At 42.4% G+C, this 526,751-nt stretch overlaps 8 protein-coding genes and 1 long non-coding RNA gene across 23 annotated transcripts; 5 read left to right on the top strand and 4 right to left on the bottom strand.

Annotated features, from left to right (window-relative positions):
* Positions 1 to 10,158: 10,158 nt before the first annotated feature.
* Positions 10,159 to 18,289, bottom strand: LOC110505203 (MAPK/MAK/MRK overlapping kinase). 3 transcript variants are annotated; one of them, XM_021584270.3, is made up of 12 exons: positions 17,880 to 18,289; positions 16,971 to 17,085; positions 16,570 to 16,659; positions 16,400 to 16,470; positions 16,198 to 16,276; positions 16,010 to 16,058; positions 15,722 to 15,900; positions 15,391 to 15,492; positions 15,096 to 15,269; positions 14,841 to 14,964; positions 14,420 to 14,620; positions 10,159 to 10,494 (listed from the first exon to the last, which is right to left on the bottom strand). In XM_021584270.3, exons 1-12 carry the CDS (start codon positions 18,046 to 18,048, stop codon positions 10,417 to 10,419), a joined length of 1,431 nt encoding a protein of 476 aa, XP_021439945.1. In that variant the 5' UTR covers positions 18,049 to 18,289; the 3' UTR covers positions 10,159 to 10,416. The 3 variants fall into 3 exon arrangements, with proteins under 3 accessions (XP_021439945.1, XP_021439946.1, XP_090076531.1); XM_021584271.3 differs by having other exon boundaries at positions 18,133 to 18,259; XM_090220405.1 differs by lacking the exon at positions 17,880 to 18,289 and adding an exon at positions 17,220 to 17,525.
* On the top strand, positions 18,222 to 52,889 carry nemf (nuclear export mediator factor). Of its 3 annotated transcripts, none has more exons than XR_016491841.1 (32): positions 18,222 to 18,464; positions 18,855 to 18,923; positions 19,079 to 19,181; positions 19,274 to 19,399; positions 19,577 to 19,728; positions 29,716 to 29,783; positions 29,919 to 30,008; positions 30,138 to 30,211; positions 30,309 to 30,376; positions 30,540 to 30,615; positions 30,784 to 30,924; positions 34,521 to 34,729; positions 36,376 to 36,555; positions 36,709 to 36,772; positions 36,869 to 36,957; positions 37,213 to 37,316; positions 37,593 to 37,655; positions 39,392 to 39,504; positions 39,603 to 39,660; positions 39,760 to 39,818; positions 39,940 to 40,060; positions 40,153 to 40,420; positions 40,848 to 43,815; positions 45,240 to 45,295; positions 45,387 to 45,537; positions 45,711 to 45,788; positions 46,006 to 46,197; positions 47,629 to 47,667; positions 47,825 to 47,931; positions 48,133 to 48,176; positions 51,739 to 51,818; positions 52,503 to 52,889. XR_016491841.1 is itself a non-coding variant. In XM_021584269.3 (32 exons), the coding sequence occupies exons 1-32, from the start codon at positions 18,406 to 18,408 to the stop codon at positions 52,578 to 52,580; spliced, it is 3,219 nt and encodes a 1,072-aa protein (XP_021439944.1). In that variant the 5' UTR covers positions 18,222 to 18,405; the 3' UTR covers positions 52,581 to 52,889. The 3 variants fall into 3 exon arrangements, 1 of the variants encoding a protein (XP_021439944.1); XR_002470712.3 differs by having other exon boundaries at positions 43,776 to 43,815; positions 47,573 to 47,667; XM_021584269.3 differs by having other exon boundaries at positions 43,776 to 43,815.
* LOC110505204 (kelch domain-containing protein 2) lies at positions 52,489 to 73,905 on the bottom strand. Of its 5 annotated transcripts, none has more exons than XM_021584275.3 (15): positions 73,820 to 73,905; positions 62,119 to 62,182; positions 61,939 to 62,016; positions 61,691 to 61,784; positions 61,418 to 61,493; positions 61,199 to 61,282; positions 55,021 to 55,102; positions 54,718 to 54,795; positions 54,525 to 54,605; positions 54,286 to 54,344; positions 54,012 to 54,121; positions 53,849 to 53,921; positions 53,655 to 53,742; positions 53,489 to 53,541; positions 52,489 to 53,323 (listed from the first exon to the last, which is right to left on the bottom strand). In XM_021584275.3, exons 7-15 carry the CDS (start codon positions 55,072 to 55,074, stop codon positions 53,200 to 53,202), a joined length of 720 nt encoding a protein of 239 aa, XP_021439950.1. In that variant the 5' UTR covers positions 55,075 to 55,102; positions 61,199 to 61,282; positions 61,418 to 61,493; positions 61,691 to 61,784; positions 61,939 to 62,016; positions 62,119 to 62,182; positions 73,820 to 73,905; the 3' UTR covers positions 52,489 to 53,199. The 5 variants fall into 5 exon arrangements, with proteins under 5 accessions (XP_021439950.1, XP_036818821.1, XP_090076533.1 ...); XM_036962926.2 differs by lacking the exon at positions 73,820 to 73,905 and adding an exon at positions 66,600 to 68,004; XM_090220407.1 differs by lacking the exon at positions 55,021 to 55,102.
* A 727-nt stretch (positions 73,906 to 74,632) lies between these two features.
* LOC110505205 (kelch domain-containing protein 1) lies at positions 74,633 to 78,426 on the top strand. The gene is given in 13 exon segments (XM_090219290.1): positions 74,633 to 74,898; positions 75,094 to 75,164; positions 75,760 to 75,877; positions 75,982 to 76,094; positions 76,259 to 76,343; positions 76,452 to 76,535; positions 76,690 to 76,770; positions 76,959 to 77,017; positions 77,142 to 77,251; positions 77,357 to 77,429; positions 77,647 to 77,731; positions 77,969 to 78,021; positions 78,291 to 78,426. Coding segments are annotated over 13 exon segments (1,218 nt in total). The 5' UTR covers positions 74,633 to 74,748.
* A 79,794-nt stretch (positions 78,427 to 158,220) lies between these two features.
* LOC110505206 (MAM domain-containing glycosylphosphatidylinositol anchor protein 2) lies at positions 158,221 to 399,169 on the top strand. 2 transcript variants are annotated; one of them, XM_021584281.3, is made up of 17 exons: positions 158,221 to 159,129; positions 242,076 to 242,215; positions 265,833 to 266,007; positions 270,682 to 270,878; positions 272,084 to 272,216; positions 273,744 to 274,013; positions 287,054 to 287,383; positions 289,510 to 289,803; positions 313,774 to 314,043; positions 325,078 to 325,226; positions 367,764 to 367,941; positions 378,157 to 378,177; positions 378,521 to 378,676; positions 386,400 to 386,564; positions 392,013 to 392,143; positions 392,385 to 392,484; positions 395,445 to 399,169. In XM_021584281.3, exons 1-17 carry the CDS (start codon positions 159,057 to 159,059, stop codon positions 395,531 to 395,533), a joined length of 2,871 nt encoding a protein of 956 aa, XP_021439956.3. In that variant the 5' UTR covers positions 158,221 to 159,056; the 3' UTR covers positions 395,534 to 399,169. The 2 variants fall into 2 exon arrangements, with proteins under 2 accessions (XP_021439956.3, XP_036818355.2); XM_036962460.2 differs by lacking the exons at positions 378,157 to 378,177; positions 378,521 to 378,676; positions 386,400 to 386,564; ... (1 more) ...; positions 392,385 to 392,484; positions 395,445 to 399,169 and adding an exon at positions 369,069 to 374,680.
* LOC118944195 (uncharacterized) lies at positions 218,341 to 291,460 on the bottom strand. The gene is made up of 4 exons (XM_036962461.2): positions 290,948 to 291,460; positions 290,518 to 290,579; positions 225,146 to 231,073; positions 218,341 to 224,727 (listed from the first exon to the last, which is right to left on the bottom strand). The coding sequence occupies exon 4, from the start codon at positions 223,177 to 223,179 to the stop codon at positions 221,455 to 221,457; it is 1,725 nt and encodes a 574-aa protein (XP_036818356.2). The 5' UTR covers positions 223,180 to 224,727; positions 225,146 to 231,073; positions 290,518 to 290,579; positions 290,948 to 291,460; the 3' UTR covers positions 218,341 to 221,454.
* Positions 399,170 to 471,034: 71,865 nt separating the features above from the next.
* On the top strand, positions 471,035 to 480,811 carry tpp1 (tripeptidyl peptidase I). Its single transcript, XM_021584284.3, has 13 exons — positions 471,035 to 471,312; positions 471,724 to 471,795; positions 471,897 to 472,036; positions 472,174 to 472,324; positions 473,865 to 473,986; positions 474,131 to 474,309; positions 474,640 to 474,838; positions 476,685 to 476,873; positions 477,359 to 477,431; positions 477,799 to 477,919; positions 478,218 to 478,376; positions 478,847 to 478,972; positions 479,829 to 480,811. The coding sequence occupies exons 1-13, from the start codon at positions 471,302 to 471,304 to the stop codon at positions 479,970 to 479,972; spliced, it is 1,686 nt and encodes a 561-aa protein (XP_021439959.1). The 5' UTR covers positions 471,035 to 471,301; the 3' UTR covers positions 479,973 to 480,811.
* Positions 480,812 to 486,403: 5,592 nt separating this feature from the next.
* On the top strand, positions 486,404 to 491,424 carry LOC110505208 (uncharacterized). The gene is made up of 3 exons (XR_002470713.3): positions 486,404 to 487,302; positions 489,365 to 489,537; positions 489,686 to 491,424. It is a non-coding gene; the product is annotated as an uncharacterized LOC110505208 (long non-coding RNA).
* Positions 490,491 to 514,428, bottom strand: LOC110505209 (transcriptional repressor protein YY1). Of its 6 annotated transcripts, none has more exons than XM_021584285.3 (6): positions 513,790 to 514,427; positions 512,616 to 512,778; positions 512,126 to 512,186; positions 508,046 to 508,204; positions 491,448 to 491,619; positions 490,491 to 491,206 (listed from the first exon to the last, which is right to left on the bottom strand). In XM_021584285.3, the coding sequence occupies exons 1-6, from the start codon at positions 514,289 to 514,291 to the stop codon at positions 491,166 to 491,168; spliced, it is 1,098 nt and encodes a 365-aa protein (XP_021439960.3). In that variant the 5' UTR covers positions 514,292 to 514,427; the 3' UTR covers positions 490,491 to 491,165. The 6 variants fall into 6 exon arrangements, with proteins under 6 accessions (XP_021439960.3, XP_090076535.1, XP_090076534.1 ...); XM_090220409.1 differs by lacking the exon at positions 513,790 to 514,427 and adding an exon at positions 513,235 to 513,479; XM_090220408.1 differs by lacking the exon at positions 513,790 to 514,427 and adding an exon at positions 512,879 to 513,441.
* Positions 514,429 to 526,751: the final 12,323 nt, after the last annotated feature.

Genomic DNA, 526,751 nt, shown 5'->3' on the forward strand with positions numbered 1-526,751 from the left:
CAAAATATTTGAATGTTAATTTTTCTACCATAAGCTGCCTCCGACGACATTTTAGAGAATTTGGCAGTGCATCCAACCGGCCTCAGAACCGCAGACCATGTGTAACCACACCACACCAGCACAGCACCACATCCAGCATCTTCACCTGCAGGATCGTCTGATCGTCCCGGATTGATGAAACTGTGGTTTGCACAACCAAATAATTTCTGCAGAAACGGACTCAGGGAAGCTCATTTGCGTGCTGCTTGTCCTCACCGGGGTCTTGATTGCAGTTCGGTGTCGTAACCGACTTCAGTGGGAAAATGCTCACTTTTGATGGCCACTGGAGAAGTATTTATTATGGATCCCCATTAGCTGCCAAAGCAGCAGCTACTCTTCCTGGGTCCAGCAAAATTAAGGCAGTTTATACAATTTTAAAAACATTACAATACATTCACATATTTCACAACACACTATGTTATCGTGTGTATGCATTTGTCTGTGCCAATGTTTGTGTTGCTTCACAGTCCCCGCTGTTCCATAAGGTCATTTAAAAAAAAAAAAAAAACATTTAAATGAAATTGTACTGCTTGCGTCAGTTGATGTGGAATAGAGTTCCATGTAGTTATGGCTCTATGTAGTACTGTGTGCCTCCCATAGTCTGTTCTGGACTTGGGGACTGTGAAGAGACCTCTTGTGGTATATACATGGGTGTCCGAGCTGTGTGCCAGTAGTTTAGACAGACAGCTCGGTGCTCTTCACTGATCAATCCTGGTTTCAACTGTACCGGGCAGATGGCAAACGTATGGTGTTGTGTGGGCAAGCGGTTTGCTGATGTCAATGTTGTGAACAGCTTGCCCCGTGGTGGGGGTATGGGCAGGCATAAGCTACAGTCAACGAACACAATTGCATTTCATCGATGGCAATTTGAATCCACAGAGATACCGTGATGATGCCATTTTTCGGCCGCCATCACCTCATTTTTCAGCATGATATTGCACGGCTCCATGCCGCAAGGATCTGCAAACAATTCCTGGAAGCTGAAAATGTCCAAGTTCTTCCATACCAGACATGTCACTCATTGACTATTTTCGTATGCTCTTGATCTTTGTGAACGACAGCGTGTTCAGGCCAATATCGAGCAACTTCTCACAGCCATTGATGAGGAGTGGGACAACATTCAACAGCTTGATCAACTCTGTGAAGGAGAAGCAAATGGTCACACCAGTACTGACTGGTTTTCGGATCCACGCCCCTAAACTAAAAAAATAAATAAAATATATCTGTGACCATCAGATGCACATCTGTATTGCCAGTTATGAAATCCATAGATTAGGGCATAAAATGTATTTCAATTGACTGATTTCCTTTATGAACTGTAATTCAGTCAAGTCTTATTTAAAATATTTGTTATATCTATATTTTTGTTCAGTGTAGACTCCCCTTTGAGAACTTTGCACTGATTTTAATTAGTTTTGTAACTACTAGAACGGAACAAAATACAGAGAGGTTTGAGGGTGGCCTTTATTATCATTACACTAGTGGAAGTTTGATAATTTAAGGAATAAGGGATATTTCTAAAGTAGAAAAAATTTGTTCGGTCAACTGTAAGTGCTGCTGTTGTGAAGTGGTAGGCCACACAAGCTCACAGAACGGGACCTCTGAAGCGCGTAGAGTGTAAAAATCGTCTGTCCAAGTTACAAACTGCCTCTGGAAGCAACGTCAGCACTAGGACTGTTTTGGGAGCTTCATGAAATGGTTTTCCATGGCCCAGCAGCCACACACAAGCCTAAGATCACCATGTTGCAATGCCAAGCATCGGCTGGAGTGGTGTAAAGCTCGCCGCCATTGGACTCTGGAGCAGAGGAAATACATTCTCTGGAGTGATGAATCAAGCTTCACCATCTGGCAGTCTGATGGACAGATCTGGCTTTAGCGGATGCCAGCAGAATCCTGAATGCATAGTGCCAACTGTAAAGTTTTGTGGTTGAGGAATAATGGTCTGGGGCTATTTTTCATAGTTTGGGCTCGACCCCTTAGTCCAGTGAAGGGAAATCTTAACACACCAAGCATACAATGACATTCTAGACGATTCTGTGCTTCCAACTTTGTGGCAACAGTTTGGGGAAGGCCCTTTCCTGTTTCAGCAAGACAATGCCCCGTGCGCAAAGCAAGGTCCATTCAGATGATTTGTCAAGATTGGTGTGGAAGAACTTGACTGGTCTGCACAGAGCCCTGACCTCAACCCCATCCAACAACTTTGGGATGAATTGGAACACCGACTGCGAGCCAGGCCTAATCGCTCCCCACAGCAATATTTCAACAACTAGTGGAAATCCTACCCAGAAAAGTGGAGGCTGTTATAGCAGCAAAGGGTGGACCAACTCCATATTAATGCCTATGATATTGGAATGAGATGTTTGAGTAGGTGTCCACATACTTTTGGTCATGTAGTGTGTTTTGATGTAGGAAATGTAACATATTAAATGCACTCATCTCCAGGAAGGAAACACCAAAAGGAATCACAAAATGTGCAGAAGTCAGAAAAGGAGCTGTCAACTACAAATATAATGAGGCTCTTATCAACAGCAACGCTATTCTATGTGCCACAAGTAGGTTTGAAGATAAAACAATGGGACCTTTTTCTGTGTGACACCTATTTAAAAGTTTTCATGTTATTTGTTTTGACTACCAATCATTGTTAATGCCATGCTAACCAGAAAAGGAACGGATGGTCGGTGAAAGTATTTTTTTATTAATGTGGTTAGCATTTTACATTTAACACTTTTCTTTGTTCAAAAAAAAGTATATGATTCTATTACTTCTATTGTTACTGATATTTGTGCAGATATATTTTATAAGTGCTTGGTGAAAGATTTAACATTTGTGTCAAAGGTAAGATAAACATGAAACACACTTTCACTATGCTTGTTCTTGTTCCCATACATTATTGTGCATAAGTGCTGGGACACATGTATATACAATATGCATTGCATCTACAGTGCCTTCAGAAAGTATTGGTTCCCCTTGACTTATTCCACATTTTGTTACAGCTTGAACTCAAAATGGGTTAAACTGATTTTTGTTTCTCACTCATCAACACACAATACCCTATAATGACAAAGTGAAAGTGTTTTAGAAGTGTTTGCAAATTAAATACAAAAATAATTTACATAAGTCCTCACACCTGTGAGTCAGTACTTTGTAGAAGCACGTTTGGCAGCGATTAAAGCTGTGAGCTTTCCACACCTGCAACTGTGCAACATTTGCCCTTTTATTATTTTCAAAATTCATCAAGCTATCAAATTGGTTGTTGATCATTGCTAAACAACCATTTTAAGGTCTTGCCGTAGATTTAAGTCAAAACTGTGACTCGGACACTCATTGGTAAGCAACTCTGTCTTCTTGGTAATAAGCAGCTCCAGTGTATATTTGGCCTTGTATTTTAGGTTATTGTCCTGCTGAAATGTAAATTAATTTCCCAGTGTCTGGTGAAAAGCAGACTGAACCAGGTGTTCGCCTGTGCTTAGCTTCATTCTGTTTTGTTTTATCCTGAAAAATGTCCCAGTCCTTAGAGATTACAAGCATATCCATAACATGATGCAGCCACCACTATGCTTGAAAATATGGAGTGGTACTCAGTTACAGTTGAAGTCAGAAGTTACACTGAAGCCAAATACATTTAAACTCAGTTTTTCACAATTCCTGACATTTAATCCTAGTAAAAAGTCCCTGTCTTAGGTCAGCTAGGATCACCACTTTATTTTAAGAATGTGAAATGTCAGAATAATAGTAGAGAGAGTGATTTATTTCAGCTTTTATTTATTTCATCACATACCCAGTGGGTCAGAAGTTTACATACACTCAATTAGTATTCAGTAGCATTGCCTTTAAATTGTTTAACTTTGGTCAAACATTTTGGGTAGCCTTCCACAAGCTTCCCACAATAAGTTGGGTGAATTTTGGCCCATTCCTCCTGACATAGTTGGTGTAACTGAGTCAGGTCTGTAGGCCTCCTTGCTCGCACACGCTTTTTCAGTGCTGCCCACAAATTGTGGTCAGGGCTTTTGGATGGCCACTCCAATACCTTGACTTTGTTGTCCTTAAGCCATTTTGCTACAACTTTGGAAGTATGCTTGGGGTCATTGTTAATTTGGAAGAGCCATTTGTGACCAATCTTTAACTTCCCGACTTATGTCTTGAGATGTTGCTTCAATATATCCACAATTTTCCTTCCTCGTGATGCCATCTGTTTAGTAAAGTGCACCAGTCCCTCCTGCAGCAAAGCACCCCCACAATATGATGCTGCTACCCCTGTGCTTCATGGTTGGGATGGTGTTCTTCGGCTTGCAAGCGTCCCCCTTTTTCCTCCAAACATAATGATGGTCATTATGGCCAAACAGTTCTATTTTTGTTTCATCAGACCAGAGGACATTTCTAATTTTCTCTTTGTCCCCATGTGCAGTTGCAAAACCGTAGTCTGGCTTTTTTATGGCTGTTTTGGAGCAGTGGCTTCTTCCTTGCTGACCGGTCTTTCAGGTTATGTCGATATAGGACTCGTTTTTAATGTGGATATAGATACTTTTGTACCTGTTTCCTCCAGCATCGTCACAAGGTCATTTGCTGCTGTTCCGGAATTGATTTGTACTTTTCGCACCAAAGTACGTTCATCTCTAGGAGACAGAACACGTCTCCTTCCTGAGCGGTAGGGCGGCTGTGTGTTCCCATGGTGTTTATAATTGCGTACTATTGTTTGTACAGATGAACGTGGTACCTTCAGGCTTTTGGACATTGCTCCCAAGAATGAACCAGACTTGTGGTCTACAACTTTTTTCTGAGGTCTTGGCTGATTTCTTTTGATGTCAAGCAAAGAGGCCCTGAGTTTGAAGGTAGGCCTTGAAATACATCCACATGTACACCTCCAATTGACTCAAATTATGTCAATTAACCTATCAGAAGCTTCTAAAGCCATGAGATTTTCTGGAATTTTCTAAGCTGTTAAAAGGCACGGTCAACTTAGTGTATGTAAACTTCTGACCCACTATAATTGTGATACAGTGAAATAATATGTCTGTAAACAATTGTTGGAAAGCTTACTTGTGTCATGCACAAAGTAGATGTCCTAACCGACTTGCCAAAACTGTAGTTTGTTTACAAGAAATGTGTGGAGTAGTTGAAAAACAAGTTTTAATGACTCCAGCCTAAGTGTATGTAAACTTCCAACTTCAACTGTATGTGTTGTATTGGATTTTCCCCAAACATAACACTTTGTTTTCTTGACAAAAAGTGTGTTTTGCCACATTTAAAAACAAAAATCTTCCTTTCAGGCAACTGAGTTAGGAATAACGGCTGTATCTTTAGTGACTGGGTGTATTGATGCACCATTCAAAGTGGAATTAATAACTTCACCATGCTCAAAGGAATATTAAATGTCTGCTTTTTTTTTTTTTTACCCACCCGGTGCCCTTCTTTGCGAGGCATTGGAAAACCTCCCTGGTCTTTGTGGTTGAATCTGTGGATGAAATTCACTGATCAACTGAGGGAACTTACAGATAATTGTACATGTGGGGTACAGAGATGAGACATAACATGTTATTTTTAAACACTATTATTGCACACAGTGAGTCCATGCAACTTATATGACTAGTTAAGCAAATGTTTAGTCCTGGACTTCTTTAGGCTTGCCACAACAAAGGAGTTGACTACTTATTGACTCAAGACGTTTCAGCTTCATTTAAAAAATTAATTTGTTAAAATTTCAAAAAACATTATTCCACTTTGACATTATGGAGTACCAGTGACAAATCTACATTTCTTTTTTTTGTATTCGGGCTGTAACGCAATACAATGTGGTAAAAGTAAAGGGGTGTGAATACTTTCTGAAGGCAATGTATGTACACTTTATATACAAAAGTATGTGGATACCCCTTCTAACTTGTGGATTTCAGCTATTTCAGCCACACCTGTTGCTGACAGGTGTATAAAATCGAGCACAGTCATGCAATCTCCATAGACAAATATTGGCAGTAGATTGGCCTTACTGAAGAGTTCAGTGACTTTCAACGTCGTACCGTCATAGGATGCCACCTTTCCAGCAAGTCAGTTCGTCAAAGATCTGCGCTGCTAGACCTGCCCCAGTCAACTGTAAGTGCTGTTATTGTGAAGTGGAAACATCTAGGATCAACAACAGCTCAGCCACACAAGCTCACAGAATGGGACCACCGTTCTGTGTCCTCGGTTGCAACACTCACTACAGAGTTCCAAACTGCCCATGGAAGAAACGTCAGCACAAGAACTGTTCGTCGGGAGTTTCATGAAATTGGTTTCCATGGTCCAGCAGCCACACCCAAGTCTAAGATCACCATGTGTTGGCTGGAGTGTTGGAACGCCAACTATGTCCATACTCAAAAACAGTCTAATTACTCCTCCAGTGCTTGGACATACTAACCTGAATGCTCATTTCATTGTGTACACGGATGCAAGTCAAACAGGACTTGGAGCAGTCTTGGCTCAACAAACAGGACTTGGAACAGAAGAAGTTCTTGCCTATGCAAGTCGCACCCTTAATTCAGCCGAGAGGAATTATTCAACGACTGAAAGGGAGTGCCTCGCTGTGGTCTGGGCTTTGGAGAAATGGAGCTACTACTTGGAGGCAAAGATCTTCACCGTTGTCACAGACCATGCTGCTCTGCAGTGGGTTCTGGCATCAGGCAAGACCAACAGCCGTCTTAATCGCTGGTCTATCAGACTGCAGAAGTTTGACTTCATCATTGAGTATCGCAAAGGAAAACTGAACGTTGTACCAGATGCCCTTTCTCGGATTACAGAGACTGCCAATGTTTGTCCTCCCTTGTGCAGTACTTATACTACCGCTAAATGTCTGGATGATTCCTTTCCTCTGGATGATGAGAGTGTATGGAGAGCACAGCAGAAGGATGCTGCCATCATGGCGATCCACAAGAGTCTGTCTGAAGAAGACTCCAAGAGTCGCTTCAATGATAAGTATAGCATAATTCAGGATAAAGTGTATCGAAAAACTCCAAGAGGAGATGGAATACACAGCACCCATTATCGCGTCTTCATTCCCTCTACATTGTGTGACCAGATAATCCAAGTTTATCATGCCAATCCCATGAGTGGCCATCTTGGAGTTTTTAAAACTTATCGAAGACTACAAGAGGTGGTTTACTGGTCAGGCATGTGGGTTGATACCCGGAAGTTTGTACAGCAGTGTGAAGTCTGCCAGAAATATAAACCAGACATTGGCAGACCTGCCGGGAAAATGCAGCAGACCGTGGTGAACCATCCAAATGAAATGTTGGGAATTCACCTCATGGGACCTTTTCCTCCCAGCCGGGGGACATGGAATGAATTTTTATTGGTGGTAGTGGACTACTACACACATTGGGTGGAGTTGTTTCCCCTCCGCAAAGCCACTGCATCAGCCATTGCTCTAATTCTGCGAAGGGAGGTTTTTACCAGATTCGGAATTCCCGACCAAATCCTCTCTGACCGAGGTCCGCAGTTCATATCAGGAATATACAAAGAGCTCTGTACCTACTGGGGTGTAATTGCCAAGCTGACCACAGCCTACCATCCTCAGACCAACCTGACGGAGAGGGTAAACCGAACCCTGAAGGGGATGATTGCTTCATTCGTGGGGGATCAGCACACAAGGTGGGATCAGCATCTTCCAGAATTTCGCTTTGCACTGAACTCTGCCGTGCAGGAGACTTCTGGGGTCACTCCCGCCGAACTCCACCTGGGAAGACCACTAAAAGGTCCGATGGACAGGGTCTTGCAAAGTTCTAATGTTTCACCTGACTGCCTAGCGTTTGATGCCGTACAACACCACCTTGCTAGCCAGAGTGGAGGCCAGCAAAACCAAAGCCAAACAACGACAGCTGAGAAATTATGACAAACATAGACGAGACGTGTGTTTTCCACCCCAGTCTCGTGTCTGGGTACGTTCACATCATCTGTCAAAGGCATCTAAGAAGTTCACTGCCAAGCTAGCTTCGAGATGGAAAGGTCCATACCGTGTAGTGCAGCAGTTGGGACCAGTGAACTACTTGGTCTGTTTGGAGGACACTGGTGAAGATGTCAGGACAGTGCATGTTGTTGACCTAAAGCCCTGCTACCCTACGGCAGAAGAGCCGGATCGCAGGCAAAAGCAACACCTGCAGGACCTCTTCGTGGAGGACTCTGATGAGGACTTCCCTGGTTTTGTGTAGCAGGAACATGAACCTGTCAAAGCCTGCATCCTCTCTGTTTCTACAGGCATTGTTTTTTCATGGGGGGAGGAGTGTGGCGAAATCTGCACGGAGCCTTCACCGTGCACTGCCACTTTAAGAGCGCATGAGCAGTAAGGAAGGAGGAAATGAAGAGAGCTCATTCAGCTCTTTGGGGAGGAGCTCTTTGGTGGCGCGACAGTTTGATTGTGTGTGCTGTGCTGCAGAAGTTTTGTTTGTTTTCAGCGTGTGTAGTTTATAGAGTGTTTAACTCAATCATCGGTGTAATCGCTCTAGGTCGTGGTTGTTTTCGTTTGGGACCACGCCCGTTATGGATCGCATGGATTAATAGCAACATTGTTGCGAAGCTTTAACATACAAACCAACAAACCATCGGACAGTCAGACAGTACACCTGCACGCCTGAAGACCACAGCTAAGATCTCTCTTGTTCTCTTTCTCTTTTTCTCTTCCCTCTATCGTTCCAGTGCTTTACCCTGCAACAGACTCTCTATTTTTCCAATGCACTTCTCATTGAAGTTCATTAGAGCTGGACTATTATTGCCCTGCCAGAAGTATTTGGACATTTTAGTTAAAAGGGAGGTTGCTTGCAAGTTGTGTATTGTTATGTGAACTGTATTGAGGTGTACTAATGACATGTGGCCGAGAAGACTGGACATTTTTAAGGCCTTTGTTGTGTCGATGAACACCCCCCACATTCATACCCTCTGCACTCATCCACTAGAAAATAATACAGATTATTGCAAATCCTATGTTGATGACTGGGTTCGTTCTTGTATGAAGTTGCTGTTGAATTGTTCTGCCATTATTAGTATTACTATTATTGTATGAGGTATTCTTGTTTGGGTTACCTCTGTGCTGTGATGTGGGTTTTATATGGTGTGTATTCTTTTTTCTCTCCACTGGCTATCTGGTAAACAGGCTACCCTCTAGGCAGTCTCTTCTGCTGATGTGTGTGGGTCTGGTAGTGGTACTCTCTATTCTACTCTTTTCCTTTCGGCATGGTTAATACCTGCCTGGCGCCCGAACAAAATCTTTCTTTACCCCTCTCTAATAAATACCGCTACAAGATGGTTTGTCAAGATCAGTGGCGAAGAACTTAAACGGGCCTGCACAGAGCCCTGAACTCAACTCCATAGAACACATTTGCGATGAATTGCCCAACATCTTGTGGCTGTGGAAGCAAGTCCCTGCAGCAATGTTCCAACATCTAGTGGAAAGCCTTCCCAGAAGAGTGGAGGATGTTCATAGCAGCAAAGGGGGGACCAACTCCATATTAATGCCCTTGATTTTGGAATGAGATGTTCAACGAGCAGGTGTCCACAAAATGTTGGTCATGTAGTGTACCTCTGTCTCAAAAAGCTGTCACAGCTTTGGAAAATCTTATGTAATATGACATCATTAAAAAAGGGAAAAACATTCACAGAACGTGTTACAAAATACAGTTACATTTTATACTCCTTTGGCAATGCAGTAGTATATTCTACAGATCTTTTGTAAAAGGGGTGGTACTAATGCACATTCTGAGAGTTTAAGGAGTTTCTTTTGTAATTATTGTCATGCACATGACACTTGCTTTGGAAGTCACTAGGAAATCTGCAACTTTTGATTTTATTCTGTGAGCAAAAAAGTGTGAGCTGTGAGCAAAAAAGTGAATTTCCCAAAATCTAATTTTATCAAGCACTAGCATACACTACACTACACTGTGCTGAATCAATGAACTAATGCGGGCTCTTTCATCACTTGACTAACTATATCAGAGCTCATCCTTGAATTTCTGCGTTGCATGCGAGTAGTCATTAGCTACATTTTGAGCAAACTTATCAACAGCTGTTAACATGACACCTAATTTAGTTAGGAAATGTCTGGGTAATTAATGGTTAGTAGGCAATATCTCATTAGGCTAACACTGATGACAGAGTCAAATATACTTTGGGGATCATGTTATATTTCATCTGCAGGAATTATGACTTGTACAAATTAACCCTGGTAATTATTGCTATGTGATATTCCTTTGTCAAAAGCCCTGTTTGCATTTCTCACCAGAAAGTGGCATGCTTTACAGAAGCTGAATAGCTTTGTTCAAACAATATTGTCTTAACATTTCAAACAAAGCAGATTAGAGTATGTACAGTAGCTACAGGTATGTTCTGTTAAACAGCAACGGTTCTTATAAATTGGGGCTCTCAGTAGCCACTGCGTTTCCTGTCCAAAGGAGGCATGTAGTAGGTCTTGAAAGCAGAGCGGTAGGACTCATCCCTTGGCTGTTGGGAAAAGAGACAAAGGTTATTAACATAAATATGAACAACACATGGGTGAGTCCTGATACTGTATGCATCAAGGGTCTCAGAGTAGGAGTGTTGAGCTAGGATAAGTGTTGCCTTTTAGATCATAATGCATAAAATTACAAGGACCTGATCCTAGATCAGCACTTCTTCTGAGACGCTTGACACTTACAGCCTCAGATGTTCTGACATTAGGGTGGTCTTCCATTAGCTCTGCCTTAGCTCACTGGTCACCATAGCTACACCCACCCGTAGCACACGCTCCAGCAGGTATATTTCACTGGTCATCCCCAAAGCCAACACCTCGTTTGGCTGCCTTTCCTTCCAGTTCTCTGCTGCCAATGACTGGAACAAATTGCAAAAATCACTGAAGTTGGAGACGTATCTCCCTCACTAACTTTAAGCGTCAGCTATCAGAGCAGCTTACCAATCGCTGCAGCTGTACACAGCCCATCTGTAAATAGCCCATCCAACTATCTACCTACCTCATCCCCATTTTTGTTTTTCTGCTCTTTTGCACACCAGTATTTCTTCTTGAACATATCACTCCAGTGTAAATTGCTAAATTGTAATTACTTTGCCACTATTGGCCTATTTATTGCCTTACCTCCTTACTTCATTTGCAAACACTGTATACAGATTTTTCTATTGTGTTATTGACTGTACGTTTGTTTATCCCATGTGTAACTCTGTGTTGTTTTTGTTGCACTGCTTTGCTTTATCTTGGCCAGGTCACAGTTGTAAATGAGAACTTGTTCTCAACTGGACTACCTGGTTAAATAAAGACAAAATAAAAAATAAATAATCCGTGGTCACCAACCTTTTGAGTACACTTTGTGTCAAAGTGCAAGCTGAGATCTACTGTTCTGATTTTTTTTTTTAACTAAAAAAACATAAGCCAGTACTGTAGCAATGAGGTTTGTGCAGTAGGCTATAGGCCCAAAACATGATCACCTCATATTGGCTTTGCTTGACTTGCCAATGAATGCATTGTTCTTCTCAGACTATTGAAAAAAACCATTTAATTTGATGTAGTTTATATGATCACACCGGTAATCGATCAGTTGTTGTATTACTTGTGAGGCACAGCTCAGTGAGCATACATTTAAGTACTTAGCTTCTTTAACATTTTACTGGGCTGAAGGAGCCTGCATCTGATGGTCAGTCTCAGCAGAGGGAGAGGGCAGCAGACTGAGGGTCCGCCTCTCAACGTCCCTCTGCTCTCCCTTTCCTCCGCTGACACTGACTAAAAAGGGACACTGTCTTCCAGCTGATGGCGAAATTCAAATCGCACCGCATTATTTCTACCTCATGCACAAATTCGTGTTGTTACTCCTATGACCAGAGAAAGTGAAATATTCCTCAATATAAAAAAAAGACCCAAGCTTATCGATACACTTTCCTACTCATTCATTGCCACTGCAGTGCTGGTTGTAGCATGAGTGGAAGTAGGGAGAACGCACATGTTATGGCTTTATAGAAAGTATTGACAGTAGAGGTTGACAGATTAGGATTTTTCAATACCGATACTGACTATTGGAGGACCAAAAAAAGCCGATACCGATTAATCGGACGATTTAAAAAATAGATATTTTTATTTGTAATAATGACAATTACAACAATACTGAATGAACACTTATTTTAACTTAATATAATACATCCATAAAATCAATTTAGCCTCAAATAAATAATAAAACATGTTCAATTTGGTTTAAATAATGCAAAACCAAAGTGTTGGAGAAGAAAGTAAAAGTGCAATATGTGCCATGTAAGAAAGCTAACGTTTAAGTTCCTTGCTCAGAACATGAGAACATATGAACGCTGGTGGTTCCTTTTAACATGAGTCTTCAATATTCCCAGGTAAGAAGTTTTAGGTTGTAGTTAATATAGGAATTATAGGACTATTTCTCTCTATACCATTTGTATTCCATATACCTTTGACTATTGGATGTTCTTATAGGCACTTTATTATTGGCAGTGTAACAGTATAGCTTCTGTCCCTCTCCTCACGCCTACCTGGGCTCGAACCAGGAACACAACAACAGCCACCCTCGATGCAGCGTTACCCATGCAGAGCAAGGGGAACAACTACTCCAAGTCTCAGAGCGAGTGACGTTTGAAACGCTATTAGCGCGCACCCCGCTAACTAACTAGGCATTTCACATTGGTTACACCAGCCTAATCTCGGGAGTTGATAGGCTTGAAGTCATAAACTGCGCAATGCTTGAAGCACAGCGAAGAGCTGCTGTCAAAAAGCACAAAGGTTTATTCTTTCAGTGAAATACGGAACCGTTCTGTATTTTATCTAACGGATGGCATCCCTCAGTCTAAATATTGCTGTTACATTGTACAACCTTCAATGTTATGTCATAATTATGTACAATTCTGGAAAATGAATTACGGCCTTTGTTAGGAATAAATGGACATCACACAGTTCGCAATGAGCCAGGCGGCCCAAACAGCTGCATATACCCTAACTTCTTGCACGGAATGCAAGAGAAGGGACAATTTCCCTAGTTATAAGAAATTCATGTTAGCACGCAATATTAACTAAATATGCAGGTTTAAATATATATACGTGTGTATTGATTTTAAAGAAAGCCATTGATGTTTATGGTTAGGTACATTGGTGCAAATGCGCTTGTTAAATCATCACCCGTTTGTCGAAGTAGGCTGTGATTCAATGAGAAATTAACAGGCACCGTATCGATTATATGCAACACAGGACACACTAGATAACTACACATGGTTGATGATATTACTAGTTTAACTAGTGATTATGTTAAGATTGATTGTTTTTTATAAGATAAGTTTAATGCTAGCTAGCAACTTACCTTGGCTTCTTGCTGACCTCACGTAACAGGTAGTAAGCCTGCCACGCAGGCTCCTCGTGGAGTGCAATGTAGGGCAGGTGGTTAGAGCATTGGACTAGTAAACGTAAGGTTGCAAAAACGAATCCCCGAGCTGACAAGGTAAAAATCTGTCGTTCTGCCCCTGAACAAGGCAGTTAACCCACCGTTCCTAGGCCGTCATTGAAAATAAAAATGTGTTCTTAACTGACTTGCCTAGTTAAATAAAGGTGTAAAAAATAAAAAATATTTGGCAAATCGGTGTCCAAAAATACCGATTACGATTGTTATGAAAACTTGAAATCGGCCCTAATTAATCGGCCATTACGATTAATTGGTCGACCTCTAGTTGACAGTGCGGAGTAAAAACAAACATGAACTCACTCATAAAAACAGCAACTCTGCTGTAGTCGTTGAAGTCTCTCTCTAGTCATGGTTTTAAAAGTTTAGAAATCTCACAGTATCAATTTTGCTGTAGCTTTCATTTTTTTTAGTGATTTAGCAGACGATCTTATCCAGAGCGACTTACAGTAGTGAGTGCATACATTTGAATACTTTTTCCCCCCATACTGGTCCGCCATGGGAATTGAACCCACAACCCCGGCATTGCAAGCGTCATGCGCTACCAACTGAGCCACACAGGACTTTCTTTTATGCCTTCTACATTACTGCAGACATGGTAATCTGAGCCATCTGATTGGCCAGCGGTGGGCATATAGTGCTCCCCCCGGGAAGGCAGGATTTGTACCCTCTGACAAATAAAATGGGAACACGTTATCCACCCGGCGCACAGGACAGCTGAATCGGGTGCACATACCACCAAAAACGCAAAACGAATTAAAAAAATAGGAACGTAAGGTTTATCGACTTAGAAGGCCTTGGAGATCGACCAGTCAATAGCGATCGACCGTTTGGAGACCACTGCTTTATAAGATGTGCAATAAAGTAATGTCCATACAGGACTTTTGTCGTAGAGAGTAGCCTTAGGGATGTCTTAAAATAGGGAGTAGCCGTAGGGATGTTGTAAAATGTACATCGTAATGGAGTGTGTTTACCTTAGCCAACCGCAAGTGGCACTTTTTTGACGTGATGACTGGAAGGGGGGACCCACAGTGAGTGATGGTAAGAGCTGGCACTGTGGTAACAGGGTAGGTGATCTGGGGTGCAGGCACTACCACATTGAGCTTTGGTAATTCCACTGGATAATGTTGGATGTTGCGTCTGATCCGAGGCTCGGCAACATGCTTTATGTTGTGCTGCAAAACAAAATAATATTAGGCCATCATGAGAGACTAACCACATCATGGGAAAGGGCAGGGCAAAGTGCATCGCAATGGTACTTTTGGTACTATTTCCAGTATGTAGCCTACTATTACATGTCATCCTAATCTTTGTAATGGGGTTTTCATTACTCATAAAATCTGATGTAGGGTCAACCCTTTGGACCTATTTTTAAGCGATGTGGCCATCTCTTACATGCCTCCTGCCCTGTCTGGCCATGCGCCACATGTGATCCACAGAGTTGGGGGTCCCACTGCTCTGTCCTCCCTCTACAGTCCCAATGGCCCTGTGCAGACTATCAGCTCTCCTCTCTGCCAGCCTGAGACAAGGACCAAAGAGGACAGGAGGGAAGATAGCATTTACCAAATGAAATAATGTATCTTACACACTACAATTTTAAGGCACAGTACAGTATGTCTGGATTTTCTATCCAGTACAGTGTGTGCTTACCGTAGCTCTCTAAAATAGGCGTGCTGTAGCGCCGCTCGTGAGCCAATGCGCTCCTCTGGGTCGTAGGCCAGCATCTGGTAGAGCAATGACAGACTGGGCGCAGAACAGTTTGGGATGAGCCGAGAGATCCCACTGCCCTTCCGTGGAGGGAAGTCAAAACGAATCGCCCTAGACCTGTCAGCAATAATGTACAACAATGTCACTAAGGACAATTGTTTCCATTGAACATACTGTGAAGGTATTGGTCTCCATTACATGAGAAACGTATATAATGCAGCCAAAGTAAGAAACGTACTGCCTGAATTTTTGAAGAAGACTGCTGTCAGGTGTACCCAAAACATCATGGATCTTGGTCACCTGATCCAACTCGTTGGTACCCGGAAACAGAGGGCTGAGACTGAAATATAAAAACATGATAATCTGTGATGCCATCAAGGCTACTTACACAACAGTATGTGTTCATGAATGTCTGACTTTGACCATAGAGGAATACATATCACTAAGGCTATAACCTAATTATAATACTACATCCTATTTAGTCGGCTTTTTGGGTATGCAAGGATAGGAAAGTACATAAGCAGTATGTAGTTTGAGAATTTGGTCACAGCCAATGACAAGAGAGGTACCTGATAATCTCGTAGAAAACACATCCTACACTCCACATGTCCATCTTGTGTGAGTAATAGCCATCTGTGAGGAGGCACTCTGGGGCTCTGTACCAGCGGGTGGAGATGTACTCTGTGTAGGGGGGCTTGGAGTGCAAACTCCTGCACGAGCCAAAGTCTCCTAGTTTGAGCACATCATGCTATGGAAGCAACCAACCAAATCATGGGCAACATATGGTAAATAATGTAACAGTAACAGTTCTTATTTACAAATTAGCAGGCAAGGTTTTCAGCATCATTTTTACTTACTTTGATGAGAATGTTCTCTGGCTTAACATCACGGTGGAAGATCCCATTGCTGTACGAAGGTAACAAAAGAGTAAAACGGTTTACTTTTAGGGGAAGCAAAACAATTACCCTTAACCCCCCTGTAAGAAATGTAAACAAAAAAAAAGAATTATTTCATGGACAAGCTCCCATCCATATTTCATTCTTACCTATGCATGTGATCGAGTGACTTGCAAAGTTGATACATGTAGTGTCTGATTTTACTTTCTGGCAAAGGTTGTTGCCTCCCTGCAAGTGAGACAAGTTAGCAATACACAAGATAACAGAATTGGAAATAGTCTTTGATGTACTGTAGTTACAGTTATGGTAAAGGTTTAATGTCATTCACAGTAGCAGTTCCCTGTGTCTGACCTCGTATGTACTCATAGATGTTCATCTCCATCAGCTCACATACCAAGGACAGGGTCCCTGATTCTTTGTCACTGTAACACATTGAATGAATCAGACAAAATGATCATGTTATAATTCAGTTCAGGCTTCACGCATACAATGAAAACGACTGTGACAAACATTGTACTCACAATATCAATTCATGCAGCTGAATGATGTTGGGGTGAGGGTTCAGTTTCTTCATGGCCTGGACTTCTCGTAGGTTGTTGGCCTGTTCCAGGCTGAGCAACAAAAAACAAAACACGTTTATTATGTGTAACTTTATCTTTCTATTGTAGAGAACATGTCTCATGACTCATTTTCAAAGATGTAGGCTTAAAAATTATTGCCACAAAACTTCAAGCCACGTTGTATATTGAAACCAATATACACATCAATGGTTGACACCCAGTAGGATAGGTAGGGGTGTCATGCTGCTGCTGCTGGCTTTCGAGGCAAGGGTCAACGTACAAAGAGGATGCCATGCACCTGAAGGCAAGCAGCAGGCAGAAAGAACCATTATATACTTATGGGCAACACTCATGATAATTACCTGCTGAGTGACTGCTTCATCGTTTTACAAGCATAATATTTCCCGTCTTTCAGGCTTTGAGCCTTCACCACTTCTGAAAATGTCCCTTCTCCAATTTTCTTGATTATCTTGTAATCTGCATAAGAACAAAGGAGTTGAGAAAAAAACATGCAGCTATCTACAGTAGCTGTATCTAGCGTACTGTACTAGTTTGCTAACGTTAGTAGCTAGCTAGCTCGTTAGTACAGGCAAACAATTCGATCAACTTACTATCCATTCTTCAAAGTGTACACTGCATATGAATAAATTATCCATAACGTTACTATCTAGTCCTATATTTAAATAACACATATGCGATATTTTCATGACACATTGTTGTCAAAGATTTGTATAACTAATCTCATTGTTCTATTTGTGGTGTTGTGGCATGTATTTCAGCTAACTAACTCCAAGATTGAAAGGCTTGGGGGAAAATACGCCTTTCTGGTCTCTAACATAGGCAATGAATGAAGACATTTCTAATCTCTACTACGAGCTGGCCATGTTGGCTGGGCCGTCACCTTGGTAACCAGGCACGCCTCACCTCAACTCTGACCTAAAAGGTGGATGATTTGAAACAAGAAACTTGTCTCGTACAGTGGCTGGCTATCTATTTCTGACATTGGACTCACACTCAATGATGTATGCACACTTTTACTGTTATGGACATCCACATGCCTGTATTCTGCAAATAGTATAACAATTGTGTTTCTGCTCTATTACAAAAGGTCTGCACCCATCAGTCGCTCAAGCAGAGAGATGGAGCCAAATGCAACATAGCTTACCAAAAAAATGCACAAATGAACCAAACATATATTTCCCATAACGTGGAGCATGTTCATGTAAACATGTTGTTCGTTTGAATGCCATTTTGCGAAGTATTGATCTCACCTTTTTTCCAAAGAAGCTTGCTTAAAATGAGCTCAGATCTATTTCGATTGTACGACGTTGTATTGTTACATAGGTCCATGAAGCTTTTCCAGTCGATACTATGCGTTTTGTTTGCTTTGCGAATGCATGCTCTATTTTTCACACCAACAAGCCAATTTGTGTAATACATAATTATACGTTAGCTGACGAAGAGAACGCATTTAGTACAACAATGCCCAAAATCTACCGTTAATTTGTATCTTGAAACACTCACAAGTAGCAGCGGGTGACCATCACCTGGCAGCATCAACCAACAAAATTCATCATTGCGTAATGTAAATCATTTTCTGCGCATGCACGTGCACAAGTGTGTGTTTGTGTGCGAGAGTCCAAGCTTGCGTGGTATTTTTGATTCAAACAGGATTCCGTACAAATCTAGACCGCGCATGCGTGCTGTAAAAGCTAGCGTGTTTCGTTGCTGTGTGCTGCTCTCCTTGTCTGCAGTGTAAATGTTTCGGACAACGAATACAAACTACTAATTTTTACCATGAAAACAAGATTCAATACCGTGGATATCAGGGCGGTCATTGCTGAGATAAATGCTAAGTAAGTTAGTCTGGTTCATGCATCATGAAACGTGCTAATGTTGGCTAGCTAGTTAACGTTAGCTAGTTACTGTAGCAAATGTCGAAGTTAAAAGAGAGTTTTGGCTTGTTCGACATAGCAGGCGACTGACTGATCTTCAAATCACCTTGGGTCATAAATAACGACTCATTATTATTTGTAGCAAGATCAGTCACAATTTACCCACGAAACCTCACGGTTTTGACACTCGAACACGGCCATTGAATAACTAGCTAACTAAATAACTACTGTCAAAAATGGGTTTTTGACAGTACAGATATCTAGCTAAATGGATAGCTAGCTAACAAAATATGATTGGGACTTATGAATAACGTCAGCATGACACTAACTTAACTTGTTATGTTATCACAGTTACCTTGGTATGCGCGTAAACAACGTGTATGACATCGACACCAAGACCTATCTCATCCGTTTGCAAAAGTAAGTAATATCTGCTGCCTGTCAGTGGTACCAAGCTACAGCAACCATCCATGTTGTTTCCATGATGTTTGTTTCCAGAACTTGTCATGTACACGTAGTCCTAGGGATGACTGGTGTTCAAGGTTAGAATGGAAAACGTTTTTGTTTGTTTTCAGGCCTGACACCAAATCTATTCTACTGGTTGAATCTGGACTCCGCATTCATTCTACAGACTTTGAATGGCCCAAAAATATGATGCCCTCTGGCTTTGCCATGAAAGTGAGGATATGTTGTTTTTTCAGTTGTCCATTCACTTGTCAAGCAATGATGGATGTCTTGGTAACTGACTGTATGATGACAATTCCCCACAGTGTCGAAAGCATCTCAAGTCAAGACGACTAACACAGGTGAAGCAGCTTGGGGTTGACAGGATTGTTGACATCCAGTTTGGCTCAGATGAGGCTGCTTACCATCTGATAGTGGAACTCTATGACAGGGTGAGAAATTACCATTCCCTTTTTCCTCTCTCCGAGTCTGACGTTTTCATTGTACTCCTCAACTGTAGAATACAGTACTCGTTTCATATTTAGCAATGATATTAGATAATCCATGCTGTTCTCTTTATGATCGTCATGTTGAATGCAGTGTAATGTGCACCCCCTGTGTATGTGAAGGGTAACATTATCCTGGCGGACCACGAGTACACCATTCTGAACCTGCTGCGCTTCCGCACAGCAGAGGGAGAGGAAGATGTGAAGATAGCAGTGAGGGAGAGGTATCCTGTGGAGAACGCAAGGCCCCCAGAGCCTCTCATCAGCCTGGAGAGGTAAGACATCCCCTGGAGGCAGATAGTGGGGTAGGATGAATTAATCATGGGTGAAGAGTGGGTTAGGATGAATCATGGGGCCAATGCAGGCAAAAGATTGGGAAAATTTAAATATTTGCAGATTAATTTGGTGAAATGTTGAGGGATTTGTCACAAGATGTTTAGTGATCTAAGCATTGTATTCAATTATATATATATATATATATATATATACGGTACCAGTCAAAAGATTGGACACACCTACCCTTTCAAGGGATTTTTATTTTTACTGTTTTATACATTGAAGAATAATAGTGAAGACATCAAAACTATGAAATAACACATGGAATCATGTAGTAACCAAAAAAGTGTTAAACAAATCCTAATATATTTGAGGTTGTTCAAAGTATCCACCCTTTGCCTTGATGACAGTTTTGTACACTTTTGGCATTCTCTCAACCAGCTTCATGAGGTACCGTGGGGCAAAAAAGTATTTAGTCAGTGCACGTTCTCCCACTTAAAAAGATGAGAGGCCTGTAATTTTCATCATATGACAGGACTCAAATCCTGCAGTGCCAGACGTATCCCCCTGCTTAAGCCAGTACATGTCCAGGCCCGTCTGAAGTTTGCTAGAGAGCATTTAGATGAGCATTTGGATGATCCAGAAGAAGATTGGGAGAATGTCATATGGTCAGATGAAACCAAAGTATAACTTTTTGGTAAAAACTCAACTCGTCGTGTTTGGAGGACAAAGAATGCTGAGTTGCATCCAAAGAACACCATACCTACTATGAAGCATGGGGGTGGAAACATGCTTTGGGTCTGTTTTTCTGCAAAGGGACCAGGACGACTGATCCGTGTAAAGCAAAGAATGAATGGGGCCATGTATCGTGAGATTTTGAGTGAAAACCTCCTTCCATCAGCAAGGGCATTGAAGATGAAACGTGGCTGGGTCTTTCAGCATGACAATGATCCCAAACACACTGCCTGGGCAACGAAGAAGTGGCTTCGTAAGAAGCATTTCAAAGTCCTGGAGTGGCCTAGCCAGTCTCCAGATCTCAACCCTATAGAAAATCTTTGGAGGGAGTTGAAAGTCTGTGTTGCCCAGCAACAGCCCCAAAACATCACTGGTCTAGAGGAGATCTGCATGGAGGAATGGGCCAAAATACCAGCAACAGTGTGTGAAAACCTTGTGAAGACTTACAGAAAACATTTGACCTCTGTCATTGCCAACAAAGGGTATATAACACAAGTATTGAGAAACTTTTGTTATTGACCAAATACTTATTTTCCACCATAATTTGCAAATAAATTCATAAAAAATTCTACAATGTGATTTTCTTGATTTTTTTTCTTCTCATTTTGTCTGTCATAGTTGAAGTGTACCTATGATGACAATTGCAGGCCTCATCTTTTTAAGTGGGAGAACTTGTACAATTGTTGGCTGACTAAATACCTTTTTGCCCCACTGTAGTTACCTGGAATGCATTTCAATTAACAGGTGTGCCTTAAGTTAATTTGTGGAATTTCTTTCGTTAATGCGTTTGAGCCAATCAGTTGTTCTGACAAGGTAGGGGTGGTGTACAGAAGATAGCCCTATTTGGTAAAAGACCGAGTCCATATTATGGCAAGAACATCTCAAATAAACAAAGATAAATGACACTCCATCATTACTTTAAAACATGGTCAGTCAATCCAGAAAATTTAAGAACTTTGAAAGTGCAGTCCCAAAAACCATCAGGCGCTATGATGAAACTGGCTCTTACGAGGACCACCACAGAAAAGGAGACCCAGAGTTACCTCTGCTGCAGAGGATAAATTAATTTATTAACTGCACCTCAGATTGCAGCCCAAAAAATAAAAATACATGTATTTCAACCAGGCAAGTTGAGAACAAGTTCTCATTTACAATTGCGACCTGGCCAAGATAAAGCAAAGCAGTTCAACACATACAACGACACAGAGTTACACATGGAGTAAAACAAACATACAGTCAATAATACAGTATAAACAAGTCTATATACGATGTGAGCAAATGAGGTGAGATAAGGGAGGTAAAGGCAAAAAAAGGCCATGGTGGCAAAGTAAATACAATATAGCAAGTAAAACACTGGAATGGTAGATTTGCAATGGAAGAATGTGCAAATTAGAAATTAAAATAATGGGGTGCAAAGGAGCAAAATAAATAAATAAATACCGTAGGGAAAGAGGTAGTTGTTTGGGCTAAATTATAGGTGGGCTATGTACAGGTGCAGTAATCTGTGAGCTGCTCTGACAGTTGGTGCTTAAAGCTAGTGAGGGAGATAAGTGTTTCCAGTTTCAGAGATTTTTGTAGTTCATTCCAGTCATTGGCAGCAGAGAACTGGAAGGAGAGGCGGCCAAAGGAAGAATTGGTTTTGGGGGTGACTAGAGAGATATACCTGCTGGAGCGTGTGCTACAGGTGGGAGATGCTATGGTGACCAGCGAGCTGAGATAAGGGGGGACTTTACCTAGCAGGGTCTTGTAGATGACATGGAGCCAGTGGGTTTGGCGACAGTATGAAGCGAGAGCCAGCCAACGAGAGTGTACAGGTCGCAATGGTGGGTAGTATATGGGGCTTTGGTGACAAAACGGATTGCACTATGATAGACTGCATCCAATTTGTTGAGTAGGGTATTGGAGGCTATTTTGTAAATTACATCGCCAAAGTCGAGAATTGGTAAGATGGTCAGTTTTACAAGGGTATGTTTGGCAGCATGAGTGAAGGATGCTTTGTTGCGAAATAGGAAGCCAATTCTAGATTTAACTTTGGATTGGAGATGTTTGATATGGGTCTGGAAGGAGAGTTTACAGTCTAAACAGACACCTAAGTATTTTTAGTTGTCCACATATTCTAAGTCAGAGCCGTCCAGAGTAGTGATGTTGGGCAGGTGCAGTTAGCGATCGGTTGAAGAGCATGCATTTAGTTTTACTTGTATTTAAGAGCAATTGGAGGCCACGGAAGGAGAGTTGTATGGCATTGAAGCTTGCCTGGAGGGTTGTTAACACAGTGTCCAAAGAAGGCCAGAAGTATACAGAATGGTTTCGTCTGCGTAGAGGTGGATCAGAGACTCACCAACTCATATACAGAGAAGAGAGTCGGTCCAAGAATTGATCCCTGTGGCACCCCCATAGAGACTGCCAGAGGTCCGGACAGCAGACCCTCCGATTTGACACACTGAACTCTATCAGAGAAGTAGTTGGTGAACCAGGTGAGGCAATCATTTGAGAAACCAAGGCTGTCGAGTCTGCTGACGAGGATGTGGTGATTGACAGAGTCGAAAGCCTTGGCCAGATCAATGAATACGGCTGCACCGTAATGTTTCTTATCGATGGTGGTTAAGATATCGTTTAGGACCTTGAGCGTGGCTGAGGTGCACCCATGACCAGCTCTGAAACCAGATTGCATAGCAGAGAAGGTATGGTGAGATTCGAAATGGTCGGTAATTTGTTTGTTGACTTGGCTTTCGAAGACCTTAGAAAGGCATGGTAGGATAGATATAGGTCTGTAGCAGTTTGGGTCAAGAGTGTCCCCCCCTTTGAATAGGGGGATGACCGCAGCTGCTTTCCAATCTTTGGGAATCTCAGACGACACGAAAGAGAGGTTGAACAGGCTAGTAATAGGGGTGGCAACAATTTCGGCAGATAATTTTAGAAAGAAAGGGTCCAGATCGTCTAGCCTGGCTGATTTGTAGGGGTCCAGATTTTGCAGCTCTTTCAGAACATCAGCTGAACGGATTTGGGAGAAGGAGAAATGGGGAAGGCTTGGGCGAGTTGCTGTGGGGGGTGCAGTGCTGTTGACCGGGGTAGGAGTAGCCAGGTGGAAAGCATGGCCAGCCGTAGAAAAATGCTTATTGAAATTCTCAATTATGGTGGATTTATCAGTGGTGACAGTGTTTCCTATCTTCAGTGCAGTGGGCAGCTGGGAGGAGGTGTTCTTATTCTCCATGGACTTTACAGTGTGCCAGAACTTTTTTGAGTTAGTGTTGCAGGAAGCAAATTTCTGCTTGAAAAAGCTAGCCTTAGCTTTTCTAACTGCCTGTGTATAATGGTTTCTAGCTTCCCTGAACAGCTGCATATCACGGGGGCTGTTAGATGCTAATGCAGAACGCCATAGCATGTTTTTGTGTTGGTTAAGGGCAGTCAGGTCTGGGGAGAACCAATCGATATCTGTTCCTGGTTCTAAATTTCTTGAATGGGGCATGTTTATTTAAGATGGTTAGGAAGGCATTTAAAAAAAATATCCAGACATCCTCTACTGACGGGATGAGATCAATATCCTTCCAGGATACCCCGGCCAGGTCGATTAGAAAGTCCTGCTCGCTGAAGTGTTTCAGGGAGCGTTTGACAGTGATGAGTGGAGGTCGTTTGAGGCAGTGATCGCTGAGATCTTGGTTGAAGACAGCAGAGGTGTATTTAGAGGGCAAGTTGGTTAGGATGATATCTATGAGGGTGCCTGTGTTTAAGGCTTTGGGGAGGTACCTGGTAGGTTCATTGATAATTTGTGTGAGATTGAGGGCATCAAGTTTAGATTGTAGGATGGCTGGGGTGTTAAGCATGTTCCAGTTTAGGTCGCCTAGCAGCACGAGCTCTGAAGATAGATGGGGGGCAATCAGTTCACATATGGTGTCCAGAGCACAGCTGGGGTCCAGCGTCTAGAACGTCTGGAACAGAGAGTAAAAGGAGGTTTGTGGGGGCGATAAAATAGCATCAAGGTATAATGTACAGACAAAGGTATGGTAGGATGTGAATACAGTGGAGGTAAACCTAGGTATTGAGTGATGAAGAGAGAGATATTGTCTCTAGAAACAATATTGAAACCAGGAGATGTCATTGCATGTGTGGGTGGTGGAACTAATAGGTTGGATAAGGTATAGTGAGCAGGACTAGAGGCTCTACAGTGAAATAAGCCAATAAACACTAACCAGAACAGCAATGGACAAGGCATATTGACATTAAGGAGAGGCATGCTTAGTCGAGTGATCAAAAGGGTCCAGTGAGTAGAGAGGATTGGTTGGGGGTCACGGCGATTTAGACAGCTAGCCAGGCCATCGGTAGGAAGCTAGCATAGGATGGAGGTCTGTTATTAGCCACCTCTTGCGTTCCGTCAGTAGATTAGTGGGGTTCCGTGTGGTAGAGGGGATTAATCCAAATGACACAACAAAAAAAAAAACAATAGATATAGTTATAGAGGCCCAAGAAGAAAAAATAATAAAAATAAATTAATTAATTGTCAGATTGTCTATTCAGATAGCAGCCGATAAGACAGCTAACGGTTAGCGGGCCGCAGATGGGCGTTCAGGTAACGATGGAGGAGCCAGCCGGATAACTCCTTCGGGTAGATAACGATGGCAGTCCAGTTGTGAAGGCCCGGTTGGGCTCCGCGTAGGCAGTAAAACAGGTCCGGATAGGTGATTGTAGCCCAGGAGTGATTGATGGAACTCTTCAGCTGGCTAGCTCCGGAATAATTTATGTTTGCTCCGGAATCGACAAAAGCCAATAGTCACACGGATAGCAGCTAGCTAGCTGTGAGATCCAGGTATCCAGGTCCAGAGTTAGCGGTTGAAATCCAGGGACATGGAGAGAAAAATTGGTCCGGTATGTTCCGTCCCGCGCTGCGCCGTACAAAACTGGCGATAGATTTCCGAGCTAAAGGATAGCTGATGACCACAAACCGTGGTTAGCTGAATACTAACGATTAGCCAGTAAAGAAGCTACCTAGCTTCTGATTAGCTTCTGGATTAGCTTCTGGATTAGCTTCTGGCTAGCTTCTGGCTAGCTCCTGGCTAGCGCCTGGCTAGCTTCTGGCTAGTTTCTGGCTAGCTTCTTGGAGGATTACAGATTTGAGGTAAATAATATTTTTTTTATAAATATAAATTGGTGAGGCGGGTTGCAGGAGAATGTTTTGAAGATGAGTTTATGGAAAATTTAAAAAATATATATAAAAGGTATGTGAAAAAAGTTGTGTGTATATATATATATATATATATATATATATATATATACGGGACAAGACGAGGACAAAAGACGTCTGAACAGCTATGCCATCTTGGAATCAATGAATCAAATGCTTCACAGAGTTCAAGTAACAGACGCATCTCAGAGGAGAGTGCATGAATCAAGCCTTCATGGTTGAATTGCTTTACAGAAACCACTACTAAAGGACACACAAAAGAAGAAGAGACTTGCTTGGGCCAAGAAACACGTGCAATGCATATTAGATGGGTGGAAATCTGTCCTTTGGTCTAAGTCTAAATTGGAGATTTTTGGTGCCAACTGCCGTGTCTTTTGTGAGATGCAGAGTAGGTGAACGGAGGATCTCCACGTGTGGTTCTCACCATGAAGCATAGAGGAGGTGGTGTGATGGTGGGGGGTGCTTTGCTGGTGACACTGTCTGTGATTTAGAGTTCAAGTCACACTTAACCAACATGGCTACCACAGCATTCTGCACCGATACGCCATCCATCTGGTTAGGGCTTAGTGGCACTATAATTTGTTTTTCAACAGGACAGTGACCCAACATACCTCCAGGCTGTGTAAGGGCTATTTGACCAAAAAGGAGAGTGATGGAGTGCTGCATCAGATGACCTGGCCTCCACAATCACCCGACCTCAACTCAATTGAGATGGTTTGGGATGAGTTCAGTGAAGGAAAAGCAGCCTACAAGTGCTCAGCATATGTGGGAACTCTTTTGTGGTCACTACATGATTCCATATGTTATTTCATAATTTTGATGTCTTCACTATTATTTTACAATGTAGAAAATAGTACAAATAGAGAATAACCCTTGAATGAGTAGGTGTGTCTAAACTTTTGACTGTGTGTGTGTGTGTGTGTGTGTGTGTGTGTGTGTAATCTGACAAGGGGAACTGTTTTGAAAACACCACGCCTCCATCTTGACATTCCCCCACCATTGCAAAATGTTTTTGAAGCTATAGAAATGCATTTATTAATGTCTACATTTGTTTTTGTCACATGCATTCTGTTAGACACCTTAATACTTACTTTTTAAATTGTATTATGTCAGGTAAACATAAAAATAAACATGAGAAAATATATAACATTTTCCTTAAAGTTATGCTAATATCCCCACTACAACAACAAAAATACTTGAATATGTGTAATTATCTCCTTTAAATTGAATTGAAATACTGTAGAATTCTATTCATTACTATGGAGGACTGCTCCTTCTATAGGGAGTGACAATATCGCCGTCCGGTGGCTTCAAAGCTCTACAGAGGGTAGTGCGTACAACTCAGTATATCACTGGGGCCGAACTCCCTGCCATCCAGGACTTCATTACCAGGCGGTGTCAGAGGAAAGCCCAAAAATTGTCAGACTCCAGCCACCCAAGTCATAGACTGTTTTCTCTGCTACCGCATTGCAAGCGGTACCGGAGCGACAAGTCTCTGACCAGAAGGCACTTGAACAGCCTATACCCCCAAGCTATATTCACTAGATTCTACCCACACACTCACATACTACACTGACACTCCAACACATACATATATTGACGCCACAGACACACTTTACACACTCTGCTTCTACTCTGTTTATTATACACTGCTCAAAAAAATAAAGGGAACACTTAAACAACATAATGTAACTCCAAGTCAATCACACTTCTGTAAAATCAAACTGTCCACTTAGGAAGCAACACTGATTGACGATACATTTCACATGCTGTTTTGCAAATGGAATAGACAACAGGTAGAAATTATAGACAATTAGCAAGACACCCCCAATAAAGGAGTGGTTCTGCAGGTGGTGACCACAGACCACTTCTCAGTTCCAATGCTTCCTGGCTGATGTTTTGGTCACTTTGGAATGCTGGTGGTGTTTTCACTCTAGTGGTAGCATGAGACAGAGTCTACAACCCACACAAGTGGCTCAGGTAGTGCAGCTCATCCAGGATGGCACATCAATGCGAGCAGTGGCAAGAAGGTTTGCTGGGTCTGTCAGCGTAGTGTCCAGAGCATGGATGCGCTACCAGGAGACAGGCCAGTACATCAGGAGACGTGGAGGAGGTCGTAGGAGGGCAACAACCCAGCAGCAGGACCGCTACCTCCGCCTTTGTGCAAGGAGGAGCAGTAAGGAGCACTGCCAGAGCCCTGCAAAATGACCTCCAGCAGGCCACAAATGTGCATGTGTCTGCTCCAACGGTCAGAAACAGACTCCATGAGGGTGGTATGAGGGCCCGACGTCCACAGGTGGGGGTTGTGCTTATAGCCCAACACTGTGCAGGATGTTTGGCATTTGCCAGAGAACACCAAGATTGGCAAATTCGCCACTGGCGCCCTGTGCTCTTCACAGATGAAAGCAGGTTCACAATGAGCACATGTGACAGACGTGACAGTCTGGAGACGCCGTGGAGAACGTTCTGCTGCCTGCAACATCCTCCAGCATGACCGGTTGGGCGGTGGGTCAGTCATGGTGTGGGGTGGCATTTCTTTGGGGGGCCGCACAGCCCTCCATGTGCTCGCCAGAGGTAGCCCGACTGCCATTAGGTACCGAGATGAGATCCTCAGACCCCTTGTGAAACCATATGCTGGTGCGGTTGGCCCTGGGTTCCTCCTAATGCAAGACAATGCTAGACCTCATGTGGCTGGAGTGTGTCAGCAGTTCCTGCAAAAGGAAGGCATTGATGTTATGGACTGGCCCGTCCGTTCCCCAGACCTGAATCCAATTGAGCACATCTGGGACATCATGTCTCGCTCCATCCACCAACGCCACATTGCACCACAGACTGTCCAGGAGTTGGCGGATGCTTTAGTCCAGGTCTGGGAGGAGATCCCTCAGGAGAACATCCGCCACCTCATCAGGACTATGCCCAGGCGTTGTAGGGAGGTCATACAGGCACGTGGAGGCCACACACACTACTGAGCCTCATTTTAACTTGTTTTAAGGACATTACATCAAAGTTGGATCAGCCTGTAGTGTGGTTTTCCACTTTAATTTTGAGTGTGACTCCAAATCCAGGTTGATAAATTTGATTTCCATTGATCATTTTTGTGTGATTTTTGTTGTCAGCTCATTCAACTATGTAAAGAAAAAAGTATTTAATAAGAATATTTCATTCATTCAGATCTAGGATGTGTTATTTTATTTCCCTTTATTTTTTTGAGCAGTGTATATCCTGATTGGCTAGTAACTTTTACCCCTACCCATATGTAGTTGTGTAAAGTTCTTAAGTAAAAAATACTTTGGTGTATCTGTACTTTACTATTTATATTTTTGATAACTTTTACTTCACTACATTCCTAAAGAAAATAATGTACTTTTTACTCCATACATTTTCCCTGACACCAAAAAGTACTTGCTACATTTGGAATGCTTAGCAGGACACATGGTCTAATTCACACACTTATCAAAAGATCCTCTCTGTTCATCTACTGCCACTGATCTGGCAGACTCACTATCCATAAATTAAAAAACAATAAAATGTTGCTGTCTGGTTTGCTTAATATAAGGAATTTGAAAATATTTTTATTGTAAGTTTTGATACTTAAGTATATTTTATCAATTACACTTACTTTTGATTCTTCAGTATATTTTAAACCGAATACTTTTACTCCAGTAGTATTGTACTGCATGTTACTTGAGTATTATTCTATTAAGGTATCTTTTCCACAATTATGACAATTGGGTACTTTTTCCACCACTGCCTACATGTACGTACTGTATTGGCTACCTTGTACCCCTGCGCATTGACTACCCCTGCGCATTGACTTGTATTTCTTACTTTTTAACTCTGCACTGTTGGGAATGGGCTTGTAAGAAAGCATTTAATTGTAAAGTCTACACCTGTTGTATTTGGCGTTGTGACCAATACAATTAGATTTCAAAAAGCAGGACTTTTGCAATCATCCAGCCAGGATTTCTGGAAAACTTGGTTATTTTGGGAAAGTTTACCGGACTTTTGCAACCCTAGTTGGGCACAAGAGTTCATTGAAGAAATAATCCTTTGTTTTGGTTTGTTTTTCATGTAGACTCACTGAAGTCCTGTCGAAGGCCACGAATGGAGAACAGGTGAAAAGGATCCTCAATCCCCACCTTCGTAAGTAGTCTTCATCTCCTCAAAGTGGCTCCATCCATTGCTCATCCAGGTTTAGTTTAAAAATAAATGTTTTACACAATGTTATTATTGTAAACAGCAGACTTACCTTCTAATATGATCTATCTGCTCTTTCAGCATATGGGGCTACTCTCATAGAGCACTGTCTGATGGAAGTGGGACTCCCCGGCTTCATCAAAGTGGACAGCCAGTTTGATACTGCACGAGGTACGTTTCTTTTAGACCAGCTGTAGCCTTTGGCAGATTACAAAGATGTGCTGCTGGTATATACTATTCAATCAATGATCATCAGAATTGTGATATTCTGGATGAAATAGGCTTAATTGTTGTCTGTAGATGCACCCAAAATCCTCGATGCCCTGCAAATGGCAGAAGTTTATATGGAGAAAACGGCAAGCTTCGATGGAAAGGTAGGTCTCACGTCTTATTGAGAATATTCATTCATACATCAGATCCATTTGTCATAGCGAAATGATAGAAAACTGTTTCTCCCTTGTTTCGTTGCAGGGCTACATCATCCAAAAATGTGAGAAGAAACCAAGTTTAGCCCCAGAGAAACCTGAAGAATTGCTCACGTAAGTTATTTTATTTGACTCTCATTCTGTGCTTATGATATTATGTCTCCAAGTTCTGTTACTGGTAAGATCAGCATTATGTCTCACCAGAAGCGTTATGGAGGTTTTTGTTTGCTTGGTTGGTGAGATATGTTCAAGTCTCCAACATTGTCTTCTTTTACAGATATGAGGAATTCCACCCCTTCCTCTTTGCCCAACATGCAAATAGCCACTATGTTGAGTTTGATACATTTGACAAGGTGAATTTTTGAATATATGTCCTTTATATGTATTTATTTACCCTATGCATACGTTGGGAAAAATGTCATTGTTTCCCATACGTACCTAGTGTACTAAAACTATATTGGTATTTTCACAAGACGTAAGGTATGAGATCACTTCAGTAAGTCTTGCTCCTCTGCGCTTAGGCAGTGGACGAATTCTACTCCAAGATGGAGAGTCAGAAGATTGACGTGAAGGCCCTGCAGCAGGAGAAACAGGCTCTGAAAAAGCTGGACAATGTCAAGAGGGACCACGTGCAGAGGCTGGAGGCACTGCACCAACTTCAGGTCAATACTGAAGAACTCTCGCATTACCACCAGACCTGAGCTGTGTTCGAATACTCATACTAACCGCACTAACTGTACTATTTGTGACGTGAATTGAGTACAGTTGAAGTCAGAAGTTTACATACACTTAGGTTGGAGTCAATAAAACTTGTTTTTTCAACCACACAAATTTCTTGTAAACAAACTATAGTTTTGTCAAGTCGGTTAGGACATCTACTTTGTGCATGACACAGGTAAGCTTTCCAACAGTTGTTTACAGACAGATTATTTCACTGTATCACAATTCCAGTGGGTCAGAAGTTTACATACCCTAAGTTGTCTGTGCCTTTTAAACAGCTTGGAAAATTCCAGAAAATTATGTAATGGCTTTAGAAGCTTCTGATCGGCTAATTGGCATCATTTGAGTCAATTGGAGGTGTACCTGTGGATGAATTTCAAGGCCTACCCTGCTTGACATCATGGGAAAATCAAAAGAAATCAGCCAAGTCTGGTTCATCCTTGGGAGCAAACGCCTGAAGGTACCACGTTCATCTGTACAAACAATAGTACGCAATTATAAACACCATGGGATCACACAGCCGCCATACCGCTCAGGAAGGAGACGTGTTCTGTCTCCTAGAGATGAACGTACTTTGGTGCGAAAAGTGCAAATCGATCCCGGAACAGCAGCAAATAACCTTGTGAAGATGCTTGAGGAAACGGGTACAAAAGTATCTATATCCACATTAAAACGAGTCCTATACCAACATAACCTGAAAGACCGGTCAGCAAGGCAGAAGCCACTGCTCCAAAACCGCCATAAAAAAGCCAGACTACGTTTTGTAACTGCACATGGGGACAAAGATTGTACTTTTTGGAGAAATGTCCTCTGGTCTGATGAAACAAAAATAGAACTGTTTGGCCATAATGACCATCGTTATGTTCGGAGGAAAAAGGGAGAGGCTTGCAGCCGAAGACACCATCCCAACCGTGAAGCACGGTGGTGGCAGCATCATGTTGTGGTGGTGCTTTGCTGCAAGAGGGACTGGTGCACTTCACAAAATAGATGGCATCATTAGGTAGGAAAATTATGTGGATGTATTGAAGCAACATCTCGAAGTCATCAGTCACAAAGTTAAAGCTTGGTCGCAAATGGGCCTTCCAAATGGACAATGACCCCAATCATTCTTACAAAGTTGTTGCAAAATGGCTTAAGGTCATCAAAGTCAAGGTATTGGAGTGGCCATCACAAAGCCCTGACCTCTGTCATATAGAAAATGTGTGGGCAGAATTGAAAAGCGTGTGTGAGCAAAGAGGCCAGAAACCTGACTCAGTTACAACAGCTTTGTTAGGAGGAATGGGCCACAATTCACCCAACTTATTGTGGGAAGCTTGTGGAAGGCTACCCGAAATGTTTGACCCAAGTTAATCAATTTAAAGGCAATGCTACCAAATACTAATAGAGTGTATGTAAACTTCTGACCCACTGGGAATGTGATGAAAGAAATAAAAGCTGAAATAAATCATTCTCTCTTCTATTATTCTGACATTTCACATTCTTCAAATAAAGTGGTGATCGGACTTTTTACTAGGATTAAATGTCAGGAATTGTGAAACTGAGTTTAAATGTATTTGGCTAAGGTGTATGTAAACTTCCGACTTCAACTGTATATAGTATGCTTATTGGTCATAGTATGGATATCGTTAGTATGCCAAAAGTTTCCGGATGTCGTACTAAATTTGCCAAAATACGAAGTATACATGCAGAGGACACCATTTCCGTACTTTTTGGGCTCATTATGCACATCTTCAGAAAATGGGCGTGCCATCACAATGTTTTCAGATTTGGAGAAAATGTCGGACTTCAGCAGTATAGTTTCTGGCTAGAGCGAATTCAAATTCATTGAACTAACTAATGGCAAATATTAATGTTGAGCAATGTAATAAAGTAATGATATTTCAAATAAGTTACGTTACACGTTATGTTGGCTGACAATTTGTTAGCTACGCTATCCTTATGCAAAGCATTACAGCACTATGTACCACCGGTATGTTAGCTAGTTACCTAACGTTAGTTGGATACTAATACATCGAGCTTGCCAGGCAGTATATTAACTATCTGCTAACTAACCAATGTTTTATTGACTAGCTAGTCATTTGTTATGCTAGCAGAGGTTGCACAGCAACAGCATCGACTTCCGGTAGACAGGCGACGCTCTAGTACGCTCAACTGAAATGATACCGTTCGTTTACAGTATACTAAAATTAACTAATATATACTCATTAAGTATGTAGTATGTTAGAATGGGTATTCGAACACAGCCCTGGGTTCAACTAGTATTTGTTTTCTTTCAGATACTTAAACTGCTCTTGATTTAGCCTTCCTTGCTCAATGGAACCAATGGAGTAAACCCGGCACATCAACAGGCAGTCTCAATCAAGCACTCAAAGTATTTAAAAGATAACCGATGATATTTGAACTCGGGTCTGATCACCACAGTGAAAACAAATGGTCAGAGCTAAAGGAGTGCTAATGCTCAAAGAAGTGCTAATGGGTCCGGCCAGAGTCATGTATTTAGAGAGTTGGGCCAATGCGGTTTTACATTATGATGCGTTTACATGACACTTCACCGTTCTATGGCAGCCACCACGTTAGGTCCCAATTTACATTACATGGGGAATATTAAAACAATGTTATGTAACTGAATGTCTAGAATTAGAACAATATTCAAAATTCTAAAAGTTTGCCTCTCTAAATGCATGGCCCTTGGTCCCGCTAATCAACCCAAAAGTACCCACAACTCAAAACAAACACAAACGGGTACACAAAAGAACCCATAACAACCACAAACAGGTTCTCTCTCCCCCTCGCTCTCGCCATACTACCTGTCTAATAAAGAGTCAGGTTATGGCTGGAATGAAGGATGACTGATAGGCTGTGTGGGGGGTAATGATGGGAGGATTGTCCTCCATGATGACCCACTTTGTGTATATGTCCCAAATGGCACACTATTCCCTATAAAGTGTACTTCCCTCTTGGTCAAAAGTAGTGCACTTTATAAGGATGGGGTGGCATTTGGAAATCCGCCTATGTAGCGGAGGAATATGTAGCTCCCAGGCTGTGGTTTACATATTGATCTGATCCGTAATGGGGTGATTGGGTTGATCACCTGATCGATCGGCAGTCACAAACCTTGTTACTGTAGCAGGTGACATGCATGGATTTCCATAATTTCATAGAGGTGAGACTACTCTGCGTCGCAAATGGCAACCTTTTCCCTGTATAGTGCACTACTTTTGGAACATAGTCACCTGGTGTTGGCAGCACCTTATCCCAACATCTCTGTGTGTGTAGGCAACACTAATGTACATAACCTGATCACAGGTAATCTCATTGAAGGAGGAGAGGTGGCTCTGCCAAGACATGTAGTTGAACACCTTCTGTGTGTTATCTAGTTATGATGGTAAGCATGTGTGTCCGTGCCAGGGTTATTTCGAAATGAAGATGGTCAATTCAAGAAGTGATTTTAATTTAAAACGGAAAGACTTTTGATATAAATAGCTTGTACTCAGTTATGCGAATGCTAAAGGAGTGCTAATGCTAACATGTGTTGCAGGAGGTAGACAGGCTTAGGGGCGAGCTGGTGGAAATAAACTTGCCCATAGTGGAGAGGGCTCTGCAGGTGGTGCGGAGCGCCCTGGCCAACCAGGTGGACTGGGCCGAGATAGGGCTGATCGTCAAGGAGGCCCAGGCTGCCGGAGACCCAGTGGCCTGCGCCATCAAGGAGCTGAAGCTGCAGACCAACCACATCACAATGCTTTTAAAGTGAGTTGATGCCCAAAATGGGGATACATTTCTAATTGCCCCTCAGGGATTGATAAAGTCATATTGAATTGAACTGTCTTTGGTTCGGTTTAACTTGACTTACTGCCCTTTAACATTACAACTGAGCTGAGCTGTACTAAGCTAACCTGGTTACGCATCCATCCTATGCTGCTGCAATCTTGCTGGAAGGTTGTGGGAGCGTGGCGTTGCAGTTTCCCAGCATATATCGCCCACAGCGTCTAGGATTTGAATCCCACGTCCTTGATGCTCCCCTCTATCACTGTGTCCCATCCTCTTTCAAACTGTCTAAATAAGCTGAACAATATGTAAGGGGGGCCGAGCTCTTTACTGTAGGTGTCATATGTATGCATTTATAAAGCCTTGTATAAACAGTGTTGCCAAGAATCCCACTCGAAAGGAAAAATGTGATATTGTATCCAGCACAGAACAGTTCATAGTACTCCAAATACTATGAATCAACCACTAACCCACCTTTATCTGCCCTCTAGCCAATTAAATAGATGGATGCTGAACAGAAAGAACAGGGTCATGCTCATTAGGGCCTCCATTAGAGTTCCATGTAATACTGTGTGCCTCCCATAGTCTGTTCTGGACTTGAGGACTGTGAAGAGACCTCTTGTTGCATGTCTTGAGGGGTATGCATGGGTGTCCGAGCTGTGTGCCAGTAATTTAGACAGACCACTCGGTGCATTCAACATGTCAATTCCTCTCATAAATAAAAGTAGTGATGAAGTCAATCTCTCCTCCATTTTCAGCCAGGAGAGATTGACATGCATATTATTAATATTAGCTCTCTGTGTACATCCAAGGGCCGGCCATGCTACCCTGTTCTGAGCCAATTGCAATTTTCCTAAGTCCTTTTTTGTGGCACCTGACCACACGACTGAACAGTAGTTAATGTGTGACAAGACTAGGGCCTGTAGGACCTGCCTTGTTGATAGTGTTGTTAAGAAGGCAGAGCATTGCATTATTATAGACAGACTTCTCCCCATCTTAGTTACTACTGCATCAATATGTTTTGACCATGACAGTTTACAGTCTAGTGCTACTCCAAGCAGTTTAGTCATCTCAACTAGCTCAATTTCTGCATGATTTATTACAAGATTTAGTTGGGTTTAGTGAGTGTTTTGCTCCAAATACAATGCATTTAGTTTTAGAAATATTTAGGGCTAACTTATTCCTTGCCACCCACTCTGAAACTAACTGCAGCTCTTTGTTGAGTGTTGCAGTCATTTCAGTCGCTGTAGTAGCTGACGTGTATAGTGTTGAATCATCCGCATACATAGAAACTCTGGCTTTACTCAAAGTCAGTGGCGTGTCATTAGTAAAAAATGTAAAAAGCAAGGGGCCTAAACAGCTACCCTGGGGAATTCCTGATTCTAACTGTATTATATTTGATATGCTTCCATTAAAGAACACCCTCTGTGTTCTGTTAGACAAGTAGCTCTTTATCCACATTTATAGCAGGGGGTGTAACGCCATAACACATACGTTTTTCTAGCAGCAGACTATGATCAATATTGTCAAAAGCTGCACTGAAGTCTAACAAGACAGCCCCCCCCAATCATTTTATCATCAATTACTCTCATGCCGACTGAAAACTACGCTGTTGTTTCCCCGTTCAGGAACCCATACATTGTCCCAGAGGAAGTAGAGGAGGAGGATGTAGCCAAATTGGCTGAAGAGAAGAAGGGGGGGAAGAAGAACAAGAACAAAGAGAAGGGTCAGAAGGGCAAGCCCAAGAAAGACCAGCCCATGCTGGTGGATGTGGACCTCAGCTTGTCAGCTTACGCCAATGCCAAAAAGTAGGCTCTCCACTCTCCCTGGCTTAGTGTATTCTTTGAACTGAAAAATTAAATAGAACAGTTATGTTTTATCTCTATGCTTTGAACAGTATGGCCAGATGTGGTTTTAGGTATCAAGCTGACGAACCCAAACGTTTATCTCCTTTTTTCCAGATACTACGACCACAAGCGAACCGCTGCTAAGAAAGAGCAGAAAACCGTGGAGGCAGCCCAGAAGGTGATGGTGCCACATGCATATGAAATTCCCTGTCGATTGTGTTTGTGGTCAGTTTTTATATTTGTAACATTTTCCCCCTTTTTTATTTAATTCAAGGCTTTCAAATCTGCTGAGAAGAAGACCAAACAAACCCTTAAAGAGGTCCAAACGGTTACGACCATTCAGAAGGCCAGGAAAGTCTACTGGTAAGACACTTAACCTAACTGAATCTGCGTTCACCCTCTGAAAACTTGCCATGTGTAGAGAGATGAGCAGTCATTGACAAATCTGAACTAATGCAGCCATTTTCAGCTAATGTAACACTTGTAAGAAGTAATTAAATGAGCGCAAAGTTCTCTCCACCTTTGTGTCAGATTTGTGACAAATTCATATTCTTCTGGGCAATTACTTTCTCTTTCTTTTCAGTATGTGACAAATTATGTATCGTTGTGCTCTGTCAGGTTTGAGAAGTTCCTGTGGTTCATCAGCTCAGAAAATTACCTCACCATCGCCGGACGTGACCAGCAACAGAATGAAATTATCGTTAAGCGCTACTTGAGGGCTGGTAAGAGTGGAATACACTTATTATAGTCCTGCCTTACAACAGGCTATGGACAACTATCCAATGTCCATACCAGTATCAAATACATGCCCAATACATTGTTTCGGACTTGAACGTATGCTAGTTTGGTACACAACACGCTATGTTCCACTATCCATACTAGCATACCACATAGAATGCAGTCACAATACATTGCTTCATTGTAGTTAGTATGCTAGTATGGATATTGGAAGTCTATCTCTACCTGTGTGAAAATCTCATGTTGGTGTCTCTTATCAGGAGATATCTACGTTCACGCCGACCTCCATGGAGCAACTAGTTGTGTCATCAAGAACCCATCTGGTAAGAGCTGGCCTAGTTCTGTGATCAACACACTGTTGTTCAGTCAAATGATGCTCTCTTATCCTCTGGAATTTCTCTTTAATATACAGTACCAGTCAAAAGTTTGGGCACACCTACTCATTACAGGGTTTTTCATTAATTATACTATTTTCTACATTGTAGAATAATAGTTTCATATAGTAACCAAAAAAGTGTTAAACAAATCAAAATAATATTTGATATTCTTCAAAGTAGCCAACCGTTGCCTTGGTGACAGCTTTGCACACCCATGGCATTCTCTCAACCAGATTCATGAGATAGTCACCAGCTTCATTAGGTGTGCCTTCGTAAAAGTTAATTTGTGGAATTTATTTCCTTCTTAATGCGTTTGAGCCAATCAGTTGTGTTGTGACAAGGTAGGGGTGGTATACAGAAGATAGCCCTATTTGGTAAAAGACCAAGTCCATATTATGGCAAGAACAGCTAAAATGAGAAAAGAGAAACAACGGTCCGTCATTACTTTAAGACGTGAAGGTCAGTCAATCCGGAACATTTCAAGAACTTTGAAAATTTCTTCAAGTGCAGTCCTAAAAACCATCAAGCGCTATGATGAAACTGTCTCTCATATGAGGACCGCCACAGGAAAGGAAGACCCAGGGTTACCTTTGCTGCAGAGGATAAGTTCATTCGAGTTAGAAATTGCAGCCCAAATAAATTCTTCAGACGCATCTCAACATGAACTGTTCAGAGGTGACTGCGTGAATCAGGCCTTCATGGAAGAAGAGACTTGCTTGGGCCAAGAAACATGAGCAATGGACATTAGACCGGTGGAAATCTGTTCTTTGGTCTGATGAGTCCAAATTTGAGATTTTTGGTTCCAACCACAGTGTTCCAACCAGAGTAAGTGAATGGATGATTTCCGCATGTGTGAACCACATGTGAAGCATGGAGGAGGTGTGAGGGTGCTTTGCGGGTGACTCTGTTATTTATTTAGAATTCAAGGCACACTTAACCAACATGGCTACCATAGCATTCTGCTGCGATACGCCATCCTATCTAGTTTGCGCTTAGTGGGACTACCATTTGTTTTTCAACAGGACAATCACTCAACACACCTCCGGGCTGTTTGACAAAGAAGAGTGATGGAGTGCTGCATCAGATGACCTGGCCTCCACAATCACCCGACCTCAACCCAATTGAGATGGTTTGGGATGAGTTGGATCGCAGAGTAAAGGAAAAGCAGCCAACAAGTGCTCAGCATATGTGGGAACTCCTTCTAGACTGTTGGAAAAGCATTCCAGGTGAAGCTGGTTGAGAGAATGCCAAGAGTGTGCAAAGCTGTCATCAAGGCAAAGGGTGGCTACTTAAAAAAAAGTTTTATTTAACCTTTATTTAGCTAGGCAAGTCAGTCCTAGGAACCGTGCTTTGAAGAATATAAAATACATTTAGATTTGTTTAACACTTTTTTTGGTTACTACATGACTCCATATGTTCTTTCATAGTTGTGATGTCTTCACTATTATTCTACAATGTAGAAAATAGTAAAAATAAAGAAAAACAATTGAATGAGTAGGTGTGTCCAAACTTTTGACTTACTGTATGTTCATGCAACTTAAAGTGAATAACCCATCTTAGCCCAAATTCTAGTTATAACTAACTACCCGACTTGAATTCAAGCTTAAGTGTTGACAATCATCTGTGAACTCTCCATGTATTTTAATGGGGTGTATTGTGGCACTTATATCTCTTCCCTCTAGGTGTGCCCATTCCTCCACGCACCTTGACCGAGGCGGGCACCATGGCCGTGTGCTACAGTGCAGCCTGGGACGCCAAGGTTATCACCAGCGCATGGTGGGTGCACTACCACCAGGTGAGTTCTCCTGGGAGCCTACTTCAGGATTGGATGGTTGGATCAGGGTGTGGTCAGAGCTGCTCCAATTATAACTCTTCTCGTCTCTCTCTGTCTAGGTGACTAAGTCTGCCCCCACTGGAGAATACCTGACCACTGGAAGTTTCATGATCCGAGGTATGCCAAGATCTTCCCAGTAGCCTCCACATGGTGGTTATGTGTCAATTATGTAGTTTTGGGTTATCGACAGCTAAAACAGCATTCCTATTTTCACAGGAAAGAAGAACTACATGCCGCCCTCTTATTTAATGATGGGTTTCAGCTTTCTCTTCAAGGTGAAAGCTAATGTTTTAAACGTGTTTGCTCTGTCATAGTCTTAAAATATGTCTGACTGCCTTTTGAGGAGTCAGTTGGTAAACCCTATCTTGGCTCAACAGTCTAGTCTTGTGTCCACAGGTAGATGAGCAGTGTGTATTCAGACACCGGGGTGAGAGGAAGGTCAAGACCATTGACGAGGACATGGCGGATGTGACGTCCAGCACAGCAGAGCTACTAGAGGATGGGGAGGAGCTTATTGGTACAGGGCTTCAAGAGCCACAGACACATACACACCTCTGTACGTGAATCTATTGGTTGTTGCATTTATGTACCATACATATGTTTTCCCAGGGGATGACAGTAGCAACGAGGGAGAGGGGGAAGACGGAGGAGGAGATGGAAAGAAGAATGGAGTGGAGGTAAAAGTAGAGAAAGCCACTGAAGGGGCAGAGGCTGAACATAAGGAGGATGGAGATGCTAAAGAACTGGACGACATGAAGGAGGAAGGAGAGGAGGATGAGGTGGAGGGGCTCGAGGCAAAGGTGAAGAGTGATGGGGAGAGTGCAGAGTTCAGTTTTCCAGACACCACCATCTCCCTGTCCCACTTGCAGTCCACCAGGTAATATTATGCTGCTACTGTATGTCGCCGTTGTATGTGTGCCGGTCATGTTAATATGTTATTCCACTGTAGTTGAATACCAAATATTACCTTTTGAATTGAGTAAAGGCTGGTGTCTAGAACAGTAGACCTAGGTCAAATATGTAGGTGAAATAGTTTAGAGATACAGTACCAGTCAAAAGTTTGGGGACGCCTACTCATTCAAGGGTTTTTCTTTATTTTTTTTTACTATTTTCTACATTGTAGAATAATAGTGACGACATCAACAATATGAAATAACATATATGGAGTCATGTAGTAACCAAAACAGTGTTAAACAGATCTAAATATATTTGAGATTCTTCAAAGTATTCACCCTTTGCCTTGACAGCTTTGCACACTCTTGCATTCTCTCAACCAGCTTCACCTGGAATGCTCTTTCCAACAGTCTTGAAGGAGTTCCCACATGCTGAGCACTTGATGGCTGCTATTCCTTCACTCTGCGGTCCAACTCCTCCCAAACCATGTAAATTGGGTTGAGGTCAGGTGATTGTGGAGGCCAGGTCATCTGATGCAGCACTCCATCACTCTCCTTCTTGATCAAATAACCCTTACACAGCCTGGAGATGTCTTTTTGGTTATTGTTCTGTTGAAAAACAAATGATAGTCCCAAATGATAGTCCCAACCAGATGGGGATGGCATATTTCTGTGGTAAGTGTGCCTTGAATTCTAAATAAATCACAGTCACCAGCAAAGTACCATCACATCTCCTCCTTCATGCTTCACCGTGGGAACCACACATGCGGAGATCATCTGTTCACCTACTCAGCGTCTCACAAAGACACTGCAGTTGGAACCAAAAATATCAAATTTAGACTCCTCAGACCAAAGAGTCCACCGGTCTGATGTCCATTGCTCATGTTTCTTGACCCAAGCAAGTCTCTTCTTATTATTGTTGTCCTTTAGTAGTGGTTTCTTTGCAGCAATTCGACCATGAAGGCATGATTCACGCAATCTCCTCTGAACAGTTGATGTTGAGATTTGTTTCTTACTTGAACTCTGTGATGCATAAATTTGGGCTGCAAATTGGGGGTGCCGTTAACTCTATTGAGCTTATCTGTAGCAGAGAGAACTCTGGGCCTTCCTTTCCTGTGGTGATCCTCATGAGAGTCAGTTTCATCAGAGCGCTTGATGGCTTTTTAGGACTGCACTTTAAAAGTTCTTGACTTTTTCCGCATTGACTGACCTTCATGTCTTAGCCTAAACCTTGATGAATGTCATCAGAGTGCGACGTATGTTTGTTGTTGTCGACCACTGAAACCTGTCGAACACTGAAGCCTGAACTAAAGACCTTGGTTTACTGACAGTGTTTTTACTGACTGTTTACTGACAGTGTTTTTATATACTTTTATTTTATTTTGAATCCTACGGCTCTGTTGAGCTAAGTTGCTGTGAGCGCTGCTATCTGTCCTGCTGGGATCCTGACAGATTCTGTATAGGGGGAGAGACGCGAAAGCCCAGCTAGCCTAGCTGGCTCGGCGGTCTCAAATGGAGGCCGCCATTGAACGTTTCCAACGTTGCAGGAGCTGCGTTTACTTTGTTTTGCTCCGGGACAATGTGGACCGCGTTGACTTTCAATGTAGCAACTGCTTGCTTGCGAAGGACTACAGGAGCGAAGTAGCTACACTTAGCAAGCAAGTAGCAAACCTACATAAGCTACTGGGCCACGCCCACCTACTTTTTCCCACATGACACTGTCGTAATCCATGTGGGGTCAAACGACATCAGGAGAGCTAGCTTGGAACGTTTGAAAAATTGATTTTAAAGAACTGATTTTAGCATTAAGACTCAAAAACAGCCAATAATTTCAGGTCCAGTACCATCGTCGGGCCGCAGGTGTGAAAGATTCAGCAGACTGCTGGCATTACACATCTGGCTAAAAGACTACTGTAGTCACTTTTATTGATAACTTTGACACCTTCTGGAAACAGAAGATACTCTACAGGAATGACTGAGTCCATCCAAATCATCTTGGCTCCTGAACTCTGTCCAAGCATTTCAAGGCTATGTTGAAACAATGACTGGTAAATTATAAAAAAGGTATTTCTCACGACGGCTACGGAGAGCGTGATCACACAGTCGTCCGGAACAGCTGATTCTCTCATGCATGCCTCGGTGTTGCTTGCCTCGAAGCGACTGCATGGCCAGGCACGACTACAGCACCACCATTAAGTTTACAGATGACACAACAGTGGAAGGCCTGATCTCCGACAATGATTTAGCTTGTCTGGTAGGCTCATGTCACTGGGCAGCTCGTGGCTGTTCTTCCCTTTGTAGTCTGTAATAGTTTGCAGGCCCTGCCACATCTGACGAGCGTCGGAGCCAGTGTAGTACGATTCAATCTTAGTCCTGTATTGGCGCTTTGCCTGTTTGATGGTTCGTCGGAGGACATAGCAGGATTTCTTAGAAGCTTCCAGGTTAGAGTCCCTCACCTTGAATGCGGCAGCTCTACTACAGTTTACAGTCCTGTAGTTTAGACCGAGTCACTGGTGCTTCCTGCTTAAATTTTTACTTGTAAGCAGGAATCAGGAGGATAGAATTATGATCAGATTTGCTAAATAGAGAGCGAGGGAGAGCTTTGTACGCGTCTCTGTGTGTGGAGTAAAGGTTACCTAGAATTTTTTAAATGTGGTTGCACAATTAACATGCTGATAGAAATTAGGTAAGAAGTTTCCCTGCATTAAAGTCCCCGGCCACTAGGAGAGCCGCCTCTGGGTTAGATTTCGTGCACCAGCTGTTTTCTTTACAAATATACACAGAACCCCGCTCGTCTTTCCGGACGTAGTGTGTTGTTCTATCTAGCCGGTGCAGCGTATATATCCCGCCAGCTAAATTTGATCCATGTCGTCATTCAGCCACAATTCAGTGAAATGTAAGATATTACAGTTTTTGATGTCCTTTTGGTAGGATATTCGTGATCGTACCTCATCTAATTTATTGTCCAATGATTGTACGTTGGCAAGTAATATTGATGGTAAGGGCAGATTTCCCAAACGCTGTCAGCGGATCCTTACGAGGCAAACCCGCCCTGTGTCCTCTATACCTGCGTCTCTTTCTCTTGTCAATGACAGGGATTTTGGCCTTGTTGGGTGTCTGAAGTACATCCTGTGCATCCTGCTTGTTGAAGAAAAAATATTTGTCTAATACAAGGTGAGTGATTGCTGTCCTGATATCCAGAAGCTCTTTTTTTGCCGTAAGATACGATGGCAGAATAAAGTGCAGCTCAAGTATTTGAGATGTCTATTTGACCCAGGTCTGTTCAGTACCCGAAAGTGCAACAGTATCAGAAAGGTTTCTGTTTGTTTCTCTCTCCAGGGAAACCCAAAGTGCTGGTTTCAAAAAGGTGTCCATTCAGGTAAAGCCATTGTGATCGGTGAACTTCTGACCTTTTGCATTATGCAATAAAATAATTGATGTTTTATAGTATACGTTTTTATTTTGTAAACGTAATATCATACAGTTGAAGTCGGAAGTTTACATACACATAGGTTGGAGTCATTAAAACACCTTTTTCAACCACTCCACAAATGTCTTGTTAACAAACTATCGTTTTGGCAAGTCAGTTAAGACATCTATTTTGTGCATGACACAAGTAAGCTTATTTCACTGTATCACAATTCCAGTGGGTCAGAAGTTTACATACACTAAGTTGACTGTGGTTTTAAACAGCTAGAAAAATTCCAGAAAATTGTCATGGCTTTACAAGCTTCTGATAGGCCCATTGACGTAATTTGAGTCAATTGGAGGTGTACCTGTGGATGTATTTCAAGGCCTACCTTCAAACTCTGTGCCTCTTTGCTTGACATCATGGGAAAATCAAAAGAAGTCAGCCAAGACCTCAGACATTTTTTTGTAGACCTCCACAAGTCTGGTTCATCTTTGGGAGCAATTTCCAAACGCCTGAAGGTACCATGTTCATCTGTACAAACAATAAACACCATGGGACCACACAGCCGTCATACCGCTCAGGAAGGAGACTCGTTCTGTCTCGTAGAGATGAACGTACTTTGGTGCGAAAAGTGCAAATCATTCCCAAAACATCAGCAAAGGACCTTGTGAAGATGCTGGAGGAAACGGGTACTAAAGTATCTATATCGACATAACCTGAAAGGCCACTCAGCAAGGAAGAAGCCACTGCTCCAAACCCTCCATAAAAAAATCCAGACTACTGTTTGGAACTGCACATGGGGACAAAGACCGTACTTTTTGGAGAAATGTCCTTTGGTTTGATGAAACAAAAATATAACTCTTTGTCATAATGACCATCGTTATGTTGGGTCTTTCAAATGGACAATGACCCCAAGCATACTTCCAATGTTGTGGCAAAATCGCTTAAGGACAACAAAGTCAAGGTATTGGAATGGCCATCACAATGCCCTGACCTCAATCCTATAGAAAACGTGTGGGCTAAAATTCACCCAAAATGGGTGAAAATGGGCCAAAATTCACCCAACTTATTGTGGGAAGCTTGTGGAAGGCTACCCTTAATGTTTAACCCAAGTTAATATAAACAATTTACAGGCAATGAAACCAAATACTAATTGAGTGTATTGTAAACTTCTGACACACTGGGAATGTGATGAAAGAAATAAAAGCTGAAATCACTCTCTACTATTATTCTGACATTTTACATTCTTAAAATATAGTGGTGATCCTAAGACAGGGAATTTTTACCACGATTATATGTCAGGAATTGTGAGAGAAAAAAGTTTAAATGTATTTGGCTAAGGTGTATGTAAACTTCCGATTTAACTGTATGTACAATTTATTCTTCATTAGGTTGAGGTGGAGGCGCAAAAAGAGGGGGGAAAACACATTACAGCCAAGCAAAGAAGGTAAGCTAAATACATAGCAATGTAACCTTCCCTCGTGGCTAACATGCATGAATGCAATGGTTTTGTTTTGCTGCTTTCTTCTTGTCCAAAGGGAGGAGAAGAAGGGGAAACAGGATCATTCTGAATCTCAGGAAGAAGAGGGAAAGACTGAGGAGACGCATGGTGCCTCCGCAGCCAATCAGAAAACCAAGAGTGGAGGAGGGGGAGGAGCCTCTCAGCATCCTCTTAAGAGACATCAAAAGGTGAGACATTTTCAAAGTTTTAAATGAACTAAATTAGTTGTAGTCCAATTCGACCAGAGATTGGTTCTAGTGCTGGCTAAGGTGGTCAGCTTTGCTGTCTTTGTGGTGGCATTAGTTAGAATAAACTGCTCTTGAAAGTCAAGCTTTTCATCTATGCTGTTGTTGAAATCTAGAACAAGCTGAAGAAAATTAAAGAGAAGTACAAAGACCAAGATGAAGAGGATCGGGAGCTGATGATGAAATTGTTGGGGGTGAGGAGTATATTGTTGAACTTTCCCTCACACTGTTGAAATGTCTGGATTACGAACTGGAACACAAATTAATGATATGAACATATCTGTATACCAGAAAATGTATAAAAACACATTGAATGAAACTGATTTTTTTTATGGCTGGTTACTGGTTACCAATAAATGTTTCCAATAAAGCAGTACAGTACAGGAATTTATTGAAATTTTCCGTCTGCAGTCTGCTGGCTCCACTAAGGAAGAGAACCCTAAGAAGGGCAAGAAGGGGAAGGGCAAAGACGAGGTGTTGAGAAAAGCACCCCAGAAGCAAGCCCAGAGACCCCGTCCTCAGGAGGTCATCTTAAAGAAACCAGAAGGGGAAGAGGAGGGTCTAGCTGTGGAGGAGGGAGCAGCACCTGAACAGGATGACAAGGTAAAAAAAAAAAGTTTTTGTTTTCCTTTCTCCAGGGAACACGCAAATACTCTTAAAATGAATGATTCCTTCCTCAAAGTAATCACTAGGCAGGTTTCCATTGACCTGAGGTTTATTAGACAAAAATAGTGTCCCAAAATTGTGATGATAAAAACATTTTTTTAATTACATTTAACTAGCCAAGTCAGTTAAGAACACATTCTTATTTTCAGTGACGGCCTAGGAACAGTGGGTTAATTGCCTTGTTCAGGGGCAGAACGACAAGAGTTTTATCTTGTCAGCTCGGGCATTTGATCTTGCAACCTTTCGGTTACTAGTCCAGCACTCTAACCACTAGGCTACCTGCCGCCCCACTAGTATAATAGAAATAGGTCAAAAGTATAATAGAAATGTTCTAAAGATCAATACTGAACAAAAATATATAAACGCAAAACACGCAACGATTTTACTAGGTTACAGTTCATAGAAGGAAATCAGTTGATAAAAGGAGAAATGCTCACTAATGGGGATATAAAAAATTTGTTAACAAAATTTGAGAGAAATAATATTTTTGTGCGTATGGTATATTTCCACTCATGAAACATGGGACCAACACTTCATCTTTTTTAAATGTTTAACTATTCAACGGGTGGATTTTTCTTTCGTCAAACTCTTTTATTGCAACAAATGATGGAAACTGTTTTTTTGAATAATGCTGATTGCTTAATCATTTATGAAGGTACGTGTGGCACGTGATATCACGCAATTACAAAGCTTCACTCCACATTTAATTCTAAATGCCTACTGCTTTCTAAATATCATTTTTTCCACAAGGATTGTCTTGACTTTCAAGAATGCTTGAATTGCGTTGGCTAGATGCAAGTTTCACCATCCAATTATTTCAGATCTACAGGAGTGCAAGTTTCACCATGGCATGGTGTGTGGCACATGATACATTTTTGTAAATTCTTGCATTCTATCCATGGCTTTTGCGGGCTATCTGAGACATGAAACAGATAGGTGGGAGGGAATACAGGGTGCCTAAATGTATCATGGAAACACTTCATTTCTATTTGACACTAGGTTTTTGTGAAAAAGTGCTTTCTTTTTTGTTGTGACATCATTATGTCCAGCTGTTTTTGTCAACACAAGACTGTTAAGACTGGAAATGCACCGTAGAAGGCAATTGTCACATCTATTTTCTATGCAAACAGGCTAAATGTCGAGAAAAAAATAACTGGACAAGTTAATAAACGTAGCTACTGATCTACATGACATAATTGGTTAAAGCAATGCCATGGAAAACTTGCACCAATTATCAATCCATTTGTCAGATCAGTGATTATTTTAAGAATATTTGAACAGGGCCTCTGAATCCATGTTTTCTTGATCTAAGAATTGAAACAAAGGTGACTGAAGAAAAGGGAGGAAGACTATTTATTTCTGTTGCAGGAAGGAGATGATCAGGACCAAGACAACCCTGGAGCAGAGGTGGGTTCTTCGAGATTACTGTATTACTGTTCAAACCTGGCCTATAATATATTTTATTTTATTTTATATAATATATTTTTAAATATATTTTAATGAAATCCTTTGTTGCAGGGCCAACATCCTTGTCTTATTGTGTCTCTCCCATTGACTTCCTTAGGAAGCAGAGAAACTGCTGAATTCTCTGACGGGCCAACCCCACCCAGAGGATGTACTGCTGTTCGCTGTGCCAGTCTGTGCCCCCTACACTGCCCTCTCCAACTACAAGTAAGGACAACATATCTACCTAGTTTTATAATATCTATGTAACGCCAGTAATTCCTACCATTCCATCAAAGCCAACCTAACACGAATGTTGATTAATCCATTTACCCGTATAGGGATATACTTATTCCGCTTCCATTTGCCATAGGAAATGGGACATGGCTATGTTTTCAAAGTTAGCTAAACAACAGTGTTTCCCACTAGGCACAAGGTGAAGTTGACCCCAGGGACCCAGAAGAAAGGAAAAGGTAATATCAGAGCAGTTAACGTGTTATAAATGATAAGAGGGTGTGTGCCGAGTGATTAACCAACATTTCGGTTAATTTTCAGTTTTTAAACAACTAATTGATCCGACGTCGTTTCAATTGAAATTAATTCCATTTCGTTCTGTTTTTTTCTGAGCTCAATCCGCACATTGTTGTTTCTCTATAAATAAATCAGATCCAGCCTGAACTGTGTGAGGGAGTTGTAGTTTCCAACAAGTCAGAATTCTACATAGTTAAGTGCATAAAACGTAATTAACTCCAATGACCACAATCAATCAAATCAAATACACATGGTTAGCAGATGTTAATGCGAGTGTAGCGAAATGCTTGTGCTTCTAGTTCCGACAATGCAGTAATAACCAACAAGTTATCTAACTAACAATTCCAAAACTACTGTCTTATACACAGTGTAAGGGGATAAAGAATATGTACATAAAGATATATGGATGAGTGATGGTATTATTATTATAATACTATTATATAATACTATTAATACTATTATATTATTATATTAGGTAGCATTGTTTAAAGTGGCTAGTGATATATTTTACATTTCCCATCAATTCCCATTATTAAAGTGGCTGGAGTTGAGTCAGTGTATTGGCAGCAGCCACTCAATGTTAGTGGTGGCTGTTTAACAGTCTGATGGCCTTGAGATAGAAGCTGTTTTTCAGTCTCTCGGTCCCAGCTTTGATGCACCTGTACTGACCTTGCCTTCTGGATGATAGCGGGGTGAACAGGCAGTGGCTCGGGTGGTTGTTGTCCTTGATGATCTTTATGGCCTTCCTGTAACATCGGGTGGTGTAGGTGTCCTGGAGGGCAGGTAGTTTGCCCCCGGTGATGCGTTGTGCAGACCTCACTACCCTCTGGAGAGCCTTACGGTTGTGGGCGGAGCAGTTGCCGTACCAGGCGGTGATACAGCCCGCCAGGATGCTCTCGATTGTGCATCTGTAGAAGTTTGTGAGTGCTTTTGGTGACAAGCCGAATTTCTTCAGCCTCCTGAGGTTGAAGAGGCGCTACTGCACCTTCTTCACGATGCTGTCTGTGTGAGTGGACCAATTCAGTTTGTCTGTGATGTGTATGCCGAGGAACTTAAAACTTACTACCCTCTCCACTACTGTTCGATCGATGTGGATAGGGGGGTGTTCCCTCTGCTGTTTCCTGAAGTCCACAATCATCTCCTTAGTTTTGTTGACGTTGAGTGTGAGGTTATTTTCCTGACACCACACTCCGAGGGCCCTCACCTCCTCCCTGTAGGCCGTCTCGTCGTTGTTGGTAATCAAGCCTACCACTGTTGTGTCGTCCGCAAACTTGATGATTGAGTTGGAGGCGTGCGTGGCCACGCAGTCGTGGGTGAACAGGGAGTACAGGAGAGGGCTCAGAACGCACCCTTGTGGGGCCCCAGTGTTGAGGATCAGCGGGGTGGAGATGTTGTTGCCTACCCTCACCACCTGGGGGCGGCCCGTCAGGAAGTCCAGTACCCAGTTGCACAGGGTCTCGAGCTTGATGACGAGCTTGGAGGGTACTATGGTGTTGAATGCCGAGCTGTAGTCGATGAACAGCATTCTCACATAGGTATTCCTCTTGTCCAGATGGGTTAGGGCAGTGTGCAGTATGGTTGAGATTGCATCGTCTGTGGACCTATTTGGGCGGTAAGCAAATTGGAGTGGGTCTAGGGTGTCAGGTAGGTTGGAGGTGATATGGTCCTTGACTAGTCTCTCAAAGCACTTCATGATGACGGAAGTGAGTGCTACGGGGCGGTAGTCGTTTAGCTCAGTTACCTTAGCTTTCTTGGGAACAGGAACAATGGTGGCCCTCTTGAAGCATGTGGGAACAGCAGACTGGTATAGGGATTGATTGAATACGTCCGTAAACACACCGGCCAGCTGGTCTGCGCATGCTCTGAGGGCGCGGCTGGGGATGCCGTCTGGGCCTGCAGCCTTGCGAGGGTTAACACGTTTAAATGTTTTACTCACCTCGGCTGCAGTGAAGGAGAGTCCGCATGTTTTCGTTGCAGGCCGTGTCAGTGGCACTGTATTGTCCTCAAAGCGGGCAATAAAGTTATTTAGTCTGCCTGGGAGCAAGACATCCTGGTCCGTGACTGGGCTGGTTTTCTTCTTGTAGTCCGTGATTGACTGTAGACCCTGCCACATACCTCTTGTGTCTGAGCCGTTGAATTGAGATTCTACTTTGTCTCTATACTGACGCTTAGCTTGTTTGATAGCCTTGCGGAGGGAATAGCTGCACTGTTTGTATTCGGTCATGTTACCAGTCACCTTGCCCTGATTAAAAGCAGTGGTTCGCGCTTTCAGTTTCACGCGAATGCTGCCATCAATCCACGGTTTCTGGTTAGGGAATGTTTTAATCGTTGTTATGGGAACGACATCTTCAACGCACGGTCTAATGAACTCGTACACCGAATCAGCGTATTCGTCAATGTTGTTATCTGACGCAATACGAAACATATCCCAGTCCACGTGATGGAAGCAGTCTTGGAGTGTGGAATCAGCTTGGTCGGACCAGCGTTGGACAGACCTCAGCGTGGGAGGTTCTTGTTTTAGTTTCTGTCTGTTTCTGTCTGTAGGCAGGGATCAGCAAAATGGAGTCGTGGTCAGCTTTTCTGAAAGGAGGGCGGGGCAGGGCCTTATATGCGTCGCGGAAGTTAGAATAACAATGATCCAAGGTTTTTCCAGCCCTGGTTGCGCAATCGATATGTTGATACAATTTAGGGAGTCTTGTTTTCAGATTAGCCTTGTTAAAATCCCCAGCTACAATGAATGCAGCCTCAGGATGTATGGATTCCAGTTTGCAAAGAGTCAAATAAAGTTTGTTCAGAGCCATCGATGTGTCTGCTTGGGGGGGAATATATACGGCTGTGATTATAATCAAAGAGAATTCTCAATTGCGCATCTACTTGTCTGGTTGGTTTCTTTTATGCCTGCTATGAAGAGGCAGAAGAAATCACGATCTTGAGGGGATATAGAGAGCAGCTGTTGCTTCACGAGGTATCTCTACCTGAAAATACATGATAAGTGATTGGTTGTTGGTATTCAGCAGTCATAAAAGTATGCCTTTACTTTGAAAAACTACAAAATTGTGGTTTTATCAGATAGCATATGTAGCAGCTCTATAGAGATGATGACTTGGAATTAAATAAAAAGTCATAAAACAAATGTAATACACAACTGAAGTATTTTATTAAAGTGAATAAATTATGGTCAATAAGTGAAAAGCAGTCAATACCTTCATGGGACTTTTTATTAATTGTTTCAGCGTTCCATCCATATATATTTTTAAATGAACCAAAACAACCTCAAGCACTAATCGCTCAGCACTTGCGTCTTAAGGTCCTTACTACTGAATAGTGTCTGTTCCAGGTGCATAGGAGTCAAAATATGAATACTGGAAGAGGTGGAGACCCGCACAGTAACAAAAAAGGGAATAAATCCAAAACTTTTTTTGACAGTGTGCAGGTCTCTATCTTATCTAGTATTATAAATGGCTGGATCCTAGGAAATTCTGTATCTATATTTTGTCCTCCCAGCTGCCCGCACTGCAGTATTCAGCTTCATGAAGGCCAGGGAGGCTTCGACTAGAGAGAAGGACCTGTTTCGCAGTGTCAAGGTAAGGCGGAACGTGTTCATTAGGGTGCACTGTAACAAAACAAGTTATTTTTATTGGACAGAGTCCATTTTGAGACTACTGAATGGCAGGTAGCCAACGTGCTCGAGTTATTTTATGTAAATGGAATGTTATTTCTATAACATGCCGGTCCAGACAAATCTTTTGTGATTTCACATTTGAGAAACCCCAAACAGCAAATCACTTCCGAAAAATATGAACAAAGGCTCCAAATACATCCTTTTAGAATCAGCAAAGCTCTCAGTATAGTGATGCAGGTCTTTAGACGTTGTACACATGAAATTGTGTCATTCCAAACTTTATCCACAACATCTAAGTAAATGAAGAATACAAAGTATATTGAAAGCTACAGACAGTTGTAGAATCTATGCCAAGAGGCATAGTGGTGGCCAACAAGTTAGTGTTTCCTTTACTTTGGCATGCAGCAGGCTACACGGAGAATTGAACAGCAAAATTAAGAGTCGCGCAAAAGGGAATATAACATTGCGTACAACATCTAAAGACTTGCATCACTATACTGAGAGCTTTGCCATTTATAAACGGGTGATTTATGTATATAAAATCAATTTGACATTCTAGAATATGTAAGCACCTTAGCTATTACTTGATATGAATGACTGCGTAGCCACTTGGCACAAAACAACAACCATCCTTTTCTCATTTCAGGATACAGATTTATCAAGAAACATCCCAGGCAAAGTTAAAGTGTCAGCACCTAACCTAATGGCAGCCAAGAAGAAATAGACCTATACAATTTAGTCGACATGGACTTTCTTCACGAAACAATGAGTTAACCCCACCCTTAATAGTACTATGATGTCTGCAATTGGATGACAGGAAAAGCTTGTGCACCGAAGCATTACATTTTCCTGGATCTTTACTTCAAGATGACAGGGAGGGGGAAAGCAATATGCAAAATGTCCGAACAAAATCTGATTTTACATGTATTTTTTCTTCAAAATGAAACTTGTGCAAATAATACAAAATGAGAAACTTTTTGTGGTAACTTCAGTGCAACTGGTATTATTACCTGATTAAAAACAGAAAATACTACACAAGCCTCTTCTGACTAACATGGTCAAAGGTATAACACCTTTCCAGCAGGACTGAACATGGTACTTTCACTTTAAAAAAATATATACATTTTCAAACACTGGCATGACAAATTCACACGTAAGGATAATGAACATTGCCATGCTTGCTGACTGGCCAACACCACTCCCATCAAAAGCCTACAATTTTTTCACTAAATTAATAACACTCATGACAAGATGGGTTGAGCTGTCCTCTTTGTTCAGCTAGCACCAAGGTCATGGCTGTCCACACACACCCCGGCATCCCATAGAATGTGGTGGTATATGCCTCATGACCCCAGTGCATTGATGCCTCCCATCCTCTGTTTGAGACTGTGTAGCAGGTGTTTAGGCAAGCAGTCCCATGACGCAGCCAGCAACTCTCTGTGCTGCAATGCTGCTTCCATACAGAACCTAGAGAGGGGGACAAGCAAGTTTTACATTGACTAAAATATGTGTTCATTAGGCACCAAACAGACTGACTACTGAACCTTTGTTGTTGCATGCCCTCCCTAATAAACAAAACCCAGTAGTTAGGGCCATGTTTTTGTCTGGGTTCAGGGTTGTTTCTCTACTCACCAGACAAGTGACTTTGGTTGAACCGTGAACACCAGCAACTCTTTGCTGTGAGCCTGTTAAAGGCAATTGACATATCTTTATTCAAACCATACTTGGTAGTAAACCTTGTTATCAATCAGTTTGTAGTTCTAATTTTAAGTGACACTTGTGGTCTCACTGTACTCACTGCTCGCTGATGGGACAGCAGGTTATTGGCACAACCGCCAAACACAAAGACCTCCCCATCAGGACCGGAACAGGCCGTGTGCCAGAGCCTGACACAAAAAAATAGGAAAATGACTAAGGACACACACACACAAACAGTGAAACAAGCAGCTCCCATTCATTACCACTAATTTGGTTTCTCTCTTGTGATATTACCTGGGGCTCTGTGTATGATTGTGCTTGTACTGCTGCCACTTGTTCTTGCTGACGCAGTACAGCCAAGCGTCACCTGTATATATTACAAAAGGATGGAGGAATAAAAACATTTGGTCATGCCATGGACTCAAGGAAAATGGATAAGGAAGTATTCTTCACTCACTCAGTGTCTCTCTATATGTTGTGAAGCCTCCGAACAGGAAGATGTGATCAGGTGACACGGGGGTGAGGGAGTGCCATGAGCGTCCCACAGGACCCTGCTGAGGAACACTCCTGTAGAGGGGCAAGGGAAGGTCAAGGGGAAATAGGACCGGGGTAAAGGGTTAGTCCCATAAAGGTGAACAGAGGTACATCTATGGGTTAGAGCACAGCCCCTTCCCCTAAAAAAAGGTGTTTAATGTTATAACATGCATGAAGACATTTTGGATGAGGACTACATTTCATGCCACTCCCAGGAATCCATGTCGATGTAGTGCAAGTCGTTCAGGCGGTAATCCTGTTGTAAAAGAGACAAAGCATCAAACATTTAGAATACAAGATCCTTTATGTGATAAGTCATAGAAATGAACATGGTCAACATCCATCTACAGGCCCGTGATACAATTTCACATTAGACAGTGTGACCGTAAACTCAGCAGGAACTTGAGTAATCTCTTTTCAGAACATTCCTACTTACCCTGTAACGCCCCCCAAACACATAGCCTCGGTTGCCCACCTTGGCACAGGCATGTGCTGCCCGGGGAGATGGGGCATTACCCTTCAATAGAAAGGGGGAATGGAGAGGTGAGACTGGAGCTCCCATTGAAACAGATGTGCAAAATGGCTTCCAACACAGAAAGTTGTGACATGATTTAAGGGAATGCAGTTACTTTGGTGACTGGCTGGCTCCAGGTGGACAGGTCCAGGATGTGAATGTGGTTGTTCCAGCCCCGCCCCGGATTATCTCCCTGTTACAACACACAGAGAAGGGATTGTTTTCATTAGGGCATGCAAACATTTAACTACGGAACAAAAATGTGCGTTTCTTATTGGTAATCCAGGTTGTCCATCCCCGTTTCAGTAAAAAAAAAAAAACTCCCTTTGCTGCAGACAGATACACTTAACAGACCATTTTCATACTGGTGTTAAAAGCAGCTGAAGGTTTCAAGGGTTGTGCAATTAATTGACCATACCATGAATGAAGTTTCATCGTATTCAAATGTCCCTCTGTGAGCTCCTTGTGCCATATATCCGTAGCCACCGAAGAATACTAGCCTGTGAACAGTTAATGTAGAAATGGTTTGAAGTGACAAATGCATCAGAAAGGTATTGGGAAGATCATCAGTCAATTTTGTATGATCTGTGTAGAATTTCTCTTGCAACCCCATAGCTTGGTAAAGGCTGCTTTAGAGGTAATGAGATGGAGCAACTCGAAGACCTATTATACAGTGCCTTGCGAAAGTATTCGGCCCCCTTGAACTTTGCGACCTTTTGCCACATTTCAGGCTTCAAACAAAGATATACAACTGTATTTTTTTTGTGAAGAATCAACAACAAGTGGGACACAATCATGAAGTGGAATGACATTTATTGGATATTTCAAACTTTTTTAACAAATCAAAAACTGAAAAATTGGGCGTGCAAAATTATTCAGCCCCCTTAAGTTAATACTTTGTAGCGCCACCTTTTGCTGCGATTACAGCTGTAAGTCGCTTGGGGTATGTCTCTATCAGTTTTGCACATCGAGAGACTGAAATGTTTTCCCATTCCTCCTTGCAAAACAGCTCGAGCTCAGTGAGGTTGGATGGAGAGCATTTGTGAACAGCAGTTTTCAGTTCTTTCCACAGATTCTCGATTGGATTCAGGTCTGGACTTTGAGTTGGCAATTCTAACACCTGGATATGTTTATTTTTGAACCATTCCATTGTAGATTTTGCTTTATGTTTTGGATCATTGTCTTGTTGGAAGACAAATCTCCGTCCCAGTCTCAGGTCTTTTGCAGACTCCATCAGGTTTTCTTCCAGAATGGTCCTGTATTTGGTTCCATCCATCTTCCCATCAATTTTAACCATCTTCCCTGTCCCTGCTGAAGAAAAGCAGGCCCAAACCATGATGCTGCCACCACCATGTTTGACAGTGGGGATGGTGTGTTCAGCTGTGTTGCTTTTACGCCAAACATAACGTTTTGCATTGTTGCCAAAAAGTTCAATTTTGGTTTCATCTGACCAGAGCACCTTCTTCCACATGTTTGGTGTGTCTCCCAGGTGGCTTGTGGCAAACTTTAAACGACACTTTTTATGGATATCTTTAAGAAATGTCTTTCTTCTTGCCACTCTTCCATAAAGGCCAGATTTGTGCAATATACGACTGATTGTTGTCCTATGGACAGAGTCTCCCACCTCAGCTGTAGATCTCTGCAGTTCATCCAGAGTGATCATGGGCCTCTTGGCTGCATCTCTGATCAGTCTTCTCCTTGTATGAGCTGAAAGTTTAGAGGGACGGCCAGGTCTTGGTAGATTTGCAGTGGTCTGATACTCCTTCCATTTCAATATTATCGCTTGCACAGTGCTCCTTGGGATGTTTAAAGCTTGGGAAATCTTTTTGTATCCAAATCCGGCTTTAAACTTCTTCACAACAGTATCTCGGACCTGCCTGGTGTGTTCCTTGTTCTTCATGATGCTCTCTGCGCTTTTAACGGACCTCTGAGACTATCACAGTGCAGGTACATTTATACGGAGACTTGATTACACACAGGTGGATTGTATTTATCATCATTAGTCATTTAGGTCAACATTGGATCATTCAGAGATCCTCACTGAACTTCTGGAGAGAGTTTGCTGCACTGAAAGTAAAGGGGCTGAATAATTTTGCACGCCCAATTTTTCAGTTTTTGATTTGTTAAAAAAGTTTGAAATATCCAATAAATGTCGTTCCACTTCATGATTGTGTCCCACTTGTTGTTGATTCTTCACAAAAAATAGTTTTATATCTTTATGTTTGAAGCCTGAAATGTGGCAAAAGGTCGCAAAGTTCAAGGGGGCCGAATACTTTCGCAAGGCACTGTATGTGTGTATAGAAAACACTCTGAAGTCTCTAAAACTGGTTAAATCGGGTCTGTGGCTATAACAGAACGTGTTTAGGAGTAAAAATCCCTGGTAAAACTGTTTACCAAAAACACAAAAAAAATATTCGTCCGCCATTCAATGTATTATTTAACGCGACAGAAAATATATGCGAATCCCCTGTAAACGCCTACACACGCTTCCACACGATGTCGCCATTGCTTTCAATTTCTGACTCATTTGTCCTTGGTTACAGACCCCTCCTTTCTTGAGGCGCACCACAGTATGTTGTGAAACTGAAAAAATGGACGATGATTTCCAGACTTGCTGCTATCGAATACAGATCGCCCCGTGATCAATTTGATACATCATTGACGTTTATTAATACCTAAAGTTGGTTTAGAAAAGTTGTTTGAAGTGATTTGTAAAAGTTTATAGGCGACTTTTGTAATTTTAAAAAGTGTCGTTGCGTCTTGTAAATGGGCTTTTTGCAGCATCAGACTGGCCTTCAGCAAATGACATTTTGGGTATACAATGACGGATTTAATCGGGAAAAAGACCCAATTGTGATGTTTATGGGACATATAGGAGTGCCAACAAAGAAGCTCGTCCAAGGTAATGAATGTTTTATATTTTATTTCTGCGTTTTGGGTAGCGCCGGCTACCGCAAAATCTGTTGTTTACGTGTCGTGCTGGTATTTTGGGGGGGTGCATGCTATCAGATAATAGCTTCTCATGCTTTCGCCGAAAAGCATTTTACAAATCTGACTTGGTGGCTAGATTCACAACGAGTGTAGCTTTAATTCAGTACCTTGCATGTGTATTTTTATGAAAGTTTGAGATTTATTGAGTACTATACTCGAGTACTATAGGTGGCGCTCTGAAATTTCCGCTGAGCTGTCCCTGTTCAGGGACCACCTCCGTAAGTCGTTATCAGAGGTAGACTTACTCATGTTATTTACATTGGAGCTGATAGTGCAGGATGAGCAGCATAAAGTGGTCTTACTACTATTGCACACCGCCTCAGTGCTAACAGTGTAACTCTGGATTATAGGCTCATGATTACGGCTTACAATAGCTATAGGATAAACAGATGTATTCGGTGCAATTAGGGGTACAATTAAATTACTTACATTGTGTTTGCCAATGCCCCTAAGATCATGTACATTTGATGCAGCATTATGGCGACTCATTGTCACAATGGTAGGGATTAACTGAGCTGGTCTTGGATAATTTACCAGTCACTGTTTCAAAGCAGCCTTGAAATGAGTTTCACACCCACGGCCCAACGATGGTACTGGACCTGAAATTATTGGCTGTTTTTTTTGTTGTCTTTTAATGCTAAAATCAGTTCTTTAAAATCAATTTTCAAATGTTCCGAGCTAGCCCTCCTAATGTCGTTTGAGCAACACATGGACTACGACAGTGTCAGCTCCCGGCATCTGTGGTAGAACAGTCGGAAGCAGCCTTGTTATGTCCTGTACTCGTGCTCCTGGGTAGCACAGGGTTTTTGCCAAGGGGACCGAGATGTTTCTCACCGTAGAGCTGCCTATGATGACAGCTGGTGATGTTGAATGGGCCGGTCTCTCAGCAGCCTCACGGTCTGGTGAACCCGAGGTAGAAGACACCGGAGAGGGAGACAGAGCCGAGGACGAAGACGCAGGTACCTCCGGATCTGATCTTGATTGGGAAGCCACCATGGACGAAGGCAAAGCCGTTTCTGGTCTGTGTCAGTTCCGGGCTCAACATCTCCATGGAGACCCCCGTTGCCAGAGGACGCCTTCTTCGATTTCCACGGCGAGTGACATACCTCCATGGCTGGTTGGTTGGGTCGAGATCAGCTCCGTTCTCCAGGGAAGGGGGAGACCCCTTCAGGGATGGCCCACTCCTTAGCACCGGTCAGTCGGCTGTGGAGAGCCGACACGGCGGTGAAACTTCCACCAGACCAGAGCGGTGTCCAGCTACTGGTGTGGAAGAAAAAAGGTGGCCGTGGGTTCCCCAGTAGCTTATGTAGGTTTGTAACTTGCTTGCTAAGAGTAGCTACTTCACTCTTGTAGTCCTCTGCAAGCAAGCAGTTACTACATTGAAAGTCAACATTTTCCCGGAACAAAACAAAGTAAACGCAGCTCCTGCAACGTTGGAAACGTTCAATGGCGGCCTCCATTTGAGACCGCCGAGCCAGCTAGGCTAGCTGGGCTTTCACGTCTCTCCCCCGCTACAGAATCTGGGGCGGCAGGGTAGCCTAGTGGTTAGAGCGTTGGACTAGTAACCGGTTGCAAGTTCAAACCCCTGAGCTGACATGGTACAAATCTGTTGTTCTGCCCCTTAACCCACTGTTCCTAGGCCGTCATTGAAAATAAGAATTTGTTCTTAACTGACTTGCCTGGTTAAATAAAGGTTAAAAATAAATAAAAATCTGGCAGGATCCCGGGAGCGGTGTCCAGCTACTGGTGTAGCAGCACTCAGTGCTCACAATTTAGCCCAATTTAGCCCAAAAGTCACAGGATTCAAAATAAAACAAAGTATATAAAAATAAGTTCAGGTTTCAGCATTCGACAGGTTTCAACAACAAACATTGCAACAAACGCTCTGATTGTGTGTGTATAGTATTCAGACCTCTTGACTTTTTCCACACTTTGTTACATTACAGCCTTATTCTAAAATGGAGTAAATATATTTTTTTCTCTCAATCTACAGACAATACCCCATAATTGGCTCCCGAGTGGCACAGCGGTCAAAGGCACTGCATCTCAGTGAAAGTGGCGTCACTACAGTCCTTGGTTCGATTCCAGTCCCTGGTTCGATGGCACACCTATATTTGGGGAGTTTCTCCCATTCTTCTCTGCAGATCCTCAAGCTCTGTCAGGTTGGATGGGGAGTGTCGCTGCACAGCTATTTTCAGGTCTCTCCAGAGATGTTCAATCGGGTTCAAGTCCGAGCTCTGGCTGGGCCACTCAAGGACATTCAGAGACATGTCCCGAAGCCACTCCTGCGTTGTCTTGGCTATGTGCCTAGGGTCGTTGTCCTGTTGGAAGGTGAATCTTCGCCCCAGTCTGAGGTCCTGAGCGCTCTGGAGCATGTTTTCATCAAGGATCTGTTTGTATGTCTGCTCCATTAATCTTTCCCTCGATCCTGATTAGTCTCCCAGTCCCTGCCGCTGAAAAAGATCCCCACAGCCTCGAAGGCCAGCATGCAAGAGTCTCCTTTTCACTGTTGACGTTGAGACTGTTATTTTGCGGGTACTATTTAAATGAAGCTGCCAGTTGAGGACTTGAGGTGTCTGCTTCTCAATCTAGACACTAATGTACTTGTCCTTTTGCTCAGTTGTGCACTGGGGCCTCCTCTTTCTATTCTGGTTAGAGCCAGTTTGAGCTGTGAAGGGAGTAGTACACAGCGTTGTACGAGATCTTCAGTTTCTTGCCAATTTTTCGCATGGAATAACCTTCATTTCTCAGAACATGAATAGACTGACGAGTTTCAGAAGAAGATTCTTTGTTTCTGGCCATTTTGAGCCTGTAATCGAACCCTCAAATGCTAATGCTAAAGATACTCAACTAGTCTAAAGGCCCGTTTTATTGCTTCTTTAATCAGGACAACATTTTTCAGCTGTACTAACATAATTGCAAAAGGGTTTTCTAATGATCATTTATCCTTTTAAAATGATACACTTGGATTAGTTAACACAACGTGCCATTGGAACACAGGAGTGATGGATGCTGATAAATGGGCCTCTGTACAATGGGGAGAACAAGTATTTGATACACTGCTGCAGCGTGCGCAAACCTGGTCAAGAACTACAGGAAACGTATGATCTCTAATTGCAAACAAAGGTTTCTGTACCAAATATTAAGTTCTGCTTTTCTGATGTATCAAATACATGCATGCAAAAAAATGCAAATGAATTACTTAAAATCATACAATGTGATTTTCTGGATTTTTGTTTTAGATTCCGTCTCTCACAGTTGAAGTATACCTATGATCAAAATTACAGACCTCTACATGCTTTGTAAGTAGGAAAACCTGCAAAATCGGCAGTGTATCAAATACTTGTTCCCACTGTAGATATTCCATTCAAAGAAATCTGCTGTTTCCAGCTACAATAGTCATGTACTATTAACAATGTCTACACTGTATTTCTGATCAATTTGATGTTATTTTAATGGATACATTTTTTTGCTTTTCTTTCAAAAACAAGGACATTTCTAAGTGACCCCAAACTTTTTAACGGTAGTGTATATTCATTCATTTGTATTGCAGATATTACTATATTTTCCAATTCAAAGTCCTTAACATGATTTTAGCTGCTCACCTCTTTAGCGTGTGTGACCATCCCCAAGACAATGATCTCTCGTAGCTTAGCCGTACTACCTAAAAGTGCTTCAACAGTCTTAAGCTGAAAACAAGCACAGATCAAGATCAGGGCAATCCATTCACAACACTTGAGGAAAGTCTGGAAAATGTCCTCATAGCTTATGTAAAATCGATTAAACACGTAAAGTGTGTCTTTAAGTTATAACAGCGTTATTACCTGAAATGTGTTCCTGCTTTCTTCTGCAGCGGCCCTGCCTCTATTACAGGTGGGGTGAAGAGCTCATGCCGATGGCCTAAGTGTCAATGTGGATCATGGTACACATTTCACTATCATGTACTTACTTTACATTTATTTGGCAAGTGGATTTGGAACACATTCTCTTACAACAACCTCAGAGGTTGCAGAGCAGCGTGTCAGGGGACTTTTTTGTATATCAAAGACCAGCAATATAGGATTCATTCAAAGGCCAAAAAAATGGAGCGAACTGACCTGCTGTAGGAGTGTGTAGCGTTCCCTGAAGAACTCTGCCTTGTCCCTCGCTGAGCCACAGAGACATGGAGCAGAGTGGGTGGTCATGGTAAGGCTGGGGGAAGAACAAACAACAGCTTCACTGAGGGATGTCTTGATATGGTGGTTTCATTAGAAATAACATTTATTCTAGAGTGTATTTGGTATAATATTTGGACCATAGGACCATGACCCATGCAGACGAAGTCAACACACACATTTATACTTACGGTACAAACTTCTTCCTCTCCGTACTGTAGATATATCTTGGCACATCAAAAGGGCCAATGATGTTGAAGACGTTATCTCTGAAAGTAATTATATTTCACATTGACAAGGAAAATATGGGGGGTGACAAGTGAATGTATGTGAAATTGGTTCTTGTGAGACTGACACCTTGCTCAACTTACATGGTTTCATCACGACTGGCTGGAGTGCTGCACAGTAGTCTCCACCACAGCCAGCTCAATCATACTGGAGGTCACCGTCCAGGAGAAAAGAGGAGTACATCATTGACATAATTCACAACTGATTGTATTGAGAATTGTGTACATTATGTTAGTGGTTATGATCAAAGACTCATCGATGATGACATCCAGTTCCAGCCCATTGACAGACTAACACCTCCACCATGTACCTGCAGGCTTCATTGGAGGACAACAACACATATATATGCCCAGTCAGACCATTATTACTGTTCCAGCTGGCTGATAGGCGTTATTAGGTAGGTAATGTAAAAACTAGCACATTGAATTTTCCATCAACCTTTATTTGGTGATCCTTCCTCAATTCCAACTTGGAAGGAAACAAGTCTTCTAAACTGCCATGTCCAAATGCAGGGAGTTTGTTTGATGCTCTGTTAAAAAATATACTTTTTTGCTCCATGAAGTAATCCAACAATGTGTACGCCGCCATCTTGTCCATTTCAAATCTTCTCTCATTCATTGAGACAGGTGGATGTCCAGCCCAAAGTGCTACATGTCATGACACTCACCCATCTCGATCAATGAGAGAAGATTTAAAATAGACAAGATGACCGCGTACATACTGTTGGATTACTTCTACATTCCTAAATTCCAACAAACCCCCAACAACTAGACATGGAAGTTTAGAAGACAAAACGTCTTCCATGTCGGGAATTGAGGAAGTATCGCAAAGTAAAGGTTTATGTGTGCCACGCTTAACATTACCCATCTAGCCATTAACACCCATCAGACAGCTGTAATCGTAACTAAAACATCTGACTGCCATACATCATTACCCCCATAAACACTGAGTGTACAACACATTAAGGACACCTTCCTAATATTGAGTTGCAATATTTTCCCTCAAAACAGCCTCAATTTGTCAGGGCATGGGTTTTACAAGGTGTCCCACAGGGATGCGGGCCCATGTTGACTGGCTGGACATCCTTTGGGTGGTGGACCATTCTTGATACACACAGGAGGGAAACTATTGAGTGTGGAAAAACCCAGCAGCATTAATTCTTGACACAAACCAGTGCACCTGACACCTACTACCACACCCCATTCAAAGGCAGTTAAATATTTTGTCTTGCCCATTCCTCTAAATGGCACACATACACAATCCATGTCTCAATTGGCTCAAGGCTTAAAAATACTTATTTAACCTGTCTCCTCCCCTTCATCTACACTGATCTAATGGATTTAATCTTTCTGGGACGGGGATTCCGCTAGCGGAACACCTGGCCAACAACCAGTGAAATTGCAGGGCGCCAAATTCAAAACAACAGAAATCTCAGAATTAAAATTCCTCAAACATACAAGTATTATACACCATTTTAAAAGATACAATTCTTGTTAATCCAACCAGTGTCCAATTTCAAAAAGGCTTTACAGCAAAAGCACACCATATGATTGTTAGGACAGCGCCTAGCCACAAAAACCATACAGATATTTTCCAGCCAAGAAGAGGTGTCACAAAAGTCAGAAATGGCGTTAAAATTAATCACTAACCTTTGATGATCTTCATCTGATGGCACTCCCAGGTCTCCATGTTAGACAATAAATGTTTGTTTTGTTCGATAAAGTTAATCTTTATGTCCAAATACCTCATTTTTGTTCGCTCGTTTAGTCCAGTAATTCAAATGCACAAAACGCGAGCACAAAGTCCAGACTCAAAGTCAAAAAAGTTCCATTAAAGTTCGTAGAAACATGTCAAACGATGTTTCTAATCAATCCTTAAGGTGCTATCATAAATATTCAATAATGTTTCAACCAGACAATATTGTTTTCATTAGAAAGGGAACGAACGTTGTGCGCACGGCCACGCGAGATAAACAACTTATGGCTTTCAGCTGAGCCACTTGCTCCGAGTGGTCTTATTCTTTCCCCTTTCACAATAGAAGCCTGAAAAAACTTCTAAAGACTGTTGACATCTACTGGAAACCATAGGAAGTGCAATCTGACCCCACAGACACTGGATATTCGATAGGCATTCACTTAAACTACAAACCTCATAATTCCCACTTCCTGGATGGATTTATCTCAGGTTTTCGCTTGCCATATGAGTTCTGTTATACTCAAACATTATTTTAACCGTTTTTGCAACTTTAGAGTGTTTGCTATCCAAATCTACTAATTATATGCATATTCTAGCTTCTGGGCCTGAGTAACAGGTAGTTTACTCTGGGCACGCTTTTCATCCAAACTTCCCAATGCTGCCCCATATCCATAAGAGGTTTTAACAAGTGACATCAATAAGGGATCATAACTTTCACCTGGGTTCACCTAGTCAGTCTATTTCATGGGAAAAGCAGGTGTCCTTAATGTTTTGTACACTGTGTGTGTGTGTGTGTACACACCCATATACAGTACCAGTCAAAAGATTTGACACCTACTCATTCAAGGGTTTTTCTTTAGTTTACTATTTTCTACATTTTAGAATAATAGTGAAGACATCAAAACTATGAAATGACACATATGGAATCATGTAGTAACCAAAACAGTGTTAAACAAATCAAAATATATTTTACATTTGAGATTCATCAAAGTAGCCACCCTTTGCCTTGATGACAGCTTTGCACACACTTGGCATTCTCTCAACCAGCTTCATGAGGTTGTCCCCTGGAATGCATTTCAATTAACAGGTGTGCCTTGTTAAATGTCTTTCCTTCTTAATGCATTTGAGCCAATCAGTTGTGTTGTGACAAGGTAGGGGTTGGTATACAGAAGATATTTGGTAAAAGACCAAGTCCATATTATGGCAAGAAGAGCTCAAATAAGCAAAGAGAAACAACAGTCCATCATTACTTTTAGGTAATGGTCAGTAAATTTGGAAAATGTCAAGAACTTTGAAAGTTTCTTCAAGCACAGTCGCAAAAACCATTACGCACTATGATGAAACTGGCTGTCATGAGGACCGCCACAGGAACGTAAGACCCAGCGTTACCTCTGCTGCAGAGGATAAGTTCATTAGAGTTACCAGCCTCAGAAATTGCAGCCCAAATAAATACTTCAGAGTTCAAGTAACAGACACATCTCAACATCAACTGTTCAGAGGAGACTGTGTGAAATCAGGCCTTCGTGGTCAAATTGCTGCAAAGAAACCACTACTAAAAGGACACCAATAAGAAGAAGAGACTTGCTTGGGCCAGGAAACACAATCAATGGACATTAGACCAGTGGAAATCTGTCCTTTGGTGTGATGAGTCCAAATTTCAGATTTTTGGTTCCAACCGCCTTGTCTTTGTGAGACGCAGAGTAGGTGAACGGATGATCTCTGCAAATGTTTAACTTTTAACATGGCACACCTGTTAATTGAAATGCATTCCAAGTGACTACCTCATGAAGCTGGTTGAGAGAATGCCAAAAGTGTGCAAAGCTGTCAAGGCAAAGGGTGAATACTTTGAATCTCAAATTTATTTAGATCTGTTTAACACTGTTTTGGTTACTACATGATTCCATATGTGTTATTTCATAGTTTAGATTACTTCACTCTCATTCCACAATGTAGAAAAAAATTTAAAAAATAAAGAAAAACCTTCGAATGAGTAGGCATGTCCAAACTTTGGACTGGTACTGTATGTGTAATATAATGGAACTGAGAGTCATGATCAAAGACTAGCTCGGGCCCTGCGCCACTAGGGGGCTTAGCCCCCTTCAGTTTAAAAACTTTGGCCGCCTCAGTTTTATGTCCCTATATAAAAATAGCAAAAAAGTTAAAATGATTGAGTTAGAGGTTGGCGCCCGCAAAAGATCTGTATCTCCTCTCCTCTGTGTCAGCACAATAGACAGGGCATGATGTGGTGTGTGTAAGCAGCCTGGTATTTTTTATTTATTTAACCTTTATTCATAGACTAGACGTAACATAGTCAATATAGATTAGTATCATATGTTATGTTTGGTTACATAAGACAGAAGGTTACTTAAAAGGTGCTAAATATGCAGAAATCGCTACCGCTATTTTCTGGTTGCTAAAATAAGAATAGCTCGCATAATTTCAGTTTGTAAAAACAAACAGTTATAGTACAATGATTCTCTGCACAATCTAAACCGCTGTGAAAAATATTTTCCATAACCAAAAATATATATTTTCAGCTGTTTGAAGCTGGTGTACAAAACCGAAAGTAAAAGATGCAAAAACAAAACTTAAGAACGGAACTCATAGAAATAGTGCACATAGAACAGATCTACTGCTTCTTAGACATGCTTTCAATGAGAATGGCAGATCTATAACTCAACATTTATTTGTGAATTTGGTCAGGTCGTCCAAAAAGTTACATATTGCAGCGTTAAGGCAAACAAATATTGTACATTTTGCAAATTCGTAACAAATCACACAAATTGTAATTCGTAACATATACAAAAATAGATACATACCATACGAACGTAACATATTATACTAAATGGAGTATCTCGGATTTACTTACAGAATAATACAAAATGCTCTGAGACCAGGTTGCAGCTGGGGGGCTATGGAAAGCCACTGGGTGGTTAGGTGTGACTCCGTTGGGTTTACACTCCGTTGGCTAAGTGAATAATGTGATACACCTCCTCCTGTAATATTTGATTTCAACGTTTTCCGTTGAGGCTGCTTCACTCTTAGGTATAAAACGAGTTAGCGTTATTAGCTTTAGTCTATTTAGCTAGCTTGACCCAACTAATCTGCCACGATGGATATCTGAAATTGGCTTCGCCCAAGTACCCAAACAAAGGAGAACGAGAGCGATGAGCAGCTGCATCAAACCACCGAGGCCGCCGCCAAGCCCAACAGCGATGATGCTCCCGAGCTGCAGCTAGCTCCATGTACAGAGCATACCCACCCTTCCACAAGTGCTGCCATAATGGCTCCACAGCCGCCTCCACCCCCGACTGTTCCTGATGATCTTGGAACAGAGAAGCCAGCCCAGGTTAGCGTAGAATCCTTTAATAACAACTGGCTAATAGGAAGAGAGTGGCTAGAATACTCGGTTACTGCAGATGCTGCATTTTGTTTTCCCATGTCGAAAGTTCTGTTTTGGGTCCAATGCTAACGCAGACAAGGTCTTCCACCCAAGCTGGGTATTCTAACTGAAATAATGATATTGATAGTACCAAAGGATTTGCTAGACACGCATCAAGCAAAGAGCATTGCACTGTGGAAATAAAAAATTGTTTGAAGTGCTATTGGGACCATTGGTGTCACTTTCAACACTTGTTAATGATCGGCAGCTGGCAAGAAATCTCATGTATTTGTCGGCGATTGTGATTATCGAGTTCCTTGTTTCTAACCAGCAACCACTGAGGGGGACATTGGACACGATAAGAATCAAGATGGGAGGGGGGCAGCGGACTTTTTCTGTCTATGATGAAATATACTCTCCAAAAAGACGAGGAACCTGCCAAGGTGTTTAGCACCATATCCCATAATACCACATAAGTAACACGATATTCAAAATTAAATCGTTCCTACTGGATGTGAATATATATCCACTGGACAGTACAGCAGGACAGAGGAAAAGAGACTGAGTGTAAAAGACTGTTCCTCAACACGTTGGATGTGGTCATTGGTGAAATGTCAGAACAATTCAGCAAAGGCAACTGCCAACTGGTGGCGGCACTGTGTGCCCTTGACCCAGAGAGCCATTACTTTCTAGATGTAAAGCGAAACCTGGATCTAAGCAAAAAAAATATTTGGTGGAAGCTGAGTTTAGGGTCGAGCTGCAGTTTTTGCAGCCTCAAATGGACCCCACTTGTTATCCTGTAACAATTATCTGGGCCTCTCTCCACTATAACGATGTGATAACATGCGTCTTGGTGAGAGGTGTAGGAGTCAGGCGCAGGAGAGCAGGGATGTCTGAGGAGCGTGTTTAATAATAGTCCAGCAATGCAAATGGCACAGAACAAAAATCCCAAAACTACGCTCTCGAATAATCGTGCAAACACACGGAGGAACTAACACAGTTCCGACACTTTACATACACGTGCGTAAATGCGAAAAAAACAACAAACATCAAATACCATCGAACGCAATACACACAAATCTAATCCTGCACGAATTACGGCAGGTAACAGCTGCCCTATATACCCACAGAAATCAAAGCAATTGAAAACCAGGTGTGAAAAGGAACACAGACAAAACAACCAGAAAAAGAAAAAGGGATCGGTAGTGGCTAGTAGACCGGCGACGCCGAGCGCCGAGCGCCGCCCGAACAGGGAGAGAAGTTACCCTCGGTAGAAGTCGTGACAGTACCCCCCCTGACGCACGGCTCCCGCTGCGCGACGACGCCGGCCTCGAGGACGACCCGGAGGACGAGGCGCAGGGCGATCCGGATGGAGGCGGTGAAACTCCCTTAGCATAGGAGGATCCAGTACGTCCTCCACCGTCCTCCATCTCTCCTCCGGACCGTACCCCTCCCAGTCCACGAGGTACTGAAGACCCCCCACCCGACGCCTCGAGTCCAGTATGGACCGAACTGCATACGCCGGCGCCCCCCCGATGTCCAGGGGGGGCGGAGGGACCTCCCGCACCTCATCTTCTTGAAGCGGACCAGCCACCACCGGCCTGAGGAGAGACACATGAAACGAGGGGTTAATACGGTAATACGGGGGGAGCTGTAACCTATAACACACCTCGTTTATTCTCCTCAGGACTTTGAATGGCCCCACAAACCGCGGACCCAGCTTCCGGCAGGGCAGGTGGAGGGGCAGGTTTCGGGTCGAGAGCCAGACCCGCTGCGATGGCGGTCGGCACTGGCCTTCTGCCGTGCTTCGGCCCGTTTAAGGTACCCATGGGCGGCCTCCCAGGTTTCCCTTGAGCGTTTCACCCAATCGTCCACCGCAGGAGCCTCGGTCTGGCTCTGATGCCATGGTACCAGGACCGGCTGATAGCCCAACACACATTGGAAGGGCGACAGGTTCGTAGAGGAGTGGGGGAGTGAGTTCTGGGCCATCTCCGCCCAGGGGATGTACTTCGCCCACTCCCCTGGCCGGTCCTGGCAATACGACCGCAGAAACCTACCCACATCCTGGTTCACTCTTTCCACCTGCCCATTACTCTCGGGGTGAAACCCAGAGGTCAGGCTGACCGAGACCCCCAAACGTTCCATGAATGCCTTCCACACCCTGGACGTGAACTGGGAACCCCGATCAGAAACAATATCCTCAGGCACCCCGTAGTGCCGGAAGACGTGAGTAAACAGGGCCTCCGCCGTCTGTAGGGCCGTAGGGAGACCGGGCAAAGGGAGGAGACGACAGGACTTAGAAAACCGATCCACAACGACCAGGATTGTGGTGTTGCCCTGTGACGGTGGCAGATCGGTCAAGAAGTCAACCGACAGGTGTGACCAAGGCCGCTGTGGAACGGGAAGGGGTTGTAACTTCCCTCTGGGCAGGTGCCTAGGAGCCTTGCACTGAGCGCACACTGAGCAGGAGGACACATAAACCCTCACGTCCTTGGCTAAAGTGGTCCACCAGTACTTCCCACTAAGACATCGCACCGTCCTCCCAATCCCCGGATGACCAGAGGAGGGGGATGTGTGAGCCCACCAAATTAACCTGTCTCTAACCTCCAGCGGAACATACACCCGTCCCGCTGGACATTGTGGTGGAGTGGGCTCAACACGCGATGCTCGCTCAATGTCTGCGTCCACCTCCCACCTTACAGGTGCCACTAGACAAGAAGCCGGGAGGATGGGCGCAGGATCAATGGCCCGCTCCTCCGTATCATATAGTCGGGACAGTGCGTCTGCCTTAGTGTTCTGGGAGCCTGGTCTATAGGAGATGGTAAACCTAAATCGGGTGAAAAACATGGCCCACCTTGCCTGACGAGGGTTCAGTCTCCTCGCTGCCCGAATGTACTCTAGATTACGGTGGTCAGTCCAGATGAGGAAAGGGTGCTGGGCCCCCTCAAGCCAATGTCTCCACACCTTCAGGGCTCTGACAACAGCTAGCAGCTCCCGATCCCCCACGTCATAGTTTCGCTCCGCCGGGCTGAGCTTCTGAGAAAAGAAAGCACAGGGGCGGAGCGTCGGTGGCGCACCCGAGCGCTGGGAGAGCACGGCTCCAACCCCAGCCTCAGATGCGTCCACCTCCACTATAAATGCCAAAGAGGGGTCCGGATGCGCCAGCACGGGAGCCGAGGTAAAAAGAGCCTTCAGGCGACCAAAAGCCCTGTCCGCCTCAGCCGACCACCCCAGACGCGTCGGCCCCCCCTTCAGCAGTGACGTAATGGGCGCAGCCACCTGCCCAAAACCCCGGATAAACCTCCGGTAGTAGTTGGCAAACCCTAAGAACCGCTGCACCTCCTTTACCGTGGTTGGAGTCGGCCAATTACTCACGGCTGCAATGCGGTCATCCTCCATCACCAACCCCGATGTGGAAATGCGATATCCAAGGAAGGAGACGGCCTGTTGGAAGAACGAGCATTTCTCAGCCTTGACGTACAGGTCATGCTCCAACAGTCTCCCAAGTACCCTGCGCACCAGAGACACATGCACGGCCCGTGTAGCGGAATAGACCAGAATATCATCGATGTAAACCACCACACCCTGACCGTGCAGATCCCTGAGAATCTCATCCACAAAAGATTGGAAGACTGCTGGAGCATTCTTCAAACCGTACGGCATGACGAGGTACTCATAATGGCCGGATGTGGTACTAAACGCCGTCTTCCACTCATCTCCCTTCCGGATACGCACCAAGTTATATGCACTCCTGAGATCCAGTTTTGTGAAAAACCGTGCTCCGTGAAATGACTCAATCGCCGTGGCAATGAGAGGTAGCGGGTAACTATACCCCACCGTGATGGAATTTAGACCTCTATAGTCAATGCACGGACGCAGACCACCCTCCTTCACAAAAAAGAAACTCGAGGAGGCAGGTGAGATGGAGGGCTGAATGAACCCCTGCCCCAGAGATTCCGATATGTATGTCTCCATAGCCACCGTCTCCTCCTGTGACAGGGGATACACGTGACTCCTGGGAAGTGCAGCGCCTACCAGGAGATTTATCGCACAATCCCCTCGTCGATGAGGTGGTAATTGGGTCGCCTTCTTTTTACAGATATGCCAAATCGGCATATTCTGAGGGAATGTGCACGGTGGAGACTTGGTCTGGACTCTCCACCGTTGTAGCACCGATGGAAACTCCTACACACCTGCCTGAGCACTCCTCCGACCACCCCTGTAGAGCCCTCTGTTGCCACGAAATCCTGGGGTTGTGACGGGCCAACCAGGGGATCCCCAACACCACCGGAAACGCAGGAGAATCAATGAGGAAGAGACTAATTCTCTCCTCGTGACCCTCCTGCGTAACCATATCCAGTGGAGCCGTGGCCTCCCTGACTAGCCCTGACCCTAATGGTCGGCTATCTAAGGCGTGCACTGGGAAGGGTTTATCCAGCTGAACAAGGGGAATCCCTAACCTGTTCGCTAAACCACGGTCAATAAAATTCCCCGCCGCGCCTGAATCTACTAGCGCCTTATGCCGGGAAAGAGGGGAAAATTTAGGAAAAACAATCCATACATACACGTGACCAACAGGGGGCTCTGGGTGAGCCTGGTGCCGACTCACCTGAGGTATCCGGGCAGTGCTCGGCCTGGCGTCTCGACTCCCGGGGGCAGTGTGCCCTCTGCGACCACAGCTGGCACAGGAAAGGCCCCCTCCTCCGGTCGCCCTCGCTGAAGCACCTCCTAGCTCCATGGGTGTTGGAGTGGTGGTACTGGTTGGGGTGTAGCTGATAACGGTGTGGGAAGGCCACCTCTCTCCCATCGCTCCATCGTCGCCATCACCTGATCCATGGCCCGCTCCTGCTGACTCCATAATTATGTCGGTGCAGGATTCTGTGATAACATGCGTCTTGGTGAGAGGTGTAGGAGTCAGGCGCAGGAGAGCAGGGATGTCTGAGGAGCGTGTTTAATAATAGTCCAGCAATGCAAATGGCACAGAACAAAAATCCCAAAACTACGCTCTCGAATAATCGTGCAAACACACGGAGGAACTAACACAGTTCCGACACTTTACATACACGTGCGTAAATGCGAAAAAAACAAACATCAAATACCATCGAACGCAATACACACAAATCTAATCCTGCACGAATTACGGCAGGTAACAGCTGCCCTATATACCCACAGAAATCAAAGCAATTGAAAACCAGGTGTGAAAAGGAACACAGACAAAACAACCAGAAAAAGAAAAAGGGATCGGTAGTGGCTAGTAGACCGGCGACGCCGAGCGCCGAGCGCCGCCCGAACAGGGAGAGAAGTTACCCTCGGTAGAAGTCGTGACAAACGACTGTGCTTTCTGCACTGACACATGGACTGACTTTGGGGCGTCCACAGCTACATGCGAGAATTCAACTTTTTTTCCACTTTGAAAAATATGTTCAGTCAGCAGAGTAGAAGCACGCTACGCCAGAAGAAAGCTCAACTAATACAACTGTCATTTGAGGGGGATCTTACAAGATTTGGGGAGAATAGAATTATCAATTTCTCCGGAAATTCCACAGAGCATCAAGGAAGCTGGAACTCTTTAAAAGGTAAGATTGAAACAATCGAGCTGGTTGGTTTTATAAAAACCTTGCTTTATTGTGTAGAGCGCTGTCCATTGTGCTGATAGAGCGCCGCAAGATTGTGGACTTGTCACTTCTTGGTCAAATGCATTTAAAAAAAAAAACTTTTGTGTTTGTGGTATAGCGTGATATAAGCAGGATTCAATTTTATTCCAACGCAAGTACCCAAATGACTCCCCATTTATTTGGCAAAACAGCTGAGCATGGCTGCATCTCACTGTATTAGGCTGTAGGCTATGCTTTTGTTATTTGGATTTCCATTGGCCTTTCATTTACTGCGTTTGTTAACTGTTAATGTAAAATACATATAGTTGGTGTCATGCCTTATCCGAGGTGATATTTTGTTTACTAGGCTTACTACTATGTACCACTGTTTTGTTCTGTTCGAGGTTGTCGGTATTCTAAGCCAAACTGCTATACAGTTTTTGTTTGCATGCATAAATAACTAGCCTACTTGTGGTAAGGCAGCTGTGTGTACGGCTGCATTCACATAGGCTGCTTGTAATAGGGTAATTGCCTATCTAAACCGCACTGCTGTAGGGGGCTGTCCATTGTTCTGATACGTCGCAACAGACAGGCTACAGATTCCAAAATAACTCAATGATCTCGAAGTCTCAGCATTTTAACGTTGTTTATTATGGTTTATTACATGATTCCATAAGTGTTATTTCAAAGTTTAGATGTCTTCACTCTCATTCTACAATGTAGAAAATACTTTTTTTGTTTAAGAAAAGAAAAACCCTTGAATGAGTAGGCGTACTACTTTCGGCATTTAGTTAGCATTATTGTAAATGAAAGGCGAATGGAGATCCAATGATTATAAGCAGAATTCGATATAAGTCCAATGCAAGAACACAAAATGTAGCCCGCTTGGCGATTTCAACTGACCCTAGCCACTCTATCCTGTCTGGGCTAGCATAGCTTCTTGGTATGACACTGACACAACAGACCAATTTGGCTTCTAACTAGCAATGCTGCCGTTACATTTACTGTAAACAAATGTCAAGAACAACATGATTGACAAACAATAACATAAGGTCGAAGCATAAATCCCCGCATCTTGCAGACAGCAGATACTTTCGTCTTGACTTTGCTAACCTTCATTGTCAATCCAATCTTCCTTCAACAATCAAACATTTGGACCTAAATCTTAACTTCCGCCGATAGGCTACATGTTTCGTCACTTCCTCCAACGCAAAAATTCTACACAAGTTTATTTTTAGTCTGCAGTCTTTGCAATCCGGAATTTTTGGGACATCCGCATTGAAGTTGAAACGTAAATTGGTAGGGTAAAGGTTAAAGGGGCAGTCAGCAGTTGCTACATGAATTTACATCCATATTAATGATATGTATGCATTGATTATTGGAAAATATCATTTATAAATGTGTTTTTAAACAAATAAAATGAAAGCAAACACCTTATAGCCTAAAAACATGATTAAACTGTAATGTTTTATATCATGGAAGGTCAATCCTTGCACCCGTAGCTCTGTCTATTAATTTGAGAGTGATTACATTTCTCCAGCCCCATCCCTAGGCTTTTTACCGAACCATGAGTGGGAACGCCTTTATTGTTTTTAATGCTGATTGCCGCTATTAGGTTAGGGTTTAGGTAGGGACGTCCCGAGGATCCCAGATAGTACAAATCACGATTATGCCGAGATTTACTGTTTGAAGTCAGCTGATGTTGTTAAAACACCCCGTATTCACAGACATGTAAGTATATAAATTATTACTCGATAATATTCTCATGTTTACAACACATCAGTGTAGAACGAATACAGAATAAAACAACTATTAGGTTGAATTGGGACAACCTGCCTGAAAGGGAAAGAAAAACTTGTTTTCTCTGAAAGCTGTTGCACTTGATTAAAAACATCTTGAGATGACAGGACGCGACCAATTGTAATTCTTCAATTACCATCCTCTTCTCTTCGCTGTGTTGACAAAAAATGAGCAACTCGGATCTCTGAGCAGATTTCTTCAACGATACCATATAATGTCCTGACACAGTGATATTTGTTTCAATGTGGCAACGTATCGTATTTTATTTTTCCTTATTAGCATTCATGGATTCTGCAATTGAAAAGCACTGTTCAGAGCTTGTAGCCCGTGAGCGAAGCGATCATACGGCTCTAACTGAGAGAAATGTCCTGTACGTGTGGGGAGGCTACGTGGTAAGCAGAGACTGTCAAACAGAAAGCCTACCTGGCTGCAACTGTCTTGACAAGCATTGCCAATGACTAGTGTTATCTTTCATTTATGTTTTGCATTTCACCAACATTCTATTTGGATCATGAATAAATATTCAAGGATTATGCAATATGTTGATTGATGCCAAATTACTATTCTATGTTACTTGTTTTCTGCAGTCAATTGCTGATGATGAAGTTTTCCTACCTAATGATGAAATCTGGTTATATGACTTAGAAAGAGGTGTATGGTAAGAATATGAATGGAATTTTAACAAAGTAACACATTTCTAAGATCATGAATGGAGAAGTTGATATCTTATGAGAACTAAGCTTGATTTCGAATCTTCTACTACAGTCTACCCATCAAAAAACAACCACGCAACAATTTACTTAACCAGTTTTTTCCCAGTGGGTTGGTTCAGTGCAAAAGTTGAATAATTTAATTTCAACAACAACAACAAAAAATCTATGTGATGACATTGAATCAATGTGCAAAAACGCATCGAGGTCAGGGAATTTTGTCATTTTTTCACCCAACGTTTAACCTAAATCCAATGACAGGGTTATTTTTTTTATTTTATTTCATGTTGAATTCATATCAACCAAATGTAAATCAAAACTAGATGTTGAGCTGACATCTGTGCCAAGTGGGAAACATTTGAGAGATGTAAACACTACATTTCATAATTATGGAGCTCTGCATTATTTACAATGTTGTTACATAGTTGCTAGAAGTTTATTGGTCAGTGGTTTGTGTTTATATCTGTACTCTTTGCTTTTTGTGAATTTTGCACCCTGCAACTTACATTTCCCTGTTTTGTTTGTTTATTCTCCATTCTGAAGGGAAATGTGCAGGATGTCAGGTGAGGTCCCGCCCCCCATGTCAGGCACCTGTGGCTGCTGTCTGAATGGAGACATGTACATATTTGGGGGATGCGATGACAACGGCCAGACCAACCAGGTAAATGTACAGTACATTTGCAAGGATGTGTGAAAATCCTCAATAGCTTACTAAGCCTTACATTGTTTTGTTTACATTTACATGCTGAAATGGTCTGTTTTCAGCTTTACTGTGTCAATCTTCTGGATGGAATATACACTTGGAGGAAAGTTAACCATAAGAGTGGCTCCCCTCCCTCACCCAGAGATAAGCTCTCTTGCTGGGTTTTCAATGGCAGGCAAGCATTCTTTAAAAAAACAAAACAATGCCCATGGCAGTACTGCCCTAATTGGGAACATTTATAAATCGAACCTTGCCATTTTACTATTGGTGGTGATCTAAAAAAATCGTTGGGGGTGCACAGCTACCCCGTAAAACGGATATGTTTTGGTTATTCTGTAGGCTCATCTACTTTGGTGGATATGGTCATAAGCAACTTGATGACATCAATAACAACAGAAGCTTCCTTATGGATGAGGTGTCATGGGTAAGTTTATCTTATGGGTGCAATTATAGCCAAACATATAAATACATTTTCTAGTACTATTAACTATTTTAACTTTATTATATGGATTAGTAATACTGTGCTCTGTAGGTGGATGACATCTATTGGGGATGGAACAATGAAGTCCATATGTTTGACCCAACATCGGCCAGTTGGAGTGAACCACATACCAGTGTAAGACGATATATTGAACGTGTTTATTTATTTTTAAAAAGACATGATATCATATACAATAAATTTAAGAATGTGCTATGACATCACATGATTTGAGGAATGGAACATACAAGGCACGTATTATACTTTATTTGTGGATATCTACTGTCTACAGGGTTGTGACCCTGACCCGAGAGCTGCCCATGCCAGTGTAACACTTTGCCACAAAGGATATGTATGTGGGGGCAGAATAAGGGTGAGAAATTATTAATTTTGACTCCTCTTCATGGTTGCATTGAAACACAGACACAAAAATACTAAAGTGTATTGCTAATAAGATTTGTGGGATTAAATCTTTTATTGTACATACAAGTTTAAATATACATACTTAACTCAAGTTTTTTTGATTTGGTTTTAAATCTTCATTTTTCTTTTCACTTTCAGGAAACCAGGACAAGTGACATTTATTGTCTAGATCTAGAATCATGGACATGGTACGAAATGTACGCATTTACTGTTCACTCTTTCAAATGCTCAACTTAAAATGGTTACTTTCCTGTTCTATACTGTTGTCAGAACACGCTTGATTTTATTTTTTTAACTGTTCTTTCAAAATGGCTTTTCTAGAGTACCAGCATCCAATGTTCCAATGGGAAGGTCGTGGCATACCCTCACTGCAATATCTGACAGCGGTTTGTTTCTATTTGGAGGACTGAGTATAGACTGCAAACCAATGAGTAAGTCATTTACCTGTACAGATTCAAAATCCTACCTCTGTACCTTAATAAGGTCCACGGAAACATGGCATTCGCTTTTCTAAAAAATAAATTAAATCTCTCCAGGCGATGGCTGGGTATTTGATGTTGGGACGAAGAAATGGAGAGAGTTTGAGCATCCATACATGAACAAACCAAGGTAGTGCATGTTCAAGTTGTTTGTGTCATGTTTAAATCAAGCTAAATTACTAAACTGGTATTGGATAGCATTACATGTTCCAATCTAAAGTCTGAGGAATGTACCCAAAATGTGCAAATGATAAAACTGTAAGCACATTGTCTGACCCATAGAGATCCTTTGATTTACTTTACATGTAATTCTATGATCTGACCCTTTATTTATTTTCCACCCTCAGGTTGTGGCACACAGCATGCCAAGGGAAAGACTCTGATGTCATTGTGTTTGGGGGTAGTTGCAACTACATCCTTCGAGTAGACACAGTAAGTATAATGGAAACCACCTTAGAATCATTCTAATTCTATGGAAACCACTCAAGGATCTTCTCTAATCATTCACATTGGATGATTTTACCATTTGTGACAGGAAGGAAATTGCTTGGTATTATGTTAATGTACATTATTAAAATTCATAAGCAGATCATTGATGAATTATGGAACACATATCATGAATTATGGAAGACATGTTTACAATGAGCTGTTATGGTACTGTTTCTTCAGGGTCACTGCAATGATGCACATGTTTTCCAGACCCAGCCCTACCCACTCTTTCGGTAACTAATCAATTATGATAATTCAATGAGGGAGAATCTGTTCTCAGCTAGAAGACACTGATATTTTGGAAATCATGTTGACTGATAAAACAAAAAAATATTCTATATGCAGAATGGTCCCCATACAAATAGTTCATGGAATTTATTATTTTGCTATTACATAGATGCTATAACACAGTGACAGTTTAGTATAGTAAGCTACAACTACCAAATGCATGCAATGCCCTCTTAGCCTATACTTAAAATGTTTTTTTTTAAATGTCTCACAGGATATGTGAGGATTACATAGCCAAGAATGTGAAGAACTGCAAGATGCTTGAAAAACAGCTTCCATTTGTGCCCCCAAAACTACTGCCAGCTGTACAGAAGATAATATAATTTTTTCGGACAACAAAGAAAATATAGCATTGTCAGATATAAATATTTAGGGAAATGTTCAGTATTATAAACTAGGGGGTTTGAGTCCTGAATGCTCATTGGCTGACAGCCATGGTATATCAGACTGTATACCACATGTATGACAAAACATTTATTTTTACTAATTACGTTGGTAACCAGTTTATAATAGCAATAAAGCACCTCTGAGGTTGGTGGTGTATGGCCAATATACCACAGCTAAAGGCTTATTCAGGCACTCCGCGTTGCATCGTGCTAAGGACAGCCCTTAGCCATGGTATATTGGCCATATACCACCAACCGCCGAGGTGCCGTATTGCTTAAGTAGACTACAGTAAACTGATAATGCAGAGTTCAGACTATGTTCCTCATATTACTGTTGAGAAGGCCTTCATAGTATGTGGGGCGATTTGTCTTACAAAACATTATTGATTTATTGTCAAATGTCTTAGTGTATTTTACAAGGCATTCAGAAATGATTCAGACCCTTTAACTTTTTCCACATGTTATGTTACAGCCATCATTACTTTAACACATGGTCAGTCAATCCGGAAAATTTCAAGAACTTAAAAGTTCCTTCAAGTACAGTTTCAAAAACGATCAAGCGCTATGATGAAACTGGCTCTCATGAGGACCCCCACAGGAACGGAAGACCCAGAGTTACCTCTGCTGCAGAGGATGAGTTCATTAGTTACCGCCTCAGAAATAGGAGCCCAAATAAATGCTTCAGAGTTCAAGTAACAGACACATCTCAACATCACCTGTTCAGAGGAGACTGCGTGAAATCCGGGCCTTCATGGTCGATTTGCTGCAAAGAAACCTCTACTAAAGGACACCAATAAGAAGAAGAGACGTACTTGGGCCAAGAAACACGAGCGATGGAAATCTGTCCTTTGAGTCCAAATGTGAGATTTTTGGCTCCAACTGCTGTCTCTTTGTGAGAAACAGAGTAGGTGAACGGATGATCTCCGCATGTGTGGTTCCCACCATGAAGCATGGAGGAGGTGTGATGGCGCTTTGCTGGTGACACTGTCAGTGATTTATTTAGAATTCAAGGCAAACTTAACCAGCATGGCTACCACAGCATTCTGCAGCGATACGCCATCCCATCTGGTTTGCATTTAGTGGGGCTATAATTTGTTTTTCAACAGGACAATGACCCAAAACAGCTCCAGGCTGTGTAAGGGCAATTTTACCAAGGAGAGTGATGGAGTGCTACAGTACATCAGATGGCCTGTCCTCCACAATCCCCTGACCTCAAACCAATTGAGATGGTTTGGGATGAGTTGGACCGCAGAGTGAAGGAAAAGCAGCCAACAAATGCTCAGCATATGTGGGAACTCCTTCAAGAATGTTGGAGAAGCATTCCTCATGAAGCTAGGTGATAGAATGTCAAGAGTGTGCAAAGCTATCATCAAGGCAAAGGGTGGCTATGAAGAATCTAAAATCTAAAATATTTTGATTTGTTTATCACTTATTTGGTTATTTCACAGTTTATTCTACAATGTAGAAAATAGTAAAAATAAAGAAAACCCTTGAATGAGTAGGTGTGTCCAAACTTTTGACTGGTACTGTAAGTATTCCTACCCTTAGCTATGAGATTTGAAATGGAGCTCAGGTGCATCCTGTTTCCATTCATCATCCTTGAGATGTTTCTACAACTTGATTGGGGTTTACCTGTGGTAAATTCAATTGAATGGACATTTGGAAAGGCGCACACACATCCTGTTTCCATTGATTTGGAAAAGGCACACACCTGTCTATTTAAAGGTCCCACTGTTGACAGTGCATGTCAGAGCAATAACCAAACCATGATGTTGAAGGAATTGTTCATATAGCACCGAGACAGGATTTGTGTCGAAGCACAGATCTGGGGAAGGAACGGTACCAAAAAAAATTATAAAGCATTGAAGGTCCCCAAAAACACAGTGGCATCCATCATTCTTAACAATGGAAGAAGTTTGGAACCACCAAGACTCTTCCTAGTGCAGGCCACCCAGCCAAACTGTGCAATCGGGGGAGGAGGGTTGAGCTTGAGGCGTCACTACAGACACTGTTGCCCGGGTTTAGCCGGTATAGGCCGTCATTATAAATAAGAATGTTCTTAAATGACTTGCCAAGTTAAATAAAAGGGCCTTGGTCAGGGAGGTGACCAAGAACCCGATGGTCACTCCAGAGTTCCTCTGTGAAGATGGGAGAACCTTCCAGAAGGACAACCATCTCTGCAGCACCACCAATCAGGCCTTTATGGTAGAGTGGCTAGACGGAAGCCACTCAGTAAATACACATGACCGCCCGCTTAGAGTTTGCCAGAAGGCACCTAAAGGATGATGAAACCAAGATTGAACTCTTTGGCCTGAATGCCCAAGCATCATGTCTGGAGGAAACCTGTAATCTCTACGGTAAAGCATAGTGGTGGCAGCAACGTGCTGTGGGGATGTTTTTCAGCGGCAGGGACTGGGAGACTAGTCAGGATCGAGGGAAAGATGAACAGAACAAACACAGAGGTCCTTGATAAAAACCTGCTCCAGAGCGCTCAAGACCTCAGACTTGGGCAAATATTCACCTTCCAACAGGACAACAACCCTAAGCACACAGCCAAGAACATGCAGGAGTGGCTTCGGGACAATTCTCTGAATGTCCTTGAGTGGCCCAGCCAGAGCTCGGACTTGAACCCGATCGAACATCTCTGGAGAGACCTGAAAATAGCTGTGCAGCGACGCTCCCCATGCAACCTGACAGAGCTTGAGAGGATCTGCAGAGAAGAATGGGAGAAGTTCCCCAAATACAGGTGTGCCAAGCTTGTAGCGTCCTACCCAAGAAGCCTCAAGGCTGTAATCGCTACCAAAGGTGCTTTAACAATGTACTGAGTAAAGGGTCTGAATACTTATATAAATGTGATATTTTCCCATTTAAAAAAAAAATAGTAATACATTTGCAAACATTTCTAAACCTGTTTTTGCTTTGTAATTATGGGCAAGTGTGTGTGTAGATTGATTGGAAAAAAAATATTTAATACATTTTAGAATGTCGAAAAAGTCAAGGGGTCTGAATAATTTCCGAATGAACTGTATATGATGACTATGAATGGATGTGTATTCTGCCTGCAACAAAAGCAAAGGCATTTTAATAAAGAAGACTGTTGTAATGTTTAATATCATTCCTAATTTTTACAACTTCAACTTTGCTTTGGCCACCACCCCCAACATGGTTATAATAACATATAAACCTTTTGATGAGTCATACAATTTTTAATTCACTGATGTCAGAGAGGCTGAAGTTCTTATTATTACTTTTTTTGCTTTTTAGACAAACGTCACGCAATTGGATGAGCCCCTTTCCTGGGCCCAGCACCTGCCTTGTTGCCATGTTTTCGTCAGAGCGAATGCTCTCTTAGCGTGGTGTTTTGGGAAATGCATTTTACATCTTCCACCGTTGTAGGAAAATGCATCGCTAAAACCTAAATTCCTCAACCTAAATTCCATCGCTATCTGGAAACCGGGCCCTGTGAGGTGATTGGTTAAAAAAAACAATTAGTGGAAAAAAAGATGACAGGCTGTGTAAACGCAACCAGTAACACTCTCATGTCTTCAGTATCTATTTCAGAGTTCTTATAATTGTTATTCATTATATTATTTTTTACAAAAGGGGACATATTCTTCTTTCTAAAAAAGGGGAAAGGTTACATCTTGTGTGTTTAGCTTTACTTACCTTGTGCTGTTACACCATTTGAGCATAGCTTCTACAATTGCAAAGTGCTGTACTCTGACCTTGCCAAGAGGGTCAAGTCTGCTTGGAATATCAAAGAGCATTAGTCACACCAAAATAAATACTACAATTTGAAAGAATTGTATTACTGTTATCATAATTTTCTTGAACATTGTTTGTATTACTACAAGGTGTAACCAGATGATAATGGAATTCTAAATCTCCAAACATAATCTAATTGAGACAAGGATAGATAAGGATGGCAACTTTAATTTATTTAAATCTTGTAACAATATAGTAAAAATGTAATTACATTTTTGGAATCTGCAAACTAATGTTTTATATACACAAAATAACCTTTTTAAACCAGACAAACATACATTATATACTACTTCTTGTCATTTTTGGTCTCCCAATCTGTAAAACTGATATGTGCGAAACATACCTGAGCATATGTTCGATCAGTGATCACATGACAAGTTCTAAGGTACGTGTCGGGTACAATGTCCAAAGTCTCCATACTGTCCTTGACATTACACTACACTGGCTGGTCACCATTTCATTCAGAATTACATCAAAAGCACTGCCACGGAACAGTTAAGGGACCTTATCATCTTAGGCCTTGCTGAAGGCATTGGTCTAGGAACTCAGAGTAACACAATAGGGAGCAAAAGTGGTGATGCACTGGCACATCTGTGCCTCCCATGTCATCTACCAATACCACAGTGTGAGAGACGAGATGCAGATTCATGCTGACTGCTGTTTTGATGTAGTTCACACTTGACAAAGGTGGGCAGGGATGAGATGAGGCCCATATGGGATTCTGTGTGGTGTAAACACAAAACAAGAGAAAAAGTTTAGGCTAAAATATTATATAACACCTTGCATGATACTACAGGTGATCCTATACTTCAAAACGTGGTAAAAGCATTTTATGGGTGAAATGTTGAAATTAATAATTGAACACAGCCCTGGATGCCATCTCCTGCAGTGTGAGGGGAAAGGTGAGCTGGATGGTGTGGCCCAGGGGGTTGGGATGGGCTAACAGATTACCAAACAGGTCCAGGTTCAAGAGTTAACTTTCGGAAGTCCCCTGGCAGCACGGCCAGCTTTTGTGGGCTGCTGACAGAAAGCGCAGCTTGGAGATATGGCCGATGTGAAAGGGCAGCCACACCAGTTTGTTGTCGTCCAGCTTGAACTTGATCTGCTCTCGCAGCTGGCAGAACTGAAGCGGCAGGGCCTGTTCTGACTCAGGTCTAGGTGTTGAAGGGTTCGCTGCAGGCTGGACAGGCAGAGGGCATCACTAAAGGTCGTTAAAGTGGTCGATTTGGAGCAGTGGTTCCCAAACTTTTTATAGTCCTGTACCCCTCCCTTCAAACATTCAACCTCCAGCTGCATATCCCCTCTAGCATCAGGTTCAGCACACTCTCAAAGGTTGTTTTTTGCTATCATTGTAAGCCTGCCACACACACACACGCACATTTATTAAACATAAGAATGAGTGTGAGTTGTCACAACCCGGCTCGTGGGAAGTGACAACAAGCTCTAATAGGACCAGGGCACAAATAATAATCAATAATTTTGCTCTTTATTTAACCATCTTACATATTACATATTCATCAAAAATTCTGAATAACTCCCCACAGTTTAATGAGAAGGGTGTGCTTGAAAGGATGCACATAACTCTGCAATGTTGGGTTGTATTGGAGAGAGTCTCAGTCTTAAATCATTTTCCACACACATTCTGTGCCTGTATTTACATTGTCACATAGGTACGTGGCTGCAAAGGGCATCAGTTCATTAACAGCAGGATTTGCCAAGGCAGGATACTCTGCGCGCAGCCCAATCCAGAAATCTGACAGTGGCTTCTGATTTAAATTACATTTTCACAGAACCGCTTGTTGCAATTTCAATGAGGCTCTCCTGTTCTGATATCGGTAAGTGGATTGGGCAGGGCATGAAAGTGCTAACGAATCCAGTTTGTGTTATCCATTTCAGGAAAGTACCTGCGAAATTGCACACCTAACTCACTCAGGTGCTTCGCTATATCACATTTGGTACTAATTAGGATGAGAATGTTGAGTATCAACATGCAAGAGTACCTAGTTCTGCAAATAGGTGCTGGAGGTCTGATACTCATGGATGTGTGTCCATTCAGCAACATGTGGATGAGTTAGGGGGTGGAGCTGACATCCTGGAGTGATAGGTACCTTCCTTCATTTGAGATTACCAATGATCAGCGACCACCCTACCTAGTAATTACACATGCCCCTATTGTTATGTTTTAATAGGTCACTCTCTCAGAACTTGTCTCAAATGCACCAGGACGCGTTTGTCAAAGTAGGACAGAGGAAGCGTGATCAGACAACAGATCTATCTGCCTGTGACGGTACTAAGGTTGTGGAATGTCTAATGCCTGTTGAATTGACTCTTAATAATGGCACTATGACTATTTTTTATGCCAGTACCTTTGGTAATATCATCAATAATTGTATGATAGTCCTATCATACCATTGGGACTTACTTTATTTCCTAATGGGACTTACTTTATTTTATGCCTATTCCTGGTTACCAAAGTTGTGGCAAGGGTCGTGTTATTTGATATAAGTAGTACCACATGTAAGACATTCTGTGAACTCTCCCTTTTCACACCGTCACTGTCACGTTATGACCCTAGTTCCTTTGATTTGTCTTTGTTTTAGTATGGTCAGGGTGTGAGTTGGGTGGGTTATCTATGTTCCGTTTTCTATGTTGTGTTTGCGTTTGGTCTGGTATGGTTCTCAATCAGAGGCAGGTGTCGTTAGTTGTCTCTGATTGAGAATCATACCTAGGTAGCCTTTTCCCACTTGTGTTTTGTGGGTGTTTATTTTCTGTCTTTGTGTATGTCACCAGACAGGACTGTTTCGTTTCGTATCATTCTCGTTATTTTTGTCTGAGTTGAATAAACAAAGCGGATCCCTTTCCACGAAGGTCTGGGCCCAACAGAGATACCTGATGACGTCCTTCAACACGTAAATACATGCATTACTACTTACCCAAAAGGGTGGCAGTTCGGGGCAAGAGCTACTGTGAGCGTAGTTCCCAAACAGATCAAAGTGTTGCTTCTCTTTCTCTCTCTTTAACTCCCATCTTGTGTCATATTGTGTTAGTCCGCTAGGGACTTGTTGTCATCGAATTAAGTTTTGAATCAATAACCTATACCGTGTGTGTGTAGCCTATGTTATCATTTAGTTTGTTAGTAATAATAAATGTATTTGTGTGGTACGGCATGATTAGTAAGATTTGGGTTTGTGCAGATTCACGAAGTCTGCACAAAATCTGCACGAAGTCTCAAAATGAGACGGATATGAGGAAATTATTAGTTAGTGGCTGGTATCAAAATATATATTCTTGAGTTAATTCGGGAGACGATAACTCGGTAAACAACTTCTCCTGTGGTGCCCCAAATTCCTAATGAGTTAATTATTACGTGATTAAATTAATTGAGTAACAATTATACAGATTCGATAACTAACAGTCATTAGATTAATGATAGTCATGTCACAACATCTGGAATGCATTTAAATTAAGAGTTAAAAGTTAATTTGTGGAATTTATTTAGTTCTTAATGCGTTTGAGCTAATCAGTTGTGTTGTGACTAGGTAGGGTTAGTATACAGAAGATAGCCCTATTTGGTTAAAGTCCATATTATGACAAGAACCGCTCAAATAAGCAAAGAGAAACAACAGTACTTTAAGACATGAAGGTCAGTCAATGTTTATTCAATTGCAGTCGCAAAAACTGCTCTGATGAAACTGGCTCTCATAAGGACTGCCACAGGAATGGAAGACCTAGAGTTAACTCTGCTGCAAAGGATAACTTCATTAAAGTTACCAGCCTCAGAAATTGAAGCCCAAATAAATGCTTCACAGAGTTCAACTAACAGACACATCTCAACATCAACTGTTCAGAGGAGACTGTGCGAATCAGGCCTTCATGGTCGAATTGCTGCAAAGAAACCACTACTAAAGGACACCAATAAGAAGAGACTTGGGGGGGGAGGGGTTGCTTTGCTGGTGACACTGTCTGTGATTTATTTAGAATTCAAGGCACACTTAACCAGCATGGCTACCACAGCAGTCTGCATCGATACGCCATCCCATCTGATTTGGGCTGATGATGACCTAGCCTACACAATCCCACGACTTCAACCAAATTGAGATGGTTATGGATGAGTCGGACCACAGAGTGAAAGAAAAGCAGCCAACAAGTGCTCAGCATATGTGGGAACTCCTTCAAGACTGTTGGAAAAGCATTCCAGGTGAAGCTGGTTGAGAGAACGCCAAAAGTGTGCAAAGCTGTCATCAAGGCAAAGGGTGGCTATTTGAAGAATCTCAAATATAAACTGTATTTTGATTTGTTTATCACTTTTGTGGTTACTAGTTTCGATGTGATATTTCATAGATTTGATGTCTTCACTATTATTCTACAATTTAGAAAATAGTAAAAAATAAAGAAAAACCTTGAATGAGTAGGTGTTCTAAAACTTTTGACCGGTAGTGTACGTGTCACGTCCTGACCTTAGTTCCTTTTGTAGTATGTTTCTATTTTAGGTTGGTCAGGGCGTGAGTTGGGGTGGCATTCTGTGTTTTGTTCTTGTGTTTATATTTCTATGTGTTTGGACTGGTATGGTTCCCAATCAGAGGCAGCTGTCAATTGTTGTCTCTGATTGAGAATCATACTTAGGTAGCCTGTTTTCCCACTCTTGTTTGTGGGTGGTTATTTTCCATTTCAGTGTTTTTCACCATTCGGGACTGTTTCGGTTTCTCTTTATTCGCTTGTTCGTTTGTTTCCTGTGTTCAGTGTAATAAATATGACGAACACTTACCACGTTGCATATTGGTCCGATATTTCCTACTCCTCCTCAGAAGAGGAAGACGACAACCGTTACAGTACGTTCCCATAACTTCCATGGAACCCAATGTTTTATCTGGGCTGTATCAAGTGAATTGAAAGACTCACAGGTTAAGGCCAGGCACCAAACCCTAATAGGGTATTTTTCTTCCTTTAATCGTATCACAATCAACTTTTACCAGTTGAATGTGGACACAAAGATACAATTTTTCTGAAATATTGTATTACAATATGCAAATTAGGCAATCTCATTAAATAGACACATATTTGCATATAACGCAAATAAGGTTTCTGGACACTGGATGAAGCTAAGCAGGTTTGGTCCTGGTCAGTCCCTGGATGGGAGAACAGATGCTGCTGGAAGTGGTGTTGGAAGGTCAGTAGGAGGCACCCTTTCCTGTGGTCTGCAAAAAATATCCCAGGGCAGTGATTGGGGACATTTCCCAAATCATCATTTTTGGATGGGACGTTAAATGCATGGCCACTTAAAGAGCCCATGGCAAATATCGTAAGAATAGGGGTGTTAACCCCGGTGTCCTGGCTAAATTCTCAATCTGGCACTCATACCATAATGGTCACCTAATCATCCCCAGTTTACAATTGGCTCATTCCTCTCCCTTGTAACTATTCCCCAGGTCGTTGCTGTAAATGAGAATGTGTTCTCAGTCAACTTACCTGGTAAAATAAAATAAAAAATATGTAGTTGGTACCCCCTCTACTGCTATAACGGCCTCCTCTCTTCTTGAAAAGCCTTCCACTATCTGTTCGAACATTGATGCGAGGACTTGCTTCCATTCAGTCACAAGAGCATTAGCAAGGTCTGGCACTGTTGTTCGGCAATTAGGCCTAGCTCGCAGTCGGTGTTCCAATTCATCCCGATGGGGTTGAGGTCAGGGCTCTTTGCAGGCCTGTCAAGTTCTTCCACACCGATCTCGACAAACCATTGCTGGATGGACCTCGCTTTGTGCATTGGGGAATTGTCATGCTGAAACAGGAAAGGGCCTTTCCCAAACTGTAAATAGCTGTGCTGCGACGCTCCCCATTCAACCTGACAGAGCTTGAGAGGATCTGCAGAGAAGAATGGGAGAAACTCCCCAAGTACAATTGTGCCACGCTTGTAGTGTCATACCCAATACTTTGCTTCAACAAAGTACAATTTAATCAATTTTAGAATAAGGCTGTAATGTAGCAAAATGTGGAAAACATGAAGGGGCCTGACTAATTTCCGAATGCACTGTATGTTACAACTTGGCAGCTTTAACAGAAAGCATGAGGATTTTAGCTCAGGATTTTAGCTCACAGATACTATATTAGTGATGTAATAATGACTTGGATGACTCACAACTTCTTCCAGCTAAATCAAGAAAAGACCAAGGCACTTATTTTTGGAGTGAATCTGTCCGCACATTTTAATTCACAGGCAATAAAGATTAAACACCAGGTAAAACACCTAGGTGTGATTTTAGATTCTGAACTCAATTTCAAATCACACATTAGGAATGTGACCAAAATAGCTATTTACCACTTGAGGAACATTGCCAAGGTGGGGCCGTTTCTATCTCAGGCTAATACAGAGAGACACCACACTCATCAACCTATGTGTGTCAGGGAACCACAGCGAGATGATCCAATTCCTGCTCATTAAGTCTCCTCAGGTTGCCGTGGAATTGGGATTCTCTTTGCTCCAGCGACACAATCCCTGAATTGACTGGTCTGCTGGTGCCATCACGGACTGGAGCCCATTCTGCCACGCTCATTGCCTGAAGTCAGCACAGCCTGCCCCTGGACGTCTTCCTGGGGGCTCGGAAGTTGCCCCGGACCTCTCCTCCATTCCCGCAGAGTACCAGGACCTCTGGGAGGTGTTCAGGAAGGCCCGGGTGACTTCGCTTCCGCCGCTACTTGTGCCTCCTCCGCCGGCACAGGGTTCTTCTTTGTGGAGAGGACTAAACCCTGCGCCCGTACATTGAATACCGGGGCCTCAAAGACATCACGGTGAAGAACCGCTAACCGCTACCACTCATCTCCTCTGCCTTTGAGCCACTCCAGGTGGCCACCGTGTTCTCCAAGCTGGACCTACAACCTGGTGCGGATACGGGATGGGGACGAGTTGAAAACTGCCTTCAACATGGCCAGCGGTCACTACGAGTATGTGGTCATGCCATTTGGCCTTACCAACACCCCTGCTGTGTTCTAGGCTCTGGTTAATGATGTTCTCCGTGACATGTTGAACCAGTTCATCTTCACCTACCTCGACGACATCCTCGTCTTGTCCCGCTCCACCCAAGAATAAGTGCTCCACGTCCGACAAGTTCTCCAACGCTTCCCGGAGAACCAGCTTTTTGTGAAAGCAGAGAAGCGCGAATTCCATCGTTCCACCATCCCTTTCCTGGGTGACATCATCACCGCAGGGAGTGTACAGATGGATCCTACATCCAGTGTGCAGCTGCAACGTTCCCTGGGATTTGCCCAAATTTCATCGCCACAATTTTAATCGCCATCCAGGGTTACAGCACCCTGTTGTCCCTCCTGTCTGCACTTACCTCTCCCAAGGTTCCGTTCACGTGGTCTCCAGCTGCTGACCGGGATCTCAAACACTGTTTCACCACAGCTCCCATCTTGGTTCATCCTGAACCGTCCTACTAGTTCGTGGTGGAGACCAATGCTGCATCTGGGTCTTCCCTGAAACGTGATATGCTGTTGCAGAAACCAGAGATACATAAGCGATTCTCGCAATAGTTACATAACAGTGACCGTTGCTTTGAATTATTAAAAAGGTTCAATTTGATATGGTAAAATGATACTGTATTTTCTAGATTAAATTATTTAAAATGTATAAAAATCACTGATAAGCATAATATATAATATATACACTATATATACAAAGTATGTGGACAACCCTTCAAATTAGTGGATTCGGCTAATTCTGTCACACCCGTTGCTGATAGGTGTATAAGATCGAGCACACAGCCATGCAAGCTCAATGGACAAATATTGGCAGTAGAATGGCGTTACTGACGAGCTCAGTGACATTCAATGTGGCACCGTCATAGGATGCCACCTTTCCAACAAGTCAGTTCGTCAAATTTCTGCCCTTCTAGAGCTGCCCCGGTCAACTGTAAGTGCTGTTATTGTGAAGTGGAAACGTCTGGCTCAGCCACGAAGTGGTTGGCCACACAAGCTCACAGAACAGGTCCACCAAATGCTGAAGCGCGTAGCGGGTATAAATCGTCTGTCCTTGGATGCAATACTCACTACAGAGTTCCAAACTGCCTCTGGAAGTGGAGGGTTAAACCAAGGCCTCATACCTTTTAAAGGGTTAATAAATTGTGTTATGATAAACTGTAAGGTCTCCTCTTCAGGAGACCTGTCTCTGTGTGTGTGTGTGTGTGTGTGTGTTAAACCTGTTTTGAGTGTTGTGCCCTTCAGACACTATCAGAAGGCGAAAAACTACAGTACGTTCATACTCCACCTCTCTGGGCTCCACCATGGTTATCTGGTTTTCTGAGAACACAAGGCTATCGCAGGCCTGATGAAAACAGCCGTCTGTCAGAAGATGCTTTGACTCGTTCACCTTGTTATGACTATACTTGTGATGAAAGGTCAAGTTTCGGTCAAACCCACTTCTGAGCTATTAATTGCTGATAGGGGGAGGTTAGATTTATTAAAATGTTGTTGCCAGAGAAACTCACACAAGGAGGACTGGGAGAGGCTATATGAGTTACAGGATATCTTAGACATTTTGCAGAACCTGGGGAGAGCTATCATATACTGTACTCTGTACCAACTTCTGCCTACAGTTGTATTGCTAAAGGATAATTTGAATACTTAAACAAAGAGTCTGTTTCCTTTCCATTACTAATAATTATATAGACCTGATCATTTGTTGAAGAAATTGACCAACAGAAGAATTGTTTGTCGGCAGCTTCATGAAATTGGTTTCCATTGCCGACAAGCCTAAGATCACCATGCGCATGGCAAGTGTCGGGCGGTGTGGTGTACAGCTTGCCACCATTGGACTCTAGAGCAGTGGAAACGCGTTCTCTGGAGTGATGAATCACGCTTCCCCATCTGGCAGAACGCTACCTGCCCCAATACATAGTGCCAACTGTAAAGTTTGGTGGAGGACGAATAATGGCATGGGGCTGTTTTTAATGGCTTGGGATAGGCCCCTTAGCTCCAGAGAAGGGAAATCTTAAAGCTACAGCATACAATGTCATTCTAGATTATTATGTGCTTCTATCTCTGTGGCAACAGTTGGGGGAAGGCCCATTTCTGTTTCAGCATGACAATGCTCCCGTGCACAAAGCGAGGTCCATACAGAAAAGGTTTGCAAAATCAGTGTGGAAAAACTTGACTGGCCTGCACAGAGCCCTGACCTCAACACCATCAAACACCTTTGGGATGAATTGGAACGCCGACTGCAGGCCAGGCTAAATCGCCTAACATCAGTGCCCGACTTCATTAATTATCTTGTGGCTGAATGGAAGCAAGTCCCTGCAGCAATGTTCCAACCTCTAGTGGAAACCCTTCCCAGAAGAGATGATGGTGTTATAGCAGAAAAGGGGGGACCAACTCCATGTTAATGGCCTTGATTTTGGAATGAGATGTTCGATGAGTAGGTATCCACATACTTTTGTTATGTAGTGTATGAGTATATAGCTATTTGCATCCCACACACCTAAAAATCTATTTGTCTGGAATTCAGCTTTTAGCTACAAATGTGTACAAAATCAAATAAACCTCACTATAAAATAAATGCCACACTGAAGTACATTATTATACAACATGTCAGTGATAACATTTGCGTTGTATTTTTTTTTTTTTTTTTTTTTTTTTTACCTTTATTTAACCAGGCAAGTCAGTTAAGAACAAATTCTTATTTTCAATGACGGCCTGGGAACAGTGGGTTAACTGCCTGTTCAGGGGCAGAACGACAGATTTGTACCTTGTCAGCTCGGGGGTTTGAACTCACAACCTTCCGGTTACTATGATAGGTATAATTTGATTACATGAATTAAATTCCTATGAACAGGTTACACAATAATAGTGTGACAGGTTAGAATACAAAAGTGTTGTTCAGTGTTTCCCTGGGGACCCTTATAATGTGAAACATTTATAATGGGGAGACATCCCACAAGTAGACCAGACCCAGCTGCTACTGCATTGGTGTCTATGGGGGAGCCACCCCTTAAATAGACTGCAACTGACAAGTTTTTTAAATGGTAAACAAACTGAGTGAACTATCTTAATTTATCCACCATCTTTGCTTACACCTGTTCAGGTGAGGGCATTATCCTGACAGGGATAGTTCACCCAAACTACAAGCTGACATATTGGTCATCTTAATGAACAGTCTATGGACAAATGCTCAAATGTTAGCTTTTAGCATTTGTGGCACAAATCCAATGCAAGTCAATATCCCCTATATTAGTATTTTTCACACTTCATGTCCAAATCATGTTAAATAAACTTAATTGAGCTACACAATCAATTTTAAACACACTTTTCATAAGAAGCCTTTGTGATGATGCGTGCAGCATTCTGTTTGAAACAAGCAAAATATACCTTTATCCTCTTTCAGTAAACTTAGCTTGTCTTTAGGTCTGCTTCAGACTGTTTACCTTATATTGGCCTAGAACCTGTGATTTGATTAGATAATACGTATCTGTTATTTTGATTAGATAATATGTACAATAATACAGTTGAAGTCGGAAGTCTACATGCACTTAGGTTGGAGTCATTAAAACTAGTTTTTCAACCACTCCGCAAATTTATTGTTAACAAACTATAGTTTTGGCAAGTCAGTTAGGACATCTACTTTGTGCATTTTCCAACAATTGTTTACAGACAGATTATTTCACTTCTAATTCACTGTATCACAATTCCAGTGGGACAGAAGTTAACATACACAAGTTGACTGTGCCTTTAAACAAAATTATGTAATGGCTGTAGAAGCTTCTGATAGGCTAATTGACACCATTTGAGTCAATTGGAGGTGTACATGTGGATGTATTTGAAGGCCTACCTTCAAACTCAGGGCCTCTTTGCTTGACATCATGGGAAAATTAAAATAAATCAGCCAAGACCTCAGAAAAAAATTGTAGACCTCCACAGGTCTGGTTCATCCTTGGGAGCAATTTCCAAACGCCTGAAGGTAACACGTTCATCTGTACAAACAATAGTACGCAAGTATAAACACCATGGGATCACGCAGCCATCATACCGCTCAGGGAAGAGACGTGTTCTGTCTCCTAAAGATGAACGTACTTTGGTGCGAAAAGTGCAAATCAATCACAGAACAACAGCAAAGGACCTTGTGAAGATGCGGGAGGAAACAGGTACAAAAGTATCTATATCCACAGTAAAGCGAATCCTATATCGACATAACCTAAAAGGCCGCTCAGCAAGGAAGAAGCCACTGCTCCAAAACTGCCATAAAAAAGCCAGACTATGGTTTGCAACTGCACATGGGGACAAAGATTGTACTTTTTGGAGAAATGTCCTCTCATCTGATGAAACAAAAATAGACCTGTTTGGCCATAATGACCATGATTATGTTTGGAGGAAAAAGGGGGAGGCTTGCGAGCCGAAGAACACCATCCCAACCGTGAAGCACGGGGGTGGCAGCATCATGTTGTGGGGGTGTTTGCTGCAGTAGGGACTGGTCCACTTCACAAAATAGATTAACAGATATGACAGCTTGTTACACATAAGAAAAGGAAAAGAGCTGGGTTTGAGTGAAAGAGCGGGAAGACTGAGGAACAAAGGACGAAGCTGTGCTCTTGTAAATACAGTATCTTATGAATTCTAAATTACTGCCCATTTGGAAAAGGCAAATGCTATAAATATTTACTCTGAGCTACGCTTCAGTACGTTGGTGGTAGATGGAAGGCCGTGTTGCCCAACCGAGTCCTTTGAAGAATGTCTCTGCTGGTAAATTGGATACGTTGTAGTAACGTCGTTGTGTGACGGGATACTCTGTCTGTTCCTTCCTAACCTGCGTTTGCAGCTGCTGTTGCTAACTCAACGGCTAGGAAGTATCACTTCTGTAGTGAATAAGAGTTCAAAGTTCATACCATTTGCAACCAAAACTCACGCTGATGTTGGCTTCGTTCTGTAGTTATTATCTGAACATCGGACCGTCGTCCTCACATCCTCGGAAAGGAGGTTATTTTGTCGTCAAGGCTTTATATAGGAAGGGAGAGGAGGGCGTGATTGAAAAGTTTTATAGCCCATGTCCCTTCACAGGGGCGGGCCACTGATTGAGCAGAGCCCTACCTTATGAAAACCCAAATCTCACATTTTAGAAGCTAAAATCACATTTCATCACATCACGAATAATTTCATATTGAAACATTTGAATTGAACAACAATTCCATGTGAATCCGATAACTCTGATGTGTAGACTTTCCACTGTAGAGTTTGCCATCTTATCATTGATGAGAATGTCTCAGATGACAACCGAACTGACATCATATTCATTAAGTACCACCGTATGTGTTCAATTGGTCGGGTTACCAGAATATAGTTCATTTCCCCCACCTTCTGATGTTCCCAGAATCTCTATGTTAACCAAGGGGTTTACAAATGTTACATATGTAGGGTAGAGAGAGGAAAAAGGGGGAAAGAGGTATTTATGACTGTCATAAACCTACCCCCAGGCCAACGTCATTACACAACACAACACTAAACAATACATTAATTGCACTATAACAGTGACAAACTGTGGCCACAAATTGTTATGGCCTACATAAAGCTGTCCCAACAGCAGAGCTTTCTTTTCATGGAGTGCATTGCTACACCAGGCTATCAGTGGAGCCTTGTCTGGCAGCGAAACAGTTAATTCAGTCTTGTTTTACTACCTTTTAAAAAAACATAGCTGATATGCCTGACATGCTTTAACAAATGTGGTTTCTACTGACAATTGAGATTTACAAACTATGGCATAAGGGAACGACTACTGCAGAAGAGGCTATCAGTAATTTTGATTAAGACATTAATGAGCGAGCTAGGATGGACGTAGTCAATATAGCTATTTGTTCAGTACTTTTGAAATGTACAGTGACAGAATTCAGAACATAGGCCATTCTTACAGTATTCTCCCTGTACAACATGTCAGAACCGTAGGATATATAAAGGGAGCATATAAGAAGACAACGAAAGCTCTTACAATATTCGATGATTGCAGTATACATCTCCCTGGCATATTACATAATTTATGCAACAGCATACAATACATTTTTAGACTTACCTTGTTGTGCTGTGCACACTTGAACCGGAAGATGGCGGAAGACGCCTCTCCTTCCAGTTCTCTGCTGCCAATGACTGGAATTAACTACAAAAATCTCTGAAACTGGAAACACTTATCTCCCTGACTAGCTTTAAGCACCAACTGTCAGAGCAGCTCACAGATTACTGCACCTGTACATAGCCCACCTATAATTTAGCCCAAACAACTACCTCTTTCCCTACTGTATTTATTTCATTTATTTAGCTCCTTTGCACCCCATTATTTTTATTTCTACTTTGCACATTCTTCCACTGCAAATCTACCATTCCAGTGTTTTACTTGCTATATTGTATTTACTTTGCCACCATGGCCTTTTCTTGCCTTTACACCTCCCTTATCTCACTTCATTTGCTCACATCGTATATAGACTTGTTTATACTGTATTATTGACTGTATGTTTGTTTTACTCCATGTGCTTTATCTTGGCCAGGTCGCAATTGTAAATGAGAACTTGTTCTCAAATTGCCTACCTGGTGAAATAAAGGTGAAATAAAAAAATAAAATAAAAAAATGTCCCATAAACATCACAAATGGTCCTTTTGTTCGATTAATTCCGTCGACATATATCCAAAATATCAATTTATTTGGCACGTTTGATCCAGAAAAACACCGGTTCCAACTTGCTCAACGTGACTACAAAATATCTCAAAAGTTAACTGTAAACTTTGCCAAAACATTTCAAACTACTTTTGTAATACACCTTTAGGTATTTTTTTAATGTAAATAATCGATAAAATTGAAGACGGGATGATTTGTGTTCAATACAGGAAGAAAACAAACTGAAGCATGCTTTCTGGTCACTTGCCTCTATCTAACAGCACACTTCAAGTGACCCTCGTTCAAGATGGCCGTACTTCTTCCTTACACAAATGAATAACCTCAACCAATTTCTAAAGACTGTTGACATCCAGAGGAAGCGATAGGAACTGCAGGAAGGACCTTTAGAAATCTGGATTCCCAATGAAAACTCATTGAAAAGAGAATGACCTCAAAAAAATAAAAATCTGAATGGTTTGTCCTCCGGGTTTCGCCTGCTAAATAAGTTCTGTTATACTCACAGACATGATTCAAACAGTTTTAGAAACTTCTTTCCAAATCTCTACTAATAATATGCATATCTTATCTTCTGGAGTAGCAGGTAGTTGAATTTGGGCATGCATTTCATCCGGACGTGAAAATACTGCCCCCTGTCACCAAGAAGTTAGAAGCCTCTTGGACTTGGCTCTCCGCTACCACTTGCCGTGCGGTAGCAGAGAGAACAGTCTATGACTAGGGTGGCTGGAGTCTTTGACAATTTTTAGGGCCTTCCTCTGACATTGCCAGGTATAGAGGTCCTGGATGCGAGGAAGCTTGGCCCCAGTGATGTACTGGGCCGTATGCATTACCCTCTGTAGTGCCTTGCGGTCGGAGGCCGAGCAGTTGCCATACAATGCAGTGATGCAAACCGTCAGGATGCTCTCGATGGTGCAGCTGTAGAACCTTTTGAGGATCTGAGGACCCATGCCAAATCTGTTTAGTCTCCTGAGGGGGAATAGGTTTTGTTGTGCCCTCTTCACAACAGTTTTGGTGTGTTTGGACCATGTTAGTTTGTTGATGATGTGGACGCCAAGTAACTTCAAGCTCACAACCTGCTCTACTACAGCCCTGTCGATAAGAATGCGGGCGTGCTCGATCCTCCTTTCCTGTAGACCACAATCATCTCCTTTGTCTTGATCACATTGAGGGAGAGGTTGTTGTCCTTGCACCACACGGTCAGGTCTCTGACCTCCTCTCTATATGCTGTCTCGTCGTTGTCGGTGATCAGGCCTAACGCTGTTGTGTCATCGGCAAACTTAATGATGGTGTTGGAGTCGTGCCTGGACGTGCAGTCATGAGTGAACAGGGCGTCCCTGTAGATTTTGCTGTGACGTAATGTCCCCTGTGACAGCAAACTGAACCAATCACGGCGCAACTAGAGAACATTACCATCCCCTATGCTCTGTATTTTCCACTGGCTGCCCAACCACCACAGAAAACACTGAGCTAGGCTGAAACACCTGCATTTTGGAGCTGCCTTACTCAAGAAGCAAAAAAGAGAGCATGTTGGTATGCGGCTTTATTAACTCAATTATATATATTTTTTTACATTGTTTGCAAACAGATAGTGACACATTAATAATACTGATGACGAGTACATACCGTATCTGGCATATTGGTGTCTGTCTTGTGTTGTCTCACCAGCTCACACAGGCACTACTCCAAACTGGACCTAGACAATTGCGCTTTGCAAATCTCAAAATAAAAAGCACAAAAAAGGAAGCTTGCAAGTAGTAGAAGCGAAGTAGCGGAACGTCCATCTCTTCTGTGTTTATACCAGAAGGGATACCGGAAAAGATGTGTTGTAGAAACAGGGGCGGGACTTCTGTTGCAAAACTCACTCAATACTGCCCCTCAGTCTTTGCAAGGAATGATCGGGTCTCAATTTCCAGGTAGGAAAAAACTGCGTTGAACAACGGAGCGTATTACAAGGAGCAGCCTCTTTTGTGATGAAAAACGACATTGCAACACTGCGCTACTCTCCGACGACCCTGTTTACGTATTGTCTGTAGACCCCTTTAGTGTGAGTGGCCATATAAATTATATGGCAATGACCTTACTTGTCATCATTTCATTTCAGTGAATCACACGACTGCTAGTAGTGGCTCTGTGCTTGTGATGTGCTAGTGTAAGGGGTGGGTTAGGAGGGAAGGTGTTATGGGAGATGATTGGTTGGTCGATTTAGCCGGTTAAGCCAATGCCTATGCCCCAGGAATTTCTCCTGATATTTCTGTATTTGTTAACAGGCCAAGTTTGACGTGTTGGTTCACCAGACTCTTTGCGCATTTGGGTAGAAGTGTCTGGGAACGAGATTACTGTATTTACCCTTTTATTTGATAGACAAGAGACCTCTTAGGCAAGAAATGACTTTGTAATGATTACATTGAGTTCTCTACTTAAATCATACCTACACTCAATGACATCCTCCATATTTAATTTACATACTATCTGTCACCTGTCTTGAGACCCATTTTAGGTCACTTTCGAGCTCCTTCATAGCCTGAGTGTCATGAAAGTGGTGTCACCTTAGCACATTTTATCTAGACGTGTGCAAATGTCAAAAGTGACTTACAAAAACTGAATTGATCCTTAACTCCACATATCCCCAGGCTTTATTCAGAAAGGCATGAAAAAAACAAACACATCAACAAACACCGTATCGATCAGCAGGGCAATGATTGGCCCATGTTCTACTGAAAATCCACTTGTACTACTGCCAATCGATATTATTTACAACCCTCTATGGCTACATTTACACAGGCAGCCCAAGTGCTCTGGGAATAATTGCAGATAGAAAAGCTGAAGGAAAAGTGATGGGAAGCAGGCATGACCCAGAATTGCTTCAAGGAGAGAAAATATATTCAGTTTAATGATCAGGCCCCTCCATTGACATTTGGAAAATCCAATATTCCAACTTGGAGCAGGCAATCTCTGAGTCTCTTTCTCTTTCTCATGGCAATGCGTTTTTTAGCGCGATCCGCGGCGGAGTCCAATGAACATTTATAACTCCCCACATATTTTGCATCAAGTCCACCATCACCAGTGTACCAGAGACAGGTAATAACACTGTGATGTGTGAGAAACAGAAACATCCCGCTGAGCTGCAAGAATGATTTCACCAGGATACAAAACCACAGGATGATATAATTAAACTACTTAATCACGTAACTGTAATTAACTAGGAAGTCGGGGCACCAAGGAAAATATTCAGATTATAAAGTTATAATTTTCCTAATATAACATTTCAGATATTTTAATATCTGATCAATAGTCTCCTGAATTAATGAATTATTTATTTGACCTCACGTTAGTCTCATTCCAAACGTCGTAAATTGTTGGTTATCTGCAGGAAACCAGTCTTCACTATGAGTCATCCATACATCAATTGTCTTAAATCATTTATTTATTAACTAACTAAACAATCACAGAATTTCACACACAAACAAACAAAGTAAATATGGTTACAAGAAATGATAGGGGAATGTGCCACTAGGGTGGGCTAAACCGGCATGTACAAAAACTGGTGTACAAAAGGGAAGTGGGGGTCGACTGAGAAGACAGCACACAGTTGATAATTATAACAATTGAAATGCTAATCCTTTGCACATGAACGCTCACTCATTTGGCAACAATTGCAATCAATACATATATTTACGCTCAGTGTGTCGTCGGGATCTCTGCTGAAAAGTTTGTTTCTGTTGAAGACTTTTCATCCTCTCTCTCTCTCTCTCTCTGTGTCGTAGTTAGAATGGATGGTTCAGAGTGACATTCATTCATTTCGTTAAAGATGTTTCGGCGGTTGTCGTTCTTTGCGTTCAATGATACCGAATTCCTAGCTGCAGACTAGTAATTAATATCAAAGACTTGTTCTTATTCTGTCGGTATCGATAGTCTAAGAGTTTAACCACGTGGGATGGTTAAAGGATTCAGCAATCGTCTCAAACCTTGGCCCTCTTGTTATCGAGGTAAGCTGGTCTGCAACCTTCGTCCTGTCGTAATTGAGAGAAACATGGTCTGTTGAGAAATTCTCAAAGTGGGGGTTTCATTCGGGACAGCAGAAAAAGGCTGTCTCATGACGCCAGGTCCGAACTGGGCTCATGGGCAGTCCTCTGATTTAGTTAAACTCAAAAGGCAATTGGAGTTTCCTTCATTAAACAGTCCAAAATCACATTACACAATTTTACAAACAGTATCATCTTCACTCATTCATCTTATACAAAAATTCGATGTAAACCTCATATCTGAGGCTATTATATAAATTGCGTTATGGTAATGTGGCCGTATTGTCTCCCATGAGTGTCACAAAATGGTACCAAATGGACCAGTTCGGAGCTGGATTCTTCACTGATCTTTTATACCTTCTCCAGAACATAAATGTTGTTCGGACCTCAAAGTTCTGTGAAGTGGAAGAAATTCCTTTGTTCTCTATGAAAATTCACTCTGTCTCTATACTGTGGCCATGAGGAGATCATCTCCTCCAGGAATTTACGACCTCTCTCTGACCACAGCAGCCTCTGTGTAGGAGACAGGGAGAGGGGGATGGGGCTTGGTGTACCCAAAGAGGCCAACATCATGATATTCCCGACCCTCCAAATGGTGCTGAGGCACACCACTTTCTATTCCAATTCAATTTCTGCTGTAATTTTGTAAATGTACAATTTTTAAATCACATTACTACAAAAGTAAAAGTACATTGAGAACTTCACAGTTTCTATTTTCGATAGGAGAAGCATTAGCTACTTTGAATGTGTTTAAATAAATCAACCAACCACCGGTATAAAAAACCTGAACTGTAAATAAGAGAGCACAGAACAACCTGGCTCAACCTTCGCTCCAGCAGATTACAGTGCCTTGCGAAAGTATTCGGCCCCCTTGAACTTTGCGACCTTTTGCCACATTTCAGGCTTCAAACATAAAGATATAAAACTGTATTTTTTTGTGAAGAATCAACAACAAGTGGGACACAATCATGAAGTGGAACGACATTTATTGGATATTTCAAACTTTTTTAACAAATCAAAAACTGAAAAATTGGGCGTGCAAAATTATTCAGCCCCTTTACTTTTAGTGCAGCAAACTCTCTCCAGAAGTTCAGTGAGGATCTCTGAATGATCCAATGTTGACCTAAATGACTAATGATGATAAATACAATCCACCTGTGTGTAATCAAGTCTCCGTATAAATGCACCTGCACTGTGATAGTCTCAGAGGTCCGTTAAAAGCGCAGAGAGCATCATGAAGAACAAGGAACACACCAGGCAGGTCCGAGATACTGTTGTGAAGAAGTTTAAAGCCGGATTTGGATACAAAAAGATTTCCCAAGCTTTAAACATCCCAAGGAGCACTGTGCAAGCGATAATATTGAAATGGAAGGAGTATCAGACCACTGCAAATCTACCAAGACCTGGCCGTCCCTCTAAACTTTCAGCTCATACAAGGAGAAGACTGATCAGAGATGCAGCCAAGAGGCCCATGATCACTCTGGATGAACTGCAGAGATCTACAGCTGAGGTGGGAGACTCTGTCCATAGGACAACAATCAGTCGTATATTGCACAAATCTGGCCTTTATGGAAGAGTGGCAAGAAGAAAGACATTTCTTAAAGATATCCATAAAAAGTGTCGTTTAAAGTTTGCCACAAGCCACCTGGGAGACACACCAAACATGTGGAAGAAGGTGCTCTGGTCAGATGAAACCAAAATTGAACTTTTTGGCAACAATGCAAAACGTTATGTTTGGCGTAAAAGCAACACAGCTGAACACACCATCCCCACTGTCAAACATGGTGGTGGCAGCATCATGGTTTGGGCCTGCTTTTCTTCAGCAGGGACAGGGAAGATGGTTAAAATTGATGGGAAGATGGATGGAGCCAAATACAGGACCATTCTGGAAGAAAACCTGATGGAGTCTGCAAAAGACCTGAGACTGGGACGGAGATTTGTCTTCCAACAAGACAATGATCCAAAACATAAAGCAAAATCTACAATGGAATGGTTCAAAAATAAACATATCTAGGTGTTAGAATGGCCAAGTCAAAGTCCAGACCTGAATCCAATCGAGAATCTGTGGAAAGAACTGAAAACTGCTGTTCACAAATGCTCTCCATCCAACCTCACTGAGCTCGAGCTGTTTTTTGCAGGGAGGAATGGGAAAAAATGTCAGTCTCTCGATGTGCAAAACTGATAGAGACATACCCCAAGCGACTTACAGCTGTAATCGCAGCAAAAGGTGGCGCTACAAAATATTAACTTAAGGGGGCTGAATAATTTTGCACGCCCAATTTTTCAGTTTTTGATTTGTTAAAAAAGTTTGAAATATCCAATAAATGTCGTTCCACTTCATGATTGTGTCCCACTTGTTGTTGATTCTTTACAAAAAAATACAGTTTTATATCTTTATGTTTGAAGCCTGAAATGTGGCAAAAGGTCGCAAAGTTCAAGGGGGCCGAATACTTTCGCAAGGCACTGTACCTCGTTGACCTTAATGGAAATAAACATGGAGACTATTCACAATCACTGCAACAACAAAAAATTATGGGAAATCACCTCAAGTGAAAATGGGACATCTTTGTAGTTTGTTTCTCATTCAGCCCTCTCTTCTTTAATTAAACTTCAACAAATTCCAACTCAAGAAGCTGCTTGTATGACTGGCAGGGTAATTACCCATGGAAGAAATTCCCAATTTGTTTTGTTGCCAGTGTTTAAATGCTTTTTGGATTTATTTGTAAGCCTGAAATTTGGATTTATTTGTAAGCCTGAAAAGTAGCTTGGCATCTAAATCGTTAACAGCGGGTAACTCCATGTTTAATCATGAAGTTCGTTTTTGCCAGGGTACATGTAAACCCATTCACCACCACCTGCACAATTACTGTATGAGCTCCAACCTGAGGGAAAACACAACAAACAAATAATGCACGATGGAGAGATGCTTCTCTCAGTACATGACCTTGTAGGGTGCTTTCAGGAGGTCTATCAAAACGTTTTATTACTTTGGCCCCAAGGCCAACAACAACGTACTGTAGCTTTGTATAAAAATATATCAACATTAAAGCCAAACATAATTATGAAATATCCAGTGTTTGGGCTTTTTAAACACACCTTAGTAATTGTTGGGTTGAAGATTTTAGAGTATGTTCAGGTATTATTTTTTGACTATATCAAAACACTTTAAGCAAAATATGTCCCATCCAAAAAATATCTAATGACCTAATGCAGAGGTTAAAACCTACAAAACATGTAAAAAATGTATTAATGCCACTTTTTTATTGTCTGGCAATAGGAAGCCACCTAGTGCATTTGGAGAGTATTCAGACCCCTTGACATTTTCCCCTCATCAATCTACACACAATCCCCCATAATGAAAAAGCAAAAACTGTTTTCCATTTATCTCAAGTTCTGTCAGGTTGGATGGGGAGCATCGCTGCACAGCTGTTTTCAGGTCACTCCAGAGATATTCAATCGGGTTCATGTCCGGGCTCTGGACATTCAGAGGCTTGTCCCAAAGCCACCACTGCGTTGTCTTGGCTGTGTGCTTAGGGTTGTTGTCCCGTTGGAATGTGAACATTCGCCCCAGTCGGAGGTCCTGAGCACTCTGGAACAGGTTTTCATCAAGGATCTCTCAGGATTTTGCTCCGTTCATCTTTCCCTTGATCCTGACTAGTCTGCCAGTCCCTGCCGCTGAAAGACGTCCCCACAGCATGAGGCTGCCACCAACATGCTTCACCATAGGGATGGTTCCAGGTTTCCTCCAGACGTGATGCTTGGCATTCAGACCAAAGAGTTCAATCTTGGTTTCCTCAGACCAGAGAATCTTGTTTCTCATGGTCTGAGAGTCCATTAGGTCCCTTTTGGCTAACTCCAAAAAGGCTGTCATGTGCCTGATTGGTGGAGTTCTGCAGAGATGGTTGTCCTTCTGGAAGGTTCTCCCATCTCATCAGACAAACTCTGGAGCTCTGTCAGAGTGACCATCGGGTTTTCAGTCACCTCTCTGACCAAGGCCCTTCTCCCCCGATTGTTCAGTTTGGCCGGGCGGCCAGCTCTAGGAAGAGTCTAAGTGGTTCCAAACTTCTTCCATTTAAGAATGATGGAAGCCAATTTGTTCTTGGGGACCTTCAATGTTTTTGGTACCCTCCCCCAGATCTGTGCCTTGACACGATCCTGTGTCGGAGCTCTACGGACAATTTCTTCGACCTCATGGCTTGGTTTTTGCTTTGACATGCACTGTCAACTGTGGGGCCTTTACAAATCATGTACAATTAATTGAATTTAGCACAGGTGAACTCCAATCAAGTTGTAGAAACATCTCAAGGATGATCAATGGAATCAGGATGCACTGGAGCTCAATTTTGAGTCTCATAGCAAAGGATCTAAATACGTATGTAAATATGGTATTTCTGTTTTTTATGTGTAGTAACTTTGCTAAAATTTTGAAAAACCTTTTTTTCACTTTGTCAGGGCCAGGACTGAGTTTAGGAAAACCTGCTTCATAATTTGATCTAATTAATGCCACTTAGCAGGCACTTTTATCCAAAGCGACTTACAGTACTGTGAGTGCATACATTATTTAGGCTATATTTATCTAGCTAGCTATAGCACAATATTTGATGAGGGTTTGAGTATGGTCATACTGTCGTCGAAAATATCCAGTTAGTACCGTGGACAACCTGGGACCAGAAATCAGGCATTTCTAACACATGATTAATGAGATATGTGTCGCTCTGCATGAGGCAAATCGTGGTCACACCAGATACTGACTGGTTTTCTGAGCTACGCCCCTACCTTTTTTGAAAGGTATCTGTGACCAACTGTATTCCCAGTCATGTGAAATCCAAAGATTAGGGCATAATGAATTTCAATTGACTGATTTCCTTATATGAACTGTAACTCAATAAAATCTTTGAAATTGTTCCATGTATCATTTATATTTTTGTTCGGTGTAGTATTTGGAATCTGTAAAATATTTGGAGTGTTTGCTTGAACCTACCTGCACTGTCAGATGGGTGGGGTTGTGACGTATATGCAGTCAGGAAGGAGGTGCAGGAAGAGCGTTTAATAATAAGATGAGGCAGATGACTAAAACAGGAGTAGCGTACTGAATGTGAAAACAAACCAATACTGCCTGATGACTAAGGCTACTGAGGGCTAAATAAAGGGAAGGTAATCAAGGTTATGATGAAGTTCAGGTGTGCGTAATGAAGGGGAGCAGGTGTGCGTAACGATGGTTGTGAGCACAGGTGGTTAGTAGACCGGCGACGTTGAGCGCTGGCGAGGGGGTTTACACTTTTGGGATGATTCCATTGGTTTCATTGTGCCAGGCAGGCAAGATCAATCAAGCAAACCTAAAGTAGGCCTATGTGAAAGATGTTAAATATTATCTGAACCCAGATCTGACTACTGCAAAACAGTAAAAAATAACTAGCTATCTGTGTGGTTCCAACATGGCTTTTCTGTGTTGTAACGTTCCTTATCACCATCATAAGGCTAAATGTAAACATGGGCAGATAAGTGGCTCGGTCGGGTTAATGTTGTGTTAATTATGTGTTTTCATTCCATGAGTGAGTACAAAATACAAATGAGATGTATCAAATTGTTTCTGTCAGCAAGGCAAGCGAGTACAGAAGGGGAGACGTCCACAATTCAGCCAATTACGTTGAAAGACTTGGTTAAAAACTGTGTATAAAACTGTATATATACACAGTGTGTATAAGAACTACAGTAAATCACACGTGAGTTTGCATACAGTAATCATCTTGATTAGTACACACATCTTTTTCAATCAAAATAAAGATTTCAGCCACTGTAAACGTATATTTCTCGCAACGCAAACATATAGGCTAAAATAGGACCTCAAATATCAAAATGGAAAAGCCTGACGGAAACCATTCCCCACACCTCAGAGAATTCACGTCTGATAACTGTCACACAGGTTTTATTGCCCCCATGTAGGTTGATTATAACTTGCTTGACTTTGCCTTTACGGAGGTTGACGGTAATAGAGTTATGGAATCCAAACAATCCATTTGTTTGCTGCAATGTAATTCGTTTTTGCCCATATATTATTAACGTTGACATTGAGGGTAATAGCCAGTTGTATCCATTTCAGGGGGACTGACTCTGCTGTGAACTAAATGGGGAGCGGTGTCACAATTAATGAGAACTAATGGCGCTTGATTACAAATCTCCCACCCAAAACCAATCTCATTTCTCATAAACAATGTTATTTTTCTCCATCTCCTCTGGTGGAACCTGATTGCAGACTTCACAGGATGTTCCTCAAATTTAAGGCTTTTAAAGGGAATTTCACCCTGGCTCTTGTCGTGGAATAATCAGAATTTGTTGGTAACATTTGTAAGCTGTTTAATATTCATCAAATGTGTGTAAGTTACTTCTCATCAGAATGGTATTTTTGTGTAATTCTGTGGTGAGGTTGCAGTTATCTGTTCTATGTCAAAACTAAGTTGCATGGGCCGCTGAGAGGAGAGAGGTCAAAGTGTCATCATGTGTAAACATATCTTTCACTCCCTACCTTTCCCATGGTGGGGAAAGGAAGGTTGCAGTGTCTGGAATCATTATATGCTCCCTCTTATGTTGTTTCTATCTTAAACTATAGCCCCACCCTCCTCTCCGTGAGTTTGTCCAGGAGTTTGTATTTAGAGTGGGTTGTATATAAATGACAATTTGATATATGCCTGTTGATATGGATGATTTGGTTTATGGTTTCACGGGTTTGGGAAAGGAGACAAAGCTGAACGATGAGTTATGTCTATGCTGTCTGACTATGTGTGTCTTTGCTATTAAAGGAACTCAGTTGCATTGTAAGGGGACTCTCAGAGGATTCACTGGGAGACACTGAATGATCTGAGAGTCACAGGATTGTGATAAGAGCTCATATAATTAAAGATGGACTTTTATAACTAACTCTGACGTGTGTGTGTGGTTTGCTCCCATGATTTGGTAAATAGAGGAAATTTCCACGACACTCTGCCATGGCATATAGTCATTACTATATTAACAACATTACATTTTTATCATAAACATCGCAATTATCCAAACCACAAGCTAGAACAAACACATTTTAATGTCACTGTTAGAATCGAGAAGTTTCGACTCATCTGCTCATAGTGAACCACAAAGTCCGGCATTCATGGTGAATGCTGATACCGCCCCCTAGGCAGAGGGGGTCCACAAACTTGAATATTGGCGTTGTTTACTTTGAACGACCAACACACAGTAATCTCTAAACTTCTCTAGGCAAGATTTTTTTGAAAACTGTTTTTCACTGTTTGTCATGATGCCCATGTGGTGTTTTGTGCCTGGCTGTGCTAATTACAAACAAGCGCCAAAATCATGAATTTGGATTACTGGGCTGAACGCGCAAACAAAAAGGAGGTATTTGGACATAAAGATGAACTTTATCGAACAACTCAAACATTTATTGTGGAACTGGGATTCCTGGGAGTGCATTCTGATGAAGATTATCAAAGGTAAGTGAATATTTATAAAGTTATTTCTGACTTCTGTTGACTCCAACATGGCAAATATCTGTTTGGCTTGATTTGTTGTCTGAGCGCCGTACTCAGATTATTGCATGCTTTTTCCGTAAAGTTTTAAAAAAATCTGACACAGCGGTTGCATTAACTTCTTATACCTGCAGGGGCAGTATTGAGTAGCTTGGATGAAAAGGTGCCCATTGTAAATGGCCAGCTCCTCAGTCTCAGTTGCTAATATATGCATATTATTATTAGTATTGGATAGAAAACACTCTAAAGTTTCCAAAACTGTCAAAATATTGTCTGTGAGTATAACAGAACTGATATTGCAGGCAAAACCCTGAGGAATATCAAACCAGGAAGTGGCTTCTATTTTGAAAACTCCATGTTTCATAGCCTCCCTTTGCTCCATTTAAAGGGATATCAACCAGATTCCCTTTCCTATCGCTTCCTCAAGGTGTCAACAGTCTTCAGACATAGTTTCAGGCTTTTATTTTGAAAAATGAGCCAGAACGATAACATTGCGTCAAGTGTTCGCATGAGTTTTTCTCGCGCAACAGAGTTTGGGCAGACATTGCCGTTCCCTCTCCTACTGAACAAGACCGTTGCCGTTGATATATTATCGATTATATATTTTAAAAACAAGGATTGATTCTAAAAAAACATTTGACATGTTTCTGTGTACACTACGGAAACTATTTGGAATTTGTCTGCGTTGTCCTGAACGCTCTTTCCTGTGGATTTCTGAACATAACGCGTCAAACAAACGGAGGTATTTTGGATATAAAAATAATCTTTATGGAACAAAATGAACATTTATTGTGTAACTGGGAGTCTCCTGAGTGAAAACATCCAAAGATCATCAAAGGTAAACGATTAAGGAGAAGGATATCTTTAATTCTGTGAATAAAAGTTGTATCTTTTATCAATGTTTATTATGAGTATTTCTGTAAATTGATGTGGCTCTCTGCAAAATCACAAGATGTTTTGGAAGCAAAACATTACTGAACGTAACGCGCCAATGTAAACTGAGATTTTTGGATATAAATATGCACTTCATCGAACAAAACATACATGTATTGTGTACCATGATGTCCTATGAGTGTCATCTGATGGAGCCCCTCTGCTTTTTGTGACTCCTCTCTTTGGCTGGAAAAATGGCAGTGTGTTTTTGTGACTTGGCTCTGACCTAACATAATCTGTTGTGCTTTCGCTGTAAATCCTTTTGAAATTGGACACGATGGGTAGATTAACAAGAAGTTTATCTTTCATTTGATGTATTGCACTTGTTAATGTATGAAAGTGACATATTTCTAAAAAATATTTTTGAATTTCGCGCTCTGCCTTTTCAGCGGAATGTTGTCGAGAGGTGCCGCTAGCGGAACCCCTAGCCGTAAGAAGTGTTAACCTGTTAGAGCTCTAGGGGCGCTATTTCATTTTTGGATAAAAAACGTTCCCGTTTTAAGCGCGATATTTTGTCACGAAAAGATGCTCGACTATGCATATTCTTGACAGTTTTGGAAAGAAAACACTCTGAAGTTTCAGAATCTGCAAAGATTTTGTCTGTAAGTGCCCCAGAACTCATTCTACAGGCGAAACCAAGATGATGCATCACCCAGGAATTAGCAGAATTTCTGAAGCTCTGTTTTCCATTCTCTCCTTATATGGCTGTGATTGCGCAACGAATGAGCCTACACTTTCTGTCGTTCGCCCAAGGTCTTAGCAGCATTGTGACGTATTTGTAGGCATATCATTGGAAGATTGACCATAAGAGACTACATTTCCCAGGTGTCCGCCTGGTGTCCTGCGTCGAATTCGGTGCGCAATTGCCAGCTGCTTCCACTTTACCATTTGATTCAGGGGAGAAAGCATGTGTCCAAGAACGATGTATCAATGAAGAGATATGTGAAAAACACCTTGATGATTGATTCTAAACAACGTTTGCCATGTTTTCAGTCGATATTATGGAGTTAATTTGGAAAAAAGTTTGCGTTTTGAGGACTGAATTTATGGATTTTTTTTGGTGGCCAAATGTGATGTATAAAACGGAGCTATTTCTAATACACAAGGAATCTTTTTGGAAAAACTGAGCATCTGCTATCTAACTGAGAGTATCCTCATTGAAAACATCAGAAGTTCTTCAAAGGTAAATGATTTTATTTGAAGGCTTTTATGTTTTTGTTAATGTTGCGTGCTGGATGCTAACGCTAATGCTAACGCTAAATGCTAACGCGAAATGCTAACTCTAGCTAGCTACTTTTACACAAATTATTGTTTTCCTATGGTTGAGAAGCATATTTTGAAAATCTGAGATGACAGTGTTGTTTACAAAAGGCTAAGCTTGAGAGATGGCATATTTATTTCATTTCATTTGCGATTTTCATAAATAGTTAACGTTGTGTTATGCTAATGAGCTTGCTGATAGATTTACACAATCCTGGATACAGGGTTTTTTTCATAGCTAAACGTGACGCAGAAAACGGAGCGATTTGTCCTAAACAAATAATCTTTCAGGAAAAACTGAACATTTGCTATCTGAGAGTCTCCTCATTGAAAACATCTGAAGTTCTTCAAAGGTAAATGATTTTTTTGAATGCTTTTCTGTTTTTTTGTGTAAATGTTGCCAGCTGAATGTTAATGCTAAATGCTACGTTAGCCATCAATACTGTTACACAAATGCTTGTTTTGCAATGGTTGAGAAGCATATTTTGAAAATCTGAGATGACAGTGTTGTTAACAAAAGGCTAAGCTTGAGAGCTAGCATATTTATTTCATTTCATTTGCGATTTTCATGAATAGTTAACGTTGCGTTATGGTAATGAGCTTGAGTCTGTATTCACGAACCCGGATCCGGGATGGGGAGATCAGAAAGGTTAAGGGAGAAATATAAGTTTATTGCCCGTATCACCAGTGTCCTGCAGTAAAGAACAATGTTTGTACAGATGGGTAGGAGGAGACTCAGCCTAGGAGAAAGAGTTAAATATCAGTGCTTGTGTGAAATGTATTTTGTCTGAATACAGCTGTGTCAACCCTTTGGGAAGAATTAAACTTGGTTAAGCTTCTCTAGTGTCTGTGAGTTATTTAATCTGAAAAATTTGAACCTAACAGATAATATAAGTGGAGGGTAAGTTCCTTTAACTTCTTATGGTATAGGGGACGCTTGCGTCCCACTCTGCCAAAAGCCAGGGAAAATGCAGCGTGGCAAATTCAAATAAATGATATAAAAATCTAACTTTCATTAAATCACACATGTAAGATACTCAATTAAAGCTACACTCGTTGTGAATCCAGCCAACATGTCAGATTTTAAAAAGGCTTTTCGGCGAAAGAATAAGAAGCTATTATCTGATGATATCACAACAGTAAACAAAGAGGGTAGCATATTTCAACCCTGCAGGCGCTACACAAAACACAGAAATAAAATATAAAACATGCCTTACCCTTTGACAAGCTTCTTTTGTTGGCACTCCAATATGTCCCATAAACATCACAATTGGTCCTTTTGTTCGATTAATTCCGTCCACATATATCTAAGATGTCAATTTATTTGGCGTGTTTGATCCAGAAAAAAAACAGCTTCCAAAATGCGCAACGTCACTACAAAATATTTCAAAAGTTGCCTATAAACTTTGCCAAAATATTTCAAACTACTTTTGTAATACAACTTTGGGTAGTTTTAAACGTTAATAATTGATCAAATTGAAGACGGGTCTATCTGTGTTCAATACAGGAACACAACAAACCAAGCTACTTTTCAAGTCTTGCTCAACTCTCAACAGTGTTACGCAGTTCCTAGATGGCCGTACTTCTTCATTGCACAAATGAATAACCTCAACCAAATTCCAAAGACTGGTGACATCCAGTGGAAGTGGTAGGAACTGAAAACAAGTTCCTAAGAAATATAATTTGCCAATGTGAAAAAATCTGAACGGTTAGTTCTCTGGGTTTTGCCTGCTACATAAGTTCTGTTATACTCACAGACATGATTCAAACAGTTTTAGAAACTTCAGAGTGTTTTCCATCCAAATCTATTAATATCATGCATATCTTATATTCCTGGCATGAGTAGCAGGAAGTTTAAATTGGGCACGCTATTTATCCAAAAGTGAAAATGCTGCCCCCTATACCTTAGAAGTTAAGGATAGGTGGAGGTTTTTCTCTGCGAGAGCCAGTAGTGACAATACAGGGGAGGGTAGGTTCCGTATTAGGATAGGTCCCTAGTGGGGGTATTTCCCTGAGAGATCTGTAAAAGGGACAAAAGTCCCAGTTGCAGTGAGTTTTTGTAAGACGAGAGTTCTAGAAGCTAGTGAGTTAAAAAACAAAAAGGAAAAATAAGATATTCGAACACTACTTGAGTTACGTATAGTAGCAGTATCAATACAGAGAGATGTTGGTTTATGCCCTATGGGGAAGGGCAGCCATGAGAGATTATGTGGCTTATCAATAATAGCAATATTTGAGGAAATAATGGAATAAGACATTAAGTCATCCTTATTCTCCAGTAATACATTTGCAGACGCTATTGTAAAGGTTCGAATTCAAGGTATTAAGTGCCGTGACCAATTAATTATTAACCGGGGAAGTGGGTAGCGCTATCTTGAAAAATAGTTAATAGGTGTGTATTATAGACGGGAGTGAAGAAATCTAAAATACCCTGAACACCGTTAGGGAATAATAACTATTCATAAGGCAGCAAATGGCACTGTTTCTACATGTAATATGGAGATAGAGGATTTTAATAAAGTCCTGGAGGCGCTGAAAGAAGTGCACCAGCATTCTACCAATTCGGCTCGAATATGGGAACATTTTTGCAAACTGGATAAAATTGGACAACATTTTCATGCTGACGGACAATTCAAATCAAATAATGAATTCTGGGAGGCAATTATGACTTGGCACAAAGACATAAAACCAGAATCAAAAGCTCAATATACCAGTGTTTTGATGTCAGCATTCTATCAACAAAAAATGCACCACGATAAACCCGGAATGAGTATCAGTACGCTGTCACAGAAAAACCGTGAACGGGAGTGTATTGATAGAATTTGCACTTCTGCTTCGATGGCAGGTTTGAACCCTGTGATTAAAACAGTAATTGCGGGGGTAGTGGATTTAATTCAAGAGGATGTTTTGAGAGTGGAATATAACTCTGCTCACTTCGCACTACCTAGAGTTTCAATGGCCAAGGTAAACCAAAGAAATGTAGTGAAAAAACATCAAAGCATAGGGAGACAGAGTCCTGTTTTAGGTGTGGAGCTTTTAGTCATTGGAAAAGGGAGAGTAAAGTGGGTAAGGAGCCTGCTGTATTCGGAGGAAATGCTGCCAGGCAAGCGTTTGCATCGTTTTCAAAAGAGCAACAACAAATCCTCCGGAAAGTAGCAGGACAGGAACTTTCACCTAGCGGCATATAGCCTTGGTTAGATCAATAAGTGGTTCATAGAGATTACAGTTTTTATGTGAAGGAATACGTATGAGATCACGTCTTACCTACCTTTTTAGTGGAGGCCAGGGATAAAATATTGCTGATTCCTTACGATGAAAAATGGACTAAATTTGCCACAGGAAAACTTATTTTGGGTTGAAGAATTTAGCAAAATGTCAGGGGAATGGATTCTAAAGGTAACAAATGTAAATTATATAGCAAAACACTCCTTTCAAACTCAGAAAGCCTTGTTTTTGTTTTGATCTCACAAGACATTTAATGTCGTCTTATTTTGAAATAGATTTCTAGAATGGGCGAAAGGGTGGAGGGGTCACGAGGAATTAGTATAGAGGTTACCAAACCTAAAATTAACTTTACATTTTTTTATGTGGTGCGGTGGTTATGGAGAATCATATCAAAAAGAGACCAGTGAATCGTTAGACTTGGTGGCAAAATAATGTTGCCGTGTCTAAGGGTAGTACATGCTAAATAAAGGATGGGGTGGATTAAAATAAACATTTAATGATTGGAGTAAGGACAGTGGATTTACAATTATCAGGTTTGGTTATAATTAATACTTTTGGATTGCTGATTAAAATGCTAACAAAATGCACACTCTCTTTTCCAAAAGAGGGGGTTTCATTATTTCTTGTTGGAAGGTCCCCGGAGACTGTAGACCTGTTCATGTGTGTTCTTGACCTACGGTTCACCAGCACGCACACACAATTTACCGGTTACGAATAGGCGTGAGTGGTGTTGAAAACTGTGGGATTTGTTTTGGATGGGGTCTTTTTAATTCAGTTTTAAAGGATGGAAATGTTTTGAAAGGTATTTAAATGGTTTCTGAAGGAAAGGGAAAGAAAAGGGAGAGGAAACATTTTAATGGTGTCGAATGCCCTGTATCCTGACTTTCTGGTGATGCCTGATCAATCTCGTAGAAATGATCAGAACAGGGCGATTTAATTATAAAATTAATGAGAAGCACCAGTCTGTCACGACTCCCCTTCCCGTTCGGGTGGCGCTCGGCGGCCTACTAGCTGCCACTGATTATTTTCTCCCCCTCCTTATGTGTTTATTGAGTACACCTGTTTTGAGTTGGTTGTAATTAGTGAGGCTTTATTAGTCAGCCGGCCCGCCTGGTTCTTTGTGCGGGTGCATAGCCCGGGGCGGTACATACCAGCTCCTCGCATCGGCCGGGCTAGAGTGGGCATCGAGCCAGGTGCCATGAAGCTCTACGCATCTGGTCTCTATGCTCCTTGGGCCGGAGTACATTGCACCAGCCTTACACATGGTGTCCCCGGTTCGCCAGCACAGCCCAGTGCGGGCTATTCCACCTCGCCGCACTGGCAGGGCGACCGGGAGCATTCAACCAGGTAAGGTTGGGCAGGCTCGGTGCTCAAGAGCTCCAGTGCGCCTGCACGGTCCGGTCTATCCAGTACCACCTCCACGCACCAGCCCTCCGGTGGCAGCCCCCCGCACCAGGCTGTCTCTCCGTCTCATCCCTACAGAGATCCTCCATCCAGCGCTGCCAGAGCTTCCACCCCTCAATCCAGCGTCGCCAGAGCCCCTCAGTCCAGAGGCGCCAGAGCCCCTCAGTCCGGCGCTGCCGGATCCTCCCGCCTGTCCGGCGCTGCCGGAGTCATCCTTCACGCCGGCGCTGCCGGAAGCTCCCGTCCATTCGGGACCCATTTCTAGGGTCCCCAGTCCGAGGTCGGCGCCGAGGGTCGCCATGTTTAGGATGCCACGGAGGCGGACAATGAGGTGGAGGAAGACTGTGTGTGGGGTCCACGTCCTGCGCCAGAGCCGCCACCGCAGACAGACGCCCACCCAGACTCTCGCCTATAGGTTCAGGTTTTGCGGCCGGAGTCCGCACCCTTGGGGGGGGGGGGGGGGGAGTACTGTCACGTTCTGACCTTTATTTCCTTTGTTTTGTCATTATTTAGTATGGTCAGGGCGTGAGTTGGGGTGGGCAGTCTATGTTTGTTTTTCTATGATTTTGGGATTTCTATGTTTCGGCCTAGTATGGTTCTCAATCAGAGGCAGGTGTCATTAGTTGTCTCTGATTGAGAATCCAGTGCGCCTGCACGGTCCGGTCTATCCAGTACCACCTCCACGCACCAGCCCTCCGGTGGCAGCCCCCCGCACCAGGCTGTCTCTCCGTCTCATCCCTACAGAGCTCCTCCATCCAGCGCTGCCAGAGCTTCCACCCCTCAATCCAGAGGCGCCAGAGCCCCTCAGTCCAGAGGCGCCGGAGCCCCTCAGTCCAGAGGCGCCAGAGCCCCTCAGTCCATTGAGAATCATACTTAGGTAACCTGGGTTTCACTGTTTGTTTGTGGGTGTTTGTCTGTTAGTTGCTTGTGTCAGCACAGTTCTTATGATAGCTTCACGTTGTTATTTGCTTATTGTTTCTGTACAGTTTCCTTCGTGTTTTTTATCATCTATTAAATTATGCATTCACACCACGCTGCGCTTTGGTCCGCTTCTTACGACGATCGTGACACAGTCTCTATTCAAATTGTACCATTACTTTGATATGTTATTTTTACCGTAGGGATTAATAATCATTCTAAATTGATTAGTAATTCGAATTGGTTAATTTTTGATTTAATTAACATGTTTTTGTTTGAAAGGGGAAAATGACCAGTTCCCTGGGGTCCTGGTCTTTGGGTAAATATGCATATAGAAGGAAAAATATATGTTAATAAGGGATGACAGTTACTTCAAATTGATTGAGATATATGTATTGCTTATTTCATTTTGTATTTTTGTTTCGATACACATTTCACCAGATTGGGATACTGGAGTGTGGGATTCTGCGAGGGGTTAGGGTGTTAGCACCCTTCATGAACTGATAACTCTTCAGAGAGGTCGCCAGTAGAATAAGGGAGTATAGACAAATTTTTAAGAATATATTGAAGAATATTGTTTTAGCAGTAACTGTCATACCCTGATCTGTTTCACCTGTCCTCGTCATTGTCTCGTCATTGTCTCGTCATTGTCTCCAAGTGTCGCTTGTTTTTCCCAGTGTATTTACCCCTGTGTTTCCTGTCTCTCTGTGCCAGTTCGTCTTGTATGTCCAAGCCTACCAGAGTTTTTTTTCCTGTTTTCCTACTTTGCCTTTCTCCTTTTCTAGTCCTCCTGGTTTTGACCCTTGACTGTTCTGGACTCTGTACTCGCCTGTCTGACCATTCTGCCTGTCCTGAGCTTGAGCCTGCTTGCCACTGTGTCCTCCTGGACTCTGATCTGGTTATGACCTTTTGCCTGTCCACGACCATTCTCTTGCCTATTCCCTTTGGAATTATTACACATCTTAAACTCCAACCATCTGCCTCCTGTGTCTGCATTTGGGTCTCGCCTAGTGTCATAATAGTACGAACTGGCCGACCCAGTAAACTTGAACCAGCTCCGCCACGCTGTCTCCCCACAGGGAGCCACCATTGGGAAACATCAGGAGTTGCTACAGGGCCTTTTGGAAGGGCTCAGTTCCTTGACGGAATGCCAAGACCATGGGTTAAAGACTGTTATGGTGCAAATCAGGGAGTTAGCACAGACTGTCTGCTAACTCTGAAAAATCCCAATCACCCAGTATTTTTTCCCTATGAGGTGAGTTTGTACAGCCTATCCCGACTCCCTGTGAACCCCGCTTACCTCCTCCAGAGCGATATTTGGGGAATCCTGGTACCTGCCGGGGTTTTCTTTCTCAGTGCTCGCTTATTTTTGAGCTACAGCCATCTTTGTTGTCTTCAGACCGATTGAAGATAGCGTATATAATTACGCTTATGACGGGAAGGGCGCTCTCCTGGGCTACGGAAATTTGGGAACAACAATCTGCCATTTGCAGTCATTTGGAGGAATTCATGGCAGAGGTGAGACGTTTTTGAGTTTCCGGTATCCAGGAGAAAGGCGGCCAGCAAACTGCCGTAGTGTGGCAGACTACGCGGTGGACTTTTGCACGTTGGCCCCCGAGAGTGCCTAGAATCCGGAGTCTCTTTCCGATACTTTTCTGCACGGATTATCTGAGGAGGTTAAGGATGAGCTAGCTGCTCGGGAACTGCCGGTGGACCTCAACTCCCTTATCACTTTAATCATTAAAATTTATGGACGCCTAACGGAAAGCAAGAGTGAGAGGAGGTCTTGTCTCGGGCACACTTGTGCACGTTCACCTTCTATGGAATCCAGAGGTTTCCGAAGGCAGCTCTTCCGAGAGGAGTCGAAGCCACCCGAGCTCTCTTGTGAATCTATACTCCTGAGCCTATGCAGTTGGGAAGAACTAGGCTATCAGTTTGGGAGCGACTCATCCATGCCCCCGCTGTTTTCCAGGCTTTGGTCAATGATGTGCTTCGGGACATGCTAAACCGGTTTGTGTTCATGTACCTTGACAACATCCTGTTTTTTTCCCAGATCTGCACAAGAACATGTTGTTCATGTCAGACAGGTCCTTCAATGCCTCCTGGAGAACCAACTGTTCGTGAAAGCCGAGAAGTGTGTTCCACCCACTCTACTATTACATTTCTGGGATATGTTATTGCTGAGGGCAATGTTCAGATGGATCCTCGAAAGGTGAAAGCATTGGTGGATTGGCCTCAACCAACGTTCAGGGTGCAGTTGCAACGATTGCTTGGTTTTGCAAACTTCTACCACCGTTTCATTCGGGACTACAGCACCCTGGTGGCTCCCCTCTCGGCACTCACCTCTCCCAAGGTTCAAATGGTCTCCAGCTGTCGACAAAGCCTTTGTGAACCTGAAGCATTGGTTCACAACAGCACCCATCCTCATCCATCCGGACCCCTTGGGTCAATTTGTGGTGGAAGTGGATGCTTCGGATGTCGGAGTGGGGCCATCCTGTCCCGGTGATCTGCCCAGGACCAGAAGCTTCATCCCTGTGCCTTCCTGTCCCATCGTCTCAATCCGGCTGAAAGGAACTACGATGTTGGCAACTGAGAACTCCTGGTGGTGAAGATGGAGTTGGAAGAGTGGAGGCACTCGCTGGAAGGAGCAGAACAGCCACTCCTGGTCTGGACTGACCATAAAAACCTAGAATATCTCCATACAGCCAAGCGCCTCAACTCCAGGCAAGCCCGGTAGGCCCTCCTGTTCACCAGATTTAACTTCACCATCTCCTACCGTGTGAAGCCTTCCGCCCTCTCCAGCCTATACAGTTCCTCTGCCACACCCTCGACCCCTGAAACCATTCTCCCTACCTCATGCCTTGCTGCCACTGTGGATTTGGGTATTGAGAACCTGGTCCGCGAGGCACAACGCTCCCAGCCTGGACCTGAAGGGGGCACAGCTAACTGGCTGTTTGTCCCTAGTCCGGTCCCGGATCCTGGAATGCTTCATCCCCATTCCTCCAGGCTACCTGTCATCCAGGTTCCATTCGTACACTAGCCTTCCTTCAACAACGTTTCTGGTGGCCCACAATGGTCCCTGATGTCTCTTCCTTCATCACCGCATACACTGTGTGTGCTCAAAACAAGACTCTACGGCAAGCTCCTTCTGGCCTCCTGCAGCCACTACTGGTTCCTCATCGTCCCTGGTCTCATATCGCTGGACTTTGTCACTGGGCTCCCTCTGTCTGATGGCAACACTGTCATTCTGATGGTAGTCGACCGGTTCTCCAAGGCCGCCCATTTCATCCCTCTCCCCAAACTACCTTCTGCCAAGGAGACGGCCCAGCTCATAGTGCAGCATGTCTTTCGGATCCATTGAATCCCGGTAGACATGGGGATCGGGGTTCTCGTCTCAGTTCTAGAAGGCATTCTGCACCCTTATCGGGTCGTCGACCAGCCCGTCATCTGGATTCCATCCCCAAACTAACGGTCAATCGAAGCAAGCCAACCAAGACCTGGAGACCACCTTAAGGTGCCTGGTCTCAACCAACCCCACTACCTGGAACTGTCAACTGGTCTGGGTGGAGTATGCACAGAACACTCTTCCCAGTTCTGCCACAGGACTCTTCCCTTTCGAGTGCTCCATGAAGTGTCAGCCTCCACTCTTCCCTGAACAAGAGCAGGAGGTCAGCGTACCCTCGGCCCAGATGTTTGTCCCCCGCTATCGACGTACCTGGAGAAGAGCCAGGGCGGCTATTCTCAAGACCAACTCTAGGTATTGTCGACAATTGGACCATTGCCGGACCCCAGCTCCCCGCTACCGCATTGGGCAGAGGGTATGGCTGTCCTCACGGGACCTGCCCCTTCGGGTATAGCCACACAAACTGTCCCCCCATTTTATTGGTCCTTTTTCCATTTCCAGTCCTGAGTTCCACTGCTGTCCGTCTCTTGTTACCCCGTACCCTCTGTATTCACCCTAAGGCCCATGTCTAGAATTAAACCTGTGTCTCACAGTTCTTTGTCTTCTGTCCCCAGGCTCACCACCCCCTCCCCGTGCTCGCCTGAGGTAGAGTATCTCATGATAAGCTGTAGACCACATTACCAACATAGAGAGTTTTAATCTGTATTTTTCGTAGCTGTCTACAAACCAACACAGACTGAGGCTGGCACTAAAATCACACTCAATGAGCTGTATTCCGCCATAAGCAAACAGGAAAATGCTCATCCAGAGGCGGCGCTCCTAGTGGGACTTTAATAAATTTAAGCAGGAAGCACCAGTGACTCAGTCTATAAAACAGTTGTCAGATGAAGCAGATGCTAAGCTAAAGGACAGCTTTGCTAGCACAGATGGGAATATGTTCCTGGATTCTTCCGATGGCATGAGGAGTACACGACATCACTCAATGGCTTTATCAATAAGTGCATCGAGGACGTCGTCCCCACAGTGACTGCACGTACATACCCCAAACAGAAGCCATGGACTACAGGCAACATTCGCACTGAGCTAAAGGGTAGAGCTGCTGCTTTCAAGGAGCAGGACTCTAACCCGGAAGCTTATAAGAAATCCCGCTGTGCCCTTCGAGGAACCATCAAACAGGCAAAGCGTCAATACAGGACTAAGATCAAATCGTACCACATCGGCTCTGACGCTCGTCGGATGTGGCAGGGCTTGCAAACCATTACAGACTACAAAGGGAAGCACAGCCTAGAGCTGCCCAGTGACACGAGCCAAATAACGAGGCAAATAACATTGAAACATGCATGAGAGCATCAGCTGATCCGGACAACTGTGTGTTCACTCTCTCCGCAGCCTATGTGAGTAAAACCTTTAAACAGGTCAACATTCACAAGGCCACGGGGCCAGACGGATTACCAGGACGTGTACTCCGAGCATGCACTGACCAGCTGGCAAGTGTTTCCACTGACATTTTCAACTTCTCCCTTCCTGAGTCTGTAATACCAACATGTTTCAAGCAGAGCACCATAGTGCCTGTGCCCAAGAACACTAAGGTAACCTGCCTAAATGACTACCAACCCATAGCACTTATGTATGTAGCCATGAAATGCTTTGAAAGGCTGGTCATTGCTCACATCAACACCACTATTCCAGAAAGTCTAGACCCACTCAATTTGCATACAGATTCCCACAGATGATGCAATCTCTATTGCACTCCACACTGCCCTTTCCCACCTGAACAAAAATAACACCTATGTGAGAATGCTATTCATTGACTACATCTCAGCATTCAACACCATAGTGCCCTCAAAGCTCATCAAAGCTAAGGACCTTGGGGACTAAACACCTCCCTCTACAACTGAAATCTGGCGGTGGTAAGGGTAGGTAACAACACATCCGCCACACTGATCCTCAACACGGGGGCCCCTCAAGGGTGCGTGCTCAGTCCCCTCCTGTACTCCCTGTACACTCATGACTGCATGACCAGTCACGACTCCAAAACCATCATTAGGTTGCTGATGACACAACAGTGGTAGGCCTGATCATCGGCAACGATGAGACAGCCTATAGGAAGGAGGTCAGAGACCTAACCGTGTGGTGCAAGGACAACAACCTCTCCCTCAACGTGATTAAGACAAAGGAGATGATTGTGGACTACAGGAGAAGGAGGACAGAGCAATCACCCATTCTCATCGACAGGGCTGTAGTTTAGCAGGTTGAGAGTTTCAAGTTCCTTGGCGTCCACATCACCAACAAACTAACATGGTCCAAGCACACCAAGACAGTCGTGAAGAGGGCACGACAAAACCTATTCCCCCTCAGGAGACTGAAAAGATTTGGCATGGGTCCTCAGATCCACAAAAGGTTACAGCTGCACCATCGAGAGCATCCTGACGGGTTGCATCACTGCCTGGTATGGCAACTGCTCAACCTCTGACCGCAAGGCACTACAGAGGGTAGTGCGTACGGCCGAGTACATCACCAGGGCCAAGCTTCCTGCCATCCAGGACCTCTATACCAGGCAGTGTCAGAGGAAGGCCCTAAAAATTGTGAAAGACTCCAGCCATCCTAGTTATAGACTGTTCTCTCTGCTACCGCACGGCAAATGGTGCCGGAGAGCAAAGTCTAGGTCCAAGAGGCTTCTAAACAGCTTCTACCCCCAAGCCATAAGACTTCTGAACAGCTAATCAAATGGCTACCCAGACTATTTGCACCCCCCCCCCCCCCCCCACTGTTGGTCAAGGGCTTGTAAGTACGCATTTCACTGTAAGGCTCAGGTGACAAATAAAATTTGATTTGATATACTGTATTTTATACCATCTATTGCATCTTGCCTATGCTACTCGGTCATCGCTCATCCATATATATTTACATGTGCTACATATTCTTATTCCATCCCTTTAGATTTGTGTGTATTACAGTAGGTAGTTGTTTTGGAATTGTTAGATTACTTGTTCGATATTACTGCACTTTCGGAACTAGATGCACAAGCATTTCACTACACCCGCATTAACATCTGCAAACCATGTGTAGGTGACCAACAAAATTTGATTTGATTTGATGCAATGAAGAGTAAGTGAGGTAAAGTGTACCCTTCAGTGACAGTGAGCTACGAATTCAAATAAACGCTACCCCAGCCATTTGAGTGTCTCCATGATGTCTCTGGGAGCACTGCTTTAAATTGAATTCACACTGCTACCCAGGGCCTCTCCTGCCTTTCCTCCCTCTCTCCTGCCTCTCCTTTCAATGATTCAGGACCATTAGCGTTTTAGAGATAGCATTTGACTCCCCTAAGTAGCAGGCCGAAGTTTGGAAAAACACTATATTGAAAACTGTAGTATTTATTGTAGCGTTTTTGAGGATATGACTAGTATTTACTATAGTGGTTTTGCTTTATTATCTTTGACAGTGGTGATTAGTCATTCAGGTGTTTTGTGCACCACCTGTTTAGCAAAAAATGAATAAAATAAAAACCTGTTTTGACACGTTGTATAAATGATTGGAGACAGGCGCAGGAATACGTAATAGTTTTTTTTTAATACTCCACCCCAAAATACAATATGCTGTCACACCCTGACCATAGTTTGCTTTGTATGTTTATAGGTTTTGTTTGGTCAGGGTATGATCTGAGTGGGCATTCGATGTTGGATGTCTAGTTTGTCTGTTTCTGTGTTTGGCCTGATATGGTTCTCAATCAGAGGCAGGTGTTAGTCGTTGTCTCTGATTGGGAGCCATATTTAGGTAGCCTGTTTTGTCATTTTGGGTTGTGGGTGACTGTCTATGTTAGTTGCTTGTGTCAGCACAGTTCTTATGATAGCTTCACGGTCGTTATTTGTTTATTGTTTTTGTACAGTTTACTTCGTGTTTTTTGTCATCTATTAAATGATGCATTCGCACCACGCTGCGCTTTGGTCCGCTTCTTACGACAATCGTGACACATGCACAGGGACAAAGCCCAAAACAAACACGTATACAAAAACACAGGAATGTAAAGCCAAACAAAAGAGCGAGGTTAAACCTCTAATAAATACATGGGACGATACCCGAAATAACAAGTGCACAATGCACACAGCACGAAAGTCAAAACAACAAAGCACAAGACCAACGGACATGGGAACAATAAACGACCAATGAACAAAGGGCACAATTATACAATTACTAATCAGAGGAAATGGGAACCAGGTGTGCGTAATAAAACAGTTCAGTGACGCCAAGAGGCCGGTGACGTAGACCTGCGGAACTGGTGCACGGAATGAGCAACAGTACCTGGGGATCCGGCAGTGTATCAAATACAGTAGTGTATCTGTAACTGTTGAGAAGCCTTTTTGTCCTAGACTTGGCACACCGGTACCGCTTGCCAGGCCGTAGTAGAGAGAACAGTCTATGACTAGGGTGGCTGGGGTCTGACAATTTTTAGTGCCTTCCTCTGACACCGCCTGGTGTAGAGGTCCTGGATGGCAGGAAGCTTAGCCCCAGTGATGTACTGGGCCTTACGCCCTACCCTCTGTAGCCGCGTCTGAATCGACGAGCGCCTTATGCTGGGAATGCAGGGAAAACTCAGAAAAAGTAACATACAAAAACATATGTGCAACTGATGGCTCTGGGTGTGAATGGTGCCTGCTTACCTGGGGTGACGCCAGAGTGCCCTGCCTGTTGCCTCGATCCCCAGAGAAACCGGCAGTGTGGCCTCTGCGGCCACAGATGGTGCACGAGCTGGAACCTCCTCCCTCACCTCCCAGCTCCATGGGTATCGGAGAGGTGGTGTGGGGGGATGGAACCGACAAACCCCGATCTGGACGTCCGCGGGTAGCCAGCAGGTTATCCAGCCAGATGGACAGGTCCACCAGCTGGTCGAAGATGAGGGTGGTGTCTCTGCAGGCCAACTCCCGACAGACATCCTCGCGCAAACTGCAACGATAATGGTCGATCAGGGCCCTGTCATTCATCCTGCACTGGTTGCCAGGGTCCGAAACTCCAGGGCAAACTCCTGGGCGCTCCTCATCCCCTGCCTCAGATGGAAGAGGCTCTACCCTTGGGCGGTTGGTCAAAGACTGCCTGGAAGCGGCGGGTGAGCTCCTCGAAATGGTCCAATGCCGCATCTCCCTCTCCCCACACGGCGTTGGCCCACACCAGGGCTTTCCCAGAGAGGGGCGAGACGAGGGCGGACACCCTCTCACGGCCCGAAGGAGCCGGGTGGACGGTTGCCATGTATAGGTCGAGCTGCAACAGGAACCCCTGGCAGCCTGCAGCCGTCCCGTCGTATTCCCGGCGAAGGGCGAGACGAATCCAACTGGGACCAGGAGAAGGGGGGGCGAGTAGTGGAGACCCCGGTTGTGTTGGTGGAGGCGCTGGAAGAACTCCCTGTCTCTCCCAGTGGTCCATTGTTTGGACAACGCAGTCCATGGCAGTGCCAAGATGGTGGAGCATCGCCGCGTGCTCCTGGACGCACTCCTCCACCCCTATACCAGGGGCACCTGCTCCTGCTGACTCCATTAGTGGTGCGGAATTCTGTAAGGGAGTGCGTAACTGGCGGCGGGGAAGTCAGGCACAGGAGAGCAAAACTTGGTAATCAACGGAGCAGTTTTATTTATAAAACCACCGATAACCAGAACCGCGGACCAGAGAAACCGTGAACATAAACTTACAATAAACAATTCCGCATAAAGACATGGGGGGGAACAGAGGGTTTTAACAACATGTCATGAGGGAAATTGAGACCAGGTGTGTGAGAAGACAAGACAAAACAAATGGAAAATGAAAAGTGGATCGATGATGGCTAGAAAGACCGGCGACGCCGACAGCCGCCTGAACAAGGAGAGGAACCAACTTCGGCGGAAGTCGTGACTGGGTGTATTGATACATCTTCCAAAGTGTAATTAATAACTTCACCATCCTCAAAGGGATATTCAATGTCTGCTTTTTTATATTTTACCCGTCTAGCAATAAGTGCCCTTCTTTGCGAGGCATTGAAAAACCTCCCTGGTCTTTGTGGTTGAATCTGTGTTTGAAATTCACTGCTCGACTGAGGAACTTTACAGATAATTGTATGTGTGGGGTACAGAGATGAGGTAGTCATTAAAAAGTCATGTTAAACACTTATTGCACACAGAGTCCATTCAACTTATGTGATTTGTTAAGCAAATGTTTACTCCTGAACTTCTTTAGGCTTGCCATTATATACTTATTGACTCAAGACATTTCAGCTTTTTATTATTCATTAATTTGTACAACATTTCAAAAAAACTTAATTCAATTTTAAATTCAGGCTGTAACACAATAAAACGTGAAAAAAGTCAAGGTGTGAATACTTTCTGAAGGCACTGTAGGTAGACGATAGAAGACACCTTTTCCACAATCTAATTTGGCCATATATACACTTGTGTTCTGCAGTATCTTCTGATTGGCATTGGGCCACCACAAGCTGCAATAATAGCTTCAATGTGCCTTGGCATAGATTCTGCAAATATCTGGAACTCTATTCGAGGGATGAAACACCAATCTTCCATGAACAATTCCATAATTTGGTGTTTTGTTGATAGTGGAAAACACGGTCTCAGACGCCACTCCAGAATCTCCCATAAAATGTTCAATTGTTTAGAGAAAAAGGTTATACACACACACACACACACACACACACACACACACACACACACACACACACACACACACACACACACACACACACACACACACACACACACACACACTCTCTTAGAAATTCACTGAGATCTTTTCTTCTATCCATAGTAGCCAAAATAATGGGCAACTGGGCATTTTTATACATGACCCTAAGCATGATGGGATGTTAATTGCTTAATTAACTCAGGAGCCACACCTGTGTGTAAGCACCTGCTTTCAATATACTTTGTATTCTTCATTTACTCAAGTGTTTCCTTCATTTTGGCACTTACATGTTGCTCTGCCCTAGCCATATTTCTACCTCTAGTTTTCCACTGCTAGTTTCAATGTTTTGTGTCAGAGCGCACCTTACTGTAAGAGTGATTTTTAATTACCTTCATATAGCCCAATGACCCATACTGGGCACTGTATATGGGATTTATGTTGCTCCCATGTCATTTCATTGGGATTTGTAACTACCCTTAACCTGGAATGCTCAATGAAATAGAACAGCAATACACAAAAAGAAATCACCTGGTTGAATGACAACACTTACGTTAGTGTTAGGAATTTTATGAATAAATGACTAAACAATATCCCCATTTCAAATAGAACTGTAACTAAGTAAACATATTGTCATGCCCTGGCCTTAGTTATCTTTGTTTTCTGTATTATTTTGGTTAGGTCAGGGTGTGACATGGGGGATTTATGTGTTTTTTCTAGTCTAGGGGTTTTTGTATGTTTATGAGGTGTTTCTAGTCTAGGTGTTTATGGAAGTCTATGGTTGCCTAGGTTGGTTCTCAATTAGAGGCAGGTGTTTATCGTTGCCTCTGATTGGGAACCATATTTAGGCAGCCATGTTCTTTGGGTATTTTGTGGGTGATTGTCTTCTGTCTTTGTGTCATTGCACCAGCTAGGACTGTTTCGGGTTTTCACATTTGTTGTTTTGTATTGTGTAGTGTTCTCGTGTATGGTCTTTATTAAACATGTTGAACTCTAACCAAGCTGCATTTTGGTCCTCCTCTCCTTCAGCGAAAGAAAGCCGTTACAGAATCACCCACCACAACAGGACCAAGCAGCGTGGTAACGGGCAGGAGCAGGAGAGGCAACGATGTCAGGATTTCTGGACATGGGAGCAGAATCTGGACTATACAACTTGGGAAGAGAGACAGGTGGGCGGTCGACCCAGGGAGAGTGCCGGAGCCCGCCTGGGATTCGCTGGAGCAGTGCAAGGAGGGTTACAGGAGAATGGAGTTGGAGAAACGAGCACGGCGGCGTGGTAGGAAGCCCGAGAGTCAGCCCCAAAAATGTATTGGGGAGGCACACAGGGAGTATGGCGGAGGCACACAGGGAGTATGGCGGAGGCACACAGGGAGTATGGCGAAGCCAGGTAGGAGACCTTCGCCAACTTCCTGTGCTACCGGAGAGCGAGAGGGACTGGGCAGGCACCGTGTTATGCTGTGGAGCGCACGATGTCTCCAGTGCGGGTGCATAGCCCGGTATCGGCTGGGCTAGAGTGGGCATCAGGCCAGGTAAGGTTGGGCAGGCTCGGTGCTCAAGAGCTCCGGTGCACCTGCAAGGTCCGGTCTATCCAGTACCACCTACACGCACCAGCCCCCCGCACCAGGCTTCCTGTGCTTTTCCAGAGCCCAGTACTTACTCCCTGTTTCACCTCCCCGCACTCGTCACCAGTCTGTCCTGAGCCGCCAGAGTCGCCAGTCTGTCCTGAGCCGCCAGAGTCCCCAGTCTGTCCTGAGCCGCCAGAGTCCCCAGTCTGTCCTGAGCCGCCAGAGTCGCCAGTCTGTCCTGAGCCGCCAGAGTCGCCAGTCTGTCCTGAGCCGCCAGAGTCGCCAGTCTGTCCTGAGCCGCCAGAGTCGCCAGTCTGTCCTGAGCCGCCAGAGTCGCCAGTCTGTCCTGAGCCGCCAGAGTCGCCAGTCTGTCCTGAGCCGCCAGAGTCGCCAGTCTGTCCTGAGCCGCCAGAGTCGCCAGTCTGTCCTGAGCCGCCAGAGTCGCCAGTCTGTCCTGAGCCGCCAGAGTCGCCAGTCTGTCCTGAGCCGCCAGAGTCGCCAGTCTGTCCTGAGCCGCCAGAGTCGCCAGTCTGTCCTGAGCCGCCAGAGTCGCCAGTCTGTCCTGAGCCGCCAGAGTCGCCAGTCTGTCCTGAGCCGCCAGTCTGTCCTGAGCCGCCAGTCTGTCCTGAGCCGCCAGTCTGTCCTGAGCCGCCAGTCTGTCCTGAGCCGCCAGTCTGTCCTGAGCCGCCAGTCTGTCCTGAGCCGCCAGAGTCGCCAGTCTGTCCTGAGCCGCCAGAGTCGCCAGTCTGTCCTGAGCCGCCAGAGTCGCCAGTCTGTCCTGAGCCGCCAGAGCCGCCAGTCTTTCAGGAGCCGCCAGAACCGCCAGTCTTTCAGGAGCCGCCAGAACCACCAGTCAGCCAGGAGCCGCCAGTCGGCCAGGAGCAGCCAGAGCCGTCAGTCGGCCAGGAGCTGCCAGAGTCTCCCTAAAGTCCGGATCCGCCAGAGTCTCCCTCCAGTCCGGATCCGCCAGAGTCTCCCTCCTGTCCGGATCCGCCAGAGTCTCCCTCCTGTCCGGATCCGCCAGTCTCCCTCCTGTCCGGATCCGCCAGAGTCTCCCTCCAGTCCGGATCCGCCAGAGTCTCCCTCCAGTCCGGATCCGCCAGAGTCTCCCTCCAGTCCGGATCCGCCAGGGTCTCCCTCCAGTCCGGATCCGCCAGAGTCTCCCTCCAGTCCGGATCCGCCAGAGTCTCCCTCCAATCCAGGCGCCACTCACTCCAGACTCGACCATCAGTCCAGTGGCGTCCTCTAGTCCGCTGTCGGCGAAGACATTAAGTAAGAGACATTAAGTAAGGTTGAAGTGGAGCGGGGTCTACGTCCCGAGCCAGAACCGCCACCTCGGATTTATGCCCTCCCAGACCCTCCCGTATAGTGTTAGGTGTGCGGCCGCACCTTTGGGGGGGGGGGGGGGGGTACTACTGTCACACCCTGACCTTAGTATTCTTTGTTTTCTTTGTTATTTCGGTTAGGTCAGGGTGTGACATGGGTGATGTATGTGTTTCGTCGTGTCTAGGGGTTTTGTATGTTTATGGGGGTGTTTTCCTATCTAGGTGTTTTTGTACGTCTATGGTTACCTAGATTGGTTCTCAATTAGAGGCAGCTGTCTATCGTTGTCTCTGATTGGGAACCATATTTAGGCAGCCATATTCTGTGGGTATTTTGTGGGTGATTGTTCCTGTTTCCAGTGTTCCAGTGTTAGTGTTCACGTTAAGGGACTGTTTCGTCTTCATTCATTTTTGTTGGTTTGTTGTTTTTGTTCATTGTTTAAGTTTCCTATTAAATATGGATAATCATCACGCTGCATTTTGGTCCTCCTCGCTTTCACCCGAAGACAATCGTTACAGACAGTATCTGCTGTGTCAACAGTTTTCATTGTGTACAGACCAGTGTCTGGTCCTCTGACTCCAAACTGGAACCATCTCTCCCTGGTACGGTATAGAACAGAAAAATGAACTCTTGCTGGAATGCTCTTTAGGTTTTATTTCCCAGAGGCCCATCCTCAGTAGAACACACACACAATAGTTAAGAATACTCAATTCTGTTGCCTAAAACAACCATTTAATGCAATAAAAGTATTATAACATAATCTTGCAATTTTGCTCTCACACAGATGCACGGGTTTATGTCTAGAACTGCAAAGCTGTTGGGTTTTTCACGCTCAATAGTTTCCTGTGTGTATCAAGAGTGGTCCACCACCCAAAGGACATCCAGCCAACTTGACATAACTGTGGAAAGCATTGAAGTCAACATGGGCCAGCATTCCTGTGGAACTCTTTCGATACCTTGTAGAGTCCATGCCCAAAAAGGGGGGCAGGGTTGCAACTCAATATTAAGAAAGAGTTCTTAATGTTTTATACACACAGTGTACATCAGCCGGTCTGCAGTCAACTTCATGTCGCACATCATAATTTATCCATGATAGACTGCCCAGCCTCCAGTCCAGACATACAATTAAATGGCACTCGGGTAATAACAAAGTGGATTATTCCTCTATTTGGTCGAGAGCATGATTCTTCCAATAGCCAGGATAAGGAGTAAATGAATGCTTGCATCAACTTTATATTACCTTTAGCTTCCATCGTCATTAAATATATGCATAAAGTACATTCCCAGAGATCTTCATCCATCTACTCGGGTCATTCAGAATAAGGGCCTCTTCAGAATATAAATTGGGTGGCTCTGCATTATGCCTGTCTTTCAAATCTATGTGTAGGGTTGTACAAAAATATATAACCTATTTTATTCAATGATTGTTTTAGTAAATGTCTCTAGCCTGAAGGACTGTAAATGCAGCTCTCAGACAGAGCTCTACAAATATTTTTGTGGGACTATGCTGCCTTCGGTTACTGGCAGAGGGTTATGTAATTTAAACTGAACAAAGCACTGTTTCCTTTTCATTACATTCTTGAGAAAATTTTATGAAAAAAAACCACCACAATTGATTGCTCAAACTACGTAGAAATCCAATTAAAACAATTTCCACTCGCTTTGAGGAAACTCCGAACTGTAAAATGGCTCCGGAGAAGAAGGCAGATGTTTTTTGTTTGTCTATTTGCATTGTTTGTAACTTATTTTTTTACTTATTTTGTACATAATGTTGACGCTACAGTCTCTTCTGACCGAAAATAACTTCTGGACATCAGGACTGTGAAAACTCACCATGGACTGGCAGAATCATTTTTTTCCTTTGACAAGTCTGACGAGCCCGACGTGAACGATATACTGCTTTCTCGGTAACAAGCCCAGATCCCGGTAATTTGCGTGAAGAGGAGGCAAAGAAAAAGGGGCCGGAGGGCGAGCTGCCTTCTGAGAATTTGTAAGCGATCGAATAAACCCCCACTTCCTTCCATTCTGCTAGCAAACGTGCAATCTTTGGATAATAAAATAGATGACCTACGCAGAATATTAAACTACCAACGGGAAATTCAAAACTGTAATATCTTATGCTTCACGGAGGTTTGGCTGAACGACGACACTATCAACATACAGCTGGCTGGTTATACGCTGCACCAGCAGGATAGAACAGCGGCGTCTGGTAAGCCGAGGGGCGGCGGACTATGCATTTTTGTATATAACAGATGGTGCCCGATATCAAAGGAAGTCTCGCGCTATTGCTCGCCTGAGGTAGAATATCTCACGATAAGCTGTAGACCACACTATCTACCTAGAGAGTTTTCATCTGTATTTTTCGTAGCTGTTTACATACCACCACAGTCAGAGGCTGGCACTAAGACATAAACAAACAGGAAAATGCTCACCCAGAGGCGACGCTTCTAGCAGTTGGGGACTTTAGTGCATGGAAACTTAAATCTGTTTTTACCAAATTTCTAATCGGCATGTGCAACCAGATGTGCAACCAGAGAAAAAAAAATCTCTGGGCCACCTTTACTCCACACACAGAGACGCATAACAAAGCTCTCCCTCGCCCTCTATTTGGCAAATCTGATGATCATTTTATCCTCATGATTCCTGCTTACAAGCAAAAATTAAAGCAGGAAGCACCAGCGACTAGATCAATAAAACAAGGGGTCAGATGAAGAAGATGCTAAGCTACAGAACTGTTTTGCTAGCACAGACTGGAATATGTTCCGGGATTCCTCCGATGGCATTGAGGAGTACACCACATCAGCCATGGGCTTCATCAATAAGTGCATCGATGACGTCGTCCCCACAGTGAATGTACGTACATACCCCAACCAGAAGCCATGGATTACAGGCAACATCCGCACTTAGCTAAAGGCTAGAGCTGCCGCTTTCAGGGAGCAGGACTCTAACTCGGAAGCGTCGACAAAGCATCAATACAGGACTAAGATCAACTCGTACAACACCAACTCTGATGCTCGTCGGATGTGGCAGGGCTTGCAAACCATTACAGACTACAAAGGGAAGCACAGTTGAAAGCTGCCCAGTGACACGAGCCTACTAGACGAGCTAAACTACTTCTATGCTCGCTTTGAGGCAAATAACACTGAAACACGCATGAGAGCGCCAGCTGTTCCGGAAGACTGTGTGATCACACTCTCCGCAGCCGATGTGAAGGTTCTACAGTACTTCACTGTGGCCAAGCTTCCAGCCATCCAGGACCTCATACCAGGCGGTATCAGAGGAAGGCCCTAAAAATTGTCAAAGACTCCAGCCACCCTAGTCATAGACAGTTCTCTCTGCTACCACACGGCAAGCGGTACCGGAGTGCCAAGTCTGTCCAAGAGGCTTCTACAGCTTCTACCCCCAAGCCATAAAACTTCTGAACAGCTAACCAAATGGCTACCCAGACTATTTGCATTGCCCCCCGCGCCCCTGTAAATAGTCCAACTATTGTTATTTGACTGCTGCTCTTTAATTACTTGCTACGTGTATTTCTTATTCTTATCTGTATTTTTTTAACTGTATTGTTGGTTAGGGGCTCGTAAGTACGCATTTCACTGTATTCAGCGCATGTGACTAATATGATTTGATTCAAGTTTGTCATATCAAATATAAGCACAATTTCAGATATTTTTTTCCCTTCGATAGTATCAAACTTTTGATTTCGCAAACAAATAAAATACCTATCATGGTGCAAAGAAATATAAATTCTCCATTTGTAATGTATTCAACGCTACTTAATTAAAACTCTGTTGTGAATTCCAATTTCTGTCCTAGTATCTCCTCAGGGCATGGGGTGTCAGTTAGTATGTCACTGAAAATATAGATTAACCAGTGTGTTTAATAGAAATGATCAACATGCCATTTGATTATAAAATGTTGAAAGTCGCCCACAGACACTAATTGGTTTTAATCAAACTTGTCACATGCACCGAAAACAACAGCTGAAGACCTTACTGTGAATTCCTCACTTACAAGCCCCTAACTCTATTTCTGGAACTATATTGTTGGTTAAGAAAATATTTACTAAATAAACAAAAGTAAAATCTAAAAATAAAAAGTAACACTAAAAATAACAATAACGAGGCTACAGTAAATACAGGGGGTACCAGTACCGAGTCAATGTAAGGGGGTACAGGTTAGTAGAGGTAATTTGTACATGTAGGTAGAGGTAAAGTGACTATGCAAAGAGAATAAACAGCGAGTAGCAGCAGTGGGGGGGATAATGTAAATAGTCCAGGTGGCCATTTTATTTATTGTTCAGCAGTCTTATGTCTTGGGGGTAGAAGCTGTTAGGGAGCCTTTTGGACTTGGCACTGTCTTGGGTGAATGGAGTCTTTGACAATTTTTTGGGCCTTCCTCTGACACTACCTACTTAACTTATAATATACACTGTGTCACAATTCCAGTGGGTCAGAAGTATACATACACTAAGTTGACTGTGCCTTTATACAGCTTGGAGAATTCCAGAAAATGTCATGGCTTTAGAAGCTTCAGATAGGCTAATTGACATCATTTGAGTCAATTGGAGGTGTAACTGTGGATGTATTTCAAGGCCTACCTTCAAACTCAGTGCATCTGTGCTTGGCATCATGGGAATATCAAAAGAAATCAGCCAGGACCTAAGAAATACATTGTAGACCTCTTCAAGTCTGGTTCATCCTTGGGAGAAATTTCCAAACGCCTGACGGTACCGCGTTCATCTATACAAACAATAGCACGTAAGTATAAACACAATGGGACCACGCAGCCGTCATACCGCTCAGGAAGGAGATGCGTTCTGTCTCCTAGAGATGAACGTACTTTGGTGCGAAAAGTGCAAATCAATCCCAGAACTACAGCACTGCGGTTTGCAACTGCACATTGGGACAAAGATCGTACTTTTTGGAGAAATGTTCTCTGGTCTGATGAAACAAACATAGAACTGTTTGGCCATAATGACCGTTTGGAGGAAAAAGGGGGATGCTTGTAAGCCGAAGAACACCATCCCAACCGTGAAGCACAGGGGTGGCAGCGTCATGTTGTGTGGGTGCTTTGCTGCAGGAGGGACTGGTGCATTTTGCAAAATATATGGCATCATGAGGAAGGAAAATTATGTGGATATATTGAAGCAACATCTCAAGACTTTGACTGAAGTTAAATCTTGGTCGCAATGGGCCTTACAAACCTGACTCAGTTAACACCAGCTCTGTCAGGAGGAATGGGCCAAAATTTACACAACTTATTGTGGGAAGCTTGTGGAAGGCTACCCAAAATGTTTGACCCAAGTTAAACAATTTAAAAACGGAGTTTAAATGTATTTGGCTAAGGTGTATTTAAACTTCCGACTTTAACTGTAGATATAAATTTAGATATGATGCTTACACAAGATGTGTAAGATGCACAAGATGTTCAAATCAAATCAAATCAAATTTATTTATATAGCCCTTCGTACATCAGCTGATATCTCAAAGTGCTGTACAGAAACCCAGCCTAAAACCCCAAACAGCAGGCAATGCAGGTGTAGAAGCACGGTGGCTAGGAAAAACTCCCTAGAAAGGCCAAAACCTAGGAAGAAACCTAGAGAGGAACCAGGCTATGTGGGGTGGCCAGTCCTCTTCTGGCTGTGCCGGGTGGAGATTATAACAGAACATGGCCAAGATGTTCAAATGTTCATAAATGACCAGAATGGTCGAATAATAATAAGGCAGAACAGTTGAAACTGGAGCAGCAGCTCGGCCAGGTGGACTGGGGACAGCAAGGAGTCATCATGTCAGGTAGTCCTGGGGCATGGTCCTAGGGCTCAGGTCCTCCGAGAGAGAGAAAGAAAGAGAGAAGGAGAGAATTAGAGATTCACACAGGACACCAAATAGGACAGGAGAAGTACTCCAGATATAACAAACTGACCCTAGCCCCCCGACACATAAACTACTGCAGCATAAAGATAGGAGGGGTCAGGAGACACTGTGGCCCCATCCGAGGACACAGGGCCAAACAGGAAGGATATAACCCCACCCACTTTGCCAAAGCACAGCCCCCACACCACTAGAGGGATATCTTCAACCACCAACTTACCATCCTGAGACAAGGCTGAGTATAGCCCACAAAGACCTCCGCCATGGCACAACCCAAGGGGGGGCGCCAACCCAGACAGGATGACCACATCAGTGAATCAACCCACTCAGGTGACGCACCCCTTCCAGGGACGGCATGAGAGAGCCCCAGTAAGCCAGTGACTCAGCCCCTGTAATAGGGTTAGAGGCAGAGAATCCCAGTGGAAAGAGGGGAACCTGCCAGGCAGAGACAGCAAGGGCGGTTCGTTGCTCCAGAGCCTTTCCGTTCACCTTCCCACTCCTGGGCTACACTCAATCATATGACCCACTGAAGAGATGAGTCTTCAGTAAAGGTTGAGACCGAGTTTGCGTCTCTGACATGGGTAGGCAGAAATCAGCCCTTGCTTTGACAGGAAGCCAGTGTAGGGAGGCTAGCACTAGAGTAATATGATCAAATTTTTGGGTTCTAGTCAGGATTCTAGCAGCTGTATTTAGCACTAACTGAAGTTTATTTTGTGCTTTATCCGGGTAGCCGGAAAGTAGAGCATTGCAGTAGTCTAACCTAGAAGTGACAAAAGCATGGATTAATTTTTCTGCATCATTTTTGGACAGAAAGTTTCAGATTTTTGCAATGTTACGTAGATGGAAAAAAGCTGTCCTTGAAATGGTTTTGATATGTTCTTCAAAAGAGAGATCAGGGTCCAGAGTAACGACGAGGTCCTTCACAGTTTTATTTGAGACGACTGTACAACCATTAAGATTAATTGTCAGATTCAACAGAAGATCTCTTTGTTTCTTGGGACCTAGAACAAGCATCTCTGTTTTGTCCGAATTTAAAAGTAGAAAGTTTGCAGCCATCCACTTCCTTATGTCTGAAACACATGCTTCTAGTAAGGGCAATTTTGGGGCTTCACCATGTTTCATTGAAATGTACAGCTGTGTGTCATCCGCATAGCAGTGAAAGTTAACATTATGTTTTCGAATAACATCCCAAAATAAACGGAACCTTGAGGAACACCGAAATTTACAGTTGATTTGTCAGAGGACAAACCATTCACAGAGACAAACTGATATCTTTCCGACAGATAAGATCTAAACCAGGCCAGAACTTGTCCGTGTAGACCAATTTGGGTTTCCAATCTCTCCAAAAGAATGTGGTGATCGATGGTATCAAAAGCAGCACTAAGGTCTAGGAGCACGAGGACAGATGCAGAGCCTCGGTCCGATGCCATTAAAATGTAATTTACCACCTTCACAAGTGTAGTCTCAGTGCTATGATGGGGTCTAAAACCAGACTGAAGCATTTCGTATACATTGTTTGTCTTCAGGAAGGCAGTGAGTTGCTGCGCAACAGCCTTTTCTAAAATGTTTGAAGATTCGATATATGCCGATAGTTTTTTTATAATTTCTGGGTCAAGGTTTGGCTTTTTCAAGAGAGGCTTTATTACTGCAACTTTTAGTGAGTTTGGTACACATCCGGTGGATAGAGAGCCATTTATTATGTTCAACATAGGAGGGCCAAGCACAGGACGCAGCTCTTTCAGTAGTTTAGTTGGAATAGGGTCCAGTATGCAGCTTGAAGGTTTAGAGGCCATGATCATTTTCATCATAAAACACTTGAGCGTCTCTCTTTCGATCATAGGTCCTGGCAGAGTTGTGCAGACTTAGGACAACTGAGCTTTGAAGGAATACGCAGATTTAAAGAGGAGTCCGTAATTTGCTTTCTAATAATCATAATATTTTCCTCAAAGAAGTTCATGAATTTATCACTGCTAAAGTGAAAGTCATCCTCTCTTGGGGAATGATGCTTTTTAGTTAGCTTTGCGACAGTATCAAAAAGGAATTTTGGATTGTTCTTATTTTCCTCAATTAAGTTAGAAAAATAGGATGATCGAGCAGCAGTAAGGGCTCTTCGGTACTGCACGGTACTGTCTTTCCAAGCTAGTCGTAAGACTTCCAGTTTGGTGTGGCGCCATTTCCGTTCCAATTTTCTGGAAGCTTGCTTCAGAGCACGGGTATTTTCTGTCTACCAGGAAGCTAGTTTCTTATGAGAAATGTTTTTAGTTTTTAGGGATGCAACTGCATCTAGGGTATTGCGCAAGGTTAAATTGAGTTCCTCAGTTAGGTGGTTAACTGATTGTTGTCCTCTGGCATCCTTGGGTAGACAGAGGGAATCTGGAAGGACATCAAGGAATCTTTGTGTTGTCTGTGAATTTATAGCACGGCTTTTGATGTTCCTTGGTTGGGGTCTGAGCAGATTATTTGTTGCAATTGCAAACGTAATAAAAGGGTGGTCCGATAGTCCAGGATTATGAGGAAAAACATTAACTTCTTGCGTCGAGCAATCCCGTATCCGGGAGCGTAATCATAGCCTCAAGCTCATTACCATAACGCAACGTTAACTATTCATGAAAATCGCAAATGAAATGAAAGAAATATATTCACTCACAAGCTTAGCCTTTTGTTAACAACACTGTCATCTCAGATTTTCAAACCTTTCAACCATAGCTACACAAGCATTTGTGTAAGAGTATTGATAGCTAGCATAGCATTAAGCCTAGCATTCAGCAGGCAACATTTTCACAAAAACAAGAAAAGCATTCAAATAAAATAATTTACCTTTGAAGAACTTCGGATGTTTTGTTCATCACGTTTGGCTAAGAAAAACCCCCGAAAATTCTGTCATTACAACGCCAAACTTTTTTCCAAATTAACTCCATAATATCGACAGAAACATGGCAAACGTTGTTTAGAATCAATCCTCAAGGTGTTTTTCACATATCTATTCGATGATAAATCATTCGTGGCAGTTGGGTTTCTCCTCGGAAGCAAATGGAAAAATACACGCAGCTGGAGATTACGCAATAATAGCACGGAGGACACCAAGCACCTGTTAGATGTAGTGTAAAATGGTCAATCTTCCAATGATATGCCTACAAATACGTCACAATGCTGCAGACACCTTGGGGAAACGACGGAAAGTGTAAGCTCCTTCCTGGCGCATTCACAGCCATATAAAGAGACATTGGAACACAGCGCCTTCAGAATCTGGGGCACTTCCTGTTTGAAATGTCATCTTGGTTTCGCCTGTAGCATCAGTTCTGTGACACTCACAGATAATATCTTTGCAGTTTTGGAAACGTCAGAGTGTTTTCTTTCCAAAGCTGTCAATTATATGCATAGTCGAGCATCTTTTCGTGACAAAATATCTTGTTTAAAATGGGAATGTTTTTTTATCCAAAAATTAAAAGAGCGTATATCGAAGATCCACAACATTTATTCCATGGGACAAAACTAGGTCCAGAGTATGACTGGAAAAAAAACCACTGAGTCGATGAAGGCTCCGAAAGCCTTTTGGAGTGGGTCTGTGGACTTTTCCATGTGAATATTAAAGTCACCAAAGATTAAAATATTATCTGCTATGACTACAAGGTCCGATAGGAATTCAGGGAACTCAATGAGGAACGCTGTATATGGCCCAGGAGGCCTGTAAACAGTAGCTATAAAAAGTGATTGAGTAGGCTGCATAGACTTCATGACTAGAAGCTCAAAAGACGAAAACGTCATTTTTTTTTTTTTTTTATTGAAATTTGCTATCGTAAATGTTAGCAACACCTCCGCCTTTGCGGGATGCACGGGGGATATGGTCACTAGTGTAGCCAGGAGGTGAGGCCTCATTTAACACAGTAAGTTCATCAGGCTTAAGCCATGTTTCAGTCAGGCCAATCACACCAAGATTATGATCAGTGATTAGTTCATTGACTATAATTGCCTTTGAAGTAAGGGATCTAACATTAAGTAGCCCTATTTTGAGATGTTGGGTATCATGATCTCTTTCAATAATGACAGGAATGAAGGTGGTCTTTATCCTAGTGAGATTGCTAAGGCGAACACCGCCATGTTTAGTTTTGCCCAACCTAGGTCGAGGCACAGACACGGTCTCAATGGTGATAGCTGAGCTGACTACACTGACTGTGCTACTGGCAGACTCCACTATGCTGGCAGGCTGGCTAACAGCCTGCTGCCTGGCCTGCACCCTATTTCATTATGGAGCTAGAGGAGTTAGAGCCCTGTCTATGTTGGTAGATAAAATGAGAGCACCCCTCCAGCTAGGATGGAGTCCGTCACTCCTCAGCAGGTCAGGCTTGGTCCTGTTTGTGGGTGAGTCCCAGAAAGAGGGCCAATTATCTACAAATTCTATCTTTTGGGAGGGGCAGAAAACAGTTTTCAACCAGCGATTGAGTTGTGAGACTCTGCTGTAGAGCTCATCACTCCTCCTAACTGGGAGGGGGCCAGAGACAATTACTCGATGCCGACACATCTTTCTAGCTGATTTACACGCAGAAGCTATGTTGCTCTTGGTGATCTCTGACTGTTTCATCCTAACATCGTTGGTGCCGACGTGGATAACAATATCTCTATACTCTCTACACTCGCCAGTTTTAACTTTAGCCAGCACCATCTTCAGATTAGCCTTAACGTCGGTAACCCTGCCCCCTGGTAAACAGTGTATGATCGCTGGATGATTCGTTTTAAGTCTAATACTGCGGGTAATGGAGTCGCCAATGACTAGAGTTTTCAATTTGTCAGAGCTAATGGTGGGAAGCTTCGGCGTCTCAGACCCCGTAACGGGAGGAGTAGAGACCAGAGAAGACTCGGCCTCTGACTCCGACTCGCTGCTTAATGGGGAAAACCGGTTGAAGGCTGAATGAGCGACACCGGTTGAGCGTTCCTACAGCATTTCCTTCCAGAAACCGTGAGAAAGTTGTCCGGCTGCGGGGACTGTGCCAGGGGATTTATACTACTATCTGTACTTACTGGTGGCACAGACGCTGTTTCATCCTTTCCTACACTGAAATTACCCTTGCCTAACGATCATCCTAAAAACCTGATTATCGGCATTGATTGATTAGGGCCCTCCATCCAAAATGTAAACTGGCCAAAGTCTAGATACAGTACAGTCTTATTGGTTTCTGGACATCTATAATTGACCACAGCAAAGTCTCTAAAAAGTCTCTGCTGACATTGCTCGGCGGTAGTAGTGTATGCTGTGGTTGATGTGAGCGGCCAGGTAAGGATTGGATAGACTGCGTTTGGACAGGAAAGCGATGACATTTTCACTACAGAGCAGTCTGTGGATCCGAAGTGACCTTTGGAACACATAGTTGGCTCCATTTTCAATGTGTGTCAAACGCATTTGCTAATTTTGCTGTCCCTGCTTAACAAAGTCACAGCAACTGCTGTCAGCCAAGCGCAAGGACACAGAAAAGAGGCAATGAATAATTTGGCAGTCTCTAAGTCCTCTGGACATTTTGGGACATGTTAGCTTATGGACAGCGTTATATTCATATTTCACAACCATAAGAGTCTCAAACGTTCCTTTAAATTTACAATTCTCCCTTGTGTCTTTCATAAAGCATAACCAGAATCACACAAATGTGAGGCAAATTAGGCATGCAGTTGGTGTCTCCATGACAAGAAAGTTAGTTAAATCAAGTACAGGCTTAACTGAATGAACAGCAATGCAATATGACGTTTTATTAACTAGTATGGGGAATGGCCTTGTCTCAGAGGGAAGATCCTCCAAGCCAGATGATGTGCTGGCAGGATTCTCTACAGGGATGGTATTATGGGTAGGCCTGAGCCATACGTCCTTGATAATTTATTTGACCGAGTGTAACGTCGACACAGGGAGTCTGGAAGCAGGTGCAGTCCAGGTGTGACTGATGGTTAGTAGACAGGTGATGTCCAGCGCTGGAGAGGGGGAGTGAGAGTAGCTGGAGAGGGGGAGTGGGAGTAGACATGACACGAGACACACGTTGACAGAAAGACGCATCAAACTCAGATAAAGCATTGACATGAAGTGTATGTGTATCTATCAATTACACATACATGTCAGTACATACACACAACAAGTAGGTCACATGGGGGAAGAGGCGTTGTGCCATGAGGTTGCCCTTCCTTCTCCCGAAAGTAGGGCATACTCCTCTCCTTCTCCAGATAGTTGTGCTGTGCCCAGTTGATAACCACCCCGATAATTACCTCAAAATTGAACCCAAACTGTACCGAAACTAATTTCACACATAACATATTAAATACATTTAGAAAATAATGATGGGGGAAAAAGAGGAAGAATGGGTGAGTTGATGAGCTAGGGGAAGCAAACAATGGACGGTCACCAATTGTGAATGAAGAACAGGGCGGGCCATTCTATTATATTGATATATTCTAATTATAATCTCAACCAAATCCAATCAGTCTACTCTGGCCTACTTGGAGTACACAGCGGGAGTGTGCGTAATTTACAATAACAAGAAGAGCAAGACAAATGGATGCACATGATGCGTTAGCGTTGCTACAAAATCTAAATGAGTGGGGAAGAATTGAAACATGATGACATCTCTGATGATTATTCTTCTGAGCCTGAACCCACACCTCTGAGGCCTATGTGTAAAAAAGACAGAACGGTGCAGTGAGCAGGTGCCTGCACCACCACCAAATGAAACTGTGAGACAGGAGAGGCACCATTTGGATAAGGCGGAGACAATGCCACTGGCAGATTATTAGCACAAAATGTCATCACAGAGAGCAGGCCCTACATATTTTTTGACTGCTTCGATATTGACATTTATTATTCATTATTATTCATTGTTGCTTTTGTGCTGATTTTCACTATTATTCGCACAGTTGGCACTTATGATTTTTAGGCTAGGCTACTGATGTTTTCATAATTTGACTGTGCATCTTGCTGACCTTGCCTCTTGGTGGTTGGGGTATTTTTGTAGTTATAAAAAGCTGTTTCCGCATTCCAACACGTGCTTTTTGTTTTATAGTTGTAGCAAAAGCACTCCACAAATAAAATGTATTGATCACTTGAATTTGTGCTTTTTTGTTTTACATACTATATATCCTTCAGCAACAAACAAATGAATATATTTGTGTTATTTGAAAAAAAAAAGTAATATAATGATACCTTCATAAACACAACCAATTTATTATTTTTGCAATAGAATACAGTACCAGTCAAAAGTTTGAACACACCAACTCCAGGATGGAATCATGTAGTAACCCAAAAAAGTGTTCAACAAATCAAAATATGTTTTTTATTTGAGATCCTTCAAAGTAGCCACACTTTGCCTTGATGACAGCTTTGCACACTCTTGGCATTCTCTCAACCAGCTTCATGAGGTAGTCACCTGAAATGCATTTCAATTAACAGGTGTGCATTGTTAAAAGTTAATTGTGGAATTTCCCTCCTTAATGCATTTAGGCCAATCATTTGTGCTGTGACAAGGTAGGGGTGGTGTCAGAAGATAGCCCATATTATGGCAAGAACAGCTCAAATAAGCAAAGAGAAATGACAGTCCATCATTCCTTTAAGACATGAAGGTCAGACAAGGAACATTAAGAACTTTGAAAGTTTCTTCAAGTGCAGTCACAAAAACCATCAAGCGCTATGATGAAACAGGCTCTCATAAGGACCACCACAGGAAAGGAAGACCCAGAGTTACCTCTGCTGCAGAAGACATGTTTCTTTAGAGTTACCAGCCTCAGAAATTGCAGTCAAATAAATGCTTCACAGGGTTCAAGTACAGTGGGGCAAAAAAGTATTTAGTCAGCCACCAATTGTGCAAGTTCTCCCACTTAAAAAGATGAGAGAGGCCTGTAATTTTCATCATAGGTACACTTCAACTATGACAGACAAAATGAGAAAGAAAAATCCAGAAAATCACATTGTAGGATTTTTGTAGGATGATCTCTGCATGCGTGGTTCCCACCATGAAGCATGGAGGATGTGTGATGGTGCTTTGCTGGTGACACAGTCAGTGATTTATTTAGAATTCAAGGCACACTTAACCGGCATGGCTACCACAGCATTCTCCAGCGATACACCATGTCATCTGGTTTGCGCATTGACTACCATTTGTTTTTCAACAGGACAATGACCCAACACACCTCCAGGCTGCGTAAGGGCTATTTGACCAAGAAGGTATCACAGCTCAGGCTAAGACTGGGCTCCCAAGTGGCACAGCAGTCTAAGGCACTGCATCTCAGTGCAAGAGGCGTTACTACAGTCCCTGTTTCAAATCCAGGCTGTATCACATCCGGCCGTGATTGGGAGTCGCATAGAGCAGCGCACAATTGGCCCAGCGTTGTCCGGGTTTGGCCAGGGTAGGCCGTCATTGTAAATAAGAATGAGTTCATAACTGACTTTCCTAGTTTAATAAATAAAATAATTAAGACCAAGATGCAATCACAGGAGGCGAGTCTGAGTATGAGTCTGAGTTTATTCAAGTACAAGGGGCAGGCAAAAGGTAAGTCAAGCCAGGAAAATAGTCATAATCCAAATCAGAGTCAGGCAGGTACAGGTGGCAGAAAATTGGTAGGTGAAGGCAGGCAAGGGGTCGCAATCCCAATCAGAGTCAGACTGGTACAGGATGGCAGGACTAGGAATATCAAAAACTAGAGCACAGGGAACACGCCGGTAGGACTTGACAAGATGAACTGGCACAGACAAACAGAAAACGCAGATATAAATACACAGGAGATAATGGGAACAAATGGGAGACACCTGGTGGGGGGTTGAGACAAGCACAAGACAGGTGAAACAGACCAGGGTGTGACAGAAGGAGAGTGATGAGAGTGCTGCATCAGATGACCTGGCCTCCACAATCGTGATTCCATGTGTTATTTCATAGTTTAGATGTCTACACTATTATTCTACAAATAATAAAAAAGAACGCAATATCGGCTTTGATGTAGGCCTGTTTAAATACCAAATCTGTCTGTCTTCGTTATTCACATGGATGACATTTCTAAAAAAAGTGCAGTGAGCAATATGAATTGACAATTCTAAACAAACCTTGTGGACAATAAGATGAATTTTGAACAGTAACACTTGGAATTACAACACATTTTTATTCAAACACTTATCAATAAATCAAAACAGAACTAAGATAGACTAAATTTCCATGGACACTACTAAATCTATAAGTCATGTAATTAAAAACTCAGATGTGATGTGAAAGTTGATGAGTATTCATGTTAATTTTTTGAGTGTGTAAAATGGGATTTAAAAAAAAATCAAATGCCCGTCTAACTGATTCCTTCTGGCACTGGCCCTGTAGCTGTACGTGGGTCTGCTGGCATAAAAAAAAAAACGCTGTGGGAAAGGAGTTCCAATGACGCGTCTTAAGGTTAATACCTGGTAGTTGTTGGGAGGTTGATGGTTGTCAAACTGTTCCTGAAAAAGAGCAAGTGTCTAATAATAGAGCAGGTGAACCGTTTAATAAAACAAAACCAGTAAAGAGACAATTCCAAAAGGCTACACGTCGGTAAACAAGAACAATACCAACCGGTGACAAAACATAAGGGAGTGACATATAAAAGGGAGGAAATTATGAGGGTAATGAAGTCCAGGTGTGAGTCAATGATTAACATGTGCGCGTAATAATGAGTGCCAGGTGTGCGTAATGATTAATCCCAAGACCGATTGCTAGTATTCTGGTGACGTCGTACGCTGGAGGGGAGGAGCAAGAGAAGATGTGACAAAGTGAGAGAACAAGGGTAAGTTGACATATAAATACATCCTAAGATGCATGCCCATTGGTTGAGAGAGAGGAAGGTGATGATTGCAGGAGTGAGCCCATAGTTTAAACGGCAAGCATGAGGAATGTGCGCTATTATTCTTAGACAATAACGTAAATAGGTGAATGACATTTCCACATGGCTAATAGGAAAGATGAAAGGAAACAGGGACAATATACTGTTGATACGTTTGTTTTCAATACCACTATGCCTTTCGATTATGAAGCAAAGTGAATTATGTTCTGTTTATGTTAAACAAGCATTCAGACCAGCCTTCCTGATTGTAAACTACATTTCAATTGAGTACAGGCTTAACTGAATTAACAACTAAGACAGAATGCAATATGACATTTCATTAATTAACTTGGGAAATGGACTCGGAGCCATGCCATGATGTGATGGCAGGCCTGCTGACGTCGAAGCCCCCCCCCTCAAAATAATATAAGTTACTTTTACAAGGCAGAAGAGACGCAACGAAGCGACAATTGGATCTAAAGATGTAAAACAATGAAAAGCAGCCAACAAGTGCTCAGCATATGTGGGAACTCCTTCAAGACTGTTGGAAAAGCATTCCAGGTGAAGCTGGTTGAGAGAATGCCAAGAGTGTACAAAGCTGTCAAGGCAAAGCGTGGCTACTTTGAAGAATCCAAATATATTTTGATTTGTTTAACACTTTTTTTGGTTACTACATGATTCCTTTTGTGTTATTTCATAGTAATGTTTTAAAGCCTATTCATTGATGGAAATACCAGTTGATGTAAATACATTTGACTGGTCCTGCTCATCAGTCTATAGGTTAATTAGCATAATTTAGCGGAATTCAATTGGCACGTGTGTACAGTCGCTATGCATCTTATTTATCACACGGAAACAGCATACAGATACAGAACCTTTGAGTGGAAAATCTGTCACACAGCGCTAGAGCTGCTGCTGCAATATCTTGTGGTGCTTTCAAGACAACTGAAAGCACTGAAAAATACGAGATCAAATCATGACCTCAGTGATCTTCAGGTTGGAAAGTCAGAGCTCTAGAATTGGAAGTTGGAATTCCGAGTCGGATGACCATTCAAAATATTTTTTCCAATCGAAGCTAGTTTTTTCCGACTTCCCATTCATCTTGAATGCACTGAAATCTGAGATTTTAAAGTTCCCAGTTGTTTTGAACGCGGCATCAAACGGCAACAGAAGGCAGGCTTCAGCAAATCCCACACAACTTTCATATGAACTGGAGGCAGTATGGATTTTGAAAACATATACACTATATACAGTTGAAGTCGGAAGTTTACATACACTTAGTTTGGAGTCATTAAAACTTGTTTTTCAACCACTCCACAAATGTCTTGTTATCGAACTGTAGTTTTGGCAAGTCGGTTAGGACATCTACAAGTAATTTTTCATTTTTTTTTACAGATTATTTCACTTATAACTCGCTGTATCACAATTCCAGTGGGTCAGAAGTTTACATGCACTAAGTTGACTTAGCCTTCAAACAGCTTGGAAAATTCCAGAAAATATGTAATGGCTTAAGAAGCTTCTGACAGGCTAATTGACATCATTTGAGTCAATTGGAGGTGTACCTGTGGATGTATTTCAAGACCAACCTTCAAACTCAGTGCCTCTGTGCTTCGCATCATGGGAAAATCAAAAGTAAAATAAATTGTAGACCGCCACAGGTCTGGTTCCTCATTGGGAGCAATTTCCAAACGCCTGAAGCTACCACATTCATCTGTACAAACAATAGTAAGCAAGTAAAAACACCATGGGACCACGCAGCTGTCATAATGCTCAGGAAGGAGATGTGTTCTGTCTCCTAGAGATGAACGTACAAAGTGCAAATCAATCCCAGAACAACAGCAAAGGACCTTGTGAAGATGCTGAATGAAAAAGGTACAAAAGTATCTATATCTACAGTAAAATTAGTCGACATCGACATAACCTGAAAGGCCGCTCAGAAAGGCAGAAGCCACTACTCCAAAACCGCCATAAAAAAGCCAGACTACAGTTTGCCACTGCACATGGGGAAAAAGTTTGTACTTTTTGGAGAAATGTCCTCGGGTCTGATGAAACAAAAAAAGAATGACCATCATTATGTTTGGAAAGAAAGGGGGATGCTTGCAAGCCGAGGAACACCATCCCAACTGTGAAGCATGGGGGTGGCAGCATCATGTTTTGGGGGTGCTTTTCTGCAGGATGGACTGGTGCACTTCACAAAATAGATAGCACCATGAGAAAGGAAAATTATGTGGACATATTGAAGCAACATCTCCAGACACCAATCAGGAAGTTAAGGCTTGGTTGCAAATGATTCTTCCAAATGGACAATGACCTCAAGCATACTTCCAAAGATCCAAAGGCAAAATGGCTTAAGGACAACAACGTCAAGGTATTGGAGTGGCCATCTGAAAGACCTGACCTCAATCCTAAGACAATTTGTGGGCAGAACTGAAAAACCTTGTGCGAGGAGGCCTACAAACCTGACTCAGTTACACCAGCTCTGTCAGGAGGAATGGGCCAAAGGCTAAAGTGTATGTATACTTTTGACTGTATGTACAAAAGTTTTTGTACACCCCTTCAAATTAGTGGATTCGGCTACTTCAGCCACACGTGTTGCACAGGTGTATAAAATCGAGTACACAACCATGAAAATCTCCATATGCAAACATTGGCAGTAGAATGGCCTTAACGAAGAGCTCAGTGTCCTTGTCATAGGATGCCACCTTTCCAACAAGTCAGTTAGTCAAATATCTGCCCTGCTAGAGCTGCCCCATTCAATTATAAGTGCTGTTATTGGAAAGTGGAAACGTCTAGGAGCAACAGCGGCTCAACTGCGAAGTAATAGGCCACAGAAGCTCATAGAACTGGACTGGCAAGTGCTGAAGAGTGTTGCTTGTAAAATTGTGTCAGTCCTCGGTTGCAACACTCACTACCGAATTCCAAATTTCCTCGAAGCAACATCAACGCAAGAACTGTTCACCGGAAGCTTCATGAAATGGAAATGCAGTGGAAACATGTTCTTTGGAATAATGAATCACGCCCTACCATCTGGCAGTCCGATAGAAGAATCTGAGTTTGGCGGATGCAAGGAGAACGCTACCTGCCCCAATGCCCCATGCTTTAAAGTGTGATGGAGGAGGAATAATGGTCTGGGGCGGTTTTTAATGGTTTGGGATAGGCCCCTTAGTTCTAGTGAAGGTAAATCTTAACACAACATACAATGACATTCTAGATGATTCTGTTCTTCCAACTTGTGGCAACAGTTTGGGGAAGGCCCTTTTCTTTTCCATCATGACAAAGCCCCGGTGCACAAAGCGAGGTCCATACAGAAATAGTTTGTCGAGATCGGTGTGGAAGAACTTCACTGGCCTGCACAGAGCCCTGACCTCAACCCCATCGAACACCTTTGGGATGAACTCCAACGCTGACTGAGAGCCAGGCCTAATCACCCAACAACAGTGCCCAACCTCACTAATGCTCTTGTGGCTGAATGGAAGCAAGTCCCAGCAGCAATGTTCCAACATCTAGTGGAAAGCCTTCCCAAGAAGAGTGGAGGCTGTTATAGCAGCAAAGTGTTACCAACTCCAATGATTGTGGAACAAGCTGTTTAACGAACAGGATTCCATACTTTTGTGATTGTGTACTCAATTGTTTAAAACCTGAATGTTTTAATACATAGTATAAGGCATGTCTTACCTTGCTTCAAAGTAGCCCATTAGATCTCCTTTCTTTCTACATTTCTAACAGATATTTTCATCTCTCCCTCTGTTTTTTTCTTCTCCGGCTAATTGCATTATGAAACTAACATTCGCGTGTAGCCTAATGCCTTGTTAGCATTGCTGCGCTTATAATGTGAATAAATAATAGTTTTTCAACATTTTAAGCTAAATCTGTTGCATCAGACTCATAGTTTTTAAATGTTTATTATGTAGCCTAGGCTTACTGGTTGTATGAATTTGCGATCTATCGTCCCACAACTGTCTAAGAGTCTGTTTGGAATAGGCTATTTCTTTATCACAAATTAACCAATAGAATAGGTAGCCTAAACTTTTCTACTTATTGACATAGGCTTGACATAGGCTAGGGATTTTGCTGGTCGTTACTTGTCTATTTGACTGAGGGAAAAGTAAACGTGTACAGTTATTCTAACATGTTCAAAGTGCACATCAGAAATTGGTAAGGACCGCACATCATTGCATCATTGACATGCACATGGGTCTGGTAAATTTCTAAAATGTCCATAAATGTTTTGAAATGTCAAGTGCCACATTTTCTTAAACTGAAACGTTGCTGCTGTGGTTGTAGCTTCAGTTCTGAACGAGTGACCAGTGTAGCATTGAGGTGAAAGATAACACCTTCATATTACTTGAGAAATTTGAAAAATTAAACGAGGGTTGAGGAGAATTTGGACGAGGGTTGAAGAGGATGGATGAAAAGACTGAGGAGCAGCGAGCGTGAAAATATATTATATAATATGGCGAGGGTCGAGAGTGAATATGTATTAGCATAGCATAACACAGGATTGTGTGACTAAGGTCAGAAAAACCTAAATTGTGTGAAGGAATAAAAGTGAGGGAAGGAGTTGTGAACTCGACATTAGAAGGAAACCATAGAAAACCAGTAAGAACATATTAGTCCGAAAATTGATGTTTTCGCGAGTCTAAACAACTATTGATTTAAAACCACAGAGTTTACCGTAAAGAAAACAGAAGCTGCCTCCACTATTCCAGCACCATTTCAACACGATCTAATCACTTATGCTTAGTCTAATAGTGACAACTAAAATATACCAAAAAACGATTTAGTCCAAAGAACATAAGCTAAATATGATGTGGCTGTCCATTGTACTGATTTCTCTGTGTGTGTGTGTGTGTGTGTGTGTGTGTGTGTGTGTGTGTGTGTGTGTGTGTGTGTGTGTGTGTGTGTGTGTGTGTGTGTGTGTGTGTGTGTGTGTGTACAAGTAAAAACACCTGTTGACTCACCTTACTTGTAGAGAAATGCCAATGCCATCCTCTTCTTTCATGTTGCCTAAATGCTAAAAATACTTGTTCCCTATCCTAACTTCCTTTCCAGGCCAGCTAGTTAACATTAGCATTCTACATCTAGCTACACGTTGAACTTCCATTATTTTGTATGTTTTTTTGTTGGTCTATTTTGGGGGAAGCCTGGCTTCCCTTGGTAACCATGAATACACTCCACTGGTGCTAACCAAGGACCCGCAGGTTGCAGATGAGCCTTGCACGCGAGCAGTAAGGGAACCAGCGTGGTGAATCCCATTACTGGGTAGCTTTAATTTGGAAACAGAAGCTGGTGAATGAGACCAGCTGTTGTTAGTTGGGTAGGATGTTTTGACTCTTGCATAGAGAAACATTTCCCTGAATCAGTTCAGGAAAGATGTAACCCGGTTCTTAGAAACTAAAGCTCCATCTGCAATGAACCACATTATTAGAGTGATGACAAAAATACTGAAATTAGCATTAACAGGCTACAAGCAACATAACAGCTGAAAGCTGGAGAATATAACCATTATTTGAGATGGAACTGATTGGACTGAATAAAAGGGATACTTCTGAATTTTGGCAATGAGGCCCATAGTCAGATGAACTAGTGGATACCATTTTTATGTCCCTGTGTCCAGTATGGAAGTTACGAGGTAGTTTCGCGAGCCAATGATAACTAGGGTTAGCATGTAATTTTGTTTATGATGAGATTAAATGCAAATTAAATTAAAGAGCGATGAGAGTTATAGCAGTAGTAGGTCTACTACTACTAAAGCATGGATTAAATATTCAATTTTTGGAATCACTGACGAATCAATTGATAAATGACCGTGATATTGCAAAGCACCGCTTATGAAATAGTCTACGATTATGCATTTAAGCCAAATTCATAATGTCAAATATGACTGCGTTTACGACTTTAAGAACCATGATTATTATACAATACCAATCCATGATTGCTGCTAATGGAGTGTCAGCGAGGCTGTACGACAAACTGCCCTTGGGTTCACCTTAGTTCGAGTCCCCTCCTATGCAACCATATTGCTGTGAACAGCGCAGCAGCAGCAATCGGCAGTTTACGTGTCCGCTGTGCGGGGGAAATGATAAGACATGCTGAACTACGTAGCTAATGCTGTTGTGACGGGGATCCTTATTGTAGCAACACACTTTTGGAGGGAAGGCAATCCCGCGCTGTGTTAGCTAAGTTTTCATGTCATCGGGTGTAGTTCATAAAGGTTTAAGCGTGTATGTTAGGATGAAGTGTGAATTCATGCCAGGAATAATAAGTGTGAAGTTTGATTTCCTCCCTTCTGTAATAAGCAGCCAATGAGGTATTTTTCCTTTATTCATGTGTTTAATCTGATACTGTTATAGCACCGGTTAAACTGTTATGTATGTAAGCACTTCAGAGTTATACCAAGCTAATAAGTCACTCGTAAGATAAGGAGGTTGTAAGAGTGTGCTTAACTGTATTTTTCGTTTACTTTATAGTTCTCATGGAAGGTGATAATTCTGACTAAAACTACAGAATAAAGCCGCCAGTTAAAATCAAGCAACAGTTGTGCTCGTGGTTACTGAAGGGAACTACACCTCCTACACCTCCTCCTCCACCTCCTATCTCCACAGGCCTTGGAGCCCTCATGACCAAAAAGGGTAAAATAGGTATATATTTTTAGGACAAAGACATGGTCTTTCAAATTATAGAATTTCAATCCAAAAATTTAGAACAGCTTTCACTTATGTTAAATAGTACTAAAGGACTATTTGACATGAGCAGGATGATAGTTTAAGAGTGCGTAGACTTACTTACAATCTCCACAAAGACACACTATATCATGCTCATCAAACTGACTAATCAAGTTAGTGTCTAGGCATTAGGTCATGGAGCTACAGTATCACAGGTCTTCAGGTCTCAGGCAAGTAAAGTTACTTGTCTCCTCATCTGAACCACCTTCAGTTACCCTTCACCCCCTTTGACCTCCTCCTCGCAGACCCATCTGGAGCGTGGCATCAATGTGACCTAACAGGGTTTGGATTCGGAGCTCTTGCGTTAGCCCTCTAAGCTCACGCCTATCATTATTCCAGAAAGCTAATACCAGTGAGACTCATTGTGCGTCACCACACTACCTGTCTTGCTTCATGACAAGGTAAACTGAGGATGCTCTTGCTGATATTTTGTCTTATGTTTTTCACAAGAGCTCTCGCAAAAATATTTTTTGATTCTGACCGATGGCTAACATGCCCCATGCCAAATAGTCCTTGGGGAGCGGTAAACGTGAAAGCAAGAATGCAAATCTACTAGTGGAGGATTAAAGGACACACACACTCATGTGATCTTGTACTGTTTGCTTCCAAACAGATAAAGTCTAGCAAAGGCTTAAATAGGGAAGGTTTTTCAAGGTTATAGATTCCAAGGCAACTTTGTGAAGTACAAGTAGTCTCAAGATTATCGTAAACTTTAGATTTCCGACGATCCTCTCAGGTGTGCTCTCTCTTCAGAGGCTGAGGAGAGTCAGCAGAAGGGCCTGAAGTCTTCTTCAGCCTTATAAATCTCACTTCCTTTTCCCAGTCTTTGACACCTCAAAACTGTTATAAAATATTTCTTACTTCAGTATTTAAAAGGATTCATGACGAGTGAATAAGCAGTTTACAAAATACGAATGAATAATTTGGAATATTTTATAAATCAGTTAGAACCTATTGCTTGAAAATGTGTGCTTTTTATTTTGGTGCTTTCCAAATAGTTAGCTTATGAAATAAAACATTGAAAGCATAAACAACAGATCATACTAATGATGTGCAATAACAACAATGTACTTTCTTTTTTGTAATCTGTTTATTGAGAAGTTCACAAAAAACGTAATAACCTCCATTTCAGGCTGCTCCCCCATTCCCAAGACTGGATAATGATCAGAGGTTTGATGCCAATACCAACCAGACACTGGTCCAAAATAAGCACATTCTCGGCTCATATCATATTTGTTCAGATACCAATTTTTATTTGGTTTCTCAGCACTTCCATGACAAAAGGAATTATTTGATAAGCGAGTCAACTCTAGGATATGGTTCCCTAGAGAATGTAGCCTACACAGTTGCCATAAAGAAGGTCATTACGATTCTAAAAACAAGTTCAAATCCTCCTAAAAGGTAAGCCAACACTTATCTAAGAGTATTTCCACAACGAGTTTTGAATGGATGTTTTCCACTGAGGTAAGCTACTTAAATAGTTCAACCATACCAGGTAGAAAAAAGTGTTACGCTCATCATATTATCAATGCCAAGTAATGAAATTATCATTCAGCCTACATAATAGAAATAAATGAAAGTTAGAGTTAATTAAACAACGATTAGAATCAAATATAACACTAGCAGATTAAATCACAGGCCAATTCCCCCAATATTTTCACAACGAACACGGGATTGAAACTGGTGACCCTCCGGTGACCCTCCAGTGTGTGAATTATTTTAATGAACTCATCCACCTGGTCAAATTATGTCAGCATGACAAAACATTGAGGTGAGGGGAATGTGTTTTTCTAAAGTTTAAGTAAAAAATACAAGTATTGGTATTTTCTTTTGTAAATGTTTCAATTATGGGAGTATCGATTAACAACTATGTTTGTTGAAAAAAGGAAAGGGAGAGCTATATTTCAAACCTAGGTCATATTGTACAGAGACATTGCCACTGTCAGTATACGATAAATTCCAAGCTCTTTTGTGCTTATGCTATAAAGAGCTTAATTTCGTGTTACAAAAGGAATAAGCTACTAGCAAAAATTGTGACAACCAACCCCATACGATGGGGCTGGTTGTCACATGTGGACAGAGTGTGTTTGATGGCTTATAAATTGATGTTGGAATAAAGTATGAGGTTACAAATGGGCCCCATTTCAACCCAATACCTTGGTCTTTCTCCTAATACTTAAAAAAAGTATTGAAATACACACAAGAGTAATGACATCCAACCCCAGTCTCCCCTATCTGCTGTAATTTTGGTATAGTTGACTGACTTTAATACAAAAGTGCAAAAGTCTGGTACAGCAAACCTATCAAAGGAAATGTCAGCTTTCCCATTGGGTAGAAGAGTCCCTTCATGGAACAGAATGACAGCAGGTGTTCTCAGGTGTTCTCCAAAGGGCACCAATCCCTCTAGCAGTAGAGCCTCTGTTTGACACAGCTGCCAAGCCAGAACATGACCTCCAGCCTAGCAGTGAATACAGCTAAAACGACCTAACCATACAGTGCAAAGCTAGAAGTAGCTTATTGCACCATGGATCAATACTGACCAAATTGCTTTACGTTATCTCTAGATCAAATTTTATTTGTCACGTGCGCCGAATACAACAGGTGTAGACTTTATCGTGAAATGCTTACTTAATATGGATCCCTTCACGCGCCAATCCCTTTAGTGGGATCGATTTGACAACATCCAGTGAAATGGCAGCGCACCAAATTCATTCATTCACAAAAATATGTGTAATATGTGTAATGTTAATCCAGTCGCTGTGTCAGATTTCAAAAAGGCTTTATGGCGAAAGCAGACCATGCGATTATCTGAGGACAGCGCCCCGCATACAAACACATGAAAATCATTTTTCAACCGGGCAGGTGCGACACAAAAGTCAGAAATAGCCATATAATAAATGCCTTACCTTTGAAGATCTTCTTTTTGCAATCCCAAATGTCTCATTGACACAATGAATGGTCGTTTTGTTCGATAAATTCCTTCTTTATATCCCCAAAATGTCAATTTTTTTGGCGAGTTTGATTCAGAAATACACCGGTTCCAACTTGCCCAACATGACTACAAAGTATCTAATAAGTTACCCGTAAACTTGGCCCAAACATTTCAAACAACGTTCCTATTCCAACCTCAGGTATCCTAAAATGTAAATAATCGATCAAATTTAAGATGGAATAAACTGTTTCTAATACCAGATAAAAACAACATGAAGCGCGTTCCAGTTGACGCGCACCAAAACATTAGAGTCCACCTGGTGTGACACTTACAATGAATCGCACTACTAGTCCATTTCTTAAAATAAAAACATTGAACAATTTCTAAAGACTGTTGACTTCTAGTGGAAGCCATGGGAACTGCAACCAGCTTCCTCATAAATAGGGCTTCCCATAGAAAACAATTGGGAATCCTATGGTTTTGCCTACCAAATCAGTTCTGTTATACTCACAGACATTATTATAACAGTTTTAGAAAATTTAGAGTGTTTTCTATCCAAATATACCAATTACATGCATATCCTAGCTTCTGGGCCTGAGTAACAGGCAGTTTACTTTGGGCATGCTTTTCATCCGGACGTCAAAATACTGCCCCCTAGCCTTAAGAAGTTTTAAGAGCCCTTTGCCAACAATGCAGAGTTAAAAAGCAAGACAATTAGCTAATAATAATTACAAATACTAACACAATAAATACTGAGTCAATGTGCAGGGGTACAAGGTAGTTGAGGTAATATTTACATGTAGGTATGGGTAAAAGTGACTAGGCAATCAGAATAGATAATAAACAGAGTAGCAGCAACGTATGTGGAGAGTGTGAAAGTGTGTGTGTGTAGGTGTGTGTGTGTGTGTGTGTGTGTTTGTGTGTGTGTGTTGGAGTGAAAGTGTGGGTAGAGTCCAGTGAGTGTACATAGAGTCAGTGTAAGAGTCGCTGCAAAAAAGGGTCAATGCAATGGTCCAGGTAGCCATTTGATTAACTGTTCAGCAGTCTTATGGCTTGGGGGTAGATGCGGATCAGGTGCCTTTTCTTGTATTGTGATTCAGTTTTTGCCAGTAATTTCAGTGCAGTAACATGAAAGGCACAGAACATGAAATTATAGTTATCATGTAGATTAAAAAAAAAAAAAAAATCTACTATTTACTGAATTACACATTTAGTTTGTTATCTGTAGTTTATTGTTAAACATTACTATGTATCATTACTATGCCAGTCCGTGAATTTTCATTGTAAATTCATACAGTACAGCCACCCTTTTCCCCATCTCCAGAAGAGGGCACTGGAAGTACAACTCTACTGGGCTAGAGTGCCCGATGGTAAAAGGATGAGAATCAGTTTGACTTTGACAGTGGCACGAAAGCTTTGCCAGTCATTGCAAGATTATAAATGCCATACATACAGCCAATAAAGTAACAGTATTAAGGTTTTACTTCATGAGAGAACTTGAACACAGAATAGTAAAATGGGCCAGGGCAAAGCAATCGCTCCTCAATATTGTCCAAGACAAGAGGGTCTGTAATCTCAAAATTGCATGAGTAGGGGAACAGAAAAAAGTAGGCCTAACGGCTAGACTTTATACACTGAATTTAGCTGATCGTTTGGCAACCTCAGAGTGTACCCCAAAAACAGTAGTGTTAAGTAATACTTTAAAGTATTTTTTTGCAGAATCTGTACTTTTACAATATATATTTTGACTACTTTTACTTCACTACATTCCTAAAGAAAATTAGTTTTTAGAAAACTTGAATTTTTCTTTTAAGGTATCTTCCCAAAAGAGAAGCTACTGTCTTTAACTATATCTCTCATAGCCCACTGATGATGGAGACCATTCAAGTGAACAGTGATGTTTAATAGCTGGCCTATACATCTACAGTGAACAAAAATATAAACGCAACATGTTAAGTGTCGGTCCCATGTTCCATGAGCTAAAAGATCCCAGAAATGTTCCATACGCAGCACAAAAAGCTTACTTATCTCACATTTTGTGCACAAATTTGTTTACATCCCTGCTATTGAGCATTTATCCTTTGCCAAGATAATCCATCCACCTGACAGGTGTGGCATATCAAGAAGCTGATTAAACAGCATGATCATTACACAGATGCACCTTGTGCTGGGGACAATAAAATGCCACTCTAAAATGTGCATGTTTTGCCACACAACACAATGCCACAGATGTCTCAAGTTTTGAGGAAACATGCAATTGTCATGCTGACTGCAGGAATGTCCACCAGAGCTGTTGCCAGAGAATTGAATGTTAATTTCTCTACCATAAGCGAGGACATGCATGGAGTCATGTGAGTGAGTGGTTCACTGATGTCAACATTGTGAACAGAGAGCCCCATGGTGGCGGTAGGGTTATGATATGGGCAGGCATAAGCTATGGACAATGAATATAATAGCATTTTATCCATGGCAATTTGAACGCAAAGAGATACTATGATATAATCCTGAGGTCCATTGTTGTAACATTCATCCGCTGCAATCACCTCATGTTTCAGCTTGATAATGCACAGCCCCATGTCGCAAGGATCTGTATACAATTCCTGGAACCTGAAAATTTCCAAGTTCTTCCATGGCCTGCCTACTCACCAGACATGTCACAAATTGAGCCTGTTTGGATGCTCTGGAACTACAGTGCCTTGCGAAATTATTCGGCCCCCTTGAACTTTGCGACCTTTTGCCACATTTCAGGCTTCAAACATAAAGATATAAAACTGTATTTTTTTGTGAAGAGTCAACAACAAGTGGGACACAATCATGAAGTGGAACGACATTTATTGGATATTTCAAACTTTTTTAACAAATCAAAAACTGAAAAATTGGGCGTGCAAAATGATTCAGCCCCTTTACTTTCAGTGCAGCAAACTCTCTCCAGAAGTTCAGTGAGGATCTCTGAATGATCCAATGTTGACCTAAATGACTAATGATGATAAATACAATCCACCTGTGTGTAATCAAGTCTCCGTATAAATGCACCTGCACTGTGATAGTCTCAGAGGTCCGTTAAAAGCGCAGAGAGCATCATGAAGAACAAGGAACACACCAGGCAGGTCCGAGATACTGTTGTGAAGAAGTTTAAAGCCGGATTTGGATACAAAAAGATTTCCCAAGCTTTAAAAATCCCAAGGAGCACTGTGCAAGCGATAAAATTGAAATGGAAGGAGTATCAGACCACTGCAAATCTACCAAGACCTGGCCGTCCCTCTAAACTTTCAGCTCATACAAGGAGAAGACTGATCAGAGATGCAGCCAAGAGGCCCATGATCACTCTGGATGAACTGCAGAGATCTACAGCTGAGGTGGGAGACTCTGTCCATAGGACAACAATCAGTCGTATATTGCACAAATCTGGCCTTTATGGAAGAGTGGCAAGAAGAAAGCCATTTCTTAAAGATATCCATAAAAAGTGTCGTTTAAAGTTTGCCACAAGCCACCTGGGAGACACACCAAACATATGGAAGAAAGTGCTCTGGTCAGATGAAACCAAAATTGAACTTTTTGGCAACAATGCAAAACGTTATGTTTGGCGTAAAAGCAACACAGCTGAACACACCATCCCCACTGTCAAACATGGTGGTGGCAGCATCATGGTTTGGGCCTGCTTTTCTTCAGCAGGGACAGGGAAGATGGTTAAAATTGATGGGAAGATGGATGGAGCCAAATACAGGACCATTCTGGAAGAAAACCTGATGGAGTCTGCAAAAGACCTGAGACTGGGACGGAGATTTGTCTTCCAACAAGACAATGATCCAAAACATAAAGCAAAATCTAGAATGGAATGGTTCAAAAATAAACATATCCAGGTGTTAGAATGGCCAAGTCAAAGTCCAGACCTGAATCCAATCGAGAATCTGTGGAAAGAACTGAAAACTGCTGTTCACAAATGCTCTCCATCCAACCTCACTGAGCTCGAGCTGTTTTTCAAGGAGGAATGGGAAAAAATGTCAGTCTCTCGATGTGCAAAACTGAGACATACCCCAAGCGACTTACAGCTGTAATCGCAGCAAAAGGTGGCGCTACAAAGTATTAACTTAAGGGGGCTGAATCATTTTGCACGCCCAATTTTTTAGTTTTTGATTTGTTAAAAAAGTTTGAAATATCCAATAAATGTCGTTCCACTTCATGATTGTGTCCCACTTGTTGTTGATTCTTCACAAAAAAATACAGTTTTATATCTTAATGTTTGAAGCCTGAAATGTGCAAAAGGTCGCAAAGTTCAAGGGGCCGAATACTTTTGCAAGGCACTGTATGTGTAGCCTATGACAGTATGTTCCAGTTCCCGCAACTTCGCACAGCCTTTGAAGAGGAGTGGGCCAACATTCCACACACCACAATCAACAGCCTGATCAACTATGTGGAGATGTGTCACGCTGCATAAGGCAAATGGTGGTCACGCCAGATACTGACTGTTTTTCTGATCCATACTATTCCCAGTCATGTGTTAGCCATAGATAAGGGCCTAATGGTTTTATTTAAATTGACTGATTTCCTTGTATGAACTGTAACAGTCAAATCTTTGAAAGGCAAATCACATGCAAAACTTAACTAATCTGCCACACAAGCAAATGCTTTGAACTCTTACCAAAGCCTCAGGATTTTAGTCTATGCGTCATACTTTTAAAATATTGTTTTGCCCGGAACCTGCCTCCTAAATGCATGCTTTCATAAAACAGTTGCTCATAGTCATAGCACCATGGTTCATTTTTCAGTGTGCAAGTGCCTCCCATACAAATTAGATCTGAGGAGTCACGCACTTGACGTAGGCAGGAAGCGAAGGCTCGGCGTGTCACTACTGCACGTAGTGCGCAGCGTGACTGACCAAGTCCTCTTCAAATAATCATGTACAAGACATTTTGAAATAAAAACGCGCACGTAACGAGGACTCACTTTTATTTCGATCGACACAAACTGGAGTTTTTAGATAACCTACATGAGCAAAATGCGCTTCTAAAACAGGGAATTCTCATGTTCACCGTATTTGGCCACAGTGGTAGCATGAACGCATCACATCCAGAGGCTCAGCCTCATCTCGGAACACCTTTTGCCTCGCTGTACTCGGAAGGCTGTGGCAAACCTTTGAGAGGGGAGGGAAAGCCGCAAGTGTATATCAGAATGTGTTTCATCCCTGTTTAGCAATGGAAGTTGCTGGAATTGGTGAAGGGGCAGTGGATACGCGTGGATATCACTGGACACCGAATGAGCTTGTTCTCGAAAGAATTCTTGGCGTTGCATCCTCGGTTACTTTTACAATGTCAAAATCAAGGAGATCCTCTTGAGGCTTGAAGTATGCACGGACATTGGCACATCAGTCAAAATCGCCTATCAAGGCACAATATTTACCCGTTTGTATCCAGCATTGTGAATCATTTAACTTAATAGACCTGCTTTCCTCAATGAAATATGGGCAGAACCAAATGTATTTCATAGCGCATCAAATGAAAAGTCGTTATACGATGTCTCAACCAGATTTAAGCTGAATCCAGGTGCGGAACGGCGGGAACTGAGTTCTGACCATCTGCATCTCGCCTTGGGAAGAAGCTGTCACCATCGAAGTGGATATGTTGACATTAACGTGAAGATGGGTTTAGTTTTCGGTCTCTTGTGGCTGTTCAACATATTTTTGGAGGGCATTCATTGCCAAGGAGTGTATGGTAAGCCAATGCATTTTTAAATACCCAACAGCTATGATTAATACCAACTTGACCTTGTGAAAATTGAGTCGAATATATGTTGTACAGTGTATCTCTATTTCTGTAGGCTATAATAGCCTATGACTCGCCCACAATGTCGTAGATTACAACAGGTATGTCATCATTACATTTAAAGACGGTGGCTCGCTCAAACCACAGGTGCTCTCAAGCCATTAGGATATTTCAACCAATGTAGCATTGACACTGTTTCCGAGCGTCTAAAAATATACATCTCATCGTCAGTGGTGGTGTTTATATTCCGCCACCGCGTTTGTGCGTGCGTTAAAGCGACTGGTTTAGCACCAACCCACGACGGATTGTAGAGCCTCAATCTACCACCCACGGCAGCACAAGCCTGGCAAAGGCACCAACCTCTAATCTGATGTATAGAGCTGGTGGAATTTGATGGAATCCTGTCCTTAGACCTATATATCTAAATGTTGGATTCAATCACATCTGAACGGTTAGAGAAAATTATAGCTTATATTGTACGTTGAAGGTTGAAATATGAGAATGATGTTATATGACCAATAATGTCATTGTGGGCATTTTAAAACCAACACCTAGAAATGGTCTTGAAATAGGGTTTCATTGCCCCATTTCCTTATCGATTAATAATCATTAGCTCAATGTCATTCCCAGAGACTAATACTTTTACAAAATCAGATTACTGGCATTGAGAATTTGGCACACATAATCTCTTCATGCCATGACTGCAACTGGGGGGAGGGCTATTCCTCATTTGGTGTCATATTTGATCCACTGTTCAACTTAATGCATGATCAAATCAAAGTATTTGTCACATGCTTTGTAAATAACAGGTTTAGACTAACAGTGAAATGCTTACTGACAGGCCCTTCCCACCAACAATGCAGAGAGAAAGAAAATACAGAAATAATAGAAAAGTAATAATACATACACAATGAGTAACAATAACTTTGCTATACACACAGGTACCGAGTGGATGTGCAGGGGTATGAGGTAATTCTTGTAGATACTGTATGTACATGTAATTTGGAATAAAGTGACTAGGCAACAGGATACATAATAAACAGTAACACCAGGCAAAAAGGGGCAATAGACTGGGTAGCTATTTGGTTATTTAACTAACTATTTAACAGTCCTATGGCTTGGGGGTAGAAGCTGTTCATGGTCCTGTTGGTTCCAGACTTTGTGCATCGGTACCACTTGATTTAAATACTATGGTGGCCAATAGCCAGCTGCCGGTGTTGGGCATGAATCAGTGGCACTGCCTGTGGTTATGGGGTGAGCCGAGTGCATGATCACCTTTGCCATAAAGGTTCAGACCTCTTGTCATTGACTGTAGTCCACTCACATACAGAGAGTATACATTAGGACAATCCAACCGCTACCGCCAATGTAGCAATTGATGGAGAACAGCTCGACCACGGCTTGAATAAGCTATGAATAAGCTATTCTGTGGGCACTACCAACAAGTTCCAAACTTTTGGCAGAGGCTGTAGTATACATTGCTCACTCACAGGGAGGCCACAGTATTGTTTTGCTATATGTTACACGTGACCCAACCTTTATCAGTGGTTTCCTACTGGAATGTGGCTGACTTATTATTTTTATTCAGTTTTTTTTTCAGATACAAATAACTTTGGGGTACAAAAACCAAATATGCATTTATTCCTGTCTTCCTATTCCTCTCCTCTCAGCAGTCCCTACCCTTGTTGTAATGGGACTTTCTAGGCCTAGGGTAGGGTCTAAAAATGGGCAACAAACATTGTTTCTAACAATGTAGGAGTCCATTAATCAAGTATTTGAATGCACTGAATTGTTAAATGTACGCAGTAATGCATTGTGTTCATCTACAAAATAAAACCATTTAATTGAACTTAGTTTGCACAATTTCCAAACTTAGAGTATATATAAAAAATAAAAAAACATTAACAACCAAAACTATCTGACAGGGTAGTACAAATATAGTGAGAAAATACTAAACATGCAAAACAGATTCAATAAAAAAAATACTAAGATATTAATAAAAAATAAAAAACAGGAAATTGGTCCATGATTTACCTTCGACAGATTTTGTGAATATACAAGGTAACGCAAAATACTAATCCAAGGCATTCATTTTAAAAGTGATTAAAATTAGAAAGTTATGATGATTTCTGGTTAAAGTCACTCTACATTCCTCCACAATAGGGTGTTATACCAACGTATACGCATCCATTAAACAAACAGCTTGCACATTCCAAATAACTCACCTAAAAACTACACAGGTCATAGAGTCAGTTGGAAATGTAGAAATCTGACCGCAAATATTCTAAAATAAAGAATTAGGCCATTGAGAGGTAGTGATGCCAAACTCTAGCCTCCGTGGTGGTCTATGAGCAATTTGATGATCCTGTTGATGCAGGAATGCAAACTTGTAGTGTATTCTATGTTTAAAAAGGCTTCTAAAGTGTGTAATTTCCACTTAAAAATGTCAGACTTTATTTGCCATAATGAAAAATGAATTAACCCCTATAAAAAGGGTTAATTAATTATAATCCACAAAACAATTCACATTTCCTGCTTTGTGAAACTGGCTCAAATTAAGATTTAATTTGTTATACAGTGAATACACAAGGAGTCACTGTAGGTTGCAACATTGTTACTGTCTGCACATCTTTATCTGTAGGCAAATGTTTATATGTAGGCAAAAAATCGATACCAGCTAAAATCATGAATCACTCATTGGCCCCAATTTGCAATATTACTGCTTTTAGATATGCATAGTGACTGTAATGGATTCAGAGGCTTTGACGGATAATGGTACACCTTAGCACTTTCATTTGGTTGGTCTGAAAGCAGGTACATTTTTAATCAGTCTTTTTTAAATTCTCATTTTGTGTTTTTATTGAAGATCAAGTAGAAATGTAAAGTTAAATGAACAAAGACTTGAATTAATTGTCAACCTGGAAGGATATAGTAGTGCTAATGGTTACCATTGGAGTGCTGGCACGAGTGTAGTGTCAAATCTTGGCAGAATTTGTACGTGCCAAATTTACATAGGTTATATGTTCATACCTTGTTAGGAAATCATACATTCTTTAAATCTGTGTAGCATTGAGACTTTTTTTGTAGAAAACTAAGATTGTGATTTTTACAGTATCTTGTAGTGTTCAGTAATTTACTGCCGTCACAGTAGCCATACATAATTTACATTTGCTCCTGAGAATGATTTAATTGCACCTCACTTTAAATGCAGTATGTCAAATCTCTGCAGCATTAAAATATAGTTGTATAGCTTTCCTTTTCTTTCAATGCTTTTGAAGTCTACAAAACCTTGAACATGCCTGCTCAGTGGGTCTTCTTCGTGGCCTAGACCCGAATTTGACTTCTAAGATATTCAAATTATCGTTGATTGCAAAAGATTAGGATTTTTTTTTGCATTTAAGTTCTTATTTCTTCCCCCACAGACGCCTTCACCAGTTATCTTGCATCCAGGCCCCCTCATTCTCTAGCAGTGGGACTGGGAACCATATTCAAATGAGTCCTCTCTCACCCACCTGCTTGTATCTATCCTACAAATTCTCAGAGGGGTAGACTTGATCCATCGATCATATACTGTGTAGCCTCAGGTCCAGGCTCCCTTCACTTGGGAGTATGGTTACGTGAGACTATAGACACTATGTGACTGAATAAAAATTAATTAAAAAAACGAGTTGACTTCTCTACACACATCTTGAATCCTTTTCACGGTACGATGACGTCACCTCTGCCTCATAGAATCGACACAACATGCAATTCGTATCCACGGGCTGCCGAGATACCCGATTTCCCCAGTCACATTCACATAGTTAATTGCCCAGAGAACATGCTGCAACAAATAGAAGTATACACTCCTTCCTATATGGAGCGTTCGGCTCAGTTCAAGTAAAAATAAAGCATTTCTCGAAGACATCCGATCAGTCTGCAGTCTTTCAGTGGGTGGTGTGTACATTGACCCCTGAGACTGAGTGCTTCAAGTAATTATCCCGTGCTTATACACTACCGTATGCCTCCTTTGTGCTGTAGTATGGTACTGTAGGTTAAATGATCTGCAAACTGGGGAATCAAAATGGCCCGTTGATAATTTCCATTATTCTTTTAGCTGTGATGAGGCGGTAATGTACTTAAGCTACTGTATGTACAGCAGAAACTATAGTTCTCTCAGGACAAACATTCCATTCGCTAGCCTCTGCAAACAAAAATAGTGAAAAGCGTTTTTTAAAGTGGCTTCTCCCCAGCCATTAGGCATCTATTCTTTTTTAATTTATTTTATTTTACCTTTTAATTAACCAGGCAAGTCAGTTAAGAAAAAATTATTGTTTTCAATGACGGCCTAGTGGGTTAACTGCCTGTTCAGGGGCAGAACGACAGATTTGTACCTTATCAGCTCGGGGGTTTGAACTTGCAACCTTCCGGTTACTAGTCCACCACTCTAACCACTAGGCTACCCTGCCGTATTAAGACACTTGTCACATCTCCAATATGCATTGCTCAGCATTACAGGGACTGATGTGATTAAAATCACTGGTGATGCTGGGTCAGTGGAAAAAAAACAATGCATATGCTGTACTAGAGGGTAAATCCCATTGCTCTGGGATCAGGTCAGAGGAGATTACTATTTGACGTCAGAAGTAGGTGTGACGGTCATGGAATTTTATATGATGGTAAGGCTGCAGGCCCAGACGGCATACCCAGCAGCGCCCTCAGCATGCGCAGACCAGCTGGCTGGTGTGTTTACGGACATATTCAATCAATCCCTATCCCAGTCTGTTGTTCCCACATGCTTCAAGAGGGCCACCATTGTTCCTGTTCCCAAGAAACTGAGCTAAACGACTAACTTCCGTCATCATGAAGTGCTTTGAGAGACTAGTCAAGGACCATATCACCTCCACCCTACCTGACACCCTAGACCCACTCCAATTTGCTTACTGCCCAAATAGGTCCACAGACGATGCAATCTCAACCACACTGCACACTGCCCTAACCCATCTGGACAAGAGGAATACCTATGTGAGAATGCTGTTCATCGACTACAGCTCGGCATTTAACACCATAGTGCCCTCCAAGCTCGTCATCAAGCTCGAGACCCTGGGTCTCGACCCCGCCCTGTGCAACTGGGTACTGGACTTCCTGACGGGCCGCCCCCAGGTGGTGAGGGTAGGCAACAACATTTCCACCCTGCTGATCCTCAACACTGGGGCCCCACAAGGGTGCGTTCTGAGCCCTCTCCTGTACTCCCTGTTCACCCACGACTGCGTGGCGACGCACGCTTCCAGCTCAATCATCAAGTTTGCGGACGACACAACAGTGGTAGGCTTGATTACCAACAACGACAAGACGGCCTACAGGGAGGAGGTGAGGGCCCTCGGCGTGTGGTGTCAGGAAAATAACCTCACACTCAACGTCAACAAAACTAAGGAGATGATTGTGGACTTCAGTAAACAGCAGAGGGAACACCCCCTATCCACATCGATGGAACAGTAGTGGAGAGGGTAGTAAGTTTTAAGTTCCTCGGCGTACACATCACAGACAAACTGAATTGGTCCACCCACACAGACAGCATCGTGAAGAAGGCGCAGCAGCGCCTCTTCAACCTCAGGAGGCTGAAGAAATTTGGCTTGTCACCAAAAGCACTCACAAACTTCTACAGATGCACAATCGAGAGCATCCTGTCGGGCTGTATCACCGCCTGGTACGGCAACTGCTCCGCCCACAAGCGTAAGGCTCTCCAGAGGGTAGTGAGGTCTGCACAACGCATCACCGGGGGCAAACTACCTGCCCTCCAGGACACCTACACCACCCGATGTCACAGGAAGGCCATAAAGATCATCAAGGACAACAACCACCCGAGCCACTGCCTGTTCACCCCGCTATCATCCAGAAGGCGAGGTCAATACAGGTGCATCAAAGCTGGGACCGAGAGACTGAAAAACAGCTTCTATCTCAAGGCCATCAGACTGTTAAACAGCCACCACTAACATTGAGTGGCTGCTGCCAACACACTGACTCAACTCCAGCCACTTTAATAATGGGAATTGATGGGAAATGATGTAAAATATATCACTAGCCACTTTAAACAATGCTACCTAATATAATGTTTACATACCTTACATTATTCATCTCATATGTATATACTGTACTCTGGAAGGCTTTTGTACTGTACTCTGGAATGAGTAGGTGTGTCAACTTTTGACTGTTAATGTGTGTGTATTTATATATTTATTCTACACACATTTCTCCTTTCCTGTGCTCCTGACTGCACGTGCTGTCTTAGAAATAGAATGAATAGAACGGCGTCCCCATTCAAATCAATGATAGCATTGATAGCATCCATTTACTGTATTGTTACACAATTTATAAACTCTAAAATGCTGCAGAAACAAGCTGAATTGACTCCAGCCATTATCACCTTGTTGCTGTAGCTTCATTCACCTCAGTCAATAGGGGATTTAACATTTATACAAACACGTCTGACAATTATTAGTTGCCTGCTACGCACTAGCTGAAAATCGGAAATAAAACTAGTTTAGTTTCATCTCAAGTCAATCTCAAGTCATCATAGGTACACTTCAACTATGACAGACAAAATGAGGGAAAGAAAATCCAAAAAATCACATTGTAGGATTTTTAATGAATTTATTTGCAAATTATGGTAGAAAATAGGTATTTGGTCACCTACAAACAAGCAAGATTTCTGGCTCTCACAGACCTGTAACTCTTCTTTAAGAGGCTCCTCTGTCCTCCACTCGTTACCTGTATTAATGGCACCTGTTTGAACTTATCAGTATAAAAGACACCTGTCCACAACCTCAAACAGTCACACTCCAAACTCCACTATGGCCAAGACCAAAGAGCTGTCAAAGGACACCAGAAACAAAATTGTAGACCTGCACCAGGCTGGGAAGACTGAATCTGCAATAGGTAAGCAGCTTGGTTTGAAGAAATCAACTGTGGGAGCAATTATTAGGAAATGGAAGACATACAAGACCACTGATAATCTCCCTCGATCTGGGGCTCCACGCAAGATCTCACCCCGTGGGGTCAAAATGATCACAAGAACGGTGAGCAAAAATCCCAGAACCACACGGGGGGACCTAGTGAATGACCTGCAGAGAGATGGGACCAAAGAAACAAAGCCTACCATCAGTAACACACTATGCCGCCAGGGACTCAAATCCTGCAGTGCCAGACGTGTCCCCCTGCTTAAGCCAGTAGATGTCCAGGCCCGTCTGAAGTTTGCTAGAGAGCATTTGGATGATCCAGAAGAAGATTGGGAGAATGTCATATGGTCAGATGAAACCAAAATATAACTTTTTGGTAAAAACTCAACTCGCCGTGTTTGGAGGACAAAGAATGCTGAGTTGCATCCAAAGAACACCATACCTACTGTGAAGCATGGGGGTGGAAACATCATGCTTTGGGGCTGTTTTTCTGCAAAGGGACCAGGACGACTGAACCGTGTAAAGGAAAGAATGAATGGGGCCATGTATCGTGAGATTTTGAGTGAACCTCCTTCCATCAGCAAGGGCATTGAAGATGAAACGTGGCTGGGTCTTTCAGCATGACAATGATCCCAAACACACCGCCCGGGCAACGAAGGAGTGACTTCGTAAGAAGCATTTCAAGGTCCTGGAGTGGCCTAGCCAGTCTCCAGATCTCAACCCCATAGAAAGTCTTTGGAGGGAGTTGAAAGTCCATGTTGCCCAGCAACAGCCCCAAAACATCACTGCTCTAGAGGAGATCTGCATGGAGGAATGGGCCAAAATACCAGCAACAGTGTTTGGAAAGAGTTACAGAAAACGTTTGACCTCTGTCATTGCCAACAAAGGGTATATAACAAAGTATTGAGAAACTTTTGTTTTTGACCAAATACTTATTTTCCACCATAATTTGCAAATAAATTCATAAATCCTACAATGTGATTTTCTGGATTTTTTTTCTCATTTTGTCTGTTATAGTTGAAGTGTACCTATGATGAGAATTACAGGCCTCTCTCATATTTTTAAGTGGGAGAACTTGCACAATTGGTGGCTGACTAAATACTTGTTTGCCCCACTGTATATATCATTCTTGTTGAAAGCAAGTCTGAGAAACAGTAGATCTCTTCTATGTGTGCTATTTATGTGCTTCCCATTCTTAAGTTTCGTCTTTTACTTTCAATTTTGTACATACAATATTTTTGGTTATTGAAATTTCACAGCGGTTTATATTGTACAATGATTCTCTACACTTGTATTGTCACAAACTGAAATTAGGCGAACTATTCTAAGTTTAGCAACCAGGAAATGGCAGTGTGATTTCTTCATATTGCACCTTTTTTAAAATAGTAATTCTCAAGGCCAATTTCAGCCTTTGCCCAACCCCTTAAAATGTAAAAAAAGAAAAATTCATTCAGGTGAGAAGTTGTGTGTGGGGGGGATATTAATTTGGGGGGTGGGTTTCTTTTTTGTTTTTCATTAAAGTTACTAAAGAAAACAAGGCAACAGTGAACATGTCGACCCCACGAATGATGCAGCACCCCCCTTTGGCCAATCAGTGTTATTTTGTAAATGCTGGATCTTTAGGGCAAGACACATTATTCACCCAAGTTTCGTGAAAATTGGCCAGTGGTGTCTGCGATATTGTGTGTGACATACAGTTGAAGTCGGAAGTTTACATACACCTTAGCCAAATACATTTAAACTCAGTTTTTCACAATTGCTGACATTAAATCCTTGTAAAAATTCCCTGTCTTAGGTCAGTTATGATCACCACTTTATTTTAAGAATGTGAAATGTCAGAATAATAGTAGAGTGATTTATTTCAGCTTTTATTTCTTTCATCACATTCCCAGGGGGTCAGAAGTTTACAATACACTCAATTAGCATTTGGTAGCATTGTCTTTTTTAAATTGTTTAACTTGGGTCAAACGTTTCAGGTAGCCTTCCACAAGCTTCTCACAATAAATTGGGTGAATTTTGTCCCATTCCTCCTGACAGAGCTGGTGTAACTTTTATTCATTTATTTTATATTTCACCTTTATTTAACCAGGTAGGCAAGTTGAGAACAAGTTCTCATTTACAATTGCAACCTGGCCAAGATACCTGAGTCAGGCTTGCTCGCACAAGCTTTTTCAGTTCTGCCCACAAATTTTCTATAGGATTGAGGTCAGTGCGTTTTGATGGCCACTCCAATACCTTGACTTTGTTGTCCTTAAGCCATTTTGCCACAACTTTGGAAGTATTCTTTGGATCATTGTCCATTTGGAAGACCCATTTGCTACCAAGCTTGTCTTGAGATGTTGCTTCAATATATTCATAGAATTTTCATCCCTCATGAAGCCATCTATTTTGTGAAGTGCACCAGTCCCTCCTGCAGCAAAGCACACCCACAACATGATGCTGCCACCCCCGTGCTTCACGGTTGGGGTGGTGTTCTTCGGCTTGCAAGCCTCCTCCTTTTTCCTCCTAACATCATTTTAGCCAAACAGTTCTATTTTTGTTTCATCAGACCTTTCTACAAAAAGTATGATCTTTGTCCCAATGTGCAGTTCAAACTGTAGTCTGGCTTTTTTATGGGGGTTTTGGAGCAGTGGCTTCTTCCTTGCTGAGGCACCTTTCAGGTTATGTCAATACATAACTCGTTTTACTGTGGAAATAGATACTTTTGTACCTGTTTCCTCCAGCATCTTCACAATGTCCTTTGCTGTTGTTCTGGGATTGATTTGCACTTTTCGCACCAAAGTACGTTCATCTCTAGGAGACCGAACGTGTCTCCTTCCTGAGTGGATTGACGGCTGCGTGGTCCCATGGTGTTTATACTTGCGTACTATTGTTTGTATAGATGAACGTGGTACCTTCAGGTGTTTGGAAATTGGCTGATTTATTTTGCTTTTTCCCATGATATCAAGAAAAGAGGCACTGAGTTTGAAGGTAGGCCTTGAAATACTTCCACAGGTACACAAAATGGTACCTCATGCACAAAGTGGTTATCCTAACCGACTTACCAAAACGATAGTTTGTTAACAAGAAATTTGTGGCGTGGTTGAAAAATGAGTTTTACTGACTCCAACCTAAGTGTATGTAAACTTCCGACTTCAGCTGTATGTACTAATGTACGGCCGGAGAAACATCCATAGTAGGGTTGTGGGGCAATGTAGCGATATAATTTGGTACCCCCCCATATCACAATTGGTATTTAAACAATTGCATGTAATAAATAGCTGAATTATTGTATCCAGAGGGTGAACACTGTACACTATGGGTGAGGGTTTAGTTTTTCTTTTTCATTAGGATAAATCAAGGGAAGCTTTTTTGATATTGAGTGTTTATCGACTTTAGGGAAGGATTTACGGAATATTAAGGACATTGAAAGTCTGTCCGCATTTGCCGGTCAAGGATGGATTGATTCTTATTGTCGGAGTGTTTGCAGCCAGTAGCCTGTTATTGTTTTCCGTCGCTGGGTCTTGGCTCTCTCCTTTTCATGAGCTTCTTTAGGACAACAGGAACAGATATCACATGCTCCAAACTGTTGAACGGATCCATAACCAAAAGGTTCACAACAGCCAAGAGCTCAAAGCTATCACAGCGCTAGGTAGCCAGCATGCAAACAGCTGAAAATAACAGCGGTCTATCACCGCATCTGGCTGACTAAACTAGGGGTTAGGCTAAATGAATAAGGTTTTGATTACGTTCCTAATTGTGGAAAAAATATTTAGAGAAACTTAACTTACGACTGAACAGACAAATGTGATGGATATTATTCGCTAAATGACCCACTTTTGCACCAGCGGCAAAAACCATACAGTATGTAATCTATCTGGACAATGGATGTAGCCAGAGCCATACAGTGGGGAGAACAAGTATTTGATCCACTGCCGATTTTGCAGGTTTTCCTACTTACAAAGCATGTAGAGGTCTGTAATTTTTATCATAGGTACACTTCAACTGTGAGATCCAGAAAATCACATTGTATGATTTTTAAGTTATTTATTTGCATTATATTGCATGACATAAGTATTTGATCACCTACCAACCAGTAAGAATTCCGGCTCTCACAGACCTGTTAGTTTTTCTTTAAGAAGCCCTCCTGTTCTCCACGAATTACCTGTATTAACTGCACCTGTTTGAACTCTTTACCTGTATAAAAGACACCTGTCCACACACTCAATCAAACAGACTCCAACCTCTCCACAATGGCCAAGACCAGAGACATCAGGGATAGAATTGTAGACCTGCACAAGGCAGGGATGGGCTACAGGACAATAGGCAAGCAGCCTGGTGAGAAGGCAACAACTGTTGGCGCAATTATTAGAAAATGGAAGATCTTCAAGATTACGGTCAATCACCCTCGGTCATGCAAGATCTCACCTTGTGGGGCATCAATGATCATGAGGAAAGAGCCCATACCTACACGGCAGGACCTGGTCAATGACCTGAAGAGAGCTGGGACCACAGTCTCAAAGAAAACCATTAGTAACACACTACGCCGTCATGGATTAAAATCCTGCAGTGCACGCAAGGTCCCCCTGCTCAAGCCAGCCCATGTCCAGGCCCGTCTGAAGTTTTACCAATGACCATCTAGATGATCCAGAGGAGGAATGGGAGAAGGTCATGTGGTCTGATGAGACAAAAATAGAGCTTTTTGGTCTAAACTCCACTCGCTGTGTTTGGAGGTAGAAGGATAATGAGTACAACCCCAATAACACCATCCCAACTGTGAATCATGGTGGAAACATCATTCTTTGGGGATGCTTTTCTGCAAAGGGGACAGGACGACTGCACCGTATTGAGGGGAGGATGGATGGGGCCATGTATCGCGAGATCTTGGCCAACAACCTCCTTCCCTCAGTAAGAGCATTGAAGATGGGTCATGGCTGGGTCTTCCAGCATGACAACAACCCGAAACACACAGCCAGGGCAACTAAGGAGTGGCTCCGTAAGAAGCATCTCAAGGTCCTGGAGTGGCCTAGCCAGTCTCCAGACCTGAACCCAATAGAAAATCTTTGGAGGGAGCTGAAAGTCCGTATTGCCCAGCGACAGCCCCGAAACCTGAAGGATCTGGAGAAAGTCTGTATGGAGGAGTGGGCCAATATCCCTGCTGCAGTATGTGCAAACCTGGTCAAGAACTACAGGAAACGTATGATCTCTGTAATTGCAAACAAAGGTTTCTGTACCAAATATTAAGTTCTGCTTTTCTGATGTAGAAAATACTTATGTCATGCAATAAAATGCAAACAAATTACTTAAATCATACAATGTGATTTTCTGGATTTTTGTTTTAGATTCCGTCTCTCACAGTTGAAGTGTACCTATGATACACACCTCTACATGCTTTGTAAGTAGGAAAATCAGCAGTGTATCATACTTGTTCTCCCCACTGTATATTTAGAGTTGGGGCAACTTCAAGAATTTCTAATATTGTTCTAATTCTAGATATTCAGTTACATGGCTTTAAAAAAATATTCCCCATGTAATGTTAATGGGTGCTAATATTGCTGCCATAGAATGTTGTAGCGTCATGTACATGCATCATATGTAATGGAGATAGCTCAATGTCCCAACTCTCTAAACCACGTGTCAAACTCATTCCACGGAGGGGCGAGCGGGTTTTCACTCCACCCTACTTGATTGATGAATTAAGGTCACTATTTAGTAAGGAACTCCCCTCACCTGGTTGTCTAGGCCTTAATTGTAAGGAAAAGCCAAAAACCCGCAGACACTCGACCCTCCGTGGAATGAGTTTTATACCCCTGTTCTAAACACCTAGCTTTGGATATAGCGCGTTTTTGTATGAAACAAGTTTGTTGGATATCTCGTATGGCAAAAAAAATAAAACACATTCGAAAGCACATCTAAAGTTAATATTTTAAAAGTAGGAGAACAGCCATAATTCATACACAGGGACCCATGAGTATTTGTTTTAGATACAAAATTGGCGTTTATCGTGTTTTGCAATCAAACCCTTAATTTACAGTGTAGTCATTTTTAGCTGTCATGTTATAACAAACTAGCTAACGCTGGGTAGTTCTGGCTGTGTGAAAAACTGAACTTGCACAATTGGTGGCTGACTAAATACTTGTTTGCCCCACTGTATATATCATTCTTGTTGAAAGCAAGTCTGAGAAACAGTAGATCTCTTCTATGTGTGCTATTTATGTGCTTCCCATTCTTAAGTTTCGTCTTTTACTTTCAATTTTGTACATACAATATTTTTGGTTATTGAAATTTCACAGCGGTTTATATTGTACAATGATTCTCTACACTTGTATTGTCACAAACTGAAATTAGGCGAACTATTCTAAGTTTAGCAACCAGGAAATGGCAGTGTGATTTCTTCATATTGCACCTTTTTTAAAATAGTAATTCTCAAGGCCAATTTCAGCCTTTGCCCAACCCCTTAAAATGTAAAAAAAGAAAAATTCATTCAGGTGAGAAGTTGTGTGTGGGGGGGATATTAATTTGGGGGGTGGGTTTCTTTTTTGTTTTTCATTAAAGTTACTAAAGAAAACAAGGCAACAGTGAACATGTCGACCCCACGAATGATGCAGCACCCCCCTTTGGCCAATCAGTGTTATTTTGTAAATGCTGGATCTTTAGGGCAAGACACATTATTCACCCAAGTTTCGTGAAAATTGGCCAGTGGTGTCTGCGATATTGTGTGTGACATACAGTTGAAGTCGGAAGTTTACATACACCTTAGCCAAATACATTTAAACTCAGTTTTTCACAATTGCTGACATTAAATCCTTGTAAAAATTCCCTGTCTTAGGTCAGTTATGATCACCACTTTATTTTAAGAATGTGAAATGTCAGAATAATAGTAGAGTGATTTATTTCAGCTTTTATTTCTTTCATCACATTCCCAGGGGGTCAGAAGTTTACAATACACTCAATTAGCATTTGGTAGCATTGTCTTTTTTAAATTGTTTAACTTGGGTCAAACGTTTCAGGTAGCCTTCCACAAGCTTCTCACAATAAATTGGGTGAATTTTGTCCCATTCCTCCTGACAGAGCTGGTGTAACTTTTATTCATTTATTTTATATTTCACCTTTATTTAACCAGGTAGGCAAGTTGAGAACAAGTTCTCATTTACAATTGCAACCTGGCCAAGATACCTGAGTCAGGCTTGCTCGCACAAGCTTTTTCAGTTCTGCCCACAAATTTTCTATAGGATTGAGGTCAGTGCGTTTTGATGGCCACTCCAATACCTTGACTTTGTTGTCCTTAAGCCATTTTGCCACAACTTTGGAAGTATTCTTTGGATCATTGTCCATTTGGAAGACCCATTTGCTACCAAGCTTGTCTTGAGATGTTGCTTCAATATATTCATAGAATTTTCATCCCTCATGAAGCCATCTATTTTGTGAAGTGCACCAGTCCCTCCTGCAGCAAAGCACACCCACAACATGATGCTGCCACCCCCGTGCTTCACGGTTGGGGTGGTGTTCTTCGGCTTGCAAGCCTCCTCCTTTTTCCTCCTAACATCATTTTAGCCAAACAGTTCTATTTTTGTTTCATCAGACCTTTCTACAAAAAGTATGATCTTTGTCCCAATGTGCAGTTCAAACTGTAGTCTGGCTTTTTTATGGGGGTTTTGGAGCAGTGGCTTCTTCCTTGCTGAGGCACCTTTCAGGTTATGTCAATACATAACTCGTTTTACTGTGGAAATAGATACTTTTGTACCTGTTTCCTCCAGCATCTTCACAATGTCCTTTGCTGTTGTTCTGGGATTGATTTGCACTTTTCGCACCAAAGTACGTTCATCTCTAGGAGACCGAACGTGTCTCCTTCCTGAGTGGATTGACGGCTGCGTGGTCCCATGGTGTTTATACTTGCGTACTATTGTTTGTATAGATGAACGTGGTACCTTCAGGTGTTTGGAAATTGGCTGATTTATTTTGCTTTTTCCCATGATATCAAGAAAAGAGGCACTGAGTTTGAAGGTAGGCCTTGAAATACTTCCACAGGTACACAAAATGGTACCTCATGCACAAAGTGGTTATCCTAACCGACTTACCAAAACGATAGTTTGTTAACAAGAAATTTGTGGCGTGGTTGAAAAATGAGTTTTACTGACTCCAACCTAAGTGTATGTAAACTTCCGACTTCAGCTGTATGTACTAATGTACGGCCGGAGAAACATCCATAGTAGGGTTGTGGGGCAATGTAGCGATATAATTTGGTACCCCCCCATATCACAATTGGTATTTAAACAATTGCATGTAATAAATAGCTGAATTATTGTATCCAGAGGGTGAACACTGTACACTATGGGTGAGGGTTTAGTTTTTCTTTTTCATTAGGATAAATCAAGGGAAGCTTTTTTGATATTGAGTGTTTATCGACTTTAGGGAAGGATTTACGGAATATTAAGGACATTGAAAGTCTGTCCGCATTTGCCGGTCAAGGATGGATTGATTCTTATTGTCGGAGTGTTTGCAGCCAGTAGCCTGTTATTGTTTTCCGTCGCTGGGTCTTGGCTCTCTCCTTTTCATGAGCTTCTTTAGGACAACAGGAACAGATATCACATGCTCCAAACTGTTGAACGGATCCATAACCAAAAGGTTCACAACAGCCAAGAGCTCAAAGCTATCACAGCGCTAGGTAGCCAGCATGCAAACAGCTGAAAATAACAGCGGTCTATCACCGCATCTGGCTGACTAAACTAGGGGTTAGGCTAAATGAATAAGGTTTTGATTACGTTCCTAATTGTGGAAAAAATATTTAGAGAAACTTAACTTACGACTGAACAGACAAATGTGATGGATATTATTCGCTAAATGACCCACTTTTGCACCAGCGGCAAAAACCATACAGTATGTAATCTATCTGGACAATGGATGTAGCCAGAGCCATACAGTGGGGAGAACAAGTATTTGATCCACTGCCGATTTTGCAGGTTTTCCTACTTACAAAGCATGTAGAGGTCTGTAATTTTTATCATAAGTACACTTCAACTGTGAGATCCAGAAAATCACATTGTATGATTTTTAAGTTATTTATTTGCATTATATTGCATGACATAAGTATTTGATCACCTACCAACCAGTAAGAATTCCGGCTCTCACAGACCTGTTAGTTTTTCTTTAAGAAGCCCTCCTGTTCTCCACGAATTACCTGTATTAACTGCACCTGTTTGAACTCTTTACCTGTATAAAAGACACCTGTCCACACACTCAATCAAACAGACTCCAACCTCTCCACAATGGCCAAGACCAGAGACATCAGGGATAGAATTGTAGACCTGCACAAGGCAGGGATGGGCTACAGGACAATAGGCAAGCAGCCTGGTGAGAAGGCAACAACTGTTGGCGCAATTATTAGAAAATGGAAGATCTTCAAGATTACGGTCAATCACCCTCGGTCATGCAAGATCTCACCTTGTGGGGCATCAATGATCATGAGGAAAGAGCCCATACCTACACGGCAGGACCTGGTCAATGACCTGAAGAGAGCTGGGACCACAGTCTCAAAGAAAACCATTAGTAACACACTACGCCGTCATGGATTAAAATCCTGCAGTGCACGCAAGGTCCCCCTGCTCAAGCCAGCCCATGTCCAGGCCCGTCTGAAGTTTTACCAATGACCATCTAGATGATCCAGAGGAGGAATGGGAGAAGGTCATGTGGTCTGATGAGACAAAAATAGAGCTTTTTGGTCTAAACTCCACTCGCTGTGTTTGGAGGTAGAAGGATAATGAGTACAACCCCAATAACACCATCCCAACTGTGAATCATGGTGGAAACATCATTCTTTGGGGATGCTTTTCTGCAAAGGGGACAGGACGACTGCACCGTATTGAGGGGAGGATGGATGGGGCCATGTATCGCGAGATCTTGGCCAACAACCTCCTTTCCTCAGTAAGAGCATTGAAGATGGGTCATGGCTGGGTCTTCCAGCATGACAACAACCCGAAACACACAGCCAGGGCAACTAAGGAGTGGCTCCGTAAGAAGCATCTCAAGGTCCTGGAGTGGCCTAGCCAGTCTCCAGACCTGAACCCAATAGAAAATCTTTGGAGGGAGCTGAAAGTCCGTATTGCCCAGCGACAGCCCCGAAACCTGAAGGATCTGGAGAAAGTCTGTATGGAGGAGTGGGCCAATATCCCTGCTGCAGTATGTGCAAACCTGGTCAAGAACTACAGGAAACGTATGATCTCTGTAATTGCAAACAAAGGTTTCTGTACCAAATATTAAGTTCTGCTTTTCTGATGTAGCAAATACTTATGTCATGCAATAAAATGCAAACAAATTACTTAAATCATACAATGTGATTTTCTGGATTTTTGTTTTAGATTCCGTCTCTCACAGTTGAAGTGTACCTATGATACACACCTCTACATGCTTTGTAAGTAGGAAAATCAGCAGTGTATCATACTTGTTCTCCCCACTGTATATTTAGAGTTGGGGCAACTTCAAGAATTTCTAATATTGTTCTAATTCTAGATATTCAGTTACATGGCTTTAAAAAAATATTCCCCATGTAATGTTAATGGGTGCTAATATTGCTGCCATAGAATGTTGTAGCGTCATGTACATGCATCATATGTAATGGAGATAGCTCAATGTCCCAACTCTCTAAACCACGTGTCAAACTCATTCCACGGAGGGGCGAGCGGGTTTTCACTCCACCCTACTTGATTGATGAATTAAGGTCACTATTTAGTAAGGAACTCCCCTCACCTGGTTGTCTAGGCCTTAATTGTAAGGAAAAGCCAAAAACCCGCAGACACTCGACCCTCCGTGGAATGAGTTTTATACCCCTGTTCTAAACATCTAGCTTTGGATATAGCGCGTTTTTGTATGAAACAAGTTTGTTGGATATCTCGTATGGCAAAAAAAATAAAACACATTCGAAAGCACATCTAAAGTTAATATTTTAAAAGTAGGAGAACAGCCATAATTCATACACAGGGACCCATGAGTATTTGTTTTAGATACAAAATTGGCGTTTATCGTGTTTTGCAATCAAACCCTTAATTTACAGTGTAGTCATTTTTAGCTGTCATGTTATAACAAACTAGCTAACGCTGGGTAGTTCTGGCTGTGTGAAAAACTGATAGCTAATATTATGAAGTCAATAATACTTGCTGGCTAGTACAGAATTACTTAATTCTTCATAGGGTCAACAAGTTAGCAATGGATGTGCCGCCAGTCAAGAAGATAATTTTTTTTCCCTCTATCGTAATCGCTCCTCTTTCACCCCAGCTGCCAAACTAACCCTGATTCAGGTGGCCATCCTACCCATGCTAGATTACGGATACATACTTTATAGGTCAGCAGTTAAGGATGCTCTCGAGCGGCAAGATGTTATTTATCATTCGGCCATCAGATTTGCCACCAATGCTCCTTATAGGACACATCACTGCACTCTATACTCTTCTGTAAACTGGTCATCTCTGTATGCTTATTTATAAAACCCTCTTAGGCCTCAATCCCCCTATCTGGGATAACTACTGCAGCCCTCATCCTCCACATACAACACCCGTTCTGCCAGTCACATTCTGTTAAAGGTCCCCAAATCCCACACATCCCTGGGTTGCTCGTCTTTTCAGTTTGCTGCAGCTAGTGACTGGAAACAGTTGCAACAAACACTCAAACTGGACAGTTTTATCTCAATATCTTCATTCAAAGACACAATTATGGACACTCTTCCTGACAGTTGTGGCTGCTTAGGGCGGCGCACAATTGGCCCAGGGTCGTCCGGGTTTGGCCAGGGTAGGCCTTCATTGTAAATAAAGAATTTGTTCTTAACTGACTTGCCTAGTTAAATGTAATTTTTTCCAAGGACTGTAAGTAAGGTTCTTGGCAACTGCCCGCACACCTCCCCTGGCAAACTAGCTGGCTGAATTTGAGTGCTCTCAGCCTAGATGTCTTTAACTTTATCACAGTGATTATGGGTCATGAAGGTGTGTTCCATGTGCTAAGACTTTGTTTGTATCATGATCATGGCAGGAGAGTGAAAGCCATGAACAGACGGGCAGAGTGGGAGCGAGGCCTCAAACCAACAGGTAAGCTAGTGGGATGTGCCTCTCCAAGTAGAAGTGAACCGATTAATCGGCAGTGCCGATTAAATTAGGGCCGATTTTCAAGTTTTCATATCAATTGGTAATCTGCATTTTTGGATGCCGATTACATTGTGTTCCATGAGGAAACTGCGTGGCAGGCTGACCACCTGTTACGCGCGTGTAGCAAGGAGCCAAGGTAAGTTGCTTGCTAGCATTAAACTTATCTTATATCTTCACATAATCACTAGTTAACTACACATGGTTGATGATAGTACTAGGTTAACTAGCTTGTCCTGCGTTGCATGGCTGTTAATTTATAATCGAATCACAGCCTACTTTGCCAAAAGGGGGATGATTTAACAAAGAGCATTCGCGAAAAAAGCACAAACGTTGCACGAATGTACCTAACCATAAACATCAATTCCTTTCCTAAAATCAATATACAGAAGTACTTTTAAAAAAAAATGCATATTTAGTTAAAAGAGATTCATGTTAGCAGGAAATATTAACTAGGGAAATTGTCACTTCTCTTGCGTTCATTGCACGCAGAGTCAGGGTATATCCAACAGTTTGGGCCGCATGGCTCGTTGCGAACTAATTTGCCATAATTATGACATAACATTGAAGGTTGTGCAATGTAACAGCAATATTAAACTTAGGGTTTCCACACGTTCTGTAAAATACGGAACGGTTCAGTATTTCATGGAAAGAATAAACATTTTGTTTTTGAAATGATAGTTTACGGATTTCACCATATTAATGACCAATGGCTCGTATTTCTGTGTTTTATTATATTATAATTAAGTCTATGATTTGACAGAGCAGTCTGACTGAGCGTTGGTAGGCGACAGCAGACTAGTAAACATTCATTCAAACTTTACTGCGTTTGCCAGCAGCTCTTATCAATGCTTGCGCCACAGCGCTGTTCATGACTTTAAGCCTATCAACTCCTGAGATTAGGCTGGCAATACTAAAGTGCCTATTAGAACATCCAATAGTCAAAGGTATATGAAATACAAATGGTATAGAGGGAAACACTCGACGCGTCATAATTCCTATAATAACTACAACCTAAAACATCTTAACTGGGAATATTGAACCACCAGCTTTCATATGTTCTCATGTTCTGAACAAGGAACTTAAACGTTAGTTTTTTTTACATGGCACATATTGCACTTTTTTACTTTCTTCTCCAACACTGTTTTTGCATTACTTAACCAGTTGCATCTCTAGGGGCGCTATTTCATTTTTGGATAAAAAACGTTCCCGTTTTAAGCGCGATATTTTGTCACGAAAAGATGCTCGACTATGCATATTCTTGACAGTTTTGGAAAGAAAACACTCTGAAGTTTCAGAATCTGCAAAGATTTTGTCTGTAAGTGCCCCAGAACTCATTCTACAGGCGAAACCAAGATGATACATCAAACAGGAAATGAGCAGAATTTCTGAAGCTCTGTTTTCTAATGTCTCCTTATATGGCTGTGAATGCGACAGGAATAAGCTTAGGCCTTCTGCCGTTTCCCCAAGATTTCGGCAGCATTGTGACGTATTTGTAGGCATATCATTGGAAGATTGGCCATAAGAGACTACATTTTCCAGGGGTCCGCCCGGTGTCCTTTGTCTAAATTTGTGCGTAATCTTCAGGTGCGGGCATTTTCTCCTGGGATTCAGGAGAGAAAGCACACTTCCACGAACGATATATCATCGAAGAGATATGTGAAAAACACCTTGAGGATTGATTCTAAACAACGTTTGCCATGTTTTCAGTCGATATTATGGAGTTAATTTGGAAAAAAGTTCGCGTTTTGAGGACTGAATTTTCGTTTTTTTTTGGTAGCCAAATGTGATGTACAAAACGGAGCTATTTCTAATACACAAAGAATCTTTTTGGAAAAACTGAGCATCTGCTATCTGAGAGTCTCCTCATTGAAAACATCTGAAGTTCTTCAAAGGTAAATGATTTTATTTGAAGGCTTTTATGTTTTTGTTGAAATGTTGCGTGCTGGATGCTAATGCTAATGCTAACGCTAAATGCTAACGCTAAATGCTAACGCTAAATGCTAACGCTAAATGCTACGCTAGCTAGCTACTTTTACACAAATGATTGTTTTCCTATGGTTGAGAAGCATATTTTGAAAATCTGAGATGACAGTGTTGTTTACAAAAGGCTAAGCTTGAGAGATGGCATATTTATTTCATTTCATTTGCGATTTTCATGAATAGTTAACGTTGTGTTATGCTAATGAGCTTGCTGATAGATTTACACAATCCTGGATACAGGGGTTTTTTCATAGCTAAACGTGACGCAGAAAACGGAGCGATTTGTCCTAAACAAATAATCTTTCAGGAAAAACTGAACATTTGCTATCTGAGAGTCTCCTCATTGAAAACATCTGAAGTTCTTCAAAGGTAAATGATTTTATTTGAATGCTTTTCTGTTTTTTTGTGTAAATGTTGCCAGCTGAATGCTAATGCTAAATGCTACGCTAAATGCTACGTTAGCCATCAATACTGTTACACAAATGCTTGTTTTGCAATGGTTGAGAAGCATATTTTGAAAATCTGAGATGACAGTGTTGTTAACAAAAGGCTAAGCTTGAGAGCTAGCATATTTATTTCATTTCATTTGCGATTTTCATGAATAGTTAACGTTGCGTTATGGTAATGAGCTTGAGTCTGTCTGTATTCACGATCCCGGATCCGGGATGGGGAGATCAGAAAGGTTAAACAAAATTGAGCATGTTTCATTATTTATTTGAGACTAAATAGATTTGATGTATTCTATTAAGTTAAAATAAGTGTTCATTGTTCATTCAGTATTGTTGTAATTGTCATTATTACATACTGTATATATACAATTGAAGTCGGAAGTTTACATACAGTTAGGTTGGAGCCATTAAAACAAGTTTTTCAACCACACCAAAACTCTAGTTTGTTAACAAGAAATTTGTGGAAAGTCGGTTAGGACATCTAAACAATTTAAAGGCAATGCTACCAAATACTAATTGAGTCTATGTAAAATTCTGACCCACTGTGAGAATGATGAAAGAAATAAAAGCTGAAATTAATCATTCTCTCTACTATTATTCTAACATTTCACATTATTTTAAATAACGTGGTGATCCTAACTGACTTAAGGGAATACCCCCCAGAAATGGACAAAAATGAATGGGATCTTATTGGCACGGTACGAAACATATACACAATGTACAATACCACTCAAATGGACGTTGTTTCATTCAAAACTGATTGCAAATGCCATATGGCAAATGCCAAGTGTCTCACAGCAAAAATCCCAATAGATGGCGAGCACGCGCCACCGTAAATGTTCATATTGCAAATGCACATCAAGTGGAAAAATCAACCCAAGGGTCAGATTTTGAAAATTGGGGAAAGAATTCAGAAACTTATCACCCCCTTAAAACTTCTTAACCTCTCTGGGATATGTGGGACGGTAGCATCCCACCTCGCCAACAGCCAGTGAAGTTGCAGGGCGCCAAATTCAAAACAACAGAAATCCCATAATTCAAATTCCTCAAACATACAGGTATTTTACACCATTTTAAAGATAAACGTGTTGTAAATCCAGCCACAGTGTCCGATTTCATAAAGGCTTTACGACAAAAGCACACCAAACAATTATGTTAGGTCAGCACCTAGTCACAGAAAACACAGCCATTTTTCCAGCCAAAGAGAGGAGTCACAAAAAGCAGAAAAAGAGAAAATGAATTACTAACCTTTGATCTTCATCAGATGACACTAATAGGACTTCATGTTACACAATACATGTACGTTTTATTCGATAAAGTTCATATTTATATCCAAAAATCTCAGTTTACATTGGCGCGTTATGTTCAGTAGTTCCAAAACATCTGGTGATTTTGCAGAGAGCCACATATATTTACAGAAATAGTCATAATAAACATTGCTAAAAGATACAACTGTTATGCATGGAATTTTAGATCCACTTCTCCTTAATGCAACCGCTATGTCAGATTTCAAAAAAACTTTAAGGAAAAAGCAAACCATGCAATAATCTGAGTACAGCGCTCAGACACAAAAACCAACCATACAGATATCTGCCATGCTGTGGAGTCAACAGAAGTCAGAAATAGCATTATAAATATTCACTTACCTTTGATGTTTTTAAACATATTTTTTTTCATTTCGTTGTGTTTGCCAAATGTCAAACGGTACTATCTGCAGAAAAAACTACAGAAAGTTACCTGCGAGGCCAAGACATGAAATAATAAAATGTGAGAGAGCAAAAGGGCAAAGTACAAGAACATTTTGAGGATAAATGACTCGCCATGAAAAGGCTCCCTAATTAAATAAAACATTGTAATGTATTTGTTTATTTTCCGCTCTGTTTCCCAGATAATTATCATCTGCTAAGGAGTCAAGATTGTTTTGATACACAATTAGGCTAAATAACCACATTACATAAGAAATACTCTATTATATGTCTGGTTGGAACATGGAAAATAGGTCTCTTACACAACCTTGTTTCTACCACATTTTGGCATTACATTATTGCATTCACATCCCTCTCATTGACTTAAATAATGTTGTATATATTGCATGTAAGGAAAGGATATAGCCTATTTGCATGGAAAGACGTCAGTTTGTTGACAGACAGTGATATTGTGTGACTGAATGTATCTGCTCATTTGCCCCTCGTTAATCTGCATCACGCACATAATGGCATTCTTTCGCCTTAGGAACCCATCTGCCAGAGAGAGAACTGAATGTTTTATCAACACACACAGATTAGGAAAATGCTCAGTTCACAGACCACTGAAGAGGCCAGTTGTAGATTAGAAAAACTGGAGCACTCTCAATTAAGCGGGAAAGCCACTATCCTTCCTCGGGCTCAGTGCTAGACTGGTAACTTGCACTAAGAGAATCCGACACAGATTCTATTGATGGCAATGGATATTTTGTTGATTCATTGCACACAATGCCAAACACTTGAATTTGACACGTGGTCCAAATTGAGTAGTGTGAATATATTATAACTCCAGTTTAACATGATAAATCAGAATTATGAAGGAACCTATTGGGGTATAAGAGGTTGGAAATGGGTTCAAGGTGTCAGATGTGTGCAAAAGACAGACAGACCTTTGTGACTGCCAGTTTAACTGTAGTTAAGCACTGTAGTTAAGATATACAGTATAATATAATAATCAATATGATATTATAATATCATATAATAGGATATTCAATGTATCGTGTCACATGATATACAATATTCACTCACCGGACATTTTTTTTTCTTAGGTACACCAACTAACAGTGAGTCACGTGGCTGTGGCTTGCTATATAAAGCAGGCAGACAAGCAAAAAAGACATTCAGTTACTTTTCGATTGAACGTTAGAATGGGGAAAAACTAGTGACCTAAGAGACTGTGAGAGTGGTAGGATCGTCAGTGCGCCTTCCTGGGCTTTTCACGCACGACAGTGTCTAGGGTTTACAGAGACTGGTGCGGCAGTCCTGTGGGCAAAAATAGTTTGTTGATGAGAAAGGTCAAAGGAGAATGGCAAGAATTGTGTAAGCTAACAGGCGGACCACAAACAGATAAATAATGGCACAGAACAACAGTGGTGTACAGAACGGCATCTCGGAACGCACAACTTGTTGATACTCGCACTCCTATCAGCTAAAAACAAGAAGAAGCGGCTCCAGTGTGGGCACACAATCACCAACACTGGACAATTGAGGAGTGGAAAAACATTGCCTGGAACATGACATTGCCTGTAACATTTTGCTACACTCGCAATAACATCTGCTAGCATCTGCTAGCCATGTGTATGTGACCAATAAAATTTGATTTGACAGCGAGTGCCTGGTCAGACCTCAACCCAATAGAGCATCTTTGGGATATGATTGAACGGGCTGTTTGCAGCATGAATGTACCACCGTCCAATCTGCAGCAACTGTGTGATGCTATCGCGTCAGCATGTACCAACATCCATGTGGAACGTTTCTGACACCTTGTAGAATGCTCTGAAGAATTCAGGCTGTTATGGATTCAAAGAGGGGTCCGATTTAGTACTAGATGGTTGTAAGGCTGTTGCGGTGACCGTATTACCGCCACACCGGCAGTCATGACCACAGTAAAATTCCATGTGACCATTGAGTCACGGTAATCTCCTTTTATGCACTTGGACATGCTTTGGTAGTATCCAACTTGCTAACGACCATCTGGTCCTAATGGACTAGGACTCAGGGCTCTATTGGGGCGGCAGGAAGCCTAGTGGTTAGAGCATTGGACTAGTAACTGAAAGGTTGCAAGATCGAATCCCCGAGCTGACAAGGTAAAAATCTGTCGATCTGCCCCTGAACAAGGCAGTTAATCCACTGTTCCTAGGCCGTCATTGAAATAAGAATTTGTTCTTAACTGACTTGCCTAGTTAAATAAAGGTAAAGTAACATTTTTTTTTAAAGATCCCTTTAATCAGTCTCACGTCAATGCAATCAAAAATCACAAACACTTATCAAAAAGTATACTGTTTTCAAAACTCGTATCACTGTGATGATCAAGTTAACATGGTCGCTGTTAAACATGGTCGCTGTGGATGTTGTTTCAAAGCTTAACACAACAAAATGGACAGTGCTTTCTAAGGTGATGATTAATTCAAAACACCCATATGCATATTAGAACTTATGAGCCAAAGTCCGAAAAAAAAAACGGAATAAAAATATGATAGGCTATGTATTGTGTTATGGCACAATCGCATATTACCCATGGCAGAAAAACATGAAACAAAACTGATTTATGATGTCTTTGGTCTAGCCTATACTCCAAAATTGAACACATTTGAGTAACTGCCTTCGTGTGGACTGTGTATTATTATGCGTACTGGATGGACTCGTTACCTTATGCTATGCTCAAATTTATATCCATGATTCTGTGAGAGACCCCTAGGCGATACTTTTGGTTAATTGATTGTGCAGGGCAGTTTACGGTTAGCCTACAATTATAGTGAATTTGTATTTGGATTATGATTATTATTTTTTTTTATTTTTTTCATAACACTACCTCTAGTTATACAGAATATCTCACCACCATGCCTTCCCATTTCCTCTCCTCCATTATTCCTTTCTCGAGCATGCAGAGAAAGGCTGTTTTAGTGAAATAGGTTTCGTTGCAAAAACATTGATGTTCGGAAACTATTGATGTTCCAGAACAGATTTAACTTGGTTTCCCATGGTATGCATAGTTTGGGCAGAATACCACCACCCTCCATTTGCTATTTGAGTGCATACAGATGACATGTCTTTTTTTCCCCTGCCCCTGTTCCTGCCACTTTGATAATGGGCCATTCTAAATCAAAACAAATTTGACATATAAAGGAACGATTACATTGAGAATAGTCTGATGGGTGAAAATATGACCACTTCATGAGTGAACAGTTCTGCAGCCTCAGGCAAGGAAGAGAACGCTAGCTTTTTTTGTGACTTTCTCAATGCATCAATAGCCTATAGTCGCATCGTGCAGCCTATATATGTTTTGATTTCTAAGACATTGTAAGGTTTGTAACATTCACAAAGTTGCCAAAAAACTGTAAATCTAGTGTATAGGACAGACAAATTATCACTTTTACGCTCAACATAGACCCTTCCTATGCACACTCGCTCTGGATTGGGAAAATACCCTTTTTATTATATTCTTCTTACTATAAAATCATATAATATAAAATAATGGCATGTGACTTAAGCATATATTTTCAGCTAAATGAGCAAGCCTACAGTTTATGAAATGGAGATTAGCCAGATACAGTAGGCCAACTCATATTCTGTTCTCTGAAATAAAATAAATTCATAATGTTTCTTTAGACCTGACTAAAATAAATAATGGATTCAATGTGATGTATATACAATTAATTAATTAGACTTTAAAAAAAATGATGTTCCAAAGGCACGCATCAGCGGCTTGTATGCAGCTCTTATACGTGGAGGCCTGTAGATGCTAAATGTGTTTGTTAATTAACAGTCAATAACCGTGAGACCACCAGACCAGCATGACAATAACCAGCTGATAAAGTTGCATGACCGCCACAGCCCTAGATGGGTGTACCTAATAAACTGGCCATCATTGGTTATGATAAATAGCCATAACATTTACTAATGAACACACTTAACTGATGCTTTTGGATTGCTTAAGCACAAGGGAGGGATGGGCAACTGGCGGTGGCCCACAGCCCCTCTTTTGTAGGCCTGACAAAAAAGGACTCAGTACAGTACTCAACGTACTGTTGAGAGTTAGAATAGATAAGGTGCAATGTAGAAATTTGCATCAGTGGTTTTTCTCTTATGCCAGTCCCTGACAGTCACTCAAATGGCCCATGTCAGCTAAACATTTATTTATTGTAATTTGGTCATGTGGCCAGCTTTCTAACTTGTAGTTATTATAGTCTAATTACCAACTGGGGGCCGCCATTGATTTTGTTACTTACTCTGTCAGATATATAAAACATTTGTAGAATTGCAGGAAATTAACTTTCACTTTGGTTCCCCAAAAGGCTAGGGCTGGCTCCGACTGCATGTGCGGGTATGGATGTGGGTACGGATACATGATAAAACATATTTAGCTATAATAGCTTTCCCTCTGATTATGTTTGATCTAGCTTTCACATCTTTACTGTGTTACTTGTACCTCCCATATCAAAATGTAATCCCTGTGATATTTGTAATCCTGCTGCTTTTTTTAACTGCAGAGCCTCTAAACATGGCGTTGCAGATTTCCCACCACATAATAACATTTGATGCTCGTCTAGAAATTGCCCTTGTGTGTAGTGGTTTCCATGAGCTTATGAGGAGGAGTTGGAATAACGAAATAACGTTGTTGTAGTCCTCCAGCAGCTTCTTCGTCACCCATTATTCATTCTTCTGTTAGAAGTCTTTCGGAGGCATCCACCCGTGAGGGCGCGGTTCGTTTCCATTGGACCAGAGAAACAATATTTTCAGAGCATATACCATCATCTCAATCCAATCAATATCACTTAAAGGTGTTGTGTAAAGCTTCCCATCAACCAGCCAATACGGAAAATGTTCGTAATGCCACTAATATGATGGAAAGCTGCTTCAACGAAATGAATGTTCAATTATACACATGTTCATTATGGGTTTTCAAAGCTGTGTTTGGTCAATATTTTGTTGCAATTCTAATCCATTTTACTAGACCAGTTGGAAAATGGGAAGATTGAGTAACAACACAGGTGGTGGCTGTATATTGAAAAAATATTGCATTAGGATTACGGGACGTTGGAGCATCACTTAACCTCTCAATAGGATCAGGATAATCCCAAACTTTGGGATTAGAATGATATCAAAGTTTACATTTAAAACCCAGAAATAGCCACGGCAGCAATGAACTTGGATATGTAACATACTGTTTCTCAGAAGGGAATGGAATTATTGACTAGACTGATTCCTGAGGAAGAAATTACTTTATTAGGCACAGGAATCAGAACTACATCCCAAACATGTTTTACATGAACATGATAATACAAATAGCTGTAGCACTTTAAGTGCTTTATCAAGGTGATGTACAGTACTAGAGTACAACACCGTTGCATTCTACATTGCCTCACTCTGACAAAGGATGAAACGTAGTGTTTTTATTTTTTTAAATGTACCTTTTGAATGTATGCCAATTTAATAAAGAGGAGGGATTCATAAAGTATGGAGGAGCCTAAAAGGCACGTCGGAGGTTTCCGTTAGCGCTCTCTCTGTTTCTGCGTCTATCAAGCCATTAGCTGTAGATTTTAGAGGGAATGAGTGGTAATGAGGATATATCACTTCAGATTACTGGGAGCAATATGGGTGCGCTTCATTTTGTGCTTGGCTGCACACTGAATAATTGTCTATCCAGGTTTGGTTGCCCCACTGCCACCTCCCTGGAACATGGGATTTCACCTTAGCTAGCTAGTCTCATCAGAGGTGGAGGAATGGTCCATCGGGGCTCAAGGTTTAGGGGCAAAGTTGGCTTGGGAGTAAATCTGTTATCACACAACAATCTATGTTGAGTGTAATTATCCCTGAAGAGGAGAGTCTGGTGTCAGTTAACTAGCATGAGCATGACTTAGGCCAACACATGGCTCAGGGTAGGGCACTATGGGCAAAATATCATATCATATGGTATGAAATAAATACAAATTTGAATAATAAAAGTTCTACATAAAAAGTTCTACACATACACTTTATGTGTAGTGCATGACCCTAGGGTGACAACACATACATTCTAAGTGATTTCAATGGTTCTCTTTCCAATCTGATTTGTTTTATACTGTTCAATTAAACTTCAACCCCCACAAAAATTCTGTATTTTCATACAGTTCTGCATTTCCTGCACTCATTTGAGAATTTTCACACTCCCACATAGGGCTGCACGATATGGGCAAAAAAATCTAGGCTTTATTTTTAACCAAATGTTGCAATTTGCGATTTTAATGGCAATTTATATCAAAACACTTGGGTGAACTGTTGTAATCATGGAAAAATAATGATTATTCTAATTCTATAGTCAAAAAATAATAGTGGGTGTTTTTGAATACCGTGTTTGACATGACAATGAATGTAAATGCCAGGGAGGAGGAGTTGTGACAGGGTAGGAACCAAAGTGTTGGTCAGTGTTTTCTAAGGGACATTTTTTCTCTTGGCTACTTCATGCAGCTAACATTCATGCTTAGTCTATTCCTCTTTGATTTAGAAGACACTGTTACACAAACATGCTGGTATCAGGCTGTATAGCTAGCTACTTTTGCTCTGACTCAGTACATTTATATAACTAGAGATTAACATTAGCGGTTTACTTAGACACAACTTGCTAAGAAAAGACCAACTAGTTGTTTGTAGATGTAAGAAACACAAACGAATAGTGTAATTATAGAACGCTTGTGGATTTATATTAAGAAACTTGTGGAAAGTGGAAACAGCATCGTAGTCATCAACATTGTTGCATCTGCTACATTGACCAGGCAGACTGAACGCAAGTATCTCATAGTCGAGCAACAACAAATGCGCTCCTTTGAGATGACTCAAATAGCGGAGTAAACTTTTAAAAAATGGACGATCATATTTAACAAACCAAACATTCAGATACCGTTATAGAAGGTAAATTAAAAACGCAAACCGGTCTGTGCATCGATACCAGTGTATATAGTAAAATACGGTATACCGCCCAGCCCTAGCGCATGGTTCAGTTCGACACACAAGACAAACAGAAAAATTGGTTGTGGTGCGACGAGGCAGAGCCTACCATTTATTATTCTTAAACATTCCCCTCGTCATATCCACCCTTTGCAAGACATTAGCATGAAAAGAGGACAGGAAGATGCTCCGCCTCCTTTGCCATTTTGCCTGTTTTCTGCCTACCTGTTCAACTTCAGGTATTCACTGAATGAGAATACATCAAACGTTCAGGGCAAGTACCCACTGGGCACACACTGGTTGAATCAACATTGTTTCCACATAATTTCAATGAAATAATGTTGAATATATGTCTGTGCCTAGTGGGGTACTACTTAAATTAAATAGAGAGAGATGGATGAGATCTGAGTTTCAACACTCTTTTTAAAATAAATTTTTAACAAGGCTTTTATGCGCCTTCTAGAAGACGTATGTCTGATGAAACACATATGCATATTTCTATATACAGTATAGTGCTGATATGAACAAATACATACAAATAGCTTCCATGCCTATTTTTAGAAGCACTTTGTGTCGTTAAAGGAAAATAACTATTCCTTTATATTACCTTGAGGCTATCTGCTGCCTGCATCTTTAGAAGAGGATATGCTAAGTTAAATGTTGAATAATAAGAAAAAGCAGTCCTTCACAGATTGGCCCACGTCCTTTCAAGGAACAGTACAGTATGTGGCATTTACGCTTAAGTACATCCTGGAAATGGATTCTGAAAATCTAAAACAGTTATGAATCGGTAGGTTTCTGTGTTCAAAGTACAGAGACAAATGCAACAGAAAATGCACATCACTTGCCAATGGAGGTGTTCACCCAGAGATTGAAACAAGCAAAATGATACATTGTTATTACAGGATGAATTCTCAAGTGTTTTAACCAGACAGCCACTCGTGTCAATTCTGTAGTTCATTAGACACAAAACTTGAGTAAGAGAAATCTTTGTTTACATTCCAAATATGTACCCCACACTTAAAGACCACAGGATCAAGTAAGAGATTATAATATTAGGCAGAAATAATATTCCACATCAGAAAATATATCTTAAAGATGGGGAAAACATTACATCTGGTCAAAGATCACAATATTAGGATTACTTTTATGTTTATAGAATAGTACTGGTGTTACACTGTTCATATTCTCACTGTTCATATACAACATTCATATTCTCTTAAATTCAGATGTGAGGAAGCAGAAACGCCGCAGAAACTAAATCGGGCAGATACTTTAGGACTCCATGTTTTGGAGGAACTGGTGGGTGGGGGGTTGAAGCTCAGTGGGTGATTTCAGTTTTGTGCAAACATTAATTGAGCAAACATTGATCTCTGCAAAGAACTATCCAAGTTATAAGTAGAAACATGGTCTTGTTTTCATATGCATCCAAAAGGCACATAGAACCTCTGCTAATCTCGCCACATGCAATTGAAATGTTGACAAGAATTCATGTGATTACATATGTGTTGGACAAATGTCTTGATAAGTGTCATGATAGGATTCTCTTGGGGACATAATTCAGATAATTAAGTCATCAGTGAAAGATAAAGATACACAAACATTGCCACAAACAGTATGCTTTGCTACCTTGTGTAACTACAAATCATAGCACACGTGACTGATTATGTCAGTGTTTTGTCTCCATTTAGCCATGTAAAGAAATCCACATCTGTCACTTTATGGCCAGTTGTTCATATTAGGACTACTCTTAGTAAGTCTCTAAGGCTGCGTTTTAAACAGGCACTCAAATTCTGATATTTCTTTCACTAATTGGTGATAAGCTCTGAAAAATATCTGATGTGATTGGTTCAAAAGACCAATTAGTGGAAAAAAATATCAGACTTCGATACGTCGAACTTGAAGTCGTGTGGCCCTCCACGGTCCATTCCACATAGACTACTTTAGTGAAAGTGCTGAAGTGGACAGAATGCTTGTAAGTAGACAACAGGGCGATGAGATTCTAATTTCTGACCTAAACTTTCTTGAGGTTCCCTCAAACTGTTTGTTGTGTTGGAGGAACTAAAAGGAAGGATTACAATTAGGAAGGAATGGAGTTAATAGAGGGAGAGTAGTACAGTGCCCTTGGCAGAGCATCAACTTTACTTCTGTAAGTACACCACCATGTTGAGGCTCTAATTGTTTTGGTCCATTCAAACAGTCCCTTGACCTTCATCTTGATGGGCCTTAATTGCATTTAGTGCATGCCATTTAGAATGTATCAGCATCTTTCTCCAGGCAGCCTAAGTTTGATCAGACATAATGTACAGCAAGGAATACATTCACAATCCTTCCCAAGGACCATCATAGTTGGAAGTGAATGTCTTTAGTGAGGCGTACACATGCTAGAAACTAGGGAAAATGTCTTGAAGACTTGTGAGGGTATATGCACTTGTAGCTGAGGTTGGATGCTCATAGGCCCAGTTTTCATTGGTCATAAAATTGAAAATTACATCTGATTTGTTATGTCCAATCTGGATACTGGACTAGGAATGTGAGGATTTGCCAGAATATGATATGGACAACCTCAGGATGTAGTCTTGATAGGATTTCTATGGAATAGGATAAAAATTATCATTTCATTCATATCTGAAAGTAGTGTTTGTCCACCCTAAATCATGTTTTACCTTCCAGAGAGACATCAGAGATTGCAACATTCTCTGCTTCACGGAAACATGGCTCTCAGATAAGAAGAGGGGTGTATGTATGCCTTCTGATTAACGAGTCGTGCTGTGGTCCTAACAACATACAGGAACTCAAGTCCTTTTGTTCACCTGACCTAGAATTCCTTACAATCAAATGCCAACCGCATTATCTACCAAGAGAATTCTCTTTGATTATAATCACAGTCGTGTATATCCCCCCCCAAGCAGACACCTCGACAGCCCTGAAAGAACTTCATTGGACTCTATGTACACTGGAAACCACATATCCCGAGGCTGCATTTATTGTAGCTGGGGATTTTAACAAGGCTAATCTGAAAACAAGGCTCCCTAAATGTTATCTGCATATCGAATGCGCGACCCAGGCTGGCAAAATCCTGGATCATTGTTACTCTAACTTCCGCAACGCATACAAAGCCCTCCCTCGCCCTCCTTTCGGCAAATCTGACCACGGCTCCATTTTGTTGCTCCCAGCCTATAGACATAAACTAAAAAAGGAAACGCTTGTGCTCAGGTCTGTTCAACATTGGCCCGACCAATCTGATTCCACGCTTCAAGATTGCTTCGATCACGTGGACTGGGATATGTTCCGGATAGCGTCAAACAACAACATTGATGTATATGCCGATTCAGTGAGCTATTATTAGCAAGTGCATTGGTGATGTTGTACCCACAGCAACTATTAATACCTTCCACAACCAGAAACCGTGGATTGATGGCAGCATTCACGCAAAACTGAAAGAGCGAACCACTGCTTCTAATCATGGCAATCAGTGCTTTGAGAGACTAGTCAAGGATCATATCACCTCAACCCTACCTTGACACCCTTGACGCACTCCAATTTGCTTACCGCCCCAATAGGTCCACAGACGACGCAATCACACCGCACACTGCCCTAACCCATCTGGACAAGAGGAATACCTATGTAAGAATGCTGTTCATCGACTATAGCTCAGCATTTTAACACCATAGTACCCTCAACTCGTCATTAAGCTTGAGACCCTGGGTCTCGACCCCGCCCTGTGCAACTGGGTCCTGAACTTTCTGACGGGACGCCCCCAGGTGGTGAGGGTAGGTAACAACATCTCCACCCCGCTGATCCTCAACACTGGGGCCCCACAAGGGTGCGTTCTCAGCCCTCTCCTGTACTGCCTGTTCACCCATGACTGCGTGGCCATGCACACTTCCAACTCAATCATCAAGTTTGCAGACTACACTACAGTGGCAGGCTTGATTACCAACAACGACGAGACGACCTACAGGGAGGAGGTGAGGGCCCTCGGAGTGTGGTGTCAGGAAAATAACCTCTCACTCAACGTCAGCAAAGGAGATGATTGTGGACTTCAGGAAACAGCAGGGGGAGCACCTCCCTATCCACATCAACGGGACAGTAGTGGAGAAGGTGGAAAGTTTTTAAAGTTCCTCGGCGTACACATCACGGGCAAACTGAAATGGTCCACCCACACAGACAGCGTGGTGAAGGCGAAACAGCGCCTCTTCAACCTCAGGAGGCTGACGAAATTTGGCTTGTCACCAAAAATGCTCACAAACTTTTACAGATGCACAATCGAGAGCAAAAATTGTTCTTCCCCAAAAACAGCAAAACTATATAATCTGTTTCAATAGCTATAGTTAGCTAGCAAACTATATAGCTAGCAAACTATATAGCTAGGTGTCATCTAAAATAACCCTAATTTATAAGACAGTTCTTATTTGGTTAATGGTGGTCGGACCCATCTATGTGAAGCTAGCCACAATAAGGATTAGCCACATTAGTGGACTTTGCAGTTAGCCTTCAAAATAAAAGTATGTCATTGACAGTGATGCAAATGAATACAAATAGTATAATTATGCCATAATTGAATAGATCATGCTAAATGAGGTTGGAATGTTGTTTCATATAAAATCAACAAAAGACAATTTGAAATCACACTGGATGTATTATACTTTAGAATTGCATTGGGGCATACTTATTTCAGTTTGGCCGGGCTGCCAGCTCTCCGAAGAGTCTTGGTAGTTCCAAACTTATTCCATTTAAGAGTGATGGAGGCCACTGTGTTCTTGGACCTTCAGTGCTGCAGAAATGTTTTGGTACCCTTTCCCAGATCTGTGCCTCAACACAATCCTGTCTCGGAGCTCTACGGACAATTCCTTTGACCTCATGGCTTGGTTTTTGCTCTGACATGCACTGTCAACTGTGAGACCTTTTTATATAGACAGGTGTGTCCCTTTCCAAATCATGTCCAATCAATTGCAGTCACCACAGGTGGACCCCAATCTCGTGGATGATCAATGGAAACAGGATGCACCTGAGCTCAATTTCAAGTCTCATACCAAAGGGTCTGAATACTTATGTAAATAAGGTATTTCTGTTTTATTTATAATACATTTTGTAAAAAAAATCTATCAACCTGTTTTCGCTTTGTCATTATGTGGTATTGTGTGTATGAATACTGAATACTATCCTAAGGCACAGTATGTTCTACAAAGCAATTATAAAACGCTGCTATAACCACTGTTTGGCTATTGCGTGAAATTGCATGCTACAACTGGACGAATAATGCCTAAACACAATTTTGTCTAATCATTTTTGGAGCTTCAGCATGGAACAGGAATATGTGTAGGTCTGTATGGCATGCACATGATGGAGAGACGTGCCACTCGTGCTGCAGCGTGGGAGGGTGTGTGTGTGATAGATCGAAGCGGACTGGAGAGATGCAGTATAGCCAAGCCAACTTGTGCTAGCTAACTTGTAGCAGCCACAATGCTATTTATCATCCATTCTGAACCATTTATTTTCTTACTGTACCAAAGTTTCGGTATACGCTGCATCAGTGGAATTGTCCGCTCTGTCTGGCCTACATTCATCTCTTGCTTTCTTTAATGTATTGATTGAAATAGGCTATAGCAAATAGGAATAGGCAAATGACTCAATGTTGCTTGTGCGCTGCTTGACTCCATTACTGTGTGGCTCCAGTGTCGTGTGAAATTCTAATCAAGTGAGAGAGACTTTGTAATTTCTTCAAACAATCAATCTTTATTATCTTTTTAAGAATTGCAATAATGGAGCTGGTTAACAAACCACCGATAGGGGATTATATAGAAATCCCAGCAGATCGGGGCATCACAAGCTACCTTGTTTTCTTCTTGTGCTTATGTGATATTGGATCCCCCATAAGAAATGTAATGGATATCAGAATTATATAATTTTTTTAATATACATTTTTGGTGGATGGTAGCTAGTCAGGGTAGGATTCAGGGTGTACTGTACTTATTCAAATGTACGAGCCTGGGTTTGACAAATATATTATGTTTCATTGGAATTGTTGGCAGTTACATTTTTACTAAAGTGAATAAAGGAATGTGAGAAAGGTAAACACAAGAACAAATTGGTAATGTTTTTTTTTCTCTCACTGTAATCAATTATCAATAAGGCACCAGTGCACATGTGAAACCGGGAATTGATAACTGTGGGGATTTTTTAAAATGTATTTTGCATTACAAACTTTCTTGTATTCCTTAGCCCCAATGGACTTTTGTCATGGAAGATGAATGATGTAATCTTGTGCTGTGTCATCAACTGTTTCCACGTCTATGTATGAGGTCATCTGAAATACTCAATGTTTTGGTGGAGCAATATTTTGTGCTTGACCTGTCTTATTGCTTCCAATTATTATGGATTTCCCTGCTTTGTACTATATTATGTAATTACAATGATAGTTTGCAATGGTGGAGTTAAAATGATTAAATACTGCAGGCTACACATCTGTTTGTATAGAATATTGGGTACCATAAGTACAAGCAACCAATTCCCTGCTATTGTGTGATTGTCAATGTGAACTTTATACTGAACAAAACTTTCATCCCAAAATTACTTAATGTCAGCCTCAATAATTTAGGAACGATTATTAAAATGTTTGGGCCCTCAGAAGTGCCTCATTTCGTTGGAGCGTGGACTCTACAAGGTGTCGAAAGCGTTCCACAGGGATGCAGTTGACTCCAATGTTTCCCACAGTTGTGTCAAGTCGGCTACCATGTCAGAAATACAGTTGAAATGTATAAATAATGTTGTTTGCATCTCAATATTACACAGAAGGCTGAAATATAACACAACTGTTTGACATAGAAACAAGTGACCTCAATAATGGATCATAGCTTTCACCTGCATTTACCTGGTCAGTCAGTCTGTCATGGAAAGAGCAGGTGTTCTTAATGTTTTGTATAATCGGTGTACAATATATGGAAATACGTGGTCACTCAACCAGAATTTTTAGACTACACGTAAGCTTGGTACCTTTCAAATGTTATTTAGCTGCCTTAAAATAGGTTGTGTACATTATGTAACTTGAAGGCGTATCATTTGATTCGCCAGCACTGAGGAACTGCTCCAGGGGCACAAACACAAGAGGGTTCAGTTGCATTTCAGAGAGAGATATGAGGCTGGAGAGAGAGCCTTTTAAGGGCACACAGGACTGAATGGGAAAGAAATTACAGTGACGAATGAAAATGAAGAAACGTCTGTGCCGATAATGCAATAAAAGTCATTTCTGTCTGCTGTCTGGCTACCATCAGGCGTTCTGGGATCAAGCAGATCGAATCTGAAATCTCCATTCCAGCACAGGCCTCCCTCGCGGGCCTTCACAGATCAAATAGCCTGAAGCGTTACAATTGGAGTATTGGGCTGTGGAAATTTGTGTATGTTTTCCATCAATGTGCTATAGCCATGGTACATTGGACCTTTTCGGTGTTGCCGGTATTGCCACATGGCGTCTGAATATGATCAAGTATGATTTTCGACTACATTACATCTTAGCCCTTTAAAGCAATTTTCCAATTGGCAGTCACGGTTCATGTCGGTTGACATCTCTAAAACACTCACATATGGGGGATCAATTTAACAAGCCCCAGCTCTGGTCACAGCAGAGCCTCTAACCTTTGATAACAAACAGTGACATTCTGCATGTGTTGGCAGAATCAAAGGCAAGCAACTGTTAACATGCCCCTACTGAAATGCTAGCTAAAAAGGCTATAGCTGTGTGTAGCTAGAGACCACTAGGCCTGTTTTCACACATTATCATTACATCATGTAGAGACATAGCTGATGCTAGAATTGCTATTGCTATTTTTGTCAGAAATCATGTTCATTGTACAGATGAATGCCTAGAATCAAGAGATCTAAGATTTCTCATCAAAGCCTCAACACCTGAGAAGGCAACATTTGACTATATTCCTCTAACAAAACATTTCCCATTACCAGCCTATCTGATACAGCTGAATACACAGGAGAAACCTCGGTAAAATAAAAATCCAGATACATGACATGGCCAAAAAGTATGTGGACAGTAGTGGATTCAAATTAGTGGATTCTGCTATTTCAGCCACACGTGTTGCTGACAGGTGTATAAAATCGAGCACACAGCCACGCTACAGCATACAATGACATTCTAGACGATTCTGCACTTCCAACTTTGTGGCAAATGTTTGGAGAAGGCGAGGTCCATGCAGAAATTGTTTGTCGAGATTGGTGTGGAAGAACTTGACTGACCTGCAGAGAGCCCTGACCTCCACTCCATCAAAAACCTTTGGGATGACTTGGAACTCGGACTGCGAGCCAGGCCTACTCGCCCAACATCCGTGCCCAACCTCACTAATGCTCTTGTGGCTGAATGGAAGCAAGTCCCTGTAGCAATGTTCCAACATGTAGTGGAAAGTCTTCCCAGAAGAGTGGAGGATGTTCTAGCAGCAAAGGGGGGACCAACTCCATATTAATGCCCATGATTTTGGAATGAGATGTTTGGTGAGCAAGTGTCCACATACTTTTGACCATGTAGTGTACATCTGTATAGCCCCAGTTAAGTCAGTTGATGGCCCATATACCAATTGCTTGCCACCTGCCTTTACTGTACTCACCACACCACAGATTTAGTGGAGCTTGTTCCAATCCACATACATACACACTAGGGATGTGACAAATAGAAACATATATTTTCTTAATGTTTAAACAGACATTTTTTAAAACAGACAAAGCGATAATAAAAAATCATGAAATTCCATGTGAATTCGCAGAGAGAGAGAATTTTATTATTTATGCTGCTGCCGCTCTTGCTTTTCACGAGTGTTACGTGTAGCTTGTTGTTTTCTTACAATCACAAGTCATCAAACTGGCATTAGGCTACAGCCATAGAGCTAGATCCTCCACGAGGGAAATTTTTAGGAGATATCTAGACTAATCAATGGAAATTGGAATTAAAATGACAGAACTAAAACTTAAATGAGAAGGATAGAACACCAACAGCCAACATGTACGCTGCTATTTAATAATCTGAATGGAGTTGTTTACTGTAGGATTCGGAAGGGGAGAAAGCGCATAGTTAAGATTATGAAGTCTCATTAAGCCCAGCTAACGTTAGTACCTGTCTTAATTGCATCAAACCTATGTAATCAGATGTGATGATAAATAACTATCAATAAACTAGTCTACCAGCGCAGGTTGACTTGGTTGCTATCTCTTTCCCCCTCCCTGCTCCCCTTGTCACTCACATTTGAACTGTTGCTCTGCTTTGAGCCTCTCGCTTTCCCTCGTCCATTACAGCTCCGGTTAATCAAGTAGCAATTTTTTCCTCCCACAAACTTTGCAGCATTTTTGCATTATTTGCTTAATTGTTATTTTACCTTATGGATTTTGTGATTTAACTGCAGTGTGATTTTAATTTTGTGAAGGTAAAAAAATAATTGTTTCTCAGTTAGGGATTTTTTTTTTATTACCTTTATTTAACTAGGCAAGTCAGTTAAGAACAAATTCTTATTTTCAATGACGTCCTAGGAACAGTGGGTTAACTGCCTGTTCAGGAGCAGAACCTTGTCAGCTCGGGGATTTGAACATGAAACCTTTCGGTTACTAGTCCACTCGGGGCAATAGTGGACAGGGATCAGCATTCCAGTAACTTTATTTGGAAAGCTTGCTGGGCAGAGCCTGTTTGTTTGTATGCATCAGTGCATATCAGGGGTATGAATTGTGTTAAGAAATGGGGCGGCAGGGTAGCCTGGCTAACCTACCGCCCCATTTCTTAACATTAAAGATCCCAATTCATACCCCTGATATGCACTATGATGCATACAAACAAACAGGCTCTGCCCAGCAAGCCACTATTGCCCCGAGTGGCCCATCCACAACATCTGCTGCTGCTTTTTGTTCAGATTAAATTTGTGTTGTATTTTTTTTCCCGGGATAGAATGCCAGGTGTTCAGTAAGAATGAATTAGGGAAAACATCAAAGCGAAGCACAGACGCCTACCAAGGACATATACAGGTAACTGTAAAAATAAAGGAAACACCATCATAGTATCTTAATAGGGCGTTGGGCCACCAAAAGCCACCAGAACAGCTTCAATGCGCCTTGGCATAGATTCTACAAGTGTCTGGAACTCTATTGGAGGGATGCAACACTAGTCATCCATGAGTAAATCCATAATTTCGTGTTTTGTTGATGGTGGTGGAAACGCTGTCTCAGGCACCGCTCCAGAATCTCCCATAAGTGTTCAATTGGTTTGAGATCTGGTGAGTGTCGCACACACACATCCCCTTTAAACTCCCTATGCTCCTTTGAGACCCTCTTTAAAGGTCACTGAGATCTCTTCTTCTAGCCATGACAGCCAAAATAATGGGCAACTGGGCACTTTTATACATAACCCTAAGCATAATGGCATGGTAATTGCTTAATTAACTCAGGAACCAAACCGGTGTTGCTGCACCTGCTTTCAATACACACTGAACAAAAATATAAACGAAACATGCATCAATTTCAAAGATTTTACAGAGGTAAAGTTCATATAAGTATATCAGTCAATTGAAATAAGGCCCTGATTTATGGATTTCACATGACTTGGAATACAGTTATGCATTTGTTGGTCACAGATACCTTAAAAAAAGGAAAGGGCGTGGATCAGAAAACCAGTCAGTATCTGGTGTGACCACCATTTGCCTTATGCAGCGTGACATCTCCTTCGCATAGTTGATCAGGCTGTTGATTGTGGCCTGTGGAATGTTGTCCCCATTCCTCTTCAATGGCTATGCGAAGTTGCTGGATATTGGCGGGAACTGGAACACGCTGTCATACACGTCGATTCAGAGCATCCCCAACATGTTCAATGGGTGACATGTCTGGTGAGTATGCAGGTCATGGAAGAACTTCGGCATTTTCAGCTTCCAGGTATTGTATACAGATCCTTGACATGGGGCCGTGCATTATCATGCTGAAACATGAGGTGATGGCGGCGGATGAATGACATGACAATGTGCCTCAGGATCTTGTCACGGTATCTCTGTGCATTTAAATTGCCATCAATAAAATGCAATTGTTTTTGTTGTCTGTAGGTTCTTATGCTTGCTCATACCATAACCCCACTGCCACCATGGGGAACTCTGTTCACAACATTGACATCAGCAAATCGCTCACCCACATGATGCCATACACGCTGTCTGCCAACTGCCCGGTACAGTTTAAACCACGATTCATCTGTGAAGAGCACACTTCTCCAGCGTGCCAGTGGCCATTGAAGGTGAGCATTTGTATACTAAAGTTGGTTACGACACCAAACTGCAGTCACGTCAAGACCCTGTTGAGGAAGTCGAGCAAGCAGATGAGCTTCCCTGAGACGGTTTCTGCACAAACTCAGACGATCCTGCTGGTTAAGAAGCCAGATTTGGAGGTCCTGGGCTGGCGTGGTTACACGTGTTCTGGGGTTGCGAGGCAGGTTGGACGTACTGACCAATTTTGTAAAAGGATGTTGGTGGTGGCTCATGGTAGAGAAATTAACATTAAATTCTATGGCAACAGCTCTCGTGAACATTCCTGCAGTCAGCATGCCAATTCTGTTGTGTGACAAAACTGCACATTTTAGAGTGGCCTTTTAGTGTCCCCAGTGCAAGGTGCACCTGTGTAATGATTGTGCTGTTTAATCAACTTCTTGATATGCCATACATGTGGATGGATTATCTTGGCAAAGGAGAAATGCTCACTAACAGGGATGTAAACAAATTTGTGCACATTTTTTTCTTATGGATTTTTTTTTTCTGGGATCTTTTATTTCAGTTCATGAAACATGGGACCTACACTTTACATGTTGCGTTTATATATTTTTTTTGTGTACTTCATATCCCTCATTTACTCAAGTGTTTATTTTTGGGGGGCAGTTACCAGTATATTACCCATTCTCCAAATTTTAGATCTTTCTTGAAGCCCAATCTAGTTTTATGCTATTGAATCCTATCACTCAGTCATCCCATATAGGAAAAACAGAATCCACATGAATTTGATTTAAACTTCAGCCAAACGTGTGAATAATTAATGAGTTAGGTTAATAGAAACTATTACAATTTTCTCTTCTTAATCGTAGCCAGTAATGTCCTCATCGGCAGACCAAAAACGCAGCAGAATGTGTAAAGGAGAATTTGCATTCGAGGTAGGCTCTAGGCAATTACATTAACTTGTGATGTTGTGGTACGCCCAAGTTCCCAACTGGAGCTTTCCTCGTGTCTCCTATCCAATGGATGTAGCGGAGAGCATTTGTGAATCAAACCCCTAATCTAATCATCACCTTTCATGTGGACAGCATGCTGCAGTATTAAAGGATTAACCATCTCTAAACCATACTGTAAGCTGCTTTGCTAAATTTCATTACTGTCTTCCTCATGATCAGGTGTTGTATTAAAAACAATTCCTTGTGTCTCTGAGGGGGCTGGCAAATTGGTTGGTTGGTTGGTTAGTTGATTGGCTGTGTTTTGAGAGGGGGCTGATAGGTTGGCTTGTCGTTTGGTTGTTTCTCTCGGGTGCTGGTTGTGTGGGTGAATTTCAATTCACAGTCATATTTGTGCTAATTTCACCAAATACATGTATGTTATTTCCTCTCATTATATCCTAATTCAACCTTGTTCTCTGTAGAGTAGCAGAAATGGCCTCTCAGTTTGAAGGACTGTACAGAATTGCGTTTATGCCCCCTGTTGCGTCAAATATGAATACACATCTAAAATAGAATGTGTTCAGAGGTAACTACAGAACACTGATCAACAAACTTGGTAAACAATACCCGCTGATCAGATTATAAATGATTTATTATTTTATTTCTGTTGGAGTATTGGTAGCCTTTGATCTGATGGAAAGCAGAACACATGCACACACCCTCCTCCCACCCCCAAATAAACACACTGTGATGTATTCATACGCAGGGCCTGAACTGACGGGGGAAGGCCTAAGTGTGCTGAGAGGAGATGGCACTGTGACAGCGCCTTCTCTGTGAGCCTGTCAGATGAGTCACTCTCCGTTCTGTGTGTTAGCGTTAAACACTAAACACCTCCAACTGGGCCAACTATTCCACGTCCTGTTTTTCCCCAGAGGACTAGAATGTTGCGTTAGTGCCGTCAAAGATTAATCTGAGGCCAACTCAGACAGGGAGGCGTTCAGCAGGGCACAGTGTTGTGTACGCTCAGATATACACTGAGTGTACAAAATATTAGGAACAACTTCCTAATATCGAGTTGCACCCCACTTTGCCCTAAGAACAGCCTCAATTCGTCGTGGCATGGACTACAAGGTGTCAAAAGTGTTCCACAGGGATGTTCACTCAATTGTTTCCCACAGTTGTGTCAAGTTGGCTGTATGTCCTTTGGATGGTGGACCATTCTTGATACACACAGGAAACTGTTGAGCATGAAAAACCCAGCAGCGTTGCAGATCTTGACACACTCAAACCGGTGTGCCTGGTACCAACTACCATACCCCGTTCAAAGGCACTTAAATATTTTGTCTTGCCTATTCACCCTCTAAATGGCACACATACACAATCCATGTCTCAATTGACTACACTGATTTGAAGTGGATTTAACAGGTGACATCAAGAAGGGCTTTCACCCGGATTTACCTGGTTAGTCAATGTTATGGAAAGAGTATGTGTTCCTATTGTTTTGTACACTTGAGTAAATGAAGGACACAAAGTATATTGAAAGCAGTTGCTTCCACGCAGTTGTGGTTCCTGTGTTAATGAAGCAATTATCATCCCATCATGCTTAGGGTCATGTATAAAATGCCCAGTTGCACATTATTTTGGCTACTATGGCTAGAAGAAGTGATTTCAGTGAATTTCAATTAATCACCAGATCTCAACCCAATTAAACACTTATGGGATATTCTGAAGCAGTGCCTCAAAACACCAAATGATGGAATTTCTTGTGGAAGAATGGTGTTGCATCCCTCCAATAGAGTTCAAGACACTTGTAGAATCTATGCCAAGGCACATTGAAGCTGTTCAGGTGGCTCATGGTGGCCCAACGCTCTATTAAGACACTTTGTTGGTGTTTCCTTTATTTAGTCAATTAACTGTGTATATATAGTGTATTCAGACCCCTTGACTTTTTCCACATTTTGTTACGTTACAGCTTTTTTCTAAAATTGATTAAAAAAGTTTTTTTCCATCTACACACAATACCCCATAATGACAAAGCCAAAACTGTTTTTTAGACATTTTTGCAAATGTATAAGTAAAAAACATACATTTCACATTTGGGCTGGGCTATGACTGGGCCACTCAAGTACATTGAGACTTGTCCCGAAGCCACTCCTGTATTGTCTTGACTGATTGCTTAGGGTCATTGTCCTGTTGGAAGGTGAACCTTCGCCCCAGTCTTATTTATTTAAGGTACTGTTTGAAGAGGTAGGGTTTCAGTTGTTTTCGGAAGATGGGCAGGGACTCTGCTGTCCTAGCTTCAGGGGGAAGCTGGTTCCACCAATGGGGTGCCAGGATAGAGAAGAGCTTGGACTGGGCTGAGCGAGAACTGCCCTCCTGTAGGGGTGGGAGGGCCAAGAGACCTGAGGTGGCAGAACGGAGTGCTTGGGTTGGGGTGTAGGGTTTGAGCATAGTCTGAAGTTAGGGAGGGGCAGTTCCTCTTGCTGTTCCGTAGGTGAGCACCATGGTTTTGTAGTGGATGAGAGCTTTGACTGGAAGCCAGTGGAGTGTGCGGAGGAGCAGGGTGACATTTGAGAACTTGGGAAGGTTGAAAACCAGGCAGGCTGCAGCGTTCTGGACAGGTTTCAGTGGTTTGGTGGCACAAGCAGGGAGCCCAGCTAACAGTGAGTTGCAGTAGTCCAGACGGGAGAGGACAAGTGCCTGGATTAAGACCAGCGCCACTTCCTGTGTGAGTTAGGGTCGTATTCTACGGATGTTGTAGTGCATGAACCTGCAGGAGCAGGTCACTGCTTTGATGTTTGCAGAGAACAACCAGGTGTTGTCCAGGGTCACGCCAAGATTCGTTTCACTCTGGGAGGGCAACATTGGAGTTTTCAACCGCAGGCTTTCCCTGGGAGGAAGAGCAGTTCTGACTTGTTGAGCTTGAGGTGGTGGATAGACATCCAAGTTGAGATATCTGCCAGGCATGCAGAGATGCGTCGCCATCTGGGTGTAGTTGTATTTAATATGGATCCCTATTTAGCTGCTGCCAAAGCAGCTACTCTTCCTGGGGTCCAGCAAAATTAAGGCAGTTTATACAATTTTAAAACATTATAATACATTCACAGATTTCACAACACACTGTGTGCCCTCAGGCCCCTACTCTAGAAGGGGGAAGGAGAAAAGTAGTTGTGTGTCATCTCCATAGCAGGGATAGGAGAGACCATGTGAGGATATGATGGAGCCGAGTGATTTAGTGTATAGAGAGAAGAGGAGAGGGCCTAGAACCGAGCCCTGGGCGACACCAATAGTGAGAGTACGTGGTGCAGACACAGATCCTCTCAACGTCACCTGATAGCAGTGGCCTGCCATGCAATCGAGGAGTGTGCAGAGCCTGAGACGCCCAACCCTGAGCAGGTGGAGAGGGGAAAAACAGGACATGGAATAGTTGGAGGTGTTTAGTGATTAACACTATCACACAGAATGGAGAGTGACTCATCCGACAGGCTCACAAGGAAGTTCCGCTGTCAGGCGCTGTCACAGTGCCATCTCCTCTCAGCACACTTAGGCCTTCCCCCGGATTTGTTCTTCTCTGTGTCACGGTCTCAGTTGAGTGACCCGTCTTGAAGCCTGATTGGTTAGGGTGAAGAAGATCATTCTGAGCGCAATAACAAGAACGTTGATCAGAGACAGCACATCCAAGTCTTTTAGAAAGAAAAGGTACACAGGTCAATAGTTTTTAACGTCAAATGAGTCTAGTGTTGGTTTCTTGAGGAGGGGAGCAACTCTGGACATTCTGAATTCAAAGGGGATGCAGCCAGTGGTCAGGGATTAGTTGATGAGGGAAGTGAGGAATGGGAGAAGGTCTCCAGAGATGGTCTAGAGGGGATGGGGTTAATCGGGCAGGTTGTGGGGCAGCCAGACCTCACTAGGCACTGGATGTCATCTGTAGAGAGAGGGGAGAAAGAGGTCAAGGCGTAGGGTAGTTCTGTGTGAGTGAGACCAGTGAACTCAATAGGCTGAGTGAATGAGTAGCTGATGTCGTCAACCTTTTTTTTCCCAAAGTGGTTGACTAAGTCGTCCGCAGAGAGGGAGGAGTGAGGGAGTGCAGGATTAAGGAGGGAGGAGAAGGTGGAAAATAGTTTTTTAGGGTTAGAAAGTGGTAGAAAGTGGCTTTAGCAGCGGATACAGAGGAAGAGACGGTAGAGAGGAGGGAGTGAAAGGATGATAGGTCATTCGGAAGTTTAGTTTTCCTCCATTTTCGCTCAGCTGCCCGCAGACCGCTTCTGTAAACTCGCAATGACTCACTCCGCCACGGAGCAGGAGGCCAGGGCCATCCTGGCTGGGAGGAAAGGGGACAGTGCATGCCATAGGATGCGGAAAGGGCGGAGAGTAGGGTCGAAGAGGCAGAATCAGAAGGGAGATGGATTTAGTAGAAAGGAGAGATGATAGGATAGAAGAGAGAGAGCAAAGATTGCGACGGCACATGACCATCTGGATAGGGGCTGAGTTGTTAGGGCTGGAGGAAAGGGAGATAGAAAAGGAAGCAAAGTAGTGATCAGAGACCTGGATGTGGGTTGCAGTGAGATTAGTAGGCAAGCAGCCTCTAGTAAAGATGAGGTCAAGCGCATTCTCTGCTTTGTGAGTTGGAGGGGATTGGGAAATGGTGAGGTCAAAAGAGGCAAGGAGGGGAAAGAGAGAGTTGGAAAGAAATTAATCGAAGGCAGATGTCGGGAGGTTGAAGTCGCCAAGTACGAAGAGCAGTGAGCCATTATCAGGAAATTAGCTTATCAAGGTGTCAAGCTCATTGAGAATCTCTCCAAGGGCACCTGGTGGGCAATAGATGACAATAATGTTAAGCTTGAGTGGAAAAGTGACAGTGACAGCATGGAATTCAAATGAGGAGAGGGACAGTGTGAGAGAGGGTGTAACTGCTCTCGTTGGTGGTAGGAAGAGCGGACCAAGACGCAGCGTGGAAAGTGTTCATGATATTTATTTTCAAAAAACACTCAAACAAAATAACCAAAGTGAAAACGAAAGCGCACCCAAACGGAAAATGACTGTGAATAAATAATCCCCAATCAGAGACAACGATAGACAGCTGCCTCTGACTGGGAACCACACTCGGCCAAAACAAAGAAATAGAAAACATAGAATGCCCACCCAAATCACACCCTGACCTTACCAAATAGAGAAATAAAAAGGCTCTCTAAGGTCAGGGCGTGACAGAGGGAGAAAAGATAATCTCCACTTAGGAGAAATGAGTAGACCTGTGCCACCACTGTGACGACCAGATGCTCTCGGACTATGAGAGGAAACATAGTCCGATGAAGAAAGAGCAGCTAGAGTGATAGTGTTCTTTGGGGTGATCCATGTCTTCGCCACAGCCAAAAAGTCAAGGGACTGAAGTGCAGCATAGGCTGAGATGAACTCTGCGTTCTTGTCGGCAGATCGGCAGTTCCAAACGCTGCCAGAGACCTGGAATTCCACATGGGTTGTGCTTGCGGGGTACACTAAATTAGAAGGGTTGCAGCCAAGGAGTGATGAGTGTCTATAAAGCCTACAGGGAGAGGTGTGAACATAGTTGACAAAGCTACAAAATAGCGAAATTTGATATTCTGTAATTAACTAGGTAAGATCCTCAAGTGAGATAGTGGTGTGGAGCCTTCCCCTTTCCTTCTTGAACAACTACGCAGAATAACTAGGCAGAACTGTCTTTGTTTTGGCGACAGTCTTAGTTTTGCGACAAAATCGCCACTGACACGACCGACTGCAGGTGGCGCTAAGAAACCAGGGGAAACTGTAGAACTAACACTAATTGGTGAAGAGAGGTGAAACCTAGGAGAGGTGAAACCATTACCCCTCCAATACAGCCACTGATTACCAAAACAAGTCCCAAATTGCCCTGCTCTTGATCCTGGTTGATGAGTCAACAACTATCGGCAAATGATGAGCAGTCAGAAGTTCACACACCAAGTAGGCTACTGGGAAGACAGTCAGCACTTAAAGTAGATGGACCTAGCTTACAAAAAGACTATACTAGACCACAGATAAAGACAAAAAAAGTTATACTTATCACTCCTGAAGATATCAGGAGTCCTCTAGCTATAGAATGAAGTATGTAAACGTTTCATTAAGTCTTACAAGTTCCGTGGAAATTGCTGAGCTGTCAACGTTTGAACATTAGTCACCAAAGGTTTTCATTTTAAAAATATGAAACTACTTGTATTGAGCTCAGTTGATGGTCCACCTGCATTATCATAGAGAAACCCTTGCTTTGTAATATTCTTACTGCTATATTTGTAGTATTCTTATACACATCTACAGTATACTACTGGGATCATCTGGGGTCATTCAGGAGGGTTTCTATCTGCAACGTTCTGACCGTTTCACCTCACTGAATAGGTCGTTATCAATAAAACATCACAATACGGTGCAGAGCGTTCAATTTCACTGCTGGGGAGCAATGAGACCTCCCAGCTCCGCTAAAACCATTGACAACTATGTGCCGTTTTCAAGAGATTGTTAAATACATTTTATAACTAGGCTATTTGGTTTTAATATCATTGCCTCTTGAAGAGCGTAGTCAGAACTACACATTTCCAATTCTTCCACATTTAGCTCTATCATCAGAGTTAAAAAGCAAGTAACTGAAAGCTTTTCATGATCAGATAACATCTATCATGTATTTTCAGATACGTTAGGGTAGCCTATTCATTTGGTATGTAGCTAGCTAGCTAAACAAGGTGTCATTTAGCTTGGTTCATCAGAGATTAGGCTTTTGGAAAGAGATTAACATCGGCAAGTTCTCGTCCTGCTAAAGTTGTCAGTTGGACCACTGTCATCACTATAGATGGCAAGCAAATCAAACAATATTTGGATATAGCCATCTAGTTTATCCGCTGAAAGTTAGCTTGTTAACTAGCCATATTGACGTTATCTGTTATTCGCTAGCTAGGCAATTTGATGTGGTCCATCAATCAATGTGGTTTATCATGTCTGTCAGCAGCAATCCTGATTAATCTCTCTTAAAAACAATGTTGAAAAGGGGATAATGTTAGCTAACTTCGCAAGTTAGGCCTACGTTGTTTGGAGAAAAAAGTACATTAGCTCTACATACCAATATGTTTAGCCAACTGTACAAAGTTATACCGGTAAACATCATCAGCTAACAGTACATCGGCAAATGTACCCTTCTTCTGCTTGACAAGCAGAGCCCACAAAGGATGGGAAATTAACCTAAACATACTTGTCAGGTATAGTTCACTTTTATTTTATATCACACAAATGTCCAATTCATGGTGTCCAATATTGAGAGATAGTGAGGCTACCCTTAAGTATCTGAAATTACATGATCAATTGATGTTTACTGATCATGAAAAGCATGCAGTTACTTGCTAAATGTGCTCAATTGTTTTGCATGGAATAATTTAAAATGTATAGTTCTAACTATGCTCTTCAAGGTAATGATATTACAACCAAATAGTTAACGTTTATTTAACAATCCCAGTTGTCAATGGTTTTGGCGGAGCTGGGGGGGGGTCCTTTGGCCCAACAGCAGGCAAATAGAACGGTCTGCACCTTATTGTAATGTTTTATTGATAATGACCTATACACCCACTTCAACTTTCGCATCTGACCAGCCTCATCAGCTCATTGCTCTGGGTTACAATATATAGCTTACTTGCCAGTCGCTCGTATACGTTCCACATGCTAAGATGAGCACAAATGGATTTGAAAGCTATCTCTTGTGAGCAAATTGTACCAAGGCTATAGAACTTGGCTGCATCAGCCTTTCCCTGGTTCACTTAACCTAGTGGATGATGGGAAAATAACCACGCAGGTTCCCTGCTTAGTGATTGCATGGGCTATGATGACTTTATGTGCACTGCAACGATGTAGGAAGCACGAGCAGAGCGGCACGACAACGTCGACGGGGGGGGGGTAAGAACAGAAGCAAGCTTATTCACTAGTGAGTGGATATTGAAAATGCAATGATCATTTATTATGGTTGTTTGGTATTGCCTGCGGTACAAAGACTTACAGAGAGTGGGTGCTGCGGCAGCAAAAGAGCATGAAGGAACTCTCAAATTGCTCTGTCACAGGCCACCCATGCATTCATTTCACATCACTATCACAAAACCCCCACATTCAGTACTCTGTAATGTATGATCGAACAAGATGTAGTCTACACACTGTATGAAAATGCTATATTTCATGCACCCAATGACATTTTTATGCCAGCAATTAGATGGCTAATGTCTGTGTTCTGTTACTATCAAATCAAATTGTATTTGTCACACCGAATATGACAAGTGTAGCCTTAAACCTGAAATGCTTACTTACAAGCCTTTTCCCAACAATGCAGTTAAAGTAAGAAAATAATAAATAGATAAAAAGACAATAGTAACAGAATAAAATAACAATAATGAGGCTATACAGTGCATTCGGAAAGTATTCAGACCCCTTGACTTTTTCCACATTTTGTTACTTTACAGCCTTATTCTAAAATTGATACACAAAATACCCCATAATAACAAAGCAAAAACAGGTTTTTAGAAAGCTGAAATATAACATTTACATAAGTATTCAGACCCTTTACGCTGTACTTTGTTGAAGCACCTTTGGCAGTGATTACAGCCTAGAGCCTTCTTAGGTATGATAGTACAAGCTTGGCACATCTGTATTTGGTGTGTTTCTCCCATTTGTCTCTGCAGATCTTCTCAAGCTCTGTCTGGTTGGATTGGGAGCGTCGGTGCATAGCTATTTTCAGGTCTCTCCAGAGATGTTCGATCGACTTGTCCCAAAGTCACTCCCGCGTTGTCTTGGCTGTGTGCTCCCCAATCTGTGGTCCTGAGTGCTCTGGTGCAGGTTTTCATCAAGGATCTCTCTGTACTTTGCTCTGTTCATATCTCCCTCAATCCTGACTTGTCTCCCAGTCCCTCCCGCTGAAAAACATCCCCACAGCATGATGCTGCCACCATCATGCTTCACCATGCCAGGTTTCCTCAAGATGTGACGCTTGGCATTCAGGCCAAAGAGTTCAATCTTGGTTTCATCAGACCAGAAAATCTTGTTTCTCATAGTCTGAGAGTCTTTAGGTTGCTTTTGGCAAACTCCAAGTAGGCTGATGTGCCTTCTGTCTGGCCACTTGACCATAAAGACCTGATTGGTAGAGTGCTGTAGAGATGGTTGTCCTTCTGGAAGGTTCTCTCTGGAGCTCTTTCAGAGTGACCGTCGGGTTCTTGGTCAACTCCCTAACCAAGGCCCTTCTCCCCCGATTTCTCAGTTTGGTGGTTCCAAATTTCTTCCATTTAAGAATGATGGAGGACACTGTGTGGGGACCTTCAATGCTGCAGAAATGTTTTGTTACCCTTTCCCAGATCTGTGCCTCGACACAATCCTGTCTTGGAGCTCTACAGACAATTTCTTCAACCTCATGGCTTTGTTTTTTGTTCTAACATACACTGTCAACTGTTGGACCTTTTATAGACAGGTGTGTGCCTTTCCAAATAATTTCCAATCAATTTAATTTAATTTATTTAATTTATTTTACCTTTATTTAACCAGGTAGGCAAGTTGAGAACAAGTTCTCATTTACAATTGCGACCTGGCCAAGATAAAGCAAAGCAGTTCAGGTGGACTCCAAGTTGTAGAAACATCACTAGGATCATCAATGAAAACAGGATGCAGCTGAGCTCAATTCCCGAGTCTCATAGCAGTACTGGCAAAGTACTGTAAACTTATGTAAATAAGATATTTCTGTTTTTGTTTTTTTATTAATTTGCAAACATTTCGAAACTGTTTTCACTTTGTCATTATAGGGTGTTGTGTATATTGATGAGGAAAACAATCCTGGCTGTAACATAACAAAATGTGGGAAACATCAAGGGGTCTGAATACTTTCCGAATGCACTGTATACAATATATTTATTTTGACTATTTTCTACATTTTTATAATAATAATGAAGACTTCAACTCTATGATATAACACATATGGAATCATGTAGTAACCAAAAAAAAGTGTTAAACAAATCAAAATATATTTTATATTTTGAGATTCTTCAAAGTAGCCATCCTTTGCCTTGCACAGCTTTGCACAGTCTTGGCATTCTCTCAACCAGCATAATGAGGAATGCTTTTCTAACATTATTGAAGTTGGTCCCACATATGCTGAGCACTTGTTGGCTGCTTTTCATTCACTCTGCAGTCCAACTCATCCCAAACCATCACAATTGGGTTGAGATCAGGTGATTGTGGAGGCCAGGTCATCTGATGCAGCACTCCATCACTCTCCTGCTTGGTCAAATAGCTCTTACACAGCCTGGAGGTGTGTTTTGGATCATTGTCCTGTTGAAAAACAAATAATAGTTCCACTAAGTGCAAACCAGATGGCATGGCGTATCGCTGCAGAATGCTGTGGTAACCATGCTGGTTAAGTATTCCTTGAATTCTAAGTAAATCTCCGACAGTGTCACCAGCAAAGCACCATCACACCTCCTCCATGCTTCACGGTTGGAACCACACATGCGAAGATCATCCGTTCACTGCGTCTCACAATGACAAAGCGGTTGTGACCAAAGGACAGATTTCTACCGGTCTAATGTCCATTGCTTGTGTTTCTTGGCCCATGCAAGTCTCTTCTTCTTATTGGTGTCCTATAGTAGTGGTTTCTTTAAAGCAATTCGACCATGAAGACCTGATTCCTTCAGTGTCCTCTGAACAGTTGAATTTGCGATGTCGGACGATTTTTTAAAGTTATATTTATTTATTTATTTGTAATAATGACAATTACAACAATACTGAATGAACACTTATTTTACTTTAATATAATACATCAATAAAATCAAATTAGCCTCAAATAAATAATTAAACATGTTAAATTTGGTTTAAATAATGCAAAAACAAAGTGTTGGAGAAGAAAGTAAAAGTGCAATATGTGCCATTTCAAAAAGCTAACGTTTAAGTTCCTTGCTCAGAACATGAGAACTAACTATAGCTGGTGGTTCCTTTTAACATAAGTCTTCAATATTCCCAGGTAAGAAGTTTTAGGTTGTAGTTATTACAGGAATTATAGCACTATTTCTCTCTATACCATTTGTATTTCATATACCTTTGACTATTGGATGTTCTTATAGGCACTTTAGTATTGCCAGTGTAACAGTATAGCTTCCGTACCTCTCCTCGCCCCTACCTGGGCTCGAACCAGGAACTCATCGACAACAGCCACCCTTGAAGCATCGTTACCCATCACTCCACAAAAGCCGCTGCACTTGCAGAGCAAGGGTAACAACTACTCCAAGTCTCAGAGCGAGTAACGTTTGAAACGCTATTAGCGCCCACCCCGCCAACTAGCTAGCCATTTCACATCGGTTACGCCAGCCTAATCTTTGTAGTAGATAGGCTTGAAGTCAAAAACAGCTCAATGCTTGAATCATTGCGAAGAGCTGCTAGCAAAATGCACGAAAGTGCTGTTTGAATGAATGCTTACGAGCCTGCTACTGCATAACATTGCTCAGTCAAACTGCTCTATCAAATATCAAATCATAGACTTAATTATAACATAATAACACACAGAAATACGAGCCTTTGGTCATTAATATGGTAGAATCCGGAAACAAAATGTTTATTCTTTCAGTGAAATACGGAACCGTTCCATATTTTATCTAACGGGTGGCATCCATAAGTCTAAATATTACTGTTACATTGCACAACCTTCAATGTTATGCCATAATTATGTAAAATTCTGGCAAATTAGTTTGCAACGAGCCAGGCGGCCCAAACTGTTGCATATACCCTGACTCTGCGTGCAATGAACGCAAGAGAAGTGACACAATTTCACCTGGTTAATATTTCCTGCTAACCTGGATTTCTTTTAGCAAAATATGCAGTTTTAAATACATATACGTCTGTGTATTGATTTTAAGAAAGGCATTGATGTTTATGGTTAGGTACACGTTGGATCAAAGACAGTCCTTTTTCCGAGAATGCGCACCGCATCGATTATATGCAACGCAGGACACGCTAGATAAACTAGTAATATCATCAACCATGTGTAGTTAACTACTATGATTGATTGATTGTTTTTATAAGATACGTTTTTAATGCTAGTTAGCAACTTACCTTGACTTCTTACTGCATTCGCGTAACAGGCAGGCTCCTCGTGGAGTGCAATGTAAGGCAGGTGGGTAGAGCGTTGGACTAGTTAACGGTAAGGTTGCAAGATTGAATCCCTGAGCTGACAAGGTAAACATCTGTCGTTCTGCCCCTGAACAAGGCAGTTAACCCACCGTTTCTAGGCCACCATTGAAAATAAGAATGTGTTCTTAACTGACTTGCCTCGTTAAATAAAGGTGTCCAAAAATACCAAAAATACAGATTTCCGATTGTTATGAAAACTTGAAATCGGCCCTAATTAATCGGCCATTCCGATTAATCCGTCGACCTCTAGTCTGTTGCTTTAACTCTGTGAAGCATTTTTTTGGGCTGCAATCTGAGGTGCAGTTAACTCTGTTTTTTTATTTTTTTTATTTTACCTTTATTTAACCAGGTAGGCAAGTTGAGAACAAGTTCTCATTTACAATTGCGACCTGGCCAAGATAAAGCAAAGCAGTTCGACAGATACAACAACACAGAGTTACACATGGAGTAAAACAAACATACAGTCAATAATAAAGTATAAACAAGTCTATATACAATGTGAGCAAATGAGGTGAGAAGGGAGGTAAAGGCAAAAAAGGCCTTGGTGGCAAGGTAAATACAATATAGCAAGTAAAACACTGGAATGGTAGTTTTGCAATGGAAGAATGTGCAAAGTAGAAATACAAATAATGGGGTGCAAAGGAGCAAAATAAATAAATAAATTAAAAACAGTTGGGAAAGAGGTAGTTGATAGGGCTAAATTATAGGTGGGCTATGTACAGGTGCAGTAATCTGTGAGCTGCTCTGACAGTTGGTGCTTAAAGCTAGTGAGGGAGATAAGTGTTTCCAGTTTCAGAGATTTTTGTAGTTCGTTCCAGTCATTGGCAGCAGAGAACTGGAAAGAGAGGCGGCCAAAGAAAGAACTGGTTTTGGGGGTGACTAGAGAGATATACCTGCTGGAGCGTGTGCTACAGGTGGGAGATGCTATGGTGACCAGCGAGCTGAGATAAGGGGGGACTTTACCTAGCAGGGTCTTGTAGATGACATGGAGCCAGTGGGTTTGGCGACGAGTATGAAGCGAGGGCCAGCCAACGAGAGCGTACAGGTCGCAATGGTGGGTAGTATATGGGGCTTTGGTGACAAAACGGATTGCACTGTGATAGACTGCATCTGTTGCAGAGGATAAGTTCATTAGAGTTAACTCTGGGTCTTCCTTTCCTGTGGCAGTCGTCATGAGAGCCAGTTCATCATAGCGCTTGATGGTTTTTGGGACTGCCCTTTCAAAGTTCTTGAAATGTTCCTCGTTGGCTGACCTTCACATCTTAAAGTAATGATGAACTGTCGTTTCTCTTTGCTTATTTGAGCTGGTCTTACCATAATATGGACTTGGTATTTTACCAAACAGGGCTATGTTCTGTATACCACCCCTACCTTGTCACAACACAACCAATTGGCTCAAACGCATTAAGGAAAGAAATTCCACAAATGAACCTTTAACAAGGCACACCTGTTAATTGAAAAGCATTCCAGGTGACTACCTCGTTAAGCTGGTTGAGAGAATGCCCAGAGTGTGCAAAGCTGTCATCAAGTCAAAGGATGGCTACTTTGAAGAAACTCAATTATAAAATATATTTTGATTAACAGTTTTTTTGGTTACTACATGATCTGTATGTGTTATTTTATAGTTTTGATGTCTTGTAAAAATTAAGAAAAACGCTTGAGTAGGTGTGTCAACTTTTGACTGGTGCTGTATACAAGGAGTACAGGTAGTGTATCAGTATACTGGGGTGCGAGGTAGTTGGGGTGATTGAAGTAATATATACATGTTTGGTTATGTGATTGATTGACATACTATATAAATGTAGGTAGGGGTGAAAAGCAGAAAGTCCTGGTAGCCCCTTGATTATGTCTTCAGCAGTCTTATGGCTTTGGGGTAGAAGCTGTTTAGGAGCCTTTTCATCCTAGGCTTGGTGCTCCGGTACCACTTGCCATGCGGTAGCAGAGAGAACAGACTGGGACTTGGGTGGCTGGAGTCTGACAATTTTTAGGGCCTTCCACGGACATATACACGTCCTGGATGACCGGGAGCTCGGCCCCAGTGATGTACTGAGCCGTACACACTACCCTCTGTAGCACCTTGCGGTCGGATGCCTAGCAGTTGTCATACCAAGTGGTGATGCAGCTAGTCAAGATGCTCTCAATGGTGCAGATATAGAACTGATGCATATCATTTGAAGACCAGGTTCAGAGAAGGCTAATGTATTGTATTTATACCCCCCCCCCCCCCCAAAAAAAAATGGAAGTAACGGAAATCTGTTGGATACACCACGGAACCATCGGTGTGAAAAGTGAACACATTCTACTGCCACAGAATCTCTTTGCAGTGCTTACACTTTGAATGTATTATTTTTGGTGCATTCCAGGTAATACTTGCTTCGCACCACCAAGCAATATAATTCATTCCGTCACCATGTTCTGCCCCCGACTTGCAAAGTGGAGATGGATAGAAAGCACCTGCCACTTGGGAGAAAGTATCATGTAGCCTACACTACAGTGCTTATTCTGCCCTTGAGTTGCTTTCCCATGCAAAACTAGACAGATAGCTAACAACTAAATCTTCAATAAAACTCCCAAGGCGTGACTTTTCTTGAATGAATATATTGAAAACGTTTATGTTGTGAAACTGCAAAATACAGAAAAGAATATACTTTAGTATTCAATTCACACCGAAACACTGTGGCTGTACATTATACATTTGAAGTTGCATAAATACAAAGCACGCGCTAAGGTACCATGCATCTGGCATGATGCCAAACCATATAGCTAATTGTTACTCATATGGTAATTGGCTCCTTTCATTACTCTAATAGTGTACAACCATTTATGTAGAATAACAAAGCATATTACACTAGGAACAGTAACAAAACTACAGTATTGTATATTTTACAATTCGTTTGTATGACGCACGAGCAAGTAATACAGCTAACGACATACATGAAAGGCATTGCAATTTGTGAGTAAATGCAACCAACATTGATATGTAAGCAACTCTATCAATAACAAGATTATAATCATTAGCTAAACGCTTGAATTGAACTTACAAACAAATATTTTCCAAGGCTGAAGCGTGACAAGAAATAACTACACTGAAAGACCTGCAGCGTAGCGTTGTTTGTAGCTGCTTCTATGCGTGCAGAACAAATTCTCTACTTCCTGTTTGCGTTGTCTTTCTAAGTACCAGAAACATCCACTAGGGGGCAAATAACACCATTGCACACAATGAAAATCCAATTGAACCATTGTAATAAAATAATCTATTACCTTCTAACAGGATGGCAGCACACTCCCCGCCTGGTATAATGAAATTGTGCCACTATGAAATAAAACATATCAAGAAACAAATAATGTCCTTTCTATTTTTATATTTTGTCTCTAGGATGTTTCAGAAAGAAGAACAACAATCTCTGAGATTGGTCTCAGAAACACCTTAGCAGCTCCTTGCTTGACAATTTTTAGTTCTACTTTCCTAACCTTTTTGTCAGTACTGGGAAAGGTTTTTACCACAAGCCCGACTGGCCAGTCATTTCTGTGTGCCTGACTGTCTTTCAATAAGACAACATCTCCCACTTTTACATTTGGCTTTTCTGCTGTCCATTTTCTGCGTCTCTGCAGCGTTGTCAGGTACTCCTGTCTCCACCTTTTCCAAAAGGTGTCAGCAAGACACTGGAATTGCTTCCACTGTTTTCCATGAAGGTCGTTCATGCTGAAGTATCCAGAAGGGGCTGAGGTAGCGCTGGTCTTTTGTGTAAGTAACATTGAGGGTGTGAGAATGGTAGGCATGTCAGGGTCGGTTGATACTGACACTAAGGGTCTCGCATTGATTATTGCCATAACTTCAGACATAAGAGTGCTCAAGACCTCATGTGTGAGACGAGTGGACCCCGTCTGAAACAGCATAGCATCAAGAATACGTCTGGCAACCCCAATGAGTCTCTCCCAAGAACCACCCATATGAGACGAGTGTGGAGGATTAAATATCCAAGTACATCCCTTATCTGAGAGGTATTTAGTCAGTTCTGAGTCATTTGTGTCGATACCCAGTTCCCTGCAGGCACCTATAAAGTTTGTACCTCGATCAGAGCGTAGCACTTTTGCTGGACCACGGATAGAGAAAAAACGCCTCAGCGCGTTGATGAAGCTGGATGTGGACATGGATTCGATAAGCTCGATATGGACTGCTCTAGTAGACATACATGTAAAGAGCACCGCCCAGCACTTGGAGTCTGCACTACCACCTCTAGTGCGACGAGTTATGACATTCCATGGTCCAAACACATCAAGTCCAACGCTGGTGAATGGTGGTTCAGATGTGAGTCTGTCTGCAGGCAAGTCAGCCATTTTTTGGTCAACTAACCTCCCTCTAACCTTGCGGCAGGTGACACACTTGTGAATAATACCAGAGACCAGATGTTTGCTCCCAATAATCCAGAAGCCTGCTGCTCGAATAGCTCCATCTGAAAAATGACGGCCTTGGTGAGCCACTTGCTCGTGATAATGTCTTACCAGCAGAGTGGCAACATGATGTGTCCGTGGGATGATGAGAGGATGTTTTTCGTCTTGTAACATGTCGGCGGAGGATAAGCGGCCTCCCATCCTCAGCAACCCATCCTCATCAATCACTGGGTTCAGCTTTTTGATTGTACTTTGCTTTGGGAACTCTTTTCCTTTTTCAATGCATTTTAATTCCTCTCTGAAGGCTTCATGTTGCACACAGTGAATGATTGCTGTTTTGGCTTGTAACAACTCACTTGTACTGCATGGTTTATTACAGTCATGCCAGCCTCTGCAGCTGTTGGTGTCTGCACCTTCATGGAAGGATCTGGCAACATGAATGAGTCGTGCTGTGGCTCGATTGAGAGCTTTCCAGCTTGAGAACCTCTCAAAGCGATGAGAGCCGAGTTGAGCTCCAGAAACTTTAGAGGCAAAGACAGTGACGTCTGGTCGAATCTCTGCATCTTTGTGAGGCTCTACAAGGTCTAAATTGATGTTCTCAGGCTTACTCGAGTTTGTTTGGGTCAGGAACGGTGGACCTGAGAACCAACTAGTGTGTTTTAAGAGCGCAGCAAGTATGGGCCTGGTTGCATGGTCTGCTGGATTGCTGTCAGTGTTTACATAGCACCACTGATCTGGATGGGTAGACTTCCTGATGCGAGTTACCCTATTGGCAACATAAACGTAGAATCTTTTGGTGACATTGTGAATGTAACCGAGAACTATCTTACTGTCTGAACTTGGCTGCATGTACATCAATGTCCATTTCGTCTTTGATCAGTTCATACATCTCAACAGCTAGCAAAGCCGCACACAGTTCTAGGCGTGGGATAGTGTGGGCCGGACGAGGGGCCAATTTTGATTTCCCCATGACAAATCCAACATGGCATTGACCTTCCGAGTCAATAACTCTCAGGTAGGCTACTGCTCCTATGGCTACTGTAGAGGCATCCGAGAAGATGTGTAGCTCTCTTCTTTGAGTGGTAGACAAGGAGACTGGGATGTAGGTCCGCTGAATATTCATATGTTCCAACTCCATCAAAGATTCCTTCCACATTTTCCATTCCTCTTCTTTTTCTGTGGGAAGAGGGGCATCCCACTCACTCTGATCAGAAGAGAGTTCTCTGATTAAGGCTTTACCTTGCATTGTTATTGGAGCCACGAACCCAAGGGGGTCATAAAGACTATTCACTGTGGACAGGATGCCTCTCCGCGTAAAAGGCTTCTCATTGTGGGACACCTGGAATGAGAAGCTGTCTGTTTCCAGGTTCCAGGAAAGTCCCAGACTCCGTTGAAAGGGAAGAGGATCCACTCCTAGGTCCAGATCTTTTAAGTCTTTTGCACGGTCCTCCATAGGGAAGGCTTCCATAACTGTTTTGCTATTGGATGCAATCTTGTGTAGTTTCATGTTGGACTCCGCCAACATTGCTTGTGTTTTTCTTAGAATGTTGATAGCTTCTTCTGTAGTACAGTGCCTTGCGAAAGTATTCGGCCCCCTTGAACTTTGCGACCTTTTGCCACATTTCAGGCTTAAAACATAAAGATATAAAACTGTATTTTTTTGTGAAGAATCAACAACAAGTGGGACACAATCATGAAGTGGAACGACATTTATTGGATATTTCAAACTTTTTTAACAAATCAAAAACTGAAAAATTGGGCGTGCAAAATTATTCAGCCCCTTTACTTTCAGTGCAGCAAACTCTCTCCAGAAGTTCAGTGAGGATCGATGAATGATCCAATGTTGACCTAAATGACTAATGATGATAAATTACAATCCACCTGTGTGTAATCAAGTCTCCGTATAAATGCACCTGCACTGTGATAGTCTCAGAGGTCCGTTAAAAGCGCAGAGAGCATCATGAAGAACAAGGAACACACCAGGCAGGTCCGAGATACTGTTGTGAAGAAGTTTAAAGCCGGATTTGGATACAAAAGGATTTCCCAAGCTTTAAAAATCCCAAGGAGCACTGTGCAAGCGATAATATTGAAATGGAAGGAGTATCAGACCACTGCAAATCTACCAAGACCTGGGCGTCCCTCTAAACTTTCAGCTCATACAAGGAGAAGACTGATCAGAGATGCAGCCAAGAGGCCCATGATCACTCTGGATGAACTGCAGAGATCTACAGCTGAGGTGGGAGACTCTGTCCATAGGATAACAATCAGTCTTATATTGCACAAATCTGGCCTTTATGGAAGAGTGGCAAGAAGAAAGCCATTTCTTAAAGATATCCATAAAAAGTGTTGTTTAAAGTTTGCCACAAGCCACCTGGGAGACACACCAAACATGTGGAAGAAGGTGCTCTGGTCAGATGAAACCAAAATTGAACTTTTTGGCAACAATGCAAAACGTTATGTTTGGCGTAAAAGCAACACAGCTGAACACACCATCCCCACTGTCAAACATGGTGGTGGCAGCATCATGGTTTGGGCCTGCTTTTCTTCAGCAGGGACAGGGAAGATGGTTAAAATTGATGGGAAGATGGATGGAGCCAAATACAGGACCATTCTGGAAGAAAACCTGATGGAGTCTGCAAAAGACCTGAGACTGGGACGGAGATTTGTCTTCCAACAAGACAATGATCCAAAACATAAAGCAAAATCTACAATGGAATGGTTCAAAAATAAACATATCCAGGTGTTAGAATGGCCAAGTCAAAGTCCAGACCTGAATCCAATCGAGAATCTGTGGAAAGAACTGAAAACTGCTGTTCACAAATGCTCTCCATCGAACCTCACTGAGCTCGAGCTGTTTTGCAAGGAGGAATGGGAAAACATTTCAGTCTCTCGATGTGCAAAACTGATAGAGGCATACCCAAAGCGACTTACAGCTGTAATCATAGCAAAAGGTGGCGCTACAAAGTATTAACTTAAGGGGGCTGAATAATTTTGCACGCCCAATTTTTCAGTTTTTGATTTGTTAAAAAAGTTTGAAATATCCAATAAATGTCGTTCCACTTCATGATTGTGTCCCACTTGTTGTTGATTCTTCACAAAAAAAATACAGTTTTATATCTTTATGTTTGAAGCCTGAAATGTGGCAAAAGGTCGCAAAGTTCAAGGGGGCCGAATACTTTCGCAAGGCACTGTAGCTACTGATGTCAGACCATCATCGACGTAGAAGTTCCTCACTACATATTGCTTGGGTTCTGACCCGTGTTCCTTCTCACCCTGTAGCGCTGCTCGTCTCATGCAGTAGATGGATACGGCTGGTGAAGGGCTGTTCCCAAATACATGCACTTTCATCCTGTACTCGGTTATGTTTCTATCTGGGTTGTTGTCTTCATACCAGAGAAACCTTAATTAATCTCTGTGATCCTCACGTACACCAAAACAGTAAAACATTTGTTGCACATCTGCTGTTAGTGCAATGCAATCCTTGCGGAAACGCATTTGGACACCCAAGAGTGTGTTGTTTAAGTCTGGACCACTGAGCAGAACATCGTTAAGTGACACGCCTTGACACTTAGCACTGGAGTCAAATACTACTCTTATTTGTTCAGGCTTTTGTGGATGGTAAACACCAAATATGGGCAGATACCAACGTTCTTTGTCTCCCTCTAGTGGCTGTGAAGGTTCGGCTTGGTCGTTATCCAGCATCTTTTGCATGAAGTCAATAAAATGACTCTTCATGTCAGGCTTTTTGTCTAAAGTCCTGCGAAGTGATGTGAGACGGTTCATGGCCTGCTCCCTGTTATTAGGGAGGCGACGTCTAGTGGGGCGAAAGGGTAGTGGAGCCACCCAGTTGTTTCCATCATCCTGGAAAACCTGTTTGTCCATAATGTCCAAGAAGGCTTTGTCCTCCACTGATGGTGCTGGTTTATCATCGTCTTGTGTTTTGTCGAACACGGAACATCCCAGGCTGTCTGTGTTCACAGTTGTGATTGGATCTCTCGAGTGCACTGTAGAGGGAGAGATGTGTTTCTGAGCTACGCTGTTGTAGTTCTCTTTTACCTGGATGATGTCAGGGCAAGGGCTCAGATAGGATGTGCGACCATTTTGAAGTATGTTTGTCCTGAACACGTTAACATTGGCTGGTCGGTGAGCCGTTCCCAGACAGACCTCACCCACGATGACCCAGCCGAGGTCGAGTCGCTGTGCATAAGGAGTGTCGTGGGGCCCATTGATTTGCTCTCGTACCTTGTGTACCCTTAAGATGTCTCGTCCTAAGAGCAGGAGGATGGGAGCGTCTGGGTCCACTGCTGGAATTTTGTCCATAACTGGTTGCAGATGGGGATGATGATACGCAATGTCGGGGGAGGGAATCTCCATCCTATCGTCTGGCATCATATCACATTCTATCAGAGTAGGGAGAGTGAGCTGCATGTGTCCATCTATAGACTCCACCATGAAGTTGACGGCTCTCCTGCCTGAAGTCTCTGTTACCCCAGAACACGTCTTCATGGTGTATGGAGCGGAGTTGTCATTGATGTTGAAGAGACTGAAAAACTCTGTCTTGGCCAGAGATTTGTTACTCTGTTCATCAAGCACTACATACATTTTGACAGCTTTCTCTCTTTTCCCAGCCGGATAAGCTTTGACTAGGCATATTTTTGAACATGATCTTGGATTGACTGCCTCACCACAGATCTCTGTACACTTTGAGGTGACAGATAGAAGAGCATCGTCACCTTGCTCCCCACCATGCTCTTTCTCTGATGTAGCGGTGTCTGTATATGAAGGGGCTGGGCCTGGATGCAGAGCAGCAAGATGCCTGTCGCTGTCGCACTCAGAGCACTTGATTGAAACCTTACAGTCTTTAGCTCTGTGTTGAGTTGACCCACAACATCGGAAACAAATGCCATTGTCTTTGAGATATGATTTGCGCTCATCTAGAGTTTTGTATCTAAACCCACAACACTTTTTAAGAGGATGAGGCTTGTTATGTATTGGACAGTGATGGTCAGGGTTTTCAACCTTTGTCTTACTGGGTTTGGTTTGGTGGTCTGAGGCCTCAGATGACACATCTGTCTTATATACAGTCACAGGTGTCTTGCTGCTGTACCTGGCAGGTTTCTCACTTTTCATGGACACCTGGTTAGTTGAGGTGTAGAGGGTGAAGCTGGGGTCATTTCTAATTTTCGCCTGGTTCCTGATGAATCTCGAGAAGAACGAGAATGGTGGGAATGCTACCCGATAGTCCTCCTTATATTTGGATCCCTGTGCTATCCATTTTTTTGTAAACTGAATGGAAGTTTCTCTACAATAGGGTTTACCCCCCGAGATGTGTCCAGATAAGCGAGGCCTGGAAGGTACCCTTCTACTTTAGCACACTCCAGTTCAAGAAGAATGTCACCTAGTTCTCTTAGTTTGTGATTGTCTTTGTTAGCCAGTTTTGGAAAATCATAAATTTTCTTCAACAGTGCATTCTCGATCACTTCGGGTCTACCATAGCACTCTTCTAGTCGTTGCCAGACCATGTTAAGTCCTGCTGTTGCGTTGAAAATATGGACAGATCTAATTCTGTTTGCTTGCTCAGATGACTCTGCCCCTAGCCACTTGGTAATTAGATCTAACTCTTCCCCGGCTGATAAATTCAAGTCTCTGGTCGCATTGAGAAAGGATGCTTTCCATGCCCAATAATTTTCAGGACGATCATCAAACTTCAGGAGTCCGGAACTCACCATCTCACGGCGTAGGAGGTACTTGATGAGGTCTGGTGCCACTTGTGACTCAGGGAAGTTTTGTGTGTGTGACTGGAAGTGGGCTTGTTTTCCATTTCCACCATGCTGCTGTTCCTTTCTTTTGAACGGAGAGTCTCTGCTCATGTTCTGTTGTTTGCTACTTACTGGATTATGGCATGTAGCTGGGTCAACACTAAGCTCTTGTTTCTCCACTTCAAATGGAAGTTCAGCAAAGTAGGGCCTAGCATGTTGTTGCACATACTCACATGTACGTTGGACTGGACTTAAGGGCTGTGTCCCTGTGTCTAGTTCTTTGCAAAGCTCTCTGCGTTCTGATCCTACAACTACTTCAAAGGCTGCAGCTTCAGCCAACGCAGCAGCAGCTGCTCTCTAAACTTGGAGAACATATAAACTTGCCTCGAGGTCAGCTTTTTGCTTCAACAAGCTGGCCTCTATTTCTGCCTTTTGTTTCATCAAGCTGGCCTCTATTTCTGCCTTTTGTTTCATCACAGAAGCTTCCTTCTCAGCATAAGAGACTTGTGCGCGTGCTGCGTCCGCCTTGGCGCGTGCTTTGATGGCTGCAGAACTCGCCGTTGAGGATCTGCTTGACTGTTTTGATGACCTTGATCTTGTAGATTGAGACTTGGTCCCAATGTGCTGAAGAGGCTCTTCCATCTCTCTCTGTTGAACACCTGACTCTGGTTGTTGCATCGTAGACTGCTGGTCTTCCCTAGGATAAGAGGCTTTGTTGGCTGATGAACGTAGAAACATAACCACCGTGTGCAGTTATTCTTGAGCTTGAGCCCGCTGTGATGATGTTTTTTCACTATTCTGCCCTTGAGTTGCGTTCCCATGCAAAACTAGACAGATAGCTAACAACTAAGTCTTCAATAAAACTCCCAAGGCGTGACTTTTCTTGAATGAATATATTGAAAACGTTTATGTTGTGAAACTGCAAAATACAGAAAAGAATATACTTTAGTATTCAATTCACACCGAAACACTGTGGCTGTACATTATACATTTGAAGTTGCATAAATACAAAGCACGCGCTAAGGTACCATGCATCTGGCATGATGCCAAACCATATAGCTAATTGTTACTCATATGGTAATTGGCTCCTTTCATTACTCTAATAGTGTACAACCATTTATGTAGAATAACAAAGCATATTACACTAGGAACAGTAACAAAACTACAGTATTGTATATTTTACAATTCGTTTGTATGACGCACGAGCAAGTAATACAGCTAACGACATACATGAAAGGCATTGCAATTTGTGAGTAAATGCAACCAACATTGATATGTAAGCAACTCTATCAATAACAAGATTATAATCATTAGCTAAACGCTTGAATTGAACTTACAAACAAATATTTTCCAAGGCTGAAGCGTGACAAGAAATAACTACATTGAAAGACCTGCAGCGTAGCGTTGTTTGTAGCTGCTTCTATGCGTGCAGAACAAATTCTCTACTTCCTGTTTGCGTTGTCTTTCTAACTACCAGAAACATCCACTAGGGGGCAAATAACACCATTGCACACAATGAAAATCCAATTGAACCATTGTAATAAAATAATCTGTTACCTTCTAACAGGATGGCAGCACAGTGCTGTATGTTGATAAGTCTTGCTAAGCCTATGGGTTCCCCTACAGGAACTACACCCCCCTGTTCAGCTGAAACGGTGGCACAGGGAATGCAAAAATATTCTTACAAATATTTAACCTCCACACATTAACAAGTCCAATACCTCAAATGAAAGATAAACACCTTGTTCATCTACCCAGCGTGTCAGATTTTTTAATTGTTTTACGGCGAAAATACAGCATATATTTATGTTAGACCACCACCAAAACAAAGAAAAAACGTAGCCATTTTGTACAACAAAAGATAAAATGACAAAAGCAGGATAAAAAAAAAAAATCATTCACTAACCTCTTGAAAATCTTCATCAGATGACAGTCATATGACATGTTACACAGTACATTTATGTTTTGTTCAATAATATGCATTTTATATCCATAAATCTCGGTTTACATTGACGCCATGTACTTTGACGCCAAAATGTCCGGAGGAATTATAGAAAGCTACGCCAGATAACAGAAATACTCATCATAAACTTTGACTAAAGATACATGTTCTACATATAATTAAAAAGATACACTGGTTCTTAATGCAACCGCTGTGTCACATTTTTTTTTTACGTTACGGAAAAAGCCTAACATTGCAATAATCTGAGACGGCGCTCAGACGTATTTCTCCGCTATGTTGGAGTCAACAGAAATACAAAATTACAACATAAATATTCCCTTACCTTTGATGATCTTCCATCAGAATGTAGTGCAAGGAGTCCTAGTTCAACAATAAATCGTTTTGTTTCATAATGTTCAATTCTAGTGTCCATGTAGCAGCATTTGCTACAACTTTCAGCTCAAATGCCCAACAAAATTACTTCTGGTCCAGGATAATTTTGCATCAAAACTTCCAAATTACGTATTACAGGTCGACGAAACTGGTCAAACTAAGTGCAGAATCAATCTTCAGGATGTTATAATCATACAGATCGAATAGCATTCCAACCGGGCCATCCATGTTCATCTGTGGCTGATTGGAACAGATGAAGCACTCCAGCGCATACGCGCCTTCAAGCACCTGAATCTTTTGCGACACTTTAGTACTTTCCTTCCCATTAGGCCAAAGTTCACATCAAATGCTCCATTACACTTTCTACTGAATGAGGACATCTAGTGGAAGACATAGGAAGTGTTTCCAGATCCATAACTTGTTGGGAAGGGAGGCGGCGATGACGTCAAAGTTGCCCCAACTTTCAGGATTTCAAAACTAGTTTGCAAGATTGCCTGCCCTGTGAGTTCTGTTATACTCACAGACATAATTCAAACGGTTTTAGAAACTTCAGAGTGTTTTCTATCCAATATTAATTATAATATGCATGTATTAGCAATTTAGGACAGATTTTGATGCAGTTCACTATGGGCACGCAATTCATCCAAAGGGGAAATACTGCCCCCTATCTCTAACAGGGCAATATAATTCATTCCGTTACCATGTTCTGCCCCCGACTTGCCCTTGTAAATAGGGCTCAATTTGCTCTTCTTCTAAGGCAGCTGAACGTTAGGTTGCACAACTTATAAAAAAATGTGTTTCCCAACAAAGTGGAGATGGATAGAAAGCTCCTGCCACTTGGGAGAAAGTATCATGTAGCCTACACTACAGTACTGTATGTTGATAACATAGTTTGACCGGTACAAGTTTTATCATCACATCAAACCACAATGTGTTTCTACAGTAAGGTCTCCAAAAACTCCAGACTGTTACATAAAGAACATCTGGTGTCTTGTCACCCCTGGAGCTAGGTCATACAGCCACATGTAAATGGGTGCACACGCGCGGCACTACACCAGCTGAATCTGAACATTCTGTAGTTTAGGAGACATGAGTTGTGGTGTGGATTATGGAAGGAAGGGAACAGTTCTAAAATCAGGGTAAAAAGTGGACGAATTGGTTTAGAATGGGTGATTGCGGTTGAAGAGTGCACTGGAGCTTAGTGCCGGTTCCTTCACCTACTATTTGCATGTAGAAAAGAGAGAGAAAATGGTGTCATACAGTAAGCCCTGGAGGTTGTTCTTTGTCATCATTATGCTTGACGGGATGTTACATTCATTTGGCACAGTCTCTCCATTCCTCATTTCTCAAGCCACGAGACGAATGGAACCACATTGCCTGCCTCCTTACAGGGATCTCGGATGCATATAGAATTTCAAACAAAACTTCTCTGGGTTAGGAATTGCTTGGGAAATTAGGCCTATTTCACATTTAACAATAGATACAGGGAGTACGGGCCAGGTTAGCAGGCCATGCAAGCCAGAGTCGGCCCATGTGGCAGGAGACTGAGGAGCAGCCGGGAGCAACCTGTGGATGTGGCGTAGTCCCCTTGCAGTTATCCTGTCATGTGTATCTAAGTGATTATCAGGGAGGGCAGCGGGCCGCTTCGTCCAATCAGGACTATTATCCTCCCGGCCCCACGGATGATTAGAGTGATTGAGGAGGGAGATCGGAGAGAGAAGAGCTCACTGTAAAAATGTGATTACCGGTACAAATGGGACTGTGGCTCGTATGTGTGTGTCTAGTGTGTGCGTCTGTGTGTGTGTGTGGACCCATTGTGACCAAGTCCAGCTAAAACACTCGCTAGCTTTAACCTCCAGGTTAAGCAGCATGTAATCAAAGCTGGGATTTGTGTCGTTCACTGTACCTGGAGTGAAAATATGCAGGCCTATTTTCCCATCCCCTTTATGGTTGTTGCTTATACAAGTTTGTTATTAGTTAATGGTTTCTGTATTAGGTTTTTTTTCGAGAGAGCACTAGTAATGTCCCACTTCTGCCACCTTGGGTCTAGCACAAAGTGATAACCATTAGCAAACTCAGTTGCCACTGACTGTGTGGAGTTATCCAAAAGAGTGACTATGTTTGTCCCTGTTATTGTCCTTGTACTTTCATCTAGCTACTACCTCAGTTTTGTCTGTGGAGAAGTTTCAGTGATATATACTGATCTAGCTTCATGAATAACACATTGCATGGATCTCTTGGCCTCAAATTTCTAACTTCTCCTGTATCCAAGACAGGTTGTAGTCAGAGCTAGAGTGCCAGAGTCATACCATGATGACTGAAACAAAAGTTAACGGGCAGTCGTATTCTGTCTGCTTGTATGATAGCAGAGTCACGTGGGGGGTAAAAGAGACTCATTCTCTAAAAACAGATAATAGAAATGTAGGCCAGGGTACATCAGTCAGCTGGTACACAGGAAGAAGAATGCTTTCTTTTTCCCCTTTGTTGTGCGATCCGATGGAATAGCCTTAACCTTTAGCTCGTTAGCTATTTTGGGCCTGTGCATTTAAATTAGTATAACTGATTGCTGTGTGCTTTCTGTGCTTTCCCTCCCCCCACAGTGCAAAACATATTATGCAGTATGAGTAAAAATGTATCTATTCCCGGCTCGTAAAGTTTTCTTATGTTCCGTAATGGCCATTACGAGTGACAAAAATATATATTAATAAAACAAATATTATGCAGCACATGCATTAATGAAATGTCCCAGCAAAAGCTGTTCCTCCCTGGAGAGGAAAATCGACATTTTTATTTTATTTTTTACCTTTATTTAACCAGGCAAGTCAGTTAAGAACAAATTCTTATTTTCAATGACGGCCTGGGAACAGTGGGTTAACTGCCTGTTCAGGGGCAGAACGACAGATTTGTACCTTGTCAGCTCGGGGGTTTGAACTCGCAACCTTCCGGTTACTAGTCCAACGCTCTAACCACTAGGCTACCCTGCCGACATTGCCAAGTTACAAAGACCCAATTGTCTTTCAAAGTACAGTTGAAGTCGGAAGTTTACATACACCTTAGCCAACTACATTTAAACTCAGTTTTTCACAATTCCTGACATTTTAATCCTAGTAAAATTCCCAGTCTTAGGTCAGTTAAGGTCACCACTTTATTTTAAGAATGTGAAATGTCACAATAATCGTAGAGAGAAGGATTTATTTCAGCTTTTCTGTCATCACATTCTCAGTGGGTCAGAAGTTTACATACACTCAATTAGTATTTGGTAGCATTGCCTTTAAATTGTTTAACTTGCATCAAACATTTCGGGTAGCCTTCCACAAGCTTCCCACAATAAGTTGGGTGAATTGTGGCCCATTCCTCCTGACAGTGCTGTTGTCAGGTTTGTAGGCCTCCTTGCTCACACACGCTTTTTCAGATCTGCCCACAAATGTTCTATAGGATTGAGGTCAAGGCTTTGTGATGGCCACTCCAATACCTTGACTTTGTTGTCCTTAAGCCATTTTTCCACAACTTTGGAAGTATGCTTGGGGTCATTGTCCATTTGGAAGACCCATTTGCGACCAAGCTTTAACTTCCTGACTGATGTCTTGAGATGCTGCTTCAATATACCCACATAATTTTACGTCCTCATGATGCCTTCTATTTTGTGAAGTGCACCAGTCCCTCCTGCAGCAAAGCACCCCCACAACATGATGCTGCCACCCCCGTGCTTCACTGTTGGGATGGTGTTCTTCGGCTTGCAAGCCTCCCTCTTTTTCCTACAAACATAACAATGGCCAAACAGTTCTATTTTTGTTTCATCAGACCAGAGGACATTTCTCCAAAAAGTATGATCTTTGTACCCATGTGCAGTTGCAAACCGTAGTCTGGCTTTTTTATGGCGGTTTTGGAGCAGTGGCTTCTTCCTTGCTGAGCGGCCTTTCAGGTTATGTGGATATAGGTCTCATTTACTGTATTTCTAGATACTTTTGTACCTGTTTCCTCCAGCATCTTCACAAGGTCCTTTGCTGTTGTTCTGGGATTGATTTGCGCTTTTCGCACCTAAGTACGTTCACAGAACACGTCTCCTTCCTGAGCGGTATGACGGCTGCGTGGTTTCATGGTGTTTATACTTGCGTACTATTGTTTGTACAGATGAACGTGGTACCTTCAGGTGTTTGGAAATTGCTCCCAAGGAGGAACCAGACTTGTGGAGGTCTACAATTGTTTTTCTGAGGTCTTGGCTGATTTATTTTTGATTTTCCCATGTCAAGCAAAGAGGCATTGAGTTTGAAGGTAGGCCTTGAAATACATCCACAGGTACACCTCCAATTTACTCAAACGATGTCAATTAGCCTATCAGGAGCTTCTACAGCATTGACATTTTCAGGATTTTCCAATCTTTTTAAAGGCACAGTCAACATAGTTTATGTAAACTTCTGACCCACTGGAATTGTGATACAGTGAATTATAAGTGAAATAATCTTTCTGTAAACAATTGCTGGAAAAATACTTGTCATTCACAAAGCAGATGTCCTAACTGACTTGCCAAAACTATAGTTTGTTAACAAGACATTTGTGGAGTGGTTGAAAAACGAGTTTTAATGACTCCAACCTAAGTGTATCTAAACTTCCGACTTCAACTGTAGTTCTGACCCACCTTTCAAAAGGGTATATTTAGCAAGCACATGCAATGTACCAAGTCTTTTATAGTTGTTAAAGGAGCTGTGCTTTCAATCAGTCACCATCTTAATTCAGAAGCACTTTCTGTATGAAGTCAAACAAGTTCTTTATGCATTTTAGGTATTCCTTTTGGAGCGAGTACAGTAGTCCATATAAACACATAACATCAGGCCAGCATAAAATCCTCCACCACCTTCTCTTCAAGGACCATGTAGATTCTTCCTGGATGGAATGGAACAGCATGTACGTCCCCATCTTGAGGTGTTTCCTCCTGAGAAAGGAACAAAAAAACAGTCACCGATTTGAACAGTTGGTGATTATAAGGACTGTCACAACTGCCTAGACTTTTAAACCATGCTTGTTAACCCACTGTGCAAGTTTTGAACACTTCAATGTCGTCCTCTTGGAGTAAAGCTGGTAGACATTTGAGGATAAGCTGTTCAGAAATATGAGGCATATTGAGGAAATTGGTTGAGGAGATGATTAGAGAAGAACAGCACAAGATTTGAATCCTTAGTTTTGAGAAATACCGTTTTGTGGCCTCTACTTATTTTTTTTAAGTGATGCCATTCATTCTTTAATCAATGATTTAGCAATGTTTCATTGTAACTACCACATGTGAACACAGATTGAACAGCTGTCTTCAAGATATCTACCAGCTTTACTCCAAGAGGATGACTCTGAATTGCTCAAAACATGCATGTTTTTAAATGAAAACCCTGCAGCGATTTGAATGTACATTCCAAAAATGTATATATGAAGGCTAACCTTCTCTGTCTGTTGTAACGGATATTGCAATAGCACAAGCAAGACGGAGTCTACACATTGCATTGGGGCAAAAACAATTAGCGTTTTGTGTGATGATTTTAATCTTTAGATTTATGCTGCTACAGTGCCTTGCGAAAGTATTCGGCCCCCTTGAACTTTGCGACCTTTTGCCACATTTCAGGCTTCAAACATAAAGATATAAAACTGTATTTTTTTGTGAAGAATCAACAACAAGTGGGACACAATCATGAAGTGGAACGACATTTATTGGATATTTCAAACTTTTTTAACAAATCAAAAACTGAAAAATTGGGCGTGCAAAATTATTCAGCCCCCTTAAGTTAATACTTTGTAGCGCCACCTTTTGCTGCGATTACAGCTGTAAGTCGCTTGGGGTATGTCTCTATCAGTTTTGCACATCAAGAGACTGAAATTTTTTCCCATTCCTCCTTGCAAAACAGCTCGAGCTCAGTGAGGTTGGATGGAGAGCATTTGTGAACAGCAGTTTTCAGTTCTTTCCACAGATTCTCGATTGGATTCAGGTCTGGACTTTGACTTGGCCATTCTAACACCTGGATATGTTTATTTTTGAACCATTCCATTGTAGATTTTGCTTTATGTTTTGCATCATTGTCTTGTTGGAAGACAAATCTCCATCCCAGTCTCAGGTCTTTTGCAGACTCCATCAGGTTTTCTTCCAGAATGGTCCTGTATTTGGCTCCATCCATCTTCCCATCAATTTTAACCATCTTCCCTGTCCCTGCTGAAGAAAAGCAGGCCCAAACCATGATGCTGCCACCACCATGTTTGACAGTGGGGATGGTGTGTTCAGCTGTGTTGCTTTTACACCAAACATAACGTTTTGCATTGTTGCCAAAAAGTTCAATTTTGGTTTCATCTGACCAGAGCACCTTCTTCCACATGTTTGGTGTGTCTCCCAGGTGGCTTGTGGCAAACTTTAAACTACACTTTTTATGGATATCTTTAAGAAATGGCTTTCTTCTTGCCACTCTTCCATAAAGGCCAGATTTGTGCAATATACGACTCATTGTTGTCCTATGGACAGAGTCTCCCACCTCAGCTGTAGATCTCTGCAGTTCATCCAGAGTGATCATGGGCCTCTTGGCTGCATCTCTGATCAGTCTTCTCCTTGTATGAGCTGAAAGTTTAGAGGGACGGCCAGGTCTTGGTAGATTTGCAGTGGTCTGATACTCCTTCCATTTCAATATTATCGCTTGCACAGTGCTCCTTGGGATGTTTAAAGCTTGGGAAATCTTTTTGTATCCAAATCCGGCTTTAAACTTCTTCACAACAGTATCTCGGACCTGCCTGGTGTGTTCCTTGTTCTTCATGATGCTCTCTGCGCTTTTAACGGACCTCTGAGACTATCACAGTGCAGGTGCATTCATACGGAGACTTGATTACACACAGGTGGATTGTATTTATCATCATTAGTCATTTAGGTCAACATTGGATCATTCAGAGATCCTCACTGAACTTCTGGAGAGAGTTTGCTGCACTGAAACTAAAGGGGCTGAATAATTTTGCACGCCCAATTTTTCAGTTTTTGATTTGTTAAAAAAGTTTGAAATATCCAATAAATGTCGTTCCACTTCATGATTGTGTCCCACTTGTTGTTGATTCTTCACAAAAAAATACAGTTTTATATCTTTATGTTTGAAGCCTGAAATGTGGCAAAAGGTCCCAAAGTTCAAGGGGGCCGAATACTTTCGCAAGGCACTGTATATCATATACATGAATGATTGAAGGGTACAGTGTACTCGAAGTGTACCATCCGGGTACCATCCAGGTCAGATGCCAAGAAATATCACCGGAGAAATAGGACAGGAGTGACACTGACAGCACAGCAGAGGCGTAGGCAGACATTGACTGGGTCAACATTTTCCAGCAAAAATACATAAATATCCAGACATCAGTGGTGCATGGAGAAGTGGGTATATCCCAAATGGCCGGCCTGGTGAATAAAAGGCATCCTGTGTGAAAAAGTATATGAGAAACTGATTTAGGCTACTCTGAATGGCCCACAATCATGGCAATGTGAAATACATTCACCATGATATCAATAATGAAATAATAGGCCTAACCCTTATGGCTGATATGTTAGGCTAAGGAGCCAGATAAACACGGCGGTAAGAAAAGGAACATACTTATGTGGCGGTGCGTTACATTAAAACGGGATACTCAAGGAGGTTCTACACTTCACAGGAGCTGAAGGCTTGGATTCTAGTCACTGCTGATTCATCGCTGTATTGTGCGTTTTGCTAACAGAGATTTATGGGTTACAAAAAAAGGCCTAGGCTACATTCAATTCCTTACACCATGGTTTCCACATATTTATACCCTAATATTACTATTCTTGTATAACTTTTCTAGGCTGTAGTCTTTGCCACATGATTTCTGTGAGGCTATTTCATTTATAGCCTGTCCCTAAAGTTATTCTATCGAGAAGCAAAATAAAGAGACTAGGCTAAACTGTAGAATTCATGAGACATGGGAATAAATGCAGAATTTGTTGTGAATGCGAATATCAGAAGTCAGAGAACAGAGTGGAGTGCAGAGCTGGCCGGTGCTGAAATCTTTGTAATTACCTACCCATGTGGTGCTGTATAGGCCTACAGTATGCTATGGTTTCACACAAACACTTTTCAAGCCCATATTGCCAAATATTTCACGTGATTTGTTTTTGTGTAGGCTACTTGCATGATTTTGCTATTGTACTACCTAATTGATATGGCAATTACACTACATTACTTTGATATGCATCAGTGGGGATTAAGAAGTGAGAATACGAAATGCCCACTGAAAGAAAATGGGTGGCGTATACCTGTGTATAACCTCCATGACAACACTGCCCATCATATTTAAGTTGAAATGTGTGCAATCACATTGCAATATTTAACAAATCAAATCATCAAATCAAATTTTATTGGTCACATACACATATTTAGCAGTTGCCATTCCAGGCGGTGATGCAGCCCGACAGGATGCTCTCAATTGTGCATCTGTAAAACTGTTGCGCCTTCTTCACCACACTGTCTGTGTGGGTGGACCATTTCAGATCGTCAGTGATGTGTACGCCGTGGAACTTGAAGCTTTCCACCTTCTCTACTGCGGTCCCGTCAATGTGGTTAGGGGTGTGCTCCCCCTGCTTTTTCCTCATGTCCACGATCAGCTCCTTCGTTTTGTTGATGTTAAGGGAGATGTTATTTTCCTGGCGCCACTCACCTCCTCCCAGTAGGCTGTCTCGTCATTGTTGGTAATCAGGCCTACTATGTTTGAGTTGGAGGCGTGTGTGGCCACGCAGTCATGGGGGAACAGGGAATACAGGAGAGGGCTGAGCACACTCCCTTGTGGGGCCCCTATGTTGAGGATCAGTGAAGTGGAGTGGTTGTTTCCTACCCTCACCACCTGGGGGCGGCCCGTCAGGAAGTTGCACAGGGCGGGGTTCAGACCCAGGGCCCCGAGCATGGAGGGTACTATGGTGATGAAGGCTGAGCTATAGTCAATGAACAGTATTCTTACATAGGTATTCCTCTTGTCCAGGTGGGATTGTGCAGTGCAATGGCGATTGCATCGTCTGTCGATCTATTGGGGCGGTAATTTTTTTAAAGTGGGTCTAGGGTGTCAAGTAAGGTAGAGGTGATATGATCCTTAACTAGCCTCTCAAAGCACTTCCTGATGACAGAAGTGAGTGCTATAGGGCGATAAGTCATTTAGTTCAGTTATCTTTGCTTTCTTGGGTACAGGAACAATGGTATACATCTTGAAGTAAGTGGGGACAACAGACTGGGATAGGGAGAGAGGTGAATATGTCCGTAAACACTCCAGCCAGCTGGTCTGCTGAACGCTCACTCATTCGGGAACAATTGCAATCAATATCAGTGTGTCGTCGGGATCTCTGTTGAAAAGTTTTAAAAGTGTTGAAAAGTTTTGTTTCTGTTGGAGAGTCTGTCCGCCCCCTCTCTCTCTCTCTGTCGTGGTTAGAATGTATAGTTCAGAGTGACATTCATTCATGTCGTTATAGGATAGATGTTTTGGTGGTTGTCGGTCTTCGCGTTCAATGATACCGAATTCCTAGCTGCAGACTAGTAATTAATATCAAAGACTTGTTCTTATTCTGTCGGTATCGATAGTCTAAGAGTTTAACCACGTGGCATGGTTACTAGATTCAGCCATCTACTCAAACCTTAGCTTATACTCAGGTTCATGGTCTCTACTCAAACCTTTTGTCCAGTGCAAAGGAGTGTGGTTTGCTAGCCTGGTCGTTGAAGCATGTCTCGTGAAGAAGCTTCCAATCCTTTTATCTATCTCTAACAAATGAGCCTTCCATAGTGGCCTCAGGCCACATTTGTAAGTACACATTTTACAGAAAACAGCATCCCTTGTCAAACTGTATTCCAGCCAAAACTGTCCATACCACTTCCATGAGAAACACAGCAATTTTCCATTGATCACTGTAGTGGGGAACACTCACATTTTTGGTTGTACAGGTGGTTCATCAACTGCAGACAAATCCGCAGGTGGACTCGTGATGACATGCTCACTGTGATGAGGCGGGCTTGGTGATGGTGAGTTAGCTTGGCTGTGGAAGCTAAGCAGTATCCATGCTAACCTTTTCATAGGCTGACGACGACTCAGTGACAGATTGGGCTCGGCTGATGGTGGTAGTGGAGCAGGTGTTGTCTTCATCCTCCATCTGTGGCTTTTTGAAAAAGCACATGAGTGATCTTTGTTTTGCCTTAACTTGTGACTAGCTTGCGCTAGTTTGCATCAGCAATGATTTGCAGTGGGTCAAAACAATTTGATAAATGTTTTTTATTGTCACATGCAGTGTTTCACAAGGTCAACCATAGTAGTGTAGCACCCCTGGAGCAAATTAGGGTTACGTGCCTTGCTCAAGGGCACATTGATAGATTTAATTGATTGCATTTTTTATTTAAAAAATATATTTTAAGCCATCCTGATTGGGTGGGCCAGTGTTCAATCTGGCAGGACCTCTGCCCGGCCTGACCCTGCCCCGGCCTAGCATCTGTAGCACAGCCAGCTGAGACACACTGACTGAGAGGGGGAGGGCAGGAGAGGAGATTTGGGTGAGAGGCTGAGACTGAATTAGACTTATTAGACCCCTTTCCACAACATAGGGCTGATCAGGGCCATCCATCATCCTCATTATTCATGCAATTGCATTTCCCCTAAAAATAAATGAATGTGGCTGCCTTCTCATCTTGTTGCCTCCAGAGATGATTTGTCAGCTGGTGTGTGGTCCCATTAAAACAATAGTGCCATCAACCCCGTTTGACGTTAATTTTAAATTGGCCCTGGACCTGCAAGCCCTGCTGTTAAAAACTATGTAGTGTGTTCCTGTTTCTGCTGTCTCTCGCATGCAACCACCAGGCTGATACCACCCATCTGATGAGCCTCAACCAGCATTCACCAGAGCAATGCAGTTACTCACTATATTCCCAGAAGAGCAGAAGAGCACCTTTACTCCTGCATGGCCTCCCTCAATGCCCTCCAATCAGCAGCACAGCATTATACCACAGCAGCCCCACTAGATGTATAGCCTTACACATTCCTGCAGGGGAGAAATATACACTACATTACCATAAGTATTTCAACATCTGCTTGTCGAACATCTCATTCCAAAATCATGAGCAATAATATGGAGTTGGTCCCCCCTTTTGCTGCTGTAACAGCCTCCATTCTTCTGAGAAGGCTTTCCACTAGATGTTGGAACATTGCTGTGGGGACTTGCTTCCATTCAGCCACAAGAGCTGTGAGGTCGGGCACTGATGTTGGGCGATTAGGCCTCGCTCACAGTCGGTGTTCCAATTCATCCCAAAGGTGTTCAATGGGGTTTAGGTCAGGGCTCTGTGCAGGCCAGTGAAATGCTTCCACACCGATCTCGTCAAACAATTTCTCTATGGATCTCGCTTTGTGCACAGGGGCAATGTCAAGCTGAAACAAGAAGGGCCTTCCCCAAGCTGTTGCCACAATGTTGGAAGCACAGAATCATCTAGAATGTCATTGGATGCTGTAGCTTTAAGATTTCCCTTCACTGGAACTATAAGGGGCCTGTCCCAAACCATGAAAAACAGCCCCAGACCATTATTCCTCCTCCACCAAACTTTACAGTTGGCACTATGCATTGGGGCAGGTAGCATTCTCCTGGCATCCGCTAAACCCAGATCGTTGGACTGCCAGATGGTGACGGGTGATTCATCACTCCAGTGAACGCGTTTCCACTGCTCCAGAGTCCAATGGAGGTGAGCTTTTCACCTCTCCAGCCAACGCTTGGCATTGAGCATTGTGATCTTAGGCTTGATGTTGCTTCCAGAGGCAGTTTGGAACTAAGTAGTGAGTGTTGCAAACGAAGACAGACAATTTGTATGCACTACGCACTTCAGAACTCAGCCGTCCCGTTCTGTGAGCTTGTATGGCCTACCACTTCGCTGGTGAGCCGTTGATGCTCACAGGCGTTTCCATTTCACAATAACAGCACTTACAGTCGACCAGGGCAGCTCTAGCAGGGCAGACATTTTACGAACTGACTTGTTGGAAAGGTGACATCCTATGACGGCGCCACGTTGAAAGTCACAGCTCTTCAGTAAGGCCATTCTACTGCCCATGTTTTCCTTTGGAGATTGCATGGCTGTGTGCAACATTTTATACACCTGTCAGCAACAGGTGTTTCTAATTTGAAGGCCTCATACTTTTGTATACAGTACCAGTCAAAAGTTTGGACACACCTACTCATTCAAGGGTTGTTCTTTATTTGTACTATTTTCTGCTATGTAGAACAATAGTGAAGACATCAAAACTATGAAATAACACATATGGAATCATGTAGTAACCAAAAACGTGTTAAACAAATCAAAATATATATTTACATTTGAGATTTTTCAAAGTAGCCACCCTTTGCCTTGATGACAGCATTGTACACTCTTGACATTCTCTCAACCAGCTTCACGGGGAATGCTTGAAGGAGTTCCCACATATGCTGAGCACTTTTTGGCTTCTTCTTCTTTACTCTGCGGTCCAACTCATCCCAAACCATCTCAATTGAGTTGAGGTCAGGTGATTGCCTTGCAGACCATGCACAAGCTCCTCCTCCATGCTTCACCATGGGAACCGCTCACGCGGAGATCATCCGTTCACCTACTCTGCGTATCACAAAGACACGGCAGTTGGAACCAAAAATCTCAAATTTGTACTCATCAGACCAAAGGACAGATTTCTAATGTACATTGCTCATGTTTCTTGGCCCAGGCAAGTCTCCTCTTCTTATTGGTGTCCTTTTAGTAGTGGCTTCTCTGCAGCAATTTGACCATGAAGGCCTAATTCCTTTGTGTCCTCTGAACAGTGTATGTTGAGATGTGTCTGTCACTTGAACTCTGCGAAGCATCTATTATGGCTGCAATTTCTGAGGCTGGGAACTCTAATGAACTTATCCTCTGCAGCAGAGAGAACTCTTTCCTGTGGCGGTCCTCATGAGAGCCAATTTCATCATAGCGCTTGATTTATTTTTGCTACTGCACTTTGAACAAACGTTCAAAGTTCTCAATTTTCCACATTGACTGACCTTCATGTCTTAAAATAATGATGGACTGTCGTTTCACTTTGCTTATTTGTTACCTGATTCAGGAAACTAGGCATATGTCGCAAGTCACGACTTCATCGAAGAGCCGTTTGAACGTACAAAATATTTTTGGGGCAGAAATTCCTTCTTGAACATGTGAACTTTCATGTGCCTTAATAACAAACTTTTATTCCATCTGTAAATATGAATAAAGTTGTTAAATTACGAGCCTAGTTGGTTTAGCCAAAGAAAAAGACAGGAACTTTTTCGCTAGCCATGATTGGCTGAGAAAATGAGTGGTCTGGAAATGCAGAGAGATTAGTTTCAGATTAGTCTGCTCTGTAGCATCTTGTGTCGATAAAATGAGCTGCTCGTTATGCGTAGATAATCCTTTCTACTGCAGTTTTTTTGAAAGATAAAATGTTAGCTATGGAGAACTGCAAATATGTTGCTACTGCACTCAATAATATTGGTGCTCTGAATTTATCAGGCGCTATCGTCAAAGGTCAGTGGGAAAAAGTTCTGATGGACTACTTTCTGGAGGACGATCGTGCCATGTTTGTATTTGTATTTATTATGGATCCCCATTAGCTGCTGCCGAAGCAGCAGATACTCTTCCTGGGGTCCAGCAAAGTTAAGGCAGTTTATACAATTTTTAAAACATTTCAATACATTCACAGATTTCACAACACGCTGTGTGCCCTCAGGCCCCTACTCCACCACTACCACATATCTACAGTACTAAATCCATGTCTATGTATTGTGTGTGTGTGTGCCAGAGGTGTGGACTCAAGTCACATGACTTGGACTCGAGTCACGAATATGAGGACTTTGACTTTAACACAAACTCGAATTTGTGACTTAACTTGGACTTGAGCCTTTTGACTCGAACTGACTTGATACCCTCCCCAAGCCCAAATATAAAAAATGATGCTATAAAAAAAAGTGTGCAGCACATCAACTCTTCATTTAACGAATTACAGTTTGAATCGGACAGCAGCCAATCAAATTGTGCCAGCTGAGAAAAAGTTGCACGTGGCAATGCAGAGGAACGTCGGCAGGTGAATTCAGATGGAGCCCTTGGAAAGATGATACCCAATATTATTATTTTCGGATATAAAGACTATGCTGTATCAACAAAAAGCGGATTGCAACTTGCAAAACATGCGGGAAGAAAATGACAGACGGAGGTGCAACTTCGAAAAAATGTTTTTTTAATCTTCTGTCACCTCACAACTGATTGGCTCAAATACATTAAGACGGAAAGAAATGCCACAAATGAACTTTTAACAAGGCACATCTGTTATTTGAAATGCATTCCAGGTGACTTCCTCATGAAGCTGGTTGAGAGAAAGCCAAGAGTGTGTGCAAGGCTGTCATCAAGGCAAAGGGTGGATTTAAGATTCTTCTACTTTGAAGAATCTTAAATCTAAAATATATTTAGATTTGTTTTTAACACTTTTTGGTTACTACATGATTCCATATGTGTTATTTCATAGTTTTGATGTCTTCACTATTATTCTACTATGTAGGGGGGGAGGCTTTACTTGGCTCATCGCGCTCTAGTGACTCCTTGTGGCGGACCAGGCGCCTGCAAGCTGACTACGGTCGTCAGTTGAATGGTGTTTCCTCCAACACATTGGTGCGGCTGGTTTACGGTTAAGCAGGCGGCTGTTAAGAAGCGCGGTTTGGTGGGTTATGTTTTCTAGGACGCATGACTCAACCTTCGCCTCTCCCGAGCTCGTTGGGGAGTTGCAGCGATGTGACAATTGGGGAGAAGAAAAAAACAATCTATTTGTTAAATTATAAATATATTTTTTACATTAACTTAACGTGGAATTGTTCGGCATCACAGTGAACTGATTTATTGAAGTTATAGCAAATTATCAAATCATATTAAGTTAAATCTTCATGTTTTTTATGTAATACACACAGTATTAAATTAAGCTATAAATTACTTAATCTTAAATCAAATAAACTAGCCAATTTCAAATAAATGGAACACTTACTTAAAAAACACCATCAATATTTAATAATCAAAACATTTAAGTTAGTTGTACTTTTTTATTAATGTCAAGTTACTTGACTAACCTCTGATTAAGCAAGTTATAATTTATATGTAATATTACCTTCATCTTTCTCAAAGTATTTGAGGCAAAAATGACTTATAGTTTACAGTGTAGGCTATACTAGTTGAGTAGTGGCGACATACACTCCATCGCCGTTATAATCTACTGGGAATCCTAAATCTTCCCAAGCGAGATTTAAACGATGATGGAGAATCGTTCTGGTTTATCTACCCCACCACTCGTCATCGTACAGAACTCGTTTCTGGCTGAGTAGGCATAGCCTATAGGCCTAGTGTTTTTATTTTGAATCGATACCAAGAAGGATAGTGATGGAGTGCTGCATCAGATGACCTGGCCTCCACAATCACCCGACCACAAAGTGAAGGAAAAGCAGCCAACAAGTGCTCAGAATATATGGGAACTCATTCAAGACTGTTGGAAAAGCATTCCTCATGAAGCTGGTTGAGCGAATGCCAATAGTGTGTAAAGCTGTCATGAAGGCAAAGGGTGGCTATTTAGAATAATCTAAAATCTAAAATATATTTAGATTTGTTTAGTACTTTTTTGGTTACTACATGATATGTGTTATTTCATAGTTTTGATGTCTTCCCTATTGTTTTACAATGTAGAAAATAGTAGAAATAAAGAAAACCCCTTGAATGAGTAGGTGTGTCCAAACTTTTGACTGGTACTGTATATTTTGTATGTATTAATTTGGGTACACAGTGCAGACCGAACCGAGGTCCCGGTTCTGAACAGTTCAGTATGAATACGTGTACTGTTACACCCCTATTGAACATGCTCCTGAAGTTCTTTGATCTTTTCTTCCTCCACAGCACCTCCTACAGTCCGAATAATCCACTCTGGCCACGCATGCAACATCGAGGAGGAGCGCTACACCGAGCGCGTCTACACCATCCGGGAGGGAGAGACCCTGGAGCTAGCATGTCTAGTCTCAGGCCACCCTCGACCTCAGGTGAGATCATCACTGCACTATCCCCAGACCCAATTTACTTATGTACTGTGTTGTCTGTGCCATCAAATTAGAAAGACTATAACGGTCATTACCATTCAAGTCGACATTCTGTGATGGGTGGAGCAGTGGCCATATTGAGCGTATCAGTCAAATTGCTGTGGTCTGAACATAGAATTTGAATTACTAGAACATACACTAATTTAAGTGAACTTTCCGTAATGGGTGGACAGGCGGCCATATTGAGTGTATCCACAACTGTACCAGTCAAGTTGCCATGGTCTAGCATTTCTATTTTTACTGCTCCTGTAAAGCCTCCACTTTTTAGACTTCCCCTTAACTGCCTTTCTGTACCCACCTTTCCTTTTCCGGATCGGCGGGGCTCAGTCAAGCGCTCTCAGACTCTAGGCTTCTGTAGGCAGCGGTGCGCTGTTCTGTCGAAGTCTTTATATGTGCAAATGAGTTCAATCACACTGAGTGAAGAAGAGCTCCCCATTGGGGGAAATGGCCATAGGGGAAATCATCAGATGTGCTCTACTGCAGTACCAGCCCCTCAGGGAATCAAACATTTACACTAAAAACAAGAGAGAACTGGAAAAGACGTGGGGGGAGAGTCTTAATGAATCAATGTGATAATCTTTTATTACTCTACATATTTGAGTGAGTGAATGGGAAAGGCATACATTAATTTGAAACAATGGATGGTAGAGTTGGGGGATGTATTACTGGGGGATGCAATGTTTTATTGTGGGATTTTAATTAGAATTTTAATTAGGATACCCATTAGCTGATGCCATAACATCAGCTAATCTTCCTGGGGTCCAAAACAGAATTTAAAAGACAGACACCAATGGCGCTGGAGGGGATGGCTGCCGTTTTACGGGCTCCTAACTGTGCTATTTAATGTGTATTTTTGCATTGTTTGTAACTTATTGTTTTACTTTTTATATATTTTTTTACTTTAGCTTATTTAGTAAATACTTTAACACTTTTTGTTTAACTGCATTGTTGGTTAAGGGCTTGTAAGTAAGCATTTCACAGTAAGGTCTACTACACCTGTTGTATTCGGCGCATTTGACAAATACAATTTGATTTGATTACAAATAATTACATTTACATTAAGACATTTCAAACCTTTAGCAAGTAGATATTACAGACAATTAAAATACCTGACAGGTAATGCATTTAACATTCAGTGGGATTAGTATCTATCCAGTCATATTAGATGTTCTTTTATTGTTTTCCTGGTTTCTTTTTTGCCTGAGAAATGTGATTTGGTAAAAACAAATCACATAGATTTTTTTTTTTACCTTTATTTAACTAGGCAAGTCAGTTAAGAACAGATTCTTATTTTCAATGACGGCCTAGGAACAGTGGGTTAACTGCCTGTTCAGGGGCAGAACGACAGATTTGTACCTTGTCAGCTCGGGGGTTTGAACTTGAACTTGCCGCCCTGTTATAGCAGGTGCAGCCAAATACTTGTGTTTCTATCTCCAACAGTACAGTAATACCTAGCAATAATTCCATTCCGTGATGGCGCTGTAGATTTGAGAAGATGTGTCCTTGGTCTGGGGGTTATCAGATGTCCTAAACTAGCCTGTCTGTTTTGGTGATTATGTTCATTGCTAATATACACGAATTGGTCAGACAAATACAGTGGTTTCTAGAAAAATATGGATACTAATTTGTGTTCAACAGGAAGCCATGAGAGATGCTAGTGCATTATGTTGACATCCATACCGATGGAGCAATGAAGAGCTTATCTGGCATCCCTGTTTTGAGCAAGTTTTTGCTGCAGATGACCATAAGATTGGACACTAGACAGTACTCTAGGTGTGATTGAACCAAAGCTTGGATCAATTGATTCAGAGTGCTCGATGTTACATATTCAGAACATTTTCTTGTTATAGCAATGCCCACACCCATTTTAATTACAATGTTATCTATATGTTCAGACCAGGATAGCGTTGCGTTCAACGTGATGCCAAGTAGTTTGGTGTTTTTAACTTGTTCCACAGGAAACCCATCCATCGGCAAGTTTAGTTGAAGGTCACCAGCAAGCATATACAGTGGGGTCTGAAATTATTGACACCCTTGATAAAAAATAACTGTATAAATTAAATATTTCAAATACTAAGCTACATTGTATGCTCCAAAAATGTTTGGGAAATAATTTTATACCAATACAGAAGAGATTTTATTTATCAATAAATATTTCTCTCTCAAAAAGGTAGGGGTCAAAGTTATTGACCCCCCTATTTTCAATACCTATCAATACTATTCCTTACGAGGATAAGTGCACTGAGCCTTTTTTCTAAATTGTTTTATGTAACGAGGTAGCTAATGAAGAGTTTTCACCTTTGTCCCGCCCCCCTGGAAATGTATTTCTCAAATCTAAGCATCTGAATCACGTTCTGCGCATGTGTTCTCTCTTTCAAATATAATGTGTATTTGTCACATTCATTGTGAACAACAGGTTCCGTGAAATGCTTACTTACAGGTCCTTTTTCAACAATGCAGAGTTAAAATATAGATTAAAAAAAAAGGCAAAATAGAAAGTGACATGAGGAATAAATACACAGTGAATAACGAATAGCAATAATGAGTAAAAGTAACATTGCTACTGTATAAACAGGGAGTACCAGTACCAAGTCGATATGCATGGATACAAGGTCGTTGAGGTAGCTTCAGTTGAAGTCGGAAGTTTACATACACTTAGGTTGGAGTCATTAAAACTAGTTTTTCCAACCACTCCACAAATTTCTTGTTAACAAACTATAGTTTTGGCAAGTCGGTTAGGACATCTACTTTGTGCATGACACAAGTAATGTTTCCCACAATTGTTTACAGATAGATTATTTCACTTCTAATTCACTGCATCACAATTCCAGTGGGTCAGAAGTTTACATACACTGTTGACTATGCCTTTAAATGCTTGGAAATTCCAGACAATGATGTCATGGCTTTAGAAGCTTCTGTTAGGCTAATTGAAATCATTTGAGTCAATTGGAGGTGTACCTGTGGATGTATTTCAAGGCCTACCTTCAATCTCAGTGCCTCTTTGCTTGACATCATGGGAAAATCAAAATAAATCAGCCAAGACCTCAGAAAAACAATTGTAGACCTCCAAACGCCTGAAGGTACCACATTAATCTGTACAAACAATAGTACGCTAGTATGTCTCCTAGAGAGGAGACAAGTGCAAATCAATCCCAGAATAACAGCAAAGGACCTTGTGAAGACGCTAGACGAAACAGGTGCAAAATTATATATATCCACAGTAAAACGAGTCCTTTATCAACATAACCTGAATGGCCCCTTAGCAAGGAAGAAGCCACTGCTCCAAAACCTCCATAAATAAGCCAGACTACGGTTTGCAATTGCACATGGGGACAAATATCTTACTTTTTGGAGAAATGTCCACTGGTCTGATGAAACAAAAATAGAACTCTTTGGCCATAATGACTATCGTTATGTTTGGGGAGGCTTGCAAACCGTGAAGCACGGGGTGGCAGCATCATGTTGTGGGGGTGCTTTGCTGCAGGAGGGACTGGTGCACTTCACAAAATAGATGGCATCATGAGGACAGAACATTATGTGGATATATTGAAGCAACATCTCAAGACATCAGTCAGGAAGTTAAAGTTAGGTTGTAAATGGGTCCTCCAAATTGACAATGACCCCAAGGATACTTCCAAAGTTGTGGCAAAATAGCTATAAGGACAACAAAGTCAAGGTATTGGAGTGGCCATCACAAAGCCCTGACTTCAATCCTATAGAAAATTTGCGGGTAGAACTGAAAAAGCATGTGCGAGCAAGGAGGCCTACAAAACTGATTCAGTTATACCAGCTCTGTCAGGTGGAATGGGCCAAAATTCAACCAACTTATTGTGGGAAGCTTGTGGAAGGCTTCCCAAAATGTTTGACGCAAGTTAAACAATTTAAAGGCAATGCTACCAAATACTAATTGAGTGTTTGTAAACTTCTGACCCACTGGGAATGTGACGAAATAAATAAAAGCTGAAATAAATCATTCTGACAGTTCACATTCTTAAAATAAAGTGGTGATTCTAACTGACCTAAGACCGGGAATGTTTGCTATGATTGAATGTCAGGAATTGTGAAAAACTGAGTTTAAATGTATTTGGCTAAGGTGTATGTAAACATCCGACTTCAACTGTACATGCAGGACCTGAGTTCGAGGCTAGGGCTGACAGGTAAACAAAATGAGGTACCGTGTTATTGAAACATTCCAGGGGGCATCAGCTGTGTAGCCGAGTGATCATAGGGTCAAAAGAGCAAAAATGGGTGAGTCAAGGTGCTGTTCGGTTGTCAACACTACACTAGGCATGCAGGGGACACAGCATTCAGAAAGGCTAGCGGGCCGGGGCTAGTAGCTGGTTCTTCAGCGACATCGTAACAGAATAGCCTGTTGAGACCACATCGGGGGATCACGTCGGCAGTCCAGTCGTGATGGATCGGCGGGGCTCCATGTCAACAGTAAAGGGTCCAGGCTAATTGGCAATGGAGGTATTGTATAGAATTAGCTGGTATATGGGCCTAGCTCGAGTCTAGCTGGTGCTTGCTTCGGGGCAGAGGCGTTAGCTAACAGTAGCCACTCGTTTGCAGCTAGCTAGCTGTGATGAACCAGAGTAACGATCCGGTGTAATGATCCAGAGCGGCAAGAATCTGGTGATATGGTAGAGAAAACCAGTCCGATATGCTCTTGGTTGATATCGCGCTGTGCAGACTGGCAGGTGTTGTCCGAGCTAAAGCTGGCTGATGACGGGGAAAAAAGGTCTATCAAAGACTAGTAGCTAGTTTGCTTGCTAGCTCCTGATGGAAGTTCCAGTTATAAAGAATAAAATTAGCAGATCTGTTCCACATTGGGTGAGGCGGGTTACAGGAAAGTGTATTTAGTTCGTAGATAAATCAAATCAAATTTATTTGTCACATACACATGGTTAGCAGATGTTAATGCGAGGGTAGAGAAATGCTTGTGCTTCTAGTTCCGACGATGCAGTAATAACCAACGAGTAATCTAACCTAACAATTCCAAAACTACTACCTTATACACACAAGTGTAAAGGGATAAAGAATATGTACATAAAGATATGAATAAGTGATGGTACAGAACGGCATAGGCAAGATGCAGTAGATGGTATCGAGTACAGTATATACATATGAGATGAGTAATGTAGGGTATGTAAACAAAGTGGCATAGTTTAAAGTGGCTAGTGATACATGTATTACATAAAGATGCAGTAGATGATAGAGTACAGTATATACATATAGTGTACATATGAGATGAATAATGTAGGGTATGTAAACATTATATTAAGTAGCATTGTTTAAAGTGGCTAATGATATATTTTACATACATTTCCATCAATTCCCATTATTAAAGTGGCTGGATTTGAGTCAGTGTATTGGCAGCAGCCACTCAATGTTAGTATTGGCTGTTTAACAGTCTGATGGCCTTGAGATAGAAGCTGTTTTTCAGTCTCTCGGTCCCTGCTTTGATGCACCTGTACTGACCTCGCCTTCTGGATGATAGCGGGGTGAACAGGCAGTGGCTCGGGTGGTTGTTGTCCTTGATGATCTTTATGGCCTTCCTGTGACATCGGATGGTGTAGGTGTCCTGGAGGGCAGGTAGTTTGCCCCCGGTGTTGCGTTGTGCAGACCTCACTACCGTCTGGAGAGCCTTACGCTTGTGGGCGGAGCAGTTGCCATACCAGGCGGTGATACAGCCCAACAGGATGCTCTCGATTGTGCATCTGTAGAAGTTTGTGAGTGCTTTTGGTTTGTGAGTGCTCAGCCTCCTGAGGTTGAAGAGGCGCTGCTGCGCCTTCTTCACGATACTGTCTGTGTGGGTGGACCAATTCAGTTTCTGTGATGTGTACGCCGAGGAACTTACTACCCTCTCCACTACTGTCCCGTCGATGTGGATAGGGGGGTGCTCCCTCTGCTGTTTACTGAAGTCCACAATCATCTCCTTAGTTTTGTTGACGTTGAGTGTGAGGTTATTTTCCTGACACCACACTCCGAGGGCCCTCACCTCCTCCCTGTAGGCCGTCTCGTCGTTGTTGGTAATCAAGCCTACCCCTGTAGTGTCGTCCGCAAACTTGATGATTGAGTTGGAGGCGTGCGTGGCCACGCAGTCGTGGGTGAACAGGGAGTACAGGAGAGGGCTCAGAACACACCCTTGTGGGGCCCCAGTGTTGAGCATCAGCGGGGTGGAGATGTTGTTACCTACCCTCAACACCTGGGGGCGGCCCATCAGGAAGTCCAGTACCCAGTTGCACAGGGCGGGGTCGAGACCCAGGGTCTCGAGCTTGATGACGAGTTTGGAGGGTACTATGGTGTTAAATGCTGAGCTGTAGTCGATGAACAGCATTCTCACATAGGTGTTCCTCTTGTCCAGATGGGTTAGGGCAGTGTGCAGTGTGGTTGAGATTGCATCGTCTGTGAACCTATTTGGGCGGTAAGCAAATTGGAGTGGGTCTAGGGTGTCAGGTAAGATGGAGGTGATATGGTCCTTGACTAGTCTCTCAAAGCACTTCATGGTGACCGAAGTGAGTGCTACGGGGCGGTAGTCGTTTAGCTCAGTTACCTTAGCTTTCTTGGGAACAGGAACAATGGTGACCCTCTTGAAGCATGTGGGAACAGCAGATTGGGATAAGGATTGATTGAATATGTCCGTAAACACACCAGCCAGCTGGTCTGCGCATTTTCTGAGGGCGCGGCTGTGGATGCTGTCTGGGCCTGCAGCCTTGCGAGGGTTAACACGTTTAAATGTTTTACTCACATTGCCTGCAGTGAAGGAGAGTCCGCATATTTTGGTTGCGGTACTGTGTCAGTGGTGTCAGTGGTACTGTATTGTCCTCAAAGCGGGCAAAACAGTTATTTAGTCTGCCTGGGGGCAAGACATCCTGGTCCTTGACGGGGCTTGTTTTCTTTTTGTAATCCATGATTGCCTGTAGACCCTGCCACATACCTCTTGTGTCTGAGCCATTGAATTGCGACTCTACTTTGTCTCTATACTGACGCTCCTTGCGGAGAGAAGTGGTTCGCTTTTTCAGTTTCACGCGAATGCTGCCATCAATCCACGGTTTCTGGTTTGGGAATGTTTTAATCGTTGCTTTGGGAACGACATCTTCAATGCACGTTCTAATGAACTCGCTCACCGAATCAGCGTATTCGTCAATCTTGTTGTTGGACTCAGTGCGGAACATCCCAGTCCACGTGATGGAAGCAGTCTTGGAGCTTGGAATCAGATTGGTCGGACCAGCGTTGAACAGACCTCAGCGCGGGAGCTTCTTGTTTTAGCTTCTGTCTGTAGGCAGGGAGCAACAAAATGGAGTCGTGGTCAGCTTTTTGAAAGGAGGGTGGGGGAGGGCCTTATATGTGTCGCGGAAGTTAGAATATCAATGATCCAAGGTTTTACCAGCCCTGGTTGCGCAATCGAAATGCTGATACAATTTAGGGAGTCTTGTTTTCAGATTAGCCTTGTTTAAAATCCCCAGCTACAATGAAAGCAGCCTCAGGATATGTGGTTTCCAGTTTGCAAAGAGTCAAACAAAGTTTGTTCAGAGCCATCGAGTCTGCTTTGTGGGGAATATATACGGTTGTGATTATAATTGAAGAGAATTCCCTTGGTAGATAATGCGGTCGACATTTGATTGTGAGGAATTCTAAATCAGGTGAACAGAAGGACTTGAGTTCCTGTATGTTGTTGTGACCACACCACGTCTCGTTAACCATAAGGCCCCTCTTCTTACCAGAAAGATGTTTGTTTCTGTCAGTGCGATGCGTGAGGAAACCAGCTGGCTGCGCCGATTCCGTTAGCGTCTCTCGAGTGAGCCATGTTTCCATGAAGCAAAGAACGTTACAGTCTGATGTCCCACTGGAATGCTACCCTTGCTCGGATTTCATCAACCTTGTTGTCAAGAGACTGGACATTGGCGAAAAGTATGCTAGGGAGTGGTGCGCGATGTGCCAGTCTCCGGAGCCTGACCAGAAGACCGCTTCGTTTCCCTCTTTTACGACGTCTTTGTTTTGGGTCGCAGGCTGGGATCCATTCCGTTGTCCTGGATGAAAGGCAGAACACAGGATCCGCTTCGGGAAAGTCATATTCCTGGTCGTACTGATGGTGAGTTGACTTTGCTCTTATATTCAGTAGTTCTTCCCGACTGTATGTAATGAAACCTAAGATGACCTGGGGTACCAATGTAAGAAATTACACAAAAAAAAAAAAAAAAAAACTGCATAGTTTCCTAGGAACGCGAAGTGAGGCGGCCATCTCTGTCGGCGCCGGAAGTGTGATAGATAGAAAGTGAGATTAAGATGTATACGAAATAGACCGGCTATTTACACAGGAAAAGACAAAAGACAAAGACAGAGACGGATACACACGTCCTACTGCAGCGCCATATTGGAAATGGATGGAAGCCACCCCTCAGTAAAAGGCACATGACAGCCCACTTGAACTTTGCCAAAAGTCACCTAAGGACTCTCAGACCATGAGAAACAAGATTGTCTGGTCTGATGAAACCAAGATTCAACTCTTTGGCCTGAATGCCAAGCGGAGAAAACCTGGCACCATCTCTACGGTGAAGCATGGTGGTGGCAGCATCATGCTGTGGGAATGTTTTTCAGTGGCAAGGACTAGGAGACTAGTCAGGATCGAGGGATAGATGAATGGAGCGAAGTACAGAGAGATTTTTGATGAAAACCTGCTCCAGAAGGTTCACCTTCCAACAGGACAATGACACTAAGCACACAGCCAAGAATTTGCAGGATTGTCTTCGGGATAAGTTTGAATGTGCTTGAATGGCCCAGTCAGAGCTCGGACTTGAACCCAATCGAACATCTCTGGAGAGACCTGAAAATGAATGGGCAGCGGCCCTCCCCATCCAACCTGACAGAGCTTGAGCGGATCTGCAGAGAAGGGGAGAAACTCCCCAAATACAGGTGTGCCAGGCTTGTAGTGCCATACCCAATAAGACTCAAGGCTGTAATCGCTGACAAAGGTGCTTCAACAAAGTACTGAGTAAAGGGTCTGAATACTTATGAAAATGTGATATTTCAAAAAAAGTTTTTTTTGGGGGGGGTACTGTGTGTAGATTGATGGGGGGGAAAACCATTTAATACATTTTAGAATAAGGCTGAAACTTAAACTTAGTTTCAGGAAACTAGGCGTATGTCTCGTGCCACTACTTCAGAGGAGAGCCATTTGAACGTAAATCTTTTTTTTTTTAAATCAAATTATGTTTTTGGAAGAAATGCATTCTGGAACATGTGAACATTCATGTGCCTTAATAATAAACTTGTATGCCATTTGTAAATATGTTTAAAATGGTTAAATTACAAGGCTAGTTGGTTTAGCCATGGAAAAATACAGCAACGTTCCCGCTGGCAAAGATTGGCTGAGATAATGAGTGGGCTGGACATGCAGATTGGTCTGCCATGTAGCATGCTTCTGTCTAGACCATGAGCTGGTCAGTATGTGTAGGTAATGCTTTCTAATGCAGCTTTTTTGAAAGACATCACATAGTAGAACTGTGTAAGTGTTGCTCTCCAGTTTCTGGAGGACGGAGTTTTGAAATTAGTGGAATTATTATAGCTAAGGAGATGGAGAAAATTCTGCCGTTTCATTGCATATATGCAGACCGAGTCAAAAAGAGAACACACAGAAGGTTGTTTTATAAAACACCTGTCTCCGGATTACATCTTCAAACTAAGGGCAAACATGGCATCTGTGACAGAGAGGGAGAAGCATCCATCCTTGTATACGGGTAAGAGAGTCTAGCTATTTCCATTTTCAGATATTACACGTTTCTAATTTTGTCAGAAAGTTGTTATCATTTCAAGCTAAAGTGTACTGTTAGCTAGCTAACGTTATATGTATGATCTGAGTAAATTTATTAGTATCTCAGAGCCATTTGCATTGCTACTTATAGCCTAATGTTAGCTAGCTAACATTGAACCTGGCGTAGCTGCTACAGTGCCTTGCGAAAGTATTCGGCCCCCTTGAAATTTGCGACCTTTTGCCACATTTCAGGCTTCAAACATAAAGATATAAAACTGTATTTTTTTGTGAAGAATCAACAACAAGTGGGACACAGTCATGAAGTAGAACGACATTTATTGGATATTTCAAACTTTTTTAACATATCAAAAACTGAAAAATTGGGCGTGCAAAATTATTCAGCCCCTTTACTTTTAGTGCAGCAAACTCTCTCCAGAAGTTCATTGAGGATCTCTGAATGATCCAATGTTGACCTAAATGACTAATGATGATAAATACAATCCACCTGTGTGTAATCAAGTCTCCGTATAAATGCACCTGCACTGTGATAGTCTCAGAGGTCCGTTAAAAGCGCATAGAGCATCATGAAGAACAAGGAACACACCAGGCAGGTCCGAGATACTGTTGTGAAGAAGTTTAAAGCCAGATTTGGATACAAAAAGATTTCCCAAGCTTTAAACATCCCAAGGAGCACTGTGCAAGCGATAATATTGAAATGGAAGGAGTATCAGACCACTGCAAATCTACCAAGACCTGGCCGTCCCTCTAAACTTTCAGCTCATACAAGGAGAAGACTGATCAGAGATGCAGCCAAGAGGCCCATGATCACTCTGGATGAACTGCAGAGATCTACAGCTGAGGTGGGAGACTCTGTCCATAGGACAACAATCAGTCGTATATTACACAAATCTGGCCTTTATGGAAGAGTGGCAAGAAGAAAACCATTTCTTAAAGATATCCATAAAAAGTGTTGTTTAAAGTTTGCCACAAGCCACCTGGGAGACACACCAAACATGTGGAAGAAGGTGCTCTGGTCAGATGAAACCAAAATTGAACTTTTTGGCAACAATGCAAAACGTTATGTTTGGCGTAAAAGCAACACAGCTCATCACGCTGAACACACCATCCCCACTGTCAAACATGGTGGTGGCAGCATCATGGTTTGGGCCTGCTTTTCTTCAGCAGGGACAGGGAAGATGGTTAAAATTGATGGGAAGATGGATGGAGCCAAATACAGGACCATTCTGGAAGAAAACCTGATGGAGTCTGCAAAAGACCTGAGACTGGGACGGAGATTTGTCTTCCAACAAGACAATGATCCAAAACATAAAGCAAAATCTACAATGGAATGGTTCAAAAATAAACATATCCAGGTGTTAGAATGGCCAAGTCAAAGTCCAGACCTGAATCCAATCGAGAATCTGTGGAAAGAACTGAAAACTGCTGTTCACAAATGCTCTCCATCCAACCTCACTGAGCTCGAGCTGTTTTGCAAGGAGGAATGGGAAAAAATGTCAGTCTCTCGATGTACAAAATTGATAGAGACATACCCCAAGCGACTTACAGCTGTAATCGCAGCAAAAGGTGGCGCTACAAAGTATTAACTTAAGGGGGCTGAATAATTTTGCACGCCCAATTTTTCAGTTTTTGATTTGTTAAAAAAGTTTGAAATATCCAATAAATGTCGTTCCACTTCATGATTGTGTCCCACTTGTTGTTGATTCTTCACAAAAAAATACAGTTTTATATCTTTATGTTTGAAGCCTGAAATGTGGCAAAAGGTCGCAAAGTTCAAGGGGGCCGAATACTTTTGCAAGGCACTGTACCTGCAGATTCATGCATGGTAGTAACTTTATGAGTTGGGATTATGGTAATTGTTTAGCTAGCTAGCTACATGTTGAAACAAAAGACTCCACTATGCAAGTAACTATTTCAATAGAATGTCGATAGACATAGCCAGAGCGAATTTACCAGCTATCTACACCGATTTCTGAGCACTCTTGTCTGAGTGTGCCAGAGCGCAGAATAACTGACGAATTTACCAACGCTCAAAACCCGTTGAATATGACCGGTGTCAGTAAACATTGGCAAAAAAGCGTAATTAAGTTGTTGCCAGCAGCACAGTTGTAGTCACCAACTCTCTAGATAGCATAAAAACAGCCTAACCAGCTCTGCTAGGGCAAGTAAACTGGTCAGTGAGCTGTTCTCTCATTTTTGCCTGGAAGTGGTTAGCCAGTTGACTTGGGTGCTTGACTGCTGTTGTTAGGGTAGAACGCTCGGATCAACCCTACTCCTCTGCCAGATTGTCCTGTGTGCATTCTGGAGTAACTTACTGCGCCGACAGAGATGGCCGCCTCGCTTCGCGTATCTAGGAAATAATGCAGTATTTTTTTTTGTTTTTACATGTTATTTCTTACATTGCTACCCCAGGTAATCTTAGGTTTTATTACATACAGTCGGGAGAAACTACTGGGTAATAAGAACAACATTAAATCACCATCATTCCGACCAGGAATACGAAACAGATCCTCCGTTTTGCCCACCACCCAAGACAATGGATCTGATCCTAGCCGGCGAACCAAAACAACGACGCCGTAAAAGGGGAAGACGAAGTCTTCTGGTCAGGCTCCGGAGACGGGCTCACCGCGCACCGCTCCCAAGCATACTACTCGCCAATGTCCAGTCTCTTGTCAACAAGGTTGATGAAATCTGAGCAAGGGTAGCATTCCAGAGAGACCTAAGTGGTTGTAACGTTCTTTGCTTCACGGAAACATGGCTCACTCGAGACACGCTATCGGAGTCGGTACAGCCACCGGGTTTCTTCATGCTTCGCGCCGACAAAAACAAGCATATTTCTGGTAAGAAGAGGGGCAGGGGGGTATGATTAACGAGACGTGGTGTGATCATAACAACATACAGGAACTCAAATCCTTCTGTTCACCTGACTTAGAATTCCTCACAACAAAATGTCGACCGCATTATCTACCAAGAGAATTATCTTCGATTATAATCACAGCCGCATATAATCCCCCCCAAGCAGACACATACAGTGGGGCAAAAAGTATTTAGTCAGCCACCAATTGTGCATGTTCTCCCAATTAAAAAGATTAGAGAGGCCTGTAATTTGCATCATAGGTACACTTCAACTATGACAGACAAAATGAGAAAAAAAATCCAGAAAATCACATTGTAGGATTTTTAATGAATTTATTTGCATATTATGGTGGAAAATAAGCATTTGGTCACCTACAAACAAGCAAGATTTCTGGCTCTCACAGACCTGTAACTTCTTCTAATAGGCTCCTCTGTCCTCCACTCGTTACCTGTATTAATGGCACCTGTTTGAACTTGTTATCAGTATAAAAGACACCTGTCCACAACCTCAAACAGTCACACTCCAAACTCCACTATGGCCAAGACCAAAGAGCTGTCAAAGGACACCAGAAACAAAATTGTAGACCTGCACCAGGCTGGGAAGACTGAATCTGCAACAGGTAAGCAGCTTGGTTTGAAGAAATCAACTTTGGGAGCAATTATTAGGAAATGGAAGACATACAAGACCACTGATAATCTCCCTCGATCTGGGGCTCCACGCAAGATCTCACCCCGTGGGGTCAAAATGATCACAGAACCACACGAGGGGATCTAGTGAATGACATGCAGAGCGCTGGGACCAAAGTAACAAAGCCTACCATCAGTAACACACTACACCGCCAGGGACTCAAATCCTGCAGTGCCAGACATGTCCCCCAGCTTAAGGCAGTACATGTCCAGGCCCGTCTGAAGTTTGCTAGAGAGCATTTGGATGATCCAGAAGAAGATTGGGAGAATGTTATATGGTCAGATGAAACCAAAATATAACTTTTTGGTAAAAACTCAACTCGTCGTGTTTGGAGGACAAAGAATGCTGAGTTGCATCCAAAGAACGCCATACCTACTGTGAAGCATGGGGGTGGAAACATCATGCTTTGGGGCTGTTTTTCTGCAAAGGGACCAGGACAACTGATCCGTGTAAATGAAAGAATGAATGAGGCCATGTATCGTGAGATTTTGAGTGAAAACCTCCTTCCATCAGCAAGGGCATTGAAGATGAAACGTGGCTGGGTCTTTCAGCATGACAATGATCCCAAACACACCGCCCAGGCAACGAAGGAGTGGCTTCGTAAGAAGCATTTCAAGGTCCTGGAGTGGCCTAGCCAGTCTCCAGATCTCAACCCCATAGAAAATCTTTGGAGGGAGTTGAAAGTCCGTGTTGCCCAGCAACAGCCTCAAAGCATCACTGCTCTAGAGGAGATCTGCATGGAGGATTGGGCCAAAATACCAGCAACAGTGTGTGAAAACCTTGTGAAGACTTACAGAAAAATTTTGACCTCTGTCATTGCCAACAAAGGGTATATAACAAAGTATTGAGATACACTTTTGTTATTGACCAAATACTTAATTTTCCACCATAATTTATGTATGTAAATATTTTGTAGCCTTTTTATCCTGTTTCAACAGAAGTGAATTAGCTTGGCTGGTTTTCGCCAGTTGATGTACCATCAGATGTACCAAAAGTTGGCTAAGGTTAGCTCGCTACCTAATGATCAAACAACTGTTTTTGACAGCGCAATTTCAGTTTTTATTAGAGTCAGTATAGCAATGTAATGTTACTGATCTGTCAGTTTCCCTAGTTAATTCCTTACTGACACGGTATAAACAGCTCTACAGGCAACACTGCCATGGTGCAGTCAGTACACAACACTATGCTCATCATGTCTTAGCAGGATTAGATGGCGACAGGTGTCCCAGCAGGGTCAGACAGCCAGGTCATTGGCTGTAACGCTAAGTAATTTGCCATCAAGATTAGCTGTACCTGGTAACTTATCAGAAAGAGACCGCAGCATCCATTCAACCTCTTCTCTTTCTACTTGGGGAAATTAAAACTTGCAATGCCTCTAATTCATGATACAATCTTTTATAAATGTATATGGCAGTGAGCCATTTGTTGTACTCATTGCATTTCACAACTTGTCCACTTTGCCTGTGAAATAGAAATTAAATGAATTTGCAGTGCCACGTGGCTTCATAGTAAATATATCCTCTGATTCAACAAAAGAGGCAGACATGTTTGAATTCCTACCCATTATAACATTAAGTTCTCAATTTTTTTCCATCACTCTTGACTTCATTGATTTTGTGCTGATAGTATCTTTTTTTCTTGGATGTGATGTGCTAGATCACAGATGGTTTCATCCATCTCCACTATACAGGACAGTTAATGAATACAGTAATGAATTCCACAGTAATGAATTGTCTGAGATCCATCCCCCGTTGCTAAGTCCAACTGTCCAACCTGTGCGACTAAGGACAGATGGCGGCCTGGCGGCGACAATGATGCCGGGTACTATTTTACTGATTTCACCTCCATTTCATTGGTTGGATGGGCTTCAAACATGCTGTAGATTTCCAGAGCTTGGCTTTTGGGGATTGTCAGTGATGGAGTTACTGGCACCATCCAGCCCTAGCTACCTTCTCCCCCCCAATGACAAAAGTGTCATGTTCTTCTCTGCTATTGTAGACTCAGATGTGCTAGCTAGGCCAAATTATGTTTATTCAAATTTTCCACACATTTTCTGCTTAAGACAATACACGTTGTTGTCCATATTGGTTTTTGCTGGCTTGAGATTGAGAATGTTTTCTCCCTCAGTGATGAGCACCATATCTCCATCTTTCAGAAGAGTAGCTTGCCACAAATTAAGCCTAACAACCAATACATTTTACCTAGGCAAAGCGGTATACCGTATACTGTTTTTTTTAAATAATCGCGAGGGTGATTATAAGTTATGAGTTAACAATCTAAGATGTGCCAAATAAATGATCTACAGATCAAGGCTCCAGTTATGCATTTGGTTTTCTAACTTGCCAACTGAGTGGCTAGCTTGGCAGATTGTAAGCTTCTTGGTTATAGCAGAGACAAAAAATCCCTGAAACTCTGGATACTGCACAACCCTAATTGTACCTTTCCATCACCATTTTTTCCCATTCCTCCTTGCAAAACAGCTCGAGCTCAGTGAGGTTGGATAGAGAGCATTTGTGAACAGCAGTTTTCAGTTCTTTCCACAGATTCTCGATTGGATTCAGGTCTGGACTTTGACTTGGCCATTCTAACACCTGGATATGTTTATTTTTGAACCATTCCATTGTAGATTTTGCTTTATGTTTTGGATCATTGTCTTGTTGGAAGACAAATCTCCGTCCCAGTCTCAGGTCTTTTGCAGACTCCATCAGGTTTTCTTCCAGAATGGTCCTGTATTTGGCTCCATCCATCTTCCCATCAATTTGAACCATCTTCCCTGTCCCTGCTGAAGAAAAGCAGGCCCAAACCATGATGCGGCCACCACCATGTTTGACAGTGGGGATGGTGTGTTCAGGGTGATGAGCTGTGTTGCTTTTACGCCAAACATAACGTTTTGCATTGTTGCCAAAAAGTTCAATTTTGGTTTCATCTGACCAGAGCACCTTCTTCCACATGTTTGGTGTGTCTCCCAGGTGGCTTGTGGCAAACTTTAAACAACACTTTTTATGGATATCTTTAAGAAATGGCTTTCTTCTTGCCACTCTTCCATAAAGGCCAGATTTGTGCAATATACGACTGATTGTTGTCCTATGGACAGAGTCTCCCACCTCAGCTGTAGATCTCTGCAGTTCATCCAGAGTGATCATGGGCCTCTTGGCTGCATCAGTCTTCTCCTTGTATGAGCTGAAAGTTTAGAGGGACGGCCAGGTCTTGGTAGATTTGCAGTGGTCTGATACTCCTTCCATTTCAATATTATCGCTTGCACAGTGCTCCTTGGGATGTTTAAAGCTTGGGAAATCTTTTTGTATCCAAATCCGGCTTTAAACTTCTTCACAACAGTATCTCGGACCTGCCTGGTGTGTTCCTTGTTCTTCATGATGCTCTCTGCGCTTTTAACGGACCTCTGAGACTATCACAGTGCAGGTGCATTTATACGGAGACTTGATTACACACAGGTGGATTGTATTTATCATCATTAGTCATTTAGGTCAACATTGGATCATTCAGAGATCCTCACTGAACTTCTGGAGAGAGTTTGCTGCACTGAAAGTAAAGGGGCTGAATAATTTTGCACGCCCAATTTTTCAGTTTTTGATTTGTTAAAAAAGTTTGAAATATCCAATAAAAGTCGTTCCACTTCATCATTGTGTCCCACTTGTTGTTGATTCTTCACAAAAAATGTTTATGTTTGAAGCCTGAAATGTGGCAAAAGGTCGCAAAGTTCAAGGGGGCCGAATACTTTCGCAAGGCACTGTAGAGTCAACGGATAGGGTCAAGGAATATCTTTGGAGTGGCTTGGCTTCCATCCATGTGTAAAATGGAGCCCCAGATATTTTGACTTAATCCAAATCACAGTGTTCGACCACATGGGTTTGTGTGCTGAATATTCACCCATAGTTTCAAACATGACGCTGATTGCCTCCCAACTGGCGCAGTGGTCTAAGGCAATGCAGTGTTAGCTGTGCCACTAGAGATCCTGGTTCGAGTCCAGGCTCTGTCGCTGCGACCGGGAGACTCATGGGGCGGTGCACAATTGGCCCAGCGTCGTCCGTGTTAGGGGAGGGTTTGGCCGGCCGGGATCTCCTTGTCCCATCCCGCTCTAGCGACTGCTGTGGCAGGCCGAGCGCATGCATGCTGACACGGTGTACGGTGTTTCCTCCGACACATCTGTGCGGCTGGCTTCCTGGTTAAGCGGGCATTGTGTCAAGAAGCAGTGCGTCTTGGCTGTGTAGTGTTTCGGGTCACGCACGGCTCTCGACCATTACTTCTCCCGAGTCCATATGGGAGTTGCAGCGATAGGACAGGACTGTAACTACCAATTGGATAGCATGAAATTGGGGAGAAAAGGGTTACATTTAAAAAAAATAAACAACATGACGCTGATTGAACCAGTTATTTTTGGGGAGGATTCCACATACCCATTTATTAGCAGAATTCCATCTTGATAACCTGGTGAGCGCAGCGTTCAGCCTGGTTTAACCAGGCTATCTTTGGCATAGCCTAGAATATTTACAGTGTAAAGCCATCTTTCCATCTTGTTTTCAGTCAGTGACCTCAGTGGCCACATTTGAGCAATTGACTGTAATTCAGACAAAAGTAGACGATTGTAGTCCAGGACTCTGTGTTCAGCTCTGGACATGGCACGTGTCACTTTGATCATGACTGGTAGTGGTAACTATTGATGTGTTGATGGTATTTGTTCCAGCGCTCACACATTGCTAGACTAATGAGCTCTAATGGCCTGTTTTGTTTTAGCCCTTTAATTGGTGTGTAAGGCTACATGGGCTCTGGATGATTGTTATTGTTATGGCAGAGAGTTGTTGGATTCTTCCTCCAGGATTGTCTAACATACTACTGGGAATGCATGCTGCTCTGTTTCAATGTCCTCACTAGTATACTACATTAAATTATATAATGCATTGGGCAATTGACATACATTGTAAGTAAAAGCTAATTGCAGATGACATGATTGATTAACATGCTCTAAATGAAGTAATGTATTTGACGTGTATTCAAAGTAGCATACACTCTTAGAAAAAAGTACAACCATATGGTTTTTCGGCTTTCCCCTTAGTGGAACCCTTTTTGGTGCAACAATCACCCACAAAACCCAACACCAAACAGGCTACCTAAATATGGTTCCCAATCAGAGACAATGACTAACACCTGCCTCTGATTGAGAACCATATCAGGCCAAACATAGAAATAGACAAACTAGACATGTAACAGAATGCCCACTCAGATCACACCCTGACCAAACAAAACATAGAAACATACAAAGAAAACTATGGTCAGGGTGTGACAATTCCTCTGTTCTGTTGTATTGTCATCACATGTTAAGGTTGAACACTGACAGTTTTTTAGCTTCAACGAGTCTTAGAGTTGTATGAGTTCCTTGAGCCTATGCAAATCCCAAAGTTGGAATAGTTACCACTTTATTACTATATGTAATCAGCAATGTTAATATTATGAATATTGTATTAGAATATGTAATATGCGTAAATATTTAAGGAAACTATACATTTCCAGTGTACAAACTTAACATGATGAACAGGAATGACATTTACTGTAACGCATGACCAAAATTAACTATCTCAAAGCCACGCCTCCAATAAGCCATGCCCTCAATCTTCTGATAGGCTGCCACCGCTACAATATATTATTAAAAAGGTTGTGGTTTGAACCTTGACACAGGGGTTCCTCAAATATCCTTTTCAGAAGTGGAACCTTTTTGAACTGGAAAGGTTCCCCTTGCGTGGAAATTTTTAGAACCCCCAAAAGGTTCTTCCAGACTCCTTTACTTCTAAGAGTGTCGAGCTGGCTGGTTTAGTATTCTGAAGGCACTAATGGTTGAGTGAGTGTGTGAAATCTGCGGTGACGAAGCAGTAATTTATCTTAAGACAATCCCACACATTATTTTCTAGAACCTGTTTGAAACTCCATAGGAAGTTTTCGACAGTTCAAAAGACACCACTATTATGGGGAGGATTACCCTTTTTTGCACGAAGCTCAAGTGGAGTCTCCGACTTGAGCCCTTCCTCTGCCATATCCCCCCCAGTTAAAGCAGCACTGTACTGTATCTTCCTCTCTTCCTCCTCCACTCTGCCTCTCTCTCTCTTTGATATGGAGAGAGCATGAGGGAGGGAGGGAGGGAGGTAGGGCAACAGGGGGTAGCAGACAGAAAATATTGTTATGTCATCCCACGGTTTCGGTATATTCAGCTAGCTAGCACACTGATGCACCTTTCTTCCTCCCTGCTCAGCCACTGTCCACATGTACCCCCCCCCCCCCCCACCCCCACCCACCCCACACACACACATTCAAGAGTCCAAGATCATTTGTGCATCCGGGGCTCCCACAGACAACAAGTGTGGCTGACTGGCAGATCACCGGGACTGCTGCTTATAACAGACTGCGGAGGCAGTGGCACTATAAATAGGCTGGCGAATGGGCATGCTCGCCTGTCTTTTCCCAAACTAGAGCCTACGTCACTGCAGGGTGCTGATCGAGGGACTGAGGCGCTTCTCTCATATGCCAGTCATCTGCTGTTACTGCTGCTGCTGATGCTGACTAGCTACAGGCAGGCAAACCGGCAACCATATGATAGCCCTGCTGTGTTTGTGAATGACTATGTGAGTGACATACAATGCTTATTTTTATTATCTTACTGGAACATTCTGTAATGTGCTTCATGATCGTATCATAGGCTACAACCAGTGGCTTTGATAGACTGGATGGAATATGTGATAAGCACATGCTGACTTTGAAGCAGGCCACATCACAAAAGATGCATTACGATATGATATTGTTTATAATAAAGCATATATTACACATCTATAAGCACATTGTAAACATGACATTATAACTACATAGAGAATTTTCTAAGTAATACCTACGAGACCTGACTATACAGTGGTCCATCATGAAAATCTTTGTTTTTAATTCGCAGCAACTAGCACTCACCCAAATTAGATGGCATCACTGAGTTGACAGTGATAATATCTGTGCCATTGTCCAATGTCTTTCACCGTCCTGGTTAGTTCAGTAGTAATAAATCGAATTGAAATTCTGCATGCCTGGTTTCATTTCAGACACTGTGTGGAGACCTAGAAGTTTTATAGCCCAGGTTCATGTTGCCGAGGAAAGAGAGGACATCTTATCCTCCCAACTCCCCAAAAAGAAAGCCGGCGTGGCTAAGCTAAGCCCCATGAATTCCAACGCCATGTTATTCCTTAGCCAACACCAATATGCATGTAAACAAATCCATGCTACCTACCATTTTCAGCAAAACATGAAATTGATTTTATCCCTCCTCTACATGCAAAGCTAGGTTGTGACTCTGTTCGAAATTATTATTCTGCCTCCACACCCGTGGTGCCATGAGAAAAGTAGCTAACCGAGCCAAACAACAAGTACATTTTACTTGGAGAATGAGAAAGTGGAAGGGGATGATTTGCAGGGTGGAGGTGGTGAAGGGTGGGGCTGTTAGTGGCTCCTCAATGCCCCTCCACCTACCCTCTTGAATGGGTCTCTGCTGCAGCTCCCTTGACTGCCGACCCCCGGCCGTCCCCGCTCATAAGGAGCCGCTATGATGGAGGGTTTTGTTGCAATGTAGGTCAACCACACAGGAAAGCTCACACAGGCCCCAGCAAGGGCCATGCCAGGGCTGAATGGGCAAATTGCTCTGCTTGTCGGCATGACTGGCAGAGTGAGCGTAGTGAGTGTACACAGGGGGCCTCACATCCACTTTCTTGCAAGCGCCATTTGCGCATTCCCGAGAACACTGCTGCTGCCTACCGCTGCGGTCTTCTTTGCCTTCGGAGGCCAAATGCAGAATCCGTGCAAATGCATAGACAGGCAGCGAGCGACTGATGTTCTCATCCATCTCCCTTCTCAGATCACAAATTTATTTCATCTGTCCAAATGCCACGGATGCCTTGTCTCTTGTTTCCAGATGCATGATGGGAAGGATCATAAGATGCCATGTTCATTTGATTTCTGTGATATCAGAGGCAATTCTCTCCAAACATTCAAACATATTATGTATTAGAGACTGTTTATCAAACAGCTTCAGCACCATTGAGAATGCCTCAAAGAGTTGCACAAAATTGTCAGAGCTGTTTTTTGAGGTTTTGTCAGAGTTCTGTGTGAAACTTGACGTGCCATATGGAATCCAGACCCACTGGATGGCGTTGGAATGATGGACACATGTCGCAGTCTCACAAGAGTCACTCAAACACGAGCCACCTAAATATTTTATGCGCTTATCCATCAATGGCGCCATAGATATACATTTCAGTCAATTTTACCATTTATATAATTGTTATTCATGTACTGTATTACACAAACACTTTGTTCTGTTGCGATTCTCAATCGAGAGTATATGGACATAATATATTATAAAGAAAGTAAAACAAATGTGTGGTACTACACTGAACAAAAATATAAATGCAGCTTATAAAGTCTCATGAGCTGAAATAAGAGCCCAGAAATTTTCCAAATGCTCAAAAAGCTGATTTCTATCAAATTTTGTGCACGAATTTGGACACATCCCTGTTAGTGAGAATTTCTCCTTTTCCAATATATTCCATCCACCGGACAGGTGTGGCATATCAAGAAGCTGATTAAACAGCATTATCATTACACAGGTGCACCTTGTGCTAGGGACAATAAAATGCCACTCCAAAATGTGACGTTTTGTCACACAACACATTGCCACAGATGTCTCAAGTTTTGAGGGAGCATGCAATTGGCAAGCCGACTGCAGGCATGTCCACCAGAGCTGTTGCCAGGTAATTTAATGTTAATTTCTCTACCATAAGCCACCTCCAATGTTGTTTTAGAGAATTTGGCAGTACGTCCAACCGGTCTCACAACTGCACAACTGTCCACAGTGTTCATATCTGTGGACAATTTTCAGCAAGTTGCAACATTGAAATTCAGAAATAACCACTTTTCCATAAACAAGCTCTAAATCATGTTTGTTGCACTCTGGATGTAAAAAAAAAAAGATGTTCTGCTCCCGAGTGGCGCAGCGGTCTAAGGCACTGTATCTCAGTGCAAGAGGAGTCACTACAGTCCCTGGTTGAAATCCAGGCTGTTTCACATCCGGCCGTGATTGGGAGTCCCATAGATTGGCCACAATTGGTCCAGGTTGGGCCGGGGTAGACCATTATTGTAAATAAGAATTTGTTGTTAACTGAAGGTAAAAAATAAATAAATTGAAGGTAAAAAAAAACCTGGCCCGGAGAAAAACTCATAGCATGCATCATAAGTTCTGCCGATTGTCCTTGACCCTCTGCAGATTGCCCATGTCCAGTTACTCATGCCTTGTGCTTTAGCTACTGAACAAGAGTCCAGCCGCATGTGAAACTACTCACTAGTAGTCCTTACCGTCCCAGACAACATGACGTTGGGGTTGAAGAAAGTTGTTTCAAGCAGGTTAAGGCCATAGTAGAATTACAACATGACTTTTTGAATCACAAAAGGCCTCAAAAGAAAGCCAAGTATGAGTAAATTAAATGTACCATACCCTCACTATAAAGCCAAAGGTAACAAACACATTATTCATCCTTACTCAGAACACTCCGAAGTGTTAATTGCAGCCATTTCTTACAGTCCCTGGTTGAAACCCAGGCTGTTTCACATCCGGCCGTGATTGGGAGTCCCATAGGTTGGCGCACAATTGGTCCAGGTTGGGCCGGGGTAGACCATCATTGTAAATAAGAATTTGTTGTTAACTGAAGGTAATAAATAAATAAATTGAAGGTAAAAGAAAACCTGGCCTGCAGAAAAACTAATTCTGATTGGCTGGGCGTGACTATGCCCTCCCAGGCCCACCCATAGCTGCACCCTTGCCCAGTCATGTGAAATCCATAGATTAGGGCCTAATTAATTTATTTAAATTGACTGATTTCCATATATGAACTGTAACTCAGTAAAATATTTTTCATTTTTTCCATGTTGCGTTTAGATTTTTGTTCAGTATATTTGTTTCATTGATTGTTCCTCACATTGGGAGCATAACAAAGCCCATGTTTGAAAAGTTATTAAGCCCATATTTGAAAATACATTATTACTAGTTCGGTATTTCACTTCCTGTAAAACATGCTCATTGGCTCATTTTAATCCAGAGTGTGTGTTGCAATATATTTATCCCATGGCTGACCCCATTGCTCTCTGTCCAGCCTGTTGTCCATAGCATTAGACCTCCTCGGTCACCTCTGGCCTCTATCTCTCTCCAACCCCAGATCCGGTGGACTAAAACGGCCGGTAGTGCCTCCGACCGCTTCCAGGACTCCAGTGTGTTCAACGAGACCCTGCGCATCATCCGGATCCAGAGGCACCAGGGCGGACGCTACTACTGCAAGGCCGAGAATGGCCTGGGCTCACCGGCCATCAAGTCGATCCGAGTGGACGTCTACTGTGAGTGAGCAGGCCCTGCCTCGGTTGCTTGCCTGCCCTTTTCCCATGCACTCCTCCGATGTTCGCTGCTAGGGCTGGGAATTGGCAGGGACCTAACGATACAACATTATCACAATACTTAGGTGCCTATATGATGTGTATTGCGATTCTTCTTTTCATGATTCTATATTTATTGCGATTCGATACTGTAATCTTGATGTTTTAAACATATTGCTCACTATATGGCTGCTGCAGAGAGAAGTGAAAAAATTAGTTTTGATCAGTCATGGAAATAAGTGCTGAAAAATGTTGGCTCACTATTTAAAAAGAAGATGGAGCGCAAATCCGAAATGATCGATATAATATCATCCCAAAATAATATTGTGATATGTAACTGTATTGATTTTTCCCCATCATAGCATGCATCATAAGTTCTGCCGATTGTCCTTGACCCTCTGCAGATTGCCCTTGTCCAATTACTCATGCCTTGTGCTTTAGCTACTGAACAGAGGCATTGGCTCACTCACTAGTAGTCCTTACCCTCCCAGACAACATGACGTTGGGGTTGAAGAAAGTTGTTTCAAGCAGGTTAAGGCCATAGTAGAATTACAACATTACTTTTTGAAACACAAAAGGCCTCAAAAGAAAGCCAAGTATGAGTAAATTAAATGTACCATACCCTCACTATAAAGCCAAAGGTACCAAACACATTATTCATCCTTACTCAGGACACTCCGAAGTGTTAATTGCAGCCATTTCTTAATGCTGTGGACGCTGCCATCATATCAGTGTCATCTCTGCTTTTATTCACTCAGTAAGTGTGAAGGCCTATGTGAAGGCCTGACAGTGCACATTGCTGAAGAAATTAATAGTTGTGAAATAAAGGGGTTGCGAATTCCAGCAATACAGTCAGAGCCTGAATCCCAAATGGCACCCTGTTCCCTACATACTGTGTTACTTTTGACCAGGGACAATAGTTAAATAAAGATAATACAAATGTATAAAAATTGAGCCATATAGGGAACAGAATACAATTTGGAACGCAGACTTAGATGTCTGAAGTCATGGTGCATAATCCCAACATTGCAAATGAAAAAAAGCAGCAACACTACCTGAAGAGAGAGATCACCCAAATTGCAAATCTAATTTTATGGCTGTAGAAAGTACTTTGCAGACCCACAGAGATGGCCACCCATTGGTGTTCACTTCAAATTCTCAAAGAGTACTTTATAGTGTTTCCTTTGTGCGACTGTTATAGGCCTTAAGAGACAGATTGGATTAAGCCTTTTAGATGGTGAATTCATCAATTGTTCTAATTGCTCTGTTAATCAGGGCTGATAATTGCAAATTGACTCAAATTAAGCATTATGTGGATAATGCAAGTTTTAGTGCATCCCATTGTTGGTGTTTGCATACCTCTCTCCAAAGCAGCAATTCAACTTCAAATGTCTGAGGACATAATGTACTGTTTTGCATATACATTTTCCCATTTACTGTGGCGGGCTGGATGTTGAGTATACCAAGCATTAGGAACACCTTCCTAATATTGAGTTGCACCCTTTTTCCCTCAGACCAGCCTACATTTGTCAGGGCATGGACTCTTCAAGGTGTAGAAAGCGTTCTACAGGGATGCTGGCGCATATTAACTCCAATGTTTCCCACAGTTGTGTCAAGTTGGCTGGATGTCCTTTGGTGGTGGACCGTTCTTGATACACACGGGAAACTGTTGAGAGTGAAAAACCCAGCAGCGTTGCAATTCTTGACACAAACCGGTGCGTCTGGCACCTACTACCATACCCTGTTAAAAGGCACTTGAATATAATGTCTCAATTGTCTCAAGGCTCAAATCCTTCTTTATTTTTATTTATTTATTTCACCTTTATTTAACCAGGTAGGCTAGTTGAGAACAAGTTCTCATTTGCAACTGCGACCTGGCCAAGATAAAGCGTAGCAATTCGACACATACAACAACACAGAGTTACACATGGAATAAACAAAACATACAGTCAATAATACAGTAGAACAAAATAAAACAAAAAGTCCAAATACAGTGAGTGCAAATGAGGCAAGTTGAGGAAATAAATAGGCCATGGTGGCAAATTAATTAAAATATAGCATTTAAACAATGGAATGGTAGAGATACTGGGGTGCAAAGGAGAAAAATAAATAAATAAATACCAGTATGGGGATGAGGTAGGTAGATAGATGGGCTGTTTACAGATAGGCTAAGTACAGGTGCAGTGATCTGTAAAATGCTCTGACAGCTGGTGCTTAAAGCTAGTGAGGGAGATGTGAGTCTCCAGCTTCAGAGATTTTTGCAATTCGTTCCAGTCATGGGCAGCAGAGAACTGGAAGGAATGACAACCAAAGGAGGAATTGGCTTTGGGGGTGACCAGTGAGATATACCTTCTGGAGTGCGTGCTACGAGTGGGTGCTGCTATGGTGACCAGTGAGCTGAGATAAGGCAGGGCTTTACCTAGCAGAGACTTGTAGATAACCGGTAGCCAGTGGGTTTGGCGACGAGTATGAAGCGAGGGCCAACCAACGAGAGCGTACAGGTCGCAATGGTGGGTAGTGTATGGTGCTTTGGTGACAAAACGGATGGCACTGTGATAGACTGCATCCAGTTTGTTGAGTAGAGTGTTGGAGGCTATTTTATAGATGACATCACCGAAGTTGAGGATCAGTAGGATGGTCAGTTTTACAAGGGTATGTTTGGCAGCATGAGTGAAGGATGCTTTGTTGCGATATAGGAAGCCAATTCTAGATTTAATTTAGGATTGGAGATGCTTAATGTGAGTCTGGAAGGAGAGTTTACAGTCTAACCAGACACCCAGGTATTTGTGGTTGTCCACGTATTCTAAGTCAGAGCCGTCCAGAGTAGTGATGCTGGACGGGCGAGCAGGTGTGGGCAGCGATCGTTTGAAAAGCATGCATTTAGTTTTCTTGCGTTTTAAGAGCAGTTGGAGGCCACGGAAGGAGAGTTGTATGGCATTGACGCTCGTCTGGAGGTTAGTTAACACAGTGTCCAAGGAGGGGCCAGAAGTATACCGGTCTCCTCTTCATCTAGACTGATTGAAGTGGATTTACCAAGTGACATAAGGGGTCACCTGGATTCGCCTGGTCAGTATGTCATGGAAAGAGGTGTTCTTAATGTTTTGTCTACTCAGTCTATACTTTCTCTCTGTGGATGAGTTGTATCGGAAGCCCCCGAGAAGCCTTACTCTGCAATCTTCCCCTACCTCGGTACTCCCATGAAAAAGTGAGCTACAAATTCTTCAACCCCCCCAAAATGAGGTTGATCGAGTCAGCGTTTCCATGTTTGACATTCAGCGTTCCCCGGCTGCCTGGAGCTGGCAAATACAAAAACAAGACAAATCTGGTGTGTCTGCACTCTGAGGATGTGCTTCCGAGAGAGTGGAGAGGAGGAGACGATAGAGGGCCATGGGTTAGTTTACTGCAGAGATGCAAGATAAATAGGAGCAGAGATGGACAGTGGCAGAAAACATTGCCAGGGGGAGACAATGAGCATAGTGTCATTACCCCTGACTCAGAGATCAGAGCACTTGCTTATTGTCTAATCTCTGCTCCACTGTGGCGTACTGGCACACATGCACTTTTATCGATCCTGCCTGCTTCACTAAATGAGACAAGCTGATCAAAGCAATGACACGTGTTGCTGTTCGCTGCCACTTGGCGATGCTGTGTTGGAATCCTTGGTGGTTGGCAAGGCTAAAGCACAACGATGACCTTGATTGAGTCTGACTGACATTCCACGGCAGTAGGAGAAAGAAATAAGGAAAACGTATCGGAGAATTGACTCAAGACTAATCTGCAAAGCCATTATTTATTATAAAAAAATGCAAATACATTATAATGGTTTGTACAGGAAATTTGTCTGGCTCTGGACTGCCCGTGGCAGTAGGTAGTCACAGTAGTTAGTTGGCTGGTGGGAAACAGATTTTTGAAGGTGCTTGTCTGCATCTCAAAGTAGCCCATAAAAGCCAGTGGCTCTCCGGTGGAACATTATCGAGCTCTTGTCAAAATCACAGTTTTAAAAGCTCCCTCTCGATTGGAGCTGGAACTTTGGAGTCTAAGTGGCCCTTTTCATTGAACTTCAAGCACTACTCGGGCTGTCAAAAAACATTTGAAAGCACCTCAGTGGAATGCGTGTGCCTTTATTTGACAATTATGGATGGAGTTGTGGATTCCTGAAATGTTGGATGTATGATAAATAGAAAAAAAGTCTAATTGTGATGTGTTTGTCGACTGTAGAAGTCAGGGATTGACATTACTGATGCGCTCCAGAAAAATCTCTAGAAAAATAGAACATTTAAATATTTCTATGATCTTTCATATGATATTTATATGATGGATATTATATTTCACATGTAAAACAAATCATGATTTTCCCTCTTGTCATGCACATTTGGTATGAGTATTACATCTGTGGCATCACAGGCTCTTTAAAGAGCTTAAGGGGGAAGATGTGATTGCAAAAGAGGACAACAGCTGTTAACCAATTGAACCAGCACACTTCATTAAAAGTCAGCCACTGTATATAAATAGGTCCCTGGGATTAAGAAGGAAAGGTAATTGCCCTTCATGCGTTGACCTGCACAAGTGTGTGGCAAACAGAGGCTGCTTGGAGGCGCCTTGATGCCAATGACCACTGTTTCTATGTTCACTTTCTAGATTTGGATGATCCCATCGTAACCGTCCACCAGAGCATCGGGGAGGCTAAGGAGCAGTTCTACTATGAGCGGACAGTGTTCCTGCGCTGCATGGCCAACTCCAACCCCCCAGTGCGCTACAGCTGGAGGCGTGGCAAAGAGTTCCTGTCCCAAGGCTCGGATAAGGGCGTGGAGATCTACGAGCCCTTCTTTACACAAGTAAGCCGAAAGTCCACACCTGCTGTGACATCTAGATCAGGGTCTAAAACTCGTGGCCTGGGTGCCAAATCTGGCCAAGAGCTGTTTCTTGTGGTTCCCCAGACAAATTGGTATCAGGCCCTCGGGGGAATTTTTCAGGCATTTGGGTAATTTTTTTTGAGAACCCTTAGCTTGATCAAACAACCCGTTCCTCTGATCAGCATTTTAGATATTAAGGAACTCCTATTCTCATAAAGGAAGTAATTTCTTATTATGGAAATTGTGTGTTTTAATTGTGTGTATTTATCCCCTTCACAGCATATAGAAAGTTTCCCATTGAGCACTCAAATCCCAAATGGGAGGATGTTTTGTGAGCACAATATCAGTGACTTGAGTTGGGAAATTGCACCAGTTTTTTTAAAAACATCTCATCTAATCTCCTCTCTTCCTTGTAAAGTCAGCTTCGTTGACAGGAGAGATGAGAGCATTTTGACAGTCGTATGTCTGACAGGCTTCACAAAGGCTGGTTTCATAAGCAGACAAACTATGATAAAGACGGGAACAGCTTGGGCTCGCGGTGGCATGAAACTCACACAACTCAGATATGCTCGAAATGAGCAGAGGAAGACGGCACTTCAGGGGCTCGCTGTATTTTTCTCCCAGTGGAGTTTCTCTCTCACACACACACACACACACACACACACACACACACACACACACACACACACACACACACAGGACATCAGGACCTAGTTTTTCAGGTAGACTTCACATGTTGTGCCATCCTCAGCCTAGTAATGCCCTCCTGAGTTTTAATTAAGAACATAAGGAACAATACCATATTCTAAGTATGTTGCCAGTGCTACAAAGGTGGCGGTATACACAAGAGCAGACAAAACAGCTATTGTTGGTAAAATTATTTACAATGTCATGACGATACATGTGTGTTAATAGTGCTTGTATGCATCTTGACATTTGTCCCAAGCGCACCGCTTCATGCACATCCAAATAGACAGGCAATGAATTTCATGAAACTGAAAGCTCGGTGTAAAGATAATACTCCTAGTTCGGGGAATGAGCTCATTGTTGAAGCACTTCCAAAGAAGCGCTTTGATGAGGACGAGCCGACGAGACCAGTTCAATACCACTGCTATCTTACTTTGTAAGACACATTAAGAGCGACAGACGGCACATCACTTTACACTGTTTCTCTTTCTGAGTTGCAGGGGGAGACCAAGATTCTAAAGCTGAAGAACCTTCGACCTCAGGATTACGCCAACTACAGCTGTATCGCCTCTGTCCGGAATGTGTGCGGCATCCCCGAGAAGAATGTTCTCTTCAAACTCTCTAACAAAACAGGTAAACCTTTGGGGAACACGGTTATGTATTGTTTAGCACTCATAACATCAAGGATCTGGCAATTTCGCCTATGAAAAGCTGTGGAAATGCCCGATTCATTACGGATGGGAATCCTGTAGGCTCGCCATTTTTCTCTGTGATGCTTCACCCCTATATAGGGCCAATAATGATAGAGGAGAAAGCACTCGGTCCTAATACACCGCCCTGCGGGTTTCCTGCTCCGGCCCTTGATTAGACTTACAGTGTGTGTGAGCAGGCTTGCTTATGCCGTGCTAGTAAATGTATTTATCCCACTGGTTGGTATTGGGATGCCATATGCCTATTGATAAACCTATAAAGGTTATGAACCTACAAACGTAAAACCTATCATCAACTATACAGCTACACTATAGAACCGAATATCAACTAGTAACAGAATAGGATATGCTATTGGTGGACACCTGCTTGTCGAACATCTCATTCCAAAATCACGGGCAATAACATGGAGTTGGTCCCCCTTTGCTGCTATAACAGCCTCCACTCTTCTGGGAATGCTTTCCATTAGATGTTGGAACATTGCTGCGGGGACTTGTTCCGTTCAGCCTTGAGAATTAGTGAGGTCGGGCACTGATGTTCGGCGATTAGGCTTGGCTCGCAGTTGGCGTTCCAATTCATCCCAAAGGTGTTCGATGGGGTTGAGGTCAGGGCTCTGTGCAGGCTAGTCAAATTCTTCCACACCGATCTTGGGGCCAGTAGCTCTCTCCTGGCATCCGCCAAACACGTCCGTCAGACTGCCAGATGGTGAAGCATGATTCATCACTCCAGAGAACGTGTTTCCACTGCTCCAGAGTTCAATGGCGGCTGAGCCATTGTTACTCAGATGAAAGTGGGGCGTTGTTGCTCAGATGATGGTGCCATGTTGAAAGTCACTGAGCTCTTCAGTAATGCCATTCTACCGCCAATGTTTGTCTATGTAGATTGCATGGCTGTGTGCTCAATTGTATACACCTGTCAGCAATGGGTGTGGCTGAAATAGCAAATCCACTAATTTGAAGGGATGTCCACATACTTTTGTATATATAGTGTATATCCTACCTTTGGGAGAATACTACTCAGTTTACAGCAGCTGCAGTACCTATTGACTTGTTTGTTGACTTTTGACTAATCTCTCATGGACAGATGTACGTAACATAAATGGTATTGTAACATCTCTCAATAGACTGTGGGATGGAACAAATAATGAGTAACAATTGTTCCGGTGCCAAGATTTTTCGTCACTGATTATATGGACAAAATCAGAATTTTGCAGCTGTACACATCTTTTGAATTTTGGAAGGTGTGGGAACATTTGGCCCATGCTTTGGTTGAGAGTTTCCGTTGTCGTTTCAGGTTTCTAGTTTTATTTCTCATCTCTCATCTCAAGAACCTAATTGAGTAGCTGGCAAGAGTAAAAAATTATGGTTGCCGAGATTTAACTATCGACTTCTTACAGACATACATTATAATGCATACATTATAATGCATTCTACTTATTCCTGTGGTTTCAAGCATCCCCCACCATTAAACTGCTGGTGGAGGACCCTATCGTGGTGAACCCCGGGCAGTCCGTGACCCTGGTGTGTGTGACCTCCGGTGGGGAGCCAACACCCACACTCACCTGGGTGCGCAACACGGATGAGCTGTCCAAGAAAAGCCGACTCAACGGGGGAACCCTCACGCTGCCCGCCATCTCCATGGAGGAAGCAGGAGTCTACAGTTGCGTGGCCAGCAACAACGTTGGCAACCCGGCTAAGAAGTCCACTGCCATCGTGGTCCGAGGTAAGGCCCTGGAGGTAATACATTGATCCCGGACAAGCCTCCATTTGTTACCTTTATCCCGGACACACTCTCAAAATATGACCAAAACAGTTAGGTAGCATAAGGACAAGCCTGACTCTAGCTAGGAGAAAAGTAGTTAGGATCGTCTAGGGGCTAAACCTTCACGTAATTCTTGCATTGAGGTCAGTGGAAGATTTGCACAAACATTGGAATTACATGCATCTCAAGTTAGGATACAGGCCTTAGTGAATTACCTGAGATGGTGTCCATTCTACACTCAGAAAAACGGGTTCCAAAAGGTTTCTTTGGCTGACCCCATAGGAGAACCCTTTTGGGTTCCATGTAGAACCCTCTGTAGAAAGGTTCTACTTTGAATCCAAAGGGGTTGTACCTGGAACCAAAAGCGTTCTACGTGCAACCAAAAAGGGTTATTCAAAGAGTTCTCCAATGGGAACAGCCAAAGAACCCTTTATTAACATTCTAGATAGCATATTTTTATCTAAGCGTGTACAAGGTCATATCAGATGTGGATGCTCAATTAAACGTGTAAAGAATCTTTGGAAACTGGTCTATTCTGACCAAATGGCACCGATGTATGTTTGATTCCCCTCTAAAAGCCTTGCCACTGGGCTGTGTGTGTGTGTAGTCAGTGAATTACTATCAAGGCCGGAGATATGATATAACAACCCTCGGGGGACAAATGAGTAAGATCAAAGAAAACGAACACATGCTTACTGTTTAATGCTCCCAGTAGCACCCTCTTTTATTGATTCCTATGCAATTATGTTTTTTTTTACCCCGGCTTCTGTGATATACTCTTGGATTTTTGTGATGCTACTTTACCTCCTGAAAAGGACTAGAAAGCCATTGTTTTCCACAAGTACATAGAGTAGCCAGCCAAATAGAAAAAGTAGCCGAAGTAGCTCTATTTTGGTGTCCTCTGGCAGTGGTGTAAAATACTTTAAAGTACTACTTAAGTAGTTTTTGGGGTTATGTGTACTTTACTATTGATATTTTTTGACAACTTTTACTTCACTAGATTCCTAAAGAAAAGAATGTACTTTTACTCCATACATTTTCCCTTACACACAAAAGTACTTGTTACATTTTGAATGCTTAGCAGGACAGGAAAATGGTCAAATTCACACACTTATCAAAAGAACATCCCTGGTTATCGCTACTGCCTCTGATCTGGTGGACTCACTAAACACAAATACTTTGTTTGCAAATTTTGTCTGAGTGTTCGTGTGCCCATGACTATCCGTATATTTAAAAAAATATTACAAATTGTGCCGTCTGATTTGCTTAATATAAGGAATTTGAAATGATTTATACTTTTACTTTTGATGCGTAAGTATATTTTAGCAATTATATTTACTTTTGATAATTAGATATATACTCGCCAAAACCCTTAGGCCTACCAGTAGCATTTGCAAATTAGGCTACACTGACTGACGAGACGAGAGCCAATCACTTTAGCGTCACTGTCTGGGGAACCCCGACATCCTACACTCTTAGAAAAATGGTCCCAAAAGGGTTCTTCGGTTGTCCCCATAGGAGAACCATTTTTGGATCCAGGTAGAAGTACAGTAGAGGTAGGGTAGGGTAGGGTGGGCAATTCCAGTCCTCGAGGGCCTGATTGGTATCACAGTTTTGCCCCAGCTCCAGCTAACACTCCTGACTCCAATAATCACCTAATCATGATCTTCAGTTTAGAATGCAATTTGATTAATCAGCTGTGTTTGCTAGGGATGGAGAAAAAGTGTGACACCAATCAGGCCCTCGAGCACTGAAGTTGCACACCCCTGCAGTAGATAATGGAAAGTGGAAAAAGTAGCCGGCTGAAAATGAGTCTGTAACTGGCTGATTAGTCGACGGCCGGCGCTAATTGGAAAACACTGCTTAAGCATTGCAACAGAGGAGTGCAAACGTACTACTTTTTAACCCACCCACCCCTTTCTCTTGCCTCAGACAAGCACCCACTCAGACTCGATCTAGGAGAAACTGTGAGTCAAATTCTAATGGGGCTGGTCTATTATGGCTGCTACAGCAATGGTTTACACCCGTATGTTTATATGGTCATTAGTACGATCAAACGTTCATTCCGCCTCTTGCGCCTTAATAATTTTTCCGTCACAAATTTCTGTAATCAAACGTTTCTATCCAGCCAGCAAACAGAATTGCAGGTACCACCCCAAAACGTCATTTTCATTCCACTCATGAGGCTCAGAAACTGTAACTTGCCAGGGCAAATGCTGCTGCAGCTGTTGCATCTTATTTCACAGTCACCCCCTCTTCAAAGCGGATCGTCTGTGCACAGACATCTGCTGGCACCTCGGGACGGGTATAAGCTGCAGGTTTTGAGAGGAGATCCATTTATGTCTGTGGAGTCTTGGGCCCTGACAGCACTCTAAGTCCGATAACAGAAAGCTCCACATTTGCATGGGGAAGGATAATGTGTGTGTGTGTGTGTGTGTGTGTGTGTGTGTGTGTGTGTGTGTGTGTGTGTATGTGTGTGTATGTGTGAGTTTTGGGAGGTGGAGAGCGCTGGTTAGTTAGCGGGATTCAGATGTTTTGCCAAGGCAAGAGATCAGTCTGTTGAGAGAAGGACTGGAGGCAGCTCAGGCTAGGAGCTCAGCTAGAGAGACCCTGGGTGGTAGAAGACCCAAAGGGAAAGGCAATACTGACTATACACTCAGCATTTTTGGTCTACTATGAAGAAAAAGCACATCCAAACATTCCAATCTAGGATTTGTGACAGTCTTCTTCCAAAATATTGTTTGGTTCTTTGTGGAAAGATTGTGACTCGACCTCAAAGGACATTGAATACTGTAGTGTAAATGTGTAGTAAGTGTTAAAATACTATAGAATCTGGATGCTTGTGCTCAACGTACAATGTAATAATTACATCATACTGGTGAAGGTGTTCCAGTGTAACCCCATGATACGGTAACATAAAACAGAATTATTCAGTCTTATTGTTGTTATTCACCAACCAAGGAGATTACAGATTGGCAGCCACTGTATTATTCTACAGTTTTGTAGACGCTCGCAAAAAAATGTGTTAGAGTTGAACCGCTGTCTCTCTGGTCCTTCATCAAAGTTCTTCTACACAGGCTTCATGGATGATAAACATATAACAGACAACTCATCAGACAATAACCTTGATATGGTCTGTGCTGTGCAGCCGCTCTGAGGGGTCGTTCATTCGACTGCCTCTCTCAAATAAGATATTCAGCCTCCGGTGACTTGGAGAGACATTTACAAGCTCTGCCATGCTGCCCACAACACAAATTGTAGAATCTCATTTGTGGGGTAGCAGCAGAGGGGGATTGCACTTACATTTAAGCAATTTAGGGTTTAGTGCCTTGCTCAAGACTACATCTACAATTTCTTCACCTAGTCTGCTCAGGAGTTGAACCTGCAAACTTTTGGTTACTGGCCCAATGCTCTTAACCGCTAGATTACCTGCCGCCCATGTAATCTCATTGTGTTTCTTGCCACTTTACTCTGGGTCCACTTACTTTGGGCTTTAATGGTACTTTTTCACAGATGCATGCACTGTACAAAAGAGACTAACTATTTGTGGACCTTTTCTGAGAGTGGGGGCTGGACGGTGGAAATCCAGCCTCCCTTAGCATCCTTCTTGGAGTAAACTGGCAGGTATACCCTCAGCAATGATGAGAACATCATTAATAAAATAAATGGCAGGCGTACTTTAGCTATCGTAATACAACCGGACTGAGAAACGCATCAAATATCTTGAGAGGGGCCTTTCAGTATTTCAGTGCTTTTGAAGGCGTTCGGCAGGAGGAAAATTACCTGACTCTGTGGTTTATAACTTATTTAGCAGTCGAGGTGGCGGGCAGGTAGGTAGAGCTGGGCTGGGGGTGAGCTGGGCTTGCTGACCATGCAACTCACCCATTTTATTAATTTACACATATCTCTACTTGGTCTGTTTCTCCATGAGGCAAACAGAATAGGCAGTTGAGATACAGTATATTTCTTTTTTTGGGGGGGGGGGGGGGGCAGTCCAGTTATACTGCATAGATTCCATTATATAATGGGAGTCCTGGGCAGGTGGCAGCACTAGTGTTTGCCTCAGCAGAAAAAGGCCTTCTCTGGCTGTCAGTCTGGCCTAATTGATGAGTGGGCCTATATCGAAGAAACTGTCCTCATTAAAAGCAGGTGGAGGATCGTGCAAGTGCTCTCTGTGGTTATGGTATGTTTTTGGGGGATAATGTTACAAAGAAAAGTCAATGCTCTTTCTGAACTGTATTTCTCTCACTCTCTCTGGGATCTACTGGAAGGTTTTAGGGTTTAGGTGTTTGGGGCATTGTGGGAAGATATAGGTAGGCCAATTCTTAATTAAAGCATACACAATTCCAACTGAGGTTCCATCTGTGAAGCCTGGACTCTAGTAAGGTCATATCCAAGGAAACAAACAATTTTTTTGTCACTGAAAGATTGAGGTCAGCGTTAGCGCTTAAATGGCTTGATCTTAGACAACGTTTTTAGCAATTTGTTTTCTCCTTTTAGTAGCCCTTTTTAAATCGCTAGATAGAGTATGAAATCTATGACACTCAGATGAAAGCTACACCTGTACACTAAATGCATGTACCACCAAGGGAAATGGCATGTCCCTTACTGTGTAGCATCAAACATAGTGCAGCGTTAGACTTCTCTCTCAAAATAATTTTTTTAAGTTACTTTCTAGAGTTAGCTCAAGTGTCAGGATTAACAGCCCTGTTGAGATGAACAAATTGAAATGAAATTAAACCCAGGACTTGACGGAACTCGGCTCTCTGCCTTGCAAGTTACTTTCCTAGACTATCTGTGTGAAGATGGTCTAACCTCATCTAAAACACTGTCTCGTAAGTAGTAATGTAAAAGCTCTGTTGATAATGGCTGTATGCATGCGAAGGATTCCCAATCACCACACCTCAAAGACTTTATGCGCTCATCGAAGGAGATTCCAGCCATTCCGGCTCAATTACTCTAAGTTGCAAATTCGCCAACAAGAGGTGAACCAAGCTGACCCCTTGCATGCCGTGATCTGCCTGAGCTACCGCTGCATTTATTACCAGGGGCAGAGCGAGGGTATTATTTATACAGCCTTCCTCTAATGTTGCCACTTGGCTGCCCTCCAAACCCCCTTCGCAATAGGAACTTGTTACATTTGCTGCCCTGTATGTAAATCAGCATGTTAATCAGATTTTCATCAAATTTGTTCCAAAATAATTGATTGGCTCGCAACCTATCCTATCTCCATTAATGACTTGCAAGTGAGGGCTGTTGGTGAGAGTGGTGCTATAGTGGGGGACAGTTGGTCGATGGCTGGCCAAAGACCCTAGAGTGAAGATGGAGAACCAGTGGACACTGGCGGGAAGATGGGGCTATTCTGTAGAAGTTCTCAAGGGAGAGGAGAAAAGGATTGGAGAGGCAAGGGAATGACAGAGAGGAGGAAAGGGAAGGAGAGAAGATAAGGAGGAACATGAGGAGAGGGTGGAGTAGGAGGGAGAGGAGAGGGAAGGTGAGTAGAGGAGAGCAGAGCAGAATAGAGCATGGGGAAAGGAGAGGATGGCAGGGGAGAAAGGGAGAGGGGAGGAGAAGAAGAGTAGAGGAGGGGAGAGGACAGCAGAGCATCTGAAGCAGCGTGCCGATCTCTCTGAATGGTAATCACCAGTCCCACAGTGCTTTCTTTCCTGCCACAGAAACTCCTGCAGTCTACTCTGTGCTCAGCAGGTATGAGTAAAGGAGAGATGGATGGCAGGGTTACACAACTCATTCAGGGGGAGAGAGAATGCGTGTGACATAGGGACTGACGGCTTTTAAAAGGAGAATTCACAACATAGGTTGTGGATGTCTTTATCTGCAATGAAAACCACAATCATATGAGTGATGATTGATTTGATTTGAGACAATGCTCGCTAGGGTTGAATAGCGGAAACCGGTTACCGAGATTTATCGCCCAAAACCACTCCCTTTTCCAGGGATAAATAACTGCAAGAAACCGGTAAATTATAATAAATTATTTATATGAACAGCATGAAGTGAAATGGAACTGATAAATTATATGCAATGTCTAAATCTGGCTTCTCTACGGCCTTCTCTCTGCTCTCTGCATGATGAATCATCAACGCTCAGGGTGGGGACCAACAGCCAATCTCAGTATGGAGCACAGTTCACAATGCATGTAGACCAATCATCTCATCACGGTAACTTTTTCATGTGACAGGTAGGCCTACATTTGCTCAAGCATTATAAAGGTCGGAATGTGCGTCTAATTTACACATCTCCATTTGGCTTTCGGGGGTCACCTTATTTTTTAATTGTAAAGATAAAAAACATTTTATTGCAGCTGCAGAGTTTTAAAACAGCCTATCACTCGAATATCGTTGCTTTAAATCAGTGCACGTGCGAGCACTCACATTATTTCTCTCCCTCCATCAATTCCATTCAAATTCTATCCACAATAGATCATCCTAATCAAGATGGATATATAGGCCTATAGATAGATAGATGTCCTAGCCTACCTCTTTCAGGTAAAACATTCTATGCAGTATTAGCCTTATATTTAGTTAATGAATGATGCATTGTGCATAATAAGCTTCTAACTTGTAGCCTCTGTCTCTTGTGCAATACTTACGCACCTGTGCTCCGCTGGCCTTGCTCCTTAAAAAATGCTCCTTAGCTCTTGGAGTCCCATGCAGGAAAAGCTAGACTAGACTAGAATAGTGAATAACCATAACTATTCTATCCAATTCTAGTTCTATATTATTCATGCATGTCATTAGAATGATGAAGATAAGGATAAAAAATCGTACTTCATTTAACTGTTGAAAGCGAGGTAGGAATAAAGCAACACTAGAGAGAGAAAGCTAATAACATTAGGGGAATTATTATGAAAGGCCCTATTATATTTCAAAATTAAAATTTGCTAGCCTCTATACTTGTAACTTTGTAGGCCGCATGTGCTGCACCAGAATCGCATGTTCTCTCCCTGCTTTTTCATGGTTTGAATTCCAGTCCATATACAGTGCCTTGCGAAAGTATTCGGCCCCCTTGAACTTTGCGACCTTTTGCCACATTTCAGGCTTCAAACATAAAGATATAAAACTGTATTTTTTTGTGAAGAATCAACAACAAGTGGGACACAATCATGAAGTGGAACGACATTTATTGGATATTTCAAACTTTTTTAACAAATCAAAAACTGAAAAATTGGGCGTGCAAAATTATTCAGCCCCTTTACTTTCAGTGCAGCAAACTCTCTCCAGAAGTTAAGTGAGGATCTCTGAATGATCCAATGTTGACCTAAATGACTAATGATGATAAATACAATCCACCTGTGTGTAATCAAGTCTCCGTATAAATGCACCTGCACTGTGATAGTCTCAGAGGTCCGTTAAAAGCGCAGAGAGCATCATGAAGAACAAGGAACACACCAGGCAGGTCCGAGATACTGTTGTGAAGAAGTTTAAAGCCGGATTTGGATACAAAAAGATTTCCCAAGCTTTAAACATCCCAAGGAGCACTGTGCAAGCGATAATATTGAAATGGAAGGAGTATCAGACCACTGCAAATCTACCAAGACCTGGCCGTCCCTCTAAACTTTCAGCTCATACAAGGAGAAGACTGATCAGAGATGCAGCCAAGAGGCCCATGATCACTCTGGATGAACTGCAGAGATCTACAGCTGAGGTGGGAGACTCTGTCCATAGGACAACAATCAGTCGTATATTGCACAAATCTGGCCTTTATGGAAGAGTGGCAAGAAGAAAGCCATTTCTTAAAGATATCCATAAAAAGTGTCGCTTAAAGTTTGCCACACGCCACCTGGGAGACACACCAAACATGTGGAAGAAGGTGCTCTGGTCAGATGAAACCAACATTTAACTTTTTGGCAACAATGCAAAACGTTATGTTTGGCGTAAAAGCAACACAGCCCATCACCCTGAACACACCATCCCCACTGTCAAACATGGTGGTGGCAGCATCATGGTTTGGGCCTGCTTTTCTTCAGCAGGGACAGGGAAGATGGTTAAAATTGCTGGGAAGATGGATGGAGCCAAATACAGGACCATTCTGGAAGAAAACCTGATGGAGTCTGCAAAAGACCTGAGACTGGGACGGAGATTTGTCTTCCAACAAGACAATGATCCAAAACATAAAGCAAAATCTACAATGGAATGGTTCAAAAATAAACATATCCAGGTGTTAGAATGGCCAAGTCAAAGTCCAGACCTGAATCCAATCGAGAATCTGTGGAAAGAACTGAAAACTGCTGTTCACAAATGCTCTCCATCCAACCTCGCTGAGCTCGAGCTGTTTTGCAAGGAGGAATGGGGAAAAATTTCAGTCTCTCGATGTGCAAAACTGATAGAGACATACCCCAAGCGACTTACAGCTGTAATCGCAGCAAAAGGTGGCGCTACAAAGTATTAACTTAAGGGGGCTGAATAATTTTGCACGCCCAATTTTTCAGTTTTTGATTTGTTAAAAAAGTTTGAAATATCCAATAAATGTCGTTCCACTTCATGATTGTGTCCCACTTGTTGATTCTTCACAAAAAAATACAGTTTTATATCTTTATGTTTGAAGCCTGAAATGTGGCAAAAGGTCGCAAAGTTCAAGGGGGCCGAATACTCTCGCAAGGCACTGTAATACAGTAAGTAATACAGTCCACACACTCAAAAAGATTAGCCTACTGGAGCATTAATTTATTTACCCAAGATAGCATCTACTAGGGCCTCCTGAGTGGCACAGTGCTCTAAGGCACTGCATCACAGTGCTAGCTGGGCCACTAGAGATCCTTGGCCGAGTCCAGACTCTGTCGCAGCCGGCCACGACCGGGAGACCCATGGGGCGGCGCACAATTGGCCCAGCGTCGTCCGGATTAGGGGAGGGTTTGGCCGGCAGGGATGTTCTTGTCCCAATTCGCTGTGACGGGCCGGGCGCAATGCACGCTGACACGGTCGCCAGGTGTACGGTATTTCCTCTGACACATTGGTGCTACTGGCTTCCGGGTTAGCGGGCATTGAGTCAAGAAGCAGTGCGACTTGGCTGGGTTGTGTGTCGGAGGACGCACGGCTCTCGACCGTCGCCTCTCCCCAGAGTCCGTATGGGAGTTGCAGCGATGAGGCACGACTGTAACTACCAATTGGATACCATGAAATTGGGGAGAAAAAGAGGAAAAAGTTTAAAAAACAACAACAAAGAGAGCATATACTGTAGCTAGCTACATCTATGGACTTTTATGTTTTTCTGTCCTGCGTAATGTGTTGTAGCCTATACAGTGTATTCTGAAAGTATTCAGACCCCTTGACTTTTTCCACATTTTGTTCCGTTACAGCCTTATTCTAGAATGGATTTTTTTTTAAATCTCATCAATCAACACACAATACCCCATAATGACAAAGCGAAAACAGATTTTAAATTTTTTTTGCAAATCTATTAAAAATAAAAAACAGAAACCTTATTTTCATAAGTATTCGGCCCTTTGCTATGAGACTCAAAATTGAGCTCAGGTGCATCCTGTTTCCATTAATCATCCTTTAGATGTTTCTACAACTTGATTGGAGTTCACCTGTGGTAAATTCATTGATTGGACATGATTTGGAAAGGCACACACCTGTCTATATGAGATCCCACAGTTGACAGTGCATGTTAGAACATAAAACCAAGCCATGAGTTTGAAGGATTGTGTCGAGGCACAGATCTGGGGAAGGGTACCAAAACATTTCTGCAGCATTGAAAGTCCAAACGAACACAGTGGCCTCCATCGTTCTTAAATGGAAGACGTTTGGAACCACCAAGACTCTTCCTAGAGCTGGCCGCCCGGCCAAACTGAGCATCCGGGGGAGAAGGGCCTTGCTCAGGGAGGTGACCAAGAACCCGATGGTCACTCTGACAGATCTCCAGAGTTCCTCTGTGGAGATGGGAGAACCTTCTAGAAGGACAACCATCTCTGCAGCACTCCACCAATTAGTCCTTTATGGTAGAGTGGCCAGACGGAAGCCGCTCCTCAGTAAGAGGCATCTATGCCCGCTTGGAGTTTGCCAAAAGGCACCTAAAGACTCTCAGACCATGAGAAACAAGATTCTCTGGTTTGATGAAACCAATAATGAACGCTTTGGCCTGAATGCCAAGCATCACACCATGAGAAACAAGATTCTCTGGTTTGATGAAACCAAGAATGAACGCTTTGGCCTGAATGCCAAGCATCACACCTAGAGGAAACCTGGCACCATCCATACGAGGAAGCGTGGTGGTGGCAGCATCATGCTGTGGGGATGTTTTTCAGCAGCAGGGATTGGGAGACTAGTCAGGATTCAGGGAAAGGTGAACGGAGCAAAGTACAGAGAGATCCTGCTCCACAGCACTCAGGACCTCAGACTGGGGCGAAGGTTCACCTTCCAACAGGACAATGACCCTAAGCACACAGCCAAGACAACACAGGAGTGGCTTCAGGACAAGTCTCTGAATGTCCTTGAGTGGCCCAGCCAGTGCCCGGACTTGAACCTGATCAAACATATCTGGAGAGACCTGAAAATAGCTGTGCAGCGACGCTCCCCATCCAACCTGACAGAGCTTGAAAGGATCTGCAGAGAAGACTGGGAGAAACTCCCCAAATACAGGTGTGCCAAGCTTGTAGCATCCTACCCAAGCAGACTTGAGGCTGTAATCGCTGCCAAAGGTGCTTCAACAAAGCACTGAGTAAAGACTCTGAATAGTTATGTATGTGTATGTGATATTATTATTATTTTTAAACGTATACATTTGCAAACATTTCTACAAAACTGTTTTTGCTTTGTCATTATGGGGTATTGTGTGTAGATTGATTAGGGGGGAAAATACACGTTTCTGACAGTCAGAAAGTTGTAAAAACACTCCTGCACAAAATATTTGCAAGTACTGTATATCGGTCACCAGTGATTTCATCAGCTGATTTAGCATGTTGTATCCTGCCTGCAGCTAGCAAGCTTTACTGACATTTTTTTTTTTCGACCATGTTAGTAAAATGACTTTACGTGACATTCAAGCACAAGGTGGATGTCATTACTTACAAAATAAATATTGTTGAATGAAGCTGGCTGATTCACTTCATGACTCCATCTTTAGTCACTTACTACTAATGTAGCCCTACTGTGTGAGTGAGTGACTTCACATTCATCATTCTAGCTTGATCCCGTGGTGCAGTGGTTTTCTCAAAGTCAGTGTCTTGGAGGCATTTTATTTTCATCTTGATTAATAGCGACAATATGACGCTTCACACACACTCGCCTGGGCTATTTTCTTAGGTGCTGGCCACTATGCAACTCTGGAGAGATGGCATATGGACTTAGAACAAGCGTATAACTAAAATGTACAAGTACATTCACTGTTTGATTGTGAAAAGTCATGTTTAAAGTAATATATGTTGTTTTTGGGAGTGTGGGAACAGCTATTTTTGTAATGGAAGTTTTTCATCCCCCTTTGTATGGATCCTCTGAGTTTTACTTCAATTGTGGCTTTAACCTTTGAAGCTTCCTGCTCAAACATTTGAATTCAGCTGAAGGCACAAATATTTTCCTGTTGTTTCAAAGTATTATATACCAAATATATAGTCAATGGAAAAGGGCCTGAGAGACTACTGGTAGATCACTTATTTACGTCATTTTAAATTGGTACATTGGAAATATTTTTGCTAATATTTTGAATGTTTTTAGTGTCCTGCAAATATGCATATGAACTCTTAGCTAAATGGGAAAGTGATGTTTATCGAAAACACTGTGGTAAAAAAATGTATGAGCCTCTTCTCGTGAAACATGTACCGCTGTCTTTGAGGAAAAGTGTGTGACAGTTACAATGAAGTCGGAAAACAAACAACCTCAAGTAATTTGTTCATTCACTAAAATGCAACCTCTCTCAGAGAATCTGGGACTTTGGCAGCAAAGCAGCCCCAAACCATGATGCTCCCTCCACCATCGTTTACAGTTGGGATGAGGTTTTGATGTTGGTGTGCTGTGCCTTTTTTTCTCCACACATAATGTTGTGCGTTCCTTCCAAACAACACAACTTTAGTTTCATCTGTCCACAGAATAATTGCTAGTATCGCTGTGGAACATCAAGGTGCTCTTTTGCGAACTTCAGACATGCAGCAATGTTTTTTTGGGATAGCAGTGGCTTCTTCCATGGTGTCCTCCCATGAACACCATTCGTGTTTAGTGTTTTACATATTGTAGACTCGTCAACAGAGATTTTAGCGTCTTCCAGAGATTTCGGTAAGTCTTTAGCTGACACTCTAAGATTCTGCGCTGTGCTCTTGCAGTCATCTTTGCAGGACGGCCACTCCAAGGGAGTGAAATTTCTAAATTTTTATAGACAATTTGTCTTACCATGGACTGACTTTTAGAGATACTTTTGTAACCCTTTCCAGCTTTATGCAAGGCGACAATTCTTTAATCTTAGGTCTTCTGAGATCTCTTTTGTTCGAGGCATGGTTCACATCAGGTAATGCTTCCTGTGAATAGCAAACTCAAATTTTGTGAGTGTTTTTATGGGGCAGGGCAGCTCTAACCAAAATCTCCAATCTCGTCTCATTGAGTCAACTCCAAGTTAGTTGACTCCTGACACCAATTAGCTTTTGAAGAAGTCATTAGCCTAGGGGTTCACATATTTTTTCCAACCTACACTGTGAATGTTTAAATTATGTATTCAATATAGAAAATAAAATCATTTGTGTTATCCGTTTAAGCACACTGATGTGATAAAATGTGATCTGATCACATTATATGTAAAATGTATGCATAAATCCAGGAAATTCCAAAGGATTCACATACATTTTCTTGCCACTGTATAGTATACAATGACTTATACCCAGTGTTTTATACCCGTTCAGCTATCTTTATTCAAAACTGTAACCTTTTGTGCCCCCAGGTGGCTGCCATAATTATAAATACAATCAGTACAGTAAGGTTGGTTATTTATAGGAAAAACACGGAACCCAAATTTTTAGCATTAGTGCTGATGTAGCCTATTACTCTTTCTCTCCGTAGGGCTAAAGAAGGGGCGCTTCTGGATCACGCCTGACCCGTACCACAACGACGACAACATCCAAATCGGCCGTGAGGTCAAGATCTCCTGCCAGGTAGAGGCAACGCCCCCTGAGGAGCTTCTGTTCAGTTGGCTGAAGAATGGCCGGCCGCTGCGCAGCTCGGAGCGCATGGTCATCACCCACACCGACCCCGACGTCCAGCCCGGCACTACCAACCTGGACATCATTGACCTCAAGTTCACAGACTTTGGCACGTACACCTGCGTGGCGGTGCTGAAGAACGGCGGCATCCCCGAAGTCAGCATCGACGTCAATATCTCTTCGACTACAGGTGAGCAGTGGACTGTACTGTACTGTTGTGCTTCTAGTTGTTTAATAGGTTTGTGGCACAGTTGACTAAAGTAGCATATTGTAGGGCTCATCATTACAGGACGATATAGGTTACAGCAGGGCTCTCTAACCCTGTTCCTGGAGAGCAACACTTCTGTAGGTTTTCGCTCTAACCCCAGTTGTATTTAACCTGATTCAGCTTATCTACCCGCTAATTATTAGAATCATGTGTTCTAGATTAGAGTTGGAGCAAAAATTTACAGGACAGTAGCTCTCCAGGAACAAGTTTGGAGAGCCCTGGGTTACAGGGATATGGAGAGTCATCAAGCTCTTTCAGTGTTTATGAAGGATGAGATGATGGGACAGCCCCTCCACACCCCTACCTACCCCTCTTAGTAGGCAATACACAAAGTACATACTACAGTATGTGTGCTTTGATAGGAAGGACACGCCATGACTGAACGATGGCCAGACGTGGCAAAAACACAGACTTCCATTCATTAACAGTCCATAATCCTTATGTGTTGGGTTTTAAAGCATTTTCGGGACAGATTGTTGGGATCAGTCCATTCAATCAGGCATAAATCTGTCGCTAATATGCGCATTCCTACTTCCAAACCTAATGATTATTTACAGCCTGCTAGTGTAGGGTCACCTGTGTTATTTTCTCCTAATTAGCTACTCCCTCTGTAATTTTCCTTTAGTTTGTTGGCGTATGAACTGATGCAAAAGATCTTTAGATGTTTTTTCTTAAAAACAATTGATAATGAGTTAGTAATGCCGGAGCGGAAACATCAAATGTTTGATGATAAGCCCGGACATTATTATTCCTGTTGTGGGCGGGAGGATTGGTAAATTGGCAATGAAACGGAAGGAAAACTTAAAAACATCAAGGAGCTGACCATTAGGATCATTGAAGTCCATTAAAACTACTTTTGTGAGTAGCTACAACTCATAAACCCAGAAATAGATGAGCCTATTTGTGCGGGAGCCTTTGTAGGACATGCTAATGTGCATCAACCTGAAATACACACACACACACACACACACACACACACACACACACACACACACACACACACACACACACACACACACACACACACACACACACACACACACACACACACATGCTTCCCTCTCTGGCACAGGTCTCCTGCAACTACTTATGTAAGTCTCAGGTGGTGTGTGTTCTTTCCTTCCCTCTCATCTAGCTGTCTTGATCGGTTCGTCAGATTCACATTTTTAAGACCTGCATTTGCCTTTGTTGTCACCTCCAGTATATTAACCAATGGAGCAGAGAAGAAGCCTCCAACATGCATTACTAAAATCCATTTGGGCTAAGCAAAGTAAAGCCTATCCAGAATGATTGGCCTGGGTTGGGATGATAGTGTTTGCCTTTGGCAGAGAACCCCCGTAGGAGAGCAGAGCTGAAAGCTCAGGGGGAGATGGCTACCCCTCAAACGCGCCAAATAAATGAGACCTGTCTGTTCATTCGTTGCCTCTCTGTTCTGTGTTCCCTTCCCTTACTATATTACATATTTTGCGCTATTTTGTATTCATAGCTTTTTATTTCAGTGTAGCAGTGGCGGATTGGGATTGCAGTAGCAGGGGATGAAGGATGAATTGAAACAAGGATACCACAGTCATAGCACTGTTGGAGAGAGGGGGGGGGGGGGGGGGTGATGGGGTTGTCCAGAGGGTTGGATGGTCAGAATGCACAGGGCAAAAATCTAAGGACTTCCTGAGTCCCACTGAGTGATTTGTGATATACTGTCTACCAACCCCTAATCCTGGCTGAAGAACTATAGGGTGTTCTTGCCCACCTGATTCAGCTTTTCAAGGTCTAGGTGAATTGTTGATTAGTTGAATCAAGTATTAGTGCTGGGTTGGGATAAAACTTGTCTCTACCCCAGCAACTTTGTGTAAAGTAACATTGCGTAAACGTAACTTAAAATAGCATCACATAAAGGAACATTACGCAAAGTGACAATACTTAAAGTGACATCACATAAGTTAACATCATATAAGGTAACATCATGGAAAGCAATGTAATACAACGAAACATCACAAAGTAGCACCACGTAAAGTTAAGTGACGTTAAGTTTCTTTCTCCATCTCTCCCAGTTCCTCCGGAGCTGACGGTGCCGCGAGGCAAGTCCCCCATGGTGGTCCAGGAGGGTGACACAGTGGACCTGCAGTGCCTGGTGTCAGGGAAGCCCAAGCCCATCATCCTCTGGTCGAGGGCCGACAAGGAGGTGCCTATGCCCGATGGCAGCCTTCAGACAGAAAGCTACGATGGTGTGCTGCGCATTGTCAATGTCTCCCGCGAGATGACTGGAACCTACCGTTGCGCCACCAGCCAGTACAACGGCTTCAACGTGAAGCCCCGAGAAGCGCTGGTGGAGCTCACCGTGCAATGTGAGTATTCTGGATATACTGTGTTTTGCAATGGGTTTGAACCATGGTGAGTTACGTTGGTTCCATGAGTTGGAGAGGTCTCTGTAAGGAGGAGGTCAGGAGAGGTGGATGAACCGTGCAAAATTCTAAATTATATATTTGAATTGTGACTTGCAATCTGATTGGCACTTATCAGGAGTCGACTGTACACTGCAATGCACATAAGTTTTAAGGGGTTTAAGTTAGATGTGTGGGAATTTCTTATGTTGCTATCTGTATTATATTTTGTTTGATACATCATACCTCATCAATTCAATACATCATTCATTTCAATTAGTAACAGCACATAATCTTGGTGCGTTACGCATTTCGCAAATCATCTCGCCTCGGCTAATTATTAAAACGTCTGGATTCAATTTCCCCAGGTTGAAAGGTTAACCTTTCTGATCTCCCCATCCCGGATCCGGGTTCGTGAATACAGACTCAAGCTCATTACCATAACGCAACGTTAACTATTCATGAAAATCGCAAATGAAATGAAATAAATATGCTAGCTCTCAAGCTTAGCCTTTTGTTAACAACACTGTCATCTCAGATTTTCAAAATATGCTTCTCAACCATTGCAAAACAAGCATTTGTGTAACAGTATTGATGGCTAACGTAGCATTTAGCATTAGCATTCAGCTGGCAACATTTACACAAAAAAACAGAAAAGCATTCAAAAAAATCATTTACCTTTGAAGAACTTCAGATGTTTTCAATGAGGAGACTCTCAGATAGCAAATGTTCAGTTTTTCCTGAAAGATTATTTGTTTAGGACAAATCGCTCCGTTTTCTGCGTCACGTTTAGCTATGAAAAAACCCCTGTATCCAGGATTGTGTAAATCTATCAGCAAGCTCATTAGCATAACACAACGTTAACTATTTATGAAAATCGCAAATGAAATGAAATAAATATGCCATCTCTCAAGCTTAGCCTTTTGTAAACAACACTGTCATCTCAGATTTTCAAAATATGCTTCTCAACCATAGGAAAACAATAATTTGTGTAAAAGTAGCTAGCTAGAGTTAGCATTTCGCGTTAGCATTTAGCGTTAGCATTAGCGTTAGCATCCAGCACGCAACATTAACAAAAACATAAAAGCCTTCAAATAAAATCATTTACCTTTGAAGAACTTCTGATGTTTTCAATGAGGATACTCTCAGTTAGATAGCAGATGCTCAGTTTTTCCAAAAAGATTCCTTGTGTATTAGAAATAGCTCCGTTTTATACATCACATTTGGCTACCAAAAAAAATCCATAAATTCAGTCCTCAAAACGCAAACTTTTTTCCAAATTAACTCCATAATATCGACTGAAAACATGGCAAACGTTGTTTAGAATCAATCATCAAGGTGTTTTTCACATATCTCTTCATTGATACATCGTTCTTGGACACATGCTTTCTCCCCTGAATCAAATGGTAAAGTAGAAGCAGCTGGCAATTGCGCACCGAATTCGACGCAGGACACCAGGCGGACACTTGGAAAATGTAGTCTCTTATGGTCAATCTTCCAATGATATGCCTACAAATACGTCACAATGCTGCTAAGACCTTGGGCGAACGACAGAAAGTGTAGGCTCATTTGTTGCGCAATCACAGCCATATAAGGAGAGAATGGAAAACAGAGCTTCAGAAATTCTGCTAATTCCTGGGTGATGCATCATCTTGGCTTCGCCTGTAGAATGAGTTCTGGGGCACTTACAGACAAAATCTTTGCAGATTCTGAAACTTCAGAGTGTTTTCTTTCCAAAACTGTGCATAGTCGAGCATCTTTTCGTGACAAAATATCGCGCTTAAAACGGGAACGTTTTTTATCCAAAAATGAAATAGCGCCCCTAGAGCTCTAACAGGTTAATGTAACATAATAAATTCCTGATGTACGTTCCACATTCAAAGGAAACATTTCAACACGACTTTTAACTCAGTCACACCGAAAAAGTGACAGGAAAGTGTCATATCTCAGTGTTAATGACCATTAGCGGCCTTTACTTAAGAGAAACGAGAGGCATTTTATAATTGCATAATCCATAACGTTTATTGACCTTGTACATACATGCGTAGGAGGAAATTATCTGGTGACATTATGGAGGAAGACACTATTAGAGGTCATAGAGCTTTGGTGGATGCATACCAAATGGAACCCAATTCCCAATGTAGTGCACTAGTCTGGTCAAAAGTAGTGCACTACATAGGGTGTGAAACATCCAGTCTAATTTATAGTAATATCGGAACGGAGGGAAGATGGCTTCTAGAAATGCAGAGCTGCTCATCGCTCGATCACCGCTTCTAATTTACTAGTGTCAGGCCTCTGAAATCTGTGATCTGTGACCTTATATCCCTCCCACCACCACGCAAAATTACATGGACCGTGAGGTGGGTGAAGAACGATGAGCCGTAGGAAGTGTGTGTGCGTGCGTGTGCGTGTGCATGTGCGTGCTGTCGTGGATTCATGAAGGTCTGTGTGTGTTCTGAGCGTGTCTGTGTGCATTAATGGATTAATGCGGAAGTGTGTGTGTGTGTGTGTGTGTGTGTCACTAGGCCACACACACTATTCCACAGAAGCTCTCACTGATTCACTGGAGTGAGAGCTCCCCAGGCAGCCTGGCCTCAGAGTTGTCCTTAGTGTGGCCCCAGGAGAACCGTTTGTGGACTGTGCAGAAACAGGCGAGAAGGAGGCTAGAGGAAAGGGGGGCTGAAGAGGAAGGAGGGCTGGTCCCAAAGAGCCGGGCATAGTGGGACCTAGCCAGGTACAATCAGAACTACAACAATAGGGCTCTGGTCAAAAGTAGTGAATATAGGGAATAGCGTGCTATTTGGAACACAGCCTAGCTGCAGCATTGGGATGCAGATGCCACTCTCTCTCTCTTCCCGTTCCTGCTCTCTCTGGATGAGTGCACTAAACAGTGTATTGACACAGATAAGGAGGTGTAGGACATGACAGTTGTCTGTTACTTTTACGCAGTGCTATGCACACCTAGGAATTGCAGGAGCGCTGCAATAAAACAGGAGTGGCAAACAACAGTAACAACCGGGGCCATGGGATTGAAGGTGGGATTTTCTTTGACTCATGGTGTCGGTGTAAATATGACAGCGTAAATGCTGGTTATATGCTTGATTAAAATGGGCAATCTGCAATTGCTACACACATTTTGACTTTTAAATCCATGTTATATATGTATATTTAAGTGGGAAGTTTACATACACTTAGGTTGGAGTCATTAAAAATAGTTTTTCAACCACTCCACAAATTTTTTGTTAACAAACTATAGTTTTGGCAAGTCGGTTAGGACATCCACTTTGTGCATGACACAAGTAATTTTTCCAACAATTGTTTATAGTCAGATTATTTCACTTCTAATTCACTGTATCACAACTCCAGGGGGTCAGAAGTTTACATACACTAAGTTGACTGTGCCTTTAAACAGCTTGGAAAATTCCAGAAAATGATGTCATGGCTTTAGAAGCTTCTGATAGGCTAATTTTTTAATTGCTTTATTTTACTTTTATTTAACTAGGCCAGTCAGTTGAGAACAAATTTGCAATGACAGTCTAGGAACAGTGGGTTAACTGCCTTGATCAGGGGCAGAACGGCAGATGTTTACCTTGTCAGCTCGGGGATTCAATCTTGCAAACTTTCGGTTACTAGTCCAATGCTCTGACCACTAGGCTAAATGACATAATTTGAGTCAATTAGAGGTGTACATGTGGATGTATTTCAAGGCCTACCTTCAAACTCAGTGCCTCTTTGCTTGACATCATGGGAAAATCAAAAGAAATCAGCCAAGACATCAGAAAAAAAATTGTAGACCTCCACAAGTCTGGGTCATCCTTGGGAGCAATTTCCAAATGCCTGAAGGTACCACGTTCATCTGTACAAACAATAGTATGCAAGTTTAAACACCATGGGACCACGCAGCCGTCATTCCGCTCAGGAAAGAGACGAGTTCTGTGAACGTACTTTGGTGCGAAAAGTGAAAATCAATCCCAGAACAACAGCAAAGGACCTTGTGAAGATGCTTGAGGAAACAGGTACAAAAGTATCTGTATCCACAGTAAAAACGAGTCCTATGTCGACATAACCTGAAAGGCCGCTCAGAAAGGAAGAAGTCACTGCTCCAAAACCGCCATAAAAAAGCCAGACTACGGTTTGCAACTGCACATGGGGACAAAGATTGTTCTTTTTGGAGAAATGTCCTCTGGTCTGATGAAACAATAATGAAACTGTTTGGCCATAATGACCATCGTTATGTTTGGAGGAAAAAGGGGGAGGCTTGCAAGCCAAAGAACAGCATCCCAACCATGAAGCACAGGGGTGGCAGCATCATGTTGTGGGGCTGCTTTGCTGCAGGAGGGACTGGTGCACTTCACAAAATAGATGGCATCATGAGGACGGAAAATTACGTAGATATTGTGGCAGACCAGGGGGTTGGGTCAAAACGTTTACACAGATCAGACACGGACAGAGTAGGATTAGCTCAGCTTCAAAGGTGTTTATTAAAATAATAGTCCAAAAGAAAAGAATAGGTCTCGCCCTCTCTGGGATACCATCAAAAACTGAACTCCCTCCTGTTACCTCTGGTACCATCCCCAACTATACGGGAGTCCTTTCCTCCCCCAGTCTCTCCCTTGTGTGCTGCCCTTCTGGCAGCTTTATGGTACAGCTGGTGAGCAATCAGCCCTTGATTACTCACCAATCCCTAATCAGCCCCAATTAGTCCTGGCTGGAGAGCCCGTCTAGACCTGGCACGTCCAGCAGATGGAGCCATCGCCTCGTGATGTATACTCCGTCTGTCACCAGGCCTCGTCGAGTCTCCCCCTGGGGGCTGACCTATTGTACCCCCATTAGCTCTGTCGGGGAGGGGACTATCATCAGTGCGACGTATGTCTCCCTTCTCGATAGGGCATCCGTGTTTCCATGCTTCGCCCCTGACCTGTGCACAACAGAAAAAGAGAAGCGTTGAAGGGACAAGAACCACCTGGTGACCCGATCGTTTGTATCTCTTTCCCTGGCCATCCAGACCGTGACAATGGTGAAAGTGGGTACCTAATAGGTAATACTTGAGTATCTAGCGCCCATTCCCACTAGACACTCTTTCTCAACAATAGAGTATTTTTTTCTCTCTGGGTATCAGCTTTCGGTTGATGTACATGATGGGGTGCTCCTGCCCATCGTGTATCTGGGACCGAACGGCCCCTAGTCCCGTGTCACATGCATCCGTCTGAACCAACATCAGCACCTGGAAATCGGATGGGAACACAGCACTTCCTTCAGGCGGCTGAATGCCGCTTCTGTCTCGTCCGTCCATTTCACTGTTTTCGGGTGGCGGGCCCTGGTTAGATCGGTAAGGGGGTAAGCTATAGCCGCAAAGTTGTGGATACAATCCGTCTGGTGTCAAAAACACCGTCTTCTGCCGGGAGGAGGCTTCCAACAGTACTTGCCAATATCCTCTGGTCAGGTCAACGGTGCTGATGTACCGGGTCTATCCCAAACGGTCGATGAGCTCGTCCACCCTCGGCATGGGGTAGGTGTCAAACAAGCTAATGTCGTTCACACCCTGGAAATCATTACAGAAGTGCAGGCTACCGTCCGGTTCGGGCACCAACACGATGGGGCTGCACCATGCACTGTGAGACTCTTCAACGACCCCCATCCTCAGCATAGCCTCCACTTCCTGTTTCACGGCTTTCCTTCGGGCCTCCGGAATCTGATATGGCCTCTTTCGTACCGTTTCCCCGGGCAGGGTATGGGTGTGGTTTTCAATGAGGGTCGTGCGGCCCTGCTTCTCGGAGTACACCGCCGTGTTCCGATCGACAAGCTCCCTCTTGCTTCTGGGCCGGGTCGAGGTCCTCATTGCTCGGGACCACAACTTGTACCATTGGCGTCCTTGGTCCCGACCATAACACGCCAAGGCTGTCCTCTCGTGCCATTTCTTCAACAGGTTCACGTGGTAAATCTGTTGGGGTTTCCGTCCACCGGGCTGCGGTACGCGGTAATTGACAGGTCCCACCTTCTCAATCACCTCGTAGGGCCCGTTCCATGTTGCCAGGAACTTACTTTTGACCGTGGGGATCAAGAACAACACCCTATTTCCCACCTGGAATTCTCGGGGCTGGGCACCCCGATTGTAGACCTGGGCTTGGGTGCATTGGGCCTTCTCCATATGTTCCTCACGACTGGCAATATGGCTGTCATCCGCTCCCTCATCGTCTCCACATGCTCTACCACGCTGCGTAAGGGGGTCGGTTGGGCTTCCCACACCTCCTTGGCGAGGTCCAGTAGGCCGCGTGGCATCCTGCCGTAGAGGAGTTCGAAAGGGGAAAACCCAGTGGAGGATTAGGTGAGGTAGCTGGTCCCAGTTCTTCCCGTCCTACTCGATGACCTTCCACAGCATTTGTTTGAGCATTTTATTTATTTATTTTAGTCCTGACGGAGAGCCTGTCGAGACCTGGCACGTCCAGCAGATGGAGCTATCGCCTCGTGATGTATACGCCGTCTGTCACCAATCCTCGACAAGTCTCCCCCTGGTGGCTAACCTGCTACACGCCTCAATATATTGATGCAACATCTCAAGACATCAGTCAGGAAGTTAAAGCTTGGTTGCAAATGGGTCAGACTTTACATACACTCAATTAGTATTTGGTAGCATTGCCTTTAAATGGTTTAACTCAAACGTTTTGGGTAGCCTTCCACAAGCTTCCCACAATAAGTTGGGTGAATTTTGGCCCATTCCTCTTGACAGAGCTGGCGTAACTAAGTCAGGTTTGTAGGCCTCCTTGCTCGCACACGCTTTTTCAGTTCTGCCCACAAATGTTCTATAGGATTGAGGTCAGGGCTTTGTGATGGCCACTCCAATACCTTGAATTTGTTGTCCTTAGGCCATTTTGCCACAACTTTGGAAGTATGCTTGGGGTCATTGTCCATTTGGAAGAGCCATTTGCGACCAAGCTCTAAGTTCCTGCCTTGAGATGTTTTTTATATGTATATAATTATTTATTACAAAAAACACAAGGAAGGGGCAACATTAAAGTATTAGAACATGAAGGACAAACAATACAGCATCAAGACACTATCAAACATGTATCAGTCTTTCTGCAACAGAGCCATCCTTATGTGTGAGGGTGCGTGTGCATGATAGTGATATAAAATATGTCATAGTTTCCTTTTTCATGATAACAATCTTGTGAAGCCCGAACCCTGCAAGACCCCCCCCCACACACAGTTCCCCAATAGCTGTCCCTCAACCATTCGAGACCCCCCCCCCTACCCGGAAGAAAAAATAAATACATAATATTAATTCCATTCCCCACCCCTATGAACCCCCCCCATGCACCAACAACCTAGAGAATGAACTAAAGAGAAAAAAGGAAAAGACAGAAGACAGCAAACAAAAATGCAAAAAAAATACACAAAATAATATGTTTAAAACAAAGGACATCAAGGACAACTGAAATCATAATAGCAATGCATACATTATATGTTTGTGTGCATGTCTGGCACTATTATGTATGTGTGTGTTCTTGTATGTGTTTATTTGAATGAGAGTGTGTGTATATGCATGTGTACAAACACCTGCACGGCATCAGCCTCAGGCAGACTGGCATTAGTTGTAAAACACTGCCACTTAGAGTCATTCAAATGTACCTTTATTATGTTTTATTTTGACTTTTTTTCCCCTTTATCTTTTGACCATCATTCTCTCTCACACAGCAACTCCATTCCCACTTGTCTCCAATTCCACATACCAACCCTCAGCTTCCCTCATCCCATCTATCTCTGCTGGCCACCCACTTCGTGTTTCTACGCAACACATATCTTTCAACTCTGCTATGATGTTTAACGTGCAATTTCAATCTATCTAATCGAACAGATGTTCAAACATCTTTCCCATTAATACAGGTATTTTATCAACCAGCACATTTGAGTTCAGCCATAATATTTGTTGTAACATTTGTTCTATCTTTTCAGGGGGATGAAATTGAAATTGTAGCCAGCTCTGCAATGCTTGTTTGAAAAAGGCAGATACTTTGAAAAAAGGATCATTTTCAATTAATAAAAATGAGACATGGCAAAAAGGACATTTTTAAACAATGGATGAGCTTTTCTTATTAATCCACTTGAGAACCATTTAGGGTTCAAATTACACTTTTGATTGAGTGAAGCTTTTAGAGAGAGGTTTAGTGCTTTTATATTTAATAATCTCAACCCACCCAATTCATATTCATTATATACAGTGCCTTGCGAAAGTATTCGGCCCCCTTGAACTTTGCGACCTTTTGCCACATTTCAGGCTTCAAACATAAAGATATAAAACGGTATTTTTTTGTGAATTACACACAGGTGGATTGTATTTATCATCATTAGTCATTTAGGTCAACATTGGATCATTCAGAGATCCTCACTGAACTTCTGGAGAGAGTTTGCTGCACTGAAACTAAAGGGGCTGAATAATTTTGCACGCCCAATTTTTCAGTTTTTGATTTGTTAAAAAAGTTTTAAATATCCAATAAATGTCGTTCCACTTCATGATTGTGTCCCACTTGTTGTTGATTCTTCACAAAAAAATACAGTTTTATATCTTTATGTTTGAAGCCTGAAATGTGGCAAAAGGTCGCAAAGTTCAAGGGGGCCGAATACTTTCGCAAGGCACTGTACTTACATCTCTATGGGCAACACTCTAGTCTACCAGATCCACAGTGGTAGCTCATAGTTTGAGTTTCACACTCAAAGATGTATGTAAACAGCTTTACAGCTGCTCCTGCTGTTCTGTATGCATGCGTGCAATCGTGCAAGTGAGTGACTCACTGATGTTGTTTGTGGTTGCTTGCCATTTTAACGGCTCTCCACTCATTATGCGACTCCCATGCAGCCATGTCCTTGAGCATGATGGCTTAGGTTAATTCACTATGAATACAGCATGCCGTATTGTTAGCCTCTAATAATGAAAGTACATTGAATGTGATGTTCCACAGTAGTTCGCCTGCTAGCCGTGGGGTCTGTACATTCTGTACAGAAGGAAGATGTACATTACTTGCATGTGTATTTCTGCTTCTCAATAAAAACTTATTTGAAAAACAAAACCTTGGCAGAGAGGGAATCCTGTTTTTCTTGTGTCATGGACATGATAAATATATTCTAGGCTTGAGGAGTGTTTTGTAGGAAAATGACTATTTCTTATCAAACATATGCATGTACACCAGGCTAAATGTGCTGATGCCATGTTGATTTGGGGTGGTTCCCAAATAACACCCGAGTTAATGTATACGGTGCCTTCAGAAAGTATTCACACCCCTTGACTTTTTCCACATGTTGTTGTGTTACAGACGGAATTTAAAATTGAGATTTTGTGTCACTGGCCTACACACAATACCCCATAATGTCAAAGTCGAATTACTGTATGTTTTTTGAAATGTTTACTAATGAATTAAAATTAAAGCTGAAATGTCTTGAGTCAATAAGTATTTAAATCCTTTGTTAATGCAAGCCTAAATAAGTTTAGGAGTTAAAATGTGCTTAACATGTCACATAATAAGTTGAATGTACTCACTCTGTGTGCAATAAGTGTTTAACATGAATTTTGAATGACTACTTCATCTCTATACCTCACACATAACTTTATCTGTAAGGTCCCTCAGTCAAGCAGTGCATTTCAAACACAGATTCAACCACAAAGCCCAGGGAGGTTTTAAAATGTCTCGCAAAGAAGAGCACCCACCCAATCGGTTGATGTTTTAATTTTTTTATTTAACTAGGCAAGTCATTTATGAACAAGTTGTTATTTACAATTGACAACCCACAAAAAAGCTGACATTTATTATCCCTTTGAGTATGGTGAGGTTATTGATTACACTTTGGATGGTGTATCAATACACCCAGTCACTACAAAGATACAGGCGTTCTTCCTAACTCAGTTGCCGGAGAGGAAAGAAACCACTCAGGAATTACACCTTTAGGCCAATGGTGACTTTAAAATAGTTACAGAGTTTAATGGCTGTGATAGGAGATAACTGAGGATGGATCAACAACATTGTAGTTACTCCACAATACTAACCTAATTGACAGAACAGAGCTAAAACAAGGAAGCCTGTACAGAATAAAACATATTCAAAAACTTGCAACAAGGCAATAAAGTAATACTGCAAAAAACGTGGCAATTTCTTTTCCTGAATGCAAAGTGTTATGTTTGGGGCAAATCCAATACAACCAATTACTGAGTACCACTCTTAATATTTTCAAGCATAATGGTGGCTACATCATGTTATGGGTATGCTTGTAATCATTTAGCACAAGGGAATTTTTCAGGATAAAAAAGAAACAGAGTGGCGCTAAGCACAAGCAAAATCCGAGAGGAAAACCTGATTCAGTCTGGTTTCCACCAGACACTGGGAGATGAATTCACCTTTAAGCAGGACAATAACCTAAAATACAAATATACAGAGTTACAGATTTGACTTAAATCTACTTGAAAATCTACTGCACAACCTGAAATGGATTGTCTGGCAATGATCAACAACCAATTTGGCAGAGCTTGAAGAATTTTGAAAAGAGTAATAGGCAAATGATACACAATCCAAGTGTGAAAAGCTCTTAAAGACTTACCCAGAAGAACTCACAGCTGTAATCACTGCCAAAGGTACTTCTACAAAGTGTTAATTCAGGGGTTTGAAAACGTATGTAAATTACATATTTCTGTATTTCATTTTCAATAAATTTGCAAAAATGTTTAAAAACATGTTTTTACTTTGTCATTGTGGGGTATTTTGTGTAGATGGGTGAGAGACAAAATATATTTAATACATTTTAAAAACTGTAACACAACAAAATGTGGACTAAGTCTAGGGGTATGAATACTTTCTGAAGGCATTGTAGTGTACTACGTTTGACCAGAGCTCGTAGGGCTTTGGTCAACAGTGGATGGGTCCTGGTCAAAAGTAGTGCACTATAGGGAATAGGGTGCCATTTGGAAAACACACAAGTTTGCCAATCTGGGTTTCTTGCTTTTTTAAGTTGCTCTAATGTTTTGATATGATTAATGATGTTTTCAAATTCAGGGATGCAACTTTGGCTTTAGAAGTTGTTGGGACATATATGTAAATATATTACACACACAGTACCAGTCAAAAGTTTGGACACACCTACTCATTCAAAGGTTTTTATTTATTTTTACTATTTTATACATTGTAGAATTATAGTGAAGACATCACAACTATGAAATAACACATATGGAATCATGTAATAACCAAAAAAGTCAATGTACCCTTTGCTTTGATGACAGCTTTGCACACTCTTGGCATTCACTCAACCAGCTTCACCTGGAATGCTTTTCCAACAGTCTTGAAGGAGTCCCCACATATGATGAGAACTTGTTGGCTGTTTTTCCTTCACTCTGTGGTAACTTATCCCAAACCATTTCAATTGGGTTGAGGTCAGGTGATTGTGGGGGCCAGGTCATCTGATGCAGCTCTCCATCCCTTTCCTTCCTGGAGGTGTGTTGGGTCATTGTCCTGTTGAAAAACAAATGATATTAGGCGCAAATCAGATGGGATGGCATATCACTGCAGAATGCTGTGGTAGCCATGCTGGTTAAGTGTGCCTTGAATTCTAAATAAATCACTGACAGTGTCACCAGCAGAGCACCATCACACCTCCTCTTCTATGCTTCATGGTGGGAACCACACATGCGGAGATCATCCGTTCACCTACTCTGCGTCTCACAAAGACACGGCAGTTGGAACCAAAAATCTCAAATTTGGACTCATCAGACCAAAGGACAGATTTTCACCGGTCTAATTTCCATTGCTCATGTTTCTTGGCCCAAGCAAGTCTCTTCTTCTTATTGGTGTCCTTTAGTAGTGGTTTCTTTGCAGCAATTCGACCACACTGTCTCCTCTGAACAGATGATGTTGAGATGTGTCTGTTACTTGAACTATGTGAAGTATTTATTTGGCTGCAATTTCTGAGGCTGGTAACTCTAGCTTATCCTCTTCAGCAGAGGTAACTCTGTGTCTTCCTTTCCTGTGGAGGTCCCCATGAAATCCAGTTTCATCATAGCGTTTGATTGTTTTTGCGAGTGCACTTGAAGAAACTTGACAAAGTTCTTGACATTTTCAGATTGACTGACCTTCATGTCTTAATGTAATGATAGACTGTAATTTGTCTTTGCTTATTTGAGCTGTTCTTGCCATGATATGGACTTGGTATTTTACCAAATAGGGCTATCTTCTGTATACCACCCCTAACTTGTCACAACACAACTGATTTGCTCAAACACATTTAATTTTTAACAAGGCACACCTGTTAATTGAAAAGCATTCCTGCTGACTACCTCATTAAGCTGGTTGAGAGAATGACAAGAGTGTGCAAAGCTGTCATCAGTGGCTACTTTGAAGTATTCTAGATATAAAATATATTTGAATTTGTTTTTACACTTTTTTTTGGTTACTACATGATTCCATATGTGTTATTTCATAGTGATGTCCTCAGTATTATTCTATATTAAAATAGTATTACATAGTATTAAAATAGTAAAAATAAAGAAAAACCCTTGAATGGGTAGGTGTGTCCAAACTATTGATTGGTTCTGTGAGTTTTATTATATACAGTGGGGAGAACAAGTATTTGATACACTGCCAATTTTGCAGGTTTTCCTACTTACAAAGCAAGTAGAGGTATGTAATTTTTATCATAGGTACACTTCAACTGTGAGAGACGGAATCTAAAACAAAAATCCAGAAAATCACATTGTATGATTTTTAAGTAATTCATTTGCATTTTATTGCATGCAATAAGTATTTGATACATCAGAAAAGCAGAACTTAATATTCGGTATAGAAACCTTTGTTTGCAATTACAGAGATCATACGTTTCCTGTAGTTCTTGACCAGGTTTGCACACACTGCAGCAGTGATTTTGGCCCACTCCTCCATACATACCTTCTCCAGATCCTTCAGGTTTCGGGGCTGTCACTGGGCAATATGGACTTTCAGCTCCATCCAAAGATGTTCTATTGGGTTCAGGTCTGGAGACTGGCTAGGCCACTCCAGGACCTTGATATATTTCTTACGGAGCCACTCCTTAGTTGCCCTGGCTGTGTGTTTCTGGTAGTTGTCATGCTGGAAGACCCAGCCATGACCCATCTTCAATGCTCTTACTGAGGGAAGGAGGTTGTTGGTCAAGATCTCGCGATACATGTCCCCATCCATCCTCCCCTCAATACGGTGCAATCGTCCTGTCCCCTTTGCAGAAAAGCATCCTCAAAGAATGATGTTTCCACCTCCATGCTTCACGTTGGGATGGTTTTCTTGGGGTTGTATTCATCATTCTTCTTCCTCCAAACACAGCGACTTGAGATTTAGACCAAAAAGCTCTATTTTTGTCTCATCAGACCACATGGCCTTCTCCCATCCCTCCTCTGGATCATCCAGATGGCCATTGGCAAACTTAAGATGGGTCTGGACATGTGCTGGCTTGAGCAGGGGGACCTTGCGTGCGCTGCAGGATTTTAATCCATGACGGCGTACTGTGTTACTAATGGTTTTCTTTGAGACTGTGGTCCCAGCTCTCTTCAAGTCATTGACCAGGTCCTGCCGTGTAGTTCTGGGCTGATCCCTCACCTTCCTCATGATCATTGATGCCCCACGAGGTGAGATCTTACATGGAGCCCAAGACCGAGGGTGATTGACCGTCATCTTGAACTTCTTCCATTTTCTAATAATTGCGCCAACAGTTGTTGCCTTCTCACCAAGCTGCTTGCCTATTGTCCTGTAGCCCATCCCAGCCTTGTGCAGGTCTACAATTTTATCCCTGATGTCTTTGCACAGCTCTCTGGTCTTGGCCATTGTGGAGAGGTTGGAGTCTGTTTGATTGAGTGTGTGGACAGGTGTCTTTTATACAGGTAACGAGTTCAAACACGTGCAGTTAATACAGGTAATGAGTGGAGAACAGGAGGGCTTCAAACTTTTACGGCTGCTGTCCCTGTACAGGGATCAACATCAGCGGAAATTTCAGAGTGACAACTAATAGTACTCGATACAACTCAAACTTTCATTAAAACACACATGCAGGGTACTCAATTAAAGCTACACTCGTTGTGAATCTAGCCAACATGTCAGATTTTTAAAATGCTTTTCGGCGAAAGCATGAGAAGCTATTATCTGATAGCATGCAACCCCCGAAATACCCAAAGGGGACGTAAACAAAATAATTAGCGTAGCCGGCGCTACACAAAACGCAGAAATAAAATATAAAACATTCATTACCTTTGACGAGCTTCTTTGTTGGCACTCCTATATGTCCCATAAACATCACTATTGGGTCTTTTTTTTCGATTAAATCCGTCCATGAATACCCAAAATGTCCATTTATGAAGCCCGTCTGATCCATGAAAAAGCACCGTTCCAAAATGCAACGTAATTTTTTTCAATTAAAAAAGTTGCCTATAAACTTTGACAAAACACTTCAAACTACTTTTGTAATCCAACTTTAGGTATTAGTAAACGTTAATAATCGATCAAATTGATCACGGGGCGATCTGTATTCAATAGCATTACGTTTTGAAATCATGGTCCACATTCTCTCTTTCATAACTTCCTCCGGTGTACTCGACGACAGGAAGTGCCTATTCCTCATTTTACCAAGGATACATTTAAAATCAATTGACAGTACTGGCGACATCGTGTGGAAGCTGTAGGCATTGTAAACTGGGCCCTATCTATTTTCCCTTGCCATAGACAATACAGAGACTGGCGGAGGGATATTTTTTTGTTTTTTTTTGTGAACAGTTATCCTTGGGATTTTGCCTGCTAAACACGTTCTGTTATAGTCACAGACATGATTTAACCAGTTTTATAAACTTCAGAGTGTTTTCTATCCACACATACTAATCATATGCATATACTATATTCCTGGCATGAGTAGCAGGACGTTGAAATGTTGCACGATTTTTAACAAAAAGCTGCAAAAATTTGCAGCCTCTTTAACAGGTTTTAAAGAAAAACTAACAGGTCTGTGAGAGCCGGAATTCTTACTGGTTGGTAGGTGATCAAATACTTATTGCATGCAATAAAATGCAAATGAATTACTTAAAAATCGTACAATGTGATTTTCTGGATTTTTGTTTTAGATTCCGTCTCTCACAGTTGAAGTGCACCTATGATAAAAATTACAGACCTCCTCTACATGCTTTGTAAGTTGGAAAACCTGCAAAATCGGCAGTGTATCAAATACTTGTTCTCCCCACTGTATATTTTTTTTCCAGTTGGTTAAACAGTCTACCCGCCGCTAGGAGGCGTCCGCATGGTCTTAAAGCACCCCGTTGCCTCGTTTTTTTCATTCCATTCCGATGATAAAATTGGGGGGGGGGGACAAAAATGCAATTTCAGGATGTGGGGGGGGGGGGGGGCATGTTCCCACTGAATGTTGTGCCCCTGTCCAAATGTGTGCTGGCACTCAGAAAATAAGAGAGAACATGTTATCATAAATGGGATGTTTGAAATTGACCCAGTACCAAAATCCACAGCTGCTCAACGACTAAATTATTAAATGAATTACTGTTATTAAATTCATTATTTCATATCTGTGCAGCGCACCAATTACATTTAGCGGAAGTTATGAAGTATTAAATTGTAAAACATAATGTGGTGTTACAGTAGTGATGTAGTGCATACTGTGCGTGACAGATGTCTGTAAACCAACTGTTTGTGTCCCCCTAAGCCTCTGGTCTGGAGGCAAGGATCACATTGTTTATGTCACATGTCTGGTCTGTCAGTCTGACGGCACTATTAGTATGTCATATAGCTCTCTTCTCCTTAGTATGTGTAGTCGTTTAGGGTAAAGTCTTCAGTAGTCATTTCTAGGCTGTGTGTTGTGCGTGTTGTGTTACCTCCTCCATAGCAGAGGCCCGGTGGACTGTGTGTGTGGCTGACTGAAGGAGATGCCTGTTAGTGATGATTCATACATACAGACTTCACTGTATACGGTGCATTCGGAAAGTATTCAGACCCCTTGACTTTTTTCACTTTTTGTTACATTACAGCCTTATTCTAAAATGGATTAAATCGTTTTTTTCCCCCCAAGCTTGGCACACCTGTATTTGGGGAGTTCATCCCTTCTCTGCAGATCCGCTCAAGCTCTGTCAGGTTGTATGGTGAGCGTCGCTGCACAGCTATTTTCAGGTGTCTTCAGAGATTTTCGATCGGGTTCAAGTCCGGGCTCTGGCTGGGCCACTCAAGGACATTCTGAGATCTGTCCTGAAGCCACTCCTGCGTTGTCTTGGCTGTGTGCTTAGGGTCATTGTCCTGTTGGAAGGTGAACCTTCACCCCAGTCTGAGGTCCTAAGCGCTCTGGAGCAGGTTTTCATCAAGGATCTCTCAGGACTGCTCTGTTCCTCTTTCCCTCGATCCTGACCAGTCTCCGAGTCCTTGTCGCTGAAAAATATCCCAACAGTATGATGCTGCCACCACCATGCTTCTTCGTAGGGATGGTGCCAGGCTTCCTCCAGACGTTAAGCTTGGCATTCAGGCCAAATAAGTAAATCTTGGTTTCAACAGACCAGAGAATTTTGTTTGGCCAGTATTCCACAAAGGCCTGATTGGTGGAGTGCTGCAGAGATGATTGTCCTTCTGGAAGGCTCTCCCATCTCCACAGAGGAAGTCTGGAGCTCTGTCAGTGACCATCGGGTTCTTGGTCACCTCCCTGACCAGGGCCCTTCTCCCCCGATTGCTTAGTTAGGCCGGGCGGCCAGCTCTAGGAAGAGTCTTGGTGGTTCCAAACTTCTTCCAATTTAAGAATGATGGAGGCCACTTTGTTCTTCAATGCTGCATACAAACAAATTGTACCCTTCCCCAGACCTGTGCCTCGACACAATCCTGTCTCGGAGCTCTATGGACAATTCATTCGTCCCTCATGACTTAGCTTTTGCTCTGACATGTACTGTCAACCGTGGGACCTTATATAGACAGGCGTGTGCCTTTCAAAATCATAAAAATAATATATTGAGTGTACCACACTTGGACTCCAATCAAGTTGTAGAAACATCTCAAGGATGATCAATGGAAACAGGATGCACCTGTGCTCCATTTCGAGTCTCATAGCAAAGGGTCTGAATAATTATGTAAATAAGGTATTTCTGTTTTATTTGTTAAACATTTTCACAAATTTCTAAAAACCTATTTTCGCTTTGTCATGGGGTATTGTGTGTAGATTGAGGAGGAAATGTTTTAATTTAATTCATTTTAGAATAAGGCTGTACCATAACAAAATGTGGAAAAAGGAAGAGTTCTGAATATTTTCCTAAGGCAATGTATGTGTTTGTCATGCTTCCACCATTTCACAAATGGTTCCTACTATTTGATTTGATTTGATTACTCATCCACCTACTCCTCCTCCTCTTCCTGCAGAAATTGTGATTGCAGGAAAGGGAACTAGGGCAGGGAAGAGAGAAGGGTAGCTAGGAGTATAATCCCTAGCACAGGACTCATTACTTGTGGTAGGTCTGGGTACCAATGTATGCCACTGGATAATGTGTACTTATATCTGTGACAGCTGAGCAGGCTCTTGCAGCAGAGTTTGCGGAGGCGGTGGATGGAGAGGTGGGAGGAGATCGAGAGAGACACGAGAGGAAAGAGAGGGAGAGAATGAAATAGAGGGAGGAGGAGGATGAGAGAGGAAGGAAATAGAGAGAGAGGTTGGAGAATGCTGCTCACCAGTGACATATAGAGATTGCTCTTGATTTCCCCAGGCTTTAAGCCTAAAGATCAGCATTATTCTGTTTTATTGGTAATGAAATTAAAATATTTTTCCTCTCTCTTTCTGTCTCCCTCTCTCTTTTTCTCCTCTTTCATTCTCCCTCTCTTTCTCTCCTCTGCCTGGCATCACCCTTTACACAAAGTGACGCCATTAAGGCCTGGAGGCCATCTGTTAGTTGCAGCCCCTTGTATTTGGCCCCGCTCTGTTCTACGTGTCAGGGCCAGTATATGTATGATAGCCACTTTATTTTTAATTGCATTTTAACATGCATAGGAGCCATTGTGATGGCTGTTGTTGACGACATCATAAGATAAAGGCTTTGGTTAACCTCGGAAACTAGGAACAGGACCTCGGTTGACTCCACTAGAACTTCTCCGAAGCTCCAGAGGACCTGCAGCCCACTTCGAAAGCCTTCCGCACTGAAACTATTGGTGTCCTGTGCAGCTTTGGTCTGGAGACTTCACAGCTCAATTATTTTCAATGCTACAGTACAGTGTATGTCCATCTGCTCCGTAAAATATTTCAGGCTTTAATTAACCAGAAACATTGAAACACCGGAGAGGCAGAAACCTTCAAAAAGGCAGAAACATTAAAAAGTATATATTGATAAATAGCCGCAAGACTGATTCTTATGACTTCATACTACAACTAGGAATGGGTAGCAGCAGCCAATGTAGAGACCACAGCCCCACACCCAAGTAATTGAATGCTCTCAGGTAATATACTTGAACCCAATTAACTCCTGTCTCACCTTAACAGTGTGGGCGTTGCAGCAGCCAGCCTGTAAGTCAGTTCCCTGCAGTCTACAGACGTTATCATTCCAAGGGTTAATTGAGTTTATTGGCCAGGCGTGTTCCGGCAATGCGTCCAATATACAATTACGAAGCACAGTGATTCAGCTGGATCAACAGGTGGGCTCCCAAGCGAGCTGGGGTCACGGAGGGCCTGGTTGGCTTTGTCAAAGGATCTCAACCTAATCAGACATGCTGGCCGAAGGGGGACTCTCTGCAGACTGGAAAGGTCAATGCCCATACTTGTCACTGATTCACCCTCTTTGAGGTGGTGCAGGCAGGAGCGGTAACAGGGAAAAGGGAGATAGCGAGGCTTTTGGAAGCGTGTCCTTTGCACTGGAGCATTGTTCTTTGAAACAGTACAGTCATTCTGTGTCTGGTACCATTATCACAGCCGTGTCACAGACAGGACAAAAAAATTGCTGTTAGCACCGATTTTGCAATTGTGTCAGACTGGGGTTCAAACGCGAGTTTCCTAGTCTCAGTGACTGAGTTAGTCCGCCTAGCCAAAGCCCAGTACTTTGTAGTGTGGCCCATATTAAAGCATTGATATAGTATCACATTACTTGTAGGTAAAAAAAAGTTGGTTTGGAGTGCATGTTAAGATAAGGTTGTCAGTCATATTGTGGGAATTATATAATGACGGGTCTATCCTTAATAAAATCATAGGCTTTACAAATTGATTACGTTCTCTTAGGCAGGCACTGTGCTACAGTAGTTAACCCAAAATCCATAATGAATTGTCTCAAAATTCTGATAAGACACTGATGATTATTAATGTTGCTATTTAAAGCATAATGAAGGGATAATTGCAGTCATACTCTGACATTTCACAACCCTTTCTGCATATTTCTCCCCTCGACATGAGTGCAAAAGGATTAAACGTACAAAAAATAAAAACTCTCAACCAGCGAAGATCCATCTCCCTCTGAAAAGCCCCAATTATTGTTAGTTTAAGCATTTCATCTATGGCCTGCTATTTTTTTCTTGCTTTACCCTGGTTATAAGAAATTAAATATGTTCTGAAGTATATTGATGTAAGCTGCTCAACCATGAAATCATAGCCTCTTTAATAAATTCTTGAAATTAGCTATGGGCATCAGTTGGAAGCCAAGAAGGGGAGAGAAAGCAGCACATACTATAGGATGAATGGCAAATTCCTAGTCAAGCCCCCTGACTATGGTTTGATAAATTTGGGCATTGGGGAACTAGCTGCAGGGTGATCGACATGGAGGGTGAACATTACTCTCTAAAAGGTTTCTATGACCAACGCTCTGTCATAGAAACACTTGTTTAATCCTGGGCTGTTCGTTAAGTATGGCATTCAAAGCTGGCTCCCAGCTTAATTAGTGAAGCGCTAATTTATCCCCACCAGTATTAATTTACGAAAAAGAGAGAATACGTTTGGAGAGAGAAAAACTAAACGACAACACTGAAATTCTGAAAGTGCTATCATCACCCAGTCATGCAATGCGAGTAGACTGAGAAATCCCCAGTTGAGCCGACCATGAAATGTGGCACGGATGGAACTATTCACACTGCAACTTTTTTTGCTGCCATTTCCCCCATTTAAATATATTGTCATCATGAATATTTTCGAAAACCCCATTCACGAGTAGTAGTGCATAGAAAGAGTTAAAGACTTTAAAGTGTTATTAACAGTGCTTTTTGGGTTCGCAAAATGGTTCTATTAACAAGGGGATGAAGTCTTGCAGAGACATCACAGGAACATTTTAAGAACTTGCATAACACTTTACATGAAGTTGCTCTTATAGGCCTGTCTGTGTAGTAACAATGAAACTACCCTGGTAACAACACTGCATTAGCATAATAATGTTCAGTTGAACAATGGAACATGTTCTATGAATGTTTCATGGACTGCCAGGCACTAAAATCACTCCATACTGTCATCTATAGCTCGGTTGCATCCATAGCACAGCCCCGTCCCTCAGTTTACCAAACAGTGCCAGGATCAGGCTGTTGAAATGACATATTGTGCCTTTAAGGTTCTCTCTTCCCTTCTTTACTTTTGTTTAGGCCTACTTTTTGTTCTACCTCTTATGTTTTAATCCCTGTGGTAAATAACAGGTACAAACCTTACACCATTAATGAGTAATACGGATGGATTTTAGGAGGCAAACAAGTTTTTTGTTTTTCTAAAGTTAATTTCCTTGTATGACTTGAAAGGTCATGTTATCCTCTAGAGCCTGTTGTATTCTGAGTTTTTGAGGATATTTGAATTGAGAGTATTTCTCTACTTTACAATCAAAAGGGATTGCTGCTTCAAAATTCCAAGCATATTGTATGCGACAGAAACGTTTGAAGTTAGTTCATTTAGGCATAGTAATATTAGCTCTTCCGACGGTGGCCTGAGGAGGGCTTGCCTCCAGCCTCATTACAGATAGCTGTCCGTTAGATGCTTGCTTGCTGGGCTGTAGCATGCTAACAGGGTTCCTACCACTTTCGATGTTTTGCACTCAACTATGCTATTGATAGGGTGTAGTAAACAAACCACTTCCGACACTGACCTTCTGCCTCTATAAACTACATTCTAGGTATCATTAACTTCTTGAATCTACTTGAGACGCACATGTCCCAAGTAGGCACCTGGAAATGCAAATGCGCTACGCTAAATGCTAAATGTACTCGTTAAAACTCAAACCTTGATCAAAATTCACAAGCAGGGTATTAAATTAAAGCTACACTCGTTGTGAACCTAGCCAGCAAGTCAGATTTTTAAAATGCTTTTCGGCGAAAGCATCAGAAGCTATTATCTGATAGCATGCACCCCCCAAAATGCCAGCTCGACACGTAAACAACAGATTTTGCGATAGACGGCGCTACCCAAAACGCAGAAATAAAATATAAAACATTCATTACCTTAGACGAGCTTCTTTCTTGGCACTCCTATATGCCCCATAAACATCACTATTGGGTCTTTTTTTCGTTTAAATCGGTCCATATATACCCAAAATAGCTTTGTATTGAAGTAGTGTCATTCAGAAAAATTCATCGTTTTTAAACGCTGCGTAATTTTTTAAAATTAAAAAAGTCGACGATAAACTTTCACAAAACACTTCGAAATCCTTTTGTAATCCAACTTTAGGTATTAGTAAACGTTTATAATCTATCAAAACGATTACAGGGCGATGTCTCTTCAATAGGTCCTCACTTCAAAAACAATGCAATCTGATCTCTCCTTGAACTGCATCCGGGTGAAGACTGGAAAACTTGGGGTCAGACAGATGGATTTTCCAACAATTAATTCGATTGAAAATTAGTACAATGGCGCCATCGTGCGGAATTTGTATGAAGTGCAGGCAAATTTCCATTAAATTCTGTTCTCCTTTAACAACTGGTGGAAGTGACTTATGGAAATTATTTTTTGCTTTCAGAGAGCAGTTTTTCTTGCGTTTTTCAATGAAACACACGCTCTGTTATAGTCACAGCCGTGATTTAACCAGTTTTATAAACTTCAGAGTGTTTTCTATCCACACATACTAATCATATGCATATACTATATTCCTGGCATGAGTAGCAGGACGCTGAAAAGTTGCGCGATTTTTAACAGAATTTTCAAAAAAGGTGGGGGTAGATTTAACAGGTTTTAAGATCAAGTATATTTGCAACTCTGGAGAATCAAATCATATGTTATTCGTCACATACTTCATAAACAGCTGTAGACTAACAGTGAAATGCTTACTGACGGGGCCTTCTCAACAATGCAGAGAGAAAAGAAAATAATAGACAGTAAAACACGTAACAAAGTAATAATAGATACATAACGGGTAAAAATAACTTGGCTATATAAACGGGGTACAAGTCGATATGCATGGGTACGAAGTAATTGAGGTAGATATGTACATATAACTAGGATTAAAGTGACAGATAATAAACAGTAGGAGCAGCATATGTGAGTTAGTGCAAAAAGGGTCAATGCAGATAGTCCGTGTAGCTATTTGGTAACTATTTAGCAGAACTGTTCCTTTAAGTGTTTCTGGAGTATTATCTAGTAAGGTGTCACTCAAAAATTCTGTGAATCACGCTCGTTTGTCTCCGAGCGGAAGGCGGTCCCTGCGGACTCTCTCAGCCATTCTGTGTATTCAAGCAGCAAGCTCTTTCATTCAGTCGAGTTAAGAGAGGACAGTTCCTCTGAGAGTTCTCAAAATTAGACACAAAATGGGAAAAATATTTCAGAGGCCCTTAAAATATCTCCTACTAAATTGCCTCGCATATATACAACAACAATTCCAATTTAAGCTTTTCACTAGAAGCTATATTATCCTAGACGTGTGACTTCTGAGTTCTCATGTTAGTGCTAAGTAGCCCGTTTTGCCCACATACTCCGACTTCCACTGTGTAGCTGTGTCTGCTAGACGTATACACAAGAGCGACAGGAACATTGCAGATTTAGCACTGTGTTTAGATCACTTTCCACCTAAGTTGGAGTGGCTAATTGATAAAGCCATGGCTACTGGCATCTCATTGCTATTGGGTTAGTGGTAATTATAGCGCAAGATAATCTAAAGGCTGGATAAATAAATAAAAGCTGATGGGACTTTAAAGTCCTGCAGATGGAGAAATTCTGGATGCAGATGAATGGATTATGTTTGGGTTGACATAAGGAGACGGGCTCAGATGCTGCCTGTGTGAGAAGGACAGTTTTTCTGTATTCCAAATCAACGCCTAGCTCCTCCTACTCTCTAGGCACTCCTGTAGATCTGAGAGGTTTATAGGTGTAAACAATATGGGAAGTAATTACCATATTGCTTGCACCTACCCAGTGGTGTAAAGTACTTAAGTACAAATACTTTAAAGTACTACTTAAGTAGTTTTTCGGGTATCTGTACTTTATATTTGACAACTTTTCCTTTAACTTCACTACATTCCCAAAATAAAATAATCTACTTTTTAAGCCATACATTTTCCCTGACACCCAAAAGTACTTGTTACATTTTGAATGCTTAGCAGGACAGGAAAATGGTCCAATTCACACACAACCCTATTCATCTCTACTGCCTCTGATCTGGTGGACTCACTAAACACACGTGTGAATTTTAAATGATGTCTGAGTGTTGAAAAATGTTGCCGTCTGGTTTGCAAAGGAATTTGATTTATACTTTTGATACTTAAGTATATTTTAGCAATTCCATTTATTTTTGATACTTTTAGACTTTTACTTGAGTCATTTTTCTATTAAGGTATGACAATTGGGTACTTTTTCCACCACTGCACCTGCATCTTCTCAGATCTCCACAAGTGCATAGGGGATAGGGGTTATTTTAGGACCGGGCCATTGCTGCCCTGTGGCTGACTGTTGTGATGTAGGCCAGGGGCTAGGGATTTATTTGGGATTCAGCCTTTGCCTCCCTGCCTGCCTGACTAATAGGGCCTTTGGTCTTCCTCTCCATAGATCCTCCGGTGGTGGAACCGGTGTTCACAGAGATCCGCCAGGGTCTGGGTCGCGCCTTCACCCTCAACTGCCGGGTGCTGCGGGCGCACCCGTCCAAAGTGCTCAAGTACGAGTGGAAGCTGGGTACCAGGCTGCTGACCATGGGCCAGTTCGACCAGCGCGACGAGACGGACTACCACGTCAGGGCACTCAATAGGGAGGGCTACGGGGAGTACACCTGTGAAGTGACCAATGAGGCCGGGGCGGGTGCCTGCAGGTTCTTAGTCACAGGTATGTATAACAGACGTCTTTCATTTAATTTTTCAAAATTTTATTTAACTAGGCAAGTCAGTTAAGAAAAATTCTTATTTACAATGACGGCCAAACCCGGACAACGCTGGGCCCTATGGGACTCCCAATCACTGCTGGATGTGATACAGCCTGGATTCAAAATCAGGGACTGTAGTGACGCCTCTTGCACTGAGATGCAGTGCCTTAGACCTCTCCGCCACTCGGGAGCCCTTTAGATAAAAGTGTCTGCTAAATGACATGTATTATTGTTATACACTGCTCAAAAAAATAAAGGGAACACAAAAATAACACATCCTAGATCTGAATGAATGAAATATTCTTATTAAATACTTTTTTCTTTACATAGTTGAATGTGCTGACAACAAAATCACACAAAAATTATCAATGGAAATCAAATTTATCAACCCATGGAGGTCTGGATTGGGAGTCACACTCAAAATTAAAGTGGAAAACCACACTACAGGCTGATCCAACTTTGATGTAATGTCCTTAAAACAAGTCAAAATGAGGCTCAGTAGTGTGTGTGGCCTCCACGTGCCTATATGACCTCCCTACAACACCTGGGCATGCTCCTGATGAGGTGGCGGATGGTCTCCTTAGGGATCTCCTCCCAGACCTGGACTGGAGCGAGACATGATGTCCCAGATGTGCTCAATTGGATTCAGGTCTGGGGAACGGGCGGGCCAGTCCATAGCATCAATGCCTTCCTCTTGCAGGAACTGCTGGCACACTCCAGCTACATGAGGTCTAGCATTGTCTTGCATTAGGAGGAACCCAGGGCCACAGCTCGCATTGATGTGCCATCCTGGATGAGCTGCACTACCTGAGCCACTTGTGTGGGTTGTAGACTCCGTCTCATGCTACCACTAGAGTGAAAGCACCGCCAGCATACAAAACTGACCAAAATATCAGCCAGGAAGCATGAGAAGTGGTCTGTGGTCACCACCTGCAGAACCACTCCTTTATTGGGGGTGTCTTGCTAATTGTCTATAATTTCCACCTGTTGTCTATTCCATTTGCACAACAGCATGTGAAATTTATTGTCAATCAGTGTTGCTTCCTAAGTAAACAGTTTGATTTCACAGAAGTGTGATTGCCTTGGAGTTACATTGTGTTGTTTAAGTGTTCCCTTTATTTTTTTGAGCAGTGTATGTTATGTCCAATTCCTTTCCTCGAAGGATAAATAACTTTTGCAGACTGTATAGTACATTAATGTATGTAATGCACTGCTTTTGGATGTGTATCAGTCAGATCTACAGTATAAATAGTAACAAGCAGTGGGCTAACCGAGAATTGTACATCAATGGAGAGCTGCCCCTTTAATATGCCAGTTCAACTGCTCCTGCCCGTCTCTCCTGGACACAACGGTTGCATCCCAAATGGCACCCCATTCCCTATTTATTACCTTTAACCAGGCCCCATAGGGCTCAAGTCAAAACAAGTGCACTATTTAGGGAATAGGGTGCCTTTTGGAACACAGGCAACCTATTGATTTGATTCACGTTCACTTTGTGTGAGTGCTCCCTGTTGAAGCGAGAGACTCCCATTGTTAATGCCTGGAGACAAGTAGAATCCACTCCCTGACTATTCTAATGAAATGTATCCCATGGAGATGGCCTTGTCAGCCTTAATAAAAATACATTTAAAAAAAAACTAATAAGCTGCTTATCGCCGACACAACAAAACGTCACTTGTTTTCCCTGTAAGCATGAATGGCGTAAGCAGCGAAGTTCACACAGAATTTCAATGAGTTATTGAATAGACAGATGAGAGGAATATCTGTTTTAATAACATGCAAGGCAAGGTGTGAAAATACACCTATAGTGTTTTGGTATTAGTATTCTTAGCTCTCAGCGAGATGTCAGTTATGTAAAGTTTAGTGTGTGTTTTTACATGGCACTGTATCAACACTACTGAGCATAGAAAGTACCACTGTGGTTTTAAGTGGCTGTTGGGGGAAAATACCTATTCAAGGAAGAAGCCTCAGAAAGCCCTGGTTTGTTGTTTATTGCTGAATCATGTTATCTTTCAATGAGACTTCATAATGTATTCAAATTCTAATAACTTTGTTAGCACGAGACAACTTCTTATGTGGACATGCAGCAGAATCAGCAGGGAGAAAATGTCTTAGTTGTCAATGTGATATGGTGTTGGGATTTTGTTGTTCTGCTCTTAAGCTTTTTCAACATCAGAGGCTCAACCTCTATCTTGCTACCAACCATTTTCTGATGGATGGGAGAAAATGGCTAGAATGTTTTACTCTTGATAAGTGTTCAGAGTCTGCAGACCAAGAAGTGCAACTGTATCACTGCTAAAGTCTTTCCCGGGTTACATTAGTCCCAACTTGGATTTGCATTGGCAATTTTCTGCCCTGCACAGCAGCCACAAGGAGGATTACTGCACTCTCCATTCTGTCCTCCACCCCATAGAAAATGTCAGCAATTTAGAGAACACGAAAATTCAGGTCCACTTGTTATATGAGAAGGTCACCTCGTATTCCTGTACGGCTTTCCTGAAACTATTTGATTGTCGAACATTCACGAAGAGCAAGAAAACCTGTCTGTGTTCCTAATACAGGTTTGTGGTTCAAATACTCCCTCTCTTGTTTGAATCTTTGATATATATTCTGTCTGGAAAGACCATTAGCTTCCAAAGAACACTTCTTCTTTTATTACGGATTAATGCTTCATATTTGAGTGCTTTTTTGAGGAGTTCAGTCACATGAAAGCAAGGCAATAACAAACCTTGAAGGTAAACTCAGTGATACGATTTAGATGCAGAAAGTTAACAGCATAATGGGTCAATTTCTGCAACAACTAAGAGAGTTGAAGTGCGAAGCTCTACTTCTCCGCATTTTTGGTCCCGTGGCTACAATGCTGTAACAGCGTGAAGCGAACCTGTGCACATGCGCAAATACTGTATGAGAGCGAGGTCTTGGCTCTCGCTTATCTCAGTATGGTTGGTGTGATTGGTTGTGGTCTTCTATGTGTCATATCACGTTACAATGCGCGCGTATTCTGGGTACCTTCTTCTGATTGCACAATGGCAGAACATGTGGCGTAGCAGTAACATTGCTGCACCTGAGGCTGGTAATGAATGTTTGACAAGATGACAGTGCCACATTTTTGGGGAGTTGGTTGTGAAATATTGATGGCCTTGGTTTATCTCAGATGTCTGTTTTCGATGGGTAACAATATAGAGGTGTAAGCTATTTGGTCGAGGGATAAGAAGTGATCAGGTAGGCCTATTTTATGACGTTTTCACTGGATCAGAGCATGACATTTTTCCTTTCAGGCTGAGTGGATATCGAAAAGGAGAGGAACTATTGTCATTCTCAATGGATGTAAAAACAGACTTTATTTGCTGAGGTGAAGAAAACATTACTTTGAGAAGATCCACAGCTCATCAGTGGTGCTGTGTTAAGCAAATCAGAAATACTATCAGATCCCTAAATGGGCACATTTATAAGCCTACATTCGCGCACAGGACAGGCATTGAAGCTCGTCTGGAGGTTTGTTAACACAGTGTCCAAAGAAGGGCCAGATGTATACAGAATGGTGTCGTCTGCGTAGAGGTGGATCAGAGAATCACCAGCAGCAAGAGCTACATAATTGATGTATACAGAGAAAAGAGTCGGGCCGAGAATTGAACCCTGTGGCACCCTCATAATGACTGCCAGAGTTCCGGACAACAGGCCCTCCGATTTTACACACTGAACTTTATCTGAGAAGTAGTTGGTGAACCAGGCGAGGCAGTCATTTGAGAAACCAAGGCTGTTGAGTCTGACGATAAGAATGCTGTGATTGACAGAGTCGAAAGCCTTGGGCAGGTCGATGAAGACGGCTGCACAGTATTGTCTTTTATCGATGGTGGTTATGATATCGTTCAGGATCTTGGGCGTGGCTGAGGTGCACCCATGACCAGCTCGGAAACCAGATTGCATAGCGGAGAAGGTATGGTGTGATTCGAAATGGTCGGTGATCTGTTTGTTAACTTGGCTTTCGAAGACTTTAGAAAGGCAGGGTAGGATAGATATAGGTCTGTAACAGTTTGGGTCTAGAGTGTCTCCCCCTTTGAAGAGGGGGATTGACCGCGGCAGCTTTCCAATCTTTAGGGATCTCAGTCGATACAAAGAGAGGTTGAACAGGCTAGTAATAGGGGTTGCAACAATTGCGGCGGATAATTTTAGAAAGAGAGGGTCCAGATTGTCTCGCCCAGCTGATTTGTAAGGGGTCCAGATTTTGCAGCTCTTTCAGAAAATCAGCTATCTGGATTTGGCTGAAGGAGAAGTGGGGAGGCTTGGGCAAGTTGCTGTGGGGGGTGCAGAGCTGTTGACCGGGGTAGGGGTAGCCAGGTGGAAAGCATGGCCAGCCGTAGAAAAATGCTTCTTGAAATTCTCGATTATCATAGATTTATGGGTGGAGACAGTGTTTCCTAGCCTCAGTACAGTGGGCAGCTGGGAGGAGGTGCTCTTATTCTCCATGGACTTTACAGTGTCCCAGAATTAACAAGCATAATAATGTTGGCACTTTATGCAAAGGATTGTTACCTATAACCAGGATTGTTACCTAAAATCAGGATTGTTACCTATAACCAGTATAGTTACCTATAACCAGGATTGTTACCTATAACAGGATTGTTACATATAACCAGGATTGTTACCTCTAACCAGGATTGTTACCTATAACCAGGATTGTTACCTATAACCAGGATTGCCATTGCATTACATTACATTTTTGTCAAGCTATTTTTATTTTAACAAACAATTATTTTGATTAGTCCTATATTGTCCCTAGCATCCTTACCCCCTTGTAACAGATGTTGGATACAAACAAACAGAGACACACACACATACATACTCTTACACACTCAATCCCTTTCCCCCACATTCAACCATAAGCTCAGATGCTCAACGGTTGTTAAATTCCAGTGTCACGATCGTTGTAAGGAACGGACCAAAATGCAGCGTAGTATGTGTTCATGATGAAGTTTTTAATTAAAGAAAGCACTGAACACTGAATACAAACTATACAAAACAATAAACAAATAACGACCGTGAAGCTATCATAAGAACTGTGCTGACACAAGCAACTAACATAGACATCCCAAAATCATAGAAAAACAAACATAGACTGCCCACCCCAACCCACGCCCTGACCATACTAAATAACGACAAAACAAAGGAAATAAAGGTCAGAACGTGACATCCAGGGCCCAACGCAAGAAAGGATCTGATTTTACGAATGTCTATACAGTTACAGCTGTTTGAGAAAGTATGCAAGATTGAGCAAAAATGTGAGATTTACCAATGTCAAGTCCTAGGTGATGGAGATCAGATCCTTACCATGAAACAGACACACGGTGGTCCCCGGTTGTGACCATTTTCTCAAGCATCTGTGTGCTGTCAGACCTTTGATTATTTTGTGCCACCAGGGCCACAATAATATGAATGGTATAGTGTAGTTTATTTATTTAACAATTGTTTTATTTTATTACTATTCTATACATTTGTTTTTCTTTATTGTTACAATCCCTACCATGGCAAGTATTTGGTGTTCCATTATTCGACTCCTCTATGAGAACTTAGTAATTTTTAGAATAGCCATGGAGTAGTCTATGTGTCTCTGAACATTTTGTTGTCAATATACAGTTTATCGACTACGAGAGCTACAAGCTTCCAGTTTAAACTATTCTCCTCTATCTGTACTGGGGGTACAGAACTTTGCGCCGTTCTGCAATCTCCCTCGGGAACTTATCATTCATTGCTATTTTCGTGCCAATGAGTCTTTTTACCCAGGCTTTTAACCATTACTTTATCCTTAAAGAAAGTAAATTTGGCAACAATTGGGCTCTCAAATCTCTGTCCTCTTTGTCCGAAACGCTGTACATGTTTGAGTTGGATTTTATCGACAGCATTGTGTGGGATTTGAAGCGCTGTAAGAAAGATTTCATTCACTACCTTTTCGGGAACTTCTCCTCTTTCTCGATTTTCTCTCATAGATCTAGTCTGTATGTCAAGTAAGGCTTTTCTCAGGAAGATGTTCTCCTTTTTAAGTTCATTAACGTCTGTTTCTATCTTATTGACTGTCCCTTTTCGCTTGTTTGTTTCTTTCTCCATTTTCTCAGCTTTTTCGTCACTCGTTTCGAGGCTCGCCTTCAAGTCCTTTGTATCCTTACTGACTAATTCAAGTATGCCCAGTTTGTCATTAACAGATGACTTTAACAGATCGCTTTACCCCTTTACCAGTCCCGGTGGTGAAAATCATAAATCGTCTGTATCCGTCGAGGAGTTGCATTTTCTTTTGGAGATTAATTATCCTTGTTTACTCTCCGTCATGTTTGAGTGTTGCTTGTTTTCGTAATATTTGTCAATACATTTCTCTAGCCTTTTGATTTGTTTTGTGTTGTTATCCAGATTGAATGCTATTACCTCTGAGTATTTGAAGTGCTAATATTTAGTTTAAGTATGATATTGAATATTTCGTTTTTTATCTTTAGTCGATCTGCACCGCCGTGTTCAGTCCGCCATCTTCACTCAATCAAGCTTCACTCATTGTGTGGATTGTTCAAGCACCTTTGGCAGCAATTACAGCCTCGAGTCTTCTTGGGTATGACGCTACAAGCTTGGCACACCTGTATTGGGGAGGTTTCTACCATTCGTCTCTGCAGATCCTCTCAAGCTTTGTCAGGTTGGATGGGGAGCATTGCTGCACAGCTATTTTCAGGTCTCTCCAGAGATGTTCGATCGTGTTCAAGTCCGGGCTCTGGCCGGGCCACTCAAGGACATTCAGAGACTTGTCCCGAAGCCACTCCTGTCTTGTCTGTGTGCTTAGGGTCGTTGTCCTGTTGGAAGGTGAACCTCTCTTTACTTTGCTCTGTTCATCTTTGCCTCAATTCTGACTAGTCTCCCAGTCCCTACTGGTGAAAAATGCCCCCACAGCACCATGCTTCACTATAGGGATAGTGTCAGGTTTCCTTCAGACGTTATACTTGGCATTCAGGCCAAAGAGTTGAATCTTGGTTTCATCAGACCAGAGAATCTTGTTTCCCATGGTCTGAGAGACTTTAGGTGCTTTTTGGCAAACTCCAAGTGGGCTGTCGTGCCATTTACTGAGGAGTGGCTTCCGTCTGGCCACTCTACCATAAAGGCCTTATTGGTGGAGTTCTGCAGAGAGGGTTGTCTTTCTTGAAGGTTCTCCCATCTAAACAGAGGAAGTTCTTGGTCACCTCCCTGACCAAGGCCCTTCTCCCCCGATTGCTTAGTTTGGCGGACACTGTATGTAATGGGGAATTGATAGACGTTAACTGTCAAACGCGAACAATCCACACAATGAAGTTATGAAACAATGAATGTGAACAAATTCACGGAAGAGTGCATTCAGGAGAGATATTGTGCGTTCTGCCACACTCCCCTTCTTGTACCGTGCCATCCCACGACCTCTGCAATGGATTAGTTTTGGCCTCCGCAATAGTTGACAGAGATGGGTGCAAATAAGACAGGTGCCTCGTGTGCCATAAAAAAATACATACAGTATATAATTTGCTGTGTGTAGTACTCTGTATGGACAGATAAGAGTAGACTGGGGTGTGTGAGCAGCCAGCTTGTGTGTAACCTACCCGCCACCTTGTGACCCTTCCCTGACCTTTCTGTGACTGTGAGGCTAAAGCAAAAGACAGATGGGAGGGGTCTGCATCACTCCAGGGGCAGTCCTGCTGAGTGTAAGCTTATAGCCAATATGCTTTCAAATAGGCTTCTCTGTCTAAAGTCATACTACCATTGATCTCAATGACTTTGTAGCCATCGGCATGGTATATATAGGCATGCTTAATCATATACAGTGTTTATTTCCTTCTTACTTATAAGTTATATATTTTGTCCACAAACAACATTTCCATGTTTTTATTGTAAATGATTGATGGGAAATGGATGAGCTTGGATAACCTTTTCTTTCAATCAAGCTTTGAGATAATAACAAGAGGGAGCTCTGTTGATCTAGCTAGATTGTGTCAAACACAATCAAATATTTATATTTTCATTATGATGTTTTCTTTTCTCCATGAAAACAATTCAATATTAGAATAGATGCGATACAATTAGATAGTATTAGCCTGCTGAGCTAAAGCTAAGGCATTAGCTCAGGAGCCAACGCAAGTTTCCAGGTTCCAGACAAGGGTAAACATCACTCGAACTTGCTCGCAAACAACGTCAGATGCAGTATGTTGTGTTGAATCATTATTCACTGTAACATCAAATATACAGTACTTTATCCACATTTTGTTACGTTACAGCCTTATTGTTTTTTCCCCTCATCACCCTACACACCATACCCTATAATGACAAAGCAAAAATGGAAATATCACATTTACATAAGTATTCAGACCCTTTACTGCAGTGATTACAGCCTTGAGGCTTCTTGGGTATGAAGATACAAGCTTGGCACACCTGTATTTGGGGAATTTCTCCCATTCTTTTCTGCAGATCCTCTGTTTGGTTGGAAGGGGATTGTCGCTGCACATCTATTTTCAAGTCTCTCCAGAGATGTTTGATCGGGTTAATTTCTGGGCTCTGGCTGGGCCACTCAAGGACATTCAGAGACTTGTCCCAAAGCCACTCCTGCGTTGTCTTGTCTGTGTGCTTAGGGTCGTTGTCCTGTTGGAAGGAGAACCTTCGCCCCAGTCTGACATCCTGAGCGCTCTGTAGCAGGTTTACATCAAGGATCTCTCTGTACTTTGCTCCATTCATATTTCCCTCAATCCTGACTAGTCTCCCAGTACCTGCCGCTGAAAAACACCCCACAGCATGATGCTGCCACCACCATGTTTCACCATAGGCATGGTTCCAGGATTCCTACAGACGTGACACTTGGCATTCAGGCCAAAGAGTTCAATCTTGGTTTCATCAGACCAGAGAACCTTGTTTCTCATGGTCTGCGAGTCCTTTAGGTGACTTTTGGAAAACTCCAAGTGAGCTGTCATGTGCCTTTTACTGAAAATTGGCTGGCCACTACCATAAAGGCCTGGGTGCTGCAAAGAGGGTTGTCCTTCTTGAAGGTTCTCCCATCTAAACATAGGAAGTCTGGTGCTCTGTCCGAGTAACCATCGGGTTCTTGGTCACCTCCCTGAGCGAGGCCCTTCTCCCCTGATTGCTCAGTTTGGCCGGGCGGCCAGCTCTAGGAAGTCTTGGTGGTTCTAAACTTCTTCCATTTAAGATAGATGGAGGCCACTGTGGTCTTGGGGACCTTCAATGCTCATAAATGTTCTGGTACCCTTCCCCAGATCTGTGCCTCAACACAATCCTGTCTCGCACCTCAACGAACAATTCCTTCAACCTCATGGCTTGGTTTTTGCTCTGACATGCATCCTCAACTGTGGGAAAGGTGTGTGCCTTTCCAAATCATGTCCAATCAATTGAAGTGACCACAGGTGGACTCCAATCAAGTAGAAACATCTCAGGATGATCAATGGAAACAGGATGCACCTGAGCTCAATTTCGTGTCTCATAGCAAAGGTTCTGAATACTTATGTCAATAATGTATTTCTGTTTTTATTTTTTGATTCTTTGGAAGAAAATAAACTAACGTTTTTGCTTCGTCATTATGGGGTATTGTGTGTAGATTAATGGGGGGGGGGGGGGGGGGGGGGATAATTTAAGCAATTTTAGAATGAGGCTGTAACGTAACAAAATGTGGAAAAGGTCAAGGGGCCTGAATTCTGAATGCACTGTATGTGATAGATACTAGGACTGACCCCAATTAGTCGACTAGACGATTGTTTGGTCAATAGGCTGTTGGTCGATCGATAATTGTTTTAGTTGAGCAGTAGCAAATATATATTATTTTTTTAATCAAACAGTGCACTTAAAGCATGAGACAAGTTCAATGCATATATCATTTATTTTATTAAAACACATAGGGTGTGTCTAATATATGGAAAAATACACATTTTAAAATGTTGGTCAAAAGAACAGACGACTTTCGGTTGCCAAGATTATTTTTTTCGGGGACAGCCCTAATACGTACATCAACATTGGACTAAACCTTTACCCTTTGGGTTAATTGTCCCACTGAAGCTCCTGTGCACCTCTTCTTGCTTCTCTAGTAGCAATTTTGGTTTTCATTTGACAAGAACGAGACAGCCCTCGCTGCTAAGCTGTTTTCAATTTCTTGTCAGCTTTCAGCTCATAGAGGGGCCCTCTTCTTCTTTACTGCATAGTTGCATTCTTTGAACCACAGAAAAATGGTCTTTCTCATTTCTGCATTGGGGAAAGTAAAGCTTCAATGCTACAGTGACAGTGCTTAGAATGTACACTGAGTTTACAAAACATTATTAACGCCTGCTCTTTCCATGACAGACTGACCAGGTGAAAGCTTATGGTCCCTTATTAATGTCACCTGTAAATGAAGGGGAGGAGACAGGTTAAAGAAGCATTTTTAAGCCTTGAGACAATTGAGACATGGATTGTGTGTGTGCCATTCAGAGGGTGAATGGGCAAGACACAAGATTGAAGTGCCTTTGAACCGGGTATGGTAGTAGTTGCCAGGCGCACCTGTTTGAGTGCGTCAAAAACTGAAACACAGCTGGATTTTTCGCGCTCAATCGTTTCCCGTGTGTATCAAGAATGGTCCAGCACCCAAAGGACATCCAGCCAACTTGACACAACTGTGGGAAGCATTGGAGTCAACATTGGCCAGCATCCCTGTGGAACACCTTTGACACCTTGTAGAGTCCATTCCCTGATGAATTGAGGCTGTTCTGAGGGCAAACGAGGGTTCAACTCAATATTAGGAAGCTGTTCCTAATGATTTGTACATTGTGTATATTGGCGAGGCTATTTTTAGGTGTAGAAGAGTATTGATAAATGGCATTTCAAGGAAACTAACAAAGAATGATATGTCACAGTTGTGTGTGGCTGAGGGGAATTAACGTCAGTTAGAATGGTGATGTATGCATACACACACACACACATTCACGCAAACATGCTAAAACCAGTCTGCTTTTCTTTTTTTGTTACAGGGAGGGCCTATGCACCAGAGTTCTACTATGACACATACAGTGCGTTGTGGCAGAACCGGCCCAGGGTCTACGGCTTCAAGCTACAGTGGACCCAGCAGAACCCCCTGTCTGTGGACCGCATCGTGGCCTACCGACTCGGGATGAAACAGGTGAGCAAGAATACAGGGACCTTCTCTCACTTTTATGCTCTCGGTTTTGTCCCAGTTTCACCCTTTTACGTCTACTTTTGTCTCAAAGGTAAGAGATCAATAAAGTTTGTATGTTTGAATTAACTGTAGCACACACTAGTTCCTAATTGTGTTGTCACTCATGAGAGTGAGTTCTATTGCAACAAATGTTATTACTCTGCAGTCATTTCATGCAGAAAGACTAAACCAAGGAGATTGATAAGCTTTGCAGAAGATGAGCCTGAGACCTAACGTATCCAATCCCACTAAAGCTTGTGCATGATGCACTTGTGAATACATTAGCATTTGTACTTTCTGACTGCGTCACATTCTCTTGTGGGGATCATTACCCCCCCCCACCCAACCTCCATGTTGGTGGTGTTCCAGTTAGTGATGGCATTCCCTCTCCCTCAACTTCAGCACTGTCATCACTCAGCTGGAATAGTGGAGTCCTCAGCCACTTGTAATGACATCACACTGCGTGATTTATTCCCCGTCAGGGTTGTCATTGCCTTGTTCAAAGTCAACACTAAGTAAAACAAGTCACTGATTTCATTCATTTTTTTCTTAACAAAATTACCGGTCTTGTGTGCTGTTAGTCATCACTGCGGGGAACTGAGAACATTTTTTGGGGGTACTTTGTACACATCAGGTGTTCTGCCCAGTGGTTTCACACATGTTGGGGGCAACTCTCTTACACGACACGCTCAGCATTATTATTAGCACACTGAAGCACATTTTCACTGACTGCACAGATTTCTTTTAGGCTCGAGGGACTTCTTTAAGTGCTTGAGCTGGGTGGCTTTTTACATGGGAGGTGGTGCATCTGTATTGTCATTGAGTCGGCCCAAGTTCCAGTTCTGTTCTACCTTTTTTCGTTCATCTCTCCTGCTTTCGTGTTTTCTTTATTATGACAAAGCAGCTAGCAATTGTTTCTTATTTCCTCATTCTTGCTAGGTCTGCATAGGAGAGGAGCCTGACATAGGTGATTCTACAGAAGTGGTGAAAATTGCAGTCTCACCCCCCAACAAAAAAAAATAAAGAAAATTCACGTTTCGTTCGGTTGTTTGTTATTTTGTTTGTGTTCATTCGTTAAATAATTTAAGAATGTACGCTTACCACACTGCGCCTTGGTCTCCTTCGTACAACGGACGTGACAGAAGAACCCACCATAAAAGGACCAAGCAGCGTACTCAAGAGGAGTGGACATCCTGGGCCCGGGAGAAAGATGAGTGGAGGACATCTTGGACCTGGGAGGAGGTAATGGCAGGGGACAAGACTCTGCCATGGAAGCAGGTGGAAACAGCGCAGGAGGAACGGCGACAATACGAGGGGACACGGCTAGCACGAAAGCCCGAGAGGCAGCCCCAAGATTTTTTGGGGGGAGGGACACACGAGGAGATTGGCTGAGTCAGATTGGAGACCTGAGCCAACTCCTCGTGCTTACTGTGGGGAGCGTGTGATTGGTCAGGCACTGTGTTATTCAGAGATAGATGCCCACAGTGTCTCTAGTTCACATTCATAGCCCGGTGCGCTCTATTCCAGCTCCTCGCATTTGCCGAACTAGAATGGACATCCAGGCAGGACACATTGAGCCAGCTCTACGTTCCAGATCTCCAATGCGTCTCCACGGCCCAGTGTATCCTGTGCCTGCTCCCCGCACTCGCCCTGAGGTGCATGTCACCAGCCTGGTACCACCAGTGCCGGAACCACGCACCAGGCCTCCAGTGCGCCTCCAGAGTCCAGTACGTCCTGTGCCTGCTCCTCGCACCTGCCCTGAGGTGCATGTTTCCAGCCCGGTACCACGCACCAGGTCTCCAGTGCGCCTCCAGAGTCCAGTACGTCCTGTGTCTGCTCCTCGCACCTGCCCTGAGGTCCATGTCTCCAGCCCAGTACCACCAGTACCGGCACCTCACACCAGGTATCCAGTGCGACTCAGCAGTCCAGAGCTTCCGGCGACAGAACCTGGTCCAGAGCTTCCGGCGACGTTTAACAGTCCGGAACCTCCAACGACGGGCCACAGTCCGGAACCTCCGAGGGTAGATGCCCACCTGGACCCTCCCCTATTCAAGATGGCAGTCTCAGACTGAAGTATGTAACGAACATAGAGAAGCGGAAGAATTCCGTTTGAGTCTCAGGCAAGAGTTGGACAACATGTCCTAGAGAGGAATCTCTCGCGAGAAACGGGGCGTTGAGCTCAGAAAAAAATTAACTACATGGAATTCAAATAATTGAATCGACGTTGGTCAATTAGGTGTTTAAAAACTGAAATTAAACCACATTTTGGTTAATTGCTCAACACTCTGTTAGCTATGGGAATTATTTAATGTCCAAATTAAGTCACAATTGTCCAAACCGAAACGGTCACAACTGAAACAGTTGACCCATTATTGATATATATATTATTTAGTGTGTCATCATGGTATCTGTGACAGCACGCCATTGAGACCAATGTTCCCTCAAATTTTTGGGGGCACTGAGCAAATTTTCTGTCTTGTGAGCGGAAACTTAAACGTTGTGAGAATTCTTTGCAACTTCCGGCATGTGTTTACAGTGCCCTTACAGTTTTAGAAAGTAGCCAATAGGCTGTTGTGGCTATTTTAGCATAATGTAGGCCTATCAACAAAATAAATGTAGCAAATCCCATTACATTTTCACATGGAAATAGCTTTTTATTTCTATGATATAGCCTACAGTAGCCTATATGTGGTGTTTACACAGGCCTACATTACATAAGACGTTTTTACTTCATGAAGGACTTGACATTTATTTTTTACTTAGTCTGTAACACCATGGGCCAAATAGGTGACCATAAATTGCATTGTATTGTGTTGTAAAGAAACCACTTTACAAAATAAAATGAATCATTATTACCATACAGAGAATAAAACAATGTAGACTACCTCTCTGCTTAAGGCTTGAATATGCAAATAGCCATGTCTCAAAACACAACACTGCCACTTTAATTCAGACATAAGCTTTTTACCTGACTGACTTTTCAAAAATAGCTTGAAATGTAGGCTACACGTTTTGTGCTCTTGTAGGAAGCAGTAACTCCCCATTGTTGACCTATACTCATCTATAACTGGGCTAATAACTAGCCAAAAAATATTAACAAATGTGCACGCGCGTGGCACTGCGCTCTGATCTGATCTGAAAAGCGCATTCATTCTGTCTGGGAGTGGTCTGAGTGGGTAGGGGAAAATGGAAAACTAGCTGTTATTGGCAGAGAGGTTTGGAATTGTCTTTCTTATTGGTCTAACTATACTTAACAAAAATATAAACGCAACATGCAACAATTTCATTGATTTTACTGAATTATACAGTGAGGGGAAAAAGTATTTGATCCCCTGCTGATTTTGTACGTTTGCCCACTGACAAAGAAATAATCAGTCTATTATTTTAATGGTAGGTTTATTTGAACACTGAGAGACAGAATAACAACAAAAAAATCCAGCAAAACACATGTCAAAAATGTTATAAATTGATTTGCATTTTAATGAGGGATATAAGTATTTGACCCCTCTGCAAAATATGACTTAGTACTTGGTGGCAAAACCCTTGTTGGCAATCACAGAGGTCAGATGTATCTTGTAGTTGGCTACCAGGTTTGCACACATCTCAGGAGGGATTTTGTCCCATTCCTCTTTGCAGATCTTCTCCAAGTCATTAAGGTTTCGAGGCTGATGTTTGGCAACTCGAACCTTCAGCTCCCTCCATAGATTTTCTATGGGATTAAGGTCTGGAGACTGGCTAGGCCACTCCAGGACCTTAATGTCCGTCTTCTTGAGCCACTCCTTTGTTGCCTTGGCCGTGTGTTTTGGGTCATTGTCATGCTGGAATACCCACCCACGACCCATTTTCAATGCTCTGGCTGAGGGAAGGAGATTCCCACCCAAGATTTGATGGTACATGGCCCCGTCCATCGTCCCTTTGATGCGGTGAAGTTGTCCTGTCCCATTAGCAGAAAACACCCCCAAAGCATATTGTTTCCACCTCCATGTTTGACGGTGGGGATGGTGTTCTTGGGGTCATAGGCAGCATTCCCCCCTCCTCCAAACACGGCGAGTTGAGTTGATGCCAAAGAGCTCCATTTTGGTCTCATCTGACCACAACACTTTCACCCAGTTGTCCTCTGAATCATTTAGATGTTCATTGGCAAACTTCAGACGGGCATGTATATGTGCTTTCTTGAGCAGGGGGACCTTGCGGGCGCTGCAGGATTTCAGTCCTTCACGGCGTAGTGTGTTACCAATTGTTTTCTTGGTGACTATGGTCCCAGCTGCCTTGAGATCATTGACAAGATCCTCCCGTGTAGTTCTGGGCTGATTCCTCACCGTTTTCATGATCATTGCAAATCCACAAGTTGCGATCTTGCATGGAGCCCCAGGCCGAGGGAGATTGACAGTTCTTTTGTGTTTCTTCCATTTGCGAATAATCGCACCAACTGTTGTCACCTTCTCACCAAGCTGCTTGTCCCTGACATCCTTGGAGAGCTCTTTGGTCTTGGCCATGGTGGAGAGTTTGGAATCTGATTGATTGATTGCTTCTGTGGACAAGTGTCTTTTATATAGGTAACAAACTGAGATTACTAGCACTCCCTTTAAGAGTGTGCTCCTAATCTCAGCTCGTTTCCTGTATAAAAGACACCTGGGAGCCAGAAATGTTTATGAAATACTTATTTCCCTCATTAAAATGCAAATCAATTTATAACATTTTTGACATGCGTTTTTCTGGAAATCAGTCAATTGAAATAAATTCATTAGGCCCTAATCTATGAATTTCACATGACTGGGAATACACATATGCATCCGTTAGTCACAGATACCTTAAAAAAAATGGGCCTCCGGCTCTCGTCATGGTATTTTTGTGCATTCAAATTGCCATGGATAAAATGTAATTGTATTCATTATCCGTAGCTTATGCATGACCATATCATAACCCTACCTCCACTATAGGGTACACTGTTCACAATGTTGACATCAGCAAACCGCTCGCCCACATAACGCCAAACACGAGTTCTGCGGTTGTGAGGCCAGTCGGACATACTGCCAAATTCTCTAAAACGACATTTGAGGCAGCTTATGGTAGGAAAATGAACATTAAATTATCTGGCAACAGCTCTGGTGGACATTGCTGCAGTCAGCACGCCAATTGCTCGCTCCCTCAAAACGTGAGACATCTGTGGCTTTGTGTGACAATCTGCACATTTTAGTGGCCTTTTGTCCCCAGCACAAGGTGCACCTATGTAATGATCAAGCTGTTTAATCAGCTTGTTGATATGCCACACCTGTCAGGTGGATGGATTATCTTGGCAAAGGATAAATGGTCACTAACAGGGATGTAAACACATTTGGGTGTATGGAACATTTCTGGAATCTTTTATTTCAGCTCATGAAACATAGGACCAACACTTTACATGTTGCGTTTATATTTTTGTTCAGTGTAATTTACCATAATGACACTTAAAGTGTCAAAGTGGCTGGTGATACATTTATTACATAAATTGTTCATTATTAAAGTGGCAGCAGTCACTCAATGTTAGTGAAGGCTGTTTAACAGTCTGATGGCCTTGAGATAGAAGCTGTTTTTCAGTCTCTCGGTCCCCGCTTTGATGCACCTGTACTGACCTCGCCTTCTGGATGATAGAGGGGTGAACAGGCAGTGGCTCGAGTGGTTGATGATCTTTTTGGCCTTCCTGTGACATTGGGTGGTGTAGGTGTCCTGGAGGGCAGGTAGTTTGTCCCCGGTGTTGCGTTGTGCAGACCTCATTACCCTCTGGAGAGCCTTACGGGCGGAGCAATTGCCGTACCAGGTGGTGATACAGCCCGACAGGATGCTCTCGATTGTGCATCTGTAAAAGTTTGTGAGCGTTTTTGGTGACAAGCCGAATTTCTTCAGCCTCCTGAGGTTGAAGAGGCGCTGCTGCGCCTTCTTCACCACGCTGTCTGTGTGGGTGGACCATTTCAGTTTGTCCGTGATGTGTACGCCGAGGAACTTTAAAAACGTTCCACCTTCTCCACTACTGTCCCGTCGATGTGGATAGGGGGCTGCTCCCTCTGCTGTTTCCTGAAGTCCACGATCATCTCCTTTGTTTTGTTGACTTTGAGTGTGAGGTTCCGTCATGAAGTCCAGGACCCAGTTGCACAGGGCAGGGTCGAGACCCAGGGTCTCAAGCTTAATGATGAGTTTGGAGGGTACTATGGTGTGAAATGCTGAGCTATAGTCGATGAGCAGCATTCTTACATAGGTATTCCTCTTGTCCAGATGGGTTAGGGCAGTGTGATTGCAATTGCATCGTCTGTGGACCTATTTGGGCGGTAAACAAATTGGAGTGGGTCTAGGGTGTCAGGTAGGGTGGAGGTGATATGGTCCATGAAAAGTCTCTCAAAGCACTTTCTTGGGAACAGGAACAATGGTGCCCCTCTTGAAGCATGTGGGAACAGCAGACTGGGATAAGAATTGATTGAATATGTCTGTCAACACACCAGCCAGCTGGTCTGCGCATGCTCTGAGGACGTGGCTGGGGATGCCGTCTGGGCCGCCAGCCTTGTGAGGGTTAACACATTTAAATGTTTTACTCACATTGGCTGCAGTGAAGGAGAGCTTGCAGGTTTTGGTAGCGGGCCGTGTCAGTGGCACTGTATTGTCCTCAAAGTGAGAAAAGGAGTTGTTTTGTTTGTCTGGGAGCAAGACATCGTGGTCCGCGATGGGGCTGGTTTTCCTTTTGTAGTCCGTGATTGACAGTAGACCATGACACATACCTCTTGTGTCTGAGCCGTTGAATTGCGACTTTACTATACTGACGCTTAGCTTGTTTGATTGCCTTGCTGAGGGAATGGCTACACTGTTTGTATTCGGTCATTTTCCAGTCACCTTGCCCTTGATTAAAAGCAGTGGTTCGCGCTTTCAGTTTTGCGTGAATGCTGCCATCAATCCACGGTTTCTGGTTGGAGAATGTTTTAATATACTCTGTGGGTACAACAACACCGATGCACTTGCTAATGAACTCAGTCACCGAATCATAGTATTCATCAATGTTATTGTCCAACGCTATGCGGAACATATCCCAGTCCACGTGATCAAAGCAATCTTGAAGCATGGAATCCGATTGGTCGGACCAGCATTGAACAGACCTGAGCAGGGGCGCTTCCTGTTTTAGTTTCTGTCTATTGGCTGGGAGCAACAAAATGGGGTCGTGTTCAGATTTTCCGAAAGGAGGGAGGGGGAGGGCTTTATATGCGTCGCGAAAGTTAGAATAACACTGATCCAGGGTTTTGTCAGCCCGGGTTGCATTTGATATGCTGATAAAATTTAGGGAGCCTTGTTTTCGGATCAGCCTTGTTAAAATCCTCAGCTACTAAATGCAGCCTCAGAATATGTGGTTTCCAGTTTACGTAGAGTCAAATTAATTTATTTCAGGGCCGTCGATGTGTCTGCTTGGGGGGGGATATACACAACTGTGATTATGATCGAAGTGAATTCTCTTGGTGCGGTCCGCATTTGATTGTAAGGAATTCTAGGTCAGGTGAACAAAAGGACTTGAGTTCCGGTATGTTGTTATGATGTTATGATCACACCACATCTCTTTAATCATAAGGCATACACCCCCACCCTTCTTCTTACCAGAGAGATGTTTGTTTCTGTTGGCGCGATGCGTGAAGAAACCAGGTGGCTGTACCGACTCTGATAACGTATCCCGAGTGAGCCATGTTTCCGTGAAACAAAGAACGTTACAATCTCTGATGTCTCTCTGGAAGGCAACCTTGCTCAGATTTTGTCTACCTTGTTGTCAAAAGACTGGACATTGGCGAGTAGTATGCTCGGGAGCGGTGCGTGATGTGCCCGTCTACGGAGCCTGACCAGAAGAGCACTCCATCTGCCCCTTCTGCAGTGCCGTTGTTTTGGGTCTGTACTATACACTACTAATTTTGAAAATTACTCTCTCCAGAAATAAGTCTCTCACTGTTGCCGCCTGCTACCGACCCCCCTCAGCTCCCAGCTGTGCCCTGGACACCATTTGTGAATTGATCGCCCCCCATCTAGCTTCAGAGTTTGTTCTGTTAGGTGACCTAAACTGGGATATGCTTAACACCCCGGCAGTCCTACAATCTAAGCTAGATGCCCTCAATCTCACTCAAATCATCAAGGAACCCACCAGGTACAACTCCCTAACTCTGTAAACAAGGGCACCCTCATAGACGTCATCCTGACCAACTGGCCCTCCAAATACACCTCCGCTGTCTTCAACCAGGATCGCAGCGATCACTGCCTCATTGCCTGTATCCGCTACGGAGCCGCAGTCAAACGACCACCCCTCATCACTGTCAAACGCTCCCTAAAACACTTCTGTGAGCAGGCCTTTCTAATCGACCTGGCCCGGGTATCCTGGAAGGACATTGACCTCATCCCGTCAGTTGAGGATGCCTGGTCTTTCTTTAAAAGTAACTTCCTCACCATTTTAGATAAGCATGCTCCGTTCAAAAAATGCAGAACTAAGAACAGATATAGCCCCTGGTTCAGTCCAGACCTGACTGCCCTCGACCAGCACAAAAACATCCTGTGGCGGACTGCAATAACATCGAATAGTCCCCGCGATATGCAACTGTTCAGGGAAGTCAGGAACCAATACACACAGTCAGTCAGGAAAGCTAAAGCCAACTTCTTCAGGCAGAAGTTTGCATCCTGTAGCTCCAACTCCAAAAAGTTCTGGGACACTGTGAAGTCCATGGAGAACAAGAGCACCTCCTCCCAGCTGCCCACTGCACTGAGGCTAGGTAACACGGTCACCACCGATAAATCCATGATTATCGAAAACTTCAACAAGCATTTCTCAACGGCTGGCCATGCCTTCCGCCTGGCTACTCCAACCTCGGCCAACAGCTCCCCCCCCCGCAGCTACTCGCCCAAGCCTCTCCAGGTTCTCCTTTACCCAAATCCAGATAGCAGATGTTCTGAAAGAGCTGCAAAACCTGGACCCGTACAAATCAGCTGGGCTTGACAATCTGGACCCTCTATTCCTGAAACTATCCGCCGCCATTGTCGCAACCCCTATTACCAGCCTGTTCAACCTCTCTTTCATATCGTCTGAGATCCCCAAGGATTGGAAAGCTGCCGCAGTCATCCCCCTCTTCAAAGGGGGCGACACCCTGGACCCAAACTGTTACAGACCTATATCCATCCTGCCCTGCCTATCTAAGGTCTTCGAAAGCCAAGTCAACAAACAGGTCACTGACCATCTCGAATCCCACCGTACCTTCTCCGCTGTGCAATCTGGTTTCCGAGCCGGTCACGGGTGTACCTCAGCCACGCTCAAGGTACTAAACGATATCATAACCGCCATCGATAAAAGACAGTACTGTGCAGCCGTCTTCATAGACCTTGCCAAGGCTTTCGACTCTGTCAATCACCGTATTCTTATCGGCAGACTCAGTAGCCTCGGTTTTTCGGATGACTGCCTTGCCTGGTTCACCAATTACTTTGCAGACAGAGTTCAGTGTGTCAAATCGGAGGGCCTGTTGTCCGGTCCTCTGGCAGTCTCTATGGGGGTGCCACAGGGTTCAATTCTCGGGCCGACTCTTTTCTCTGTATATATCAATGATGTTTCTCATGCTGCGGGCGATTCCCTGATCCACCTCTACGCAGACGACACCATTCTATATACTTCCGGCCCGTCCTTGGACACTGTGCTATCTAACCTCCAAACGAGCTTCAATGCCATACAGCACTCCTTCCGTGGCCTCCAACTGCTCTTAAACGCTAGTAAAACCAAATGCATGCTTTTCAACCGTTCGCTGCCTGCACCCGCACGCCTGACCAGCATCACCACCCTGGATGGTTCCGACCTTGAATATGTGGACATCTATAAGTACCTAGGTGTCTGGCTAGACTCTAAACTCTCCTTCCAGACCCATATCAAACATCTCCAATCGAAAATCAAATCAAGAGTCGGCTTTCTATTCCGCAACAAAGCCTCCTTCACTCACGCCGCCAAACTTACCCTAGTAAAACTGACTATCCTACCGATCCTCGACTTCGGCGATGTCATCTACAAAATTGCTTCCAACACTCTACTCAGCAAACTGGATGCAGTTTATCACAGTGCCATCCGTTTTGTCACTAAAGCACCTTATACCACCCACCACTGCGACTTGTATGCTCTAGTCGGCTGGCCCTCGCTACATATTCGTCTCCAGACCCACTGGCTCCAGGTCATCTACAAGTTCATGCTAGGTAAAGCTCCGCCTTATCTCAGTTCACTGGTTACGATGGCAACACCCATCCGTAGCACGCGCTCCAGCAGGTGTATCTCACTGATCATCCCTAAAGCCAACACCTCATTTGGCCGCCTTTCGTTCCAGTTCTCTGCTGCCTGTGACTGGAACGAATTGCAAAAATCGCTGAAGTTGGAGACTTTTATCTCCCTCACCAACTTCAAACATCTGCTATCTGAGCAGCTAACCGATCGCTGCAGCTGTACATAGTCTATTGGTAAATAGCCCACCCATTTTCACCTACCTCATCCCCATACTGTTTTTATTTATTTATTTTTCTGATCTTTTGCACACCAATATCTCTACCTGTACATAACCATCTGATCATTTATCACTCCAGTGTTAATCTGCATAATTGTAATTATTCGCCTACCTTCTCATGCCTTTTGCACACAAGGTATATAGACTCCCCTTTTTTCTACTGTGTTATTAACTTGTTAATTGTTTACTCCATGTGTAACTCTGTGTTGTCTGTTCACACTGCTATGCCTTATCTTGGCCAGTTCGCAGTTGCAAATGAGAACTTGTTCTCAACTAGCCTACCTGGTTAAATAAAGGTGAAATAAAAAAATTACAAAAATAAAATACTGTGCTCTACTGTATTCTACTGTGCTGTGCTCTACTGTACTGTTTTGTGCTCTACTGTACCCCACTGTATGCTACTGTGTTCATACAAAGACTCAATCATGGATACACTTACTGACAGTTGTGGCTGCTTCGCGTGATGTATTGCTGTCTCTACCTTCTTGCCCTTTGTGCTGTTGTCTGTACCCAATAATGTTTGTACCATGTTGTGCTGCTGCCATGTGTTGCTACCATGTTGTTGTCATGTTGTGTTGCTGCTATGCTATGTTATGTTGTCTTAGGTCTCTCTTTTTATGTAGTTTTGTGGTGTCTCTTGTCGTGATGTGTGTTTTGTCTTATATTTTTTTAAATCCCCGTCCCCGCAGGAGGCCTTTTGGTAGGCCCACATTGTAAATATGAATTTGTTCTTGACTGACTTGCCTATTTAAATAAAGGATACATAAAATATATACTGTACAAGTCAGTTAAGAACAAATTATTATTTACAATGACGGCCGACTTAAAGGCCACAAAACACAAAACATGGTACAAACATTATTGTGCACAGACAACAGCACAAAGGTCAAGAAGGTAGAGACAACAATACATCACGCGAAGCGGCCACAACTGTTAGTAAGAGTGTCCATGATTTGAGTCTTGGAATGAAGAGATTGAGATAAAACAAGAACAGGAGATGAGTGAGGGCAGGAAACTAATTAACGACTTCACCCAGAGGGGAATAGCTGCCAAAATAAGGTGAGGAACCAGTGATAGAATTCACTAGAACAGAGGATAGCTGTGTGCGCCGTGATTACATGTGCGTGAGCTATGTCTGAAAACCAGACAGCCAGTATATTTTAGTGGGAGAGGAGAAGAAGTCGCTGCTGGGTAAAAAGAGGACTCTTTCACTCTTCCGGACTCATCACATTGGATGTGCCCGGTTTTCACAGTCTCTGTCAGCCCCTCTTTTGTTTAAAAGACAACGTTCTCTAACCACCTGTCTTTTGCAATGGTAGCACATTATGGAGAGCTTGTATTGTGGTTTTACTCGCCAGGTTCAGTACAGTGGTTTCCTGGATGAGGCCCATCCATCATGGAAGTATGGCTGGTGACTGCTCTCTCCTTTCCGCCTGGCTCAGTGCCTGCTGTGTCCACCACACTCCTCTCACCCTCTCTAGGCTGGCACTCCGGCGCTCACTCACATTTGCTCACGTGTGACATTTTCAGGACACCAGCCGCTGGTTGACGTTTATTGTCATTATTCTTGTCCTGCAGGCAGAACTGAACAGTTTCCTTTTAGATAGGCCAGCTGCAAATTCAATATGGCTATATTGTAAAATATTCCTGAAAGCAAAATAAGTGCTACTACTTTTTGATCTTTACAGTAATTTTAGGCATTAGGGTTAGCAGTTTGTTTATGGTTATGTTTTAAATCAGATTTGATGACTTTGTGGCTATGCTAACTGGTGACCACTTTGCAGGGCTGCCTCCAGAACAAGATTCATGACGAAAAAGGCTAACCTGCACACCAGCCTGCATGGGGTTTAACTTAACCCTCATCACGGCAGACTGGACACTTGCAGTTCCTAGCAATTTTATTTTATTTTTCTGTTATTTTACCAGGTAAGTTGACTGCGAACACATTCTCATTTGCAGCAACAACCTGGGGAATAGTTACAGGGGAGAGGAGGGGGATTAATGAGCCAATTGTAAACTGGGGATTGTTAGGTGACCGTGATGGTTTGAGGGCCAGATTGGGAATTTAGCCAGGACACCGGGGTTAACACACCTACAATAAGTGCCATGGGATCTTTAATAACCTCAGAGAGTCACGACTACCGTTTAACATCCCATCTGATAGACGGCACCCTACGCAGGGCAGTGTCCCCAATCACTGCCCGGGGGCATTGGGGTATATCCTTTTAGACCAGAGGAAAGAGTGCCTCCTACTGGCTCTCCAACACCACTTCCAGCAGCATCTGGTCTCCCATCCAGGAACTGACCAGGACCAACTCTGCTTAGCTTTAGAAGCAAGCCAGCAGTGGTATGCAGGGTGGTATGCTGCTGGCATAACACCAATAAATGGGCTATAGGTATGGATTTTTTTAATAACATGCCTATTTGTGTTTTACAGCTAATTGATCTTTAATTGAGAATAAGAGCAGGGAAATCTCTAGTCATTTGTCACGGGTGTCGTTGGAACTAGACCAAGGTGCAGCGTGGTGAGTGTACATTTTATTTTATTTTAAAATGTCACCAACAAAACAACAAATGAAAGCAACAACCGTGAAGCTTACTGGGCTAAGTACCACAAACTCAGTTAACTACCCACACTGAAAGGAGGGAAAAAGGGCTACCTATGATTCCCAATCAGAGACAACGATAGACAGCTGTCCCTGATTGAGAACCATACCCAGCCAAAACATAGAAATAAAGAAACCTAGAAAACAAAAAATAGAATGCCCACCCCACATCACACCCTGACCTAACCAAATAGAGAAATAAAACATCTCTCTAAGGTCAGGACGTGACATCATTTGTGTCCCTCTAGATCTGACTGCAATACTAGTGAAAAGACTACTCACTAATTTGTAGTATTATATTACCCTGTAAACCAGGAATTTTATGAAATAATATCCATGGGGAAAACAAAGCAGCACCATCTTTGGCCATCAAATCGAAGGCAAACAGAACAAATACTTGACATAAAATCAGTCAAAAGTAAATCAAACCCCACTTCTTGTTTTGAAGTGTTAAGCGTTGGAGATTTTCATATTGTTTCTAATTTCCTTAGCTTTCATCATTGTTTTGCCCTTGCCTTTAAAATCTTGTTAGGGAGAAGGTAATTGCTTTTCAAATGAGCTTATTCTGTTTGAGTATGAATGCTTTCCAGCGCTTTTTATATTGTCTGTGTCCAGTTGGCTGGTTTGATTTTAGAGTTTCATTTAGTCCTTGTTTACTTGTGTGTGTGTGTGTGTGTGTGTGTGTGTGTGTGTGTGTGTGTGTGTGTGAACAAAGTGTTTCTTCCCAAGCCAATCATTTGCCAAAATGACAGATAACCAGTCCTATTCTTTAAGCAGAATCAGCCTGCTATTATTCTCTCTGTATTGTGCGTAGTTTAATTGCATTGTTTTCCGGGCAACGAGTAATGATGAATAATGAACACTTCCATTCACTTTTTAATCACTTCCACTTTTCCAACATCATGGCTTTGGCGTCACAAACTATTTACATAATGAGGAAATGATAGCTACCTCGATGATGAGAGGTCACCATTATTATACGCATTAGTCGCAGTGGTCTAAGGACATGCAGATTAATTCTCATAGTTACAAGCCAACCGATAACAGAGTTAGTCTCACTTCGACTGGGGGATTTGGCGTCGGCAATGACTATGTGAGCCTATATCACGTTCTCACCAAACACGCTATGTCGCTATCTTCCGCTCTCATTCTTTATCCTTGATAACAATAGCTGATCAGATCCCAGATGGATCAAGCCATTGGGAGTTCGGGGATCAGCCCGGGCTGCCTAGAAGTGTTGCAATTCCACTGTAATAATGTCATCATACAGCTCCAGTGTTGCAGCAAGTGGGAAGTAGCATCCCATTGATTCATTCTGAGGAAGAAAGGCAGTTTGTCCCTCTGTTGGTTTGGACTGGTTGGCTGGTTGTCTGGCCGGTTGTCTGTCTGTCCATTTGTCTTTCAATACCCATTTCCATGGTAAATTGTGTGCAAGGGAGGGAGGAGGGAGGTAGGGGGGGAGTCAGAGGGGTAACGTCCTTCGTGACGCTAACTCTCCAAGCTCCCATCTTTTTCAGCCAGGGGGCCCAGAGGTGTGGCCTCATTCTGCCCCCCCCCCCACACACACACACACACACTCCCGTTGATGATGGAAGCCCTCGCGGGGTCCTGACGGCGGTTGTTTCCGATCGTGCGACCCAGCAGGACACCCTTATCCAATTGTGCACCCCATATCCGCCTCTGATTCCCGTGCCCCCATACTGTTTATCCACTTCATTTATTCAATGGTGAGTTCCCTCTTCTCTCACTCACTCACTCTCCCTCCCACCCACACCTAAACTGCTGCTAATAGCATATTAAACTCTGCGACAGCTCAGCGGACTTCACCCCAACTTCACATACTGTGTTGTCTTGCTCAGTATTAATAGTCAAGGCCGGAACATTTTTAGTTAGTTACCTGCAATTTATCTAGCATCCTAACAAGGCCACACTCATTCACAGTCCCCCTTTCAACTCCCCCTCCCTCTTTAGTACACTACCGTTAGAATATCTGTTTCACAAAGTGATTTTCTTGTCCTTGTCGTACCTGATAGGGTAGCCTATTGCAAATACAGAAGTATTTAGTTGTATATTTCATATTTACTGGATATCTTTAAAAATGTATTATATATTTACTGGATATATCATCATATTCACTCTCTCCCTATCACAGTCTGCTGTCACCACTTGCTTCAAAATGTCCACCATTGTTCCTGTACCCCAGAGAGTTAAGGTAACTGAACTAAATGACTATTGCTTTGAGAGGCTAGTTAAGGATCATATCGCCTTACCCGACACCTTTTGACCCACTACAATTTGCATAACACCCCAATAGATCCACAGATGATGCAATAGCACTGCACACTGCCCTATCCCATCTGGACAAGAGGAATATCTATGTAAGAATGTTGTTCATTGACTACTGAACCTTCAACACCATAGCACCATCCAAGTTCATCATTAAGCACAATGAGACAGACTACTGGGAGGAGCTGAGGGGCCTGGCGTAGTGATGCCAGGAAAATAACCTCTTCCCTCAACAAAACAAAGGAGTTGATCGTGGACTTCTGGAGACTGCAGAGGGAGCATGCCCCCAAATCAACAGGGCCGCAGAGAAGCTGAAAAGCTTCAAGTTCCTCAGCGTACACATCACTGACAATCTTAAATGGTCGACCCACACAGACAGTGTGGTGAAAAAGGCGCAACAGGGCCTCTTCAACCTCAGGAGGCTGAAGAAATGTGGCTTGGCCCCTAAAGACCCTCACAAACCTTTACAGATGCACCATTGAGAGCATCCTGTCTGGCTCTATCACCGGCCTGGTACGGCAACTTCATACTCTGCAACTGCAGGGCTCCCTAGAAGGTGGTGCGGTCTGCCCAACGCATCACTGGGGGCACGGCACACTGCCTGCCCTCCAGGACAGCTACAGCACCCACAGGAAAGCCAATAAGATTATCAAGCCACCCAAACCACTGCCTGTTTGCCCTGCTATCATCCAGAAGGCAAGGTCAGTACAGGTGCATCAAAGCTGGGACTGAGAAACTGAAAAACAGCAATCAGACTGTTAAATAGCCATCACTAGCCCGCCTCCACCCAGTTCCCTGCCCTGAACTTAGTCACCGTCACTAGCCGGCTACCACCCGGTTACTCAACCCTACACCTTAGAGGCTGCTGCCCTATGTATATAGACATGGAACACTTGTCACTTTAATAATGGAACTATTTTACTCATTTCGTATGTATGATATTGTATTCTAGTCAAGGCCATCCTATTCACCTATTGCTGTAAATATACTATTATATCCTACAAATTCTTCAGATATACTACATATTCTATCCACATACCGTCCATAATGTCTATACATCCCATCATATATACACTGCTCAAAAAAATAAAGGGAACACTTAAACAACACAATGTAACTCCAAGTCAATCACACTTCTGTGAAATCAAACTGTCCACTTAGGAAGCAACACTGATTGACAATAAATTTCACATGCTGTTGTGCAAATGTAATAGACAACAGGTGGAAATTATAGACAATTAGCAAGACACCCCCAATAAAGGAGTGGTTCTGCAGGTGGTGACCACAGACCACTTCTCAGTTCCTATGCTTCCTGGCTGATGTTTTGGTCACTTTTGAATGCTGGCGGTGCTTTCGCTCTAGTGGTAGCATGAGACGGAGTCTACAACCCACACAAGTGGCTCAGGTAGTGCAGCTTATCTAGGATGACACATCAATGCAAGCTGTGGCAAGAAGGTTTGCTGTGTCTGTCAGCGTAGTGTCCAGAACATGGAGGCGCTACCAGGAGAAAGGCCAGTACATCAGGAGACGTGGAGGAGGCCGTAGGAGGTCACCAACCCAGCAGCAGGACCGCTACCTCCGCCTTTGTGCAAGGAGGAGCAGGAGGAGCACTGCCAGAGCCCTGCAAAATGACCGCCAGCAGGCCACAAATGTGCATGTGTCTGCTCAAACACCCAACTTCGTGCTGGACGTTTGGCATTTGCCAGAGAACACCAAGATTGGCAAATTCACCATTGGCGCCCTGTGCTCTTCATAGATGAAAACAGGTTCACACTGAGCACATGTGACAGAGTCTGGAGACGCCGTAGAGAACATTCTGCTGCTTGCAACTTCCTCCAGCAGACCGGTTTGGCGGTGGGTCAGTCATGGTGTGGGCTGGCATTTCTTTGGGGGGCCGCACAGCCCTCCATGTGCTCGCCAGAGGTAGCCTGACTGCCATTAGGTACCGAGATGAGATCCTAAGACCCCTTGTGAGACCATATGCTGGTGCGGTTGGCCCTGGGTTCCTCCTAATGCAAGACAATGCTAGACCTCATGTGGCTGGAGTGTGTCAGCTGTTCCTGCAAGAGGAAGGCATTGATGCTATGGACTGGCCCGCCCGTTCCCCAGACCTGAATCCAATTGAGCACATCTGGGACATCATGTCTCGCTCCATCCACCAAGGCCACGTTGCACCACAGACTGTCCAGGAGTTGGAGGATGCTTTAGTCCAGGTCTGGGAGGAGATCCCTCAGGAGACCATCCGCCACCTCATCAGGAGCATGACCAGGCGTTGTAGGGAGGTCATATTCAGGCACGTGGAGGCCACACACACTATTGAGCCTCATTTTGACTTGTTTTAAGGACATTATATCAAAGTTGGTTCAGCCTGTAGTGTGGTCTTCCACTTAAATTTTTTAGTGTGACTCCAAATCCAGACCTCCATGGGTTGATCAATATGATTTCCATTGATAATTTTTGTGTGATTTTGTTGTCAGCACATTCAACTATGTAAAGGCAGGGTAGCCTAGTGGTTAGAGCGGTGGACTAGTAACCGGAAGGTTGCAAGTTCAAATCCCCGAGCTGACAAGGTACAAATCTGTCATTCTGCCCCTGAACAGGCAGTTAACCCACTGTTCCTAGGCTGTCATTGAAAATAAGAATTTGTTCTTAACTAACTTGCCTAGTTAAAAAAAAGTATTTAATAATAATATTTCATTCATTCAGATCTAGGATGTGTTATTTTAGTGTTCCCTTTATGTTTTTGAGCAGTGTATATATACAGTTGAAGTCGGAAGTTTACATACACTTAGGTTGGAGTCATTAAAACTTGTTTTCAACCACCCGACAGATTTCTTGTTAACAAACTATAGTTTTGGAAAGTTGGTTAGGTCATCTACTTTGTGCATGACACAAGTAATTTTTCAAAAAATTGTTTACAGACAGATTATTTCACTTATAATTCACTGTATCACAATTCCAGTGGGTCAGAAGTATACGTACACTAATTGGACTGTGCCTTTAAACAGCTTGGAAAATTCCAGAAAATGATGTCATGTCTTTAGAAGCTTCTGATAGGACAATTGACATAATTTGAGTCAATTGGAGGTGTACCTGTGGATGTATTTCAAGGCCTACCTTCAAACTCGATGCCTATTTGCTTGACATCATTGGAAAATTAAAATAAATCATCCACGACCTCAGAAAAAGAATTGTAGACCTCCACAAATTCAGGTCATCCTTGGGAGCAATTTCCAAAAGCCTGAAGGTACCAAGTTCATCTGTACAAACAATAGACACCATGGGACCCCACAGCCATCATACCGCTCAGGAAGGAGATGCGTCTCCTAGAGATGAACGTACGTTGGTGCGAAAAGTGCAAATCACACTGGAACAACAACAGAGGACCTTGTGAAGATGCTGGAGGAAACAGGTACAAAAGTATCTTAATCCACAGTAAAACGAGTCCTGTATCGGCATAACCTGAAAGGCCGGTCAGCAAGAGAGAACCCACTGCTCCAAAACCGCCATAAAAAAACAGACTACGGTTTGCAACTGCACTTGGGGACAAATATTGTACTTTTTGGAGAAATGTCCTCTGGTCTGATGAAACAAAAATAGAACTGTTGGCCATATTGACCATTGTTATGTTTGGAGGAAAAAGGGGGAGGCTTGCAAGCCGAAGAACAACAACCCAATCTTGAAGCACGGAGGTGGCAGCATCATGTTGTGGGGGTGCTTTGCTGCAGGAAGGACTACTATTTTATACCCCATGCATACTTCCAAGTTGGGGAAAAATGGCTTAAGGACAACAAAGTCAAGGTATTGGAGTGGTCATCACAAAGCCCTGACCTCAATCACATAGAATATTTTTGTGGGCAGAACTGAAAAATTCTGTGTGAGCATGGAGACCAACAAACCTGACTCAGTTACACCAGTTCTGTCAGGGGGAATGGGCCAACATTCACCCAACTTATTGTGGGAAGCTTGTGGAAGGCTACCCGAAATGTTTGACCCAAGTTAAACAATTTAAAGACAATGCTACCAAATACTAATTCAGTGTATGTAAACTTCTGACCCACTGGGAATGTGATGAAATAAATAAAAGCTGAAATAAATCCTTCTCTCTACTATTATTCTGACATTTCACATTCTTAAAATGAAGTGGTGATCCTAATTGACCTTAGATTGGGAATTTTTACGAGGATTAAATGTCAGGAATTTTTAAAAACTGAGTTTAAATGTATTTGGCTAAGGTGTATGTAAACTTCTGACTTCAACTGTGTATATGTATATATATACTCAGCAAAAAAATAAACCTCCTCTCACTGTCAACTGCGTTTATTTTCAGCAAACTTAACATGTGTAAATATTTGTATGAACATAACAAGATTCAACGACTGAGACATAAACTGAACAATTTCCACAGAAATTGAATAATGTGTCCCTGAACAAAGGGGGGTCAAAATCAAAAGTAACAGTCAGTATTTGTTTAACACTTTTTTGGTTACTACATGATTCCATAAGTGTTATTTCCCAGTTTTGATGTCTTCACTATTATTCTACAATGTATAAAATAGTAAAAATAATGAACTCTCTTGAATGAGTAGGTGTGTCCATACTTTTGACTGGTACTGTATAAAGCCAAGGCAACTCTGCAGTCCAGCGCGACACCACTGAAGGGCCTAGTGCGGCAACAAGCTTTGGACATTAAAGAGAGGACTACTCCGTGTTTATACATCCTGACAGAGCATAGAAAAGGAGGAGATGAGGAGAAATTCCAAGTCCAAGTCGCAGCGAGTTTCCACGCCTTGGCCTCGAGTGCTCACAGTGTGTTTGTCATCCTTGGCATCATTAGCCTAGCTTTCTGTTTCATTGTCATCATCATCAACTGACTGTGCATTTATAAACATGTCTTGTGTCAGAATTAGTGTGGAGGATAAAACAATTGGGTATTGCTCAAACAGATTAGAACGAACTCAAGGCTAATTGGTTCCATTTTAATGATTTAGTGATGTTTGCTTTTTGCGAGAAAGAGGCCTTGGATTGAATTCTCCCCGGATTGTTATTTACTCAGAGTAAATGATTTTCCCCCTCATCTCCTGTGGATTTGAGGCCTAGTTTTCTGTATCCCGATGAATCGCAGAGGAAGTGAGAGGGGGAATTTGCATGAGAAGGGATCTCTTTCTTCTTCTGTCTCTTTCTCCCTCTACCTCTCTCTCCCCCTTTACACAACAATATTTGCAGAACGATGACTTGAATAAGAAGTGAGAGTTGTTTCCATGGCAACACTGCGTTTTACCTCCAACAGGCATTGCATAGCAGAATACAAAAAGGGCAGCGCTGATTGTAGTTGAAGAGACTTCAATAAAGAGTTTTTGCAAGTTCTTACCCTGACATTGGATTTCTTCATAGTCACTATTTTGGTGGATCACATGACATTTTGTCTAACTGTGTATGCAACCATACATGAGAGTCAGTATCTGCTCTCTCTCTCAATATCTCTAAGCAGTAAATGCTGAAAGGTGGGTGCATATTTATAGAGGACATAGCATTGAGTCACGATTTTAATTACCATAAAAAGAACCATGGCATTCAAATCACCATTATCACCGTGAATGACCCTAACATGGAACGTTAATGGCTCTTATCTTCTCTACCTCCTACCTGCAACGTGGGCAATCATCAAAACGAGCCGATCTATAGCTAAAGGACTCCTGACATCTCCAGGTGTGATAAGTAAAATTTTTGTCTTGGTCTGTTATCTAGTACTGTATTTTTGCTAGTGAGGGCCATCTACTTTAAGTGTGATTCTGATTCCCAGAAGCCTACTTGATATGTGAACTGCTGACTGCTCATAACTTGCAGCTGATTGTTGACACATCAACCAGGATTAAGGGGCAATTTGTGACTGTTTTGTTAATCAGTGCCTGTATTGGAGGGGGAGTAGTTTCTCCTTTTTACGTAGTTATTCTCAGATCTAATTTGACTATTTTGTAGCTTTGTCAACTATGTGTGTTTTCTTTTCCTGTTCACCCCTCTCCCTGTAGCCTTTACAGATGCCCCCCAGCCCTTGGCTGCAACCCTTCTATTTTACTGTACCCTGCTGGCACAACCCCTGTACAATTCATGTTCTCTAGCAGCGTTTGGAACTGTCGATCTACGGTCAAGAACGCAGAGTTCAGTCCATAGACTTTTTGACCCTGACCGACACCTGGATCACCGCAGAGAACACTGCTACTCCAGCTACTCTCTCTTCATCTGGCTATGTGTTCTTTCATAGTCTGAGAGCATCTGGTCATCACGGTGGTGGCACAGGGCTACTCATTTATCCTAAGTGGAGATTTTCTATTTTCTCCCTCCCTCACTCACCTGTCCATCTCCTCTAGAATTTCATGCTGTCACTTGTCCACTCAAGCTTAACATTGTTGTAATCTATTGCCCACCAGGTGCCCTTAGAGAGTTCCTCAATTATCTTGACACCTTGATAAGCTAATTTCCTGATGATGGCTCACCGCTCATTGTAATGGGTGACTTCAACCTCCAAACGTCTGCCTTCGATTTATTTATTCCCACCTTTCTTTCCTCTCCTTGCCTCTTTTGACCTCTCCCTTTCCCAGTGCCCTCCCACTCACAAGGCAGGCAATAGACTTGACCTAATCTTTACTATGGGCTGTTCGTCTACTCACTGCAACCTTTGAAAAGAAGGTTGACAACATCCGTTCCTCATTCACTCAGCCTATTGAGTCCACTGGTCCCACTCACACAGAACTACCCTACACCTTGACTTCTTTCTCCCCTCTGCTGACATATCTGCCAGGCACGCAGAGATGCAATCCTGTGATGAGTGGCCGCTCATCAACCTGCCCATTAGACCCCATCCCCTCCTCCCTACTCCAGACCATCTCTGAAGATCTCCCCTCATCAATCAATCCCTGATCACTGGCTGCGTTACCTGTTGAGGCGAGGCGTTCCCCTCAGGGAACTCCACCCCCCCATTCAGCTGAAAAGGTGGCGCAGGGAATGCAAAAATATTCTTTAGAAATATTTTACCTCCACACATTAACAAGTCCAATACCTCAAATGAAAGATAAACACCTTGTTCATCTACCCATCATGTCAGATTTTTAAAAATGTTTTACAGCGAAAACACAACATATATTTATGTTAGACCACCACCAAACCAAAGAAAAAACTTAGCCATTTTTTCCAGCCAAAGATAAAATCACAAAAGCAGGATTAGAAATAAAATCAATCACTAACCTCTTGAAAATCTTCATCAGATGACAGTCATATGACATGTTACACAGTACATTTATGTTTTGTTCGATAATATGCATTTTATATCCATAAATCTCGGTTTACATTGACGCCATGTTCAGAAATTCCTCCAAAATATCCGGAGGAATTATAGAAAGCCACGCCAGATAACAGAAATACTCATCATAAACTTTGACTAAAGATACATGTTCTACATATAATTAAATATACACTGGTTCTTAATGCAACCACTGTGTCAGATTTATTTTAAACGTTACGGAAAAAGCCTAACATTGCAATAATCTGAGACGGCGCTCAGACGTAACAATATTTCTCTGCCATGTTGGAGTCAACAGAAATACAAAATTACAACATAAATATTCCCTTTGATGATCTTTCATCAGAATGTACTAGTGTCCAAGTAGCAGCATTTGCTATCACTTTCAGCTCACGTGCCCAAAAACTGACTTCTGGTCCAGGATAACTTGCATGAAAACTTCCAAAAGCCATATTCCAGGTCAAAAAAACTGGTCAAACTAAGTGCAGAATCAATCTTCAGGATGTTATAATCATATATATCCAATAACGTTCCAACCGGATCATTCGTTTTCATCTGGGGGCTGATTGGAACAGCCGTAGCACTCACAGAGAAATGCGCCACAACAAAATGGCATTCTCTTGCGACACCGACTATTTTCCCTCCCATTAGGTCAAAGTTCACAGCAAATGCTCCATTACACTTTCTACTGAATGAGGGCATCTTGTGGAAGACATAGGAAGTGTTTCCAGATCCATAACTTGTTGGGAAGGGAGGGGGCGATGACGTCAAAGTTGCCCCAACTTTCAGAATTTCAAAACTTGTTTGGAAGATTGCCTGCCCTATGAGTTCTGTTATACTCACAGACATAATTCAAACAGTTTTAGAAACTTCAGAGTGTTTTCTATCCAATAGTAATAATAATATGCGTATATTAGCAATTTAGGACAGAGTTTGATGCAGTTCACTATGGGCACGCAATTCACCCAAAGTGAAAATACTGCCCCCTATCTCCAACTTCTGCCCCCTATCTCCAACAAAATGGCCAGCCTCGCTCCCCTCTGACGTCAAAAACTACGGACCCTTCTTTATTTTCTTTCCAAAACACTCAAAAATCATCTCTGTGTGCCTTTCTTCCCAGGAAAGGCCTGCCCGCTCCAAAGACCTCTCCATCACAGTTGACAATTCCACGGTGTCCCCCTCTGAGTTCAAAGAACCTTGGCATGACCCTCGACAACACCTTGTCGGTCTCCGCAAACATCAAAGCAGTGACTCGCTATGCTCAAACCCTACACCCCAACACGAGTACTCAGTTCTGCCACATCTGGTCTCTTGGTGTTTCTACACCTACGGGAGGGCAGCTCCTGCTCAGCGCAGTCAAAGCTCTTCTCTGTCCTGACACCCCAATGGTGGAACCAGCTTTCCCCTGAAGCTAGGACAGCTTAGTCTCCCTGTCCATCTTCTGAAAACATCGGAAACCCTACCTCTTCAAAGAGTTTCTTAAATTATCCCACGGCACCCCCCCGCACAAAAAATACTTGCCTTTCATGAACTGACACTCACACTTGACTTTTCCCCCTCCTACTAGCACTGACTTTGCTAATAGCTACTTTATTGAGAAAGAATGTACTTACTATGATTGAGATATCCTGGCTCCCGAGTGGCACAGTGGTCTAAGGCACTACATCTCAGTGCTAGAAGTGTCATCCTGGCTGTATCACAACCGGCCGTGATTGGGAGTCCCATAGGGTGGCACACAATTGGCCTTGCATCGTCCGGGTTTGGCGTGGTGTAGGCCGTCATTGTAAATAAGAATTTGTTCTTAACTGACTTGCCTAGTTCAATAAAGGTTAAATAAAAAACTAAAACATTTGAATATGTGGGAGTCCCACCGAGCTATCTTAAGATGAATGCACTAGCTGTAAGTTGCTCTGGATAAGAGCGTCTGCTAAATTATTAATATAGAAATAACACATCACTGGAGTTGATGAACCAACCTGCATATGTATTCCCCAGAAAGCCAGGCTAATGACGCCAAGGTCAGCATTCTAGGAAATTAAATATCAGGCTGGTGTGCAAGTATGAGTTGGTTTGAGGCAGGAGGGGGCAAGAGGAGACAGGAGGAATCAGGAGGAGGCTGTTGGGGCTGGAGGAGACTGGTAGAGACGGGAGGAGGCTGGTGGGGCAGGAAGAGGCAGGAGGAGACAGGTAGAGAGACACCATGAAGTTTGGATATCATTCTCTGTCCTCAAGAAGAGACAGTCATTTCAGCTTTATACAACCGATTTCTATTTGCAACATTCGGAACGTTCAGATACTTTATAAATATATTGGATATATTGGATATGAGTCCCGTCCTCAAGCATAGGGAGGTATATACGTTACATTTCTAACTGCAACGTTAGGCACATTTTCGCCCTACTGAACACACACCATGTGTAACACCATCTTATTTTTGAGTGGATATCTCTGCGGTCCCAGCCACCTCAGCCCAGGGGCGAGGGCAGTGCTCATACTCAAGGATGTGTTAAAAGTCAAGTGCCGTCTCAGACGAGGCCGATAGTCCCTTGTGCTTCTCGGGGTGAAGTGCTTGAATGGCAGACTGAGCTGATAACTTGCGAACATCTCGACGACATGGGACCTAAACTAGGGCGGAAGAGCAGTGTAGTGTATTTTGGAATATTCCAAAGTGCCATTTGTAAAGTGCATGCAATGCCATTTTAAGAGCACATAGTTTCTTTAGTTGTATGGATGCCCATGGTCAAACGAAATGCTTACTTGCAGGTTCCTTCTCGACAATGCAACAACTATAAGAAACAATAAAAGATAAGAATACGAACATAAAGTAAATGGCTCAGTAGAATGGAATACATTTTTTTAGCCTAAGTATATTACTGGAAGGCATAATTTATAGTCCAATATTTACACGTGTTATGGGGGATTGGGGAGGCAGTATTTTGCAATCAAGTCTAATGTCAGCAGTTGTGATGTGTGTGTCTGTGTGCGTGAGTGAGTGCATGTGTGCTAAGGTGTGGAGAATCACAGCAGGTGGTCAGTCCAGTTCAAGTGTTCAGCAGTCTGATGGCTTGTTGCCGACTTTGAGGGAGAGGTTGTCCTGGCACCACAATGCCAGTGCACTTATCTCCTCCCTATAGGCTGACTCGTCATTGGTTATCAGGACTACAACACTGGTGTTGTCAGCAAACTTGATGATGGAGTTGGTGTTGTGCAAAGCCACGCAGTCCTGGGTGAACAGGGAGTACAGCAGAGGACTGAGAACACACCCTTGTGGTTTGCCTGTGTTAAGAGTCAGTGTGGAGGAGGTGTTGTTGCCAATCCTCACAGCCTGTGGTCTGCCTGTCAGGATCCAGTTGCAGAGGGTGGTGTCCAGACCCAGGGCTCTGAGCTTGGTCTCGAGCTTGGAGGGATCAATAGTGTTGAAAACTGAACTGTAGTGAATGAACAGCATTCTCACATAGGTGTTCCTCTTATCCAGATGTGTTAAGGACATGTGAAAAGCAAAGGAAATTGTATCTTCCGTGTATTTGTTGGAGCGGTAGGCAAATTGGAATGGGTCCAGTGTGCCAGGCATGCTGGCGTTGATGGGCTATGACAGCCTCTCAAAGTACTTCATGATGACCGGGGTCATAGTCATTTGGGCATGTTACCTTTTTTTCTTGAGCACTGGGACTATGTTGGTCTCCTTAAAGCAGGTGGGGACTACAGGCTCAGGTGGAAGATGTCAGAATACGCCCACCGCCTGGTCAACACACACTCTGAGGACATGGCCAGGGATGCCATCTGGGCCGGTGCTTTGTGAGTATTCACTATTTTGAGAGTTTTCCTCACATCAGCCTCAGAGTGCGAAAGTACCAGGTCGTACGGAGCAGCGGCAGTCTTCCTGGATTGCTCGGTATTGTCTGCCTCGATGTGAGCATAGAATGTGTCAAGCTCGTCTGCAAGGAAGGCTTCAGTGGGTCTTCCTTGCAGGCCCACTGAAGTCTGTGACAGTCTGTAGTCCTTGCCACGTGTTACGAGTGTGAGTTTGAATCTCTATTGTCTTTTTGCGTCCCTAATGGACACATGCGTTGTCTCTCAGTACACATAGCCCTATAGGTAGAATTGGCAACCCTTTGCTTAAAAACCTCTTGAAGCTAGGGGGCACTATTTTTATGTTTGGAAAATAATGTTCCCAAAATAAATGGCCTATTTCTCAGGACCAGATGCTAGAATATGCATATAATTGACAGTTTAGGATAGAAAACACTCTAAAGTTTCCAAAACTGTAAAAATATGATCTGTGTATAACAGAACTGATTGCAGGAGAAAGCCTGAGAAAAATCCTAACAGAACTGATTGCAGGCGAAAGCCTGAGAAAAATCCAATCAGGAAGTGACTCTTATTTTGAAACCCCTGTGTTCCTATGCATCCCTATTGCCCATTGAAAGGGATATCAACCAGATTCCTTTTTCTATGGCTTCCCTAAGGTGTCAACAGCCTTTAGACATAGTTTCAAGCTTTTATTTTGAAGAATGAGCGTGAACGACCACATTGCGTAAGTGGACAGGTGGGGGCTCTCAGAGTGATTTGTGTGCAAAAGAGAGAGGCGGCCATTGTTACTCCCGGTCTTGGTGAAAAGCCATCTGTCCCGGTTGATATATTATCGAATAGATATTTGAAAAACACCTTGAGGATTGATTATAAAAAACGTTTGACATGTTTCTGTGTACATTATGGATATAATTTGGAATTTTTGTCTGCGTTGTCGTGACCGCTCTTTCCGGTGGATTCCTGGGCATAACGTACCAAACTAACGGAGGTATTTGGATATAAAAAATATCTTTACGGAACAAAAGGAACATTTGTTGTCTAACTGGGAGTCTAGTGAGTGAAAACATCCGAAGATCATCAAAGGTAAATGATTAATTTGATTGCTCTTCTGATTTTCATGACCAAGTTACCTGATGCTAGGTGTACTTATTGTTTTGTTATGCTATCGATAAACTATTGCTTTTTCTGTAAAGGATCATTTCAAAATCTGAGACGACAGGGTGATTAACAAAAGGCTAAGCTGTGTTTTTCGACCAATCATCTTCTATTTGTCGGCTGCTATTTGTTGACAGTGCTGGACTTGGCACCACGACGAAACGGCACTCTAGGAAAATGGCCAGCATGCTAATTGTTGTAGCCAAGATCAACAGCCATTAGCTGCAAACCATGGCTCAGGGGTTGGCCACGTAAACAAGTGTTGTTGTGCCTCTGGCATGGAAAGAGAATGAGTTGAGATGGTGTAAGTTGTTACTAGTGTTGAATGCATGAAAACGATTGTCACTCTGTCATTTTGAGAGACATGAATACAATGTTTAAAGATGTTCAGTAAAGAACAAAAACTGAATCTACAGTGCCTTGCGAAATTATTCGGCCCCCTTGAACTTTGCGACCTTTTGCCACATTTCAGGCTTCAAACATAAAGATATAAAACTGTATTTTTTTTGTGAAGAATCAACAAAAAGTGGGACACAATCATGAAGTGGAACGACATTTATTGGATATTTCAAACTTTTTTAACAAATCAAAAACTGAAAAATTGGGCGTGCAAAATTATTCAGCCCCTTGACTTTCAGTGCAGCAAACTCTCTCCAGAAGTTCAGTGAGGATCTCTGAATGATCCAATGTTGACCTAAATGACTAATGATGATAAATACAATCCACCTGTGTGTAATCAAGTCTCCGTATAAATGCACCTGCACTGTGATAGTCTCAGAGGTCCGTTAAAAGCGCAGAGAATATCATGAAGAACAAGGAACACACCAGGCAGGTCCGAGATACTGTTGTGAAGAAGTTTAAAGCCGGATTTGGATACAAAAAGATTTCCCAAGCTTTAAACATCCCAAGGAGCACTGTGCAAGCGATAATATTGAAATGGAAGGAATATCAGACCACTGCAAATCTACCAAGACCTGGCCGTCCCTCTAAACTTTCAGCTCATACAAGGAGAAGACTGATCAGAGATGCAGCCAAGAGGCCCATGATCACTCTGGATGAACTGCAGAGATCTACAGCTGAGGTGGAGACTCTGTCCATAGGACAACAATCAGTCGTATATTGCACAAATCTGGCCTTTATGGAAGAGTGGCAAGAAGAAAGCCATTTCTTAAAGATATCCATAAAAAGTGTTGTTTAAAGTTTGCCACAAGCCACCTGGGAGAGACACCAAACATGTGGAAGAAGGTGCTCTGGTCAGATGAAACCAAAATCAAACTTTTTGGCAACAATGCAAAACGTTATGTTTGGCGTAAAAGCAACACAGCTCATCACCCTGAACACACCATCCCCACTGTCAAACATGGTGGTGGCAGCATCATGGTTTGGGCCTGCTTTTCTTCAGCAGGGACAGGGAAGATGGTTAAAATTGATGGGAAGATGGATGGAGCCAAATACAGGACCATTCTGGAAGAAAACCTGATGGAGTCTGCAAAAGACCTGACTGGGACGGAGATTTGTCTTCCAACAAGACAATGATCCAAAACATAAAGCAAAATCTACAATGGAATGGTTCAAAAATAAACATATCCAGGTGTTAGAATGGCCAAGTCAAAGTCAAGACCTGAATCCAATCGAGAATCTGTGGAAAGAACTGAAAACTGCTGTTCACAAATGCTCTCCATCCAACCTCACTGAGCTCGAGCTGTTTTGCAAGGAGGAATGGGAAAAAATGTCAGTCTCTCGATGTGCAAAACTGATAGAGACATACCCCAAGCGACTTACAGCTGTAATCGCAGCAAAAGGTGGCGCTACAAAGTATTAACTTAAGGGGGCTGAATAATTTTGCACGCCCAATTTTTCAGTTTTTGATTAGTTAAAAAAGTTTGAAATATCCAATAAATGTCGTTCCACTTCATGATTGTGTCCCACTTGTTGTTGATTCTTCACAAAAAAATACAGTTTTATATCTTTATGTTTGAAGCCTGAAATGTAACAAAAGGTCGCAAAGTTCAAGGGGGCCGAATACTTTCGCAAGGCACTGTATATATATATTTTATTTTTCCCTTATTTAACCAGGTAGGCCAGTTGAGAACAAGTTCTCAATTACATCTGCGACCTGGCCAAGAAAAAGCAAAGCAGTTCAACACATACAACAACACAAAGTTACACATGGCATAAACAAACATACAATCATACAATCAATAATAATATAATAGAAAAGTCATCACACCAGTGTGTGCAAATGAGGTAAGATTAGGGAGGTAAGGCAATAAATAGGCCGTAGTGGTGAAGTAATTACAATTAAGCAATTAAACACTGGAATGGTAGAATGTGCAGAAGATGAATGTGCAAGTAGAGATACTGGGGTGCAAAGGAGCAAGATAAATAAATAAATACAGTATTGGGATGAGGTAGATTTAATGGGCTATTTACAGATGAGCTATGCAGCTATGCAGGTGCAGTGATCTGTGAGCTGCTCTGACAGCTGTTGTTTAAAGCTGGTGAGGGAGGTAAGAGTCTCCAGCTTTAGTGATTTTTGCAATTCGTTCCAGTCATTGGCAGCAGAGAACTGGAAGGAGAGGCGGCCAAAGGAAGAATTGGCTTTGGGGGTGACCAGTGAGATATACCTGCTAGAGCGCGTGCTACGGTTGGGTGCTGCTATGGTGACCAGTGAGCTGAGATAAGGCGGGGCTTTACCTAGCAGAGACTTGTAGACGACCTGGAGCCAGTGTGTTTGGCGACAAATATGAAGCGAGGGCCAGCCAACGAGAGCATACAGGTCAATTTGCTGTTAGAGGCTATGAGTGTTGGAGGCTATTTTGTAAATTACATTGCCGAAGTCAAGGAGGGTATGTTTGGCAGCATGAGTGAAGGAGGCTTTGTTGCGAAATAGGAAGACGATTCTAGATTTAATTTTGGATTGGAGATGTTTAATGTGAGTCTGGAGAGTTTACAGTCTAACCAGACACCTAGGTATTTGTAGTTGTCCACATATACTAAGTCAGAACCGTCCAGAGTAGTGATGCTAGACGGGCGGGCAGGTGCGGGCAGCGATCGGTTGAAGAGCATGCATTTAGTTTTACTTGCATTTAAGAGCAGTTGGAGGCCACGGAAGGAGAGTTGTATGGCATTGAAGCTCATCTGGAGGTTTGTTAACACAGTGTCCAACAAAGAGCAAGAGGTATACAGAATGGTGTCGTCTGCGTAGAGGTGGATCAAAGAATCACCAGCAGCAAGAGCGACATCATTGATGTATACAGAGAAGAGAGTCGGCCCGGGAATTGAACCCTGTGGCACCCCCATAGAGACTGCCAGAGGTCCGGACAACAGGCCCTCCGATTTGACACACTGAACTCTATCAGAGAAGTAGTTGGTGAATCAGGCGAGGCAATCATTTGAGAAACCAAATCATCCTGATTTGGACCATATAGATTAATGAGCCAAAAGGCTTTTTCGTCCACTTTCATATTCAAAAAGATCAACCCAGACAGGAAGATCACATCAGTGACTCAACCCACTCAAGTGATGCACCCCTCCCAGGGACGGTATGAAAGAGCCCCAGTAAGCCAGTGACTCAGCCCCTGTAATAGGGTTAGAGGCAGAGAATCTCAGTGGAAAGAGGGGAACCGGCCAGGCAGAGACAGCAAGGGCGGTTCGTTGCTCCAGAGCCTTTCCGTTCACCTTCCCACTCCTGGGCCAGAATACACTCAATCATATGACCCACTGAAGAGATTAGTCTTCAGTAAAGACTTAAAGTTTGAGACCGAGTTTGCGTCTCTTACATGGGTAGGCAGACCATTCCATAAAAATGGAGCTCTATAGGAGAAAGCCCTGCCTCCAGCTGTTTGCTTAGAAATTCTAGGGACTATTAGGATGCCTGCGTCTTGTGACCGTAGCGTACGTGTAGGTATGTACGGCAGGACCAAATCAGAGAGGAGCAAGCCCATGTAATGCTTTGTAGGTTAGCAGTAACCTACTGCTGTAAAGAGTTTGTCCACAATGAGAAAGGCACCCTTCTCTCTCTGTTGCCTTTATACCGGATACAGTTTCTTATAATGTTTGTTTATCTCCCTTGGAAATTGGTCATTGAGACAGAATTTGTGAATTTCCCTTCCTCTGCTCTTGATCAGCTCCTTTTGTTGGTGGTGCTCAAATTTGGCGATGATCGGTCGGGGACCCTTGGTCTTGTCGCTCCGAGCTCCAAGTCTGTGTACTCGCTGGAAAGCCACCTTGTTTACAGTCTCTATAGGAAGTTTAATGGCGGATTGCATGAATTCTCTGATCGTGCCCTCTGGATCATTGGATGCATCCTCAGGAATCCCAGAAAACAATATATTTTCACTCATGCTACGACTAGTAGAGACTCCTTCATCACCCTGTTTTTCCTGAGTAGACAATCCATGTTGGAATCGTGGATTTTTACCTTGGCTACATGTTGATTTTTGTCTATCCACACCAGACGGAATCAGGACACACAGGTTGAAATATCGAAATGAACTCTGAACTAACTGTATTCATTTGGGGACAGGTCGAATCACATGAAACATTCATGGACATTTTGCTAGCTAGCTTGATGTTGCTTACTAATTTGTCCTGGGATATAAACATTGGTTGTTATTTTACCTGAAATGCACAAGGTCCTTTTTTTCCTGGATCTTTGTACAATTTTGAGTCACACAAAATCGTGTGTTCTCTACTCTGACAAATAATCCACGGATAAAAGGGCTATTTCATTTCTAGTACTCTCTCCTCCTTCAGTCCTTTTCTGTAGACTTTATTTGGCAGTTGGCAACCAACTTTTAGGTGCATTACCCCCACCAACTGGACTGGAATGGTGGCTTTCAATCACCCAGGTGGGTATAAAAACTAATGAGGAGATGGGAGAGGCGGGACTTACAGCACGTCAACCGTCAAAAATAGAACCAAGTTCTATCTTAGTGCCTGGCCACACAGACGCTCCCGAGCAGTTTGGATAAAATAATTGATTAACATGTAAACTCAGCAAAAAAAGAAGCATCCTCTCACTGTCAACTGTGTTTATTTTCAGCAAACTTAACATGTGTAAATATTTGTATGAACATAACAAGATTCAACAACTGAGACATAAACTGAACAAGTTCCACAGACATGTGACTAACATAAATTGAATAATGTGTCCCTGAACATAGGGGGGTCAAAATCAAAAGTAACAGTCAGTATCTGGTGTGGCCACCAGCTGCATTAAGTACTGCAGTGCATCTCTTCCTCATGGACAGCACCAGATTTGCCAGTTTTTGCTGTGAGATGTTACCCCACTCTTCCACCAAGGCACCTGCAAGTTCCCGGACATTTCTGGGGGGAATGGCCCTAGCCCTCACCCGCCGATCCAACAGGTCCCAGACGTGCTCAATGGGATTGAGATCCGGGCTCTTTGCTGGCCATGGCAGAACACTGACATCCCTGTCTTGCAGGAAATCACGTACAGAACGAGAAGTATGGCTGGTGGCATTGTCATGCTGGAGGGTCATGTCAGGATGAGCCTGCAGGAAGGGTACCACATGAGGGAGGAGGATGTCTTCCCTGTAACGCACAGCGTTGAGATTGCCTGCAATGACAACAAGCTCAGTCCAATGATGCTGTGACACACCGCCCCAGACAATGACGGACCCTACACCTCCAAATCGATCCCGCTCCAGATTACAGGCCTCGGTGTAACGCTCATTCCTTCAACGATAAACGCAAATCCGACCATCACCCCATGTGAGACAAAACCGAGACTCGTCAGTGAAGAGCACTTTTTGCCAGTCCTGTCTGGTCCAGCGACTGTCTGGTCGGTGTGCCCAAAGGCGACATGAGTGATGTCTGGTGAGAACCTGCCTACAACAGTCCTACAAGCCCTCAGTCCAGCGTCTCTCAGCCTATTGCGGACAGTCTGAGCACTGATGGAGGGATTGTGCGTTCCTGGTGTAACTCGGGCAGTTGTTGTCATCCTGTACCTGTCCCGCAGGTGTGATGTTCAGATGTACCGATCCTGTGCAGGTGTTGTTACACGTGGTCTGCCACTGTGAGGACGATCAGCTGCCCATCCTGTCTCCCTGTAGCGTTGTCTTAGTCATCTCACAGTACGGACATTGCAATTTATTGCCCTGGCCTCATCTGCAGTCCTCATGCCTCCTTGCAGCATGCCTAAAGCACTTTCACGCAGATGAGTAGGGACCCTGGGCATCTTTCTTTGGGTGTTTTTCAGAGTCTGTAGAAAGGCCTCTCTTGTCCTAAGTTTTTATAACTGTGACCTTAATTGCCTACCGTCTGTAAGCTGTTAGTGTCTTAACGACCGTTCCACAGGTGCATGTTCATTAATTTTTTATGGTTCATTGAACAAGCATGGGAAACAGAGTTTAAACCCTTTACATTGAAGATCTGTGAAGTTATTTGGATTTTTACTAATTATCTTTGAAAGACAGGGTCCTGAAAAAGTGACTTTCTTTTTTTGCTGAGCTTGTTTAAATTTATTTTGCAACACTTGCTCGCGTATCTTGGTCGGTGTGGTCAGCATGTTAGTGTTGTCCTCAAATGTTTACAATACAGTAAACCTGGCAAGGCAACTGTACAATGAATCACTTAATACTTCCAAACATCACTAAAGGCTGCAGTGCATTCAGAAAGTATTCACTCACACCCCTTGACTTTGTCCACATTTAGTTGTCGTATCCTAAATTTAAAATTGATACCATTTAGATTTTTTTGACACTGGCCTACACACACACTACCCCGTAATGTCAAAGTGGAATAATGTTTAGTTTTTTTTTCATTTTTACAAGTTAATACAAAATGAAAAGCTGAAATGTCTTGAGTCAATAAGTATACAACCCCTTTGTTATGGCAAGCCTAAATAAGTTCAGCAGTACCCCACATATACAATTATTTTTAAGGTCCCTCGGTCGAGCAGTGAATTTCAAACAGATTCATATTCAGACCCCTTGACTTTTTCCACATTTTGTTAACCTTTCTGATCTCCCCATCCCGGATCCGGGATCGTGAATACAGACTCAAGCTCATTACCATAACGCAACGTTAACTATTCATGAAAATCGCAAATGAAATGAAATAAATATGCTAGCTCTCAAGCTTAGCCTTTTGTTAACAACACTGTCATCTCAGATTTTCAAAATATGCTTCTCAACCATTGCAAAACAAGCATTTGTGTAACAGTATTGATGGCTAACGTAGCATTTAGCATTAGCATTCAGGTGGCAACATTTACACAAAAAAACAGAAAAGCATTCAAAAAAATAATTTACCTTTGAAGAACTTCAGATGTTTTCAATGATAGCAAATGTTCAGATTTTCCTGAAAGATTATTTGTTTAGGACAAATCGCTCCGTTTTCTGCGTCACGTTTAGCTATGAAAAAACAAGCATTTGAAATGAAATGAAATGAAATAAATATGCCATCTCTCAAGCTTAGCCTTTTGTAAACAACACTGTCATCTCAGATTTTCAAAATATGCTTCTCAACCATAGGAAAACAATCATTTGTGTAAAAGTAGCTAGCTAGCGTTAGCATTTCGCGTTAGCATTTAGCGTTAGCATTAGCGTTAGCATCCAGCACGCAACATTAACAAAAACATAAAAGCCTTCAAATAAAATAATTTACCTTTGAAGAACTTCTGATGTTTTCAATGAGGATACTCTCAGTTAGATAGCAGATGCTCAGTTTTTCCAAAAAGATTCCTTGTGTATTAGAAATAGCTCCGTTTTATACATCACATTTGGCTACCAAAAAAAATCCATAAATTCAGTCCTCAAAACGCAAACTTTTTTCCAAATTAACTCCATAATATCGACTGAAAACATGGCAAACGTTGTTTAGAATCAATCATCAAGGTGTTTTTCACATATCTCTTCATTGATACATCGTTCTTGGACACATGCTTTCTCCCCTGAATCAAATGGTAAAGTAGAAGCAGCTGGCAATTGCGCACCGAATTCGACGCAGGACACCAGGCGGACACTTGGAAAATGTAGTCTCTTATGGTCAATCTTCTAATGATATGCCTACAAATACGTCACAATGCTGCTAAGACCTTGGGCGAACGACAGAAAGTGTAGGCTCATTCGTTGCGCAATCACAGCCATATAAGGAGAGAATGGAAAACAGAGCTTCAGAAATTCTGCTAATTACTGGGTGATGCATCATCTTGGTTTCGCCTGTAGAATGAGTTCTGGGGCACTTACAGACAAAATCTTTGCAGATTCTGAAACTTCAGAGTGTTTTCTTTCCAAAACTGTCAAGAATATAGTCGAGCATCTTTTCGTGACAAAATATCGCGCTTAAAACGGGAACGTTTTTTATCCAAAAATGAAATAGCGCCCCTAGAGCTCTAACAGGTTAAATTGTTCTAAAATGTATTCAATCTTTTTTTCCCTCATCAATCTACACACAATACCCCATAATGACAAAGCGACAACCAGGTTATTTTTTTTATTTTTTTGCAAGTGTATTAAAAAGAAAAAAACAGATACCTTATTTACATACATTTTCAGACCCTTTGCTATGAGACTCAAAATTGAGCTCAGGTGCATTCTGTTTCCATTGATCATCCTTAAGATGTTTCTACAACTTGATTGTAGTCCACCTGGGGTGAATTCAATTGTTTGGACATGATTTGGAAAGCCTAGCACCTGTCTATATAAGGTCCCACAGTTGACAGTGCATGTCAGAGCAAAAAACAAACTATGAGATCGAAGGAATTGTCCGTAGAGCGCCGAGGCAGGATTGTGTTGAGGCACAGATCTGGGGAAGGCTACCTAAAAATGTCTTAAATGGAAGAAGTTTGGAACCACCAAGACTCTTCCGAGAGCTGGCCCACCCATATTAAGCCTATGATTTTGAGACTCATCTCTTTTGACTAATGCACTGGTATACTTTTCTGAGCACCTGAGGACCGAGGGAGTGGTGGTGGTGAGTTTAATTTGACATGCTTAGCTGGTTCTAGAGGAATCGTTCGACAAAGAAATCAACAAGGGAACAAAGACCACGTACCACTGCTGGCTTGCTTCTGAAGCTAAGCAGGGTTGGTCCTGGTCAGTCCTTGGATGGGAGACCAGATGCTGCTGGAAGTGGTGTTGGAGGGCCAGTAGGAGGCACTCTTTCCACTGGTCTAAAAAATATCCCAATGCCCCAGAGCAGTGATTGGGGACACTGCCCTGTGTAGGGTGCCGTCTCTCGGATGGGACGTTAAACGGGTGTCCTGACTCTCTGAGGTCATTAAAGATACCATGGCACTTATCGTAAGAGTAGGGGTGTTAACCCCGGTGTCCTGGCTAAATTCCCAATCTGACCCTCAAACCATCACGGTCACCTAATAATCCCCAGTTTACAATTGGCTCATTCATCCCCCTCCTCTCCCCTGTAACTATTCCCCAGGTCGTTGCTGCAAATGAGAACGTGTTCTCAGTCAACTTACCTGGTAAAATAACGGATAAAAAAATAAAATAAAAAAAAAGACAGTGAGAGTTTGTAGATTAAAACCTACATGCTTTAAATTATTCCTTTTAATATTAGATTTGAAGATAGAGTTGAAGTTTACATACACTTAGCATGGAATCATGAAAACTCGTTTTTCAAACACTCCACAAATTTCTTGAGACGTGTTCTATCTAATAAAGGTAAAATAAAAATCTCCTAGAAATGAACGTACTTTGGTGCAAAAAGTGCAAATCAATCCCAGAACAACAGCAAAATACCTTGTGAAGATGCTGGAGGAAACAGGTACAAAAGTATTTGTATCCACAGTAAAATGAGTACTATATCGACATAACCTGAAAGGCCGCTCAGAAAGGAAGAAGCCACTGCTCCAAAACCCCCATAAAAAAGCTAGACTACGGTTCGCAGCTGCACATGGGGACAAATATCGTACTTTTTGGAGAAATGTCCTCTCGTCTGATGAAACAAAAATAGAACTCTTTGGCCATAATGATCATCGTTATGTTTTGGGGGGGGGGCTTGCAAACCGTGAAGCACGGGGGTGGCAGCATCATGTTGTGGGGGTGCTTTGCTGCAGGAGTGACTGGTGCACCTCACAAAAGATGGCATCATGTGGATATATTGAAGCAGCATCTCAAGACATCAGTTAAAGTTAAAGCTTGGTCACAAATGGGTCTTCCAAATGGACAATGGGTCTTCCAAATGGACAATGACCCCAAGCATACTCCCAAAGTTGGGGCAAATTGGCTAAAGGACAACAAAGTCAAGGTATTGGAGTGGCCATCACAAAGCCCTGACCTCAATCCCATAGAAAATGTGTGGGCAGAACTGAAAAAGTGTGTGCGAACAAGGAGGCCTACAAAACTGACTCAGTTACACCAGCTCTGTCAGCAGGAATGGGCCACCATTCACCCAACTTATTGTGGGAAGCTTGTGGAAGACTACCCGAAACGTTTGACTCAAGTTAAACAATTTAAAGGCAATACTACCAAATACTAATTGAGTGCATGTGAACTTCTGACGCATTGGGAATGTGATGACAGAAATAAAAGCTGAAATAAATCATTCTCTCTACTATTATTCTGACATTTCACATTCTTAAAATAAAGTGGTGATCCTAACTGACCTAAGACAGGGAATTTTTAATAGGATTAAATGTCAGGAATTGTGAAAAACTTCAAATGTATTTGGCTAAGGTGTACGTAAACTTCCGACTTCAACTGTACATGTTTCTTTTGTGCAACTTGTTTTCAATGCAGGTTGGAATTTCAGAAAACTAAAGCGTCTTATCGTGTCTCAATGCTTCCAACACGTTTGCACCACAGCTCCAATTAGGTGTCTTTGCTCTTTAGCATGTTTGTCAATTTCACAATTGTCACCTATTCATGGACAGATTTCTTATCTTCTCTGCAGTAATAGTCTATTGTCGTCATGGCAGCTGTACTGTGTGTGTGTGTGTGTGTGTGTGTCTGTGTGTGTGTGTGTGTGTGTGTGTGTGTGTGTGTGTGTGTGTGTGCGCGCGCGCCTGCGCATCTGCCTGCCTGTTATATTCAAATGCATTTGTTAATATCTTTGATTATGTTTGGAAACAACACTTTTCATTATGTTGAGTTGCCATTTGTAATTAACTGAAAACTGTAAGTCAATTCATTATGAAATTTCACAATATGTTTCTTGGCAGGCTGTGTTATTTGTAAGTAATACAGAAATAAGAAGCCATAGTGATACAACAGAGTGTACAGTACAAGTGTGGTCATATACAGAAATGTGTGACAATCAAGTGACAATTGTTTTGTTGTTTTGGCTCTTTACCCCAGCACTTTGGATTTGAAATTATACAATGATTATGTAGAATAGAATATGTTTCTAAACATTTCTACATTAATGTGGATGCTACCATGATTACGGATAATCATGAATGAATTTATGATGAGTAAGAAAGTTAGAGGCATAAATATCATACCCCCCAAAAAATGCTACCCTCCCCTGTTATTGGTAATGGTGAGAGGGTAGCATGTCTTGGGAGTATGACCTTTGTTGCATGATAGATAGCTTGGCTTTGGAACATTCTCAGCATATTTAAGGAACATGACAAATTTAGAGACACGTTCTCAAATTGTTCCAAGAACCTAAACAAAGCTATCCATAAAATACTTTAGTAACGTTCAGAGAACATTCTAAGCATTCCATTATTGCAATCGACAAAAATATCTTCTATCTAGCTGTGAGTTTAGGTGTGTTGGACACGCCCAGCTGATCTTAATGAGTGTTTGTTTCCTTTGAAATGGGATCTGTTTGAATAGACCAGGGCTTTCCAACCATGTTCCTGGAGCGCTACCGTTTTATAGGTTTTCGCTCCAACGCTAATCTAGCACACCTGATTCTAGTAATTAGCTGTCTGATAAGCTGAATCAGGTTAGTTACAACTGGGGTTGGAGCGAAAACCAACAAGCGGGTAGCTCTCCAGGAACAGGGAACAGTTTGCATAAAAAAACATGTCATGCTAGTTCCATTCTGGTGGCGCAGTGGAGTAATTCCATAGACAGAGAACAGAAGAGCATAGGTTCATATCTGACTGATACCATGTCACAATAAAAAAGACGTGTTGCATGATTAATGCCTATCTGTGGTTGGAGTCCAAAAAAGATAACCCCAAAAAAGCTAGCAGTGTTATTAAGTCTTATTGAAACATTCAGTGAAAGTTAAGATACATAAAAATAATAATTCAAAGTAACCTAACATTTCCATTGTCAAAATGTTAATAACATTTTCTCAGAACCTCCCTGCAACATAAAAATAAACGTTCCCAGAACAGGCAACACTTTCACTGCTGTTTTCAGAACGTTAAACAACTTTCAGATTTACGGTCAGGAAATGTATGGCTTCGTTCCCACAACTTCCAAGGAACGAAATGTGCTAGCTGGGCATGTAGTGATTCACAGCTCTGAGACATTGAAAACCTGGGCTGGGTGGGGTGTTCTAAGTAGGGAAGCAAAGGCCATGTGAGGACTCCCAGGTTGCGTCCTGATTGTCCACCCTTCTCCCCAAGTGTGCACTTCTTATCATGAATAAAACAATCTTAGATTGATGTAAGTATTGGCTGGAGAGAGATTCCACCATTTTTTCAATTCTTGACTGGAAGTGTGCAAGTACACACTTGGATAAAAGGGCAGAGAATTGTGACGTAGCCTCAGTCTCTAGGGGTTGTCTTCACTTGTTATTCCTCCAGAATCACACAAACTGACATACAGCTAAGTGAGGGCAAACTTGGGAGAATCTCAATTGTATATCCGTGATCTAAGGACGGAGAACACAAGGATTTAAGGAAATACAATTGAAATCCAACTTAACTTATTGGATAATGCTGTTAAATCAGATGTTTGGTCTGACTTTATGGTAGATGGGACTAAGATCAAGTGTTTTCGAGGCTGTAGTCATGGTTGCACTTCCTTGCAAAATACGTCATTCATTAAATATGGGGCGGCAGGTAGCCTGGTGGTTAGTGCTTTGGGTTGCTGGATCGAATCCCCGAGCTGACAAGGTAAAAATCTGTCGTTCTGCCCCTGAACAAGGCAGTTAACCCACTGTTCCCCAGTAGGCCGTCATTGTAAATAAGAATTTGTTCTTAACTGACTTGCCTAGTTAAATGAAGGTTAAATAAAAAATGTATTCTATTAGCAATGGTGTAAAGTACTTAAGTAAAAATACTTTAAAGTACTACTTAAGTCATTTTTTTATGTATCTGTACTTAATTTACAATTAATATTTTTGCTAACTTTTCCTTTTACTTCACTACAGTCAAGCATCGATAAAAATGTCACCAGAATAATACCCTCTATTTATTGGAAAGGAGCATCAAGATCACCTTGCACTTTCACAACCCTGTAAAGTTCATCTGTAACTCATCTGTAGCCTAATAAACTGCATTGGGAGGACCACACACCATGTCATCGCGTAACTCCAAGTTTACCTTATTTTGATGGTTGTTATATCAATATTTCCACTGCCATTTCTCGCAATTCATTTTAATTTTACCGACACAAAAAGATCCCACCATTTTGAACGAACAAATGATATGTCAGCATTTATAAAATTGTATTTAAAACTACCTGTTTCCATCACAGCTGACGTGAAAATGTTTTAAACGGTATGGCTTTAATCGCAAAAAAACTGTGGATAGAAACGTGGTTAATGATTTTTTGATATGCATCTCCCATTTGGCATGTCGCTTGTGATGTGGTTCACAGCAGCACTGACGGATGTGTTCCGTCAGTGACAACTGCATTGGAGTTTAGAATGACCCTTACCCCCCTTTTTGTTCCATGCTGGCTGAAGACCTAGCTAGCCAGTAACTAGCTAACACCAGACAGAGATGAAAGGCACATTTTGGCACCAGCAGAGTAGCTATCTAGCTACATAAACCACGCCCCTCAGAAACCATGCCTTCACCGATGTTGGTTACAAGGCGGTAGTTATTTAAATTAGGTGAGAGATTATCATGTTACCATTGGTGTATTAAAATGAGAGTTAAGGTGATGTCACCTTGTCCTAGATTTCTGCCTAAATAAACATACCCAAAAGTAACTGCTATTCATGTGTAATTACATGATTCTGACATGCAAGAACTTGGTATATTTGTAAAGAACTTGAGTAAAAATACTTCAAAGTACTACTTAATTAAGTCGTTTTTGGGGTTATCTTTACTTTACGATTTATATTTTTGACAACTTTTACTTCACTACAGTCCTAAAGAAAATGTTATACATTTTCCCTGACACCCAACAGTACTCGTTACATCATGAATGCTTAGCAAGACAGAAAATGGTCCAATTCGCACACTTATCAAGAGATCATCCCTACTGCCTCTGATCTGGTGGACTCACTAAACACAAATGTTTTGTTTTTAAATGATGTTGGAGTGTGACCCTGTCTATCTGTAAATAAAATACAAATTGTGTCGTCTGGTTTGCTTAATATAAGGAATTTTTTATTATTTGTACTTTTACTTTTGATACTTAAGTATATTTTAGCAACTACATTTACTTTTGATACTTAAGTATATTTAAAACCAAATACTTTAAAACTTTTACTCAAGTAGTATTTTACTGCGTAACTTACTTTTACTTGAGTCATTTTCTATTAAGGTATCTTTACTTCTACTCAAGTATGAGAATTTAGTACTTTTTCCACCACTGTCTATTAGTATGGATTTTAAGGATGTTTTCTTTGACCTTGAGTTCAGAAAGGGGATCAATGGGAATTGATTATAATGTGGCCAGTTTGGCCTATGTGCACTTGTAAAAAAAAAAAACATTACAAAAGGGGATTCTAATGATTTTAATGATTCCTATGTTTTGTCTAGACGGGCCAGTCGAGGTGGTGGGAGCAGGAGATCCCCATGGAGGGAGCAATTGCTAAGGGCGAGCTGATCACCCACAACCTGACGGAACTCATCAAGCCCGAGGCATACCTGGTCCGCCTTACCCCCATCACACGCTTCGGAGAGGGAGACTCCACAGACAGAATCATCAGATACAGTGGTGAGCAGAAATCATTCTGTCTAGTTGGACTGTACATAATAGATGTGTATGCTCACAATTTTGTATTGTAGTATACTAATGTACTTGACCCTCAGCATTGTACAGACTATGTTCTTCAGTAGGGACTAGCATGGCCATGTATGAGCACAATTGAGTATTGTATTGTTGTATATTGTACCCTCAGCATTGTACTGTAAAGACAGAATGTTCTTCAGTAAGGACTAGTGCCATATGTAACATGGGCATAATGTTCTATGTAGACCAGGGGTGTCAAACATATGGCAGGCTGGTTTGCGTAAAACAAAACAAAAAAAATGGGGGGGGGGGGGACAAACTCAATATACTTTAAAATGACCAAAACCAAATCTGTGTCAAAATGATAATGGACCTACATTCATACAGTTTCTCGACTGTGTCCAGCTCGCTAATAATCAACTAAAGGAAAGATGGAGAGTCAGTGAGTGTCAACAATTACATTTTATAAAATGGATAGAGGACTATGTTTTTGAAATGTTGATGGTGTGGAAATGTAACACATTTTCAGTGTGGCCCTCCGGACCTCATTGAAGACCATATGCGTACCCGGGATAACATGTATTTTGACACCCCTGATGTAGACTATTAGCATTGATTACTAGGTCCTATCCTAGCCCTGTATGGATGTTGTCATAATTACACAGTCATGTAAACATGGCTTGAAGAAAATATCACAGTAAGAGCCACTCAGACGCTGTCATATTTTGTGAGTATTATATGATAATAGGGACCCCTACTGGTTGGGAAAATATAATTACATAGGTCACTGACTGAGTAAAAGTGTTCATATTTAAAATGAGGAAGTAAAGCAGTAAAATGAAGTCGACGGGCAGACAAACTTAAAAGTATCAGGAGTCATCCATGAAGGATTTCAGCCGAGGGTACAAACTTAAAGGAATTGTGAATGAAATGCAATTTTAATGTAGTTGGGGGGTGGATTTTAATTACCCATCTGTTATTACTGGTCTTTATGTAGACAACTTTCCACACCAGAGAAGAATCATTGTCTATTTAACTAGTGTTTATCTATCTTTCACTCTCATTTACTGTTTTGTCTCAATCCATCCTCTTTTTGGTACATTCTTACAAAGGGAATGAAAAGAGTCACAGAAAATGTCTGCCCAATCCACCTGTTCAACAAATGAACTCCTTTCAAGAATGGACAAAAGGCTGCGGAATCAGAATTACAGCCTGAGCATTGCTTTAATGCTTCAACACCAACACAGATGGAAGCCCTTGTAGTGTAACACTACAACACAAGAAACAATTCTGTCCAGGTTTTAAGACCTCTTTCTCCCAGGCATGAATAGCCTGGGTCTATGCTAGTTCCACCCTTTGAAATCCACGCCTGGTGCAAACCTACAGCTGTCAGCCCTAGCATGTGAAGTATGCACGCACGCACACAGCCAGCTAGTTCCACCCCATAGAAACGCAAAAGTACATTCTGGTGACGAGTTGCTCTGACTAGCAAGCAAACACAACAGTTCACTGACCTTCTGCACTAATTAGATGCTTCCAGCCTATTTAATCTAATTATGTGTTCTCTGCGCCCAGGTGAGGTGAGGTAATAGCAGCACTAGAGTGCATTGCTCTCCATCCACCTACTGATTATCCTGTTCTTAGGGGGGAGTATGCTATATGTTACATTTCAGAGGTCTGAAACTCCCGGCCCTCGGCCCACATCAGTGCTTATTTGTGGCCTGCAGACCTGTAGTTTGAGACGATGCTATATGCTGTATCCATGTTATGGTTGTTGTCCATACTGACAGGCACGCCTGACTTGACATTTTAACCTCTACTCTACGGTCGCCTCTTAACTGTCACACCCTGGTCTTAGTATTTTGTGTTTTCTTTATTATTTTGGTCAGGCCAGGGTGTGACATGGGTTTATTTTTGTGGTGTGTTTTGTCTTGGTTTTTTTTGTAGGTATTGGGATTGTGGTATAGTGGGGTTCTCTAGGAAAGTCTATGGTTGCCTGAAGTGGTTTTCAATCAGAGGCAGGTGTTTATCGTTGTCTCTGATTGGGAACCATATTTAGGCAGCCATATTCTTTGAGTGTTTCGTGGGTGATTGTTCCTGTCTCTGTGTTTGTTTGCACCAGATAGGCTGTATAGGTTTTTGCGTTACGGTTCTTGTTTTGTATTGTTTGTGTTTATTCGTTTATTAAACATGTATCAAAATTACCACGCTGCATTTTGGTCCGCCTCTCCTTCGACGGAAGAAAACCGTAACAGAATCACCCACCACAAAAGAACCAAGCGGTGTGGTGACAGGCAGTGGCAGCAGGAGCAACAAAGTCTGGATTATACGACTTGGGAGGAAATAGACAGGTGGGCGGTCGACCCAGGGAGAGTGCCAGAGCCCGCCTGGGATTCGCTGGAGCAGTGCGAAGAGGGTTATAGGAGAATGGAGTTGGAGAGACGAACACGGCGGCGTGGAAGGAAGCCCGAGAGTCAGCCCCAAAAATGTCTTGGGGGGAGGGCTAACAGGGAGAGTGTGGCAGAGTCAGGAGTCAGACCTGAGCCAACTGCCCCTGTTTATCGTAAGGAGCCAAGGAGGAAACCAGAGCCGGTGTTGGAGGTGAGCGAAGCAGAGACTGTGAAGGAGGTAATGGGGAAATTGGAGGAGAGAGTTATGAGGGAGTTGCTGTGTTGGTGCATTAGGCACGGAATTCGCCCGACGGAGCATGTCGGGGATTTGATGGCACCTGGGTCAGCGCTCCATACTCGTCCTGAGGTGCGTGTTAGTCGGCTGGTGAAGATTGTGCTAGCCTAAATCATGCACGCACCAGGCCTCCTGTGCACCTCCCTAGCCTTGCACGTCCTGTGCCAGCCCTGCTCTCAAGATCTCCAGTACGCCTTCACGGTCCGGTCCATCCTGTACCACCTCCACACACCAGCCCTCCGGTGGCAGCTCCCCGCACCAGGCTTCCTGTGCGTGTCCTCGGCCCAGTACCACCAGTGCCAGCACCACGCACCAGGCCTACAGTGCGCTTCGCCTGTCCAGCGCTGCCAGAGCTTTCCTCCTCTCCAGCGCTGACGGTGTCTCCCGCCTGTTCAGCGCAGTCAGAGCCTTCCTCCTCTCCAGCGCTGCCAGAGTCTCCCGCCTGTCCAGAGCTGCCAGTCTGCAAGGAGCTGCCAGTCTGCAAGGAGCTGCCAGTCTACAAGGAGCTGCCAGTCTGCAAGGAGCCGCCAGTGCTGCCAGTCTGCAAGGAGCTGCCAGTCTGCAAGGAGCCGCCAGTGCTGCCAGTCTGCAAGGAGCCGCCAGTGCTGCCAGTCTGCAAGGAGCCGCCAGTGCTGCCAGTCTGCAAGGAGCCGCCAGTGCTGCCAGTCTGCAAGGAGCCGCCAGTGCTGCCAGTCAGCATGGAGCAGCCAGAACCGCCAGTCAGCATGGAGCAGCCAGAGCCGCCAGTCAGCATGGAGCAGCCAGAGCCGCCAGTCAGCATGGAGCAGCCAGAGCCGCCAGTCAGCATGGAGCAGCCAGAGCCGCCAGTCAGCGTGGAGCAGCCAGAGCCGCCAGTCAGCGTGGAGCAGCCAGAGCCGCCAGTTAGCGTGGAGCAGCCAGAGCCGCCAGTCAGCATGGAGCAGCCAGAGCCGCCAGTCTGCCAGGATCCGCCAGTCAGCCAGGATCTTCCAGATCCGCCATTCAGCCAGGATCCGCCAGTCAGCCAGGATCCACCAGTCAGCCAGGATCTGCCAGAACTGCCAGTCAGCCAGGATCTGCCAGTGCCATTTACCTGCCTGAGCTTCCTCTCAGTGCTGAGCTGCCCCTCAGTCCCGAGCTGCCCCTCAGTCCCGAGCTGCCCCTCAGTCCCGAGCTGCCCCTCAGTCCAGTGGGGTCCTTGGTGAGGGTTACTAGGCCAAGGTCGGCGGCGAAGGTCGCCTATCTAAGGACGCGATGCAAAGGGACTAAGACTTTGTTGGAGTGGGGTCCACGTCCCGCGCCGGAGCCGCCACCGTGGACAGACGCCCACCCGGACCCTCCCCTATGGGTTTAGGTGTGCGGCCGGGAGTCCGCACCTTGGGGTGGGGGGGTTCTGTCACGCCCTGGTCTTAGTATTTTGTGTTTTCTTTATTATTTTGGTCAGGCCAGGGTGTGACATGGGTTTGTTTTTGTGGTGTGTTTTGTCTTGTTTTTTTGTAGGTATTGGGATTGTGGTATAGTGGGGTTCTCCAGGAAAGTCTGTGGTTGCCTGAAGTGGTTCTCAATCAGAGGCAGGTGTTTATCGTTGTCTCTGATTGGGAACCATATTTAGGCAGCCATATTCTTTGAGTGTTTCGTGGGTGATTGTTCCTGTCTCTGTGTTTGTTTGCACCAGATAGGCTGTATAGGTTTTTGCGTTACGGTTCTTGTTTTGTATTGTTTGTGTTTATTCGTTTATTAAACATGTATCAAAATTACCACGCTGCATTTTGGTCCGCCTCTCCTTCGACGGAAGAAAACCGTAACATTAACAGTGTTTAAGGTCCCGTGTGACCATATGTTGTGGTGCAACTACGACATCAGGACTCAAACGGTCGCCGTTGAAGCAGTGACACACTTAAGCACATTTTATTGTATACAGGAATGTCTATACTGTAATGACCAGTATGAGACCCTTATACTCCTCATACAATTATTTAGGCTATATTAAACTCTCCAAATACAATTTATACAACCACTAAGGACATTGGTAAGGGAATGTTTGTAAGTTAATGTACGACTATTCCCTTACTCCCCTATTAAGACTGACTTGTGACTTATTGAGATTAATATTCATCTTTGAATGTGCCTGTTTGTTCTCCTTTCAATGAGTTTGTCTCATAGAGATATTAGGCCGGCAGTTACGACCTGTGGCAAAGGTTGAGTTGTGTTTGTTAAACAATGTTTGCAATGGCTGCAGTTCAAATGCATGCTCGGATGGTGCCAAACAAATTGGCAAACCAATGGAGGAAAATATAATTGCTCAGTCATCTCATATTATACAATAAAATGCTCAAAACTCACACACACACTAAGGGCCTGTTGATAACATTTATTTGAATATGAGAGAAAACATTGTTACACATGATTGTTCACATAAGATGATACTGTGACCTGAAATATTGAGATTTATTTTCGTGTTTTTCTCCAGTGATACAACATTGTACTTCAATGATTTGCAGATTATCTGACAATCAACAGATGATTCCTCCAAATGTATCTGACCTGAAACGTTTAATCTCCGTCTGCATGAGTTGCATCAAGATTACACAAAGCACACTAACATCAAATGCCCTCTTTTTGCATATTTGTTAATTTTATAAACCAGAACCTGGATACTGTTTTAATCACTACAGTTTAAAATCTGAGGAGTGCCTTGAATTACTTTTAGTTACACCTGTGTAGCAAGACTTTTCACTGTAATTACCCTTCTAGCAACATTGTATTAACTTGTTATTATATTATACATTTGTTTTATTATACATTATACATTATTAACTGCATTTTAATTGCATGAGGAAATATCAATGAGCTCCTCCAAAGGGCACCTACAAACTTGTTCCCAAACTTTCCTGGCTTTGTTTATTCCTTGACACTGTACACAGGCTCTTAAACTAAGAAATTACACTGAGCTTGATGACAAAACCATTAGTTGGTTTAGCATCAGATAGGCTACTGCTGTACATCATTAGAAAACGTTAGATACCATATTAGTTGTATATCACCGGGCAGAGCTTAAGTTGCTGTGATCATAGATCAGAAACATTGCTTGGTGAAGGAGGCCTTTGAAAGCAAGCTAGACAGGGAGATTATTGCAAGTAGCCTATATAGGGAATACAGCAATAAGTTATTGCACTGTTCAGATTCATTGTCTTATATCAGATTATTTTATTTTTTATGTCACCTTTATTTAAGTAGGCAAGTCAGTTAAGAACTGGGCCAATTTTGCGCCGTCCTATGGGACTCCCAATCACAGCCGGTTGTGATACAGCTTGGAATATAAACCAGGGTGTCTGTAGTGACGCCTCAAGCACTGAGATGGAGTGCCTTAGACCGCTGTGCCACTCTGTGCCACTCGGGAGCCCAGATAGATATTCTATTCTGCCAGTATTTCTGGAGGTTGACCATGTGCATGACTGTTACGGATACCATTATCCTGTGTGTGTATCCTGTGTGTGTGTGTGTGTGTGTGTGTATCCTGTGTTCTTTTCTCTCCTTCTCCCCTCACAGGTGAAAATCATCACTCTCCAATCAGTCACCAATCCAATCATCAATCAGAAGACACACCTCCTCCTGTTTCCTACCCTATCACAGTTCCTTTCCCTTGGTTTAAAAACCCCATCAGTTGTTTGCTCTAGAGCTCAATCTCTCTGTAAATGCCATGTCTATAGGTTTCTGTGTTTCACGCTCTCTTTGTGTATTAACCTATATTTTGTTTGAGCACCTCCATAGCACTTTGTCATCACCTGTGAGTATTGTTTTTGGTTATGGTGTTTGTGTTTGATTGCTGGTGGGAAAAGGGGATACATACCCGTAGGTAGACTTTGTTAAATACACTAGTTAGATCTGGGCGGACCACCCACTGTATTTTTGGTTAGTTAGTTAGCTGTTGTTAAAATAGGCTAGTCTAGCTTAGGGGTGTTTTTAATACTTATTGTTTCTTTCCTTGGGTCCAGCTCAGCCCCTTTTCCTGCTCCCTCCTTTACCGTGTGTTTATTAATAAACCCTGAGTTTGACGGTAGATTTCAGTTGTCGTGGTTATTTCATTCACACTTTTACTTGGTCACTATAATTTGCATGAGCTATGTTACGGGTCTCATTACCATCCCCCTAGACTGTCGGTCCAAAAGGGATCCGTAACATTGACAACTAGCTTAAATGTGTCCATTAGCTTGCTAAAGTAATTCTTAGCTAGTCACTTCATATGAATAGGAAGCTAACCTGTACACATTCAATGCTGAACACCAAATGCTTCCGCCATAAGCTAGCTAGAAAGCTTCTTTAGCAACATTATTTTATCACAAAGCCGCTAGCGCAGCCTGTTCTGCCACGAATCAGTAGCTTCCCGTCAGCTCATTTGCTGCTGCACTCAACTGACCCCAATGTTAGTGGTAATTTTAGCAGGGCCTAGCCACAACTTTGTTTTTATTTTCTTAACTTGAATTGGAAAGTATTAAATCCCTGTCATGTCATTTTGCTACCTATTCTGCCTATTTCATAGATAGTCATACAAGGGTGCAGTGATATCAAAAAAATAGGAACTATGTTTTCATTTTTTAATGGCAGATGCTCTGTAATCCCCAAATTTTGTTCACCTACCAACCAGTAAGAATTCCGGCTCTCACAGACCTGTTTGTCTTTAAAAAGCCCTCCTGTTCTCCACTCATTACCTGTATTAACTGCACCTGTTTGAACTCGTTACCTGTATAAAAGACACCTGTCCACACACTCAACCAAACAGACTCCAATCTCTCTACAATGGCCAAGACCAGAGAGCTGTGTAAGGACATCAGGGATAAATTGTAGACCTGCACAAGGCAGGTATGGGCTACAGGACAATAGGCAAGCAGCTTGGTGAGAAGGCAACAACTGTTGGTGCAATTATTAGAAAATGGAAGAAGTTCAAGATAATGGTCAATCATCCTCGGTCTTGGGCTCCCTGCAAGATCTCACCTTGTGGGGCATCAATGATCATGAGGAAGGTGAGGGATCAGCCCAGAACTACATGGCAGGACCTGGTCAATGACCTGAAGAGAGCTGGGACCACAGTCTCAAAGAAAACAATTAGTAAAACACTACTCCGTCATGGATTAAAATCCTGCAGCGCACGCAAGGTCCCCCTGCTCAAGCCGGCGCATGTCCAGGCCCGTCTGAAGTTTGCCAATAACCATCTGGATGATCCAGAGGAATGGGAGAAGGTCATGTGGTCTGATGAGACAAAAATAGAGCTTTTTAGTCTAAACTCGCTGTGTTTGGAGGAAGTAGAAGGATGAGTACAACTCCAAGAACACCATCCCAACCGTAATTTTTTTGGGGATGCTTTTCTGCAAAGGGGACAGGACGACTGCACCGTATTGAGAGGAGCATGGATGGGGCCATGTATTGCGAGATCTTGGCCAACAACATCCTTCCCTCAGTAAGAGCATTGAAGATGGGTCGTGGCTGGGTGTTCCAGCATGACAGCGACCTGAAACACACAGCCAGGGCAACTAAGGAGTGGCTCCGTAAGGAGCTTCTCAAGGTCTAGCCAGTCTCCAGACCTGAACCCAATAGAAAATCTTTGGCCCGAAACCTGAAGGATCTGGAGAAGGTCTGTATGGAGGAGTGGGCCAAAATCCCTGCTGCAGTGTGTGCAAACCTGGTCAAGAACTACAGGAAACGTATGATCTCTGTAATTGCAAACAAAGGTTTATGGACGACATATTAAGTTCTGCTTTCCTGATGTATCAAATGCTTATGTCATGCAATAAAATGCAAACAAATTACTTAAAAATCATACAATGTGATTTTCTGGATTTTTGTTTTAGATTCTGTCTCTCACAGTTGAAGTGTACCTATGATTAAAAATTACAGACCTCGACATGCTTTGTAAGTAGGAAACACTGCCTATTTTGCAGGTTATCAAATACTTGTTCTCCCCACTGTATGTACAGTAGCATACTAGCATTGCACCTTTCGATTCCAACGTGCAGTGGCACTGCGTACAATTGTGTCCTCTGGATAACAGCATTCAAGGCCCGAGGACATGCCTGGACAGCCACTTCAGTGTGATACACTGGATCATCTTTCGTAACCACAAGTGTTGGTGTTAGAGTTACAGTATGTGTTTTTCTCTGAGCAACTTTAGCCTCAAGAATTGTGTTTACTTCTTGTTCACACTGTAAATATTGTACAGCAGCTGTTTGATACAGAAAACAAGGATATTCAGATGGTCTCGAAGTGACGCCTACAAGAGAAAAGCAGAATGTACAAAAACATGTATTTTTTTTATGTACGCTTACGAAAATGTTATTGGTGCAACTACCTAAGTCTTCCAGATATGTAGTCTATCCTACACGGCGAGCGAAAGAGATGCACCAATTTGAATCTGTATTTAATGATGTTAATAAAATGTGCGTTTTCCACTGTCGCCTACCAGCCTATTTCCTCCCTACACCCCTCCCTGCCTCTGTAGTCCTAATTGCTGTCTTGCTGCACCGAGTGCACAGAGCCTATCAATTAGAGTCAGTGCTAATGCAGAGCATGTTTTCAAACTAGCAGCATCTGCTCCTCTCCACCAAGGCGACGTCCTCCTCACTCAATTTGGAAACAGCTGGGTGGTTTAGTAGTGGGGGAAGTGGATTGGCTTCAATATTGCAGCTCTGAAAGGGGGAAAAATATGTAAAAAATGGGCAAATGAAAATCTGATGCGATTTGCCACAAAACCACCCACCCACACCTCCATATTATACAGTTGCCCAAATGACAATTTGATGCCGGCGCATGCATTTTCATATTTTAATCCTCAATATGAAATAAGTCAACGACAGATTTGTACCTTGTCAGCTCGGATGTTTGAACTTGCAACCTACTGGTTACTAGTCCAATGCTCTAACCACTAGGCTACCCTGCCGCCCCTCCTTCTGTCGGGCCGCACTGATCTGTTACACTACCAAATGGACACTCTGTTTACTCTAGTGCAGACGGCTCACCATGAAAGTTTACAGCCTGAATACATTTCCCAACCCCCCCTGTGCTTGAAGAATGCTTTAGTTTAGTTTCTGGGAGTTGATTGGTTGAAATTGGGATCAATTTCAGGTCAACTATCTCCACGGCACATTGTTGCGAAACCTCTGCCCGGCATGCAGTTCTGATCCCTCATTGGGATTGGGGAAGGACTCAGCCGCTGTTCCTGGCGAGCGCAGATAGGGAAGGTGGTGAATTAAATTTAGATGCAGGTCTGTATAGTTCACTTGAGCATTGTGCTTCCTCTCTTCCATTAGACCTCTGCAGTATATAAGCCCTCTCTCTCTCTCCAGATGATAAGAGGGAATGATGGCACCTCACTACTCCCTTGTACTTTGCCGCAAATTAGATTGCGGGGACAAACAGTAGTTATTCATTTGTATATTTCCACATAACACATTTAAAGAGAGTAGAAATTAAGTCTTAAACGCAGGCATTCCTTTCAGAAGTTTGAACACCTAAATGATTTACGTCTCTTGTTTTTTCTTTCAGCACCAGTCAACCCTCACTTGAGTAAGTATCACTCCTATGAATGCTATGACTACCTTAGGCATTTTGATCGAAATATTTAATAAGCCAAGCCAACCATAATGTTTTAGTTAACACAGGCCATAGATAAATACAAAGAAGTGAAGAGTAATGCACAGTTCATTAATGTTAATCATCAATCGCAATACACAGGTCCTTAATGTCCAACATTATTACCTATTAATACATTCTTCATAATGCATTTTAAGCCCCTTTTGTAATCTGTAGTAACATGTTTGAAAATGCATAACATCTATTTTTCCTGACCTGTGCAGGAGCATCTATGTATCTATGCTTCTATGTATTCTCTGTGTGTCTTCCCCACCAGGAGAGTTCCAGTGCAGCTTTGAAGATGAGGCCGTGTGTATGTTCACCCAAGACAAGACGGATGACTTTGACTGGACCCGACACAGCACCGCCACCAGAGACACCAAGTACACCCCCAACACCGGGCCCAGCAGTGACCGAGCGGGCTCCAAGCAAGGTTAGCACACACACAAATATACACACATGCACACTCTTACCCAAGAAACTCATTTCAACTAATTTCTCCATTCTGTTCTGCTCTCATCTAGTGGACAATGATGGGATGACATATCAGGAATTGGTTATTGCAAAATCGCATTGCTGATCATTTGCAACCAACGTTGGTACTTTCTAAAATTTGATCGCCAAATCTATAATTATTGTTTGACATTTCTAAGGGACGATGTATACAAATGGACTGGCTGACACCAGACCATGTGGCACAATCAAGCTTTTAACTCTCATTGAGTGCCACCACGTTAAAATACGTTTTTGCTTAGTTTTGAGTGATCGCGCTGATTGGTTATGACACTCATCAGTTGTAAAGCAAGGGGGCGGTTCTCGTGGCTGAGTGTGTGGGTATTTGGTGAGTAAGAGAGACACGGAGGAAAGCCATCCACTGTAAAAGCACAGCCCCCTTCATTATCAACGTTTCATGCCGACAACATCAAAGAGCCTCCCCAGACTCTGGAGTCAGCCTCAGTCTGTCACTTTAGCCATGCAAGTATACAAGTGCATTAATGTAGAAAACATTTCAAGAACATTTATGCAGGTGCATTGTTGAATGGAATCCATATTTGAAACAACGTTTGAAATGTACTTAGTATTCTCTACATCAGTGGTCACCAACCGGTCGATCAAAGCATTCCTAGTCGATCACCAAACATTTCTGTAGAAAAGCCAATGATGGCTTGGTGTTTTTATTGGTGTTGCACTGTTGGCGGTAGGTGCGCTTGATTCAGGAGTACCAGGTAGGAAAAGTGTTACCATTTCATTTGTCTGAAAAGACAAACTCCACATACCCGGCGGACCGGGAGCTCTGTGGCTAAATCGAGTGAACGGTCATACAACTCGGAATTCCAAGTCGGAAACTTTCTAGCACTGACTTTCTGACCTGAAGATGATTTCACCTTGTTTTTTTTTGTTCCGAGTTGTCTTGAAAGCACCATGACCATCAGTCCAGTAAAATAAAAAAGGAATCATTTCAATTTATGCCCAGCTGTGCCTCGCAAGTGCTACACCAACTGGTCTATTTTGTTATAAAAGCTATAGTTTTAAAATATTATATGGTCTGAGAAGAACAATATTGGCAGGCATATAGCCAATATGCTGTGATAATATTTGAGGCCTACTGCACAAATGTAATTCCTACAGAACTGTTTATAAATTAGGTTAATGTTACATTTTCTAAGTCCAAAAATCTGAGAGGTAGATCTAAGCTTGCTTTTGACTGCGAAAGTGATCTTGACTCAGAAAAGCTAGGTGACTACTGCTCTACATGTTACCTGTGTCATTCCACCAATTCAGTGCATTTTGTGAAGTGTAACTTGGTCATTTCATCTTATTTTAACATTGACATAGAGAACACTTTCAACTTCGTAAAAAAACTAGTTTTCCAAATTACAAAGTGCCTATTAATTGCCAAAAAAGGCTGACGATTTCTTCTTAAATCGTCCATTAAAAAGTCCATTGTGACAGGGGGAATGGAAACTTGTTGTGTGCAACAGGGAGTGGCAATTGAATGCAAGCTTCACAAAAATGTTTTTACTGTTAAAACTTCTTACTCCCACCCGACACGCAGACGTCCCATCTAGACACCTGGAAATGCAAATGCGTTATGCTAAATGTACTTGTTAAAACTCAAACGTTCATTAAAACACACATGCAGGGTATTGAATTAAAGCTACACTCGTTGTGAATCTAGCCAACAAGTCAGATTTTTAAAATGCTTTTCGGCGAAAGCATGAGAAGCTATTATCTGATAGCATGCAACACCCCGAAATACCTGAAGGCGACGTAAACAAAATAATTAGCGTAGCCGGCGCTACACAAATAGCAGAAATAAAATATAAAACATTCATTACCTTTGACGAGCTTCTTTGTTGGCACTCCTATATGCCCCATAAACATCACTATTGGGTCTTTTTTTCGATTAAATCGGTCCATATATACCCAAAATATCCATCTATGGAAACTGTGATTCAAAATGCAGCGTCATTTTTTTAAATTAAAAAAGTCGACGATAAACTTTCACAAAACACTTCGAAATACTTTTGTAATCCAACTTTAGGTATTAGTAAACGTTAATAATCTATCAAATTGAACACGGGGCGATGTGTATTCAATAGCTCCACGTCTTCAAATCATGTTCGGGAAATCTCTTTTCCAAGACGTCCTGTCGGAGACCGGATGGAATGGAATCTCTCTCCTTTGTTTGACCAAGAAATAACTCCCAGGAAATTGACAAGACTGGCGACATCGTGTGGAAGTTGTAGGAATTGCAATCTCGGCCCCATTTAATTTGGTGTCCCTTAAACAATATATGCAAGTGGCGCATGGATATTTTTTTCAGTTTTCAGTGACCAGTTTTTCTTGCGCTTTTCGATGAAACACACGCTCTGTTAAAGTCACAGCCGTGATTTAACCAGTTTTAGAAACTTCAGAGTGTTTTCTATCCACACATACTAATCATATGTGTAATGAGTTTCGTCTTCATACGAAGGAGAGTCGGACCAAAATGCAGCGTGTGGTTTACGATCCATGTTTATTAATAATACGAAACACGAATCTCCAATACAATACTACAAAACAAAACGTAACGAAACCCTAACAGCCTATATAGTGTGAACACAGGGACACATAGGACAGGAACAATCACCCACAAACACACAGTGAAACCCAGGCTACCTAAATATGGTTCCCAATCAGAGACAATGACGAACACCTGCCTCTGACTGAGAACCATATCAGGCTGAACATAGAAATAGACAAACAAGACATGAAACATAGAATACCCACTCAAATCACACCCTGACCAATCAAAACATAGTTTACTTTGTATTTTCTATGGTCAGGGCGTGACAGTACCCCCCCCCCCCCAAGGTGCGGACTCCGGCCGCAAAACCTGAACCTATAGGGGAGGGTCTGGGTGGGCATCTGTCCGCGGTGGCGGCTCTGGCGCTGGACGTGGACCCCACTCCATGACAGTTTTAATCCCCCTCCTAAACGTCCCTAAATAGGTTACCCACCACAATGATAACATGGGACAGAGGGACAGATCGGGACAGAGGTAACTCGGGACAGATGGGTAGCGCAGCACTGAGAGGAAGCTCAGCACTGAGAAGAAGCTCAGCACTGAGAGGAAGCTCAGCACTGAGAGGAAGCTCAGCACTGAGAGGAAGCCCAGGCAGGTAGTATAAACTACCAGAACCTGGCTGGCTGGCGGTTTCAGCAGATCCTGGTCGACTAGCAGATCTGGGAGAATCTGGTCGACTGGCGGATCTGGGAGAATCTGGTCGACTGGCGGATCTGGGAGAATCTGGTCGACTGGCAGATCTGGGAGAATCTGGACGACTGGCAGATCTGAGAGAATCTGGACGACTGGCAGATCTGAGAGAGTCTGGACGACTGGCAGATCTGGAAGAGTCTGGACGACTGGCAGATCTGGAAGAGTCTGGACGACTGGCAGATCTGGAAGAGTCTGGTCGACTGGCAGATCTGGAAGAGTCTGGTCGACTGGCAGATCTGGAAGAGTCTGGTCGACTGGCAGATCTGGAAGAGTCTGGTCGACTGGCAGATCTGGAAGAGTCTGGTCGACTGGCAGATCTGGAAGAGTCTGGACGACTGGCAGATCTGGAAGAGTCTGGACGACTGGCAGATCTGGAAGAGTCTGGACGACTGGCAGATCTGGAAGAGTCTGGACGACTGGCAGATCTGGAAGAGTCTGGTCGACGGGCAGATCTGGAAGAGTCTGGTCAACTGGCAGATCTGGAAGAGTCTGGTCGACTGGCAGATCTGGAAGAGTCTGGTCGACTGGCAGATCTGGAAGAGTCTGGTCGACTGGCAGATCTGGAAGAGTCTGGACGACTGGCAGATCTGGAAGAGTCTGGACGACTGGCAGATCTGGAAGAGTCTGGACGACTGGCAGATCTGGAAGAGTCTGGACGACTGGCAGATCTGGAAGAGTCTGGACGACTGGCAGATCTGGAAGAGTCTGGACGACTGGCAGATCTGGAAGAGTCTGGACGACTGGCAGATCTGGAAGAGTCTGGACGACGGGCAGATCTGGAAGAGTCTGGACGACGGGCAGATCTGGAAGAGTCTGGACGACGGGCAGATCTGGAAGAGTCTGGACGACGGGCAGATCTGGAAGAGTCTGGACGACGGGCAGATCTGGAAGAGTCTGGACGACGGGCAGATCTGGAAGAGTCTGGACGACTGGCAGATCTGGAAGAGTCTGGTCGACGGGCAGATCTGGAAGAGTCTGGTCGACTGGCAGATCTGGAAGAGTCTGGTCGACTGGCAGATCTGGAAGAGTCTGGTCGACTGGCAGATCTGGAAGAGTCTGGTCGACTGGCAGATCTGGAAGAGTCTGGACGACTGGCAGATCTGGAAGAGTCTGGACGACTGGCAGATCTGGAAGAGTCTGGACGACTGGCAGATCTGGAAGAGTCTGGACGACTGGCAGATCTGGAAGAGTCTGGACGACTGGCAGATCTGGAAGAGTCTGGACGACTGGCAGATCTGGAAGAGTCTGGACGACTGGCAGATCTGGAACAGATACAAACTTAGAGCTCCATGCAGACTGGCAGCTCCATGCAGACTGGCAGCTCCGAACAGGCGGGAGACTCCGGCAACGCTGTAGAGGCGGAAAGCTCTGACAGCGCTAAACAGGCGGGAGACTCCAACAGCGCTGAAGAGGAGGAAGGCTCTGGCAGCGCTGAACAGGTGAGAGACTCCGACAGCGCTGGAGAGGAGGAAGGCTCCGACAGCGCTAAACAGGCGAGGCGCACTGTAGGCCTGATGCGTGGTGCTGGCACTGGTGGTACTGGGCCGAGGACACGCACAGGAAGCCTAGTGCGGGGAGCTGCTACCGGAGGGCTGGGGTGTGGAGGTGGCACAGGATGGGTTAGACCGTGAAGGCGTACTGGAGATCTTGAGAGCGGTGTTGGCACAGGACATGCAAGGCTAGGGAGGTACACAGGAGGCCTGGTGCGTGAGACGGGCACTGTCTTCACCAGCTGACTAGCACACACCTCAGGACGAGTAGAGAGCACTGACCCAGGTGCCAATAAATCCCCGACACGCTCCTTCGGGCAAATATCATATTTAAAGCACCAACACAGCAACTCCCTCATTTCACTCTCCTCCAATTTCCCCATTAACTCCTTCACAGTCTCTGCTTCGCTTACCTCCAACACCGGTTCTGGTCTCCTCCTTGGCTCCTCACGATAAACAGGGGGAGTTGGCTCAGGTCTGCGACCTGGCGTAGCCATACTCCCTGTTAGCCCCCCCCCAAGACATTTTTGAGGCTTACTCTCGGGCTTCCATCCGCTCCGTCGTGCTACTTCCTCATATTTGCGCCTCTCAGCTTTCGCCGCCTCCAGTTCTTCCTTGGGACGGCGATATTCTCCCGGTTGAGCCCATGGTCCACCATTATCTAATTCATACTCCCATGACGCTCTCTCCCACTGCGGCTGCTGCTGCTCCTGCTGCCTCTGTTCCTTCTTCGGCTGCACCTTGGTGCGGCTATACTCCCCTGGTTTAGCCCAGGGTCCTCTCCCGTCGAGGATTTCCTCCCATGTCCAGAAATCCTTACAACGTAACTCCTCTTTTTGCTGCTGCTGCTGCCTGTTGACACGCCGCTTGGTCCGTTGGTGGTGGGTGATTCTGTAATGAGTTTCGTCTTCATACGAAGGAGAGTCGGACCAAAATGCAGCATGTGGTTTACGATCCATGTTTATTAATAATACGAAACACGAATCTCCAATACAATACTACAAAACAAAACGTAACGAAACCCTAACAGCCTATATAGTGTGAACACAGGGACACATAGGACAGGAACAATCACCCACAAACACACAGTGAAACCCAGGCTACCTAAATATGGTTCCCAATCAGAGACAATGACGAACACCTGCCTCTGACTGAGAACCATATCAGGCTGAACATAGAAATAGACAAACAAGACATGAAACATAGAATACCCACTCAAATCACACCCTGACCAATCAAAACATAGAAAATACAAAGTAAACTATGGTCAGGGCGTGACAATATGCATATACTATATTCCTGGCATGAGTAGCAGGACGCTGAAATGTTGCGCGATTTTTAACAGAATGTTCGAAAAAGTAGGGGGTAGACTGAAGAGGTTTTAAAACATTTCTAGCCTGTCTATCTACGTGCTATGCCCGTCCCACTCAGTTTTCCACCACAAAAGACCAGAAAACGGCTATGAACCAGCTGCTTTTACTGTGATTTGATGATTAGATGTTATTTTAAAAAACAATAGTTTCACCATATTAAAATGAGAGTTAAGTTCACGTAACAAGGTTGACTTTAAAATCAGGGACAGATGTCAATGAATCACTAATCACATAAAAATCACAATAAAAAAAGATCTTCAGAAATTACGGTCAAAGCAACAAAATAACTAAGGCTTTACAATGATGGTGAAACTTGGAGAAGTTTTGGGAGTGGATGGGTTAAAATCTACCTTGAAGTGACACTGACAGGGTTGACGGAAGGATGTCAAAATGCTACATTTAGCAAGCCTTTATTCATGTTAAAATGATTTATTGAATTCTCCAGTCTAGTGGAAGGCTAGCAAATACAAATGTACCAAATATTAATAAAATGCAAATTAATTTCTTAAATCATACAATGTGATTTTCTGGATTTTTGTTTTAGATTCCGTCTCTCACAGTTGAAGTGTACCTATGATAAAAAAATTACAGACCTCTACATGCTTTGTAAGTAGGAAAACCTGCAAAATCGGCAGTGTATCAAATACTGTATATGATGCAGTTATAATGCTTTGTTAGACTTGTCATGCGTGTGATATGTTAGTTTTCTTTGCAGTTCCCATTTGTACCTTTCTTTTCTGGAATTGGGTATGCTTCCCTGCTGTATAGTACCACTTCACCTGCCTCCATCTCCTCCTCCTCCTCCTCCTCTTTGTGCTCTGTCTCTATAGGGTGTGTGTGAGCCGTGATGGACATCTGCAGCGCCGTGGGCAGCATTATGAAATTTGAGTGTCTGTCACTACCTGCCCATTGACGACCGCCTGAGGGAGCTAGCAGTAGCCATTCCCTCAAAAGTAGAATCTCCCACAATTCCATCCACTTGTTAAATGCCAAAAGCCCAAGCCGCTAAAATAAACCAAATAAATGGTGGGACTACTCGGGATACATTTGTTTAAGTGTTTTAGGGCATTTTACGAGGGATAATGTCATAAATAATGCATTGCTTTACAATGAAACACGAGGCTCAAAGTTTCCCAGTCCGTTTGTTTTTCTTTCAGTTGAAGTCATCTGCTTTTTGAATTCCCAACATAACTTGCTCTAAGAAGATGAAACTCTTTTTATCTGATTGGTATCCGCAGAGCAAACCAGTTTTATGGATTGCACTGTACACAATTTAAACTTTTCATCTCCCTCGTCAGAAAATTGCAGTGCAGTGTTCAGAAAACTCTCCCGATACCACAACAGTTTATGGACTGCTAACGGCATGTGCCTTAGCTACAGTTTTGTAGCAGTTATTATAGAGAGATGAACTCTGCCGTTTGGTTTTCAATTCTAATGGTCTCTCAAAAAGTATGATGTAATGTTTAATCAGTGTTTTGCTATCATACGGGTTTCTACATGGACATTGATTGTTGTTTTTCCAACATTCAGGTTTCTACATGTACATTGAGACGTCTCGACCTCGCCTGGAGGGAGAAAAGGCTCGACTGTTGACCCCCACATTCAACGTCGCCCCCAAAAGTCCCTATGGGACTGTGACCGCCGCTCCCACCTACTGCTTTGGCTTCTACTACCATATGTATGGGAAACACATAGGTAAGGTGCCCCTAGTGAAGGGATCATCAACTATATTCAGCCGGGGGTGTTTTTTTTCTTTTTTTTTCTTGAGCATATGGGGGCCGGAATATAGAGTTGAAGTCGGAAGTTTATATACACCTTAGCCAAATACAGTTTTTCACAATTCCTGACATTTAATCCTATTAAAAATTCCCTGTCTTAGGTCAGTTAGGATCTCCACTTTATTTTAAGAATGTGAAATGTCAGAATAATAGTAGAGAGAATTATTTATTTCAGCTTTTATTGCTTTCATCACATTCCCAGTGTGTCAGAAGTTTATACACTCAATTAGTATTTGGTAGCATTGCCTTTAAATTGTTTAACTTGGGGTAAAAAATTTCGAGTGGCCTTCCACAAGCTTCCCACATTCCTCCCGACAGAGCTGGTGTAACTCAGTCAGTTTTGTAGGCCTCCTTGCTCGCACACGCTTTTTTCATTTCTGCCCACAAATGTTCTATAGGATTGAGGTCAGGGATTTGTGATGGCCACTATAATACCTTGACTTTGTTGTCCTTTAGCCATTTTGCCACAGCTTTGGAAGTATGCTTGTCCATTTGGAAGACCCATTTGCAACAAAGCTTTAACTTCCTAACTGATGTCTTGAGATGTTGCTTCAATATATCTACATAATTTTCCTCGTGATGCCATCTATTTTGAGAAGTGCACCAGTCCCTTCTGCAGCAAAGCAGCCCCACAACATGATGCTGCCACCCCCATACTTCACGGTTGAGATGGTGTTCTTTGGCTTGCAAGCCTCCCCCTTTATCCTCCAAACGTTATGGTCATTATGGCCAAACAGTTCTATTTTTGTTTCATCAGACCAGGGGACATTTCTCCAAAAAGTACGATCTTTGTCCTCACGTGCAGTTGCAAACCGTAGTCTGGCTTTTTTATGGCGGTTTTGGAGCAGTGGCTTCTTCCTTGCAGAACGGCATTTCAGGTTATGTCGATATAGGACTAATTTTACTGTGGATATAGATACTTTTGTACCTGTTTGTACATCCAGCATCTTCACAAGGTCCTTTACTGTTGTTCTGGGATTGATTTGCGCTTTTCGCACCAAAGTACGTTCGTCTCTAGGAGACAGAACACGTCTCCTTCCTGAGCAGCTGCGTGGTCCCATGGTGTTCATACTTGCGTACTATTGTTTGTGCAGTTTAACGTTTCTTTAGATTTTCCCATGATGTCAAGCAAAGAGGCACTGAGTTTGAAGGTAGGCCTTGAAATACATCCACAGATACACCTCCTATTGACTCAAATGTTGTCAATTAGCCTGTCAGAAGCTTTTAAAGCCATGACATAATTTTCTGGAATTTTCCAAGCTATTTAAAGGCACAGTCAACGTAGTGTATGTCAATTTCTGACCCACTGGAATTGTGATACAGTGGGTGAAATAATCTGTCTGTGAACAATTGTTGGAAACATTACTTGTGTCATGCACAAAGTAGGTGTCCTAACCGACTTGCCATAACTATAGTTTGTTAACTAGAAATGTGTGGAGTGGTTGAAAAATGAGTTTTAATGACTATGTAATTTTCTGACTTCAACTGCAATACGAAAATATTTGTGGACTGCAAATTGACCCAAACAATATTGTGTTTCTAACATTGCTTACATTGTATGTGATCATATATACAGTGCCTTGCGAAAGTATTCGGCCCCCTTGAACTTTGCGACCTTTTGCCACATTTCAGGCTTCAAACATAAAGAAATAAAACTGTATTTTTTTGTGAAGAATCAACAACAAGTGGGACACAATCATGAAGTGGAACGACATTTATTGGATATTTCAAACTTTTTTTAACAAATCAAAAACTGAAAAATTGGGCGTGCAAAATTATTCAGCCCCCTTAAGTTAATACTTTGTAGCGCCACCTTTTGCTGCGATTACAGCTGTAAGTCGCTTGGGGTATGTCTCTATCAGTTTTGCACATCGAGAGACTGAAATTTTTTCCCATTCCTCCTTGCAAAACAGCTCGAGCTCAGTGAGGTTGGATGGAGAGCATTTGTGAACAGCAGTTTTCAGTTCTTTCCACAGATTCTCGATTGGATTCAGGTCTGGACTTTGACTTGGCCATTCTAACACCTGGATATGTTTATTTTTGAACCATTCCATTGTAGATTTTGCTTTATGTTTTGGATCATTGTCTTGTTGGAAGACAAATCTCCGTCCCAGTCTCAGGTCTTTTGCAGACTCCATCAGGTTTTCTTCCAGAATGGTCCTGTATTTGGCTCCATCCATCTTCCCATCAATTTTAACCATCTTCCCTGTCCCTGCTGAAGAAAAGCAGGCCCAAACCATGATGCTGCCACCACCATGTTTGACAGTGGGAATGGTGTGTTTAGGGTGATGAGCTGTGTTGCTTTTACGGCAAACATAACGTTTTGCATTGTTGCCAAAAAGTTCAATTTTGGTTTCATCTGACCAGAGCACCTTCTTCCACATGTTTGGTGTGTCTCCCAGGTGGCTTGTGGCAAACTTTAAATTACACTTTTTATGGATATCTTTAAGAAATGTCTTTCTTCTTGCCACTCTTCCATAAAGGCCAGATTTGTGCAATATACGACTGATTGTTGTCCTATGGACAGAGTCTCCCACCTCAGCTGTAGATCTCTGCAGTTCATCCAGAGTGATCATGGGCCTCTTGGCTGCATCTCTGATCAGTCTTCTCCTTGTATGAGCTGAAAGTTTAGAGGGACGGCCAGGTCTTGGTAGATTTGCAGTGGTCTGATACTCCTTCCATTTCAATATTATCGCTTGCACAGTGCTCCTTGATGTTTAAAGCTTGGGAAATCTTTTTGTATCCAAATCCGGCTTTAAACTTCTTCACAACAGTATCTCGGACCTGCCTGGTGTGTTCCTTGTTCTTCATGATGCTCTCTGCGCTTTTAACGGACCTCTGAGACTATCACAGTGCAGGTGCATTTATACGGAGACTTGATTACACACAGGTGGATTGTATTTATCATCATTAGTCATTTAGGTCAACATTGGATCATTCAGAGATCCTCACTGAACTTCTGGAGAGAGTTTGCTGCACTGAAAGTAAAGGTGCTGTATAATTTTGCACGCCCAATTTTTCAGTTTTTGATATGTTAAAAATTTTGAAATATCCAATAAATGTCATTCCACTTCATGATTGCGTCCCACTTGTTGATTCTTCACAAAAAAATACAGTTTTATATCTTTATGTTTGAAGCCTGAAATGTGGCAAAAGGTCGCAAAGTTCAAGGGGGCCGAATACTTTCGCAAGGCACTGTATCTCTCTATGTGTGGGAATACACTTCCCATTTACATAAAATCACCCACGTGCCAAATGCCAGTTGTGGAACAGTGCCTTAGTGCTATTAGGAATGAAATGTACACTATACAAAAATATGTGAACACCTCTTCAAATTAGTGGATTTGGCTATTTCAGCCACACCCGTTGCTGCGGGTGTATAAAATCGAGCACACAGACTTGTGATCTCCATAGCCCAACATTGGCAGTAAAATGGCCTCACTGAAGAGCTCAGTGACTATAAACGTTGCACCGTCATAGGATGCCATCTTTAGAGTGCGTTCTCTAGAGTGATAAATCATGCTACACCACCTGGCAGTCCGACGGACAAATCTGGATTTGGCGTATGAAGGAATAATGGTCTGAGGCTGTTTTTCATGGTTTGTGATAGGCCCCTTAGTTCCAATGAATGGAAATCTTTTCACGACAGCATACAATAACATTCTGGATGATTCTGTGCTTCCAACTTTGTGGCAATAGTTTGGGGAAGGCCCTTTCCTGTTTCAGCTTGACAATGCCCCCATTCACAAAGTGAGGTCCATACAGAAATGGTTTGTCGAGATTGGTGTGGAAGAACTTGATTGGCCTTCACAGAGCCCTGACCTCAACCCCATCAACACCTTTGGGATGGATTTGAACGCCTGACTGTGAGCCAGGACTAATCACCCAACATCAGTGCCCGACCTCACTAATTATCTTGTGGCTGAATGGAAGAAAGTCTCCAACATCTAGTGGAAAGCCTTCCCAGAAGATTGGAGGCTGTTATAGCAGCAAAGAGGGACCAACTCCATATTAATGCCCATGATTTTGGAATGAGATGTTCGACGAGCAGGTGTCTACATACTTTGGTAATGTAGTGTAAATTACAAGGATAAATGCAAATTCTGCATTGTAGCTAATTCATCAGGCAAATCTAGCATAGAGTGTGTTTGATTTGTTAAGTACACACCTGAGTGCTTTCCATTAGCATCTACTTGCAATCAAATCCCCTATTTCCCTGTTCGGTACCTCCCTGATGATTAGATAAGAGTTTTCTTACCACTCAAGTTGTACTCCCACCTTTCTTTTTCAATTCGACAACCACTCAGTAACACTTCCATAATGGAATATGTGAAGCCCCCCGGGCATTGGTGGAAATGGAAATTGAACACTACACAAGAAAACTCACTATTTCTGGGTGTTTACAAACCTTCCATTTTGAATATTAATAACCTTATCATCCATCAAAATCTAGTCAGGCTCCCCTGCTTCTGTCGCCAAGGTTGCCTTCTCACACCCTGCTCATGCCCTCCTGTTGTTGCGGTGTCAGACAGTTGCACCTGAGCGATGGGTGTGTCCTCTGACCTGCCAGACATGCCTGCAACTTCAATTTTCTGCTCCGCAAAGCTGTCGAGATTCTGAATAGGACGTGTCAACCTAATCCACGCAGGTCTCAATGGGCCCTCTCTTTCTCTGCTTGCTCAGCCTCAGAAACCAGAAGCCGGAGTCAAAAATGGCTGACGGCGTGTCCTTCTTTCCTGTCTTTCATTTTTCATTGGTTTCCGTTAGAGAAAGAAAGGCAACCTCCAGAATGAGAGAGTGCAGAATGAGTGAGTGAGTGGTGGAGAGACTTTGAGTTCTCATTTGAAGTAGTGGGTATTTTCAGGGATCTGTCGTTGTTGCTTTTTGATCATCCAGTGAGATCCACTTAAGGCTCCCCTCACAGGGATGTAGCATATTGTAGCTGACGGCTCGTCTAGTTTGGCCTCTGAGCACTCTCTTTGGCATCTCCTCGTTTGCACTGGGGGAAAAAACACAAGATTTAACTCTCATGATCATCCCCTGAGAAGTAAATTATGTTAGCAAATTCATACATTCCACTCAGTAAAAGCCACACTCAATAAGGGAAGGTTAATGTGTAGACCCCTTGAGACATGTAGTATTTGCAGTAATGAGCTTTTATGTGTTTTGTTAATAGTATAAGGTCATACATTAATGATGAGTAAAGTCTCAACACATAAGGATAAGTGCTGCCATGATGAGGCCATATATGATCGAGGATATCAGACCTGGGTTCCAATTGTACTTGAAATCTTTCAAATACTGAAGTTGTGCTTGATTGAGCTGGCCATGTTGTCCATAAAGTGCATGATGTTTTCTCCTCTAGGGGCGTTGAACGCGTACCTACGGCAGAAGGGCCACTCGGGCTCAGACAGTTCCTTGTGGAACTTGGTCGGGAACCAAGGGGACCGATGGAAGCAAGCCAAAGTCAACATCCACCCAATAGCCTCTTTCCAGGTGGGTACAACTCTTTGGGAGGAGCAGTGGGTCACCAATGCAGAACTATGGTGACCCTAAGGTACAAAACTGCCTTGATCTGTGCTTCCCCCTTATGCCATGTCTTATATAAACATTTGTCCTATATATTTTGCTACAGTATATGTTTCACAGAATAACTCATTGAGTTAGTAGCAGTAAGACATTTAAGCAGTTGGTGTAAACAAGTTTTGTTTTTGTCTGTCTTATCCCATTTTGGTAGTTGGTTCTGGAAGGAATTCGTGGTCCGGGTATAGAAGGCGATATCGCCATAGATGATGTCACCATTGAGGAAGGAGAATGTAAAGACCCTCCACCCAATAGTAAGTGCTTTTTTTTGTTTATACCTGGGAATTCATGACAACCATGGACCTATACATCATCCAGAACCACTCAACCATGAAGAGGCAAGGCTTATAATAACATATACATGCATATTATTCCTCTTGGGAACTAAAATTCAAGGACTGAGAGAGCTCTATTGTTAGCTCTCTCACATTTGCTCTCCAAGAGTACAGCTATGCCGCTATATTTTTCATTTTTCTTTATGGATGTTTCAGGTATCGTCAGTGAAATTACATTTTAGAGGGAATGATCGAACAGCTGCTTTTAAGTGTTATGCAAGACAGAAAATGTTACTGTCTTGTTGACCTAAAGATAGATGTTTAATGGAATGGAAAAATGTATTTTACTCATTACTTATATTACTTAAGGTAATGGCTTTTTGAATCATGTTAAGTATCCTCCCAAATGGAAGATATCAGCAACTCCCATGAAATATTAGACATTAGATGTTTTCTCACTTGTACACTTGAGACTGTTGGCTGGGTCTCTTTGCTGATAAACAAGGTTCAGTGAAAATACTACCAAAAAATGTACAAATGTTCATGTTTAATGAACCTCTTAACTGTTTGAGGAATTGTCTTATACTTCATGTACAGTTGAAGTCGGAAGTTTGCATACTCTTAGGTCGGAGTCACTAAAACTTATTTTTCAACCACTTCACAAATTTCACTTATAATTCACTGTATCACAATTCCAGTGGGTCAGAAGTTTACATACACTAAGTAGACTGTGCCTTTAAACAGCTTGGAAAATTCCCGAAAATGATGGCACGGCTTTAGAAGCTTCTGATAGGCTAATTGACTTCATTTGAGTCAATTGGAGGTGTACCTGTGGATGTATTTCAAGGCCTACCTTCAAACTCAGAGCCTCTTTGCTTGACATCATGGGAAAATCAAAAGAAATCAACCCAGACCTCAGAAAAAATTGTAGACCTCCACAAGTCTGGTTCATCCTTGGGAGCAATTTCCAAATGCCTGAAGGTACCATGTTCATCTGTACAAACAATAGTACGCAAGTATAAGCACCATGGGACCACGCAGCCGTCATACTGCTCAGGAAGGAGACGCGTTCTGTTTCCTAGAGATTAATGTACTTTGGTGCGAAAAGTGCAAATCAATCCCAGAACAATAGCAAAAGACCTTGTGAAGATGCTAGAGGAAACCTGGACAAAAGTATCTATATCCACAGTAAAACGAGTCCTATATCGACATTACCTGAAAGGCCATTCAGCAAGGAAGAAGCCACTGCTCCAAAACCGCCATAAAAAAGCCAGACTACAGTTTGCAACTACACATGGGGACAAATATTGTACTTTTTGGAGTAATGTCCTCTGGTCTGATGAAACAATACTGTTTGGCCATAATGATCATTATGTTTGGAGGAAAAATGGGGAGGATGGAAAATGATTTGGATATTGAAGCAACATCTCAAGACATCAGTCAGGAAGTTGAAGCTTGTTCGCAAATGGGTCTTCCAAATGGACAATAACCCCAAGTATACTTCCAAAGTTGTGGCAACATGGCTTAAGGAAAACTAAGTCGAGGTGTTGGAGTGGCCATCACAACAAAGCCTTGACCTCAATCCCATAGAAAATTTGTGGGCAGAACTGAAAAAGCGTGTGCGAGCAAAGAGGCCTTACAAACCTGACTGAGTTACACCAGCTCTGTCAGGAGGAATGGGCCATAATTCACCCAACTTATTGTGGAAGGCTACTCAAAACGTTTGACCAAAGTTAAACAATTCAAAGGCAATACTACCAAATACTAATTGAGTGTATATAAACTTCTGACCCACTGGGAATATGATGAAAGAAATAAAAGCGGAAATAAATCATTCTCTCTGCTATTTTTCTGACATTTCACATTCTTAAAATAAAGTGGTGATCCTAACTGACCTAAGACAGAGAATTTTTACTATAATTAAATGTCAGGAATTGTATGTAAACTTCCGACTTCCACTGTATTTCAGCAGTAAGTCGACAGCATACTTGTGGATGAGCTGCCTCTGAAGTATTTTGGTACTACATTGGGAGAAATCACACCACATCTACAGTGCTGTGAAAAAGTATTTGCCCATTTCAAATTTTCTCTACTTTTGCATATTTTGCATATAGTGTGATTGTTTGGGGATGCCTCAGGACCTGGACGACTTGCCTTAATAGAAGGAAACATGAATTCTGCTCTGTATCAGAAAATTCTACAGGAGAATGTCAGGCCATCCGTCTGTGAGCTGAAGCTGAAGTGCAGCTGGGTCATGCAGCAATACAATGATCCAAAACACACAATTAAGTCTAAATTTTGGAATGGCCTAGTCAAAGTCCAAACCTAATCCCAATTGATGTTGTGGCAGGACTTGAAACGAGCAGTTCATGCTTGAAAACACAAAAATGGCGCTGAGATAAAGCAGTTCTGCATGGAAGAGTGGGCCAAATTTCCTCCACAGCGATGTGAGAGACTGATCAACATCTACAGGAAGCATTTGGTTGTTGTCGTTGCAGCAAAGGTGGTACAACCATTTATTGATTGTAGTTGTTGATCAGAGGGCAATTACTTTTTCACACGGGGGAATTGGGTGTTGCATAACTTTTTTAAATAAATAAAATATTTTTTTGTTATTTGTAAACTCAGGTTCCTTTTATCTAATATTAGGTTTTCATTGAAGATCTGATAACATTCCATGTCAAAAATATGCAAAAATAGAGATAATCAGAAAGGGGGCAAATAGATTTTCATGGCACTGTACATGCCAGAGTCTCCTCCAGGGAGCAAGTGTATGGTCCTCCTCAGAACAACTAAAAATATTTAAATATGTTGAAAAGTCTTCCATAAATCAAACAGAATCGTACACGTTCCCCACACGTCATCCCATTCGCTCAATGAAAAAGGATCATGCTCCCTAGATTATCTAAGTCATCAGCTTTCTTTCTCTATCCCTACAGATCTAAGGTCACTGTCTCCTCCTACCACGCCCCATATATGGCAGTTCTTGGTCACCCTGACCCTGGTGTTTGTGGACCTTCAGAGGTGACCCCTCTCTCCCAGGAGGAGCAACCTGACGTGGCCCAACCCCCGTGGAAAAGTTTGCAGACGTGGACTGTCCAAACCCCAAAAACTACCAAAGATTCACTCCTTTTCAGTCTGCAGGAGAGCAGCAGCCCAGCACTGGTCCAGGGTGGAGCATGAAGGAAACAAAAAAACTCAGTTCATCCGGATTTTTCTGAAATATGCACAGAGTGCACTCCAAGGTCAAGATGGAGAGTCGAGTCCAGTTCATCATTTTTTTCTGCAGCTGAAGCAATCGAGGCAGAGTATGGGTACATTTCTGTAAAGCACAAGGACACGGTGTGGTTCCATGTATCATTAAATGGGCCACAGAATGATGATAATTGATTTGTGTGGAAGACTTTGATTTTATGTTAACAGTATGTTGAGAAATTTACAAAATTCGTTCAACCCACACTGACCCCGAAGCTATTTTCTCATGAATATGATAGAGGCTAGTATTACTCTGGGTTGTGGCTTTTCACCTCTCTTAAAACTTGGAGGCTGCCTATGGTCGGATTCATCAAAATGTGCATAAACAAACACATTTGCATACTTTCTACCCAGAGGCTAGAATTTGACTGCTTGGTGCATTATATGTATATCTGTAAGTCAATTCATCATAATTATTTCTTTGTCTGTTCTTTTTTCCCCCTTTTCTTTCTCTCTTCAAGGTTTGCGTAAGGTTGGTTTCATTACAATGTGCATACACTTGTTCGCTAGGTTACTCTGTTATGCAGTAGCTGAACGATGGTGCATTGTACTTAGATCCTTTCGATGTACTGTAGCGGCTTCTCTCTGTCCCACCTGCCCTAAAATTTCAGAAGGTGATTTAATAAACAGGGACATGACACATTTCTTTCATTACGTAAAAGGGATTGACGAGGGATTATTGTGTTTTTCACTCCCTTAAGTACTCTAGGCTTTATTAACAATAGTAATTGCAATCAAATCAAACTTTATTTGTCACATGCGCCGAATACAACAAGTGTAGACTTTACCGTGAAATGCTTACTTACAAGCCCTTAACCAACAGTGCAGTCCAAGAAGAAGACAATATTTACCAAGTAGACTAAAATAAAAAGTAACACAATATGAATAACAGTAACGAGGCTATATACAGGGGGCACCGGTACCGAGTCAGTGTGCGGGGGTTCAGGCAGTCGAGATAATCTGTACATGTAGGGGGGGGCGAAGTGACTATGCATAGGTAACAAACAAACAGCGAGTAGCAGCAGTGTACAAAGGGAGGGGGGTCAACGTAAATTGTCCGGGGGCGATTTTGTGAATTGTTCAACAGTCTGGCTTGGGGGTAGAAGCTGTTGAGGAGCCTTTTGGTCCTAGACTTGGCGCTCCGGTACCGATAGCAGAGAAAACAGTCAATAACAAGCCCTTTATATGAAAGGTAATTGAGCTTCTATCCTCATCTCTCTTTTTTTAGTTAGCCATTATCTAGCTAAGCTTCTCGATTGGAGCCTTCTTTCTTCTTTCACCTCCTGACCAATCATCAAAAATGGTCAACCATCAAAAATGGTCAAGTCATATGTGGTGCTTAAAGACCATAGCAGTGTGTATTCCAATGCCCTCTGAATCATCCTCCTGTAACATACCTTACTTTAATGGCATTGGAGGAAATTCAAGCTCATTTGAATTTAGGTTGTAGTAGTTTGACTCGCTCTCCTTCTTGTAACACCCGTTTCCAATAGAAGTCATTATTTTGACCTTTGATTTCAGCATGGCTCCATAAAGCACATAAAAATAGGTGCAAAAAAGAAAAACATTGAATGTCAACACGCTTTCTCTCCCTGCATGAGTTGCTCATTGATCAGGATACAGTTCCCATACAGGCTTTCGGCAGTCTTTTGGAAGGTTACTTTATGAGCAGTCAAAAGAGCAGTTTTTGCATCTTTTGGTCATATCTCAACAGCTAGTCCTCTCGGGATAAGATAAGGCACTGCTGTCTGACATGAAATCAAGTGCCTTCAGACTTAGTGGAAATTCTCATGAATGGAAAAACCAACATGGGCTATTTTACCGTACAAGCATTTGCACCGTAGGCACATTTTATAGAGAGAAGAAAATTATGTGATCTGCAGCTAACTCCCATTGCCATACAGCTCGTTTATTTTGACCTAGGAAATTACTTACTACCATTGACAGTCCAGGCTTTTTGAGTGGGACTTGTGCTCGAGCGGAGGAAGGATGGTGGCCCAGCTTTGTCAGAGTGACTGAGTGAGAACGGGGAGCTCTTGGACATAAACAATGGGCTCCGACAAAAAAACTACTTGGAGGGAGGGATGCTTTTGAAGTCTCCCCATTAATTTCAACTGGACCTGCTGAGAAAAATACATTTTTGCTACGATGTCCAAGGACTGTGAAAGGAGGACCTTTCAGGTGTGACTCTTACGGCTGATAATGGACTTGGTTTACCTGGGTGTTTGTCAGTCAATTGGATCAGACTGTCTGGTTCTCACAGACCTACATATTTTAGTACTCAAATGAGAGTGTAACTCTACTTTTACAGAAACTGTAAAAACATTGGAACTACCTGAGACCATGAGTTACCTTAACCAGCTGGTTTTTGAAAATAATTATTGTAAAATTACTCTACTAATGTTTTGGGGGAAGGTTTTACATTTTCATTTTATTTTATTGGGGTATTTTTTTGTTTTCTGATTCCTTTTTCTTTACAGAATAATCATAAATAAGCTAATCAATTTAAGCTAATCAATATAAGCTAATCAATTTGCTAAACACCCCAGTGCAAAAGATTCCATAAGAAACCATTTGTCAGCATTCATATAAAAAGCACAAGATGACACAAAACGGAATACAAACTGATTTTGACAAATATTTAGGCATATACATTTCCTCTCAGCAACCTGTTAAAATACATGTTTTTCCCTGTTCAATTAAATTATGTATGTAAATCATAGCATGTGTGGTCACTTTTAATAATGAAAAAAAAATATATATATATATTGAACAATTAGTTATTACTTCCATTCCCCCATGTCTCTCAATTCAATATTTTATTGCATTGTTTATCTACAAATGTGTAATTAACAACTAACCCATGCCTACTTGTGTTATTTCAAAGGAATGGTAAAAATAAAAATGTTCAGGCAAATTGCTCTCTCCTCACTTACAGTGAAATGGAACTTGAAAACTCCACCCCCCCCTCCATTGCTTCTGGTCCTCTCTGTCATTTTCTACGTAACTACCACCAGCAAACAGATTTTATTAGAGAAATTCATTGCTTTTTAATGTATGTTGATTTTTTTTTGTTCTACCCCAGGCTACCATCTTGACTTCAATGAGCCAAGCAAGTGTTTAAATTCTACCCAAAAGAAAACCCATATATTATATTGTACAGCAGGTTTCAATAGGGATTTTAACTCAATAATGGATTTCCTCTAATGGGAACAAAATACTTGTATTATTTGGGGTAATCGTTTTCTTGACAACAACACCCACAGAACAGAACTTTGTCTAAATGTATCAGAATGCTTTTATTTTTTATATAACTATAATTATCTGCAATAGACTTCCTGTCATAATTTGGATTTGACTTCCCAGATGATTACATCGCATAATTATGAATAAATATACATTAAATGTAGTTTTCCATCTCTGTTACTTTATTAGACAACAGTTTGTTGTCAGTGAGATGATCAGTAATATTTCACCACTTTGTTACTCATCACGAGAAAAGATGTCTTTGTAGAATGTGTCTGGAAGTGAGTTGATGAGAGAGATGTATTTATTATTTACAGTGATATATAAAAATACAACTGAATATGAAAAAATCGTTCTGTTTCAGTAGATTTTGTTAGTTGTCACAATTATTTGATTCTCAGTAAGCTTCTTTACACCTGATTGCTGTTTTCCGACCACAGCATCCCTTACAACTTCTGTTGACTTTCATGATATGTTTTTACTGTCCCTTGGTCTTTGGTTAGGCCCTGCTAAACATTTAAATATTTATATCATACAGTGTAAGCCTTGGGGATACCTAACCGACCTTACCTTGAGTTGTAATGCAATGTGTGTACTGTACAACGTGTGTTCTTTCCATTCAAACATTGTTTATGTATTCAGTAAGTAAACCATCTCTCCAGAGCCACCAGGCAAAGCGTCTTCTCTCGGTGCAGATGAGATGGACATATTTCACATCTGGCCAGGAGGGCACCCATCTGCAGGTGCATCTGCTCCCAGGTACAGTACAAAGACTTCCTCGTGCATATTAGCCAGTGAACATATGGTCCCACTGATAGCTAGTCTAGTATGCAAAAGTTTACCTGAATGTTCTAAAAGTGTGAACACAGGAGGTTTTAGATTGGGGGGGTTTCGCACTTACCAGTATGTGATGACCCTTGAGTCTAAAGGGTTTGACAGGATTTAAATTGTTTTCATAGCCACGATCACAGTTGAGCCACACTACTGTTTATCTGACACTGACTTGTTTAACACTGTACATGTTGAATAAAACCTGGGTTCAAATAGTATTTGAAACCTAATTCAAAATATATTTTTGAATTAAGCTGTGCTTGATTCTGCTTGCCTGCCGCAATGGTACCAATGGGATAGTCCCAAAAGTGCCCATCTAGCACTCCAGGCAGACTCAAGCAAACAATCAAAGTATTTCATAGACTTCCAGTACTATCTAAACCCATCAATTGAAGATGTTTATTCCAGGGGAAATACTGTACATATGACAACCAATTGACATTTAGGGTTATTTTCTTGTATGAAAAGAAAACACAAGTTATTTGAGCTAACTGTGGACTAGTTATCACTCAAGTTATGTGGCATAATCCGGGTGTGTACAGTACACTTTTACCTACTCATTCAAGAGTTTTCTATATTTTTACTATATTCTACATTGTAGAATAACAGTGATGACATTAAAACTATGAAATAACACATATGGAATAATGTAGTAGTCAAAAACATTTAGATTTTTTAATTGTGTTAAAGTGTTAAACAAATCTAAATATATTTTATGACTGGTACTTATATATATATATATATATATATATACATACATACATGCATACATACATACATACATACATACATACACGCACACACAGTACCAGCCCAAAAATATATTTAGATTTGTTTAACACTTTTTTGGCTTACTATATGATTCGATGTGTGTTATTTCATAGTTTTGATGTCTTCACTATTATTCTACAATGTAGAAAATAGTAAAAATAAAGAAAAACCCTTGAAAGAGTAGGTGTGTCCAAACCTTTGACTGGTACTGTATATACACAGTACACACATACAAAAACATAGTCATGCTAAACACAAATAAAACCTCACAAATCGTCAAGAAAAAAATTAACATTCCTCCACAAATAAATCCCCAATTAATACATTATACTGCATGAACGGCACCTGAACATCAAGATGAAATTAATTTTGATATTTGTTCCAGCAATATGGTGCATTGAAACTAAAAGCAAGAGTTTACCAATCCTGTAAATGGGTTAGACAACTCGGGTGTCTATACTTCAACAGCAAAGTTAGAAAAGATGTAAGTTTATGAAGTAGGGACTTGTAAACAAAAAGGAGTAATGTAGAGATCTACAGGTCTTTAGCGAAGTCCAGCCAAACTTTTGATACAGTGATGAGTATCAAAACTGTCACCTCAAGCAAAACGAAAGGCACTATGGTAGATGGCATCCAAAGGTTTAAGAGTATTAGCAGCTGCACTGTCACATGTGCTCCCTCTCTGGCCTCTAGGTCACCAGGCTGCTCGTTATGACGCACACCTGTCACCATCGTTACACGCACCTGGGCGTCATTTTAGACTCACCTGGACTCCATCACTTCCCTGATTGTTGTGGGGGAATAATCAGAATTAGTTGGGTAACATAGATAAGATGTTTTATTTTCATTATATGCTTGTGAGTTACTTCTCATCAGAATGTTTATTTTTGGATAATACTGTTGGCCGGTTGCAGTTATCTGTTCTCTGTCAAGGTTTCAGTTACTTGGGCTGCAGAGAGGGGAGAGGTCAAGATTGTCTTCATATGTAAACATATCTTTTAAACCAATTATTTCTTGACTCCACAATGTCTGTGTGCCAGTCACTGTGTCTCTGTGATCTTGTCCAGAAGGGGTGTATTTGATATATGCCTGTTGATATAGGTTTTGTTTTATGGTTCTGAGAGCGAGATAAGAACATAGTTTAGGAGACAAAGCTGAACGATAATTTATAGCCAATGCTGTCTGGCTATGTGTGTCTTTGCTATAAAGGACCTCAGCTGCAATGTGTAAGGACTCTCAGAGAATTCATTTATAGACACTGAATTGATCTGACAGTCACAGGGTTGTGATGGAGCTCTATAATTAAAGATGGCCTTTATGATAACTCTGACTTGTGTGTGGTTTGCTCTCATGATTTGGTAAATACAGGAAATTTCCACTACATTATCTTCCCCATATACAGTTGAAGTCGGAAGTTTCATACACTTAGGTTGGAGACATTAAAACTCATTTTTCAACCACTCCACAAATTTCTTGTTAACAAACTATAGTTTTGGCAAGTCGGTTAGGACATATACTTTGTGCATGACACAAGTCATCTTTCAATTGTTTACAGACAGATTATTTCACTTATAATTCACTGTACATAAATTCCAGTGGGTCAGAAGTTTACATACACTAAGTTGACTGTGCCTTTAAACAGCTTGGAAAATTCCAGAAAATTATGTCATGGCTTTAGAAACTTCTGATAGGCTAATTGACTTCATTTGAGTCAATTGGAGGTGTACATGTGGATATGTTTCAAGGCCTACCTTCAAACTCAGTGCCTCTTTGCTTGACATCATGGGAAAATCAAAAGAAATCAGCCATTGTAGACCTCCACAAGTCTGGTTCATCCTTGAGAGCAATTTCCAAACACCATGGGACCACGCAGCCGTCATACCCTGGGGCGGCAGGGTAGCCTAGTGGTTAGAGCGTTGGACTAGTAACCGCAAGGTTGCATGTTCAAACCCCCGAGCTGACATGGTACAAATCTGTCGTTCTGCCCCTGAACAGGCAGTTAACCCACTGTTAACCGTCATTGGCCGTCATTGAAAATAAGAATTTCTTCTTAACTGACTTGCCTAGTTAAAAAAAAATATATATATTTTTTTTAAATACTGCTCAGGAAGGAAACGCATTCTGTCTCCTAGAGATGAACGTACTTTGGTGCAAAAATTGCAAATCAATCCCAGATCAGCAGCAAAGGACCTTGTGAAGATGCTGGAGGAAACAGATACAAAATTATCTATATCCACATTACCTAAAAGGCCACTCAGCAAGGAAGAAGCCACTGCCCCAAACCCACAGAAAAAGCCAGACTAAGGTTTGAAACTGCACATGGGGACAAAGATCGTACTTTTTGGACAAATGTCCTCTGGTCTGATGAAACAAAAATAGAACTGTTTGGCCATAATGACCATCGTTATGTTTGGAGGAAAAAGGGGGGGGGCTTGCAAGCTGAAGAACACCATCCCAACCGTGAAGCACGGGGGTTGCAGCATCATGTTGTGGGGTTGCTAGATGGCATCATGAGGATGGAAAATTATGTGGATATATGTGGACCAGTTCTGTGTGAACATCTGACCAATCCTGTGTGGGTGATCCTTAAAGTTCTGTGTGAGTACAAGTTTTCTTACGTTTTATATGGATTCTGTGAATATTTGAAATTATGATAAGTTGTATGTGTGTATAATCAATTACTAGAGATTTGATAAAGTAATGCTGAGAATATAATTAGATACAATTTAAACAACCCATTCGTAGACGTACTGTACGTAGGTTTTGAGTTGGTATCTTTAATGGATAATTTGATAAAGATGAGGTTTTAAGCACTATTAACCTCTTGGAACCACCTCCCCGGATACGGGAAATTGTCATCAACTATGCTAAATAGCAGCGCAACGGTCAAATAATCTTACTAGAAAATATTCATATTCATGAAATCACAAGTGAAATATAGCAAAACACAGCTTAGCCTTTTGTTAATCACCCTGTCATCTCAGATTTTGAAATTATGCTTTACAGCGAAAACAATACAAGCGTTTGTAAGTTTATCGATATACTAACAAAACATTTTGTACACCTAGTGGCAGGTAACTTGGTCACGAAAATCAGAAAAGCAATCAAATTAATCGTTTACCTTTAATGAGCTTCGGATGTTTTCACTCACGAGACTCCCAGTTAGACAGCAAATGTTCCTTTTGTTCCATAAAGATATTTTTTATATCCAAATACCTCCGTTAGTTTGTTGCGTTATGCCTAGGAATCCACCGGAAATAGCGGTCACGACAACGCAGACAAAAATTCCAAATTATATCCATAATATCGACAGAAACATGGCAAACGTTTTTTATAATCAGTCCTCAAGGTGTTTTTCAAATATCTATTAGATAATATATCAACTGGGACAGTTGGCTTTTCACTAGGACCGGGAGGAAAAATGGCTACCTCTCTGTTTAGTGCAAAAATCACACTGAGCCAACAACTGACCACTTACGCAATGTGGACGTTTACGCTCATTCTTCAAAATAAAGGCCTGAAACTACGTCTAAAGACTGTAGACACCTTAGGGAAGCCACAGAAAAAGGAATCTGGTTGATATCCATTTCAATGGGCAATAGGGATGCATAGAAAGACAGGGGTTTCAAAATAAGAGTCACTTCCTGATTGGATTTTTCTCAGGATTTCGCTTGTAATATCAGTTCTGTTATACTCACAGACAATATTTTTACAGTTTTGGAAACTTTAGTGTTTTCTATCCTAAGCTAATATATGCATATTCCTGAGAAATAGGCAGTTTACTTTGGGGATGTTATTTTTCCAAAAATAAAAATAGTGCCCTTTAGCTTCAAGAGGTTAAACTAGTCTACAAAATTGAGCTCTAGAAACTGATTAGAACGTGTCTACTTTTGGTTCTTACCCTAAAAATGTAACTATAAAACGCTTATTGGATTATCTCCGTTTGAAATAAAACTGCCCTTCAGGTCTGAAAATGTTTTATTTTTTCTTCCCAGTATGAGAGAAGTTGCGGGATTTATTGAATAAACTGTTTTCCATAAAGTTAGAGCGAAGTAAGAGGGAATCTAGACGTAATTTATTTAACTAATTATCATTGCGTGATGTAATGTAATTGAAATACATTGCATGAGTAAACACAATCTACTTTTATTAAAAGGCGCAAGATCTGTTTCCTAGTCTATAAATGTCGATTTTATTATTTGAAAATCTTAGTCATTCACATAGCGTTGGTGGTATAGTGGTGAGCATAGCTGCCTTCCAACCTGGAGGCCTGAGTTTTTGATTGTAATTAAACTATATGTATGTTTTGCCTGGAAAGATACGGTCGCTAGTGCTTGGTGAAGATATAAACGGAACGTTTTAAAAAGCTTGTTTGGTTCAAATTGAAAGACTAATTCATTCAACTTAAAATAATAGCGAAGCGAATTTTGATGCAAGACGGTGTCTGTTCACTAAATGGTATTTAAATTACTGTATCAATAGAGGAGACAGTTACCTAAATGAAAGAAATTCAAAATAAAAGAGGAGAGATAATGGCGATAGAGTGGTGCCCACCGAAATGTTTTTCATTCTTATAGATTGACTGACACGTTATAATTTTGGTGCTGTGTGTGTAATTTTTTAAGTCTTGGACATTTTATAAGTGTGAAGAGGAAAGAGAAGAGAAAGTTTTGTAGAGGTAAGGAAAAATGTTGAAATGAGAGGGGTTATATTTTTGCCCACTGGGAAAAAAGAAATAGGATATGTTGAGCTGAAAGTGATTCAGGTATGAGTAAGGAAACATTGTGATAATGTATTCTGATGGTTATTGATTCTTGGTTTAATTGTTTAGTTAACACCAGTGAATGTGAGCAGGAAAGTTCATGTAGTCTAACATTATAATCTGTTTCCATTATGCGGAACAATGTCAGGTCATTAAAGTTGATTGCAGTTTGAGTAGTTTTTATTTTTACAGGGACAGTGTATCATTAATCACAGTTGTGTGTGTGTGTCTAATGGCAGGGTATTCCAGACATGGGAAGCTCTCATACTGAAAGCAGATTGACAAAAGTTACTTTTCTTTAAAGGAACTATACAGTAATTTCTTATGCTGTTTGCAATAAGGGTGGGTTTTCTTTTCAATAAAAGTAGAATTTTGAATACAAGATAGGAGTCAGTGTATTGCAGTGTATTGTCAGATTTTTTCCAACTCGGGAGCTTATGCTTTCTATAGCTATTGGGTTTCCTAACAAGTAGTTTGAGAGCCTGTTGGTAGACTGAAATGGTATTAATATTGAAAAGCAAGCTTGGGCCAAACTAGTAAGGTAGCATGTTAAGTGGGGGAGTGTCATAGATTTTAATTATAGTTTTGTTATCTCTTAAAATTAGATACCACCTTGAGCTTTTCCCCTGATACATAGATATCTGTCTCAGGGTAATCTGTTGTATTCTTTGTGAGAAACATGCAGTCTGTTTTATTTTATTGAGATGTAAACATGAGTCTCTAAGCCTGTCATCTGAACCATTATAGTAAATCAAATTTATTTGTCACATACACATGGTTAGCAGATGTTAATGCGAGTGTAGCGAAATGCTTGTGCTTCTAGTTCCGACAATGCAGTAATAACCAACGAGTAATCTAACCTAACAATTCCAAAACTACTACCTTATACACACAAGTGTAAAGGGATTAAGAATATGTACATAAAGATATATGAATGAGTGATGGTACAGAACGGCATAGGCAAGATGCAGTAGATGGTATCGAGTACAGTATATACATATGAGATGAGTAATGTAGGGTATGTAAACAAAGTGGCATAGTTTAAAGTGGCTAGTGATACATGTATTACATAAAGATGCAGTAGATGATAGGGTACAGTATATACATATACATATGAGATGAATAATGTAGGGTATGTAAACATTAGATTAAGTAGCATTGTTTAAAGTGGCTAGTGATATCTTTTACATATATTTCCATCAATTCCCATTATTAAAGTGGCTGGAGTTGAGTCAGTGTGTTGGAAGCAGCAACTCCATGTTAGTGGTGGCTGTTTAACAGTCTGATGGCCTTGAGATAGAAGCTGTTTTTCAGTCTCTCGGTCCCAGCTTTGATGCACCTGTACTGACCTCGCCTTCTATATGATAGCGGGGTGAACAGGCAGTGGCTCGGGTGGTTGTTGTCCTTGATGATCTTTATGGCCTTCCTGTGACATGGTGTAGGTGTCCTGGAGGGGAGGTAGTTTGCCCCCGGTGATGCGTTGTGCAGACTTCACTACCCTCTGGAGAGCCTTACGGTTATGGGCGGAGCAGTTGCCGTACCAGGCGGTGATACAGCCCGACAGGATGCTCTCGATTGTGCATCTGTAGAAGTTTGTGACAAGCCAAATTTCTTCCGCCTCCTGAGGTTGAAGAGGTGCTGCTGCGCCTTCTTCACGATGCTGTCTGTGTGGGTGGACCAATTCAGTTTGTCTGACATGTGTACGCCGAGGAACTTAAAACTTACTACCCTCTCCACTACTGTCCCATCGATGTGGATAGGGGGGTGCTCCCTCTGCTGTTTCCTGAAGTCCACAATCATCTCCTTAGTTTTGTTGACGTTGAGTGTGAGGATATTTTCCTGACACCACACTCCGAGGGCCCTCACCTGTAGGCCGTCTCATCGTTGTTGGTAATCAAGCCTACCACTCTAGTGTCATCCGCAAACTTGATGATTGAGTTGGAGGCGTGAATGGCCAAGCAGTCGTGGGTGAACAGGGAGTACAGGAGAGGGCTCAGAACGCACCCTTTTGTGGGGCGCCAGTGTTGAGGATCAGCGGGGTGGAGATGTTACCTACCCTCACCACCTGGGGGCGGCCCGTCAGGAAGTCCAGTACCCAGTTGCACAGGGCGGGGTCAAGACCCAGGGTCTCGAGCTTGAGGACGCTGTAGTCGATGAACAACATTCTCACATAGGTATTCCTCTTGTCCAGATGGGTTAGGGCAGTGTGCAGTGTGGTTGAGATTGCATCATCTGTGGACCTATTTGGGCGGTAAGCAAATTTGAATGGGTCTAGGGTGTCAGGTAGGGTGGAGGTGATATGGTCCTTGACTAGTCTCTCAAAGCACTTCATGATGACGGAAGTGAGTGCTACGGGGCGGTAGTCGTTTAGCTCAGTTACCTTAGCTTTCTTGGGAACAGGAACAATGGTGGCCCTCTTGAAGCATGTGGGAACAGCAGACTGGGATAAGGATTGATTGAATATGTCCGTAAACACACCAGCCAGCTGGTCTGTGCATGCTCTGAGGGCGCGGCTGGGGATGCCGTCTGGGCCTGCAGCCTTGCGAGGGTTAACACGTTTAAATGTTTTACTCACGTCGGCTGCAGTGAAGGAGAGTCCGCATGTTTTGGTAGCGGGCCGTGTCAGTGGCACTGTATTGTCTTCAAAGCGGGCAAAAAAGTTATTTAGTCTGCCTGGGAGCAAGACATCCTGGTCTGTGACGGGGCTAGTTTTATTTTTGTAATCTGTGATTGACTGCAGACCCTGCCACATACCACTTGTGTCTGAGCAGTTGAATTGCGACTCTACTTTGTCTCTATACAGACACTTAGCTTGTTTGATTGCCTTGCGGAGGGAATAGTTACACTGTTTGTATTCGGTCATGTTTCCGGTCACCTTGCCCTGATTAAAAGCAGTGGTTTGCGCTTTCAGTTTCACGCGAATGCTGCCATCAATCGACGGTTTCTGGTTTGGGAATGTTTTAATTGTTGCTATGGGAACGACATCTTCAAAGCGCGTTCTACTGAACTCGCACACCGAATCAGCGTATTCGTCAATGTTGTTGTTCGCCGCAATGCGGAACATATCCCAGTCCGCGTGATGGAAGCAGTCTTGGAGCGTGGAATCAGATTGGTCTGTCCAGCGTTGAACAGACCTCAGAGCGGGAGCTTCTTGTTTTAGCTTCTGTCTGTAGGCAAGGATCAACAAAATGGAGTCGTGGTCAGCTTTTCCGAAAGGAGGGCGGGGGAGGGTCTTATATGCATCACGGAAGTTAGAATAGCAATGATCCAAGGTTTTACCAGCCCTGGTTGCACAATCGATATGCTGATACAATTTAGGGAGTCTTGTTTTCAGATTAGCCTTGTTAAAATGCCCAGCTACAATGAATGCAGCCTCAGGATATGTGGTTTCCAGTTTGCAAAGAGTCAAATAAAGTTCGTTCAGAGCCATCGATGTGTCTGCTTGGGGGGGAATATATACAGCTGTGATTATAATCGAAGAGAATTATCTTGGTAGATAATGGGTTCGACATTTGATTGTGAGGAATTCTAAATCAGGTGAACAGAAGGACTTGAGTTCCTGTATGTTGTTGTGACCACGTCTCGTTAACCATAAGGCATACGCCCCCGCCCCTCTTCTTAGCAGAAAGATGTTTGTTTCTGTCGGCGCAATGCGTGGAGAAACCAGCTGGCTGCACCGATTCCGTTAGCGTCTCTCGAGTGAGCCATGTTTCCGTGAAGCAAAGAACATTACAGTCTCTGATGTCCCTCTGGAATGATACCTTTGCTCGGATTTCATCAACCTTGTTGTCAAGAGACTGGACATTGGCGAGAAGTATGCTAGGGAGTGGTGCGCGATGTGCCCGTCTCCGGAGCCTGACCAGAAGACCGCTTCGTTTCCCTCTTTTACAACGTCTTTGTTTTGGGTCGCAGGCTGGGATCCAATCCGTTGTCCTGGGTGAAAGGCAGAACACAGGATCCGCTCCGGGAAAGTCATATTCCTGGTCATACTGATGGTGAGTTGACGTTGCTCTTATATTCAATAGTTCTTCCCGACTGTATGTAATGAAACCTAAGATGACCTGGGGTACCAATGTAAGAAATAACACATAAAAAAACAAAAAACTGCATAGTTTCCTAGGAACGCGAAGCGAGGCGGCCATCTCTCTCGGCGCCGGAAGTCAATTTTGTAGTAGTGAGTTCTTGTGTAGTTTGTTATGTGCATGAATTTATCACTATCATCTGCATACACTGGAACTTCAGACCCTGTACAGACAGGGTCATTAATGTTTGGGGAATGAAAACTTTGTTTTGATTTTTACGCTGATGAAACAGCGCCAACTTTTGAAAGATTTTTGATTTGTTAAAAATCAGGATAGTTTTTACTAAATGTAGATCAACAGGTTGAAATGATTTAGATAACTGACTAAACGGATTATGGGTTTGTTTATTTGTTTACTGTTTATTGTTGATTTTAGGTGTTGATTTGACTTAATTAAACATTGTGTTATCTGATGTGTTTGAGTAGGATTCTTTCTTCCGGGACGGATGGAAGTTATCTAAAATATGTAAGTTGAAGGAGCCATGGGAGAACACGTCTACATTTTTATTAAATGCCTGGGAGTAAATTACTGATTTCTTATGCTGAGAAATGTACTACATTTGCAACAGGAAAAAAGTATTACATTTAGATAGTAATGGTATCAGGATAATTGTATCTAAGGGTAGCATGTTCATTTAAGCATACATATACATTGATGTGGATTAAAATGTAAGATTAATGATTTGAGGTACAGTGGAATTATCATTAGGTCTGGTTTATAGTTCACTTTTGAGTTTCTGAATCGATGTAGTATAATGAATACTAACTAAGTGTTTTGTGTTTTTTTTCTGGGAAATGGGTGTTTCATTGTCTCTCTTTGAAATGTTTCCTGGGACTATAATCTTCGGGAGAGTGAGTGAGATTGAGGCTATAAACTACCAAATTGAAAAGGCCCTGGAAGTTTGTTTTTACCTTAAGGTTTGCAAATACACACACACACAAAACATTTGTTGTTACTATTTTTTTGTGTTTTTAAAATACTATGTTTGATTTGTTTTTTATTTCTAATTAAACATGTTAATTATTTTGATAAAGGAATGTTCTGGGAACCTGGGATACAACATGTAGGAACTTTTTGACTATTGTTTGCAATTTGTCTAATATAGTAAAAAAAATACTATATGACCTTCCGTTGTGGCTTGACCTCATTGGAAAGCCATTTGGATAATGCATTTATGGTCATTTGTAATACTGATTTCAAGATAATTTGTGTAATTGATAAATATGTTTGAGTTTATAGTTCTTAGCCATATGTAATTTGGACCGATGTGAAGAAGGAGAGGGCATTGCTTTTAACTAAGGGTATGCTGCTTTAAGTCTATTTTCCTATGACCATATGGGTTAAATAATTTTTCTTTGGAGTTTTTTCAGTTTAGTGATTTTAATTTGATTAGGTTTTTTTTTTTTTTTTCCAGTAGTAGTTTTGTTTTTTACATTACTTTCATACGGAGAGATATGTGTAAAACATGGGGGAGGATTCCGTTTTTTGTAGGTTTTGAATTTAAGTTTATACACCTTGAGTGATATGTGAAGGAGTGTATGGTATTGTTGTGTTTGTGATGTTCTATTCCCGAGGGATATAGGTCTAACTTCTTGATCCTTGGTCCTTGGCTCTACGATGGAGATGAGTGAGATGGGGAGTATAAGACAATTTGAGAGAATATTTTCAATAGAATGTGTTATTCTCTTTGAAATATGTTTAGATATGTGTATTAAGAATAATTGGTAAAAGTAATAATTGATCATGTAGTTAATGAACTGAAATAAACTGTTGTTCTGATCTGTTCTTTTGGGGTTATCATGAAAAGTGACATCAGACGGTATCTTAATACATGGAAGAGATAATTGGACCGAATAGTGTGTGTACCTCAAAACCCCCTCTAACTGGCTGAAGAAGAGTGACAAAGGCATTGAATAAGGCCCTTCTGAACCACTTCTACCGAGAGAAAGGAACCAAGCCAGAAATCGGTGTACAGTATCAGATCTAAGCTATCAACTGCTATTCTTTCATGGTTCTCTCAGGAGTGTGAGAGTCCACGTGGAGTGAGCATGGAGAGAGATCTGTTCTAACCTGTTCTTATGATGCTGGTTTATTGGTTGATGAATGGACAAGACATAATGAGTGGTAAAGACGAGACATTGAAATTGGGACATTATCATGGGCCATCCACTTTGAACCGTAAAGCTATCTGAAGAAGAATGAAAAGGACGCCAGAAGAATCAGTGCCTGAGAGGGGTGGTTGGTCAACTGTACCAATACAATTGTTTTAGACTTCTGTGGTATCAGGTTGATTGTAGAGGTCTACACCATGTAAAATTATAGTAATTTAGATTAAGAATGCATTGAGATGTATTATAATTATGGGATAATTATACTGAATGTTAATATGAATGTAAATTCTGCTAAAATTGATGTGTGTTAAAGTGAGTTTTTCTTTGATTGATAAGACCAATTTGAATCACTGAGGAATGTCATTCTAAATTTTGGTTGGATAAATAGTTGGGTTTTTATTTATGATTTGGAATTTGAATGATTTCCCTGACCTATTCTCTATTCCTGACTACATCTCTGAGCATGAGGACTTCGAGGGATGCCTGTCCTATATGTTGTGATGAGGCCTGTGTTTAGATACTGGTTCTCCTGTAACTTAGGGAGCATTTTTATGTTATGTTTTTATTTTTATTTTATTTTGTGTTATGTGCAAGTTTGTCTTGTAGAATAAAGGTTGCAAAGCTTACATATAAGCTAAGGTATTTGACATTGAAGGGATTTTCTTTTTTCTTTTCTTTTAAATATTCAGTATGTAATTAATGTTCTGATTCTCCAGAAGGGACAATGTCCCTGAGAGGGGAATGTTGTGGCAGAATCAGAATTCTTAGGTAACATTGATAAATAAGATGTTTTATACATTTTCATAAGTATGCTTATGTGGGAAAAAGTTACTTGGGCCCCAGAGAGGGGAGAGGTCAGGCTTGTCGTCTTATGGGAATGTGTCTGTAACTATTAAATTTCCTCTCTGAGGTTGCCCTTATCTTGATTTAGTGTATGGCCTAGGAGGCTCACTGTCTTTTCTGATCTTGTCCAGAAAGGGGTGTATTTAAGATGGGAGTATCTAGAATTGACAATTGATACACTGTATATGCCATTGGATGAGGTAATGTTTTGGTACTATGTTGTACCAAGAACGAGAAGTAGAACTTTGTTTAGGAGACAAACTGAACGATAATTTATAGCTAATGCTGTCTGGCTATGGGATACTCCTCTCTCAAGTAAAAGTCTTCCTTTGTAATGTTCCTAAGATCTGTTATTCGTCATGTGAGTTGAGAGGTGTGTGTCTTGGCTATAAATGATACTGAGAATTGTTTTGTAAGCACTCTCAGAGAATTCATTTATAGACACTGAATTGATCTGACAGGGCTATGGTGAAGCTCATATAATTAAATATTGACTTTATGATATAACTCTGACTTGTGTGTGGTTTGCTCTCTCATGATTTGGTAATATAGGACATTTCCACGACACTGTGCATTGTGTTTCTTGTTTGTATTTAGTTGCGTTAATTTATTAAAACACTCACTACCTGAACTTGCTTCCCGACTCTCAGCGTACTCGTTACATGCCCTTTGATAAATGTCACCATAATTAAGAACAGATAAAATTCTGACTTAACCCCATCCATCACGTTGGCCTGAGTTATGTCACTAAGATAGTCATGAAACCAAGAACAGGCATTAGAGCTTAGGCCTACAGACAACAACTTATCCAATAAAATAGCATGATCAAAAGTTTTGACAGGTCCACAAATAAAGCAGCACGTTTCATTTTAGTGTCTAAAGCATTGAAAATATCCTTAACTGTAACGGTTTTCTGTATGTGAAGGAGAGTCGGACCAAAATGCGGTGTGTCTATTGCAATCCATGTTTAATGAAGTAACACACTAAACACAAACACTATCAAAACAATAAACTTAACGAAAACCGAAACAGCCTATACTTGTGTAACCTAACACACAACAATGACACTAAGGACACTAAGGACACGACAAACTCAAAGAATATGGCTGCCTAAATATGGTTCCCAATCAGAGACAACGATAAACACCTGCCTCTGATTGAGAACCACTTCAGACAGCCATAGACTTAGCTAGAACACCCCACTAGCTACAATCCCCATACATACATACCACATACAAAAACCCATGCCACACCCTGGCCTGACCAAATAAATAAAGATAAACACAAAATACTTTGACCAGGGTGTGACAGAACCCCCCCCCTAAGGTGCGGACTCCCGAACGCACCTCAAAACAATAGGGAGGGTCCGGGTGGGCGTCTGTCCATGGTGGCGGCTCCGGCGCGGGACGTGGACCCCACTCAATCAATGTCTTAGTCCCTTCTCCTCGCGTCCCTGGATAGTCCACCCTCGCCGCCGACCATGGCCTAGTAGTCCTCACCCAGAACCCCACTGGACTGAGGAGCAGATCGGGACTGAGGGGCAGCTCGGGACTGAGGCAGCTCGGGACTGAGGGGAAGCTCAGGAGTGAGATGAAGCTCAGGAGTGAGAGGAAGCTCAGGCAGTATGATGAATCTACCAGATCCTGGCTGGCTGGCAATTTCGGCAGATCCTGGCTGACTGGCAGATCCTGGTCGACTGGCAGATCTGGAAGAGTCTGGTCGACTGGCAGATCTGGAAGAGTCTGGTCGACTGGCAGATCTGGAAGAGTCTGGTCGACTGGCAGATCTGGAAGAGTCTGGTCGACTGGCAGATCTGGAAGAGTCTGGTCGACTGGCAGATCTGGAAGAGTCTGGTCGACTGGCAGATCTGGAAGAGTCTGGTCGACTGGCAGATCTGGAAGAGTCTGGTCGACTGGCAGCTCTGGCTGCTCCATGCTGACTGGCTGCTCCATGATGACTGGCAGCTCTGGCTGCTCCATGCTGACTGGCTGCTCCATGCTGACTGGCAGCTCTGGCTGCTCCATGCTGACTGGCTGCTCCATGCTGACTGACAGCTCTGGCTGCTCCATGCTGACTGGCTGCTCTGGCTGCTCCATGCTGACTGGCTGCTCCATGCTGACTGGCTGCTCCATGCTGACTGGCGGCCCTGGCTGCTCCATGCTGACTGGCGGCCCTGGCTGCTCCATGCTGACTGGCGGCCCTGGCTGCTCCATGCTGACTGGCGGCCCTGGCTGCTCCATACTGACTGGCGGCCCTGGCTGCTCCATGCTGACTGGCAGCTCTGGCGGCTCCTTGCAGACTGGCAGCTCTGGCGGCTCCTTGCAGACTGGCAGCTCTGGCGGCTCCTTGCAGACTGGCAGCTCTGGCGGCTCCTTGCAGACTGGCAGCTCTGGCGGCTCCTTGCAGACTGGCAGCTCTGGCGGCTCCTTGCAGACTGGCAGCTTTGGCGGCATCCTGCAGACAGGCAGCTCTGGCGGCTCCTTGCAGACTGGCAGCTCCTTGCAGACTGGCAGCTCTATGCAGACTGGCAGCTCCTTGCAGACTGGCAGCTCTATGCTAACTGGCAGCTCTATGCTAACTGGCAGCTCTATGCTAACTGGCAGCTCTATGCTAACTGGCAGTTCTGAACAGGAGGGAGACTCCGGCAGCGCTGTAGAGAAGGAAGGCTCTAACAGCGCTAAACAGGCGGGAGACTCCGACAGCGCTGGAGAGGAGGAGGGCTCCGACAGCGCTGGACAGGCGAGGCGCACTGTAGGCCTGATGCGTGGTGCTGGCACTGGTGGTACTGGGCCGAGGACACGCACAGGAAGCCTGGTGCGGGGAGCTGCTACCGGAGGGCTGGGGTGTGGAGGTGGTACTGGAAAAACCGGACCGTGCAGGCGCACTGGAGCTCTTGAGCACCGAGCCTGCCCAACCTTACCTGGTTGAATGCTCACGGTCGCCCTGCCAGTGCGGCGAGGTGGAATAGCCCGCACTGGGCTATGCAGGCGAACCGGAGACACCGAGCGCAAGGCTGGTGCCATGTAAGCCGGCCCAAGGAGACGCACTGGGGACCAGCTGCGTAGAGCCGGCTTCATGGCATTAGGCTCGACGCTCAATCTAGCCCGGCCGACACGCGGAGCTGGAATATACCGCACCGGGCTATGCACCCGCACTGGAGACACCGTGCGCACCACTGCATAACACGGTGCCTGTCCGGTCTCTCTAGCCCCCCGGTAAGCACAGGGAGTCTGCCCAGGTCTCCTACCTGGCGTAGCCATACTCCCTGTTAGCCCCCCCCCAAGAAATTTTTGGGGCTGCCTCTCAGGCTTCCATCCGCTACGTCGAGCTGCCTCCTCATATCTGCGCCTCTCAGCTTTCGCAGCCTCCAGTTCTTCCTTGGGGCGGCAATATTCTCCAGGCTGAGCCCAGTGTCCTTTACCGTCCAGTTCTTCCTCCCATGTCCATTTCTCCAGGTGGTGCAGCCTCTCCCACTGCAGCTGCTGCTGCTCCTGCTGCTGCTGCCTCTGTTCCTTCTCCTGCTGCACCTTGGTGCGGCTACACTCCCCTGGTTTAGCCCAGGGTCCTCTCCCGTCGAGGATTTCCTCCCATGTCCAGAAATCCTTATTGCGCATCTCCTCGCTCTGCTCCTGCCTGTTGACACGCTGCTTGGTCCTTTTGTGGTGGGTGATTCTGTAACGGTTTTCTGTATGTGAAGGAGAGTCGGACCAAAATGCGGTGTGTCTATTGCAATCCATGTTTAATGAAGTAACACACTAAACACAAACACTATCAAAACAATAAACTTAACGAAAACCGAAACAGCCTATACTTGTGTAACCTAACACACAACAATGACACTAAGGACACGACAAACTCAAAGAATATGGCTGCCTAAATATGGTTCCCAATCAGAGACAACGATAAACACCTGCCTCTGATTGAGAACCACTTCAGACAGCCATAGACTTAGCTAGAACACCCCACTAGCTACAATCCCCATACATACATACCACATACAAAAACCCATGCCACACCCTGGCCTGACCAAATAAATAAAGATAAACACAAAATACTTTGACCAGGGTGTGACACTTAACAACTAAAGGGGGTGCTGTAATAGTGCTATGCCCAGGCCTAAATCCTGATTGGTTTACATTCAAAATAGATTTCTCAAATAAAAAAGAGAAAAGTTGTACATTTACCAAGGATTCGAGAATCTTAGCTAGAATCTTAGCTAGATTTGGGACAATAATTATTAAGATTTCTACTATCCCCGTTCTTATGGAGTGGCAGCATGAGCTGATTTCAATACTTTTTGAATATTTCCTGATAACAATGTTAAATAAAAAATGTGAGTTATTGAGCCAACAATGATGAGCACTACGCACTTAAGCATCCAATGGGCGGCCCCTGTGGATTTCTTATCTCCTGCTAGCAAAGCATCCAGGCCTTCTTTATTTGTAAATAGCCTTAAAGAAAAGCGTTGACTATAATTTCTCTGATCATTCAGTTTCCCTTGTCAAGATCCAGCCCAATATCATTGTGAATAGGCTTAGAAGTTCTTTCAAAGAGATTTATTGTGGCAGAGCGGACGAAGTAGAACCCTTTAGGGATTTGACAGTTTTCCAGAGTTTAGCCGGGTTCAATTTTACATAATAATCCAATGTATCATGCAACATCCCAAGCCCTCTATGTGATTTGAAAACCAAGGGGGTATTCAAGTTTATGGAATTCACATTTGATCTAAAATCACTGGGTGAGCAAACCACAGTGGGCTCCTCTTTTGAGCTAACAATAGCAGATTTAATGGGTAGATATTTACAAATGACAACATCCCCTGGCAGTATTGACAACAGTACGACAATAACACTTAGAAAGGATGGGAGATATTACCTGAGCGGGGCTTGGTCTGTCCCTGAGTCAATATCTTAACGCGGCCTTGAAATATGATGAGGGTCCAGGCTCCTAGATGGTTTGGGTGGAGTCCATCATCCCTGTAGAGCATATTTTGTTACCAAAAAGTGTTGAAGTTGTCACTAAAAGTTATGCCAACACGGTGGTAGTAGTCTTTAAGACATACTGTATATGAAGTGCTAAGAGCCTGCCGAAGCTTTTGCAACTGCGACACAGCGATGGCACAGGACCAAAGATAATTGGCTGCTTTTCAGAGCCTTTTAGGGTGTTGATCAGCACAGTCAAATCCTGTTTCATTAGCTCTGATTTACCATGTTTTTATATAATTTGATCCCAAATACACTACAACAGCAGCAGCCCTTGGCTGGATATCCTGTGATATCCCTCACCGTAGCCCCCGGGTAACACAAGGTTTTTGTTCCAGGAACCAAGATGTGCTTCATTATTGAACTACCAATGATGATGATGGCTGGAGGAAGGTTAGTGGTCGTGGACGTCCAGCCTTTTCTGAGCCTCAAACACCCTCAAGGCCTGGTGTGAGAGGGAGCCCGGTAGTAGAGTCTGTGATAGAGACCCCCTGAACTGGACCCTCAGTAGACAGGGTAGAGGATGAAGGAGCATGAATCTCTGGAAGCAGGTGGGCGAAACTTTTGGTCAGCAGTATGGGACCACCAAAGCCATTTCAGCCCCATTCACCAAAGACAGCTGCCTTGCAGCGGGCTTACAGTGTGTGATATGCTTCCACTGGGATGCATGATCAATAACCATGGCATCCACCAGCTCCTCATAAAGCGTCCTTGCTCCTTTATGGGAGGTTGGGGTAGGATGGGAAGGGTGGGTGAGATGGGAGGGGAGAGGTGGCTTCACTAGGGAGGGGGTCTCTGCAAGGAGGGCCTGACCAGTCAGTCAGAGAGTGGCAACACGGTGGCGAGGCAGTGGCATGATGACCAGGCTGAGGAGTAGAAAAGTAAAATGTCTTAGAGTGGGATCTATCCAGGATGCGCTGCAATGTCTCAATTTGCTTACTCAGACATTACTGTATATTCCTCAATATTTGGACAGTATCCACATTGGAAATTTGGCCAACCAATATTATCCCGAAACTGTGCAAAATACACTACAACACCAAAAATATATGGACACCTGCTTGTCGAACATCTCATTCCAAAATCATGGGCATTAATATGGAGTTGGTCCCCCCCTTTGCTGCTATAACAGCCTCCACTCTTCTGGGAAGGCTTTCCACTAGACGTTGGAACATTGCTACGGGGACTTGCTTCCATTCAGCCACAAGAGCATTAGCGAGGTCGGGCACTGATGTTGGGCGATTAGGCCTGGCCCGTAGTCAGTGTGCCAATTCAACCCAAAGGTGTTCGATGGGGATAAAGTCAGGGCTCTGTGCAGGCCAGTCAAGTTATTCCACACCGGTCTCAATAAATCATTTCTGTATGGACCTCGCTTTGTGCACTGTGGCTTTGTCATGCTGAAACAGGAAAGGGTCTTCCTCAAACTGTTGCCACAAAGTTGGAAGTGCAGAATCGTCTAGAATGTCATTGTATGCTGTAGCGTTAAGATTTCCCTTCACTGGAACTAAGGGGCCTAGCCTGAATCATGAAAAACAGCCGAAGACCATTATTCCTCCTCCACCAAGCTTTACAGTTGGCACTATGCATTGGGGCAGGTAGCGTTCTCCTGGCATCCGCCAAACCCAGATTCATCAGTGGATTTCCAGACAGTGAAGCGTTATTCATCACACCAGAGAATGTATTTCCACTGCTCCAGAGTCCAATGGCGGTGAGCTTTACACCACTCCAGCCGATGCTTAGCATTGTTTTTTATGTATTTCACCTTCACCTTAATTTAACCAGGTAGGCCAGTTGAGAACAAGTTCTCATTTACAACTGAGAGCTGGCCAAGATAAAGCAAAGCAGTGCGACAAAAACAACAGAGTTACACAAACAAACGTACAGTCAATAACACAGTAGAAAAATCTATGTACAGTGTGTGCAAATGTAGAAGAGTACGGAGGTAAGGCAATAAATAGGCCATAGAGGCGAAATAATTAAAATTTAGCATTAACACTAGATGTGCAGATGATAATGTGCAAGTAGAGATACTGGGGTGCAAAAGAGCAAGAGGATGAATAATATGGGGATGAGGTAGTTGGGTGTGCTATTTACAGATTGGCTGTGTGCAGGTACATTGATCGGTATGCTGCTCTGACAGCTGATGATTAAAGTTAGATAGGGAGATATAAGACTCCAGCTTCAGTGATTTTTGCAATTAGTTCCAGTCATAGGCAGCAGAGAACTGAAAGGAAAGGCGGCCAAAGGAACTATTGGCTTTGGGGATGACCAGTGAAATATACCTGCTGGAGCGCGTGCTACGGGTGGGTGTAGTGAGCTTATCTCAGTGAGCTGAGATAAGAGGGGGCTTTACCTAGCAAAGACTTATAGATGACCTGGAGCCAGTGGGTTTGGCTACGAAAATGTATCAAGAGCCAGCCAACGAGAGCATACTGGTCGCAGTAGTGGGTAGTATATGGGGCTTTGGTGACAAAATGGATGGCACTGTGATAGACTACATCCAATTTGCTGAGTAGAGTGTTGGAGGCTATTTTGTAAATTACATCGCCAAAGTAAAGGATCGGTAGGATTGTCCGTTTTACGAGGGTATGTTTGGCAGCATGAGTGAAGGAGGCTTTGTTTGCGAAATAGGAAGCTGGTTCTAGATTTAATTTTGGATTGGAGATGCTTCATGTGAGTCTGTAAGGAGAGTTTACAGTCTAACCAGACACCTAGGTATTTGTAGTTATCCACATATTCTAAGTCAGAACAGTCCAGAGTAGTGATGCTATGCGAGCGGGCGGGTAGCAATCGGTTGAAGAGCATGCATTTAGTTTTACTAGCATTTAGAAGCAGTTGGAGGCCACGGAAGGAGAGTTGTAATGACATTGACGCTCGTTTTGGAGGTTTGTTAATACAGTGTCCAAAGAAGGGTATACAGAATGGTGTCGTTGGTTAGTATTGAATTACGCTTTTGACTGCAAGTTCCAGAATGCCTTGCGACAGGAATGAGAGAGATAACGCGCCAGTTATGTGCAGGTGCAAAGTGATTAAGCTGACCTTCCCGCTAGCATCTTGTTTGCATTGCTCTGTAGAATCTAAAGTTGTTAAATGTAACGTGAACAAGTATTATTACTAAAAGAAGCTTTCATACCAAACCCGACGTCCCGAGTCATTACTTTGAAGACAGTTCACCTAAAACATAGAGACTGCCAGCGGTCCGGACAACAAATGTTTTTGTGCTAGTCAAGGGCAGTCAAGTCTGGGGTGAACCAAGGGCTATCTATATCTGTTCTTAGTTCTACATTTTTTGAATGGGGCATGTTATTTAAGATGGTGAGGAAAGCACTTTTAAAGAGCAACCAGTCATCCTCTACTGACCGGATGAGGTCAATATCCTTCCAAGGATACGCGGGCCAGGTTGATTAGAAAGGCCTGCTCGCTGAAGTGTTTTAGGGAGCGTTTGACAGTGATGAGGGGTGGTCGTTTGACCACGGACTCATTACGCATGCACGCAATGACGCAGTGATTGCTGAGATCCTGGTTGAAGACAGCAGAGGGCAAGTTGATCAGGATGATATCTAGCCCATTGTTACGGATTTAGGGTTGTACCTGGTAGGTTCCTTGATCATTTGTATGAGATTGAGGGCATCTAGCTTAGATTGTAGGACGGCCGGGGTGTTAAGCATGTCCCAGTTTAGGTCACCTAACAGTCAATTCACATATGGTGTCCAGGGCACAGCTGGGGGTTGAATGGGGGTCTATAACAGGCGGCAACGGTCAGAGACTTGTTTCTGGAAAGGTGGATTTTTAAAAGTAGAAGCTCGAATTGTTTGGGCACAGACATGGATAGCTCTCTCTGCAGTAGATTGCAACTCCGCCCCCTTTGGCAGTTCTATCTTGTTGGAAAATGTTATAGTTGGGATGTAAATTTTATGATTTTTGGTGGCCTTCTTAAGCCAGGATTCAGACACGGCTAGGACATCAGGGTTGGCGGAGTGTGCTAAAGCAGTGAATAAAACAAACTTAGGGAGGAGGCTTCTAATGTTTACATGCATGAAACCAAGGCTTTTACGGTTACATAAGTCAACAAATGATAGTGCCTGGGGAATGGGAGTGGTGCTGGGGGCTGCAAGGCCTGGGTTAACCTCTACATCACCAGAGGAACAGAGGATGAGTGTAGGATAAGAGTACGACTAAAGGCTATTAGAACTGGTCGTCTAGTGATTTCGGAACAGAGAGTAAAAGGAGCAGATATATGGGCACGGAAGAATAGATTCAAGGCATAATGTACAGACAAGGGTATGGTAGGATGTGAGTACAGTGGAGGTAAACCTAGGCATTGAGTGTCGATAGGTTTTGTCTCTGGAGGCACCAGTTAAGCCAGATGAGGCTGGGGGGGGGGAGGGGTGGAACAAAAGGGCTATCTAAGGCATGTTGGGCAATGCTAGGGTCTCTACATTAAAATATGACAATAATCACTAACCAAAACAGCAATAGACAATGCATATATATATTAGGAAGAGGAATGTGTAGTTGAGTGATCATAGGGTCCAGTGAGTAGCAATAGATGAGTCAGGGACCCAATTCAGTAGTCGCTACTACGCTAGGTGAGCTGGAGACATGGCGAATCAGGCAGCTAGCGGGCCGGGGCTACGGAAGAGCCTGTTGAAACCACCGCAGACGGTTACGTCGGCAATAAAGGGTCCAGGCCAATTGGCAAAATTGGTATTGTATCCCAAGATTTGGCTGATCGACCTCTTCGGCTAACCGGGAGATAGCCTGCAGCTGCCTCGAGCTAGGCCAAACTGGTGCTTGCGTCGGGACAGAGACGTTAGCCAGGAGTAGCCACTCGGATAGCAGCTAGCTAGCTGCGATGATCCGGTGTAAAGGTTCAGAGCTTGCGGTAGGAGTCCGGAGATGTGGTAGAGAAAAAGCAGTCCGATATGCTCTGGGTTGATATTGCACTGTGCAGACTGGCAGGAATTGACCGAGCTGAGGCTGGCTGATGTCTGAGTTAATGTTGAGGACCGCTAGCAGTGGCTAACTGACTACTAGCTAGTGGCTATTTAGCTGGCTAGCTTCTGAAGTGGGTTCCGGTTCTAAAGTATAAAAATAGCAGATGCGTACCACATTGGGTGAGGCGGGTTGCAGGAGAGTATATTCAGTCCGTAGATGGAAAGTGAGATTAAAATATATACGAAATATAGTTGAAGTCGGAAGTTTACGTACACCTTAGTCAAATACATTTAAACTGTTTTTCACAATTCCTGACATTTAGTTCCCTGTCTTAGGTCAGTTAGGATCACCACTTTATTTTAAGAATGTGAAATGTCAGAATATTAGTAGAGAGAATTATTTATTTCAGCTTTTATTTCTTTCATCACATTCCCAGTGGGTCAGAAGTTTACATACACTCAATTAGGTCAAACAAATTTCCACAAGCTTCCCACAATAAGTTGGGTGAATTGTGGCCCATTCCTCCTGACAGAGTGTCACGGTCTTCCTCCTCTTCATCTGAAGAGGAGAGGCGAGAAGGATCAGAGGACCAAAATGCGGCGTGGTATGTGTTCATAGTGAATTTTAATAAAGAGAACACTGAACACTGCAATACTACACAAAAACAGGACGGGACGGCGACCCCACTTCACCATTGTCTTAGTCCGCCTCATTGTCCGCCTCCGTGGCTTCCTAACCATGGCAACTCTTCTCAATGGACAGAGGGGCAGCTCGGGACAGAGCGGCGGCAGCTCGGGACAGAGGGGCGGCAGCTCTGGCGCCTCTAGGCTGAGGGGCTCTGGCGCCTCTGGGCTGAGGGGCTCTGGCGCCCCAGACTCCGGCAGCAGCGCCGGACAGGCGGGAGACGCCGGCAGCAGCGCCGGACAGGCGGGAGACGCCGGCAGCAGCGCCGGACAGGCGGGAGACTCCGGCAGCAGCGCCGGACAGGCGGGAGACTCCGGCAGCAGCGCCGGACAGACAGGACCACCTGCAGGGAGGAGACAGAGAGACAGCCTGGTGCGTGGGGCTGCCACAGGAACCACCAGGCTGGGGAGACCTTCAGGAGGCTTGGTGTTAGGAGGAGGCACCTGAAGGACCGGGCTGTGGGGGAGCACTGGAGCTCTAGTGCGCAACCTTGGCACCACTTCCCCAGGCTGGACATCTACTCTAGCCCGGACCCTCCAGAGTGCAGGCACAGGTTGAACCGGGCTGTTGGTAAGCACGGGAGATCTAGTGCTTACTACACGCACCTCTCCCTTAGGCTCCACTCCCACATTTGCCTGGCACGAGCGGAGCGCAGGCAGAGGACGTATTGAAAACTGCTGTTCACAAATGCTCTCCATCCAACCTCACTGAGCTCGAGCTGTTTTGCAAGGAGGAATGGGAAAAAATGTCAGTCTCTCGATGTGCAAAACTGATAGAGACATACCCCAAGCGACTTACAGCTGTAATCGCAGCAAAAGGTGGCGCTACAAAGTATTAACTTAAGGGGGCACGCCCAATTTTTCAGTTTTTGATTTGTTAAAAAAGTTTGAAATATCCAATAAATGTCGTTCCACTTCATGATTGTGTCCCACTTGTTGTTGATTCTTCACAAAAAATACAGTTTTATATCTTTATGTTTGATGCCTGAAATGTGGCAAAAGGTCGCAAAGTTCAAGGGGGCCGAATACTTTCGCAAGGCACTGTAGCTAATTGAGTGATTGTTACTCACTTACATAACAAGAGAAAATCTGCTGATGCATAACCACATTTAAAAAATTGCACCTGGTTTATTCTACTATTCTTACTGTCAATAGTAAGTTGAGACACCTACTCAGATCCCTCCAAAATATATATTATAAAAACAATTGTGGCCGGGGGCCCTAAGCGACACCATACACAGTTTTTTCTTCTCATTTGCCAAAAAGTCTGGGTAATGTGAATTAATTTAACTCAATGATTTCCCAACCTTTGCCCTTAGCCTGATGTTGTAGTCGGCAATGATTTGAGGCCTCGGCATTAGGTTATGATGGAAGTGTAATTTATGGTCTGAAGGCCCCAACAAGCAAGGCCATTTGTCACTTGTGACAACCCCACCAAGAAAATGTACATCTCAATTTAAAAATGAAAAGAGAAAGTCTCTCTCTTGCTTTCCAAAAACTGTACAGTGGAATATAATTATGATTGGACAGCTACCTTGTTGGCCACTTGTCACGGTCGTCCTCCTCTTCGTCTGAAGAGGAGAGGCGAGAAGGATCAGAGGACCAATATGCGGCGTGGTAAGTGTCCATGGTGAATCTTTAATAAAGAAAGACTGAACACTATGCAAAAGAGTAACGAAAACAATAAACCAAATACGACCGTGAAGCTACAAAATGAGACCTGTGCAGACACAAGCCACTAACATAGACAATCACCCACAAACAAACAGTGCAACCCAGGCTACCTAAGTATGATTCTCAATCAGAGACAACTAATGACACCTGCCTCTGATTGAGAACCATACTAGGCCGAAAACATAGAAATGCCCCAAAACATAGAAAAACAAACATAGACTGCCCACCCAACTCACGCCCTGACCATACTAAATAAATACAAAACAACGGAAATAAAGGTCAGAACGTGACAGTACCCCCCCCCAAAGGTGCGGACTCCGGCCGCAAAACCTTGACCTATAGGGGAGGGTCTGGGTGGGCGTCTGTCCGCGGTGGCGGCTCTGGCGCGGGACGCGGACCCCACCTCATCATTGTCTTAGTCCGCCTTATTGTCCGCCTCCGTGGCTCTCTCAGCATGACCACCCCTCTCAATGACCCCACTGGACAGAGGGGCAGCTCGGGACAGAGGGACAGCTGCTCGGGACAGAGGGACAGCTGCTCGGGACAGAGAGACAGCTGCTCGGGACAGAGAGACAGCTGCTCGGGACAGAGAGACAGCTGCTCGGGACAGAGAGACAGCTGCTCGGGACAGAGAGACAGCTGCTCTGGGCAGAGGGGCTCCGGCAGCGGCGCCGGACAGGCGGGAGGCTCCGGCAGCGGCGCCGGACAGGCGGGAGGCTCCGGCAGCGGCGCCGGACAGGCGGGAGGCTCCGGCAGCGGAGCCGGACAGGCGGGAGGCTCCGGCAGAGGCGCCGGACAGGCGGGAGGCTCCGGCAGAGGCGCCGGACAGGCGGGAGGCTCCGGCAGAGGCGCCGGACAGGCGGGAGGCTCCGGCAGAGGCGCCGGACAGGCGGGAGGCTCCGGCAGAGGCGCCGGACAGGCGGGAGACTCCGGCAGAGGCGCCGGACAGGCGGGAGACTCCGGCAGAGGCGCCGGACAGGCGGGAGACTCCGGCAGAGGCGCCGGACAGGCGGGAGACTCCGGCAGAGGCGCCGGACAGGCGGGAGACTCCGGCAGAGGCGCCGGACAGGCGGGAGACTCCGGCAGAGGCGCCGGACAGGCGGGAGACTCCGGCAGCGGCGCCGGACAGACAGGACCACCTGCAGGGAGGAGACAGAGAGACAGCCTGGTGCGTGGGGCTGCCACAGGAACCACCAGGCTGGGAAGACCTTCAGGAGGCTTGGGGTTAAGAGGAGGCACCTGAAAGACCGGGCTGTGGGGGAGCACTGGAGCTCTGGTGCGCAACCTTGGCACCACTTCCCCAGGCTGGATAACCACTCTAGCCCGGACCGTCCAGAGTGCAGGCACAGGTTGAACCGGGCTGTGGGTAAGCACGGGAGATCTAGTGCTTACTACACGCACCTCTCCCTTCGGCTCCATTCCCACAGTCGCCCGGTACGAGCGGAGCGCGGGCAGAGGACGCACTGCACCCTCCCAGCGCCCCGGAGACACAGCACGCAGAGCCGGCGCAGGATACCCTGGGCCAAAACTGCGTACCGGCGACCAGACCCGCTGAGCAGGCACCATACGCCCTGGCTCGATGCCCGCACTCGCATGACACTCTCGGGGGGCTGTCCTATAGCGCACCGGGCTATGGACACGTACTGGCGACACCGTGCGCTTAACCGCATAACACGGTGCCTGCCCAGTATCGCGCTGCTTATAATAAGCACGAGGGGTGAGCGCAGGTCTGCTACCTGGCTTAGCTCCACCCCTCGTGTGCCCCCCCCCAAAAAAAATTTGGGGCTGTCTCTCGTACCTGTCGCACTGCCGTGCTGCCTCCTCATATCGCCGCCGCTCAGCTTTCGCTGCCTCCAGCTCTGCTTTGGGGCGGCGATATTCCCCAGCCTGTGCCCAGGGTCCCTCTCCGTTCAGTATCTCCTCCCATGTCCAGGAGTCCTGTGATACCGGCCGCTGTTGTTGTTGCTGCTGCTGTCGTCGCTGTTTTCTACCACGCCGCTTGGTCCTTGGTTGGTGGGTGATTCTGTCACGGTCGTCCTCCTCTTCGTCTGAAGAGGAGAGGCGAGAAGGATCAGAGGACCAATATGCGGCGTGGTAAGTGTCCATGGTGAATCTTTAATAAAGAAAGACTGAACACTATGCAAAAGAGTAACGAAAACAATAAACCAAATACGACCGTGAAGCTACAAAATGAGACCTGTGCAGACACAAGCCACTAACATAGACAATCACCCACAAACAAACAGTGCAACCCAGGCTACCTAAGTATGATTCTCAATCAGAGACAACTAATGACACCTGCCTCTGATTGAGAACCATACTAGGCCGAAAACATAGAAATGCCCCAAAACATAGAAAAACAAACATAGACTGCCCACCCAACTCACGCCCTGACCATACTAAATAAATACAAAACAACGGAAATAAAGGTCAGAACGTGACACCACTCTCCTTTATTTACCACGTAAAAGCATGGGGAATTTAATGTCTGTGGAATTAATGGCTACGATACATCATACTTAAATAGATTTTCTATTTTGTCTGAGTGTGGGTGGTAAGTGGATAAAAATTAGACCGCTACATATTGTCTGGAAATTCCTTTTCGTAGTAGCCATAAGTGGGTTGCTCAGTTCTCGGAAATTATTTTTATAGAGTGGGTAGTAACAATGACATTTCTAATATCAAAGCATTATTGTAAAAGACAATGTGTTCTCAAATACCTGGTTAAATGAAGGCAAAATTTAAATAATGACAGGGGATATAGATGAGGATAGTTCAGATGATAGTTCAGTGTGTGCAAATCTCTCCAACACAATATCATGATATGCCTTGCTCGTATCGATATTATATGGACTTATTTACTCTCCCCTACGTATTCATTTGGACAGTGAAACTAACATGTTTAAATTGGTTCATTACTCCAGCATTTTGGATTTGAGATCAAATGTTTTATATGAGGCTACAGTACAGAAAGTCACATTTTATTTGAGGGTATTTTATTTTGACATTTTTTGACCTTTTCGAAATCAATAAACCTTATGTATCTCGTCCCCCCATTTGAAGGTGTCATACGTAATTTGGACAAATTCACTTATAGTGTATTCAATTTAGTCAAAGGTTTAATATTTGGTCCCATATTCCTAGCACGCAATGACTACATAAGCTTGTGACACTACAAACTTGTTGGATACATTTGCAGTTTGTTTTGGTTATCTTTTGGATTATGTTGTGCCTAATATAAATGAATGGTAAATAATTGATTGTGTCATTTTGTAGTCAATTTTCTTGTGATGAATGTTTCTGAACACGTCAACATGAATGTGGATGCTACCATGATTACAGATACTCATTAATGAATCGTGAATAATGATGAGAGAGAAAGTTACAGGTGTACAAAGATCATGCCTCTGTTTATGCCGATTTATGCCTCTAACTTTAAAACATTTGATCTCAAATCCAAAATAGTGTATAGAGCCAAATGAAACATTTCAGCTTCACTGACCAAATAAATATGTAGGGAAGTATTACTTACCACTAATACTTATTGTTTGTGTCGACTAAAGCTTTACTCTCGTTTTGAATTCAGCTTACCCGTCTTGATTTTGTGTTAGCTCATCATTTTGCTTACCGGAACATTAAAGCTTGATTTTGCACTGAAAGGCCTCTGGCTTACATGTGTTTGACTTACTGACGTCTCAATAAAGCTTTGTTTAGATTGATATGGATGATGTCACTCCTTGCCTGGCGGTGATGTAATCCATTCAGCGGTGAGCTAGATTAAGTGGTGGATCAATGCAGCAGTAATTGTCTGCTAGTGAATGAGGGGGACATCCACATCCAACATAATACATGAGTGATAAAAGTGCATGAAAAATATCCACTAGGCTTGATTAACAGAAAGCTCTGTGAGACCTTTTACGAGAAGTGGTGTTAAATTGTACTATTGACTGTTGTCCTTTTTTTCTATTGTGTTGATGGGAAGCGTCACAAAGACTCTCAGAATGACATGTCTGAAATTACACTCTATTAACCTATATAGTGTACTGCTTTTGACCACAGTGCCTATAAGGAATAGGGCAGTGATATAGTCAGGTCACTAAACCTCAAGTCAGTGTTCGAGTCCGGTCCTTTATACTCGAGTCACAAGTCCCCTTGGTAGTGCTAAAAGTAGCTGTCAAAGCATGTTAAAATATACATTTAATAAACACTGTTGCACATTTGTAAGGCAAAATACATTTCTCACATTTGCTGTCGTAACTAGGTATGTTGAATTATGAAAAAAAAGAGATTGTCTGACAACAAAGTCACAACTGGTCAAGTCTGAGTGGTCGATTCCAAGTCGAGTCACAAGGACGCAAGTCCACGTCCTGGACTTGAGTACTACAACACTGGAATACGGTGCGATTTCGGATGCAGCATAGAGTATGACTATTACTCTCTAAACCCTCACTGAGTATTTGTTAGTCTTCTGATGTGTTTCCTGTGATCTCTGTGTATGCCACATATCTCTTCCACTGGGGATTTCTCTGTGGCCCCTATTTTCCCCTTCAGCAGGCTTATAAGCCCTAACTGACACTCAATTGTGTTTTAGCCTACAGTAGGTCCCCACCTCGCAGAAGTAGATTTCTAAATAAGATATTGTAGACTCAACGTTGAATCCATATGGTGTCATGCACAGAAGCAAACTCTCAACAAGTTGGCATTGCATTGAAAAATATCAAATTAAAAACAAAAGGAGTGTTTGAAACACATGGAATAAAAACATTGGCTGTGGTACGGGGTGGTTCTGCTATCTGCTGCTTTGGTCTCTGACCTTCAGAGGGACCAACAGGGGGGAATTGGCTGGTCTGGTCTTCCCTTTCATCTGGCTTAGGGTTAACCCGAGCAAAGCTTGAAAATGTCAATGGAATTTGATTGACTGCGACCTTACGACACTGTCACGTATGACACTGTCACATTATTCACGTTCATATTGGTGAATAACATGTGAGTGACAACTGGGATGAGGCATTCAAACACTGTGCTGGAAACTAGCATCAGAAGGAGGAAGGGGCAGACACACATATACATGCAAGACAGATGGCCATTATCATAGTGGATGTGCAACAAGTTTGCAAAACAAGTACTCTCAATTCATTATTTCTCCATTAAATTGAGCATTTTGTTGCTCAAAGAAGTACCTGTTTATCAAGCTTTCTCCTTCGTAACGGCACAATCCTATTAACCACTGAATTAATCAGGAAAGACATACAGTGGCTTCAGGAATTTTATTCAATAGATTTCTCACCCATCTACACATAATACCCCATAATGACAAAGTGAAAACATGTTTTTAGAATTGTCTGCGAATGTATTGAAAATTAAATACAGAAATGTAATTTACGCAAGTATTCACACATTAGAATCACCTTTGGCAGTGATTACAGCTGTGACTCTTTCTGGGTAAGACTAAAAGCTTTGAACACCTGGACTGTACAATACTTGCACATTGTTTTTTCAATTCTTCAAGCTCTGAAGTTGGTTGTTGATCATTGCTAGACAGCCATTTATTAGCTTTGCCATATATTTGTCTCCCAGTGTCTATTGGAAAGCAGACTGAACCAGGTTCTTCTCTAGAAAATTGCCTGTGCTTAGCTCTATTATGTTTATTTTTATACTTTAAACAACTCCATAGTCCTTGCTGATGACAAGCATACCCATAACATGATGCAACCACCACCATGCTTTAAAATATGAAGAGTGGTACTCAGTGATGTGTTGTTTGGAATATTGTGTGTAGGCCAGTGACAAAAAAAAATCAACATTTAAGTCAAAAAATGTATTCAAGCTGTAACAACAAAATGTGGAAAAGGGGTGGTACTACCCCCAAGCCATAAGACTCCTGAACAGCTAATAAAATTGTCTGGACACCCAGACAATTTGCCCCCCCATGCTGCTACTACTCTCTTATCTATGCATAGCCACTTTAACAACCCTACCTGCATGTACATAATTATCTCAATTACCTTGACACCGGCACATTGACTCTGTACCGGTACCCTGTGTATATAGCCCCGGTATTGTTATTCACTGCTGCTCTTTTTAATTATTTGTTTTCTTATCTCTTACTTTTTTCTTAATTTTTGGGGTAAGTAAGCATTTCATTGTAAGGTCTACCTGTTGTAGTCGGCACATGTGACATAAAATTTCATTTGATTTGTATAAAGGCCACATCTGTAGGTGAAAAGGAAATCCTGCCTCCTGATCTTTGAGAGAGACCATTGGTCTTTTAACACCAATCTATTCCTGTTCAACATCCAGGAAGTCATTCTCAGATTCACTCATGCCTCTACAAATGGACCATATAATGAACAAAGCAGCTACATTTGGCGATTTTGTTTCCTATGCAGTGGTCAAGTAAAATGTTAAAGAGCCAGTGCACTCAAACACGTTATTTTTCCTGTGTTTTATATACAGTATATTTCCACACTGAGGTCGTAATAATACTGTGAAATTGTAGAAAATTATGATAATGCCCTTTTAGTGTAAGAGCTGTTTCATAAGACCGCCTGAAAATTCAGCCGGTTTTGGTGGGCTGGAGTTTTGGCCTGCCTGGTGACATCACAAGGAGGTAAATTGGTTAATAGATCGAATAAGAAAGAGTTCCAAATCTCTGCCAACAACTGCTAGTCTCAGATTTTCCCTCCACACTCAGACAGTACTAGTAAAATTCTTGCTTGAGAAATCCCACTGGGCACACTAGTTGAATCAACTTTGTTTCCACGTCATTTCAATGAAATTACGTTGAACCTACGTGGAATAGATGTTGAATTGACATCTGTGCTCTTTTTAAGAAGCAGTTTTTTTTTTCTTTTTACAATTTTGATTGAAAACAATCACAGTAAGGATTGTAATTGTTACCCAGAAATAATTTGATATTGAGATAAAAATGAGTGCATTGGGCCTTTAATGTACAAGGGGCCCGATTCAGAATAGTATGCCTTTCCTACACACTTCTCAATAGTCGGCACACACTGAATAAATGTAATTCAACCGTTAAAAACCCTCCCACTGGCTGGCCAACAGATTTTCTCAGTTTTCATTCAATGGAGTTTTCAGTACGTTTATCTTCAGCCTTCCCTTTAAATACAGTATACATTTTAATTAGAATTTTGTTGATGGACTCACTAGAAAACATAAAGGGTTCAGAAAATAGGGATAAATTAAATAATACCATTTAAATACATGCATATTCATCTGTCCAATTTAAAAAATACTATATTATTTAGACACATTTTTAGCTTAAAGCACAGTTGAAGTCGGAAGTTTACATACACATCATATTCCCAGTGGGTCAGAAGTTTACATACACTCAATTAGTAGTTGGTAGCATTGCCTTTAAATTGTTTAACTTGGGGTCAAACATTTCGGGTAGCCTTCCACAAGCTTCCCACAATAAGTTGGGTGAATTTTGGCCCATTCCTCTTTGCCTCTTTGCTCGCACATGCTTTTTAAGTTCTGCCCACAAATTTCCTATAGGATTGAGGTCAGGGCTTTGTGATGGCCACTCCAATACCTTGACTTTGGTTGTCCTTAATTAAGCCATTTTGCCACATCTTTGGAAGTATGCTTGGGGTCATTGTCCATTTGGAAGACCCATTTGCGACTAAGCTTTAACTTCCTGACTGATGTCTTGAGATGTTGCTTCAATATATCCACATCATTTTCCTGCCATCTATTTTGTGAAGTGCACCAGTCACTCCTGCAGCAAAGCATCCCCACAACATGATGCTGCAACCCCTGTGCCTCACGGTTGGGATGGTGTTCTTCGGCTTGCAAGCCTCCCCCTTTTTCCTCCAAACATAATGATGGTCATTATGGCCAAACAGTTCTATTTTTGTTTCATCAGACCAGAGGACATTTCTCCAAAAAGTACGATCTTTGTCCCCATGTGCAGTTGAAAATCATAGTCTGGCTTTTTTTATGGCGGTTTTGGAGCAGTGGCTTCTTCCTTGCTGAGCGGCCTTTCAGGTTATGTGGATATAGGACTTATTTTACTGTGGAAAGAGATACTTTGGTACCCGTTTCCTCCAGCATCTTCACAAGGTTCTTTGCTGGGATTGATTTGCACTTTTTGCACCAAAGTATGTTCATTTCCAGGAATCAGAACGTGTCTCCTTCCTGAGTGGTATGACGGCTGCGTGGTCCCATGGTGTTTATAATAGCGTACTATTGTTTGTACAGATGAACGTGGTACCTTCAGGCTTTTGGAAATTGCTCCCAAGGATGAACCAGACTTTTTTTCTGAGGTCTTGGCTGATTTCTTTTGATTTTCGCATGATGTCAAGCAAAAAGGCACTGAGTTTGAAGGTAGTTCTTGAAATACATCCACCTCCAAATGATTGAAATGTCAATTAGCCTATCAGATGCTTCTAAAGCTGTTTAAAGGCCCATCAACTTAGTGTATGTAAACTTCTGACCCACTAGAATTGTGATACAGTGAATTATAAATGAAATAATATGTCTAAACAATTGTTGGAAAAATGACTTGTGTCATACAAAGTCGATGTCCTAACCCACTTGCCAAAACTATAGTTTGTAAACAAGAAATTTGTGGAGTAGTTGAAAAACGAGTTTTAATGACTCCAACCTAAGTGTATGTTCAACTATGTATGAATCATAAAAAACAGGTTTGGAGAGCCTTTTCGCACAAAATATGTTGGTGTGATTCATCCTGAAAGTTGCCATATTTTTTTTATATTTTTTTTTCATCAAATCATTGTTTTTTTTCTGATTAGAAATAACTGCATTCTCCATGCACTGTAATTTAGAATTTGATACGAGCTATTGATAAGAGTTAGTTAAATGAGTAATCCATTTGTAGAAGGGGATTGATTGTAAATACACATGGCAATTATTTTTAGTGTAACAGGTGTGCTGAGAGTCGGGAAGCAAGTTCAGGGAGTGAGTGATTTAATCAAACGAAACATAATACAAAACAAGAACCACGAACAACTCACAGACATGAAACAGAAACAATGACGCCTGGGGAAGGAACCAAAGGGAGTGACATGTATAGGGCAGGTAATCAAGGAGGCGATGGAGTCCAGGTGAGTGTCATAATGCGTGTAACGATGGTGACAGGTGTGCACCACAATGAGCAGCCTGGTGACCTAGATGCCGGAGAAGGAGCACACGTGACATTTAGATTGTTTCCTTTTGATCAATGGAGATGAATGTTAAACCAGTCATGGAAGAAGAAAAAAAAATAATATTAAAACAAGGTCCAGGTCACAGAAGAGGACTGATTTGCTGAGACACTTCATTAAGCTCATACAGTACAGTACATTGCATCACATCACACTTGAAGCAGAATACTATGGCACTTCAAAGGACAGTCATGTTTTGGTCCCACCATGAGTCTCTTAATGGCCCATAGGCCTTTTTCTGAGAGTAATCACCTTTCTCTTCAAAGTATTCTCTTTCATCTCCTAGAGTGATTTAGAGAGAGACAAACCGAGGACTTTCATGAAAATATGTTTTCATTCATGGATGCCACCATTGAATCTTATGGGGGCAGTTACACTGACTTGGTGACATTTATATGAATCCGTCCTGCGTTGACGAGAGAGCTAGTCGTTGAAGGGATTCAATTTCATAATGTGTGCCTCGCAGACACTGGATTACCTCAGAAGATGTCTCTTCGAAACCTCCCCTCAGCACCGTTGAATAGAGAAAAGCCTCCGGGTCACCATCATGTTTCATCTGTGATTGCCTATTCAATCATTGCCCATCTCCCCTCAAAGAGCAGTAAAATGGGTTAGAAAAGGAGGTCGTTTTGACCGGATTGACAGCCGACACAAACATGGGGCAATAGAATCTAAATGAGGCGTGCAAAGGGAATCCATAAACTATGTGTGTGTGTGTGTGTGTGTGTACCCCCTCCATCCGCAGCCAATCTAATTAAAGGTGCTCTATCCAGCCCTACTCTGTTCTGAACCATTGCCGCTCACCTCTCCTTACAACAGCATAAGATACCACCGCTGGAGGGAAGGAGCCATCACTCAAGCAAACCAAAGATGCCGCCAGAGAGAAAGACTTTCTCCGCATCCTACTGCTATTTGCATATGACCAACAATCAGTGATTGAATTTGCATATGATGACTAATTCATTTGTTGCCTAAGCTTGCTATTTTGGTTGGATGGATAGTGTGAAAATATTTAGCTCAACTAAAAGGATGCTGATTACCCTGTTTCCAAGACTTAATTTGTTGATTTCTGTATGAGTGATGAAGCAGTTGTTTTCTATTATAGGTCAATGCAATGAACAAGTCATGTTATGATGACTTAAAGGCAAAACTTTATATTTAGGTGTCCCCATAAAGGGGTTGTAAATTATAAGTAGTCGAATGATTAATTGACAGTTAATTATTTGTTAATATGTAGTTTATAATAATTAAACAGTGGTTTTACAGGATGCAGATTGCAAAATGTTTATATTTATAAGTGTCCATAGATATTTTTCCACGGATTATTCACGTCTCTGTCCTGCAGTATCTCATCAGGTGTACAATGACCCTACTCGGACTCCAGCCTACTTCTTATTCATCTACATTTTGTTTCAGATATGATCAATTGAATAGCATGGTATTTTTTCTAGGTGGGATGTGGCAGGAATTTACTTACAATACTCAGACCTGTGTAGACCTGGATGTTATGCAAATTGTAGTGGAGCATTTCTAGAGGCTCCATAAAACAAGACAGAATTAATCTTGGACTGACTTCTCCTGGTTGTAAATTCTGTGTGTGTGTGTGTGAGGACTGTGCTACCTAAATTACACCTGTACACAGGAGATAACAGGAGTTCTCTCCTATGTTCCTGCAACTGACTGTTTATCACAATTAACTCTTCTTCCACAAGTGGTTAATAGGAGGTTGAACTGCCCTCTCTTTATTCTCTCTTTTTCAGATGTAATACTTTTTGCTGATGATACCAACTTGATTTTATAGCACAAGAATTTAGATTCACTAGTCAAAGAAAAAAAACAATATCAGTAGCCTATGTCAATCTACTACAGTAGAAAAGTTTAGGCCACCTATTCTATTGGTGAGTTGTCAATAAATAAATAGCCTATTCCAAACAGACTCTGGGACAATTGAGGGATAGTAGATCCCAAATTCATACAATCAGTAGGCATAATTTTTTTTTTTTAAAGCAATGAGTCTGATGCAACATCAGAACATTTAGCTTAAAACGTTGATAAACTATTATTATCAGTGTAATGTGCACAAGGCAGTAGGCTACAAGCAAATGTTCATTCCATAACGCAATTCCTGAGAAAACACCTTTGTCAAAAGGGCACTGCAAATGTTCCATAATGCGTTCCATAATGCAATTAGCGGGGAAACACCTTTGTCACCTGCGAGCGATTTAATGTGACAGAGATGGAAATATCAGTTTGAAAGATAGGAGATAAGCTACTTTGACGCAAGGTAAGACACGCCTCATAATATGTGTTAAAAAGTTCAGATTTCAAACGATTAAGAATATGTTTTTAAAATGCATACTGCCTCCAGGACGGCTAATAATTATGGCTGGAACGGAGCGAATGGAACAGCATCAAGCATGTAGAAACCATGTGTTTGATGCCATTCCACTGATTCTGCTCCAGCCATTACCACCAGCCCGTCCTCCCCATTTAAGGTGCCACCAACCTCCTGTGGTAGGTATATCTAGCTGTCCATTAACACGTTCTGATGGAATGGCTTGTCCTGCACTTTGTAAAAACCCAGAGTGCATTGAGTGAATGTTGAAAAAAGATCTTGGTTCCTTTCTAAACATCGTAATGTGAATGCAAAGAGGACCACAAAATAGGTGAAGTTAACAGACAAAAGTGCTGAGTCCTCATTCAAAGGCAAGGGCAGTGTGAATACAAAAAGAAGAGTTCTTTAAAGAGGACTATTTGTGAAAACCTAAGCACGCACACTTGCACACACAAAAATAAACATGCTTTTTAAACACTGAGTTTATCATGTTTAATTGTAATTGGTATGTTCAATCAATTCAACAAAAACAATCTGTTTGGTATATTTTTTGTCTTTGTGGTTTATATAAGCCCTCACCTGCACACTTCTGTCTTGTTTTTTATTTTATCTACACTGTTTGTCTTTCAATTGTCTTTTTTTATTGTGCGAATAACAAATATAAATAATAAACAAATGCATATGCCGGTATAAATGCTTCAGAAATCATGCATCGTCAAGGTTGGCAAAAGTCTTATGCTACGTTTGACCAAGCAAAGGAGAGCTGCACACTCTAGAAACTCAGATGCAATAATTGAATAACCTAATATCCAATGTTGACAGATAAGCTGTCTTCATCTACGTTGTCTGTCGAAATGTTGGATATTAGGTTATTCAATTATTGCATCTGAGCTCCTAGTGTGCGGCTCACCTTTTCTTTTTCAAGTGTTTTACTCCGCTAGCCAGTACCTCACCTAAACAGGTGTGCGTTTCTTTCGCCTCCACATTTGACAAAGCTGCAGATTTAAGGACCTTTTATATAGTATGTGAATCATATTCTTCATGAATGCCCTATAAAGTGTTGTTCATTTAGTGTGACAGACTCTAAAAAAAGATAAATTAAATCTCCTGGCCCAGAACCCTAGAATTAACAGGTCTGTTATGATTCGAAGCATCCTCCAATGTGTTACATGTTATGAAGGGGAGAAGGACCTCAGCCAACCTTACCGGGCGGACTTCAAAATGATGATTCACTCACACATGTAATGGTGCGTCATAAAACAAGTCATAGTGCAACAGCATATTGGCTATGCTCAGCTGCATTTTATGATGGGCAGAATATATAGTCTGTGCTCAGCTGGGTGTGTGTTCACTGCAGACGCATTTGACCCACTTTGGTATTCCACAGTGTTGCATACATTTCCATTCATTAGTCTGGCAACTAAGGATGTTCCAAATGGCACCCTATTCCCTATATAGTGCACTACTTTTGACCAGAGCCCTATGCACTACAGTGTATAGGGGATAGGATGCCATTTGGGATGCTGTTACACCCCATTACTAACTGAAAACGTGGGCCAAGGATCATCTTATTGAGTAAATGGTCTTATCTTCCAATGGCAGTCCTGCCCTGAAGTACATAAGCAGAGAAGAGTGACTCAGGTTATCCCTAGACATTACAAAAAGGACAGAGCTAAAACAGACTGTTTATGATGTGGCAAGATCACATCCTGATTCAGAACATAGCCTAGTGCTGTATGAGAGCAATCCATGCTGTACATATTACAGTATGCAGTGCAAGTAGTGTGTGTGTGTGTGCGTGTGTGAGTGAGTCCATGTGTGTGTGTAGATGTGTGCGCTAACATACTGGACTGTTAGATACTACTGCACTGTTGGAGCTAGAAACACAAGCATTTAGCAATGTGTGGGTTTAAAATGCAGGGGATCAACAGCTCCAACTCAATCACATAGTCCTTGACCCTAGCTGAGATGCAGTTCCCAGTATCATCATCATCAGTAGACAGCAGATAAGAAATTATGAATGCTGACTGTACCCTTCCTGACAAAATCACTAGTCTGTAGTGAGTTAGCACCAGCGGGAGAAAATCATTAGTCTATAGGGAGTTAGCACCAGCGGGAGATGCACTCTCCTGCTTAGGCTGCTCTAGCTTTCAGGGCCTGGAACCAACAGTGACGGATCGTTGTTGCATCTAAACCTGTTCCACAGTGCTGCTGTGCATGAAAACCCAACAGGGCTGCTACTTTCAGACAAACGCCCCCTGACAAATGGGGAGAATGGAGAGGCTTCCATTAGAGAACACACTCTGGTGTTCTGTTAGACAGGGAACTCTTTATCCACAATATAGCAGGTGGTGTAAAGCCATAACACATGTGTTTTTCGAGCAACAGACTATGATCGGTAATGTCAGAAGCTGCACTGAATTCTAACAACAGCCCCCACAATCTTATCAATTTCTCTCAGCCAATCATCAGTCATTTGTGTAAGTGCTGTGCTTGTTGAATGTCCTTCCCTATAAGCATGCTGAAAGTCTGTTGTAAATTTGTTTACTGTAAAATAGCGGCCATGGAAACCCGTTTCATGAAGCTCCCGACGAACACTTCTTGTGCTGACGTTGCTTCCAGAGGCAGTTTGGAACACTAGTGTGTTGAGTGTTGCAACCGAGGACAGACGCACTCGCCGGTCCCTTTCTGTGAGCTTGTGTGGCCTACCACGTCACGGCTGAGCCGTTGTTGCTCCTAGACATTTCCACTGCACAATAACAGCACTTAGAGTTGACCAGGGCAGCTCTAGCGGGACAGACATTTGACAAACTGACTTGTTGGAAAAGTGGCATCCTATGACCGTGCCACGTTGAAAGTCACTTAGCTCTTCAGTAAGACAAACATTGGCTGTAAAAGGGCCTGTATGGCTGTGTGCTCGATTTTATACACCTGTCAGCAACGGGTATGGCTGAAATAGCCGAATCCACTAATTTGAAGGGGTGTCCACATACTTTTGTCTATATAGAGTGTATGTCCACCCTTAATTTAAAATGACGTTATTTGGGATCAGTCTTTTAGCAAACAGCTTCACAATACTACCCAGAGCCTACAGTGACTGCTATGAAGTGAAATATAAATGTAGTTAGAAATAAAGAAATAGACAGATTTTTCATACCAGTGTGGTTTTCGTTGATATCCTTTGGCACATTTCACAATGAATTGACAGGTTTTATGTCATGCTGTTCTATTGATAATGTCGCTGTGTCTCTTGACTATCTCTTCGTGTATTGAAGAGCTGCCTGTCTGTTGTCTGAAGTAATTAGTTTGTTTTGAAGGTTATTTTGTTCATTTAAATGTGACTTTGTTTAGTTAATGCAAACAGAGTGGTTGGTGGTGATTTCCAAAAACACTATTTCTTTGTATTAGCCACGAATACAGTATTATACTAATAAGGTATTAAGACATGAATGAATAATTACTCATGAGCAATTTAATATGAAATTACTTGAATTAATGATAACATAGGGATTGCAGTCATGCCGCCAAGTTTGTGGTTATGTTCGGCCTTCCTCCAGAAGCTTTACCGGCAGGATCCCTTAGGACTATAGCAGACAAATCTCACACCCTCTTTTCTAAAAGTATTTTACTACTGTCTTGTGCAATGGGAAAGGAATGAAAAGATGAAAAACATTCCACCTTCATAGGCTGATAAATCAAGTAACCTCCGATCCAAGTACGTTTCCTCATGTTGATGACACTATAGTTTACCTTGACTTTGGTAAGGACAAATCTTTGAGAGATTACTTTTCACACAACTCCTCTTTCATTTCACTGGGTGTGTGTATTTAACTTTGACTTTCCAACACTCAATGCCTTTTTGGGGACACAGAAGGTCACATACATAGAACCCATTTCATTAATCTCTCAGTCCACAGCTGAAGTTCTGAGTCACTGTTTTAATAGCACACAGTATTACAAATGAAAACCAGAGGCCTTTGAAGGGGTGAGACTTCCACACAACGTGTAGCATTCACACCAGCAAACAAAATAAGTATTTGTTTCTCAGTCTTACTCTTTAATGATGTCTGATGTTTGATCTGAGCATCCGGAATGGTTATTCCTTTCAAATAATAAAATGTACATTTTAGAGTACATTTTACAATTACACAATGAATCACATCAAATGTGATTAAAAATGTTTGTTGGAGCGAGATGCATTTTATTTATAAAGAAGTCACATGTCTGTTTCTCTGTTGTCATTTCCCTGGGCATGATACCATTAGAACCTAAGTTCAGAGAAACTATAATTTATTAATTGTTTCTCCAATGTTTGAGAGAGTCATGAAAAAGGAAGGCTCTCTTTGTATTCAGGGGTCTTTGCCCCAACATTGCCACACTCCAGTAGTCCATGAAGAAACTGTGAATGTTGTGTTGTCAGGAGTATTTGTGTGTGTAATAAATCCCTTTGTCGAGTTAAACTAATTCTGAATGGCTGGGCCTGGAACCCAAGTGGGTTCGCCTATGCTCTCCCGTTGCGCAGTCATGTGAAATCCATAAATTAGGTTATAATGAATGTATTTATTTGACAGATTTCCTTATATGAAATGTAACTCATGCAACAATTTCAAAGATTACCTTTGCGTTTATATTTTTCTTCACTATACATTTTGTAACAGTTTGTAAGGGTTACTAAGTGCGCATTTCCTCTTGGCAAAGAACTGGTATTGGAACCAGTTGGAACAATGCTATCATTTTCAATGCTAGCTAAAGAATGACAAGTGAGAGTGATCTGTAAAACACAGTGGTTTCTAAGAGCTCACTCATACCTACAGTACCAGTCAAGTTTAGACACACCTACTCATTCCACAGTTTGTTTATTTTTACTATTCTCTACGTTGTAGAATAATAGTGAGGCGATCAAACTATGAAATAACACATATAGAATCATGTAGTAACCAAAAAAGTGTTTAAGAAATATATTTTATATTTGAGATTCTCAAAGTAGCCACCCTTTGCCTTGACAGCTTTTGCACACCTTTGTCATACTCTCAACCAGCTTCATGAGGTAGTCACCTGGAATGCATTTCAATTAACAGGTGTGCCTTGTTAAAAGTTAATTGTGGAATTTCCCTCCTTAATGCGTTTGAGCCAATCAGTTGTATTGTGACAAGGTAGGGGTGGTATACAGAAGATAGCCCATACTATGTCAAGAACAGCCCAAATAAGCAAAGTGAAACAACAGTCCATCATTACTTTAAGACATGAAGGTCAGTTGATCCGGAAAATTAAGAACTTTGAAAGTGTCTTCAAATGCAGTCGCATAAACCATCTAGCGCTATTATGAAACTGTCTCTCATGAGGACCGCCACAGGAAAGGAAGACCCAGAATTACCTCTGCTGCAGAGGATAAGTTCATTAGAGTTATCAGCCTCAAACTTCAGCTCAAATAAATGCTTCAGACTTCAAGTAGCAGACATCAACATCAACTGTTCAGAGGAGATTGTGTGCATCAGGCCTTCATGGTCAAATTGCTGCAAATAAACCACTACCAAAGGACACCAATAAGAAGAAGAGACTTGCTTGGGCCAAGAAACACGAGCAATGGACATCAACGCTAGTAAAACCAAATGCATGCTTTTCAACCGTTCGCTGCCTGCACCCGCACGCCTGACCAGCATCACCACCCTGGATGGTTCCGACCTTGAATATGTGGACATCTATAAGTACCTAGGTGTCTGGCTAGACTCTAAACTCTCCTTCCAGACCCATATCAAACATCTCCAATCGAAAATCAAACCAAGAGTCGGCTTTCTATTCCGCAACAAAGCCTCCTTCACTCACGCCGCCAAACTTACCCTAGTAAAACTGACTGTCCTACCGATCCTCGACTTCGGCGATGTCATCTACAAAATTGCTTCCAACACTCTACTCAGCAAACTGGATGCAGTTTATCACAGTGCCATCCGTTTTGTCACTAAAGCACCTTATACCACCCACCACTGCGACTTGTATGCTCTAGTCGGCTGGCCCTCGCTACATATTCGTCGCCAGACCCACTGGCTCCAGGTCATCTACAAGTCCATGCTAGGTAAAGCTCCGCCTTATCTCAGTTCACTGGTTACGATGGCAACACCCATCCGTAGCACGCGCTCCAGCAGGTGTATCTCACTGATCATCCCTAAAGCCAACACCTCATTTGGCCGCCTTTCGTTCCAGTTCTCTGCTGCCTGTGACTGGAACGAATTGCAAAAATCGCTGAAGTTGGAGACTTTTATCTCCCTCACCAACTTCAAACATCTGCTATCTGAGCAGCTAACCGATCGCTGCAGCTGTACATAGTCTATTGGTAAATAGCCCACCCATTTTCACCTACCTCATCCCCATACTGTTTTTATTTATTTATTTTTCTGCTCTTTTGCACACCAATATCTCTACCTGTACATAACCATCTGATCATTTATCACTCCAGTGTTAATCTGCATAATTGTAATTATTTGCCTACCTTCTCATGCCTTTTGCACACAATGTATATATAGACTCCCCTTTTTTTCTACTGTGTTATTGACTTGTTAATTGTTTACTCCATGTGTAACTCTGTGTTGTCTGTTCACACTGCTATGCCTTATCTTGGCCAGGTCGCAGTTGCAAATGAGAACTTGTTCTCAACTAGCCTACCTGGTTAAATAAAGGTGAAATAAAAAAAATAAAAAATAAAAATAAAAAAATTAGATCGACGTGTTTTTGTGCGACGCAGAGTAGGTGAATGGATGATCTCTGCATGCGTGGTTCCCACCGTGAAGCAAGGACGAGGTGTGATGGTGCTTTACTGGTGACACTGTCAGATTTATTTAGAATTCAAGGCACACTTAACCAGCATGGCTACTACAGCATTCTGCAGCAATATGCCACCCATCTGGTTTGTGATTAGTGGGACTATAATTTGTTTTTTCAACAGGACAATGACCCAACAGACCTCCAGGCTGTGGGAGGGCTATTTGACCAAGGACATTGATGGAGTGCTGCATCAGATGACCAAGAGAGTGCAAAGCTGTCAAGGCAAAGGGTGGCTACTTTGAAGAATCTAAAATATATGTTGATTTGTTTAACACTTTTTTGGTTACTACATGATTGCATATGTTATTTCATAGTTGTGATGTCTTCTATTATTCTACAATATAGAAAATAGTAAAAAATAAAAAAAAACCTTTGAATGATTAGGTTTCCAAACTTTTGACTGGCACTGTATGTTTGAATGTGCAGACACGCATTATATTATGATGGAAAGCTACAACTTCATCCCTGCAAAATGACTACAATACCTCTTATTAGAGAATAAGTAAGGGTTACTAAGTGCGCATTTCCTCTTGGCAAAGAACTGGTATTGGAACCAGTTGGAACAATGCTATCATTTTCAATGCTAGCTAAAGAATGACAAGTGAGAGTGATCTGTAAAACACAGTGGTGTTGATCCCTAATGCAGTTGAAGTGTAAAAACAGGCCAAAAGACATCATGATCTCTTTTCACAACTATTCTCCATTATGGAACAGTAACCTAATATGATCAGGTCTTTAGTTTTTCCTCAATGGTCTAGTAGAAATAGTTTCACCCTCAGAGACATCGTCACCAATTCAGGTCGTAGATCTTTTCAGGACTTCAAAGAATCATCTCTCCCAGGGACATCATCCTGTTTTTTTTTTACCTTAGGCTCTGCTCAGCTCTAAAAGCCTACAGAGTACCCTGTGATTCCCTATTGCCACCCATCCCCTGGTTGAGAGTTTTTTGAATACTCCCAAATCTGTTGCCTGTTCTCCATCCTCTACTCTAAATTTAACTCTGACAAGAATGGACCTGCGGTCACTTCCATCTTAAGCAGAGAAGTTACAGGTTTTGGAGAACAGTTGAACTGGAAGGTGATATGGAACAATGTTTTATCATCAAAAACCTCACCAGTTAATTCATTTTATGTATTCACAAATGTTATTATACACCATATCGCCGCTTCCAGATGAAACTGACTATAATCCCTGCAGCTGTTGCAATCTTGGTTCAGTCGGGACCTATGTCAGCCTATGTATGTTTTGGGAATGGCCAGGGGTCTCTGACCTCAGTACATACAGTGCCTTGCGAAAGTATTCGGCCCCCTTGAACTTTGCGACCTTTTGCCACATTTCAGGCTTCAAACATAAAGATATAAAACTGTATTTTTTTGTGAAGAATCAACAACAAGTGGGACACAATCATGAAGTGGAACGACATTTATTGGATATTTCAAACTTTTTTAACAAATCAAAAACTGAAAAATTGGGCGTGCAAAATTATTCAGCCCCCTTAAGTTAATACTTTGTAGAGCCACCTTTTGCTGCGATTACAGCTGTAAGTCGCTTGGGGTATGTCTCTATCAGTTTTGCACATCGAGAGACTGACATTTTTTCCCATTCCTCCTTGCAAAACAGCTCGAGCTCAGTGAGGTTGGATGGAGAGCATTTGTGAACAGCAGTTTTCAGTTCTTTCCACAGATTCTCGATTGGATTCAGGTCTGGACTTTGACTTGGCCATTCGAACACCTGGATATGTTTCTTTTTGAACCATTCCATTGTAGATTTTGATTTATGTTTTGGATCATTGTCTTGTTGGAAGACAAATCTCCGTCCCAGTCTCAGGTCTTTTGCAGACTCCATTCTTCCAGAATGGTCCTGTATTTGGCTCCATCCATCTTCCCATCAATTTTAACCATCTTCCCTGTCCCTGCTGAAGAAAAGCAGGCCCAAACCATGATGCTGCCACCACCATGTTTGACAGTGGGGATGGTGTGTTCAGCTGTGTTGCTTTTACGCCAAACATAACGTTTTGCATTGTCGCCAAAAAGTTCAATTTTGGTTTCATCTGACCAGAGCACCTTCTTCCACATGTTTGGTGTGTCTCCCAGGTGGCTTGTGGCAAACTTTAAACAACACTTTTTATGGATATCTTTAAGAAATGGCTTTCTTCTTGCCACTCTTCCATAAAGGCCAGATTTGTGCAATATATGACTGATTGTTGTCCTATGGACAGAGTCTACCACCTCAGCTGTAGATCTCTGCAGTTCATCCAGAGTGATCATGGGCCTCTTGGCTGCATCTCTGATCAGTCTTCTCCTTGTATGAGCTGAAAGTTTAGAGGGACGGCCAGGTCTTGGTAGATTTGCAGTGGTCTGATACTCCTTCCATTTCAATATTATCGCTTGCACAGTGCTCCTTGGGATGTTTAAAGCTTGGGAAATCTTTTTGTATCCAAATCCGGACCTGCCTGGTGTGTTCCTTGTTCTTCATGATGCTCTCTGCGCTTTTGACAGACCTCTGAGACTATCACAGTGCAGGTGCATTTATACGGAGACTTGATTACACACAGGTGGATTGTATTTATCATCATTAGTCATTTAGGTCAACATTGGATCATTCAGAGATCCTCACTGAACTTCTGGAGAGAGTTTGCTGCACTGAAAGTAAAGGGGCTGAATAATTTTGCACGCCCAATTTTTCAGTTTTTGATTTGTTAAAAAAGTTTGAAATATCCAATAAATGTCGTTCAACTTCATGATTGTGTCCCACTTGTTGTTGATTCTTCACAAAAAAATACAGTTTTATATCTTTATGTTTGAAATGTTTGAAATGTGGCAAAAGGTCGCAAAGTTCAAGGGGGCCGAATACTTTCGCAAGGAACTGTATGTTAAATACCTCCTTCACACCTTGATAGAGGGCAAATTTACCTATGTCGCCTGGAATTACTTGCGTCATTCTATGGGGGGGGGGGGGGGGGCACAAATTGCTTTCTGATAAGAACAGAGCTATTGTGTTGTGTTTACTCACACGTTGTAATAGACATGAGGGGAGACAGAGAGCTGGTTTCAAGCGCAGGGCACAGCAGGTGTTTATTACAAAGGACCACAGGAGGAGGCAGGAAGCTGTGTCCAGGGGCAGGCAGAAGGTCATAAACAGGGGGTCCAAAAGGGCAACAGTACAGGCAGAGAAAAGGCTAGCCCGGGAGATCAGGAAATCCGATAGGCTAAAGTACAGGCAGTGAATAGGAAAAAGTCATCGTTAGTGAGGCATGCAAAAACTATCATACAGGAGAGGAGTAACTCACAGGTACCACAGCACTCTGCCAGACATGTGTCACAAAACAAACAATACCTCACAGTGATGGAGTGCAAAGAACTGAACTCAATAGTGTGTGATAATGACATACAGGTGTGTGAACATGTGATTAGAATTCAGGTGATTGGGATCTGGAGAGTGAGCCTCGTTCAGGGGATCTAGGTGTTTGAGAGTGAGCTGGAATGTGAGCTGCGTTCAGGGGATCAATGTGTTTGAGGGTGTGAGTTGGAAGCAGACGTTACACATGTGTAGTGCTTTGGCCAATCACTAACCTCCCCTGTCATTTTCACAACTCTCCAAGCTATCTTTCTCAACTCTTTCACCGACTGAGCTATAACTAGAAGGACAAATTGGATATTACAATAGTAAAATTATCAACATTATCTTGCATAGAGAAATCATTTGAAACGTCATTGCTATGTTATCATTGGTATCTAGCGCTACAAAAGCAAAATGAGAAATTATCCTGTCAGTAGGCCTGTGTGTGCAAAGTCTCTAGTGAGACAACTGTGTCCATACAAAAAAAGCATCATAGATTATTTCATAATTTTTTATAGTGTTCTGGTATTTCAAATCAAAGTAATGCATCATATTTGTAAATTACATCTTCGTACAAACCTCTCTGCCACTATGCATTTCTATTCCATTGCATGTTTGTGTCAGCATTTTAGTGGGGGTGCAATACTGCTCAGACTGAACTCCAAAAAGCATTAAATAAAGTATGGTAGAACCACATACTGTATGTCAGAGATACTATAGCCAAATGATGAATATCTCACAAACTTTTATGCCTTAACTTTTCTGATATACTGTATTATTAATGCTAAAATCAATTGGCTCTCAAAAAGAATCCTAAATTACCCAATGGAATAATGCTGTAGACACTTTAATGCACTGCCTTGACTGGTAAATTGCCCAACAACAAAGGCCAGAAGTATTTTTCTTCGTATGCCTTCTTCTAGAATTGAAACAACTTGTTATGTAGAAACATTCTGACTCTGTTCATTGGAGAAAGATGGGAAGTATCCACCACAACATAGTATATGTCATAGTATAATTTATATTTGGGCATATATGGGAGAAACGTTTGTATTGTGTCTGAAGCTTTAGAAATCAGTCATTCTGGGATTGTCTGTTGTCTGTATTTGTTTGATTGAAAAGCACAATGTTATGTACACAGTCCCTCTGAGAGTTTCAAACCCAGCTACACATCTGCGCCACAGGTGGCCAGAATAAAGAAAAGGATTAAATGATTTGAAAATAAATCATGTATTCCCTCTCAGGGAAAATGTTTTAGAGTCACAAAATACAATTTCATTCACATACCTTTTAGGCAACATCCACAAATTGGTTTTGCTGGCGAGCTTCAAGTCAAACTTCCTGGGGCACAAATTGCAGAACTACTAAAGCTCAGGAAACGGAAGTTCAGAAATTTTGTTGTAAAACCAAAAATTATGTTTGCAACCACCGGGCATTAATCCAGTAGTCTTCAATAAATAGACCTACTGTTGTATTGGTGAGGGCAAGCATCGTGAAATAATGGACTGCAGATTTTGATTTTTCTATTGTTGATCTCTGTAAGCAGGAAGTTGCCCCGCTGTTTAGGATAATGAGTTAACTTAACGAACGAATTGCTTTTGCCAAATCCTTTGCGTATGCTTGACATACACATTATTAAGTAACTTTTTTGAACGTATTTTAAGTACCTATTTGGTAATGACACATACAATGTAAGATTTTCTAGCTTTTGCTGTATTTGTATTTATTATGGATCCCCATTAGCTGCTGTGCCAAGGCATCAGCTATTCTTCCTGGGGTCCTAGCAAAAATTAAGGCAGTTATACATTTAAAAAAAACATTATAATACATTTACAACATATTTCACAACATATTAAATGTGTGCCCTCAGACCCCTACTCTACTACCACATATCCACAACGCAAAATCCATGTGCACGTGTGTGTCACGCCCTGGCCATAGAGAGGCTTTTTATTCTCTATTTTGGTTAGGCCAGGGTGTGACTAGGGTGGGTGTTCTGTTCTTTTTTCTATGTTTTTGTATTTCTTTGTTTTTGGCCGGGTATGGTTCTCAATCAGGGACAGCTGTCTGTCGTTGTCTCTGATTGAGAACCATATTTAGGTAGCTCTTGCCCACATGGGTTTTGTGGGTAGTTATTTTCTGTTTGGTGTTTTGCACCTGACAGAGCTGTTTTGGTTGTTTCTTTTGTTCCTTGTTATATTTAGTGTTCAGTTTATTACAATAATGATGAACACTTACCACGCTGCACCTTGGTCCTCACCATCTTCCAACGGCCGTTACAGTGTGTGTATAGTGTGTATGTTATGTGTGTTTGTATGCATGTGTCCTATGTTTGTATTGCATCACAGTCCCCATAGGGTGTATTCTTATCTGTTTTGTTTTTTTAAATCTAATGTTACTGCTTGCACGAGTTACTCGATGTTGAATAGAGTTCCATGTAGTCTTTTCTCTATGTAGTACTGTGTGTCTCCCATAGTCTGTTCTGGACTTGGGGACTGTGAAGAGACCTCTTGTGGCATGTCTTGTTGGGTATGCCTGGGTGTCCGAGCTGTGTGCCAGTAGTTTAGACAGACAGCTCGGTGCATTCAACATGTCATTGATAAAAGTAGTGATGAAGTCAATCTGTCCTCCACTTTCACTTCCAGGAGAGGTTTTTGAGCTGGTCTTGGATTAATTACTAGTCATTGTTTTAACGCAGCCTTGAAATGTGTGGACAGAGTCCAGGACCCAAGATGTCCTGGACATTGTCATTGCTGTAGAGTATCTTTTGTTTTCAGAAGGTGTCAAAGTTATCAATAAAAGTGACTCCAGCAGAGCTACAGTAGTCTTTTAGCCAGATGTGTAATGCCAGCAGTCTGCTGAATCTTTCACATCCATGGCCCAACGATGGTACTGGACCTGAAATTATTGGTCATTTTTTGGAGTCTTTTAATGCTAAAATCAGTTCTTTAAAATTCATTTTCAAATGTTCCGAGCTAGCCCTCCTGATGTCGTTTGAGCCACACATGGACTACGACAGTGTCCGCTCCTGGCATATGTGGTAGAACAGTCGGAAGCAGCCTTGTTATATGTCCTGTACTTGTGCTCCTGGGTAGGACAGGGTTTTTGCCATGGGGACCAAGATGTTTCTCACCATAGAGCTGCCTGTGACGACAGCTGGTGATGTTGAATTGGGCCAGCCTCTCAGGCAGTCTGGTGAGGCTGGGAGCTCCGAGGATCTGAACCCGAGGTAGAAGCCACCGGAGAGGGAGACAGAGCCGAGGACGAAGACACGGGTACTTCCAGATCCAATTTTGATTGGGAAGCCACCAAGGACGAAGGCGCTGGAACCTCTGGATCCAGGGCGGCAAAGCTGTTTATGGTCTGTGTCCGTTCCGGGCTCAACATCTCGATGGGGACCCCTGTTGCCAGAGGACACCTTCTTCGACTTCCACGGCGAGTGACGTACCTCCATGGCTGGTTGGTTGGGTCGAGATCAGCTCCGTTCTCCAGGGAAGAGGGAGACCCCTTCAGGGATTTTGAGTAGCCTTTATTCTTTTACCCCTTTTTGAAAAACAATTGTGCTTCAAACAGTAGCAGTAGGCTTATTCCTTGTGTTAGATAGGTGCCTTATTGCATGCTATAGAATGCTATAGAAATGTATGTCGAACTGTCATAAAACATAAACAAACAAAAAAACGTGTATGGCCGACACGGCGACAAAACTTAAAAAATAAAAAGTAGGTGGGCGTGGGTTCCCCAGTAGCTTATGTAGGTTTGCTATTTGCTTGTTAAGAGTAGCTACTTTGCTCCTGTAGTCCTCCGCAAGCAAGCAGTTGCTACATTGAAAGTCAACGCGGTCCACAATGTCCTGGAATAAAGCAAAGTAAATGCAACGCTGGAAACGTTCAATAGCGGCCTCCATTTGAGACCGTCGAGCCAGCTAGGCTAGCTGGGCTTTCGCGTCTCTCCCCCTATACGGAATCTGTCAGGATCCTGGGACAGATAGCAGCACTCACAACAATTTAGCCTAACACAGCCGGAGGATTCAAAATAAAATAAAAGTATATAAAAATACTGTCAGCTTTTAAACTGAGGTCTTAAGTTCAGGTTTCAGCGTTCAACAACAACAAACATACGTTGCGCTCTGATGAGTGATGATGGTATCACCAGTAGTCACCAGTCAGATAGGAACATTACTCAACCATGCCGTGTGCTCTCACTGTATTGTAAATCTCTTTAAATGAAACAATTTGCTACATGGCATACACATTTTTGTTATAAGATATTTAAAACAATTTGCTACATGGAATACACTTTTTGTTATGAGATCATTTATAAATTGCCTGAGAGCAACATTGAATTTTAAAATTCTTCTTTTTGAACGTATTTTAAGTACCTATTTGGTAATGACACATACAATGTAAGATTTTCTAGCTTTTGCTGTATTTGTATTTATTATGGATCCCCATTAGCTGCTGTGCCAAGGCATCAGCTATTCTTCCTGGGGTCCTAGCAAAAATTAAGGCAGTTATACATTTAAAAAAAACATTATAATACATTTACAACATATTTCACAACATATTAAATGTGTGCCCTCAGACCCCTACTCTACTACCACATATCCACAACGCAAAATCCATGTGCACGTGTGTGTCACGCCCTGGCCATAGAGAGGCTTTTTATTCTCTATTTTGGTTAGGCCAGGGTGTGACTAGGGTGGGTGTTCTGTTCTTTTTTCTATGTTTTTGTATTTCTTTGTTTTTGGCCGGGTATGGTTCTCAATCAGGGACAGCTGTCTGTCGTTGTCTCTGATTGAGAACCATACTTAGGTAGCTCTTGCCCACATGGGTTTTGTGGGTAGTTATTTTCTGTTTGGTGTTTTGCACCTGACAGAGCTGTTTTGGTTGTTTCTTTTGTTCCTTGTTATATTTAGTGTTCAGTTTATTACAATAATGATAAACACTTACCACGCTGCACCTTGGTCCTCACCATCTTCCACCAACGGCCGTTACAGTGTGTGTATAGTGTGTATGTTATGTGTGTTTGTATGCATGTGTCCTATGTTTGTATTGCATCACAGTCCCCATAGGGTGTATTCTTATCTGTTTTGTTTTTTTAAATCTAATGTTACTGCTTGCACGAGTTACTCGATGTTGAATAGAGTTCCATGTAGTCTTTTCTCTATGTAGTACTGTGTGTCTCCCATAGTCTGTTCTGGACTTGGGGACTGTGAAGAGACCTCTTGTGGCATGTCTTGTTGGGTATGCCTGGGTGTCCGAGCTGTGTGCCAGTAGTTTAGACAGACAGCTCGGTGCATTCAACATGTCATTGATAAAAGTAGTGATGAAGTCAATCTGTCCTCCACTTTCACTTCCAGGAGAGGTTTTTCAAAGTCCTTTTATATGGCACCTGACCAAAAAACTGAACAGTATTCAAGGTGCTACAAAACCAGGACCTGCCTTGTTGATAGTGTTGTTAAGAAGGCAGAGCATTGCTTTATTATAGACAGACTTCTCCCCATCCTAGCTACCACTGCATTAATATGTTTTGACCATAACAGTTTACAACCAGGGTTACTCCAAGCAGTTTAGTCATCTCAACATGCTCAATTTACACATTATTTATTACAATATTTAGTTGAGGTTTAGGGTTTAGTGAGTGTTTTGTTCCAAATACAATGCTTTTAGTTTTAGACACCACAGACCAGCAAATATTCTTTACATCATCAACATATGAATCACTACAGAACTTCTTGTATGACCTCTTTATACACTATATTAGGCCCAGCCTATGCACTTTGATTTTCCTAGATATGGCTATTATATTGTGATCACTACATCCAATGGATTTGGATACTGCTTTAAAGCAAATATCTGCAGCGTTAGTAAAAATGTGATCAATACATATTGATGATTTAATTCCTGTGCTGTTTGTAACTACCCTGGTAGGTTGGCTGACAACCTGATCCAGGTTGCAGGCACTGGTTACAGTTTGAAGTTTTTTCCTGAGTGGGCAGCTTGATGATAGCCAGTCAATATTTAAATCACCCAGAAAATATACTTCTCTGTTGATATCACATACATTATCAAGCATTTCACACATATTACCCAGAGACTGACTGTTAGCACTTGGTGGTCTATAGCAGCTTCCCACAAGAATGGGCTTTAGGTGAAGCCATATTACTTCAACAGCATTTAACATTAGATCATCTCTAAGCTTTACAGGAATGCGGTTCTGAATATAGACCGCAACACCGCCTCTGTTGGCATTTTTTTTATTTTCAGTAGATGTTATAACCATGTATTGCCACCACTGTACCACCACATCAAAGGTATTATCTAAGTGAGTTTCAGAGATAGTCAGAATATGAATGTCATCTGTTACAAGCACGTTATTGACTTCTTCGACCTTGTTTCTTAGGCTACATATGGGCTATTTATAGCACTTTTCTGGGTTGCTTGATTGTTTTTAATGCTTTACTGGGAAGCTTATCAGAGGTAGACTTACTCATGTTATTTACATTGGAGCTGATAGTGCAGGGTGAGCTGCATGAAGTGGTCTTCCTACTATTGCACACCGCCTCAGTGCTAACAGTGTAACTGTGGTTTATAGGCTCATGATTACTGCTTACAATAGCCGTAGGATAAACAAATGTATTCGGTGCAATTAGGGGTACATAAATTATATTACTTACATTGTGTTTGCCAATGCCCCTAAGATCATGTACATTTGATGCAGCATTATGGCGACTCATTGCCACAATGGTAGGGATTAATGGTAGGGATTAACTGAGCTGGTCTTGGATTAATTACTAGTCATTGTTTTAACGCAGCCTTGAAATGTGTGGACAGAGTCCAGGACCCAAGATGTCCTGGACATTGTCATTGCTGTAGAGTATCTTTTGTTTTCAGAAGGTGTCAAAGTTATCAATAAAAGTAACTCCAGCAGAGCTACAGTAGTCTTTTAGCCAGATGTGTAATGCCAGCAGTCTGCTGAATCTTTCACATCCATGGCCCAACGATGGTACTGGACCTGAAATTATTGGTCATTTTTTGGAGTCTTTTAATGCTAAAATCAGTTCTTTAAAATTCATTTTCAAATGTTCCGAGCTAGCCCTCCTGATGTCGTTTGAGCCACACATGGACTACGACAGTGTCCGCTCCTGGCATATGTGGTAGAACAGTCGGAAGCAGCCTTGTTATATGTCCTGTACTTGTGCTCCTGGGTAGGACAGGGTTTTTGCCATGGGGACCAAGATGTTTCTCACCATAGAGCTGCCTGTGACGACAGCTGGTGATGTTGAATTGGGCCAGCCTCTCAGGCAGTCTGGTGAGGCTGGGAGCTCCGAGGATCTGAACCCGAGGTAGAAGCCACCGGAGAGGGAGACAGAGCCGAGGACGAAGACACGGGTACTTCCAGATCCAATTTTGATTGGGAAGCCACCAAGGACGAAGGCGCTGGAACCTCTGGATCCAGGGCGGCAAAGCTGTTTATGGTCTGTGTCCGTTCCGGGCTCAACATCTCGATGGGGACCCCTGTTGCCAGAGGACACCTTCTTCGACTTCCACGGCGAGTGACGTACCTCCATGGCTGGTTGGTTGGGTCGAGATCAGCTCCGTTCTCCAGGGAAGAGGGAGACCCCTTCAGGGATTTTGAGTAGCCTTTATTCTTTTACCCCTTTTTGAAAAACAATTGTGCTTCAAACAGTAGCAGTAGGCTTATTCCTTGTGTTAGATAGGTGCCTTATTGCATGCTATAGAATGCTATAGAAATGTATGTCGAACTGTCATAAAACATAAACAAACAAAAAAACGTGTATGGCCGACACGGCGACAAAACTTAAAAAATAAAAAGTAGGTGGGCGTGGGTTCCCCAGTAGCTTATGTAGGTTTGCTATTTGCTTGTTAAGAGTAGCTACTTTGCTCCTGTAGTCCTCCGCAAGCAAGCAGTTGCTACATTGAAAGTCAACGCGGTCCACAATGTCCTGGAATAAAGCAAAGTAAATGCAACGCTGGAAACGTTCAATAGCGGCCTCCATTTGAGACCGTCGAGCCAGCTAGGCTAGCTGGGCTTTCGCGTCTCTCCCCCTATACGGAATCTGTCAGGATCCTGGGACAGATAGCAGCACTCACAACAATTTAGCCTAACACAGCCGGAGGATTCAAAATAAAATAAAAGTATATAAAAATACTGTCAGCTTTTAAACCGAGGTCTTAAGTTCAGGTTTCAGCGTTCAACAACAACAAACATACGTTGCGCTCTGATGAGTGATGATGGTATCACCAGTAGTCACCAGTCAGATAGGAACATTACTCAACCATGCCGTGTGCTCTCACTGTATTGTAAATCTCTTTAAATGAAACAATTTGCTACATGGCATACACATTTTTGTTATAAGATATTTAAAACAATTTGCTACATGGAATACACTTTTTGTTATGAGATCATTTATAAATTGCCTGAGAGCAACATTGAATTTTAAAATTCTTCATCAGTCCTTTATCCACATCAAAATGTCAAATTATGGAAGGGGAAACTACCCAATAAACAACAACACATCTGTGGGTGGCAACAAAGGTATCAAATGCGAAGAGTGTGCATGCACTTCCTAATAGAACACAGGTGTGATATGTGGAGTTTAAGCTTATAATGTGATGCAGCTTTAGAAATGTATCTCTCTGGATCATCACAAAGTTAGCAAGGCAATGTGCTCCAACAGGCTACAGAAAGCTATTGACTGTCTGACTCTGTGTGTGTGTTTACTGCCCTCTTGGGGCAACTCAGTAAAAAATGGGATCAGATAAGCCAGGATCATTGGATACTCAAGACATCAACTCATGCTTTAAAGGCCACGTTGCAAGTTACATTTGCCAAAATAGAATATACACCCCTTGTAGATGGCAATACAAAAAAAAGTTTGGATTCCATTTCCCAGGGCTGCGAAATTTAAAAAATGTGCGAAGCGCGTGTGCTATTAAGCAACACCCCCTCAAGTGCATGACGCAGCCTGGGATTTTGCCTGACTGGACAACATCTGGTGAAGACAGTTTTACAAACGAATAGCGATTATTCATCGGCCTGAAGTCCTGGAATAAAACTTAAATGAACTGCTTGAAGGTCATAGTCTCTTTTATATGTGTACATGATTTGTGTTAGTAAAAGGCATGGCCTTGCTAGCTGGCTTCCTCATCCTACTTTACTAGAAACTAGCTAGCTGTATCAGTCATCTTTAGATGCCAGGTGAAAACATACAGCTATATTTGCTAAGCTATCCATATGGTTTATGAAGTTGACAAAAATGCCATTAGATACATTTAAACTGCTGGGGGAAAGTTGGCTAAATTACCTAACTAGCTACGTTTCTAGAAAATAACTATATATTTGCTCGCTATAATACTGACTTGTGAACACTTTTTGTCAAACTACTTTGTTGCCCTGCCTGTTTATAGATGCACTGGTGACTGAAAAATTTGGCAAGAAAAATTCCCCTCTAGATTTCACTGTGAGTAGGTGGTAGTTTTGCTATAATTTGGCTGAATAGGTTTGTGCACATGTACATTAGTGTTTAATTAGTTAAACTAAGTTACTGACTGACTAGGCAAATTCTTATTCATGTTTTTGGTGTTGTTGCATTTCAGATGAAGAGGGAGTTAGAGCACTAAAAAGCAACATGCTGACAGACCAGGTCCCAGTTTCACAAAGCATCTCAGAGTAGGAGTACTTATTTTTGGATCAGTTTTGCCTTTTATATCACAATCAATAATTACATTGACAAAGGGGAGCTGGTCCTAGATCACTATTCCTAATCTGAAGATAGGTTGTGAATATGGGCCCGGGAAGAAAGCTGTTGCCCAATATCTTGCACAGCAGTTTTCACCACAGGACCCTAGCAGCATTACTGAATTTCCAAATCAATGACACTAACAAAAGGGTTGAATTGTTCAGCAACATGTGGAGTGAACATGGCTTTAGTGATGAAAGGTACATAATGCATTTGTCACTGCATGTTGTGACATGGGCTTGGATGGTGATATGCATCTTCTTCAAGCTTCCTGAATGAATACTGGGGGTATTCAGTGGTTCCGGATGGAAGCAAGGGCCTTACCTGGGAGTATAGTAACAGTCTCTCTGTCTCGCAGCCGTTCTGTCAACATGTATTTATTATATGTAACCAGTCAAATTAATTCAAAACTACTACTTACTCAAGCACCAACTTACAGTTGAAGTGGGAAGTTTACATACACCTTAGCCAAATACATTTAATCAGAGTAAAAATTCTCTGTCTTAGGTCAGTAAGGATCCACTTTTTTTTAAGAATGTAAAATGTCAGAATAATAGAGAGAATGTGCAGTTGCAAACCATAGTCTGTTTTATTAAATGGTGGTTTTGGAGCAGTGGCTTCTTCCTTGCTGTGAGGCCTTTCAAGTTATGTGGATATAGGACTTGTTTTACTGTGGATATAGATACTTTTGTACCTGTTTGCTCCAGCATCTTCACAAGGTCATTTGCTGTTGTTCTGGGATTGATTTGCACTTTTCACACCAAAGTACGTTCATCTCTAGGAGACAGAACACATTTCCTTCCTGAGCGGTATGACGGCTGCGTGGTCCCATGGTGTTAATACTTGCGTACTATTGTTCGTACAGATGAACGTGGTACCTTCAGGCGTTTGGAAATTGCTCCCAACGATGATCCAGACTTGTGGAGGTCTACAATTTGTTTTCTGAGGTCTTGGCTGTTTTCCCATAATGTCAAGCAAAGAGGCCCTGAGTTTGAAGGTAGGCCTTGAAATACATCCACAGGTACACCTCCAATTGAATCAAATTATGCCAATTAGCCTATCAGAAGCTTCCGTAGCCATGACATAATTTTCTGGAATTTTCCAAGCTGTTTAAAGGCACAGTCAACTTAGAGTATGTAAACTTCTGACCCACTGGAATTGTGATACAGTGAATTATAAGTGAAATAATCTGTCTAAACAATTGTTGGAAAAATTACTTGTCATGCACAAAGTAGATTTCCTAACCGACTTGCTAAAACTATAGTTTGTTGACAAAAAAATTGTGGTGTGGTTGAAAAACAAGTTTTAATGACTCCAACTTAAGTGTATGTAAACTTCCGACTTCAACTGTATATTCACTTTGACTCATTCTTTAATATATTTTTATTGAAATACCAGTATGATATACATTAATAAAAATGCATTCACTCTGGACATGATACTTGCATTTATTTTAGACCTTTTTGTTAACTTACAATAACATGTTTTTTATGAAATGTTTTTACAAAACTTTATTGTATTTGGTCATCCCCATAATGTGGCCATTGAAGGTGTACGAACAGCTGACAGGTTTGTTGATGTGCTGCTCTAAAGTTCCATAGCCCAGCAGACTCACCTAGAGGAAAGGGGGATGGACACGTGTTAGTTTTGATAAAAGTCTGGAAGACTTTTACAGGGAGAGAGCATGCAACCATTGGCCCTGGATAAAATGCTAGCATCACACAAGCAGACTGCCATAGTGAAGGAGGTTACCGACAGGTTTGCCGACAGACATGGCAGCACTGCTTCTAGCTCCTATTTTTATTTAAATGTTTGTTATTTCTGAAATTATTAGCCCAGAATGTTTGAGTTATTACATACAGCCGGAAATATCTTCTTGGATATTAGAGAGACGGTAACTCACCGGTTCCGAGTATATTACTCGCTAATGTTCAGTCCTTGGTCAATCAAGTAGAAGAGCTCAGGGCGAGGATCTCCTTCCAGAGAGACATCAGGGTCTGTAACCTACTCTGTTTCACAGAATCATGGCCCTCTCCGGATATACTGTCCCCATCTATACACCCAGCTGGGTTCTCAGTACATTGCACAGACAAGAATACAGAACTCCCAGGGAAGAAGAAAGGCGGAGGTGTATGTTTCATGATTAACTACTCATGGTGTGATTGTGATAACGTATAGGGACTCAAGTCCTTTTGTTCACCCGATCTAGAATACCTCACAATCAAATGCTGACCATATTACCTCTCAAGAGAATTCTCTTCGGTTATAGTCACAGCGGTGAATATAACCTATACCATGACAATCCTCAAAGAACTACATTGAACTTTGTGCAAACTGGAAATCACATATCCTGGGGCGGCATTTATTGTAGCCGGGGAGTTTAACAAAGCAAATCTGAGGAAAATGCTACCCAAGTTCTATCAAGACATTGCCTGTTGTACTTGTGATTCAAAAACTCTCAACCATTGTTACTCTCCCTTCTGGGATGGCTACAAGGCCCTCCCCAGCCCTCCCAACTATCCACTATAACCACGACAAGAGAGAGGGAGAGAGACGGACAATTCTACAAAAGAAACAAACTTTTCACCAGCGATCAAGACGACACACTGAGCGTAAATATATATATTGATTGCAATTGTTCCCGAATGAGTGAGCGTTCATGTGCAAAGGATTAGCATTTCAATTGTTATAATTATCACTCTGTAGTGACTTCTTAGTCGACCCCCACTTCCCCTTTTGTCTAACAAGCCACCATGCCGGTTCATTTCATGTAACCACATTTACATTGTTTGTTTATGCATTTCTGTGAATTACTTAGTTAGTAATAAATAAATGATTTAAGACAATTGATGTATGGATGACTCATAGTGAAGACTGGGTTCGTGCAAATAACCAACAATTTACGACGTTTGGAATGAGACTAATGTGAGGTAAAGAAAATAATTACTTAATTCGAAGACTAATTGATCAGATAAAATATCTGAAAAGTTATTTTAGGAAATTATAACTTTGTATCTAGTTAATTACAGTTACGTGATTAATCAGTTGATCACGTAATACTAATTACAGAGAATCTTTGATAAAAACTATCAGTCTTCAGTTAATGACAGTAAAGACACGACAGTATATACTGTACTCTATATCATCTACTGCATCTTGCCATCTTTATGGAATACATGTATCACTAGCCACTTTAAACTATGTCACTATTATGTTTACATACCCTACATTACTCATCTCGTATGTATATACTGTACTCGATACCATCTACTGCATCTTGCCTATGCCGTTCTGTACCATCACTCATTCATATATCTTTATGTACATATTCTTTATCCCTTTACACTTGTGTGTATAAGGTAGTAGTTGTGGAATTGTTAGGTTAGATTACTCGTAGGTTATTACTGCATTGTCGGAACTAGAAGCACAAGCATTTCGCTACACTCGCATTAACATCTGCTAACCATGTGTATGTGACAAATAAAATTTGATTTGATTTATCATAACACATGCTGTTGAAAACGTTGGCCACAGTCACAGGTTCACTTCCTCTGATTAGTTGTGAGTACAGTAGCAGGCTGTGGGATCTATAGGGCCTAGAGAATGGTTGATTTGGGCTCTATGATTGGTCAGGACCTGCAGCTTGTGGATCGGCTGCAGAAGGTGAGGACAAGGACTGTGTGCATCCAGGATCGCCAAACCCTCCAAATGCTTCAACTGTTGGAGGCACAATAACTCCATCTCTGGTACATTGTAGTATCTGAAAGAGTGGAATAGAAAAGCATATCAGTATATCTGCCTGGCTTAGATTCATGTGTCAAACCTTTGGAAAAGGTGTACATTACACACTAAACACTTAATTAGGATTATACTAGAAACTCAGTTTATTCTTACCTCTGCGTTGGTACCACAACAGTACATCAGTTATGGTTTTGTCAATTATCTCTATCAAAGTAGGATTGTTTTCAGTCAAAATGGTCATAAATAAACAAAAATAGCTTCTTAGCAAAAGCAATTTCTTAAGCAAGAATTTTGTTAAGACTGAAAACTGAAACCTAGCTCTTAGTTCTTATTAGCAGAGAGGTTTGGATCTTTCTCATTGGTATAATAACTAATTCACCACCTGGTGAAGTCACCAGGCAGGTCACAACTCCATCCCACCAACAGGCTGAAGTTTCAGCCTGTCTTTTCAAACAGTTCTGACACTAAAAGAGTATTATCATAATCACAATTTCACATTATTCCAACCTGTGTAGTGAGGGTAGGCAACGGACCACTTGATCCGGCTGATCCCTCACACATCCCCCCTCAAGCCAGACCCATTGGGGCTCACGTCAGCCAGACCTACTAGGTCTCGGCAAGAAAGCGCATCCGTGTTACCGTGTAGTTTTCCGGGCTTTCCTTGAATTTAAACGGCTGCAGTGCTAGGAACCACCTTGTTATCCGGCTATTGTTGTCCCTCTGTCACACCATCCACTTGAGGGGGGCATGGTCGGTGACCTGGCAGAAACTTCTCCCCAGGAGGTAGTACCTCAGATACCCTAGCGCCCATTTAATCGCCAGCGCCTCTCTCTCCATAGTAGCATAGTTTCGCTCCCTGGGGGACAGCTTTCGGCTGATATACACAATTGGGTGTTCCTCCAAGCATTGTTAAGGACAACTAACCCAATCAACAAAACCAGGTTGGCCAATAGAGGGCGAGTGGGGAGAGGTTTACTGATATGGATGTTGACTTGTTAAAATCCATCAATGAAAGGCTTGCCAAACATGATATCTTGGATAGATTACGAGAGGACATCAATGCATTATGTGCTAGACTAAGATCATCAATCTGACGTTGGCTGAATTCAAGGAAAGAGAACATGGCGCTGAAAGGTACTGTAGACTCTATTCATAGCAAGGTGGAGGTGGTGCAAAGGGAGAACAAACAACTTAAAGAAACCTTGCTTGATGTACGGTGTCGATCAATGCGGAACAATCTTTTATTTTCAGGGATACCGGACAATGACAACAGCAGGGGCTGTGAGGACACAGTCCGAGACTTTATGTCAACTCAACTAAAAACTGCCCACTGATGTTGTGCGTAATGCCACTTTCTCCAGAGTCCATAGAATAGGCAAGGCCTCTAGAAATAGGCCACGGGCTATTATTGCATATTTTGACAAATTTAAGCAAAAGGAAATAATGAAGAACATGGGGAGAGAATTCAGAAACACTGAATTTGGAATGAATGATCTCTTCCCCACTGAGATCAATGAAAGGAGAAAAAAACAATATCCCATCATGAAGGAAAAGCGTTGCCTGAATCAACTAGTCTCCATGGTGATGGATAAACTTTACATCTGGCAACTGTATCGGGGCTCTAGAGTAACTCCCTGGCTATTTTAATCCAATGTTCAAATCTGAGTTTGTGTGTTGTAGTGTATCATGACAACTTCAACTATAACGAATACATGCTCTATTGATCTTCACTTGACAAGGAAAGGGTTGCATATAGCTCGGGTTAATGTATGTAACCTTCCTAACAAAATACATGATGTTTTTAACTTGGTCAACATAAATCATATTCATATCTTGGCCTTGACCGAAACGCATTTTCCGGTAGATGCATCTGTAAATGATGGGCAAATTAACATTCAAGGATATAGTCTATTGAGAAGGGACAGGAATAGGAATGGTGGGTGTGTAGCTCTGTACATTCAGAATCGTATACCTTTTAAGAGGGATGACCTTAATGTATGTCAAGTAGAGGCACTATGGGCTCAAGTACATCTGCCTCACCAGGCAGCCATATTGGTGGGATGTGTGTATAGACCTCCTAGCTCTAAGGTGTCCTATCTGGATGACCTATGCACTGGGTTTGACCAGGCCACAGATAGCAACAGAGATGTATTTATCTTGGATGATTTTAATATAAATTGGAAGGATCACAATAATTTGAATAGAACACAATTGATGAGATATGCCAAGAACTGTGGTTTGAAACAAATGGTTAATAATACTACTCATCAATTCAGTTGGGTCATCGGTCAGACACATGCATTGATCTGATTTTCTGTAATATACCATTGCAATGCTTACAAGCCAGATCAATGCCAGTGGGCTGGACAGACCATAATATTGTTACCATAACCATGAACACCAAGGTTCCAAAGAAACCCCCTAGGATTGTGGTCAAGAGAAATGTTAAAACATTTAATCATGAGCTATTTATAAATTATTTGGCTGCTGTACCCTGGGAGCTGATTTATCTAGAGGATGATTTAAATCACGCTACAGAATGTTTTATTGATTTGCTCACTGAGGTAGTGGACCATCATGCCCCTATAAGAAAGAGTACAGTTGGTGCTCGTCCATCTCCATGGATTGATGATGAACTGGGCAAGGCTTTTTCTCAAAGAAAGATGTCAAAAGTCTTAGCAGCAAAGTCAAAATTGGAAATTGATTAACAGAATTATAAAACATTACGTAATTATGCTGTTAAATTGAATTGAAGGGGGAAAAAATAGTTTACAACAATGCTTTTATTGATTGTCTCTGCACAGCCTGCCTGTCTCTTCAGATTCCAACAATGCTACCTAATATAATGTTTACATACCCTACATTATTCATCTCATATGTATACGCATATACTGTACTCTATATCATCTACTGCATCTTTATGTAATACATGTATCACTAGCCACTTTAACTATGCCACTTTGTTTACATACTCATCTCATATGTATATACTGCACTCAATACCATCTACTGTATCTTGCCTATGCCGCTCTGTACCATCACTCATTCATATATATTTATGTACATATTCTTTATCCCCTTACACTTGTGTCTATAAGGTAGTAGTTTTGGAATTGTTAGCTAGATTACTTGTTGGTTATTACTGCATTGTCGGAACCAGAAGCACAAGCATTTCGCTACACTCGCATTAACATCTGCTAACCATGTGTATGTGACAAATAACATTTGATTTGATTTGATAAGGTGGGGTCCATGTTAGAGGTTGACCGATTATGATTTTTTTATTTTATTTGTAATAATGACAATTACAACAATACTGAATGAACACTTATTTTAACTTAATTTAATACATCAATAAAACCAATTTATCCTCAAATAAATAATGAAACATGCTCCATTTGGTTTAAATAATGCAAAAACAAGGTGTTGGAGAAGAAAGTAAAAGTGCAATATGTGCCATGTAAGAAAGCTAACGTTTAAGTTCCTTGCTCAGAACATGAGAACATATGAAAGCTGGTGGTTCCTTTTAACATGAGTCTTCAATATTCCCAGGTAAGAAGTTTTAGGTTGTAGTTATAATACGAATTATAGGATTATTTCTCTCTTTACCATTTGTATTTCATTAACCTTTGACTATTGAATGTTCTTATAGGCACTTTAGTATTGCCAGTGTAACAGTATAGCTTCCGTCCCTCTCCTCACTCCTACATGGGCTCGAACCAGAAACACATCGACAACAGCCACCCTCGAAGCAGCGTTACCCATCGCTCCACAAAAGCCGCCGCCCTTGCAGAGCAAGGGGAACAACCACTCCAAGTCTCAGAGCGAGTGACGTTTGAAACGCTAACTAGCTAGCCATTTCACATTAGTTACACCAGCCTAATCTCGGGAGTTGATAGGCTTGAAGTCATAAACAGCTCGATGCTTGAAGCTTTGAAGAGCTGCTGGCAAACACACGAAAGTGCTGTTTGAATGAATGCTTACGAGCCTCCTGGTGCCTACCACCACTCAGTCAGACTGCTCTATCAAATCATAGACTTAATTATAACATAATAACATACAGAAATATGAGCCTTAGGTCATTAATATGGTCGAATCCGGAAACTATTATCTCGAAAACAAGATGTTTATTCTTTCAGTGAAATACGGAACCGTATTTTATCTAACGGGTGGCATCCATAAGGCTAAATATTCCTGTTACATTGCACAACCTTCAATGTTATGTCATAATTACGTAAAATTCTGGCAAATTAGGCGGCCCAAACTGTTACATATACACTGACTCTGCGTGCAATGAACGCAAGAGACACAATTTCACCTGGTTAATATTGCCTGCTAACCTGAATTTATTTTAGCTAACTATGCAGGTTTAAAAATATATACTTCTGTGTATTGATTTTAAGAAAGGCATTGATGTTTATGGTTAGGTACACGTTGGAGCAACGACAGTCCTTTTTCATGAATACGCACCGCATCGATTATATGCAACGCAGGACACACTAGATAAACTAGTAATATCATCAACCATGTGTAGTTAACTACTATGATTGATTTATTGTTTTTTATAAGATACGTTTTTAATGCTAGCTAGAAACTTACCTTGGCTTCTTACTGCATTCGCGTAACAGGCAGGCTCCTCATGGAGTGCAATGTAATCAGGTTGTTAGAGCGTTGGACTAGTTAACTGTAAGGTTGCAAGATTGAATCCCCGAGCTGACAAGGTACAAATCTGTCGTTCTGCCCCTGAACATGGCAGTTAACCCACCGTTCCTAGGCCGTCATTGAAAATAAGAATGTGTTCTTAACTGACTTGCCTAGTTAAATAAAGATTAAATAAAGGTGTAAAAAAAAATTGTCCAAATCGGTGTCAAAAAAAAAGATTTCCGATTGTTATGAAAACTTGAAATCGGTCCTAATTAAATCGGCCATACCGACTAATCGGTCGACCTCTAGTCCATGTAGTCAAGAAGCTCCAGACTGGTCAAGCAAGGTTGCCTGACATGCGGCTCTTCTGAAGACATTGACATTATCGCAGAATTGAATAACATGCAATTTATGATGATATAGGTTACTACAGACAATGACATACATACCAATATTTCGAAATGGACACTAAACCAAACATAGGCCTATGAAGTGATCAGCTAGTGGAAACCAAGTGGTAGGTTTAGGCCTATCATTCATTTTTACCACCAATGCTTTGTATGATCAGTAAAAATAAACTATGGTACAATCAATTGCTGTTGTCTTGGGTTGTAACTGTGTGCCTTACCTGGAAAGCCATTTATTGTTTTAGAAAGATAAAAATAATAATATGTGAGAGAGCCATGTTCTGTTCCCATTTTCAAAGACTGACGCTTCAAATGTGGCAAGCGGTTTAGCCTTATGTGGAATGTCTCTCTTGGGTTAGGATGATTGCCTCCGTGATAAAAGAGAGCTGCCAGATGGGAGAGCTTTGAGACAGCACTAACAATATCTGCTCTTGGAGCACAGTGCATCTTCCACATACTAAAATGAGTTATTGCTGCAGAGGCACAATGGAATCAGACAGTCCATGGCCACAGAGACACCTGCGAATAGCCAGCCTCTTCAAATTAGGAAATTGCTTGATAATTTTGACATCGCGGTCCAATCACGCGACTTTCTAAGTTATAAATACAGCGGATCTCTCGGTGAGGAAATGTAGCTAATTGTTTGCTATTTTGCCATTTAAAGGTGTATAATTAATGCTTGCATTCACAATAGTATGGAATATAGATTTACTATTTAAACCAGGAATAAGCGCAAATGCTTTACCTTTAAATCGGCAGATGCCATTGCATGTAGCAGCTACTGTAGCTGGCTATCCGGTCGTTTCCTTCGTGTTTTTAGGATGACGAGCACGCAGATGAGATTCCCTGTGACGGTTTCTGACAGTTTGTGCAAAAATTATTTGGTTGTGTAAACCCACAGTTTCATCAGTTGTCCAGGTGGCTGGTCTCAATATACGGACAGGTGAGACAAAAAAAACAGTTGCTGTTCATTTTGTACAAGATGGAGATCCTATTAGTTCCCTGAAATACATTGGAATAGATATGGTCAAGATGTCATGCAGGGAATGGGACAATGAGAGGAAACTTCTTCAAAGGGAATCTTTCTGGACCCACAGGCTCAACACTGTCTTTTCTTGGCCTTAATGAGGAGTTCTGCTTAACGTTTTTATAGTTCCAAAGTATTATTTTTTTTTCATCCTAATTTGAATATTGTGTGTAGATATTGATCACATTCCTTGTGTATGGTCATATATTTTGATACATTGAATGTTGATATTGTGTTATATTTTTACCTCCTGTTTCAGGAAGTGATGTCTATATATAGGACCTTCCACCCACACCTCGGACCGTTAGGCCTGATGAAGACCCAAGGGTCAAAGTTGTTATTATAATATCACCAGGGACCATGAGCAGCAGTGTACAGCATTTTCCTTTTTATTTTCTATATTTTATTTCAGCTCATGAAACATGGGACTAACACTTTACATGTTGCGTTTATATATTTGTTCAGTGTTTGTGATCGATATCTACCTATATAACTATTTATGTCTATTGCTTCATAGGCTACAGGGATTCACCTTAGGCACTGGATCCTGAAGAGTAGGAGCGGCAGCTTGTATGCGGAAGGTTCCCGTGTGTAAGTAGAATTTATTGTTTCTTGGAATCCTATTCTAAAGTTGTACCATAGGTTCAATAGCACGTCATTCTTTCGGTAAACGCAAACGTTGATTCACTTATCGCTATGATTGTTCATCAAGGGACAATCAAAATGCTCTGGCATAGCAACATCATCGCAGAGCGAATGTCAAAAACATCCTGAAGACCACAACTGGCTGCACTTACATCCTGGTGGGGAAAATGGCGCCGGATCTCAGCGGAACTCGTAAGTCAGAAATGATCTGCCATTTTGGAATGTGTTAATTATGCACAGACATAATAAATGCTTTCTTCTTGTTTTTGTGCCTTTCTCCTCGACAAGAACTCCCAACATGGCTGTTGAAGAAGTTTCTCTTTGGGTTCTCAAAGAATTGGAAGGAATACCTTGAGTGCTTTTTGTCTTGAGCCGAAAGGGTAAGTTGTTTCTGAGGTCGGGCAATTTGTGTCAAGCGTCTGCGTAGGAGTGCTATGCTGATCTAGAATCAAGTCCCCGGTGTCTGTGTTGTTATTCATAGCCTGTGTTTACACAGGCAGCCCAATTCCCATTTTTTTAAACCAATAAGATCAGCTCTTTTGCCAATAACTGTGCAATAGATCATAATTTGGCTGTCTGTGTAAACGCAGCCATAGTGATCGAAAAGGCAAAACTGATTCGAAATCAGCACTCTTATTCTGAAAGGCTTGATGCATACTGTCCCAGGTCAGCTCGTTAAAATATAATGTGTCATTTTTAATGACTGATGAATAAAGGCAACATATAAAATCCTCTGATTTCAATAGGTCTTTATCTGTCTCTTCGGCTATTCAGGTTTAACAAGTGTTGTAGTCATATCTGTTTGTGTTAAAATCTAGTGCTTCGGTTTTGTCAATTGTTTGTAATGACAAATGCAGTTCAGAAGCTGACAACAGTAAAGGTCCAGAGGGGAGTAAGGACCTGGTAACGCCTCAGAACCATAACCACCTCTCCACCAAAATGCAGTCTTCCACATCCCTGAAGCTAAAGGCCACTAAGAGATGTACGTCCAAAAGTTGGGTCCACATGCTCACTGTATGTTCACTCATGTCTCTTGTTTTAATTAGAATTATATGTTAATTAAATATTTATCCTCCAACAGCTGCTCCTTGGGGTGCCACCTCTGAGGCTACCAGTTTTAAGGTTTCCCGGAGTGGCCGCCTTCTCAAGACCCCTCTGGAGTACTGGAAAGGGGCCAGAGTCATCTTGGATTGTGACATAAACGTCACCATTCATGGGGGTTATGACGAGTCATCTATCCTTCAATTGGTAAGCTTCTGGTCCATTTTTGTCCTGTATATTGTAGAGCAGTGTACCCCAAGCCATTCCACTTATGTAATGTATTCCACTTTCAACACACCTGAATCAACTAATCACCAAGCCATTCATTTGTTGAATTAGGTGTGCTGGTTCTGGAATACATCCAATACGTGGAATGACTGGGGGTTGCTGAGATGTTTGGGAAACTGTTGTAGATTGAGTTGTTGCGTTGCTGCATTAAACTATGTTATTTTCCTTCTTTCTCAGCAAATAAGTACACCTGTAGCCAGAGTATTGTCACTGCTACCACCAAAACCACCCAATGTTTTTTTACCTCCAGCAGAAGGTATGTTTTTTTCTATACATAAGCTTGGGAATGCCTTTATCCTCGTATCCCAGCTCCAACAAAGATGGTGACTGCAGTTTATTTGACAGTGTTACGTTGTGTTCTACAGAACAACTGCAAGCTGACACCAGTGAGGAGGAGGCATTGCCACTGAGAAAAGTGACAGCCTATCAGAGGTCGAAGCCAGAGAAGAACCCCTCTCCCGGGGCCCCCAAGCCTCAGAGGTGTAAAGCTGAGGACAACCCCTTTCACAGGGGCCACAGAATACCCAAGAAGACTAGTCCAAACTTTCAGTGGTCTAAGCCTGAGAACCTCTCCACCAGAGGCCCTGGAAAACCCAAGAGGGCCAGCCCAGCATCTCTGAGGTCCAAGTCTGAAGTCTAAGCACCTGGGAGAGCCCAAGAATACAAGCCTAAGATCTCTGAGTGCAGCAGCGCCTGGCCGCATATGCAGACCCTGCCCCACAATCCCTGACCCCTCCATGTCGCTCCCTCTAGGGCGCCAAGACAACTCGGACAACACCAAAACATCCTCAGAGCTGTTGCCAGGGAAACCGATTAAGGTTTCAGATAAAGCAAACCGGAAAGTGCTTGAAATGCCAAAGAAAAGGGTTAGTTGTCAGAAGAAGCTCCCAGCAAAGCTCCATGAGGACATTGAGATGGAGGGGAAAGACACACGGAGTCGTGGGCCCACGAAAAGGGCTGGCCCACAGAGACCAGGAGAAAAAGGGCGCAAATTCACCAGGTTTCAGCAGGGAAAAAAGGAAGAAAATGCAGATCAATGGACAGAGATGGAACTTCAGAGACTACATGAGTGAGTGCCTACAGTTGTCCAGTCTACATTTTTTTTATCCACAGTGTGTCATTTTGCACAAGAAAATGGCAGTGAGTAGCAAAATAATATTTCAAATAGATGAGAAAGTATGTCATCCAATGCATTGCGTGCATTGCTCAGTTTACTAATCTCAGGTTAATCAATGGCCTCCTAATAACGCATCAAGAGATGTTGAAGAAAAGTTTCAAGCAAGCTAGCATACATAGGCCTAAATGTGTGCAAATTGCTTTGTTTATATAGAAACATGACTGTATTAGTGTATGTGAACGTCCTGTGTGTGTGTTTGGCTTTCAGGGCTGTTACGTCATTTCCTAAACACATTAATAACTTCTGGGTGAACGTTGCCATGGTGGTGGGCACCCGTTCAGCCGAGGAGTGCCAGGAGCAGTACAACGCCCATGCTCCCACCAAGTCCACGAAGAAAAATGAAGTGCCCCAAAAGAAGGAGCTATGCAAGTTACTTTATCTAGCATTTTTATCCATAAGAAAAAGCCTAAATGGATCTGCCTTATGTAGCATTTTTATCCATAAGATATGCATCAAGGAACCTGATGTGACTGAACACATTGAGCTCTCACTGATTGAAATTTTATTTTAATGTTGAACAGTTGTTTGTTTTATTCAATCACTATCTATACACTCTGTACGTCAATAAGAATTACAGAGAATTTATGTGACAATGTCATATTATATTTGAATTGTAGTGATTAGACCACCCTGGGTAACCGCGAGAAAGGGCACACTGAAGCGGAAGCAGCAGGTGAGGAACCTCCTGGACCACATGCCCAAGGATGACCACAATGACATCTTTAACAGCTCGCCCATGCAGAACAACAAGTGGGTCAAGGTGTGTTGTTTTTCCACCTGGGGTGCAAACGTCTCAACAATGTTGCCGTTTTTGGGTTCTTTAGGAAAATATTCAGAAAACATTCAGAAAAATTCAAAGAAGACTCCACACACAAGTCTTGTATTCTTCCCACGTGTGTCCTTAAGCCCATATAGATATAGATTGTCATCTTGCTTGCATGTGCAAAATTTATATTTAACAACGACTGATACATATACTTAATTATCTTCCATTTCTAAAAGCTTGTATGTGCAAAATGTATATTTCAATACAGCCGATAGCTTCACTTGCTTCTCTGAAGCTTATACTTAAGTAATATACTTAATAAGTAATAGTATAAATCATTTCAAATTCCTAATGTTATTAAGCACCATTTACAGAAAGCCAGGGGCACTTTCCAACACTCAGACATCATTTACAAACAAAACATTTGTGGTTGGTGAGTCCGCCATGACCAGGGATGTTCTCTTGTTAATTGTGTGAATTGGACTATTTTCCTGACCTGTTAACCATTGAAAATGTAACGAGTACTTTTTGGTGTCAGGGACATTATTTTTGTTAGGAATGTAGTGAAGTAGAATAGAAAAGTACAGATACCCCCCAAAACTACTTAAGTAGTACTTTAAAGTGTTTTTATTTAAAACCTCTACAGGATCGGTGTCCCCGTCTCGGGACAGTTGAGCTAAAGTAGGCTAATGCGAATAGCATGAGGTTGTAAGTAACAAGAACATTTCCCAGGACATAGACATATCTGATATTGGCAGAACGTTTAAATTCTTGTTAATCTAACTGCACTGTCCAATTTACAGTAGCTATTACAGTGAAAGAATACCATGCTATTGTTTGAGTGCACAGTTATGAATGCAATGGTTCATTGGATCAGTCTTAAACTTTTAATACACTGCTCCCATCTAGTGGCAAAAATATAAATTGAGCCTGGGTTGGAATAATACATTATGGCCGTTCTCGTATTTCAAAGATGATGGTACAAAAAAATTATTAATTTCACAATTCCACAAACTTCAAAGTGTTTCCTTTCAAATGGTATCAAGAATACATATCCTTGCTTCAGGTCCTGAGCTACAGGCAGTTAGATTTGGGTATGTCATTTTAGGCGAAAATTGAAAGAATGGGGCGGATCCTTAAAAGTTTTTTTAAAGCATGAGTTTCACAAATCTTGTTCATTGCACCACTCATACAAATGTGGATTCTAATGAATAATTTATTTCTGAAATTCTAAAGTAAGAATAAGCACCGCAAAAAGCTGACGACAACATCATGGGACCTTGAGTTTACAGCATTTTGTCCTTCATGCCGTTAACTAGTCACGTGACAGGCTACAGCTCATATGGTCATGTGATGAGGAACCGACACTAATATTATCCAGCAAACAACAATTCGAAAACAAAGTCGTTCCTTGCGTTGAGAGTCAACGAATGTCACCAAAATGAGGGTTCTGTAAGTATTTCCATTATATCATTCTCCACGTTTGATTGTTTAGAATGGGACAATAACACCCGAAGTCCTTGTGGTTTTTGCTTCTAGCTAAAATGATACATTGTTGACCTATTTTACATGAAGACCTTTGAGCTATAACGTTACTTCCTTCTTAACTAAGCTATTCTAGAGATTTTTGTTTTGTGGACGATTTCCACTAAGGGAGTTGTCGAGAATCTCTGCAGCCTTGCACAAGCAGTAGCGCAGATCCTTTGTTTAGCCCAGAGTTCAAACGTTTTCAGAATGTTGTACTTTAATTTACCAGATGTATAACGTTAATGCTCTCGCGCAATTTAAGAAGACATTTATGAATGTTGTTCTCTGATATTTTGTTTTTAAACACTCTTTTTTTTTTTTGAATTTTAATTTTAGGTTGGCCTTCTGTGTCCTCATATGCAGCTCATTGAATTTGTGTGAACATCTTGAGGCTGATCAAGACATCTTGTGAGCAAACAACCTTAACATTGTACAGCTTTTGTAAATGAACTACTACAATGTGTGATTTTTACCATCATTTGAAGCTACTTCACATAATGTAATTTCAGGATACCAGAAGACTGGACTCGTATAGGCAGGATTGACCCCACAGAGAAGTTGGAGCTGACCTTTGCTTTGAGGCAGCAGAATGTGGATCAACTGGAACACCTGCTGCTACTGGTTTCGGACCCTGAGTCGGCACAATATGGTAGAAATAATTTTTCATGCTTACAACGGCAAACCATTTTAGGCCATTAGATGTTGAACTTCCTGACTTTTATCCCCTCTGATAATGGATTTTGCATTACCATGTACTCCTTTACAGCACTGTCAATTCTGTCTTAGGCAAGCATCTGACTCTAGAGGAAGTGGCCGCTTTAGTACGTCCATCCCAGCTGACCCAGAAAGTGGTTCGTCACTGGCTGCAGAGTCACGGGGTCACAGACTGCCAGACCATCCTCACTCAGGACTTCCTCCAATGCACCATGAACACGCAGTAAGGGCCTCTCTCTCAAATCACATGCACCGACTACAACAGGTGTAGACTCTGTTGTGAAATTCTTGCTTACAAGCCCTTCCCAACGATGCAAAGTAAAAAAATATATAATAGTAACACGAGGAATGAAGTATACAAGAATAAAGCTATATACAGGGAGTACCTGATCAATGTGGATTTGAGGTAGTCACCTGCTTGTTGAACATCTAATTCCAAAGTCATGGACATTAACATTGCGTCCCCCCCGTTTGCTACTATAACAGCTTCCATTCTTCTGGGAAGAATGATGTTAGATGTTGGAACATTGCTGCGTGGACTTGTTTCCATTCATCCACGACCATTAGTGAGGTTGGGTGATTAGGCCTGGTTTGCAGTCGGCATTCCAAATCATCCCAAAGGTTTTTGATGGGATTGAGGTTCAGGGCTCTGTGCAGGCCAGTCAAGTTCTTCTACACTGATCTTGACAAAACATGCTGAAACAGGAAAGGGCCTTCTCCAAACTGTTGCCACCAAGTTGGAAGAATTATTTATATATATATATATATATATATATATATATATATATATATATATATATATATATATATATTTACCTTTATTTAACTAGGCAAGTCAGTTAAGAACAAATTATTGTCATTGTATGGTGTAGCATTAAGATTTCCCTTCACTGGAACTAAGGGGCCTAGCCCGAACCACGATAAACAGCCCCAGACTATTATTCCTCCTCCACCAAACTTGACAGTTTTCACTGAATTTGGGCAGGTAGCATTCTCCTGGCATCCACCAAACCCAGATTTGTCTGTCAGACTGCCAGATGGTGAAGCGTGATTCATCACTTCAGAGAACGTGTTTCCACTGCGGTGAGCTTTACACCACTCCAGCCCACGCTTGGCATTCGCATGGTGATCTTAGGCTTGTGTCCGGCTGCTCGGCCACGGAAACCCATTTCATGAAGCACCCGACAAACCGTTTTTGTGCTGACGTTGCTTCCAGAGGCAGACGATTTTACGCGCTACACACTAAAGCACTCGGCGGTCCTGTTCTGTGAGCTTGTGCAGAAATTTGACACGCTGGCTTGTTCGAAAGGTGGCATCCTGTGACGGTGCCAAGTTGAGTAACTGAGCTCTTCATTAAGGACATTCCACTGCCAATGTTTGTTTATGGAGATTGCATGGCTGTGTGCTCGATTTTATACACCTGTCAGCAACAGTGTGGCTGAAATGGCTGAATCCACTCATTTTAAAGCGGTGTGTGTATATATAGTGTATGTACATGAAGGCAGAGTGAAAAAGTGACTAGGTATCAGGATTAATAATAATAAATAGAGTAGCAGCAACATAATGAGTGGAAAAGTGTGTATATCTTGTGAGTGTGCATAGTCAGTCCGGGTAACCATTTAATGAACTATTTAGCAGTCTTATGGCTTGGGGTAGAAGCTGTCTTGAAACCTGTTGGTCCGAGAGCCGACGAGCCAGTACACAGGCCCTGCACTCCATACAGATGCCACAGAGAGTGAGGCTTTCTACTTCTCCTGTTTCAGAGTGGCAGAGGCCCTGCTTCCAGGCATTGAGTTTCACCGCTACGTAAGAGATGGCATCTCCCTGGTGAGGTCATCATCTGCATACCACGTGCATGAGGATGTTCTCCAACATCTTGACTTTGGTGAGCAGCAATTTCATCTTGACCATTTCTGAGGTTATCGACAGAAATGCTATTATCTTATAGCTCATCTGGTAGTAGTATAACAACATAAGTTAAGAGTATGACAAACAATGTTATGGATGTGATTTGTTTTCCCACCCATAGTTGGCGGTGTTCACCGCTTTCCACCCAAGGGGCAGGACCTCAATGAAGTCTTGACAAAGAGGAGACGGTCTAGAGCGAAGTTTCATCTTGGAAACACACCCGCCACCCTCAGGTCTCGCTACAACCTGACCGCAGCGGACGTGGGTTCAGCTCAGAACAACAGTCAAGCCGTGGCTCAGGTATTTGGCCACTTTTTACGTCAATACCAATGGGACAGCTGTGTCAGACGAGAACAGTTGATAGAAAATACAGGGGGCAAACGCTTTGCCTCATTCTAACAATGAACTTGCCTGTCTGGCATAATGGGAATCTAAAGGCTCAATTAAATTAGCACACTTTGCTCAGTAGCTCTTTTTCCCATGGTCAAATAAACTGATCTTTGGTACTGTATATAAACCTACAACTACTGCCAGGTAGACCCCCCCCCCCCACAGATAAAGGGTGAAATTTGTATGGTGGATATGGTTTGTTTGAATTCCAGCATAGCTATCATCTTATCATCTGTCCAGTTCTTGGAGCAGTTCTACCACCCTGCTGACCTGGCTGAGTTCATGACGCTGTTCGGACGGAGCTTCCAGCACCTGTCTAAGATTGACCGGGTGGTTGGTGTTCAGGGAGCAGGGAAGGCCGGTCTGGAGGCCAGCTTGGATGTAGAGTACATCATGAGCACAGGGGCCAACATACCTACATGGGTCTTCACCAATCCAGGTATACTAACAATGACAAACCAGAGTGTGAATGTAGCCTTAGTCACATGGCAAGTGCAGAGAGGTTTATTTTAATTTGTATGTTAATCCTTTGGCAGACGTGACTTATAATAAGTTAATTGAACTAAGGAATTTGAGACGACCACATATCATTGTAGTAAGTAGGCTAAAAACTTTCCAGAAAAGCTAGCAACGGCCACAATGCTAGTGAGATCAAATACCAAGTGGTATATATTTAGCCTCTTCCAACTATCTTTAGCTATGTCTCATATTGTACCAATCCAAAGTTTGGACACCTACTATTTCAAGGGTTTTTCTTTATTTTTACTATATTGTAGAATAATACGGAAGACATCAAAACTATGAGACGACACACATGGAATCATGTAGTAACCAAAAAGTGTTTTAGATTCTCCACATTTGCTACCCTTTGCCTTGATGGCTTTGCACACTCTTGGCATTCTCTCAACCAGCTTCACCTGGAAGTCTTTTCCAACAGTCTTGAAGGATTTCCCAAATATGCTTAGTACTTCTTGGCTGCTTTACCTTCATTCTGCAGTCTATCTTAATTGGGTTGAAGTCAGGTGATTGTGGAGGCCAGGCCACCATTCTTGGTCAATTAGCCCTTCCACAGCCTGGAGGTGTGTTGGGTCATTGTCCTGTTGAAAAACAAATGATAGTCCCACTAAGCACAAACCAGATGGGATGGCGTATCGTTGCAGATTGCTGTGGTAGCCATGCTGGTTGTGTGCCTTATTCTAAATGAATCAGTGTCACCAGCAAAGCACCGTCACACCTCTTCCATGCTTCACGGGGGGGAACCACACATGCAGAGATCATCTGTTCACCTACTCTGCATCTCACAAAGACATGGTGGTCGAAAACAAAAATCTAAAATTTGGACCAAAGGACAGATTTCCACTGGTCTAATGTCCATTGCTCGTGTTTCTTGGCCCAAGCAAGTCTCTTCTTCTTATTGGTGTTCGTTAGTGGCTTCTTTTCATCAATTTGACCATGAAGGCCTAACTCGCACTGTGTCCTCTGAACAGTTGATGTTGAAATGTGTCTGTTACTTGAACTCTATGAAGCATTTTTTTGGGCTGCAATTTCTGAGGCTGGTAACTCTAATGAATTTTCCTTTGCAGCAGAGGTAACTCCGCGTCTTTCTTTCCTGTGGCGGTCCTCATGAGAGCCAGTTTCATCATAGTGCTTGATGGTTTTGGCAACTGCACTTTAAGAAATTTTCAGAATTGACCGACCGTGTCTTAAAGTAATGATGAACTGTCGTTTCTCTTTTACTTATTTGCGCTGTTCTTGCCATAATATGGACTTGGTCTTTTACCAAATAGGGCTATCTTCTGTATACCACCCCTACCTTGTCAGAACAACTGATTGGCTCAAACGCATTAAGAAGGAAAGAAATTCCACAAAGTAACTTTTAACAAGGCACACCTGTTATTTGAAATGTATTCCAGGTGACGACCTCCTGAAGCTGGTTGAAAGAAGAGTGCGCAAAGCTGCCATCCAGGCATGGTGTGGCTACTAGAAATTCAAATATAAACTATTTTGATTTAACACTTCAATTTTATTTTTTACATTATTTCATAGTTTTGATGTCTACACTATTATTCTACATTGTAGAAAATAGTAAAAAATAAAGGAAGAACCCTGGAATGAGCAGGTGTGTCCAAACTTTTGACTGGTACCATATGTTCATACTAATATACCACTTTAGAATGAAGCAATGCATTGGGGTTGCACTCTTAGTACAGGTAGGTAGTATGATGTTGAAACAGCCTTTTTCTGATAGTGGTTTGATAATGGGACACTGCTTGACTGCTCCTCAGGTCGGCATGAGACCCAGGAGCCATTCCTCCAGTGGATGTTGCTGCTCAGCAACATGACAGACATCCCTTGGGTCCACACCATCAGCTACGGGGACGATGAGGACAGCTTGTCCTCCGCCTACATGATGCGCATCAACACTGAGTTCATGAAGGCTGGCGTACGGGGCATTTCTATACTGTTTGCCTCAGGTTAGTCTGTGCTAGCCTGGGCCCAAATCTGTTCATGCCAACACCAATTGTCATTGTCACGCATTTCATGTGACGATGACCAATGGTGTTGGCAAAAGCACACAACTAGTTCTGGAACCAGGCTAAGTCAGTGTTTTTTGACCTCTTACTTGGAAGTGTTTACGATCTTGATCGAGTAGTCAGTGACAGCAGATTTAATATGATATAGACTATTTGAATAGTTCAAACTCAAGCAGGTGTTGTGGATGTTGTAAGAGGTGAGGTGGCCTTTCTTTTTGTGGGGCTGCCATTTAGTTACTCTGGAAATGTGTGCGTAATATCAGATGAGTCAGGCAGGCCTATGAAACATGAACAAGTCACCATGTATAGTTGAGTAAATTGATGACTAAAATTGTGGACAACAGTTTTTTTTTTTTTATAATCCATAAATCATGAGTAAGAATTTCCTTGGCGTTCGCTTTCATACTTGAACTGTCTTGCCTCAGGTGATAGTGGAGCTGGCTGCAGACACTTGACTAAAGGAGAGAATTCTTTCCGACCAAGCTTTCCTGCATCAAGGTGAGTCATTGCCACTGTCGAAATAAACTAATGGCACTTGTGTTTTTTGGGGTGTTCGTTGTTTCATTTGAATCCATGAAGTATGAAAAGTGTTCAATCCAGGTGCGGGTTATAGGCATTGCGGTTTTTAAAGGGAATTTCTCGATTGATTTCACATGTGCAGTGTTTAACGTGGCAACAGCATTTAAATGCAGCAGTGCAATGTGTGCGCATCTGAGGCTAAATACTTAGTCTCTAAACTAGTCAACAATAGTCTGTTTTGTAATCTGAAATCAATAGAATAAGAAAACCAGTGTCTTCGTGGGGTCTGTTTTCCTGTCCATACCCAAATCATCTGTTCTCTGAAGTTAAGTTTATATGCTTTCAGCCCATACGTGACGACAGTGGGGGGAACTTCATTCAAGAATCCATTCAAGGTCACCTATGAGGTCACCGACTACATCAGTGGCGGCGGCTTCAGCAATGTTTTTAAGATGCCGGACTACCAGGTATTAAGAGTGTCTATACAGGACATAAACCCACAGGTTTTCCCAGATCTGTGCTTTTTTAAATTTGATCTTTAGAATTTGAAAAACGATATGCTTTACGTAACTGAGTGAAAAGACTAACATGTATTCACTAACTATCAGATTAGGTACACAAAGGTTCTCTCAACAAATGAGGTCCTGTCTACTGGTAGAATTAGCCATCACTGATGCATAGTAAATGTGTGAAGTATTTATTTCCGTATGGTTTATTTGGATATACTTATTCAATCATCTGATAGCCTGTCACTTTTTGCCACAGGTCGGTGCTGTGGAGGGTTATCTGAAAGCAGTGCCGGGTCTCCCTCCAAAGACGTACTTCAACACCAGTGGAAGGGCCTACCCAGACATAGCTGCTCTCTCAGACAACTACTGGGTGGTCACCGACAGGGTACCCATCCCCTGGGTGTCTGGTACTTCGGTAAGAAAATAGTATCTCATAGGGTGAATCTCAAAGTATATTTTGTTGATTCCTCATGTCCTCTCACAACCTCAACAGATTGGAGAAGTACTGAGGTTCCTTCTCTCAAACCTCCAATATACTTTGAGAAGGAGGCAAAGAATAAACTCAAGACTTTTTAGATTCACCTATAGATTTTTTCTTCTCTCACCTGCTTATCTCCCAAATATATAAAATGTTTTCAATTATCTGAGAGAAATATTATATTTACATTTTAGTTATTTTAGACGCTCTTATCCAGAGCGACGTACAGGAGCAATTAGGGTTGTGCCTTGCTCAAGGGCACATCGACACATGTTTCACCTAGTCGGCTCGGGGATTCGAACCAGCGACCTTTCGGTTACTGGCCCAATGCTCTTAACCATTAAGCTACCTGTCGACTCTTGGATCATATAATGCATTAACAATTAATATTTACTTGTGTTCTTTAGGCCTCCACCCCTGTGGTTGGAGGAATCCTCTCTCTGATCAATGACCAGCGCTTTCTGAAAGGCCTGCCTTCTCTGGGCTTCCTCAATCCCCGCCTGTATCAGCTGCAGGGCCAGGGACTCTTTGATGTAAGTCACTGATCATTAGATATGGAGAAAATAAGACTAGTTTCTTGTTGTGTATGGTAGTGTCATGTATTTATCTTTTGTGTATATTCACAGCAGTGGTGGAAAAACTATCCAATAGTCATACTTGAGTTAAAGTAAATATACTCTAATCAAAAATGACTCAAGTGAAAGTCACCTGGTAAAATACTAGAGTAAAAGTATTTGGTTTAAAATATACTTAAGTATCAAAAAATAAATGTAATTTCTAAAATATCTTTACGTATTAATCACTTCAAACTCCAACCACACAGCATTTACTTATTGATAGCTAGCGGCACACTGTAACACTTAGACATATTTACAAATGAAGCAATTGTGTTTAGTGAGTCCACCAGCTCAGACGCAGTAGGGATGACCTAGGATGTTTTGATACGTGGTTGAATTTAACCATTTTCCTGTCCTACTACGCATTCAAAATGTAACGAGTACTTTTGGGTGTCAGGGAAAATGTATAGAGTAAAAAGTACATTATTTTCTTGAGAAATGTAAGTAAAGGAAAAGTTGTCAAACATAAATGGTAAAGTACAGATGCCCCCAAAAACTACTTAAGTAGTACTTTAAAGTATTTTTACTTAAGTACTTTACACCATCTGATTCACAGCAATGGAGCATCTTGTGTCGGGGTCCTAGAGTACTGCAGGGGATCTGCAGCCAGATTAATGTATATAATTTTTTAATGTTACCTAAAACAGATTAAACTAAAAGTTTGAGAACCCCTGATTTAGTGTTTCCCAGTTTTCTATTCTGAACACCACCAAAAGATGGCAGTAGAGAAGAGTCATTGCATTTACTGACTGCTTTCTGTTCCTACCCCCAGGTGACTGATGGTTGTCACCTGAGCTGTCTGGACGAGCAGGTCCAGGGGCAGGGATTCTGCGCGGCACCGTCATGGGACCCAGTCACCGGATGGGGAACGCCCAACTACCCTGCTCTGCTGGCTGCCCTGGTGTTGGAGAAATGAACTCCTGGGGCTCTGTTCAGAAAGTGGAAATGTAACAAAGGTAGTATGTGGAACAAACCTTTGTCTGCGGTGTAGAGTAGGGATTGTGTCAGCTCTATATTTGTTACATTTCTAGCTGCAACATTCTGAACGTTTCACCTCAGAATACACCCCTGACACATTTGAAGTATTTCAGCTGCCTGCTTATATGGTGTCTAGCAATGTCCCTTTCCATTGTAAATTACACTGGACAGATACTTTATTTTTAAATGGAAAATGCAATTTTGGCGTTTCCTTCGTCTCAGGTTGTTTGATACTTTTTGAAGGATGGACTCATTTAATGTGGTCAGTGATGTGAAAATGAATGTACATTTTACAAGTTCATCAGTCAGCCATATGTTTGCAACCAGATCAGGTGGGGTAATCAATGACAAGGTACGTAGGTCGACAAAAAAAACCTGTATCTTGTTTTTGCATGCGTGTTCTGATAAATATTTCTGCTCAAAGGAGGTTAAAGTTAGGCCCATGCTATAAATTTATCTGAATCTTGGCCAGAGTTTTGTATGAGGAGAGAAGCAACATTTACCATCGCGTTACTGATTTAAAATATGTTCTGCTGTGGTTGCACACAGAGGCCTAACCAAATACTTACCGATTTACTCTTGATGTGCTCATTGAGCAAAATAATTCTGCTAATCTCTATCCACCAGAATTGTTGCACTTGTTTTTACTTTTTAATCGATTTTGGGGGAAATGGTCCATGCAATATATTAAAGACTACATATGTCACATTGATTGTAAACATGCTTGTTAACTTAAGTCTTTGCCTTTAGGAATTAAACTGTGTACGTGAAATTGTATTTAATTCTGTGTATCTGTAATTAGACTGAATAACCAACCACAAATGGATATAAGAACAGGATGACTATCCATGGGTCACTGTCTGAGTATCAAACTGCAGAGCAAAATCAGATGTGTGGCAGAGAAAGGGAAAAAAAATAGAAAATGTGGCATTCTGACCACTTATTGAAAAGACATTGTACACCATGTTGGTACACCATGTTGGTACCTATTGGGAACAGTCCTTACCAAAAGGAAATGTCACAACAGATTAAATATTTTTTATATTTTATCTGTACAACCTTAAAGGGGTGCTCTTGCAGGTGCTACATAAATGTTTGGACATATTAATGATATTCATCCATTTGATTCTTGAATATTCACTGTGTACAAAACATCAAGGACACCTCTTTACATGACAGGCTGGCCAGGTGCACGCTATGATCCTTAATTGATGTAATTTGTTAAATCTACTTCAATCAGTGTAGATGAAGGGGAGGAGACAAGTTAAAGAAGGATTTTTAAGCCTTGAGACATGGCTTGTGTATGTGGGCCATTCAGAGGGAAATTGGGAAAGACTAAGTGCCTTTGAGCAGGCTATGGTGGTAGGTGCAACAGTTTGTTTCAAGAACTGCAACGCTGCTTGGTTTCTCATGCTCAAGTTTCTCATGTGTTTCAATAATTGTCCACCATCCAAAGGACATCAGCATCTCTGGAATGCTTTCGACAGCTTGTAGAGTCCATGCCCCAACGAATTGACGCTGTTCTGAGGGAAAAAGGTATTCGTAATGTTTGGTGTACTCAATGTAACTTAAATGTGCTTAGTTCATCTGTCTTACACTCAGAGGGGTATACTATGATTTGAAGCTAGATCTACTCAGGGTTTTCTAAAGCTAGCCAGCTTCACATTCTAGCTCAGGCTTCATCTGTACTACGGTGGTAGATCTTGCTCGTCCGCCTGCTGCTGACTCTAGCAGGCTCGTAACTGCGCGTGTATGTGTCTAGTCAAACGCCAAACTCTGAGGCAATGCTGAAACATCCAGCAATGGATAGTTACAGGGGAGAGGAATGAGCCAATCATAAACTGTGGTGTATTAGGTGACTGTGATGGTTTGAGGGCCAGATTGGGAATTTAGCCAGGACACCAGGGTTAACATCCCTATTTTTTTTTTTTTTTTTAAGGGGTGGATCAGCTTAATATTGCGGAAAGAATATTACTTCCATCAATGTAATTGTCTGCATCATTTCCAATCCCCCACATATTTTTTGGGTAAATACACTGCTCAAAAAAATGAAGGGAACACAATGTAACTCCAAGTCAATCACACCTCTGTGAAATCAAACTGTCCACTTAGGAAGCAACACTGATTGACAATAAATGTCACATGCTGTTGTGCAAATGGAATAGAAAACAGGTGGAAATTATAGGCAATTAGGAAGACACCCCAATAAAGGAGTGGTTCTGCAGGTGGGGACCACAGACCACTTCTCAGTTCCTATGCTTCCTGGCTAATATTTTGGTCACTTTTGAATGCTGGTGGTGCTTTCACTCTAGTGGTAGCATGAGACTGAGTCTACAACCCACACAAGTGGCTCAGATAGTGCAGCTCATCCAGGATGGCACATCAATGCGAGCTGTGTCTGTCAGCGTAGTGTCCAGAGCATGGAGGCACTACCAGGAGACAGGCCAGTACATCAGGAGACGTGGAGGAGGCCGTAGGAGGGCAACAATCCAGCGGGAGGACCGCTACCTCCGCCTTTGTGCAAGGAGGAGCAGGAGGAACACTGCCAGAGCCCTGCAAAATGACCTCCAGCAGGCCACAAATGTGCATGTGTCTGCTCAAACAGGATGTTTGGCATTTGCCAGAGAACACCAAGATTGGCAAATTCGCCACTGGCGCCCTGTGCTCTTCACAGATGAAAGCAGGTTCACACTGAGCACGTGACAGACATGACAGAGTCTGGAGACGCCGTGGAGAATGTTCTGCTGCCTGCAACATCCTCCAGCATGACCGGTTTGGCGGTGGGTCAGTCATGGTGTGGGGTGGCATTTCTTTGGTGGGACGCACAGCCCTCCATGTGCTCGCCAGAGGTAGCCTGACTGCCATTAGGTACCGAGATGAGATCCTCAGACCCCTTGTCAGACCATATGCTGGTGCGGTTGGCCCTGGGTTCCTCCTAATGCAAGACAATGCTAGACCTCATGTGGCTGGAGTGTGTCAGCAGTTCCTGCAAGAGGAAGGCATTGATGCTATGGACTGGCCCGCCCGTTCCCCAGACCTGAATCCAATTGAGCACATCTGGGACATCATGTCTCGCTCCATCCACCAACGCCACATTGCACCACAGACTGTCCAGAAGTTGGCGGATACTTTAGTCCAGGTCTGGGAGGAGACCCCTCAGGAAACCATCCCCCACCTCATCAGGAGCATGCCCAGGCGTTGTAGGGAGGTCATACAGGCACGTGGAGGCCACACATACTACTGAGCCTCATTTTGACTTGTTTTATGGACATTACATCAAAGTTGGATCAGCCTGTAGTGTGGATTTCCACTTTAATTTTGAGTGTGACTCCAAATCCAGACCTTCATGGGTTGATAAATTTGATTTCCATTGATGATTTTTGTGTGATTTTGTTTTCCGCACATTCAACTATGTAAAGAAAAAAGTATTTCATAAGAATATTTCATTCATTCAGATCTAGGATGTGTTATTTTAGTGTTCCCTTAATTTTTTTGAGCAGTGTATATATAGTGGGGAAAAAGTATTTAGTCAGCCACCAATTGTGCAAGTTCTCCCAATTAAATAGATGAGGCCTGTAATCTTCATCATAGTTGAAGTGTACCTATGACAGACAAAATGAGGGAAAAATATCCAGAAAATCACATTGTAGGATTTTTAATTAATTTATTTTGCAAATTATGGTGGAAAAAAAGTATTTGGTAACCTACAAACAAGCAAGATTTCTGGCTCTCACTGACCTGTAACTTCTTTAAGAGGCTCCTCTGTCCTCCACTCGTTACCTGTATTAATGGCACCTGTTTGAACTTATCAGTATGAAAGACACCTGTCCACAACCTCAAACAGTCACACTGCAAACTCCACTATGGCCAAGACCAAAGAGCTGTCAAAGGACACCAGAAACAAAATTGTAGACCTGCACCAGGCTGGGAAGACTGAATCTGCAATAGGTAAGCAGCTTGGTTTGAAGAAATCAACCGTGGGAGCAATTATTAGGAAATGGAAGACATACAAGACCACTGATAATCTCCCTCGATCTGGGGCTCCACGCAAGATCTCACCCTGTGGGGTCAAAATGATCACAAGAACGGTGAGCAAAAATCCCAGAACCACACGGGGGGACCTAGTGAATGACCTGCAGAGAGCTGGGACCAAAGTAACAAAGCCTACCATCAGTAACACAATATGCCGCCAGGGACTCAAATCCTGCAGTGCCAGACGTGTCCCCCTGCTTAAGCCAGTACATGTCCAGGTCCGTCTGAAGTTTGCTGGAGAGCATTTGGATGACCCAGAAGAAGATTGATCCGTGTAAAGGAAAGAATAAATGGGGCCATGTATCGTGAGATTTTGAGTGAAAACCTCCTTCCATCAGCAAGGGCATTGAAGATGAAACGTGGCTGGGTCTTTCAGCATGACAATGATCCCAAACACACCGCCCAGGCAACAAAGGAGTGGCTTCGAAATAAGCATTTCAAGGTCCTGGAGTGGCCTAGCCAGTCTCCAGATCTCAACCCCATAGAAAATCTTTGGAGGGAGTTGAACGTCCGTGTTGCTCAGCAACAGCCCCAAAACATCACTGCTCTAGAGGAGATCTGCATGGAGGAATGGGCCAAAATACCAGCAACAGTGTGTGAAAACCTTGTGAAGACTTACAGAAAACGTTTGACTTCTGTCATTGCCAACAAAGGGTATATAACAAAGTATTGAGATAAACTTTTGTTATTGACCAAATACTTATTTTCCACCATAATTTGCAAATAAATTAATAAAAAATCCTACAATGTGATTTTCTGGATTTTTTTTCTCTCATTTTGTCTGTCATAGTTGAAGTGTACCTATAATGAAAATTACAGGCCTCTCTCATCTTTTTAAGTGGGAGAACTTGCACAATTGGTGGCTGACTAAATACTTTTTTGCCCCACTGTATTTCACCTTTATTTAACCAGGTAGGCTAGTTGAGTTCTCATTTGCAACTGCGACCTGGCCAAGATAAAGCAAAGCAATTCGATACAAACAACAACACAGTGTTCCACATGGAATAAACCAAACATACAGTCAATAATACAGTAGAACAAAAGAAAACAAAAAATCTATATACAGTGAGTGCAAATGAGGTAAGTTAAGGAAATAAATAGGCCATGGTGGCTTAAGTAATTACAATATAGCAATTAAACACTGGAATGGTAGATCGGCAGAAGATGAATGTGTAAGTAGAGATACTGGGGTGCAAAGGAGCAAGATAAATAAAAACAGTATGGGGATGAGGTAGGTAGATGGGCTATGTACAGGTACAGTGATCTGTGAGCTGCTCTGACAGCTGGTGCTTAAAGCTAGTGAGGGAGATGTGAGTCTCCAGCTTCAGAGATTTTTGCAGTTCGTTCCAGTCATGGGCAGCAGAGAACTGGAAGGAAAGATGACCAAAGGAGTAATTGGCTTTGGGGGTGACCAGTGAGATATACCTGCTGGAGCGCGTGCTACAAGTGGGTGCTGCTTTGGTGATCAGTGAGCTGAGATAAGGCGGGGCTTTACCTAGCAGAGACTTGTTGATAACCTGTAGCCAGTGGGTTTGGCGACGAGTATGACGCGAGGGCCAACCAACGAGAGCGTACAGGTCGCAATGGTGGGTAGTGTATGGGGCTTGGGTGACAAAACGTATGGCACTGTGATAGACTGCATCCAATTTGTTGAGTAGAGTGTTGGAGGCTATTTTATAGATGACATCACCGAAGTCGAGGATCAGTAGGATGGTCAGTTTTACGAGGGTATGTTTTGCAGCATGAGTGAAGAATGCTTTGTTGCGATATAGGAAGCCGATTCTAGATTTAATTTTGGATTGGAGATGCTTAATGTGAGTCTGGAAGGAGAGTTTACAGTCTAACCAGACACCCAGGTATTTGTAGTTGTCCACGTATTCTAAGTCAGAGCCGTCCAGAGTAGTGATGCTGGACGGGCGAGCAGGTGCGGGCAGTGATCGATTGAAAAGCATGCAGTTAGTTTCACTTGTGTTTAAGAGCAGTTGGAGACCACGGAAGGAGAGTTGTATGGCATTGAAGCTCGTCTGGAGGTTCTACGTAGAGGTGGATCAGAGAATCACCAGCAGCAAGAGCAACAGAGAAATGCTTATTGAAATTCTCAATTATAGTGGATTTATCAGTGGTAACAGTGTTTCCTAGCCTCAGAGCAGTGGGCAGCTGGGAGGAGGTGCTCTTATTCTCCATGCACTTTACAGTGTCCCAGAACCTTTTTGGAGTTAGTACTACAGGATGCAAATTTCTGTTTGAAAAAGCTAGCCTTAGCTTTTCTAACTGCCTGTGTATATTTCTTCCAGCAATACAACTCAGTTGGCCTGAAGGAGGAAACTGAGGCAAAGGGAGTTGATGGTGCTGCTAAACAGCATTCCAGATTAGATTCTATAAGTTTTTTTTCATAATTTTTGCTAATATGTAATGATCCTTTTCTGCTAATTAAATCTGATGAATTTGATGTAGGGCTTCAGTAGCTGGAGGCAAGGCTTCTCCTACAGAGCTCCTCTTTATGGAATGGTTTGCTGACGTGACGTGAGAGAATCAGACTCTCAACCTTAAAGTCTAGACTGAAGACTTCTCTCTTCTGTCAGTCAGATGACTGAGTGTAGTCTGGCCCATGGGTGGGAAGGTGAACGGAAAGGTACTAGCCCCGACAACCCACCCCACCCTTAAACATGAAAGCCATCTGACCCTAGCTTCATGAAATGTTTTCACCCTCTATAGCCATTATGGTCTTTAAAAATCAAGTGTTTTTCTGTGCTCTATCCTGTTCTGATGTATCCATCGGCCTGACAAGCATGCCCACCATGAACCGCTTTTATTGTGCTTCTGTCTCTGGGTTCCTTGCTCTTTGGGGTTTTAGGCAGTGTATCTGTAAAGCTCTTTGTGATGCTGTTTTACAACTGCTGATGTAAAAAGGACCTTATAAAATACATTTTGATTTGATGATATCCTTGCTGTGCTTTCACTAACAATTAGATATTTTTGTAAAATTCCTAACATTGTCCCTAAGATATTTTTTCTCTAACTTGTGAGCATTGCAATTGTAGAACTCAGCACAACTGCCAGTGTGGTTTATTTTGTTCTGCAATAGATGTAATTAGGTCCTTGATTATGTTGTAGGCAGCACAGTCGGATGTGGAAGTTTGGACCCGTCAGATAAAGGAGAACCTCACAGGCCAGAGAATGTTGTTCCTTACCTGTTAGAGATACGTGGAAACTCTCGCAGAACAACAGTAAGTCGCGTAAGTAGTTGCTACACCTCTGACCTAAGGTTTTATCCCACCTCTAAACACCCCTTTCTGTCTGGCTTAGCTCTACCAGTAATGACTGCCACGTTCCTATACCTTGCTGTGTCCTGGTCCCACAATCTCTTGGCTCTGCATAGCTAATTCCTGTTACTTTATACTGTTATCACCACCTCATGCTGTCACCTCACCCTGTCCACTACATATCCGAGAAACATGAGTTCCCCCCTCCCCTGCTTAATCTATTCTACAGTCGTGGCCAAAGGTTTTGAGAACGACACAAATATTAATTTCCACAAAGTTTGCTGCGTCGGTGTCTTTAGATATTTTTTGTCAGATGTTACTTTGGAATACTGCAGTATAATTACAAGCATTTCATGAGTGTCAAAGGCTTTTATTGACAATTACATGAAGTTGATGCAAAGAGTCAATATTTGCAGTGTTGACCCTTTTTTTTTGCATGCTGTCAATTAACTTATGGGCCACACTGATGGCAGCCCATTCTTGCAAAATCAATGCTTGGAGTTTGTCAGAATTTGTGGATTTTTTTTTGTCCACCCGCCTCTTGAGGATTGACGACAAGTTCTCAATGGGATTAAGGTATTGGGAGTTTCCTGGCCATGGACACAAAATAATGATATTTTGTTCCCCGAGCCACTTAGTTATCCCTTTTGCCTTATGGCAAAGTGCTCCATCATGCTGGAAAAGGCATTGTGCGTGACCAAACTGTTCCTGGAAGGTTGGCAGAAGTTGCTCTCGGAGAATGTGTTGGTACCATTCTTTATTCATGGCTGTGTTCTTAGGCAAAATTGTGAGTGAGCCCACTCTCTTGGTTGAGAAGCAACCCCACACATGAATGGTCTCAGGATGCTTTACTGTTGGCATGACACAGGACTGATGGTAGCGCTCACCTTGTCTTCTCCGGACAAGCTTTTTTCCGGATGTCCCAAACAATCGGAAAGGGGATTCATCAGAGAAAATGACTTTACCCCAGTCCTCAGCAGTCCAATCCCTGTACATTTTGCAGAATACCAGCCTGTCCCTGATGTTTTTCCTGGACAGAAGTGGCTTCTTTGCTGCCCTTCTTGACACCAGGCCATCCTCCAAAAGTCTTCACCTCACTTTGCATGCAGATGCACTCACACCTGCCTGCTGCCATTCCTGAGCAAGCTCTGTACTGGTGGTGCCCCAATCCAGCAACTTAATCAACTTTAGAAGATGGTCCTGGCGCTTGCTGGACTTTCTTGGGCACCCTGAAGCCTTCTTCACAACAATTGAACCGCTCTCCTTGAAGTTCTTGATGATCCGATAAATGGTTGATTTTTAGATGCAATCTTAATGGCAGCAATATCCTTGCCTGTGAAGCCCTTTTTGTGCAAAGCAATGATGACAGCACATGTTTCCTTGCAGGTAACCATGGTTGACAGAGGAAGAACAATGATTCCAAGCACCACCCTCCTTTTGAAGCTTCCAGTCTGTTATTTGAACTCAATCAGCATGACAGAGTGATCTCCAGCCGTGTCCTCGTCAACACTCACACCTGTGTTAACAAGAGAATCACTGACATGTCAGCTGGTCCTTTTGTGGCAGGGCTGAAATGCAGTGGAAATGTTTTTTGGGGGATTCAATTCATTTGCATGGCAAAGAGGGACTTTGCAATTAATTGCAATTCATCTTCTCACTCTTCATAACATTCTGGAGTATATGCAAATTGCCATCATACAAACTGAGGCAGCAGACTTTGTGAAAATTAATATTCTCAAAATCTTGGGCCACAACTGTACATGAAATCTTCTGACCTGTGTGCCAACACTTCACACTGCATAATCCACTCAAACTGGATAGTTTCATGTTGATTCGGTTATATTTTTGCTTATATATTTGTATAATATTTTCTAGGTCTGACATGATGTCCCCTTCAATCACTGATGATAGGAATGCTCAGTTGACTACTCGCCTTGAATAGTAAATCGCTTTTTTTAGTGCGTCTCCATCATATTTGTCCCACTGTATTGGGGTTAGTCAATGGAGGTTTTAAACATAAATGTTCACCTTTCAGCCTGGAGAAAAGGTTGAAGGCCATGGAGAAGAGAAACTGGATTGTATGCTGGTTTCTTCAACACTGTGCAGCAATTATGGAAAGTCTGCAGACTAAGATTACTCTCTGTCTGCTGGCTACAATCCATTGGCTGATCCTGTAGCGCTCTTTCTAGCGTGGCAGAAAGTATGCAGGTACTGCAGCCAATTCAGTGTTGTTGAACACTGCATCACACTGGCATATCACTGCTAAATCTCATTCACCCAGGTGCTTTGAACTATATCAAAGATTTCTATCATAATTCAAGATTTTTTATTAACATTTCTTAAAAAAAAATTTCAGATGGACAAACCGTTGCTGTGCGGCTCTCCAGAAAAATCAAGTGGACACGAGAGCGAATAAAACAGCAGATCAACGCCTACAATTGAAGGAACCTCAATTCCACCCAAGACTGGAGTACGTGGATGTTCTCCAGAAAGACCATATAGTCTGGTCCTAGTTGTCCAACAATTTGGGGGACAGTCTGCTCTGGGCAAAGCAGCGTGCAGTGATGCTGCATAACATGTGCCTTAGGGCAGCAAAGGAGAAGCACCTTATAGAAGCAGACGTACAAAATTGCCTTTTTTTTATTGCCAGAGAGTTGGGGCTTTTTGAGGAGGCCCTTGCTTCTCTTGGGCAGTGTGAGGCTGAGCCAACACGCTTTCCCCTGGGTGACTCTGTGCTGCTCCGAAATAAAATGCAGAACATATTAAAGCTCCAGCAAGCATTTTCAATGTTGACTAGTCAGCACAGATGTAGAGGAGGACAGTGATTCAGAAGATTGAGAAATTAATGTCTGTCTGTGTTTGCGTGTGAGTTCTACACAGACAAACTATACACTGAGTATTCCAAACATTAGGAACACCTGCCCTCAGAACAGCCTCAATTCATCAGGGCATGGACCTGTACCACTGCACATTGACTCGATACCAGTACCTCCTGTATATAGCCTCGTTCTTTTATTGCTACTTTTTTTACTTTACTTAGTAAATATTTTCTTAACAGCATTGTTGGTTAAGGGCTTGTCAGTAAGCATTTCACGGTAAGGTCTGTCGTGGAAATTTCCTCTATTTACCTTCATGGGAGCAAACCACAACACAAGTCAGAGTTAGTTATCAAAGTCCATCTTTTAATTATATGAGCTCTATCACAATCCTGTGACTCTCAGGCAATTCAGTGTCTAACCATGAATTCCCTGAGAGCCCCTTCCACATTTCAAATGAGGTCCTTTATAGCAAAGATACACACAGGATAAGACAGCATCGGCATAATTCATCGTTCAGCCTTGTCTCCTTTCTCAAACCCCAGAACCATAAACCAACCCTCCATATCAACAGGCATATATCAAATCCATCCTATATTGACAAGATCACAGAGACACACTGACTGGCACACAGACATTGTAGAGTCAAGAGATATGTTTACACATGATGATACTTTGACCTCTCCCCTCTCTGCGGCCCATGCAACTTAGTCTTGACATAGAACAGATACTGCAACCCTGCCACAGTATTATACAAAAATAACATTCTTGATGAGAAGTACAAACATATGATGAATATGAAAAACATCTTACATATGTTACCAACAAATTCTGATTCTTCCACGACAGGTCTACCTATTGTGTTCGGCGCATGTGAAAAATACAATTTGATTTAACTCTACAATGTGTTGGAAGCGTTCACCAGGGATGCTGGCCTATGTCGACTCCAATGCTTCCCACATTTGTGTCAAGTTGGCTGGATGTAATTTTCCCTGTTCCAGGCCCAGCTCCACTCCCATCTCAACTCCTACCGCCAGCTCTAGGCCCAGCACCACCCCCAGCTGAAAACAGATATTCAAAAAATCAAACATTTGCTCCATATTTTCATAATCAGCAGACAAGCCCACCGTTGCCCTTTAGCGAGAGCAGTGGCCACAATGGGTATCTGTTCAAAGGGAATGTCATGATTGTCTAAAGTAATGGGTCAAGCCACTGCCTGTACTGTACATGTCAATGTTGTTCATCTCAATGACCAAGACATTACAATTCTGAATTGAAACATTGTAGAGTGTTGCATCTTACTTATTGTGAACTTGATGCCATGGCCTGCCTCCAAAATGGTAGATAGTTGGTCCATGCCATAGTGGGAAGGCTTTTTAAAAAACTCTATTCCACCTGGCATGCCCTCTACTTCAATGACCACCTTCTTGGCAGCCACAGCCATTTGGAATTCTGCCATGTCCACTTGCTTCATCTAAACAGAAACAGAAATAAGGCATTAGTAAAGGAAAATCAGGTGTACACATTCCACGCTTCTACCAGTGATCCAGAAATCTGCTTACTTGAATATCAACAATGTAAACCAACAAGGCACAGCTACCACAGATGTTTTTATAAATCAAATGCCAGCCCTCTGCCTGAGAATTTTAGTGGGTACACCTTTTGCTTTACGGTGATCCCTCATAAACAGGTTGTAAGCTGACATGTTACATTTGTAGAGCTTAGTTTTATTTGAGGGACAGCTTGACTCTGGGCCAATTTTCTTCTTTCATTCCCAAACCAATTCTAGAGGAAACAATAGGAAGATAACACAATAGTAAATAATACTGAATCACATTTTCAAATCAGAGCAATTGCACATAGTATTTTATTAAGATGATTGAAAAGGAGCCCTGATATAAACTAGAGGCAAAACACAAATCGCTATGGGAAAAGTTTAAATAACTTAGGAATTACCATTATTATCACAACAGCAGAGGATAGGATCCAGGATTTTAATGTTATTTTTTCAGTCATAACCCTCTGATAGCTAGCCATGGGGCAGGGGTAAGACCTGACAGCAGCAGTTGGTACTGGTCACATAGTCTTAGTAAAATTGTCTGGATTTATGGATGGTTCTTGATTTGTAGAGTGATGGGATGCTTTGAGACTTGGCACTGCCAAACCATACCACCCAAGGAAGCAGAAGGTTAGGATTCTTTCAATGAATGTCTTATTTAAAAGGTGAGGCCAAAGGAAGAAGTTCTAAGCCAATTGTTTTGCCCAGAACCCACAGAGATATTACAAAAAGACAAAACCATTTATTATGTTCACAGAATATAAAACAGAACATTAATGACCCTCACCTCCACCACTCTCTCTGACAGTACAATTCTGGTGAGGCAACTCTGGGATGCTGGCCTTCTAAGCAGAGTTGCACAGAAAAATCCATATCACAGACTGGCCAATAAAAATAAAAGATTAAGATGGGCAAAATAACACAGACACCGGACAGAGGAACTCTGCCTAGAAGGACAGCATTCCGGAGTCGCCTCTTCACTGTTGACGTTGAGACTGGTATTTTGCAGGTACTATTTAATGAAGCTGCCAGTTGAGGACTTGAGGCATCTGTTTCTCAAACTAGACACTAATGTACTTGTCCTCTTACTCAGTTATGCACTGGGGCCTCCCACTCCTCTTTCTATTTTGGTTAGAGCCTGTTTACGCTGTTCTGTGACGGGAGTAGTACACAGCGTTATACGAGATCTTCAGTTTCTTGGCAATTTCTCGCATGGAATAGCCTTCATTTCTCAGAACAATAATAGACTGACGAGTTTTAGAAGAAAGGTCTTTGTTTCTGGCCATTTTGAGCCTGTAATCAGATTTGCCAACTGGAGGGCGAGGGAGAGCATTGTACGCGTCTCTGTGTGTGGAGTAAAGGTGGTTAAGAATATTTTACCCTCTGGTTGCACATTTAACATGCTGATAGAATTTAGGTAAAACTGATTTAAGTTTCCCTGCATTAAAGTCCCCGGCCACTAGGGCCGGCGCCTCTGGATGAGTGTTTTCCTGTTTGCTTATTGCGGTATACAGCTCACTGAGTGCGGTTTTAGTGCCAGCATCGGTCTGTGGTGGTATGTTGACAGCTACAAAAAAATACAGATGAAAACTCTCTAGGTAGATAGTGTGGTCCACAGCTTATCATGAGATATTCTACCTCAGGCGAGCAAACCCTTGAGACTTCCTTAGATATCGTGCACCAGCTGTTGTTTACATATATGCATAGGCCTCCGCCCCGTGTCTTACCAGAGGCTGCTGTTCTATCCTGCTGATAGAGTGTATAACCCACCAGTTGTATGTTGTTAATGTCGTCGTTCAGTCACGACTTGGTGAAACATTAGATATTTCAGTTTTTAATGTCCCGTTGGTAGTATGTACGTTAATTCAGTTGGTCCCATTTATTTTCCAGCGATTGATGGTTAGCTAGCAGGATGGAAGGCAAAGGCAGATTAGCCACTCATTGCCTGATCCTCACAAGGCACCCTGATATTTTTCAGCAAAATCTAATTTTCCTTCTCCAGCGAATGACAGGGATCTGACAGGGATCAGGGATCTGGTCCTGGTCGGGTGTCTGTAGTAGTATATCCCCCCCGTCCGACTGATTGAAGAAAAACTCTTCGTCAAATCTGAGGTGAGTAATGTCAGTTCTGATGTCCAGAAGCTCTTTTCGGTCATAAGAGATGGTAGCAGCAACATTATGTACAAAACAAGTTACGAACAACGCGAAAAAACAAACAAAATAGCATGGTTGGTTAAGAGACGATAAGGCGGCAGCCATCCCCTTCGGCGCCATTCAGTGTGCAATCATGAGCACAGCTGGGGTTTTTGCAGATGCATGAGGTTACGAATGTTCAGAATGATGATATGATAAGAGGGTTGTGCTGTGGCGGAGGGTTGTGCCGTAGCGGAGATCTTTGTGGGCTATACTCGGCCTTGTCTCAGGATGGTAGGTTGGTGGTTGAAGATATCCCTCTAGTGGTGTGGGGGCTATGCTTTGGAAAAGTGGGTGGGGTTATATCCTTCCTGTTTGGCCCTGTCCGGGGGTGTCCTCGGATGGGGCCACAGTGTCTCCTGACCCCTCCTGTCTCAGCCTCCAGTATTTATGTTTCAGTAGTTTATGTGTCGGGGGGCTAGGGTCAGTTTGTTATATCTGGAGTACTTCTCCTGTCCTATTCGGTGTCCTGTGTGAATTTAAGTGTGCTCTCTCTAATTCTCTCTTTCTTTCTCTCTCTCGGAGGACCTGAGCCCTAGGACCATGCCTCAGGACTACCTGACATGATGACTCCTTGCTGTCCCCAGTCCATCTGGCCCTGCTGCTGCTCCAGTTTCAACTGTTCTGCCTCATTATTATTCTACCATGCTGGTCATTTATGAACATTTGAACATCTTGGCCATGTTCTGTTATAATCTCCACCCGGCACAACCAGAAGAGGACTGGCCACCCCACATAGCCTGGTTCCTCACTAGGTTTCTTCCTAGGTTTTGGCCTTTCTAGGGAGTTTTTCCTAGCCACCGTGCTTCTACACCTGCATTGCTTGCTGTTTGGGGTTTTAGGCTGGGTTTCTGTACAGCACTTTGAGATATCAGCTGATGTACGAAGGGCTATATAAATACATTTGATTTGATTTGATTAATAAGATGACTATTTATCGATGAACTAGATATACCTTAGAGTTTAATTCAGGAGATGGTAACTCTTTAAACAACCTCTTCCGTTATTTAATCGGGTAACAATTAAACATAGTTAGTGGATTAAATAAATAACAGTCATCAGATTAATGAAAGTAAAGTCAGAACACTAGTGAGGTTGTTGCCATTATATGTTGTCTGAACCAGTATTGTTATGTTACTGTGTTGTTATTGTAATGGTGATTTTTCTTCTGTTTGTAAATAATTTTGTAACAATGGGCTGTAAAATCAGAACATCACATTTTATTTGTCACATACACATGGTTAGCAGATGTTAATGCGAGCGTAGCGAAATGCTTGTGCTGCTAGTTCTGACAGTGCAGTAATATCTAACAAGTAATCTAACAAATTCACAACAACTACCTTATACACACAAATGTAAAGGGATAAGAATATGTACATATAAATATATGGATGAGAGATGGCTGTGCGGCATAGGCAAGATGCAATAGATGGTATGAAATACAGTATATACTGTACATATGAGATGAGTAATGTAGGATATGTAAACATTATTAAAGTGGCATTATTTAAAGTGACTAGTGATACCTTTATTAAATCCATTAATTAAAGTGGACAGTGATATGGATCTGTATGTTGGCAGCAGCCTCTCTATGTTAGTGATGGCTGTTTAGCAGTCTGATGGCCTTAAGATAGAAGCTGTTATTCAGTCTCTCGGTCCCAGCTTTGATGCACCTGTACTGACCTCAACTTCTGGATGATAGCGGGGTGAACAGGCGGTAGCTCGGGTGGTTGTTGTCCTTGATGATATTTTTGGCCTTCCTGTGACATCGGGTGCTGTAGGTGTGCCGGAGGGCAGGTATTTTGCCCCCGGTGATAAGTTGTGCAGACCACGCACTACCCTCGGGAGAGGCTTGTGGTGTAGTTGCCGTCCCAGGCGGTGGGTGATACAGCCCGACAGGATGCTCTCGATTGTGCATCTGTAAAAGTGTGTGAGGGATTTAGGTGACAAGACAAATTTCTTCAGCCTTCTTCACCACGCTGTCTGTGTGGGTGGACCATTTCAGTTTGTCTGTGATGTGTACGCCGAGGAACTTGAAACGTTCCACCTTCTCCACTACTGCCCCGTCGATGTGGATAGGGGGGGGGGGGGGGGGGGGTGCTCCCTCTGCTGTTTCCTGAAGTCCACAATCATCCCCTTTGTTTTGATGACATTGAGTGAGAGGTTGTTTTCCTGACACCACACTTCGAGTGCCCTCACCTCCTCCCTGTAGGCTGTCTCGTCATTGTTGGTAATCAAGCCCAGTACTGTTGTGTCGTCTGCAAACTTGATGATTGAGTTGGAGGCATGCATGGCCACGCAATCATAGGTGAACAAGGAGTACAGGAAAGAACACACATCCTTGTGGGGCCCCAGTGTTGAGGATCAGCGAAGTGGAGATGTTGTTTCCTACCTTCACCACCTGGGGGCGGCCCATCAGAAAGTTACTGTTACCCAATTACACAGGTCAGCGTTGAGACCCAGGGCCTTAAGCTTAATGATGAGCTTGGGGGGGGGGGGGGGTACTATGGTGTTGAATGCTGAGCTCTAGTCAATGAACAGCATTCTTACATAGGTATTCCTCTTGTCCAGATGGGGTAGGGCAGTGTGCAGTGTGATGGAGATTGCATCGTCTGTGGACCTGTTGGGGCAGTATGCAAACTGAAGTGGGTGTAGGGTGGGCAGGTAAGGTGGAGGTGAAATGATCCTTAACAAGTCTCTCAAAGCACTTCATGATGACAGAAGTGAGTGCTTCAGGGCAATAGTCATTTAGTTCAGTTATCTTTGCCTTCTTTGGTACAGGAACAATGGTGGCCATCTTGAAGCATGTGGGGACAGCAGACTGGGATATGGGAGCGATTGAATATGTCCGTAAACACACCAGCCAGCTGGTCTGCGCATGCGGATGCGGCTAGGGATGCTGTCTGGGCCAGCAGCCTTGCGAGTGTTAACACATTTAAATGTTTTACTCACTTCGGCCACGGAGAAGGAGAGCCCGCTGTCCTTCATAGCGGGCCGCGTCAGTGGCACTGTATTATCCTCAAAGCGGGCAAAGACGGTGTTTAGCTTGTCTGGGAGCAAGACATCGGTGTCCGTGACGTGGCTGGTTTTCTTTTTGTAGTCCATAATTGCCTGTCCACCCTGCCACATACGTCTCGTGTCTGGGCCGTTGAATTGCGACTCCCTTTTGTCCCTATACCGACATTTCGCTTGTTTGATTGCCTTGCGGAGGGAATAACTACAGTTTTTAATCGGCCACATTCCCCCAACCTCTTTCCATGTTTGAATGAGGTGGTTCGTGGTTCGTGCTTTCAGTTTTGCGCGAATGTCGCCTTCTATCCAAGGTTTCTGGTTGGGATAGGCTTTAGTAGTCACAGTGGGTACAACATCTCCAATGCACTTCCTAATAAACTCACTCACCGAGTCAGTGTATAAATCAATGTTATTGTCTGAGGCTTCCCAGAACATTTTCCAGTCCACGCGATCAAAACAATCTTGAAGCGTGGACTCCGATTGGTCAGACCAGTGTTGAATGGTTCTTGTCACGGGTACATCCTGTTTGAGTTTCTGCCTATAGGACGGCACAAGCAAGATGGAGTCGTGGTCGGATTTGCAATGTCAGTTAAGCTAGCCAGCTGGGTCACGAGTTGCCGGAGCTCGTTTAGAGGAAGTTTAAAACAATGTTTTAAATATTTTGTATTAATTTCGGAGCTACAAATGCAATGCACTTATTATTTATTAATGACCATTTTGCTTCCTATGGCGGGCAAGGCAAGGGAGGTCTGGTCGTCGGCCATGCTGGAAATGTGTTCTCGCGTTATTGTGTCATTGTCAACACAGTACATCTACACCACAAAATGAAACGTTGATTTGAACTATCTGACCAACTAGTGGGTCAGGCGGCGCCCCAATGTCTGATTCATATCGCTTGATTTCTGATGATAGTCGTCGATTATACGATTGTATGGGGTGGAATCAGAGAGGTGTGTGGGCTGCCTTATGCCTTGATCACACCGACAGTGTCTTACGCAAAATAGTACACAGTATCATCTGGATTTGTGTGTAACAAAAGTCCAACATTCACCTTCTGCTAACATTTCTGTCAAACCGTCCACGCATAGTTCGTTAAATCCAACGTATGCACCACAGAACGCACTGCATCTGCAACGCAATGCTGCAAGGAAAATGCAGCGTTCTATTGGAAATGAATGTACTTCTGGTGTACCAAAATGCAAATCACGGTTGATGTGATCGAGGCCCATGGGGCAGTTGTTGGGGGGTTAACTGTGTTGCTCATGGGCAGAACGGCAAGTTTTTCCACCTTGCCGGCTCAGCAATTGAACCACCAACCTTTTTGTTACTGGCCCAACGCTCTTAACCGCTAGGCTATCTGCCGCTACCTAAGCACCTTTTCCAGCCGACTATCGATAAAAAAAATATTAAGTCAAACAAGTGTGTGAAGTGTGTGAAGTTATAACGTGGGTGAAGTTTCAAATGCATTCTGTCATTACTAAATGTGATAGGTATTTTTACATTAACCAAAAAATATTTGTTTAAAAATATTTAATCAGTTGTCTTCCTCAATTTTTTTGCGGGAGGGAGGGAATCTGATTTAATTGGTCCTCAATTTACAGCTCAGACACTTCATTCAAGACAATGTTGTTAGCCTGGTTTACAGGTGAATTATCTGATTTGATCCATAAACAAATACACAATGGGCCAAAGCCAGAAAGGGTAATTCCCAGGCTGAATGGCAGTTATTCAGGGTACTGAGAAATAAGTCCACCTTGTTAACACGGAAATGCAAATCTAGCTTCGAAATTATGGAAAACCACTAAATCAATTTTACCGAGATTGAGCTTTCAGAAGTTGTAAAAGGCACTCGCATGTATTGATATTAAGAAAACGGCTGGCCAGGATGAATTAAATGCTTATTTTCTAAAAATTGGTGCAGAGATCATTGCTGCCCCTCTCACTTTCATATTAAATATTTAATTGGTGAGTAATACCATTCCAAAAGTCTGGAAAGCAGCCTGTCACGCCTTTACATAAGGCATAAGAGCACCTCCTCTCAGCTGCCCACTGCACTGAGGACAGGAAGCACTGTCACCACCGATAAATCTATGATTATCGATCATTTCAATAAGCATTTTTCCACGGCTGGCCATGCATTCCATCTGGCTGCCAACATCTCAGCACCCCCTGCAGCACCCCTCGCAGCACCCCACAACCGCTAAATCTGGATCCCTACAAATCAGTGGGCTAGACAATCTGGACCTTCTCTTTCTAAAATTATCAGCCAAAATTGTTGCCACTCCTATTACTAGCCTGTTCAACCTCTCTTTCGTATCATCTGAGATCGCCAAAGATTGGAAAGCTGCTGCGGTCATCCCCCTCTTCAAAGGGGGAGACACTCTAGACCCAAACTGTTATAGACCAATATCCATCCTGCCCTGCCTTTCTAAAATCTTTGAAAGCCAACTTAATAAACAGATCACCGACCATATCGAATCCCAACGTACCTTCTCCACTATGCAATCTGGTTTCCGAGCTGGTCATGGGTGCACCTCAGCCACGCTCAAGGTTCTAAATTATATCATAACTGCCATCGATAAAATACAGTACTGTGCAGCTGTCTTCATTGACCTGGCCAAGGCTTTCGACACTGTCAATCACCGCATTCTTATCGGCAGACTTGATAGCCTTGGCTTATTAAATGACTGCCTCGCCTGGTTCACCAACTACTTCTCCGATAGAGTTCAGTGTGTCAAATTGGAGGGCCTGTTGTCCGGACCACTGGCAGTCTCTATGGGGGTGCCACAGGGTTCAATTCTCAGGCCGACTCTTTTCTGTGTATATATCAATGATAGCCCTTCCTTGGAGACTGTGCTAAAAACCCTCCAAACGAGCTTCAACGCCATACAACACTCCTTCCATGGCCTCCAACTGCTCTTAAATGCTAGTAAAACGAAGTGCATGCTCTTCAACCAATTGCTGCCCGCACCCACCCGCCTGACTAGCATCACTACTCTGGACGGTTCTGACCTAGAATATGTGGACAACTACAAATACCTAGGTGTCTGGTTAGACTGTAAACTCTCCTTCCAGACTCACATTAAGCATCTCCAATCCAAAATTATATCTAGAATCGGCTTCCTATTTTGCAACAAAGCCTCCTTCACTCATGCCGCCAAACATACCCTCGTAAAACTGACTATCATACTGATCCTTGACTTCGGCGATGTAATTTACAAAATACCCCCCAACACTCTACTTAGCAAACTGGATGTAGTCTATCACAGTGCCATCCGTTTTATCACCAAAGCCACATATATTACCCACCACCACGACCTGTATGCTCTCATTGGCTGGCCCTCACTTCATAGTCGTCGCTAAACCCCCTGGCTCCAGGTCATCTATAAGTCATTGCTAGGTAAAGCCCCGCCTTATCTCAGCTCACTGGTCACCATAGCAACACTCACCCGAAGCACACGCTCCAGCAGGTACATTGCACTTGTCACCCCAAAGCCAACACTTCATCTGGCCGCCTTTCCTTACAGTTCTCTGCTGCCAATGACTGGAACGAATTGCAAAAATCTCTGAAGCGCGAGTCTTATATCTCCCTCACTAACTTTAAGCATCAGCTGTCTGAGCAGCTTATGTGGAAACCACATATCCTGAGGCTGCATTCATTGCAGCTGGGGATTTTAACAAGGCTAATCTGAAAACAAGACTATATCGATTGTGCTACCAGGGCTGGTAAAACCCTGGATCATTGTTATGCTAACTTCCGCGACGCATATAAGGCCCTCCCCCGCCCTCCTTTCGGAAAAGATGACCACGACTCCATTTTGTTGCGTCCAGCCTATAGACAGAAACTAAAACAGGAAGCACACGCTCTCAGGTCTGTTCAACGCTGGTCCGACCAATCTGATTCCATGCTTCAAGATTGACGTAATGCGGAACATATCTCAATCCACGTAATCGAAGCAAACAACAACATTGACGAATACGCTGATTCGCTGAGCGAGTTCATTAGCAAGTGCATTGGCGATGTCGTACCCAGAGCAACTATTAAAACATTCCCCAACCAAAACTCCGAACTCCTGCTTTTAACCAGGGCAAGGTGACCGAATACAAACAGTGTAGCTATTCCTCTCCGCAAGGCAATCAAACAAGCTCAGCGTCAGTATAGAGACAAAGTAGAGTCGCAATTCAATGGCTCAGACACAAGAGGTATGTGGCAGGGTCGACTGTCAATCACAGATTACAAAAAGGATGTCTTGCTCCCAGACAGACTAAACAACTTATTTGCTCGCTTTGAGGACAATACAGTGCCATTGACATGACCCGCTACCAAAACCTGCGGACTCTCCTTCACTGCAGTGAGTAAAACATTTAAACGTGTTAACCCTCGCAAGGCTGCAGGCCCAGACGGCATCCCAAGCCGCGTCCTCAGAGCATGCGCAGACCAGCTTGCTGGTGTGTTTACATACATATTTAATCAATCCTTATCCCAGTCTGCTGTTCCCACATGCTTCAAGAGGACCACCATTGTTCCTGTTCCCACGAAAGCTAAGGGAACTGAGCTAAACAACTACTGCCCCGTAGCACTCACTTTCATCATCATGAAGTGCATTGAAGTGCATATCACCTCCACCCTACCTGACACCCTAGACCCACTCAAATTTGCTTACCGCCCCAATAGGTCCACAGACGACGCAATCGCAACCACACTGCACACTGCCCTAACCCATCTGGACAAGAGGAATACCAATGTGAGAATGCTGTTCATCGACTACAGCTCAGCATTTAACACCATAGTGCCCTCCAAACTCGTCATCAAACTCTAGACCCTGGGTCTCGACCCCGCCCTGTGCAACTGGGTACTGGACTTCCTGACGGGCCGCCCCCAGCTGGTGAGGGTAGGTAACAACATCTCCACCCCGCTGATCCTCAACACTGGGGCCCCACAAGGGTGCGTTCTGAGCCCTCTCCTGTACTCCCTGTTCACCCACGAATGCGTGGCCATGCACGCATCCAACTCAATCATCAAGTTTGCAGATGACACTACAGTGGTAGGCTTGATTACCAACAACGACGAGACGGCCTACAGGGAGGAGGTGAGGGCCCTCGGAGTGTGGTGTCAGGAAAATAACCTCACACTCAATGTCAACAAAACAAAGGAGATGATCGTGGACTTCAGGAAACAGCAGAGGGAGCACCCACCTCGACGGGACAGTAGTGGAGAGGGGAGAAGTTTTAAGTTCCTCGGCGTACACATCGCAGACAAACTGAATTGGTCCACCCACACAGACAGCGTGGTGAAGAAGGCGCAGCAGTGCCTCTTCAACCTCAGGGGAATTAAGACATTTGGCTTGTCACAAAAAGCACTCACAAACTTTTACAGATGGGCAATCGAGAGCATCCTGTCGGGCTGTATCACCACCTGGTACAGCAACTGCTCCGACCACAACCTTTAAGGCTCTCCCGAGGGTAGTGAGGTCTGCACAGCGCATCACCGGGGGCAAACTACCTGCCCTCCAGGACACCTACACCCCCCGATGTCACAGGAAGGCCATAAAGATCATCAAGGACAACAACCACCCGAGCCACTGCCTGTTCACCCCGCTAACATCCAGAAGGCGAGGTCAGTGCAGGTGCATCAAAGCAGGGACCGAGAGACTGAAAAACAGCTTCTATCTCAAGGCAATCAGACTGTTAAACAGCTACCACTAACATTGAGTGGCTGCTGCCATACATGTAAAAATATATATATATATATCACTAGCCACTTTAAACAATGCCACTTAATATAATGTTTGCATACCCTACATTACTCATCTCATAGGTACAGTGGGGAGAACAAGTATTTGATATACTGCCGATTTTGCAGGTTTTCCTACTTACAAAGCATGTAGAGGTCTGTAATTTTTATCATAGGTACACTTGAGAGACGGAATCTAAAACAAAAATCCAGAAAATCACATTGTATGATTTTTAAGTAATTAATTTGCATTTTATTGCATGAAATAAGTATTTGAAAGATCAGAAATGCAGAACCTAATATTTGGTACAACAACCTTTGTTTGCAATTACAGAGATCATATGTTTCCTGTAGTTCTTGACCAGGTTTACACACACTGCAGCAGGGATTTTGGCCCACTCCTCCATACAGACCTTCACCAGATCCTTCAGGTTTTGGGGCTGTTGCTGGGCTATACGGACTTTCAGCTCCCTCCAAAGATTTTCTATTGGGTTCAGGTCTGGAGACTGGCTAGGCCACTCCAGGACCTTGAGATGCTTCCTATGGAGCCACTCCTTAGTTGCCTTGGCTGTGTGTTTCGGGTCATTGTCATGCTGGAAGACCCAGCCACGACCCATCTTCAATGCTCTTACTAAGGGAAGGAGGTTGTTGGCCAAGATCTCGTGATACATGTCCCCATCCATCCTCCCCTCAATATGGTGCAGTCGTCCTGTCCCCTTTGCAGAAAAGCATCCCCAAAGAATGATGTTTCCACCTCCATGCTTCACGGTTGGGATGGTGTGCTTGGGGTTGTACTCATCCTTCTTCTGCCTCCAAACATGGCGAGTGGAGTTTAGACCAAAAAGCTCTATTTGTGTCTCATCAGACCACATGACCTTCTCCCATTCCTCCTCTGGATCATCCAGATGGCCATTGGCAAACTTCAGACGGGCCTGGACATGCGCCAGCTTGAGCAGGGGGACCTTGAGCAGGGGGACGGTGTAGTGTGTTACTAATGGTTTTCTTTGAGACTATGGTCTCAGCTCTCTTCAGGTCATTGACCAGGTCCTGACGTGTAGTTCTGGGCTGATCCCTCACCTTCCTCATGATCATTGATGCCCCACGAGGTGAGATCTTGCATGGAGCCCCAGACCGAGGGTGATTGACCGTCATCTTGAACTTCTTCCATTTTCTAATAATTGTTGCAACAGTTGTTGCCTTCTCACCAAGCTGCTTGCCTATTGTCCTGTAGCCCATCCCAGCCTTGTGCAGGTCTACAATTTTAGCCCTGATGTCCTTACACAGCTCTCTGGTCTTGGCCATTGTGGAGAGGTTGGAGTCTGTTTGATTGAGTGTGTGGACAGGTGTCTTTTATACAGATAACGAGTTCAAATAGGAGAAGTTAATACAGGTAATGAGTGGAGAACAGGAGGGCTTCTTAAAGAAAAACTAACAGGTCTGTGAGAGCCGGAATTCTTACTGGTTGGTAGGTGATCAAATACTTGTCATGCAATAAAATGCAAATGAATTACTTAAAAATCATACAATGTGATTTTCTGTATTTTTGTTTTCGATTCCGTCTCTCACAGTTGAAGTGTACCTATGATAAAAATGACAGACCTCTACACGCTTTGTAAGTAGGAGAACCTGCAAAATCGGCAGTGTATCAAATACTTGTTCTCCCCACTGTATTCAATACCATCTACTGCATCTTCCCTATGCCGTTCTGTACCATCACTCATTCATATATCTTTATGTACATATTCTTCATCGCTTTACACTTGTGTGTATAAGGTAGCGGTTGTGAAATTGTTAGGTTAGATTACTCGTTGGTTATTACTGCATTGTCGGAACTAGAAGCACAAGCATTTCGCTACGCTCGCATTTACATCTGCTAACCATATGTAAGTGACAAATAAAATTTGAAAATGTTTGAATTGATCACTGTACCTGTACACAGCCAAACTGTAAATAGCACACCCGACAACCTCAACCCCATATTATAACTTACCCTGTTGCACCCCAGTATCTCTACTTGCACATTATCATCTTTACATCTATTACTCCAGTATTTATGCTAAATCGTAATTATTTTCACCTCTAGGGCCTATTTATTGCCTACCTCCCTACTCTTCTACATTTGCACACACTGTACACAGATTTTTCTATTGTGTTATTGACTGTCTTTGTTTATGTGTAACTCTGTGTTGTTTGTGTCACACTGCTTTGCTTTATCTTGGCCAGGTCGCAGTTGTAAATGACAACTTGTTCTCAACTGGCCTACCTGGTTACTGTCTGCACTGGCAAAAGATATGTAAAACCTGGTGAACTCACTTTCTTCATAATAACTCAGTTCTCAATTCCAGTCAGGTTTTAGAGCCAAGCATTGTACAATTACTGCAGTAAGTAGCGTTGTAGGTGATATTCTAGATACTCATGACAAGAAAAAAAAATCACTGTTTTTCACATTTTATTGACTTATCAAAGGTCTTCGACACTTGACTATGCCTTGCTGTTGAATAGACTAAAAAAGGTTGTTTTAAAAGCACTGATGCAATGGATTGGTTCCAAAACTACCTTTCTGACAAAACAGTGTGTAGCACAGAAGGGTATGGAATTGGAGTTTCAAAGGCTTACAAAAGGAGTTCCCCAGGCCTCAATTTTAGGTCCCATCCTTTTTACACTGTATATAAATGATATAGGGAAGACTGTTGACTCTGCAAATCTCCATGCTGATTACAAAATAATTTATTCTAGCGCATCTAATATTGAGGCTTTTCAGGACTTAGTTGGCTTTGATGTCAAAGGTAGCTTTTCAAATTGAAACTTATGATTCTCTTCCCTGAAAGTAAACAGACGGAGTCACTTGCAGATTTTAACTAAGGCCAGCAAATTGATACAGTCACCTCCTAAGTATCTTGGGAAGTGGTTAGATAAAAACCTGAATTTTAAACAGCACATAACTTGATCGAGAAACTGAAATTGGGTTTCTATTTTAGGAACAAATCTTGCGTTTCAATGTTAGTAAAGGATCTTGTTCAAAGCACTTTATCAGTGCCGGATTATGGTGATAGTCTATACGCAGGCCCCAGCAAGTACCTTAAACTCTGGACACAGCGTATATCATGGTGTTTTAAGATTTATTACAAATGCTAGATCACTCACCCATCACTGTGATCTGTATGCTATGGTGCAATGGACCTCTCTCTTAACCACTGGTACACTTGTTTACAAACAAACATTGATAGGAAAACTCCCTTTGTATCTATGTTCCTTACTGACCAGATCAGTCACTCAAAGTCTTTGCTCACAGTCGCTGCTGTCCTTGTCTGTTCCTAAGGCTAGAACTGAGATGTGGAATTTTTTTTTCTCCCATTATGCCCCTTCAACCTGCTTTAAAATATAAAGTTAAGGGATTTTAGTGTCCTTGCCTGTCTTTAAGACTGATCGACAACACTGTTTGCAATAGCTTCAGTTGTTTCTAATCTTTAAATTGCATCCCCAACTTGTGACAGTCTTGTTTGTACTTAGAATTTCATGTACACGCTGCCATTTCCTTATATTGCCTTCTTGCTAGGTCACCCTCGCAAAAGAAGTTTAACCTCAATGGGTCTTACCTGGTTAAATAAAAAAAATACAATAGGAATTGTCTGAAACAAACGAATAATTGCTTGCTTATGGACAGGTTTTTATTGGCCGCTTATTGGGGAGGTATTAGCGAAAGTTAATTGTGCCTGTAAAAAATATTTAAATAACGCAACTGTTTCACCAGTTCTGGTTGTATTGTGTGTTCAACTAAACAGAAAGGATTTGATGGATATGACATGTTTTTGCTCTCTGGCAGTTCAGGGATAAAAGAAAACCACTACTTAAAATCACATTGCCATTATTTACATGATTCCAATATATGTGTACATTACAATTATACAAAATGAAAATCTGTAAAGAACACCCCTACCCATCCAAATAAACGTTTTACAGGGGGGAAAAGCAAGGAAATACAAACTGCAAATTCTCCTCCAAGAGCCATCATAGATTTCAATCCTCAGGGAAAACAAACATGCATAATACCACTAAGCCAGAGAAAGTGTACAATATGCACACTTAAAAAAAGGGTACAAAATTTAAAAGCAATTATTTTGCTATGCTGATGGAGAACATAACTTTAAAATGTCTCTTTGGGTGCTGCATTATAAATAACTTGTCTTATCGGTTGCAGGTCCAAGAACTTCCTATCTTCACAAGAAGAAACGTTATGCTTTTCTTTCAAGATCGTGCCAAGGTGGCAGGGTTGGTGTTAAGCATCTTGAGTTTGTTGTTTTCTTCTCTGTACATTAGGCAAAGATATTGGGGGGGGCGTATCCTCACAGTGGTTGGTTGGTTCACTGATTGTTTTTAGCTTTAGCATGTGTGAGGATGTGAGACTTGAGGTTGGTAGATTGGGCAAACTTCTTGTTGCAGCCGTCGAACGGACAGACGTAGGGTCGGTCTCCAGTGTGAATCCGCACGTGCGTGCGTAAGTTAAAGTCCAAAGAGAACCGCTTACCGCAGCCCTCAAACGTGCACTTAAAGAGAAGGAGAGAGTAGATTTTATTATGAGGCTACAATGCTGGTTGACAATCTGGGCACCTATGGGTGTATGGCTGGCTATACATGCCATGTTTAAGTTAAGTTGAAAGTGTTGCAAATCAAACAAAATGTATACACAGGGATGCAAACTGGTGAGGGCACAAAAAAGTGACAAAAATGCACACGGAAACAAGAAGAACAGTGTAAACTGCTAGAATGGGGTTTTCGGAAGACAAACATTTTACTAACAAGATACCGAGTAGCATTGCAGTAGAAAGCGGAGAAGGTAGCTCCGGTAAAATGGGGCATAACTTTTGAGTGGTTTGGGCTAGAAACTGACCATTTTCAGTGATGTAAAGGCACAAGCATGACTGTCACTGTGCTCCATTTTTCCTCTATGGCAGTGTGACAGCAAAGCAGCTTGCTAACATTAATAACTTTGTGTGTAATAATTTGTGCTTTCAAAACATACATGCAACTATAGTCACAGTATTATTTCCAACACAGGTTGCTTACCTGGAGTTGCATTCCAAATGTCCCAGTTGCGTGATCACACAGGGTGAGAATCAATTGCATACCCCTCGCATCCTCTGGCTGAGTTTTGAGAAGGCAAGGAGAGAGGGGACACGAGGAGTATGCAATTGAGATTCTCCCAGGGAGATATTCACGCCCCTCTTTTATAGCGCCACCACCCGATTTTTACGGCTCTACACTACTCATGTGGATTACCTATTGAGATCAAAATGGCAAATATCGCCGAAAAGTGCAGATGGCATCCCTGTGAAACTGTAATTGTTAGACAAGAAGTAGATCTCTCAATTAGAAGCCATTTTAAAGGGTCTGGGGGAAACATACCTGGAAAGGCTTCTCTCCGGTATGAACAAGTTGATGCCTCTTCAGTTTAGAGCTTTCAACAAAGGCCTTTCCACATTCGGCGCAGACGTGAACACGCGGTCCGTGGGTGTGCAAATGCTTCCTCATCGCCGAGTTATCCCTGAACATTTTAGTGCACCCCTGCAGAGGCAAAGGTAGCAATTAATCATTGTGTAATTTCAGAAATGACAAGATCAAAAGGTCCACATTAGAGCACTTAAACCTTTCTCCAGGTTTCTGGTTTCCCAAAAGCACACTATTTTAAAAAGATGTCCTCAACAATGTTTAAACCACATCAGGAGACTACTCTTGAGGTCTGGGAAAAATGTAAGAATTGTATTTATGGGTGTTACCCTTTAACGCAAGTGCTCACCAGGAAGAGACTGTTTGGTTAACTTCTTGGTGACAGGGGGCAGTATTTTCACATCTGGATGAAAAGAATGCCCAAATTGAACTGCCTGCTACTCATCCCCAGAAGGTAAGATATGCATATTATTAGTATTTGGATATAATTTGGGTAGAAATCCTATTTGGATAGGATTTTGATATAAAACACTCTGAAGTTTCTAAAACTGTTTGAATCATGTCTGCGAGTATAACAGAACGTATTTAGCAGGCGAAACTCCGAGGACAAACCATTCAGTTTTTTTTAGGTCACTCTTTTCAATGGGTTTTCATTGGGAATCCAGAGTTCTAAGGGACCTTCTTGTAGTTCCTACCGTTTCCACTGGATGTCGCCAGTCTTTAGAAATTGGTTGAGGTTTTTCCTCTGTGTAATGAACTAGCCCTGTTCAAAACGAGGGTCAATTGTAGTGTACTGTTAGATAGAGGCGCGTGACCAGAAAGCTAGCTACAGTTTGTTTTCCTGCTGTATTGAACACAGATCATCCGGTCTTCAATTTCATTGATTATTTACGTTAAAAAAATACCTAAAGTTGTATTACAAAAGTAGTTTGAAATGTTTTGGCAAAGTTTACTTTTGAGATATTTTGTAGTCACGTTGCGCAAGTTGGAACCGGTGTTTTTCTGGATCAAACGCGCCAAATAAATTGACATTTTGGATGGATGGATGGATGGATATATATATACACACACACACACACACACACACACACACACACACACACATACACATACACATACACATACATACATACATACATACATACATACATACATACATACATACATATATATATACACACAGTGCCTTGCGAACGTATTTGGCCCCCTTGAACTTTGCAACCTTTTGCCACATTTCAGGCTTCAAACATAAAGATATAAAACTGTATTTTTTTGTGAAGAATTAACAACAAGTGGGACACAATCATGAAGTGGAACGACATTTATTGGATATTTCAAACTTTTTTAACAAATCAAAAACTGACAAATTGGGCGTGCAAAATTATTCAGCCCCCTTAAGTTAAGTTTGCTGCGATTACAGCTGTAAGTCGCTTGGGGTATGTCTCTATCAGTTTTGCACATCGAGAGACTGACATTTTTTCCCATTCCTCCTTGCAAAACAGCTCGAGCTCAGTGAGGTTGGATGGAGAGCATTTGTGAACAGCAGTTTTCAGTTCTTTCCACAGATTCTCGATTGGATTCAGGTCTGGACTTTGACTTGGCCATTCTAACACCTGGATATGTTTATTTTTGAACCATTCCATTGTAGATTTTGCTTTATGTTTTGGATCATTGTCTTGTTGGAAGACAAATCTCCGTCCCAGTCTCAGGTCTTTTGCAGACTCCATCAGGTTTTCTTGCAGAAAGGTCCTGTATTTGGCTCCATCCATCTTCCCATCAATTTTAACCATCTTCCCTGTCCCTGCTGAAGAAAAGCAGGCCCAAACCATGATGCTGCCACCACCATGTTTGACAGTGGGGATGGTGTGTTCAGCTGTGTTGCTTTTACGCCAAACATAACGTTTTGCATTGTCGCCAAAAAGTTCAATTTTGGTTTCATCTGACCAGAGCACCTTCTTCCACATGTTTGGTGTGTCTCCCAGGTGGCTTGTGGCAAACTTTAAACGACACTTTTTATGGATATCTTTAAGAAATGGCTTTCTTCTTGCCACTCTTCCATAAAGGCCAGATTTGTGCAATATATGACTGATTGTTGTCCTATGGACAGAGTCTCCCACCTCAGCTGTAGAACTCTGCAGTTCATCCAGAGTGATCATGGGCCTCTTGGCTGCATCTCTGATCGGTCTTCTCCTTGTATGAGCTGAAAGTTTAGAGGGACGGCCAGGTCTTGGTAGATTTGCAGTGGTCTGATACTCCTTCCATTTCAATATTATCGCTTGCACAGTGCTCCTTGGGATGTTTAAAGCTTGGGAAATATTTTTGTATCCAAATCCGGCTTTAAACTTCTTCACAACAGTATCCTGCCTGGTGTGTTCCTTGTTCTTCATGATGCTCTCTGCGCTTTTAACGGACCTCTGAGACTATCACAGTGCAGGTGCATTTACACGGAGACTTGATTACACAGGTGGATTGTATTTATCATCATTAGTCATTTAGGTCAACATTGGATCTTTCAGAGATCCTCACTGAACTTCTGGAGAGAGTTTGATGCACTGAAAGTAAAGGGGCTGAATAATTTTGCACGCCCAATTTTTCAGTTTTTGATTTGTTAAAAAAGTTTGAAATATCCAATAAATGTCGTTCCACTTCATGATTGTGTCCCACTTATTGTTGATTCTTCACAAAAAAATACAGTTTTATATCTTTATGTTTGAAGCCTGAAATGTGGCAAAAGGTTGCAAAGTTCAAGGGGGCCAAATACTTTCGCATGGCACGATAGATAGATAGATAGAGACAGAATTAATCGAACAAAAGGACCATGTGTGATGTTTATGGGACATATTGGAGTGCCAACAAAATAAGCTCGTCAAAGGTAAGGCATGAATTATATTTTTATTTCTGCGTTGTGTAGCGCCTGCAAGGTTAAAAATATGCTTCTCTCTTTGTTTACTATGGTGCTATCCTCAGATAATAGCATCATTTGCTTTTGCCAAAAAGCCTTTTTGAAATCTGACATGTTGGCTGGATTCACAACAAGTGTAGATTTAATTTGGTATCTTACATGCGTGATTTCATGAAGGATTAATTTTTATAGTAATTTATTTGAATTTGGCGCTCTGTATTTTCACTGGCTTTTGGCCAGGTGGGACGCTAGCGTCCCCACGTATCCCAGAGAGGTTAAGCAGTGTTGCTGTAGCACTCATATGATTGCAGTTTGCTAAACAAATGGCCACTGGACAGATACCAATAATCATATCATTCTGACAGGTAGCCATGGGCTACTTTTTAGTTAACTGAGAAGGTTTTTGGGAACGCCTTTCCATCTCTACCAGAAGAAAGTTATCATTGGCATCATCGCTAATGGCTACACAACATGTAGACATGCGCGAGCACCTCACACCCACAAAGACATTCCTCTACATTTCAGAAAGTTGCATAAAAATACAAATAACTGATGCATTAGTTCTGGATTCCGTCCGAAATGCAGATTTTTATAGAGCAATCACAGAGCATACCGGCTAGGTGACTAACATTATTTACCCAAACACTGCTCTAGTGGCTGTGTTACCATTCTCCAATACCAGTTAGGCCAACATTAGCATAGCGATGTTTTGAAGGCGCAACTGCAGCATCAGCTGACAAATCGGTGAGCGTCTGCTCGTGTCAAAGGCCACTCTTCCTATTATACTTACCAAGTTAGAAGTTCAAAACCGGCGCTAGAAAGTCTAGGCTCTATCAATGATAGAAATAATGATATGCTTATATACATGTTTTGATGTAAATCTGGATGGGGGGGGCTATATCTTATCAGTGTAATCAAGCTGTAGACAATAGAACATCACGCTCATCATGTTTGAACTTGTACGTTTATGCCACCGCGCTACGTGGCTGCAAGGGATTTTGTCAGACATAAAGTAGGGTGTGGTTTTGTTGCATCCAATGGCAGTGTCTGCGATAAGGTAACGCAAAGGTACCACTTGTGGATTTGACAACGCTAACGATGGAATCTAGTCCTTAAGACTAGTAAAGCATGCTTACTTTGTGGGGGCAGGCTATCGTCCTGGGAGAGTCGTCCTCCTTTATTTTTCGTGGCTTCATCCTGTAAAAGACATGATAGGTCAAAGAACTTGTATTCACTACACTTGAGGAGAGTTCAAGAGGGGAACGTTGTAACAGTACATAAGCCTACATATGGTTTTATTTATTATATCACGCAACAGGGGCGGCAGGTAGCCTAGTTGTTAGAGCGTTGGACTAGTTAACTGTAAGGTTGCAAGATCGAATCCGAGCTGACAAGGTAAAAATCTGTCGTACTGCCCCTGAACAAGGCAGTTAACCCACTGTTCCTAGGCGTCATTGAAAATAAGAATTTGTTCTTTAACTGACTTGCCTAGTTAAATAACAGGTAAATAAAAACAGGTAATGTTTTGCAACAGAAAACAAAAACAAGGGTTTCTAAATGGACAAGTCCCTCCCAGTTTCCCTCCTTTAGGTGCCTAATGAACATGTGCTTGTGTCACCAGCTCACCTGGCGAACTCTGCCAGCTGTTTGGGGTCTGACAGGTCAATCCCTGGGATGCCTCCAGGCGGGAGCTTCTTCCCTGTCATGTACTCGGAGTAATCGGGAGGGGAACTCTCCCCGATGACATGCTCCTCCACCATAGTGTCATGGTCAATTTCCTTCTTGTCATCTGAGTCCGAGCAAAAGAGCAGAGTTAAAACAGGGATATTATTTGCATTTGATGTCTGACCCAAATGGCCAATTAAAATGCCAATCACTATTCCCAGCACCTGGAAAATGTATAGCCTTAAAACTGGGGAGCATAGTTGTGTAAATGGTATACAATCTCATATTTTACAGTTGAAAGCAGTATTTGGTCTGCACAGTTGAACAGCAAGTGCACATTTTAGTTCCATTTAAATGACCCTAGTTTTTAAATGGTACGACTTCGTGAATAGCCATAGCAGTACTTGCAACAATGCAGACAGACTTAACATCGGGATTTGGAAAAACTAATCAACGTAGCTAGCTAACTGGCTGCCGTTTCAAGTTTGTGAACACACATTAGTTTGTCACTAGAATTAAAGTTAGCTAGCCATAGCGAACTGTCTGACGAAAGTCAAATAATCGAACGACATCTTCTCACTCAGGTCAGTCGGTCTCATAAAGCCAACAAGGCAGACTTTGCACAATTTAGTTGTTTTTGTTTTGTTTTAAAGATACATATAAATAATTGAGATTCCATTATTGTCGACTCTTCGCCGCGGTTAGAACAGTGGCTAGCTGTAGCATATCCAGTCTGTCATCTACCCTCCCCCGCTTTTCACAAGTTTCGAACAGAGGCCCCTGCGCTGAACTGCGCCACAGCGGCCTACTCCCTGAGCCAGCAACAGCGCGCTCGCTCCCAACCGCCGCCATCTTTCCCCGGCCAAATCAACGCCATTTTTCCGGTCCGCCATACTGTTCCAGGGGAACATGGCGGCGCCCATCAACACATAAAACATGGCTTCCCATAAAAACAAAAACATTTCAAATACACAGCATGCAATTCGGACTTGAAAAACAGTTAAGAATTCTGCTAAAATTAGCCAGAGAACAACGCCCGTACGAGGCCCAGTTTACAGGGCACACAACGCAAGAACAACACAGCTGGTAAATTTGCAAGAACACACTTTCAATAGAACTCTAACGTTAAACTTACCCGATGCCCACATGGTCACCGAAAACTCTCCTTCCAAAGTCTTTATCTGTACTTGTTTCTGTTCCCATTTTCTACCACTGGCCTCCGGTGCACCCAAGTAACTCTTTTTATTTCTCTTCACGCTTCCCCCCTTCTTCATTCGCCCCGAACTCTTCCCGGCGACAGTCACTAGAGTTTGTTCGATATATTCCTCTTCGGCGGCAGGGACTGGGACAGGTATAAGAATTTGGTCCTCGTAATCATCGTCTCCGTGCATGTCCGAATCATCTTCACCAACCACCTCTTCTCGTGTTTGCACCAATATTACCTCCTGATGATGGTGATGCATTGAGTGTGGATCATCTGAGTCAAGGGGCTGTAAAGCGATCATGGGCTGTTCATCGTCGTCCTCTCCAACAACTGTTGTCTCTATGGTCTCCACTTCGATTTCATGGAGTTCCACTATCTCAGCTGGCATCTCTGAGCCGTCCGTTTCGATGTACAGGGTATCGCATGATGCCATGTTGGAAACCCCTGAATTCCTCACACCTGTTATGTTTTTTTTACTGCCTTCAACCTACTCAACTCTATTCTACTCCCGTCTCCACAGCATTGTGAAAATAGCGACTTTAAGGTCACGTGATTATACGGCTACTTTTCAAAATAAAAGTCCCCCTGAAATAATTTTACTAAATTAAAATCACAACAAATATAGTTTAGTTACTTAAACATTTATTGAAAAAACGAACAATATATTTTTGAAATCAATTTAACTACACTGAAAATATATGCAACATGTAAAGTGTTGACCCCATGTTTCATGAGCTGAAATAAAAGATCCCAGAAATTTTACATACGCACAAAAAGGTTATTTCTTAAAAATGTTGTACACACATTTGTTTACATCCCTGTTAATGAGCCTTTCTCCATTGCCAAGATAATCCATCCACCTGACAGGTGTGGCATTTCAAGAATCTCATTAAACAGCAAGATCATTACACAAGTGCACCTTGTGCTGGTGATGATAAAAGGCCACTCTAAAATGTGTAGTTTGCCACACAATACAATGCCATATATGTCTCAAGTTTTGAGGGAGCGTGCAATTGACATGCTGACTGCCGGAATGTCCAACAGAGCTGTTGCCAGAGAATTTTAGGTTATTTTCTTTACCATAAGCCGCCGCCAATGCCGTTTTAGAGAATTTGGCAGTATGTACAACCAGCCTCACAACCGCAAACAATGTCTTGTGGTCTCGTGTGGGCAAGCGGTTTGTTGATGTTGATGTCAATGTCATGAGTGCCACATGGTGGCGGTGGGGTTATAGTATAGGTAGGCATAAGCTACGGACAACGAAAACAATTGCATTTTATTGATGGCAATTTCAATGCACAAAAATACCATGATGAGAATTTGTTGCATGTTGCATTTATATTTTTGATCAGTATATAATGATGATGTTGGTCGTTATAGTCCCCTGTAAAAAACAACAACAATAACCACACAATACCAACACTGTTGCCCAGAGGTGTCAACTCGTAACAGAACAGGATTTAATCATACTTTGAAGATAACATTTTCAAATTGGTCCATTCCAAGAGTAACTTTGGATGGGGCACAGTGTTCCCCGACAGCCCCTATGCTGCAATAGCCTGTGTGCCGCGAGGCTATGGTCAGTCTGTCTTATCGGGTGTACCGTGTGATCTTAGGCATGCTCTTTCTAATTTCACTCTCTCTCCCTTTCTCTCTTTGTCTCCCCTCCCAGAGGACCTGAGCCATAGGAACATGCCTCTACCTCGCCTGACGACTCCTGACTGTCCCTGTCCCCAGTCCACCCAGTTCTGCAGCTGTGTAACCCTGACCTGATTCAATGGGTGTGCTACCGTGTCCCAGAACACCAGTGTCATACTATAGAGATTGACTGCATAAGATACTTTTTTTCAGCCAAAATCTACTGTCACCGGTGACAAAAATGGATATTCTCAACATACATGTAGTTCCTCATTACAGCCCTATACAGCTGTTTTCTACTGTACTGTTAAAACTATAGAAGTTGTCACCATACAATTTCAGTATCACCGCTGACGAAAGTTGACATTCTTACCACAGATCCTCATCACAAGTTTCAAGTTTTATTAGTTGTATGTATAGGATATGCATGGTATACATTGTCCAACAAAATGGTTACTTGCAGGTTCCTTCTCGACAATACAAGAACAATAAGAAATAGTAAAATATAAGAATACAAATATAAAGTATGACAGTAGAATGTAATAATATTTTAGCAAAAGTATAATACAGGAAGGCACAATTTATAGTACAATATTTACACGTGTATTGGGAAGGAGGGATGGAGGGCAAGTGTATAAACTGAGCAGTATAATATAGGTCTGGTAGCCGCAGGGATGTGTGATAATGTGCAGAAAGTCAGAGCTTTGCTTGTTGATTGCTGCTAGAAAAACATTTTTAGGTCTTGCCATAGATTTTCAAGCAAATTTAAGTCAAAACTGTAACTTGGCCACTCAGGAACATTCACTGTCTTCTTGGTAAGCAACTCCAGTGTAGATTTGGCCTTGTGTTTAAGGTTATTGTCCTGCGGAAGGGTGAATTAATCTCCCGGTGTCTGGTGGAAAGCAGACTGAACCAGGTTTTCCACTATGACTTAGACGGTTCTTAGTTCCATTACGTTTGTTTTTATCCTGAAATACTCCCCAGTCCTTAATGATTTCTTAATGATTACTTGATGCAGCCACCACTATAAAATATGGAGAGGAGTACTCAGTAATGTGTTGTATTGGATTTGCCCCAAACACTTTGTATTCAGGTGTCACGCCCTGACCTTAGTATTCTTTGTTTTCTTTATTATTTTGTTTAGATCAGGGTGTGACATGGGTGATGTATGCGTTTTTGTACTGTCTATGTTATGTTGCATGTTAGCACAGTGTTTAAATAGCAGTCACATTCGTCTTATCATTTTGTTGTTTTTGTTTAAGTGTTCTTCGTGTTCTTCCTTCAATAAAGAAGAATGTATTCACACGACGCTGCGCTTTGGTCCCCTCCATACAACGATCGTGACATCAGGACAAAATGTTAATTGCTTTGCCACATTTTTTGCAGTGTTACTTTAATGCCTTTTTGCAAACAGGATGTATGTTTTGTGATATGTTTTATTCTGTACAGGCTTCCTTCATTTCACTCTATCAATTAGGTTAGAATTGTGGCGTAACTACAATGTTGTTGACCATCCTCTGTTTTCTCCTATCACAGCCATTAAATAACTGTTTTAAAGTTAGATTTGATTTGTTTATTAGTCACATGCAATGGGTCGCAGATGTAATTGCAAGGTACAGTAAAATTCTTAAGCTCTGAGCTCCAAAAGTGCAGGTCACAAAGAGACCATTGGCCTCATGGTGAAATCCCTGAGCGATTTCCTTCCTCTCCTGCAACTGAGTTAGTCTTTGTAGTGACTGGGTGTATTGATACACCATCCAAAGTGTAATTAATAACTTCACCATGCTCAAAGGGATATTCAATGTCTGCTTTTTACATTTTTTACCCATCTACCAATAGGTGCCCTTCTTTGCGAGGCATTGGAAAACTCCTCTGATCTTTTTGTTGTTGAATGTGTGTTTGAAATTCACTGCTCGGCTGAGGGACCTTACAGATAAAATCATGTTACACACTATTATTGCACAGAGAGTGAGTCCATACAACTTAGTATGTGACTTATTAAACACGTTTACCTCTGAACTTATTTTGTCTATCCATAACAAAGGGGTTGAATACTTATTGACTCAAGACATTTCAGCTTTCCAACTTTTCATTTTTAATTCAGTTGTAAAAATCTCAATTTGATTAATTTTAAATTCAGGCACAACAAAATGTGGAAAAAGTCAAGGAGTGTGAATACTTTCTGAAGGCACTGTACATGTGCTGTATAATGTTATACGCATCTATAACAGTCAATAACAGTGTAACATAACTGTTTATAACAATGTACAGCACATCTAACAATGCACAGATGTTTCAAGAGCATAAACTATTTGGTTTCTGAATCCTCAGTACCCTTATTGGGAGCAGACTACAAATAACCACTAGAACTCAACAATATGCCTCAATGCCTCCTAACATGGCATCAAAGAGAATGGATAGGATCAGAGAAATATAATGTATCTTGAAACAGGAAAAATATACTATGATTTGTGATCTTGTTCAAGTAAACGTAGGACTTTTAATTTGAAGCTTTTTGAGCAATTTTGAAGCCCTGGAACCCTTCTAGCCATGACCCAGTTAATGTCGCTGATTTCATGGGTCTCGCTTTGGCTACGTAGTCTCGCGAGACTTGTGTTTTACACACACACCTCTTATTGCAGCCGTGACCTAGACACACAGGCCACCCAACAAAACAGGCAACAGTCCAACATCATTATGTAGATGATTTATGAATATGAATACTGTATAGGTAAAAAAACGTGTAAAATTTACAAGTTAATTTTGCACATTTTTGGGGAATTTTGGGTAATTTCCCTTAGCAACATTGAGGTTGTGTCACACCCTGACCTTAGAGTTCCTTATTATTTTCTATGTTTGGTTAGGTCAGGGTGTGACTCAGGTGGGAAAGTCTATGTTTTCTATTTCTTTGGTTTTGGCCGTGTGTGTGTGTGTGTGTGTGTGTGTGGTGGGGGGGGGGGGGGGGGTTCCCATTCCCAATCAGAGGCAGCTGTCTATCGTTGTCTCTGATTGGGAATCATATATACGTTGTCATTTTCCTTTTGGGTTTTGTGGGATCTTGTTTTCTGTTTAGTGTCTGACAGAACTGTTCGCGTTTGTTATTTTGAATAAAAGGAATCATGAACACTTACCACGATGCGCGTTGGTCCACTCTTCCTACCACCAACGAGAGCCGTTACAGGTTGCCATGTTACATATTTTTAAGGAGTCATACTAAGACCAAGGTCTCTTTTACAGATGAGCTCTGAATTACAGAAATAGAAACATCAAAATACAAATAGGCCTACTAAATGCAAGCAGAAGAAAACACAAACAGACACATTCATTATAAGGTCCCAGATCAGCTCTCTGAATTGTCCTAGAGGCACCAAAACATCCAATATGAGAATATTTATTTGATTGTTCCATAATTACGGTTCAATAAAACAAACTGATTTACCTAACTCAGTAAAAAAAGAAGGAATTTCCAGAGTTATAGCATCCCAACAGGCTACCGGACTGAAGGAATCCTGAAACAATACAAGATAAGAGCTGTTGGAACATGCTAAATACAGTGCATTCAGAAAGTATTCAGACAGCTTTACTTTTTCCACATTTTACAGCCTTATTCTAAAATCGATTAAATTGCCCCCCCCCCCCCCCCCCCCCCCCCCCCCCCCCCCCCCCCCCTCCTCAGCAATTTACACACAATGCCCAATAATAACAAAGCAAAAACAAGTTTTTAGAAATGTTAGCAAATGTATTTTTAAAAAAGTACCTGGAAATATTACATTTACACAAGTAATTCAGATCCTTATCCCAGTACTTTGTTGAAGCACCTTTGGCAGCGATTACAGCCTCGAGTCTTCTTGGGTATGACGCTACAAGCTTGGCACACCTGTATTTGGGTAGTTTCTCCCATTCTTGTCTGCAGATCCTCTCAAGCTTTGTCAGGTTGGATAAAGGTTAAATAAAGGTTTATTAAAAAAAAGGACATTCAGAGACTTGTCACAAAGTCACTCCTGCGTTGTCTTGGCTGTGTGTGTAAGGTTCTGTATTTATTTTCTTAGTCAACCTTGTTTTCTGTTTCATTGTGCTCTTGAACGTAGCCCTGTCTTTCATTTTTGTTCATTGATTTAACCTGTGTTAGTTACTCACCTGGTCTCATCAGCTCCTTATTTAGTTCAGTTAATTCTGTTTGTGCCTTTGTGAGGTATTGTTCATTTTGACTCTACTCAGCCTTTTCCTAACTAATTTGTGAGAACCAGTTATAGCCTTCAGTCCTAGTTTTTTTTCACCTTCCTGTTTGCCTGCCTGTGTATGACCATTGCCTGCCTGTGACCACGATTCATGCCTTCTGTGAAGGAGAAATAAACACCTGCTGTTCTCTGCGTGGGAATCTACACCTTTTTCTCCCTGAGTATTCATTACAGTGTGCTTAGGGTTGTTGTTGTGTTGGAAGGTGAACCTTCTCCCCAGTCTGAGGTCCTGAGCGCTCAGGCAGGTTTTCATTAAGGATCTTTCTGTAGTTTACTCCGTTCATCTTTCCCTCGATCCTGCCGCTGAAAAACATCCCCACAGCATGATACTGCCACCACCATGCTTCACCGTAGGGATGGTGCTAAGTTTCCTCCAGATGTAACACTTGGCATTCCTAGCCAAAGAGTTCAATCTTGGTTTCATCAGACCAGAGAATCTTGTTTCTCATGATCTAAGAGTCTTTAGGTGCCTTTTACTGAGGAGTGGCTTGGTTTTTGCTCTGACATGCACTGTCAACTGTGGGACTGTATATCCAAATCATGTTCAATCAATTGAATTTACCACAGGTGGACTCCAGTAAAGTTGTAGAAACATCTCAAGGACATTCAATGGAAACAGGATGCACCTGAGCTCAATTTCGAGTCTCATAGCAGAGGGTCTGAATATTTATGTAAATAACGTATTTCTGCTTTTTATTTTTAATACATTTGCAAAAATGTCAACCTGTGTGTGTAGATTGCTGAGTATTTTTTTGATTGAATCAATTTTAGAATAAGGCTGTAATGTAACAAAATGTGGAAAAAGTCCAGGGGTCTGAATACTTTCTGAAGGCACTGCAGATTTTTCTCAGATGACATAACAGCAGGACCTTGCTTGTTTTGAGAGCTGTTTGTTGTCCTGTCTTTAGTTTTAATCCAAATGTCTTATATTAAGTGAGAAAACCATTGTATAATGGTTGAAACATATTTCCTCGTTTCGAGGTTCATATGGATCAGTAACCCGTTGAGCTGATACAAGGACGAACACAGAATGCACAAATAAGATTACGAAAATGTATGTGCAACTTTTACAAGCTTTGAATCACACAGTAGGCTATAAATAACATGTTTCTGGGGCACGGAACAATACATTTTTGGTGAGTGGCCCTTGCACTAGGTTATATTATAGCTATTAATTCAGTCGTTCTCAACTGGTTTTGCCTTGCGACTCAAATTACACCGGTTGGCTCAGTCGCTACTCGTGTCCCAATATTCGCATTGCAAAAAAAACACAAAAATATCTGGAAAAGTATGTTCTAATGCTATATGCAGTTGAAGTTGGAAGTTTACATACACTTTAGCCAAATACTTTCAACTCAGTTTTTCACAATTCCTGACATTTAATCATAGTAAATTCCCTGTCTTAGATCAGTTAGGATCACCACTTTATTTTAAGAATGTGAAATGTCAGAATAATAGTAGAGAGAATTATTTATTTCAGCTTGTATTTCCTTCATCACATTTCCAGTGGGTCAGAAGTTTACATGCACTCAATTAGTATTTAGTAGCATTGCCTTTAAATGGTTTAACTTGTGTCAAACGTTTCGGGTAGCCTTCCACAAGCTTCCCACAATACGTTGGGTGAATTTTGTCCCATTCCTCCTGAGAGCTGGTGTAACTGAGTCAGGTTTGTAGGCCTCCTTGCTCGCACACGCTTTTTCAGTTCTGCCCACAAATTTTCTATAGGATTGAGGTCAGGGCTTTGTGATGCCCACTCCAATACCTTGACTTTGTTGTCCTTAAGCCATTTTGCCACAACTTTGGAAGTATGCTTGGGGTCATTGTCCATTTGGAAGATCCATTTACAACCAAACCTTAACTTCCTGACTGATGTCTTGAGCTGTTGCTTCAATATATCCACATAATTTTCCGTCCCTCAATGCCATCTATTTTGTGAAGTGCACCAGTCCCTCCTGCAGCAAAGCACCCCCACAACATGATGCTGCCACCCCTGTGCTCCAAACATAACGATGGTCATTATGGCCAAACGGTTCTATCTTTGTTTTATCAGACCAGAGGACATTTCTCCAAAAAGTACGATCTTTGTCCACATGTGCTGTTGCAAACCGTAGTCTGGCTTTTTTATGGCGGTTTTGGAGCAGTGACTTCTTCCTTGTTGAGCGGCCTTTCAGGTTATGTCAATATATGACTAGTTTTTACTGTAGAATTTTTCACGATAGATACTTTCCTCCAGCATCTTCACAAGGTCATTTGCTGTTCTGGGATTGATTTGCACTTTTCGCACCAAAGTACGTTTATCTCTAGGAGACAGAACGCGTCTCCTTTCTGAGCAGCAGCGCGGTCCCATGGTGTTTATAATTGCGTACTATTGTTTGTACAGATGAACATGGTACCTTCAGGTATTTGGAAATTGCTCCCAAGGATGAACCAGACTTGGGGAGGCCTACAATTTTTTTTCTGTGGTCTTGGTTGATTTCTTTTGATTTTCCCATGATGTCAAGCAAAGAGGCACTGAGTTTGAAGGTAGGCCTTGAAATACATCCACAGGTACACCTCCAATTGACTCAAATTATGTCAATTAGCCTATCAGAAGCTTCTAAAGCCATGCCATCATTTTCTGGAATTTTCCAAGCTGTTTATGGGCACAGTCAACTTAGTGTATGTAAACTTCTTATCCACTGGAATTGACATACGTTGAATTATAAGTGAAATAATCTGCCTGTAAACAATTGTTGGAAAAATTACTTGTGTCATGCATAAACTAGATGTCATAACCGACTTGCCAAAACTAGTTTGTTAGCAAGAAATTTGTGGAGTGGTTGAAAAACGAGTTTTAATGACTCCAACCTAAGTGTATTTAAACTTCCAACATCAACTGCATATTTTGATAGCAATTACATGACAAATCTGACCATATTCTAGATGAATAAAGTTAATACGCTCTGATTTGAGATGCTGGCTGGGCTGGACCACGAAATCAACAAGGGCTGCGTTTCCCAAAAGCTTCATTAGCACTGAAATCATCTTAATTCCATTGAAAGTAAATGGACGAAAGATGATTTTAGTGCTATGAGGCTTTTCGGAAACCCAGCCCAGATCCTCTAAATCAGGTATTCCCAAACTGGGGTACGCACAATGCCGTCGGGGGTACGCCAAATAAAAATGTGATTCACATTTAAAAATATATATATATATTTTTTTTTTTTCTTCACATTTTCAAACAGTCCATTTATATTTTCCAACGGGGCTATACATTTGGGTGAGGTTTTTTTCTCGCCTTAGTAGCCCCGTCTCACTGCCAAAAATAACAATTAAATGTTCAGCGAAATAACAACACAATGTCAAATACAGGTAGGCTAGTCAAATAATTAACATCCAATCATATTAACTGTTACTTTCTCGCGGGAATTCCACTAACGGTCCATATGTAGCCAAACATAGCTGCTGCTGCTCATTCCGTTTGCTCGAAAATGGATAAATGGTTAAAAAAGTAAGGCCAGCGTCCATAGAGACACTTACCAGCTCAACTGGTAGTACTGATACTACCAGCAGTTCTACACCTGCATCTGTCGACAATACAAGTTGTTCTGCTTCCACGAGCACGTTCAATGCTGGCATCAGTAATTCTACATTAGTTGTTAGCCCAGCTAGCATGGACATTGGCAGTTGTGAATCTGATGCAGCCGAAGAGCAACTGCCCCTTTGCCCGGGAAAGCACCGAACAACGGACATAGATGTTGGACCATTTAAGAGAGGCAAATGCGATGAGAACTATATTGATTTGGGGTTCACTTACATTGGGAGTAGTGCCTTTCCTCAGCCATGGTGTGTTATATGTGCAAAAGTACTATCTCACAACTCTTGCACAGACATTTAGAAACAAAACATGGCAATTTGAAAAACAAGCCACAGGTGTTTTTTGAGCTAGAATTAAGATGTCTTTTGAGTAGTAAGACATGTATAAAAGCAACAGGTACCATTAATATGAAGGGGCTAGAAGAGTCTTATATGGTGAATTACCGAGTGGCTAGGAAAGGCAAGCCCCATACTATAGTGGAGGACTTAATTCTTCCTGCTGCTGCAGATATGGCTGGGACAATGCTGGGGGAAAAGGTAAAAAAAAACGATACAGACAATGCCTCCATCAAACAACACTGTTTCCCGATTACTGCTTTGCACAAGGCAGTGAATTCTATGCATTACAGCTGGATGAGTCAACAGATGTGACGGTATATGGTATATGTCCGTTATGTTTATGGGGGGGTCAATTAAGGAAGACATCTTCTTCTGGAAACCAGGACAACAATTTTTAAAGTACTGGACAGCTTTGTGACATCAAATGGACTTTGGTGGTCAGGATGTGTTGGTATCTGTACTGATGGTGCAAAAGCCATGACAGGGAGACATAGTGGAGTGGTAACGCGCGTGCAAGCAGTTGATCCCGACGCCACTTGGGTACACTGCAGCATCCACCGAGAGGCTCTTGCTGCCAAGGGAATGCCTGATAGCTTGAAAGATGTTTTGGACACTCCAGTGAAAATGGTTAACATTGTTAAAGCAAGCACCAGAACTCTTGTGTATTTTCTGCACTATGCAATGATATGGGCAGTGACCATGTAATACTTTTACAACATACTGTGTGCTGGTTATCAAAGGGGAAAGTTTTGAAAAAATAAATACAATTGAGAGATGAGCTTAAAGTTTTCTTTACTTACCATAATTTTCACTTGTCTGACCACTTGCATATTGACGAATTTCTCACACGACTGGCCTATCTGGGTGATGTTTTTTCTCGCATGAATGGTCTGAATCTAGGATTACAGGGATTCTACGCAACTATTTTCAATGTGTGGGACAAAATTGTGGCTATGATTAAGAAGTTGGAGCTCTTCTCTGTCAGCATTAACAAGGACAACACACAGATCTTTCCATCATTATATGATTTTTTGTGCAAATGTGTGCAAATGAACTCAAGCTTATGGACAATGTCAACTGTGATATAGCGAAGCACCTGAGTGAGTTGGGTGCGCAGTTACGTAGGTACTTTCCCAAAACGGATGACACAAACAACTGGATTAGTTTCATGAACTGCCTCCAGTCCACTTACCGATATTAGAACAAGAGAGCTTCATCGAATTTGCAACAAGTGGTTCTGTGAAATTGAATTTAATCAGAATTCACTGCCAGATTTCTGGATTGGGCTGCGCTCAGAGTATCCTGCCTTGGCAAATCGAGCTGTTAAGACACTGATGCCATTTAAAACCACGTACCTGTGTGAGAGTGGATTCTCAGCCCTCACTAGCATGGAAACCAAATACAGGCACAGACTGTGTGTGGCAAATTATTTAAGACTGAGACTCTCTCCAATACAACCCAACATTGCAGAGGTATGTGCATCCTTTCAAGCACACCCTTTTCATTAACCTGTGATGAGTTATTCACAATTTTCGATGAACAAATAAGGTTTTATATGTAAGATGGTTAAATAAAGAGCATCATTATTGATTACTATTATATTATTATTTGTTCCCTGGTCCTGTAAGAGCTCTTTGTCACTTCCCACGAGCTGTGTTGTGACAAAAACTCATACTCATTCTTATGTTTAATAAATGTATTGTATAGTGTGTGTGTGGCAGGCTTACAATGATGGCAAAAAACAACATTTGAGAGTGCGTGGTTGAGGTTGAATGTTTGAAGGGGTACAGGACTAAAAACAGTTTGGGAACCACTGCTCTAATTAGCGCCCCACCAGTTGAGAATCAAGTTTTTCATTTATTGTAACAATATCGATAATGTCAATGTATTGTGTAGCCTAGTTTTGTGTTTGTTGTATAAAGAATTTGTGAAAAGGTGTTCAATGAAACTTAATTCAAACTATAATAATCAACTCATGGTTCTTTCAACAATGCATCTGGTTGAGATTAATTTACATAGGCCTAAATAGGCCTGTGTTAATGCAACAATATCTATCATATCTAGAATTGAAGGAGGATGAAGTTTCTTCAAGTGCAGTTGCAAAAACCATCAAGCGCTATGATGGAACTGGCTCTCACGAGGACCGCCACAGGAAGACCCAGAGTTACCTCTGCTGCAGAGGATAAGTTCATTAGAGTAACCAGCCTCAGAAATCGGCAATTAACTGCAACTCAGATTGCAGCCCAAATAAATGCTTCACAGGGTTCAAGTAACAGACACATCTCAACATCAACTGTTCAGAGGAGACTGCGTGAATCAGGCCTTCATGGTCGAATTGCTGCAAAGAAACAACTACTAAAGGACACCAATAATAAGAAGACACTTGTTTGGGCCAAGAAACACGAGCAATGGACATTAGACTGGTGGAAATCTGTCCATAGGTCAGATGAGTCCAAATTTGAGATTTTTTGTTCCAACCAAGGTGTCTTTGTGAGGCACAGAGTAGGTGAACGGATGTGTGGTTTCTACCGTGAAGCATGGACGTGTGATGATGTGTGGGTGCTTTGCTGGTGACACTGTCTGTGATTTATTTAGAATTCAAGGCACACTTAACCAGCATGGCAACCACAGCATTCTGCAGCGATATGCCATCCGATCTGGTTTGCGTTTAATGGGACTATCATTTGTTTTTCAACAGGACAATGACCCAACACACCTCCAGGCTGTGTAAGGGCTATTTGACCAAGAAGGAGAGTGATGGAGTGCTGCATCAGATGACCTGGCCTTCACAATCACCCGACCTCAACCCAATTGAGATGGTTTGGGATGAGTTGGACCGCAGAGTGAAGGAAAAGCAGCCAACCAAGTGCTCAACATATGTGGGAGCTCCTTCTGTTGGAAAAGCATTCCAGGTGACTACCTCATAAAGTTGGTTGAGGGAATGCCAAGAGTGTACAAAGCTGCCATCAAGGCAAAGGGTTGAATCTCAAATATAAAATGTTTAACAATTTTGTGGTTACTAGTCATTTAGTTCAGTTACCTTTTCTTTCTTGGGGACAGGAACAATGGTGGACATTTTGAAGCAAGAAGGGACAGCAGACT

This window comes from Oncorhynchus mykiss, chromosome 25 (genome assembly GCF_057628025.1).
Source record: "Oncorhynchus mykiss isolate SJ-2025 chromosome 25, ASM5762802v1, whole genome shotgun sequence".
Classification (NCBI taxonomy): Eukaryota; Metazoa; Chordata; class Actinopteri; order Salmoniformes; family Salmonidae; genus Oncorhynchus; species Oncorhynchus mykiss.

What these genes read in the sequence shown, in the direction of transcription:
- LOC110505203 (XM_021584270.3), bottom strand. Translation starts at nt 18,048, where the DNA reads ATGTATTACACAAATTGGCTTGTTGGTGTGAAAAATAGAGCATGCATT. An exon ending in TCACTCGATCACATGCATAG is followed by an intron (nt 16,059 to 16,197) that starts GTAAGAATGAAA and finishes ACCTTCGTACAG; the next exon opens with CAATGGGATCTTCCACCGTG. An exon ending in GCCTATTTTAGAGAGCTACG is followed by an intron (nt 14,965 to 15,095) that starts GTAAGCACACAC and finishes TCCTTGTCTCAG; the next exon opens with GCTGGCAGAGAGGAGAGCTG.
- LOC110505209 (XM_021584285.3), bottom strand. Translation starts at nt 514,291, where the DNA reads ATGGCATCATGCGATACCCTGTACATCGAAACGGACGGCTCAGAGATG. An exon ending in CAGCTGGCAGAGTTCGCCAG is followed by an intron (nt 512,187 to 512,615) that starts GTGAGCTGGTGA and finishes TGTCTTTTACAG; the next exon opens with GATGAAGCCACGAAAAATAA. An exon ending in TGGCATCAAGTTCACAATAA is followed by an intron (nt 491,207 to 491,447) that starts GTAAGATGCAAC and finishes ATCTGTTTTCAG; the next exon opens with CTGGGGGTGGTGCTGGGCCT.
- LOC118944195 (XM_036962461.2), bottom strand. Translation starts at nt 223,179, where the DNA reads ATGAAAAGTGAGAAACCTGCCAGGTACAGCAGCAAGACACCTGTGACT.
- LOC110505206 (XM_021584281.3), top strand. Translation starts at nt 159,057, where the DNA reads ATGGGTTTAGTTTTCGGTCTCTTGTGGCTGTTCAACATATTTTTGGAG. An exon ending in ACGAGCCCTTCTTTACACAA is followed by an intron (nt 270,879 to 272,083) that starts GTAAGCCGAAAG and finishes TCTGAGTTGCAG; the next exon opens with GGGGAGACCAAGATTCTAAA. An exon ending in ACCCAATAGCCTCTTTCCAG is followed by an intron (nt 392,144 to 392,384) that starts GTGGGTACAACT and finishes CCATTTTGGTAG; the next exon opens with TTGGTTCTGGAAGGAATTCG.
- LOC110505204 (XM_036962925.2), bottom strand. Translation starts at nt 55,215, where the DNA reads ATGGGGTTGCAAGAGAAATTCTACACAGATCATACAAAATTGACTGAT. An exon ending in TCCTGGGAGTGGCATGAAAT is followed by an intron (nt 54,122 to 54,285) that starts GTAGTCCTCATC and finishes GCCCCTCTACAG; the next exon opens with GAGTGTTCCTCAGCAGGGTC. An exon ending in AACATATAGAGAGACACTGA is followed by an intron (nt 53,922 to 54,011) that starts GTGAGTGAAGAA and finishes TAATATATACAG; the next exon opens with GTGACGCTTGGCTGTACTGC.
- nemf (XM_021584269.3), top strand. Translation starts at nt 18,406, where the DNA reads ATGAAAACAAGATTCAATACCGTGGATATCAGGGCGGTCATTGCTGAG. An exon ending in TGGAAGTTTCATGATCCGAG is followed by an intron (nt 39,661 to 39,759) that starts GTATGCCAAGAT and finishes CTATTTTCACAG; the next exon opens with GAAAGAAGAACTACATGCCG. An exon ending in TCCCACTTGCAGTCCACCAG is followed by an intron (nt 40,421 to 43,775) that starts GTAATATTATGC and finishes TTCTCTCTCCAG; the next exon opens with GGAAACCCAAAGTGCTGGTT.
- tpp1 (XM_021584284.3), top strand. An exon ending in ACAGTCAAGCCGTGGCTCAG is followed by an intron (nt 474,310 to 474,639) that starts GTATTTGGCCAC and finishes TCATCTGTCCAG; the next exon opens with TTCTTGGAGCAGTTCTACCA. An exon ending in CCAAGCTTTCCTGCATCAAG is followed by an intron (nt 477,432 to 477,798) that starts GTGAGTCATTGC and finishes ATATGCTTTCAG; the next exon opens with CCCATACGTGACGACAGTGG.